This window comes from Apus apus, chromosome 7 (genome assembly GCF_020740795.1).
Source record: "Apus apus isolate bApuApu2 chromosome 7, bApuApu2.pri.cur, whole genome shotgun sequence".
Taxonomy (NCBI): Eukaryota; Metazoa; Chordata; class Aves; order Apodiformes; family Apodidae; genus Apus; species Apus apus.
In genome coordinates, this window is record NC_067288.1 from 2,093,155 (window position 1) to 2,667,591 (window position 574,437).

Consider the following 574,437-nt stretch of genomic DNA (forward strand, 5'->3'; position numbering starts at 1 on the left):
ACTTGGTAAAGCTGTCTGTTAATTTCGGGCAAAGACAAAGAGAGGGAAGAATAAGAAGGGACTTCAGTTTTCAGTTGTTCAATAATTTGGGTTGTCAAAAATACTGCTAAAGTCAAAGCATTGAGTTTCCTAGCTTAAAGTAAGTTTTGTGCTGGGACTGGAGCCCATGTGCATACACCGTAACAGGAGAAACCAACCAAGATCACCTTGATTTGCAGGCCTGGACCAACTGTTTTCCAGCAGCTCCCACGACTTGCTGTACAGCTTCTCTAACAATGCAGTATCTGATCTAAAAAGACACCAGCAAAAGGTGCCTTTGCCTGTCAAGGTGCAGAATTGGATCCAAAGCACATGCTGAGTGATGCTCAGTTAGCAGCAAAAAGCCAGTAGCATTTTCTTCTGGTCTACACTGGTTTCTCAGTACCAGTTAAAGTACCATGACTTCCTGGTTAAGCCTCTTAAGCTTTAAAGCAGCTCATGTTGACACTAAATTCTATCATGGACACTTAAGATCTGCTCCCACTCCTCACTCCCATCAGGAATGGACAGAGTTTTAAGTCTCAGCCCAGTTTTAAGTTAAAATTTTCAGTTAATTTAGAAAAAGGGAGATTGTCCCCCCCAGAGACCCACACACAGAGTGCTTTGGGGTCTGCACCACCAGCTCACACAGGCTCTTGATGGCCACATCCATCCAGGATCTATTCCCATCTGTTGTGGGAAATGCCTCAAAGGAGGCTGCCAAGGCCTTGGCTTAGGTGGGAAGGGTTATTGGGAAGCCATCCTTCATCCAGGGTGCATTTATGTTGCATTTTGCTGTCTGGGTATTTGGGAAAGGTTTGGGTTGGTGTGATGGGAGATAAGAGTTGCCATGTAATGGTTCCCTGGCAGGACGGCCTGATACAGTAATAGCAGTTTACTTGTTATGATAAGATCTTAACTGCTGATGTTGAATATCAAGACTACTACACTGGGAGATAAGCACTGTTAATTTTTAAGTAAATCAGTCTTTCAGGGACCCATAAAAATACTGTTTGCCAGAACATAAAGCAAAAACTGGTGGCTATAACAGCAGTGATTAATTAGGGGATTTTTCGTGTATTTTAATGCACCAGAAAAAAAACACACCACATTCCAGTTTCACAAAGAGTTGAAGGATTGCTTCAAACAGTAGAAGCTGGCATGGATGAAGTCATAATTTGTGTTCTACCCAAGCCATTTATCAGCACTGCAGCAAGGGACTGTGCTTCTATGGAATCAGACTCGGGTCTCAACATCTCAGATGGGCAAATGATCCAGGACGTAGCCTAAAGCACAGGGTGGGCCTGAGAAGCAAAGCTACATGCCATGGCCAAGAGGCCTTCTTTCAACTGCTGGCACAACTTCCTTCTTTTCATGCACTAAAAGTGGGCATTAAGAAGAAGTATATAAATGGATTTATCTGCATGACTCCATATACCAGAAAGGAGAATACATTGACTTGAGGGCACTGCTGTCCATATGGGATTGAAGGTCTGTTTCATTGTGCAACATTGTGTGTTATTCCCTTTTAATTTCCATGCTGAGGAAATAAAGGAAAGTATTCTTTGCCATGATGCTGCTTTTATAGCAGATAATTTAATTGCATTCAAATCAAGGGAAAGTTATGATTCCCTTAGAAATCGTAACTCGGCTCAAAACACTGAGCTCTTTTTGGAGTGATGGTTGCTACACACCTTTACAGAAAACATTAAACTGACAGAAAGTGTGTGTTATAGTGGATAAAGGAACGATTACATTGAATTAAATTACAAATTCTATGGATACATGATTAATCAGAAATGCACTTTTATTATAATGTTTATATATGCAGGTGATGGCACAGAGCTGCAGGGTTGGATTTGTCTGCCTTATCCAGACAGCTTGGAGTTAGGTGTCCATGCTACAGCTAGTCATCCATTTCTCCTCTTAAAGTCAGTGAAGAGACATAAGGGCCTCCAAAGGCTCATTTATCTTAAGACGAAATGAATGAGCTCCCGGAGGCTTGTGTTTTGATGGGATAACCAGCATGAGCACAGGCACCTAATTTCTGATGTCTAAACCACAGAATCACAGAATATTAGGGGTTGGAAGGGACCTCTGGAGATCATAGAGTCCATCCCCCCTGCCAGAGCAGGACCACCACAGAATCTACGGTCACTCAGAAACACATCCAGACGGATCTTGAAAGTCTCCAGAGAAGGGGGCACCACAGCCTCTCTGAGGACCCTATTCCAGTGCTCTGTAATCCTCACAGTAAAGTTTTTCCTCATGTTGAGGTGGAATTTTCAGTGGTCTAGCTTGCATCCTCCTCCTATCACAGAGCACAACTGAAAAGAGACTGGCCCTTCTCTCTTGACGCCCACTCTTCAGATATTCATATACATTAATAAGATCCCCTTTCTGTCTTCTCTAGACTAAACAGCTCCTGGTCTCTCAGCCTTTCCTCATGAGACAGATGTTCCAGTCCCTTTATCAGCCTCGTAGCCCTCCCCTGGACTCTGAAGTAAGTCCCTGTTGCTCTTGAACTGAGAAGCCCAGAACTGGATACAATACTCCAGATCTGGTCTCACTAGGACAGAGTAGAGGGTGAGGAGAACCTCCCTTGACCTGTTGGACACACTCCTCTTAATGCACCCCAGGATCCCATTGGCCTTCCTGCCCACAAGGGCACATTGCTGCCCCATGGAGAACTTGTCCACCTGGACTCCAAGGTCCTTCTCCACAGAGCTGCCTTCTAGCAGGTCAGCTCCTAAGCTGTAGTGGCGCATGTTGTTGTTTCTTCCCAGGTGCAGGACTCTACACTTACTCTTGTTGAACCTCATTAGGTTCCTCTTTGCCCAGCTCTCCAGTCTGTCCAAGTCTCTTGAATGACCACACAGCCTGTCCTCCCAGTTTGGTATCATCAGCAAACCTGCTGAGGATACACTCTGTCCCTTCATCCAGGTTCTTGATGAAGACGTTGAACAGGACTGGGGGGACAGTCCCCCAGAACTGATCCCCGGGGAACTCCACTAGTTACATGTCTCCAGATGGACTCTGCAACATTGATCTAAAGAAGATCTAAAGAGCCCTCTGGGCTCTACTCTTTGGCATGTTCTTAATCCATCTCACTGTCCATTCTTCTACCCCACACTCTCCAGGTGATGTGAGGTCAATCCATCCTCAGGGCGCAATTCCATGGTCTTTAGGAAGGCAATCACTTAATCCTGATTTTAGGGAGCTTTCCCTCAAAAAACATGCAAAATATTTTGCCTTTATTGCTCACCTACTTTGTTAGTGTTTATTTGTCTTTCCTCCTCCAGAATGGTCACTGTTCAATCCGGAGATAAGTGGAAATAGAATCATAGAATCATTAAGGTTGGAAAAAACCTCTCAGATTATCAAGTCCAACCATCAACCCAACACCACCACACCAACTAAACTACCACTAAAATGTTACCACTTCACAGTAATTCCTCAAAAAAAAGTGCTTTCAGTTAATGATCAAAACAAACTCGCTTGCTCCCTAGGCTGCCCAAGAGTTTCTCTCTTAGAAGAAGAAGAAAAAAACTTGGTAGGAAGAAGGGTGTTCCTTCCCAAAAGGCAGGAGGTTGTTGCTAGCAGTCTTGTCTTAATCAGATCTGTAGCTCAGAGGCAGAGAGAGGAACTGGGGCAGCAACAGGGGAATCAAAAGGCAGGTATCTGAAACTCCACTTGGAAAACATCTGCAAGAAAGTTGTACTAGTCAGTCATGGTGTTTAAAAATTGGAAATGGCTTAGGAGTTAATTCTAGGCGAGTTTAGTTTGGTTTGAGGCCAAATCAGGATGAGTGCTTCCAGTGAACTGTGTTAAAATACGACACGCGGTTTGGGTGTTATTTATGCGTAATTAAGCAGAATGAAAAATGGGCTTTCCATCATTTTGAGCTACTGTGCAAACAATGGGGACTATTTTGGATCTAGGAATTCAGATTCAATGTCCAGCTCAACAATTTATACAGTCCATTGAGAGGCCATGGTGGGGATCATCTTTGGTTAAAAACTGCACAGAAGCATTTTGGCCACTCTCAAATCATCAGTTCAGGAGAGCAATTCTGTGTTATTGTTTTCACAAAATTAAATTATATTCCTTTTTTTTTTAAGTCCAAAAACCTCTGTGAGGTGGGGTGGGTGCCCAGTCTTCTCACTAGCTTCTTCTGTTGCTGAGGAACAAGAACAGGTGAGGGGAAAGCCAAGTTAGGCCCACAGGCTGGTGTGGGGAAGGCTGAAGGTCTTGCCCAGGCTTCCCTGGCTCTGTTTTGATACAGTCTGCCTCCAAAGGACTATGCCGAAGTTCTCCTGGTGTCCCTCATTCTCATGCAGGTTGCCAAATGGATCAAGTAGGGTGCCCATCTCCTGCCCTGCCCATCACATCAAAAGTTCATACCTGGACCTCTGCGAGGAGGGGAGATGCAAGTCTGCAAATGCTGAGCTTCTGCATTATGGTGAGCTAATCAAATGGCACAACCCACTGTATACCCACAAGATTGTGGCCGTGGGGAATGGAAGGGAAGCTATTTCTTAGGGAATGAAAAGAGAGAGAGACTTTTCTTCCACAGTCTAAGTCTGTGACAGTGAATGTTGCTGTAGCTTTGCAAAACGAACACCTTCCTTAAATTGCTGAGCCACAGTGGAGGCAGGAGGCAGGCACATGACTATGGGAACATGTGGAATTAAGACCCAACAAAAATATGGAGATCAAACAAAATACAGAGATCCACCAAAATATAGAGATAATGCAGCCTTTTCTGGGTGGGGGGAAGAGATAAAAGTCTTCCAGGAGAAGAAAGGAAAACTGTGACCCTCTTCAGCAGCTCCAACAACATCTGCAGCCTGCTGCTGGTGGGATGGAGGGCTCCAGGCTTCCAAAAATACAGAGGCATCTCCCCTAAGGTGAGTAATGCTTGGAGAGCCTGGAGAAACTATAAACCAAGTTAAATATAAACCTACCTCTGAGCATTGTAATGGTGTAATGTCTTATGACATGCTATGCCTGAGATGGGGCAAACATCTGTTACAGGGTTTGCTGTTTGTTTTGTGTCAGTGTCTGTGCGTGTGTGTGCTCTTCAGTGAGGGGAGAGGGCAAGAACTGCCAGTCTCTGAAGTTCCCCATGACTCAGAGGTCCAGGTGTGATCCTAAAGAAAAGTGGGACTGAGCCAGGTCAAAAGAAAAATCTTTCAAGGTACTTCAACAAGCCTCTGCTGCTGCGTGGAGGTGGAGCACAATCTGGAGTTAAAAACCCTTGCTGGTCATGGCCTGTGCAGCAGTAAAGGGAGATGATCTCCCAACTGTGCAGAGCTACAATAAAGAAACACAGTGTTATTTCCCCCTGAACTGTGCTCTCCCCCATGGGCTGCTGTCAGCAGTTCAAAGGTGTGGGGCAAATCCCAACCTCCAGCTTGCTCTACCTATGACTTCTGCTCTTGACCAAAAAGGAGAAGGGAGCTCTCAGCATCCAGTGTCCATCCAGCAAAGCCTTTCAAAAATGAAAGAGCCTTGTGCCACTGGCTTTGTTTAAAACCTTTCTCATGGTCCCTGTGTAACTCCCTAACTCCTTTCCCCAAATACATTTGAGTGGTCTGAAAAATTTTATTAAATCTGAAATTTAATTATCTGAAACTTAATGAAAACAGCATGCCTGGAGGTGTCCATCAGCAGTGGGCCTTGATGGTTTCTTAGCCATGTGGTGGTGAGGTCTGCATGGACATCACTTCCATTCCTTTTTCCTCTTGCCCTGTCTTCAGATTTTTTCTTTATGCTGATCTGCTCCATCACAGGCTTTGAGCTTTCTGGATGAGCAAGATCAGGTATTTTATTAGCTCATTTAACCTGATGAAGGTGGAGGAAAAAGGCTGACCTATTTGTATTCTTCAGCAGACACCACTTTAGCTGCAGGTGGAGCAATTAAGTGAGCAAAAAAAAATCAGAGTAACTTAGTGACTGAGCAGATTCCAGTTATCAGGAAGCAGAGGATGAGCCTTTTTCTGTTCTCTGTTTCAATGAGGACCAAATTAGGCTCTTAAATGTCCTAACACACGTCCTGGTAGCTGGGGAACAAGACTATTCCACTCATCTCCACAGCCCCCTGCACTCCTGTACTTTCTTTCAGAAAATAGCTGCCTTCATTAATCTTACTCCATTTAACTGGAATAAGTGTTATCTAGGTGTTATCTGTATTTTCTATACTGTGTCCAGAAGGGAGACTGAACCTAAGCTTGCTATATATATATATGTGTGTACAACTAAAGAAGTACTGGAGGAGGTTCACCCTTGCCCAACTCCATGGTGCTGGACAGGGAGAAATTTCACCCAAGGGCTTCTGAGCCCGCGTGGGAACATCCCCCTCCCCTGCCATGCACCAAGGGCTGCTTCAAAGCAGGACTAGGGCTTCTTTGAACGAGACCATCCTCTTGCAAAAGACAAGGAGTCTGCTCTCTGCTCAGCGCGGTGAGGATGGCGAGGTGAGGATCAGCTTTGGGGTCCCACCTGGGCTGTGCACTGACCTTCTTTGGGCACCGTGTCAAATTCAGCGACTCGGTTTCTCAGCCCTCAGTGAAACAGGAATAAAAACTCCTTGGTTCCTCGCCCAAATGGTGCCAGTTTTCTTTTGCTGCATTTGAACAGGGCTTTGAAGATGCAGATCCCTTAGCGTTACGATGTGTTTCAACATGCATGTCCTGCTCATAAAGTGCCATGTAAAAGCCCAGCTCTCCTCTTAGCCACAATGCTAATAAGAATAATACACATGACTCAGAAATGTGAGTTGTCCAGAGCCCATAAAAGATACCAGATGTAAGCAAAGCCAACAAGAAAAGTCTGTGCTGCAAAGCAGTGTCACAAAAGACTCTCAGAACAATATTTGCAGAATGCTCTTTGGATTGTTGGAGAAGTGTTCCATGCCCTCTCTGGCAGAAAATCCTATGTAAATCACAAAATCTTTTCCAAGATGTTCTATAAATACATAAACTTTGTGGGCTAGGAGATGAGTTGGAAATTGTTACCTAATCTGCCCTGGAGCAGGCCAGGAAGGTAGATGCTGCTGCTGAAAGAGAAAGCAGTTTTCTAAGAGTTATGGACTGGAAAATATTTTATTTACCCACCAAAGAAGGAGTCCATACTTGTTGCAAAGAATGCATATAAACTGTGCACAGGGTTGGATCCTCTTTTGTTTTGCGTGGCTGTGGCAGTATTTTAAAGCCTCTTTGGAAGCCAAGAGAGTTCAGGTGTCTTTGGGTTCCATCCCATTCATTGAAGGGAGGTGGCATGAGGTTTCTCAGCTCTGTCCTGGAAGCACTGCAATGTTCTCACATGCCTGTGGCTGCACGGAGAACTTTTCAGACCTTAACTCTGAGCTGAGAAAATACAGATGAAACACGAATATGGAGCATTTTTATATCATTTTCTATTCACAAGCTACTGTCCAGCATGAACTGCAAGCTGCTTCTGCTTTTAGCTTTCTTATAATTGGGTCTAATCTAGCTAAGACACAGCACATCACCTCCAGATGTATGCTCTCTGTATGCTCTTAGCAATGCCTAAGGGAAATGAACAGGGTTTCTTTGGTAGGTGCATTGTCCAGGTCTCATTAGAGGCAGCACTAATATTTACTTGTTTGCATTTCAAAGAAAAGGGAGTCTATTTAATAACATCAGCAATCTGGTCAATATTGGCACAGTCCAAGTGCCAAGCGGAGAGCTGGATGTTTTCATTAACCTCAGCCCTCTTTATAAGCTGCAGTTTTCCTCAGGAGACTGTTTTTTTCTGCCACTGTAGCGTGACCAGGGCTGCAGAGGAAGAGCAGTTAGTAGGACTGTCTGATCAAATCTCTAAACCTCTCCTAAGTGAGGTTCTAAAAGTGCCTCCAAGCTTTACCCTCCATCACCATTGCCTCTGTCCCAGAAACCAGTTGCCCTGTGCTTGGTCTATTAAGCATCTTGTCCCTCTGTGGCTGCACCCCCGAAATCCTCAACTCCAGGTAGCAGACCTCAGCTTTTGCCCCTTGCCTGCCACATCTGCCCTGTCTGTGGAGCAGCTGATAATTGTTCATCCTAGAATAATTTTGGCTGGAAAAGACCTTTAAGACCATCAAGTCCAACTGTCAACCCAGCACTGCCAGGGCCACCACTAAACCATGTCCCTCAGCACCACATCTACATGGCTTTTAAATCCCTCCAGGGATGGTGACTCCACCACTGCCCTGGGCAGCCCGGGCCAGGGCCTGACAACCCTCTCAGGGAAGAAATTTCTCCTGATATCCCATCTAAACTTCCTCTGGCACGACTTCAAGCCATTTCCTCTTGTTCTATTGCTTGTCACACCACACAGACTACAGCTTTCTGTTCCTCAGGTGTGCTTAGCTGGGAAGAGAAATGCAAAGTCTTCGTTCATTCACCCATATCCCCGTGGAAGCTTGTGATGGATTCTGTTTGCTTACATAGTTTCCTGTGGCAGCCATTACAGTATTTTGCAGATAGAAGCTGATTTGTTCTGAGGAGAGCTCTGAGGGAGGGAAGTGTACTGACTGCCATGTTAGAGATGGAAAAGCTGAGGCAGGGAAGCAAGATGACTTGCTCGAGGAGTCTGCAGAGGAAGAGTGGGAGGGGAAATCCCATCTGCCAAAGGAGGAGTTAATCCAGGCTACAGGAAGCATGGGAGATGACTCAGTTGCAGATGATAAGGTTGGAAGGCGAGTGAAAGCTGGCCTGAAATCCGGATGGATGCAAGAGAGGGGAACTGTATTTCCTGTGCTTACTCACAAGAAGGTGCCTGTACATATGCAGTACTGGGACTCATCTGTCAGAAAATAAGGAGACTGTGAGTTACAAGGTCGTCTCCAGCTGGCTGGAGCAGACTGCTGGGCAGCTGCGTGGGGCAGAGCTGCCTGCTTACAGGGAGTTTGAATTCAAGTGAGCACAACATCCGTGCTTGGATCAATAGTTCTGTCCACAGCAGAGGCTGCAAGACTGGGTCACAGAAAGTAGCTGTTTTGCTACTGAAACCTCCCTGTTGCTGGCTAGTAACCAGTGCTGGTTTCTGCCTGCTATACGTTACTGTGCTGAAGCCATCACTACTGTTCATGTTACTTTACAGATTTAAATATTTGCAGTCCTTAAAAGTGATGGCAAAACAGTCCTCCAGCACTCACCTAATAGTTCTCATCCCTCAGGTTTTTTGCATAGTGATACAATGGCAGAGATTTAGGTGCTGACAACCACAGGAGCAATTAGAATATTCATATGAATTTAGCAGAGATAATCTATACTGGCTCAAGAATTAATTTGCGATAGTTTTTCACCTCTCAAGTAGTTGCCAAGCAAATAATTCCCAACAGGATTATTTCCCCTTTTAGCTCCAAACTTTGTATTCACCCACAAAAACACATCTACCTCTGCATCATCTGAGGATCCCGCACAGTCCTTTAGCTAATGCACACAGTAGTGTCAGTAGTGAAAAAATTATGCCTAAAACCAAGAATAAATTGTGTCTAAGTGAAAGCATAAAAATTCCCCATCAGCAATGACTCAACTCAGCAACTGCTATCTCACTGGGATCAGGATTAATGAAGAAATATTGCCTTGTATGAGTAAAACTCCAGACATGCATCTTCCGAGGTGGGAGGAAGTTGTTCGTGTCTCACTTTTAGCTGCTGATGGAGCAAATGTGTTGGTGCAGATAAGTACCCGAAGGTACAGTGACTCTGCAGGAATGAGTAAAGCTGAATGAAATGTGAGCCAGTGTGTTTTCCCTCAGGACATTTCAGAGAGCTCCTGTTTCTACGTGGGCTACAGATTGAGAGCAGTGATAGCTTCACAGCAGCTTCTCTGGCCCTTGCCTGAATGGCAAAGTGGAAGGAAGTGTAAAACATCAGGACAGCTTCAGTCCTCTGAGTTTGGAAACCATCCATGGCTCATTTTCAGGTCGAGGTTTGCAGGGAAGGTTGGTTGATTGGCTGGAAGAATCTCCTTGTCAATCTAAACCAGGTTGCTTTGGTGCCATAGGGTGGTTGCCTGTGTTTCTGGAGCCCGTGGTTGCAGACACCTTGGAGCAGCAATCTGCTGCCATTGCCCTAAGTCTTCCTAAAAGTGAAAAGGAGGAACACTTGCCTCCCTTCTCTTCATGAGGCTCTACCTCTTCTGGGTCAGCCCAGACCTTTCCTGAGTGCTCTTGGTTATTGTCCCATGTGTGCCCTGGCATCTCTCATGCCCACAGTGTGGATTGAAATGTGCTACCTAAACAAACACAGCATTTCTATGTGCCATGAACCAACTGTCCTTGCTGGTATTCCCAGCTTCCTGACAGAGACGTTCACTGATTTTATAACCCTTCCCTTTTGGAGTCAGTTTTAATTTACCTCTGCTCTGCCTTTTGGATGCCAGTGGGAAGTGAAAGAAGCTTCTAGAAATACAAACCCAATACAATGTAACTGAAACGTAGCTCTGTAGGGTGGACTACCTGAGATAGAAGGCACCCTTCAGAGCATCTGCTTTGTAGCACACACGCTGCCTTCGAGGATGGCAAGTGCCCAAACAGCCTCAGCATTTTGATAACTGAACATCCCTTTTGAAACCTGATGGTGGGAGAAATCGATGCTCTGCAAAGATCAAAAATGTCGTTTGCAGAGGTAAGATGGACTGGCAGAGACACATTTTGAGACCAGAAGAAAGGATCTTTTTGGAAAAATCACAGATTGAATTAGCTTTATTCCTTCAGTGTGCAAAAAAAACCCTTGAATGATGTTATATCTCTGCAGTCCCTCACTACCTTTTGTGTGAATTGCAGCTCTGTCACCAAAGTTAAATGTTTGAATGCAGTGTAGTTCCTTTAGTCCTTCCAACAATGTAAAGGAAAGGGCCACAATGACACATTTATCCTGAGGCATTGTCTGACCTTGGTTTACAAGCAGTTAAAATAAAATTTAGACCAGAGCATGACAAAATCTTTCCTACATATAGGTGAGCCATAATTCCCACCTCTGCACTGACCTTCATGTCAAATGGCAGCTTCAAACAGCAGCTTCCTACACTGGCAGCTGAAGCTCCCCTGAAATCCCAGGAGGGATTATTGCTTTCTGAGAGCAAAACCACACCAGAGTTAGGGCTTTGTGGGAAGTCAAGTGAAAACAGACCCACTCATCAACAAGAAAATCAGATCTGGGCAGGAGGAGGGGTGAAGGTCAAAGCCAATGGATGCTAAATCAATTCAAAATACACATAGTCTAACTAGAAAGGTATAAAAGAGTAAACTCCTTTGGGGCAAATGAGAGGAGATTTATAAACCTCTTGGTGCATATAAAAGAAATTGTGTATTAGGAGGAATATATTTAAAGTAGCTTAATGTTACATAAGGATGTGCAGCTTAATCATATTCATGAACAACTCTTTGTAACAGGCAAAGCCACATAGATGGAAAACCAGGGAAGAGACCAGATTTTATGCTCAGCCCTAACAAAAAGCAAAGATTAATACAAACACTGTGGAAAGAGAAGGAACTGTTTGCTACTTTAAACAGGCCCTTATACCAGGTGCACAGGATCTTAATCTTTGGTCTGCTTTGGGTGTATTTTATTGTTTCATTTTCAAGCTTCCTACCTGATAACACCAAAAAGATTATGTATTCTGCACAACTACCTCATTTGAGCACAGATTTGTTTTGTGAAAAGCCAGATGCTTTTGATGACATGTAAGAATGCTGCAGATAAAAAGCATCAAAACAGCTACAGCTTGTGGCACATGTTAACACAGAGAGAGCCTGCACGAGTCCTGGGGGCACGTCCTTCCAGGGAGCTGGGAAGTGTTGCTTGGCTTTCTCTGTTAAATGGAAAATGTGTTTTGCTAAAGATGTGGTTTTGTGTCTCACCCAGTTGTATTTTCCCCAGTGAAGAAATGGAGGGTAACACTTCTCTGAAATCTGAAGCCCTCTGGTATCCCTTTGGAAGGCGGGTGCTGGGGCTTGGGGTGGGGAAGGCAGTGGTCAAACCTAAATTACACCTTACACATCATGATACAATGTCATGAGTAATTTTTTTAAATTGTCTTAAAATCTCAAAGAAATAACAGATATTTCTGATTGAATTCTCAGATGTGAACTAACAGTTCACTTACAAACTTCTGTGTGTCTCCTGCTACAGAAATGTGGGTTCCTATGAGACGATAACCTGAAGCTCTTCAACATCCTGGACCAAGGTTTCAGAAGTGTTTAATTTTATTGTAGGAGGAATCTTTCAAATCACACGTGCCAGAGATAGTTATTTTCTGATTTACAGTGTATTGGTAGATACGTGTCACTCAGGTAGGAGAACAGGGGAGAGCTGAAGCATCTCCTGTGTCAGGCAAAGCTACAATTAACTTTAATTATCTCCTGTTCTCTCAAGATACTGGAAAAGACACTATCATGGCAAGGAGCAGCTCATTGAATGCATGTGACAAGCAGGAGCTTGCCAAAAGCCTCTCGGGGACATGTTTAGTATTGTTAATTCTGGTGATCACATCCAGTTACTCATCTTTTCTCCGTTCAGATGGCTCTCCTTCCGGGGACAGCACATCTCTCTGCTGACACTTGATGTGTCCTGTCTGAGCGTCGCCGCAGTTCTGGGGACGAAGGAAGGATCCAGGAGATTGGCTGAACCATCAGAAAGATGGTGCTGTGGTGTCACTTGTCAGCAGCCAGGGCCAGTCTAGTGACTGAAATTGAGAAACCCCAAAGATTTGGGAGAGAAAGAGCTGCAAGCCCAGAGCACCGGCCCGGGCCGGAGCCGCCTTTCGCCCAGGGTGCTGCAGCCCAGTGCTGGCCTTTAGCACCAGCCAGGCTCCCAGTCCCTCTGGAAACTGAGCTGTGCCTCTGCAGGGGAAGGAGGCACAGGTGACAAAACAGAGGGCGAGTGCAGGGTGTGCTCTGTCCCCCCAGCGAGCAGGGGCAGCAGTGGAGGCGGGTCCCCGGGAGGGTCCCGCTGGGCAGCTGTCGCTTCGCTAACTCTGATCGTTTCCTGCAGCTGAGTTTTGAATATACTGGACAGTGACAGCAGGCCTTTGAGCAAGGCCATGAGACCTAGCCTTTGGAGCTCCTCGTACACAAGTGAGGGATACAGACAACTGAGCAGAGGCAAGAGAAATGGGATTTTGTTTGCGGTGGAAAAACGCTAAAGAGGAAGGAGACATTTTGGGGCTGAGCAAACGACGCCAGAAATTACTGTAGATACAATATCCAGCTAGAGGTGAGTTTTTTTCCTTTTAATTGTGTGTATCTTTCAGATAAAAGCTCCAACTCTATAGAAGAAATTAATTTTCTACAATGAGGATGGAGAAATACTGGCATGTGCTGCTCAGAGAGGTTCTAAAACCCCCGTCTTTGGAGATAACCCCAATTTGACTGGACACAGTCCCAAGCAGCCTGCTGTAACTGCACCTGCCTTCAAGTAGAGGCTGGAGTAGAGGACCTCCAGGGGTCCCTTCCCACCTACATGATTCTATGCCAACAGTGATGTGGTTTTTTTCATTTGCATATCAAATATTAGTAGAGGTGGATGTGGATAATGTTTAGTGACTTTATGCATTAGTATAACCATTTAAAAGGTCTGAGCAAGATCCCTTTCTGTATTATCTTTAATATAGGCTTAAAATAACAGAAAACACAGCTACTCTGGTTCAGTGTCAGGTAGGTAATTAGCTACACAGCCAGGTAGATGCTCAAGCTGTATCTCCAGCAGCTGCATCTCCAGCCACGGCACAAGGTGCAGCAGCAGCGACTCCAGTTTCTGCCCCAGTTAAATTCTGCAGCACAGACCTGCCAGGAGGTGACATTAATGGGTTCAGGGGGAGGTCGTTACCTCACACAGGGCAGACAGGCAGGTGCACTGTGTCAGAGGGACCCTGCAGGGCATGGTGGGTGACGTGTACCTACAGCACCTGGACAGCTTCACCTGGAGGGTGAGCATCTAACCCCGCTCAGCTTTGCTGTGAAGGGCAGGATGTGGAGAAGGATGTGTTCCTCACTCTAAACAATGTGAAACTTTTTTTCTTTAATAGTCAAAACATCATTATAGAGATTGGAACTTGGCTGGAAAACCTGGACAAGCCTGTCTACAAAGGTGAAGTGAGCCAAGTTACCAAACCCTGGTCCTTGGAAATGTCTTTGGGTTTTGTCGCCGTGAGATCCTGAGGCTGCTCAGTCTCCTTTTGACAGATGCCTTTAGGATTAAGCTGAAACATTACGTGAATTTTTTACAAAATTATCTACTAATGCTCACATTTCTGCTAAGCCTAAAGTCAAGCAGCTTCTGTGGGAGTGAGAGCTGAGATGTGAGTGAAGGGCCAAATGAAAATCAGGTTGAGATCTCATTTGACAAGGCCACTTCAGACAAAAGAAATGTTAAACAAATAGGCTTACACAATGGGAAGTGGTGAACTTCTGCTGAACCTGGCTGGTGGCTGGGTGCCAAGGGAAAGTTTGAAGCTACTCTCATGTTCTCTTGTGGAAAGCTCTCTGGTTTTAGTGTCCGGCGATTGTGCACCATTTTACATGGAAAATGAAGAGTGTTTAATTATCTTTCCAGGGTACAACAGCTGACAGAAATTAAAACTTCTGCCCAGAACTCCTGTGCTCCACAGGGTGAAAATCCAGCACGCTGGTAATGACTCAGATGATATAAACCTAGGCTGTATTATGTAGTCATTGAAAAATAGGTAAGACTAGATGGTTTTGCAACATTACAACAGTATCAAAGAAAATAAAGCATTCTGGTGGATCACTCTGGATGGGTGTTGCTTTTGGACTACAATCTGCTGCCACCAGCAGTAAAAGTGGTCGTGGTCTGAGCAGCTTTTCAGAATTGTCTACTTGGCCAGGCAATGCCAGGCAAGGGCTGTGGGTAGAAGCAGTGTCTTTTCTTAGGCTAGATGGAATTCAAATAAGTTTTCTGGCTTCCAGGACCACAAGTCCTTCAAATTTTAAAATAAACCCACAATTTCTCTGCCCAATATAAACCAAATCCTGGCTGGGAACATGAACTCTGTCAGGAAAAGGCTCCAACATCCAATCACCTTGTCATTGCATTCTGATATCTCAGATTTATTTATTTTTTTGCCATTACAGAAAAGCTGCAGTCTAATATTTTAAATGTTCTGATCACAGCTATCTGCAGTAACTGCAAAGAACAAATTACTAAAGAGATCGATCTCCTAAAGTAAAATTATTTATTTCAAATGGAAAGCTGCCATCACAATCTGATGACACCAATTAAAGCTGCTGAAAATGGAGCTCACTGTTTGAGGCAAGAGACAGACAGATCCCTGGCCCAATTGTTTTAAGGTGTGTGCTGGTCATTGTCCCTTTGACTTAAGATGGGTCTGAATTTTAAAACTGAGATCCAGAGGCAAGTGCCCTGAAAGGCTGAAAGGTGTTTAGGTGCAGGTTTGCATCCCACCTCAGGCCCCATTTTTAGTAAGAACATTTCATTGTCCCGGTAGAAGAAGGAGGGACACCCCAAAACACTCTGAGCTTTGAGTCAGAGATGCTGGGAGACCTTGGAGCACCTTCCTGAAGGGGCTACAGGAAAGCTGGGTATATTACAAGGCCATGGAGTGATGAGGGGGCACCGTTTCAAACTGGAAGAGGGGAGATTTAGGTTAGACATTAGTCTAACCCAGTCTTTTCCATGATCAGGTCTTCAGAGTGAATTTTCCAACCCTGAGGAGCTGCCAGAAACCCAGCTACAGGTAAACATCTTCCTGAACTTGCTTGTGCCAGTGCAAATCCTTCCACATGAAGTGGGGTTGTGGTGTAAATCTAACAGGAATTTCCATTATATTAAGCTGGCCTGACCAGTTCTTTGTCTTCTGAGGAGACACTGGTTATAATTTTATCATCAAACAGCAGGAAGAGCAGGACGGGTCAGCTCGTCTCATTAAATCCTCCTTTGCGGAGATGTTTGGACCCCAAGGAGCTGTAAAAATAAATCACAAAGCAGTTCAGCCTTTCAGATGGGCCAGACTGCAGCGAGTGGTGGGTATTTCAGTACCAGGTACACCTGGATCCACAGGCTCCTCACTGGATAATTGCCTGCCTCCCTGCTTCAGCTGACACCAGCTCAACGCTTCCCAGCGCGATGACACACTCAGGGCTGTTTTCAAGAACAAATTATAAACATTTCTAGCTACAGGCTAAATACAGCTTGGTTTGCCAAGTGCAGCCTCTTCCCTTGGTTTGCCAAGTGCAGCTGGATGTGAGATGAATTTATGCTGAAGCTGAAAGACCCGCAAGCGATTTGTCCAGCTTTCTGTCCCTCTTCTCTGCAAAAACACTAATTCATGGCACAAAAATTACTGCAGGAGCTAGGCTAAACACTATTTTTCTGTGTGACAGCCCATTACTTAAGTGCTCCCCTACTCTAAGTAACAAGCACAGGCTCTTTCACTCCCCATCCTCTCTGTCATTTACAGTCCTAAACACGCTCAGCTAAAAGTAAAAAGCTTTGAGACTGTTTTCTAGCTGCTAGCTTTAAGCTTTGCCCAATTAACGTCCTGTTGCTCAGGCACCCTCTCTGTTAGAAAGCCTACACCTGCCACATCAGTCCTACCTGCTCCAGCACAGGAACCCCAGAGCTGTTGAGAAGGCTCAGGGGAGGAGAAGATCCAGCTTGAGGTCTTCTGGCTGCCAACTCTTGCTGTCTGCTGGGGCAAGAAGGGAAAGCACAAAAGGTTTTTTGTTCTCTTCAGGCAGAAAGCAACCCTAGATTCAGGCAAGTCACATCTGCTGAAGAAGGTGGCCACGATGAAGCCACACAGACAGCCAGGGTGCAGCCCTTCTCTACAACGAGGTCATGGCAAAGTCATCAATGTACCAGCAGTTGCAGGTAAGGTTGTGGCAGGGCATGGGAAGAGCAGGGCTGGCCCCAAAGCTCTGGTGAAGTCCTATTTGCTATTGCAACCTGCAGGTTTCCACTCCACCTCTGAGCAAGCAGGCACGTGCTGGTGATGAGGGGCTGGGAGACCTGCCCTGCATCAGGTGTGAGGCTCTAGGGCCAGCCCTTCTGAGCTGCTGCAGTTTGCAGATTGAACAGCACCACTTCAGCACGTGTTTGTACGTGTTCAGGCTTCTTCAGGGGGTGCTGAGCTCTGTGCCCTGAAATCCTACCCTGTGCTCATCAGAACCTGCTTGGACAACCCCAAGGCTGATGAAGTCTTCAATGTGCTGCCCAGATGAGGCCTGGAGCAGCCTGGGCTGGTGGGAGGTGTCCCTGCCCATGCAGGGGAGTGGGAACTAGATGATCTTTAAGGTCCCTTCCAACCCAAAGCAGTCTGTGATTCTGTGATTCACTTTGGTTTCATTTAGACTGAGGCCAAATTAGTGGTAAATGAATTTTCACTGTCCATGCCCAAGCACTGCTCCTCTGGTATGTTGGGACTTTCAATGTTACAATCCACTGACACCCTCTTGTCAAAAAAACTTGACAAATTAGTTGTGAAATGTCTCAGCATACCCTAATGCAGATATTACTAGCTGCTGAAGTCTCTGTGCACAAAAATACTTCACATCCTTTGTTGCTTCACTAGTTTTTGAGTCTGTTCAGGGAAGACAAATTATAAGGTCAAAAATTATACTCGGTGGCTTTAATGGTTTAGCCAGAAAAGTCTGTGTTCAAAACGTAGCACATAGTCCACACTGCTCTCCCAGTAAGCAATAATCTTAAAAAAGCTCTGGGGGAAGCAGCTGGCTTGATCTTTATCTTGGTTTTCTAAGCTGTGCATCTCAGCCATGTTTCTAAGTTTACCCTCAGTAGAGAGAGGCAGAAGTTTAACTGGCTTTTCCCTCTCTAACTGCTTCAGCCACAAAAGTTTCCACTGGCAGAACATGTTCCTTTCAAAAGCAGCCTCAGACCCCCCAGCCTCAGCTGCAGCCCCACAGGGAACCCTCGCCCCATGGCAGAAGCTTTGGCTGCTGTGCTGTAGCCTGGTGGTTCTTGGGGAAAGAGGAATTTCTTTGCTTGTTTTCCTGGGAGCTTCAGAGCCATCACTGCTATTCACAGCCTGCTGGAGTTCAGCATGACATGGGTATGGACTCCTGGGATTTTTCCACTTGCTCTGGGTGCCTGAGGCTCTGCAGTTATGTTGTACATCTTCCCAGCACAGCAGCATTTATTTCTGAGAATAAAAAAAAAGGGGGGGAGAAGGAAGTGTCCTCAAGTTTCCTAGTCCTTAGGACAGAACTGAGCTGTGTGACTAACTGCAGCAATGACAGTTGTGCCATGGGAGTTAGTCTGGAGATGATCAGAGAATGTACTGATGTTTCATGTTGGATAACATGATCCCTTTTGCTGGATGAAAACTGGGAGCAAAGCTCAGTTGTTCCTGGGGAATGATGGCCAGTGGCTGGGTTGCAGGAGGTGCTGGTCAGCAGAGGTGTTTGCTGGGCTCAGCTGAAGGAGAAGGTGGTCAGAGCATCCTCAAGCCCCTCAGCTTGCCCCTTGCTGCAATGCTGCTGGGCTGGGCCAGGAGAGCAGACCTGACCCCTGGCTCTCCAAGGGCTCACCAGAATGGGATCAGCTTTCTGATAATCCCCTTGTCAGTTGCTCTGGCATTTGGAACACTTCAGTGTCCAAACACATCCAGTTAGAGAGACAAGAACAGCCTTTTGTGGAGCATTGGCTTGGGGTGGCAGCTGAGCCACCACTGGTCCTCCAGCTCAGGGTGACCTCCACTCAGCATCCCTTTGTTTTGGCAGGCTCCCTGCCCTTTCCCTGCAGAGGCTCCAGCCTCAGCCTGGCTGGGGCCAAGCGGGGCCAAAAGATGAGCAAAGGAGAGCAGGAACACCAAAGTGGTGTCTACTTCCCTTCCAGCACCAAGGTGGCTCCCATCGTGGCTCATCATCACAGCCACGCCTGCAGAGGGAGGATCCTGCTGCAGGGAAGGGGTGGTTGGACCCTTCCCTGGGAGCAGCTCCTTGGGTCCATGGAATATCTGGAGGTGTGACAAGTGCCATTTTCTGGAGGAGCCTCTGAGCCACTCCCGGATTTCACGTCTCTGTTCTCCAGGGCTTCTGGAAAGAAGTGGTGAGTACTTACACCTTATGGCAGCTCGGAGACCTTAGAGCACCTTCCAGTACCTGAAGGGGCTACAGGAAAGCTGGGGAGGGGCTTTTTGTAAGGACATGGAATGGCAGGATGAGGGATAATGGCTTTAAGCTGTAAGAGGGGAGGTTTGTCTTGGGTATTCGGAAGAAATCCTTCATTATGAGGCTGGTGAGACTGCCCCATGGCAGGGGGCTTGGGATTAGATGATCTTTAAGGTCCTTTCCAACCCAAACCATTCCATGATTCTATGATTCTTCTCCTGATGTTTTTCACATTCACATGCCAGGAGCTGACAGGAAAGACTGAGCACGTTTTTTAAAATGATTTATTATGGTTTTTTTTTTACATCTTGTGGAGACTTTGTCTCCAGCAGGGTGATGCCTCAGGACACCAGGGGATTATTGTTTCCCAGCCCCTCTGAGGCAGCACATGGGAGCCCAGGGTGGTGCTAGCACGTGGGTGGTGAAGACTTGGGCTGCGAGGAGCCCTGCCCAGGCCCCCAGCCCTACCAGCACCACTTGTCATCCTGACCTTATGTTCCAGGCAAAAGGGCTCTAGTTTTCCTTTCTGTTTAATTTTAAAGAGATAAATATAGTCAGTGAAGTGACCTCGTGCTCCCGTGGAAATCTTTAAAGCTGAATATGTGAAATTTATCAGCAGCTCTTTTTTATTTATAGGTGGCTCCTTGTTTTGCTGAGCGTGGGGTTGTGTGGTGCCCCTTCTCACACACTTCACTAGTGCAAGGTCAGTACAAGGCTTTGCAGAAACCACGACATGAGTCTTTCTTTTGCTAAAAACTATTTTCTAAGGAAAAAAAAAGCTGCCACCAGCACCAAGTAGAGAGTGTCCAACATAGAAACGTGATTGAGTAAGTCTTGAACAAGATGTACCAAATCAGTAGTTTTGATTGAACAGACATTTAGATCATTCTGGCCCTGCTGAACTCCCTTGGGCTTGGTTCAGATTTCCCCCTGATGCTGATAGAACTCCCAGGCCTACACTTTTAACATTCAGAACGTGAGCTGCAGTCAACAACAGGAGAGGGGACACCTTCTAGCAGCCTTCCAGGAAAGCTGGGAAGGGACTTTTTACAAAGGTATGGAGTGATAGGATGAGGGGTAATGGTTTTAAACTGGAAGACGGGAGATTTAGATTGGATATTAGGAAGCAATTCTGCACTCTGAGGGTGGTGAGAGCCTGGCCCAGGTTGCCCAGGGAAGCTGTGGCTGCCCCATCCCTGGTAGTGTTCAAGGCCAGGTTGGATGGGGCTTGGAGCAGCCTGGGCTGGTGGGAGGTGTCCCTGCCCAGGCAGGGGGTTGGGACTGGATGATCTTGAAGGTCCCTTCCAACCCAAACCAGTCTGGGATGCTATAATTCCAAGGTCATCTGTAAGGAAGAAATTATGTTACCCATAACAGCAGCTCTGAGGAGGACCTGAATGTGCAGTGCTGACCAAGAACAGGCTGTGCTTTAAAATTGGCTTGAAATTGAGACCCTCCTAGATCTGTCCAAAGTTTTTTATGTTCCCCGTGGTGAATGCAGGACTAGCAGGACACGGGTCTGTTAGTCTGCAGAGGGTTATTGTAATGAATAGTGATGGATGTGACAGCAACTCCAGGGTAACACGGTGGCTCTGAAGCTGCTTCCCAGTTCTCCCATGTTTGGCTTTCATCCCCTCTGCCTTCTGCCTTCTGCCACACCAAGAATGAAAAGAAAAAATGATTGGGACGTTAATTTCTGAAAAAAATATTGAAGATTAAACTGTGAACTAGACTGCTATTTAGGAAAGACTTTGCTTAAGGTCAGGGAAAGGAGCACAGTTATGGTGCCTCCTTGGAGAGACGAGTTTCGCCCTAAACCTCAGGCAAAAAGGCTGTGATATCATGTCCACCTGCTGCAGAAAGGTGTTGGGAACTCCTTTCAAGGAAGTTACAAGGATGTTTTTGGAAAAAATTACCAGATCACAGAAGATCTGTGATTGCAGGTCACTCCAGGTAGTTCTGAAGGGGTCTAATCCAACCTTGCTTGCTGGAAGCTGGAGCCAATTGCCCAGGACTACATCCAGACAGTGCTTGAATTCCTCCAGTGATGGAGAATCCACAGCCTCCCCTGATAACCTGTTGTCTTGTTTTTCCACCTTCATAGCAAACAGATATTTCTTAGGTTTAGGTGGAACGTCATCTATTTCAGTTTGTGCCTGTTGCCTCTTGTTCTGGCAGTGCTGAGAAGAGCCTGGCTCCATCCTTACCCCTTTCCATCTGTTTTTTGGCAGGACAGAGACGGGTGAGGTGTCTTCATTGGCGATGAACCTGAAGGTTGTCTTGAGGAGGAATTATGTGCAGAACCAAAGTTTAGTTTGCTAAAATGGGGACTGTAACTGTCCTTTGGCTGCAGCTTTTGCTTTTGGTACACCATGGCTGCTCGTTCATCTAAGCCAAGGCAGCTCAGCTCCCACAGGGCTGCGTGCTGCCCCTCTGGGCCACTCCTGTGGATCACCCTGGAAGCTTCTCAGAGCTGCTGCTGCCAGAGAGCAGGGCCATATCCTGACATAACAGGAGCCAGCAACGTGCCCAGGTGGCCGAGAAGGCCAACAGCATCCTGGCCTGCAGCAGGAGCAGCGTGGCCAGCAGGAGTGGGGAGGTGGTCGTGCCCTTGTGCTCACCACGAGGCCACACCTCAAGCACTGTGTTTAGTTCTGGGCCCCCCACTAGAGGAAGGACATGGAGGGGCTGGAGTGTGTCCAGAGAAGAGCCACCAAGCTGGTGAAGGGCCTAGAGAGCAAGTCATAACGAGCAGCAGCTGAGGGAACTGAGGATGTTTAGTTTGGAGAAGAGGAGGCTGGGGGGAGATGTCCTTGCTCTCTACAACTACCTGAAAGGAGGGTGTAGGGAGGTGGGTGTCAGCCTCTTCTCCCAGGTGAATTATGACAGGACCAGAAGAAATGTCCTGAAGCTGGGGCAGGGGAGGTTTAGACTGGCTATTAGGAAGAATTTCTATCCTGAAAGAGTGGTCAGGCCCTGGAACAGCCTGCCCAGGAGGTGGTGGAGTCACCACCCTTGGATGTATTCAAGAAACATGTAGATGAGCAACTTCAGGGCATGCTCTAGTGGCTGAGATCTTAGGTTGGGTGTTGTGTTTTGGTTTTCTTTTTTCTTTTTCTTTGCTTTTTTTTTTTTTGTGGGGGTGTGTGTTTTGGTTTGGTTTTTTGTGTTATTTTTTTTTTAATGGTTGGACTCAGTGATCTCAGAGGTTCTTTCAACCATGACTATTTTGTGATTCTGTGAAGCTTTAGACCTCGCCTGTGACTCCACGAGAGCCCTGACCAAAAGTGACCACAGGGCTGGAGCACCTCTGCTCTGTAGGTTGGGGTTGTTCAGCCTGGAGAAGAGAAGGCTCTTGGGGAAACCTTATGGTGGCCTTTCAGTATGTAAAAGGGGCTTCTAAGAACGATGGGGACAGACTTTTTAGTAGGGCCTATAATGAGGGGACAGGGGTGATGGCTTTGAACCAAAAGTGGGTAGATTCAGACTAGAGCTAAGGAAGAAATGTTTACAGTGGGGGTGGTGAAGCACTGGACCAGGCTGCCCAGAGGGGTGGTAGATGCCCCATCCCTGGAAACATTCCAGGTCAGGTTGGATGGGGCTCTGAGCAACCTGATCTGGTTGATCTGGTTGTACTTGATGACCTTTAAGGGTCCCTTCCAACACAAACTATCTTATGATTCTATCATGATCTTTTATGTCAGAGGGAAGCACAAAAGCCTGTCTGCCAGATCATCTGAAATCGTGGGACTGGAATCTGCTCCTGTTTCCTCTGGAAAAAAAGCAGGAGCAGCTTCACCTGAGTTTGGCTTCACAGCTGCAGATGGAGGTGAATCCCAGGCTGTGACCAGAGAGGGGAGGTCCCTGGCCCCCTACAAGGGCTGGCACCTCCTGTTTCCCTCTTCAGCCAGGAAGTGTGGTCTGGGGGAGCAAGAGCTCTCAGTGCCACGGGGAGCTACCAGCACAGCCTCTGCGTGGCTCAGGGAGGTGCAGAGATGTGCATGGACCTGTGTCCAGGCTGGCAGCCCTATTTGATCTGGATCTGCCTTTCTCTAGAAAGAAAAACATGTGGTTCTGAGATAGCTTTGAGCAGTATTTTTCTCCCGGGTAGAGACACGAGGCAGTTCTGTACTCTCAAGTGCCATGCCTTGTTACCAACACAGACTGAAGCTCCAAATGTTATGGAGAATGTTCCCTCAGCTGTGATACACAGGGAGCATGGCACACAATTCCTGCTAGAACACCAGCAGAAATGCTTGTTTAAGTCATCACATCAAGCTTTGAGCAACAGCTGGAGGGTTTGGTTCCCAAGCTGAAGCAGTGGGACCTCATCTTCCAGGATCACCTTCCCAGAGCTGATCAGCAGTTTTGTGCCTTGCAGATCCACCTTCTTAGTACCTTCTGTTTATCTTTCAAACAGGCCCCACAGTGAACCATCATGACTGAACAAAGAAAACATGAGCAGGTCGACGCTTGTGGTGAGGCAGTTAACATGACACAGCCCTTCCAGAAGGGCTCTTTGGTAGGAAGTTCAAAGCCATCATCTCCTTGAAGGTTGTTCTCCCTGTGAAATGCAGGGCTGAGTCGAGCAGTTGCAGAGAGAGACCCACTCTGTAGGTGACTTGCTCTGCTTCCCCTGCTGGGGAAGGCCCTGGGTGGACACCAGCTGAAGCCCCACTCCAGCTCACCTACTTGGTTTTAAGTGCTCAGTTTTGAATCCTGTTGTTGTGGGACTACTCAGTGCCAGGATAACAAGCAAACTGCTTACAGAGCCTGGCAACAACACGGATGCAGATCATCACTTTGATTTCTACAAGGGGAAAAGAATGCAGGGCTGCACCCAGGTTGGGTAGTTTTTGAACCTCTAAATGAAAAAATAAATTCCAAGCATGGACTTGGGCTTGTTTGGCTGCTTCATTTGAGTCAAATTCCACGTCAAGAAGAATCTTTCCCCCATCTATATTAAAGGCTGAATGTATCAATTTTTGCTAAAAATACTTTGTGTTTTCAAAGAAATTAATGGTTTAACCTTTTCCATCAGCAGTCAGAAATGACTGAGCAGTGTCATTGGGCTGGTACAGCCACCCACCCCCTGCCATTTCAATCCATTGACTCTAGATGGACACCATGGGGCCTTTTAAAATACACAGCATGCTGCAAGATCCTAAAAGTTCTGCTGGGTTTGAGATGGCTGTTCTTGTCCTCTGAAGACAGAAACCAAGCACAAAATGTACCAGCGTGGGGTCTGCCAAAGTAGATCTGCATCAGAAAAATGTTAGTGGCTTCTATGACAGCACTGGAGACACACAAGAAATAAGACATTGTGCATCCTACACGTTAATGAAGCTACCTGCTAGCCTGAAGTGACCACTGAGCTTTCTCATCTCCAGGACTTAAAGGTTTCGTGTTCCTTTTCATGTTTGTGTAACTAAGGTGTCTTGGTGCCCATCACCCTTGTGTCTGCTGTAACCTCTGCAGACTGACATCTCCCACCATGACCCTCAACAGGGAGTCTTGAGTTACCTGCAGCTGTGGTAGGAGCCCTGGAGCTTAGGGAGGCTGGGAGGAATGAGCTGGCAGCTGAGGGAAGCTGTTGGCAGCTTTGTCTTCTGCTCTTCTGGGGGAAGAAGATAACTTCCCTCCCTATAAACAAGAATATTATCTGTCAGTGGTCTGGTGCTACAGAGTTTAAGAGCTGTCTCTGCCAAAGGTCCATCTGCTTGACTTCTCTACCTGGAATACAGGGCCAAAATTTGGGTTTTTTTCTTTTTTCCACTCCATCAGAGGACTCTGTAGATAAAATGTCTTGCTTGAGCCTTGAGTGCTGTAAAAACAGCACAAGGGTGAGAACATGAGGCAGGACTTCTGTGCCCATGGAAAGCTTCTTTGTGCCTGGCTTTGTGCAAAATGTCTCTGCAGTTTTCCTCATTGCCACAGGTGATCTCAGTGTCAGGTCAGGGAGGTAAAACACCACTGTAGCCTCAACAGCATGGACCCCAGGCCCCCCAGCTCCACCAGCCAGCTTGGGGTTTCCCATCTTCAGGGTCTCATAGCAAACATGAATGTCTTAGATGGCAGGAGATGAGGTTTCCAGGCTGCTTGGACCAGGACTTGAGGTGCTGTGGGGTGGCCCTGGGACAGCTCCCCCTGGGACCCCACACTCCTCCTGCTCACAGGTGTGGGGGCCCCTCTGAAGCCTGGAGCTTCATGGGGGCTACAGGCTGCACAATGCCCAGGTCAAGACCTCAGCTGATGTCAGGGAGCAGCAGGAGGCTGCCCTAGGAGAGGACCTGAGCCAGGAGATAAGGGCACCCACACTGACCACCTGTACCTGAGCAAGGTAGCAGCGTGGGGTGACCACAGCAAAGGTTTCCAACAGCCCCATGGCCGTGCAGAGCAGCAGGTCCAGGCTGAGGTCAATGCAGGAAGGACAGATGGCAAGGGAGGAGCACAACCCATGGCACACTCCTGGCCATGGCCTGGGGGCTCCTGGGCAGACAGCTACTTGTTCCAGGTGGGAGTGCTCAGGACAATCAAGCTTGTTAATGTCCTCAGCCTCACTGTGGAGGAGTGAGTCCAGGTGGGACTGCAGGGATAATTCTGTCTATATGTCCCAAATACAGATGGAGCAACAATTATGGACGGAGTCCCACCAGTAAGAAACACCATGCTTTCCTGACTGGGACCTGTCTCCTTTGTTCAAAGGGCTACAAGCTGTCTGCCATGCTGGAGGTGACTGCAAGCAAGTGACTTCTTGTTATCCTCTGCTGCTGCCCTCAAGGAGGTCTCAGATGGAGAAGATTGAAGGTAACGTGCTTAATCAGTGTTCTGCTTAGTTGGTGTAGTGAAATGGAGGGTTCATTTGCTGTCATTGTATATCTTCTCCTTGGTTTTCTTCTCCCAGTTCTGCTTGAGCAAGCAGGAGGGGTGGGAGAAGCTTCCTTATTAATGGCAGCTCATAAGTGTGAGCTTGGCATCTAGTGATCAGAGAAGATGAAGTAATTTGTGTTCCTGTCTGCGCGAGGCTCGAAGCGGTGGAGGGGAGGCAGCCTTAATTAAAACCAGCTACCATAGATCATAAAGCAGCTTTATCACCTTGCAGCTGTGGATCAGCATGCTCCAGAGAGCACTGGGAAATGGTGATGGCCCCAGCATGAAGTCTAATAATGAAGCTTAGGGCAAGGAGTGGAGGTGCAGCGTCACAGAATCGTTCTGGTTGGAAAAGACCTTTAAGACCAAGTCCAACCATTAAGTCTACTGAACATGGTGCTAAACCATGTCCCTCAGCACCACATCTGCCTGGCTTTTAAACACCCCCAGGGAGGTGCCCTGGGCAGCCTGTGCCAGTGTTTGATAACCCTTTCAGTCTTCTAGTATCGAACCTAAACCTGCCCTGATACCTTCTGCAAAGCAAACCTGTTGACCCTGCTTCTTGCTTTCTGTCCTGGGGCAGAGAACCCTGAATCCAGCCTGCTCCAGGATGTGGCTGTTGGCCCCATGCAGTGTGGATCAGTCCATGCTTCTGGGACCATGCTGCAAGGTTCACTTGTTTGTCTTGAGTTCACTGGTGTGGTTAAGGCTTTGGGTGTGAGAAATCCTGGAGGCTCAGCCAGTCCTAGCCCAGTGTAGGTCTGAAGCTCCTCTAGAGTCCTGGTGCTCATGCACTGAGTGACCTTGGGAGCTGGAAGTGGTGCAGGAGTGTTGGATACAGGGTACAAAGAATGCTGTGTTGAAAGATAGTGTCCAGCAGTGTAAGCCAAGATATATAAATCACTCTTTTAAAAAAGTGAAGTAGCAGATTCAAAGCAAAGCTTTTGGCTTTCTGAGTGCTTCAGACTAAGGCAGGCTGAAGGTCAATCTTCTGCTCCTGACCGTGGGTTTGCATCGCTGGGACCTGACCTGGGGACATGCCTTTGCTTTTCATTAGAGATGTGAATTTGCTGAAAGCTGCTGGATGTATTATTCATTCATACCTCCTGCAGGAGGCACAGAGCAGCTTTTCCTGGACCACACTCAGGGAAGCAGATTTCCATGCAGCACAGCTATGGGGTTGAAAGGCTTGTGTGAAACTTCTGTTAGCTGTGCAGAAGGAAACTCAGGACAGTCCCAATCCACAAGAGACTACAGAATTACTAAATGTACTGCCTCCAAGAATTTGAAAATCATGAGTCAGGCCTCAGTCATAACTTTTTTTCTTTTTTTTCTTTTTTTTTAACACCAAGAAACCTCAGGAGCTTTATTTGCTTACTGGCTTCTGAACATTGAGTTCATGTTCTTGAACACTCAGGCCCTCACAGCTGGGAAAAGAAATCTACTTCTGAATGAAAAGCCAGATTCTCTTGCAATAGCAGCCTTAGAGGAGCTGATCTGTAACTACAAGTATTGTGACTTTTTGGGGGTGAGCTGAACTCTCCTGCAGTTTGCTGCTGCCACCTGACATGGACCTTCTCCATATGGACTCATGCATCAGTGCAGGTTTATCAGCACTACATCAGGAACCAGTAGCTGGGTTTAAAGACCTTCTGAACTGAGCTTTCCAAAGCATGTCAGAGGGAACAGCTGCATGAATGTTTCTGGATAATGGCTGAGAAAAAGGATGTTTCTAGCCTGCTGCAGATTGAAGAGGAGCCAGGCCTCACGGAGGCCATGCCAGCAGCAGGGGCCAGGAGGCTGGCAGAGCACCTCTGCTCCTGCCTTGGGGTGACACTGACCAGTTGTTTTAATCCTAGGTCTGAACTGCTGCCAAGCTTTATTTAAAAATATATATATATATAAAGGAAGGCAAGCATGCAAGTCATGGGAAACTTCCGGGTACATTTTAGCCATTTGGATCATGCTGCACGTGTTTCCATTTAGCCTTCACTCCCCCAGTCCCCAGACCTGATGTGTGGGATTGATCTCTCCTCTCTGCCAGAAGTGGCAAGTACATCAAGTGCAAGTGCCTGGGGACTGTGTTTTGCTGCAGTGCTGGGGTGTTGGATCAGCTGTAGCAGGGAAGTGCAGCACACACGGAGGACTCAAAACTCAAATTGTAGTCAGGATTCTTAGCAGAAAGCAACAGCTGCCTGGCTTGTGTCCTTCCCTTCACCCTGGAACACAACATAAGCAAAAGAAGTTTTTCAAAGTTCTTCTATTCCTGTGAAACATTGCCATGAACACTCTTTGGTTGTTGAATATTGGGGTTGCAAAGTGCCTTCTGGAGAAGCTACGTTGCCCTTGTCTAGACCTGATGTTGAACCATGCTCATCAGCTGCCACAGCTGCATTGAACCATCCTACACTTCACCTGTTTTAAAGTGAATCTCACTTTGTTTCAGAGCTGATCTCTTGAAGCCAGGTCCCTGTTTGTGAGGAAGTGGGGCATCTCTAAATCATCATGAGCTGCGGTCCCTGCTGTGCTCACCTGGGTTTGGAGGTCAGCACCTGAGTCTCAGGTTTCACCACAAACATTCAGCACAGCTTTGCTGACAACCTTTCCACCCTAACAGTTAATCTCTCCTGCTGGCAACTGTTCCTGTTCATCCATCCAAACTGAATCTCCCTTCCTGGAGCGTGGCCCTGCCAGGAGAACCTGGTGGGGACAGCTGACTGTGAAAACCTGAGTTAGGGCTGAATCCCTGCAACAAAGGCTCACTGGGCTTAACCATCTGTCTTGTTGTCAAAGTCCAGGAGCTGCCTTCACCTTCTCTGGGAAGTAAAGCCCCTCAGCATTTGGCTTTAGTGTTCCTCAGGGCTGCAGTGGCTTTTAGGAAGAGGATCAGGGTGTGAGGATCAGGAGTGTCACCTCTTTCAGAGCTGGTCTGGCTGTTGCAACTCAGAGCCTGGAAAAACTCAGATGTTCCTGCAGCTTTTGGGAAGGATTAAGGGAAGGTGATGTGTGACAATGGCCAGAACCTCTTGGCTATGGGTTTGGGAGCAGCTGGGCCAAGATGAGCAGGATTAGCACCTGCAGGAAGCTTTCAGCTGGAAAAACCAAGTGCTGACTCAAGCAGCTGTAGTGACTTTGTGTGCTGACCTCCCATTGTTGCTGACAGGGCATTCAGCCTGGCTGGAGATGCTCCTTCAAGTGGGAGATGTTCCTTCAAGTGGGAGATGTTCCCTTCCTGCTCAGGGTGAGCTTGAGAAGAGATAGAGAAAGGACAAGGAGGGGAGTAAAAAGAATGGGTGCTCTGTTAGCCCGTCCTGAAGTGCTACAAAGTTTAAAATAAAACTGAGTGAGTTTTATGAGAACTCATGGGTTTCAGGTAGGGCACATCATCTGGGCTGAAAGTTCTCCCAGCTCTCGTTTGATGCCGTGGAAGTTGGACTCTTGGACATCAGAATCATAGGATGGTTAAGGTTGGAAGGGACCTTAAAAATCATCTGGTTCCAACCCCCCTGCCATGAGCAGGGACACCTCCCACCAGACCAGGCTGCACAAGCCCCATCCAACCTGCCCTTGAACACCTCCAGGGAGGGGGCAGCCACAACCTCCCTGGGCAACCCATTCCAGCACCTTCCTACCCTCATGGAGAAGAGTTTCTTCCTGATACCTAACCTAAATCTGCCCTCTTTCAGTTCAAAGCCTCTTGTCCTGTCACTACACTCTCTGGTGAAAAGCCCCTCCCCAGCTTTCCTGGAGCCCCTTCAGGCACTGGAAGGTGCTCTGAGGTCTCCCTGGAGCCTTCTCTTCTCCAGGCTGAACATCCCAGCTCTCTCAGCCTGTCTCCAGGGCAGAGCTGCTCCAGCCCTTTGACCATCTTCATACCCTTCTCTGGGCCCTTTCCAACAGCTCCACGTCTTTCCTGTGCTGAGGCCAGGAGAGCTGGACCCAGTATCTCCAGTGCAGTCTCATCAGAGCAGAGCAGAGGAGCAATATCCTTTTGAGCTGCTGCAGCAGCAGGCTGAGTCACTGGTTGCTGGGCTCTGAAAGTGCTCTGCCTTTCATCCAGCCCCTCTGCCTGGCTGCTCCACAGCCTCCTTAGGACCTTTGAGATGAGCAGGGGTGTTTATACTGCTCGAGCTCTCTCTGGTTGATTCCTGATTCAGAGCTGGGGTTTGGGATTTGTTTCCCGCTTTTCTGTTCGTTTCTCCTCAGTAAAGGAGCCAAACTTCTCATTTCTTTAAGAAGAGAGCTTCTTCAAGAAAATGAGAGTCATTAAGATGGTTTCAGAGGTGCTGAGGTTCCTTGCTTGCTTCTAATGGCTCATCCAGCCAATGTTTGACCGTGTGGTGCTTGAGACCCTCAGCTCAAAGCATCAACAGGAGTGGCTTTCCTGCAAGTCCTCATAAAGTATAGCTTTGGGGGTACTCAAGAGGTGGGTGGGTTGTGGCTTTTTTTCTCTCAGCACTTGGGATACAAAATGGTCTGAGAGCACCATGCTGTGGATCTGTGTGTGCAGTGAGTTCCTCAAAACCTGAGCACTCTGAGCACACCTGGGGAGAAATGAAATTACTTGGTTGCCTCTTGGGGTAGTGAACACTGAAGCTGTTCCACGGTTTCAAGCCTTAAACCAGGGCAGGAGAGAAGCTGCATAGCTGGCAGGAGGGATCCAACTGAGGTCTAACCAGCTCCCTGGTGGAGCCAAAGACTGCAACGTTGTAAGGGCTGGTGCTTACAAAGATGGTTTTTAGTGCATTTTTACCCAACGTAAGCAACTGGTAGATGCTTCAGCACTGACATTATTGGTTCTTGAGGTTAGAGGTACAAATGTATGAGGAAATGCCTGTGTGGAGGCAAAGCTTAAGAAACCCCACAGCAAAGAACATGAGGTTGATGGAGCAAAACATAATCTAAAATGGCAGCAATCACTTCTACTTCTCTAAAGGAAAAATGTTTACTCTCCAGTTGGAAGGTAGTTCTTTTCCATAGGTGTGTATGAGTGAGAAAGAAACAACATTGTTTTTCTCCTGTGATGTTGCCCTGCTGACATAAAGAAAACAAACCTGTTATTTTTAGCATCTCCTCAGGATTTTATTTCAGAGATCAGCTCACTTCCAGCACTGAAAGACTCTGACTTTTTCCAGCTTAAAATAAGAGTTGTAATTTGTGACAGCCCTTTTCACTGGAGTGATGTGTGAAAATGGATCCTCAGCCTAGCTGGTGAGAAAAATGGCTGGGGGCTTTAGCAGCAAAGTTCCATCCCAACAACGAATCATAGAATCACAGACTGGTTTGGGTTGGAAGGGACCTTAAAGATCATCCAGTCCCAACCCTCCTGCATGGGCAGGGACACCTCCCACCAGCCCAGGCTGCTCCAAGCCCCATCCAACCTGCCCTTCAACACTGCCAGGGATGGGGCAGCCACAGCTTCCCTGGGCAACCTGGGCCAGGCTCTCACCAGCCTCACAGGGAAGAATTTCCTCCAAATATGTAACCTAAATCTCCCCTCTTCCAGCTTAAAACCATTATGGCTCCTCCTGTCACTCCATGTCCTAATAAAAAGTCCCTCCCCAGCTTTCCTGTAGCCTCTTCATCTACTGGAAAGTGGTCTAAGGTCTCCCCAGAACCTTCTGTTCTCCAGGCTGAATGACCCCAACCCTCCCTGCCTGTCTCCATAGCAGAGGTGCTTCAGCCCTCTGACCATTTCCCTGGTCTCTTCTGTGCTTGCTCCAGCAGGTCTATGTCTGTCTTGTGTTGAGGACCCCAGAACTGGACACAGCACTGCAGGGGGGTCTCACCACAGCAGAGTGGATGGGGAGCTTTAAAGCTTCTAACCATCAAGTTGCAGGGCAGATGGTGGAGTTGCTGCACGAGTGGAAATTGCAGTTAGAGGAGAGTCTTTTCACACAGAATCCCAGAATCCCAGGGGTTGGAAGGGACCTGGAAAGATCACCCAGCCCAACCCCCCTGCCAGAGCAGGGTCACCCAGAGCACATCACACAGGAACGTGTCCAGGGGGGTTTGAATGTCTCCAGAGAAGGAGACTCCACAGCCTCTCTGGGCAGCCTGTTCCAGTGCTCTGTCACTCTCACAGGAAAGAAGTTTTTTCTGGTGTTTACTTTTGGGGGCTTTGGAAATTTGTTAGGGCCATGGTCCATTCCTTCCCCCATCAGGCATGGTCCATCAGCACGGGATTCTGAGACAAGGGAGGTGTGGTGCCAATTCCCTCTGCGGAGTCACCCTTCATCACTCAGTTTCTGACACTCAACAAGTGATCTTGTGTTTCTTCAGGCTTTTCAAGGGTCTGCACATCTCCTGGTTTGGTGTGCAAAGTGTTCTCTGTACCTGTATTTTGATTTTTCTCTTTGCAACCTCTTTTTGGCTTTGACCTTTGAAGGGCTGTAAAGTGACTCCATGTTTAGAAGAGTGCTGAGCTGATGTGGAGACACCTGGGTTTGGTTACCTTTTTTTTTTCTTCTTTTCCCAAGGACCTTCAGCAAGTTGCTTAGATTCTTTTGACCTTCCTTTCTTCCTTGGCTTAAGCAGTTGGTGAACTTAAAAAAAAAAATATGCTACAAAAGACTCATCAGTACTGGAAATTATGAATAAAAACGGGAATTATTTAATGAGAATAGATTATTAGCAAAGTGGGAATGTCTCCTGGAAACTTAATGCAGGATATCCAATGTACAGTGTATTTAAAAACCTACATAAGTTGGCTGTTTTATTCTTGCAGAACTTATTTAAATTACTGCTAAGATTGATAAATGCTGGCTGGCTGTGTGTGATGGCAGGTCATGGAGGCCTTCCTGCCATTTCTTTAAATTTCCTTGCAGAGTGTGCACCAGTCTTGAAGTCCAGAATCAAACATTCCTGGCACTACCCAGCAGGTTTGTCCGGGTGCATTTGCGAGGGATGCAACCACCCTGCTCTGCTAAAGATGAATGTAGGGTGGGGCAAAGCAATGACCTCATACCCCAGTTTAGGACGTGGGTAACAGGCTGAGAAGGGCAGAGGACAGCCTGTTCTGCCCAGCAGGACTTGCTGCATCCCCTCTCTCGGGCAGGCCTTGCATAGCCTGGTGGCACAGATTATGAATGTCCACAGGTGGGCTGCGAGGCTGCTGAGCTCACTAGCTGTGAACAAGTCTCCAAACTCATGTGTCACAAGCTTGGGTGTCCCTTAAGCTGCTCCTTCAGATTGGAAAGTACCACATTTAGTGTCTGATGGTGTCCTGTGAACCCTCATCGCTCACCTCTGCTCATGGGAGGATGCTGAGCCATCCCCGGGCAAGGACCCCCAGTGCTGATGTGCCCCATCTGAAGCTTGTAAGGAAAAAATAGCCAGGGCTTTCAGATCCAGTTGCAAAAATAGAGGTCTCCCATGTTTGCTCAGAGCTGAGCTACGAGGATGCCACCAGATGCCGAGTGTTCATTATCAGAGCTGTGCTTTGCTGGCACAGAAGTTAGAGATGCTCAAGAACAGGCTCGGCTTTACTTCTACCTGCTGGGCACCAGTTACTTGAGAAAGAGCCCCATGTTTGTGTGAGGAAGGGCCATGCTGCCCTCGTCTGCCTGACAGCCAGGAGGGATGTCCCAGCTGTCCCTCAGCATGGATCAGGGCCACAGAAGTCGTGTTTGATGGAGGCATGAAGAGAGGCTCCCTTCGTGGTACCTCTAAAGAGTCAACTAATGCCTTCCTGCCTGTGGTCAAACAAAACATGAGAGCAACACAAGACCAAAATCTCAGTAAGAGTCAAGTGCTCCCTTGCATTTTCTTCAAACAGATCCTAAATTACAGAGACATGCACCTTCCCATGAACCAGAAGCCATAACTATTGCATGAATTGATCCCAGCTTATCTCTGCCTGCCCTGTGTTGCTCTGTGCACAAGAATTGTCCCCTCTGGTGCAAAATTCTCACTTGTAAGCAAGTAAATGAAAGGACCATTAAGAGCAAACTGTCCTATGGGCATTTAGTTAAAGAGCTTTTGCAATATTCAACTAAAAAAACAGCAAATGTGATGGAAAAACCTTTAAAATCTGGATTACTTCATCTTTGCTGGCATCAGTTATCTCTTGAGTTAGTAAATCAAGCAGTTGCCAGCTAAAGTGTCTCATCAGGAGTGTCAGTAGCTGAGATACGAGGTTGTTCTTTGTCAGGGGCTTGATGTATGTGTGTGGTGGGACTGAACTGGTTCCTTTGGATTTGTTAGGCTTCAGAAGTCCCTTCTGGAGGACCAGACCCATTTGTTTTCCCATCTCTGCCTTGTCTCTGTACTTGGTTACGTGACTTCCCCTTGAGAACATTTCCTCTGAATATTGTTCATAAATACTTCCAAGAAACCAACAAACTATTGTTTGGTTTCTGTATGATTATTTTTTTCTGGACAGCTTTTCAGCAGGGACCATTGCTGCTGTTGGTCTTTTGGGCCAGTTGGGAGGGAGGGGGTTATTGTTTCTGGGCTTGAGCAGTTTGGCTGGCTGGCTGTTGACGTTGTTGTTGTTGTTGTCTTTCCCCTCCATTTTTGGAAGTCTGGGAAAGTGGGTGGTTCTCTGGTTTGTTTTTTTGACCATTTGTGAATTATTTATACAGACAGGCCTTGGTGGGGGGAGGTTTTCTTTGGGTTTTGCTGTTTGTTTGTAGGGTTTGTTGTATCTTGGGGCATTTTTTTATTATTATTTTTTTGTTGTTCAGCTTGTGTTATTCTGAAGTTCAGCTTGCTCTTGGTAGCTTCCAAGTGGCTTCTGTGGCTGGTGGCTTCTGCAGCTATTTTGTGACAGTCTGATTTGCAGCCTCAAAGTGCTCTGCCCTTCAGTCCCACTGCTCAGGGAGCACAGGGCTCAGGCTCACTTTACTCCTTGAAGAAATCATGGAGCAAGTCCACACTCCTGAGCAGTGGAAGAAGAAGGTGGTGACTGGCAACAGGCAGAGTGCACTTGCCAAGGGTTACTTACACATGGCCAACCTGATTGCCTTCTGAAAAGAGATGACTGAACCTGTGGGTGAGGGGAAGCAGCAGATGTCACTGAACCTTGACTTTAACCAGGCTTCTGATGAGTTTAACCAGTTATTTGTGTGTAGACGTCTAGTTGCTCTTCAGCTGAAGGGACAGAGATAAATTTGGATTCAGGAGCCAGCTCCATCCCTGCAAGGTGGGCCATGAGGATGGAGGATGCACGGATGGGCCATTTATCTACTAGCAGCCTTGCTCATTCCTAAAACAAATTCAGCACACACAAGCTGCACACACACCCCACAGCACTTTCTTACCAAGCAGTTTTACAGCTGGATGTGGAGCCTGAGCTGGAGCAACAGCCAGGACGGGCTGGGCTACACCCAAGGGTGCTGAGGAAGATGTGGCAGATGTGATTGCCAGGCCACTTGCTGTTATTTACCTGAAGTCCTGGCTAACTGGGGGGGTCCCAAGGGGCTGGAGAGCAGCAAATGTAACACCCAGCTATAGGGAAGGCAGAAAGGAGGATCTGGGAAACTACAGACCTGTCAGTCTGAGCTTGGCACCAGGGAAGGTCATGGAGCAGATCATCCTGAGTGTTATTAGAAGACATAGAGAGAGTAACCAGGGGATCGGGCCCCGTCAGCATGGGTTTATGAAAGGCAGGTCCTGCCTGATGAGCCTGATCTCCTTTTATAACCTGATGACCCAGTTGTTGGAGGAGGGAAAGGCTGTGGGTATTGTCTGTCTGGACCTACAAAAAGCGTTTGACATGGTTCCCCACAGAAATCTCATAAAAAAATGGGCTGCTCATGGCCTGGATGAGCAAACGATCTGTTGGACCAAGCACTGGCTGGACAGCTGGGCCCAGAGAGTGGTGGTCACTGGGGTCCAATCCAGCTGGGGCTGGACACAAGTGGTGTCCTCAGGGCTCAGTGTTGGGACCTTTCTGTTTAACATCTTTATGGATGACCTTGAGAAGGACAGAGAGTTATCAGCAGTGAGTTTGCAGATGACACCAAGCTGGGCAGGAGTGTTGATCTGCATGAGGACAGGGAGGCTCTGCAGAGACTTGGATAGATTGGATCACTGGGCTGATGTCCATGGTCTGGGCTTCAACAAGGCCAAGTGCTGGGCCCTGCACTTGGGCCACAGCAACCCCAGGAACGCTCCAGGCCTGGGGAAGTGTGGCTGGAAAGTGTCTGGCAGGAAAGGCCCTGGGGGTTCTCACTGACAAGCGGCTGAACATGAGCCAGTGTGTGCCCAGGTGGCCAAGAAAGCCAAAGGCATCCTGGTCTGTGTTAGAAATAGTGTGACCAGCAGCAGCAGAGAGGTGATTGTCCCCCTGTGCTCAGCAGTGGTGAGGCCACACCTGGAGTGCTGTGTCCAGTTTGGGGCACCTCAATTCCAGAGAGATCTCGAGGTGCTGGAGCAAGGACAGAGGAGGCAACGGAGCTGGGGAAGGGCCTGGAGAATCCATCTGATGAAGAAGGCTTGAAGGAGCTGGGGATGTTTAGTCCGAGGAAGAGGAGGCTGAGGGGAGACCTCATCAGTCTCTACAACTACCTGGAAGGTCATTGTAGAGAGGTTGGTGCTGGTCTCTTCTCACAGGTAATTAGTGACAGGACAAGAGGGAAGGGCTTCAAGCTGCACCAGGGCAGGGTCAGACTGAACATCAAGAACAATTTTTTCACAGCAGGAGTGGTCAGACCCTGGAAGGGGCTGCCCAGGGAGGTGGTGGAGTCACCATCCCTGGGTGTGTTTAAGGGTCCCTGGATGTGGTGTTGGTGGAGATGGTTTAGGGGAGAACTTTGTAGAGTAGGGATGATGGACTTGGTGATCCCAAGGGGCTTTTCCAACCTGAATAGCTCTATGATTCTATGATTCTATGGTGAGACACTGGCACAGGCTGTCCAGAGAAGCTGTGGATGCTCCACCCCTGCAAGTGTTGAAGGCCAGGTTGGATGGTCTAGTGAGAGGTATCCCTGCCCATGGAAGGGGTGTTGGAACTTGATGACCTTTAAGGTCTCTTCCAACCCAAACCATTTGGTGATTTTTGGTATAACTTTCCACACACATGGTTGGCTGAATAGGAACCAGGCACTCTGCCTCCCCTTTACCTGGGAAAACTCTGCATGGTTTTTACTTCCCTCCAAGCAGTACAAATTAAATTGAGCATAAAGAAGATCAAATGCTGGAGTGCAGCTGGCTTCTCAAACAGCTGTCTGTGTACCCATCCCTCGTGCTGCAGGCAATTTAATTCTAACTCAACACTCTGAGCAACCCATGTGTCCATGTCTGCTATCATCATCATCATCATCATCATCATCTTAACTTCTGCCATAACATCTGTGTGTGTCCCTCAATGAGCTGGCAATCTCCTTGGGGCAGGGAGTACAAATTAATCCACCAGAGTTTAATTACCCCCCAACCCTTTTTCAGTGCTCTCAAAGGGATTGTGGCTTCCCCAGCTCATGCTGGATGAAGCTATGGCTCAGGGGAAGGTCTCTACCAGCAGATCCAGTGTCTGGGTTGAAGGCAGCACCTGCAGCAGCGCTGAGCTCTGGTGCTGCTCCTCACTGATGGTGGGGCTGCAGATGCTGTCCTGCACCCTCTTGCAAGGAAGCAGAGGGTCATCCATGCTGTGGTAGACCAAGGGGGTGCAGCAGAGCAAGCCAGCAGCACCCAGGTCACCACAATGCTCCTGGCTGCCAGGGGAGCCAAGGGGGCTGCCAGCACTCCCTGGTCTGCAAACCTGCTTGGCTATTGACAGCTCAAAGGTCCTTCTGTGTGTGCAGAGGAGACATGGGGACAGAGCAACATGCTCCTGATCTCTCTGGCTGTCCTTACTTCTACTTGTATGGTGGCCAGTCCTTACAAACAAATGCAGGAGACCAGCCTCCCAGGCTGGGGCATGCAGGGTGACCCTGAGCATGGGCAATGACCCTGTGAGGAGATGTCTGTCCTGCTGGGAGCTGGGAAGAGGCCCTTTCCCAGGGCTGCAGCCTTGGTGGGGCTGAGAGCACAAAGCTCTGCCTCCAGCAGCCCCCGAGGCAACGGGCTGACTCCTTGCCAGGACAGGGCCAGCTGAACCAGGACATCTGAGCACGTCAGGGATGCCTCCAGTCCTGCTGTGCTTGAGCCCTGACTGTTCTCTGGCTCCCCTGGGATTTTGCTCCCAGAAATCATTACCCAGGCTCTTGTCTAAAACCTTAGAAGTGTGTCTATCTCCTGTTCTGGTCTCTAGAGAGTTTGGCCATGAGTGGGCTAGGAAGCTTGGGAGGCTTCTCCTAATGCAGGTCAAAAACACAACTGAGAAGAACTGGATTTTTCTCTAAAGCAGTGCCCCATCCACGTGGCATCAGGCCTGCAGGGGTGGAGGGACACCACGATGGGAAGGGAGCCTGAGGCACGACAGATGCTTGGAAATTGAGACCAAGCCTTGATGCTGCCGCCCACCTGCCTCCTGCATCTCTGCATCGCCCCGAGAACGTGCAGCTGCCCCGGCCCTGGGCTGGTTTTGCCCACTCTCACACCCTTGCCGACACGACTTGCTCCAAGAGCCTTTACAACGTGCTTCCCTGCCTCTTTGCAATTCCCCTGCTCCGTGCTCATCTCCTCCCGGCCCTTGGCTTGAAGCACAGCAGCATCTCCTGGATCTGGGTGGCTACTGCAGGCTCAGGTGTCCCGGGCATTGCGCTCAGTTGAGGGACTCGGGATTTGTTCCCTTGTTGTGCAAGGACCCGGGATGGCGCAGGGACAGGGCAGGTCCAGCACATCTCCCTGCCTTCCTGAGGAGCAGGCTGGGACCAGCTGTGGGAAACTGCCCGGTGGTTATTCAGGTGCCCCTCAGGGAAGGTGGCCACAGCTCATGAGTCAGACCACCCTGGCAGGTGATGCATCCAGAGGGAAACACAGGAGAGAGGGCTGGAGTGGTGAGCCCAGGCCAGAGGAGGTAGGAGGGATTCACCCCACCAAAAAGGGCACGAGCTGCCAGACGTCTGAACTGACTTAGCGAGGAGCTGGGCTCCTGTGAAGAAAAGCAGCTGGGATGTGGACCGTGGGGCACTCTTGAAACGGGAACAAGAAACCACCAAAATAGGTCTGCTCAGAAAGAAGGCAAACTGCTGGGCTTGCCAGCCTCCTTTGTAAGAAAGACAGCTCTGGAGAAAGAGGCAAGTGCAGAAGGGTGATGACTGTCACTTCCAAGGGAATTTAAGAGATGGCAGCAGTGAGGTTGGGTAGAACTTGTCTCTCCAACTGCATCTTCTCTGCTTCTGGTGGCTGCACGTCATGGTACACCACCTTGGTACACACAAGTTCTTGGGGCAGAGCCCAAGCCCACCTGTATCTTCCCTCCCTTCTCCTTACAGAGACATGCAGGAAATAATGGAAGGGACCTTTTGCTCACACAGCTTAGAGGAAACTGGAAGTCCTGGTTGTCATATGAGACCCACATATTGAAGTGGAGGACAGTGGGTGAAAAAAGTGGGGCACTATGAGGTGGATTCTAGCTTAGGAAGAAGGACCCAAACTGTTCAATGATTTTCCACTTGGGTAGTGCATCTGTCATTTCACAACATCTCCTGTTGCCACGGAAAACACCTCTGCAGTTTTGTTGGACAACCTGGCCATGAGAAGGACAGCAGGTGGCCTTCTGAGAAGGGCATGAGACCACGGGCTGAGGTGATTCAGGTGGCCAATTCAATGGGCTTTTTTTGTGAACTGGTGGCGAAGTTGGTGCTCAGTCCATGGGGGTCTGATGCTGGGATTCATCTTGCTGTGAATGAGCAAGTCCTTCTTCCTGTGTCACATCTGAGGGCTGGGAAAAATCATGCTTTCTGCCTTCCTGGAGTCTGATCTGTTTTGTTTGGTTTGTGGGGTTTTTTTTTCTCCTTCAAATAAAAAGACAGGCAACAAACCCAAAATGTTCATAGTGGAAGCCTTTATTTTGCTTTTCTGCTAAAATTCCAAGCTGTCCACGTCGTTGTAAAGACATGGACCCAGCCCAGCTTGGGAAGCTCAGGGCTTCTTGACCAAGATTTCACAGTTTGAGTTTCTTGCTGCTGCTGTGCCTGCCATGCCCTGGGCATGGGAAGAGGAAAGGACGGGCTGTGTCTGAGTTAAACATACCTGTGGTTTTTGTGGAGAGGGACATCGTTGCCCTGGCTGTAACAATTAACCAACATGAGCACCTTGCAGAAAAACACAAGTGCTGGGGCAGGGAGAGCGAGGGTGGCCATGCAGGTGTCTTGCCTGGTGCCACACAAAGGCACTGCTTTTCCTGCAGCAAGGTCAGCAGCACGAGCAGCCAAATTTGCTTCATTTTAACTGCTGTCCTTGTTGCGTCTTGGTTTGCTCATTAGTATTTTAAGTGCTTGGAAAGTAGTTTGGATGCCTTTCTTCAGCTTTCACACGTGTCTCTAGAACTGTTGCTATTCCTGCCTCCTGCCCCGTGCCATCACCCAAGTGACATCCTTTCTGTTTCCAGATGGGTTGAACTCTCCAAAGCAGGAGGAAAACATGATTTTCTTTGCTTATTCATGCACAGAGCCCTGGCTGAGAAGAGATGAGACTGGGGAGCAGATCTCTCCAAAGGCTGGGGAGAAGGGAACCTGCTCTCACAGGTGGGGAACAGCGAGGCACAAATGTAGGGAAGCTGCATTTTTTTCCTTCTGCAGCTGCCCTGGGTTTTTGCACCCCATGTGCAGCACTGGAGCTGCCCTCTGCAGCTGTGTGGGGACAGTGGGCTGGGAAAACCAGTGGTGATCTTGGCTGGACCTCACCGGGCAGTTGCCTTGGTGACACACATTCTGGTGAGTATGGTGTGGAGGAAGACATCCCAAATGACTGCATTCAAACACCAGGCATGGATTTCTGAACGGACACAGCCACCGTGTGTTGGCACCTGGCAGGCATGGGGTGAAGGTGCAGCCAAGGGGGGAGACCTGGAGAACAGGCAGGGAACATTAAATGATGTGCTGCTTTAAAAAAAAAATTCCCAAGTAGCATCTGGCAGTTGTACAAAGGATCAAAAAAAAAAAAACAACCCTTATTTTGCAGATCTCCTTTGAGACTTTTTTTTTTTAATGTACCTTTCTGTACGAACGCTGAGAGTAACTTCTAAGCCCCATTTTCTGCAGAGGCAGCTTTCAAAGCACAGCCAGCCCAGCTGCTATTTGTGAATGAGGTTTGGGGGGGCTTTGCCAGTGGAAGAACACACACATTTCTGTACGTGCACAGTTCTGGGTATTTAGTACACAGAGGCACTTCCCAAGCGTTTTGTGAGAACAAAAAGCTCTTTCCCTGGCTGTTTACAGATGACTTGCAAAGAACAAGTGAGGGGTTCGAGCCTGGCTGAACCCAGCAGCTGCTGGGAATTCAAATAAATGGCCTCCAACCCTGCTTTTCCCACCAGCTCCACTCTGGGAGATGCAGAAGCAAGACACGTTGCAGGGTTGTGCTGCCCATCAAAGCAGCAGTGAGCAGGAAACCTCTCATTTCCATTCTCCTGCCTTGCTCTGTGGAAGTTGATTGCTGAAAGCTTCTTAGTGTTTAGGTTCCAGCCATGATCTCATGGGCTTTGCTGAGCTTTTTTTGAGCTGAAAGGAGGTTGCATGAACAATGAAATGAAGATGATCACTTGCATCCCAATGCCATGTGGACAGGGATGTGCCAGGCCATGTCATGAATAATGCACATCTCTGCACCTCTGATTTTCCCAGCATTGATTTTCATTTCTTGCATATCCCAGAGGAGGCCACAAAGATGATCCATGGCTGGATCACCTCTCTTATGGAGACAGACTGAGAGAGTTGGGGTTGTTCAGCCTGGAAAAGAGAAGGCTTCAGGGAGACCTTAGAGCCTGAAGGGGCTCCAGGAAAGCTGGGGAGGAATTTCTTACAAGGCCACCGAGTGATAGGACGAGGGGTAGTGGTTTCAAACTAGAAGAGGGGAGGCTTAGGGTAGACATTTGGAAGAAATTCTTCCCTGTGAGGGTGGTGAGATCCTGGCCCAGGTTGCCCAGGGAAGCTGTGGCTGCCCCATCCCTGGCAGTGTTGAAGGGCAGGTTGGATGGGGCTTGGAGCAACCTGGGCTGGTGGGAGGTGTCCCTGCCCTTGAGGAGAGTTGGAACTAGATGATCTTTAAGGTCCCTTCCAACCCAACTATTCTATGGTTCTATGTGCTATTACTTGGTTTGCATGACGAGATACTGTGGACCAAACATGAATCTCCAAACTGTATTTTGCCCAAGAATCTTCCAAAGAACTTCACTCTCAGTGAGATGTGGTCTTGCCCAGCCCAGCCCTTGTTTGCAGACCAGTCTTCCCCAAGATTTATACTCAAGGAGTTGCAAACAAAGAGTCAGGACCCCTGTCCTGTACCCTCTGCACAGCTGATGTTTCTTGAGTGACTGAGACCTAAACAAGGCTGCAGACTGCTGGAGAGCACATTCAGCCAGAAGGTTGTATCAGCACAACTGAGCAGTGAGTGAGGGAAGGACCAGCACAATCTACATCTGCCAGTGGTTTGTCAGGTAGAGACTTCACAACCCCAAGTTTGGGTATTGACTAGATCAGTCATGTTGGAACTTGAGTTAGCTCATTGCCAATCAACTTGGATCAATATGAAGACTCAAACCCACCTGCAGAGTCTGGAAGTGAGCCACAAGTTAGAAGACAAGTTTGGGTGAAATGAGATTGACTGTCAGCTGAGGTGTCACCTCTGACCAGAGAGTGGGAGCTGAAGGCCACACGTGAGTAGTGTTTGTGAAGGCAGCCTCTCTGCTGACCATCACCACGTCTCGTGTTTCTGCTGTGACCTGGCTTGGATTTGGAGGCTGGGGAGCTACAACACGAGGAATTTGGGGCAGGGTGCTCAGGAGGGTTCCCACACCCAGCTCTGCCTGTGTGATGCCAGAGCATCCCTGTGTGCCAGCAGCTGTCACGGTGGGAACGCCATCCTGGTGAGGGCTGGGCTGGTCTCCTGTGCCGAGGAGCAGCCCCTGTTAGGCAGCAGCCCCTGGATATAAACTACCCAGCAGTAAAACCTTAACTCCATTTGGGTGCAGAGCACAGCCTGATGGGCACCAGGATCCCCATCCCTGCAAGAATGTCAGGGTTACTCACCCCAAAATGCCTCGCCTGGTTGGGCAGGGGGACGAGGGCTGCTCAGCAGCACCGACTGCAGCAGTGTGAGCACTGGCTGCCGGGTGGGAAATCTGGAAAATTAGGAAGATCTGCCTTGTCAGAGCCATACAGACCTGTCCTGCAGGGAATTAACTTCTCCCAGAGGTCAGCAGGAAGCAGGTGGGCTCACTTGTAGCAATGGGTAACATCTCCCCTCAGCAGCTTGACTGGCTCAGCCCCTCCTCCTGCTCCAACCCACAGAACCAAAAGATGTAGCAAAACATCCCCAGGTGTAGGTCTAAGTTTTTTTCTTATTACAAGTCTGCTTTTGATATAAATACCCTCCCCATCCCTAGCTGTGTGTTTTTATGCACACCCACACACAGATAAATATGTATATATGACATATATAGGGCTATTTATACCTAAAACTGAAAGCAGCTTCTAAGTCATGTGATGAGATGTCAATACTCACCTCACAGGCTCAACCCCTCAGCTGAAACATGGGGTGTGCTCCCACCAGCCTGGATCTGAATACCAAAACACAGCTGGCTTGGAGCTGGCACTGGACCAAGTGCAAGGGATGTATAGATCTTGGTTCTGTGCATTTCCAAGTCACTCTAAGTCTTGTTTCCTCGGGAGCTGAGAAGTGGGAGAGTGAGATGTCTCCTCCAAAGGTAGGTGCCCAGAGCACTAGCCCTCTGATTATGCAAAGAACCCGAGCCAGCTTCCTCCTGCCACCTCAGATAAGTGGTTTCACTGAGATGTTGCAGCCAGCAGAATTTGGCACCTGGGCTGTTGGCACAAAGGGTCTTTTTTTTTATTATTATTTTTGCCCACGCAGACTCTTGCCGTGGAAATTTGTGTTTATCTGAGCACCCACCCCAGTGACTCCAGTTGCCAGGTCAGCAGATCAGCACCTGCAAAAGACTAGCAACCCTAGGCAGGAATGTGGCATCTCCCAAAGCCTGAGAGCTGAATCATGAGGATACTGATTTGTCCTCTTCACCCGCGTGGGAACGTGGGAGAAGTTAGATCGAGCGCCATTCTGTGCCAGTCCCTTTGGGTTCTTTAATCCTGATGTGGCAGCCTCAGAATAACTTTCTCTGCCTGGTCATTGGACAAAGTACAGTCGTGTTTTCCTCCTGTGCAATCCTGTAGGGGCTGGTTGTAGCAGGGCAGCTGGGAATGCCCAGGGACTGTTCCCAGGGAGAAGCAGGACGGGGCTGCCCCCGGGTGGGCAGCTCCCACTCTGGAACTGTTTCATATCTAGAATTTAGCTGAAGTCACACCCATAAAAACATCTTTTAAGTTCCTATGGATACAGTGAATCACTGCACTCACATAAAACATGCAGGATATGTCTTTGGAGATTTTGGGAGAAGCAAACCCTGGTAATAGAAAGTTGGGTGGAGGCTTTGGGAACTGCTTTGGTGTTGGGTTAATGCTGCTAATTGAAGTGAATGCTAAAGCTAATGCAGACTTCAAGGGGAGTGGCTACCCCAAGGATAAATCTTGAAGGGAACTAGGATTCCTTCCCTGTATTGCAGTATTTACACCAAGGTAAGACTTCATAGCTGTGTATTTACTGTGACTGTACAGGAGAGAGAGAGAGAGACATCTGAAGGAACATTTGCAGGCTTTCTTCTCCAAAGAGAGAGTTGGATTGAGAGAAAAAAATGACCTAAATAAACATTGAAAGATCATAGGAAACTAGTCCTTGGAGACAGAGAGGAGGAACATATCCATGCAGATAAGGGCTGTATGCAAAAGTTGAGTATTGTTCTTTGGGGAATTTCAGTGCATCAAAGGAGCCTGGTATCAGTGCTGGAATAACATCAGAAGAAATGTCTGAGAAGAAGGAGCAGAGGGGGTGAAAGAAATTTGTCTGGGCAGGGGAAGGTACAATGGACCCTCCAGTGTTAAATACTGAGGTGGTTCCTGGCTTTGCTGTGTTTTGCTCACTGAGAGCACGATCTCCCTCTGCTCAGATGCTTGGGAGTGATGAGAGGTGGTGGGGCCAGGAGATCTGGGGCTAATTATTGGGTCTGTATGGGCTCCAGCTCCTAATACAAGCACAGACTGAGGTAACTACCCTTGTATCTGCTCTGCCCCCGTATGGGAACGGCCTGCTGCTGTCAGCCTGCTGTGCCAGCTCTCAGGGGCAGCAACAGACCCTGCTGCACAAAAACCCAGCACTGGGGAGGACAAGGGTATCCATAGGACCCCTCCAGCTGGCACAACCTGCAGATGCCCTGGGGAAGAGGTGCAGGAGTGGGGGAAGTGAACGTGTACTTGGTGCAAAGCTCTGGGCTGTGACTCCACGTTGCAGACTGGGTTGGCAAGCCACCTTTCTGCACCCAGCAGTAAATCCAGTCTATTTTAAGTTTTTAAATCAATATTTTAGCTGCATCGCAGATGAAACGTTAGGCTTTGTGGACATCTTTCACTGTTAAGGTACCAGGTGGTACCTGTGTGGTTTGCCTGAGATCCCAGGGGGGACAGGGAGAGCAGCCCTGAGCCTGAGCACAGAAATCCCAAGTGGAGCTACACCAGGTGGGCAGTTTGTCATCTGCCACATCTGAGCTGGCTGTGGGGCTGCTGCAAAGCACAGGACCCCTGGGGTGTTCACCCTGTGTTTGGTCTGTGTACGTGCCCTGCAAGGAACAGGAGGTGACAGAACCAGTCAGAAACCCAGAGGGTAATTTAGGAAGGATAAAGCCCTTGAAGCAATTCAGTGATGGTTGGAACTGGTGATCTTAGAGGTGTTTTTCAGCTGTGACGATTCTGTGATTCTGTGAATTCAGGAAAACTTAAAGAGCATGTACACCACGGAGCACTGATCCATGAAAGTGATATCATAATGTGTCCGTTTGGGGGCAGGATTTAGGTTTTATTGTGAATAAAAGAAAGAAAAACTCAGGGCAGACTTTGCTTGCTCCTCCCCACCTCCATTTTCTACTGCAAGTAAGCAGGAGTGCAAGAGGGAACGGGCAGCAGCAGGAATTATTGCAAACCATCACCTGGAAGCTGCTGATCAACTTAGGGCTGAACTGCTACAGGAGGAGGGTGGCATCCTGAGCCAACTGCCTGTCCTCATGAGCCCCTGGGATCAACGAATCTAGGCTCCATTGAGATTCCCGGGATCGATTACTCTGGGCTCGACTGAGACACCGTGGATCGATGATTCTGAGCTCAATGTATGTTCCTGGGATTGATGATTCTGGGCTCTATTGAGGTTCCTTCAATCGATGATTCTGGTATTGATTGATATTCCTGGGATCCATTATTCTGGATTTGATTGAGCTTCCTTTGATCCATCACTGTGGGCTCAATTGAGGTTTTCCGGTATCGATGATTCTGAGCTTGACTGAGGTTCCTTTGATTGATGATTCTGGACTCGATTTGAACATCCTTTGGTCCATCAGGTTGGGCTCGATTGAGGTTCCTTTGATGATTTTGGACTTGATGAGATTCCTTTGATCCATTATTCTGGGCTCGATTGATGTTCCTGGGATGGATGATTCAGGGCTCGATTGAGGTTCCTAGAATCACAGGGGACATCAATCGATGCCTGACTCACCTGTCCCAGGAACATAAATCGATCCCAGAATCAAGACCAGATTGATGGATCCCAGGAACATCAATGGATGCCTGAATCATCCACCCCAGGAACATCAATCGAGCCCAGAATAATGGATTCCAGGAAACCTCAATTGATCCCGGAATTATGGATTCCAGGAAACCTCAATTGATGCCAGAATCATGGATTCTAGGAACCACAATCGAGCCCAGGATCATAGATCAAAGGAACATCAATCGAGCCCAGAACATCGCCTCAGTCAAGAACCATCCATCCCCCCCAGAATCCACCAGCAATCCCAGCCTCCTCCCCTCAGCCCCTGCCCCCGCGAGACCCCCGTGCTCTTCCCACCGGGGGGTCCTGCTCCCCTTGGCAGCCCCAGCAGGAGAGGAGCTAAATAAACATGGAACGTGACCTTGGAGAAGGCGCTTGGCTGGGCACTCCCGGCACTGGAGAGCTGGGAAGAAGGCAGCTCCAGGAGGGCAGGGCACAGACCCCAAGGGCCAGGGATGCAGGGATGCAGCCTGCCTGGGAAACGGGGCCTTCCTCCTGCCCCGCCTTCCTCTTCTCGCTCGTGCCTCGTGGCTCCCTCCGCACACCACGGGTGCCTCTTCTTTCTTCTGCAGCTGCTGCTGAGGCAGGAGGGCGCTCGGGACAAGTCCCTGCTGCTCTGCCTGGAGGACAGAGGGACACGGAGCCGGCCCTGCACGGCATTCCCTCACGGCATTCCCTCACGGCATTCCCTCAAGGCATTCCCTCACGGCATTCCCGCACGGCGTTCCCTCACGGCATTCCTGCACGGCACCGCAGCCCAGGAGAGCAACACTTGGGCAAAAACAAACAGTGACACCTCTAGCTCACCCTTCCAAACCAGAATTGAACAGGATGCTAGATGAGCGGCATTTGGGCCAATATTAAATCCATTTCACATACGGAGCGTTTGCAAAGGGAAAATTTTCCTGTGTTGCCTTTTTGGAATGACATTGATATTTTTTGGTGGTTCTATAGACGATTTCCAGAGTCCAACAATGAGAAAAGTATAGTGGTTGGTTCTTGTGATCCTGAGCCAGAAGACTACAGGGAAACCAGGAGGGATGCTCTAATTCTTGGAATTCAAATCTTCACTTGGAAGTTATTTCGAAAGCTGTTAAAATAGCTAATAATAATAAAAAAATTGCCGCCTGTTCCCATTTCCCAGAACGCAGTAATACTAAGGGATCCCTTAGTAGGGATGCCAATTCCTTCTAATACATCTTGGAACCATTTGTTGAGGAGACCAACATTAATAGAATCACACAGAACCTCTATGGTTGGAAAAGACCTCTCCAATGACCAAGTCCAAACATCTACCCAGAAGAAAAAACAAACCAAAGAAACAAACAAACTCAACCAAATCAAATCCAAACCCAAACCCAAACACATGCAAAAGGATGAAACTGGCCTTCCCATTTGGGATATATGGGATCCCAGTCTTTCCAGTGTTAGATATATCATGACAAGTAAGGCTGGGTCGTGTAGTAACGTTTCAGTAGGACGTTGTGCATCCTGTGACTGGCCAAGGGAGCTGCAAAGAAAGGCACGGCAGGATGGTCTCTGGGGCATTCCAAAAGGTGGTGGATGGTGGTGGTGATGTGGGAACAAAGCAAGAACGATCCGACCTCCAAGGGGGTCAGGAATGTGTACCTGGGGGCCAGTGATTCCCAGGATCACAGTAACAAAAAGATGAGGTTCTCCTCCCCCTCTATTCTGCCCTGGTGAGGCCGCATCTGGAGTATTGTGTCCAGTTCTGGGCCCCTCAGTTCAGGAAGGACAGGGAACTGCTGGAAAGAGTCCAGGGCAGAGCCACAGAGATGATGGAGGGAGTGGAACATCTCCCTGATGAGGAAAGGCTGAGGGAGCTGGGTCTCTTTAGTTTGGAGAAAAGGAGACTGAGGGGTGACCTCATCAATGTGTACAAGTACGTAAAGGGTGAGTGTCAGGAAGATGGAGTTAAGCTTTTTGCAGTGATGACCAGTGATAGGACAAGGGGTAATGGATGCAAACTGAAGCATAGGAGGTTCAAGGTGAATATGAGGAAAATTTTTTTACTGTGAGGGTGACAGAGCCCTGGGACAGGCTGCCCAGAGAGGCTGTGGAGTCTCCTTCTCTGGAGACATTCAAACCCCACCTGGACACGTTCCTGTGTGATGTGCTCTGGGTGACCCTGCTCTGGCAGGGGGGTTGGGCTGGATGGTCTTTCCAGGTCCCTTCCAACCCCTTGGATTCTGTGACCCTGTGGTTCTGTGAAGGGACGAGGCTCGGAGGCCGTGGTGAAGCTCATTCCGGCTGCGGGAGAGCGGGGCAGGGCAGGGCAGGCAGGGCAGGGCAGGCAGGGCAGGGCAGGCAGGGCAGGGAGGGCAGGGCAGGGAGGGCAGGGCAGGGCAGGGCAGGGCAGGGCAGGCAGGGCAGGCAGGGCAGGGCAGGGCAGGGCAGGGCAGGCAGGGCAGGGCAGGGAGGGCAGGGCAGGCAGGGCAGGGCAGGGCAGGTAGGGCAGGGCAGGCAGGGCAGGGAGGGCAGGGCAGGCAGGGCAGGGAGGGCAGGGCAGGCAGGGCAGGGCAGGCAGGGCAGGGCAGGGCAGGGCAGGGCAGGGAGGGCAGGGCAGGCAGGGCAGGGCAGGGCAGGTAGGGCAGGGCAGGCAGGGCAGGGAGGGCAGGGCAGGCAGGGCAGGGCAGGCAGGGCAGGGCAGGGCAGGGCAGGGCAGGGAGGGCAGGGCAGGCAGGGCAGGGCAGGGCAGGCAGGGCAGGCAGGGCAGGGCAGGGCAGGGCAGGGCAGGGCAGGCAGGGCAGGGCAGGGCAGGGCAGGGCAGGGAGGGCAGGGAGGGCAGGGCAGGCAGGGCAGGCAGGGCAGGCAGGGCAGGCAGGGCAGGCAGGGCAGGCAGGGATGGGCAGGCAGGGCAGGGCAGGCAGGGCAGGCAGGGCAGGGCAGGGCAGGGCAGGGAGGGCAGGGAGGGCAGGGAGGGCAGGGCAGGGCAGGGCAGGCAGGGCAGGGCAGGGCAGGGCAGGCAGGCAGGGCAGGGAGGGCAGGGCAGGCAGGGCAGGCAGGGCAGGCAGGGCAGGCAGGGCAGGGCAGGGAGGGCAGGGCAGGCAGGGCAGGCAGGGCAGGCAGGGCAGGGCAGGGAGGGCAGGGCAGGCAGGGCAGGCAGGGCAGGGAGGGCAGGGCAGGGCAGGGCAGGGCAGGGAGGGCAGGGAGGGCAGGGCAGGGAGGGCAGGGCAGGGCAGGGAGGGCAGGCAGGGATGGGCAGGGATGGGCAGGGATGGGCAGGGCAGGCACCCGAACCCGAACCGTGGCAGCGACCCGAGGCCTCGCACGGCAGCCGGAAGGATGAGAAGCTGCGGGACGGGGCGAGCCCGGGGGTGGGAGCGCGGCTTCCCGGGGCAGAACTAGTTACTGACACCGCAGCCCCGCGGGGCTGGGAGCAGCCGTTCGGCGGCGCTGCTGGGGGCGGGGACCCTCCGCATCCCCGGGACCCTCCGCATCCCCGGACCCCCCGGACCCCCCCGCGCTCCCGGGACCGGCCCCGCACGCCCCGCCCCGCGCACGCGCGGCCCCGCACGGGAAGATGGCGGCGGCCGCGCTGGGCTGGGCGCTGCGGGCGGCCCGGCAGGTCAGCCCCGACAGACCGCTCCTTCCTGCCTGCCCGCTCCTTCCCTCCCTGCCCGATCCTTCCCTGCCCGCTCCTTCCTTCCCTGCCCGCTCCTTCCCTGCCCGCTCCTTCCTGCCTGCCCGCTCCTTCCTTCCCTCCCTCCCGCTCCTTCCTTCCCTCCCGCCCGCTTCCCTGCCCGCTCCTTCCTTCCCTGCCCGCTCCTTCCTTCCCTCCCTCCCGCTCCTTCCCTGCCCGCTCCTTCCCTCTCTCTTCCCTGCCCGATCCCTCCCTCCCGCTCCTTCCTTCCCTCCCGCTCCTTCCTTCCCTGCCCCCACTCCTTCCCTCCCTCCCTCCCTCCCGCTCCTTCCCTGCCCGCTCCTTCCTTCCCTGCCCCCTCCTTCCCTCCCTCCCCCCCCCTCCCTCCCCTCCCTCCCTCCCCCCCCCTCCCCCCCTCCCCCCCCCCTCCCGCCCCCCTCCCCGCGGGGCCTGGGGGGGCTCTGGGTGTGACCGCGGGTTCTCGGTGCCCCCCGTGGCGTGAAGCCCCCGCCAGGCTGTGTGAGCCGAGCTGGATCCCTCCCTGGGGGCCGGGATTCGAGCCTGACAGGTTTCTGGGAATAGCGCGTGGCTGCACCGGGCAGCCGGCCCTGCCCGCACCGTGCGGTTTGTCGTGGCTCTGAACCGGCTGCCCGCCCTCAGGTTCTGCCCTGGCCCGGCCCGCGGCAGGCGCGGGGCTACTACGTGGACTGGAGGATGCTGCGGGACCTGCGGCGGCGGCGGCTGGCCTGCGAGTACGCCGACCTGCGGCTGCGGATCAACGCCCTCCGCAAGAACAGCATCCTGCCCCGCGAGCTGCAGGTACCCCGGGAGCTGCCGGGACCCCCGGGGTCCCTGTGCCCCCCGCGCCGCGGCTGCTGCTCCGAGCTGCAGCTTCACCCCAGCTCACCTGGCCCCTGCTCACCTGAAGCTCCGCAGGTGGCACAGCCCCCAGTGCTGCCCAGCCCGGCAGAACAGCAGCGCGTTCTCCTGGGTTTTCACTCCAGTGCTGCTCACCTGCAGCACCACACACTGTGAAGTCTCATTTTTCTCCTCACGGCTGTCACTGACCTGCTTTCCTTATCATAGAATCACAGAATCCCAGGGGTTGGAAGGGACCTCGAAAGATCACCCAGCCCACCCCCCCCTGCCAGGCAGGGTCACCCAGAGCACATCACACAGGAACGTGTCCAGGGGGTTTGAATGTCTCCAGAGGAGACTCCACAGCCTCTCTGGGCAGCCTGTAATCTCTGTAATGTGGGATATTCTATGGTTACTATCATAGTTTCCTAAATTTCAGATTTTATTTATTTTTCTTACATGTATTTAACAACCTGGAAGAAGCCTGATCCAGCCCCAACCACCCATTTGTTCAATTAGAAATACTTCAGTTTGCTCCTTGCCTGACCTACAAGCATATAAAAGCTGCATCCGATCTGGGTGTTAGATCTGTTCTTAAATAGGCACATATTGAGCACCCTGCCCTTCTGATACCTTTGCAAGCATCAGAAATATTCCTGCACCTGTTCAGTCTGGCCAAGTCTAGTGGTGGGGAGATCCCTTGACCCTTAAAGGCTGTGGAAGAGAAAGTATGAACTTGGTTTTACATACTGACTTTGCCATTCTCTTGGCAAGTCTAGTCTGGGTTGGCTGTCTTTTCAGGGTAAAAAAGGAAAAACATTCAAAAAAAAAGAAGGAATGCAACATAACTGGCTTTACTTTTCGTATTTCTGAGCTGCTTTTCAAGTCACAAAGTCATAACAGCAGTTAAGATGGAAGGAGAAGACTCCAGGAAAGTAGCTTTTCCCTCCCCTACAAAATGTTACTTAGCCTCCAAAATTAAACTCTCAGAAATGAAGCTGCAAGTTTTCTCTAAAAGGCTGCTTGCTGAATAAAACTGTAGGAACTGAATAGGCCAAAAAAACACTGCAACTGTGTGGCTGCACCAGATAGTGCCTATAGTATGTATGTATATATATATATATATATATATACACACAGAGCTGTATATACAGAAAGATGCACAACTGGACAATACCAGACAGGAGGTCGTACTGCCCTTGCTGTTGCTGAAAATCACAGTGCTGCTGTCTCAGTGCTGTCCCCCTTTGAAGGTGAACATTCCTGCAGGAATTCCCTCTTGCTTTCCAGCACTCCTGCAGCATAATGGGAGTGTTTGTAGTCCAGCCTCAGCCCTTCTCTTTACCTCCAGCTGCAGCTTCCTTCCCTGACTGAACAGGATTCTTTGAGCCCTCTGTCCTTCACAAAATGATCTGTTAAGCATGCTGCAGTTAGGGACACTTACCTAACCTCAGGCCATTTCCTTTAGGCAGCATTTGTCTGCTGAGCTCACCTGTTCTGAAATTCCATTAGCTGCAACCTGGTGTTCCCTGAAAACTGATGAGCCCTCTTGCTGGACACAGAAGAGGAATTTCTTAAAATTTCTTAAGCCTTCTCATTAGAAGAGCCACTTTGACTTATCTTCCTGGCTGTAACTCTTTCTGGGGTGCACTACATTACATTCCTTTTACTGACATCAAAGGACGTTTACCTGGGAAGGCAGTTAATAAAACCCAGCTCGTTTTAAAGGACCAGCCCACCCTGCAACAAGGAGAAACCCACGCTGATTTTGATTAACTGTAACTATGGGCTTGAGGTTGCTCAGCCTGTGTAACGAGGTTAACTTTGGGGTCTCCATGTGAATCATTCAACATTCACTGTTAGGATGCCCAGAAAATGGGGCTGAGTGAGGAAGATGGGTGCAAGCTCCTTATCAAGCAGTGAAGCATAGTCGTGAGGAGGTAGAGAAGCTTGTGCTGGTACCTCCTCTAAAGGTAGGTTTGGAAGTCTGGCAATAAGCCCCCTCAAAATCCTGGGGAACACTGAAAAACTCTGCGCTGTGGTCTTCTGTTTTAGGAAGTGGCTGATAAAGAGATTGCCAGCTTGCCCCGGGACAGCTGCCCGGCGAGGATCCACAACAGGTGTGTCCTGACCTCCCGCCCGCGGGGCGTGAGGCGGCGCTGGAGGCTCAGCAGGATCGTCTTCCGCCACTTTGCTGACCACGCCGAGATGTCTGGGATACAGAGGGCTATGTGGTAGCTCACTGCATGGACATCCAGGCAGGAAACACACAACAGGTTCAGCCTCTGTGTTCCTGTCTAGGAGGCCAGCATCAGTATCAAAACTGGTAGGGAAAGGATGAGAGGCCATCATGATTCATTGAACGCGCTGGATTGTGATTAGTCTCAGCTGAGCAGAAGCAGCAAAACTGCTAAACTGCTCTGTATGAGGGACAGTTTTATCTTGAGGATAAGAAGTCACCACCTGATGGTTGCAGAACTAAGCTGAGGTTTGTGATACGGGCAACATCAGAAATAAAGACACACAGCAGAAGGCTTGTCTGAGTAGTTTTTTTGCCACCATTCGGGACGTTCACCAGGGTAACTTGGGTAGAAGCATCAATGGAATTGCAAAACAGGGCAGAGTGGCTTTCTGCCATGAACAGGGGTGAGCACAAACTGAAAAGAAAACATGGCCTTCAGTTCAGATACTCTTGCTAAACATTTTATATATGTATATTAACAAGCAGACAAAATGGACAAAGGATCTGTTACAAACTACAACATGCTAGTAGTTGCCTCCTGCTTGTGGTGCTTGGTCCGATGCTTTGAAAACACGGTAGCAAGTACATCCTAGTCCAGAACATAATAAAGGAGTAATGGCTTCTTTAATTCATTAGGTGAAAAACTAACTTGTCTTTGGGAGAGGCATGAGAAGGATGCAGGAAGGAAAACACAGAAACAGCAACAGGGCTGCTGCCAAGCTCACGTTTGCCCTGTACTCTTCTTCGAAGCAGGGAAGTGGCTGCTGTGCCCCCCTCGCCAGCAGTGGGGCTGAGAGGCTGCTGTGAAAAAGCCAAGTAAAACTGCTACCACCAGATGGAAGGCAAGCAAACTGACAGCAACCCAACACCCCCTTTTAGTCACATTTTGGAGTATAAGCTGCCTCAATATACTCTGTTACCTTAAAACTCTTGCAAGCTGATTGGAGAAAGTGGAGGTTGTCTCTCTTCTCAAATTGCTACAGCCAGGGCAAACTCACTGTCCTCCTGCCACCTCAAAGACACCCCAAGGAGGTCACAGTTAGCACAGGTGCTGTAGAGCTGCTTTTGTTTTCAAAATTAAACTGGTTCAACAGCCAGTAATTAGTTCCTGAGAGTAATCACTGATTTTTTAATACCACAGGATTAACACCATGTTGTTTCTGCTCAACTAGCAAGTGCTTGAGAGTGGTTCTGCCTTCTTCAGTGTTTCTCTCTCTGTGACAAGCTTTACAGTTTGACAGATCTTCCCACATGAAATTAAAAACCAACACTCCACATGGTGAGTGTGACATTAACCCCAGCAACCAGAGGGGCACAGCTGTCACTTGCAACAGAGAGGCTGTGACTATCCTAGGTTAGGATTCCTTTTCTTTTACGTTCTGTTCTCAGTTCCACAACTCTCCACTCATCTGAGATGCTTTCTCAAGGAGGGATAAGGATACACCTACACTCCACTCTTCAGGAAATGGTGAACCACTTGACTGGAGGAAATGCTTTATAAGCTATTTTATTTAAATATTTTCTCCAACCTGAAATGGAAAGTGACTGTCTTTGCTCGGAAGAAGGTTGTGTAAACGATGATCTTTGCAGCACAGCACATCTCACATGGAAGATCAGTATTAAGGCAGCCCTCAGAGTGCTTTCAAATATCCATTGGTGTCTCCCCTTTGGACTGCTTCTCTCTGCTTTCAACCCAGGCCTTGTTGATGGTGCGTTTCATCTCATCATCCCCCTCCGTGTAAATCTTTTTTAAAAGGTTCATAAGCCCTTCACTAGGATCTGAGGAGTCGTAGGCAGCCTTCCTGCAAGACAGGAACACATCAGAAGATCAGGTATATCCAGGAATCCTAGGCAAAAACATTTCAACACCAGTATTTGTTTGAAACACCCTGGTAACAGCCAGGATTTTGCTTCAGCAGTCTCTAGACCCTGGCAGTCTCAGTCAGCTTCCAAGTAAGGAGAACCCTTCAGTGTACCCTTGAACGAAGTGCAAGGTGAGTAGTACACCAGAGCTTTCCCTCTGAGGCTGACGGGAAGTATTCTGCAGTAAACATGACCCTCAAAGTCAGGGAGTGGAATATGAGAGACCCAGAAAGTTCCAACATCTGTCTGTGCCATGACGTGACAAGAGAATAAAAATAGAGCACTGACCACACAGAGATCTTCGGTAACATTCACAACCCAAAAGGCACTTTCTACTTCCCATTTTTTTAAATTATCTCCATGGGTTGACTGACCCTGTTGTTTCTTAACACCTTGCATTTTGAAGCAATTTTCTCAACTTAAGAAGCAGCTGACAAACAGTGCCACCCACATGGCACACACCTGGGCATGAGATGCCCCACATGACCAGATGATACATAATGACCTCTCTGGCAAAAATGCCTCCCTCCCTCTGCCCTGTTTCCTAAAACCCCATAGGTAGGGAGTTACTGGTTTCTGCAGGCCACCTGAAAAACACATAGAGCTAAACAGATCAGCAGAGGGAGCAAGTTCCCCAAGCAGGGGGCTAGGCACCTGTCTCACAGACTGGAGCAGGTGTCTTCTGGTCACACTATATCTCCTCAACACTTGGAACAAGGCAGTGATCCCGACCATGGCAGGCTGGGCAGCCTGCAGGACTGCTCCATGTAAGGGACAGGCTTAACAAAACGACCCTGTCCCTGCAGCAACCTGCATTAGGAGTCAAGTCACCTTCTCTCAATCTCCAGTGATGGCATTTGAGAGAGGAAAGTACCATTGCTCTCAATTCAGGTGTGGGTAGTTAGGACTAAGCAGTTTTAGCAAATTATCCTATGAGCATACCTCAAACTAGCTGTTGGCAGGGAAAATTTTCTCAGAAGTGAGTGTTTCCACACTTTAAGGTGGGTATACACATTCTCTTCTGGAGAACGTGTGTGTATTGTAAAATAATACAACATTATTACATAATACACTACATTTGTGTGTATGTGTGTATACATATATAATCTTGTACCCAGGTGTTTCCTGCTGTATAGAATTGCTCCTAAGCACCTGAAGCAATACAAATTAGCTAGAGACTTTGGATAATCATCTAGGTCAAAAAGACTTGTTCTGCCAAGAGGACGACAGGATTTTTGTGCAGGCACTTCACACAGAGGTGACAAAACACTAATAATTCCCACCAGCACAGCTGCAGGGAGTATATATAGATGTTTCTATGTAATATACACTTAGGAAAAAAAAAGTCACCCTCACTAGGACAGTTTTTACAATGAATGCAGCCATCAACATACAAATGAATCTTGAATTGGCTCATTATGTGGGGCACCCTGACTGCAGGTCTCGTCTGTCCTGTTTCCCCCCACACAGCCCTCACCATCAGCAAGGAGCTGGCAGGACAGTGGCAAACAGCTACTCCAAGTGTATCTCCTCTTATCAGTACCAAAACAACCCTAATGGTTCTCAAACACCTTAAGGGCTTGTCCCCCAGAACAGCAGTTCTCAGAGTCTGACTGCACAGCCCGTGCAGCACAGAGCTGCTCTCCTGGCAATCTGGAGAACAAGAAATGGAAAATAAGATGGAGCACTGAGAGACACTTACTCTTTCTCTTTGCTTTCTTTTTCCACCTGAGTGAGACATTCCCATTTTTCCTCCTGCTTCTTCCTGCACATCACAAGGACAGTGTCTGTCTTTATCTGTATGGAGAACAGCCAGGCATGAAGTCAGAATGCTTCATGAAGGGATGCTGGTCACAAGCACAACTAGTAAAGTTACCTGATGAATATAAATCTTTTTATATCCTTTCAAATTCTGAAACATTTATCTGATTATTATGCAGCATATACTATGTACTCACCTTCAGGATACAAAGCATTAACCTCACTGTGGACAATTTAAATGGCATGATTAGCATACTACTAGTATAAAACTGAAGTACTAATACAGAAGAACATCCAGTGCTGCAGAAACATTCTCAGGATGGCAGAAGTACCCAGCACCACTGGGCCAAGGGTGGCTGTGTGACCAGACTTCTCCAAGAACAACAAGTTCCGGTTTCTCCAAGGATTCAAAACTAGTTTTAGGGCATTGCTTAATCTTGCAGCATGTCTGCAAGTTACAAGCAAAGCCTGTTTCATCACAATCCTGACCTGAATTCTGGTAAGATCTCCTGTGTGCCACAGCAGACAAGAGCCCAGCTCTGCAACTGCGTGACCACCGCTCGCTTTTACGCTGTGCCTAAAAATCACCAGAGCACCACCCTAGTTTATGTCAGTTGTTTGGATTCTACACTGTCCTCGTTTTAGGGAAATGGCAAACTGAACAATCGTTTCCTCACACCTGATGTCACTAAGCACAGCACACAGCTGCTCAGAATGCACAGAGGGTGTTTGAGACGCCCTTAAGCCCAGGGAGGTGCTACAAGTAGCACAGTAAGGACGTTGCCACCGGTCCTGGCCATCAGCAGTCAAGTGTTACTAGTGTTCAACTCTGGAGCAACACACCCTGACAAATGCAGGGCAGGTTTTAGACTTGGCTTTGGGTATTAAGCCTGCTTAAGCTTCCCAGGATTTCTGCCTGCTGACAGTTCTCTTAGATCTTAAAGCTGCAAAGAATTTCTCAGAGGCATTTAAAAGCATAAGTATGGGTGCTTAGAGGCATCTTCTGCTTCATTATCTCTGGAATCCTGTTGGAGAGCTATTAAAACAGTGTGCAACATCCAAACATGATCTTCTGGAACAGAAGACGGTGGATTGCAGAACATGATTCCACAGTTATGACAACTGCAGATTAATAAAAAGAGATTTTACCAAAAGGAGGGAGGGACTGCAGGTGAGCAATGATTCTCCTGAACTAGTCAGACAATGCACAAGGTGCTTTGTGGGGGACCTAAACATCTCCAACAGCCAAGGTGCACTGACCTTCTTAGAGCTGCCTTCCACAGAGATGGGTTTCAGGAGGTTGTTGAAGGTCATGGTGTAGTTCTTCCCATTCAGATTCTTCACTAGCAGATCGAAGGACCTGGAACCAGAAAGCGGGGGAAGAAGGCCACAAATATTCCAATCATTGTAAGAATATTGTGCCCTGCCACCAAAAACAATGTCTGGAAGCCCTTTAGGCAGCCACGTTTCTTGGGAAAATGCATCAACAGGCCTGAATTACTTTCTTCCCAGGGCTCTCGAATCTTCTGTTGGATTTAATGCTGAAGGCTTAAAAGAATCTGTTCAGACTTCACCACAAATCAAGATCTTTAAGATTCTTTCTACCTGCCTGATCTCCTACAGCCTTGGAACCTACTTCTCAGCTCTATCACCACCACAAACCAGGGCTAACACTGTCAAGCCTGATGAGGTGCAACCAGCATTTGTAAAAGGAAAACACCCCAATACCCTCTAAGAAGAGCTATTCATAAGGGCATGTGCCAAGAGCTATTAAAAGCTCATACAGCTGAAGTTTAAAAGAGGAAAAAAAAAAGGGCTTGGGGGGGATAAGAGCTGAACCAGAAGAGAACTCAGCAGAACACATTCCTGTACTTCAGACCGTGTTCCTCACCTGTGCTGTCCCCTGCAGCATGGTGCAACAACAGGAACTCACCTCTCGGTGAAATTCACCATCACATTCTCAGCTGGAAGCTTCTGGACTCCATTTAAAGAGATGTAAATCTTAATGAACTTATCTGACTGATCCCAACCTGCCAATGAAAAAAAAAAAAAAAAAAGAGATCAAGCTGTAGCTTTCCTCCACAAAGTTCACACCTTGCATTCCAGCTCCCCCTGCCATGACTGGAACGATCTGCAGAGGGGAAAGGGAAAGCAGTGAATGATTCAGGAGTCATTTGAGAGCAGGAGGTTTTCAGGTGTTGCCCTGTTCCCCAATCCCTGCAAATTCTAAGAGGAAACACGTACCAGGTCAGGTACAAGGGCAGCAGCTCCGTGCAGGGGCAGTGGGAGGTAACTGCCTGCCTTTGCTGCAGTCCCCCTGACCCACTTTCACCCCTGCTCCCTGCACAAGCATCTCCAGCCATTCCCTCTCCTCTCGGCTATGTGGCAAGCCGAGAGGCCACAGCTCACCCTCCCACTGCTGCGGGGCACCGGGCGGGGCAGGGGCACCGGGCAGGGGCAGGGGCACCGGGCAGGGCACCGGGCAGGGCACCGGGCGGGGCAGGGGCACCGGGCAGGGGCAGGGCACCGGGCAGGGGCAGGGCACCGGGCAGGGCAGGGGCACCGGGCAGGGCACCGGGCAGAGCACCGGGCAGGGCAGGGGCACCGGGCAGGGCACCGGGCAGGGCAGGGGCACCGGGCAGGGCAGGGGCACCGGGCAGGGCACCGGGCAGGGCAGGGGCACCAGCCGGCACAGCCAGGCCGGTCCCTGCATCCCCGGAGCGGCCGCACACAGCATCACCGCATCCCGGGCCGGGAGGGCGCGGGCAGAGGAGCCTGGGGCGGGATCTCCCGCGTGAAATCCGCACTCCAGAAGGGCGTTCTGCAGCGCCGAGCGGGCGCGGTGACTCGCGCGGTAACGCCAGCCCTGCCCTCCCCCCGCAGAGCCGCCCGAGCTCCGCGGGGCGCCCGGGAAAGCGGCCCTACCGTAATTGTTGATTTTCACCGTGTATCCTCCCAGCGGCGACTTCTCCTCCTCCTCCGCCGCCGCCTCGCGGGGCTGGGGCAGGTTCCTGAGCTCCAGCTCCAGCCGCCGCTGCTCGCCCAGCAGCAGCTCGCGGAGCCGCCGCCTCGTGGCCCGCGCCAGCAGCTCCCGCGCCTCCGCCAGGTCCCGCTGCAGCTGCGCGGGACACAGACCGCGCGGGTCAGCCCGGCCCGGGGGCCCTGCCCGCACCGCCCCCCCCGGCCGCTGGGGTCCCGCACGCGAGACCCGCCGTGTGCGGGATCCGGGAACCCCCGCCCCGCGGCCCGGCGCCGCTTCCCCGCAGGACGCGGGGGGTGCGGGATGCGGGGGGGGGGGGGGAGGGTGCGGGATTGGGGGGGGTGCGGGATTGGGGAGGGTGCGGGATTGGGGTGGTGCGGGATTGGAGGGGGGTGCGGGATTGGGGGGGGTGCGGGATTGGGGGGGGGTGCGGGATTGGGGGGGGGTGCGGGATTGGGGAGGGTGTGGGATTGGGGAGGGTGCGGGATTGGAGGGGGGTGCGGCATTGGGGGGGAGGGTGCGGGATTGGGGAGGGTGTGGGATTGGGGAGGGTGCGGGATTGGAGGGGGGTGCGGGATTGGGGAGGGTGCGGGATTGGGGGGGGAGGGTGCGGGATTGGGGGGGGAGGGTGCGGGATTGGGGAGGGTGCGGGATTGGGGAGGGTGCGGGATTGGGGGGGGAGGGTGTAGGATTAGGGAGGGTGCGGGATTGGGGGGGATGCGGGGGGGGGGGGGAGGGTGCGGGATTGGGAGGGTGCGGGATGCGGGGAAGGGGGAATGCGGGGGGGGGTTCCCCTCACCTCCTCCCGCGCGGCCGCCATGTCTCGCGCGCCGGCCCCGCACCTTCCGGCCGGAAGTGACGCGACGCCGCCGCGGGCGCGCGCCCGCCTGGCCCCGGGAGCGCGCGGCTCCGCACCCGCACCCCAACCCGCACCCGCGGCCCGGCCCGGCCCGGCCTTCCCGGGCCCCTGAGCCCCGAGGAGCCCTCCCGCCGCAGGGCTCGGTGCCTGCGGCTGCCCCGCGCCCCGCACAAGCCGCCTCCGGGCTGCAACAAACACTTGGGAGCTCCCGAACCCCCCTCGCTTTCTGACTTCCCCCGGCGCGTGGGGCCTCCCGGGTGCAGCCGCAGCCGAGCAGGGATCCCGCCCTGCGGCGCTGGGGCTGCCAGTGCTCCCAGTGCTCCCAGTGCTCCCAGAGCCAGGGAACCCCGCTGGCAGACACCCGAACCAGGCACGTTCCGTGTCAGTGAGTCCCCAGAATCCTTGTACACAGGCATTTTATTCCCTGGAATCGGCTGTCTTTGTGATCGTGCCTGCTCGAGGGTCTCCTGGGGGTCTTTGCTGATTCTAGTCCTTGGTCGCCTTTGTCCTGCCTCTGCCCTGGTCCTGCCTCTCCTCCTGGTCCTTCCTCTGCCCTGGCCCTGTCTCTGCCCTGGCCCTGTCTCTGCCCTGGTCCTGTCTCTCCTCCTGGCCCTGTCTCTGCCCTGGCCCTGTCTCCAGCCTCCCGCTGGTGGGTTGCCCAGGTGGGTCAGAGCCCACATCACTTGTCTGCAGGCACCGCAGGGTCTCAGAGGCCTCGATGTCCTCCCAGCCCGCAGGACGCTCGGCAGAGCTGACAGTCTCACAAAGCACCTTGTTTCAAAAGCAGCCCTAAGCATAGCAAATCCATGGTTTTAGTACACTTCCATTAGGCTGTATTTCTGTTGAGCTCACTAACGAACATCCCGTGGTGTATCAGGACGCTGCGTCCCCTGGGATGGGCGGGAAGAGCTCGGGGCAGCCGAGCTGGCCCCTCTGCGCGTCCCTGCGGGAGCCGGGGCAGCTCCTGGGGAAGAGCGAGGTTAGAGGCAGGGGGAGCGTGGGAATTCGGCTGGGAAGCCCTGGTGCAGCCTGGCAGGTCAGCTGCGGGGAGTCCCTGTGCCCCCCGGCCCTGGAGACGGAGCGGGAAGCGCAGGAGGGCCGGGAAGGAGCAGCCCCCGCCCAGCCCCGAGCCCTTCCAGCCCTGCAGGCCTGGCAGGAGCTGGGCACAGCCCCTGGACACTCACCTGCAGGCAGAGAAGCACCACATGTTACCTCTGGTCAATCTCATCTTCAGCTTTGCCTTCGTGTCTCCCCGAGGGGCTGTGTGCTTTCCCAGCTCTCCGGGAACAGCGCCCATTCGGCTCCATTGACAAGAAATCCTAGAGCAGCTGCTCAGATGGAAAAATGGTTTGATAAGCACTTCAGCACCTTCGACTGCTACAAATCCTGCTCTGTCCTGATCTTGCTCGGCCCTGCTTCTGTCTCAGGTCAGTCCCACATTCCTTGCCTCCCTCTGCTGCTCCATCTCCCGCAGGCAGGTGCCTCATGGCTCACTTCCCTGTTTCTCGTGAGCGCTCCTGGGAAGCATCAAGTCCTTAACAACGACAACAGCTGGTTTCCCATCACTATCTGTCAACAACCTTTAGGAAAAGCCTACTTACCAGGAGGTTCCCCGAGCTGGGAGCCTCAGCCTGGCTTGTGGAGCAGAGCAGGGTGGCCTGATAGCTCTCCAGCACCACGTCTGCCTGTCGTGCTCCTGCGAAACAGGTTGCCCCTGGGGAGATGTGCACAAGCCTAATGAGGGGGCTGTAATTAGCTGTGCAGCACGAACACCTTTTGGGCAGCTGAGTCACTGTGTCCTAGTGCTGCTTGAAAATAACCAGCTGGAGTGAACTGTACCAGAAACCCTGCCAGGGCAGCTGGGTGTCCCTGCAGACTCAAGCTGTTTCTTCCGTCAGGAAAACAAGCACCTCATTCCCATTTTGTTTGCATTTCCATTTATTTTACAAGTCATCTGTTCACACAATGGTAACAAGGTACTGATCCAAACGATTCTGTAACAATTAAAAAAGTAAACATTTGTTGTGACCATGTACATTGAATTGCACTTTTAATAACAAGCATTACACTTATATTTCCATATGATACTTTAAATAATACGTGGATCTGTTGCACAAGAACTGGCAGTACTGAGTTGTTCTCAGGTAAAAGTCTGAAATGGCCATGAGGCCCGTTTTTGCTGACTCTTTAAGGATTTGCACACTTGGGACACACCCAGGTGACAACTCCAAACCTGGAAAACTTCCATGTCATGGAGTCGGAGCTTTGAAGCTGCTCTGTTTTCCATCTGCTGAAGTGAATCCACCTGGAATGGCAGACTCTGAGGGATCGTGCTCGATTAAACCCTTCCCTGGACACATGCACCATCTTGTCCCAGTTCAGGGAAGCCAGAGAATCTTCTTCCATGAGAAAGCAACACTTCCCAAAGCTCAAGAGAGCTCTCGGCACAGCTTTTGAAGGTGGTGTCAGTACCAGTGGAAGCTCAGGGATTACTGGGAGGAGGGAACTGGGATCTGGAGAAAAAATCTGAGAACATCTGCTCTTGTTTCCATGGGTAGTACCATCCACGTATTATATAAAATAGGAAAATAAGAGAAACTGAAAGGAAATTAGTACAGCCCAGGATTCAAATTGGTATCAAATCACACATGGAAGTTTACGACACCAAAATCCTTTAGATGTATTCATCCCCTTGTGATTCAGCTTCCTATATATTATTCTATATATAAGATATAGTTTTCCAAAGATACAGATATATTCCTTTACAGGTTAAATAAAAGCAAGTCCCATCGAATAAGAAAATAAGAGGAAGTAATGTCCTAGTTCTCTACTGATATCTGTTTAATTTTTCAGGTAAAAATAGCATGAAATACATTCAGTAGCAAAGCAGTTGGAATCCAGGAGAAATGGAGAGCCCTGTACTCCTGGAAGATGAACCTGTGTGTGTTAAGTCATGATCCTGAAACACATTATGTAGACATCTGGCTTGGGAAAGACAGGCTCTTGATCAATGCTGAGCGTATCGATCCAGCTGAAAATTCCTCCAGTTTCCCCAAAACCCCTCTGTGGATTAGCCCAGGTTTAAAGGGTGCTGTGATGTTCACCAAACCCAACGTGCAAACATCAGTGCTTCAGTGTCCCCCCTCCCCAGTACGACCTGGGAGGAGGCAGTGGGACACTTCCCCTGGGGCATTAGCACAACAGATGGAAAAGTAACTCAGGTCAGGCCCTTGTGTTGGTAAGAACCAGCAGCACCACGTGCCCTGCGCTGTGGGCACAGGGGCCCAGGCTGCAGGGAAACATCCCTGCCCCCACCTTCCCCTTCCCACAGCAAGGCCTGCCAAGGTTTTCCCTCCAGCAGCTGGAAGAAAACCAGCACTGTAAGGTGAGAGTGTTTCTGTGTTCAGCGCCAAAGCTGCTCAGGCTCACTAGGTTAAAGAAGCGTGCCAATTATCCCTGAGTGACAGTCAACCAAAGAGGTACAGTTCTCCCACACATCGAGTAGTTTCATGGATTTCACTGCTACTGCTTCCTAAAAGGGAGCAGCCCTCCCTCTGTCCTGGGGAGAAGCCTGACTTGTGTAGCTCCCCCAGCACTGACACTGCCCTGCCAGGAATTCAGGCTGCTCCTCACTCCCTGCAGCGCATCAGTAAGGCCTGGCTCTGCAGGCAGTGGGACACTCACTGCTCTGCCAAGGGGCTGAGTTCTTGCTGCTCTGGACTTGCTTTCTCTCTCCCTCACTCCTTAGAAAACGGCTGTTTTTCTCTTCACTGGTTTTCAACACAATGGCAGAGATGACAGCATCTGTCTGAAAGGAAATTTCAAGGGAAGTCCTTTAAAATGTGTGATAAGGGGGAAAAAAAAAAAAAGAAAAAAAAGCTTACCTATGTAAACACTGTAACAGCTGCAGCAAATTCCAGAGTACACTAATTAGTGGGCAGGAGAGGGATGTGTTTGTCAGCTCAGCACTGTCTGCATGGGCTGACCAGCTCTCCTGAGACTGGTTTTACTCAACATTAATGCATGTGGAGCTCAGGGATTTTGCAGTTTCTTGGATCAACACCACACACGTTTTCTATTTTACTGGTTTTAATTCTCTCTGGGTACATTAGGAATCTGTGAAAGTAAATGAAGTCAGTCCTGCTCCTTTAGAACATGAAGTTTGATTCACAAAGATAATACGAGACTAGTTCACTGATGTACCAACTAAGATCAGCCTTGCTTCATTTATCCTGTAAAGTGTTACAGTCAAAGTAAAAATAACTTTTTAAAGTGAAAAAAGTACTTCCCCCCCCCCCCCATATTGGGCATCTCAGGAACAGACCAGAATCCAACGAGATAAAACAGTTCCACTAAAAATATTATTTGGAGGTAGGTCCCTAATTAAAGTAAAGGCTTTATTTCAGAACTCAATGAAACAAATAAATTCCAGATATTTATAAAATTCACTTTTAATGCGACTTTGCTGTGGTCACATACTTTTAATACTGACTCAGGAAAAAAAAAAAAACCACGAAAAGCATGAACCACTCCAGACTTAGGAGCTTTGTTAGCTGTTCCAGTGCCACATGAAGACAACATTTTCAGTGTGACTTTGGTGCTTCTGCAGCTGCACAAGGAAGCAGCTCCCCCAGACAGGCCAGCCTGGGGCGCGTGTGCACGTTGCTCTCACACGCTGCTGGAAGCACCAATTCATGAAGCCCCAGATTTGTTTGCTCAGTTACCCAACAGCATGGACAGTCAGCAGGCAGGGTTTTAGCTTGCCTGGTTTCATCCTGCAGTTTTGCTGCTTTCCTGGTTTCTGAATATCACTATGCTGATCCATCAAGGTAATGCCATCGAGCTGGTTTCTTACTCTCAGTAATTTTGAGAGTTTCCAGGTAAATATTGCCCTTCCAAATGCTCTGCTACAAATGCTACTTTGGATCTACAGATGGAAGGTGGAAATTGTTTCCTGCCCTTATGTCATTGCCAAGAGTGACAATGCAGCCACTGCCTTCTGAAGCTATTTTGCAGATGGAAGCCAGCCCCCATCCTGCCAGGCTTTGAAACCACCAGGGCTAGCAGGTAACAAATACATTTTTGTCACAGAAACTCAACTTGCAAAGTCAAGAAGCTGCTACACAGAGACAGCTGATGTATCAAAGCTAGTTCTGTGAAACCTGGTCAGCTTATTTAAGAGTTGCTTTTTTTTTTTTCTGAGCTGGGGAAGCCCCACTCCCATGGTCTCCCTGCACTCACTGAACGCTTTGAGATTATTTAAATCATTCACTTTGCAAAACACTAATTGGGGAAGGGGGGGAAATCCACCCACATATTTCTGTTTTGTTTTTAATCATGTCTAGTAAGTGCCATAACAAGGACAGGGACCTGAGTGTGCAACGGGGAGCTGGAGGAGTGAGATCTTTGAGCAGCAGTGAGCTGTCAGCTTAACTCAGCTGGTCAAGGAATCACAATCTTAACCTTTTTTTTAAAAAAAAATAAAAATATTATTACTGCATTTCTCCAATCGAGGTTTTCAATTAGCTTCTACGTTTGACTGAAGAGAAATAAGAAATTCAGACCCTTGTCAAACCATCAGTGTCACTCATCAGTGCTCTCCAACCTAACAACCCCACTAACGTGTCAGTTCAAGTGCCCGACGTGGTTCCCTTCCTGTGTCAAGTCCTGGTACTGGTGAGGGACTGACTCATGCTAGTGCCTCCTGCTAGGCTTGAGCAGCCCAGAGAATGGAAACATTGATGCAAATGTCAATGCAAGAAAGTCACCAGGGAAAAAGACCTTTGTTCATATTTGCAAAAGAAATTCCTTCTGCTTCGTCTCCCCTTTTTTCTCACTGTATTCATATTTCCAGATAATCACTGATCTTCCAGATGCAGTTTAAAATATCAGTATTTTTTAACTCCTTACTCTTAGAAGAGAGAATTTCGTTGCAGAATAATTGAGTCAGGATAGTGATAATATTTTGATCTCTGCTTCAAGCAGCAGCCTCATTCCTGCCTTTCAGACTCATTCCTATGGCACGGGTAACATCCAGTTTGTACTGCCCTGTTAAAAATAACTCACAATTATGCTTGACAACAAAGCATAAGACAGGTATAGTTAAATTTTATTATACAAAACTGACAAGTTATGGCATTCCTTAGGATTTAAAAAAAAAAAAGGACCAAAACAGAACTAATGTCCCTGGAACAATTTTGTAAATAGAACAATACACAACCTTTAGTCCAGCAATGATATTTACCTGCAAGACCATCTTCAGACATGAAAGGGATAATTAAAAAAATATTCCATCAGTTCAAGCAATACTTTTATTTTCCATGAAATAAGTATTTCTATAAACACTTAGGTTTAATCAAAACGAATGCATTTGAGTTGTCTTACCTTAAGAGATATAAAACAACCAGACAGGTTTGGGGAATCATCAGAGAACTCTACCCCACTGGGAAGTCTAGGTTTTGTATTCTGCTTGGAAATGTTTGTTTCTATAAAAATAAGTAATACCAACATAGCATTTCCTCACCAAATACTTCTAGCCAACAGATTCTGTGATGTTTTATTCATCAGTGCAGCACAGACCTTTTTTTTATTTGATGCCTCATTTCTTTGTGAATTTCCAAATTTGAATAGAGACCCAGGGAAAGGTTTTCATGACTTTTATTAATAAAACCTACCCTTTATTGCACAGGATTTACAAAAGGTCAAAACTATGCAAGGTCTTCACTCTGTTTCTCAGCAGAAACACCAAATAAATGTTGAACAGTTTTCCCTTTGTCCCAGTGGAAGGAATTATTTCTTGGAATTCTTAGTATAAACATGAAATAAAAAAGGGAACTAGGTAACTTTATGCTAAATTCCAGTTCAGCTGTAAATAGCCTTTAAACAACAGTGCTAGGAAGAACTGCACTACTTGCATTTCTGAAGAAAAAAACAATCCAAACTAAGGAATTCTCAGGGAAGCTCATAACAGTTGTGCCAAGGGAGCACAAGACTTATCTTTGCTATGGCCTAAGCTTTACAAAAAGTGCTTCTCTGCAGGATGCAGCCACTGCCACCAACTTCTGAGATGGTCCCAGGGTGTAAAGTTATCCTAGACACCTGCACACACACTTATTACACTGTGCTTTCTACAAAGAGATTATGCTTCAGTACTTTACATTTTCCATTCTCTCTCTTCCTCCAGAAGAAGAAACAAACCTTCTATGCAAGATAAAAATAATTTTGAATTAGTCATGTATTAAAGACCTAGTTCTGAAGTATTTATTTAACAACTAGTCATATAAAATAAAGTGTAAAAGTATGAAGGTATCAGAACGTGGCTTTCAGCAAGGCAGTTTGGGAAGTAAGAACTCAACAGAGAACAGGAATTATTTTTTCCCCTCTTTAAAAAGGGTCACATCAGAATGAATGAAAAACACCAAAGAATTTCACTTCAAGCCTGCACTTCTGCCTTTTGTCCTTTCCCCAAGAGGAGAGACCACTGGAAGGATCCTCCAGGGTTTCAGTTGGGTTGTTCTTTGTGCTCTGGTAGTGGGTCTGGCTGGAACTATGTGCTGCCCTCTTTGGGAGGCAGGGGCTGCTGAGGCTGCTGCGGTGGCTGGGTGCCTGTGGCCGTTTTGATAGAGTTCAGGGTTTTGCTAAACCAAGAGTTTTTGGCAGCTTGGATTTCATTCATAAGGGCTCCTCTCTGGTGCTCCAGCTCCTAAGAAAGCAGAATAGTCAGAAGGGATCGAAACCCACATAATGAACAACAACAACAAAAAGCATCTCCAAACTCAGTCCCTGCAATCCACAACTTTCCTTGCAGCCTCCCAGGCACAGGCTGAAACTGTGGAAACAGCAAAAGACACTTACATTTACAAAAGAAAACCTCTATTCTTTTTTTCCCCTTTTTTTTTTTTTAAAGACAGAATGATTCTGGACGTTCACAGATACACAGCAGCACAGGGATGTGCTCTCATGCTCCCTTTTGGAACAATTTTTGCATGATTCAGAATTACTTTGGACTGAGCATGAGGTTAAGGCAACTGCCCTGCTGTGCTTGGATCCCACGTACCTGGATTTTGCACTTGGCTTCCACAAGCTGCAGTTTGGTCTGTGCAAGTTCCAGCTCCATCTCTCTCAGCTGCTTCTTCAGTGCATCCTTCTCATCATCTGTTTCTATGCCCTTATTCTCTGTGTTCACAGCAGGCAGCTTCAGTGTCCCCTCCTTACTGAAAATCTCACTGCAGTGTTTGCAGGCCATCACTTTACCCTGAAATACCCAGAAAGCCTGTTTCAAACCTGAGGTCCAGGAGTTGTGCTTCCTGGAAGAGCCATTTTTATGCTAGGTTGCCTTTCTGCCAGTAATGCTTGAACTAGGACTTGAGTTTTCATATCTGACGTGAAAAGAATTTGGGAAGTTAATGAACATTTTCCAGGGTATATTCAAACCAGTATAAAAAGTCCTGAAATCTCCTTGGCATGCTCTGAGCAGAGAGGCTTTGCTCCTAGATCAGAATTACTCCAGCCCTCTAACTACCAAAGCTCTGCAGTATTTTCATCAGCAAATTTCAGAAGAGTCATAACATACCAGGACCTTTTTGTCTTCCATAAAAGCACCTGACCAAATTAACACAGATTTTGATCTTCTACAGGATGCTTTTAGAGGCAGCCTTTCTGCACTTCCAGAAGCAAGTGAGCAGCCTGTGCTCACTGCAAGGGCCAACACTGCCCCACTGGTGCCTGCTCAGCCTCCTGGGGGTGGCCCTTGTTGCTGACACTGCCTGACACACACCAGTCCAGCTCTTGGGCTCACTGCAGAGCTGAACCAGTTACTCACGGCTCCAGAGGTATCAAGCTGGCCTGGCTCACACCAACTAAAACAGGGCATTGAAGTATTTCAGCAGATTGTAGCAACATCAATCCTAGATATTTTTTTGTTTTTGTTTTTGATCAATAACATAAAAAGGTCACTAAAAAGCAACAAATCAGGCTCAGCTTGAGTACTAAAGAAACAGCTAGTCACTTGTCAAGGCCAAAGCAGAGGGATGGAAGGGTGACCTGCCCAGGAAGTGTTTCCTTCTAGTGCAGAACTGCTATGGGAGCTCTGAGCACAGCCCAAGCTGTGCCCACTCCTTACACCTCCTTGGCTTAACTGACAGAAACCCCAACACACACATTCTCCAATTCAGCTGGTTCCAACCCCTCCACACTGGGGAAAACAAGTTTTCATTTCTAGAGGGCCTTTCCCCACCCCCCCATTTATTTAAAACATTCAAGTAAATAACATCTTTCTGCATTTTTTTGCCCAAAGGACACATTTCTACAGGAAAATGAAAAGCCAAATACTATATGCACTTGCTTGAGAGTTCCAACCTGCCTGATACAAGATAAAGAACCATGAGAGTAAATGAACTTTCACAGTTTGCATCCCATTAAAAATCTATGCAGGGCTGTCAGTGCAGCTGGGTGGTTACATTAACCTTCAGCTCCTGTTTTGTTCGGTATCCCTGGAATTCCACAACACTTGTGTTAGAAACATCCCATGTTGGGGCATCATTCTCACCTTCACAACTTCCAGTTCATCTTTACTGGCTGCTTGTTGTTTTTCCAGTCTGGTACTCAGCTGGGAACAAATCTGGAGCAGAGAAAACAGTGTCTTAGCTAAAGTTTACTTAAGTTATAACTGAAAGTTATACTAGAAACCATAATCTGTGCTTTTTAGCAATTATTTTTGAGAGCACCAACGTTTCTTAAAACCTGCCTCACTAGAAGCAAATTAACAAACCCACTGCTGCTGGTAATGAGAGTGAAAAAATGGCAGTATTCAATATAGAACCTGAACACAAAGACCAAAGCATTTTATGGATAATGGGTTTGTAATGTTTACACTGTGTTATGTCCCAGAACAAAGAAGCATTCATGCTGCAGTACTAAAATTAGCTTAAAGACAGGTTATTCCTGATTCCCTAAATTAGGAGACTATTAGGAAAACCACACAAAGATTTATGACAAATTACAATGCTTGCTCTCTGTACAGCTGAAATGCAGTGTGTCTTATTTTAAGTATGAGAGCTGCAACTCTGAAAATTCAGCTCTCAGAACAGGTTGAAAGAAGTTGACATATAAATATGAGGAAGTGTCCCTAGAACAGTACCTGTTTATACTCTGCAATGATGGCTGTAGTTTTCTTAATCTCAGATTCTGCCTTCTCTAGCTGCTTCCTGAACACTTCCTTCAGCTAGGAATTGAAGGAGAGATGTTACACAGTACACCAAAAGGAGTTCTTAAAATGCATCATCAGACCCTTCTCTCCAAGTCTTGCTGCATTTACAACAGTTCTACAGCTTTTCCCTACCAAATCCCAGTTCTTTAGACAAGAGTCTGATTTGCTTAATATTCAAATACTTATTATATTGAGTGATAACCAAGTCTATGCTGTGATACAGTGTGTCCCTGCTGTGCTCCTCTGGAGGGTGATTCTCTTTCCCTGCACTAAATGCTGGTCCAGAGCACACAAAGGAGAGCATTACTATTGAGTGGATTTTACTCATTGTGGTTTTGTTTTCCTGCACACTGTCACAGCAGGTTTGGGCAGACAGACCATCTGTCTGGAGATGGAACAGGGAGAAGAATCTCTCAGCATTATTGCTCTCAACTCTGTAATAGGAGAAAATAACTTGTTTTTGTCTGTGGGGCTGCATTACCCTGCAGGTAACTCCTGCCTCCCCTGACCAGAATTGCTACATTTTGAGAGCCCTTTCAGTAGGAGAAAGGCCTCCACTGCCTTGTTGGTAGCAAACACAGAACTCTACAACCTCCATTTTAGAGAGACACTCTGTTGTAATCACTGTTCAAATGGCAAAAAGCACAAATCAGGGTGTCACTTAGAAACACACTTTTGTGTATCTCAGTATTCAGCATGTTAGATACGTAGGACTACGTGTCTAAATCCAAGATGGAATATTTTGCACAGGAGGACAGATCTTGTCAGCAACATCCTTCCAACTCCCAACTCTGTTCTCCTGCTGGTTCTAGCTTCAGACAGGAACATTCACAGTTTCTTTCAGTGAATCAGCAGCTGAGTCCGAAACGGCCACTTAAAAGGGAACAATTGCAGCTCCTTGTTTAGATAATTAAAAGAGGTCTGATCATATCTCCTTAGTTGTGACTGCTCACCACCACTGCAAATGACTATTAGAACAGTGGGAAGAGGATTAAATATGGGAAACAGAACGTTCAGAGCTCAAATAAAGGAAAACACTGAAAACTGTACTTTAAAAACCCCCACACATGTACCCTGGCACTGGACATTTTTAATTGTGTCTGCATTTTGAAGACAAACTCCCTTCTGCAGCATACCCATGCTCTTCTGCACACCCTTTGCCTTGCACTTGCTTGCTGAATGTGAGAAGCTGGGGATGCCTCACCTGAGCAGTTTCCTCTTCCTGCTTCCGTTTCTCTTCCTCAGTCTCCACAAGCTTCTGCTTGGTCAGGAGAAGCTCCTTGTTCAAAACATCTGCTTTGTCTTCAGCCTAGAATTAGAAACTGGTGTGAATCAGATGTCATCTGTGCCAATACACATGTATGGGTATGTTCATCTCAGGAATGCTGCAGGTTCAGGTTCTAGCACAGCCTTCTCCTACCCTCCGATGGCTCATTTAACCTATTTCTTATATGAAATTCCCTTTTCAAGTAGCTATTTTCTAAGTTACTTCACTGTGTTTCAACAACTGTGCAAAAGGACCTTTTTGCCAAATGTTTACCTATGCCCAGATGGCAAGTAAGCACAGATACTACCTCCTAATACAAACCTAGAGCAAACAATGCTGTACAGATATATTTTTTTTGAGAAATATTCATGTAAGTGAGTGTGATTTAGCTCCTGTGTAACTTCAGGTAACTCTTTCCAGTTTTGTATTTGTAAGTATCAGGGAAACCTGATACTGTAGAGAATACAAGGTGCCTGCACTGTACCTTACCAAGTGTCCAGGCAAAGACCAGTATGAAAGGACAAACAGGACCACCAGATAAATTGGTTTATTTATCAGTGCAGATAAATATTACCTGGAGAAACCTGACACTGTGAGTGTACTGGAGAATATGAATTTTCTCTTTTCATAGAAGGGCTGAGCTTATGGTGAAACATATTGGGAATGGTTTTGTGAGCATCATCCTCACCAACCACCAGGAGAGAAAAATATTTCTCAATGCCTGGGTATATTCCATTGACCTTCCCAGCTGGGAAACACAGGCTGCATCACACCACTGCCCTGCTCAGTATTGAGGTGCTGGAACAGGCAAGAGTTGTGGTCAAATAGTATTTGTTTTGCTGAAAACACAAGAGGGGAAAGGGCCCTGGAAACAGCAAATAACTGTACAGATCCTGTCTCCGAGTTGCAGTTTGGTTTTCTACCACTACTGTTGGCACCAGCTTATCTATCTGCTGCAGTGTTAATTATTAATGAGGGCATTCATGGCAGTTGTGGGTAGCAGAAGCAGCTCCACCAGGCCCATGACTGAAGAGGTGGACTGAGGGTGCCTGCATTGCTTAGTGTGTATGTGGCTGTATGGGAGAAAGGAAAACAAGCAGGGAACAAATGGAAAACTGCTAAGATTGGCATCTTAGAGCAAAAGAACTCAGGGATGACATGGATTTTTCTGAGGAAAGACGTGTTTAAGATATGCTTTGAAGGAACTGCAAATCTTTCCTCCTTTTATGTGTTTGTTCCAGGCTCTCCAGGTGTAGGGTATCACCTGTCCTTGTAGGCCACTGCAGCAGCACGAAGCTCTTCTTTCAGTGCCAGTGAATTGAGGGAGGGTGTAGGAAAACATGGAGCCACTCTGGCCTACAGAAAGATTGCTAAAATACAGGAGAGCAAGGAATGGAACTGGCAGAGGGATGTGTTGGGCAGCCTTGCCATGATACTCGAGGAGAAAGAAGCTTGGGCAGCAGACACAAAGCTGCTTTGTGTGCAGCTGTTCTGGGTAAGACAGAGCACCTCCACACACTCCCTTTGGCTTCACGGAAAACTGTCCATCACACACAAGACATCCCCACCTTAGTTTGCTTGCCAAGGCAGCTCAGACTTTTAGAATCACACGGATCCAGACCAGCAGAGCCTAACTGTCAAGAATCTGATTGCACAACTGTGGTCGACGGTGTTTACAATTCTGGGTGTAGATAAAGAAAGCCAAATAACTACAGGGAAATCAAATCAAAAGGCCCCTGCAGGAAAAGATTTTACAAGAGGCACCACAGTTCTCTCTGAGCAAGGACTAATCACGAGGTGTGGCAGAGAATGGCCCTCCAGTACCCAGGACCTCAGGAACTGCTGTTAAGGAACGTATGGATACCATGAATGCACAGCTGAGTGTGCAGTTCTGAGATAACGGGCTCTCAATGCTGCTCCCTTTGTTTTCCAGTCTTCATGGAAAACAAGTTATCAAAGGACACCCAGGAACCCTTCTAAGTTTTGGTGCCACACCACTTCATTATCTCTGGATTTCGTTTGCTGTACTAAAACTGCTGTGAAAACCAGACCCATGCAAGGTGGCAGACACCCTGCAAGGCAACGTGCCTGGAAATTCCTCTTCTGAGGCGCCCCTGGCACTGTTTTCAAGTAAATGTTCTTTCTTTGCTATCTGCCTAAAGGTTATGGCTTGCATTTCCTGAACAATCCACAGCAGAGGAGGTGCAGTCAGTGTTGGCAAGACACTGCTGTGAGCACCTGCAGGTGCATACATGTGGAAAACCAGCTTTCTGACTGCAACTAGAAATGAGGTTGTCAGGCGTCTTTATGCAAATCATAACGCTTTTAATGACGTGCTCATGCTTTCACTTGAGCACACAACAGGGCTCCTAGAATTGGTGCTGCCAAGCCTGAGCGGGGACCCATCTCTGTTAGCATTACCTGGTCCAGGTCATTCCGTAAGGCAATTTTGCTTGTCACCAGCTCATGGGCAAGGTCATCATTCTCCTGCTCCAGCCTCATGCTTGCTTCGTGGAGCCTGCGGTTCTCCCTCTGCAGAAAGAAAGGAACAACCAGAAAAGGAAGTTAATCCTCACCAATATTGCAGAGCAGTAAGCAAGTATCTTGTGTGTGTAAAACACCAAGGAGGCAAGAGTGCACATGAAGACAGGACTGCTGCTCTGGGAAACAACAGTGAATTAAAGCCAGCAGTGCAAAGGCAGCGATTCCACTTACATCCATCCCAACGGCTACGGTTGTGTCGCATCAGTGACACAGATTTGTGGGGTTTCTCTGTCAAAAGTAAACACAGTTCTCTCCACAAAGGCACTTGGTTTCTGCTTGCTCATCATCAAAATAAATCAGGCAGACAAAATCCAGCAGCAGTGAACAGGGACCAGTTAAAAGATACTCATAACAATGTTTCAAATCAAAGAGCAGAAAGCTGTCCTGCCCCATTTTACAACATTTTGTCTGCAGGAAGCCATAAAAACCAGTCCATTTTGTATGCAATGTAGTGCCAACTTCCCATCTCCTGGCAGGACCAGTAAAGAACAGCATTTAGCAGGGAGCTCCCTACAGTTCAAACAACTGGTATCTCCATTTGTGTGCACCTACTCTGCCACTTGTGCCTGTGACAACAGTGCACGTTTCATGGGATACGTGCTGAGAAAAAGTGCCAGAGGGAGCAGGGACCTCACTCCCTGAGCACAGGCACGTGCTCAGTGGGCAATGCCTGGCAACAAAAAATGCAGGCCCTGGTCCTCCCTTACCCACTCTGCACACAGGTAGAAATGACTACATTGAGCACTAACTAGAGAAGGGAAGCACACGGAGAAGAATGAACAGCAGTAATCAATGGTTTTTAAAAATCAATTTTGGTGACTGTTCTTCTAGGGCTGAGAAACAGAAATCATATTCAGAAGATGTCTGTGGGTCAGGGGACTTCCAAGAAGCCACATCAAATAAATACACATCTTCATCTTCAGAAGAACACAGACACGTGGGACAGACAGAGGCGCCTAAAATCCTCAAATGGATTTTAAGAGAGAAAAAAATGTGCTCAGTCACACAATGACCATCAATCCTTCATACCAAAAGAGACTGAAAAGGAAACCTGTGCCCCGTGGAAACTCACGGAAACATACCAAGCTCACATAGAAACTCAAAGGTGCAAGAACAACAACCTACATGCTGCCGTGCCAGGACCTGTGCCCACTTGAAAGGTAATTTATGTTGTCCAAGAAAAAACAGTAAATGATACACCAGCACCTAAGACAGCAAGAAATTATTGAGTTGTTCAGTGAATGCCTTCCCGCAAAATGTCATTTCTTTGCAGAAGCACATTGTCTACCTGCCTCTGCACTTCCTCCTGCTCACCAGCTACGCTCAGATACTTTTTCCTTCCCAGCTTCACCACTGTGAAACTGCAATTTTCATTTCCGTTGCAGGAAGATTTTGCATGCTTGTCTTTAAACAAAAAAAGGACAATGACTGCTCGGAGAGGATGCTAAGAAAGGTCTCTTCTGTGTGGGAGCTTCATCTGTGGCAGGAAGCAAAACCTCTGCAAATACTCTCTCTTTGATGTGACCCTATTGTGCAACGAGACTATGCACTGCTCTCTACAGGAAAGTAAGTTCACTTCCTTTCCAAGAGACTGTACTTTAAATACATTGTTTTGTTACAGAAACTCTAAGCAAAACACTTTTGTTTCAATACGGTTAAAACACCCACTGCTAAAAGACACACAACTTTGGGGATCTTTTTCATTTCAATTGCATCGTATTCTGCTTGGAACAAGGAATTTTTCAAAGTACAATTCTTCTGTAAAGATAGTATTATATTTTAAAGTGTAAAATCAAATTGCAGTCGTTAGTAATAGTTTAAAAAGGTTCCAATGTGTTCTTATTTCTGCATTTTGTTCAGCCTGTCTTAGAAATGTGGGTTGACACAGTTCTGCCAGTGAGCAGCTGTCAGAAAATGACTTGAGTTCACCTAAGAACTGGGACCAGATCAGGACAGTACTGCTGCCAGGTGCTGAGGCACCAATACCTTTTCACAGGGATGTTGCTTAGAGGGAAAAATCAACAAATCCTTAAGACAGAATTACCCAGAAAGAAGTTTGCTTGAACAGTTTTGCTGTGCTTTTGCCAAAAGCTTCAGTGTCTGCAAAGCAAGCTGCACGATGTGGAGTTGGCAGTTCCTGCTTTGCATTCGCAGACAGTGGGTAAGCAAGCTCTGTGGCTGGAAATGCACTATCCTCCTCTTAAACTGGAACGTACACGGCATGTTTGGAGTAAGCTAAAGATCTCTTACCTTGGGCATCCAGTCAACAGCTAAGAGATGTTTTTATCTCGTTCACCATCCTTTGAATTTCCAGCTGAAAGTCTCTTATAGGGGCCACCTTTATTCTTCCTCCACACAGGGCAGTGTGAGCAATTAGATGGTTTGTCTTTTCCAGCTCCTCCCCTTCCTCGGGAGGAAACTCTTAATCTGCTTAAGTCTAAATAAAACCTACCGTTACATGGCAAAGACAAAACCAACAAACAATGCTCTTCCTACGTAGCAAACTACTTCCAGTGCCTCTGAAATGTTTACAGGGCTTTATCAAATCCCATTTGCAGTGGCATAAAGCTCAACAGATGGAGCTGGTTCCTTACAGCAGGACTCGCATCACACAGCACTTTGGAACCTGGCATAAGCCAACTCGTCAGACCTGCTACTTGTCCCTGGCATAAACAGCTTCCTGCCTTTTCTCTACACACCACCACCAACTCACTGACTATGACAACAATCTCCTTCTCTTCTGCATTGCTCAGTTTCTACAATCAGTAAAATAAGAGATCCCTGTTTCCCAAATTCCTCCTCCCTTTTACCAAAGGCAGGTGGTGAACTCTGGTTAGCTTTTAAAAGGAGGATACTGCATTTCCACAAAGGACAAACACTGCTGATACATACAAACACAAATCAACTTACCTCCTGCAAAGTCACAGACCAAACACTGCTTTCAACCATTGGTGTAAAGACAGTGAAAATAGGATATAAAATAATTTTTAATACCAACAAATACAGAAAAAAAAATAATTAAAAAATAATAATAAAGATTGCTGATTCTTCAGTGGGTTTTTGAGTCAGAGTTTGAAAGAGGATATATTCCAGCTTCCATCCCAGGGTGGACGGAAAGAAGGGAAATCTGAAAGCAGCAGGCAAGCCTCAGCTCAGGGAGACTGAAAGGCTGAACTCCACCCTCTGCTCCCCCCTGGCAGCAAGGAGCAGTTCCTGACACGATTAGTGGTGATGATGCATCCGCTCTGTGCTGCTACTCAAGTGGGTTGAAACAAGTCACAAACCTTGTTAAGCAATTCAAAGTCACATCTTCCGATGAGCAAACACCCAAACCCCAGATCTTTGGGCGTGAACAGATCCCCAGTGATGGAAGGAAAACAAAATTAAAATCCACTCCTCGGGATGTCAGCAAACTGAAGTCTTGCAGAGGGGCTCTGAAGGAAAACCCTGAGAACCTCCATCTAGAAACTCAAAAGGGTTTTACAGTAAACTATCCAGGAAAACCTCTCATGGGAAGCAACATGGAGGTGGTTTGTGTTTTCTGTTTGTTGACTCTGAAGAAGAATTTCCAAAACACACTTAAAAAAAACCCCACGAGCAAACAATGATCCACACCTAGTTGTCTTGTTTTTCCTCATGACAGTTACCATTCAGTTACATCACTCTGAATAAAAATGATTTTTTGCTTCTACTTCAAACACGCAAAAGGCTGTTACATCCAAATTACACATTTATTCAGAGACAACTGCTCTGTTGCACAAGGTCCACAGAGGAAAAGGCGTTTCTAGCCTCGGAACAGAACTGTGTGCACAAGCAGGGTGTATTTGCAAAACTCCAGCCCCTCTTTGCATGGTTACATCCTCTTTATTTTAAATCAAGGAGTCCCAAGCTCAACTCTTGCAGTTTCTCATCAAGTCATCCAAAAGCCTGTTACAGGATATGTCCTCAGACACAGAAAAAACCCCATAGCATATAGAGAAATCTACCTGACAAAAATGTGAGTGGTCAGTTTGTTACAAGCAATGGAAAATAAAGTGAAAAGGTGTCCATAAAAAATACACTTTCCCTAAATGTTACTTGTAATAAGAAGGAAACAAAACACCAAAAATAACAAAACTCTTTAATACTGCTCTTTTGCTAAGTCAAACCACAATCAACATGTAAAATACGAGCTGGGCAGGAACTCCTGTGGCACATAACACAGCTTAGTGCAGCTCGTGAACTTCACCTGTTGAGAAAATGTGACTGGTTACTGGTAGGCAAAAATATCCCTTTTCTGGAGTTTGTGGAGAGTGTGGGGCTGGTGGGATTGCGGGAGACTGGACCCTGCCTGGACATACACAGCTGCCCGCAGGCAGGAAGCATCTCTGCTCAGCCCCACATCCCCGTGCTGGGGAGAAGAGGAGGAAGTTGAGCTCTTCCCTTGCTCTGTTTGGGTCTGGGTCTCCCTGGGACACCTGGGTGAAAGTCAGACCTTCAGGCAGAGCTGCACCAGCTCCCACGGGTCCCCTCCGTGCTGCCCACAGTGCAGCAGGGATGGCTCAAGGAGGCAGCAGCAGCAGCTGCTCCCACCTCAGCTCTCCTGTGCTCTCAACTGTCCAACAAGTCATTTCCACTGAGGACCAGGTTGCAAGGAGGTGTCTTACTGAAGCACCACTGCAACACAGCAGTGCCAATGTCTCTGTGGTCCTGACAAAGCTCAGTCAGCAATAAAAACTGTTAACAAGCTGCAAACAACAAAAAACTCTAACAACTATAACTAAAAACTACCAATAGACCAAAAACCGATTTCTTCTGGACCTGTAAGAGGAATACTCTGCAGGGATGTCCATTCCAGCAATCCCATCCAAGAAATAACCCCTTCCTGGGCAATAAACCAAAAACCCATCATGTTCTGGTTTAGAGAAACTCTAAGAATTTCAGCAATGTAGGGCGTGAAGCCCACGCAGAGGGCGCCAAGGCCGGAGGGAGCTAACAGCAACGCCGTGCTCGGAGGCAATACTGGCTTTTCCAACAGTAGGCTCAGTCCTTTCCCAAACCAAGCCTGGCTGGGCAAAGCCTGGCACTGCTGCTGCCAAAATGAAATGCATTTCTAAACACACAGGCTGCAGAATGATCATTTAAGGGAGAAGAGAAGCTGGGAGGATCGACACAGTTTGAGTTTTTGCTGCCCTTTGGAAACGCTCTTGAAATGCCAATTTCTACCAGCCTGGGCTTGGCACGTTAATACAATCAAACAATCAAGACAAGGAACAGAGAGCACTTAGAAGCATTTCTCCATGACTCCCATCAGCTGAAGAACACATCCAAACATTGAATTTAATGTGCAACTAACTTGTTACAGGCACTCTCTAATCACAGCATCGCTAAAAGGATCAGACCCAACCCGGCTTAATAAAAAATAAAACAAAAAAGTCACACAGTCAGTTGCAAAAGCACAAGCCCAAACCCTGGGCTGGGATCTTGACTGTGATAGTGACTCACATAAACACTGGCTGAAGAGTCACTTCCTATATCCTCATTTCCAGCTTGGGGATAATGTTCTTCACCACCCATCGCCCAAGATTAACTAGTTCATAAGCCTCCGTGGAGCTTCAAAGAAGCCTGATTTTTTTCCTAAGTATTATTTTAATTCCACAGTACTGTAAGTAAAGCACTGGAAAAATACTTAGTCAGAACTTAATCAGCAGTTAAATTGTGTTTTTTTTTAATTGGTCACACTCACTATTGGCTCCCAGCTGCTACAGCAGTCCCAGTTCTCACAAACACAAAATCAAAAGAACTACACCCAAAACACATTTTTTCACAGGCAAATACTTTCTTTTTTAAAAAAAGTTTAATTTCTCTGTACCTGTAACTCTATCTCATCACATTTATGAATTATGGCATTGTCTTTCACTACAGATTTTCATACTCTGGTTTTCTGAACACGGTGTACTGTCTTTACTTTCACAGACCATGTAGACCAGTTGCACCCTGTATGGTTATTTACTACTCCACACTCCTGGTAGGCTCTGTACCAACTGAAATGTCACTTAACACGTTAAGGCACAACGAAGAACAGCAGGAAAACAGTACAGGTATACGTAAGCAATGTCAGTTCCTGGGCAGTGGGTAGTAAAGTGCTTCACTGCTGGCAGCGTCACCTAAAGAAAGTTGAAGTTTTCAAACCAGGTCATCAATCAATGGATCCTGAACACTGAGAGAAGTAAATGCCCAGAGGCAGAGCCTCCGTCACACCAAAAATCTATGGCAACAGAAAGCAGCAGTGACAATAAAAGCAAATACATTGGAAAGATAAGCAATACTGATCCAAAATGAAAGAACCTTTTTGTTGGTGAACTCTCAAGCTATCAGGTTAATAACCGGATCTTTATTTCTCTGCTGCTTTAAAGCAGGATATTTATCACTACGAAGTCTACTGCAGTAGTACCTTGGGACCCCCAGGAGAGCTCTGGGTCCCACCATACTGGGCACTGTATTAACAAAGAATTACTAACTCTTGGCATAAACAGAGATGAATAACAAGGATCGTGTCAGTCAAGGAAGAGTTCATCTTCCAAAAGTCTCTGTGGATGACACTGCACACAGCTTGGGCTACAACAATGTGTGTTTTCTCCTTTCTGTGTCTGTAGCTGAGAATCACCCTTTGTTTCTGCGTCTCATGAAGATCTCCCGTAAAAGTGCAACAGCAGGAGAGTTACCTACAAACATATAAACTGGAAAAAGAAAAATATTATATGTGGCTACTTAGAGATGTCTTGAAAGTTACAAATCGTGACTGAAACATTCCTGGAAAAAAACGCTAAGTCCAAGTGGTCCAAGTGCTTGTTCAAGAAAGGGATGAGTTTCACCTGCCACTTAACTTCCCTAGGGTCTGCACCAGCACATTCTGGAGAGCTGAGCAGGGCACACACCCCCCTGCTCAACTGCCAGAACCAGGGCACAAGGTGTAGCCAATGAAACGGGATCCCACAGGAGCATCTCTCATACCTTGTATCTGTCCATAGGATCTTCCTGCTGCAGCTGGCTCTCCCGCATTGTTTGGTACTCTTTCTCATATTTCTTCAGCTTTTTTGTTGGCACCTGTGGAAGACATTTGGAAAACATGCATTTAAAGATTAGAGGAATACCGGAACGGCTGTCTGAAAGCTTTTCTTGCAAACAGGAAGCCACGGAATTGCTGGAAAGCTGTGGCTGAATAAAGTCACTCCCTGTTGCCAACCCTTCCCCACTCAGCAAGCCATGTCAAACACACACCAACACAGCTCACATTGACAGAAACCTTTCTGTGCCCACTGTTGCTAATTATTCAAATATTTAAAAGAAAAGAAGAGTGTGAACAACAGGAGTGAGAGAACAGGGAAGAGGAGAAGATGCTTTCATAGGTATGATTCACCAAAACAATGCCTTAGCAAGAAAACTGTTAAAAGTGAGATTAGAATAAAGGAGTGTGCATGCAAAAGCACTGGATAATTCCCTGGGGGAGATCCAAGCAATGTTTTGAGTTCCTGAAAGACTCTTAATGTCTCCATTACAGCTTGTGACCAGTGGCCTCCTCAGGACTGGGCTCAGAGCCCTGCTGGGCAGCAGTGGAGAAGCTCAGTGCTCACCTCCAGCGGCCGCGGGGAAACCTGAGGCCACCACACAGAAACCACATGGAAATTCAGGAAATAACCACGCAGAAAGGTAGTCCCAGCCCTAACCCTAGCCCAGATTTCTGGGAAACCACAGCTTCAACTTCAAACATGGTACACCAAGAACACGTGTGTTTTTTTAATCAAAGCACGGAGATCCTCTGCTTTACTTTCACCTTTTAATTGGGTACTCAGTGCTACACAAGCCATCCCATATCTTCCTGGAGACCTTTGGTAGAATTACTCTGTGCCAAACATACAACAAGAAAAAGCTGACCTGGCTATGTGTCAGGTCATCTGCTGGCAGCTGGAGAGATCCCTAACACCATGTACCATCATCACTTGTAAACACGTGCTTTTCCTGGACCTGTTACGTATGTCTCTGCTCCTCTAGCCTAGAGTGAATGTGTCAAGCTGACTCCTGGTGTGAGGACATGCCACTGTCATCTTGCCTTAGGGCACAAAATTACTGGCAGTGAGAGATGTGTTTACATGTAGTTCTGGCGTTGTTTTCCCTTCATTGGTTTAGCTCAGCCCAATACCTCCTTCCTCTGCGGTACAGGAAGGGACCAAGCAAGGGCTCCGTGTTGCTGCACAGGCCTCTGGGAGGTACAGGCAGAAAACATGAAAGCCATGATCTGCAAAGCACAGTGCACAGGGAGCACTAATAAAGGAGCACCAATGCCCACAATTACTGAGGAAATCTTAAACTAACCCCCCCTTAAGGATGCAAAGAGAAAAGGGTAAACATAAGAACATAAAGCAGAGTACAAGTATACAAGATAGTTTCACTTTGGTAACAATAGTGCAAAACACAATGAAATGAACTTGATTAAGTCAGAGGTGCTTTTTTACATTTCAGCTGAGCAACACTCAAGATGCAAATCCAGCCTGTTTTGTTTTAGCTGCGACTTGGAACTGTTGAGGCTATTTATTATTCAAGAATAAGAAACCATTTCAAATCACTCTAAAGGAAGTGAACCAACCACACATCCAAAGTCTGACCTATTCCCTCCTTCCATGATGCTTACTGGCATCTTATTCAGAGAAGCAGGTCAGTGCTCCCAGGCTGGAGTTTTTTGAAAATACTCTCAAAACCTAGTTCTCCTGTGCTGTTGTGGAATTCTGTGCTCCAATATGTGACCAGCACAAAACGAAGATAAACATGAGGCAGACAGGGTGGTGCACCACGGCAGAAAGGTGCAACGTAGGTGTAACTTGGAAGATGTGTTCAAGCAAAGATCATCCTGATTCTTGATGCTTTTCATTAAAGCCTTTAAAGTGCATTTAAGAATTTAGTCTTACTACAGAGAGAGAGAGGCCTCCCGTCCACACAGTTGCATGAGTACTTCAGTAAGAGTCCTGCTGTCCAAAGGAACAAGAGATGTAATGATCTGAGTAACTCTTACTGAGAGGGCAAATGGGCCATAAAGCAGCCCTGTGACCCACAAGCCTATGCTGACCATCGTGCCACAGCTGCCCCTCAGCAGGCTGAGCCTGTGCACGAGGAGATGCTGCTGCTCCTTGGTAACACAACCTCATACCCAGCAGCCAGCGCCGGGCAGCATTTTTTAAATCCTAAGCATTTAAGCTGCCTGAGAGCAGCCTCATTTCTCTGGTTTCACCTTGTATTCTCAAGATGAGGCGGAATTTAACTTGCACAGAGTCTACTGGCACTTAATCACCTGCCTTGACAACTCCAGAACATCATCTGAACACACCACATCTAACCCCCTATGAGGAGCAGGGGACAGCGACCGTGAGCTGCTTTCCCTCTGCTCTCCACTGTATCCACAGTCCCTCTTTCCACTCACAACCACTCCCTAATGCTTCAGTTCATTCCACCAACCATTCTTAACTATCTGTTCTGCTTTACATTCTTAAATTTTAATTCACAGCTGTGAGTTGGACCCCATGTGGGTCTCTGTGGCTGGGGTGGGGGATAATCTCCCTCTTCCTCCCCTACAGGAGCTACCCATGGCCACGGCCTGGGCTGAAGGGTGCTCCGTGTGCCTGGCATGCTCCCCAGCAACCACACAGCAGAGCAATGCTTTCTTAGCAATATTGACAGTAAAAGACACCTTGAATCAGGGATCAAATCACAAAAGGTGTAAGCATCAGGGTGCAACCATCACGCTGTGACACAGAAAACTGCTTCTGTGCTTTCAGAACACCGTGACGTTCACACGTGAGTATCTACTTCTTCTCTGGAAGGCAGTACCTAAATACAGCAAAAGTCCATCTGAAGGGGTTGGGGGGGAGGAATTCCTATTAGAAAACCAGTCCATACTAATTCAGTTATCCCATAAATAAGAAGTGGAGCAGGTATGCTCTGTAACTTTGCCAGGGACTACGATTCACTGTTGCTGTCTATTCAGCCACATTCCTCAAAGGAGTTTGATAATTTATTACAGCACTTCCTTCTTCAGGGTATACCCTAATAAATAAATAAAATTTTAAAAGCCCATTTCCATATTCCCCAATTTAATTCCCTGGAACAGTTTGTGAATTGAACAAGAGACTTCTCTGCAAGCCCTTTCATAAGTAAGTGCACAGTGCTTCAATCTTGATATACTGCTGCTGAACAAAGCACGCCCATAAATTTTCTGTAAAAGCTCCTGCAATATTGATTTCTTCTTTCTTTAGCACCATGGGCCATGGAGGCTAGAACGGACATTTATCAAATCTGGGAGGCTCTTACAGTTTATAAACATTGCTCATCTGCTTATCTTAGCATCTTCTCTTGACTAGTTTTATTTTATTGTGCTCAAGCCTAAAGTCATGTCACGACTAGTTGTACATGTGGAAAAAGCCACGCGGAGCATCTTAACAAAACCTCCACGCAGACCTGAACAAGCAAAACCTCTTTCTGAAAAAATCCCCCAACAGACTAGTGCTCTAAACACTCAAAGGGCCCACTGCAATGAGGTGCAATGTGGCAGGGGAGAAACAAAAAATATTTTGTTTTCAGCTGTCCCCCTGCTCAGACAGGGCTGGAAAGATCTGCTTCACCTCCTCTGGCAGCCCTGGCACGGGCCGCACGCCCAGCAGCGGCACCCGCTGAGCTCCACCAGACCTTCCCCTCATCCTGCAGCTTCTGTAGCTGCTTACAGAAAGTTCAGCCTGACCTTGCTGGATTAATAAATCACACATCTATGACTCCTGCCTCCCCAATGTTTTATTGCTCTAATGAAGCACGAGCACTCAGAGGAGACAGTTATCATTATGTTCATTTGACAGCCAAGGAAATGGAAGCAGAGATGTAAAGTGATTTCCTGAACAGTGACTTTCCTGACAACAGCCAGAGGCTGATGCAGACAGAAAAATCCTATTACCTGATTTCTAATTTCCAGTGCTGTCACCATGCCAGACTGAGCAGAATCCCACTTATTTTCTCTATCTAGCACTGCAGAAACACTCCAAAAATACACTGTCCCATCACACTAACAATGTCACCAATATTCTGTGATCTCTGAACTCTTAACATTTTTTTTCCTCTCTAGTTCTCACCTCAGTGTGGAAGGAAACAAAAAGAAAACAAAAGAGCCAATGAACAAAAAGCACAATGCTTTCCCATTCTCTGAAGCAGGTGAGTTAATTTTCTGTTTCACTGGCGATGGATTTGCTTGGTATTTCAAGATTTGGCAGGGGACTTGCAGCCCTCCAAAGACAGGGTTACACTGCATGCTGATGATTGATGTGGAGACCCCCAGCTTGCTCTGGGTGAGCACTGACAGCAGCCACAGACTGGCTGTGGTCCAGCTTCCCATCCATCCATCCATCCATCCATCCATCCATCCATCCATCCATCCATCCATCCATCCATCCATCCATCCATCCCAGGCTGTGATTCCCAGGATAAGGCCAGATTCTTCCCACTGCTGCAAGGCAGGACCATTTCCAAGCACGTGTGAGGCCTGGGAGCCTGGATGAGAGGTGATGGACCAGCTGGAGCTCATTCAGCCCTGCTCCAGCCTCACACAGCTAGCAGTGCCAGCTCCCAAACCACTGCCATGTGTGCCCCCCTCGAGGAGACCAGAGCTCCCAAGATGACTGAAAATGTTATTCAAAGCAAGTTAGTTTCAAAACGATGCTTGGTTCTGCAAAGTGTGTCATACAAAGGCTGTAGGTTTAAACAGAACCTCAGCCAGCAGATGAGCAAACAAGCTGCAGGTCACGGGCACCGTCCTCATTCCCACCCAAAGCTGTTGTATCATTTGTTCTATTTAATACTTCATCTTTAAAAGACAGCTAGATCAGGTTCAAGGAAGGATAATATAGCTCTATTTAAACACTTCATCAGGCCAAATGGAGGCTATAATGTAACAAAAAACATCCAAAGAAACTGACTCAGTGTTCTCCTGGTCTGTGCACTCACTACCACGTATAACTCTACTGCTCTTTTCTTAAAAATGTGGCTGCCAAAAGGCACAAAGAAGTATCCTGCAATGTCTGTCACTGTAGGATTCAGAAGCAGATAAGCCATTTGCTTGTTATTTTGGAGGATGGAGAGATGGGAAAATAAAGAATAAAACCCACAGCAACACACTGACACAACAGACTCATCTCTTGGATTAGACTTTACAGGGGGTGAGAGGGATGTGGTATTTAGATATTGTGCAACACAATCTGAACAACCCTATCTCGAGCAAGATATTAGCCACAAGCATGAAACCTGAGTGGAAAAAGGGCAGATCATAATTTCTTACAAAGCTCTTACTTGTGTTGGGTAGTCTGCAGAGAGGAAAATCTGCAGCATTGATTTGCAGAAACAAAGTAGGGATTAAAATCAGCTGTTACCTAAATAAAACTCACAAGCTGGAGCACAGCTTGAAGAACTCCCATTTCTCCTTTTGTCCCTGTGATGGGCTCACTGATAACAGCCCTTATCAGTGTCTCACCTACCTACAGCATCGCACTGAGGACCCAGACATCACCACACTGTAAGACACACCACATTAGACACCATCTAACCCCTGACTTGGGGGCAACATGACCAAAAAGGTTTTGCGAAGCAGCCTCTCAGACATCATCCGATTCGAGCATTCCCCTCATCCCACCTGGCTTTGGCCAAGCATGGAGCACAAAGCCTGTGGTGCTTGGGCTGAGCAGCCACCCCTCATGGCAGCGGGTGAAGGTGGGACCTGGTGCTGTTGCTCTGCATGAGCTTGGGTGCTGTGTGCAGCACAAAAAAAGCTCCCAATGTCAGATGCTCTTTTACCATCTCCACCAGCAGGAAGGAGTGTTTCCTCAGACTCCTTGGAAACATACACTTGTCTGCTTAATTCCTGCCTGTCCCAATGCCTGCTGCAGAACAGCATCTCTCTCCACTTCGTGTTTGGTAAACACACCTGACAGAAATGCAGGAGTGCCTGCTCCACACCAGCACACCCAAGTATCCCTTCCCTGCAGGGGCAGTTTTCTTCCTTCTGCAACACTCCTCGTTGCCAGCTCTGTAGGTGTAAGACCTCCTGAAGAGAGTCTTCAGGGTAACACAAATCTGATTTGGAAGCTGGCTGGAGGTTAAGGAAACCAGCCTTGCTGTAAATTTTTATTTTTACTTAATTCTGCTACATCAGTTCATTATCAAAGTATCTCAATAAAGAAGGGAAAGGCAGGTTGCAAAATTTACAGAGCACCTCCACTATTTACTGTGATGCAAAATGGCAGTGACCACCATCAGTGACACTGGATGATTTCCAACACCAGATCCTTTTGTCAGATTTTAATCTCTGCAGTGCATTTCCTTTAATCTGAACTTGCTGAACCTGACATATCACATTATTCTTCCACTGTTTCAAGATCTGCTTAGTGAGGCTCAATTAGCTACCCTAAGTGAAAAGAGTAGGCTGAGACCGAGACACTAAACAAGCCTCACTGTGCAGCAATCCAATGGCAACACAGAAAATGAGAACAGAACTCAGATTCCCTCAACTGTAGCTCCAAACACTGGTGTGTACTTCTGGCTACAGTGCTTGAGAAACCCATACATTGATTGCAGGGGAATTTGCATCTAAAAAAGTGAGAAAGGCTCAAGGAAAAGATGCTCTGCCTTGTGGCTCTTCAAAACACTCCTCTTCAGATCCCCAAATTGCTTCTCAACATTCAAAAATTAATTTTCCCCTTGACACTGCAGGGCTTCTCATCCACTTCAACTCTATTTGTTTTAGCAAAAAAAAAAAGGAGACAATCTGAGTAGTTTAAAAGCCCGGCTTGGAAATGGCTGACTCTTTTATATACTTGCAGCTGATGTCTAGCAGCTCGCCCTAACAAGAAGTGCTTCTCTGTGCACAGATAAGGGTTTTAGCACTGAGAGCAACACTGTGAAAGGAAACAGCTATATCCACTTTGTCAGCAAGCACCCATTTTGCATTTAAATTGGCTCTGGTCGACAGGAATGCTGTGTTTAAGGAGACTGGTATCTGAAATATTCTAGATGGAAAACAACTGTGTACAGGTAATTTTTATTATTTGGCACAACTTAAAGAATGCCTGAACAATGGGATCTCTGCTACAAAAGACTATGCAAGCTAAATGAAACTACACATGTACCCTGAGGCCACAGATCAGGCTCAGATACCTGGGAGAGGTAACACTGACCAGCCATCTGGGACAAGGCCCTGCTCTGGGTGACACAGGTTTTATGAAAAGCAGCAGTTTTTCCACTGCAGAATTTATCCATTAGTTTGTGCCTTACAACCTAACTGTTCCATGTGATTTTCTGTGTCTTACATCTGTACACCTTTGGGTATATAGCATTTGGTGCTAGAGGTTTTCATACACGTCCTCAGTGACTGCACAATCAGACCCTCAGCTCTCCTGCATTTTGAGGGACACAATTCGTTCTGATTCCAATCTTGCCCACGCCCACAACCATGTCAGAGCTTTGGTTGTTATTTCTTGGTGCATCACAGCAACAGAAGAGAAGGGCAAGTGGGAAGACAGACCTAGACTTCACCACCATCCCTGGGAAAAGAGAAGCAGAAACTCAGGAAAAAGTCCCCAGTGATTTTCTTGCATCACTTAGCAAAGAAACAGCCTCTCCTAGATACAATGCATTAGGGTTTGATTTCCAGCTTCATTTATCCTGAAAGTAACACAGACCTATCTTGCCATCACACTTACAGAACACTGCCAACGCAAGGCCAGTGCCTGGTCAGTAACCAGGTTACAAATACTGGTGTTAAAATGACTGTAAAACCTGTCATGTTGTACATGTTTACTCCACAGAGTCCACAGTTTTCAGCTCACAAACCCCTAACTGAAGGTATCTTCTGAAACCTGCCAGGAGACCAGTGAAACCAGCTGGTCACTGGCAATCAGCCAGGCTGGATTCTGACTCTGCTGAGTTATCTCGTTGCCCAGCACAAGAGTGACATTAAAAACAAATAAATAGTACTTTTTGAGGTGGAGGATGGGTGGTAGATTGCAGGTCTAAACCATATGCCTAGGTGAGCTGTATCTATTAGTAAAGAACCTCACAGTATTCTTTGAACACGTATCCTGTTAATGATATTTCAGATCAATTCTGAGCCACAGTCTCAATACAACTGCAATGCTGTCACACTTTAAATTTGCATCTTCAAAATCACTGTCAAGTTTCTCTGATGAGGGGTGAGGTCCTTGATGCTAAAACCCCTTACATTACTTTTATAAATATTTCAAATGCACAATCTACTAATACAAATTACTTCTTAGTGCATTACTCCAGTAGTAGAAAATACATACTGTTTCTATATTAAAGCTGAACATTATATACATAAATTCAGGGCTCCACAATACCTTCTGTTCTATCCTTTTAGCTGTATTTCAGCAACTAACACAGTTTTTACCATGACTTCTCAAAAGTCTTGCCTTTTTTCTGCTTGCCCAGCTCCATAAACACAAAAAATAAAGATTAAAAATAAAAAATAAATATTACATTTTTAAAAACTGCTTATTAGAAGATCAGCGTTTTGAAAACACAGGTGGGACAGTGTCCCACCTGCAAGGTACCCAAAATGCTCACTGCAGCACAGTACAGCATTTTAGTGCAATAGCTAATCTTTCCCTGCTACCTCTGTGATCCTCCACCTGCCAAGAAGGTTTCCTCAACACTTTCAGTGAGGCTTCAGGTTTTGCTGTATTTGTACCTCTCAGCCCCTGTGCTACCTGCAGAAGCCCTTGGCAAGGAGCTGGCAGGTAAGGAGAGGAAGGGCAGGCCAGGAGAGCTGAAAAGCTCTGGTCACTCATCAAGGTGGTGCAAGCAGCTGCTGGAGAGCAGCCCTGGGGACAGGAGCCACAGCTGCAGGGCACAGCAGCCCCAAGAGGTGTGCAAGTCAGTGTCCTGAGTCACAAACCCATTGACACAAGGCTGCCTCTTGGTTTTTGGACCTGCTGTTTCACTGCCCCAGCTCTAGTTCTGCTGCTGCTTTGTTTGCCACTGGGCCTGCGTGGAGACCTGTGCCCAGTCAGTATGTCTGCCTGAGGCCCTGTCATGCTAATCAATTACCAATGAACTTAAGACCTTCTAATTTATCATTTAGCAAGGAAAATCCCAGGAAGCATCTCAAGCACTGACATAAGGAAGGAATCTGCATCAGGCAGAAGGGGCTGAAGGCAGAAGACAAAATGTGGCCATGCTTCCAACTTCAGCTGGAAAGCCAAGCTGCTGCTGCCACTGAAAAAGAAAGGGCTTCTACAAAGGTACAACATCCACTTTTTGGGGAAAGGATGCCAGTTAATATTAGCAGCAAAGAAGCAGCAAGCTCAAAATTCTTTCCAATCCCTCTTGCCATGGCAAGGAGACCCTCAGCTCTGGGATAACAGAATTCAGTGCTGTCTGACCTGCTCTGGAAGTCCAACCTTTGTCTTGACAGCCTGTGTGCTTGTTCCTCCCTACACACTTCTGATTTTCTTCTGATCTCCAAGGTAAAGGACAAATTCAGCATCTTACACCACGAGATGGTAACTTGGGATTACTTTGGTGACCCTACCTTGTAGTAAAAGTACAAGGCTTCACATACACTTCATATGAGCTTTGTCTTGGCAGAGTTACCACGCTACTCTGAAATCAAACCATCTGGATTTTTCCCAGCACAAAAGACAAGCCTACAGCTTTAAACCATCACTGACCAGTGTAACTGACACTGCAGGCAATAGGTGTTTTTTCAAGTTCATGTTGACAATGCTAGAAGGAGGCAATAAAGAAAACCATGCATGTTGAAGGGTGCATGAAAGCACAAACGGAACTAGATAAAACACACTGAAATGAGAACTAGATTCAAAAAGACTGAAAATTGTTGCAGAAAATGAAGACAATGTTTTTAACCATGAAGACAATATTTTTAACTAACTTTCACCCACACAAGCTCTCTATTCCACCTTCTAGTAATTATGAAATTAGGCTTCTATGAAGAGATTAACTGCCTCTTCCTCTACTTTCAGCCCTTCCTTCAAAGTCAATTAACAGCCTGATCACAGAGGCACTGACATAACACTGACAAATATGTGTACTTTGCATTGGCTATGACGACACACAGAGCTTTTGGGGCTGTATACATATTCACTAAGGTGTGATATATTATATAATGGCTATCTACAAGAAATTACAAGTGAGGTAAGAAAGCTGAAGGCTTAGAATTCAGGAGCTTAACATCTTTCATTAGACTCGCTTCTCTTTCTCATCTTAACATGATGACATACCAAACAGATCTGAAGGGACTGTATCAGTCTTACCTGACCTTCCTAGCCAGTGGGAAGAGAAATAAGTTCAAAGCTGTTTAATTCTAATTTAAACATTTCTGCATTTAAATGCTGAAATATGGCCTCACAAACTCCTCCCCTGCTCTTCTTCAGTCGTAAAGGTTCATGCTGATACCCAACACATTCAAGGTCATTAAAACTAAAGACCTAACAAACCAATAAATAACGTCTAGAAATTTATTTCAAATTTCTTCTCCAAAACAGGCTTGTAAGAATGACAGAAACAGAAGCAGTTTGTCAAGTACCCAAAAAAACTTGTGTCAATTTTCCTGGAATTCTTTTTAAGAAGAAATCAAGGAAGCTCCAAATACTGAAATGTCCCACTTCTGAATATTTAATCACAAAGATTCTGTTCTTATTTATAAAATGTCTATTTGAGACATTGCTTGAATAATTCCCTTTTAACCCAATGACAATAAAGGGGCAGCAAGAAGAAATGCTTTCAAACATGAAGAGAAAATAAACAGCACAGGTAATTAATTAGGGACAAATAACTAAAATTAATGCAGAAGAAAAAATGTTTGAATTCTTTCTAGAATTTTTTTAGGCTGGACTTGATTCTAGGGCATATTGGAAACAAGAGGATTCCTAAGCATTGTTCATATGCATTAATAATTAGAGCTCAAAAAGAATTAATGAGTCAGACAAGTCAGAATTGTCCAGAAACCACCTCTGCTCTGTTGAAAACCAGACTGCAGGTTTTTATGCAGAGCAGGAGTATTGACAGAACCAGCAGATGAGACCTCTAGTCCACCAATGTGCATTTTTAGTAAATCCTTGAACACAATAAAGATTCCCTTAGACTACATGAAAATTCTGTATTACTAACACTTAAGAAGCCCAAAACTAACCTCCTGGATGGCTTGGGTTGGTTAGTACAAACCCAGAAACCCAGACTCACGCTCCCCACAGAGCTGGTAAGAAGGATCCAGCTGATAACTAGCAGAGGAATATAGCTGGTTCCACACCAACATGCTTTTATCAACTGTAGGTCTGCCTGATCAAACTAACTTCACTATTATAATCTTCTCTTGCACTGGGTTCACTACCACAGGATAGATTTATTTTGAGAACAAAACCAAACCAAACACTCCCAGAATAGTATCTGATAGCCATGAAGCATGAATTAAAAAGCTGAGGAAGTGGGTGAAAAAGCCACTGTCAAAGGGAGTAATTATTCAATGACATTTTTCATTTTGGGTTAATGACATCTCAAAGGGTGTCTCTTCTGGGACTCATAAAAGATCCAGCACTATCTAACATCACATCAGTTGCCTGGAAGTGAAAAACACAGTTCTGACAATAAACTTTGCAGATGACACATGGACAGAAAGGGCAATAAAGAACAAGAAGGATCAGAAAATTGCAGACATGTATTAGAATTCCTGGAAACAGGTTATTCAAATGAAACACAGCTCTGTGCCAATTCCAGACCAAATGTATGCAGGGCTTTACTACAGCACGGAGCAGTAGGCCTCCAGCTGGGGTTGAATCCATGAAGAGATGAGATCAGTCCCAAGTAAGCACCATTTGGACTTCTCCAGAAGTTTGGAAGCTTTTCTGCTCTCTGGGAAAAATGGGAGAATGGGAGGCAGAAGCTGTGAGAGCAGCCTGCTGTCAGCTGGGCAAGAGCCAGCTCTTCCTCCACAGCCCTCTTCCTCTTGCCTCCCTGCTCGATGGCAAGCTGACCAAAATAATCCTTCAAATACCTGCTAATTTTATTTCTTTACAGTTTTTAAATTGTATCAGTACCACTCCTAACACGGCCCCACAAGTGGCTGCATGGGCACTGGTCAGGGCCTGGGAACAAACGTGGGTAGAGGGCGAAGGGCAGGAAATCACAGACCCTCATTTGCAGTGAGAGAAATGTAACTGTGCCCTCAGAGTCAGGCTGTGACAGAACAGATGATGGGAGCCCTGGGAGACACAAGGGTGGAAGAAAGGAAGATGACTGAGGCAGTGTTATCCTTGGATTGTCACTGAGACCAGCATGGGAATACTGCTTCTAGTCCTGGGAGATGCAGCTGGGGAAAAAAAAACAATGAGGGGAGCAGAGTCACTGAACTGCTCTGTGTGGGTGCAGGTGCCCCACAGCAGGATGCCCGAGGGCTCAAGCTCCCCAGCTTCAACAAGAGAGTTGGTCACAGCATCCAGCACCTTCACAGGGATAAAACCAGTGATGGTACAGAGCGCTGTACTCTGGCACCAAACTGCATGCCAGATCCAAGAGGGGAAGCTGAAACCAAGATGAATCTAAGTGAGAAGTTAGAAACGTATTTGACAGTGAGAGATTAACAGATTACCATGGAAAACTGTGCCTTTCCCACCTCCTGGTGCATTTAAATGAAAGCTGGATGCTCTTCCAGAAGAGCATTTAATGGGGCTTTCATTTTCAAAAAATGCTACTGGAGTGAAGTTGGATCAAAGAGATGGAGCTCAGATAATTGCAAGATTAAGATCTGCCTTAACCTCAGCGAGTGAAAGGCCAGGATGAATCAGTCCCTCACTTCCAAGCAAGGGAACCTCGCTGCAAACACAGTGACACTGTTGGGCACAGGCTGTACCACAGGCTGTACCACAGACAGAAAACCCTGAGGCTGCTGTGCACTGATGCCACAGCAAAGCCAGGGCTGGGTGCAGCCCAGCAGCCACCCAGGGCTTCTCATGCAGCAGGGAGTTCACTGCCCTGCAGCCTTGCCTGCCAAACACCACGACCATCCCCTGCCCCCATCCAAAGGCTGTGGCTTCACCTGACAGTTTCTACTCTGCATTCATCACTCTCAGCAGCAGAAAATGTGCTTCACATTGAAGGTTTAGAGCAGCAGGAAACAAATGGGATGCCTTATAAAAATAATACAGTATAAATATAATAACATAAAAATAAATACCCCAAAGTATTTTAGCCCCAATTATTCATTTTCATATTTAATAACAAGGGACTGATGAAGGTCGAATAAGCCCAGACAAGAATAAAATGCCATTCCAGCACACATCACCATAACAGAAAACATATGCCTCTTCACCATTTACAAGTTCTGCAGTTAGCACTGGATTTAACAAGCACTCTGTGAGTATCATCAGTCAAGTGTCTGCTTCCCAATAAAGTCTGGTTTTAGTAGCAGGGGGGACCAGGAGCTTTCCCATCATGGGGAAACTACCTCCTCCCTGGCCTACAGGGATGTGTATATGACAGCAGACATATGGGGGGTTTCACACTGCAGGAGCTGTGCCAGTTTTCCCAAATATATTGGAACTTCAAGACTTTAAAACATGGGAAATCTAAGGAAGGAAGAGATTTTATTTTAGTATGTTTAGCTTTAACATCCAAAGATATTGACCAAATCTTAACGAGCAAAAAATGCAGTCAAACTAATATTTGCATGCATTTTATACACTCTCAAATTCGTAAGCAAACTACAGTCTGATATGAAGATCCATTTAATCAGTTTTATATAAACAGCTTCCTTCACCAACTGCAAATCTTGATGAGTTTCAGGGGAAGGAGATGACATTGTGGGGCTGACTCCTCAAAGCAGAATAAAGCCAAAGAAGTTTTTTAAGCAAAAATTGAGGTGATATCTCCTGTTACTTTCAGTTTCCCATATAAACATGGCTTATTTGATTTTGGGGGGGACTGAAGATTTGTACTGGTAAAAGAAATTGCAGAAAAGCTCACAGAACTGGAAGGATAAGAGGTGTGAGAGGAATACCCAAAACTGATAATAATCAAAATGGTTAAAGAGTGGTAGGGTCTGAAATCTCAAAATGACAAGGGGCTTAATCAACTGAAGGAAAGGAAAGACAAGAACTATTAGAGCTTTTGTTTTTCTGGGTCACCTGCTTAACAAATAGGATTTGTTATTTGTTATACACACACAAAACATTTTTTGCTGGTCGAAAGGCAAGGTGAGAGGATCAGGGCAGAATCTGGCTGCTCCTGCCCTATGGACAAGACAGCTCCTAGACATATCCTGAGAGCAGGATCCCTCCTTCTGTTGGGAAAGGAAGGGTGAGAGCGAGTATTCTATCTGCTGGGAAGGGCCAGTTCATGTGACAGTGGCCAAACTCCTTATTCCTCCTTTGGCAGCAGCATGCCAGGGGTAACGCCACCCAGGGAAAGACACTGTCCATAAAAGCTCTGATGCTGCCAGCTCCTCCTCACTGCAACACTCCACACAAGGCAGAATTAGAGACTCAATGAAAAAAATAGATTGGAAGGGCTCTCCAGTGGGCATACAGACCAACCTCTGCTCAGGCAGAGTCAGAGCATGCTGCTCCTGAAGGTCTCCAATGATGGAGATGGCAGAGCCTCCCCGGGCACAAATGCTTTCCCTTAACACTGAGCAATTATTTGCTTGCCCTTCTTGTGTTGGCACTGTATGCCTCTGAGAATCAGAGTTTGGCTCCATCCTCACTAGGACTTACTTTTAGGAGGCAGGAGACTGTTACCAGAACCTTCCTGAGCTTTCTGTTCTTCAGGTTAAGCTGCCCCAGCTCTCTAACCCTCCCCACGCTGACCAGCTGCCTTCCCGGCCAGCCCCCTGGGAAGGTTGAGCTCTTGGTACCACTGCCTCGGGCACAACCAGCCTTCTTAAGTGCTGGGGCATGCTCTGCCCCACTGCGTGTCATCCACCACGACCCCCAACACCCTTTCTGCTTTCATGCTATCCAGACATTTGGTTCCCAGCCTGCACAGACCATGGAGTTATTCCTACTCAAGGTTTTGTATTTGCCTTTGGTTGAACTTCAGGAGGTCCCTCTCAGCCCACGCTGCTGAGGCTCCTCTGAACAGAAGACCAGTCACCCCAGGTGTCCACCACAAACCTTTGACTTTTCATGACCTGAAAACCATTGTTTTGCCATCTGCAAAGGAGGCTGCATCCTGAGGATGCTGAACAGTATCAGCTCCCAAACCCAAGGTGTAGCCACCTGCCAGGTCGACTTCAACTCACTGACCACAAGGCTCTGTGCTCCTGCCAGGCCACTCAGTTGTTCACTCACTTTGCAGTTCACCCATCCACTTTGGATCTCTTCAGTTTGGCTTTGGTGGGGAATTGAAAGCCTAGAAACCATTATAGCAGAGTCTGCTGGAGTGTAGCATGAATTACTTCTCTGAAATGGCTGATAATTCCCCTGAACAGAGAGCTAAACACAACCAGGCAGGCAAGAAAATGAAAATACAATGAAGCTTTCCAGAAGAATGTCCTTCAGCTCTGGATTAAGAGGATTATACCACTTAGTACACCATTTTTATAACCCCTTGGGTCCAAGTTTTCTGCAGATAAGTTGAGAACTGAAATTCTTTGGAGTAAAGCTACTCAGTTCTTGGGCAAACCACACAGCAGTCCAGTTCCATAAGCTGCTTTGCAAGCCTGCATGAAGCAGTTTCAGAACAACTTGAAATCTTGAAAGCAAGACCACACAGCAAACCAGCCACGTGTCATGGTCACATTGCAATATGACTAATTGTCTTAAAATTGCTATCACACAGTATTGCTTTGGAGCAACACTGAAACCCTGTCTCAGATCACCTACATCCTGTTTAACTGCCTGGCATTTAGGTGTGTCTAAGCAAAGCTACAACAACACTGCTACACTTCCACAAAAAAATTCACATTTTCCATTGAAAAAAAAGGACAAGGATTTACGTGAGCTGGACAAAGCAGGTAATTCTGATTACCTGTTCATTACCTGTGCGGCACTGGACATGTCAGAAGGTCACACAGGGCTGGTTTGAAGCATGAGCAACCCACAACAGTGATAATTTGGCCTTGGTTTGGTTTCAGTATCAACCCTCCACCACTTCATGTCATAACCAGCAGTGCTCTCTGCGCAGGAGAGACTCCTCTGAGCCCTGACCTATTGCACAAATGAACTATAATGAGTTACTAGATGCAAGATTTCTGGAACTACAACAAAGCCATCCTGGCATCCAAACTGCAGAACAAGAAGAAAGCCTTTAAAGAACATCTTTTTTAACCTTTTCTTTGCAACCAGAGCAGCATACTTTAACTCCTTCCAAAACAAGTGAAACCTGGATTTTGCAAATATACCCATGGTATTAACATGAACTTTCAGGGTAAATTAGAACTCTGCAGATTCTTTCTGCAGAATCTTACTTTCTGTACAGTACAATCCCTTTGTGCAAACTGGTAAAATGACCAGGACAGGGTCAATAAGACTTGCCCCAACTTATCCCAACTGGCAGCTTGTCCCGTAATTAAACACAGCAGCAGAGAACTGAAAGAAACTTTCTGAGTCATCAGGTCCCATCCTTCAGTAGCTCAGGCTCCCATGCACCATCGAATCCTATCACAACACTGTTAAGCTTCACCTTAAACCTCCTCAGGTTGTTTGCACCATTATTTGCTTAGTTAATATACTTCAAAACCATGTAAAAGAGTAGCTAAGTATTTTCTATGCAAACCCTGCAAAACCAGATTTCTTAACTTATTTGCTAATACATAATGCACTGAAACATGTTAATACTCTTTGATTCAGGAAAAAAAAAAAAAAGAGTTGCTAAGAACACCTGCTTGCACTAAAGTCAATCATTTGGATCTTATAAATAATAGTAATAATGAAACTTTCCCCTCCACGGTTGTTCCGTTAAGTATCTCTGCTTACTAGGGGATAAGTAGTTATTTCACAGAGACATAATTTTTTTAGAATGTTACTTCATCATATTTTCAGAGTGGCAAAAATCAGGTGGAGCTGTAAGGGGGTGCTCTTGGCACCAGTTACTCTCTTTTCCAGTCACTTGCAGCTGATCTGGAGGAACTGAGAAGCACAAGGCAACGTCCACTACTTCTGCTCCAAAGCTGTACAAAACTTAAGAGGCCATCACCAAGCCCGTTCAAGCAGCACTTTTCAAAGATTTAAATTATGGGGTGAGTCATCCATGAAATGTTTTCTTATCACAAGGATGTAAACAACTGCAGTAGTGGCTCTAGAGATGGAAGCAGTTCCGGAGCACAGGCAGCCAGGAAGCCCCACGGGCACCATCACGTGCTCGGAGCAACTCGACAGCAGGGCCCTTCCCAGAGCCCGTGGCAGGCACCTTCTCCACAGGCACCTGGCTCCTGCTCATCCCATTGCCACAGAGGTACCTGTTTGCAGGAAAAGACACTACCCTGGGCTTCCAGTCAACATAACAACTGCTGCCACAGCAAATGGCTGAGGCAGAAAAAGAGGAGAGGTTGTGACTGGACAATGAATCAAGGTATGCCAGGTATTCAGAAGTATCCAGCATGGAAACAGCATGTAATTCCAAATCTGCTGCTGAAGCTGAAGCCTACTTGGAGCCCATTATTCAGCCAGGTCACATTAAAGCACACCATTTGTCTCCACTCAATTTCCATATTTATTATCTAGCTATTTAATGGGTCTTGTAAATTCTAGCCTAGAGGAGGCCAGAGACAGAAAAAGGCACCTATAAAAGGCACTGGGCAGAACTCTGGTTTAAATCCAGAAGTCTCTGGGAGATGCACCTGAGATTTCCTTAGCACAAACAGGCAGAAAAACCCAAGCAGGAAACAGGCTGAGAGAGGTTTTACACAAGATTGCAATATTGCAGTCTTCTCTTCTGAGAAAACCTCCCTTTGTCCCAGCTTAGTGAACCACCCGGACACAAACACATCTACAGATCAAAACCTACAAACACAAATGCTTAATTGGATTGCTAAATAATTAGACCGAAATTTTAACTGTGTCTGCTTTTTAAGCTAAGCTTGATACCTACATACATTTCTTGGTTTTGTGTTGTTGTGGTTTTTTTCCAAAAACTTCTTTTGACAAACTCTAGGTAGATTGACTCAACATGGGCCCATTCATAGCATCTGGGACCAAGGATGAATTTTGGCACCCAGCTTCAGAGTCAAAACTAGCACTTTCAATGTGGCTCCCTACAAGTGCTGGGGTCTCCATGAGGGAGGAAGATGCCCACACTATACATATCATTTACATAAATACATTATTTATGAGAAAAGGAAGTGGTATCTTCACTAAACAGGTTTCACAGATAATTATGCTGATTTCAGAAGAGCAGGTAGAAGTGTTAAATCTCCATTTCTGTGCACAGGACAGATTCTCTTAGATTTAGTGATGACAGTGACCTAAACCCCAGACCTCCAGCATCTGGCCTGAACCTGAGATGCCAAAACACATCATTGTGTTCACATCATTTAGTGCTGATTCCATGGTTTGCCAAGTTCAGCCATTTCCCAGTTTAATTATTACTTCCATTATTTAAAAACTATTATTGCAACTATTATCCTACTGAGCAAATACACACTTAGTAACCCAGAAAGAGATTATTCCCACAATCTCTTCTGAAATAAACTTACTGTAAGTTTGATGATGCATGAAAGAAAATTTCCGGAAGAGTTATTCAAAAAGAAAATCAGTAATTTCAGCAAAAGCACCTAATTTCTGCAGAGAGTATACCTGAAGCAAAGTAGCAAGAGGAACACCTACCACAGACTTGGGCTTGCTGACTGCCACCAGATTGGCCAGAAAGTCTTCCTCGTACAGCTGGCTGAAAACATGGGCATCGTAAGCCACCGTTATGGAGATCTCTTCCATCATCTTGCCAGCAGGCTGCCCTCAGTGGCCAGAGCCGTTTGACAGCCTGGGGCTGAACCTTGGCTCAGTTCTGTGTCAGTGGTTCACACCCACCTGAAGAAGCTAATGAGGAAGGAGTGTCACCAGAGAAAATTCGAGCTAGCAAATCAGCTCCCGTGGGGGTTTTCCCTCTGGAGGTGCCTTTTCTTGGCACAGGAAGCGCATACGAAACACCTGCTCACGCTCCCAACACCCAACTTGTGCAAGGCACTGGCTGAAGCCTGGTGAAAGCTGGGGAAGTAGTTTTAATTCCAGGATGAAGCTGAAGATGAAAAAAAAACAGTAGCCAAACCCGATTAGTATTAAGCAAGAAAAGATCCGTCACTGCTTGACAATGGGACTGGAGTAACTTCTCTTCTTGTTGAACTTTGTAGTGACTGTTCATACTTTATACCCAGGTTCCTCCCATAGAAAGCTGATATTCTTGTTTGCAGAGTCTCACTTTCACAGGAATTGCTGCTTCTGGCTTATTTGTCAATTCACAGAGACCGGTGTAATGGTAATTTCCTTCAGTCACCTTCTGGAGGTTTCCATAAGTTTCTAAATCTCTTCTTTAAACTCTTGAAAAAAACTCACTTTCTCTTTTACACAGATGCAAAATGCATCTTTGTGCCATGTAGATGCTTTCTTTTCAGCAGGAAGATGATGGCATCAAGTCACAGCCTTCCAAAAAGAGTCTTCCAGTTTCCATTTATAATACAGGGTAAAACAGCCATGGAAAATGCAATGCAGGCTGTAAGCTCTTCCCTGAATAAGCCTGCACCTCCACAAGTGAAATAAAACTAATTTATGCAATTGGAACTTCCCACAATAGAGGGGTTTTAATCTGAATCTGGGTCTTGCTTGCTTTTAATAAGAAGTGAAATGCTGTCTCTCATCTGTGAGTCCTAAACAGCCTTCCAAATTGCTCCTGACTTTCCAATTAATTTATTGTAACATCTGACACAGAGTAAAAAAACTCATAAAATTTGGAAAAATAATTAAAAGTCTGTATTGTCAAAACTGCAAATGACAAATCTAAAAAATAATGTGTTAGTCAAAGAAACAAACAAACTATCCCCAAAAGAAACTCCTTTAAAGAGACACAGGCAAGGTAAAACCCTGAATCAAATCAGCACTTCTGCTCAGACTCATCCGCTGCATTTTTATCTTCTCTGGAAGTCTTTTGTTTCTGCTGGTGAAAAATCATACCTGCTCAAGACACATCAATAATTTCAGCCATGCATTTGTCTCCAGAAAGGTTACGTGCTGGATGCTGCAAAGCCAGTGAAGTTTCCAGTTTGGGTTGCCACTTGCATATGGTCACACTCTTCACTTTTCCAGAACAAATGGGGTCAGACCCACCTTGCTTTTCTCTTTTTCCTGTGCTCCCGGAGTATCTTTATCAAAGATTACACGGGTATCTAAATAGCACCAGGTGCTATTTGCATTTCAAGAGGAAACTCGAGCAACAGCTGTAGAGTACAGGATTAAAAACCCAACATCTCTCACTTAAATAGGAGGGGAAATTACATGTTATTGCTAGGAAACAGAGAGAGTTCTAATAGGCTTATGGCAAGCAAAAAATGCAGCACTTGAGGTTAAATCCTTGAGACTAAAGCAGATTCTGATCAGGCTTAACCCTTGCTGGAGCGGGAAAGGTATTTATTCCTCGAAATACACCTGTAGTGCCTTTCAAAATAACTTTTCTCAAAGGCTTGCCATCTTTTCCCAATTAATTCCCAGGGCAGAGATACTTTAGATTCCAATCCTGAAGCAACACATCCAGCTCACGAGGCTGCTCTCCGTGTCACCCCGATGGCAATCATACCTGCTATGCTAAATCCCACTCAGGTTTTCCACCGCGCTTTCAGCAGCTGCTCCCTCTGTGCTTTCACTGCCTCGTGGGGCTGGTTTGGCTTTTTTTTTCTCTTGTAGCAAAAGTTAAAAGGGTAAAGCTGAGAGTGGCTCCTCCTCGGCTGCCTCTGAGGTGTGCTGACAAAGGCACCTGTTGTAAGAGGGAAAGAAACTCCCTCCCGCCCTGCTGGCACCCTCTCCAGAGGCTCCCAACAGGGACTGACATGACACCGGAACAGTCATGTCGGCGCAGGCGGTGGAACAACAAACATCCCCCTGTTAATGAGACACCAATTTAATTCTGCAACGAGGGCAAGAGGTGGAGAATGCAAATTATCAGACGTACGGCACAGCTGCAGCTACTCGGATCCCTCCCCTGTTTTAGACAACAGGCATTTCTGTTTATAGGGAATTATGGATCAGAACCTCTGTTCTCTTCCCCTCCCCCCCCAGTCTGAAGCAGAAAGGTGGCGATGATTCAACAGAACTCAAGCTACATGTTACTACTGTATTATTGGCCAAATAACTGTTCTCATATCTATTCTTAAGCTTGCCATTTTGGCATGTTCTAACTAGCAATCTCAACAGCTAACCACTGATTTTTCATGTTGGCTAATCCATACCTCTACATTAAAAAGGATGGTTTTCAGCAGTTATTTTTCAAGCTGGTGGAGCAGAGCTGCCCCCAAATCCCTATGATCCCGTGTTAACAGTCAGTTCAACACTCTGAATCAGCACCCAAAATCAGAAGAAGTCTGAAGGCAGTTAAACTAAATCTTCCACATTAAACTGACTGAAGCAAATGCATCCACCCAGCCACAGCCGTGGCTGACACCAGAGGAACTGGAGAGGGAAAGGCAAGCAGAGGGATGCCCTTGGCCACCTCCTCAGGCCGCACCACACGCTCCTCCTGGCATTGCAGCACAGAGCCTTCCCTCTCGGCCAGGCTCTCCGAGTGCTGAAGTGATGAATAACCTATCAAAAGACAATAAAAACCATGCAGTGCAGCTTTGTATTTCTTCAAAGCAGCTAGTGCTTCTCTCAGTAACACCTCGTCTACCTCGCAGCAGCCTTCCTCAAGGCAGGTCCCCTCCACCATGCAGTTTGGAAAGCATACCTCCAAAGCAGGAATTTTGGAAGAACAGGTTCAACCAAGCAGTCAGGACGACAGGAGAGAGCCAGCAGAAGGACAGCTGAGCTGCAGAAAACTGTTAGCTAATTAAGGGAAGTAACCCTAATTACAGTCGTTAGGGTTTATATGCTGGTGGATAACAGAGGTGAATGGAAAATTCCTGAATTGAGCAAACCAGCTAAGCTTAGCAAAGCAAATCCTGCTCACTCCCAAGATAAATTCACTCTCACTCCACCCCCAGGAATGTCTTGCTGCTATCTGACGGGGATAGGATCTTCTGATAGACTGGAAAGCGTTACGTATGTGAGGTATGAGCAGTTTCTTGCTGAGTGCTCCCTCCCTGCCACCTAGTTCCTGAAACATAAAGGCAGTTTCTGCCATTTGCTTTTCATGTATTAATGAACCTGAGAAGATCACAGCAATTTTCAGATAAGGAAACATAAAACCCCTTTCACAGAACTGGGAATGGCATTTGGCAGCCTTCAAGATAAGTTTACAGGTCTTTTTTCCCAAATGAGAATGAGGAACAGTACTATCATGTTCTTTTCACAACTCCCTTACCCATTAATGATCTGTAACAACTGCTTCAAACCCAACCAGCAAGTGAAAAACACTTGCAAGTCAACTGCAGTGAATGCCAAAGCACAGTTAGGTCATCTCCTCACCAACAGTGGACTTGCTGACCCTCAGCAGATAGCCCAGATCTTCAGTTCATCACCTAAAGCCCCTGTGGATGGCCTTGCTGCCCTCAGGAAGACGCCCTGTGGTGCCAAACCCTCAGCCACCCCCAACCTCTGTGCTGGAGCAGCTCTATGTCCCTCTCAAGTGTTGCTATCTCAGGGAATTAAGGATGACCACACCAGTTGCATATGCAGCCTTCAAGAAGGGTGCCATTTTACACGTAACTGCATTCCAGTGTTACACAGCAGAAGGTAGATGCCTTTAGAGGTCGTTTTGGATTCAAAGCGAGCACTGCATGCTAAGCCATTGCTTGCAGGAATGCCTCACACCATCAGAGAAAAGCAGTTGCCAGGATTGGTCTGATCTCTAGTTCAGCAATTCCTTCTCTGAGGTTTATTTTTATTATTTAAAATGTCAAAGAACATGGCCTATTTTTTTTTTTTTTCAAGGAAGTGGGTGTGTGCACCTGTGTTTCTCCAAAAATAGGCCTCCAAATGTGTGGAAAAGTCTGAGCTTGATGTGTTTTAGCATATGTACTTACATGGGTAAATCCTCCCAGTTTGCAGCTAAGCTGCATTCTCCCAACTGGAAAGCAGGCAAGACTGTAGACTCATTTTGGCAGATGAAAGCCAGCAAATCCTTCCTGCTGGAGGGCATGGATGTTTCTCCCCCAAGGTTGACATGGCTGGAATTGCTGAGAGTTCCCCCACAAGGTGGTTGATGCTGGTGGGGGCTCCCCCTCAATGGAAACCCACAGCCCACAGCAGGGAAAAGCTGAGGACTCTGGAGTCTGCACTTTATGTTGCCAGCTCTGCCTCTGGCATTATTTACTGGAAGCAGGAATACTTGAGGAGGGCAGTGCTATCGGCCTCCTCTTCTTCACTCTCAGGGGAAAGCAGTAACAGCAAAGTCATGGCAAGAGCAGGAGGAGCCCTTGCAAATGCATCCTGTGCTTCTTTAGGGATTAAAACCAGCGTAACAGAAAAGGTGACCCCCTCCCAGGCTCCCCAAATCAGCTGTGTGTCACCCCAAAGGCTAGTCCTGCTCCCCTGCAACAACTGCTGCGTAAGGAGTTTCTCCCTCACAGCTCCAAGATGACCTCTAAAGCTCACAAAAAGTAAACTATTTATTAGCCTCACCTCTAAAACTACAAAGGCCAGCCAACAACTCCCGACCTGTTGGAACTCACTCCTTCTATTTTTAAAAGCATATTCTCGATTAATTCTGTTCTATTTGTTCATTTCAGGTTTTAGATTAACTTGAAACTACAGCTAAACAAGGGCATAAAGCTGCCTAAACGAAATCCACCCATTTTAATTTCTAAAAACTGTATAAACAGAAAGATTAAACAGCAGTGTGGCTGGGATGCCAGCCTGCAGGTACAAACTCATTATTATTCAGCTCAGTCCCTTCCAGATTATGTTGCAGCCTTCCAAATTAACTAATGAGTCTCTTGATTTTTAATTAACTAAATTCACATTTTGACTTTATGTTTTCATATTGTTTTCCCTTACTGTTACTATCACTTTCTAAGGGCACTGGAACTTCTTTCCTCTCTTCAGCTGTCAACTGTCTGCCAGAAATATCTCACTCTGTGAACTTTTTCCTTGCCTACTGAGAATCTCAGTAGAGCTGGGATGACTTTTGGCTTGTGTTTTTCTGGAGCTGAAGGCAGCACAGGGCTCTGACCAGTCCAGAGCAGCCCCATGAGTTGCAGTGTGATGGGTGATGGAGGCAGGGGAACAAGGGAAGAGCCAGACACCCCTCAGTCAGTACTGCTGCCACAGAAAAGAAATACTGAATCTTACTGTAAGATTCTGGAAATTCTAGCCTTTGGCTGTTGAAAAAAACCAGATTTAACAGCATAGCACTTGGACTTGATGATCTAACAGTTGGCCTTGATCATCTTAAAGGCCTTTTCCAACCAAAACAATTCTACATTCAGGGCATACATTGTACGTAAACCCAATATAACCGACTGAGGTTTAAAACAGAACTCAGGATATTTCTTCCTTACCCATCCTTTCTTTTAGCAAAACAGGAGGTATTTTTTTTCCTATTTGCAATGGCAAGGAGGGGTAGTGCTGAGCTCCACGTCACACAAATGGCTACTTGAGCCTAATGCAGGGTCCATACTAGTTTGCACCACTGCTTTTCCTCCAGAAACCCTTCAGAAAGTATAGGCAGAAATTCCTCAGCTGACTTAAGAGCAGAATTTCCTGAAAAGCAGGAGGTTTCTGCCACCTGCTTCGTGCTTCAGCCCTTCTATTTGGGGACCTGTTTTTATTTTTCTCCCAGTTCCATGATGGCAGACACCCATAAAGCACTCAACACCACAACTGAGGGAGGTGGCAGCAGTTGCAGAGCAGGGCCACATACCAGGGATCTGCCTCCACATGCCCCAGGGGCAGCATCTCCTGAATTTATGCCCTAAAAACAGGTCCATCCAAGCTGCTGAAGGGACAAACATTAACAACTCATTTGCCATTGTAAATGGCAAATTCCCTAGGGCTATTAATCCAACAACTGAATGTTTGCATGGCATTTAAACCATTTGAATGCCACTGAGGGCTAAATTCCAGCTGATCCCAATGCTACCTGTGAAACATATTTTAAAATTTATCACTTCCACTGGTGATGTAAAGAAAAAAAAGAAAATCTGGTTGAGCAATTACTTTAAGAAAATGAGCATAGCAGCTGGACAGGAATGCTTTGCACTTACAATTATTTATACTGATTCCTGCCCTGATTTCAGTACAGCTTGATTCAGGGATTTCACCCAAATAGCCTGCAAACTAATGCAAACAGAGCAAAAGCTTCATCAGAGTAGAAGAGGTAGTTCAGGCTTCATACAAACAATACAGCAAGCATACATCTGTATTGCTGCCTTCACCCGTGGTCTGTTGGCTTTTCATTTGCAGCACATGAACAGCAAACAAAAGTATGTTAATGAACATCAAGCAGCACATGAAACAGTGATAGCTGTCACATAAAGAGACAGAGCTGGGGCCCAGGACTCAGTGCTTCCCATTCTAAAATCACCCCTCAAAAGCAGATAGATCACTCCACCTCTTTTTTTTTCCTCCCCCAGGACAGATTAATAATCCTTATCTACCTCCCAGGGGAAGATTTACAATGATGAAATTTATGAAGAATGCAAGACCATGAGTTGTATTATTATTGCAATTGTTGTTAAAATGTTTGTCAAGTTTTCTGCAGAGTGCTGTTAAACATCTTCTGAACTAGCCAGGCTGCACAGGGAGGCCGGGCCCTGCAGCAGAGCTCAACCATGTGTGGACCCAGATGACCTGTCTGAAGCACCCTATGTCACATCAGATTTAAGTGTCCACTGATGGTCACTTTGCCCCTCATCTTTAGCCTGAGACAAGATAAAAATGGAGACAGACTGAAAGGCTGGAGAGCCAGGCACTATGAGAAATGCTTGTAATTAAACAACAAAAAACCAGACAAAGGCAGGACCACAGCACATCCTCTGACCATCAAAAGACTATAACATGGTCTGCTGTGCTGGTAACCCTGGAACACCATGGCAGAGCCCCAGAGAGGTCTGCAGCCATGTCTTCCACATAGACTCCCCAGCAGAAATCCCATGGAAAGGGTGAGACATTTCTCTTGTGTAAAACAGCAGAGCAGTAATGGCATATTCCCAAAGCAAAAAATAAATCTGCAGTATGATTGCTTAGAAGATGAGATAACGAGTAATTAAGACTGAAACGACGCGGGTGAGCAGGAAATGGTGCCTGGTGCCAGCTAAACCCAACCAAACCAGACACACCAGCCCAAGTACCTCGGCAGCTGAGTTACAGGATTCAGAGGGTTTGATAGTGAGATGCTTCAAGGCATGCTTGAAGACTCCAAAACGAGATTATTTAATGCATTATACATTAAAAGTACAAAGTACTGACACCTTCCAGGAGAGCAGCAAGTCCCATGACGCTGGAGTTAAAAAATAAAGCATTAACTTGGGAGGTTAAAGGAGTGAATGCAGCCAAAAAAGTCCAGAAAACAGTAGTTGCTGGTATGTATTTATACCAAAGATGATTAACAGCAATCTGATACAGAAAGCACTTGCCATGAGATCTTTCTGCTGGGAAAGAGGGGAGGGAGCTAAGACTCAGTGCTCCCATGGACAAACTCCGCTGGAATTTGTACAGGTCAACTCCAGAGATGCAAAGAAGCTCAGGACTGTGCAAGCTGATCAGCTGTCTAAGACTACCAGCAGCATCCACTAATCTAAGCTTCACATAATCCTTTGCCACTAAATCCCTATTCATCATCACACAGCACAGTGCAAGGGAAATTCTGCTCTCGGGAGATGATTTGGGAGACAAACTGTTTCAGTGCTTAACTGGGCTGACCTACCCTCCTGTTGTGAACATCTGCATCTCCATTTAATTCTTCAATGTGCCACTATGAGAAAAGCTTACATATGATTTAAAGATTAACCTGTCTTGATTTGACTGCTAATAAGCTTATTCTAAGAGCTCAAATGGTATGCATGGAGGGGGAGAGGCAGCAGGTTCTCACACAAGTTATCACAGAGCTCTCTACGTGCTAATCAGCTATCTGAGGTACTTCCACATACTCTTCTGTCCTCCCCATTTGTCTTATTCCAAGTTCTTCTTATATTTAAAATATAGACTACAGGGCTGTATGTATTACTGCTACTATTATATCTGTGAATTACAAGAAATGAGACATCCCCTAAAAGAAATAATCAGGAATTGGTCCAGCTTAGCACAGATGAACCACAGGGCAAGAGAACATGTTCTCATGTACCCGTGTGCTCAGGCTGGGCACAAGGGACTGCTCAAGCTGAGGGCAGGATTTTTGCCATGCCTGCAAGGGCTGTGCTCCTAGTGCTCCTCTGGACTCCCCTCAACATCCAAAGGGCTATATTTAGTTACATGTAACTTTGAATATGTTCTTGATTTTTATATAGGGGAAGTGCTTAAGCAAAATTCCTTCTGCAAGGAATGAAAGGGAAGCACCTGGAACGAACGAGAGCTAATTTTTGTTTGATTTACAGAAAAAAAAACCCCACAACAGCAAAGAATGCAATAAAATTTAGGGTGATTTGCAAAAAGAAGTTTATAAAAAGAGATTTCTACCATAAAGTTCCCCAATGTACTTTCAAATCACACTTTTAATATTATCAACATGGTTATTTTCACTGTGTGTCAGCCTAAGCAAAACAGGGAAAGTGTGCCACAAAATGGGAAAGGCAGGCAGATAACCATGAAGTAGTAAGAGATACCATTCCTGTGCTTCTCTCAGGCTTGATGTTTACTACGAATTTCAAGGCAGCACTATCAGCCTACCATCCATCAGTATTCAGAAATTATACCACCTATCAGATTTCAACCCTGTTTACGGTTCAAATGAACAGGGGAGAAATCAGTGTCTGCTTTGTTCACTCATTTGGAGATTGCAAGGATAAATCCATGGGTTTTGCTCTTCTGTCTACAATAGTGAACTGCACCATTTTATCTGATGGTATAAACAATGCTGATCTGAAAATGAAGGAAAATAAATTTGTCACAAACTAATAACTAACAAGAAAAGAAAAGCTACAATGCTGTCTCAATATGGATAGCATATGTAATGTAAATCCAGGTGACTTATGTAAAGGCTTGAAAGGTTGTAGATGTCCTTCTCTGCTGCATTTGTGGGAGAATAACTCAGTTTCTAATTGCTTTTTAGAACTGATTACTCTTTGAAAGCAGTGAAGGATCTGATCACCTTTTTCAGCTGTATAATGCTTGTCTCTTGGAATGCCACATCATTTTTTTCTTCTCTAGATACATCTCTGCAGAACTTCAGAATAACCTGGAGAACTAAACCTGGATTTAGCAACCCTCCTGGGAGTTGCTTGGGAATTGGCAATTGATTTAGCAGCACATTAATGGGGCTCCCCCCAGTTTTAAGGAGAGTGAAACAAATGAGTCACACTGGTGATTGTTGTGATCCAGTATCCCTGACATTGCACAGTATTGACAGTGCTGAAATGGATGGGATCACTATTGAACCATCTTGGGGAAAAAATAAAAACAAAAGGATAGTTTCCTTAACACCACTTAGGACTATAACATTGAGAAAGACCAGAAACATCTGAGTCAGATTTTTCTTCTCTCTCATAATGGACAATAACAGCAGCAAGAGAAAAAGCTTTCAGTGAGCTAAAGATGGAATGCCCTGACTTGGCCATCTGTTATCAGCAGTGCACTGCAAAACACCCTGGTTATTTTGTTGGGCAATACTGTATTTTTCTTTTTATTTATCTTTTTTATTTTGTTTTTCTGTGAGGAATGTACAGCCTGTACTCCCTTTATCAGTACTGTCTGCATTTTTGTGCTCTTCTTGGATCTTTCAGAGTTAGGATTCAAGGTACAGGCAGCTGGCCAGGACACAAAACCAAGCTGAAGCAAGAGGCAGCAGCACAAACCCATGACAAGCCACAGCCACCAGGCAGCCGTGTCTCCTGTAACACCTTTATCAGCTCAGGCAGACTTCATCCTTGCTCAGCTCTGCAGGCCACCCTCCATCTTGCTCTGAAAGTTCATGAGCCAAAAGCTGAATACATCAAGTGAGAAGAGCCATAAGAAACAAGAAGATCTGCTGCCCCACTAGCCACTCACCTACTCCTGGGTGTAATCCAAGGTGTTTATCATCATCTTCTGCTCCCAACGACACCTGACATCTTCCCATATGAAAGATCCTTCCTATCTTCAATTAAGGACATTAAGATCTGTTGACTCAATCATTTTAAACATACCTGCAACAACTTTTCAGGGCAGTAAAAGTTATTCCTGGGCATTTAGGCTGGTTTTAACCCTCCCGTGTTTTGTTCACAAGTCAGCTTAGAGAACACCTGAGATAACTCTAACACTTGCCCAAGCACCTCACACATTTCTGGGCTCTCTGTGATCAACAGTGCCAAGATGTACACACTAATGCAAACAGCACAGCTTGGCTTGTGAAATCTCAACTGCATTAGAAAGATACATGGAGCTGCAGGTCAGCAAAGGTTTTACAATCACTGCTCCTCCAGATGTCCATAAGAAGTGGAAATTCCAGTAACAGATACGTAATAAATTACAAAAAAACCCAGGAAAAAATCATCACAAAGGACGAGCACACCAAGAGGCTCTCAGAAATATTTTAGCTTTCCAAAAGGGTAACTGAATGCTTAAAGCAAATAAGGGGAACATTCAGTTTGGACTTAAAACATCACCTCCTGTCATGTCACTTTGATGGAACAAAAAATTGCATTTGGCCTTGTGCAGAAGTCCTGTTCTGCAGGACTGTGTGTACAAACACAAGCGTTCACATGCTTCTCTTTGATCTTCTTCAGAGAGGGTCAAGGCAACGGATGGATCATCAAAGCAGAAAAATTATGTACTACCAAAAAGAGGTCTATGATGAAAACTGTAACAGATAAAGAATCTGTCAGTCAGGAGCAGCCAAAGGCAGCAAGGAGAGGACCAAAAGACAACAGCTGTGGAAGAAGTATAGTCCAGAGATTCAGCTCGTGAATATTGTCCCTGCTTGCTGAAAACAGAAAGGAAAAAAATAGAGAAGGAAAAAGGGGAAAATGACAGTTTAGTACCTGTTTGTTCCAAGTAAATCTCTGCTGGATTTGCCCTCCTCTTTCTCAAGCTACAATATTTTGCTGCAGAAAAAGTACAAAATATTGGAGCTTGTGAGCACATCTGAATTTCTTCTGAGGCCTGCCCTGAAGAGCGTGGCAGTTCTTTCATCAAAGCTACCACTGCATCCAACACCAGCACTGACATGACCAACACTACAAACACAGCCAGGCTCTGCTGTAGTACATCCACTCAGTGCCTTTCTGGTTGTGAAAGCCAGAGCAGTTACTAGGAAAAATTTCTTTACTGGAAGAGTGGTCAAGCATTGGAACAGACTGTCAATGGATGTGGTGGAGTCACCATCCCTGGAAGTGTTCAAAAATCATGTAGACCTGGCACTTCAGGACATGGTTTTGTGGGCATGGTGGTGTTGGGTTGATGGTTGGACTTGATGAACTTATAAGTCTTTTCTAACCATAATGATTCTATGATCCTCTGGAAAGTGATTCTAATCAGTGGTCCTGGTGTGTCACTTGGCAAGGAGGTTCTCTGGTGACACACGATGCCAGGGTGCACACAAACCACTTCCACCTTCCCCCACTTCAGGAGCGCATCTAGAACAAATGGGTTGGGAACAGCTTCATCACTCGTCTGCTACCCCTCTCCAACCACACAGAGCCACTACAAACACTCTGCCAGGTAACCATACAACAGATACTCCCTCAGCAGCCTGCTCCCCTCCTTGACAGATCCGTGCCCTGGCTGGGCTCCCAACCCCACCCCACAAAAATGCAGCAGTTCCTGCAGAACTGCCTCTGCAGCAGCGCCTTTCCCAGCACTGCTGGGCAGCTCCAGGATCAACGCCTTTCCACTCCTTGCAGATCCAGTCGGGCTACAAGGAGCCTGGAACGCGGATACAGCTGAAGTTCAAGCAGGCAAAAATAAACAGAAAAATGGCTTAAAGCCATCTTTGTTCTGACCCTTCTTTAATTCCATCAAAGGCCATTGGGACCAGAGATTCTCACACCCAGCACAGCAGCCCATGGCCAGCTATGCCCTTACAAGCCACTTCCAGTCACTGCTGGGTGCCACTCCAGCTTGACAAATACTACAGGGAGTTTGCTCAGTCGATGAACAGGAACAACAATAAAAATAATGTAGATAACGGTGTTGAAGAGAAGACAAAAGGATATACAAGTAAAGGCACCCTGCTGCAACTCCGAGGCTTACGGCTCTGCTTCCACTTCATGGAAGAAATCTGTCTAGCTAAATAAATATATAAGATGTATGAGTAAATACATGAGAATAAGGGTGGGCTGCAGGACAGCAGCCAGGCCATGGCCCCTTCAGTATTTTGGTGGTTGCTAAGCAACTGGCTGGCTGCTGCAGGGCAGCAGTGGGAGCAAGAAATTAGCAGCTTTTTAGGAAAAGAGGAATTGAATGAAAAACTGGGGAATGGGCCACAGAGGGGCAGCAAGGAGGAAAAGTGTTAATTGGTCACTCTGAGAAGGTGGGCATCTTTTAGGAGTGTTCCTGAGTGCAGGGGATCTTTAATTAGGTGCAGCCAAGACCCTTTGTCCTGCCCAAATACTGATAAATTCCAAAGTGAGCCTGGCAAGTTAATAATACAATCTTGATTAAAGTCACCTCGTGGGTTAATTACTTATTAACGATCTTAAATAGCTCAAACCCAAGCACACCAGACTATCCCTGCTATATTAGTGCCAGTTCACTATAGACCACGTTTCCAGTTGCAGAGTTATATATATTTCTCCATTATATTCCCCTAATATATTTCCCCATTATTTCAGCTCTAGGTTCTCTCGATGCCGTCTCTGCATCCACTTAAGGAATTTGCTTCTGGTGAATCTTTCAAATAACAGAATCTCAACAGCATAAAACTTGTTCTGGCCAAAGAATTCCTCTAAATCATATTGCTTCCCTAGCCTTCTGGAACAATGCTGTGTGCACATGCATCATTACATAGATGGATACTAATGGAGAGAACTGAGTAACAAGAAGAGCAAGAACAACACGCATACACGCTTCATGGAAGACTTGAACAGCAGTTCTGAATGAAAGATTTTTCTGGGTCACTTAATCTGGGGCCAGATTGTACCAGTGGATTGTTTTCCACTGCTAAACAGGTGTGAAGCTGGTCCCTGGCAGCAAGACACAGCCAGGGACCTGTATGGCACATGATCCACTGGGAGGGGGTGTAGGATGGTGGTCGGGTCAGGAAAGATGCGAAGAGGCTTGTCCAGGCATTAAACTAGAGGAGAGAGGAAACACTGTATCCCTTTTCCCTGCTTTTTACATACACACAGAGCAGTGATAAGTTATTTTACTCCTTATTTATGGAGAAGCTTATATTTGTGTGGCACTTCAGAAATGGTAAGACTTATCTGGGGGCCTACATGTGAACCAAATTTGCTTGGAGCAGGACATTTCACACTCATATTTCCTTCTCCTTAGTGTCCCAACACAGCACTTAACCGTTCCTATGACCGAGGTGCAGTGTACTCTGTGGGCAGTAAATTAGGTACCATAGAGCCACTTGGCTATTTTCAATCCTCTTAATTGTCAGAATGATTTCTGGGTCCTTGGGGCCTGCACACAGAGACACCTTTGGCAGTGTTTTGTTTTCCTGTTTGTCTGGTGTTGGGAAGAAGGCAACTGAGGCCCATTGATGGGGCAAACATTTAGGTGAGATGCCCTCCACCTCCTTAATGAGCCTATTAAATGACTCTACCAAAAGTGTAACAAGTCTCAGAGGAAAGAAACACAGAATGATAACTGACTGTCCTGAGATGTTCCTAGTACATGTACACAAGAAAACAACCTACAGGCTACAATAGTTAATTGGGAACACTGTGATCCTTGCTGCTGGAGAAGTACAACCTTAAATATCTGAGCAACCTTATCTAGCAGGAGCTGTCCCTACCCACGGCAAAGGGGTTGGAACTAGATGATCTTTAATGTCCCTTCCAACCCTCACAATTCTATGATTCTGTGATCTTGACACTTCATTTTCCATGGCTGAGCATACAGCTCCACAATCTGCTTCAGCTTCCCCTCCTCCAAATGGGAGGTGATAAAATCCTGCTTCACGGAGCTGCTGTGACACATTCATCCCTGGGGTATTTGGAGAGTCAAACATCTGTTGAAACTCTTAGTGCCCCCTGAACTTGAGCAAAATGAGTGACTGAAGGGAAATAAGTCTTTTTTATGTCACAAGAACCAAAGACTGGATCAAAACTCAAAAGGAATTTTATCTTCCACTGTCCTAAGTGGGTCCTTGCAGGTGTGCACCCCAGGATTTCACCTCCCCAAGGAGATTAAAATATACTGCTGTATTAATACAAATATACTGGTTAACAGGCATACAGCAACTGGCTTACGTCACTCTCCAACACACAGGATTTTATTTAAAAGGTTCACTATGATCCAATACTGCATATTGCCCAGTGCTTAGCCTCACACTATGGAGAAGTGGTACCTCTCACAGGGCCAGCAGCTGCGTGGCAGGAACGTGTGGCTCCCTCGCCCTGGCACTGCCAGTACCAGCAGCACAGAAAGGAAAGACACAGAGGGATGAGCACAGAAGCTCTTCCCCTTCCTTGGCAGGAATGGAAAGATGGGGCAGCTGCTCAGCTGTGACACGAACCAAGCACAGAAGCAGATCTTAATTACTGGAAATGACCAGGGAGAAGAGATTTAACAAGGGGAGGTGCAGACAAGCCAGAATCTTGTGTTCTGATTGTCTGTGAAGCCTGGAAAAGGAGAAGCAGGAAAAGCAAACAGCATCAGCAATGCTTAGGAGCTGGAAAGAGAAGATGTATTAAAATATTTCTCTTAAAATGTCACTCTCTGTCAACTGTCACGGTTTCCAGACTTCCAGAAATTAATTACTTCCTATTTGGACAAGGCCACAAAAATAAAAGCCCAGTACCTTCCTATATTATGGTCTGCTCTATGTTCTTTACACTCCTGTAGCAGCCAAATTTCCTTTTCTGATGTCAACACATTTGCCTTCAGAATAAAATGCTGGTTTAAGTCCATTAGTGTAGTGTAAGGCACATTAAAAAGTTAAGAGCCATCATCAGTGATCTTTCCCAGAAGAACCCCAGAGAACAGAGGTCTTTTGCCTCTTGCTAATCCTTACAATTCAATTTACATCACGACAGCAACAAAAAGGAAACAAATAAGAAACCCAGATGCATGTAACCTTATGACAGGAGCTTGTTCCACACAGTCCTCATTGCTGAGTAAGGACCTGTGAAATCCTTTCCATCAAGGACTCGATATTTCTCATTTTTTCCATCTCTCCCCCTGCTCCCAAATCCCCATGACAGCACATAACCCTGTGTGACACTCCTGCATGACAGATCAAAGGTTGAAAATCCCCAAGGCATAAAGGTAAACAGTCTCCTTGTTTAAACAGGCAGCCTGTGATAAAGTCCTTCCACAATACATTATCGTTGCTGATGTTTTGTGGATGTTTGTAACAGAGACACCCACAAACACACAGGGGTTTACTAGGAATGAACATTCCAATCAACGCTATTTAGCGCTCCGAGGAATCAAAAATAATATCACAGATTTGGATGTCAGCTGGGAATACCATACAGCACAACTAACAAAGAATTCCTAAGTTTTTGGGGTTTTTTTGTGTTTTGTTTGTTCATTTTGTTGTGGGTTTTTTTGTTTGTTTGGGGTTTGTGGGTTTTTTTGGTTGGTTCGTTTATTTTGTTTGACTTTGTTTGCGTTTTTTTACTAGTTTTAAGACTAATAATAATAATAATAATAATCCCACAGGTGAATATTCCCAAAGACAACAGGCAAGCCTCCCCCTCAGGGACCTGGAATCACTTGCCCAGCAGGGCTCACTCAAGGACACATCCAGAAGAACCACCACTCACCAAAGAGGAGGTGACTCCATCTCCACAAGGCTCCTCAGGGGCCGGTTCCTCACAGACCTGCTGCTCCAAGGGAAAACCTCCCCAAGCCTTCGGCTGCTGGGGCCCAGACCCCCCACTTCCTGGGGCCCAGACCCCCCACTGCCCGGGGCCCAGACCCCCCACTGCCCGGGGACCCTGCTCCTTGGCAGCCCCAGTGGGGTCCCCATCCCGGGTGTCCCCGCCTGGGGACGGCGCCCCAGCCCCGCGGGGAGGGAAGGAGGGAGGGCAGAGGTGGGTGCCCTGACACAGGGGGCACAGCCCAAGACAGGTGACACAGCACCTGGCCCATCAGAGGTCAGGGTGCAGCTCCGGAGAGCTTACCAGGTAAGCCCGCAGCCCCCAGAGGGCAAGGGGGGCCACCACAAGTGCTCTGCCACAATGAAGGAAATTGGAAGGAAAAGAAAGAGGGACTCTTGCTGTTCCCGGGGGGAGCTGAGGTTCCCAAGCCCCACGTGGGCTCTCAGCCCTGCACTGATGTATGTAACAGCCAGCTCGGTCCCTGCTTGCTTCAGCCATCAGGGCCTCCAGCCCAGTGATGGAGAGGGACTGATGAGAGCAAGCAGAGGGCAGGAGGGACTCTGGCACAGCCCACAACCACCCCACCTCCTGATTCCCCTCAGCAGACAGTGCTGTGCCTGTGCTGAACCCTTTCGCCTCAGGCTGGGCTGTTCTCTGGTGCTGGAGCAAGAGGAGGTTTTCAAGGGTTACCCTGTCCTGGCAGCACCTCCTTCCCCTTCACACCTTCATGGGGCTACTCCCCCCAGCCCCGGCCAGGCGCATCTTTGTCCAGCCCTGAAGTGCTTGGGTTTGTCTTGGCTGGAGAAGATAGCTTTGGTGCATCTTGGGACAGAGCAGAAACCACACTGCAAAAACAGATCCTGCTGGGCTGGAGAGTCACTGACTTTGGAAGAGCTCCTCAGCAAAACACCCAGCTCCAAAACATAAACTGTCCTGAGCAGACACTGCTTTCTTACCCCATATCCTTCCTCCTCAGAAAGGAACACACCCTGCTTTGTGTTGGGCTCAGAAAAGGAAAAAAACAATGAAGTACTCTTGAAGGAAGTACATTACAACACAAACCTCAATTTCACTTTGTATTATGAGAACAACAAGGGCCTAATTTGCCTCTGAGCTTCCTGCTGCTATTAAAAGCAACGGGACTTGTGCCTGTACAGGCCTATGTGAGGATGATGGGCCAGATGAGCTGCTGTAATAAAGAAAACTGTGTGCTGGGACCTATATTCTGTAGCCACCAAACTGCTGCTCCTTTCAGCAAGACAGTCTCCTTTCCTTTCTACCTCATGAAGAAAAATAAATCACACTTACTGTTTCAGGAATATTTAAAGTAAGGCAGCAGTGAAAAGGTGATGACATTTTTTTTTTTCTCGTTTCTGACAGGTCAGGTAGATTGCAAAGTCACCAAAACTAAAATTGTTCATGTGTCACTGGTGGCAGGAAAAGAAAAGAGCCTGAAGAGGAGATAGTTGATCAGAAGGCGTGGGTGTCACTGAATACAGCAGCTAACAACAGGCTGCCTTCAGGAGCACCAGCAAGCAGAACAAAGCATTCTTGTTAGGCTGGTAGGAACAAAGCCCTGATCCATTTCCAATTTCTTCCACTGTTCTTGACTAGCTGAAATATAATCAATATTCCCTACTGTGTAAAGAGGGATCATCCCAGGTGGCACAATGAGGTGGCTTACTCAGCCTGCCATGAAATTGTTCCTCAAGAGGATGAGTGATGAGGTCATTGATCTTGTGCTCTAAGCTATGGGTTAACAAAAGGATCTCTGAGATTTAAAAAAGAGCTCTTCAGACAGTCACCTGACACTACTAAGAACTTTAGCTATGGTTTAATTTTTTTTTTTGGAAGTCAAAGCCTTAATCTCTGAGCCTCTCCGAGCTATGTCAGCCACCATGTATTTCCATTTGTGAAGTTCCACCTGTGGTTATCCTTTGGGAGAGGAGTGCTGAGGACCTGCTCCAAGCTGGTGCCACGTGCAGCTGAAGGTCTGTTGAAGCTGAAGAGTTTCCAGCTCTGTTGTCACAGTAACCAGTGACTCAATGTGACACACTGTCTTTGGGCCTGAGCTGTGCTCATACACTGAATTTCTGCCGGTACTTCCAGATTTAAGAGATTATTTATTATGCTGATTAATTACTCAGACATGAGATTTTCCTTTTTTTTTTTTTTTTCCCCCATGGCTTTTGACTAAATTCACTTGCAGACTCAAATTTTGGTTAAGAATTATTGTCAAGGAAATGTCATTAACTAAGCAAAGGAAGCTGAAAGAACAATAAACAGATACAATAACATAATGAGGACTCAATCTTCATACACTGCTTGAACAACTGAACAGAAAAGTGAGATATGGTCAAGGCTTCCCAGTGAACAGACCCCAGTAGTGTTTGTAACTTTTTCCTACAGGGAGAATGAACACGTGGAAGCGTGAACAAAGAGGAGAAGGAACCTCTCAACCCCCCACAACTCATCAGCACTCCACAGGGCTGTGGGTGCCTGGCTGGACCAGTTCTGAGGGTAACAGAAATGAACCTCTGTAGGTAGAGGCTGGCTGGTGGGGCAATGGGTTGGCACCTCTCTGCCCAAGTGCTCACAGTACTGCATGAGAAAGAATTGTTTCCAATGGAATTACTTCTGATGCAAACAATACAAAGCAGCCAAACACCACAGCACTATTTAAAAGATTGTGAAAGAGTAAACCAGCATATTGTTATTCTTCAATCAAATTAAACACCCCTAAAATGGAGATAAATCTACTAGGACATTTCTATATAGCACTTCAACTGGATTCCCCAAAGCCTCTGGCACACAGTTCTTCACCTCTATTTACCAGCCTGATGGAATTTACTTATGCCCAAACACAAATTAAACATTATAAATAATTTAACCCTATGTTTACTACAACACTTTCCTCTCCACAAGAGAAAAAAGGCAATATGGTAAAAATGAAAGCAATTACCTGCAGGAACACAGAGACTCCTGAAGCAAAGTGATAAGGAGATCCTAAACACGTTAAGGCTGCCCTTATGAAGCACGCAGCTCACCTTCCTCTTCAGTAGCTACATATGGCTCAACTCAAGTAACCACTCAACAAATTAACCTTTGAACAGCATCAATAATGGCAAAAATAATGCCATGGGTTTGTAATGGGAAGTTATCAATAGGGGCTTCAGTTCTAAGCGAGGAGCAAAGAGCCAGATTCAAGAAGCTTAAGCCCACAGACCTTGCGAGTGTGTTTTCCTTCTTCGGATCCGAATGGGAAAACATCTGCCCTCCTGGAAAGCCATGACTCCTGGCATCACAGGCTGAACCAGACAAGTTGGCCAGTGGGACCATGGAGCAGTTTTCAGATGTCACCCCACCCTTATGGAATTAAATCACTGACACTCAGGGCAAATCTCCTCATGCTCCGTGCTGTGCTACAGCTGCTGGGGATGCAGACAACGAGGGTTTCTATCCACTGTTCAAACTTCTATAGATCTTTAAAGATCCTTATCTTCAGCACTGCTCTTGTTGATGCTGTTTCTCACGGAAGCACAAGTACACATGCCAACTGACTACTACAAGGACACCAAAATATTTGGACTCAGTCAGGTTGCTAAACTACTTTTGATGGTAAAAATGTGATCATATTTAATTACTACTAATAAAATCCTAATCTTTCCCTGTTGATAGAAGTTATGAAGACACCTGATTTCATTCAGAAAGCCAACTAAGAGGAAATGAACAAAAAAACCTAAGCAAAGCAAACCAAATGAACAGCTTCACTAATGCTTAAACACCATGAAAATAAGACCTCCCTACAAGGCAACATGTCTGCTCACTAGAAAGCTCGATGTGCTGAGTTCAAATAATTAAGTATTTCATGGCTGAAGTGAAGTTTTCAAATGCATGACACCTTCTACATTGTTAACACTTTTTACCAAGATGACAATAGTATTAAAGATCCAGTTCCACTGCAAGCACTTGGATCTGATGTTCAGGTGCCAGTTAATTGTTCTGTACTACAACACAAAGCCAAGAAGCAAGAAGGAAGCTGAAAACAGAGCAGGTACTAAAAAGCACGACCTTCCTTACAGGATCCTGCACTTCAGAGATAGCAGCACAGACACTGGCAGTGGAATCCATCACTGGGTTTTAATAAGAAATTGCACACAGGCACAGCAGGGGTTTCTAAACACAATGCTTTCCAACTTGGTTTGGCCTTTTCTTGAGAAGTTGATAAAGGAGCAAATTTTTCTCCTCTCCTTTCTATTGGGAGATTAATTAGATATCCCAGTGGTAGAACCAAAGGAATAAAAGGCTTGTGCAGTTTCAGGACCTTTCTGCAGTTCTCTCCTTTTCTCTTCTCTTACCACTTCTCACAGCAGCAAAAAACCTCAAGTATCTAGAGAAATACACATATATACATATAAGCACAGGGAGAGAATGCACAACTGAGAGAGCAAGTGAGCTATTTTTACTCATTTCCTTTGAAACTCACATAAATCAATATATTATTTCCTGATAATCCATGCCTGCAAAAAACTGCTTTTGGATAAAACAGCATCAGAGGTGTGAATAAAGTAATCCATCCACATCAGTAAGGGGGGAGCTTCAAAACAGTTTCAAGTCAAAACATTTAAATAGCAACATTATTAAACTAAATCTATATTTTAAAACTATACAAAGAACAATTCTGAAATGAGAAAAAGCTCCCGTGCCCTTAACCATTTCTTTTTGCTTCTGCTAGCAGGGCTACTCTCCATGAGCCACCAAGGCTCCTGATTCAAGCCACAACCACGGGTGTGCCCAGGGGGGGATCAAGAACCTTGTCAGTAAAGTGATAGGTGTCAAAAATGCATGTGTTTGCTTTGCATTGAAAAAGGCACATTATTTCTTTGAGAAGACTATTTGCTTCTCTTGCCTAAGGTGCTGAGAGCTCTGGAGCTTTGCTGGGTCTGCTGGGAGCCTCTGAACCTCTGAACAGGGTGGGGGGAGATTTACATGGTTAGGAAGGAGCTTTTCAGAGAAGCACTTCAATATACCAGGTCCTTCCTGCCACTGATGATTACTGAAGATGAGAAAAGGACTCACTGTAATCCGTGAGCCACATAAAAGAAGATATCATTGGAGATGCTGCCCCATAAGCAGAAAAATCTTCCCTGCAGGTTCCTTTCCTCCGTTCCTATATAGCCCACCTGGTGTTTACTCTGGAGAAAAGGAGGCTGAGGAGACCTTGCTCTCCACAACTACCTGGAAAGAGGCTGGATCAGGGCAGGGGGTGAGTCGGTCTCTTCTCCCAAGTAACAAGCAAATAGGACAAGAGAAAATGGCCTCAAGTTGTGCCAGGGTAGGTTTAGACTGGATTTTGGGACCAATTTTTTTTACCCAGAGGGTTGGCAGGTCCTGGCACAGGCTGCCCAGAGCAGTGGTTGAGTCACCATCCCTCAAAGGATTTAAAAGGTGTGTAGATGTGGTGCTGAGAGACATGGGTTAGTGGTGGCCTTGGCAGTGCTGGGTTAACAGTTGGACTTGATGATCTTTTCCAACCAAAACTAGTCTATGACTTTGTGGGTTCCCCTCACCTTCACTGGGCACGAGGGCTGAAAACACACCAGGTAACTTCCCAGTATCTCTCCACCTACCTGTTACACTCAGCTTCATGGCATTTCCAGATCTGCAATCTACCACATTTTGAATGTTGGCTCTGCTCCATCTCCAGATATCACATGGAGGAGTGGGCACGACTCCCAGAATTCACTTGAAAACTGTCAGACCAGGAAATTTTCATACGGACAAAATCTCCCAAGGGGACTCACTTGTTCCCATTCTACAACTTAACTGACTGAGGCTGGGGTTAAGAACAGAGGTGATAGGCTTCCTATATTAAAATCAAAGGACATCACAGTTTCTTTAGGACATACACAGATGTCTACAAGAGAAATTGCATCATGAGATGCAGAAGGCAACTGAGGCAGATCAGCAGAATGTGTCAGTTGTTTGAATAAAGTAGCACCAGGAAGCTTAACTTTCATTAATCTAGAATAGGATCTTTCTTCATTTACTCTTTTATCAGATTTGGCTTCCAGAGACACAGAAAAGCCTCTGAAATCCCTTGTAAAGGGAGAAAAAACAGGAAAAAGTGTTTCCCCCCTGCAAAAAAGCATGAGTACAAAAAGCACTGATAATCATTCTATTAAGTAAGAAATTAGGGTAATTCCTTACTCAAGATATAATAGTCAGGTAGGAAATTATCCTTCCCTGAATCCAGTTTTACAACCATAACTGTTACTGACCACTGGAGGAGGAACATGCCCCTCCCTCTGTAAAGGCCACTGTAGGAAGGGAAGTTTCTTAGGTCCTATTATTTCTTACTATGAATTAGTTCAAAACATTCCTTAGCCACGGAATACTACTCAGCAACTACCTGCTGGAAAATACTACTATTATTACTAACTCCACTGATACTGTTCACAGTGATTTCCTTCCTGGGAAGTGATTAACCTGGTGAGTAATTACCATGGGTAATCTTTAATTGAATGAGACATTCTCTATCACATTTTATAAATAATTTTCAGTTAACAGGAGCTTTTTTCTTTTCTTTTTTTAATTTTTTTTTATTTGTGGAGCTGTTCTTAAGGGAGAGATTGAGGCTCATTCTTTTTGTTTTAAAAGCAGATTGATAAAACTACTTCCAGTGCAGCACCTTAAAAATCCAAGAGTTAGGTCCTGAACTCAAGAATTGAACTCAGAAGTTGTGAAATTAAGGAGAAAAACCACCAAATATATTTTCATTTGCCTTCTCTAGATAAATGTCAGCTAGAGCTCAAGGAGACAAAAAAAAGGAGGAAGGAGAGGTGGATATTTATTATATGTTAAACTCCTGTTTTGTTTTGCAGTAATGTGGGAACAAAATAAAAAGAAACACTAGAGAAGATAGAGCCAGACTATGAAAACTGACCACACTGTGATCCTATTTTCAAGTTTTTAAAACCACAGTAATTAGCTTAGAAACATAAAGAAAATACTCCCTGACACTTACTGTGTGATACTTACTCCAAAAACATCTGGTGTTTAGCCCACAAATACTAATACAGAAGTGAGAAGCAGTTGACAGACACACTGTGCCTCACTCATACAGCAGAAGAAAATATGTTTAAGGGTCTTGTCTGGTTTTCTTTGAACAGAACAAGTTTTGCTGCATCCAACAAGGCAGGCAGACAGCTACTGTATAACCTCTGGATTCCCTGGAACCTCTTTAGTGATGATTATCAAGACTATGATTTCCTATTTCAGCATGTCTACTCTTGCAATTATTAGCTCCTGTTTGTAAATAGATGCCATTATTATAACATCTAATTACAGAATCATGGAATAGTTGAGGTTGGAAGGGACCTCTGGAGAACCTCTTGTCTAAACTATCCCCTTGATGCAGGGTTAACTGCAGCAGGTTGCTCAGGGGCAGTTGGTATCTCCACAGATGGAGACTCCACAGCCTCCCTGGGCAACAGCCCCAGATCTCTCAGCCTCTCCTCACACAGGAGGTGCTCCAGTCCATCATCTTCATAGCCCTCCACCAGACACTCACCATTGTAGCTATCTCTGGCTTGTCCTGGGGAGAGCAGGCCCAGTCACAGTAGTCCAGATGTGTGCTCACCAATGCTGAGTACAGGAGAAGGATCACTTCCGTGACCTGCTGGCAACACTCCTCTCAGTGCAGGCCAGGATACCACTGGCTGCCTTTATGGCAAGGGCTCACTGCTGGCTCACGTTCAGCTTGGTGTGCCCCGGGTCCTTTTCTGCCAAGCTGCTTCCAGCCAGCTGTCCCCCAGCAGGTGCTGGGGTGCGTGGTTGTTCCTCCCAGGATGCTGCACTTCCCTTTGAAATAAATTCCTGCTGGCCTGTTTCTCCAGCCTGTCAAGCACACCCAGCAGCCACTCCTCCCAGCTTTGTGTCATCTGCAGACGTGCTGAGGGTGCTCTACGCCCCATCATTCAGGTCATTAAAGAGGCTAAGCAGCACTGGTCACAGGATCAACCTCTAAGGTACAACAATAATGACTGGCCTCCAGCTGCTGATCACAACCCTTTGAACCAAGCAATTCCCCTCGCTGTCCACTTACCTAGTCCACATTTATCAGTTTGTCTATAAGGACGTTACAGGAGACAGTGTCTATGGTTGCTGTACCAGAGAGAAACAACATCCTCAGCTCTCACTTCACCCACCAAGACAGTCATCTCATCATGGAAGGCTATCAGCTTGTTTAAGCTGATTAAGTTTACCTTTCAAAAAGCCACGTTGATAACTCCTGATCACCTTCATTATGAGGTGATTTTCTCTTCTGCCTACCAAACACTTAATGTGCCATCTCCACTCAGAGGTTACGCTCCTGTAATTCAGAGTTGGCTCTCTAAGGACATTCTAGTTAGCAAAAGTGGGAAAAGTTCATCCAAATACTTAAAACTTCACTGTGAATTGTGTGTTTAATTGAATGTAGGACATCCAGTTAATGGAGTCAAGGCATCACAGAATCTCTCAGCAGGGATGCATAACACAAATCCCCAGATCCACTTGAAAGAAGCAGGAACGGAAGTGTCTGCACACAAAAGCATCAGCAGAAACAAAACAGACAACAGCATGTATTGATAAGCAAGGACAAGAGTGACAGCAGTCAACTGGCAAACAATGAGAAATGTCTTGCCACAACTAGAGCAGATGGCCAGCACTCTGGTGAGGCCATCCTAGAGCTGACCAGCCAGCTGGAGACGCAGCAAAGCTGCAGCATGTCAGTTCTGCCAACAGGGAACCAGGCTGGGAGCCACAACCCCACCCAGAATGAGGAAGCAAAGGACAGCAGTGACAGGCTGAAGCCAGCAAGCTTCTGAGGAAAAGATCACACCATGAGAACTGCTTGACTCCTGAAGAGTACAAAACTTTGTCTAAAAGCCAGTTTATTATCATCAAACAAGAGGAACCCAAGAGACACAGTGAGGACTTTATAGCCACTTGTCCCTCCTCCTCATCACACACAAGTGACCCCGGCCAGACAGAAGTCTCGGTGTTGGTGAGCACGTGGTTATAGGTATGAGTGGCATCTATGGCAGAAGGACTCCAAGTGAGTGAAAACAGATTAATTTAAGTATCACCCTGCACTCCAATAAGGTCTTGCTCTGAGTCTCCTCACATCAAGTTCCAGAAGTCTTCCACATTTTCACTGTTTTAAATACAACACCTGTATTCAGAGTCTTCCCTATTTAGATCAACTTTCCTGACTATGCCATTAATCCTCACAACAACCCACACTAAAAGGCTTTGAGTTTCAGAACATTCCATTGGCTTAGTTACCTTAACTACCCAAAGACTGATCAGGATACAGTTTAGATCCCCTCCTGTGTCTTATGCCTGCATGAGGAACGAGTTGCATGCCCAGTGAGTTAGCAGAACCCAGCTCCCAACTATATGCCTTGCAAAGGTGAGGTGATATTAACTCTGGGAAGGTAACTTAGATCACCTGCTTTTTCCCATCCCTGACAATCCCAGGTCTTGACCCTGAATCCTCCTTCCATTCCAAAGGCTCCTACTAATGCTCATGTATTTCTGTAACATGCAGGAGGACACCTTGGCTCTGTGTCTGCTGTACTCCTCTGCACGTTTCTCTTACACACTGGAATCCAGAATGTGCAAAATCCTGCACGATTCCTTCAGCTGCCTTCCCATTCACACAGACAAACACTCCAGAATTTTATGCTCTGCTTTGAAAAGGCCCCACGTGCTGAACCCATACAAGGTACTAAGCACTGAACATCTGCCTCAAATGCATTGCAAAACATTTTCCTAGTCACGTGGCACACAACATATTGCACAAGAGAAAGGCAGGCCCAAGAAAATCTACAAATATCTCTTCCAGAAAGTACCACAAGAACTCCTATTTTAACCTCCCATCAGAAAAATACACACTGAGGGAACAACATAAAGCCAAGTGTATTTTATTGGTTAAGTCCTTAAATTACTAATTTTCAAGAACTGAGGTGAAAGACTAAATACTAAGCATTGAACTGTATTCTCCTCCTCCCCAGTGCTCTTTCAGCAGCAGTGTTCAAATACCAAGCTCATTTTTATCAAACCCTTTGCACAGATGATTTTTTTTTCTGACTGGAATAAACATCAGTACAGACAGCCCCACTCTTTCACAGGATCAGTGTTTTCACCCATACAGAAAAAGGCCTTGCTTAATAAACTATGAAATTTAGCAGCACAAAAGGAAATATATAAATGTCCTGAGATACACACAAAAGGCAGGTGTTAATGGAGCCTCCTCTCCAATGGGATGTTCTCAGCCCAGTACTGAGCGACACCACATGCATCTTTCCCATTTGTGCTCCCACTCCCAAGAAGTAACAAAAGCACCTTCTTTCTAGATGAAATATCAAGCCCATTCCTAGCTACACATATTCCTGAAATCCCAGAAAAAACAGACCTTTCAGATGACTGCTTGATGAGCCTCTGTGGCCATTTTTAACAGAAAATTTCCATCCTCAAAAACTGACAGTCAGGCTCCTCTAATTTGCTGCCATTCATTACAAGCCCAGAACTTGTTTTCCCAGCACTCAAAGAAGCCTCCCTTTTGACAGTACAATCTTGGATAAAGTAGAATATAAAATTATGTTCTGTCTCAGCTTATGAAGTTTCTAACCAAATACAGTTGTATTATACAGCAGTGCTCAGCAAATAAATACCTTCTGAGCAAAACAAATATCTCACCCTTGGTTGCATGGTTATCATACTTTCAATTAACTGGTTTAGCATAATCACTGTTTATTAATCAATTAATGAATTTGTGAATTCTGATAATTCTAATTTTTTTGACCATACATCAGTATTTTAATTATTAGCTTGTATAGAAACAAAGAGGGAAAAGCTCAGCACTTTATATCTAAAAAGTGTGTGTGTGTATAAATATACAATCGGATACAAAAAAGTACTAAACAAATTATTTCATTAGTTTATTTTCCACATGCTACTGCCATTCTTAACGTTGCACCTTATTTTTCCTGTAAAAACCCCAGGAGAATGAGAAGAAATGAAGACCTTCCTTACCTTAATGTTGCAGGCTTGTTCCATCAGTCTTCTGGCGTTCTCTTCGGCCCTGTACCTCTTGGGCAACTGAACTCTGAAGAATTTTAAAGCTCCTTCAAAATCAGCTTGTAGGAGGTCCTCTTTTGAGGTCTGCAAATAAACATAGGGGACTACCATGAAGCCTCATGGCTCTTTTCCTGGATTTGTCATATGCTGAATGCATTCAAACAACCAATATTCACATTAGCTCAAACACAGCCTTGAAATCAGCTCTCTGACCCCTGTCTCAGAAAAGACAATGGAGGCTAAAGCACATCCCAGGAATCCCAGGCACAGAGGCACCATCAGAGGGCTGTAACACATTCATGTATTTTATCCTTCATGTATTTTATCCTTCTCTACCTGCAGGGTAAGAAAGAGGTTCTAGTTCAACCTGTCAAAATCCCACTCAGTGAGGAGCAAAACAAAACCCAAGCAACCAACAAAAACCTGGGATAATTTAGAATATTTTCCAGAGAGCCCGTGCACTAGACCATTGCAGGGTCTCATAATGCTGCCCTGAGAAGACAATGCATATAGAGGAATAGATGGTTGCAGACATGAACAGCAGAAGCAGAAATGCATATGACTCACAAGAGGCATCAGCAAGTCAATGTGCAGAAGTCTGTGACACAATTTTTTAAAGAATGCTATGCCAGAAAATGTTTTACATGCTTATTGCCTCATCTCACCCAGCACTGTACCTCTTAGTGTGCCAGCAAGCCTAACAGGTCAGAAAATGTTAAACACTCAACATTAATCCAGTTCTGCTACTGACAGAGTAACATGATTCACAGGGAGGAATGTATTCAGCTTTGGATTTACCAAGATATGCACCAAGATACGTAGCAGATTGAAAACACTGAGCCTTGGGATAGTTCCTTTAAAAGATTCACAGAAACTCTGTGTCCAGACAAGACATTTAGGACATCACCTGAAAAATGTGAATTCCCAGATCTTTAACCCAGAAAGAGCAAACAAAAATGTGTCAACACATAGAATATTGTATCGCAGTATTATTGCTACAAATACCCCAGGAGCAACACAGGTACCTTTGGTTAAGGTTAATTACCAAGTTAATTGCTCAGGTGCCACCACCACCATTTTCATGTGTGCATCCTCCGCTTCCCATGAGTAACACCCTGTGTCGTTTCTGCCTTGTTACAGGCCATACTATGTACACATAGTTTTAAAATTTGACTCTTATCTCTGTTCTCATCCACTCCTAACCCTTTGCTGTCTCCAATTTCAGACAACATCTTTCCAGAGAACACACTTCAGATCTGGCTCTACGCAGGGAGAACTGGGAGAGTGTGCAGCTTTGACACGCAGGAGGTGAGCCTCAATATTACTATTCCTCTTGGGCATTAAGTTTATTTACCTAAATAAAAATAAGTATAGTTACCTCTGCAATGCAAATTTTTTTTTTCTTTTATTTACAAATCCTCCCTATGCATCCTACAAACTCGCATCACTAGTTCATTTAAATGAAGAGAATTATGTCTGCTATGTAAAAGCCCTTTTTAAAAGTAAAAATCCAATTGCACTTCATAGTAGTTTCTGCAACATTAATCACAAGGAAAGAGTGAGAAAACTCCAAATACAACTGGAGTAGCCTCAGCAGATCTGTTTCCCCAGGACTGCAGCATTTTATAAGGCAGACCACTTTCTGCCATCAAAATCCTCCCGAGTTCCCCCAAGACCTATTTGATCCTCCCTTCATTCACAGCCAAGGAAGCTGCTGGGTCATCACTGCAGGGACACAAGAAAAGCTGCCTTGAGGATGCTGATGAGGAATGTTCAGCTTTAAACATGATCACATCTGGTTCTGTCCACAAAAATTTGGCAGGAGGACTCTTTGGCTGTGACTCAATCAGACAAGAGAGATGCAGTGCTGACAGAAAGCTGGTGCAGTTGGGTATCTAATTAATCTGACCCGCTCCTAAACACAGCTACAGCCAATGACCCATCTCCTCTTCCACCATCCTGTTTCTCCTGGGTGGGTTCCAGTGAGGTTAGATACGCTTTTGCTACACTCAGAGCAGATGACAGTTTTCTATCCACAATGGGCTGTGTTTAGGATGACCTGCCAGCTGCAGAGCGTGGCGGGAGGAGCTGGCCACACGGGCAGCACGTCCTGGCACCAGGCCCCTCCTGGGCAAAGGGTAGCAGGGGAATGTGGATTGAAGAGCAATAAATGGTTTGGTAACTAGGTTACTTTAAAGCCATTTGTCTCCTTCCCTCTCAGTGGTGCCAACACCTGTGGTTACTATACAATTCCAATAGGTTTCCCTATTACACTGAGGGTGACGGGACAGTGGAAGAGGCTGCTCAGGGAAGCTGTGGCTGCCCCATCCCTGGCAGTGTTGAAGGGCAGGTTGGATGGGGCTTGGAGCAACCTGGGCTGGTGGGAGGCATCCCTGCCCATGGCAGGGGGGTTGGGACTAGATGATCTTTAAGGTCCATTCCAACCCAAACCACTCCCTGATTCTATAAATTGCATAATTTCTTTAGAGACAAGCTGTCCTGCCTTTCCAGTCCCCTCCTTGTCCTCACACCACTACAGCCTCTCTCATCCTCCTCCAAACCCCAGACCCCAACACAAGTCCAACCCCAGGTATAAATGGGCACCAGCCAACCTGTAAAACCCATTTTGCTGCTCTGGGTTTCACAGAGAAGGTGCTTGGATAGAGGAGTGCTGAAGGTGGGGGAATCTCCCAGACAGACTCCATCTTTCCAACAGTGGGAAGGCATTTGCAGTGAAGACTTCTAGACAGTTGCTCCCAGCAGAAAGCAAACACCAAACACACACTTTGCCAAAGTTTTACCATCTTATCAGAGGCTGAGCTATCCTATTTTAAGGCAAGAATTCTTCCCAGAGACCCTGGCTGAACATTTTTATTTTCTATTGAATTTATTTTTCTTAACATAATGCATTATGTTTTGGAGTTTATTTAAGAAATCAGAGGAGGGAAAAAACCTTAAAAAATTTAATAATCAACAATTAAACTACCCTGCCAAACTTCAGAAAAGCAGATGTACCTACCCATTATGTCCACAGCACTTTATTTAAAATTAAATACCAAAAAAGATGGAGGCAAATATGTCAGAAAACAGCAACTGCATATAAAACATTTTAAGTCAGATTTAATTTTCCTAGGCTTCTGCTTGAATCACTATTATAATAATATTTTAACAGCCCCCAAACAAATTACTCTCCTAAAGTTATAACTATTGAGAATTTTGAGGTTTCAACTCTGGAAAAAAGTTAGTCAATGCAAATCCCATAAGAATAATGGTGAATCACAGAAATAAGAAGTTATGTGACAGAGTTTGCTGAACTGATATATAGTTACAAAGAATGGTAAACCACCACATTGTATAACTTGATAAAATGAGTGGTAGAACCTATAATGTTCTTTCCACTTCGCTTAATATTTTAATTTCATTGAAATAATCTGTTTATAAAAAAATTAGTTTCACTATTAAAATCACAAATCAAAGTGATACTGTGAAGGCAACACTAGCCATGTTGCTTACCTTGTGTGTTTTCTGCAAACTAACCTCTCCACGTACTGTTTAAAAACAGGAAGCAACATAAACCCACTGTGTTTGTGTGTGTGCACATGCAGCACCAAAGAAAATTTAAAAATAGCAATATTGGCATCCTAAGATTCACATTACTTGACATTTTGTGATTTTAATCAATAAATCATGAAGACATCTCAGGAACCTTTTGGCAGCTGTTTGACAGGCAGAGGTTTGTGAATCTGTTGGTTTGTGTCACTCAGCTGGTGGGATCCATCAACAACCTATTTCACTAAACCATCCTTAAGTTTAATGAAGCAATCATTAAAAATTGGCTGGTGCATGGCATTTCTAGATACAGTTTTCAAATTATCATATTTTTTGTTAAAATACATTTTTTAAACCAGGCAAAAGAGGAACTATGACAATAACACTATCTTTAAAAGTCTCAGCTTGCTTGTTAAGGTTTGGCTAAATATGCCCTCAAATATCCTTCCCACATCACGTAAGCATTTCAATATATTCATAAAATGATCTTGTATAGATGAGTTATAATTAAGGGAAAGCCCTTTCCCAGAAGTACTAGGGAGGTTTTCAAATGTAAAGTTCTGGAAAACTGCAAATGTTCAGGAAACAGGAACAAAACTTGAGAGACTTAAATGATGTTAATTTTGGGGAAAAACAATATTTAAGTAAGTAATTTTATTACCACTTTCTCAAAGATACCTAGGAAAATGTGCTTAAGATTAAGGACAAATACTTGAATGTTTAATTTAATTTAATTTAATTTAATTTAATTTAATTTAATTTAATTTAATTTATCTGTCTTCAATTACTAATTTTGCAGTTTCATTTACTACTGACTATACCAACTAAAACTCCTATTCCAACCTGGGAATACAGCAGAAGAAATTTTGGCTGAACCAGACTACATTTTCTTAATTTAATCATTCCTCCTTCATACAAACAGATATAAATTACTAATTTCCATAGAATTCTGCGTAGACAATATATATATATTTAGAATCTCTACAGAATGTCAAAGTCCCAGTTCTTCACCTCCATGAAGATGTGCCAGGAACAAGACTGGGTTAGTGAAAAGGATCTGGCCACACTCTACTCCATCACTTAGTTGGCTACTGGTAAATTCAAAATGCTTGCAAGTACCCTTACACTGACTTTTCAGAACATAGTCTTTAATTTATAACACACACAATGTGGCTTTAAATTCTCGGAAGAAGATCTGCAACACAAAATCAAGGTCTGTGAGCTGTTTCTCCTAACCTGCTATTTCCTCTTCCACCGGTAGCAACACGAGTGCAGCTCTGCGTGTCGCACGACGTTGCCCTGTGCTGCCCTGAGACATGAGCCACAGATCTGACCATCAGGTCAGTGACCCCATGAGGATGAATTTGCCCTTCTGTGCTGCCCAGGAGAGTGAGGATGGATAAACTTGGGATGCAAGGAAGGTATGATGGGGAAAAGCTACGGTGCTACGGTTACGCTGGCACACCCTTCCAGCACAACACATCACAAGACTCCTCATGCTGGCCTGGCTTATGTCTGTTTCTTTACCATGGAAGCTATACTGCCAGAATCACTCTTTCCTAAATAAAATCTGTGCTCACTATGGAAAAAAAAATTGGGTTTGTGCACAATGAGCTGGCATCCATAAATATGGCAATTATCTTACGTACATCCAGCAGCATCCCTCTGCTCAAAATTCTAACCCTCTTCTACCTGTAAAAACTGCAGACTTACCAAGGTGCTGCTCGTTCTGCCACACAGGACACTCAGCAACGTGGGTAAGTGCAAAACCAAAATCTCCAAGCTTCATCCACCCATGGCCATCCCAAAGGGGATAAAGCCACCCAGAAGGAGTGCTGTTCCACTTGCCCATCATCACAGCTAACGCAGTGGGTAGGTGAGCTGAATTTTTCTGAGGCTGGCATAAAGGTTGCAGATTATGTTTCTCACAACAACATCTATTCTGCCCAGCCGAGGCGTTTACTCGCAAAAACCACAGCGGAGTGAGAAGCTCAGGCATGTAAAACAGAACCTGCTTTTTCATTTTACAAAATACTGGGGTTTTGAAGCATCTTCAGTTCTGGTTAAAGTACAAATTCTTGGTCCTCAAAGAAGTCTCATTTTAAAAAACTTGTCAGCATCACAGTGTCTCCTCCTCTGTGAAAGAGGTATATGTCAAAAGGGATACATGTCAGAAGAGGCATATTTAGCTAATAAAACCTGTCAGGGAATCACATTGTCTCCACAAGTCAATACTCTCTAGTAACAAAAGCATTATTTATATTGTTTTGCCTTTCCCCCCCTTTTTCTCTTTTGATAAATAACATGACGCCATCCAGCAAAGAGAAGCTGCCTGGGTGATGAAGTATGCTGAATTTCCTGGTACTCTCCATCTGGAGGGCCTGACACAAAGCCTGATTAAGTCAAGTGAGCAAGAGCTTAGCGGTTTTGTCTCTGCTCTCCTTAGAGCTCATGACTAAACAATTCAGAAGGATTTGGCAGTCCTGGCCCAGGAGGCCCTCAGCACTCCAGCAGCAGATGGGATGCAGGAGGCCAGTTGCAGGTAACCTGCAGTAATGCTTACACATTCCAGATTCAACCACGCCTCACTAGCACTACACCCAGGTCTACAAGTGCCTGTAGACAGCCACAGCCACCTGCACTTCTACTAGCCATCAGTTTATGATGATTTTTATTTTTTTTTAATCTAACATCCCATAGTGCAGGGACACCCTGGTTCATCCACCCTCCATTTTCTTTTTTTTACACCGATCCTCTATCACACAGAGCACACCCAGTTCTGAGAGCATGCTGCAGAACACGGGGTGCCTTTCAGTGTCACAGTGGTGCAGAACTACAAGACAGGTGTGCACAAGGCATGGAAATAAAGGGAAGGCTGGAATATGGGGTGGGATCGGTAACAGCATCTCTTTATGTGCATCACAGAAATGACATCCTGGTAGGCAAGGCCAGTGACTGAGTGCACCTCTGAGCTGCAGCCAGGTTTAGTTACAGCGCCCAGAGCACGCCCAGCCAGGACTAGGTTCTGACTGCTGGGCTCCCCAACGTTTTGTGGGCTTGAGTCTGCTTTGCACAGCAGTGGAAATGACAAAGGTGTACTTCTCTGTACTCTAACACACCACACTGATTTCAGGCCACCTCACAAACAGCCATCATTTGCCATGATGCATAAAACCACCTTTAACAATTTATTTCCCAGATAATTCTACACGTTTTTTAAACTTTTATACATGACACCAACTGCCTTTTCAAAATCAAACACGGAAACAGCAGAAAACCAAACCACATCAATACAGCTTGAATTTTTGTGAATGCTTAAAACTAACCTTTGATGTCCCAAGTATTTGAAATGCTGAACGTTAATACACTTGCCATCAGTATTTAGAAGTAGACTGGGTGTGCAGCTTATTCGAAATCATAAGGACAATGAACAAAAGCACTCCTGGTTTTAGGAAAGATTTTTTATTATTATTATATTTTTTTTACAAGGCAGCCCTGGTTGTGAACCCTTCAGGCTAGTTAAGGAGGGGAACCAATCCCCATGAGCAGGACTAGCTTCCAGCCCTCCCAAGTAACGAGGAAAATAAAGACTCAGTGCTTTAGAGATGGATTATGAGAAGCCAAAAGGAAAAAAAAACAAACAACAAAGAGGACTTCTTCTCACGTCTCCGTTCAGTGTGAAGAATCCTGGGGGCGGGGGGGGGGGGAAGCAGGCTTGGGAGGGAAGATGGCAAATGAACCGATTTCAAGAAAATGTGGTCTCACCGCGAGCAGCCGAGGCACAAACAGGCGATGCCCCATCCCCAGAAGTTCCAGCACCCGACATGCATACTCATTCACCAGCTTGCTCCTCTCGTCGTGCATGTCCTGGGACTTTTTGACAGGTGGTGTGAGCTTGGCAGCTGGGGTTTTGCAAGGCAGCCCTTCTTCCATGAGCAGCAAGTAGCAGGTATCCCGAGCGGGAAGAACAGGCTCTGGACAGCGATCTCAAGCAGCGCAAGGATCCTTGAAACGGGCTCGTCTACAGCAACGCCCGCGGCTCCCCTCGGGAAGAGAAAAGCATCTTTGCTAGGAACCCAGGAAAAAGAAGACCTGCCGTGCTGCCTCAGCCGGAGTCCGACGTAGATTCGAAAAACAAACCAGAGAAAACATGGATCTAAAAACGTCCCTTAAAAAAGCAGGGAAAATGGCAGAAAAGGAGCGCGGGGGGGGCGGGCGGGGAGCAGGGCAGCGCAGAGACAGCGCTCAGGGCTCGGGGCTGCGTGTGCCAGCCGCGGCAGGAGGAGCGAGGAAGGCAGGGCAGCCGGGGAGCTGCTCAGAGAAAAGGATGAGCTCATTGCCAGCCCAGCGCGGCCACCAGCGCGGCGGCTGCTGCTGGGAAGGGTGGCGAGGGTGGGCAGGGGCTGGGGCTGGGGCGGGCGCCCCGGGGGACGATGCCGTAATAAGAAGCCAATGGAGAGCGGCCGGCCGGCCGAGCTCCCCCTCCCAGGCTGCCTTCAGGCAGTTCAGCAACGAGGGGTTTTGCTGCTGAAGCCCGGGCTCGTGGAGCATCAACCGCAGCCTCCGGCATCCGCGGCCGGGGAGGAAGCAGCCCCCCAGCCGGGAGGGGACGTGTCTGCGACCTGCTCCCGAGTGGCCGCCGTGCAGGGCAGGAGACCCTCCCTCCTGGGTGGGGAGGGGGGGATGGAGCCTGGGGAGGGGGGAATGGAGCCTGAGGAGGGGGGGATGGAGCGGGGAGGGGGGGATGGAGCCTGGGGAGGGGGAGATGGAGCCTGGAGAGGGGGAGATGGAGCCTGGGGAGGGGGGGATGGAGCCTGGGGAGGGGGAGCTGGAGCCTGGGGAGGGGGGGATGGAGCCTGGGGAGGGGTGGATGGAGCCTGAGGAGGGGTGGATGGAGCCTGGGGAGGGGGGGATGGAGCCTGGGGAGGGGGAGATGGAGCCTGGGGAGGGGGGGATGGAGCCTGAGGAGGGGGGGATGGAGCCTGGGGAGGGGGGGATGGAGCGGGGAGGGGGGGATGGAGCCTGGGGAGGGGGGGATGGAGCCTGAGGAGATGGGGATGGAGCCTGGGGAGGGGGGGATGGAGCCTGGGGAGGGGGGGATGGAGCCTGAGGAGGGGGGGATGGAGCCTGAGGAGGGGGGGATGGAGCCTGGGGAGGGGGGGGATGGAGCCTGAGGAGGGGGGGATGGAGCCTGGGGAGGGGGGGATGGAGCCTGAGGAGGGGGAGCTGGAGCCTGGGGAGGGGGGGATGGAGCCTGGGGAGGGGAGAGCAGCGGCTGAGGCGCCATAGCCCGGCTTCTCGGGGCTGAGCGAAGTCACCGAAACACCGGGAACCCGGAGCGCTGCGTTCTCAGGAGGCATTTCTGAACCCGGGGACGATGCCTGGGTGGCTTCTCGACACATTTGTAAGGGGAACGCCAGGATGGCACAGCTCGCAGGGCTCCCCGGGCAGGTGCCTCTGCCATCTGCTCCAGCCCTCTGCCATGGATGACTTCATCCCACAGGGCTGCGTTCTGCAAAGTGTGTGTTCGTGCTGCTTCGTTTTCGAATGGCCTCATCATAAGATGGGCTCCCTGACAGAACAATACACACTTCCCATCAGAGCAGACAGCAATATTCCAACACCCATCTAACACACAGGAAGGTGGCAATTTAAGAGATTGTGAGGAGCTCAGTGGATCTACAAGACACTAATTGCAAACACTTCTGCAAACGTGTATTTAAGCTCTACGCATCATTGAACATGTCAAGACAAAATATTAAAAGTATTCAGTTAAAATACTAATGCCAAGTAAAAATCCATTGCATAGGGTCATGGAATTGAGATAATAAAGATGTTCCTGAACAGTTAAATATGAAAATAAATGTAAGTTACCATGAACAAGCTTAGGTAAGTCCTACAAAGAGCAGAGAAAACTGGAAAAATAAAATGAATTGCCTTCAGACTGACACAGCACCCTCCCTGGACAACCCTTCCAAATACAAATACATTTTCTTGGATGAGGACTTTTTTTAAAAAATAGGACATTATTACCCACACAGATCACCCTGGCTCACGGTGCCATGAAGCAGGTGGGAGAGTGGTTAAAGCAGAACCAGCAGAAGTCAAAGGCCAAAGATGACAGAAGATGACAATGAGCCCTCAACCATCTATCCTCTGGTGATAGTTGAAGTCAACTAAAGCACCTGCAAATTTTGTGCAGTACTGAATAGGCTAGTTAATACAGGTGGTGCTCTGAAAGCTGATTTTAAGTATCTCAGCTTGTGAAACACTGTTTTGCAGATGAAAAGCTCCTGTATGGACTAGTCCACAGAGCAGGGTTTGAAGAGGTGGAGGCTGTGTTTCTGTCTTGGCTCAGATGAGGGTCCTTTTCAAGGGGAGCTAAGCATGACTCTTAAGAAAAAGGGAACCATAATCAACACACATTTAGTTCCACTCTAAGATTATAGTGAAGATTGTGATAGGAACTCTCCCAGACTTTCCAAACTCTCTCAGTTTGCAGTTCCAGAGATTCTGGTTTATTATCTAGCTTGTTATCTCATGTAGAGGCAAACCCTACAATGCTGACCAGTTTTCAGCTTACCAGACTATGTGTTTGTAGGGGAGAAGGGTTCACAGGAAAGGAAGTATCTCTTCACATTTTTTTTGCATTTTCAAAGTCTTTCCATCTAGTTGAAACACACGCTGGAAAGCATAATATTCTCCAAACATTAGGTTCTATCTTTCACATGTGAATGAAAACATTGCTCAAAGCATTAAAAAGGAAGAGGTAAGAGCACTGAACAGTGGGTATTGGGAAGCAAGTTACAGAACTGGATTGAAGCACAGGGGTGGATGGGCTTGAGTCAGTGGTGACTTGAGGGCAAACCAGGGAAGAGAACAGATAATTCCAAGCACCATCCATGTAAAAAAGCTGTCAGTTGTTTCTTGCATAACTCAGGCTTTAATAAGCTCATAGCTAACTCTCATTCTTACAGAAATTCAGGTTTGGTTCAGTTTTGGTAAGGTGTGGCCTTAGGGATTATTAAATAAAGCTTTTAATTCTAGAAAGTTATAAGAGGATCCCATAGCTAGAGGCCAAACCAAAATGAATTCAGGTTAGAAATAAGGTGTACATTTTTGGAATGAGGAAAATTAACTACAGATTGAGCTGCCCAAGAGATGGGGTCTAGTAGCATCACTACGATTTTTACATCAGGTTTGGATGTTTTGTGTAAAAAGAGGCCTCTAATCTGAAAAATTCCAAAGCTTGACAAAAAACTCCTTAATTATCAGCTGAAATCCAATGCTCCGTGTTTTTCAGGATCTCCTTTCACACAGCATAACAGTGAATAGTCATTTAGATTTGCAGTCTGAAACTTTTTATACTTCCTACCATTCTAAAGTACTTCTATATCCTCAATGAACACTCCATCTTATTTTTTTATCCATGTCTGACCAAGAATTATGATTTTTCCTTCATGTAAACTTCACTACTCTTATCTGTGTCATTGGATTATTGTCCTTTTCTCCAGAAGGGCCTGACTGAAATCAACTTATAAAAATGGCCCAAAAGGCTGTAACTTGCACACTAAGTAGAATATCTTAGGGTAAACTCGTGCTTTTATTTCTGTATTGCAGACTGGCTGGGCTTTAAGTTAAATTCTGGTTCTGGCCTGCCTACCCATGAAATGTCAGTCTGCTCACATGGTGCTGATGTAGTTAAGATCTGCCCAGGCATACACAGCTGAGGTCCACTGAACTCAGAAGAACTGAGTCATGGCAAAATTCTCCTAGCAAAAAAAACCCTGTACAGAATCTGACTTGAAATAATCTATATTTTCTGAGTTCTGTAGCTAGATACCAAGGAAGGTGATGGGGAGTCCTTTATAAACCTCATCCTTCAAAAAGCACCACATTAGAAGAGCATATGGAACACTACAGAACAGAAATGAGTGCACAAAGCCTGAACATAAGCGTGTTAGTTTTAGGTGTTCATACTGGTTTAATTCCCAGATAACAGTGTTCTCACTTGCATGTTTAACAAGGCATGACAACTTGCTGTAATAACTGGCAACCTGCCCACTGTGCATAATTTTAAACTGTCGACCTGACGTGAGCACCAGAGATTTCTCCCCCCCTCTGCTTCCTCTGCCTGCCCACATTTTCCCTACGAGAGCAGCCCAGCCTTCTGTGTCCCCCCTTGCCCCAGCCCTTCCTGCAAAAGCACCCCGAGTCTCACCTCCTTTCCTGCACTTTGGGTTGACAAGAATATAAATAATTTTGGATAATGCAGCTCAGTACTGAAAGATCTTCACAAAGATAAATGAAACATTTTCACATTCGCCGTATCAATTGCTAATTGATCAGTACTGCTGCATGGTAGCATCTCTCTCTTCTATGTCAACTGTAATAAAAAAAAAGGGAATGGGATTGCCCTTAACATCTTAGTGGCCAAAATTACTGATTTGAAATCTAAGTAGACTCTAAAACTGGAATAAGAAAAAAGAAACTCTTTCAAGTTTATCCCTATAAAAGGATAATACAAATTCTGCACCAGAACAACTCTGAAAATCCATATGAATGACATCACGCCCACAACAAGAGCTTTACCTCTCACCTCATCAGAAATTAGTCTTTTCTGTTCTCCATGTCTAATCACACCTGTGCAATCTGGATGTAGTGAAGTTCACATCTTTATCATTATTAGAGAGAACACGATAAATTTATTTTCACAGCAGAAGAGCTACCTGCTGGGCTCGTGCTCGTTGGCCTGTTCTAAAATGGCTTGGAAAAGAGGGTAAATGGTGAGGTGACAGTGTCTGCAAATGCTACTAAATTATTCAGGGTTCTAAAGATGGGGGCTTCCAGTAAAGAACAGCAGAGGGACCGTAAGAGCCTTCTGACTGGGCAACAATACAGTAAATGAAAGTCAATGTAGATAGAAGTAAATTGATGCATATGGGGAACAGTATCAATTTTACATATAAATGATAGACTCTGAGCTGACAATTGCTACTCAGGAATGGATCTTGGAGTCAGTGTGGACAGCTCTACGAAAATAACAGCTCCGTCCACCACAGAGGTCAATAAAATAAATCAACTGGTAGGAAACAACAGGAAAGGAATAGAGATCTGAACAGAGAATGTTATTTTTCCACAGTGTAACTCCATAATGTGTTTTCATCTTTGATACTATGCATTATTCTGGTACTGCCATCTCAAAAAGGAGATAATTGAGACAGAAGAGTATGCAGAGAGGGAGTAAGGCTCATCAGAGGCTTCCAAATGAGGAGACAAAGATTATTATGCCTAGAAAACAGGCAGTTCATGAGGCCCTGTTGGAACAAGTTCAGAGTAGGGCCACAAAAATTATCAGAGGGCTGGAGCACCTCTCCTACAGAGACAGGCTGAGAGAGACAGGGTTGGTCAGCCTGTAGAGGAGAAGGCTCTGGGAAGACCTTATAGTGGCCTTCCAGCATCTGAAGGGGCTACAGGCAAGCTGGGGAGGGACTGTTCACAAGGGCCTGTAGTGACAGGACAAGGGGGAATGGCCCTAAAGTAGAGCAGGGGAGACTGAGATTCGCTATCAGGAAGAAGTTCTTCACTATGAGGGTGCAGAAGCACTGGAACAAGTTGCCCAGAGAGGTAGTGGAGGCCTCATTCCTTGAGACATTCAAGGTCAAGCTTAACGGGGCTCTGAGCAACCTGATCTAGTTAAAAAGGTCCCTGCTCTCTGCATGGGGGCCTGGACTAGATGACCTTTAAAGGTCCCTTCCAGCCCCATACACTCTATGACTCTATGATATGGTAGACCTAAAACATTATGAATGACATGGAGAAAGTGAAGAGGTACCAACTGTTCAAAATGCCTTCCAACACTGGCACCAGGTACCTCATCTGACACTCACAGATGCCATGTTCAAAGCAAACAAAATGTAGCACATCTTCACACAACCTGTAATTAACCTGAGAAAATCTCTTTGGCTACTAGTTTATGTGTGTTCAAAAAGTCTACTTCCTTCTCAGAGTCCCTGAGACCTAAATTGCCAGAGAAAAATGGAATATTATTGCCCTGTTATTACAATCTTTCCTGTATATTCACTGTTGGGAACAAGATACTGGGGTAGATAAACCTATAAGTCTGATCTGGAATGACTGTTTTCATGCTTTTGTTTACTCCAATTAGATATTTAAGAAAAAAAATTACCCATGGAATCAGAAGACTTGCTAGTTACATGAGTCATATACAGGATATTGGGGGGGGAATCAGAAGTATATGTAGTCCTGAAAACACCCTTTCCAGTTTCCAATATCTAGAATTTAGGAACAGTAATATGGGGAAGTGTCATTAACACAGAAATCAGGGTTCAGTGCTGCTAAAGAAATGCAGTCCAATGAATTTCATGTTTTCTCTTCTTTCAAGTCTTCTATTCCTTTAAAAAGAAAACACCTCCTTCAAAAGGAATAATTTAGGGTGAATGTTTAGCTCACAGAAATGTAACTGATTTTAGGTGTGAGGAGATCATATGGGCTAAGAAAGTAACTAGGCAGCACAGGATGGATTTTCAGCATGCAAACGAAGGTGGATATTTTAAAATAGAAAACTGATTATATTAGGGCTAGAATATCAATAGTCTGAAAGTTGATTGATTCTGGACGTTTGCAGGTACAGATTTCTCTAAAGATATAATCTCCAGCAAGTTACCAAGTCCTGTTTTTCCTGGTAGGGGGAGTGCATTTGGGCACTGAGGAGGAAATCCTTCAGCCCAGCAAAGCCTACAGTTCAAGCACCTCCTTGATTTAGGAACTAGAAATTAAAACAGTGATCTGAGAGCCTCTTAAAAAGTGAACTTCTTGTCCTCTGCCTAAAATGGAGAAGACCATGAAGAGAGAACAGTTGGTTCTGATTTCCAGTATCAACTTCTTTACTAGAAGCTTCGGAGGTGATCCTGGGATCAGCTACATAAAGAAGCTACAAAAAACTGGTATAAAGGGCAACATCTATTTTGTCGAAGACTGTAATAAGGACACTTCTTTTTTTATCTTGAAAAGGTGACTTAATACACTTACAGAGTGGACTAAATCAGGTCACCTAGGGTCAAAACTGGTTTAGGTTGGAAAAAAATCCTGTATGTCAATTCATCCAACCTCCAGCCTAAAGCAGAGCTCATTTAAAACTTGGTTCAGGCTCCTCACCTCACTGCAAATACAAAGTAAGAGCATTTCCATGCAGAGAGAGCATAAAGTAGCCATTTTATCTCTGGGGATGTGGTCTAACCTCCTTGGCCTACACACTCTCAGTAAGTTACAGCTGTCCTCACAATTTCATCCCCAACCGAAGGACAATTAGTATTTTTCATTATCTGCACTGACAATAAACAAGTTTTACCTAAAATAAGCACCTGTCCAGTCTTCACTGACACCCTCAGAAGTTTAGCTGGTAAAATGATACAAAGTATTACTATCTTATTTCAGTAAGATAAGGAAGAATTCAGTTGTTCAACTGAACTATTCCACTTATACTGCCTGTTTTCATCTGACTGATAAAACCCAGTTCATCATTTGCTGCAATGACTTGAGCCCTTTGACTTTCCCTTGTTTTCTTCCAAGCCTACCTTATTTTTTAAAATCTAATGCCCCAGGCTACATAGTGGGAAGTGATTCCTTCAGAAGCAGGTGGTAAAGGGAGGCATAAGCTCAAGAGATGTCACACCAGCCACTTCAGTTCACACCACAAGCCACACAGCTCCCTGAAGGAATAGCAAGGACCCTCCCATTAAGAGCAGGATCTGAGGTGTACAAAAAAATGGATGAGTGCTCTGGCTATCTTTGGGTGTGTCTCATAAGCATAAATTTTTGAGCTATGCCTTCAACACAGAACAGAATTTCAGATCTGATTTTAAAGTTCTCAGTTGGTACCAGCGGTAATTCAGGACATAAATGATGGAAAGAATCCAAGACAGGTTAGGTCAGGCAATGTCTTGAAAGTGAAAAAAGAAAATGCACAATTCAATATCTGTTCCTTAAGAAGTGACATATAAATGTAAACAGAAGTGCAACATAATTGTATACAAAGTGTGTACTCTTACAGAAGTCCCCATCTCCAGTGGTAAAACAGTATTTGCAGAATCCCCTGGTTAGCTGTATTTCATACAAACATAAGAGAACGACTCAGTCCTCCCAGTTGTCAGATAAAGCAGGCTTTTTAGAAAGAAGGAAATACAACATGAATACAGAAAACATAGTGTGACCTTTCTTAAAGGTCCAGTCATTCACCTCTGAGAAGATTAATACAGAATTAAGGAGATGCAGAAGAGAACTACTAAGAAGCTTTAGAGTTCACGAATACTCAGAATATTGGCTTATTTAGTAAACAATATGATCTATAAATAGTTCAAGGTAATAAGCACCAGTGTGAGTGTTGCTGGAAGAGGTCTATTGAAGAGAAAGGAAAATGCTGATGTAAGACTAAGAGTGATACATTTTAACTGGAATAAGGGAAATGGCCTTCCAGCAACACTGCTGCTGTTCCTCATTTATGAAATGGATGCCACATCACATAATGGCAGAATAGAGCAGAGAAGCATTTCTTTCTCCTGGGAGGTCCTTGTCAGTCTAGATGCAGGCTGATACAGATATAACAAATAACCCTCTTCACTCAAGGTAATTTTGACACCTTTTTTTTTTTTTTTTTTTAAATAATGTAGGGAGCCTCTATATCAACTACTTGAATTGACAGCACCAGCCCCTGTGCCTGCCATTGTCACTGATATCCCTCTCCCTGATCTGCTGGGCACAGACTGACACAAGCAGCACTGAGACTGAACGCGCCAGCAGAAATACCCAGGCACTACTCTGGCTTGTTCCTGCCATGTACAGTTATTACTTGATTAACGTGCAGTGAGGAGCTGAAGAACTGCCAAGCATGGTTAGAAATGCTGCTCCTGTTTGCCTGAGTTCAAGGCCCAACACACAGAAGCCCTGTTTTTAAGATAATATATGTACAGAAGCAGATCTCTAAGAGAACAGTGCACCGGCTGGCAAAGGCAGCTGGAACAAACATGTGACTGTTTCCTACTATTTTCTGTCCATTCCAGCTTGAATATTATATACGTTCCTGATCCAAACTATGGCTTTCCTCTGGCACCAAGCACCTTGTTTTTAACTGTCACAAAGGTGAAAGCAAAGTGTTCACCTGAAGAGCTGTTACAAATCACAGTTCCACGAGGAACTACCAAAAGGACAATTTGGCTCTGAACCTGTTTCCAAAGCCTGTGGTTCATTCCTGCATCACCAGTTAACCTGTTTCCTTCCCTGCCTTTTCAGTAGTTGGCAACTCCATCTAGAGCCTGATTTTTCCACAATCACGTATTTTAATATTTGCCTTAGTTTGCTAATTGCAGAATAAAACACATATTTCTTTGGTTTTGCTCAGGTAGCAAGATCAGAAACAGAAGATTAAGGAAGTAATTACTGAAATAATAAAATGTAAAACAAAGCTTGTTACTGATTTTTTTTTTTTCTTAGCATGTGTGAAGATTTTGGTGTTTACTTTGTAAGTTCCAAAAAAGAAACTAACTAGTTGGTAACAAAAGGGATAGGAAAGTATGCTGACACTGGAGGGGTATATTTCCCTCTGTTATTCTCAATTAATTGTTATTCTCACTTAATTGGGATTTGTAACATGAAAATATCCATGTTGTCTGTGGAGTTGTTCTAAACCACAGTTTTCTCTGCTGCCTTTTGTCAACACTAGGGCTCTTCTCACGGCACAGCGCTTCACTCTGTTTTCTGATGCTCAGAGGGATTTTACCTCCTCTCAGCTCAGCTGAGTCACCACATGATACCATCAAACCGGGACACGCTGCCACCAGCTGGGGAGATGACAGAGGAGCACGCCGGGGAGAACACAGAAAGCACTGACATGCATTTGGAAGCAGAACACTTGGATGCTAGAAAACAAAAGACTGTGCTTCTCCTTCTGTAAGAAATCAGAATAATCCCCTGTGACAAATCACAGCCTCTGTAGCTAAAGAGCTTTACTCCTCTTGCTGCTCATTGCTCCAATCATCCTCAAAGTGTGTGAGAAGGAAAGGATTCCCCTTGTGTCTCCAAGGAGTACAGCATCAAGATGTCAGGGCTAATGAGTCACAGAAGCAGCACTGTAATTTCCAAACGAAAAAGCATTCCCTCTGGATACCAGCAATTGCTTTAACATTGAGAAACTGCAGGTAGCAAACGGGAGCTCAGGACAGGAGATTCTCTTTCTGTTGCTGTTCAATGAGGGATTGTGAGACTCCACAAAGAAATGCACAGTAAAGATTCCTAATTTTCCACTGATGAAGGATTTCCTCCTCTAAAAATAATCCAAAATATTTTGAATGAGAAAATCATTGGTCCAGTTTAACAACAAACAAATCCTTTGGAGTTGCTGTGATTCCCTTCAGGGTCAGAGACAAACAAGACCTGAGAAACACACCGTTTCTAACCTGCTCGTTCCACAGCATGTACATTCATCTTCTGTAACTTAAAAAGACCAGTACACTGAACCACTTTGTTTCTCATTATTAGGAGAGATTATGAACACATTTGAATAGGAAAAAAAATTACTTCAGGTCTCAGAGTACAAAATGATTTTCTTCCCTAACAGAACAGCAATGCCTGCTGAAAGCAAATCACACGCTAGTTTGATTGGATGTAACATCAGCTACACCTTGGTACTGCCATGGAACTGTGCTCTTCTGTGAGTGTTTCTGACTTAGCATCTTATCTTACTTACCTGTATTACCTTTACACTTGTTTTTGTCAGGATATCACTTCCCTTACCATTTAAAGCCTCCTACTGCCAGAACAGGCAGATACAACATACTGCATATATATACAAACCACTGCTATAAGCAACATGAAACCCCAGCTCTTAAAACTAATAAACTCTGAAAATAGGTATAGAAAGCCTGACAAAATACTTTATTGAATTTTCTTCTTCTGGAACAGCCAAAGAGAAATGTTCAATAGGATAAGCAGCAGCATGTTGTGGAACACATATAAAAAATGAAAAGACTGAGCACTTTCTGTTAAAAGAAATCAGCTTAATCATTCAACGCAAAAAAACCACAACCCATCCTATTTGCAGCATGACATCTGTGAGTGAAGGATTTTAGTCCTTTCCAACCTTTATCACACGTTTTACAACTCACCTCACCACAACCATTCCCACTAGCAGCAGCAGGAAACATTAGGAAAACAGGGCACTGGGTGTATATACCCTTTGTCTCAGAGCCATCCTTCGTAACTGAACTAAATTCTCCTTTTCTGAAATTCTTGCCAGCCAGTTTCAGCTCAGGGCAAGTACTCCTCCTTTTCTTTCTTCTTCAGTACTAAGATCCATAAGCTGGTCCCTCTTTCCAGAACCTGATCCCACTACCACAGCAGCACCCCTGTTGAGTGTTGCTGGGACGCTTCCTTTCACCTCTTTACTATCATGCCATATCCTCTTAAGATTTCCCTTTAGCCATATTGGCCTAAAAAACCCATAAAACTAACAAGCTCCCATAGCTGCAAATAAAATACAAAACAGGAAGAAAAGGGCACACACTTCCCTCCTTCCTTCTTACAAATTTAGATTTGTGTAGGAGCATGTCCCTGGAAACATGCATTAAACAAATGCCCTGTGTGTAGGTGATGCTGTTTAATACATACACTCATTTAGAAAGTCACAATGCCATGTGACACATGAACTGTCTTAGTGTAAAGCACAAGTAATTGTGAACACTTGCATACCATCATGATTCATACTACCTCATACCTACCCCACAGTACTTCATGGAAGTTACCCTACCTCAAGTGAAAATACACGTGGTTGGACATTTCCAATTGCTCTGTTAACAGCAGCAGCATCCCTATGTCCCTGTGTGAAGCACTTTTGCTGTAGGACCTTGTGCCATAGAAATTGAGTCTCTGAGAATTCCTCTTTATTTATTCAACTAGTAGCTGTTTCTCCTTCCTAGGTAAATTATAAGGAGTTGGGAAAACACCCTGAGGACTAAGGAGTGACAGGCTGTTCTGAGCTTTAGCCTAAATTATCTGATGGGATTATCATCTGAACTCAAAGGTAGCATTTCCAAGTCCCCACTGCATGCCTGGACACGGACTGGATTTAAACTAGTGCCAACTTGTGCAGCTTAACATAAGGCAACTCTGAGCTTTCTCACTGGCATTAAAAGGGCCAGTGGTTTACCTGTAGGTAAATTCTGTGTCAAAGGCACCAGTAGAAGTGCCCGTATCAGAAAAGACTTCCATTCCTCTCTTACCTTTACAAATGCAGCTGATATCAAACAATATTAAATCACCTGTTTGTTGAATATTTATATTAAAGAAGCCAGCTATAAAATAATTATGTTGTGAATGAGTAAGAATTGTTTTCTTAATACCAATTACAACAGACATTTAAACCCTCTGACTGGACTCCCAGTTTCAGGAAATTTATGTCAGGATTAACTTCAATATAAACCAAATCCACTGTAAGTGCAGTTTTGAAGACATTTGTATCCAAATGGATGACATTTCTCCTCTGTTCCCTCTTCCAGAGGTCTCACAATTATTGCTCCTTTAGACATAAGCTAAGAAAATATTCCTCACAGTTTAAAAAAAAAATCACAAAGCCAGACTTTCTAATCAATGACTTACCTTTAAGAGAGCCAAGGCTACATGGAAGATGATGTTCATACCCTGAAAATAAGAAGAAAAATACTTTTATCAGTCTCAACATACAAATCTCTCTTCTCTATTGCTTATCACTATGTAGCATCATGAGTAGATGCTGCAAAACTCCTGGGAATGCCTCTCTTTTCCCTGCTACACTTCAAAGTTCATCATTAAATCCCTGAGGTGCAGCTTGCCAGCTCCAGGCTGGGGAAGATGACAGCTCTTTAGAGCTTTTGGAATCTTGCTGTTCAATTTACCAGGTGCTGTGGATGTGACAGGACACCCCTCCATCATTTCAGTACCTGACAATGCTGGTTTTCATGAGCAGTGCAGAATATTCTAACAAGCAAGGTATCAAGAAAATGTAATAAATACGCTAGTTGAAAGGATTTTTGCCAAGGAACTGAGCTTAGCTATGATTAACCAGCTACAATCTTTCGTGCTTAAACTTTAAAAAAACCCCAAAAGAATAAAAAAATCCCCACGAGTACAAAATACACCTTTTTTCTGTCATCAGGCAAAAATCAAGTGTCTTTCATAGGTATGCAAATTGATGTCTGCATCAAATACAGAAATCCATGCAAGGAATAATATGACAATGTTGGATTATTTAAAAATCAAAGAAAGTAAAAAGCTCTCCACTGACTGACTGCAGAGGGGTGAAACAGGCTACATTTCCACTTATATTTTATGTAAAAATGTCAAATATTCTTCCTCCACTTTTCTTTAACTTCTTTTCACTTTTGTCAGTCACGACTGTAAGATTTTCCTGGGGAAGGGGGACCAGACACCCTGACTGAGGCTCCTTTGGAGCTGCCTCACTGAAGCTACTCCTGGGGTCCTGCCTGGAAAACTACCCAGGGGCAGCTCAGGACAGTGGACACCAGGGGACAGCCATGCTGGCAGTGCCCACGCTGCCTCTGCTGATGGGAAAGGCTCTCCCCTCTGTGCCCTACATATCTTGATTATTTAAGATTATAAATAGCTTTATGTCCATCCAAATGTGAAAAAATACCATATGCATTTCTCCTGTGCTGTACTCCATACTCTATGTGTTCAGGCTGTTTTCCTGGATTGTATTTTACAGATCTTCTTGCCTTCTTGTTTAATGGCATGAGTAATCCTTCCTTATCATCTCTTTCAGAGCTGATATCTAAAAAGGTCTGAAGAGATCTGCACACAAGTAATACTGTCACTGCAATAGATATTGTTGTGGGTAAAACCAGGAGCTTTTATAAGGGAAACGTCTCCAAGAAATTTCTGCTTCTGTAAGTATTTTTCCAAGCCTCTTCCTGAAAGCCTGAGACTGTATTTTTGTAAACAAAAATCTGCTTTTACAAAAATCTGCTGAGACTTTTCAGAGACATTCTTGTGAAGAAATTCAGTGGTTGTTTTTTTTTTCTCATGGACTGTGTGGTGCCTTGAAGGGATGTTACCATTAATGAGTCTTGGAAACACTATGACATGAGACATAATGAATATTGCAACACTCAGTGAATTACTTTGCAATTTGATGCATCATTATGATAACAAATAGTTTTTCCACTAGAGGTCACAATTGTAGCAGGAGTGAACCTTGCTTCCTTAACAAGAAATGCTCCTTCCAAATGGAATAACAAAAATTTCAAGTAACCTTTGCTTTTCAGACTTCTTTTTAATAGAAAAAAGGTCTGGCTGTGAACTTTAGACATGACTCTGGTAATACCAGAGCATCAGCATCAGCACATAAAGTTCATCATACTCTCACTGGATGGAGCTTGGAGCAGCCTGGTCTAGTGGGAGGTGTCCCTGCCCATGCAGGGGGGTTGGAACCAGATTATCTTTAAGGTCCCTTCCAACTCAAACCATTCTATGATTCATTTTACTCTAATCTGAAGTCAACAGTTCATTCCACACAGACATGACATTAACAACTTTCATTTCCTCACAGGATTTCATATGAACATATCTATAAACGTGAGGCATAACTACAAGCCATCACAAACACTGTGTTTTCTTCTTTTTATGAGTAGGAGCATCATGTCTAACTGTTTGATTACTAAGGAATCAGTGTCTTGTATATTTTCTGGCCCAACACTCTCCATTCCCCCAAAGAAAAAAAACAAACTACAAACAAACAACAAACCCAAACAAACCGAAAGCCCTCAGAAGGAAACCAAACCAGCTTTCATTTATTTTCTAAATATTTTTTCCTGATCTGCCTGAAACTCACATTGCTCTGGAATGCAAACTAATCAAAATCTCTCCTGATCTTCACCTTATATGCTCCCTCTTCACATGGATAGATGATGCAGCAGAAATAGGTTTCCTCCTGCCTTGAGACCCCCAGCCCTTTTTCTAGCCCCACCAGGTAAGGGGCAGCTCGTAGGCTCCCTCATGTTACCTGAGATAACCCATTTGACACACAAGCACCCTCAAAAGAACTTAATACAGCTGTGCTGAGTGGCACTCCACTAGTTCTGACTATGGAGACCAACCTGTACCCTCCTCTTTCCTCCAAGAGAGAGGTAACTCCCAAATCAAGGCACTATTTTAGACCTCAGGCCTCGATTGCTGCAGTTTCATGCTGACCAGCTTGGACTTGCTGGACCTGAAGGACTTGTACATCCCCTGAGTGAACTGGAGGTGGCATCTGGCATTCACTCTGAGGCTTCTACTCATGGTTGAGATTTACAGCCAGATGCTTTAGATTTCAAATGCAATGCCTTACCCACCCATTTTGACAACACATTTTATAACCACTGATCCACATACTTGAGTTATTTTTTCCTAATGCATGCAAGACTCTTTTGACATAGCCAAGTTTAATGATTCTCATTATGAAAAAGAAGGCTCAGTTCATTCTTCCACAATCTCTTATTTAAAATCCTAAGTTCATTTACTATACATTGATTTATAAGACTCAGCTTAAACTTCTCCATCTATTTTAGAAGAACCAAAAATACCAATGTGCACCAGACATATAAATCATTGCTAGCAATATCCCTCTAGCAATTTCATAATGGAAACATGAAAGTACCCACAAATCATCCACAGGGGGAAAGAGAAGGGAGCCCCTATGAAATAAGCTCTGGGTAATTACTTTTTAGAATCAAAGGTCATATTGTTTAACAAGGCATTTGGAAATAAATGCTTTCACATCACACAGACCTCCTCTTAATATTTAAAAGTCTGCAAATGTGAAAGTTGTTCATAATTACCTGAACACTTGTGGGTTTTAATATACAACAGCCAAAACGAGAAATATGCACCATCACTAAGCAAGCAGTGCTCTGAGGGCACAGCAATGGTTAGCTGCTTATCATCCTGTCAGACCCAGTCTCAGTTCTGCCACCAGTGCCTTGCTTCTCAGCCTGAGAGGCTTCCCCGCTCCCGCAGACACGCAGGAGGAGTGTGCAGCCCCTGCAGCCTGCAGATATTAAGCCCACAGGCAAAGATCCCAGAAATGAAGCATGTGGATATCCTGCTCCAAGGAGCTCCTAAGCAGCCTTCTGCAGAGGGCCAGATGCTTCCATGACAGCCTTAGAGGCTTATCTGCCTAGTTAAGCATCTGCACGGTCACTTCGTTTTCCAACAGGTGTTATTTAGGAACTCTCTTAAGCTTGTGCAGAGGCCTAGAGCATTGTAACAGATCTCATTAAGTTCAGGAGTTCTGGAGAAGCAACGAGCCCATCTCAGAGCAGACAAATCTTGACTATCCTGCAATCAAGACAGCAAGAGAAAGGTCAGGAAAGGGAAAATCTTAGAGTCTGTGCTATTGTACAGCCTCCTCGTGGCTCCTGCTGACTGCCACACTGACCACACTCTGCTTTACCAAGACTTCCAGAGAACACCAGTTGCTCAAGAAGAAAGAGTATGGTTTTACAGAAGAAGCTACCCTTCCTACCTTCTGGGATGAACACTCAGCAGCAAGCAGGCCACCTTGAGTTAACTCTCAAAGATTGCCCTTCACAGAAGCATCCACTCAAATTACATGTCAGAAGATGGTAATTTCCAACAGAACTTGTAGGTAGCATTCTCATGGGCAAAACAGTGAAACTCTATCTCATCAGACTGTAAAAATGAAACACTTCAACTGGAAATAATACATGTGCACTGAAATTAAGGCTGGCTTAAAATACGTAGAAACCTTATATCAGCTCTCCTCTAGTGAGAGATTTTCACAGTCCCTTTACTCTGTTTGAGGCCAGGATTCCTTCTGCAGATAGAACTCTTTGAGGAGTCCCTAGTTTGAGATCCTCTGCACTTTGAAACAAGATGACTTTCAAAAAGCCTAGAAAAGAAGATTGGGAACAAAGAGCAGAGAATGGTAAAGATCTGATTTTGTAGGATCCAGCTTGCATTCAACGACATCTCTGTGACAGAAAGGATGCCATGGCTTCCTTTAGAAGGGAGGAGGCCTATCTGTCCATTTGAACAGCAAAATCTACCCAGAGACCAGAAAAAAGGGACTTAAGGGAGCAGCAAACTAGCACTGGCTACTGGCAAAGCTCAACAGCATCGCATGGGGCTGGCAGAAGAGTTAGCCCAAACAATTTAATCATGTACTATCTGGACAACATCTGCAAAGGTGCGACTTTGGAATTTATCTCTTGTTTTAAACCTTTTCTTCAATGACACAAGCCTTGTGAGAAGGGAGGTGATATTAAATACCAGCATCTCGCCCTCTCCAACTCAGAACACGTGACAGATCTTCCTCTGGTTATGGGGCAACACCCTCTGCGTCATTTTCAGAAATAAAAGGAAGTTAATATCTTCAAAAAACACATGCAATTAATTTAATAGTGGGCTCCTTATCTGTGGTTTTGCTCCTAGATATGCATGAACTGCAGGAGGAAACAGTGCAGATACTGAGACACTGCTCTCTGAAGTTCAGCACTAGTAAAGATACACGTGAAAGTCAACTGAGCACCTCCATAAGGCCTGAGAAGATTCAAGATCCATATGACATGCCATCAGGAGAACCAGTTCATTGGTCCCAGCTTTCTAATAAGTGATTTTTCCCTTTTTCATAAAAGAGAGAATAGCTATTCAACTGAAGTTAATTTGACATTGTTTCGTAATTCGAAAGTGTTTCATAATTATGTGTTCAGCTGCACACTCTTTCAAAGGAGCTGCAGAGGGTAATTGGGGTTACAAACTCCAAAGGAGAATTAAAATTCTATTTATGTTTTGGATTGCTGCCAGAAAAATATTTGTTTGGCAACTCTAGTGTGTTGAGAGCACACAAGAAACTTGAGGAATGTCACAAACGTATTTATTTTGCTGACAACATAAATATATGGTCTGAAGCTCAAATTTCTCTCTGTAAGTAATGCAGACTTGCAGCCTGCTCTGCAGGGATATGCATTTTAATTAGCATCTTCTGCTCAGATACAGTCTGTATACCTTGTACATTCTAGTTCAATGACAAGACAACTAAGGAAAAGAAAGGTTAATTCTCATTCAAATAAGGCACAAGATAAAATAGCAAGCTTTGTACAAGCAACAGATACTTCTTTCTGATGAAACAGTCCTGTCAGAGAGAGGAAAAGAAAGAAAAAAACAATTCCAGAGAGATGTTACTGCTAATGCATGGGGTACAGGCAACTTGTTAGATTGGCTTCCCCCAGTCACTCCATTGACATTGCCTACCAGAACTCCCAACAGGAAAGGCAGTATCAGAAGAAAAAAGGGAAGAAAAATGAGAAATCTCCATCCTGATACTAGGATGCTGTGAATAATACACAAACCAAACTAAAACCAGTTGACTGAATTATTAGATAAGCAGCTACCAAGAAGATGGTAAACATGGAACCATGGGATTCAGTATTTACTGTGTCACTTTTCTATATTTTGCAGAAAAAAACCCATGAAAAGGCCATAACAAATACAACACAACCTTGAACCTGTACTAGTATGATTTCACATGGAAGCTAGTTTGTTTAGTTGTTTTTAACAGAAATGAAGGGGATTTGGAAGTGCTAGTGAATATTTACCTGGTTTGGGTGATTTTCATGTAATTTGCTGCTGAGATTTTGCTATGGCTGAATGAAAGTAACAAGTGCTATGAGATCAGCATTTTTTTCTCTCCAGCTTCTGCAACTGTTTTCAAAGAATAAAAATTACAGCCTCAGAATTTTAAGTCATGTATTAAACTGCTCCCTGACATCTGGTATTTCTGCAGTGGCATGTTCCTAACCCACAGACAGCTGGTTATGGGCCAGCAGCACGCCTGCTCCATTTGCTTCCCCAAGCACACTAACAATACTCTTCTGGCTTTCAGAGGTTTAAATCACAGGGGTTCTAGACATTACTTCCCCACTTGCCAAACCTGATTAATATGGGGACAAAGAAGGGGGCCTGAATCCACACTAGGCATCAAGGGCCTTACCACAAGACCTACAGTGAGAACAGAAAAAGTCCTCATATCTCTGTAGGTAAGACAGATCCTCCAACTGTCATATGGAAACAGAGAATGGATGCTAGATATGCTCAGAGGAGCAGTAACCTTCCAGACCCCAGTCTTCCTGAGAGGAGACAAAATGAGGGGTTCAGAACATCTCTTGACAGAGAGCTGTCTCCTTCCCCCTCTACACGTAGCCACACAAAAGGAAGAAAAATGCATGTCTGTCTTAAATCAATGTCCTGTTTCCCTGCACTCCATGGGATCTCCTTCCCAGTGCTCATTCTTCATCTTCTCCCTTTCTCTGCCACAACACAGCCCTTGCCTTTCTACACCCTGACATTAATTTTCCCTTCCCTCCAACCACTGGAATGAGAGGTTCACATCATGATTTTGTGTACTTAGGAAACTCAGTATGGCCTCAGATTCCAAGCACTGAGCAAAGGGAATCATTCTGGCAGAGGCAGACTGCACCACCCTCTTTTTTTTTTTTAAAAAAATAAAGAGTCCCCAAATTAGCTTCACTTCCTGGATTTGTTCACAGAATATCACTCTCCCATTTGTGATACTTCAGTTATTTCTGAAGTGCTTCTGAGGACTGCCAAGACTGCTTAGAACCTGCTGCTATTCAAATACAGCAGATGGCACTGGTGTTAAGTAAGCACTACGGAAATTTACTGTGTTCCTGAAGAAATCAACCAAGTGAACATCAACTAGTAAGTGGCTAAAATATTTCAGTTGCAATGGGGAAAGTAACTCAGAGACATACTGTGGCATGGCATCAGATGTCTCTTCCCTCTAGGGCACAACCTGGGTGATTCCAACAGGTTCCTCATCTTCAGCAACTTCTCACCTGCATCTTAGAACATTTTCTGAAACAGAAGCAGCCTCAACATTTTAGGACCACAACATTTACCAACATCACTGAAAATGTACCTTCTGTTCACAGAAGTTATCCTGAATTGCAGATTGTTGAGAGACTATTTTTTTTTTTGCTCATGCAGAGTATTTATCACTTTGTTATTTTGGGGTTAAACAAGCTGCAGCTATGAATGGAAGACACATAAACTATGGATGTTCACAGGAACAGCTGGACAACATAGTGTGAAGGGTAATGTTGAACCCTGTGGCTCTCCAAGAACCTCTTTGATGTACTCTATTAAAATACTCTGCTCCTCAGTCTAGGCTTGAATTCTTATAAATTCTATGTAGCTTTAGAAGTGAAAAGAATGTCTGGTACTACCCTGTGCCTGTGGTAACACAGAATAGTGTACTACATACCTCCAGTACTTCTGCTGTTGATTCAAACTTTGTATCCAAACACCTCATACTTCTTATGACCTTCAGTTCAAAAATAACTTGAAAATCCTTGTCATTATTATCTAAATGTTTCAAACACACATACACAAAAACCTGAAGAGGTGGGCCGTCCTCCACAGATCCTCACCCATCCAACACAATCAGATACTGCATCCTTTTCCCTTCATTTTTATTTTAATTTCTGTTTTAGTACTGAAAATGCCCACAGTAGAATACAGCTGCATTCGTCAGATAAATTGCGCTAAAATTACTTTTATCAGTGATTTAAATAACTCATCTAAATACATAAAAGAAAAACATTCAGGGCCAGAAAACCTGAGCTAATCCCACTGCAGACCTCAAGCTCTTGCAACAAAAGAGATGATAATGCCTGACATGCCAACAGATGGTTGAATGTAGCAAACCAGCATTTCCACTGGACACGTATGTTCAAATTCTAGTCTTCCACCCAGAGTTTGAGACAACCTATCCTCTTTCTTCTGAAATTATCTCAATGCTAGCAGTCTGAGAAAGAAATCCTTTCCAGTCTCTGTGCATCAACTAGCAGTGGCTGACAGACTTCAGAAAGAGAAGCAGCTCTCTAGCAAGCAGAACGAACAGAAGGAGCAAGGGAGAGGAGGAAAGACACAGTCTAAATGCCAAAGTCTAACTGCCTCTGTTCAAAAGAAGGAAAACAAGCACACACACCCTCCAGCCTTCTCCAACATGTATGATGTTGCCTTTACTTTGGTAAACAGTACTGAAATAATGCAGGCAGTTTCTATACCTGCACAGAATTTAAGCCTAGCTTTTAAAACATCGTGACTGGAAGAGATTTTATTTCTAGCAAGCCCAGTCTGCTCTTTTGTAAGATTTATTAAGCCATTCTTAACCAGGTGGGTTAACAAAAGCAGACAACGTGTCAGTCGCAGGCAATTCCAAGCAGTTCAGTTTTTTTTCCCCTATAGATCTGCAGAAGATAAACAACTGCACACAGGATTTGATTTAATTCACATTTCATCTGAGCGTAGATTTACAGAGGAAGTGGGCTTGTTCCTGACTCAAATCTGGAGGAAGTTTAATAAATTAAAATGTTAATCTGTTCTTTCTCAACTGTCGAAGGCATCACAGAAGCATCTGACAGTGACAGATAAAAAATATCAGGCTATTATGGTACCTACGACTCAGTGAGGACTAACACAGAGGCTGCCTGATCGTCTGAGCGATACCACACGACGAGTGTTTCCTGGCACATCCCTTCTTCAGCAAGACACACACAAGACAGAAATCAAATCTGCAGCACCAATGGTTAGAACGAAATAATGAAAATCTTAGAAGGATGATGTAGCAGTGCTCCCAGGAACCACATCTACACAACATGCTGCCACATTGCTACTATCACCAGGTGCTCGTTTAGCAGCACCAAGTCACTTACATGTTAAAATAAACACCCATCAGCCTTCATTTTCACAGTGAGTTTCTCAGAACTGATTATAAAAGTTACTTTATACAAAGTTCTGAAAGCTGATAAATAAAGGCCAAGGAATGATGGTATCTAGCTTTCAATTCCCACGTCTTCCCCTGCACTGCTGCTATGGCCCTGTGAATGGCAGTTTCACTTCGTTCCCACCAGCTATATGAGAAAACATTACATTATTTCATATTCAAAACTGATAGATAACCAGTTGCATCCCTTTCTATTCAGCCTTGATCACAGAATGGCAGCTTAGTAATAAAACTATTAATTTTTGTAACAAGACTATGTAATTATCTGTACCAGCCCAGAAAAGGCAGCATGTAGTAATGAGTTTTACATACTCCATAAAAGGAGAGAAGCACAGGCCTGAAGTATATTATATCCTCAAGAATTGCACACAAAAACAGCCAGATAAACTTAAAATGGAGGTTGCCAATAGTGTCTCAAAATTCTAGGTTAATAATGGAATGACAACTTGAGCTCTGAACCTCAGTAATGTTTGTGTTCACAACTGGTTCAAGTGTTTTCAAGGAGAAAAAAGATAATTACAATTTTAAAAATGCTTATAAACTTTCTGCCAACTGGTTTGGGTTGGTTTTTGTTTGTTGTTGTTTTTTTTTTTCTCTTCTATATGCCTAATTAAGGTCACTTATTTAGCACTTCTAAAACACATCTTCATTTTAAATTGTAAATTCTGAAATGCAAAATGAAGTTAAAGCCAACCCTTTGATATTCTACAGCATGAGCCAGATGCAGCTGTTGCTCTGGGGGCAGCTCTAAGAGACACACACTTCACCTCAATCAGTTGCTATTTCTGACTTCAAATAGACAACAGAAAATGGAACCAAAGACAGCAAAACAGAGCAGGCTCAAATGTGTTCTATAACATAATGTCATAATGACAGATAAGCCTGACATGGCTGAATTTCATCAAGAAAGTTGTTCTTCAGTGAAACAAAACCAGCAAAAGGAGAGGAGACAAAGGAAGCCATCAAAACAGGTGCCTAAAAGGAACGTCGTAGAAAGACCTTCAGCTGATGCTGATATGATAAATTTATCTTTGTAGCCAGGCTCAAAAACACAGTTTGCACTAATCACATGAAAACTTCCGACTGGATCAGGTCTGTGTTTTTATTACAGACAGTCTAAATACTAAGCCCTATAATCTGTGCCACAGCACTGTGCAGCACCTGCCTGCAAGCCCCAAATTTTCTTCAAGCTTCTGTCATAGGAAACACAAAGAATTGAAAACCATGTCATTTCTAGGTGAGGACGTGTGACAGATTCTGTCCTACAGTTACTGAGGCAATATTCTAAGGCCACTGGAAATTTGGGCATTGAATCACACCATCAACAGCCTCAAGACAGCTTAAAAATACAAAAGGTCAGAAGAAGACAATAGGACAAAAGAACTTGACCATGTAGAGGCCAGAGCAAATCCCACATTTGTATAAATTAAATACTTATTTCTATCAAGGAATATTTAATGTGAGAATGATGAAAAGACCTCCACTGTAAGCGCCTGCACGTTGATACTATTTTTAAAATTTATCAATAAAACTTAATTCTCAGCATGAATTTAACCGAATTTTCAGAAGCTGTTACATCCCTGGACATGCTCCTGCCCAGGAGCTCCACTCCCCAGCCAGGGTGCTACCATTCCATGGGCCATGCAAGGGAAGGAAACATGCCTCCCTGGCCAGCTGCAAAACTACAGAATTTCAATATTTTTCCTCTCTGGACTGAGAATGAAAGAACTTTAAGGATTAATTTCCCTCTTGCAGACACAGTCAAGAACTAAAAAGCCAAATCCCATCCAAAAATTCTTGGTGGATACAAATTGTTCATCCATAGTTCAAATATTTTCATGGGACCAGAGAAGCTCCCTTGGAATGACTAGTTGGCAGCACCCACTCAGCAATGGCTTTACCTGTGTTTCTTCCCCTAGTACGTTTCATAAAAAGAATTTCATTAATTTTCATAAAGGAGTTGAGTGGGATGCAAACAATTTGTCAATGACAGACAGGACAGGGTTGTGGAGAAAGCACAGTCAGGAAGGAAGTGGAAGGCTATTTCAAATTCATCTGTATCTATGACAAATGAACAAGAAGGCTGGGAGCTTGTTTTTAAAAACACATGACAGTTCATTTCAAAGGCTTCTTCTTTTGTTGAGGATTTTTTCTTTCACAGAACATGTTCCATTGTTAGCAGCTGAAACTGTTTTTTCTCCTTCCAGTTGCTGGAATTACAGGCGTGATTTATTTTTCAGAGATAAAGAACAATTTAATGCAGACAAAAATTATTTTTGACTGCTCTGTTACTCCTTCTGGAGGCTGATGGCACAGAGAGCTTCACAGTATGATTCTAAGTCCTCCATTAAGGAATGGTTTCATTCTTTTAATATTGTCTACAGCCAGATGCCTTGAGATTTTTACTTTCCATCTATGCTGAGAGCCAACTGGATTTTAATTTTAGTGTAATTTTAATCTATGCTCATCCCACAAATTCTCAGAAGTGCCTGTTTCTGATTTATTTTTAGTTTTTGTAAAAGTGGCTCCTTTAGCTTTATGTTATTACCCTCCCCAAACACAAACAAGTTTCCTTTTTTCTAGCAGACTCTAGCTTTGCACTCTCTCACTTTCTCCTTGGATCCATTCACCTTCTTTCCCAGAGGAATTCCTTCAGACATGCTGAGATAAACACAGCCAGATGCGAGATGAATGCAAATGTTTAAAGAGCTCTTTTTTCTTTTTTCATTCTAAATATTAAATCTATATTAACTATAACTAAAATACTTCCTCAACATATTTGAGCTTAATGTAATAAAAAGCACAGGAGCTTCAGACAGGATGTAACTAGGCTGCTATCACAACAATCACCACTATGAAATAATGTTCTGTGCACTTCTTGACAAACGGTCTCTGAGAATGATCATTTCTGAGTGCAGCTCTACATCCAGATCAGAATAAAGTAATACATGGAACTGACAATGAAAGATCAAATCCACACCAGAAGATCATTCTGAAAATGAACTCACTAGCAGTTCAAAAGTGATCAAGGGATTGTGTTCATTTACTGCATGACCAAAGAGGACAAAGAGCAGAAAAACAAGCAAGCTTTCTGCATTTTCTCTTTGCTTACTTCGTGTAATCAAGACATTGTGAAAGAAACAGAGCTCAGATATTTACATGGAAATATGAGATCACTTCAACATTACTACCTTTGGCACTCACTTGGATATTGGGCAGTATGAACCTACCTCTTACTGATAACTGACCACTAATATGGAGAGGAAGCCCTACTCTTGAGGAACAAAACAGTGAGTTATGAGATCTGTTCAGTAACGAATGCTGTCAAGGCATGTGCAGCAAGCCTGAAAATTCACAACTAAAACACAATAAAAATCAACAGAATTAACTAGAGTCAACAGCGTTTCATACTCATTACACCCTTTGCATTTAAAATTCTCAATTATGTTGTCTGTTTATATTTTTTATGTTTGTGAGCCATGTAAATCAAGAGAGAAAATAAAACAGGTTTAATTCCATGTATGCCCTGACTTCCTGGTGACAGAGGAAGTTGTAGTATTTTACCAAAACAAACATTCCAGACTATCTATCTATTCTGTCTGGGTTTTTTTAAAGGAAGTGCAGATACAGAAAGATACCATTTTGTCTCTGGAGTAACTTGTTCCTGAGCTGGAAGAGTTTGGTGAAAAACAAAAGGAAAGAGCTTGATTCAGTGGTGCTGTCTGGTAGTTGTCACTGTTTGTTTAACATCAGGCCAGCAAGGCAAGATGCAATCCCTTCCTGTCATTGGGCACTCTGAATCAGACCATTTGAAGAGCTCTCCCCCTGAAAGCCTGCTAGGCTTTTTCCTACTAGGTATCTTCAAGAAATTAGAATACCTAACTTTGAATAAATTATTTAACAATTTAAATGAAGAACAGATGTGTGCATCAGATATTCCTAATTAGATCCCTTAGTAAAGAACGAGGCAATCCACAATTCTGATTTTACAACAAAACCAGAGCATCATTTCTTGGATATAACCATGTTTTCTACATAATTTACTTACAGACATTTTGAAACTAAACAGCAAATGACTCCAATAAAACGAAACAAAACCAAAAAAAAGAAGAATCATTCGTGGAGTGAAAGAGCTTTCTTATCCAAGTTGTTTTTTACCTCACAAAGTAGTAAGTCAATGATGTGGAAGACCATGCAGAGTGGAAACTTGGCAGTAAACAAAGTGAGGAACCACTGGGATGCATACATATGAGCTTCCAAGTTGAGGTCTGAGAAATGGCTATACAGGTCTGGTAACTGCTCCTAGAGTAAAGGGAAAAAAAAAGCTTCAGTATTACTCATTAACCCAAGTTCTTCATCTATCCTACCAGTAAGTACCAGGTTGCTAAACACTGAAAAACACAAGAAGTTGAAATTCTAGCTTCATATGTTCGTGAATTTCAGTGCCCATGGTTACAGTTTTCAGTAAAGTATGCACTGTGGATTCTACCATGGTATCAAATAATGTACTGAGATTATACTGAGAAACTACAAAATCTTCAAAAGTCAAAAGGCAGAGTGCTTGTCAAATCTATGGCATGCACAGGGTACACTTCCAGTTATTCCTTTACTGTGTCTTGCTAAACATGCTCCTGCTCTAAAAACTAGTGACTACGAGATCACCTTGCAGAGACTGAAAGGAACAAGGAACAGAAAACTAGGAGCATATATAAGCAACACAAAATAAGCCCTGATAATTCTACTCTACACTGAAGGCACTGGTCCAAGTACTGACCCAGTGGTGTTCCCCAGGAGTGGGTACTGGGACCAGTGCTGTTCAACATCTCTGTCAGCAACACGGGCAGTGGCACTGAGTGCACCCTCAGCAGGTTTGCTGACAACACCAAAGTGTGTGGTGAGGTTGACACGCTGGAGGGAAGGGAGGCCATCCAGAGGGACCCTGATAGGCTTGAGAACTGGGCTCACTGCATGAAGTTCAACAAGGCCAAGTGCAAGGTCCTGCAGCTGGGACGGGGCAATCCCAAGCACAAACACAGGCTGGGGGGAGAATCAATCGAAAACAGTCTGGAGGAGAAGGATATGGGGATAATGGTGGATGAGAAGCTCAACAGGAGCCAGCAATGTGCATGGGAGCCCAGAAAGCCAACAGTGTCCTGAGCTGCATCAAAAGAAGTGTGGTCAGCAGGGCCAGAGAGGTGATTCTGCTCCTTTACTCAGCTCTCGTGAGACCCCACCTGGAGTGCTGTGTCCAGTTCTGGAGCCCCCAACATAAGAAAGACATTGAGCTCCTGGAGAAAGTCCAGAGGAGGCCATGAAGATGATCTGAGGGCTGAAGCACCTCTCCTACGAAGACAGGCTGAGAGAATTGGGGCTGTTCAGCCTAGAGAAGGCTCCAGGAGGACCTGATAGTGGCCTTCCAGCACCTGAAGGGGCTATAGGAAAGCTGGGGAGGAACTTTATGCAAGGGCTTGTAGTGAGAGGACAAGAGGTAATGGATCAAAACTGGAAGAGGGAAGATTTAAGAGGAAATTCTTTAATGTGAGGGTGGTGAGACACTAGAATAGGTTGCCCAGGGAAGTTTTTGAAGCCCCATCCCTTGGGCCAGGTTGGATGGGGCCCTGAGCAACATGATCTAGTGGGAGGTGTCCCTGCCCCTGCAGGGGAGTTGGAACTGAATGATCTTCAAGGTCCCTTTCAACCCAAACCATTCTATGATTCTATGATGATGTATTAATATTCAGTGAATAAAGCAAAAATCTTTATATATATATAGCATATATAAATAGAGAAGACCATATGCTGAAGTCAAGTATCAAATTAATTAGTATGCAACTCTACTCCATCAGGTAGGAAATACCATAATTTGACATCTGAATAGCTAAATTAACTGTTTTGCTCAGTGTTAATCTGTCTCTCAGAGGTATATATGGTCACTTATGGTAACTGGCTCCAGCAACCAGCTTTGGCTATGCTAACAGAAGCACAGGTCAAAGCTTAATGGACTGTTAATAGCTCTTTATCAGTCAGAACAACAATGCTTAAAACTTGAAGCTGTTTATTTATGTTAAACTGCTCTGATTTGGAAATAATTACATCTGAAAAAGAGAGCAATACACTGAAAACACAGTAAAATCTACCAAATTGCCTCTACTTGATTTGTATTTCCTAAGCATCAGGATTCCCTGATTTGCACGACCTCTTCACCACCAGCATAATTCACAGAAAGTAGGACACTGATGGTGGCAATCCAAAAGCTGTGTTGGCCTTAACAGAACAGAGACATTCTCTCTAAGCAACATCATGGAATAGTGAAGAGAGAGAATAAGCAAACAGAGAGAGGAAAAAAAGAATTAAATTGTACCTACTGTGCTTGGATACAAAGATTAGCTGCAAGATTGGTATATGAAAGAAGAAAGAAATTAGAAATAAACCTGACTCATGATGTTTGGATCCAGATAATAAACTTCCCTGCTTTGGTTCTACCCCACTTGTAAAAGGAGAGGGTTTTTATTGTGCAGTACCTTACAGATAAATGCCATTTTCTCCATTTATGAAAGCAGAAGAATTTGTTACCCTGGTCCTACCTGCATTAACTTCTCCAGCTGGAAAAATTTGCAATGGAGATCTTCAAAGTTATTTCTGTAGAGCTCCCTCAAGCCATAGTCATACATTATTTTCACAAACACACAGAATGCCTGCTCCTCTGGCATCTGTGTGGAAAAATACACAACCAGAATTTAAAAACCTGAGCTGAGGCTGGACATTCCTTACACAAATAGATACACTGAAATAACCTTACACATGATGAATTCAGAACCAGGGATACATTAACATTTTCAGCAAAGCACTCTGAATGTAGAATTAAGCAACTAAAATCCCACGGGAACTATTCTCCTTGATTAAAGACCTTTTTGGAAACATATCATAGGTTTATGTAAGTGCACATCCCTACAGCAGCACAACTGTCACCAGTATTCTTTCTGTCAAATAGACATGAGAAGAACAGGACACAGCTCTCAGCTACAGAACAACAATTTCAAAAAAGGAAAAAAAGGAAAAAAGGAAGAAAGAAAGGAAAGAAAGGGAAGAAAGGGAAGGAAAGGAAGGAAGGAAAGGAAGGAAGGAAAGGAAGGAAGGAAAGGAAGGAAGGAAAGGAAGGAAGGAAAGGAAGGAAGGAAAGGAAAGGAAGGAAGGAAGGAAGGAAGGAAGGAAGGAAGGAAGGAAGGAAGGAAGGAAGGAAGGAAGGAAGGAAGGAAGGAAGGAAGGAAGGAAGGAAGGAAGGAAGGAAGGAAAGGAAAGGAAAGGAAAGGAAAGGAAAGGAAAGGAAAGGAAAGGAAAGGAAAGGAAAGGAAAGGAAAGGAAGGAAAGGAAGGAAGGAAGGAAGGAAGGAAGGAAGGAAGGAAGGAAGGAAGGAAGGAAGGAAGGAAGGAAGGAAGGAAGGAAGGAAGGAAGGAAGGAAGGAAGGAAGGAAGGAAGGAAGGAAGGAAGGAAGGAAGGAAGGAAGGAAGGAAGGAAGGAAGGAAGGAAGGAAGGAAGGAAGGAAGGAAGGAAGAAGGAAGGAAGGAAAAGAAAGAAAGAGAAAGAAAGAAAGAGAAAGAAAGAAAGAAAGAAAGAAAGAAAGAAAGAAAGAAAAGAAAGAAAGAAAGAAAGAAAGAAAGAAAGAAAGAAAGAAAGAAAGAAAGAAAGAAAGAAAGAAAGAAAGAAAGAAAGAAAGAAAGAAAGAAAGAAAGAAAGAAAGAAAGAAAGAAAGAAAGAAAGAAGAAAAAAACAGCTATTCATGACAGTGAATTCTACTGAGAGAGACTTGGTTAAAAGCGAAAAATCCAGGAGAACTAAGGTATAACCAACCCTTAGTGAGAATAATGCTTATCCACTCTCATCCAAACCCCAGGACATCAAACTCTGAATTCAGTCGGTTTTCCCATGATGAATAAGAAAATAACAAACCTTGCTTTCAGAACCTACCTGTCAGCTCAGGAGGCATGATCCCACCTATTCACATCATGCTTTTTCCAGAAGCCCTATCTCCATAATCTCTATTTCACTTTGACCAGCATTTCTCATCAAACAGAGCTTTAGAAAACAGCACTAAAGGACGAGCTGTGTGAACCCCTCTGAAGTTAGATTTGTTGGCTTAAGCCTGCTGAACATTGGATTTGTGGGAAGCCTTGTGTCCTCCAACCTCCACCCATAAGACATCTCTCCCCCTTGCCTTCAGGTATCAAGATAGGCACAAGGAGAGTCACCACTGACCCCAAATCAGGTATTCAATCACATTTAAAAGCAACTTTTCTTTTGCAGGCACCGGATTGTAACAAATGAAAAAAATTATTATCAGGAATGACAACTCTCGACCTCTTAGTGCATTCACTCATTCAGCCTCTTGTCAGCCCCTCATCAAATACGAGCAATAGATAAAAGCTCAGTATTTTCTTTAAAGAGAATTTTAGTCTCTTGATACTCATCTCCAGGGTTTCATCTTTTATGGTTCAGCCTATGATGATGGCCTGTCTCCAGGGCTATGGGCAGAGACTTCCATTTTCATTTTCAGACAGCACATATAGAAGTAACTAGTTAGCATCAAGAACTGACAGACCAGGTGCTACCTACCTGTCCAGGCTAGATTTGCCTAGGACAAGCTCTTGGGAATCTCAAAGAACTTTATCTTTATTCTATCTGGATGGGATGATCCCCAGTGACAGCAGATAAAAGCTGCTGACAAAGTAAAGTGAAGCCATCGTTTTAGCCTGACCAAAAGCTTTAATCTGCTCTGAAGTAACACGAACGCAAATTTAATTACTTTTTTTTGGTAAGGTAACAATAGCTTCTAATAAAATGACAGATATTAATGCACCAGCACACCTACCTTGCATGCTCAATCAGACACACATGCATTGATAATTGTTCCTCCCCCCCGGGCAAGGAGAGGGAGGAGAGGTGAGTGCTAGGCCAGAGTTATTTCCAGGCAGAGGCCACCAAGTCCTCTTGGATGAAAATTCTCCAGTATTACCAACCCCAAGGATTCAAACTCACAAATCCAGTTTTCCTTTCTTATTTATTTTAAACAAAACATATTTCTGGTACTTCCATTCTGATTTTTAGCATTTAGGTATTTGTCTCTTCTTATTTTTTCTTGGAATCACAAAACCCAGAAAGTTGCCATTTAAAAAAATTAATTTTAGTTTTTCACATAGTCATTGCTCCAAGAAAGAGAGAAAAAATCAAACACTGTGAGGCTTACAGTAAAATGATTGGAGTTGGCAACACTGTCCCCCTGTGATTAGAAGCTGCCTGTTCACCTTTGATAGGAATTTCATCAAAGCAGCAAAATCACAAAAAGCCAGGATGGAGGTTCAGGCTACTCAACCATCCCTGAAACACATCTACACTGAAGGGAAAGAAGATCCTGTCCCAGAAAAGAGGGGAAGGAAAGGGTCTAGAAATCCATGCAAAGGTAGAAGAGTTAGAAAGAGGGTCTTACAAGCATTCACAGCATACAGAGTAGCTGGAGAATTTGAGAAAAACAAGAGTTTGAGGACATCCTGGGAAGGTCCCAACTTACATGAGCTCACTGAGACTGCTTCCCTTCCCCCCTTTCTCTGATCATTTGTTTAATATCCTATTGTGAAAGCAAATGTTATAAAGGCCATATTAAAACGAGTGTAAATGCCATTTAGTATTCCCTGTGTACAGGGAACTCCCCCTAGCTCCAGACACACTAGAAACACAGGTGATTCTCTGTTGTAATGACAGCACACAACTAAGAGAGGGGAGCTCAAGTACTAGTCAAATGTTAAGAATTTAACACCCACTCATTTCTAAACAATTCTGGTATTGAAATAGGCTTATTCTTCCAGTGGAACTTAAAAATCCTTCTTTGGGTAAAAAGTTTATTGCTAAATAACTGTTAGATGAGTTAATCTGCAGTACATGCAGGATTGAATAATGTGTCTCATTCAGGTTTATCCTTAAAGAACCTAAAGTTCTCTGTAACACTGTCACAATGTATCATGCTCCTTAAGTCTTCAAGGAGTCTGAGATCTCACTAGGAATTTCAACTTAAATTAATCTGAAGTTGAGTTCTAGATGGCTTAGGAAATGTGTAAGTAACATACACACACCACCAACAGCTGACTGAAAACCACAACCTCAAATGTATTTCAACCATGATTAATAATTTGTTAATTAAAGCCTGACCAAGAAAGCAGGCAAGAGCCTGAGTAAGAACTGCTGCTGGGTTTTAGGTGGTTTATTCAGATATTCTTTGCAATATCCACACAACTTGAATCTGCTGCATTTCCACTGATACATCAAAGTTATAGCATCATGCAAATATAAGAATTGTGTATTTATCTATCTATACATGCACACGCTTATGCAGGAAGCAACAGATCAAAGGCTGTACAGTTCTGGTTACAGGCTAAAATAACAAGGCTAAAATTCAGCTTTCACTCAAAAGATATTCTAAAATGTCCTTAGGAGAAAAAATCTGAATGAAAATTAATGAGACTGCCTGCTCTGGTTAGCTACTCTGAGAATATCTCCCAAAGTGAAATTCCCCGTAAACACAAAGGGAGTTCATCTACGTGACAATTAAATTAAAAGCAAATATTAATATGTAACAAATCAGTTTCAGGTTTTGACACAAAAGTACTTGATAATTTAATGGATTTCTCTTAGATAAAGGCAGTCTACATTCATAAAGAGAGAAGCTGTTAGTCACTATTTGCCAAAAACCAACAAGAGGAAAATGAACACAGACAAATAAACAACAGTAAAGAGCTGTCAAATAGCACGCTGCAGTACTACTGATTTGAAAGCTGCTTTGGTTTCAAATATCAAAGCTTTCATTTCGCAATTAACTCACATGAAGTAGAAGCACAGCTGCAAGGAAAGACTGTCCCTGGCAGTAGCCAATGTCTTCATCATAAACAGAGTATGCCTAGAACAAATAAAAGTCAGTATGTATTTAAAATGCAGACAGGCCTTATCAAACTGTGTTATAATCAATGAGCTATTCAGAATATGTCACACTATGAAGGCTAGAATAATAAAGGGAGCAAAACTGTAACCATTCTTGCATCAGCTTTCAGGGGACTTCAAACATCTACTGGTCACCCTCCACCTTCCACAGATGACCTGTTTGTAAATTCTTCTATTTGTTGAGCAGCGTTGGATGCAATTTCCCTTCACCGAAACCAAGGATAATTCTGCCGAGGTCAGGAATGATGTAACTTTAACATCAATATAACATAACAAATATGATGTAGGAACCAGGTTAGTTCGTGTTGTGGGGAGTGCTTGTTTGTTTTTGGGAAAAACAAGCTCTGACACCAGGAAAGTAGAGGACCTGATGCTGGTTGTTAGAAAACCACCGAGAACAACTCTAGCCTGAAAACCTCACCAGAAACAGTTTCTCCATGACCTTGTTAAACTGAAAAATGAACAAGACTCACTGTCCTATGGTATGACTGACATACCACATTTTTCTTACTCTCAAAACCAAAACTAAAATAACCAACCTTTCCTTCCCTCTTACTTTTCTGAGAGAAGAAGACAGAGCCTGTTTTTAAGAGATGTCAGAGGACATTAGGAATTTGAGGAAACTTGAGAAAGCACGAGCAGCAGCAGCAGGACTGGCATCAGACACAGAGACATCCTGAGAGATTAAGCAAGGCACCAAAGTTGCAGCCAGGGAAAACAACAGCACCAGGGCAGAGCTATGGGGAGGAACAAGCCACATGAATCAGAAACTCTGCTTTGCCCCCTCACCTCCCCCAAGACTGTCTACAGATGAGAATGTTTAGAACCTGAAGACCCTGCTTATCTCCTTTTTTTTAAGTCTTGATTGAAATTGAGATTGCAAATACAGTGAAAAAAGAACAGGGAGACTGTGAAAAAAATTATGTCAGGTATGCTTGGAACCAAACCCACCAGGTCTATCACACCATACTGCAAAGGTGGTTAAAGCTGCCTCTTTAAATGGCAAGACGACTTGTGACTCAAAACGAGATGTGACTCCTTTCCAGCCAATAGTACTAATATAACTAAATATTTTCTGCAAGAAATGCTGAAACAGAGGCCAAAACACATTTGAAGCCTTTCCTTTCTCATTCTGAAGGGAAAAAAAAACCTAAGAAATATTTGCAAGGAGTACTGTTAGGATCCCAGAAGAGAAGATTTCTGAACAGAGTAAAACCTCAGTGGTCCTTTAAAGGTCACCTTTTATAACCAACTACTCCATGCATTTCCTCATACCCCTGTAGCTTTGTGAAAATCTGAACTGTGACTTAAAGCTCTTTGCCATTGTCTATATTGCTTACCATTCTTTTGAAGTATGTCAGATAGGATTAGTTAGAAAGTGAGTGAAAATAATTCCGATCCATTGCCCAGTTTCCGTGGTCAATGAAATACAAAACTAGTCACATAAAGTATTGAGAAAAAATTAATGAACAATTATAATCTGCTTACTACTTTAAACCAGCTCAAGCCACAAAAGCAAAATATAAACAATAACTCCAGAAGTGTCAATAGCAGATACAAACATTTGAATTAGAAAAAAGGATCCTCTCTTGAAAAAAGTTAATTTAAAAGCAGCTAATAAGCACTGAAATAACAGAAAATTAATACTGCATATGAATAATTAGAATAATCCACTGGTTAATCACTATCATCATTGAGTCTTTATCTACTTGTTCCCAAAGTTTATCAGTTTATGGATGCCTAATATTTTATTTCTGTAGCACTCCTAAAAGATGTATTATTTCTGCTTTTCAAAGACCAGTTCTGCTTAGAAACAGATGTGCAGAATTACTAATAATATATCTGATGCATAATTTCTTTATACTATATAGCAACACTTTCACTTACTAAAAAAATAATAATAAAATTCCAGGCTGAGAAATTAATACCAAATTATCAACTCCTGGGTGTTCTCTTATGAGAAGCATTATTAGCACAACAGATGATTTGCTGAAAACAGCAATAAATTAATCCAAACAAGTTTAAAAATAACTACTGAGAAACCAAAACATGGGAACAACCAAACTGCCTCAAAACTGAAATAGATGTAAAAGTCAAGAATGTTATCAGAAATAAAAAGATGCTCCTTCTCAGATTGTGAAAGAAGTCATAACTATGGCAAAAGAGGGAAATGAAAAGGGTGCAAAAAAATCCTCACTCTGCATGTTAAATAAATATATGAAGGAAGACCAAGAAATGTTCTCATAATCAACTTCCTAAACACATTAAAACTTGTAATAAATCTGTCTCAAACACATCCAGAGCAGGAAGGCAAAGACTCAACTTGGAAAATGCATGAAAAGTTGTATTTAAACTATAGCAGAAAATTCATGTGAACTTCCCCTGTGTCTATTTTATTACAGAAGAATCACAGGGGTTGTCATCCTGCTGGAAACATTTCTAACATGGGATGTGCTAAAGGATGTGTCTCCAACTGAGTATCAGAAGAGATGATAAATTAAAAGGAATAAAAATACTAATAGTTCATTAAGAACAGACAGTGTTCCAAAGCTGGAGGGAGAGGGAGTACCCTGGTAAACAAAAATAATCAGTTGGCTGATTAAAGAATAAGATGACAAATTTGAAACATCTGTAAAAAGAGGTGATACACAGAACTACAAATCAATAAGCACGGGATAATTTTGTTTAAAAAAAAATTTCCAATTAATTAGTGGACACAGATATACATAGGATACACAGGAGACAAATGTCTGAAGGCCCCAGCAAAAAAGGATGCAGTAAATAACAAATCTTTGAAGCAAACAACAGCTATGAAAAAAAAATGAAAAAAAAAAAAAAAACTGTTTGATGTGCTTGCTTTTTAAAACTGATTTCCAACAGAGAAAACCTGATTTTCACAAGCAGCTGTTATCAGATACTGAGATATTAACTTCAGTTCTGCATGAGAATTAGATGAAACTGAGAAAGATTCTGCTGTTAAGTCAAAGCATCATAATCCTGGCAAGTAAAGATTTATTTTTAATGGGATCTCTAAACTCCACGTGATTTCATTGTACTTGCCCAAAGCAAAGGGATTTTTGAAGCTTTATGCATATTACATTTCCAATTATACTTTTTTTAGTTCTAAGTAACCTATGGGACTTGATTTAACTGAAATATGGTGTAATTAACCAAAATAACTTCCAAAATAAGGATGTTGCCTACAGATACCATCAAAACATTGTACTACTAATAAAAGATATAAGATAAATTATTGAAGATTTATCCTTTTAAGGGACTGAGGAGCATTGTCTTTCCACATGCAATACAAAAACAATGCAAAATCCCAAATCCCCTCTTGTCACTGCAGTCACTGTAACTTTGTAACTTCAAGAGAATGAAATTCTTCCCATGACAACCTGTGATAATGTTGCAGCCTCTTAAGTTATTATTTTCTTAAGCTCTTGGGGACTCTCCAATCACAATATTCCAGTTAACTGTGATTTTAAATATTCTCTATCTCATAGATGGGACTTAATGAAGATTCTCACCTGAAGCCCACTTTCTTTCCTTTTAAATAAATGAAGATCACACTCATAGAATTAAAACATCTTTTTAATAGTTATCTGTCTTCTGAAAAGAAGAACTAGTCTGCAGTTCTAAGTCCAACTTCATTAGAGAGTGAGTACTTCAGAAGCAATGGAGTGTCTTCTAATAAAGTCCATGATAGAGAACTCCCTGCATGTTGGGAAAGGGAATGAGGAATCCAGAGATGGAGAGAAATTCTTCTCTACAGTAATTAATGGTGGAAAGTCTCCCAAGATTGGAATCTTCTGTAGGCAGAAAAATTTCTAGTAGGGAGCATTTGAAAGATGAATGGAAAGGTTGCTGACTTGAATTTAAAACCTCAGATTTGGGGTTTCTGCACCTACTGTGCATGAGTCCCAGCAGTTTTAATAAAGAGAGAGTAGAGAGTGTATCTGAAATTAAAGAAAAATTGTTTGTCATAGCTTCATTTCCTCATAAGCAGGAAAATGTGTGCTTATACTTGCTGAAGGCTCAACAATACAATGCAAAATGCTAACTAGCAAATAATCAGCTTACAATGACATTGCATATTTGCCTTTCCTGTAGTAACTCAATGACAGTAGAAACTGACAGTAGAAACAATTCTATGAGAAACTAAAGAGAGTCTGTGAAAAATAGTTCTCTAGTGTCTGCCTCATAAAAAAGTCTTAATTTCCAGAGCTTCCATTCCCACACACACACTTCAGGGCAATGCAGAGGGGAAGGTATGAGCAGAGGCTTTACAGATCTCCACCTCTCGTCTGCAGCAACGGTATCTCTCCTGTCAGGAATCATGTTTCCTGGCACAGGAAACACTCACTTCTCTAAAAAGGCAGCAGGCTCGCTGGCACGATGCTTGTTGACAGCCACACGAGATACCCAGCAGCTGTGTCCCAGGAAAACTGAATAGGAATTGAATGCAAGTTTTTCTGGGGAGAATGACAAGCTTGATCTTCTCTCACCTTTGTGATGCTACCAGAATGATAGAAATGGTCTAGGGAATCTACTCAGTGTTTGATACAGATGCAGCTCTGTGCTAAAGTCCTCTTCAGCAGCCTGAAAAGACTTAGATGGTGTCTGAGAAACAAGGTGCCTCAAGAAAACATCCACACTTCCTTGTAGACTTCTCACACAACAAGGTACTTTATGACATGCTTGGTAGTTGAATCATTTTAGTGATAGTATGATTTAAAACTCTCCACCTGAATTTATTTTAAGGCTAACAGTGGGAAAGTAACAATATTCTTGCGACCACAGCACTTAGGATGTATCACATTATACAAGGAATTTCTGTGTGAACTGAAAACTGTATTTTTAGAAATGAGTTACTCATTTACTGAGCACCACGAGAGGCACGTGTATGTTACACAATGTGCCTCCTCCAGACCTGCAAGGGCCGAGAGAACGAAGAAATCCTCACATTTATTCTGACAGGCCTCTGAACAGACTAAAGCCTTTACTCTCTTTCCAGCATTCAAGATTCACAATCCTGACCTTTTCACTAGTACAGTCTCAGCAGAAACCCCAGATGCAAGAACGGTGCTACCGCTTCCTTGCTGAGCACTGATGCACAGAGAAGGAACCTTATTAATATGTAAATGGCAGAAGACAAGGTAAAATTACCAAACCTTTGCATGAAACAAGACAACAATATTTACTAAAATTGCTCTTCAAACCAGGAGCAAAGAAAACAAACTGCTAAAAATAGATGAAAAATACTTCTTAGCTGATTCTTTTTATGCTCCTATGTTTATTCTAAAATTGGCAAAGAGAGTCTTGTTGGAAAGAAAGAGACCTCCTCTCTAACAATGCCAGCAAAGTGCACAAACACTGACACCTCCCATTCGTAAATCTGAGGAGATACTAAGGGTTGAAAAATGAGGAAGAATATGTGCATGCTTAAAAGAGGTGATCATCTGAAAAAAAGATGCCGCAATGAAATGGAAATGAAAATGTAAAAAAAGAGGATGAAAATTAGACAATCAGCTTACAGGGCAGTACTAAGCAGCCATGCTGAAGGATGAGTCCAAGAGTAATCCATCATTTGCAGCTTATCACGGTAGAGAAGATACTGGTCACAGAAAAGCAACTCAAAGCCATTTTCACATTTCAATTACACAGAAAAGAAAGCAAAAAACCCACAACCTCACACTGGAGCCCATTCAGTATTAGCTCTGCTAGAACACAGTTTATTATTTCCGCTACTAATGTGGGCACCAGTGAACAGAAAGTCATTGGAACAACGACTAAAACAGTGTTTTGCTTCACAGTAAACCAGCTACTCTGCTGGTCCTGTCTGTAAGATCTTTAGGCAATGAAGGAGATGTTTGGTAACAAAATATGTCATGATAAAAATGATTGCCTTACTTTACTGGAAATCTTGCACCAACTTTGAATTTCTGAAAAGTAATTCAACCATTGTCAGAAAGCCACGGAAGCCCCATGTCTGTTTTTCCAGATTGCCCAGCAAGAACACTCCCCTGATTGATCTCCCTGCAACATACTTTCCTTCTCCCATTAAAGTCTCAGCAGTTGTTCGTCGAACAGGAGTAACTTTAATCAGAAAAATTAGAGAAAACATATCTCATGTTAAATTCTGCACTGCTCCCAACAGTTGAGAGGACTATTTCTGCCAAGTGCTTCAATTCCCCAGAGCATGGAGCTGTTAACTATATATGCACGTGGGGAAGTAGGTCAAGAGTACTATTCTGCTACACACTGTAAGGCAGAGAGTGAGCTCTCTAAACACAGCTAGAATTCACACAGTATTTAACAGAAAGTGTGCAAGGAACAGCACTGAAGAGGTCTGCTCTGTGCAAATCTAGCTTATGCAAAGTCCTCAAGCAAAATCTCCAATCTAGAATCTGGAACTCTCTCCATTCCTTATCACCATTGTCAGCCTTAAGTTTATTTTTAGATACTTTCTCACATAAATGTTCTGCAACTGAAAAAGTTTCCATCTTTCCCGATTTCCTACTGTTCTGAAGGAGAGATTAAAAGACAGAATTAAAGCTGACAGACCCGTTAAAACGAGGCAGTGAGCTTTTAATGGTTTTCCTTTTTATCTGACAGCTCAGATCATCTCTCATTTCAGTGGGGAATGAAGAAACTGCTCTTCAGCTTTTTGCCCTGCCACTCGAGGACATAGCTTTTATAGCCTTATTTAATAATCCTATTCTTCCAGTATCTTGCTTTCATATTAGAAGAAGGGCATGTGTGCACAACACCTCTGTTAAAAGTTATTCTAGTAATATAAAGCAGCCACAATATTATTTTCAACACAGAGTATTAGGGTTTTTTTTCCAGTGGAGTGACAGGCTTATAAGCAAATTAATTGGCTTTATACAATATTTCTCTAAAACTCACCACATCAATTATAAACTCAGGGTCCAGTCAGACCCAGCCACAGAAAGGTCTCCTGCACCTGAGAGCCACAGCCATTTCAGAAACAGTGTAAGGGTGAAGGGAAAACTGCTGCCTAGAAATCTGCTATCACTTGTGTCTGATCTCAACACTGGCAAGTAGGTAGAAACTGTCAAGTATAAAATCAGTAAACTTATGAATAATTCAATGCTGAAGATTGGATATGGCTGTTCTACCAGGAAGTGATGCTTCCCAAATCCTTCTGTGAACTCGTGAGCACATAAAAGAATGCGGCAGCCAACAGTGTCTACAAGGATTTTTAGAAAACCTTCAACAAAATCCCTTCACAAAGGCTTTTTAGGGAACTAAGCTGCCATCGAAGGTCCTCTTATGCACTCAATTTATTAAAGGGTAGAAAGCAAAATGCAGGAATAAACAGTCAGTTCTCACCCACAGAATGAAGGTGAGGTCACTCCCAGAACCTTACGGAAAGATGTGCTGGGGTTGATGCAGTTGAAAATATTCACAAATTACAGAGAACACATAAAACCAGCACAGTAACAAGACTGCTGAAGAGACAAAGCTGTTTGGAACAGTAAATTAAAAGCTGACTGCAAAGATGCTATGCAGAATGTGTTCACATCAAGAGAAAGCAGTGAAGTGGCAGAGGTCATTCAGCTGTAGAGAAATACAAAATGCCTCACTGAGAAGCAGTCCTCAACTTGATGTACACACTGCCAGGCCTCTGATGGAGATTTCCTGCAAGGAAAGGGGACCAATATTTGCAGCAGCTTTCTCTGCAGGAGCATGAGAGGCCCTGGGAGCCGAGAAGGTTCTCAACTTTGGAAGATGAGTAGAATTCTTCACTTTTATTACAGAAAACACAGCAAAGTCTGAGATCTCTGCCTCTATGAAGCTGCCTGCTAAACAGATAATTCTTCTAAGTTGCTTCTTCTTCAGAGAGATTCATTCCTTTATCTTCTCTTTATTAAACAAAATAGATTGAGATACTCATTAATGAGAAGGAGCTTTTTTTTTTTTCAAAATACGTTCCCAGTACCTTTGTCACCCTCATGGAACTTGGAACAGATTCTCTCCAATGTAGAAGCTGTTATCTCTAATTCTGGACACACTAACCAAAAGCAGCTGCAGCAGCTGTAAAATACTGAGCTACTCATGTAATTCTATTCCTACACAAGATTAATCTACCTGTATATGCTCTAACACCTCAGTATTTACCATTACCTTTTTCTCTGTGTCACCAGGATACCTTCACCAGAAAACAATTCTTCTGTTTTCTTTAAGATGACTAACCAGAGTACTTCAAATGAACAAGTGATCTTCATGACACCTTGCTTAAAATACATTTATTCAGTGCTGATGTTCAGCAAGCTGCTAACTAGCCCATTTTTAATTCTTCAGTGTTCACCTTCTTCATGTTATAACCTGTCCAGCATTTTTACATTTTCTGCATGGCAGACTACATGATCTACAGAATTTTGATAAAATTACCTTCACAAATGAAACCTGCATTTTTATTTTTTTTTTAATTAGCTTGTCAAGATCTATTTTCAGTAAACTCATAGACATCCATTATCATATACTTCTCACTTTTAATTCTTGATAAGCTGAATGCTATTCCAACATTTTTCACTTAACTGAATCAAACTGACAAGCCCACAATTACCTACATTGACCTAGTTATTCTTTTCAAAGGATTGGTACAAGAATAGTTTTCTTGTGGCCCTCTGGAACCCCCAAGACTAGTGAGCAATCAATATAATTGGTTCCAAGTTCTCTCTGTTCCTTTATTTTTTACTGTTTGGGTTGTTTTTTTTTGTTTGATTGTGAATTGCTCATTACAATGAACTTCAATATATGCAACCTAAGCAGCTATATTTAACAGTTGTCCAAATTACTGTTTCAATAGTCTGTATCACCACAGAATTTAGCTGGAGAACAGGAATATGTATCATCACACCCCAAAGACAGGACACTCTTTTCTGCTTGTTATGACAACTCCACCATTTCTGTCTATTAATCAACTGGAGGTGGAAACTGAGCAGCAAAGAAAAGGAAAGGAAGTGGAAATGACATTGTTGAAGGTAATCATTTATTCTACACATAGAAAAAAGTGTAAAAAGAGAACTGCCTGCCAGAAACAAAACAAAATGTACAACTGAGAGCCAGAGAATTCCCTATCTAGCTGCAAGAACCTTTCTGGATCCTTCCCTCCTGAGCAACAAAAGTCTGTCTGCACAAGCTGGACAAATCTGATTGTTCATTTAGTACTACAACTTCCTCATGTGCAAATTGGAAAAAAATAGATTTTTCTTTGATCAGAGGTGATCTATGAGCAGAAAACTACACACAAACACACACAGAGCTTCTGGAAAGGTCAGCTAACCTGTTCACTAGTTAATTATTGAAAGACACTCTTCCTTAAGCCTACTGCAGAGCTTGCTCTGAGGGTTTCTCTTCCTCTGCAAACCTGTCTATCAGCAGGGCAAAAAAAGTTCCACTGCACCACACTTCTGCTGAAGCAGAGCTCTGATACCCAAGTGCCCATCAGTAAAGCTGGAGCCTCACTCTTCTCAGAGGCATCTTAGGAGATACAAGATGCAAGGCTATAACAAGTACTTCAGGATACCCAGAACTGCATAAACACTACACTCCTCACATGCGATCTAAATAAAGCTTTAAAATCCTAGTGATTAGTGACTTGGATCAGAACAGGGTTAGCGGGGCAAGGTTCAGTCATAGCAAAATAGGGAACACACTTTAAAATGCAGAGGACTGACTGTACCTTACAGATTTTGTACAGAGATTCCTGACCATCTCCTTCCGTATCTTTGAAATAATCATGTGCTGGAAACGTACGATGAATATCTCGGGTAATGACACTCTCTTGAGAGGAATCCTGTAAAAAACAGAAAAATCCTGAAGTATTAGGCCAGTAACAGCGTAATTAAACATAACAGAATATGAAATTCTAGGTGCAGTCAACATGGATACATTAGATAACTGCTTTCCTGACTCATCCTCCAAAAATGCTGTGAGAAGAAACTGAAAATTCTCTACACTCATATGCAGTAATAATTTGACAGTCTAATAAGAGCAACGTGGCATGTTTTGTCCTTCAGGCTTACAGTTCAACTTTAATACTCAGAGGAAACGTCTAGTTATTTAATTGCAGGTGCATTTTTACCACAGAACCTATGCTTGCTGTATTCTCTCAAGTGAAAAAAAAGAAGAAAGCAAATTTAGATTGTGTCCTTCTAGCAAGTTCAGATGTATTAGTTTAAAAATGTGTATCAATCCACCATAAAAAAGTCAATTATAAATTAAAGCTATTACTTAGAAATATGCAAAGTTTACCATTAGTTGGTCTTTAAAAGAGCAAAACCAGAAGTTCCACAAAATGTTGCATTTTCAGATAAATCCCATATCTTTCCAATTCAATTTTTACATTGACTGGCAACCAGGGATAAGTTCAGGGGGTCATGGGGGTCAGATGCCATTTTAGAAGCACGAAGATAATTTTGCCTGGTAAGAAGCTACTGCTCCACGATACAAGTTTACTCTAAGTGCTGCATCATCTCTGCAAGCTCCAGGTTGATGATCTGTGTATGCAAAGACTGCTAAAATGACAGCAAACACCCAAGTTTAGGCAACTCAGTGGACATACCTAGCTCTGTAGACACAGAAGCCATTGCTTACAATACTGCATTTCTATAAAAAAGATGGAAATCGTTGCAATCAGGCCTGAGAAATACCAGTGTGTGTAGGAGAAAGTGGCACCAAAATGTTAAAGCTGGTACAACAGTTGATCAGTCACCATTTATCTTCAGGTTCCAGTTACCCTCAGTGTGAAATGATACCTTGTGTTGATAAATATCAAACAGTGCTTTTCTCTATCACCTTGTAATCCTAAATATAAAACCAACAGAATTCTCACCTGCAACTTAGAAAATAAATCCCTTTGTTTTATTATAAATCCTAATACTTTTATCTTGAAAACAACACACTTACAGAACAGCTTCTAACCCCTTCAACTGCATTTTTAAATCCAGGACTCTAGATAAAAAAAGCTTCCTTACATCTGCTGGAGTAGCAACCAGGTAATTCTCTAGAATTCTGTTGGCTTCCTAATCCCATAAAGCCTCTACAGTGAGGCTATGCCAGACCATAATGCAGCTGCCTGGGGGAAGTCTCCCAGAAGTCCCCAGCAATTCCCAGGCATACTGTTACGTGCTAAGAAAAAGGAAAGCTTGCAAAAAAAGGTGATGTTTTTATTATGTTAACTGATACTGCTGGGGAAAATAAACACACTTCTGTGCTCTTCCCAGGTTACCAGCATGTTTTTTAGGGTATGAAAACATTGTGCAACTACTAGCGACCAAAACTCAACTCCACAGTCCAAATCACATGCAACAAACCACAGAATAATAATAAAACATTAATAATAAGCAGCTCTCTAATCAGACTTCTTTAACGAGTATTTTCATTTACATGGCTTTCCAACACTAGAGAGGCTCAGTAATTGCAGTCTTACATTGTGAGGAAATGCCTTAAACAGCACTTAAGACCTCCCAGTAAAGCACAGTTACCAAGCCCGTCCTAAGAACCTGTTATATTGATCTTCAGCACAAATTTGAAAAGTTCCAGGCATTTGAAAGAAAGTTACAGGAAGACCATCACATCTATCCAGCACCTACATGGCTTTTCTTTCAAGCAGGGAGATTGTGGTCGACTTCCTTTTATTTCTGCTTTTTCCTGAACTAAAAAGCCAACACACAATTGAGCACATAGAAGTTGACAAGGTCAACGTCCAAGGTAGGACAAAAACCATGTGTGTAAAGGTCCAAAAGCAAATTAACCTTTACTGACTTGAAATAAGCCTGGAGCAGAGTCTTCATTCAGCTTATTAAAAACAGATGCTTCTAACAACCTAGAGGAAAACAACTACATGGGCTCAAAATAAAATTTAAGCTGAAAGACAGGAGAATTAATTCCTTCTCAAAAAAGGAACATTCATCTGAAATATGATGAACCCATAATCTAAGAAAAACAAGAAATTAGTCTTGAATGAAGATCAGTGTAGAATTACTTTAAAAAATATATTAAAACATTTTTGCTAAGTTTCCATCTTTTTCGAAGTAGAATTTGTTGACAGCACTGTTCTCAGAAGTACCACAGCAGATGAGCTTGCTGTTATCCTAATTCAGGTTTTCAAGGATTTTTGTTCTTCTGAAAGTCATCATTAGTTAAGTTTCTTGTGAAAAAAGCTAAGGTGAGGTGGCTATCAAAGCACTCGAGAGTTTTAATGATCTTTCTTGCTTCTAAGAATCATCTCCGTGCTGCCAACTCAGAGAAACAGTATTCCACTGAGGAAAAGAATTATCTTCATATGTCAACTCTATGACAGCTGCCATCCTACTGAACAAGCTCTTTACTTGGGAGTTGTCTCACTTGCAAAGCAGCTAAACTTCTGCAACTGTGACACAACTGCACTGGGGAACTGACTCCCCTGGCAGTGCCACCAAATGACTGAGGTGCTGCTGAACACGGACGTTTGATGCCAGAAGGCACTGCCACAGAAATACAAAAGAGAACAGTTTATATTAAATAAATGCTGAAAGAAAATAAAGGGTTCATAGGAAGTCAAAATCCAGAAATATGGGGCAGTCTTTAGACGGGGGCACCAGGAATTTTTTTTTCCTTAAAACATTTCACACACTCCAAAAACAAACTCTCCTCCCTTGTGGTGCTGAGTGTTACCCCTTCTGGTGATGAATTACAGTTAGGGGGTACATGAGACTCCTGCAGGGAAAGCCTTGCTTCCTGTCTCACAGGAATTGAAGGATAAGTATAGTATGAGCAAGAAGAATGTAATAAAGAAAAATCTCTGGGGTCATACATCTCAATGCTGTATTACAACTCAAATTCTTACATGAAACAGGAATTATCACTCACAAAAAATTCCACGAGTGGCCACCTGAGTTTTCCTTACTTTACAGCTGTCTCTAGTACTCTAGTGTCTCAATACTTAGAAAGGCAGAACTACTGACAGTTGCAATTAAAGCAATGCAAGAGTTTTATGTAAATACTAAAAAATAAAATAAAATAATATAAATAAAAGAAATAAAGTAAAATAAAATGATAAAATAAACCAGGTCACAGGTATCTCAAACCTGGCATTCAAACTGAGCAGTACTTCTGACCTCAATCTCCTTGTGCTCCATTTCCCTGGTTAATAATAATTCCCCATCTCAGTAGGGTGTTATGAAATCAATTAACATCTGAAGCATTGAAATACTGTAGTGATGAGTCCTACAGAAATGCCAAAGAGGGAAGTAATAACTTCATCCTCAAACCCTGTTCTGAACAGTAAGGCACAAGGTTACACAATGAAAAATAATAGGAGGGAAGAAAAAAAATATTAAAAAAGATAAAACCAAAACTCTGCTTATTAGATAAGTGCTATTCCTTCTGCACACCATAAGGCAGAGGACCCAAAAAGATGACAAGCCAAACCCACGTATCTATGGGTGATCATTATGCAAATGAACAGGCCACTTCCATATTGTTCTTAACTTGCAAAGAATCATCTCTGATCTTAAACTCCTTCAGGTTTGGTTTCATCACATATGCTTAGAAACAAAACCAATGTAATTGTATGTGCTGGACACAGGACAGGTCCACCTGGCTGGATCTATTTCAAAGGTCAGCATCTCCAGTTAAGTTCAAACAGCCAATTTTGCATCATTGTCCCACCTGTGCTTCCTCTCTTCACCAGCTAAAAATAGCTAGAATCTAAAGTACCAAGGAAAGTCAGAAAAGAAAAATAAATAAATAAAAATCGGCTTTCGACCTCTAAAATGAACATGCCCTGGAAATCTGGTGTGTCCTGCTCCTTCAGGATTAGATACTGACATTTTTCTACATGTTGTATGGAAAGCAAAGACTCCCAGGCTGCTGCAGGTGTTCATCACTCATGTTCAGCCAGAGATGTACGATGTGGAAAAACACAAGCTGCTGACAGCAGGAGCTGGAGATACCCTCAATAAATCCATGCCTCTTAATCCTGAAAAGGTATGAATTTGCATGCTAACGTGCCAAGTGCCCATTATCAGACATTATGACATTGTTTCAGCACTCTCAGCATTTTGTTGAAGAAACAGGTTTTTTTGCATATTGCTTCTTTTGTTCCTTAAAGTTCTTTCTGGTCCTACACAGCCCCACACACACTCACATGGCACGTGGATGACAACTTTATAAATTCTCTAAAACACGTTCAGAAATAAGCAGCAAACACAGAATACACAAAAGCAATGAGGTCAGCATGGGTTTATGAAGAGCTGCATAGCTGGTGTGTGGCTCTGCCCCTCATTACTCCTGACACCCTCCCAAACTCATGCTTCAGTGAAACCTGACATCACGTTGTGCCAGCAGACACACACACATCATCGACCCCTCTCCTCTCCTTGTTCTCCATGTGTGTTACAACCCTCCACATGAACGGTGTGATCCAAGCAAATCTCAGGTTCCTTACCAATCATTATTTGGGGAAAGAAAAATAATCAATAGTGCTTCCTTTTAAAACTATTGAACAAAGTATGTTTGGCTTATGTTCGGTTCTTCTTCTGTGGCACTTTTGTAAAACACACCATGTAGTTCAGCTCTTTTCTAAAAATAGATTTCCTTTCAATCATCATCAGCTTTTATTCAGCTGAGAGCATATAGTGCTCAAAGAGTACTAATTAACAGAGAAAGAGAAAATGAGAAAAAAGCAGGGGAATATTCCTTAGAGACTTTTTTTTAACAGTTACATATCAAGTTATTTAAAATGAACATAATATTTAGGCTAGTTTGGTAAACAAACTGGTCAACTGAACTCTGCAAATGCTGGCTCACTATCTAGATCACTAGCTGGATTTATTGCTGCTTGGGCAAAACCACTTTTAACAAGCAGAAAGAACCAGAAGTCCTGCTGGACATGGGGCCAAATCAATAGTTTAAATCTGGGTAGTCCTGGGCATCTGGCAGGTAAAACCTGGGTCTAAACTTAGTATCAAAGTCTCTCTTCTCTCATCAGCATAATACCTTGGACTACTAACACAGCTCTGCCCAAGGAAGTAGACATCACCTTTTATAAAATTATCTCCCATTCTCCTCAAGCTGTGTTTGACAAGGTAGTGGGCAGCTGCTCATGCCTCTAATTTTGAGGAAATCCCAAGAGAGGATCCTCAGAAAAGCATCACAACATGCCCCTTTGTAGACTGGGAACACAAAATTCCCAAACACTTCTAAATACTCAGTTTTCTACTCAATGAAACACTTGTGGGCAGGGCCCCCAATCCTTATAGATATAGTACCACTGGGACGAGATTGCTCATTAGCTCAGCATGAGCTATTCTATTATTTATATGATCATCCACATGATTGCCACGGAAATGGGAAGGCTGCTTAGTTTGAAAGGCTCTCACTGTATTTCTTTCAACATTTAAGTCAATCTTAAAACTATCTAGGAAGAGAAGGAGACCTGATGGGGACACACTGATCAACTGCCCAGCATGAGATCTTTTCATTCTCAAGTTGGTGCTGATATTACTCAGCTATGAGATGCTGGACAAGGTCTCTACTTGGACCAGAGAGAATGCCAAGATTCTTAAAGACTGCATAGAAAAAAAAAAAAAAAGTAGTACCAGAATAATAAAGATACTCAAATATTCTTCTTTATGTAGTTATTAAAAAAAGAGAGTGAAACTGTAGCAGTCACAGAGGTAAGGCAGAAACAGCTCAGATCTTGACAGGACTGAGCCATCAATCAGCAGCAGACCAGGTAAGAAGTTTCTGTAAAAATTCACTGCAAAACTAGATCAGACACAAAGCAATCAGTTCTGCATATACCCTCTTCTTCTGAAAAACAAAGAATATCCATGACCTTCCCTCTCTTTGTGTTTTTTATCCTTCTTCCTCTCCCATCCTGTACACCCTCCCTCCCTTCTATGCTACCAATACACCATTTACTCTCCTTACTCTGCCAAATACTTTCTGAAAGATGCATAAAAGAAAAACACTGTGCTTCTGAGCAAGAGATCAACTTTGGAATGCACCAGCCTCAACTTTTTGCCATTGGCATGGTACACTGTGAATTCAGAGTTACTCCCAAGCACTCACCTGGAAAGCTCCCTGATCTCCTACCAGGAAGAAGATGCACGGCACACTAGCTGATGAGGTCTGGGTTTGCTTTTTTTCCCATATGATGTACAGCTGACCGGAAGGCCACGCACATCTATTTATCTATTTATAGATACCACAGTATTCCAATTTTAATTTTATTATGTTCCGGGGGTTTTTTTTGTGTCATGCAATCTTTGGCCCACAAGATATCCAGTGCTCTTTTTTTAAAGGCTGGAGATAATTTTTTCCATACTTTTTTTTCTGGATTTTGTCTTAGGTTTGCTTTTGTTTTTAATAGCTATTACTAAGGAAGGTTGGCCTCTCCGTGAAGAGGTATTAGACCAAGTGAAAGGCATATTATCCATTTTACTCCCCATCATTTAATATTTTTTCTCTGAAACATGTTCCAGCACCACCTCATCAACAGACAAGTGAAAAGGTAACCCACAGATTTATCTATGTAGCAAGTCAATTCTGTCCAAGTGCTTTCTGGTTTGCTAATTTTTAGATTAAGTTTCTGATTATGTTCTGATTGAGACACAACTGCATTTGTAAACGTTGGAAAAAATGTTCTTGTGATTGATCTGTAATTTGAAATCCCAATATTTCTGACTCTACCACCAACTCATTGGGTGCTCAACTGCAACAGTATCAGATGGTGCTACAAAACTTACTTCAATTTTAAACCAGTGCCTAGAAATCTTTGTTACAAGAAGCATAAAAAAAGAAAAATACAGTTACTGCTTAAGAAAACATCTTAAAAAGTAAACTCTTCTAAAAACCTAGGTCTTAGAAGATTCCTGCAGTGTCACTGAGCAAGTAGATGTCCATCTAGTCAGTGTTACTTTCAACAGGTGTTTACAAATTCTGAAATTAAACTTACTTTTGGCAATCAAAAGACGACACGATCAATGTAACTGGTCCATTTAAGGTTTTAAACAAAGTGTTCCTTTCCAGAGCTACTTGACTTTTCCTTTGCAAGGCAGGTAACTCCAGATTGAAGAAAGAATGATGACAAAATTCACATCTATTCAGGGCCTCCTAGCATACCCTAACCTTTAGCCTCTCTATCACTTGCTGCTAGCAAAATGTTAACAAAAAGAGAAAATGCTGTAATATCAAGAAAGTTTATCTGGTCCAGTGCTGCTCATTTTTAACAAGGTGGAAATGCCCTGAAGCACAATACAGATAAAGATTTGCAAATAAATTTATTTTAAAAAGCTCCTTGAGCTTGTAGCTGTTGGAGTGTGCAGACTATTTCTTCAAAAAGGAAATGTCTGTCCCTCGTTTCTTAAACAATGGAGTTCTTCAAATAATCCAGCCAGAAACATTTCAGCAAGACCTATGGCCAGCTGTAAAATTTACAGTAAGTCAAAAACACGAACTCAGTTACATCCCAGATCTGTTCCTTGACAACAGCTACATAATTCAGGCAATCATTTGATATCCTGGATGCTTTCATTTCAATACTTGCTATGATAACACCACCTTTTCTTTTACTGTAAAGGCAGTCTGTTGCTTGGAAGTACAGGCTTTTTTGAACCACTCATCTTCCAGAACAATTAAGATCCTCAAGCCCATTACAGAGTAACTTTGCTATTCTTTATATAAGAAATAAAAGAATCTGGTGGTTCTGTTGACTTGGTAGCCCTTTGTATCTACCACTTAGCACTGACATCAGACTACAAGTCAAAAGACTCCAGCTCTTTGGGAGCATATAACATCAAAATCACTTTTCTGTAAGATCTTGAAGTCTTTACTCCAGCCTCAGGAAAACCATGCATTGCAGAAGATGAAGGCTATCCAGATGGTTAGGGAAAAGGACAGAAATACAAGCCCATGGTTTTCCTTCCTGCCTCTGCCAGAACCTAACACAATTATGGGTATACTGAAGAGCGGGTATCATTTCTCAGCCTCAAGTCCTTCACTGGTAAATCTAGAGTGATAATACCCACAAATAAGCAATTCATGTGTTGAGCACTTCTATACCTAACACAGGAAGTAATTATGGACATGCCTCAACATTGTACTAAAAGTTAAAGTTATATAAGGCTCCTGTATCATTGCCCATGATGTTTTATTCTGCTTTGTTGCTGGTTTTTAAATACATCAATGAAAACAATCTTCAGTTTGGACAACACTTGATGTACATTTTCCTCACCGGATTGTTCAGAGTGTATGAGACACTGAAGGCAGCTGCTGCAACTGCAGCCATCCAGATCTCTGCTGAGCAACCACTGTCACTACAGGTGGCACGTGCTGCAAATGCAGCTCTGGAATTTGCCAAAATGTAGACATAAGCAATTTAGAGATGCTGATACAGGGAGACTACAGGTCTCCTTTAACCCTTTCCTCAAATCCTCTAGCAGTTACAAGGTGGAGTGAATGCAGCACAAAGGGGCTTTCACCTCCTAACAGCAACACATATGACTAAAAGAAGGTTTGAGCAGATGTTGCCTAGGCTGATAATGACTTGGGAATATCTGGGCTTATTGCTAGAAATCTTTAATACTATTTTAGATGAATAATGAGGAAAAAACATGGAAGAGAATCTCAAATGTTTCAGTTGGGAAGGGACCTCTGGAGGTCACCTGGTCCCACCTGCCTGCTCAAATGGGGCTACCTACACCTGATTGCCCAGGACCATGTCCAGATGGCTTTTGAAAGTCTCAGAGGTTGAAGACTTCACAATCTCCCTGGGCAACCTGTGCCAATGTGTCTCAGTTTAGTGGTTACGGCAAACCAAGAGCCAGAGGACAGAATTGCTCTCTATTACTCCTCTTCACCCTTCCAAGGAATTATAAAAAGGGACTAGCGAACAGAGACTTTAAGGTTGGAAATTAAAACTGGAGCAGGTTTACTGGAACACAGAAAAGGCTATAACACTTGGGATGAGTAAAAAATGTACAATATACAAGAATGCACAAATACATACACAACCCCATCTCAGTGATGGCAGAGATAGGTGTTTGAGGGTCCCTTGTGGCAGGGCCAACTGGGGAGAGGGGTCCACAGCTCTTCCCAGCAGCTGATGGATTCGGATCCTGCAAAGCACATGGCAAGCTGATGGAAAAAAAGAGGAGCCTCTCTCCAAGACCTCTGCGTGCAGCAGCAGCAGCACTAAAGTAAGGAGCAGGAAAAAAGGGGTGGGCTTCCATTCCTCCTGACTTTTAGAGTACGGCAGGAAGGGAGAGGGAACAACCAGCATTTTCAGGCTAAGAAGATTTCTTAATTCAGTATAAACCCTGAAGTCCCTTTCTTCCCAGCTGAGACAGAACTGTAACCACTCCACATGACAAAGGAAGGGCCATGTTAGAGAGCTCTGCATGGAAGTGGGACCTACGGGGCTGTGGGTGAATTAGCAAAAGCAGCTCAATTTTTGCTTTTGTATATTGACCGAGTTTATTCCTATTGTTTGAATACTGAAATTCACTTCAGATTCAGTGCCTCCAAAGATTTGGATCAATACAGTACTGGCATTAGAAAGCATTTATCTGGCCACAAATGGGTCATAACAATGAAGATCAGACAGTGCAAAGACAGTACAGTGCATAAAAATAAACCTAACTCAGTTTCAAATGTTATCAGTTTTCTAGACACTACTTTTTAGAGTACCTGAACATTTCTCAAGGACTTCATATATTTCTCAAGCACTTCATATAATTCTCAAGCACTTTATAAGAATAAGCAGATTTCAGGGAATCTTCAGCTGTTCACTTTCCTTGGAAGAAAACAAGAGAGCCTATGTCCATCTCTTATTTAATCATTATCTTTAGTTACTCCAATTATTCTGTTTAGGATGGGGAAGTGATCTGCATTTACCAATAATACTGTTGCTTCACAACAATCTCTTACCGAATCCCTTCATTTTCTGAAGTATTACAGGAAGATAAGTCTATGCATACAATCTACTTGACAAAACAAAACTGAATCTGTTTAAATATACTAATTCCAAGTGAACCACCACTGCCTTTCTTGGCATCTCTGACATTTATGCCAATGAGCAATACAACTAGGAAAATCAATGGTCTCCCATCCCTTAAGAAACAAGGAATAACCATGAGACGCAAGAAAACAGCTACTTTCATCTCCGTAAGATGCAATTAACTCAGTTCAGTACAAACCCTCAGGCATGAAAGAATACAACAAAGTTATAATGATAAAATGAAAACAAACAACATAGATTACAATCCCTTCATATAAAGGATATTACTGAAAAAACACCACGAGACAGCACTTGTTTTTAATGCTACCGAAGCACCTTCCACACATTTGCAGTCATAACAAGCCTCATTTATGTCAAGATCTACATTAAAAGCCAGCAACCATGCAACACTTAAGCAAAGCTGAATTGGCGAAGTTTAAACACAGACACTCCCAAGAAAAACCCCACAGCTGGACTCCAGTCAAGTCTCTTTTCTTACAATACTTTTCAAGGGTCACGATCAATTAAACACAATTTTTTAATGTAGAGGGTTTGTTTACCACGTTACTAGATCATTACACCTAACACAAGGAAAATAACTTTCCTATTTTTAAATCAGGTTGCTTACAAACCCTCAGATACCAAGTTCTACTGTAAAGTCTGTCAAAACCCAAAACCTACCTACAAAAAACCCAGAAAATTAAACTGACTTTGTAACTTCCCTGTCACCATATCCTTTTCACCTCCAAGAACATCTAAAAAGATACTGGCAGAAGGCAGAGGCAGTAACAGAAGAGGCATCCTGTAATCAGGCATGACAGAAAACTGGAAAGACACAAAAGGTGCCTCCCACAGGGCGCAGCAGGTCTGGCTGGCTGGAAGGTACCTGGGACTTCGGAGGCTGTCTCCGAGCTGCCAACAAATATGACTCCTCATAAATCAAGCCAGATCAAGTTAAGCTGCTATCTGCAAAGGCATCCCCCAGAGCTGTGCAACTGCAAGCACAGTTTTGCTGTCTAATGAAGGATAACATACAGAGACAAGGTTACAGTGAAGGGGTAACCTTGATTTAGCTTTTCCTCTGCCTTTTTTTTTTCCCCCTCTTGGCTTTCTGAACAAAATACCTCTCATGAAATTTTGTTACTTCATTATATGTATTTGCCTGAGGTGAAGATGAGGCTCCAACTGGTGGTTAAATGACACCGAGTACCTTACAAATGTGATTACAACAGGCTGGTCAACAGCAAAGTGGGGAAAAAAATCCTGACACTCACTGTGCAAGAGTCAGTGGAAGCAGGGACTGAAATATATGACAGAGAAAAAACTAAATTGGGTGGGAGGGAAACAAGCAGGAGGGACAGAAAAAAGAAGGGATGGTGAAAAGGACAGGACTGAGGAAATAAGATAAAGGACGGGAGACAAGAGAGAAGTACCACACAGATTGTGTTTAGTTTTCATTCACCCATTAAAGAACCTATAAATCAAATATCTTAATTTAAATAAATGAAAATCCTTTTGAAAGAAAATCAAATTATTATTTTTTTTTTACTTTTAAAATTTAAAGTTGTTTAAACACTTTACTTTGGGCTTATTTAAGTGGATATTGGCTTTTTTGGATACCACTGCTCACTTCTTGTACTTAGATATCCACAGTCAGAAAGCAAGATGGAAGATAGCATGTGCTGTAATAGCCTCTAATCTGGATACCCACAAGTATTCCTGAAAGGAATACAGATAACAAATGGTCTTGTTTTGATCACTCTTCCCAACACACATTTCTGCAACCTGCATGATATACTTCACCATCACAACTCTTAATAGACACTTTCAGTTCCCATTTGGTTGTAACACGTGACTCCGTATCTATTTGACCTCAACTCACTCACACGTAATCCACAGTGTTGTAGGACCATATTTGCCACTGTTACCACCATGTGCAATTATTGGAAGATCTATTTAGAAGTGTATAAATGTGTATCAGAGAATTTTGCAAATAAAGATAACTTCTTACTACTTCTGAATCTACATTCCTGTAACATCACACATTCATTTATACATCTATTTCTATTCATTTATATGTAACATTCCTATTTCTTGGTCAGCAATATAACATTAAAACATAACATTTAAATGTTATCCAGTCACATAACATTTATATTTTTCCCTATTTTCAGAGGGTATTCCTGCTCGATTACTCATTAGCCTTTAAGTACCTATGAGTTTACAGATTAAAAGCCTACATTACTTTGGATCATTTGGCTCATAAAAATGGAATTCATCCAAGTTTTAGAGTGCTCAACGTGCAAAACTTAATCTAAAATGTAAAAAGCAATTTATTATGCTCTTTTTTTGTAAACTGGTATTTAGTACTGTTTTAAAACTAGGTCCCATATATGTTTAAAAGAATTTGTATATCAGGACTTTCAAGGAGCATATAGCACGGTCAGAAGATTAAGTAAGTCCTGAAAAACATCACATGCTTCCCACATAGATTATTTTTCCATAGGCAAAGTAAGGACTAAACAACAAGGACAAAACTGTTTTACAAAAGTTATTCTCATTGCTGACCAATGCAAGTAAGTTAATGTCAAAAAAAAGAAGTACCAACAAACAGGGAACCTGATACTGCTTCCTTAAAATATGATGTGCATCTATATTTAGACACAAACACAGTGTACCAAACTGGTGAAATGTGAACTCCTCTCCCATAGGTGATGGCAAAGTGGCTAAACCTGACTTTGGAGGAGCCTTCACTTCAGGACAGGCAAAACCTGCAGAGCAATTCTGATCAGCAGAGGAAGAAATCTCTCCTCAGGCAGGGAAACTTGAGTTTAATACTGGCTTATTGAAAACTACACGTGCTGCTGGCCTTTGCTGAAACATCAGTTCATATATAAGAAAGAGTAGAAAAAAATTGGAAAAAAACAAACAACTATAATAAGGCACTGTAAGAACTGCAACACAGCTATCCCATGACCTTACTGTAATCAAATCTGATCTTGGCAGCAGAAGGATGATAAAGCTGCACAATGCACTGTGAATGGCATCTCCTTTTGCTGCCTCACACAGGTATCTAATGCTTCTGGTGGTAAAAATATATAACTTAATAACTTGCTTAAACTTTTGATGAGCCCTCAAGTATTCAAACAGTTGGAGTAGGTGATCCTTGCAGGTTCATTCCAATCAAACTACTCTAGTTCATTTTCTTCTAAAACTTCCAAGACAGATCCCCTGCACCTCCACTCACTCCTCTCATCTTACAATTCCTGTCTGACACTTCCAGCACACCACACAGGAGTATTTGAGGACATGTCACAGAGGCACCCACAAACATGCAGGAGCTTACTAGGAATTAATATTTATTCCAAGCAACATTATTTAACACTCTGATAAATAAAAATACCACAGATCTGGATGTTGGTTGGGAGTATTAATACACTACAGGACAACTACTTTAGAATTCCCAAGCTCTCTGGAGTAGCCTTAATATAGATGATGATGGTGATGGTGATGATGATAACAACACCAGACAACAGGCAAGCCTCCCCCTCAGGGACCTGGAATCACTTGCCCAGCAGGGCTCACTCAAGGACACATCCAGAAGAACCACCACTCACCAAAGAGGAGGTGACTCCATCTCCACAAGGCTCCTCAGGGGCCAGTTCCTCACAGACCCGCTGCTCCAAGGGAAAACCTCTCCAAGCCTTCGGCTGCTGGGGCCCAGACCCCCCACTGCCCGGGGCCCAGACCCCCCACTGCCTGGGACCCAGACCCCCCACTGCCCAGGGACCCTGCTCGTTGGTGAAGTGGGGTCCCTACCCCGGGTGTCACTGCCTGGGGACAGCGCCCCAGCCCCGCGGGGAGGGAGGGAGGGAGGGCAGAGGTGGGTGCCCTGACACAGGGGGCACAGCCAGAGGGACAGGTCTATGAGCTGAAGGGCCAGTTCCATGGAACACAAACACACCTCTCTTCTTCTTTTTTTTTTTTTTTTTTAATAAAAAAAACTAAGGGGGCAAAACCCTCAAAACCTAACACATTTTTTGGGACATGCTAACTAGTACTGGACAGAATTACAGCAACCACCATCAAAGGGGATTTTGGCACTGTAAAACCTCCCAAACTCCTTAATAACTATGGCAGGTGTATCTGATCTAGGAATCCATCTACATGACTTTATTCTTGCAAAAAAACAGACTAATTATCTTAACAGGCAGAACAAAGGTTCATCAGGGCATTAGCAACATGGAGTCTTACCAGCACTTGCAACTCCTCAAGATCAAGACAGAAAATGAAATTTGATGTTACAGAAAAGTGGGTTAGAGGCTCCCACAGAGAGATGAAGCAGAAGCCAAAGATTATTGTCCCACTACATAAATGTCTATCAAGATAGAATATAAAAGATAGAAAACACTGAAAATACATCAAACCAGATCTGCGTCTAACCAGACTATAGTAGAGAGTTTTTCATTAAGTACCTGTAGCTTTTTCTGCAAAGAATCACTAAGTGTTAGCAAAGATTGCTATTTATAGACAAAACAAAAAAATGTGTGTCCAGGAAACACCTGGAGTCTCTCTTTGATTCTGCTTAGTATCTGACAGCTACCATTTTCCCATGTTTTCTCTTAATCAGAAAATATTTTATCTCCAAAGATTGCAAAAACATATGACTTGACACGTAATTCCTTGCAAAGCTATCAGAAAAATATGGCATCCTATTAACAATTAAACTTTAAATGAACAAATGATAACGTATGTCTCAGAGTAAGGTAGGAACTAGTCATTTAATAGATAATGCTGTTTTATAATTGAAAAAGCTTTGTTTAGCCCCATTAAATCTCTCTGTACATTGTTGGTCTTAAAAACTTGCAGTGTGACAGCAGCTAAACCAGCAGTTAGCAACATTAAGGTTCACAGCCTACTATTTTCAGTGCAGCCTTGCTTTGTGTCATTCATAGGAAAAATGATATAATATAAAAGATCGGACTGAAGACAGATTTTAAAATTATCTCTATATTTTTCCTGTAGCTAAATCTGCTGTTTCAGAGCAGGCAGTAGAAAAATGACCTCAAAGTTGTGCTCCATCTGAGAAGCAGTGCCAGCTACATATCAAGGAAAGGGACATTTAAGTGATTCGAAAATTTGCCAGGTAATATTTCAGGTTTAAAACTCCAGGGATCTATCAAATCTAACACACTGTGTTTGCAATTTTTAAGTTACCTTATGTTACTTCATATACTCTACTGTTTAAAGAGTTCATCACAAGCCAAAGTGGTGGACAGCAACAGAAGAAAGGGCACACCACACAGTCAGGAGTCCTGAGCTCAGCCTCGGAGGTGACTTAAACCCACCAGAAGGCAGGTGGTGTTTCCACCTTCCCTCTGTCACCACACACAAAAATTGCAGGTTCATGATGCCCATGGTAGCTCAGCCTATTTCCTAGCTGACCTAAGTACTACCCCTTCATTAAGCACATGTTAGGCTGAGTTACAAAGAGGAAAAAAGACAACCATAATTATACAGCCATGAATCAAAACTTTGGTTTCTAAGAGGAAGGACTGCAATCTGCTAACACTGGCTGTCCCTAATTCTCAGGCCTATCATGTAATTAATCAATCTGTGTTTTAGATTGTAATTACATTAGTGAGAAAATGTTACTCTTTGCCGTGAAAACAAGTCAAAAAGGCATGTTATCAAAATTTCCTTTTCACACTATTTGTTAAACTGGGCTTTTTTACTTCTAAGCATAAAATTTCTTGTAATTCCTCCTAATCTACCCTCTCTTGCTTGTATGTCCTTTAATATGTAAAGCCAAAATATTAATATATGAAATAGTAACTTAAAAGTAGTATTTGTCATTCCATTTGCAAATCACATAATCACCTCTCATTCTTAGTCATCCTAGATATGTCACGTACTGTAGCTTCATAGAAGAAATATACATAATGCATAAAACTTCAAACAAAATAGCTTTTGCTCTGGATTGTTTTTCCCAGAGCACCATTCCAAGAAAGCAATATAACACACTACAAAAGGGTAATACATTAAATTTGCAGAGGGGTCTTTTATTTGTCTTTGAAATTATTCATTATGAACAAATGCTCCAAGAGCAGATCTCATCAATAATTGACAGAACAATAGGAGGAACCTTACAAGAGAGATATAAACACCGCTGAGAAAGCTCTGAACACAAAAAAAAAGAAAAAAATTAAGGAAGCAAACACTCACAAACTAAACTAGTGTGGGACAAGACAACTTTCCCACCCGGCGCTGACCCTGTGATGATCACAGGGTGAAGCAGCAAAGCCAGCACAGTTGGCAGATGTGTCTCTCTTCAGGAAACAATACAAAACTGATAAGGGACACAAAAATGTTACATTCAAAGCACAATGAACTCAAGTTTTAAACACAGGCTGGAGTGCATTACTCTCACTACAGATGCAAAGTAAATGCATTTTTCAAATGTATTTTTCACACGCATTTCCTGGTGGGTTACCTGGAAACACCTCAGTGATGTTGCAAAGTTGTGTTTTTCTGGATCTTTGCAAAAAACAACCAGTTTAAACTCTGAAGTATGTAACTGTTAATTTGTAGGCCAATAACTCTTCATGCTTTGTTAGGCTTACTAAATATTTTACAGCTGGCTCCCGGAGAGAGGAGGAGAGAATCTCTTACAAACGGACAGGCAACAATTACAGCTTGAGCTCTGTGCACACATGAGACTGCACAGTAGTTCCCACTCATCACTGCAAAGAGATAGGGAGAAAGCCAAGTAAGGGATTTATTCCAGCTAGCCAAAAATTAAATGGAAGTAACAGCATTCTTTGAATCCAGGAATTGTCTAAAACTCACATTTTAACACTAGAGAGAGCATCAGAGGATGACTGAAGATACTGCCCGGGTTCTGTGGCTACTTTTTGTCAGCAAAACTAGTAATTCTTTTACAAGGCCTCAAAGGGTGTGTGTAACATGAATGATGAAAAGTTATCTTTTGATTGCTAAAGATATCACAGAATCACAGAATGCCAGGTTGGAAGGGACCTCAAGGATCACCTGGTCCAATCTTTCCAGGTAAGAACATGGTTTAAATGTGATGGCCCAGCACCTTGATATAAGCTGAGTCTTAAAAGTGTCCAGTTTTGGGGAATTCCACCACTTGCCTGGGGAGTTTATTCCAAAGTCTGACTGTTCTCATACTGAAAAATCTTCCAACTGGGATCTCCCAATGAACAACTTGCACCCGTTACCCCTTTTCCATATGACTCCATTTCATCTTTTCTATGTGACTCCTTGTAAAAAGGGAGTTTCAATCTTCTTGGTAGCCACCATTTAAGTACAGGAACAAATACAACTGCCATTATGGAAAAGTGTGCATCTCCAACTGACATGGCAAAAAACTCGGGTCAGTAACTTCTAGAAGTGTGTTTTATTCTTCAGAACTTATTTTGTGAGGCCAAACAACAGCAATTAAAAAAGAAATCAGAATCCCATTTGAAATTAAGGGCATCAGACATACTGAGCATCACGTCAAGTGAAAGGGCAAGTTAACCTCTGCCCCAATTAGCCATCCACTTCTAAAATACTGTAGCACAGAACTGCAGCACATCACAATCACACTGCATGTGGCTTCAGGCTGCCACAGCCTTGTGCTGCTCCTCCCTTTGGCTATGAACCCCACACATGCCCTTAAGCCAGCACCAGCACTTAACTGATCATACGCTGAACTAATCTAGGCCACAGCTACCCCAGAGGAAAATATATCATTAATTTCCATCCAGGTCAGCTCCCTCATGTCTCTTCCTGGCTGCTCACACGGGCTCTGGTGGCAGTGGAAAAGCAGAGGAGACAGGAACGGTCAGCTGGGGCAGGCGAGAGGTCAGGACTGGGGCCACCCCAAGTTAGATCAGCTTAAGCTATGAAAGAAGCCTCCATCTATCAGCTTCTCAGGAAGCAGCAGTTCTGTGCCACGCAGTATTTCGCATAGGACAAAGTTTAAAGATGCTTTGCGACTGCAAGTACTGGAAGGAACACCTAGCACAGAAGCTGGTTCCCAAAATGAGAGCTCAGGCAGGACGCAGCACAATTCATTGGTAGGTATGACACAGAATTTCCCAGCTCAGCCCTGTATCTGCTACTTTCCCTCCATCACAAAAAAACCACTAGAACAACACCAAAACAAAACGAAAAAACAAAACCAACCAGCCAAATAAAAAAAACACAGCACCAAAGATTTTCATTTTATGAAGCACTGAAGAAATGGTCACCTGTAAGCAGCAGAGAGCAGGTTTGCCTGACCCTTGGTAGCTGAGTACATCTATTAACAGTTGGCAACAACTTCAAAGTGCCTCCCACCTTCGCCCAGTGCTTCCCATAACAACTTTTCTTTTGCTATTTAAGCTCTCAAGAAAGTTGCCTCTAGCAATCAATACTTTCTCATTTTCTTCCTTTAAATAGTTTTAGATGTATTGTAGTATTATCTCAGACAACAGCTTTTAATGTATTTATAAACATAGTGAGAACATACTGCAGTTTTTCTTAGTTTTGAAAATGCATTGAAGCCCAGACACTTGAAGCTTTAAGAAAAAAACCTAAAATTACATGGTAACCAGTCAAGCACACAAGATTAAAACTTGGCCCAAAGATTCTCCTGCCAGGTAACTGAAGCCAAAAATAAAAAGCTCAGTTACGAAAAAATGGAATCCAGCCAAGATAATTTTGTACGAAACCACACAAAATAAGAGGGCAATATACCACGAGAGAACTGGATTTCAAATCTCTCATCTTTTCTGTGAAAGATGTACAATACTGACAGCACAGATGGCACCAACTCAGTCCTAATCAAAACTAATGAAGTTGAACTTGATACACAACCCTTTAATGAGCAGAATGTATTTTTGTTTTCCCATCCATTTGAAAGCTATCACACAGCAATGAAATCATTAAGCCAGCAAATTAAATGCACAATGTATCGTAACAGACACAGTATTTTGTGAACACCTGAGAAAGTAGCAAAGGACTAGAGATATATTTAATTGATCTGTAGGTGGTTTTCTTGTCCCAATACAAACTTCAATTGGTATCATATACTATTAATCTTTAAAGGAAGAAGTCTTGATCGGTTTTGTTAGTTTTAAAAGAAACTTCACACAGCAATATACTGGAAGAAGAAAAATCCCCTCGTTAACATTTGAATTCATGTATTGTACATACCCAGCAAAAATCATGGTAATGAGTTAGATGACATTTCACTTTACCAGCAGCTATGGCATTAAAATCTTCATGCTTGAGGGTCAGAGAGAAATGAGGAAAACACGTGGAATAACTAAACAGCTTTACCATGTCTAGATCACTATGTCAGCACTGTATTCAATTAAAAACTAAAAACTCTGTATTTGTATAGGGTTGTCTTCAATTTTTTTAAAAATAAAAATATAAACCCTTCATAACAAACAATATCAACTGCTAATGAGAAGACAGAATTAGTGCATGACTTACAGTTAAAAAAAAATAATCAGTAACAATACAAGAGACTTCACTGTCAGTCAGATGAAATGAGAATATTCACCTGCAGCACAGCTCAGGCACAGAGCATCACACCTCCATTTCGAGTTATCGACAGCCCTGTCTCCAGCTCTATGTCATTCTGTGCAAACATGGCTGGTCCTGCACGATGCAGGGGAGAACAGGGGAGGGTCTGGTACAGCAGCACCTAGCACACACTTGCACACCACCAAAAAGACAATAGTAACTGTAAGGTAATAAAGGTTTGCTTAGATAATGCGAAACTTAAAATAAGGTCTCTTCATTTGTCCTTGTCACCGATGCTGATCAGCCCGAAGCCTGGGTTTTCAGGATTGCATGCATCTGATTGCACAGGTTCCCCTGCTTTGGTATAAATCATTGCTTACAGCTTTTGATAAAAATGCCATCAAAACCAAAATCACCATACGTAGCTAGGTTAAACACTGAAAAAACAATGTTTCACCTGATACGACTTAAAAACAAACTTAATGACACAAACAGTAAAATTAGTTATCTTCAAAAACCCTGTCCCACTGAAATCCTTTTTGCAAAAAAGCATGAGAAATGCAGTGCAAAAGATACCACTAGTGTCATCAACATCCCTGTTAGCACTTTTATTAATTATTTTCATAAACATATATTGTGCCTTGCAATTAAAATTCCGTGTGCCTGAGTTGCCATGGCAGCACAACTTCCACAGAACAATAAATTCTTCCAGCTCAGCCCCAACGAACGCTACAAAGCTGTAAGGAAGGCTGTGTTTGGAAGGGTTGCAGGGCGACTGGTGGAGGGAGGGTAGAAATCAAGAGGGGAAAAAAACCCAGCTTCCACTGTGTAGAAAAATGCTGAAATCTACACCAAGCGAGACTCAGCATCGGTACAAGTGAGCCTTTTGCATTTCCAGGGTGGCTTCTGTGATTCTGTGGAAACAAATACTGTTGGTTTTTTTTTAACTCTTCCTCCTGGAATTGTCTTCTAATAGCTGCAGACAGTCCTGCCAGACTATCTGCACGGCACTCACCTCGGGCAGCTCGGCCGCAGCTATAAATAGCGGCCGCACCATCTGCCGCGCTATTCCCATGCCGGCGCGGGGCTCTGCCAGGGCTGGGCTGGGCAGCAGCACCCAGATAACGAGGTGAGGAACAAAAATGGTTCTGCTGTAATTAACTGCTGCTTTGGTACTCATTACTGTAAAGAAATGGGATGAATGCTAAGAGAGGCTGAAGAAGTATAATTAATAATAGCGTGTGCGGTCTGCCAGCGCTTCCTTGCTGCCGCGTTCAGACACGGTTCCTCACAATGACACCATTCTTCCTTTCGGCTTCAGAGAAATTAGTAATAGATAAAAATAAACCTCAAATATCAACGGCGGCAGCCAAAAATAATCCAGCTGGGGAGGCAAACTGAACTTTCTAAATGAGTCAGCACCAAGAATTTGGAGCCAGCTGAGACACGAGGGTTTGCCCTCTCCTCCTCAGACTCTCCCTTCTGTCTGCAGCCACCAGAGCAGAGCACAGGCACTGCAGACAGACCCTGTTAGAACTGTTTCAAGACCAAAGCATGACAAGAAAGTATCTTTTCACTTCCAGTGTAACCCAGACAGCTTGGATGTTCAGAAGCAAACTATGGTATTACTGCAACACCTGTAGTTTAACGTCTTTCAAGCATGGCCCACCATGTGGAACAACGTGACCCACTGTGGCTGACAGACGCACAACTTCACCACAAAACAGATCGCAATGAAGTTGACTACAAAATTATTATCTGATATTATTATTATTATTATTATCCAAATAGTGTTGCTAATTTGGGAAGAATACATGGTATTTTATTTTTATTTCCCCCCTGATTAAACCCTCTGGGGCTTGATTCTGCTTTTACTCTGGTCAGAAGCAGAACTGCTACTCATTTAGCAGTCATGGCTTCACTGCTCTACAATAAAAGCTACCTCTACAAACAGATTTTGACAACACTATTCAGAAGTTACATAAAATTCAGCAATGTTTCTCTTATATTTATAAATCTATATGTATAGAGCTGTTACCAGTAGATTGAGCAAGCACATTTTGCTTAATTTTTTAAGCTATGTAGGTCTGAGTACATTTGTTACGTCCCACGTATTTTGTTCCCCAATATCCTTAACGCTTTCAAATCAGCTCTCTCATTTCCCTGCTCACTTATGTATACATCCCAAACAGCACAGATCAAGGGAACTGACAATTCTTCCATCCTCAGCCCTTGTAATGCTGCATCTTGAATACTGCGTGTCCTGTGTGACCCATCAGCAACGTGGGGAGAGCACAGCAGAGGTTCCCCAGGGTTTTTCTGATTCTCTACATTCTATACTTAAAAAATGTCAAAGTCATTCAAGTCAAGAACTTGTTTCCAAAATTATGGCATGGGTTGCTTATACTGCTGCACCAGTGCTTACTTTAATACAGGAAATTTTATTTTTCTACCATTTGACATAAACCATTACTGCCTAAAGCCTTTTTATTTAGAAAAAATAACACAAATCTACTAATAGCACTGTTGTAGTCAGTGCATTTACCAACGGCCATCCCAAAGTTGTCGTATCTGTTGCCTTAATAAAATGACCTCACATTTGTATCTAACTATTTTGTATTCACCACTTTTGAGAACCCGTTCTCACAGCAGTCCTCACTCAGGGACACTGGAGCAGACAAACAATAAGTGCTTGCACACATGAACACACATAACCCTTTAGTCTTAAATCGTTGATTAAGATCCGGGACGTAAAACTGCAGTCCAGCCACCCCAGCAGCCTGGTATCTGAGGGTTGTTGGAGAGCAAGGGGGCTGTCTGAAATCCTGTGGCTTCAACAGGGAGGTCACCCCCCACCACACATCCGTGTTACACACACACACACACTTCAAGGCTTTTTGCCTTCACACGACATCCAAGAAGACTCGGAGAAGGGAAGATGATGTTGGTAAACAAAGATCCCACTCAGGAACTGGGTTCCAAACTCTAGCTGAAAGTCACCTGCTATGGTGAGAATCTGTCCCAGCTCAGCTGTCTGGTTCAGAAGGATGGCACCTAGTGATCAATATTTTTTTCCCCTGGCAGTAGCCAGGATCTTCCAAAACTTTGGTATTTCCACTGCTTAAGTGTACACGAAGTCTGCCTCCACACGATGGAGCTTAGTTTGTGAGAGAAGTGAGCTACCTAGCATGTAGTAGTCACTTCAGTATCTACAGAGCAAGTCAGCAGGAGGAGACAGCAAATACTCAACATTTACTTTTTTCAAGGTAATCTTTCTGACAAGATAATCTCTAATGTACTTTAACCCACATCCTGTTAACTTGCACACTCCACATTCTAGACACTTTAAATATCCACTTTTCCTTCACATGGGAATTCACCACAGCAGCAGAGCCAATGTAACAGGAACATTCTTTCTAGGCAGCTAGAAGAACTGTATTTTCTCATAAGTGACTCTATCAGTGATTTTGTTTCAATTATATGCTCAGACTGCCAAATTGGATAAAATGCATCCTTTGTAAAATTTTCATCTCATCCCTGAAAAGACAAATTCACCTGCCTGAATAAGCAAAAAAAGCACTGAAGAGGTTTCTTGCAAGCATAGTATTAATCCATTGAAAACTTGAGGTATTAGCAGCATAGTTTTAAAAAAATCTCATCAGTACAGAAAGATACAGCTAAATTCCTGCAATTTCAGAGTTCTTCAACTACAACAAAATCAGAGAGTTGTTGAGGTTGGAATGGACCTCTGGAGATCGTACAGTTCAACCCTCTGCTCACAGCAGAGGCAGCTACAGGAGGTTGCTCAAGATCACACTCAAGACTTTGAGTATCTCTAGACATAGAGACTCAGCAATGAGTGTGGGCAGCTTCTCCAGTGTTTCACAACACTCAGGATAAAAAGTTTTTCTTACCATTAAACAGAATTTTTTGCATTTCAGTTTGAGCCCATTGCCCTTGTCCTGTCACTGGATAACACTGCATCTGCCTCTGTCTTCTTTAACACCTCCTGCCACCAGGTATTTCTACACATGCAGAAGTTTGTCCTGAGCCTTCTCGTCTTCAGGCTAACTAATCCCAGCTCTCAATCTCTCCTTGGACAACAGATCATCTTCATGGCCCTGTACTTGACTCACTTCAACACATCCAGGTCTCTGTTGCCCTGGGAGCCCAGCACTGGACTTCATGTCTCACCAGGGCTGAGCAGAGGGGCAGGATCTCCTCCCCTCCCCTGCCAGCAGTGCTCTGGCTCGTGCATCAAGGAAGACAGATCTGCTTACGCTTGTAAACCTCCACAGCCACAGCTGGTTAGCAACTCTTTCATGCAAGAACACCCAGTCAGCTATGGTAGCCAACATAACATAAAAGCTCCCTGTATAACTGGTGGCCACTAATATTAACACTATATACATAAGCAGTTAATAAAAGGTCCCTTTTTATTAATACACCACTCACTCTGGACAGAATGTCTTCCAAAAATGCAACATTGCTATGAATGGTTAAAACATATCAAGCTCACAAACCTTTTGAAATAGTGTATTTCTTTAGTAATTTATATATTTAGAAGAGACTAGCAATTTTTTTTCCATTTCTACAGCAGGCAAAGTTCCAGTCACAGTAAGGTTTGCAGGCCAGAAACTAGTGTTTTGGTTGTTCACCATTAAGCCTTAAGCACTACAGGAGAGCAGCAGGAAAAAGTTTTTATCATTACTCTTCATGCATTAATTACCTTTATCAAATACCATCCGAGACTAGCTATTTTTAAATGCCTCCACTGATTCTGTAATTATACTAACTTAACACAGATTTCATTCTTCCCTACTTCTACAGCTCTGTCCCAAATAGAATGTAATCTATTTGTCTGGAAAGTACCACAGGATATTTACACACCAATCAATATGAAAACAGTAACTTTCAAACACAACTTTAACCTAAAGTTGTCAGACAACAAAAACACAAACTCTTCAAGGGAAACAGAAGCAATACACTGAAATAACTTAGCACTACGCAACACTTCAGTAGCAGAGAGAAGTGGTCATTATATTTCTGCTTTTATGCAGTGAAAGTACAAGTTGTGATCATTTAAACACAAATTGACACGGTGTCATTTATTATTACTTACACTGTATCATTCTTTACCATTGTGAAAATTAAAACCAAAATGCCTGTTGCTGTTTATTTTTTAATTTATCATCACTGTGTCTTGCATATCTGAGTGAATCTGTCACTAAAAACTATTATTTCCCAAAAATACATGAGCGATTATTACTTTTACTGGACAATAATTATTACAATTAAAAACTTTCACTTTTACTTATCATCCATTACTTAAGCAGGTTTTACCTTAGCTAAATCTCAATTCTGAGCTAGAAAGAAGCTTTTCCAGAGGCCTCAAATAGAAGCTGTCCAGCACTGAAACCATCCTCATCACTGAGGTGTTTGTTAGAAAGAAATTTAGGAGAAAAAAAGCCACAATCCCCCCCCCCCCAAAAAAAAAAAGCAGGACAGATAGGCCAACTCCAGGTATGGAAACTGAGAAAAGTCAGAAGAGCCCATTGGAAAGAAGGGGAAAGTTGCCCACTGACAACTGTAAGGAGATGCAGGCCAGCAAAGACTGACACATCAGTTAGATCAAATGCTTCAAAAATGAAGGAAACTGCCACGGGACTCAAAAAAGTCTTTTGAAAATTTCTTTATCCAGGCAGGGTCCTAAATGATGAGGCTTTTCAGGCCAGACCAGAGTTAATATTTTTACATGCACAATGGCAGACCATGACAAGGGAGACAGAGCACATCTCACACCTGCTGTTTACCTCCAAGCTGAGACCTTGAGACATGAGAAACATCTATTTAAAACCTTCTTAAACCAAGGACAAAATTTAATCCAATTCTTCCATATCCTCCCCAGCGAGTGTTCAAAGGGAGCTCTCTGTAAGCTCTTTCTCAGACATTCAAAGAAAGCAGACTATCATCACAAGAGGGGTCAAATGATTGACAAAATAGGGAGCACTCCTCTAACAGAGGAGAACAAAAATCAATATACTACCACTAAAAACTATTTGTAATAAATCAAAATCTTGGTAGAGAGTCTATTAATACAAGTCTAAAAGGTGAAGAACAGAATGAAGGAGAAAAGATCCCAAAACATAAAAAATTCATGCTGTTTGCTTTAAAAGGTTTCCCTCTTTTACACATTTTGAGCTGGATCAATAAATGCTTTTTAGGAATATTCTTAGTATTGTGTAACTCGCCCATCTATGTTAACTCAAAATACAATGCAACTCTCCATTGTTCTGGAAAGCTAAGGGAGTGCTAAGTATAGCTCAAATCCTGACAATATTTTTAAAAATCCCTAATTTGTTCATTCTGTGTTCTTCTGCTTTGATAATTACTTCTTTTCATCTCTCCCTGACTCACACACTGAGGCGACCAAAGGAGAATGAACAAATAGAGGTGGGAGGACAGCTGAGGAGTGGCACTGACTTGAAAAGCTTTGAATGCCTTCAATCATCTGGAAAATCACAAGTACCAACCTTTTAACTTCTGTAATTAAAGACTCATGACACGTAGTACAGAGCAGCTTTTAGTAGTTCACTGCTAGATGCAATTACATTTTCAATGCTTTTCCTCATTTTTATGCCACTTTCAGTTCCTAACACAGTATATAAACAACTGTACTTTGAATTTCACACTGGAAAACAGAACCACACTTGCCGTTGCAAAGGACAAGAAAAAACTGAAGGGGAGGTAAAAGAGCTTTGCCATTCTTCAGCCACGCTGGCTTGAGGGATTGCTACTTATCTCCTGCTGGAAACCAGTATCTTGATTTTTTAATGGGAGAAAGAAACAACAGAAAAAGCCATGCTGAAACTTTTTTAACCAAAACCAAGCAGAAGTTGCATTTTACTCGCAGTGAAGCAAGATGCAACAGCATCCTTCTACAGTGCCTCGAGGGCTACCAATAGCTGGACTCTCCTTCCACAAAACTACTTTGAAAAGAGTGCAGCATTTCTATGGATTTAATTATAGCCTCAGAAAACATCAGAATTTCTAGTTTTGTTTATGTTTTAGAAACTGAGTCTTAAAATAAATCTGGGTGAACGTAGCCTTTGAAAATATTCCTAGAATGCCCAGATGATGAAGGATATAAACCAGGAGCAGACAGAACCTTAGAAATGGGGGAAAAGAATATGCACAATCGTTTCCACCATATTAAGATTTGAACTGATACTAATTTACAAATCTGCAGCAAGAAAGATCTGAAATTCTTGCTTTGAATATCTTCCTAGACTGAATTTTCTACGTAACCTTGACAGCTACCGTCAGCAGGTATTTCAGAAGTACAGCACATACACCTCAAAAGGGAGTGTCACCACTTGCTGTGCCATATTCCATGCAAACCCACACCCACAGAGAATTCTATTAGATAATTGGTCACATTTAAAGAATAAGAACCTGATTTTGTAAGAACTAAAAATTGTTCAGCCCTCCCTACAATTAAAAGACAATGGCATGTAAAATATGGTGTATTCCAACCCTAAATTTAGATAAATATAAATCAGGATCTCCAAATCCAACACAGAAAGTCTTAAAAGAAATTGTAAGTATCAAACATACGAAGATAATTTTCTTTTTAAGAGAAAGAAGTTTAACAGAAATGGCAAAAAAAAAAAGCATTTTAAATCAAGTTTAAATGCAGGCAAATAACAGCATGGAGACAGAAATCAAGACTGCAAAATCCAGAGCTTGCAGGCTTCTTTTTTCAAGGTTTTTTTTACTCCAAGGAGAAAGAGCAATAATTGTATCACTGTTTAGGACCAGGAGATGGGAACCAGGACAAAGAAAATGCATTTGAAAGTAATCCGTGTCAGACCTGTTAATACCACAACATAGATCTCTTTGACATTAACAGAGACCAACAGACACAAATAAAGTGCAGGCAGCAGATAATCTGTTTATATTTCTACTCTGCTTTTTAGTTAAGAATGGATGTTGTGAAATGAAAGGGTTTACTGAAAGCTATATCCAAAGTTCTTCTGCTATTTTTCAGTAATTATTTAAGAATTGTTGCAATTAAAGAGACAAAAATAGTGACTGATTATTTCTCCTGAAGGAGACAGCATCTCTGTTGCTATGAGCAAGGCTCTCCATCACTAAATGTTTAATCCTGTTTATCCTATGCAGATGTGTTTAAGAAAATCAAAAACTATTCATTTTTAACTCCAAACATACACATTTTAGCAAGGCCTTATGAATAAAAATGTTCTTAAATGCTGAGATCTTATGGCTTCCAATCCATCTGTTTTTAAATAATATAATCATATCCATAATTGGTCTGGTCTGTAGCTGTAGCAAAACAACATATTCAGAGTCAGTTTGTAACTACTGAAATGGGTATGTGAATAAATATCTTCATTTTTTTTCCCCCACTGTTTTTTAGCAGTGAGAATGCTTCTAAGTGCTACAAATAAAAAACAACTTATGTATCTAATAGCAGAAACAGCAAATAACACTGTCCACAGGCCTGTAGACATGGAATTGGCACTAGAAAATCCTACCAAGACAGACCTTTCCCACTCCCACAACTAGGGATGGGGCACTCGAGTGGGTTGAATTCATTTTTCACAACAATGAAGAGAAGGAGAGAAGTATTTTTAGAAGAGCAAAGAAACAAAATGAAGCTTAGTTTCTTATCTTAACTCTCCCCTGAGACCCTCCCCCCCTACTTTTTAACTGATCTGGTTTCTTAGAAGTTTATATACTTGAAGTTTCAAGAACTTCTATCAGTACTTCCTCTGGAAAAATAGATGTCCAAAAAGATCTAAACCCCAAATACAGGACAAGGAGTAAAGCAAGAGCCTGGGCTGGCAGGGAAGCTGCACAAAATAAATGGATCACATTTATTAGTATGTGTACAGCCCAGGAACCACAACATCTGTGTATATATACACACACAGAGCAGAATCTAACTATGCAATGACATGTACAGATGTAACTCAATTTATCTTTCACAGAACAAATAGTTGGGATTGAACATAAATATCTACATTTGAACAACAATGGCTCACATTGGGTCCTGTAACTGAGCAGTTTAATGACCAACAAAACACATGTCTACTTTCAGAAAACTGGAAAAAAAAAAATCTGATTTTTTTTTTTTTTTTTTTAGAACAGGAAACACTGCTCAACTCAATCAAATTAATCTCTATTTAAATATTTAATTTTTTGCATGTACTTCCATAAAGGTTTGAGATATCCTTTACCTTAAACATTAACCAAAGGAACAACTTTTTATAATTCACTACAGAATGTAGTAATATCATTTGCAATGGGTTTCCTGCCTCATTTTACCTGTCTCAGTGCAAGTAGCACAACTCTGACTCATACATCCCTGCTTTAATGTCAGTATTTGCAGCACAGACAGATTCAGCAATGCTCTAAATCATCATTACTCTCTGGTTTTTACTTTTAGGCTAATACAATTATTTTGCTAAGAAAAACCACTGGATTTCCATGCATCCATCACAAAGTATTTTCCTACTTTTTGGTAGGGAAATCAGAAGTATAAAAAGACCCATATATTACAGAACAAGATCCGTGGGCAACTTAATAAGAAAAGTTTGTAACATAAATGGGAAATACGATAATAATAACAACTATTAGACACTAAAGGAATCTGTACAGTATAAAAATTAAAAAGCAAACTATATTAGCATTTCACTTCTAAGAAGAAAATCACTTACTATAATTAAGACAAATGACTACACCACATATCCATTTAGCATAAAAAACATTATCACTGGTTTTGGAACATTGTTTTGCTAAAACCTTTCTTAAAGCAGCTAAGTGTCATTTACACTTAACTGTTGCTAAATCTCTTTGCAGGAAGTACATGCATTAATTATAACCAGTGTTAACTGGAATGTTACTTTTTCAATACAGTGGTATTCAGAACAAGTAACTTTCTCTAATACACTTTTGCCTTCTAGCACCTACAGTGCTGGAAATTACAGAGGCAGAGAAATGCTTCTGCCCCAGGGTACACTGGCAATGCAGACTGCTTAAGCAAGAAATGAAGGTAGGAGACATTTCTGAGCCTACCAACACTCTTATGGTGCAAACTGTAAACCAATTTCTGAGAAAAACTGAAGTGACTTGAAAAAATAACCAACGTAAAGTCAAAAAATTAAGAGAAATGGAAATACAGAAATTTTATTTTCCTATCCTCCTTTAAGAAAATGAACACTATACTAACATTTATTATTGAAATATGAAAACTATTCAGCATATTTCAATGAAGGGATCTCTCTGGTTTCACCAGGCACACGACCTCTATTTCCTTCGGGCTTCTTTGCAGTAACCTGAGTGACACCTAACTTGGCAAGCTTTTCGTTGTGTTTCCTTGGCCAAACTACACCTCAGATGAAGGACAGCCACCTGTAGCCATCATCCTCCTCATCCAACCACCCTCCCTGCAGCAGCAGCCAGCAAAGCACCCCAGCAGAGCAGCCAGCACCACTCAGCAGCCTCCATCATTGGCCATCTTTGTAAAAATGGCAGAGGATGTGACAAGTGTGACACAGAAGGCAGGATCAACCAAGTGACCTCATCACCTCCTTCAGACCTACAGTCCATCAGGTGTGTCCCCTTAGCAGAACAACAAAAACAGGGTTTGGCAACATGAGGAACTGCTAAGACTATTCAGCCTGTGCCTGTTCCTCCTCCTCTGCCTTCAGCCCATGCCTTTTTAAAAACAGTGAATGAAGTGAGTAATAACATCTAAATTTCTGCTCTGTGTACCACAACCACTGCCTCGGCAGTTAAGAATGTCCAGAAGGCAAGAAAATCCACACTGCTCTAGAGAAAAGCAGTCTGTTATACACTCCACTTTTTATATATTTACTACCCATTCTCTTTGCTTTCTCAAATATTACATTGCTGAATAGGTCGAGCAGGCTTTACAAAACCTTACCTACTGAAAACATGCTCCTTTTCAGTAACTTTAATAGTGCTGACTAAACATGAGCACTGATACCATTCATACACCATCTCCTCATTGAAAGTGCTTGTCTGTACTGATTCTCTTTTTAACAGCTCCATCACCATTCTGAGACCTCTTCTTCATCCTGTCATTTCTCTGGAATTTGTTGCAACCAATAACAAGGCCTGCTTTCAGTACCCAATTACAGGCACAATGTTATCCTCTAACTGTGTAAGACAGCTTCTCATTAAACTTGCTCTCACCAATACATCACTATTAGCAATGCATTAAAATGTTTGGGTTTTTAGCCTCATTTCCTATGAAAAGGAATCTTCCCCCAACACACTGTGGGTGTGGGTGTGGGGCAGCAGGAGGGGATTTTCACTGACACGTAAATCAAAGGCTCTTGCACTTTGAGTTGTTACCCACTTTATTATTTGTAGACAGAACATTTATAACCAGTAGGTCAGAAATAGAAAAGAAATACTCCAAAACTCGTATTGCCACAAAATCTCACTACTGTTCCTTGACTCTGTAATCACTTCTGAGCAGTAGAGATTTGTAAAGGCATTAATTTCTTTTTTCTGTGAACAACTAGCTAGTTACTTAAAAAACATCTTCATGGTTCTTACAAGGCTAGCATGCTCAATTTGAAGGTTTTTTTGGGTTTTGTTGTTTGGTTTTTTTGAGGACTTGAGTAGGAAAAGATTGGGAGATAAACATCCTCCACAACATCCCTCTTCATCTGTTCAAATTTTTGGCCAAAACATTCTTCCTCACCAACACACACACTTTTTTTTTTTATATTGAGGTAATTCTGAACAAGTTGTCCCCCTATCAATTTCTTCTGTGTTGATCACTCTGAGGAAAAAGGCTGTTAATTGCTAACATTCAAATTGTTTATTCCCATAGAGAACACCCCAATTTCTTCCACAAAAGGGACCACAATTCACAAGTTCACTTGCTCCTCTGTCCAAACATTTGTACTTTTTCTTTACTTTTGGGGTCATCTGTGTTTTAATCATGATTAAAACAAACCCAGTCTGCTCTTTCCTCGATAACATCAAGCATTTCATTGTTCTTTTGGGAAGAGCAGGAGGGTTGACATCTTTGCTTCTACACAGATATAGAGGACAGTAAGAGGCATGTGATAACCGACCTGAATTGGCAACATCTGCAAAACAAAGAGCCTGAGGAACACCATGGCAGTACTTACAGAGATATTTATTCACAGTATTATCTTTTTTTCAGCTGCATATTTTGAACAAAGCACCACAACCTACGGTACAAACAATGCTTCTAAGCAGTGAATTTATTTACACTGTTAATAATTCATCCTCAACCACATGGTTCATAAATACACTGTCAGCACAACTTATCACTCATATAGCCTTCCTATAAGCAATGCTACAACAATCCTAGAAGCTGGTTATTTAAGACTCTACACATAGTCACATCCATGTAAGTATTAGAATTATCCTGATATTTTATTCAGGCTTTAGAAACCCAAAAAGAGAACAATTTTTTCCTGTGCATGAGGTTTTCTAAGCTAACAGTCTTGACCCTTACTATAATTCTAACACTCTGTCCATGTGGCTGGGGTATTATTCCTATCCTCTCATCAACCTAGAAACACCCTAAGGCTATGTAACTAACTATACTTGGAAAGCACAGGAAGTGTGACATGGTTGGTATTGAAAAGTTGGTCATTTTTCACTGTACAATATTTCTTACGTAATGGTAACAGAATGAAGATCAGCACAGACAGCATATACAGATCCAGCATCCACCTGATTTCAGAATAATGGCTGTAACAGAAGGAATTGCTGAACACTGTTCTACTTCACACAAAAACTACTGGTGCATTTGGAGGAATATTGACTCTCTGGCATTAAGTTTTCTGAAATAGCACATCACTCTTCTGATTATTCAAATTATTTTATGCAGACAAACTTGCCACTAATGTCGGCACAAGATTTTTCTTTCTGGTTTTAAGTTGTGTTTGGGTTTGATCTCTAGAAAATGCAGGCTCATCAGAAGCAGACATTTTCTCCACACTTCAACCAGGAAAATTTCCAAACTCTGGAAACCGTCCTGTCTTGTTATCCTGAGAAGTGCACTTAGTGCGCTCATGAAAATGCCTTCACTAGCCTCTCAGCTTCAGCTCCATAAGGGCAACGAAAATATTCAGACCGATTTTGGCAGAGTCCAGCTTCAACTAGTGCCCCGCAACTCAGAGTTCACACACAAGATTTGAAAATGCACAGCTGGTGGGGGCAATTATAAGAACCGCAGTTGTAAAACCAATTTTTCTAAACCACATCATTCATCTCAACAGAAGGGCATCACGAGCCCACTAAAGACATTCTCTTATTCCTTAGACAATGGATGCTGCTCATCTCTCTGGTGCAGTTTCACCTCACAACAAGAACCACCAGGGATCAAACAAGCTGGTGCCAAACAACTGTTTGAGCTGTTACTTTTCTAGTCCTGTTTTACAGCTATTAATGCTGCAATCAAAATAGCACACAGATGTATCAACTCCTAAGAAACACCTTATTTCTAACAGAACTATTGTGTTACAGAAACAACGGAATTGGGAAAAAAAAAACAGAGAAGGGATGGATATTGTCTGCTTCTGGGCATTCACATGAACTTAGAAAAAATCTCTACTGTATGATGGAAAGAGACAGAAAAAAACAAATGTACTTGTTTCCAACAGAGCAGAAATGTGATTTTTCTTAGCCAGCTGCTATCACCGAGCAGTATTTTAAAACAACCCCCTATACATGACATGAAGAACAGTGTAAGTCACCCGTCCCTCCACCCAGCCTGGGCAAATGTGTGAGGGCTGAGTCTAAGAGAGCGACCTACGTCAAAGATACATTTCACTGAAACACAACCCAGCAAGATCAAGCTCTCCAGTAAGCACTGTGAAAGCACTGGAAAACACCAGTTGCAGCAAGCCACTGTTTCATTTGATTTAATTTTCAACACACTGTCCAACCTCTCATCCAAGTCTTTTACCCAGCTGAAATCTCCCTTTTGGAATACAACTCTCAATCTTTGAAAGGTGTTTCGATCGATAAAAACAGCTTTCAACTGCTCTCTATGAACTGTTCATGCCCTGGAGACTTCCAGTCCCTAAATCAAACAGAAAGTAGTTTAAAAAAATTATTTTAAATCATTTTTGTAACTCTCAGCAATTTTTTTAAAGGTTACTTAACTTTCTGCTCCCTTCCAATCATAACCAAGTTCTAAAAAGGAGCCAAATATGAAAGACGAAGTCACAGCACCCTAACACCTGCATGTGGGGTGCTTCCCTCATCAGGCAGGAGGAACCACCTTAACACAGCTTTGAAAAGAATTCAAACTGACCAGCTTTGAGTCCCCTCTTACAACAGCTCTTCCCTTTCTCCAGGTATGGCTCTTCATTCACAATGCTCTCAGCACCACACAGAGCACCCCTTGTTCAAAAACCCTGAAAGCACCTGACTGCAACTACATGGAAAAGGGAGAATAAGAGAAACAGAAGACTGACAAATAAATGGAACTAAATATAGATATAAATGAATTAAAAACAGAAGGAATGGAAACAATCCATTAGGTTGCTAGACCCATTACATTTAACTCATAATAGTATTCTGTCAGTGTGGTATAACTTTCAACTCCAGGAAGGCAACAACTGGAAACAAAGATTATCTAGGCTAAATATCCATAATCCTTAACTTGGCTATAAATCAACACCACGTAATATGAGTTAAAGTGAAATTATCAAATTTCAAATCTCACTGAGTTCACAGAGTGAGGAGATTATCTACTTATTTTAGTAAATAAATCCACAGTTGCTGAGTTACTCGACTGGGATTTCAGGTTGCTCAGCAATCCTGAAAAATCAGGCCAGGTCTACTTAGTAGCCTCAAATGAGTATTTGGGAACTTAAATTTAAACCCCCAGGTTCCCAACTGCTGTTCTATTTTTTTTCTGTTACATCCCAAAAAAGATCACAATATGCAAAGCTCTAAAAGCCAAGAGATATAATTTTTGCCTTAAAAAGTCCTAGCTACTCTTGATAACTTATTGCCTCTCTAATAGCCATTTGAGAATGATCTTTACATTTCAAGATCTTGCCCCGTGGGTATCTGCCATGCAAAGCTGAGGTCTGGAGCAGATGACAAAGAAACACTGATTTGTGGCTGGGTGTGAGCCTGAGAGTTTCCATTAACGATGCCACGGCTCCCTCTAACCACTTGTTGGAGCAGGTACAATCCATTCACCTTAAGGAAAGATCTCAAGTAGAGATCTGAATTTGCTTCAGACACGGTGAGTTGGAAACAGGGGAGCAAGGGTATGGATCAATCAGGGGAGGGAAATCTCAGAGAGACCAAGAGCGACAAGGATGATCAAAAAGTGCAAAACGAGTTAGAACCCATCTGATCAGCTCTTGGTCATATCTGAGTAACTTGGGTATTTTGTTTCGTTTTAAACAGAGCATGTTACAGGATAGAGAATTTATACCTGGTGTCAGATTGAAATAGTAGTACTTGAAGTTTAGGTAATATAAACAGAACATAAATGTAGAGACCGAGAATACTCTGGAACGGATCAAATTCAGAATTTCAGGTATTTTTTTGAAATAAAATATGTAACCACAAGAAAAGTAGGGGTTAAATCCATTCCAAGACAAGGAACAGAAAAATGGTTCTTGCTTATCTAAGTAATCATCCACTTCACAGGTCTAAGAAAATGACTCTTCATAGGCAAAAGAAATAAAAATTCTATAAATCAAAACTAGTAAAGGTAAGGATGGCTGTCTAAGCTTTTTCTCTTCTCCTTTACATTCAGTCCACCTGAGAGAAATGAATTAACTAATCAGAAGTGTAAAAAAACTTTGCTCCAGAAACAGTATTTGACAATGCCACAAGCAGAACCACTCTGAGAAACCAGGCATACGAATTCAGGCAAAACATTCTTAAAACATTTAAAACTTACACCTTTCCAAAAGTTCCCACACTGTCTGGAGGAAACTAAGGCTTTGCAGTATGACACACCTCAAGGGAATGGTTATGCCACTGCATGCATCACTGTTGATGAAAGGCTTCATTTGGTTCTGTTTAATTCTGTTTGCTTCGAGGTTTCTGTAGCATTTCCTGGATTAGTTCCAAACCTAATCTGGAGTTCATCCCATCCACCCAGATGGTATCTCTGCATGTGAAAGGGTGGGGAGGAAGGACGTCCTCCTTCAACCTCAGCTGAGGAGCAAGTAGCTCAGATTTTATATAAGCCCGAACAACCACCCCACACAGAATACTTTGTTCAAACAAACAAATACATTGCAGGAAAATTATAGTACCTTCAGGCCAGTTCTCTGAGACAGGGAGAGCATTACAGGCCTGTTTACAATCACATATCATAGCACCAAAATATTTCTGGACCATAAGGCATGGAGTTTCTGCCTTGCTGGTATGAAATTTAGTGTATGTGCTCAAACACTAGAGTGTCTCCAAGGGAGTTTAACACATGAGCATACACAGCCTGAAAACATCATGGCTCCAGGCATTAATTTGGGAGTTCTGGATGAGTTTTAGATGTAAAAGCTTTGAAAGCAGCATTGCAAATTACCAAGTTGAAAACACCTTATCATGGATTCATGCCTTTTCCTATAGATTATTTCCTGTGTTTATGCAACTAATATTGAAATGACCGTGAACTGAAAGTTGCCCATTTTACAGCATATAACCATATACATGATCAACACCTGTCCTTAAAATAAACAGGAGACCAAAATTAAAACCAAAATGAAAAAATAATTATCTTCTCTAACGCTGTTGAAAGTGATCTTACAATCAAGCTACTTATCAAGACTGCTAATCTACTATGAGAAGTAAAAAACTCAGTCTAAGTTTATAGTTAGAGATACATTTTTGTAAGTGTTAACAGTAAAATTATTATAAATATGTCTTTTTATTAGGGTTCAAAGCCAAGATTTTGCTACCACTTTTGCTGCCTTCAGAACTGCTTCTAAGGGGTTGTAATGGCTACCAAGGCAGGACACAAATCTATTCGTACAAAGTATTAAATTCACATTCTAAAGCTAACTGTGAATTCATGGAACTCCAAGAACAGTGAAATCTAAATATAACACAATGTATGCTAATATTGCCCTAATTTTGAAAGAAAGTTATTAATAAGAAAGCAGGTCAACTCAAACACAGCCAGAGATGCTGTTGCAAAGAAGATCTGAAGAGACTGAACTGAGATAAATAATTTTCTCCAATAACAACAGCACAAGACATAACCTGTACTTGACTTATAGCCATGAGATTATTTTGTTGTGGACAATAAAGGCAGCACAAATGATAACCTGAAGTGTAGAAAGTTCTCATAGGATGAGAAAAGGCTTCCAATAGCACTAGTCAAGGAACTACGTTAAATATCTAATGAAAGTTCCACACAACAGTAAACAGTTAAACATAGAATCATAGAATCATAGAATCATAGAATCCTAGGGGTTGGAAGGGACCTCGAAAGATCATCTAGTCCAACCCCCCTGCCAGAGCAGGGTCACCTAGAGTACATCACACAGGAAGGCATCCAGGCGGGTTTTGAATGTCTCCAGCGAAGGAGACTCCACAACCTCTCTGGGCAGCCTGTTCCAGTGCTCTGTCACTCTTACAGTAAAAAAATTTTTCCTGATATTCATCTTAAACCTCCTATGCTCCAACTTGTATCCATTACCCCTTGTCCTATCACTGGTCTTCATTGAAAAAAGCTTAACTCCATCGTCTTGACACTCACCCTTTACATATTTGTAAACATTGATGAGGTCCCCCCTCAGTCTCCTTTTCTCCAAACTAAAGAGACCCAGCTCCCTCAGCCTTTCCTCATAAGGGAGATGTTCCACTCCCTTAATCATCCTTGTGGCTCTGCGCTGGACTCTTTCAAGCACTTCCCTGTCCTTCTTGAACTGAGGGGCCCAGAACTGGACACAATATTCCAGATGTGGCCTCACCAATGCAGAATAGAGGGGGAGGAGAACCTCTCTTGACCTACTAACCACACCCTTTCTAATACACCCCAGGATGCCATTGGCCTTCTTAGCCACAAGGGCACACTGCTGGCTCATGGTCATCCTCCTGTCTACCATGACCCCCAGGTCCCTTTCACCTACACTGCTCTCCAGCAGGTCAGCCCCCAACCTGTACTGGTGCATGGCGTTTTTCTTCCCCAAATGCAAAACTCTACACTTGCTCTTGTTAAACTTCATCAGGTTTTTCCCCGCCCAAGTCTCCAGCCTGTCTAAGTCTCTCTGAATGGCAGCACAGCCTTCTGGTGTGTCAGCCACTCCTCCCAGCTTGGTGTCATCAGCAAACTTGCTGAGGGTACATTCTGTGCCCTCATCCAGGTCGTTGATGAAGATATTGAACAACACCGGTCCCAGTACCGACCCCTGAGGGACTCCACTAGTCACAGGCCTCCAACTAGATTCTACCCCATTGACTACAACTCTCTGACTTCTTCCTTTCAACCAGTTCTTGATCCACCTCACTGCCTGATCATCAAACCCATACTTGATCAACTTATCTACAAGGATGCTGTGGGAGACGGTGTCAAATGCTTTACTGAAATCAAGATAGACCACATCTACCGCTCTACCATCATCTATCCACCTAGTAATTTCCTCATAGAAGGCTATGAGGTTAGTCAAACATGACTTACCCTTGGTAAAACCATGTTGACTGCTCTTGATGACCCCCATCTCCTTGATATGTCTAGAGATAGTGCCAAGGACAAGTTGTTCCATTACCTTTCCAGGGATGGAGGTGAGGCTGACCGGTCTATAGTTACCCGGGTCCTCCTTCTTGCCCTTCTTATAGACTGGAGTGACATTTGCTATCCTCCAGTCCTCAGGCACCTCTCCAGTTACCCATGACTTACCGAAGATGATGGAGAGTGGACTAGCAATGACCTCCGCCAGCTCCCTCAGCACCCTTGGATGCATTTCATCCGGACCCATCGATTTATGGATGTCCAGATTATGCAACTGATCCCTAACCCAATCCTCATCTACTATGTCCTCACCTATCTTGACTACTTCTGGGGTTATATGAATCTGGGGCTCATGGGAAAAGCCTGCAGGAGTAAAGACAGAGGCAAAGAAGGCATTCAGCACCTCTGCCTTCTTCATATCCTCTGTCACCAGGGCACCCACCTCATTCAGCAGTGGGCCTATATTGCCTCTGGTATTAGCTTTGTTGGCTATGTATCTTTTTTTTTTTTTTTAAGATTACATTCTCACATAAATAGAAAAATGTTTTTTGTTTTGAAAAAAAACAAACCAGCAAACCAAAACCAAACACACACAGGATTTCAGATTTCAGCACTAATTCTGAATGCTCCAGGTAAACTGGACAGTAACAGATGGCAGCAACAAAAAAGTAGGATTTAATCTTGATTCAATATTAATCTTTAATCTAGTCATAGAATGTCTTTCTGCCTTTTATGTTCACATGGTCATATTTCAGTTGAAAGAAAAATGGCCAAGATGCTGTTAAATAAAAAAAAAAAAAGAAAAGAGCAGTGTAATGCAACTGTGGGGGAAGGGGCAGGATGACTGAGGGGGAAGGGGAGAGCTCCACAAAAAGCTGTAACAGAATTTAGCCCAACTAAATATATCAGATTTAGTTATATTTATCAGATATATCTGTTTTAAAATAATATCCTAGAGTTATACTTTTTAAACTGTCATGTGTTTACAGTAATCTATATTTAAAGTTTTTTAATAATGCACAATAATATAGCATTTTTTCATACAAAGAAATCCTACCAGTCAATTTGCTTATCTGGAAAACAGACTGGGAAGATGAATTGCAGCACTGGAAACCTGAGCTCAGCAATCTCCCTTTTCTTTTTCATGGTCTATGCTTTTATAGCAGTATTTTTCATCAGAGATGAGAAACACGATCTTTTGAACATATGTTAACATATTGTCTTCAGTTCAGCACACAAACACAGATGCACACTTGTTTCATGGCAGACTTCTGTCCTCACCACTAATGCTTCTGCTGCACCTCCTTCTACTGCAACAGAAATACTTATGAGTCATGTTGTGTACTTGCTGAAAAAACAGAATTTCAGGGTTTTCCATATCACTGCTACACTGATTATAGAAAACTGAGCCAAACCTCCTTAAACTTCCAAGACCCCCCTGGAGTCAATGGGAATTCTGCTTGCAGAATGGATGAAAAGCTGTAAAAATGCTTTTTGATGAAAGTATTGCAAATATATGCTGACTTCTAGGCTGAAATGTGTTTGCATGTACAAATGCCAACACCATGAGCAGGGATGTTTGCAATGTGTAATACCTTGATTTTTTATTATTTTAAATTACCAGTAACAAGAATAATGTTTCCAAGAATGGGGAGAAAAATAACCAAACAAACTTCACAGTGTAAAGCATCTACCTGAAATGTCAACATTTTCTGCATGTACAAATTATTTTTCAAACAATTATTACTTTGTAAGGAATAGAAAGTCTTGCTAGTTTCTGCAAGTTCACTTGAATTCATCTACAAGAAAATGAAGACATCCTCAGTCATGAAAATAACTTCAACACTGACATTCTAAGCTGCAGTTTTGCCTGATATTTTCCCATCTTTCCCACATCCTGAATCCATGAGCAAGAGGAAAGGACTCAAGCTAGGCTGAAGATGCAGTAGTGGGTGGAACTGCAACACAGGAAAACAAACGTGAGCACTGAGAACCCACTTTGTGATTTAGCCACTGAGAACCCACTTTGTGATTTAGCCACTGAAGGACAAGGCACAAGCACCTAGCAAGCAACAGACCAGAATGCACCTTAAAAACCACATTTGATTCACAGAAGACAACCACTGACACTGGTTTTAAAAGAGAATTAGAAAATGTTACAGGCAAACCAGTGTTAACTGCAAAATGAAATGGAGGATGGAACAGCTTTCTTCTACATACAAAAAAATTAAAAATCTAACAAGAATATAGAGTGGTGGAGATATGCCAACAGGCAGAGCAAACTACGTACTGTTTTCAACTCTATAAATATATCAGCCCCAGTTCTACGGAGATCTAGTTTGAATTCTGGTTTTATTTCTCAATGGAGAATGCATTACTTCAGAAAGCAGATGACACGCTGCTGCTGAGGAGGGGAACGACACATCCACACTCACCTCTCATCATGGCTCATTAAGACACTTGCCTTGTTCACTTTGGGACTTCACCGTCAGCTTCGGCAATTGCAGAAATACTTGAAAAAATACCAGTTAGTTGTTGGGAACTGCTAACCATGTGCTATCAGTCACAATAGGCTGTCAGGGACATTTTCTCAAGGACTTAGTTTCTCCTTGAACACAACACTGCAGTATTTACACTGTTAAGTGACCACTAGATCATTTTTCCAGTCAGTGTGACATAGCAGGTTTTCTAACTGCATGATGAAGAATAGGACTTGTTGGACCTCTGCTGAACCAGCTGCAGCTTGGGAGTGGTACCTGAGGTGCAGTATAAGCATCCCTATTTTAAAACACTATGGTATTTAGACAGGGTTAAAAAGCCCTTTTTGCTATGGGCTGCCTACAGTAATAGCTTGTCTCTTAACTACTATAATTACTGGGAAAAAAAGTTCAAGTTTACCCTCTTAATACTTGATATCAAAACTAGCAATATAGTCCTTTTCACAACTGCTTTGTTCATGCTCTTCCAGCAGGTATTTTCCTTCAGTAGTGAGAAAAGATGGGGACAGTTGATCAAACTGACACTTGTACTCTCCCAGCCACCTTCCACAAAGACACAAAGCCACAGCTGGTCATTTTTCACTCACAATTTTATTCAGAGAGAAACAGCTGAAGTAAATTGTGCATTCTTTTCCTGACAGATCAAATATGGAAAGAACTATCTAGAGTTAGTAAAGTAATAAAGATGTAACAATGCAAGAGAGCAGGAAGGGAAGAGCAAATGCTTTAGGTCAGCCCATAGCTCCTCTAGCATGAACACTGTCTGCAACAGCAACTAGGAACAGAAGCCCAAGGACAAGAATGGGACAAACACACCGTGACAATTCTCCAATCAGTCTCCAAGGCTCTGGTGATGTATGGCACAGGGGCTGCCAAGCCAGAAGCACGGTGACAGCATTTAATGCACAATTCCTGTTGGACTTTATCTGAATTTTAAACCCACATCAGCTTTTAACATCCAGATTGTCTTTTTTGACTTCCACAAATCACTACATATGGTTTGTTTACATACTGCTGCCTTGATTTTATTTTTTTTTTTACACTGGAAAAAAACAATGAGTAATTATATGCAGTTCTCCCCCACAATATTCACTGCCTTACAGACCTCTCGTACTCCCCTCCACCTTAATCCTTTCATTTCTAGGCTGAAAAATCCTAGAGATTTTAGTTCTTTCTTAGAAAAGAGCAGTTCCTTTGTAATTCCTCAGAACTCCTTCCACCTGTGCTACCACAGACTAGTTACACTCAGCATTCAGGCTGTAGGCACACCATTGTGATGGTGCTGATGCTCACTAATAGTTTTCTTCATTACTTACATAATTACTAATATCTCAGTAATTTTGGCAAGTCATGGCTCATTAAACTACCATTTCCATAAGACAATTTATAGTAACCCAAAATACATTTCCTTAAAGGAGATGGCTACAATTTGTTTGCTATCATATGAAAACTAAGAGCTGATTTGCTCAAGTATCAAAATTTGTATTTCTCTTCTGAATTTCATCTGCCACTTGAAATTTAAACCTTTCACCACAGTTATTCTTTGCCTACATCACATTTCAAATCTCTTTTTACCAATGTAAAGCATTTCATTTTGCTGTAAACTTGTTTTTAAACTTAATCAATACCATTATTACAAGAGCACTTTGCTATTATTTTTATTTCTTTAAGTACAGACATTACTAACATGGTTAAATTCATACAAGATGATTGCTGAAGTGCAATTGAATCAATGACCAACCATCACAGACTTACTTTTCCCCTAAAAAGCTCTTCCATCCAGAATAAACCAGAAGAAAGGAGATGTAAATGCATACAGATAACAGGGACAAGACTTCAGCTGCACTTTGGCAATAACCCTCATATAACTGCCATCAGAACCAAAGGAAATACAACAGACAGACACAGTCTCCCATAAATCCCATCCAACATACTGATTCTCCATCAAAACAGAGGTTTCTTTAGTTAGAAACAAATAAAATCAGTGGCAAATGTTTCAGCCCAACAGAAGAGGGTGGAGAACTTGTCAGTTCTTCATAAGGCTTGTTGCCAAGACACTTGAAATCTAGTACATGAGGTACAGCAACAACTTATTTTAGATACGATGATATGCAGCCTAAATAGATTTAAGACTAGATGTAGTTCCCTTAAAGGGCATGATCTTTCTAATATTCTCAAAGATTTTTGCATAAGCCAAGTGAAGAACACATCTATGTAACAGTAAAATAGAATGTAACATTCAAATTCAAATTTAAAACTGAACTTTAAAAAAACCAAAAGCCAGAGGTCAAGTAAAGCACAGGCAGCAAAGGAAAAGAATTAATTGGTTGCAAGTTCTCAAGTTAAAAGATCACAAGAAGTCCTGAGTTGAAAAAATCAAAAATCTTAGAAACAATTTAATTATGATAGCATGTAGTTATGCATATATTCATTAGATTGCTTGCTTTTCTTCATGTCATCTTCATAAGCCAAGATGAGACATTGCCTGAACAATATTAAGTATCCAATATTACAAAGAAAGCAGTTTTGGATAAAGTTCTTTAATTTATAACCTGTGTTTGTTGTTTTGGCTTTGGTAACTTTAGTATAGACTTAGCATTTATCCAAGTCTTGCCACAAAGCAGTACCCAAAGCCCTTGAAATGAAGAAAAAGCTGCCACTGAAACCTTGTCATCATATGACTCTCTACAACCATTATGTGTATATAGTTGGATTCAAACTTGTTATAAAAATCGCAGTGTCCAAAATCCACCTGATTATAATAAAATGATCTTGTAAAGATCACCTACTGAGGGCACCAATGAAAAACAGACGAATCTGTTCTTGACCTAATAACAACTAATTACTTGCAGCATGCAGATCTCTCTTTTTAAATTAGAACATATTTTCTTACCATTAAAAACCCTAATGAACAAAGCTCTACAAAACCCCTGCTGAGGCAGTTTAAAGGTGTTACTGCCTTCAGCTGTCTGTCCCACCCCTTCCATGGAAGAGAAGCTCCACAGAATCAAAGCACCAGCAGAAGACACACCAGCATTCTCTGCCCTGCAGCCCTTCCTGCTGCCCAAGCTGGGTTAGTGCTGAGCTGCCAGGCTGGCCTGAAACAGCCCTGCCAAGAGGAGAGGAGGTACATGCTTCAATCTGCTGCCAGAACAGTCACAATTCAAACCACCACAGGTTTAGTCAGTGAGCATGAATCAGAGGTTTAAATGGCACGCTGTTCTGAGGGAGAGCTACATGAATCCCAGCAGATAACAGGGGGTATACAAATTCCTAAGTGACAAGAGTGTTTTGTATGTGACAATCCTCATTTAAGCACAGATGTGAAAACGGAGATAGAGCAACACAGTGGCATGAAGGTAAACAGGTAAATAAAGGTCACCTGCTCTCCATGTTTGTGTCCCCAAGGCCACCACTTCACTTGGGCTCATCAGATGCAATAACATGCAAGAGATGAGGAGCAGTCCATCAGAGGAAAGGTCAGCTCTTCTGCCTCAAGACACACTTCTCCACCATAAAACAGCTAATGAGAACCTGTATGCTATAATAATTTAATAAACAACAAAAACCTGTGTCTTTTCTAGGTCTGAACTAATCATGGAAAATATCATTTGTCCATTTACAAATCTAAACTTAGATGGCACATATGCAGAAGCATCAATAACACTGGAGAGATCACAAAAGGACTAGAAACCCTCACCTGATACTGGTATTTGAAGACTTTTCTATCTAAAGTGCATGAAATTCAAAGCAGTACATGTTCCACACTTCTTTCTCTCCCAAGGACACTCTATTGTACCTTCCCAAACCATTATCTCATAAAATGGATTACTTCTGTGATGAAAAAAATTTGTGCTTACTCAAATAATTTACAGAGGGGGGGGGGAAGACAAAAGCATTATGTGTTTCATTTAAAGAAAAGAAACAAAAAGCCATGCTATTGAGAAGCAGGAATGCCTTTGTATCATTAATGCTGACACCTCTGAGCTTCCCCCTCTCCAAACCTTGCTGTCTTGTCACTTTCTCTAATACTGCTGGTTGTAAAATTTACACCGAGAGCTTTGAGGCAGGGATGAACATCCCATCCAAAAGCAAAACCCTTTTCCCTGATAATAGCTGCACTTACCAAAGTTTCATTTTGATCTGAATCACCTTCTCTTGGTTCAGACTGAGCTACACAGTGATTAAAATGAAAAGCTTTCAGCGTTGCTGTCACATTCTTCACAAGAGGGTTAAGTTTGGCAGCACTTGGCGTAAGACCGTGATAAAAACCCCAAGATCTACAGACATTTTTACTGCCTGAAATTGCTTTTCCCAGCCTCATGCCAGTGCAGCTGAAAGCACTCAGGTTTTCTTCTAGTCACCCTACCTTTCGCAGTACCTGGACAACAGAAAAGTCCACAGAAATTATGGATGTAAAATTGAGGGGATTTTAGTATTTTCTTTGCTGGGGCACAGAGTCATTAACAGCTTATCCTCCATTCACATACTGTTCCCTTAGCACTTGAAGCTCATGGAGCTCAAATCACATTTTCTGGAAGGATTATCCTAACATCAGATGGAGAAAGGAGTAATTTTATTTAACATTGACTAGAAAAATCTGTGAGTAGGTATGTCCTTTTGTGTTGATTTCATCCCACTAACCTACAATAGTGACCTGGTCCTTTGTGAACAATTAATTATGTTTAATGGCTGCAGAGATCTATGTGCAAATTTAGTACAGACTAAAAAAAAAAAAAAGTATTATTAATTGATATCAATTATTAAAGTGGGGAAGAAATAAGATTTTACTTGAACTTTGTATTTGGTTTAGCAAAAATAATGTAATAATTGGAAAACACTATCTTTAAGCAATGTTGCAGGCAGTGCTGCAAGCAACAGGAAATCAACCTCAGTGATGCGTCCACTTCTGGAAAGGCCTAATAGTTAATAAATAAATATTTGGTTTTGCCATTCAAGTGACATACATAAAATGTTTTAATAAAAAAACACCCAACAAAATAGTTCTAATTGAGTTCATTAGTAGAATGATGCAGCACTCCATCCATGTAACAGCCTAAAGAGAGACAGAGAAAGCACCAGGAGGATCAAGTCAAAGGCTTAAACTTATCCTTTTGGTGACAGTGACAGTAAAATGGAAAGATTTGCAAATTAGCTGATCCTGGAGGATGGCTGGGGAGGCCAACGCCACCTTTATTGACATTCTACCCCCACAGCAACGTTGGCCTTGAGAACCTCTGGCACTGCTCCTTGGCAAAGTCAGCTCCAGGACCATCATGTTGCTAGGCACGCTGCAACCAACCTGGAGATCTGTTAAAGGGATATTCCCACCATGAGCAGCAGCTTGGATTTAGAGATACAGATTCTCAGCATTCAAACAGTAGCATTAAAAAAAATCCAAATATTTATTTGCTTGGCTACAACCGTAATACAGAAAGCTAAAATAGCTTCATCTTGAGAACCAACTGTGAGACAGTATAAAATCGGATGCGTTTCCCATCAATACCCTGTTGCAAAAACTCTTTTTTTTTTTTTTTAATAGTTAAATTTAAATGGTCATACACAAAATGAAATAGTTAATGAACCAGCTATTAATGACATTGATACATTTTTGTCAATAGCCAATATCTAATACTGACTGGTAAGTTATTGTACAAAAAAAAAGACATCATTAGTTTTGCTGGGTGTGAAAACCAAGCGTGCTTCAAGATACTCAGTTGTCAAACACTAATGAATTAAAAATATTTATAAAAACAATGTAAGTGCTGTTTTTCAAAGGTCTTCATAAACTGGCTCAATAAAGCAAAACACTCCAGAGAAGAAGCGCACAGATTCTGCACAAAAATAAACCTAGCATGATACCTCATGGTTTACCAAGTACAATTACAAAACGGATTCTGAAGCAGAAACAGGGGGAAAAAAATACATAACTATAAGACTGTATGTAAACTTTTAAAAGACAGCATTGTGCTTTTCATTACAAGAACATGCTCTCACTTTAAAGAACAGTATTTCAAGGATAAATTAATTTAGCTGTTCCAGAAAATAAGGAAGCACATAGAATCTGGTGAAGAAAGGATTACTTTTCGAGTAGCATTTTTGCTGCCATTACAGACATTTTTTTTACTTTCCCTTAGGCTGAAGACATGAGATTCCAAAAACAGTAATGTAATTGACCTTCATGCAGCTTCCTTTACACTACAAGTGTAATACTCAAAAGAAATGTAATGACACAACATAATCTACCTGCACAAGGGAGCATCGAACCCAAAACATTCTATGATGTGTGTATATATATATATATAAAATCACAGAATCAGAGATTGGACAGGGTTGGAAGGGACCTCTGGAGATCATCTAGTCTGAAGGCCCTGCTAGAGCAGGATACCCTAGAGCAGATTACACAGGAACACATCCAGGCAGGTTTTTAACGTCTCCAGGGACAAAAACTCCACAACCTCCCTAGGCAGCCTGCTCCGGTGCTCTGTTCCCCTCAGAGTCAAGTATTGTGGTTTTTTAATTTATTTATATGATTTGCTTTCCTATTAGGTGTATCTCTTCACTTTAGTATTTCACATACATTGTCTGCTCATGGCTTTTCCTTTTTTTAAAGGAATCTGAAATTTTAGGGAAGTGTCTTCATGTACAGATACATTGAGGGAGTTATTATTAACTATATGATCAACAATTATTTTCTATCTTGTGATTTCTTTGGTCTGTGTCTGGTCACCTACTTACTAGGTATTTCATAAGTCATAAAGATCTTTAGGCACATTAAAGTGGGACATGTACTTCTGGTGCCAGCTTTAAAAGTCTCATTCTTTAATCAGATTTTAATACAAAAGCATGAGGTATTATATAATGACAGAATGAAAATCAAAAGTGACAGATTGGGTGACTGGAATTCCTACTGGACTTTTTTTATTCATCAAAATGTTCAGCCTTATAATTTTGGAAGATAATTTACCATGAGCTGGAATCCTCAAACAGCATTAGTAAAACAATAACAAACCTCCCTCAAATAAAATTTTAAATCATGAGTTTAGAAAACACTTTAAAAAAATGAAACACCCTTACTACATTTGAAAATTCATGTGACCGACGACCAGGTCAAATTCTATCATCTGGGAATAAGCAAGAAGAAATGCAGTATTTGACTGCACTGAGGATGTTTAATTTGACAGATTTGAGACCAGAAGACTTGGCTTTACAGGGAACAGGCTGAAGTATGACTTTGCAGCAACTGCAATTCAGGGTCTGGAGAAGCAAACTGGCTTCACCTTGTTGGTGAAAGAATGTTAATATTTAAGAAACAAACCCCCCCCAAAAGGATGAAGAACCTAGGAACCTACAATCGGTTTGCAGGATATTGGATTTCTATAAGATTCTCTCCCTCCAAGGACAGCCTGAGGAAAAAGGAAATACTGAGTCCCACCTGAGAACTCCACAAGCTCAATACGATGGTAGAGAAAAAAGTATTGCTAACTCTGTCCTGAAGGGCAAGAAGCCGGTGGGCTGGCGAGTAAACCTTGTGCCACAGCCCCCAAAGTGAAACTCCCTTTTTGACCTTCCGTTTGCAGGCAACAAAGCTTCAAGTTGCTGCACATCATCTCCGTTTGCTGAGGTTATACAAGCAGGGTTCAAACTAAGGCACTACCGATACAAATGAGTTAGCTTGTGTATTTCTACGTTTGTAGCTACAGTACCGCGCTAGCAAAGCATCTACTGCCTCCAGGCTGTGTTTAATAAAAGGTTAATTCAACTCCAAGTATCTTCTAGAATTTTTCTTGAATTCCAGGAGGTCCCACAGAAACTTGTTACCAGCAATGCCAACAGGAACCAGAACCAGTAAGCAGCCAGCTCTGGAGCACAGATATAAAACTACTTTTACTGGTATGAAACCAGCCTCGTGAGTTGTGAGAAATCAGGTATTTCATTGTTCCAAGTCTTGCATGCTGAGAACCTACTAAGCAGGAAACAATGACTAAATAATGACAAAATTAAATCCAAGTCGTGTTTGTAAGAAGAGATGGGGTTACAAAACCTTACAGAGCAGCAGTCAGCCAAAAAGAGCCTTCTGAAACAACGTTACCTTTCAAAAGAAGGCAGCGGACACATTCCTGTAGACATGAAGCATTACGAGATACATGTAAAGAACAGTCCTAATTTTTTCCGTAATATCTGTCAGGTCTAACTGTCAGCAACAGCTCAGCTTAGCTAGAGGAATGTTTCAAGTCATATTTGAATCTGCCTTGAAGATTGTACAACACTAGAAAAGGTTGTATAAACATTTAAGACAGCAAGTAAGCAGCTTTGAGGTCTGGTTTTTAAATTGTTCATCACTCTTTGAGTCCTAACCCAAAAGAACTTTCAGAGAACAGGGTGTAACACCAGGGAACTAAAGCCAAGGCTGGTTTTGATATACATAATACTACTTTATTCCATTGTTTCAACTTTCTTACAGGTTTAAAAACCGTACAGGGGTTCAGAACCACCTCAACGGAACAAGAACACGTAACTAAGGGAGACCTAGAGTCAAACCACAAAACTGTGCAAGCGTGGCCAGCTTCCGTCACAAAAAGTAATAGGCACAATCTTTACATATGCATTTGGTGAAAGAAGGAATAATAGTGCAGTGTTAAAAGGCACCAATAATCAATAATTGGGCCTTTTTAAAAAGCCAATAACCACCTAAGAAAATGACATTTGGTTCAAAATAATAATTGAAATATTTCCTTGCTTGGCATGCATCTGAACCCCTGGCAACTTATTACACAAACGCAACGCGTGCCCTTGCAAAATAAAAAAGATTTCGTAAGTGGACCTGAAAATCAGTTTAGTACAAAAGGAAACTCTGAAGCACTTTGCCTGTATTTAATACTAAACTGCCTTGTTCCCCCCCTCCAAGAACACTTGTCTGACAAACAGCTATTCAACAACGGCACAGAAGTATTTCTCTTAAAGCAAGTGTAATTTTTAAATCCGGTAGCATTGACCTATTCCATGTGCTATGAAAACATTAGGCACAGACCACAAGTTACGTTTTCTCTAAAAAAAATACAGTATGTGCAAGCTAGGTTCACACAACCAGTTGACAGCTACAACAGTAAGCTATTTAGACTTCCCAAAGAAAAGGGTTAGTTAGTTTTAATTTTCTAAGCAGTGATGCACACTGCTGTGTGCAATTACCTTATTTGCATTAGGATTATCTGTGTAGCCAATAAAGGAAGAGCTTTAGTACACCCTAAAGGACACTACAGCAATACTGTGTGCTAATTTAACAGGATCAAGAGAATGAAAGATTGAAGAAGTCATTGTACATGGGCAGCTGCAGTTACTCAGCCAGCCAGGAAGGGCTGTTGCCTTCAGCAGGAAGAATGGTTTGAAACTCAAGTTTACCTCGTAGGTGCCTTCAAACTAAACCACTTGGAAGCAAAGAAAACTGGGGATGTACAGCATGGAAAAAAAAAAGGGGAAACAAGAGGGAGAGCTTCTGTGAAAGTTGCACCAAAATGTGTCATTTTACTCAAATGCATCGTGCTCAGTGTGAGTTTTATGCATTGTGGATTTTTTTTGCACAACAGAAAATTGTACGAGATGAGAGCAGAGACAGAGCTGATTATCAGTCTGCAATATCTACTATAGTCCTCAGGTATGTAATTTATGGATAGCCACTTACTGCGTTGTTGATTGTTTCCTCTTAAATATGTTTAAATTCAGAAGGCTACGGTATATTCTGACACAAAGATAGTAAGACAACTTTTCTACAAGGGGGAAAATACAAGGTAGTAACTAACTTATTTATGAGGAACCTCCTCTGATGTGGTAGTTATGTCATGCCCTTTGGAAGATTTTTAGTTCTGACCTTCTTCATTGTCTCTGTTGATCCGCTCTCCTAACAAATTTCACAGGAGCTATATGCAAGTTCAGTGAACCCTCTTTAGGGCAGCCTTTTCCTTTCCCGTGATCACTTTTAAACTCACTCTAACATCATAGCAAGCTATTCAGGTAAACATTTCCCTCCTGGCCAGTTTCCAGACACAGCAAATACTACCAAAACTCCACGTTTGGTTACATGTGCCAGTTCTCTTTAAATGGAGCAGGAATTAGCCCGTTTTCTGGGTTTAGGGTCCCGTACATCCCTGTCTTTTAAACACGTACAAGATGAACATATTGTCTCTGACAGTCTCCGCAGTCCCAGCCTGAAAACGCTGTTGGAGAGGCTATAAATCACACAGTTGCAGAAACTATTGCTTATAGCAAGCCACGTCGTTAAGAAGGAAAGCGCTGGGTTTTCCAACACCCTAGAGCTCTCCAGCAGGAAGTAGATGATATAGGGGAGCCAGAGCACGTAGAACACACTGGTTATCCGAAACAAGACCATGGCATAGCGGCGGTCAGGGCTGTGCCCAGTCTCCCCAGCAGCATCCACTTCGTGGCTGGGAAATCGAGCTCTCCGGTCGTTGATCTCTTTGGTGTGCTGCCGGCAGATTTTAAAGATGTGGAAATAGGTGAAACATATAACAAAGGCAGCAGGAGCATAAAGTAAGCACACGATAAAGCCAGTGAAATAGGCATTAGTTAGCCAGGAGGTAGCACACCATTCAAAAATATCTCCATGGTAACCAGGTTTTCCCCAACCGAAAAAAGAAGGCAAGAAGATCAGGCAAGAGTAGATCCAGATCAAACTGATGCAGATTCTCAAGCGGCAAGGTGTGACCAGTTGGTTATAGGAGAGAGGCTTTGTGATAGCGAGATAGCGATCCACGCTGATGCAAGCGAGACATGCCATGGACACGCTTTTCAGCACTGAGATGATATATCCAAAAACTTGACAAGTCAAGGACTCGTGGACACCTGTCGAGTAGTGGAGCAGTGACAAAGTAGGGACCAAGCAGCTAACTCCAACAAAAAGATCAGCATAGGCCATGGTCTGAATGAAATAGCTGGTGGTATAATGATGCAGAAGTGGAGCACAGTGGAAAACAAATATCACAGTTAAGTTACCCGCAATAATTAAAAATGTTAGCAAGACAATAACAACTGTCTCAAGGATACAGATGTCAACTGCATTGTAGTGACCAAATCCAAGAGGGCAGGAGAGATGCTCAGATATGTTCATAACACTACTGCTCATATTCAGAGTCCTCCATTCAATCCATCGGGACTGGTTCATGTTTTGTTACTGGGGAACACTGCAATCTGAGCCTTAGTGAGCAGATGACCTGCTTACCAGCAGCTAAACTCTGCTTCAGCGTCTCACGATCTCTCTTTGTAGACACTGCCAGTGCTTACATTTGAGAGGATTACAGTCCCATAGCTGTTGATGCCTCCTCAGCATCAGTGCATCACCTCTGGCACACCTTAGCTTTAAGGAAAGAAAGAAAGGAGAAAAACAAAACAAAACAAAACAAAAGCCAGAAAGAGAAAGGCCACTGATCAGCTCCTCCAGTGCTCTTGATCAATCTTTAGCAAACACAAGGCACTTCTAAAACTGACACGTACTGTGAGATACTGAAATAAAAGCTGACAAAAGAGAGACACATTCATTTCCCAGGGAAGGAGGGGGGGAAATCTCTGACTGCTTGTTTTCCTGAGAAAGTCATTTACTTTGGAATATAATAGGGTGAGGGGGAGGAAAGGAAGGAGGAACCTTGGTGCAGCTCAGGTTTCCTGGACCAGTAGTTACTGGAGATAATCTTTTATAAGTCTCAATTTAAATCACAGGCTGACTGGAGCCTAAACGAAAAAGTTCATCATCTAATGCTGTCTTTTCCGGATCCATTCAGGAGATGGCACTCCATCTTATCCATGCTAGCCATTGGAAAGGTAAAGTAAACATTTTTGTCAAGGTTAATTCCAATAGACTCACCACTGTTTGGGTATGAATAATGAATTTTATTTGGAGAGAGACGGGTGGGGGACAAGGCAGATTTTGTCCTCTGACTCCCAAGAAGGAAAACATACATCTCACATACAATGAGTAAGATTTTGTCTATTCATTTAAAAATGAAAATAATTTAAGAATAGAATTTGGAGACTTAGGTCAATATTCACAACTCCTTCCAACAGTTCTAGTCCATTACAATTATTAATGCCAGAAGCATAATTCAAGGTCCCCACAAACAAAATAAATCCTCTGGAATTTAATTTCAGCAATGGTAATCTAAAATAATCATCTTTGAAAACTCTGCCACATCTGCTACAGTGGATCGGTACCCAAGAGTTCATAGGTATATCCATGATATTGCTCACCTCTGTAGCAACACCTGAATCATTTCACAAACCCCCACACAACGAGAACAGAAACTTCCATCTGCATTCTGCTGTGAAGCTAATGAAATGCTGATTTGACTAGAAAAGCTGCCACTGTTTACTACTCCATCATTCTGTTATTCAGCTTCATCTTCTACGTAGTTTTAGGGTTCCTATATTCATTAGATGTTCAGCATAATAAATAGTTCCTTTAAAAGAATATTCTTCAAATTGTAGGACATTACCTTGCTCATTTTATTTGCAGTTGTGGAGAAAGCAAATGTTAAAAGAAAGCATCTTCTGTGTTCGGTTTTAAGTAAATGCTTGATTAGTTCAGGAATCATTAGGCAGGTAATTAATTGTATACAATCTTGCTTTTTGAAAGGCCCCTACAATGTTAAAACCATCTTTAATCCTGAGACTAGAAGACTGGCAGTGAAAATTAATGAATCCACATAAAATGATCTCCAAGGTCATTCAGATATTATACTGGTATTTGCTTTAAGCCTCTTCAAAAGTACCAGAACCTCTCTGATGTTTTTGATAGTCCTTGTTGGGTCCTCAGGAGGAATTTCAGATACTGGCAATGAAAAATGTTCTGTTGTGTTGCAGCAGTTGGAGAGCAAGCATTCTTTTTGGAGTTAATTTCCTGCCGTGCATCGCCACGCTGTACAGAAAGTCCTTCTGGTTTTATAACATCCCAGAATATTTCCAGCTATTCATGCCCTTCATCTATAAGCCACAGAGCACATACAAAATTACTACTTTCTGCCATCCTCCGTCAAAGCAATGCAGCGATCCTGCTCACCTACACGCATCCTCCCCGGCCGCTCTGCTGAACCGCTTGGGAAGGGAAGTCCTAGTTACAGCGGCGCGGCTGGAGCTTCTCTCGCTCCTCTCTCCTTCCCCCTGGAAAGGATGGATGCACCTGAGCCCGCTCCTCCCTCCTCCTCCTCCTCCTCCTCCTCTCCCCGCCGCTGCAGCCCCGCCGGGGCGGGAGCGGTGCCGACCCCCGCCCAGTCAATGGCCGCGCCGGGGCCCCGGGGAGCGGCGGAGGGGGCACCGCGGCCACCGGCCCCGGGAACCTGCCCGCCCCGGGGGACCTTCCCCCTGGGAACCTGCCTCCCCCCGGGACCTGCCCCCCGAGAACCCGCGGTGCCCGCTGCAGGGGGCTGCCACCTCCTCGTCTGAACCGCTCGGCTCCGGACCAGGGCGCACAAACCGCGCCCGCCGCCGTTTCAAGCCCAGAGGATTCGCATCCCCCAAATCCCAAGAAATCAAACGTTGAAGCCAGGTCCGCCCCGCTGGCTGCAGCTCTGGAAGGTACTTGAGGCACCGCCAACACCACCGAACTAAAAATGTTGATTACTGTTCTCTGAATACTAACTTCCCCTGCCTCTCTTTCACGTTTATATTGCCTGTCTTCCATTGTTCGACTCCAATTTTGTCTTGCTTAAAAGACAGTAAGTAATTTTTAGGGGACTGTAATTTTGTCGAACTTAAGGGAGATTTATTTAAAAACTCATCTGCAACTGCTTTCAACACTGTACCAATTTTTAATTGCTCCAACCAACTGCAAACATTGCTTTTAATACAAACACTTCTGAGCAACACATTATTTTTCAAAGCTCAGACTTCTAAACCCAATTAACTCATCTCTTAATTCATGCAAATGGATGCTGTTATTCCCCGATTAAAGACTCAGAACTTTTGTTCACTTCATGCTTCCTAAAAATAAAACCAGTAACAGAAGCAGAATCATTGAAGTTCTCTTGCACAGACGCTCCCGACGTCCTTAAGACACAGAAACAGCAATTTAGATACCAAAACACCAAGCACAGAGCAGTGTGCTGGGCTACAGATCAGCAAAATACATGTGTCAGGAACGGTGTTAGAGGCTTTAACAAACTAAGTCATTAGAAACTACAGTGATTTCAATTCCTTTAGTTCCACGAGGCAAACCACAGGCACAATTTTAATAAGCTGCTCCTGGGTTAACATCTTGTATTTTGAGTATAGCCTGGAGCAAATATTCAAGGCTGAATGACAAGCCTGCAGAAATGTGAAGCAGCATAAAATACAGCAGTGAGAGAGGGGTTTGCAGTAACAGCGTGAGAATTCCAAGTTCTTCTATCGAAGGATTTAAGAAAAAATTAGAACCCCTCCGATACCTCAGAACTGCAAATGGCTGCGATGACAGATTTAATGACTAAATTGAGTCCCCAAGTACAGCTCTAAGCCATAGCCATCCACACCATGGGCGGAACAATAGGAAGCAATTTTTATTCCTCCACTTCCCACTCCTCCCGTGGGGGAGGAGGAGAACAAACAGCAGCGTGCACAGGCACGGCTGCAACCTTAACGCTCCCTCCCCTCCCTGGGCCAGCTTGTGGTGGGTACCTGAGAAACAAAGGGCCAAAACATCTTATAATGGATGCTTGAAAGTCTCAAAGACACAAGGGCATGTGAGATAAGCAAAGGTAAAGCCTAACATTAAATGGACTACAGAAACTACACGCTCAGTGCATTCTGCTCCATGCAGATTTGAATGTTGGCAACTACTAGAACTTCCAAATGCTATGGTGGCCAGAGTCACCTTGCTCAGGGGTCAGGTCCAGCTGATGTCCAAAACTGCAGTGCCTATCACTCTGTGCTCAGGGTAGCAAACTCTGACAACAAGCACTCGTGTCAGCCAAATATTTCAGGTCTCGCAGAAGAAATCTGGATGCTGCTAAGCAGGTAAGAAGCAACAGAAAAATCAATGGCAACCTCTGCTGGTTGGTTTTAATGCAGGTAAAGGACTTCCCCTTTAATGAATTATAATTAAAGGGACAAAGTGATTCAAAAGTAAAGAAGCTTGAGTTCTTTCTTTGTGGAAATACTAGCAGGCTTCCTTCACTACCCAAAAAAAGAGTGGAGCTGCCAGTGGCTTTATCACCTCAGCTACACCTGAAGCCCACCTCACAGTGGCATTTTCTAAGCAGCAGTAGTGCAACCTGCAACAGCCTAACTGTGCTATCTGGTACCGTATTTTACGTATATATTTGGAGGCAAGTGAAAATTAAAGCAGAAATCAGCTACTTCTGATGAAACTATACAATTTCAGACCAAGTTTTACAAGATGTGGCAATACTGGAATGTTCTATTCGAGGCAGCACACTCAAAAGCTATATGGAAAAAGTTTTCTGTCTGTAGATCAGAGATACATTAGAGACTCTGGCACAGTTTTAAACAAAATGTGCTTCAAGATTTTTTATTTTTATTTGCATATAAAGAAAAGGAAGTGAGAATGAGAAAACAGTTGATTTGGAAGAACTTAATGGCTGTTACCAAGGCAATAATTCATATGGTGCATAAATTCCATAGCTGGTTACAACCAGCAGCAGGACTAAGCACTCTTCTTCAAGCTGAATAGGAGAATTTCCACACCTTCTTTATTAGTTACCTCAGCTAGAAAGAAGTTAATATCTAGAAGAGAAGACTCACACCATCTGATCCCTGAAAACAGAGTTGTGGTAGGAGCTTGAGGACTGTGTATGAAAAGGCCTGTGAAAGGAGTGGTGATGTGTGTGACCCTGGTAAGGAAGCGAGATAAAGCTTCTCAGCCAGTAGTCCATCCAGAGATAGATCTAGAAGCTCCAAGCAAGGAAACAATCTATTACTCCTTTCTCCTATTTGGAAAGGAATAGGAATATTTGTTTTCTTAATCTTTTTGGTAAGGCAACAGGGCTGATAGAAGCAATTCCTGAAATTAAAAGAAGCATCTCAGTTGCACCACAATTTCTAGCTTCAAGTCTTTCAGGATTCTTTGTTAAAATATGGGGTGGTCAGCTGGATGAAATGGACAACAATAATTTCTGCAAAATAATTTAGAAAGACACTAAATTAAAGACACAGAGCAGGGACATGCAGCTGAGAGTGTGTGATGAGAACATTACTAATAGTTATTTACTTAGATGCAGACCTGAATGACAATGTTGATATAAATACCAGCTCCTTATCTTTTCTTCTTCTCCTTTTCTCTCTTTTTTTTTAAAATATATTGTTTTCTTTTGTCCACTTTCTCCTTAGCTTTTAGAACAAAGGTTTCTTCAGTTTATTTTTATTTTAACCACCTCTGGCAATTACTAGCCTACCACATCAAATGGAGACCGGTTTTGTTTTGAATGCTTCCAGAAAAAAAAAATCTGCTTTATAAAGCTTGCAGCTCATAGCACAGCTTAAAGAGGGAGAGGAGGAAGAAAAATCAGTAGTTGCCTTAAAAACTGTGTGTGCCTGTACTAGTGTTTGCATTTGCTCTCTGAAGTCATACTGGTGGTGTATTTAACAGAAATCAGTTTTATTATTTGGAATATAAAGCCTCTTCCCCAAATCCACCCACTCCAGATGTCTATTTAAAAACCTGCCATGAAGAGTGCTAGCTTAGAGCACACAGGAATGTTCACCTGAGTACAAGCACATGAGATATAAGAGGTATACTTCTATATATACAAAAGCACTGTTTTTTCTCAAAATAATCTTAAGACCTTATAAGGTGGGGAAGAGGAAGGGGCCAATATAATTTAGAGTGGAGGTTGGAGCGAATTCAGGTACAAGGCTGGAAGGAGACAGCAGCTTTCTGAAAGGTCAAAGTATGTGAAGGATTTGGAAAGGTGCTAATGACCTGTTTTCCTTTTACTACAACCCCAGCAGGCTCTGTTGCAGCTCACTCCTCTGCTGCACTCACAGCCCCAGTCCTTTTCCAGCACTGTTTCTAATGAGATAAATTTTAGCCAGCATCATATCAGTTTTGGACAGTTAGGATGCTGTGGTGCAGAACAACAAACCAGAGGGAAAACCACTTTTTTTTTCTGTGTTGTGGGGTACCAAAAAAGAAAGATGGGCAATCACATTTGCCAGTTTATTGTGCAGTCCTTTCATGCTGTTATTTAACAACCACATTGAATGTTCAAAAGTATAAAACTTGCAAATTTCTTAACTAGCATTATTCATTTATTTAATAAATCTTAAGCAAGTTTCTGGTGCAAATTGTTACAATTTCCCCCCTAAACATTACTACTGTGATCTCATGGATTAGATGGTTACTTTTCTGGATTTTACATAATATTCATTTTTCTTCAGGAGGAGTGTCCTTCAAGATTATATTGATGCTCCTATGACCAATGGAATTCACTTTATGTGCTCAATTCGGAGCGACAAATACCACCTAATTTCTGGGCTTCAAATCAATAGAAATAAAATACCCTGCAATAAAGTATCTATTAAGAACTGAATTGACATCAGGGAAATGCTGTGGAGTCTAATGAATGGTGATAATAAGCATTTTCCAGGCATGAAACAAAATTTGCTTTAAACAAACAGCACTTAAGCCAATACTAACTGACCACATACAGTACAAACATCTCCAAGATGGATTAAAATGGACAACAGAAAACCAACAAAATTTGTTAGAATGGTATGAAAAGCAGAACAGATAGACCTTCAGCCAGCTCCATGTGTCTGCCACTAAAACTAATTCACCTACCCTTAAACAAACAAACAAAAAAATGATACTGGCAAAAGGATACAGGCTTATTCCCTACCCCTGCTCCAGGCACCCCGATGGAAGGCCTTGTTATTTGCACTGTTTTTCCTTTAGCTCCCACTTTTGCCTGTGTGACTCACGTTCAGGCAGTGGTTTGTGAGAGCAGACACTGACAGTCCAAAAGCACGTGCATTTTGTTCAGAACTGTCACTCTGCATTTCAAGTACTGCAATAAACCCATGCAGATGTCCTCACATAAAGCATAACCCCTATGCATGGATGTGCATTAGAGTGAACAGATAGGAGCTACCTATTAATTACAGTTTCAAGAGGCAATTAAATTTTTCATCTTTTAAATCACAGGACAAAAGAGAGCAATTAAGAGAACTGTAAATGGAGATACACTGAAATGCAGAGAATAGACTGAACAGTGCAGGCAGTTTTACCCTTTCTTTTCCTGTGAGAATCATTACCCATATTTTAAAATAATACTTAAAAGATTATTTTAATACGGCATCCATTTAAACTTTTTCAAGGCATGTTTTCAAATAGTTGTGTTTCTAGTAATACTGTTGTCTGTGTCAAGCCAAGAATTACATTCCATAGATATGGGTATTCTAAAAGCATATCAGAACTGGGCACCAAGAGAGTCTATGCTCACAGGATTCCTGCTGACTTGGCAGAAGCACAAGCTCAGTCGGTATTAGTAGTAATGCTATTTCAGTAGAGACAGGGTAACAGATTTTAAGGCTACTAAAAAAAAAAAGATCCCAAATATTATGAGCATCTACTTTGATTTCTTCATATACTGCAAGCCAAAGAGTTCTCCTAACTGCAGCATGACCTTTTAAAAGGCAACAAATTTTGTTTTAATGAGTTCAAATTATGCAACTGCTGTGAGTTCAAAAGCAACTCTTAACATAGAAGCACATGGATCAACACCATATACATCTGTCAGTCTTTCAAAATCACAAGTTTGGATGCACCAAAGAATAAAGCTGAAGTACACGCACGTGTGACTTTCATTCTTTGTTGTCTTTTAAAAACAAATAAAAAGCTGCACCCAATATTTCTTTAAATCCTCCCAAGAGCATAACTTTTTCATCCTCAAGCACCCTCAGAACTCAAAGCCAAGGCCACACATCCATAAACTACAGTATGATCAGCACTGCATGCACTTCCAAATCTCTTTCCATCTCAATATGATACTTTTAAATGTCACAAAGGCAAAGCTTTAGGACAAAAAACTCCCCACCATAACCTCTGGCAACTTACTTTTAATCTGTGCTCAAAGATGTAACACAGAGAACATTCGTGTGCATAATTTATCTTCTCAAAAGTAGTTTACAACCCTTCAGAATTATCCACTTCAATTGTCTGTTCTAAAAAATTGTTAACTGGCAGCTACCATGAGGTGACACACTCATGGACACGTGTCAGAAACAGATTCAAATCCAGTTTTCATGGACGCAGCTTAGGTTAAATGGTCACGGTACCTCCTCCCAGAGCATCTAGTCTGATCTAGGTGGGCTGGCTGGAAGTGCATGTCTAGTCACATGGATAATTTACGTTTTGATTTGCGTACATAATTGGCACATTCCACCCTAAACTTTTCCTTTAATAGATTTTTAAAAATAGTGCTTCCTCAAGGAGACAAGAGGTGGCTCAGAAAAACAGCGAACTAGGATCATTTAGGAGAAAAAGTCACAGCTTCAAATGCTGGTGTAGACAAAAATCAGTAAAGAATGAAAGATTCACTTTCTTTAGTGCAAGATCACTGAGGAACAGGTGGTACTGATCCCAAACTTGGATTAGTAAATCCAATTCAACTATATCTTGAGAACAACGAAGCTGAAAACAATCAAAGTAAGTTGTGAACCCTAGAAGACTATCTTTAAACAAAGTGTTACTCAGTATTACTATTCTACCACTTCTGTGAGGAAATGGAAAAGAGGAATATGGAAAGGATACGGCACGAAAATTATTTATAAACTGAAGTGTGGCACAATTTCTTTTTATGGATTTTAAGCTCAGCTTCATTTAGACCAAATTTTCCTCCCAGCTGGAACTGCAGAAGAGGAATCACTTATATCTTGTTACAGCAGAGTCAATATCAGCACACACTTGCATCAATAACCATATATGAGAAAGGACCAGGAATAGCTTCCTACCAAGAGTGGACTAGAGGGAAAATGTTGCAAACAGCAGCAGTTGAAGTAGACTATTGGATAACTCACAGACATGGAACCCAGCAATGAGAGAGGTTTGGAAAATGCTGCTAAAAGCAAGAGTTACCCTTTTTTTTTTTCCCTAGAGTTAAAAGATAGCTAATTAAAATTTATCAAACCGTCTCAAGTCTGACAACTGTTTCAAGATTAATATCCTCTAAATATGTTCACCTCCCAACAACTAACAAATTTTGTCTTTTATTAGTTTGTATCAGATAATGAGGACATTTATATTTATAGCTAGAAACTGGCACATGTAAAATGTCATGTGAACCAAGACATTTTTTTTTATTCAAAAAGAAATACCAAACCTGACATCATTTATCATCTCTAAGCAAAAAAATGAAATTAAATATACACTTTATCAGTACAAAAAACAGGTTAAATATAAAGACAGTATTTCTGAGAGAAGCTAAAGACCTTCTGGAAAGAACATTATCAGGGACTATAGAAACAGAGTCTACAGATTAAGTTTAAGGCCAACTTCTTTCATCAGTATTAAATTCACATGTAATCCTTTCCCCTCTGCTCAAAATTATGGTTTGAAGCTTAATGTCCATCTCTTCATTCACCTGTTTTTAAGATATATGGAAAATATGGAGCACATGGAAAATAAGGAGGTGATTGGTGACAACCAACATGGCTTTACTAAGGGCAAATCATGCCTGACCAATTTGGTGGCCTTCTACAACAAGGCTACAGAGATGGTGGAGAGTGGCAGAGCAAATGATATCATCTACCTGGATCTGTGCAAAACATTTGACACTGTCCCACATGACATACTGGTCTTCAAACTGACAAGACATGGATCTGACAGATGGATAAGTAGTTGGTTGGATTACTGCACCCAGAGAGTTGTGGTCAATGGTTCAGTGTCCAAGTGGAGGCAAGTGACAAGAGGCATTCCTCAGGGGTCAGTATTGGGACCAGAGCTGTTCAACTCCTTTGTTGGAGATATGGACAGTGGGATTGAGTGTCTCCTCAGCAAGTTTGCTGACAATACCAAGCTGTGTGTTGGGATTGACATCCTAGAAGGACCTCAACATGATGGAGAGGTGGGCCAGTGCCGACCTCATGAAGCTCAACAAGGCCAAGTGCAGGTTCCTGCACCTGGGTGAGCGCAACCCCAGGCACAAATCCAGGCTGAGGGAAGAATGGCTGGAGAGCAGCCCTGAGGAGAAGGACTTGGGGGTGGGAGGAGGTGAGAAGTGCGACATGAGCTGCCAGTGGGAGCTGGAGCCCAGAGGGCCAACCACATCCTGAGCTGCATCAAAAGAAGTGTGGCCAGCAGGACCAGGGAGGTGATTCTGCCCCTCTGCTCTGGTCAGACCCCACCTGGAGTGCTGTGCACAGTTCTGGTGCCCTCAGCACAGGTAAGACATGGAGCTGATGGAGAGGGTCCAGAGAAGGGACACTGAGATGATCAAAGGGCTGGAGCAGCTCTGCTACACAGAGACACTGAGAGAATTAGGGCTGTTCAGCCTAGAGAAGAGAAGGCTCCTGAGAGACCTTATAGCACCTTCCAGTGCCTGAAGGGGCTACAGGAAAGCTGGAGAGAGGCTTTTCACCAGAAAGGATGTACTAGGACAAGGGGTAATGGTTTTAAACTGAAAGATAGTAGATTTAGGATAGACACCAGGATGAAATTCTCACCACAAGGGTAGTAAGGTGCTGGAAGAGGTTGCCCAGGGAGGTTGTGGAAGCCCCCTCTCTGGAGGTGTTTAGGGCCAGGTTGGATGAAGCTTTCTACAACTTGGTCTAGTAGAAGTGTTCCTGCTCATAGCAGGAAGGTCAGAACCTGATGATCTTTAAGGTTCCTTCCAACATTTACTATTCTATGATTTTATGATATATCCCATAAAACTTCCCAAAACCCACTGAACAAAATACTGGCCTCTCACTAACTGACAATATGCCTGGGAAGGGCCATACAGGAAGAAAGGGAAGCACAAGGTCCTACTGGCTGTATCTGCACAGGATGCTAGTTGGCACCATTTTTATACAGCCACTGGAATTCATGTGGCTTGAAAAGACTCGCAGCGTGTTTTCTGAACACCTTTCTTCCAAGCATGTCTGTCATGGCTGCTGCAGGAGCAAACTGAGCCTACTTTGTTCTCATACTTTTAACAAAAACTACAATAAAAGAATGACATGACAAAAAGTTCTTTAATATGAGGGTGGTGGGTCACTGGAACAGGTTGCCTAGAGAGGCCCCATCCCTGGAGACATTCAAGGTCAGGCTTGATGGGGCTCTGAGCAATCTTTTCTAGTTGGAGATGTCCCTGCTTATGCCAGAAGGGTTGGATTAGATGACCATAACAGGTCCCATCCAACTCCAAACATTCTATGATTCTATGAAAAATTGAGTTAGCTCATTGCAAAATTTAACAGTAATCTTTAAAGCAATCTTACAGTAAGGAGCAAGAGAACAGAGAAGCTGTGGCTGCCCCATCCCTGGCAGTGTTGAAGGGCAGGTTGGATGGGGCTTGGAGCAGCCTGGGCTGGTGGGAGGTGTCCCTGCCCATGCAGGGAGGTTGGAACTAGATGATCTTGAAGGTCCCTTCCAACCCAAACCATCCTATGATTCTATGATCCTATGAAAGAGGGACAGCTTTCAATAGCATAAAGAAAAATTCTCCCCCTATCGGTAGCAGTTGCCTGTATCTTTTTTTATACCCATTCCAGGTAATGAAACAAAGATAATGGAAACTACTCCTAATTGGTATGGATTTCTAATACATGAACTACACCACAAAAAAATGAAATGCCAACAGCAATTTTCTACAAAGACTTTATACAGCGACTTCCAATTTTTCTGCATAAGTTATGAAAATACTCAGTAGTCAAAAAACTGCTCTAGAAATTGAATAAGGCTAGATTTTTAAAAATATCTATTTCAGCTTGTATTCTAACGAAAGTTCTTGCAGGAGAAAAGCTTTGCTACATTTCCTTTCCCCCCAAAGAAGGTTCTTTATAAAACAAAGCAAAAACGGTGAGGAAAAAATGGTTACATCCAAAAAGCTATATTTTATTGTTATGGCAACTGATGTGCTAAAAATAAAGAAATAAAGTTGTTATGGCAACTAGAATCTTAAAGGCAGTCAAAAGTAGAATAATCAAACATTCTGCTGGCTTAAAATATAATGTCTGACTCAATTTTCAGAAAGAGCTGCAGAGACAAGTAGTGGTTGGGGTTTTTTTTATTCTGCTTTGGAGATCACAATTAGTACAAGTTTCAGAGAACTCCACAGAATTCAAGGAAGAAAATCAAGGTGAAGAGAAAATGAGTCATTCTAAGTTCTCTTGGTCAGTACAAAGAAATACACACCTTATGACACTTATTTAACGTCCTGGCAACCATACCTAGATCCATAAAATGTATCAGCACATTATTAAAATAAACAGCAATAGCACAGTATTTATGTCAGTCATCACAATGACTAAATGCTCTATAAAACTAGAAGTTAATCAGTTATTTTAAATTTAGTACTGAAAAAAGTTAGGGAATACCAAAATTCACCTGTCTGAAGCAGCAGAATTCTGCCCCTTTATATATATGGAACTATAAAGATTACTAAAATTACAAGATCATAACACATTTACATTTCTGCTACATGCTGGTTCATGATTACAGGGCTCCTAGCTTTACAAGCACTTCCACAACTCGCTGCCCCCCAGCCAATACCTGTCAGATTGTCAAAATCGCTTCTTTTATTAAAAAATTAACAGAACTGCGTGTACTGTGAAATGTTCCACAGCCCATACTCAGATATGCCTTAATTGATCCTAAGCAAAGTATTTTGAGAGATACTTCAGAGAATTATGACTAGAAACAGTAACTTATACTGGAAATATTTGCACTGGAACCATGTACATAGCATGTGCTATCATCCCAGTGTACTAGCATTTTAACACAGTATGTGCCTCGCATTTTGTCTTCACTGCACTTAATCAAGTGTTATTCGTAACTCTTTTCTGATCAAAATTATCACATCAAAGTCAGGTGCCTCCTTCACTTGTGCCAAAGGGAAAATAATCAGATTAACTCCTTATTGCAGAACAGAAGTGAAGAGATGTACACTGGAAATTCAAACAACACACCACAGAAGCGCAGAAAGGATAAAAACAGACAAATGAAGGTGCATTTTTGTAGTTTTGCCTCCCCAGCCTCAGCACTAATTTGTCAGGCTAGATACACAGTTAACTCATTCCCTCTAAAGCATCATGTGAAGACACAGGTATTTATAGAGATGCAAATAATGCAGGATATGTTAACTAATGAATCTATGACCAAGTCAACAGCTTCTGGAAAGGGAACTCCAGATACAACAGTCACTATACATAAACTTTCACCATAAGGATAAATCTTAGCCACAGCAATATCAAAAGCCTTTAAACCAAAGTTTTAGAAGTACTCCCATCTAATGCTTAGGCTAAAGGAGCTAGGCTGCCTATTTTCCAGGTTTGTTGCTGACTACTGAAGACAAAAGACATGTCCTTTTGAGCTTTCTATGAAAATAACTTCGTCACTGTATGATATTCTAAACTTAATCAAGTGCGTGGTTGCCTGAAATGCAAGTCTTTGAGTTAAAAGAAAATATGCAGCAGTCCAAATATCACTCCACTTAAATGACAGCTATGTAAATCCATTGCTTGCATTCAACATGCAGAGGTCACATTTGTTTTTATATCAGGTGTAGTCATTCTGCATTGAAAAAAAAACCCCATATATATATATATAGAGAGAGAGAGAGAGAGACAAAAGCATTCCAAAGGAATATTCATTCTAATATTTGCAGGCACATTTTATCCCTAACTGGTGTTTCTTTATTTTCCAGAAAAGAAGAATTGGAGAGCAAGCATTTTCATAGAAAGACAAAGGAAATCCTGGAAGGTGTGACAGCCAAGACCAAAAATGCTTTCTGAAATGACTTACAAATTCCTGAAAGGTGGCATCATTCCAAAAGGTACCTCTAATTCCTTTGCCATTTAGGTAATGAGAAGCATACTTAGACTGCAATGTCACATTAACCCAACTAAGGCCATTTGAAGGCTGCCTCAAAAACAGCCTTAGTGTTCCTGCCCCAGCTCTGTGCACCCACCTCACCCCTCCCACCACACCCAGGAGCAACACAGGGAATCAGCCTCATGGCTGTCACAGAGAAATGCGGGGAAGGAAGTTCTCTAAATAAAAATCTACCAATTACTGTCATCTATCAGCCTTGCAATCACTAGATAACGTACAGAAGAGACAGAACACAGAGTAAAATAAACCTCTTCTGGCAAGCACACAGCTTGGATTAGGCACAGCCTGAAACTGCACCCTCCATATACGAAAATTCAGTTTTAGATTCAGGCTGTTGATTGTATTATCTAGTAAAAAAATAAAAAACAAAACAAGAACAAAAAAAGGTTGCATTGCTTTTGAGACAAACCAGCCATGTAAAGATGGCTTTGTCACATGCAGCTTGCAATTAAAAAATGTGAAGCCCTGTATCATCACTATTCAGTTGTCAGTTTTAAAAACAACTGATGAAAATCCACAAGGCAAAAAATTCTTAGCTGCCAAAATACTCAGGTATGGCTACAGAAACCTACATTAAAAAAAAAAGACAATTTGTTCGCTTAAATAAATGTATTTAACTTTTTTTGAACATTTGTAAAATAGTCACAGGAAATACTGTCTGTTTTAAAGACTTACTGCTGCATCTTTGTTGCGAGCCAACACCAGGGGGGTTATCGAAATAAAGGAAGAAAAAGAACATTTTCCCACATCCTTGTTCTGTTTAAGCAACCCCAGGTCTGGCTTTTACAGAAAGCAGCTCCCAGTGGTTTGAAACCACCTTTCAAAATCACACAAGAGCATCTCCAAAGAAGTTGCTCTCAGCTTTAAGTCAGACACAAACCATTCCAAATACAAACTACAGCTAGTAATTCAGATTTTCAAGAAACAGTCATTTTTAGACAAAGTCACTCCATTTGCATATGCAAACCACTTGCACACAGCAACGCAGTTCAGCAACCCCATGACACACAAATGGCTTTCTTAATTCAAAGCTGGACTGAGGCTGCCTCGAAATTCGTCTGAAGACTAAGTTACTGTTTATTTACATGTGCAATAACAGAGATTTGTTAGCCTTACACACAAGACATTTAAAATCCAATTACTCTGATTTTTGGTGCAGGCTTCTGATTTCCAGATTGTGGATGCTACACAGATATCACCTAATTCCTCTCATATGAGCTGCTCCATTACAATAAGATACAAAACCTGATGGCTTTGTAACTTCCTCTCACCTTCAACAGCCCCAGCCCTCAAGTACTGCAGCCTCCTGAATGCCAGTTCTGCAAGCTTTGTTTGAAGTCAGGGGCTGCTTAAGAGGAAGTGAGTTTCAGGTGAAAGAGGAATACCAAGAGTAGGTTGATTTCATTAAAAAAAAATATTAATAAATGCCATTCTCAGGAACTGCAGCTGTCTTGCAATGGTCCATGTACACAAGTTTGGTTCATCTAAGCAGTGCCCTGCACTGCAACAGACAGATGCATAAGCTCAGAATGCATCTGCATTGCATAATGACAACACACACTATAGAGAGCTTCAGAAATTATCCTATTTTAAACAGTCATGTGGAATACCATAGTTTAATAGTCTTCTCATTGTGGCTACTCTTTTAGCACCATTACTGCTGCAGGGAAACAAAATACCTGTTGATAAACTAAGATTGAAATTAAACTAGGATACTTACTAATGTTTATCTACAAAGGAGTATTCTTAAAATGAGCTCTGAGGTGCCACGTATTTCCCAGAACTATTACTGCACAGACACTGAGACATCCCTGCTCCATCCTACCTAACAAAACACTTGTTATCTGCATCAACACCTATACAGAGACCATGAGACTATCAATTTTAATATACATTATACCAGTAACAATCATTTAAACCTATTCAGGGTGTAATACTGATAATACCCAATGGTTTATCATTCTGTTTGAAACGATGGACAACGAAGCTCCCCTGATTTTGCAGATAATGAATTATAAATTCATACAGACAAAACAAAATGCAAGTCTCCAAGAGGGCAAATGGAAATCTCATTTGCATTCCACCCTTCAGAATAGATGTGTCAAATGAAGTGACTTTTAAAGCCAAGAGGCAGGTTTTGTGAGTGTCATTTTAGTGCTAAGTGGTTAATATGGAAAAAAATTTACAGGTCAATTCTTAGTGTGGAAGAACTGTTTAAAATTTTATGCAGGCCCTGAAAAAATATTATTTGGATTATTTTCCACCTCATATATAATACATAAAAGTTAATATTAAGATAATATAAAAATAAAAATTACTAATGGATGCTACTCCTTTTTTTTTCTTTTTTTTTTTTTTCCTGAAAAGAGCTGTCATTAAATTGAATAATTCATTGAAGAGTAAGCACAAAATTTTCCCTTTTGTGAACACAAAATTGAAAGATTTTCTCTAGATGAGCTCTAGATGAATCAAAAGTTGGCAAATTAAATTCACCTTAGGGACATTTTATTCCTGAGTTTGTAGGAGTAATGTTAACATTTACTATGAAACTAGCTACACCTTGGAACATTCATAATAAACTAAACCCTTTCTCTGAAGTCTGAATTTAAATGAAGCTATTTAAAGAATTAAAATACTGTCAACTTCTGCTCTTCAGAGGAAATATTTTTTCAATAATTTCTAATAAGTACTTTCAGTTCCTATATACTTCAGGATTCTACAGTATGCAGCACCTCTAAAATAATTCCAAAAAGTAGAAGACTGTAACAGTCAGCACTAACAGCTCAACTTATATAAAAAAATGAAGCATCCTATCAATCCAACCACCCTAAGATTTGAATTTCCCTACAAACCACATTAAATTATAAAAATATCAAGAACCTAACTGCACAAAATGTATTAGTTTAAGAGAAGAGTTAAGTAATAGTTACCTATTAGTTACCTATCCTTTCAGAAAAGCTGGAGAAGAGTAAAACTGAAAAAACTGTCTATAGATAATGAATCTAAAAGTAACATAAAACTGGAAAAGTTGCAGATGTATCTCAAAGCAATTAGCTCCTCTAGCATTATTTTGCTTAATAGCTAAGTATCCAATTCAAAAAGCAATACAACAGGTATTAGTGATCTCCCTTTTCAGTCAACTGAACAAAACACGACCATTTTTTAATTATTATATTGATCTTAATATATTAAGTTCTTTTATAATTGATAAGCATGTAGCTATGCCATTCTAGATACCTAATCTCTCTAAAAGTTACTGTTCCTAACTAGTAGAGGGAACAACTAGAGATGCAAAGAAAAACCTAGAATAACAAAAATATAATAGATTAGCATTTCCAGAACTTTTTAACTTCTATTGCTGGGAAAGTTGTTCAGTGCAACAAAAAGATGGGCATGCTGTATTTCTAATATTTGTCATCACAAATTGGGCAAGGCACTATCTTTAAAGATTTCAGGATGCTTTCTTGCAACAGGTGGGACTTTCATCATTCTCAGTAGGCTACCAGCCACGAGCATATGTGTCAAGAGAAAAAGAGGGTGGTCGTACCAGTTGTGGCTGTAGTCCAGAAGACCCATCTACTTAGAAATATGAGAGTGCTTCACTGCATAGACACATTTTTTCCAAAACTGCTGCAAGAAGAAACCCACACGTTACCTGCTCCTCTTGACACTCTCAGAATGTTTGTGACCAGAGTGCTCCATTAAGACAGAGCTCTGATGAAAAGGTTCACTCCCCACTGTCCTGGGCAGAGAACATCCAAATCGTTCCTGACCACACAGATGCACAACCTCCCCCAGTGCTGTTAGGACAAACAGATGCAGCATTCTCAACACAAATATTTGCTACAAGAATACCCTAATGTTTCAGTCCATTAACCAACCTGCTGTGGCAGCTGGTGTACAGTCTCCTTTTTAATTAGGCACCCTTACTGATTAATTAGTCTCAGAACACTGAGCAGTGGAACCCCACATGATGCCACTGGGACAAAAAATATTACTATTCCTAGTGCTAACTTAATATCCTTTGGTATTGCTGCAAATAACAAGCTTGATTAATTTTCTACTCAAGCTGAAATAGCCTTCCTGTGTAAGTAATTCTCCTAATCCACAGCGAAACTGTTTCAACTCAACAGTTTCACACAAATAAATAAATAAAAATCCCACAAAAATGGCATCAAGGCATCAAAGTTTAATGCATTTAATCCTATTTGCATAGACACAGAAGCTCATCTGTAACCTCCTCCACTTTCCATTTACTAATGATGTAAGCAAAGTAGCAATGAAAACAAAAAAAGCTAAGTAAATATTAAGTATGAAGCAAAGAAGCAAATACCTTTTCTTATTTCAACAGTTTTGCTAATTTCAAAGTGTACAGAGTAAATATGTTTCTACATTAGGCTTACATGAACGTTGATCTCTATTTCAGTCCTTTGAGATCAGTTTGCAAATAGATGCACTAAGGAAAACACACTGTACTTAAGCAGATGATGAAACTTCAACTATGGTATTTGCTATTTTTAGTTACCTTTTAACCTAGCATTTAACCTAGCTTAAGTTTTGGACAAGAGATCCCTTTGAGAGAGGAGATGATCCAAACATCCATTTATAGGCCTTCTTACAGTCCTACCACTATGAGAAAATTTGTTCTGAAACGTGCTTATCAGAATGAAATACAGCTGTTAAAGAATTTCAAATTCTAATTTCTATTGTAGCTTTTCCACCCACCACAAGGAAACAGAGACAAAAAGCAGCAACACTGAGATTTCCACAGGCTGAAGCCAGCAAGCTTCTGAAGAAAAAAAATCACACCAGGAGAGCAGCTTGGCTCCTAAAGAGTACTGAAAACTTGTCAAAAAAACAGTTTGTTGTCACTAACCAAGAGAAACCTAAGATAGGTAGGCATGACTTTGTAGCCAGCAACCCTTGACCTTCCATTCAGTTACTGTTTGTGGTATTTTTTTTCCGCAAACAAGGGCAAAAGTTTAATTTTGTATCAGGGCCTGTAAAACTTGTTCACCTGAAAGGTCTCTGGAAATCTGGAACCCTAATTTGCAATTTATTTTTTTCTTTTTGCAGTATAAAGAGAGGAATTATCTTTTAGCAATCAGAAATAATAATACTGGTCCAAACAAAAACTATAAACTACATATCTTAGCTCTAAACTGCTCAGGTTTTATCCAGCTCAAAGAACACATTTACTCTGCCTTCTGCAGCAATGGAATGTATTTTCCTGTAATTGGTCCCTACTGCAGGAGGATTGTATCTGTGTCCTCTGGGCCAATTTCAAGTTTTTATATTACTGAGATAAATTGTTTTCCTGGTATGGCATTATATAATCTCCAAATCAATGCCTCTCATATCTGCTTCAGACTTTGCAAGGATTCTTAGGAATTTCACTCTGCTGTAGAGTAGCTTGAGGTTTTACTGGTCCAGAGGCAAAACACCATTTGCAGTCAGCAGACAAAGCTATTTTTTGGCCAACACTGCTGAGGCCTGTTCTGGGCACATGCTCATACTGCCAAAGGAAATTATGACAACAAATAACATTAGTTTTGATTCTGTTACAAGTCATTTGGAAGGACAGCCATTTTTCTTTGAGACCTTCAACTCAAAATGACCATCTATCTCAAAAATGGGTATTCACATTCCTATGCAAACTTTCATTGCTTCTGAGTAACACACCACCACCATCTACTTTATCTGAAACCATTATTTTTTCTGATCATATTTTAAAAACCAATAATAATACATTTAAAACAAGTTTTTTTTTCTTAAACAGAAGCAGCAGCAGCATTTACAACAAGTCTATGCTGTTAGATAAACAGCTCATTTCTTAATGGAAATCAAATTGTATACTGAAAGACTTAAATACATAATTTCTTTATAAAAATAATAAATTATACTCTAAAAATGGCCCCTCCAAAAGTTTTAAAACTACAGATTTCGAAGGACTGCCCTAATACTCTGTGATTCTCTCTGCTTTCATCATTTTACTTAAGCAACTACACACAGTCCTGCCAGCTTGTCTACATTTAGCTGGTATCTGGGGCTAAACTGTGGCAGTTGCTTTACCACCTGATGACCTGCCCAGCCAAGAAGGAGAACTGGGGAAAAGGAGAGGAGACTTGTGGGTTGAAATGAAAACAGATTTAATGAAATAGCAAAACTAATACTAATACAAACAAAGTATACAAGGTTATACTAAGGCCCAGTCCTCAGGAGAAGGATCTCTCCCCTCTCATCAAGCCTTACCTTTTATCATGAGTGTGATGTTTATGGTATGGGATACACCTGGTAGTCAGCTCACTCAAAAGCTGTTTATGGCCTACACTCCATGGCTGGTCTATGATTGTATCCCAGGAAAACCAGGACACAGGTGGGACTTCATAAACTTAAAAAAAGGGACTTGAGCTGAACTAATTTCAAGAGTAATCAGTAACAGCACTATAAAACAGACTAGTCTGTAACACACTGAAAAAACTGAAAGAAGCCTACAAGTTCAGCAGTGAGAGCACCCATGAGAACAACAAAAGCAAAATGCTAATAATAGGCAGAGTAAGATGTAATAAATAAAATATCTGTCCCAGTTCAGACACAACGAGTGTTCTGCAGCTTTATTACTGCTGCTAAGTGACAGCATATTTTCTAACAACTTACACATCAACAGTGCCTGCCACCTCTTTGGAAAGGGACAGTATGGGTAAGAGCAGCAGAGCAGGGCAAGGTGGAGTATTAACCACTGCTGAAGACGATTACCAGTGATCTCCACTGTAAACAGGGTAAACTCTGGCTTGCCACTAGTCAGCTTATCGGAGCTCAAAACGTATCTCGTCGTGGGAAAAACTCACCCAAGTCTATTGAGAGGAATTAGTGAAGCTGAACATGAAATAATGTCAAGTAGACAGGGGAAAAAACTGTCAATGAAGTGCCCCCAGCTTGTGTATGGTTTTCTACTATCTTCTTTTAACAAATGGATCTGACATGCTTTTACAAAAGCACTATATACCAGTACCAATATTAACCCTTCGTGATCAACACAAGTAGATTTTTCTCACTCCAATCTGCATATGTGTTTTCCTTAAATATATATATATTTCTATGAAAATATAATTAAAGATAAGTAATTTTCTCTTCTGGTGTATCTTTTATTTTCCCTCTTCTTTACTGTGCCATGTGCAGCTAGGTCAAAAGCCCTTGGCACACATGCCAGGAAGGCAAATTTTGATTGCCATACAGTACAGATTTACATACGTGTCAGAAATGAAGCAGCTGCCAAATCACAACTCCTACACTCTAAAATTCTATGCAAGACCTACTATTGTGCTCCAGTCAAAATTTCTGAGAGGCTCATGGTAATCACCAAGCTGGAGCTCAGCAGGAGACATAAGACAGAGCAAGATGTGCTTGTCAAAAAGCACATACTTGTGAGAGCAGAAGTATTTCTTTCTGCCTTCCCTCTTGGAACTCCAAACCCAGCTAGAGATGGAAAATGTATCAGCATGTGAATGCTCTGATATGGGAAAAGAAACAGTTCATTAGATCATTCTTGACAAACTGCTGACCTCCGGTGCAGAGGGCACACCCTTTGGAGAAAATAAGTATGGCATTGATTTTTCTAAATAAGACAGAGGTTTTATTTTGCTTTCTGTGCTGAATCAAAACACTAAAACAAGCCCCAAATCACGCTCTCCTACAGAACACGCTGAACAAAACACTCCTCTAACTGAAAAATACTGCAGTAGATTTCAGAGCTCTGCATACAGATGGGTATATATATATATAGTATAACATGCATACCAGATCTGTTAAGTGATGTGAATAATAGTTGGCCCACCTAACGTGCTATTTCTGCACAAACCACGAGCCACAAGCGCAGAACAACAAAAGCGTCTGTATCGTGGTCCCTACAGTAAATTAAACACCAAGGGTGTTACCATGCAGCTCATCACAAGGAACACATTTTTGGCTTGCCAACAATACTGTTCTCCTCCACTAGCAAGCAGAGTTTCACCACGAGTTAACCAGTAACACAAGAGTAGTTTTCAAGATCCAGCTTTTAAATATATTTATCTCTTTCCCAGAAGAGGCAGTCGTAAATTAGGTATCATATGTTTGATACTGACAATTCCAGCCATCAGGTTCACCTTTTAAGCTATGATAATAGAATAACAATTTTCAAGATTTGTTCCTCAATTAGGCCTCTGAAATTTTCTTTAGAAAAAAAGTCCTTTAGCTCTCATATCCAAAGAAATCAAAGACATCAAAGATGCTTTTAAAGCCAAGCCTCATTCAAGAAAACTAGCCAGCATTCCTTACCTTACTGGTAATCATAATAACTACTACAGTTCTCTCTAGCATTTTGCTAGAGTGTTACACAGTTTAGCCATATTATTTCGCTCAACAGACAAAAAAAAGTGCCAACTGAACCTACATAAACTTACTTTCTTACAAATCCCTGGGTGCAGAGATTTTCCTAGTCATTTCCAAGCACCCTCTCCTCATTGAGGTCTTGCTAATTGCAGGTAGGGCTGGACAACCAGAAAGGGGAGAGGGGCAGGGTGCTGGGGGAACAGGCTCTTCAGGAGGAGCTGGAACCAGCTAGGAGATGGAGCAGTGAGAGAGGGGGTTTTTAAAGAGATTCAAGGAGTGAGGCAGTGATTAGGAGCTGTTGAAGGGAGAGAGCTGTACTGGGGGGGCTGTTTGAGGAGATAAGCAGGAAGTGGGTCAAGTTTTCAGACGTTACTACCACCTCCCACCTCTTGTCTCTCAGCACATGCAGAGCACCATCACCTCTAACCACCTAGGAGTGTCTGACAGAAACATGCTCAGGAATGCACACTTTCCCAGAATACACTATTAAAATGGGCAAGACACATACAAAACTGTCCAGCTTCCAGAAGGAAGCCTAAACAAGAGGGAAACATTACAGAGAATGACCAAAACACATGGAGACAATGAATCTGTGTAAAAATGTGTGTTAGGTTAAAGAATCTATTTGAAAGCTATATATCTGATGGGAAGAAAAAATAATTACAGAAAAAATAAAGTATATATTGTTGGTATATTGGGATAGTAGCATGGAAACAGCAACAAAAAAAATCAGTTCTCCTTTTTCATACAGGTGAAGCAAGTGAATGATCACTAATACCCAAATAACTCTGACATTTAACATGAATATTATTTACACACGCAACATAACACTACAACAAAGCTTTTAGTAGGATTCAGAGAATAATACACACCTTCCTCTCTCTAAAATAGCTTAATTATCATTACCAACAGACCACAATAAAATAAGTTCTGTTCACAGTCATAAATATCAGATAATAATTAATTTTAAAACTTAGCTGACAAGTTTTTCTGGAGCACCCAGTATTAACTGTTCCTAAAAATGGGCCTTAGCTTTGTTTTGGCATAGACTCTCTCCTGTTCATTTTTTTTTTCATGAATCCTTGCATGTGATGTATGCCAAATGATATGATCACCAGCAGTTCATAGACTATAGAAGAAATTTTGTGATTTCAGAATAAAAGTGAAGACTTCAGAAAATAACAGTTTGCACAAATGCTTCAGCTCAGAAAAGGATTTAATTTTTTAATCCGTCAAGAGATTTCACATTGAATATTGTATACAGCATCATCTAAAACATACATCACTGAAATATTTCTATCATGAAAAAGCCCAGTGTGGCAAGGTATTTTTAAGGCTCTAGCACCAAGGGAAGGCTTGCATTTTAGAAGTTTTCCACTCCCTCCCCCGCTGTGAAACAAACATCTTCCCCACTTTTGGAAAGCAAGAGCAAAATAATGGAGGTGGTTTTGATGCAACATACAGCTGACAGATGTCCTGTGAATGGTTTCCAAGGAAAATATAGCCCAACTACAACGTCAAAAATAAAAATTTACACTATCAAAACATCCTTCTTCATTAGTAGAGGAAAAAGAAGGCCAGATCTCAACTCTGGGAACACTTTTAAACTTTACAAACATAGCAGGTAGATCAAATTAAGAGGAAAAGTATCACAAATAAAATGATGCTATGAAAGGAGCTTATAGTAACAACATCTATCCAAGACCTTTTGTATGGACACAATTCATTCCCTAGATAACAAATCCAAGACTTTGTATGAGCAACATAAAATAGGATCTTTGTCCTTTTCTGCCACTACAACCATTTTTGATCCTTCTGTTTTTCTGAGTGCATGGCTACCCAGCAGTGGCAAGAATTTTAGAACCCCAATTGGTCAGTTTACTTCCTGACACTGCAGTTCTTGCTACTTCAACACAGTGATTCCCAACCTTTCAATCACAGCTATAAGCAGTCTGGAAAAATCTATGCAGACAACTTTTTGTAATGTTTACTGACTGCACTGATGACATTAGGATACAGAAAGGGAAGAGATTCCCAACAGGATTCTCCTCTCAAATCACCCTTGTAGCAAGGAGACTGGTTTCCTGCTAGATAAAAATGGTTTTAACCTTCTTTTTAAAATAAACAACAAACCAAGAAATACTCAGCTGTGTGGGGTTTTGTTTGCTTTTCTCATTTGTTGATTTTTTTTTAACTAAAACCTAGAAAATTAAGGCATATAAGGGAACAGAAACTACTGAAAAAAACAAAGCAATGAGTATAAGTTCAAGGAAAAAAAACCCCAGACACTTGAATGACAAGCTGACGTGGTTATTATCATCACAGCAAGTGAGTAGAAAACTAAATGTCAAGTTTTACTACAGATACAGGTCAGCAATTTCTGTTGTTAAAGCCATTCTGCAGGCACCTAAGGCAGGAGGGTAAAGTCACCTAAGCACAGTTTCAGTTGCTTAAAACAAGTCAAACTGCTTCACTCTTTCTGCTCCTTTGCCATGGAACAGTACTGCTGTTCAGTAGAATTTATTTTAACCACAGGGAAAAAAAAACAGACCAAGACCAAACCAAGGAAAAAATAAAAAACCCCACTTACCATTGTGATGAGAACTCGGTATTTATCCAGCATTGCCTGGTTGTCGTGGCATCCTGCCAGCAACTGCCAAACCTCTGCCCTTAGTGCTTCTGGAACTCCACTTTTCACCAGGGTAGATAATCCATTTGGTCTCACAACAAGATTACTGTGCCTGAGAAACAGACAATTATTTGTCTATTATACTTCAAGCGTGAGAGTAGACATCAAGATTAAAAAAAAACCCCACAACTTTTTAAACTTTCCAATGTTATTTTGAAAAGCAGAGTCAGCAGCTAGCAACACAAAATTCTATTCCACTGGCTATGCTAATTAGTATGTCAGATGGAAAGCAAAAAGTCTGCAAGGATTTGCAATAGGAACCAGTGGCAAAACATGGTGGTACCCAAATTCTCTAGGTATGGAGAAATTAATGAAAATTAGAACAACAAACAGTTGTAGAAACTGAACTAAACTGGCTAATGAATAACAATTTTAATTGAAAGGGAAAGCTATGTCAGCTGTGCAGACAATTCAATTTACATGTTTGTTCAACATACATGTTTAGCTTAGGTTAAGTATAGGAAATTTAAAATAACCTAAGCTGCACAGAGAAATAAAGTTTAGAAAACCAATAAAAGCCAATTTTAAGAGTAATAACATGAAGACTGAAGTTCCAGTATTACACTTAATGCCAAGAATATGCTGCAAGTCCTATGAAGCAGTAACACTTGCACATATCTTGGTCAAATCCCACCATTTCAAGTAAATCTGCCTGTCAGTCTGAGGTGGCATTTTACTGTCTGTTTGCACACACAAAAAATGCAGGAAGACAACTACAGAATGACTTTTTCCCTTTCCAACGTTGCATAATTAATCCTACAAAAGTTGGAATATACAACTGTGGGAAACTGTTCATTTCTTCCCCACGTAAGTCTAGATAAATAAAGGGTGTATTCAGACAGGTTGAATACAAAAGATGTGTTTCTCAAAGCCAGTAAGTCACAGAGCCCATACATTTAGAGTGAAACAACTGCACATGCACAGTACTGCAGAGCTTTCACGCTCAGACTTTTAAAAATCTTTTTTGAGATAATAGTGGTGACTGATCTAGATCAAACCTTGATTTGACTTATTATGGCAATTTTCATTGCAATGCTGCAGGACGACTGCATGATTGACTCTGTTCTTTCTGATGTAGGAAGTGCTTTGCTCTGCTCTTGTTTTGACCATTCTAATGCTTTTCAACTCTACTGGTAAGTGAATACTGAGAGTGGCAGTTCAGCCAAACACTAGCAAGCTGTGATTAAATTAAATAACCTGCAATTTCACCCTCCATTATAAGTAAATGTTTAGAGTAGTCATTCTTTGAAACAGATCATTAAGATGATAAAAGGTGCTCCAAGTAAATTTCTTTTTCCCATACTCTCAGGATAATATCCCCATTTTTCCAAATGACTTGAGAATTAAAAAAAGGAGTGTAATTATATAATGCCTTTATTATTTTATGCACCATAATTATTTTAAATTTTAAATGTGTAGCATAGCAAAAGAAATTGCAAATGTCATCATTCAGTTAGCCAAATTAAAATCCATGTAGTCATTTTTCTCTTTTTTCAGTGCATTTTGCAACAAGTCAATGTCTTGTGATGGGAAAACGCTAGAAAGAGAAAACAATAGCCACTGAAATATTGGAAGGACTAGACACCCTAAGAGGTTACAGGATTATGAAATGTACCCTCAGGAATAAATAAATAAAGCACACCAGAAGCTTACAGCTCAAGTTGTGTGAAAATGAAGCATTCATAGAACACTTCACATCAGATTATTTTGGTTATTACATTGATTTGGTCATATGTATCATATATGAAACACAAGGGCCTTCTGTGAGGACTCAGCAAGCACATTAAATAAAATGAACTTCTAAAAAGATGCATTCCCTTTGATACATAACAGGGAATTTTTCAGCAACACCAAGAAAACAATACAAATAGTTCATGGCAACAACTACCCAAGATGCACATTCTGTGCTGTAACATCATCCCTTACTACTGAACATACTCACAACTGAGAATTAAGCATGCTACAGTACACCAGATTTCCCTGGATTTGTCATGTATTTATAGTTTTACTGTAGAAGTAATAATTTAGCAACATTAGTCCACGTAGTAAAGTATAACTCTGAAACTTTAACAGACACCTTCACTGTTTCTGAATGTTTGCTTGGGAAGCAGCTTTATCATTAATGATCCTTGCTCTGCAATCCACAATAATGAACACACACTTTTCCTTACATTCCTAGATACTTTCTGACACCTGCTTGGCCAGACTCTAACAGAAACAAGCTTAAAATAAAAGCTTGTCTTACTCTAGTCTTGTCCTTCAGCATGTGGAAAAAAGAATGGGTCATAAATGGATGTTGACATCATTACTTTTACATTACATGTCACTCTCCTGCACAAAGACACAGTTTTAAAACATCAAAGAGCAAGGACACAGAGCAGCGATGCACAGACCGTGCTCCAACTTGACAAATACTTCTGATCAAAGACCACTATTGACCATTACTAGATTTTCAAAAAACCCACACATCAGAAAGAGTTAAGTACTCAGCTAAACTAGCTCAGCTGGCAAGAACAACTTTAATGCTGAGGATGCAGTAAATAATAAATACCATAAATTAAAAGATATTCCATTACTTTGCAACTGTTTAATATATCTTTTTGCTAAACTATGTTACTCTTATTCCTGTTTATATGTTTGAAGGAGACTCTTTGAGCAATGCTTTTGCTGAGTCAGTCCACCAGGTTACAGTGACATTTTAATAAAATGACAAGGAGAAATGAAGTGCAAGAAACTGTTCATCTAAGAGACAAATCAGCACAGCAGTTCTCCAAGTGGAAATGTTAATTTTTGTTTATTTACTTTTTTTTACAAGTGTACTGATATTCCACTAGCATATGCTGCAGTTTTCAACATGCTAGAAAAATTAATTTCAATCAATTTTTATTTTTCAGTTTGTTAACATTTTAATCTGTTACCCTTTCCAAGTTTTGTTCTCAAAATGTAATATAACACTACTCAAGAATTCAAGTATTTTATACACTGGAGTTTATCTCAAAGGGTAATACACTCCTAAAGAAAATACTGGCTACTGCTAGTCTTCAAGCTGGCTGGGATATCCCACTTCTCATCCCATTGTTAAATAATTTTAACTAAGGTGTTTTAACTAGTAAATTATTCCCCAAGTTAAGTGTATAAGTTACGTTAAGATTTCAAAATAGTTTATACCAAAAGTCTTAAAAAGTTTTGTCTTATTGAATAGTACTCTTGAGGAACCTGAAGAAATGGTTGGTTACGTGAAACTTGAGAGAATGAGCTGTGGGCAGTTCTTTACTTCAGGATGCTCATCCCCAGGATTTCAGATACTTGTCAAGGGCAAAATGAAAACCAGAAGAATCAACTGACGGATGAATTAAGAAAAAAACAATAATAAAAAGTAGCATCTTCCAATGCAGATTGAAATAAACCTGCCACACAGCTCTTTAAGGACTCAGGATAGCATCCTTCATTGGCCTAGGGGTGCCAGATACAAAACTGCAAGTGAACTCTCTCTTGGGATGACCTTTAGAACAGGCTTTGAGAAGTTCTCAACAGCTCTGGAGTGGATCTGTTTACAGCCTTCTCAGGTGAAGAAATCACAACTGTCTACACTTTTTTCCTCAGCATGTTCTTAATCATTCAGAGGGTCCATAACCAGGATATCTGTATAATCATTCAATTCAATATTTGTGTCTTTCCCAAAAGATCTTTCATGAAGTCCAAAAACTTGCATGACAAAATAGTTAAAACCAAGCAGGAGATAATGGTTCAGCAGCAAAGGGTTCCACTATGCCAAATAAAATCATGTGACATCTCATTTAGCAACTTTTGCATGAGATCTCTATTAAAGATCAGGTCAGTAGCAGGAAGTTACGTTTCTCCAAAGCTACAAAGTGGCCAAGTAAAGGGGGGAATTGCCCAAAGCATTCCTTAAAATGTTTTTCAGACCTTTTTGGAGTTAGGACAAGGAAACTGCCAATTCCAGATTAAGGTTCCCTGACTATTTTTGTGCCAGGCAACAGAAGCTATTACTTACAAAGGGAAAACCAAGTAAGTGGTTCTGGCATTTGCTAATAGTGTGAGGTCTCTCAGAGGCAGCAAATACAGACTTTTCCTGTCTTGGCAAAGTATATGCTGCTACTGAAGCACTTAGTTAAACCACAGAAATAACATGTTGAGAACATACTCTAGGCTTTACAAATATTCTTTACTCTCCAACAGAAATTGTTTCAGTGAGGAACCCAAGCTTTTTAGAATTCCTTTTCAAGTGCTTACATACAGCACATTAAGCAAAAAGGAAAAAAAAAATAAAGTGCTTCTAAACAAACCAATTAACTTCACGTCACAAATGGATAAGATAGGACAGACTGGTGTTGCTGTGTCTTTTCTATCTTACCACTGAGAAGCACAAAATTTCATGAGGGCTTAACACCCAGCCCCAATGAACACTGGTGGCCTGAAAGTTCTTGTTGGAAGACTCACACCTGCAATGTGAGCACACACAAACACTACACGAAACTAGGACTTTTGCAGACACTGTGAGAGAGATTTGTTAAATAATTGTCATAGCTCAAACCAGGACAGAGTTAAAATAGAAGGATTTATCAGTCCCTTTTAAACTAGGTTTAAAAAACACATTTCAATGTGTTTAATATTTTGGGGCTCTGGCAGCATAAACTGAAGAATTTAAACCTCCTGCACAATAACACATACTCTCACAAAACAAATAAAAAGGTTAGTATTTATAATCTAAATTTAAGAAATGAAGCATTACCATTTCCCCAGTAATTCTCCCCAGGAATACAAAATCTTCTCAGGACAATCCTTTGACACATCACCAGTGCCACTGGAGAGTTCATTATCACTCTCTGCAAAAAAAAAAAAAAAAAAAGGAAAAAGAAAAAAAAAAGACAAAAGAAGAAAACAAAAGCATGCATAGATTTACCAAAGAGAACAGACATTCAAGAAGCATACATATAGGTCTCAGACAAATTCTTCTCACGTATCACTTTGAAAACCACAAAAAGACATAGAAAATATTAGTGGAACTGTAAAGAATGTTTAGCAGACTTGACAAAACAAGTGTATTACTAAAGTTAACATGAAGCTTAAGGGAACAAGATTAGGGAATAATTCACAGCACTGTTAAAGGAAAAAGGGCTGGGATCTAGAAAAGCACCATGTGAGAGAAGATGCAAGGCTGTCAACTATCCATTTAATGAATTTTCACAATGCAATATTATCCAAAAGTCACATCCACTCCAGACTTTGCATAAAACAAACTCTCTTTTAAAGCACAGTAGATAACGCTGCTTCTTTACACTTCATCCCTTACATGACATTCTGCTCTCCTGTGGTGCTCTGCTCTCAAGAAGCCTTCTCAGAGCCATGAACTAATTTTTTTTACTGGAACAAGTCCATGGAAAAGCATCAAAAAGAACACTGTGACATTAAAGTTCATACTGCATGTAAAAGCATCACACGGACACAGAATCACACGGAATTGTCATAGTTGGAAAGGATCTCTAAGATCACTGAGTCCAACCATCAACTCAAAACAAAACAAAAACAACAGCACAAAACCACAACCTCGACCACTAGAACATGTCCTGAAGTACCAAATCTACACAGCTTTTGAACACCTCCAGGGATGGTGACTCCACCACCTCCCTGGGCAGGTTGCTTAATGCCTGACCACTCTTTCAGTATAGAAATTCTTCCTAATATTCAATCCAACCTCCCCCTACTGCAACTTCCTGCCATTCCCTCTGGTCCTATCTTTTATTTACTTGGGAGAAGAGACCAACACCGACCTCCCTACAACCTCCTTTCAGGTACTTGCAGAGGGAAATGAGGTCTCCACTCAGCCTCCTTTTCTTCAGACTAAACAACTCCAGTTCCCTCAGCTGCTTCTTGTATGACTTGTTCTCTAGACCCTTCACTGTCTTAGTAGCTCTCCTCTGGACACCCTACAGCACCTCAGGGTTCTTTTTATGGTGAGGGGCCCAGAAGCAAACAAAACATTGGAGCTGCAGCCTCACCAGTGCCAAGTACAGGGGCACAATCACCTCCCTCCTCCTGCTGGCCACGCTCCTAAGTGTTAAGAATAAAATGCTTATGGAGGGATGTGTGTCATTACATGACTCACACACAAAACCAGAAGGGATGTGAGCCTGGGACACTATGCTCAAGTAACTATCCCATTTTCAAGTGTCTATGCAGCCATCCACAGTAAGCTGACCAGTCTCTCTTTAGAGCACCTCCTTACCAGAACATGGGTTTGCAGTTATTTTTATGTTTTCCAGTTTTATCTGAATAAAATACTGCTAAAAAATTAATATGAGTATAATTTCAAAGTCTCAGCACCTTTACTACAAAGCACAATCTAAAGAGAGATACAGGAAAGGCCCATTACCCTCAGAGGCCTTGGAAGCTATGGACAGTGTAGATGTCTGAGGTTGCTCTTTCCCATGCACTGAGATGTCTCAAGAAGCTGAAGTAAAACAGAAGAGAAGAACTCATCTGCTCCCAAAATCCCTCTTCAACACAGCACAGTCACATTTGGTTGCTGACCTAGTATCTTTAATTCCTTCACCTCCAACTTTATGTAGACAACTGCAGTAGTTTAGGTAGAAGAGGATCTTCAGTACTTGTCCAATTACAGTCTCAAGGCTCCATCCCTGTCACTCTCACTTCAATTACACATTCCTAATTTATAGTCTCAGCAATCGTCAAATACAAGCCATTAATGAAAATATCATCCGTGCTTGAATTTGACAATGAACTGTGAGGACAAAGAGAGCATAGATGGTATTTCAAGATGGTTAACAGCAAAAAAGCTGTCCTGAGAGAAGAAGACCAGAAATCTCTTCACGTTTCAAATTGAACATTAGTGAAACCCTTTAGCTTGGAACCTGTTTGTACAGCTTTACAGGCCGCAAAACACAATTTAAATACTTCCCCTTAGAATTTCAAAAAACATTAAAATATTCACCCACACTCATCATAAATCCACAGGAAATTTTATTTTAATGTTTTCTAATCTTTTGCATACGTTCACTAGATGTAAAGATGGAAATATGATACTACTATAAAAGATTTCCCAGGAATAAAAGGAACACATTGAGTTCCAGGGGAAGGAATGTATCTTTTATTTTGAAATTACTGAAAATGTTGCAAAGGCAAACCTCCTCACTTAGAACCCAGGCCTGGTAATAACTGAAGAAGTCAAGTTAACTCAATTAAATGCATTACATTTAATTGTAATTAGGTAAATTGTAAATTTAGGTTCTCTCCTTTTCTGATTTGCATAACATAGTTAAAAAATTAATTAGAGATGCAGCTCATTTAAACAAGGAAAAAAAATGGAGGACACCTTCTATAGATTGAGTACATCGGCCAGAGACACAAGGTACATATCAATAACACAGGTACATAGACAAAATCTCAATCAACCTGGCTTACCAGAAATTTATCATTAACCATAATTTCAGAAAGGTTCTACACATTCAAGGTAAAGGAAGACAATCTGGAACAAAATTCTGAAAGTAGATTTTAATCACTTTGGAGAGACTGGGGAGCTACAGAGCATCTCTACAAGAACTACTGGTGAAAATACAAACAAACAAATCTTGCAGTCTCAAATAAAATCTGATAAAGATGAATAAATTCCCAACTAGACCAAAACACTTAAAAATGAAGCTACACTGAATACTTCCAGGAACAAAACACACTAGCTGTTATCTGATCCAAAGCTGAGCTTGCCAAGGAATAAAAACATCAGTCAAAAAAACCAAACCCCTTCTTTTCTCACTACACTGGTATTCTATGCAAAATTCTTCAAAGTTCTTAAGGAGATCAGTGTTACATAGCATACGTATTCCAGCAAGACCTATCACAAAGCTACAATGCTTCAGCCCTGAAAATTCTTTCATCTGCAAGGCTTAACAGTATTTGGAATGTATTATTCAGTTATATGTCAGAAAACCATGGGCCTTAATTAGAAATGCCATATGCTCCCTTTCAAAAGACACTAGCGTCAAACTTCAAAATAGAACAGGGCAAAGGAGAGAGAAAAAACAGCTTTAAAAACCTCTACTTTGTTTCCACTCTAAAAATTACTTACAGATTCTAACCTGTGTAAGCACTTGGGTACAAATTAAGAAGAGGGGAAGAGGCTGTGGGAGGGATATTTAAGTGTAGATGTTCTTCTCTGCAGTGTACTTTTATACATTATTTCCTACCTTCTACAGCATAGTGTAACCCAGCAGCCGTAGTCAGAGTGTGATTTTAGCCACCCTTATTCTGCAGGGAATGCCACATATTCCTTCCTTTGCACATATTCTGTACTTCTCCCTTCCACCTTTATTTGCCCTGGCCTCTCGGAGCCCATCAACTGGACAATAAAACTTAGGCCTCATCAGAACAGCTGGATGGGAGAGGGCCCAAGGGAGCAAACCTGAGAGGCTGGGTTGTAAATGTGTGTACACACAAACAGCCTTTAAGAACACTTACAAATAACAGTAAGCCTCTCAGGTTTTTTGTTTGTTTTGCAATGTGATTCACAAAAAAACCCTCACTTTGTGGATGCCTCATGAACCTGAATTCAGTCTCTGGTTAGAGCAAGCCCGAACGATTGCACTTGCACTGCAAGAATCGCTCTGCATGGCATCAGCACAGAGCCACAGAACACCATGGGCTGCAAGGGGCCTCTGGAGATCATCTAGTCTGACCTCTGACTTCAAGCAGCTCTAGTTAGATCAGATCACTCAAGAACCCGAGCAGGAGACTGAACACCTTTAAGGAAACTGTAGAAACTCTCCATACAACCTATTCCACTACTTGACTATGCTTATGGCTTAAAAACAAACTAATCCAGCAAAAACGCCCTTTCCTCTAACCAGAATTTCCTGGGTTCCACCTTGTGTCTGGTGTCTTTTGCCTCTCAGCCTGCTATCGTGCACCTCTGACACGACTCTGGCTCTAACTTCTCCGAATCCTCCGATGCAGTATCCGTAGATAGCAATAAGATTCTCCTCTGCACATTTTCTTCTCCAGCCTGAACCAAATCTAGCTTCCTTAACCCTTCACTGTACATCCTGTGCTCCTGCTATCTGGCACTAGACTCCTCCTAGTACAGCCCAGGGTGTACTTGGCCTTTTTTGACACTACACTGCTGACTCACTTTCAATTTTTTGCCTGCTGGGATCTCCAGGCACTTTTCTGCGAATGTCACTTTTTATCTGGCTAGTGTCCAGCCTGTCTTGTCACACAGGGTTATTCTAGAGTGGATACTTGCCTTTGTTGAACTTCATGAGGTTTCTGCCAGTGCCTTTCTCCAGCCTGTCCAGGTCCCTCTGAGTAGGAGCCCTGCACTCCAGCGTTATCGACCACTTCCCTCCCCATTTTGCTTGTCTGCAAACCTGCCAAGGGTGCACTCTGTCCCATCATGCAGGGATGGTGATTAATAAAGACATTTAACAGCATTGATCCCAATACTGATCCCTGAAAAATAACACTACGTGCTGGCTGCCAGCTGGACTTTGCACCATTGATCCGTTCATCCCAGCAGTCCAGCCAACCTTCCAACAACATTATTTTTCACTTATCCAGTCACATCTCATTGATTTAATAATAAGGACACTATGGAACATGGTGTTAAAAGTCTCTGCTAAAATCAAGATATACAGCATCCACTGCCCTCCTATGTCCACAGCACTGGTCAACTTGTCACAAAAAATAATGAGGTTGGTCACAATGACTTGCCCTTCATAAACAAGGTTGTTTGAACAGCCAGCACAGATTTGTCCTTCATGTGTTTAGAAACTACTTTTGCCAATATTTTCTCCATAGCCGGTCCCACAGACTGAGGCCAGACTGACCTGCATCTTCCTTCTCACCCAAGGACATTTGCTTTTCTTCTTTTAGACATTTGCCATTTGCATAAGACAAATCTGAAAGTCTGCACAGATAACACCTGGATTTGGGGAGGCCCTCTGGATGACAGATTTTGTGTATAGTCTGTTTTGTTAATCTACCTATACACAAGCAAACATGTAAAGAGTGGTTTCTTTCAAAAACCTGTACAAACATTCAAGAACTAAAAAAGAATTGATCTAATTGAAAAGAAGATTGGCAGCCTATTGGATAAATATAATGTTGTGCCTGCTCCATTTATAAAGACTCATTACATAAATGACTCATTATATGAGCAGATTATTCAGAATAGGATACAAACAGTTGTATTTTAAGTGGCCCAGCACTAACATTTGTTATGTAATGATAGTCTATTGACTACGCTCAATTATAACTTCCCACCCTCCTCTAAAATCCTGACTCCAACTTGCAGAAGCAGAATCATTGGCATGAAAAACCTCTTGGAGCTTTAGCAGCACCTTTAGCAATATAAACTATGGCTCGTTATTATTCTCGATAACTGATAATTTGAAAAATGCTTCCCATAGTGTGCCATCTCTGAGGTAGAAGAGGCACCTCTTTGGAATTAGCCTGGTTTTAGCAAACAAAGAAAGCTTCAGAATTGCAACAACTACCTTTGACATTAAACGGCAATAAAGTTATTTTGAGTTGGGGGTGCACATGTGGGTTTTTCCTTTTGTTTGGTTTTCATAACAAAGGATTTGTAGATGACACAGACCACCCTAAGCAGTACAATGGCTGTACACATTGGGGGCACTGTATAACCACAGGAGGTTTTGACCATCTCCCAACACAGCAAGAGAGTGATTTAGACAAGCCTTTCAAGACAGCTCCACTAGGTTATCCACCTCCTTACTTCCTGACCTTGTCTAGAGAGAATACAGATCTTGATCATACAGAGCCCTGCAGATACTTGTCTAACCTAACCCTACAAACCTCCACTTGCCTCCCTAAACAGTTAATTTATTTCTTTTTTTCATTCCAAATTTACTCTTGGACTGTACCCTCAGTTCATACTTAATTTTTTCAACCCACAATTTATGCCAGTTGCTTTTTCCTCCTAAATAGAACTGACAGGGAAAACAATTTTTGCACATCCCACTTCCAAAAAACATTTTTGTCTTTATTCTTTCTTCCCTAAAAACCTCTCTATCTTTCCTCTAAGGAAAACATTCTCCACTAATTTCTGATTTTTTTTTTCCTCCAGCTGGTCTATATATTTTCTTGATTAGCAATATTCAAACAAAATACTGAGGCATGAAGAGTTCAAAACAGAAGAACAGCACACAGAGTAACTTTATTATAAGCAAAGATCACACAAACAAAAAAGCACGCACAGACAGGAAATCTTGGTCTCTTCTTCCCCCTCATTTATTTTGATAGTGCAAGGCTTTGGACCCACAAATAGGGAGCATGGAGCACCCCCAGAGAACAACTCTCTAGTGTTGAGCAGCACGGACAAGTTGTGCAAAGATGGCAACCAGATACTGTGAGGAAACCAACTTCTTTTGCATCTTACTTCAAATTTTTTCCTTTAAACAACACCCTCCCCCCTTCATCCACACTTCACACCAATTATATAGCTCCAGAGCTAATTTTCCATCAGATTCCATTCTCCTTAAAGAAATCTACCAGATGACCAGAAATAAGACAAAACCTTAGAAGTCAAACTCATTTGGCAGTTAACAAAAAAGACAAGGCAGAAAAATATACTGTCAGTTTAGAGATCTCAAGCATAAAAGTAAATGTGAAGCACACCCTAAAATTAGTAGATATGCATGAACATAGCAGATACAAAGGAACAGGTGGCATTTGAGCACTGATGTGAAGCAGAAAAAAGAATTTTTAATGAGTTTTAATTGAGAAGCTGTTACAAGTGAAATACAGAGTAGGTGGAACGGAAGAAGAATATAGTTGGAACAGCCTGAAGGAGAGGGAAATCAGGTCATGAAGATAGGTGGGAATAGAACTGAAGTACTTCAAAAAATGATAAGTTTGATTTTTATGTAGGAGAAGAAAAAAACTAAGGGGGAGCTGAGGTTGGCAGCGTATTATCAGGGCAACTAGATACAGGCATTACTGATATGGAATCATTCCATACATAGTAGATAAAAGAGGATCATGAGAAAGGCCACCAAAAAAGCAAGTTTCCATTTTTAAGGTAGCAGGAAATTACAGAGCAGGAACTATAGTTTTGGCAGGAAAGACAAGAGTGAAATAAAGTTTAGGTCATGAAATTATGTAAGTTAGATTTTTTCAGAAAGGTCCAACATTTTGGTGCATTATAAAATATTTTGATGAAGACAAAGATTTCAAAAAGCCCTCCAAATAATATATTTATGACATTACAATCCACAAACAACAAAAAAAAGGATTTGTAAAGATGAACAAAGATTTGCATTGAATTCTGCTCACAAGAATCTTCAGTTTATATGTAAGCTACATAATTGACATGAAGAAAAATGAATGTGGGAGCTACTGAAGTACATAAAACAAGAGTATAAACAAAAAAGATGCCAGAGTTCTGCACAGAAAGCAATAGCAAAAAGATTGCATTTATATTCTTATTTCCTTTTTCGAGTTGCAAGATACACAATTAAACTCATTCAAGCAAAAGCTAATGCTGACAAGTCTCAAAATCTTTATTACCTTGCAGCAATGTGCAAATTTAACTATTTTATGTAACTGGAAATCTGGACCCCAAAGAACCCTATGCTTGAAAACACTGAAAGATGGTGGGACAGCATGGGATTAGATAATGTCTGTCTTTACTCACTGCATATGCTAATGGTTTTCACACACATTATAAAGAAGTCTCAGCAAAACCTCTCAAAGGACCCACACTTCTACTTTGAAACAATCCTGTTGGTTATGTGAAATGGCTGGGCAAACCCACTTTTTAATACAACAAAAAATTCTGCATTTGGAAACATCTTAGTTCTATGTCATATAGGTTTGACATTAGCCGTGCATTACTGTCGTATTAAACAAGAATAATTAAAACAAACAAACAAAACAAGCCAAAACAAAAAGACCCACAAAAAAAAATCTTTACTGTGGATCCAAATCTGAGTGTGTAAACATGTGGAAAGAGATGAGTCTGCCCTCATGCAGTGAACTTGCAAGTGGGCCACCATGCTATACATGTAGTAATGCTTAAAGCTGTATAAGAGAGTGGAGAAGAAGAGTGGAGAAAAATTACCACTTCAGTTCAGTAGTTTTGCTCCCACACAGATGACAAAGCCAACAAAATGCTGCACAGTGGAGGTATTCTTGTAAATATAAACATCTTCCACATGTACTCTGCTGTCTGAAAACTGTCAGCTTTGAGAAGACACAAGAAAATGAAATTTAAGAGGCTGTGACAATTCTAAGGCAATGCAAACCTTTACTCTGTGTTAGCAATTTACAAGTTTGTAATTTAGCATCTACTGCCATACTTAATACAACCAAATACAAAAAAAAAAATTATATCACCTGGCATTTATTTAAAGTGCCAAGGCAGTATTCAAGGCACTTTGATTATAAAGTGCTTGGACATAATAAAATACTGGAAAGCTAATGGCCAAAATCTCACTTAATTATTAGTAAAAAGTTGGGGGAACTGTTTATAGAGAAAAGTCTCTTCAAACATCTTTATATAAAGGTCACAATACCATGGCACTCATGGCTGAAACCTGAGAACATCTTCTAGAAATAAGAAGTTCTAATCCCTAACAAGCCAATAAGTCTGCAAACACTTTTTCAAATTACTTTCAAAGAACCATACCATGTATTGGCAGACAAGAAAAAGACACCCATTACTGAAATAAAGCATCCAAAACATTCAAAATAATTTGCAGCAGGTTTCAGGTAAGATGTAAATAACAATTTATGCTTTTATATTACTGAAAATTGTTTATCTTGTACCACTGTCTGAAGTGGGTTTATGTAAGCTATTAATAAAGGATTTAAATCAAAGAAACAGATTTCACCTACGTACCCAAGGAACTGTAAAAATCCCTTAAATTGAAAGTAATTGTTCCCATCATTCTACAATAATAAACCAAAATCATAGACAGATTCCCCTGTGGTATTCATGAACTGCAGGACAAAATTACAGAATTATATTTTGCCTTGAACTTCACAAAATCAGTGTAAGCAACAAATTTTACCAAAGAAAGAATCCCTACCTACAATGTGTTTCCAGACACACCTTGCAGGAGTGTCTTGTGGACAATGGAGAAGAAGGGAATATAAAAGCTCAGAGTTAGGTCACACTCACTTCTTGAGGGCCCAGCCTCCAAACCTAGCTCGCAAGTAAACTTCAACAGCAGTCTGGGTTACAGGACAGGAAAGAACCTGCACCCTGGCCAGGTGACCTTCCCTGTACTTCCAACTCCCTGTAAACCTGCAACAGAAAGAATCCTAGAATTCCCAAGTTTTCCATTCCATTTACCACCCTGCAACTCCATTAAATACTTCTGTAACCCACAGAAGTGCTTCAAATCCAAGACATTTCAAATACTTGCCATTAACAGAAAGGCCATATTTGCTTGAACAAATTCAAATACCACTGTAGCTATTGGCAAGAACTGCCATCAGTCAGGGCAGATCAAAAAAATACAGTTTCTGCACTCAGGTTTGGGTTTTTTTATGTACTAAGGAAGGGATTGCATTCTTTCTGGCAGCACAATAATAGCTACAGAAGTTAACCGAGTTCATTTATGCTGTGATTCTGATTTTTCTTAATGACAAAATCAACCTGTAAGGCAGGAAAATAATCCCACTGATTTTAAAACTCATATCTTACCAAACTTACAGCAAAGGTTCTTGTCTGAAGACAGCCACTAGCCAAATGACCTCATGAATTCAAGGTTTGTAGTTTTAGTTCATATGGAAGCAGAAAGATTCCAAAACCAATGTAATTAATACTGCTTAGGACCCACCAACATTACTCTGCATTGGATGATTATAACAAACAGTTCCTATTAATTACATAAGGCTATTTTAATTTGAATAAAAATGCAGTTTACTATTTTCACACTACTAATGCCATTCTTGTCAGTCATACTCATTTGTTCACACTATCCCTCACTATAAACCCCTATTTTATCACAAAAGACTCTCAATAGCTCTATTGACTCCTGAAATGCCACCTCCTCTACTCCTTTGCTTTTCTGAATCCTGAAATCAGCTTCTACCCACCCACAACATTTGACATAATATCCTAATTTAGTCTGGCTGATCATCTCTGATCATTTAGTACTGCCCACTCCTTATCTACTGTACGCACCATCTTCTTTTGCTATCCAATCATACTGTCATTTCTTTCTGGGTCCTCTTTTATTTCTATTTTCATTGTCAAATTTCGCCATCTCCACATTCCATACCTCTTACACTCATTTTTCTACTGTATAACATGTATTTCTTTTTATTCTTAAGAGCTTCAACAGCTAGAGAGAACACAGAAAGCTTCACCCTATTAAGTTTATTATTTGATCTCCTCTACTGCCCTTTCTTCTACAGCTTCATACTCATCTATAGCTTCTTCTTATTAAAGGCCAATATCTAAACTCCACAAACATCTCAATAAGATTTTTTTTGTTTCAGTGTACTGCTTATGGATCAGTACCCCCTATGGTTGCAAATGTAGCCCAGTCCAGTTCCCAGCTGTCAGAAAAGTTGTACCTAATCTATCCAGAAATCTCTTATTGCAGTAAATAAAAACACAAAGCCAAAGAGCACTGCATTCCTGGAAGCCATTTGAGAGTGTTCTAGAGACAATCTAAAACTCATGCTCAACAACTTTCTCATCAGAGACTTGGTAGTTACGTTATCTTCTACCTATCGTGAATTACTTGTTTCAGGATGTTTGCTAAACATCCCGTGTTTACTCTGCATGGAATGTACTGGAACAAGAGCTAGTAACCAGACACTTGGACCACATAAAACTTGAGCAAAAAAAGATCTTCAACTCACACATCAGTTTAATGACTATTTTCTGTTTTTAAACAGAATTGTTGCCACTTGCAGTGATCCTTAACCTTCCAACATCAGTCTGATTCAAGAGGAAACTCAAAGGCAGTTATCTAGTACTTTCCTGGAATGTTATATTACAGTTTAAAAAAACTAATAATAAAAATACTAGAGCCAAAGGAAGTTTATCATTTAATGTACAGTCTAAGCAAGCACTGCTGCTAAAAGAAGGCAACCTATTTTTCCCCTTCTCCTTTGTTATTTGTTTCTAGGACTATATTCCTCCTTTGAATGTCTCTGCTGAAAAGCAATTTTCTTCAATCCTTAGGCTCCTAAATGCAACCAGCCACTTCATCCTGCCACACAATGACACTACAATAAAAATGCTTTGTGCAGCTTTGTCTTTTTTGAACAATGCAATACACAAACCATCACTTCTGTACATGTTCTCACTCCCTCTTCATGTTCCAAAAAGGAGATTAGTTCAACCAGTTGTGCTCTGCACCTTGTTACAAGGGTCTACTCAACATTAAATACTAACAGTGAACTTTTCTTCTTACTGATAAAATGAATTTAGGTATCAATTTTTATTTCAAACCTTTCCAGAAAGTTTAAGAATTTCCTCATTATTTACTTTGTTTTTAAATTATGTTCTGAATTTAATAGAAAAATTCTTTTCAAGGACTATATTTTACATTGTAGGTTTTGACAAGTAATCATTATATTAATTATATTTTAAAAATCATTCTCTCCAAAGCAAGGCACCTTAGATGACTAGATTGCCAGAGATATTGATTACAGTATAATAATTTATTTTTTTTTAAGTGAGGTTGATCTGAAAGATCTCTAAGTAGCTATTGCACAGTCTTTGGAAAGACCTGTTTTTATATAGTCGTTCAGTTGAAAAATAAAGCTAAAATGAGAAAATAATATTAAAAGCTGTTAATGTTATGTAGGAATATATTATCTCAATTTTCTATATGCAGTTGCTGCCCACTGGAAAGGGACTAAAAAAAACCCCAAGAATACTGAAAAAAATGCCTTCTTTCTTTTGAACATCTTTATTCATATACTGATGAGGTATGACATCCCACGGAGCTGCGTGGACACACGCTCACGGACCACACAGAAAGCAGGAAGTGTGCAAATAAGACAAGCATTCTGACACAAATGAAACTGCTGTGTCTGGTGCTCCTCGAGTAAAGTAAGTAATATTATGAGGGCATGCAGGATATATATGAGGATACATCAAAAAAATAGAGAGAACAGATAATAATCCTCTATGGAATCGGAAGACCAGCCTATGAAACAGTCAACTCCTTATAATGCACACCTGCTCTAGTCAGGTTGCAAGAAGAAAAAAAATATATCAAAACAAACTACATGGCCAAGTAGCTACCATTCTTAACATTAAAGGAAAGATAAAGCCTTCTTCCAAGGCTAAGACAAGACATTGTTAACTCAAGGGGTTTTTTTCCTTCATCATAATTAGTACCCTGAAAAGAAAAAGAAAGAAAAAGAATGAAGAGATTTATTTAGAACAACTGCAAATGACTCATTTAACCTGCATATCCACTAGGATAGATAACTTCTAGGCAGATAACTCTAAATGCAGTTTCCATGAGAACAGAGTCACATCATGATATTTCTCATGTCTTCTCTTAGGAAGTAATCTACATTTAAAATATGGAAACTAGCACCAGGAAGCTAAAGCAAAGTTAAACTGAAGTTCATACCCCAGTGGAATACTTTTACACTGTAGCAAAATAAAACCATCCTGGAACGGAACCAGGAGCACAATATCTACATTATTACTAATTGTGCTACATTCATCAAATTCTGGAACAGTGCTTTACTCTTCCCAGTAAGAAGCAATATTTTTAAAAAAGTATTCAAGTAATTACTTAAACCCTATTCTACTGAACAAGCTCCAGAAAGCATTCTGACAACTCAGACACCCAGCAAGAAAAGAACACCCACAGATGCTGAACTACACTACACTGAACCACAAAGACCCAAAGGTCAAATGCTGAAACAATTCTTGCTGTGATCAGTAAAGCAACCCCAAATACCAGTTAAATATAAAAGCTCCTCTTGAGAAACCAGCATTTTTACCATTCAGAAATGGTACTTGACACCAAGGTAGGAATAACAGTGATAGTCAATGCCGATCCCACTCCCTCCCAGGAATCAGTAGGTTTCAATCCACCAAAGAGTTGTGGGTTTTGTAAGCCTGGTGTCACCAAGAATAGGTGGGGTTCTTTATAACTGGAAGAGAGTTACCCCTGTCTGCTCCTAACTGAGTAATCACAGGGATCTGACTCATTTTGCTCAAACTAATAACCAACTACTTACCTGTAAATAACAATCGAGAAGGAATTTTCCCACTGTAATAAGTGAGACTTTTTATAGTACTGACAGAACAGTGCCAGAATCTGAAGAATAACTTCATAATACTAATAGAAATTCTGGTAGGTCAGATACCCAGATCAAAAATGGCACGTAGAAAGCCTACCCTGAATGCTGGGGCTAACTCTCAGAGCACAAATAGATGATAGTAGGCCAAGGGCCTTCAAACAAAGAAAAAAACCCATATAAAAACAACAGTGGGAAAGACATTGAGGAACTGTTAGCTCTGGAAGAGGCAGGCAAATAAGCTGTGTCCCTGAACAGCAGCAACCCCCAGCAGGATCCCCAGGTGAAGCAGGAGGTATTTTGGTAAGTCCTTGTTATAAATGAGGGAAAATGAATCACACACCAAGTAGAAAGTTTGGGGGAAGGGGAACTCCCTTTGAGTTTGTTTGGGATTTTTTTTTGTTTTTTTCTTTACAGCCAGCCATTGGAAGCCTGCCATTTCAAAGCCCATTCCAGTGCTATCATTTAGGAGCACATTCAAGGCAAATGGATTCTGATCAGAAGAAAATCAATGTAGGAAGAGTTTTCTATCTTGCAAGCACAGCACAAGTGCAGCAGTAGCACATTTTGAAGCATACAGAAAGACAGACATGCATTGTTTGCTGCTACTAATGACAGAGCTCCTAATAATGGGTGGGTAAAAATGCCATTACTAAAAGACCTGATGCTAGTAGAAAATTGTGTGATTCTGCTGTCCAAAACAGTTGGGAACTCTAAGCATTCATTTATTCTTACCTTCTTCTGCCTCATCCTCCTGGGATGACATAGGCCCTCCTCCACTTGTTGGGCTGACCAGTTCTTCCTCTCTGGCAGATTCTCTTTGTAGACTGACAACTTCATAAATTGCATCCCCAGCACTTGCGTGGCTTTTTCCCTCAGACTAAAACAAAGTAAGTGCATGTATTAGGTCCCCACTGTTGATAAATACAGTTATAATAGTACCTCAACAGCAAATCCAACACACAAAGGCCAAACACAGTTTAAGCAAGACTCTCTCAGATTTCTCTGCAATGGCACATGTAGAATGGCAATAATTAACAGCTCTGACTCTCTAAGTTTTATAAAACTGCATTATTTCCAAAGCTGCCTCTTAACAACCATTTTAAGTATTGTACAGACTGATGATAAAAAAAGCTTTCCAATTTAAATATAGCTATAATAAGATGAGGTCAAAGAGAAACCACAGCAGAAAAATTGAGTAAAAAGAAAAAAGTAACTGGAGTAACTGACATGACAAAACCAGGAATCAAGTATCTCAGGGGAAAAAAAAAAAAAAAATACTGTTTTTAGTAGGTAAAGACAAGAGTAAAGAAGAAAAATAGCATGCTTTTTGAAAGCATTAATTGTGAAAAGCTCCTTGCAGTGCTTTACTCAAAAAAACAAAAATTCACCTTTCTTCCAGAGATTATAACTTGTAACCTATTCCTTTTCATGGGGAAACGTACTGGCTGTGCCTACCTATAAAATTTGTTTGTAGCCTACATTTTATTTATTTCTTACTTTATATATGTGTGGGTGCATTTGCCTCTATGTGCGAGTATGTATATAAATAATGTATGTCTCCCAATCTAACAATTAAATTAGCTTGGAAATTTGAGTATGTTATCTGTAAAAATATATATTTGAGGTCAGAGTATTTTGAGTGGAAAGCATTTAGTTCTGTAAAAGCAGTTTTTCTTCCAATTCTGTCTCTCTAGGAATTTGATAACTTTCAATGCACACTACCTCAAAAGTTGGGGGAGCAGAATGAATTTGTTGGTTTTCTTTTTACTTCAAGCTGGAAAAGTTCAGTTTAATCTCTTTCATGTTCAATGGACTTTCACAGGAAAAAGAAGTGAGTTAATGATACTTTAAGCACTGGATACAAAGTTGCAAGTTTTAAAATAAAATATTAATTTCTCCTGAGTTACTGTTCTGAGCAGTTATTATTCAGTGACACGTCGTGATTAATGTATTTGTAGAGTACTGCATAAAACTGCAAACCAATGATTGTATTAAACGAACTAGCCCAGAACACTGTGCTACTTTCTTCTTTGTGCATCTTGCCTTCAGTTAAAATAATGTGATTTCTTTAGCATATTAAAAACATAAAATTAACCACGAAAGAGAAAAACAACAGTATTTCAGTTAGAGAATATTCAGTTTGTTTAAAAAACAAAAATCACAGTAAAGTTGGAAGACTCCATGATACCTTTGCTGAAGATGCAGTGAACTGCTGACCAACATTTGCAGTTTCAACAAGATGTTGAAATTATGCAGGTCAGTAGCTTAAATAAGGATTGCTTGGACTGACAAAATAAAAATTTTAAACTTTCTTACTGTCTATCAGTCATTCAGATCTGCTTCTTTTAAAGCTAACACTCCCTGGAATCAATGGCTCCAATTATAAGCCAGTTTTGCTAATGTTCTCATTAACTGCAAGACCCATCACTATAAAATGCTAGTAATATGGTTATTTGTTTTCTTCTGAAGCATGAATTTGCTATCTACAGGAATCCACCTTTACAAGGATTGATTTACAAGGATGCTCTAAAAATGAAAATGTGCCCAAGTAACACCGTGAGATAGACAAGACAGAAAAAACAATTCTAAATCACACAGCAACCTGCATTCAAAAGTCACTCCTCATACCTGACTGCACCTCACCCATCTTGGTTCAGCCTTTGGAACGTATCTGAATCCTTTCTTGGAATAGTTGTGATTGTCTTGTGAATGCACAAGGTCCCATTTATCCCTTGCAAAACAAATGTTTCACTGCTCACTTTCTTTTGGAACAACAGTCATGGATGCTTCCTTACCGGAATGAGGACCTTGGTGAGGCAGCCCAACTCTCAAGTTTCCTGCCACGGGCTATGCATGCTAGAACTTAGAACTGGGCAGACTGTACACAGGAATTTCTCACCCACAGTCAAATATGCCACATTTGCACAAACAAGGATACTATTACTGTTGCGATTTTACATCAGCAGGAATTCACTGTCCTGTGCAGAGAAGCCACATACCTCTGGAGCTAAGGCTTTTTATATTAATTCACTGTTACATTCCCTAAACTGCTTTCCCCAGAAGTTCAAAAATGGCTGATCCCAATGCCATGAGCAAAGTTATTTTCCAAGGAGTAAGCATGCCTCGAGGTACAGAGTCTTTCAGAGGTATCTGCAGGAACAGCTACTGCAATACAAACTGTCCACCTTAGAATTGCCTAAATAAAGACTTGCTAGAGGTCAGAGATTCTGTCATCCATAATCAGGACTTAATCTTGTGGAAAGACTACAAAGATTGAAATCACTCCTCTCCCAAAAATCTGCACAACTCTCCTCAGAATTTTACAGCAGGAAGAAAAAAATGTGTTTCTTCAGGGAGAGGACACACACGTATTGCCACATTATAAGGTGTGAGAAAGAAAAGAAGGAAGTATCCATATTACTCAATTAAAAATGGTGCAAATGGTTGTAAGTAATTTAAAAGGAAAGCTTAACTGATTATAGATAAGTATCAAACAGCTGAGAATATTTTCAAATATATTAATTAAATATGAAATTTAAAGAAATTATCCACACTTGCATATACCAGTTGGCTTTCTCAGATTTTCTTAAATTCTAAGTTGCTATGCTAATCTCTAGAAGAAATACAGAAATTTCAAAAGGTTACAAACATCAGCAAGAAGTCACACAAACAATAAATCATGGCAACAATAATGCCCTTAGCTTCACATTTCAAAAAGCTCTGGAGCAGTGAAGGACAAGAATGTAGTTCATGTTATACCCTCATGAGCAACAACAGGAGTGGAAACATGGCAATTTCCCCATGAACTTGCTTACATGAACTTCTCCATCAACTTACTTTTCCAGATAATCTTCTTCCAAACTTCTCTTTTTGAAAACATGGAGAAATACACCTTCTCAGACACTTTGAAAAAAGAGCCTCACTCTTTTAAACCTCTGCATGAGGTTCCTTTGCCTTAAATTGATTATATTCTTACAGCCACCTGCCATTGTATTTTGAACCTCATCAGTAGCCAGGATTTCCCTTTGTTATGAATTAGTTGATTTCTACAGTGAACAATTAAAGAGTAATTTCTCAATTCTACCAGTCAAAAGGACTTTAAATGTCTGCACACAAGTCAGATTGTATGAGATTATATAAAATTCAATAGATTGGTAAAAAATTATTTAAACCCACAAAGTCAATAACTTATGATCATTATAACTCAGTTTACAAAGACACTGAACATTCTTGTATGTTACTCAACCATTACCCACTTAAGGAGTTCAACAACAAATACTTCAGATTGCTGAGGTGCAGGTGCCATGCCAGCTCCTATACAGGTCAAATGAGGACAAGCAAAAACTATTCCAGCATCAACTTTTCTTTAAAAAGCAAACATGCAATACCTGTTTCAACTTCATATAAAAAGTTTCTGTGAAGGTCTTTCTGCTGAAGTACCAGAAGCGCTCGTTGGCAGGATACACGCGCACAACCGTCTCCAGCAAAAACCGGACTGGTTCCACCACTTCAGTGACCACCATATCCACTGCCACAGTCATGAACACACGCTTATCTACACCACAAAAGTCAGTCACATATAGAAAAATGAGCCAAAGTTCAAATTTCTCAAAGCAATACATGAAGGAATTACAAAAGCAAGCAGCTGGTCAAATTCAAAACCCTCTCTATGTAATTACTGCTTCCCTGGCACCCATTTTGCTCGGCTGAGTTTTACACTCCACGTGCCTGCTGCACAGAATGTGACTATGCATCAAACAGCCAACCAAGTCAGTCTGGTAACTTCTTAAAACAAAGAAAAAATATGTATGTTTTAAAGACAGGAGCAAAACCTCATGCAAAGAGCATTAAGATACATTATCAAACAAATGGAATTTGCACAGGATAAGATCCCATTCTGAAGTGTAAACTTGTTGCTGACGAAATATATATATATATACACACACACAAACATATCTATCTCAAATAAGCATCAAGGCTTTTCTACAGCATTGTTTGTCCTACATCCTCCCATAACCCTAGGAAACACTTGAAGTCATTTTTCCTTTAATGTCTGTGCCCATACTCTGTTACAAGGATTCAAAACATTTTAGAACTCTTGTGTCCCACTCTCTGGGTCAGACATTCCTAATAGCAGCAGAAGTCTTTTTAAAGCAAAGCTGTAAAAGCTCCATCTTCCTGGTACTGAACCATAACCCCAGCTTTTTCGAGTAGAGGGGAATACAGGATCAGCTGACCAGAGGATGAGACTGAAATAGTCCAAGTGCATGTTGCAGTTTGACAGTGCAAGAAATGGTTTGCTGCTTCTGGGAACATTCATCACAGAGAGAAGTAGTGACCATCATTTTGCATCACAACTGACACCTTTTTTTCTAGGAAGCACAGATTTTTCTAATAAACATTTAGAATCAGACCTTGTGGATCCCTAGGTTCTTGTCTTATCAGACTGAAGAGACAAGTGGGCATTTAAAAAAAAACCACAAAACTAAAAAACAGAAACCAAAAAAAGGCCACAAAAGAAGGCTACAGCACACAGACACAAAGCCACATTGTAAAATGGAAACTGTGTCAAGCTCCACAGAAAGACTTTTACTTATGTGCTCCTAAGAATAATGTGCTTTGAAAACCCAGCAGCATTAACAGTGGCACTGGCTGTTTATACTTGGACAAGCCTTTAAGGAACTGATGTGAGCTCTGCCTTGGGATAGGAAACAAATTCCAGATTTGCATTTAAAACTTTTACATCACATCAGAGAACATCAATTCCAGTGATAAGAAACTGTAATTAGGCACTCCAGTGTAGCACTTCCAGCTGGCCCAAGATGAAGGGGATGTAACACTATTTGTAAACAACTTACCTCAAAACTAAGAGAAAGATAATAGCACTGCCTATGATTTATACTGCTTTGCTGAGTATAGAAGGTGGAAAACAACTTCTGCATCCTCAGGACGAAAAAAGGGAACAGGCATCTAAGTCCCAAACACTAACTTAACATCTCCAGATCAGTAACACACAGTTCTACAAACAAATTATTCATATTTCCATGCTGCATATGTTTATACAGAAAAGTTCCTAGCCACAAACTCTTGGAACATAATGGTGTGTGCACTCAGACACAGGCACCTTGATTCCCAGGAGAAAATATGTACACCAAACCCATGCCAGTTAAAACACATTTACAAATTAGAATAAATTACCTTTAGGAGTTTCCTCATTAAGTACTAGAAACATCGGTGCATTAGGATTCCACATACCAGTAATTACATAAGCTTTCCCATCAGAACTCTTTCCCATGGATTCCTAAAAATAAAAAATATAGGATTCTATTAGGGTCATGGTTTGAGATCAAAGAAATTGAGCATGAGGAAGGGAAATAGTTCTAAGAACTTCAAAGCAAGATTGTGTTCACTCTAGAGAACAGTCTAAATAAGGAATATAAAATAATGGATTGAGAAAAGTAATAGGAAAGGGGAGAGAAAAAAAAATAAGAAACATTATAAAAGCAACTGAAAACAAAGTAAGCTTATTAACATATTTTTCAATGCTTATTATAAGCATGAAAGCATGGTGAGGTATCTGCCACTTTGGTTTTTGAGCAGCTGAGATGGATGTTAGGAGAGGATGAGTTACAAGAGACTTCATGAAATCAAACCACCCGACAGTACACACAAAAATGGTCCAGGAAATAACAAATACTCTTAGCCCAGTAAGACCTTAACAACTCCAACCCAAAGGTCAGGCTGATTCTTTCCCACTTTGCAATTATACCTCTGCCATTTTTTTGCAAATGCTCAGGCATGGACCTGTATTTGTATATTTCAATGGACTGGTATTCCAGTTCATAGGAACTTAAGACTTAAAGAGCCAGATTTCAGGACAGTATGCAAATAAAGACAAAAAAGCCATATATGATAAAGTTAATAACTGCAACGCTTCTATATGTGGCTAAAATAATCTTATACTACACATCTGTTACTTGTACAAACATTCCTGGTAGGCCAGCTAGGAACAATCCAAGTACATGAATAGCACATACAAAGTTTCTGAAGTTCCTGTTTATCCAACAGACCTGCACAGTAGCCTCTGCATAGATGAAAGGCAACTGACATTCCTATTCCACAAACTTATCTGTGGTAGAGCAATAAAACTGACTGACTTCTCCAGATGTAAATAGGAGGAAAGGAGGTTGAAAGGAGAACTCGTATTTATATCTATATGCTATAGACAAGAAATGAACTAATAAGCCATTACATCCAGTACTTAAATTAACTCGGAATGTTGATGTAAACAGAATTACAGGTGGAGTAAATACAGTGATTCATATATACAGACCATAACGTAAAAAGGTTTTATATAGATTTACAGAAGCCAACTCATTACACTTAATAGCTCACTATAATTTATGCAATTGTTCAATCAAATAATAAAAATGGAAAAATTGGAAATAATGTCAGTGTGGCTAGCAGGTCCAGGGAGTTTCTCCTCCCCCTCTTTTCCACCCTAGGAAGACCACATCTGGAGAACTGTGTCCAGTTCTGGGCTCTCCAAAGGAGGGACAGGGATATACTGGAAAGAGTCCCAGCAGAGGGCTACAAGGATGATCTGTCATATGAGGAAAGGCTGAGAGACCTGGGGGCTGTTTAGTCATCAGAAGTCTAAGTGGGGGCCATACTAATGTCTATAAATATCTGAAGGGTGGATGTCAAGAATTGGCCAGTCTGTCTTCAGTGGTGCTCTGTAATAGGATGAGGGGAAATGACACCAAGTGACAACACAGGAATTTCAACCTGAACATGAGGAGAAACTTCTTTACTATGAGGATGACAGAGCCCTGGGACAGACTGTCCAGAGACGTTGTGGAGTCTCCTTCTCTGGACACATTCCTGTGTGATCTGCCCTAGGTGTTCCTGCTGCAGCAGGGGGGTTAGACTCAATGATCTTCAGAAGTCCCTTCCAACCCCTAGGATTCTATAAATCAAACCAGTAAAAAAGAGCAGGGAAATAAATTACTCTGACTAGAGAACTAATTACTGATAGCTAGACTCATCAAAATGAGTAAGGAAATGGACTAAGCAAAACTGCACAGACATAAAATGTCTGACTGGTTTAACTCAAGTGCTTCTTGACTTGAAAATGGTTGTATTTTTCTCCAGAGCATAAAGTAAATTGATATTGTCACAGGAAGTACCATATTCTATTCTCCAAGAAGCAACTCATCAGAAATGAAGATTGTAGAAGACAAGTGAATACTACAAACTCTGAGCAAGAATTTAAATTCAAATGAAGCAAATAAAGGCAAAGTTTTCAGTGCCATGAAAAATAAGACTACTTCCCTGATGCCCAAATATAAATCCAGTCAGAATCGTAGAATAATTTTGGTTGGAAAAGACCTTTAAAGATTATCCAATCCAACCATTTACTCCATCACTAACCCATGTTCCTCAGCACCACATCTACACATCTTCGAAACCCCACCAGGGACGATGACCCCACCACTACCCTGGGCAGCCTGTGCCAGGGCCTGACAAGCCTTTCAGGGAAGAAATTTCTCCTGATATCCAACTTAAAATCTCCTCTTGGCACAAGCTGAGGCCACTTCTTGTCCTATCACTTACTGCTTGGGAGAAGAGACTGACATTAATTGAAATGTTTTTGTTCATAGTATGCAACAAGTTTGTTTCTAGTTTGAAGATATAAACAATATTTAAGAAACAAAAACCAAACAAAAGCAAACAGATGAGGTTTGTTTTGTTGCTTTCAGTTTGTTTTTTAAGAATCACCTCTATCTTAATAAATAGATTATTTGAGCTAAGTATTACCATGTCTAGTAAATGCATGTCACTGTTCTTCACATTTCTTCCAGGGCTCAGTAGCATCCCAAAGCATCTGTGAAGTTTATTTAAAGGAGAGAAAAAAAACAAAACCAACTATTAGCTTTTCAAAATACAAAAGTATTTTCTTGAACATAATGCAACAGCCACCTGCTGCTTCTAATTTAAAGAAAATCGTTCTTAATACTTTTTTGTTATGGAAACGCTCAGGAAACATCAAAATACATGTGATAGAAATGACAATTAAATTATCTTCCAGAATGAAGATAACAGAAAACAGTGTTTGACCTGTGAACAACCAGTTATTCTGAAAGACAACTTAGCATATTGTGCTTAAAGATACTGGCAATTCCTATAACTAAGTGGTGAGAGATTGGTAAGAACAAATTCACTCCCCAGTCAATTTTAAGAACTGCTTTGATATAATCTTATTAAAAGTTACAAATTCACTCATTCTACCACCTATAATGTCAACAGGATGTAGCATCACGGAGCCTTAAAAACAAACCCCAACTTGCTCAAATTTTAAGACTTTAATTCTTTATTTTTTAAAACTGAACTTCTATACAAGGCCTTGAATCCCAGAAATCCCACCAACTGATTTAACAAGAAAGTGTTCTTAGTATTTTCTAAGATTTAAGAAAATTAAAAAAAAACATTGTAAGAAAATAAAAAACATTGTTAAAACATTCAGACTGCAGAAGTTCCTGAATACTGAAAGCACAAAGTCTAAAGGTTCTGCAAATCATCTTTTATCTTTCTCTCCTTTGAACATACTCCATTATGAATACAAAAAATACTGAACAGAAGTATGTATGTGTAACATAAGCTGCAAGCTGTTTGCACAGACTTTAAAAAAATGTTAAGATATCAAATGACAAAGAAAAAAACCAACCTTGAAAGCAATTGCATCATGAAACATTATGGAAAATTGAGGTCGTATTTCAGAGGGTTTTGCTTTCAGAATTTTTCTCTTGTACAGCTCAGTTCTCTAATAATTGGACATGCCACTTTTTGTCATTGACTCTCAGAACAAACTGGAAGTGATCTCTACAAGCAATCTGACCCAAACCTCTACCCAAGAGGACCAACTCAAATCGGGTTGCCCAAGGCAAGGTCTGAGCATCTCCAAGAAGAGAGAATGAATGATCTGTTTTGGCAACCTGTTCCAATGCTCAGCTCACTTTGTACTGACAACATGTGGCCTCATTCAACAGAGAAACTTCCAGGGAAGTAACTTGTGTCCATTGACTCTAATTATACTGCTCTGTACCTCCAAAAAAAGTCTGGCTTTATCTCCTCCATACCCTCCCACCAGGTATTTGAATGCACAAGGAAGAGCTCCCCATTTCCACCTTCCCTGAGTTTGAATAAAAGCAGTTCAGTCATCTGTGCAATTTAGATTTTCCAGCAAATGTAAATTGTAGGAGATTATTTGAACGTTCATAGGTTAGCAATGAAGACAATATAGTTTCACAGCTTTCAGGCAAAAACCCTGTAACAGGAACACAGATATAATAGCAACTACCATTTCAATCATGTTATTAACTGTAGAAGTCATGAGATGTGCAATTACTACCCCATCTATTAAGTTTGCCCCTATTATATTAGGGTATGTGATTTTCATTTTCCATCTCATTACACTTAAACAGTAACTTATATCCACATTTGTTGGGTTTTGTGTTTGATTGGTTTCTTTTTTCCTCTCTCCATACTCTTTCGCTACTAGAATCTTGAAAATTGAAGTGGTAAATAAAAAAGCAGACCATTTTGATTTATCTAAATAGCATAATGCAGTGCCACGTAAACCAACCAAGGCAGGCAGGATGCTAAGACTCACACTTAACATGAGCAGGCTTCTCTCCAAGACTAATTAGACCAGGCAGAACGCTACGTTAAAGTGCCTTACTACCTTTTGTCCCTGAGGTAGAAATAACTCTGAGCACTCTGTAATTTATAATAGTAGAGGGGTTACTAGCTCTGGTGCACTTGCTAAAGAAAACTGTAAAGCAAAGATTGAGAGGCAGGCAAAATACCTGTGTTATTCAAAAGTAAAAGCTTACAGATCCTACCTCTCACTGTGCTTCTCTCAGATGTACACAAGTTCTGATATGTGCAAGCCAAAATCTTTTGGGAAGTATGCTTCCAAAAGAGTGGGAGTCAGGAACAAGTAACTCCACCTCTCACAGAAGCAGAAATGTAATGATGACTGGCAGCATCCTGCTACTAGAAGGAAGAGTCAGAGCTTCTCTTCCCAGAAAGTTCAAGTGCAGAATGAGCTCAACGTGTTTGGGACCCTAATTTCAGAGGAGCTAGATTTTACACCAACAGTTGTCAACATATTCATCCTCCGATTTAAGGGAGCTGAATCACACAGCCAGGATACAAAATGACCTGCACAGACTGTGGGCCTCAGCCTTGACGCTTCTGACATGGTGGGTTTCCTGCCCTTACAACTGGCTACTAAGTGGCTACGTGCAGGTGCACTACTCTTTAAATTCAACTCATTTCCAGACCTGCAAAAAAAAAAAAACACTGAAATTTTTCCTCACTACTATACTTCCTTTTATATAAATACAAATGCTACCCATGGATAAGGCTTATGGTATTAAGTTAACATGAAAACACCATATATAAGAGTCTCCAGTACTACTGAGCAATCGCCCAATATTCCATACATCAGCTCCAAGGACTCCAGTCTAGACTTCAACCAAAACCATACCTATATAACGTGGTATTAACTCTCCTGTATGACTGGTAACACACTATATTTAAACACCATTGTACTGAGAACAGAGTCACTCCTTTTATGTCTCAAAAAGAAGAGCTATTTCACCCTTCACAACAAATTTCTTGAAGCCCCTGATTATTAACCAGAACTTTCTTCTCAAATCCTGTAAACAACTGAGACTTGATATCCTACAGTGGAGGACTGAATCTATGAAAAGCCACCACATGACTCAAACCTGGCAGACTGCAATATACATAATTTCTTTACCTCCTCTGAACTGGATAAAAACAGCCAAGATTCAGGTCAAACAAGCCACAAAGGTGGGAAAGGGTGAAGTAACCCAACTGAGAGTAACCTCGTCTATCACCCTATCCCAGTCTCTATCTGAACACCAGGAGGTGGCAAGTTTCTCTGAGTGATATCAGGTTTACTCTTCTGAGACCACGAAGGAAGATTCTTGAACTCTTTAGATCAAAGACCAAATTTCTTACGCAACTTTTTTTGCATTATAATTTCCACTTAGAAATACTTTAAGACACATTAAATTCCTTAGAATCTCACTGTCTGATGTTACCTGAATTGATCTTTTATACTGGTTTTGAACCTTATTATTATGCAGTGTAAGTACTAACATTACTTGCAAGCCTGTGTATGTCATGTCAGTTAAATAACTTTTCACCAGCTAAGCTTGTGGTGATAACAAAATCCTAACTGAATATTCTAAATGTTTAAAAAAAACCCCAAAACCCTAATGTCTAAGGAAGACAGCCTTATTTTTGGGAGAAAAAAAAAAATAATCAAATGCTATTTAGAAATTCTTAGAAGAATTAATCACTTGTTAACTGAATTCTGAAACCAAACATATAAATTAAAAACACAGTAAAAATAGGAATTTATTTTTTTAAAAGCCAATGAGTTACAAAAGCACAATGTTACAACACAAATGTTAAAATTCTGCTGTATATTCGTTGTCTAAAATTTTTGTTTCATTTTTTAAATAAGAGCTTGTAAGCAAGTGAAGAAATCAATCTCCCTTTTGGGAGTGTTGCTGGGTTTTTCTCTCGATTCTTCTGTTATCCTGAATTCCCTTTTCACTGAATTTTCCTATTGTTACTCTTTTGATAAGATTGCCATCTGGTGGTGTTTGCTATGTTTAAAAATGAACCTACTGAGTTCTTGCAGCAAATACTTTGCACACAAGGTCAGATTATTCTGTCCAAAGGGGATCACTTTCATATAACTTCCAGGAAATATGGCATGAGCCATCAACCATTCCTGAGCTGCTCACCACCCAGATAAGCTTTAGAACCACATTATAACTCAGCTTCAAGACTCCACCAAAAGATTACTTCTTCTGACCAGGTTGAGTAGTGTTCCAGTATATTGATCTCATGGATTAACATGCTCCAAGGTAGCTCAGACAAACTTAACTTGGATACTTTTAGCAAACTGTGAGATGCTGGTAATGCAGGTAAGCACATGGTTTTGCATTATTTAAAAACTACAGAAAGTAAAATCAAAAGCATTTGAATGTCCTAAGTATAGCACCACCAGCACATTCAAAACGAATTATAAGGCAAAAAGACCAAGGATGTTTGAGCATTTCATGCTCTGTTTATTGTTTCCATCTAAAAATCACACAAATACTTGAAAAGAAATTTACAACTGAACTGCATGCCTAAAAATTAATTATATTGTGCAATAATACTTCCTTTGTTAGTGCTGTTATTTTTTTCTGTCACACAACTTGCAAAGCCAGGGAAAAGAACACTAAATGCCATCTGTCCAAAACTTAACCTGCATTATTTTTACAAGAATCTTACCTTTCAATGGCCAGTTCTTTGTTTGAGAGTTGCTGAACTGTAATCACCACTTTCTTCTCAATTCCCTGTTTAAGCTTGAAATATAATTTATCTCTATCCTTTGGCACAGGGCTATAAGAATAAAGAAACAAGTTTCTTTAGCACAGGTATAGAAGAGTAACTGTTAAATATGGGAAAGAGAGTAGCAGCCCACTAAAACTGATAATGGTTCAACTCATTCAAGAGAGCTACCCTTTATTCACAAGTTAATACACCAGCACTGAAGAGGAACAGACTACAGGCTCACACTTAGGATGCTTATTATCTAGAGGATTTATCAGACAAACATATCCAAGAAGGCATGGGGTATTTTGGCTTTTAAAGCAGAAAACAAGCTCTTAACTGACTAAGAAGCAAAAAATAAACAGGGTATTTTCACAGAATTAACTCTATCTTTCATTCAAAAAAAATCTCATAATTAACTGCTGGCAAAGAATACCTTTCTCTCCTTTAATGCTTAGAGAAATTTACATTTTCTAAATCTTGAATACACTTGGAATTCAGTAGCTTATTTTAACAAATATATGTCCAAAAAAGAAAAAAACACCACCAGACTGTATTTACTCAAGAAAATCAGTATGACTACAGTTCTTAATAGACTTTTTACTATCTTTATCATTTGCACAGGCCTACCTTTTAATAACAAGTAGTAGTTGTGCGTTCTCCAAGTAGCTATAAGCTTTTTTCAAAGAGATTTCTACTTTTCCCTTCTCATTCATATTACCTGAAATTTCCCTTTCCATCATCTTCTTTGACTTCTAAGGAAACACTGAAAGTGTACACATCACTATCTGGAGTAGGAAGAATGAAGTCCTTAACATGATCAGATGCTTGTTTGGAAGAACGTTTGAATGCTGTTGAGAAACTATATAAAATTCTGCTGACCTGCACAGAAGGAGAAGAATGAACAGTTTTATCAAAACTCTGATGTGTTTTTGAAGGTTATAAAACTACTGGCACTTGCCTCTAACACTGAACACAAAGCATGCCTCATATAGCACAAAACATTCAGATGGGGTGCCCAGTAACCAAGCAAAGTCAGTAACAAGATCTATATCCATTCATGTCACACTCACTGCTCATGTCACACTCAGTTAATACATATTACAAGATTAGGAACACAATTAATTAGAGGACCTGAATAGTGTACTTTTCGGTCTGTGTATCCTTTTTACCAGTCACTGTTCAACATCTAATACTTACTGCCTCTTTAATCTCACAGGAGAAAACATGAATCTGGAACTCTTCTGTTCCACAGCTGCTTTCAGTAAATGCAAAACAGTCACTCTCTGACGTCCCGTTTTGTCCACGCACACAAAACAACACCTTATAGATTGGAAAAGAAGCAATCTCTACACTGCTTGACTGATCTATTATTCTGTCAAGGAAAGAACAGGGAAGATCAAAGGAAATGGTCAGTAAAACAAACATGCCTATCTAAAAAGGTTTTTTTGCAATTAGATAAACAAATATCTAAACAGTAATTACTTCTAAATTCAAGTACACCAGATGAGCAGTAGGAACAGAAATGTCTGGCTTTCCAAACTAAAATGTTTCTGGTTCTAACACTGTCTTCATTTCTTTTATTCTCCATACAACAGTACCTCTAAAACATGGTCAATGACAATGACCATCACTGCTCTGCAATTGTTCTTGAAAAACAACAGAATCACAGAATCATAGAATGGTTAAGGTTAGAACAGATCTTAAAGATCATCAGGTTCCAACCTCCGTGCTATGAGCAGGGACACCTCACACTAGACCAGGCTGCACAAGCCTCATCCAACCTGCCCTTGAACACCTCCAGGGATGGGGCAGCCACAACCTCCCTGGGCAACCCATTCCAGCACCTTACTACATGGTGAAGAATTTCTTCCTGATGTCTAACCTAAATCTACCCTCTTTCAGTTTAAAACCACTGTAACAGCAGAAATGTAAAAACCACAGCAACTGTGAAAATGCAATTTGCATACAAAAAACAAAGAAAATTCAACATGATTAAATAATTTTAAGTATCTATTCAAGAAAACATTAAGAAAGCATTATTTATCCAGAATCTACAGTACTATATAGCACAGCTTACAGGACTGTATTAACAAATACTTGCTGCCAGGTTGAGGTGATTATTAATCACAGATCTGAGGGCTCATAAAAAATTTTGAATTGCTCTCAAACTCACCGAGCCCAAAGAATATTTCAGAAATTGGAAAGACAAGTGATGGGGTAGTGATCTCAGGAAGGACTACCAGACAGTGAGTTTTAAAAGAATAACAGAGCTACACAGTTCTCCTCTTTTTGCTACCTGTCCATATGCACATTCACATCAAGGGTGAATAACCGTTAGTCACCTGGAATAAAAGACCAAGTCTGTAACAATGAAATAAAGGATTACTCTTCTAAAAGCAAGAAGAGCCCAGAGAAGATTCAGCATACTGTAATATTGGAGGGACATGTTCAATGGAACCCCATGACAGGAGTACAAATACCCAAAATGGAAACATTTCTCAAATACGACACTGGTGTCACTTGAACTTTGATGGAGTGTATTATTTCACAGATGGTGTGACCTTCACAGCTCTGTGCAGATTCTTGGGCAGTCCTTCACTTAATGATTTTCTGTGCAATTAAAGGCCAAAGGAACCTGGGGTTTCAGTTGCAAAGCAACCTTCTTGAATGGCCACAATGGCTACGAAAATAGGTACAGAACACCTAACACCTCGTGTCTATGTGACAGCTGCCATCACACATTTCCACAGCATAATTTCCTTAGGCAAATGAAATACTGCCACAACATCACACAAAATCCCACACTGGGTTCAAAGAGCAAAATGGCAGAAAATAATATACGTGCTTGAAGGTCAAAGAATATTTCCTTGGAGGTGATTACAGACTTGGGAGGTTGGGAGAAGACAGGCATTATCCACTTTCTCTTTCCAGTGTCTCTCATTATCATATTTGAAGAGAGATAAGGGCAGAAAGAGGCGCTTTTGTTGACACTCTGGGAGCTGCTACTACCCGCTACGTACTGCATGTAAAATTTGAGCATGCATTTCATTGCTGTAGAGGAGTTTCTCAAAAATAATTGTCTTCTGCAAGAACTTTAGGCACAAATCCAACAAATCTACTTCCCTGTGTGAGAAACAAAGTCAAAATCCACCTTTTGTGTGTCTGCAAGTAACAAAAGAAACATTTGTACTTTACCTTACAGAGCCTTCTGGAATGTTTGGAACATACAGTGTTACAGATAAAGGGGCCTGACTTGAGAATTTCATGTTGGCCATGGCATGTAGAGCTTCTGGTTCATTTCGAGGGGCAGACACTTTTGTGCAACCTAAATAAGTCAGTTTGTTAAACAATACGCTGTCCTCTTCTGGGGGCTCGCTGGGAGAAGATGGCCTTGGTGCAGAGATTTCTGAAAATGGAGAAACCACTTCTATAAGCATTTGCATTTATTTTTACACATTGTTTTCTGAATGAGTTCCATAGCAAAACTTGACACATTTTCTGAGAATGGACACGTGAGTCAGAAGTCCAGCTCCAATAGTGAGAAATCCATCTGGCAGCTTAGTATTTTAATATTAATATATTTCCAATTATGGCATAGGGACAAATTGCCTTCTGATTCTGTTTAGCAGCACTAGAACACAATTCTTTAAGCTCTGTTTCCTAGATATTCAATCGTTTACTTATACCTCCTTCTAATTCTTACTCATCATTTTGCATGAAGATGCCTCTAATTCTCATTTCTCTCATGTCTTGGCAGCATGTGTACAATTAACAAATGTAGTTTGCATTCCTGGGTGAGCTACATTAACTGCATGAAACCACCAGGGAGCTGTTTCTAGTTCCTCTAGTCAGCAGAAGTGTTCTTTTTCCCCTATCAAACTACTATGGACAAGGGTGATCTTGAGGGATTTTTTGGGACTTTTGCTGTTGTTTTCTGGTGTATTTTTTTTTTTTAAGGCATTTTGACATTTGAGAAGCAAGAGGAGAGACTGAATAAAAAGTCATTAAGTATGGAATTAGCATAATCTAGGTTGGAAAAGACCTGTAGAGGCCATCTAGTCTTAACTCCAGCTCTAAGTCAGACCAGGTTAGATTAGGGCTAGTTTCAAGACTACATCAGCTGAGTTTTGGTATATCCAGAGACATTCCAAACCTCTCCTAAGCAGTCTGCATCATTTCTATTTCTTATTAGTATACCTAATATTTTTATAATACTTAAATCCTAAAGGCTGCAAAATCGAATTAACCTTATGAGGTAGGGGGTGGAATGTATCTACAATTATTTCTTTGTTCATTCAAGCTAAGAGTTGTGTTCTGTTTGAACACATCAAACAGGGAGCCAGTAAAGTGAGTTTCTCAAAAATACAGCATACATGTAATTAAGAGAAGGGTGTTTCCATTATACATAAACTGTCTACCTTGTTCTACCATAAAACATTTTTTTTTTACTTCCCATACTGATGCTATGGGAATGATCTGATACAATGCCACCAAAGTACTACTGAGGAAAAAGAATTTAAATTTAAGGCCCACAGAGATGGCCACAGCCTCGAATTCCTTTGATTTTTTTACATATATATAGGTTTTTTTAAAGCTACAACATATTTTACATAAAACATATATAATAGTGTTTGCATAAATAGCTTTCAGTCCTCCATTTTTCACCAAAACTTTAAATACCAGATAATTACTACAATCATTTCTAGCAAATAACAAATTTAAAGCTGTCCTGACTGACACCTGGTGAAAGAACCAGAGCTGAAAAGTTTATAGGCTTGCTCAGGGTACATTTCATTTGCAGGCAGTGCTGTCACCAAGTTACACAATACTTTGCCATAGCTCATCCACAGCTGGAGATAAAACGAAAATGATCTTGACTAAACAAAGCAGCACAGGTTATCAACCTGATGATCTATTCTGGTCTATGAGCCCCAACTAATCAGAAAAGGAGTGTAGGTCCCAAGTATAGTTTTGGAATGAAGCTCCAGAAAGCTTTATATTAAATTAATTTGAAACTGCATAGAGAAAAAAAACCCTGCCATATATGATTTGCACTTTAGCAATACCTGTAGTAGAAGGGTCTAAAGCAAGGTGCAAAGAGGGCTTATTTGTTTGACCTGCTGACTTATCTCCAGCTGCCTGGCAGCCTGCATCACTGGAACCTTCTTGGAGAGGAGTGAAATTGCTCTGGTCTTTTTCAGAATCCCTCAGTATCTCTTCCATTGCCTTCTCCAGCTGATCTTCTCCATTTGAAAACACCTGTAAGTAGGAGATGGTAATTTTTAAAGGTACTTTTAGTTTTACTTTCACTATTATTTATCAAACATATAGTCTTACTTATTGCAAAAGTTAAGAAATTTTGTGAACAAGAAAACACAATCAACAAAATTAATTCAAATATAATCCAGTGTCCCAACCCATTACATATAAAGCAAATATTTTCACTGCTAATCCAACAACCATCCATCTAAAAACTACAGGGCTCCCTTAAAACAACAGGCTTGTGTATTTTGATACTTCACTCAGAACAAAGATCAAGAAATGTTGTTATAGATTAGTCTTAAAGAAAATAATACTTTGTCATATCCAACATTTCAGTTGTTTCACCAATTGTCCCACACATAGGAGGGATGCAAGTCTAAGGAAATGCAAGAAAATGGCAAGACACTTTCCCCAGAAAAAAAAAAGATACAGCCTTTCACAAGTATTAGCTTTTCAGACCAAATAAACCCATGGCCCATAAGAAAGTCTTATTATGGATGCTACCTCCAGTTCACCTGCTTCTTTTCAGACATAATTACCAAGGAATTCAGACCAAAGCCAGTAAATCAGCTACAGCAACTCAAGTGAGAAAATTTGTAATTAACCAATCAGCTGTCACACAAATGCTAAAATATTCTGCTATTTAGAGGCAGAAAGCTTTCTGAAAAGGTCTTAGTCATGACTAAATAGCACTAAGCAGGAAAACTAAATTAAAAACTAAAAACCAAGACTCTCTGTGGTCTAATCCTGTGCAGCCTAATTACATGTTTTGAAACTAACATTCAGTCTCTGGTCTCTAAAAAAAGAGTATTTCTAATCTGAAGATCATTCCTTGAAAATAACTTTTTAGTCCTTTACAAATGTATAAATCCACAGAATACTAACAAAGCTGAACCCCAAAGAAGTTAACAGAAGAAAAACTGAACTGCCACATTTGGGCAGATTTGTTTAATCTGAGTTGTAAATTTCGCTGGTAATAAGCAAGAATAAAATGTACAGTCTAAGACTCTCCTCAGGCACAGAGAAGTATCTTTAAATATTCAAAAGAAGTTGCAATCTTTTCATCAATACAAATCTTACTACACATTTAAAATAAAGCAATAGTAGACCTTTAGCTGAGGTCTTTCATCTTTTCCAGAGGTGCCCTCAGATTGCTGATGAACCAGGACAAATTCTTCATTAATTAACGTGGATACAGTTTCAGGAATCCTACTGCCTTTGCTAAATGATGTTTTGACTTCCATCTCAGGTCAGTGTTCTCGCCCTGCCACAAGAACCTAAGAAGGAAAAATATTAAATAATTAGTTTTGAAGTTGTAAACAGTATCTTGATAGGTGTAACATGAAAATATTGTGGAATAATATAATCCTTGAAGCTATATGAATGTATTATACTATATTCACCAAGCTTTTATTTCATTGGTATAAGGAATCTTGTTTTTAAATAGCACGTATTATTTTTAGGGCATTTGTTTAAAAAAAAAAAAAAGCTGATTTAACAGCTGTGGCTGTTATCTATGTGTATGGATAACACATGAGGAAGTTCATGTTGGAGCTTCCACCTCCCTTGTTTTCAATCTTCTAAAGTCTGATCCCTCTACCTCCCTAACTCCTGCCCTTCACTCTCTCTCATACAGGTGTATTTTTTACCCAGAGTGTCATGCAGGCTGTGTGAAGATACAGATTACCTGAAGACTAGTTTTCCAAAAACTGCATATCAGATTGTATGCTCTCCACATGAACACGTATTTGGTCATCGATTATGTTAGAGTTGATTTGATTATTACTTCTATCTATAGGTGATTAAGTCAAAGATGATACTAAACCATAATCACACCCTTCTCAGTTCTCCTCCAGAACTGAAACTGCCACACCACTTAAAAAAAAACCTCAAGAATAAAACTGTGGAAACAAAAAACAAGTTCTCCCTTGTCTGCACAGTGAAAAATAAATCTAGAAACAAAAAAAGGGAAAAATACTGGTCAGCCTATATACAAGTTCATCTAAAAATACAGAACCAATACCATTCCTAGCCCTCAGAATGATGACAGCTAATGTAGGTATCCACCAAATACAGACAGTATCAGCTACCTTCATTCAGATGTCTCCTTGATTCTTTAGGGAATCAAGAGCTAGAATGAAGAATACTGCATATTAGACTTTTATATTTTATATGGATCTATGTTTTTATATTCTTTGTTAAAAAAAGAGAAAATAAATGTTCAGATGAACAGCATGCACTTCCAAATAGAGTCTGTCTCCATTTTAGTTTCCTGAAAAATACTACTCTGGCTGAGTGTTGGAATTTATTGTGCTTAAGACTCAGAGTTCAGAAGAGTCACATATAGCACGGGGAGAAATTGCTATTGTCATCTTTGCAAGGCTGGAAAGTGCCCCAGGAGGGACAGTTCAACCAAATGTCTGTTGTGTCTGGTGAACAACAACAGGTTTAGCTTCACACTGCCTTTCACAGCAGTACCAAGGTGTAGAACTGTGCCATGCTTCCTTCTCAGTTCCAGTTCCAAACCACCAAGTGATCAGGAAAGAATGCAAATTAAGGTCTAGACATGCACCATGCTGAACAGACATTACTTAATGCCAGTAGAGGCAGCTTAGCAACTTTACCAGAAATCAATTTTCAATACAAAAATACTTTGTATCACTTCTGAAACTACAGTGAACATACCTTAGCTCTTTCAAAGACTTGGCAGCTCTACAAAAAGGTTTTCCTTCTTCCTAACCTAGCCACAAGTTTTACCAATCAACCCAGAGAGAATATTATGCACAGAAATCCCAGAAAAACTAAAGAACTCAAGTTCATCAGATAGGTGACTTGTACAGCATAAAAACTGGTTAAGAAGTCACACAAGCCACTAAAACCAGCTATAATTCAGAGAGCAATTACAAATCTGGATTAGGAGTTTAGCATGCTCTGTTGCCTTTTCAATCTCCAGACTAAGCATGAACTCACAAGCAGGAGCATTTTTCAGACAGATGATGTAATTTCAGCTCCACCCAAGTCTAGGCAGTGGATTTAGCACTACAGAAAGTTTTGTTTCAGTTTTTTTTTTTTTTAAAGCATCTTTGATTTAAAGATCTTTCTGGCAAACATAAGAAAATTTTAACACACTAGATTTTACCTATGTTATTAACAGTTTATTAACTCCAAGTATTTTTTTAACAAATGTCATGTAAAAATGTGGCTGAAGAGATTGTGTATTATTTGCAATAAACAGCAAATTTAGCTCAAAACTAGTATTAATTTCTAAGTAAATCCTCAATACAAAACTGAAGGTCCATTATAATAGAACTCTTTGAAGGCAATGAAAGAACAAAACTATGCTCCCCAAAAACAGCTGATCCTGAGTAATCATTACCTCTGCAGTTACACCATCACCGGAGAAAACAGCAGAGGAAGACTGTCAGTCAGCTCAGGAGCAAAGATCAAGTCTACCAGAAGCTGCTCACCCTCCCACCCCATACCTACCACTTACTTAAGATGACAATGATGAAGCCTCACCACTACTTGTAGTACATCTGCAGAAAGAAGGGATCACAAGATACACTATTTTGTCATTTTTTTGTGGTTTAGTCTATTTTGGTTTTTTTTAAGTTTGTTTTTTGTACTTACTTATCAGACAGTAACACAGCAACTCCAAAATAAGATGGCTCCACTGTATTAATTATTAAAAGACAAATGCAAGCTGCTAACGAGCATAACACCAGTTCTTATTTCTGCAGCAAACTATGAACTTACAGGCACACTGTGAACTAGGAAAAGGTTTTGTACCAGTATTTCCATAATAAAGTCAGGGAAATTGTAACATTTGTAAAGCCAAAGAAAATTATTATAATGCAACTAAAGACACATACTGACATACAAACTATTTGTTCTTGCCCCATGTGGATAAAGGCAGTTTAAGAGAATTCCTACTTCCTCAATTTAAATAATGTTTATAAAAGGAAATATTATAAACATTAGATGACTGCAAGGAGCTTCTTACTCAGATCAGATACTTAAAAGCATACCATACACATTCTTGCAATTGCATTTGAGTTTCAAGGCCTTTAATGTCATTAAGGGTGCACTTCGAGCTTGTCTTTACAATGAGCTTAAACCATGACATCCAGTGCAGACACATACCTTTTTCCACACACAACTACATGAGCTAAATAAATTACCACTCCAGAATCCCCTTTCATTATAGCCTGCTCCAGTCAGCCACCAGTGTTACTCAGGTGAATGCCCTCTATCACATTTCAGTCAAAGCAGACACCTTAGCTTCAGTTTAGTAGTAAAACATGAACACGAACAGATCAGGCATTCAGGAAGTGAAAGCCTCAGCCAGAAGAATGCAGTTCTACACTCTTCAGGTCACACAAGTACAGTTACAAGAACAAGTCTACAAACCACTCAAGTCTTCTGCTAAGACAACCTCTTGACATCCATGCTGGAGAACTCACCATATGACAAATTTATAGCAGTACTCTAGCTCATTCACGGAAAATGTGTGTACTAAAAATGAAAATCTCAGAGTGAACACTGTTCATTTCCTCTCCCTTTCTAGTCACATGCTATTTAGAAACGAAGAGCTTTATACACAATATTTTATTATCTATCTTTGAAAAAAAGTTTTTAATGCCAGAGACAAACTACCAAAATTCATTATCAGGTAATTTTTCAAATTAAACAGCTTGAGTAAAGCTCATGTCAGAGTTTAAGAATATAGCTGTGAGTCTCAAGAAGATTCTTGAGATTTACACCAATATTTAGCAGTAAACTACTTAGGAAGGAAAGTTTTATTTTTATGTTAGAAAGGCACATAATCTAATACTTCCGCAAAGCACTCTTGAGGAAAAGCAGTAAAAAGAATGAAGACTCTCTGAAAGAATCACACATTAAGGCTGTTTGAAGAAGGGAAGGACTAGAATATCTGAAAGGGTGCATTCTGGACTTTCCAGTCACCTCCAGTCAGTGGATGGTTATTTCATTTCCCCTTTCTCATTAGTTTTAGGTCTGCTAAGGACTTACTCCTTTTTTATTGATTACTGAGTTACACACTTGAACTCTCCTTTTTCCTACAAAAAGTAAAAAAAAAAAGACTGTCACCTATTAGTCACATACAAAATCTAAGAACAGAGCCCTACTAGTAAACTCAGAAGTCTCATGTTTTTATTATCCTTTTTGATAAAAAGTTGAAAGTTAAGAATGTAAGAATTTACTCGATTGCATCAGTAAGAACACAGAGTTGTAACGTCCACAATCACATTAAGTTTATTTCCTGAAGTTAGCAGCACACAATCCTGAAGCTTAATGTTGTCTCAGAATACTGATGAAAGGGACTTGGCATTTCCTTTATTAGCTTAAAGTGACTGGGAGGGCAGTAGCCAGCAGAGAGGGGTTGACAGTCAGGGACAGGAAAAGTCAGCAAACATAAGGCATCTCAGTTACTTCTGCATCAAGGTCAGCAGCTCAGTTTAAGTTGTTAGTGCAGCTTAGTTCCAAATAAACAAACATGGTCAAGGTGTGAATCCACCTGTTCTGCCAACACTGCTTCATGGATTGAAACCTTAGACCAGATGGGAACATCTCAAACCTGAGCCAAGAGTCAGAACCACTCTTCCAACAACACCCTCAGAAAGATTACATCAAATTGTGCTTTGAAAGTTCTCTTCACAGTAAGCAACACTGGGAAGTACGTACTACCACCACTAGGAAGTAATTTCTATAGAGGAAGTATCTTGAATACTCATGCTTACTCCTATAGAGAAGATAATTTTTGTGGTATACTCTGATTAACAATATCACAGAAAAAAAATGCTGAAACCCAGCAGCGAATACACAGGAGGAGATGTTTCTAAACTCAGCTAAATAAAGCCTGCTATGATAAAAGGATTAAAATTTGTTACAGTAACATTAAGCTTTCTGACAAACAGATTTTCAGACCAAAAGGATTTTGGAGATACAGAGCAATTAAACAGACTTTCCTAGTTTTAAAAGGGGGAGGGGGAAAGGGATGGGTGGATCTTGCTCTGAAAAATATCTTAAGCTGTAGATATACTAGAATGACTGAAGTAAAGATGTTGCTTTTCTCTATAAGCTGTATTGTGTAGTGTTGGTCAAGTCACCTAATCTTTCTGCTGCACTTCAATTCCCAGTGTTTTGCTTATACAAAGTCCTGGATAAAAGCAAACTCTCATAATACATGGAATATAGCTGCTTTGTGACCAGAGGCCGGAACTTAGCTGCACATACATACAGTATACTAAGCTTCAGGAGGCCCAAATAAAGCAGCTTCCCCACTTCATTCCAGAAAGGCATCCCACATTGACTGCAGCTCCCTGCATAAAGTAGCCTAAGTGACAGAAGAGAAAAAGAAGCTGAAGAGGAGCAATCCTGGAAAACTTGGGTGGATTCACCACTGAATCAGAGTAAGGACACAGGACAGAAGTGCTCCTTCTCTCCCTAATTCTCCCAAGTATTTCATACAGAATCCAGACTCGCAGGAACACATACATACAGAAACACAAACACCTAGGTTGGGGTGTATGCCCCTGAGTTTTCTGGGCAGAGTATCTCATGACAGAGCACTGCTAGCAAGACACAGTCATTATCACAGGAGAAAAAGAACCAAAGGTAGAGCCACTGACTTTACAGAAAGGAGCTGCTTTGCAGACCTGATCCAAAACCCTCCTCATCAAAATAGTCCCTGAAAGTAAATACCAACTTTTATATGAACTAGTCTTCTAAAGCAGTTACCAGACATTCTTGTGTTCAGTTACAGTTTGTGTTCAACAAATATTTCTAAGTTACTGCTCAAGTTCACTGCTGGTTTGAAAAAAAGGATGTTTTAAAAGAAAGCTTCTTGCCTTCATGAAAGAAACCAATCAAGAGCAGGCTAATTCATAATTTCTTTTATCAGACAAACAAAATCAGGTCCCGTGTTAAAGTCAGGCTTTCAAAGACATACAAATCGGTTTGCCTGATCATCTCAGCCCCCAAACAAGCTACTGGTAAATAAGTTCGACCTATTTTCAGAACAGGTTCCTCAAGGGAATCTTTAGGACTTTCCTGAAGAGGAAGATCCAATACAGATATGCAGATACTCATCTTCTGCTAACAGATGTCTGAAGTACAAATGTACACTGAAAAGCATAGTTTATTCCCTTTTTTCAGCCACAAAATACAATACAAGACAGCTAAGTGAACTTGAAATCACAAAAGGTTACATTACTCAGATTTCTAGTTTACTGAAGTGAGTTGGTTCCATCCTAACTTGCTGCTTAGGGAACTGGAAGCTGGACAAACACTGACAGTTAAACACACACAAACACCTATATAACTGGGTGTCTCAACCACAGCATCTTACTTTTCAGAAATGTGTCAAAACTACTTGTTACTGTAGCTCTCACCCCATGAGCTCGCTAACACTAATGAGAGGCACAGAGCTCTCCCCCCTCAGTGCTTGCAGATACTGACGCACATCTCCCCCAGAAAGCTAACAAATGCTTTAAATACACAAAGCTTTAGCTTTGCTATGCTTTTTCACTGAAAGACTAAACAACCTTATAAAATTCTGTGTTATATTGCATGTCGAAGAAGCAACCATCTTCCCTCAAACCCTTTATTGAGTGGACACATATGCAAAAGAAAATCCAAGGTATCATAAAATCAATTTGTTTAAATCTCAATGACAACAGCAGTGCTATAATTTTATCCTTAATGTCAATTTATATTTATGTAATCTTTATATAAGAAGCTACATGTCTATGTTCATACTAACTACTGATTTATTACCCATAAATTGTTTCCCAGTGTCTTATCTCTGGAAGAGTAAGACTACATAGAGCACATACAGGAAAAATAAGCAAAGCATTTGCTCGGCTTATTGTTTCCCAAGATTAAAATTAACCTAATACAGAGAGATGACTGCTGTATTACTATATTTTTAAATACATGTAAGTACATAAAACTCTTCTAATTTCCAGGAAAGCAGCATTAAGAACAAGTGTCTTTCCAAATATTTTTTTTTTTAAATCCCCAACTACAAAGTAAACACACAGCTTATTTGGCAACACTATCTCCTCTCTGAAAGCAAGCATCTACCACATAGGCAAGAGCAAATAATTAGTCTGTTCATGGACAGCAAATTGTTTTAAATTATTGTACTGGGTGCCTAGATACAGAGGTTTTGCAGACTGTATTCACACGTCAATCTTGCAGCCATGGAACAACAATTTAAGGAAAACAGAATCAAAAGAGATCAACATAAATAAGAAAATGTCTGTTCTCCTTCAAAAATATCCTACATCCTTATCTTAAATTTTAAACGGCACTTTTTAAACACACATCATGAATATTGAGCCATTTATTACAAAGCAGAGAAATAGGTTTCCTGATTTGAATCTCTGGATTATGCATAAGCCTCCACTTTAAACATTACAAAGACTCATAGTTTGGACTAGCTCAGGGAAAAATATTGGTTTTATTTATCTTAAAGTTAAGATCATCAGGCTGAAGAAACCTTCTAGAGGAATGGTAGGTATGTGGTTGGTACTTAGGCAGAGCGTGACTCAGACAAGGAAACGGCTGACATTTACAGCCAAACAAAGCAGAACCATCTCTCCTCTTCAGCAGAGATTATCAATCACCAGAAGTCAAGGGCATGAAGGAAGATGAGAAATGCATTTAAAACCAACACAAACCCACTGATCTGAACCCCTAAATTTACATACTGGGTGGAAGAAGCATAATGAGCACTAGATGAAAGATCAGTTCAGGTAAGTCAGAGTATCAGGTAAACTGCCAGCTACAAAGGCAGCCTCTCATCGAGTTGGATACCTCCTTTTTTTTAAATTCGTTTAGTTAAGCAAATAAAGAGGAACCAAGGACAAGCTACATTCTAGACAAAACCGTTAAAAATAAGGTTATGGGGATTTTAAAAAACATTTAAACAATTATTCAGGCCCAGCATTAGTTGACACACAGAAGTTAGTGGTGTAAGAAACATCCATTGAAGAACAGATTACACCAGCATAAATGCCTCTTGCTGAAATATACTTGTTTATGCTGTTTACAAGTAAAATCAACGCTAGGTAGTCCAATTAGTGTTTAACCAATTTAAGGAAATACATTTTCTTTTTTGCCAATTCAAAGTAAAATATTTCTCTGCCCTATCCCTTTCCAAAAAGTACAATTTAGAAATAAGTGTAAATAAGAAGGCTTCTGCTACTTCAGAGATGTTATCAGTCAGTATTCATGTGTACCATTTCTAAAAATATATATATATATTCATACTGTAAAGCACAAGAGACCATACGGAACAGCAGGATGATACAATGCAGGAGTGATCCAGGGTGCCAATCTTTCTCCTTGCCAAACAAGTGCCTTATAAAGCATCGCTTCCAACATCGGTAAAACACACAAGAAATCTTGATTCACTGCCTGGTTCCAACTGCCTTCAGAGTTACTAAAATCCTTGGTCCTCAAATCCTGAATGTTAATTTTTGAAATCTTGAGATTTGCAACATGAATTTTGAGAATATTAGGTTTTGCTGATGTAACTTGAAATTGTAATGTGTTGTTCTTAACCACAGAAGTCACCTTTTCATTGCCAGCCACGGACAGTGAGATTTCTATTTCTCGTAACACTTCTCAAAATTGTTGAACTACAGGCCAGCACTGTTTGATATATGTATGATACTGTATGATAGGTTAGACAATGTTTCCTGTTCTCTTCTAAGCTTGTTTTCTTTAGCTATTTTCCTCCATCTTAAGTTTTTCATTATAGTAGTTTTCAAAGATAATCATGACTTGTAAGTTATTAAACACACCAGGCTTATTTTTATATTATTCAGTCACAGATTTTCCAAAATCATAAGGACTGTGATTTTTAATTTTTAATTTGCAGCCATCTAGATTTCTACTGCTTCTGCATCAGAACTGTCCAATCTCAACTGTGAAACCAAGATTTTTAGAAGGAAAAAAGATATTCCCTTACAAAATATGAAACAGAATCAAGCTTCTTGTTAAAAATAAATACTTCCACACACTTTAAATCCCTTAGGATCCAAGCTATGATTCTAGGTTGTCACTTGAAAGTTTAAATATTTAGATATAACATGAAAACACAGAGAGAGAAATCAGTTATTTTAAAAAACAAGATTAACTGAAAGTGAAACCTCATGAAAGTTAACTGTTTGAATCTTGAGAAATACAAAAAGGTGTACATGACAATTAAAAGTCACACTAAATTACCCTCTTTGTGAGTACCATCTTAGTCCTACACATGATAAAGTGTAGTGGTTCAACTAGCATTCTAAATTTTATTTGCTCAGTAAATTCTTAACACTTTCTGTGTGCCAGAACTAATCTGTTGACACTCCACATTCCTAGGGCAAGTTTTTATAAATATATTCTGTGATGCAGCTCTATTGCTAATTTCAAAAGCCTTGACAGGTTTTAGAAAACGGAGAAAGGAAATTAATAAAAGACAATAAAACTGTTTCCTAAATAGAAATACAATCTTCCATTGGTTAGAACAGGTCACTATGTGATCAGATAAGATCTCATACTAACACACCACTCTGTCCCATCTAATCAAATTAAAAAATGAAATAAGGCTTTCCTTCACTTTCTGCTGTTTTTCCATTTAAGTCTGAAGAATCAAAACAATTTGTTCATGTCATAGATCAAGAAGAGAAAAACAAGGCCTCGATGTTTGGCCTCAACATGCAGATCACTGTTAAAAACTTGGCAAAATACCTAAACTACTACAGGAACTGGCATGAGAAGTACATATCAAAGTTTCTGAAAGACACATATCAAGGAACAAAGTCTATCTTCTTCAACGGAAACAGAACTTTTTCTTTTTTTTTTTTTTTCATTCTTTGAGAAGATTTCTCTGTGATCAACTTCTCTAATCAAATTACTCCAAATACTAACTCAAGGAAAAACTACTGCTTGGAAAGGTAGGATGAAAAATCAACTATACAAAAAGGCAACGCAAAAACCTGTTCATTTAGTTAATAAACTATTAAGAGTATTTTAGAATTCTGAACAAAAAAGGGAATATTCTTTCCAAGCTGTCTGATTATCTGAAAAAAAGAAAAAAAAAAAATCAGGCAAAGGAAGATTTTTATGTTGCACTGCTTTAAGTTACCTTCAAATTCTCACCCAAGAACGGTGTGTGTGTACAGATAATCTCACTATGGCAGATTGCATACAAGCTTGATTCTGCAGATGCTCTACAGAATGTTCCCTTCCAAAACATTTTTCATTCCAAACCCTGGAAAACTTAAGGAATTCTTAAGCTCAGTATTTCCTCCAGACACTGCCTGACAAGGGAAAAAAACCAAAACTTTAAAAAAATAAACCCCATCTAATCGAAAGACAGGTAAGATCTTTGATCACTCTCTTATATTCTTGTTTTAAACTTTTCTTGAAAACAGCTAATAAGTACATCTCAAGGTATTACAGAAAACTCATTAAAGCCACCTTTAATCGATGACAAGGAACAAGGGTTTTCAATAGACAAATTAATCTGGAGCTGCCAGAGGAAGCTTTTTTGTTTGTTTTTGCAGCTTTTTCCAGTAATCAAATCTGGTAAGTAGAATTGCTTTAAATGATAATATATGTATTAAAATGTAATGACAAAAAAACATTTATATCCTTCTTATGATGAAACTATCACTGGGATCATAGAAAAACATCTTTTTAAAAAAAAAAACAAACCACAACAAACAACTTCACCTCTTGGCCAGATCACCCTTATCTAGATCTTACGCACCTTGCTCATTACACTGAATGACTCTGATACATTATAGTTGCTGTAAGCCTCAGACTCATGTAGACAAGTCCATAAAAATGAGAAAATAAGCTCTTGCTAGGGAAAAGGTATCTAAAATAATACAATGTAGTTGCTTACACCAACTGTAACTGCAAAAATCTCTTTTCTTGATGCAGCCATCTTGTCTAATGTTACTCAGCAATCACAAACAAACCCAGTATTTGTCTGTTGAGACAGGCTATCCAGAGTAGCTTGAATTTTAAGTGTTATATTTTTATTTCAATAAATTCATCTGCTTGCATAAAACAAGAAATCCTCAGAAGCCTAAAAGCTGTATCTGCAACTACTATAACTTTTTTTTTGTCTCTCTCTTTCAAAGTTTAAGATAGCTTCCCAAATGTAAGCATGCTTTTACTCTCTGTTTCAACACATGCAATACACAGCTGTCATTAAACGCAGATAGGAAGCTTACTATAGATGTGTACATACTAAATACTTTCACAAAACATTTTTTCTTCAGGAAACGATGGGGGGAAGTTACAGACAACTAATCTAAAATATGAAATCCACAGGAATGTGTAGAAGTAAGAAAAGTAATATTCTACCAAGTTCTATAAGCATACCCTTTCCACAACCGTATTTTCAACATACTCCCTTGGTCTCCATTAAGGGAGAATGTAAAGTTAGGAAGCCCCTAGACACAGTACAAGCCAGCAAAATTAAAAACACACTTGAGAAATGGCAAGTAACAAAGTTGGGCTACCCCTAACAACCTCAGAGCTAAAGCATTAGAACAGGTAACACTGGGACCACCAGAGAAAAACCCATGGAAGAAGTAAACCACCTACAGTACCAGGAATCCAAACCCAACACGCAAAGTGCAAGCAGATGAGCACCAGGATTCCACCACACATTCAAGTCAAAGCTGAGTCTTGAAAAAGCCCAGCAAAGCATCCAAGCCCCATTCCTGCAAAATCACAAGTTACCTGTTCAGAAGCCCCAGCAAAACAGATTGTCCTAACTGCACATCTGCACAGCGTAAGAATGTCATCTTATTGTGGCACCTCACATTAGCTTTCTGTACTGCTTTTTCCATTCTCCACAGACCCCAGTAGTTCATTTACTACCAGGAAGAACCCCTGCTCTGGCAGGGGGGTTGGACTAGATGATCTTTCAAGGTCCCTTCCAACCTCTAATATTCTGTGAAAAATCAGAAGCATCACAGATGCCAGGGAGAAAAACTGGGAGGGTCTACTGGAAGAAGGATCACTTGTATTTGTCTTATACCCTTTGAAGTCCCTGGCTACCATCAAAAGCTAGATACTAAACTGCACTTCAGTCTGACCCTTTTATAGTCAGTCTCACTTTCTGATGTCTCAATATAATGAAAGAAAATTTTAAAAAAGGAAGTTATAAGGATCAAATGCAAATATAGCACCCACAACAGCTGTGGGGAACTGCCAACTTCACATTACTCTTTTGGGGCTTGACAAAGTGTTTTCTTGGACATCTTTATCAACTCCTTCCCCTCTCTTGTCACAGTTGTTATACATCCCTATACCAATAAACATTGCAAACAAGCTACATATCAGTTATTGGCTTTTCTACTGTGCTCTTAGTCACTTTCATTCCTTAACTCTTGTTCCCTCAAAATCATTGAACACTTCTCTCCAAGAAGATTTCTAGCCAGATTTCTCCCAATTTTGTGGAAGTTTATACTGCCAACATTAATTACTCAAGTATTAACATTTAGGATCGAGTATAACAGATAAAAATACCTTCCTATGATATAAATGAACCTCTGTGAGCAAACACAAACTCTGGTTACATGAATGGAAAGGACAAATCTCCAAGGCCTTGTCTTCACGGTGCTGCCTGATCCGAGTTCCAATTCAAGTTTTACTCCCAGACCAACTGCTGGCACAGTTAGATAACAAAAGATTATCTTTCAACTTCATTGCTGTTTCCCACTGTTTTTCATGAGCATTTAAATTCAAGCTGAAAATGCTAATACTTACAAGCTACAGGTATTTCAGTAAAATCTTGAAAAAGCAGTAGGTAAAGAACTGCCAAAAAGAGCTGCAGCTCTTCCCAATGTCTTGGCTTAGTGGTCAGGGCAAACCAAACTACAAGAGAACGATTCTCTGTTACTCCCCCCTACCCTCCCAGGGGAAGGTAAAAGGGGAATAAGGAAGAGAGACTTCAAGGTTGAAAGTTAAAAGTAGAACAGGTTTAATAGAACAGGGAAGGGATAGTAACACGTGGGATAATCAGGGAAGGGATAGTAACATGGGATAATAATGAAAAAGATATAAATATATACAAAACCCGATTTTAATGGTCACTGATGTAAGCATTCAAAAGTCCCTGGTGGCAGAGCCTACTCAGGCAAAGGGGCCAGGGCTCTTCCCAGCACCTGATGGAGCTGGATCCTGTGGAGCACATGGCAAGCTAAAGATCTAGAGCAGGAAGGAGCCTCTCTCCAAGTTGCCCGCAGGACCAGCAAAAAGAGGCAGGAAGGAGGAAGAGGGGCCTTCCTGCCCTCCTGGCTTTTAGGGGGTATGGCAGGAGATGGGAGGGAATACAGATCCCTCTCTGTTCTGCCCCTGGATACCTCAGGATCCTGAGCAACGTCCTCTCTCTAGATCCTCATGCATACCATAAAATCAACCCTTACACCCACCTCCTCTGCCAAGATTGCAAAAGTGTCCCAGCAGCTAAACACTGAACAAGACCGGGCAGCTGAAGTGACTGACAATTAACTCCAGAGAAAGAAAGGAGGATTAGAACAGGTCTTCAACCAGTTCAACACTTGGCTACACAAGCACTTATGTTAGCACAATAAATGCACAGAACAGAGCTTAAAACAAGCAGCTAGGACTGGGGACAGCTATTGCTTATGCAGCACCACCACCAACTAGTTACTTGGGAGAGTTCTCTTCAAAATAACAGGAAATAATGAAAGTATACACCAGTGGAAGAAAATAAAACAAAGGGTTCCCAGAATGGGGAAAAAACAAATCCTTTTTGACACATGCATTTCATATGGCTCAGTCTAAATTATATAATCTAGTTCTTGTTACTCAAAAAACTCAGGCTCCTCAGGAAAAAAGTATCCATTTGAAGCATCTGAATTCTTCATAAAGCAAAATACACGAGAACCTTAGTACAAAGAAAAAACCTACAATTTACTTTTGCAAGTTTATTTTTAAAGTTTAGCCACTTATTTAATGTATCTACCTACTGCTAAGTTAAAATTCTGGATCTTGCATCTTGTGTCTAAATGCACACACACAAAGATAATGTATCAGTTTAGGATTATTTGCATTTTATTTTCACACTGATTTGCCTACAAATGTCTGAGAACTGAAAAGGCACAGCGACAGCTTCATCCTCAATTAAATTTCTGGGAGGTGAATAGAGAGGTAGACAGCAAGTTACTTCTAAGCCCAACAGTAACATGGAAATCACATGCAGCCACTTAGCAAACAGCCTTCAAGATCCACTTCCATATTCAGTCACTGACTGAAATCCTGACAATTTACTGGTTCTTAAAAATACCTTTTTTTGGTTTTTTGTTTCTGCCCTTTGAGCCTTTCCTATTTAGAAATCATATGGGAGATAAAAAGAATTTGAGCAACTAAGCCACAAAGCTGTAAAATAAAGATCACAATCTAAAGGCCAATGTGCAGACTGCAATTTTACTATAAACTACAGCAGTTATTGAGCATTATTTTGCATAGAAATGTTAACTCCACTCAAATACTTTTTTACTATAGTAGAAATAAACTCAGAACTCACAACCATGGTAAAAAAACACATTTCTAGACCACATGGATACCTAAGACCTATTCAGACCAGTAACTGACATATTAGAGCCTTTAACCAAGGCTTTACCTTGGTACTGCCAAGTCAACAAAAGTTCATCAGCACAAATCACAGCACTCATACCAGTTAAGAAACTGCAGCCAACGTCAAGCATATGCAGAGGGTTTAAACCAACTAAGTACTTTGTCTAAAACTGTCTGCACAGACTATAACTCAACAACTCTTCCATATTTTTTTTCTGCAGTAACTGAGAAATATAAAACTCAAACGCATCTAGTTATGAAAAAAGCAAATATGGTTCATTTTTCTCATTGTTTTGTCTCCAAAGTACAAGTTGCACTCTACATTTTAGACAGGACTACTCCCTTATCACAAGAGCTTTGCAATGCTTACTGCTTCTTAGGAGGATATCTTTCACTCAAACAATTCACACTGTGGCTAGAAACATTTACTAACCAAGACCTTAAAAAAATAATGTTTTTTCCAAAGTTTTAGATACTTCTAAATATGAAAGGGTACAATTAAACAGTTTTGATCTCTGCTTCAGAAGCACACACAAGGCAGAAGCAGGGAGCAGCTACCCAAGAGGAACATGGAGACTCAGCCTGTGAACCCAAGGATGGCATTAGGAAAAATCCAGCTGGATGGGATGAAGGGCAACAAGAGAGCCAACTGCATCCTGGGCTGCATCAAAAGAAGTGTGGCCAGCAGGGCCATGGAGGTAGGTGACTCTGCCCCTCTACTCTGCTCTGGTGAGACCCCACCAGGAATACTGTGCACAGTTCTGGTGCCCTCAGCACAAGAAAGATCTAGACCTGTTGGAGAAGGTCCAGAGAAGAGCCACCAAGATGATCAAAGGGTTGGAGCAGCTCTGCTATGAAGACAGGCTGAGAGAGTTGGGGTGTTCAGTCTAGAGAAGAGAAGGCTCCAAGGAGACCGTAGAGCACCTTCCAGTGCTCCAGGAAAGCTGGGGAGGGGCTTTTCATCAGAGAAGATAGTGATAGGACAAGGGGTAATGGTTTTAAACTGAGAGAGGGGAGATTTAAGTTAGAAATTAGGAAGAAATTATTTCCTATAAGGGTGGTTTGAAACTGGAATGGGTTGCCCAGGGAGGTTGCTGATGCCCCATTCCTGGAGGTTTGTAAGGCCAGGCTGGATGAGGTTTTGTGCATCCTGATCTAGTGGTAGAGTTCCCTGCTCATGGCAGGGGGGTTGGAACTTGATGATCTTTAAGGTCCCTTACAACCTTAATGATTCCACAATTCTAAGCCAGATTCCAGTATCAGCAGCAAAAGGGAAGCTAAGGAAGAAGTGCTCCCCCTGTTCCGCATAGTAACAAAGGAGATGAAAAAGGCTGGCAAACTCTACGTCTTTCTGTGGCAGTTTTCACTAGTAAGGTCTGCCCTCAAGCCGCCCAGACCCCTGATCCCAATAGCAGAACTTGCTGGAGTAAAAAGTTACCTCTGAAAGAGGAAGACAGAGTTTGGAAGCACTTCAGGAAACTGGAAACACAAAAGTTCCTTGAGACCAGATGGGATGCACCTAAGAGTCCAGAGGAAGCTGGCCAACGTCACTGAGAGACTCCACACTACCACTTTTTGAAAGGCCATGAGATTGGGGGAGATTCCTTATGATGGGAAAAAAGGCAACCTTCTCACCCAACATAAAGAGCAAGAAGAAGGATGAAGGTAACTACATACAGATTACTCAGCCTAACCAGATCACCTCATCCAGTCCACAAGAGGAACAGGGAGCAAATCTTCCTGAAAGCCATTCCTATGACCAAGAAGGATAAGAACATACAGTAACGATGCATCCAATGTGGTAAACAGAAATGTAAATGTAACTCTTAGCTACTTGCCCTTAGAACTTCTTCCCTTCGTACCACTGTGCCTTCCCAGTAACTACGAAACGTAAGTTTTCAGCATCAGAACAATTTTGCACTTTTTAAGCTTACCTGATTAAAAAAAAAACAAACACCCACAACTTTGATGCCCTGACTTGTGTTTCAGAGATGACAAGACAAGGAAAGCAGAAGGCTGTGACCAATCTCACTTTGTGACAAAAACTACTTTTTGCATCCTTTTGTTTAAGAGTGATGCTACTTTTATACCAAGATCAAAAGTGCCAATATAACCTATCAGTCCACCGTGTACATAAAATGGGTATAATCCAATGACAAATTAATCTAGGCTGGAAATTAGAAGTTGTGTGATTACTAAGGTAAATCAAGCTTGAAACAGCCTTCCAATTACAGCAGAGGTAATAACAATATACAACTCTTTGCTCTTAAATTAGAGATTGATGAATTTACAAAAGCCCCTATATAACAACGTCCAGATTGTTCCTTGAAATTATTAATCAACAAAAAGTTTATGAAGAAGAAAGGATATGCAAAGGAGAGAGCAGGAGAAAACCATAGCAACTTCTGCAGACATGTGGAAGAAAAATAGAGGCACAAATGTGGCTCTTCAAAAGCATTGGTCTGTTTATTGTTGCTAGAAGTAAAAAAAATAACAACCAACACGAAAAGGCTATACCATGGCTCCATAATCAATATAAGTCTATATTGACAGAAAACATCCAACGCTCTTCCTATCATTTGCTACCTTCACAAGTGACATAAACCAATCAAAAACACAGAGTAGCTTCTTTTAACAGCAGCACCTTCTTATATTAACTTACTGACCATAAAACCATGGCTCAGATACGCACATCACCCATCACAACTTACGTGACTGTATCAGGACTGCAGTTATTCCCTGCTTCTTAACACCACACTTCCTCCTTCTCTGGATTGCGACAATGTCCCTATGACCAGGCAAGTGAGTTGGTCAGAAAGTCGCTCTTATCAAAAAGTAACTTGAGGAGGAGGAATAAAAAAAAGAAATAAAAGTACTACTTTTTGACCAGATCGGTTCTCTTAACTCACTTTCTAGCTGTGGAAGTCCCATTAATAACAGAAGGGAAGAAGCAGCCATGACTTCAGATTGTCTGCAAGTGCTAGGAAGTATACACCAGCAGCTTAGTTTCCACAGAAACCCACATTATGCCCTGGATCTTTTTGCAATCCCCTTCCCAAATCTTAATTTGTGAATCACTTGTTAAAGTCTGAGTGCTACTTTTACCCAAGCAATACACTTAACTACAACCATCTTAAAGAAAACACTGCGGAGTACTTCTGATAATGCTCCAAATTAGCTTCAACTCTTACAACACTGGAATCAATTAGCGCTTACTGTGTGTAACCATATTTGCAGTCACTGAAGTTTAAATTGCAAAGTAACCCCTCATAATTAGTATCATTAATACCATGTAACCCAGACAAACGGCACTGGCTACAAGCCTACTTAAAACCTGGAGACAAGCATAACTCAGAGAACTAATCTTATACCCCATTAAATCTTCACAACAGCTGGAGCATGAGTTGGTCTGACAGACAATCAGGATTTTGGCCTATATTACAGATATAAAGTCAAATAAAGCCACAGTACTCTTCCTGAATTTAAAGGGATAAGAAAATGTTGCCAGTAACATCTATCCTTGGACACAGACAGGACAGTTGCCCTTCTCTAAAGTTTTATCTGGAAAGTCACCAACATGGTTGTGAGATTAGAGCTTGCCAGTGAAAGAGAAAAGCAACATGTACCTAAACAAGCTATTTCTTCTGTACTGCCGGGCTTGTTCTGAAAAGGTACTGACACTTTAAAGCCTTTTTTGTTACCTCTTACACAAAAGAATGAATGCATACATACAGCTGTGAAATGTGATGTTATGATTTATTTACAATACTCTCAAAACCAAGCAACTGTAACATCCCAGCTTTGAAAGGGTAACAGCAAGAGCAAAGTAGATGCCACACTCCGGAGACTTACAAACGAGAGGAGCTGCCAAGTCCATTTCATTCAGAGTGCCATAGCCACTTCAGATGGTTTCAGCAGGTTTTGAAGTACTCTAAAGACAAGGATTTTTTGTACCAGGGGCTTGGAAAAAAAATAATTAAAAAGGGGGAGGGGCAACTAACCAAAAAACAAACTCATAACAAAAAAAACAAAACCCAAACGTGGATGAATCTGAGCCATGTAGACAACACAGGCTTAGGACAGCAGTTCGCTAGTTTTGGCTCTTGGGAACTGACTTCACTTTTCCTAAGGAGGAGGAAGGGATACGAACACTTCCACAACCCCTCTCCCTTCCCTCCCCAGAAAAAAAACAACTTTATCTCAAAAATCCCTCCCTCTCCTCCGGGTGCGCTCCTCCCGCAGCCGCACTGCCCAGCGCCCAGCCGCGCGCGAGCAACTCGCGCCCAACACGAACACCAGACAACCCGAAAAAGCGGCCCCTTCCCCCCGCACAGCCACGCACCTCGTGCCTCCTCCCCGCTCCGCCGCCCGGACGGGCCGGGACAGCAGCGCCCGGGGCTCCGGGGCCGGGGCAGCAGCGCCCGGGGCTCCGGGGCCGGGGCAGCAGCGCCCGGGGCTCCGGGGCCGGGACAGCAGCGCCCGGGGCTCCCGAGGCTCCGCGCAGCCGGCCCGGAGGCGGCGGCCGTGCCGGTAGGGCCCGCCGAAAAGAGGAAACCGCCTCAAGTCACCGGGCACGGCCACCCCCTGACACCGGGGGAATCGAAGGCTTTCTCCTTCCCCTCCGGTGCTCCTGAGGGAGCGACGACGCTTCCCGCCTCCGGGGCTCGCACAGCCCCCATCCCCCGACCTCCCCTCAGCCCCCTTCCCCTCACCGCCGCCAAGGAGGCCCGAGGCAGCGTCCCCCTCTCTCACCGATGGCAGCCGAGCCGTCCCTCCCGCTCCGCCGCCGCCGCCTCCGGCCCGTCCTCCTCCTGCCGCCGGCGCCGCGCAGGGGAGCGCGGAGGGGAAAGGCCGGGGCGTAGCAGGGCCCGGCGGCCGCGCAGCCGCCTCAGGGCCGGGCCCGCGCCGGACACATTCCGGCGGCGGGTGCAGGGAGGGCGGGGCGGGCGGGGGCGCGCGCGCACCGCCCTGCCCGACCCCGCCTCCCCCCGCTGGCGCGAGCGCCGCCACCCAGGGCGGCCGGGACCGGGACCCGCCACCGGGACCCGACACTGGGACCCGACACTGGGACCGGGACCCGCCACCGGGACCCGCCACCGGGACCTGCTACCGGGACCCGCCACCGGGACCGAGACCTGCCACCGGGACCGGGATCCGCCACCGGGACCTGCCACCGGGACCCGCCACCGGGACCCGACACTGGGACCGGGACCCGACACCGGGACCTGCTACCGGGACCCGCCACCGGGACCGGGACCCGCCACCGGGACCGAGACCTGCCACCGGGACCGGGATCCGCCACAGGGACCTGCCACTGGGACCCGCCACCGGGACCGGGACCTGGGACCGGGACCCGACACCGGGACCTGCCACCGGGACCCGCCACCGGGACCTGCCACCGGGACCTGCTACTGGGACCGGGACCCGCCACCGGGACCCTGCTACCGGCACCCACCACCGGGACCGGGACCCGCCACCGGGACCTGCCACCGGGACCTGCTACCGGGACCGGGACCCGCCACCGGGCCCCGCCACCGGGACCGCCGCTCGGGGGCCCCGGGGCCCGGAGGAGCTCGGGCTGCCCCGCGCTTAGGCCGCCTTCGAGTCCCGTGCAGCTCCGTGGGAGCGTGTCCCGCGGCACACGTTCCTCCGCGGCCCTCAGGAGCGCTCCCGCTCCCGGGAGGGCTGACACGCCAGGAGCTCCTCACCGCGACCCAACCGCGGAGATCACCTACAAATCGTGGCTCTCTTTAAAGAGAGTTTCTAAGTTTGCCTTTTGGTTTTGGTGTTCTACTCTTGCCAAGCAGTAAATTGTTTGCTTATCAGCAGTATTTTGGTATGGTTAAACAAATATTTAATATTTAAATAGTAAATATACGTGTATGTTTAAATAAATCTCAGGACTGTTTGTGTTTAAATAAAGTATGTTTATATAATGAAAGATTGTCCTGTTGATTTCTTTTCTCTTTTTTTTTTTTTTTTTGGTCTCGTGTGTGAAACAAATTACATTTAAATTAACCACATAATTTGTACAGCTCGTCTGCGTTCTTCCCCTTTCAGATGTGGATCAGCAAAACCTCAACGAATGTCAGACCACAGGCTTAAATAAAATAACTTCATCGTGAGAGCCGGCGGGCTGGGTCCCGCCACCAGGGCACAGCTGGGGTCCCCCTGTGGGCGCTGCTGTCTTGTCCCGGGGGTTGAGGGCTGGGACAGCAGGACAGCAGCTCCAATCGAAACGAGACGGGTGCCGAAATGCCAGGAGGCTTCCAGCGTCCCCCCTTCCCATCATCGCTGCTGGGAAACGTCGGGGCAAAGGTTGGAATGAAGCACCATTGCTTGCAGGAGCGAAAAACACAGAAGTCTGATTTCGGAGAGCTTTTTTAATGCCCTCTAGGAGAACAGCCACTGAAAGTTGGTTCATTTAATTCTCCTTAATGCTCATCTGTATGCTCTAAGAAAAGCAAAGAGGATTCTGAATGGGCAAATAGCAGAGAGATGGTTTTATTTGTTACATGGTCTTTTTGCAGTGCTGTGCTGTAACAAACCAGTTTCCAAGCTGGCACAAAGGGAGCATTTCCCAGAGGAAAGAAAAGCAGGGCTACCTGGCTGGTTGATGCTATGCCACTCTCCCTCTTCACTGTTGTATCTTCCCTAGTTGTCTGCAGCTGATGTAAATTAAATTATCTTCAGATTATCCTTATCACACCACAGGGTTCAGATAAAGCACAAAAGCTTAGAGAAAAAAGGAAAAAACAGGGAGGAGGAGGGGAATTATTTTACTGAACATTACAATAGAGGAATAATAAGAAAAATGTTTCCCTGGCATTGCATTCAGATGCTGCACACTTAGGGAAGAACATGGGTAACAGGAGGAACTGAAAGTAATTCTACATTTGTGACCAAAATGATGAATAAATTGTCATAACTAGTTCTTGCTAGGGGACTGCAGAGTTTTTTCAGGAAGCACGGGTAGTAGAAAAGGAATACAGGGTAAAGGGCTAGTGAAAATACTTGGATAATGACAAAAAGGAAAGGAAAAGAACAGTGTCACAGCAAAGACCTGTTAGAAACCCACAAACAAAAAAGATGAAGTGCGTGGTACTTTAATTTGCATTTGATTAGTATGAAATTCAATTATTATTTTTTCCACAAGTTGAGTCTGTTTTGCCCGGGACTTTAATGGGTGAAGAGCCCTCCTTGTCCTTTGTCTCAAGCCATGAGCTTCTAGTTGGGTTTGTCCTCATCCCACAGCGTGTGTGAGGGGGTAGTTGAGTGAGTGGCCATGTGGCTGTTTCTTTGTTGTGTTAGGCCCACACCAGGACAAACAGCAAGAGAACTACTCAGAAAGGAATACAGGAAACTATATGGATGATGGGGGTCATTAAGTTCTGCAAAAGGGAAGGAAATTCAAACCTACAGACTTGAAGAAGTTTCAGTAAATTCAGTTTGAATGCCAAACCCCTCTGTAGCAAATCTCAGGAGAAAACTCTGGAAAGTTTGCCATTTCCTATAGAATCAACATGAAGGCTGCAAACAGACCACCACAATGAGAAAGCAAGCTAACAAGACAAGAGCCTGGCTTGCATCTTTTGAAAAAAAAGCAGAATCTAGGTTGATTTATCAAAACCAACAGCAAAACAATTATAATATAGAAGGAAAATCCAGACAGGCTAACATACAAAATGAGCTAGAACTCTCAAAGAGCCATGAAGCGTAACAAAATGCTTATGTGAAAGATTACTGGGGAAGAACTGTCAGGCTCTCAGGTGGGTGAGGAAACTAGCACTAAGTAATGTGAGAAAGACCAAAGCCTCTTTTTTTTTTTTTTGCTTTGTTCTTCTCCAAAATGTCAGCTGTAATCAGATGGCTCACACGATTAACATGGAATCTACCCAGTTACTATGCTTACATGCAAGTAAGAAGTCACAGACTAGGTAAGTTTCAGCCAACGTATTTAGCAAAATGGCTAAGCAATCTTAAAGCTATTAACATTCACCTTCAAGAACTCAGAATAAGATAACTGAGGTTCCTACCTTAAAAAGAAAAAAAAAGGATGGCAATCAGAGGACAGTCAGCTTTACTTTGTATCAGGCAAAATACTGGAGCAAATTAATATGCATACTATTTGTAAGCATTTGGATGATGAATTACAATCAACAATAATCTCTCAAAAACAAATAACGGAATCCACTTCACCAAGGATTCAGATGCTGTATCATCTAATGCTCTCATAGGGACAGAGGAGCACTGGCTACACAAACTCAGATGAAATGGTTAGCAAACGGCACTCAGCAGTGGTGTCAAGTGGTTCACAATCAAATATGTTTGTAAGAAATGAGATCTCCAGATACTTACATCCTGAGCCCTGAACTGTTTCTGTGATGCAACAGGATAGAGAATATTTTTATCATATTTGTGGAGGATATCCTGTTCAGGTGAGAGCTGCAAGCATTTTGGAAGATGCAATTAGAATTGAACAAATCATGATGAGTTGGAACAAAGTAAAGTGAATGTAATTCAATAATATGAGAAACTATTAGGTATAGTTGGGAATAATTGCAAAAATGTAAGCTGGAGACAAACTGGCTAAGCAGCTACTTTACAGGAAGAAGTGATATATAGGTCTTACAGAATAGCAGTTCACAAACAGAAAATGAGTCAACAGTGATTTGGTGTTCCAAAAAGTGTGACTACTTTACTGAAATGCAGAAAAAGGTCGTTAAACAAAAAAGTAAAAGAATTATTTCACTCCACTGAGCACAAAAAGGCTTTCAGTTAAGAACAGTTCTCAGTTTTGGACACCTCCTTTCAATTGGAGAGATGTCTGTGAAGAACTTAAAAAACTACTAGAAGTCTGCACAACTTGACCTTGAGTCCTACTCTGAAAGAAGTCCTATTTCAATTGGACATCTGAAAAGTCAGATACATGAATACACAGCCTAAAAAAATGTGAGAATGGGATGTAAAGAAAGCAGTCTGTATGTACACAAGAAAAGTGCATATAGGTACCAGCCCATCTGTTTGATAATGGAAATAATATTTTTGCTGCATAATGAACACTCAAGCTAAAACACTTAATGAGACTTTATTTTTTAGCATCCTTAATCCTCATATCCTTAATATCCTGTGAGGTGTGATAAAAATTCTGAAGATGTAAAGCATCTGTACTTTGGGGAAAAAAAAAACAACTTCTTATAAAATTCACCAAGAAAAAAAAAAAGCAATGTTAGGCCTCTCCTGCATTATCCACTACAGGGAGCTGAAGCACAGTCTTGCTGGACAGATGGTGAGAAAGGAATCCAGTTGTGCACTTAATTGGAGCTACAAAGTCCATGTGTATTAATTTCCACAACCTAACCTCTACACAGCTCTCCTATAAATATTTGTCTTGATAGAGGGAATTCCATTTAACCTTCTCAGAAGGAGAATGGAAAGCCAAGGTCATCCAGCCTGTGCTCTAAATGGGCACCTCCTACCACCAGTCCTTTTGCCACTGCCAGAGACGTGTCTGTACCAGAAACAAAGAACTATGGGGTCTGAAAACAGGCTTGAGGAAGAATTCCTATTTAGAAGATAATTAAACCAATCCCTGTAAATAACAGAAGAAAGTATATAGCTTAGAAAAAATATCTGGGGGCAGGAATGCTGGGGAAAACATATTTACACATCTCTTTTAGAATATACTACTGTGCAACTTGTATGGATGGCATGGTCTCAGCAACTTTTTGTATGTTTGTATCATTCTTGCTAAGTTAGAATTTCCAAAATAAAAATGAAACTTCAGTGAGAGTTTATAACTGATCCCACTGCTTAGGCACTAGTGTTATCCCAGGGATGTTGCCTCAGATCTTTACAGTTTGTTTGAGTGCACTAGCCAAATATCTTGAGCTGGAGTAAGCTTTAAAACTCAGAAAAGCAAGTGATCTTTTACACCTTTAGAAATAAAAGCACTGGAAGGAAATACTTAGGAATAGCTCATGCAGTGGCTTCTCTCTAGGGCAGTTTGATAGTCTTAAAATCCTAGGGCTGATGCCAAACATCATATACCAGAGGTAAAATGGGAGTCAAATTCCTTTCAAAAGGTAAAAAAAAAATCAATGCTTCAACTTCATGGGAAGCATTTCACTTTTTTAATACTTACTGAGACTTTCTAGATACAAACTATGGAAAAGTTAAAGCTAAATGAATTAAAGATGTTTGGCACATTTACAATACTCTAATTAAACTGCGACACGGCCCTAAATATAGACAACATCCACGTAATCAGGAACAGAATATAGATAATCCATTTTATAATGCAGTTGTTAGTTTCCCATATTTGGTGGTTCAATAGTACAGAACTGAGTTTGTAAATTATTTCTGACAACAAATCAGTAAGAACCTCACAATGGTTGCAAATGAAGCTTATTTTCAGCAGTATTTAGTGGGAGAAAACACACAGAAATGTTTTTTCTAGAGTTTTGCAGTTGAAAACATGGCCTCTGTGTCACATAACAGCTAAAGACTGAATTTCCAAAATCTTTCACCTCTACCTGCCTCGAAAATAAAATATTATTCTATTTTAAAGAGAATAAATGGAAATCTACACTAGACTCTGAGTCACTCAGAACTCAGACAGAATGCAATTTAGTCCTGGATTCCTAATGAATAACTACAAAGTATTTTGACATATTAATGAATAGTATAAATAGACTTATAACCATGCAAATAAACTGTAATTAAAAGTGAGATGATGTCTACTGAGATTTTTTTAATTATCATGTCTTTTTGTAGAAATCAAACACTTACTTATTATTCCTACATATTGGTGCTATATTTTAATGAGATTAGCCATTAACTTTTTGTATGTTGGAGATTTACAAATTGAGGGCTTAGTTTTTATGTTGCTTTTGCATAATTCATTTAATTCAGTTAATCGTTAGAATATTAATATCTGGTAGACTTAAGATATCATATTAACAGAAATATAAAGACCTACAAGGAATTACTGACAAAACAAGACTGGTGTAACTTTCCTAAAACACGCATACAGAGAAGGAATAGAAGGGAACAAGATAGACTGAATGATAAAGGGCATTATAACAATTCTGTGAATTAAGACATAATTCAGTAGTTGAGAACCATTTGAAAACTACACCCAGAAAGACTCCTGTCATATAATGCAAAAGTCTGTAATATAATTTTAAATACAAGTGCAAAATCCTTTCTGCTGACATTCTAAATGTTTAAAAGGAGAAGCAACCCTTCTGTCACTACACACTTTTTAGAGCTGTGACCTAGGCTTCACAAGTCATAGCTGAAGACATCTGCATCACACCATCAACATACAAAATCCTTTTGCTACCTGTCAACATGTCCTGTGTCTGTGTGATAAGAAACAACGTCCCTGTCTCTCACCAGGCTCAGATGTTCCTACCTGTTAGGTTCTTGATGGGAATAAGGTTTCCTTTCACTCTTGAACTTCTCATAATAAACTTAATGTTTTGCTGTCCTTCAGCAGAGTCTCACTATGTATGACTGTATAAAGGACTGCAAGCATGCCAAGGCATCGTGCTGGTCCTTCTCTGTGTTGGGAAAGAGTGACTGGCCAGTTTGCAGACCTGCTCTGTAACACCTGAATTGAGTGCCAGGCTCCAAATGCCATTGCTAAAGTTGAGGGGCTCAGCTCAGCAAATGGTCAGGAGAATGAAAAGAGCATCCCTTCTCCCGTTTGGTTGGTTGGTTGTTTTTTTGGGTGGAAGATGGGGACGTAGGATAGGTATCAGGGAAGCTGCTTCCTTCCGAGAAACGTGGATTTGATGATGAAATTAGTATTGGTATCAGATTCCATGGTAGAATCTGAGACACGGGGCCATTTTTACTCTTTTACATATCTCAGCATATAATTTTTATAAGAAATGGGGCTGGAAAAAAATGCGTAGGTTTTACGCAAAAGTTGATAAGGATTATATTTGGTCTTCTGAAGACCTGCAGAGAACTAGAAGTAGATAGTAGAGATAACACTGTCACATAACCTCTCACTTCACTATGCACGCAATACAAATTCACTTGGCAACGTGTTTTACATGACTTGTCATCTCTCTGTCCTTTCCTTGTGCATGGAATAATGAAAAAGCAACAAGAGAGTCTAAACCAGGACAACCTATATCAAAATTACCAAACCATTAAACAGAGTGTGGGGAAGTCAGATCAATTTTTCTTATGGATTTTGCTTAACTGTTGTATGTGTTATACATAACGCACAGCTTAACATCAGAAGTGCTCACTCACATGCTGTAGCCAATTATGTATCAGCCAATTAATATAGACCTTAACTGCACTTTTATTGGGTTACTCGGGTGATTATAGCTCTCTATTAAAAAAAAATAAAGCAAAATCTTTTATAGGGCAAACAGTATTTTTTTTCCTGGTGCTTACATAGTTCCAATGCATACTTTTCATGCTGCTGAGTTAGAAGATCTTTAGCTTGTTTTAGTTATAAGAAACAAAATGAATAAGTGCAAAAATGTATGACAGGAAACACTACCCTTCCATCATCAAGTGCTTTGATGTTCAGATACATACACTAAGTATAACTATACATATTAATATATATTCACATGTGTATCTATATAAAAACATAAAGCCATACCCACATAAACACATGTATTGCACACATTTTCTGATCTAGGTATCTAGAACTGTTCTGTTGTACATCCATACACTTCTGCCTTTAAAACCACACGTACATATAGCCAAATGTGTTGAACTTCAAAAATGCAAGATGTGCCTAAAAGCTGCCTTAAAACACTGCTTCTGAATCTTCATATCAGCAAAGCTCCTGTACCTTTAGGCCCCTCTGTGGTAAGCTGCAATTGGTAGGCTTCACTAGTGACACCCTCAACAGGGTGACTATTATAAGAACCCCTGAAGTTCAAAGCAACCCCTTCATCTGCACGTTCTGAAGAATAAGGAAGTTGTGAGCAAGTGCTTTCTGAGGAAAATATCCATCACTTGGCTGTTGTTAAGATCTGACACCTCAACAAGGAGCTGAGCAGCGATGACTATGGGATTCCAGGCTAACAGAGCACAGATGTCTTTCAGGCTTCAGAGAAAAATTACATGCAGCCAAGCAGTTCTAGTCTGATAAAACAGTAGATTCGCGTGCGAGAGAATTTCCAAAAACTTGTGAAGCAATAATTTACTATGCTATGCTGCATCTCAGTGTTAAAATAATCATATAGAATTACAAGGACCGGTTGCAGATTTCAGGCAGGAGTGATGGATCCAACTCAAATTTTCTTTCCACCTTCACTGCTGAGAAAGGTTAGAGATACAAAAACATTCTCTCCCACCAAGGAGGTAAGTTTTCCTTTCTTTTGTGTATTTTACCCAAAGATAATTTCCTAGATTGAAGGGGTGCAGAGCCCCTTGTAGAGACACTAGTTGTATAAGCTGTCTCGGGGTCCTATGTGCTTCCTGTGGAGGGAAATCTTAGGAGAAGGTGCTTTTTGTGTATGAAAACAGAGGACACTCCTTTTATTGCTCTTTTTTTGCAGAGCACTGTATGTTAATGGAAACATTGATAAGAAAAGCTGCTGTCTTGGAGAGACAGTGATAAACTGCCACATAAACAACCTTTCAATATCAACTTGCTGAATTTAAGTTCAGCTACAGTAAAGCTGTAAAGACTGAGGATTTTATGAGGAAGATGAGTAACTTTCTGACTCCTGTTATTACATGTAGGTCAGTGTGTGTCTGCCTAGCAGAGCCACCAAACACCAAAGGCATTTTAGACAAATAGACTGGAGGTAATGTGGCCTAGCATATGAGAGAAGCTTCCCCAGCAGAACAGAAAGTGGGCTTCTCAAAGTCTTCTTTTTCTTAATAGGCTAAAACATTTGCCCATACTGTAGCCTTCAATGTGCCTCAATGCATGTGTAATAAGTATCTTTTCATCTCCAAGAAACTAACATCACTGGCTAAAATTAAATTAACTGTCTTAACATATATACAATGTAAGCTCCATCTGTGCTCACAATACATTCTGATCCTTTCACTGTTGTTTCTTTAGCAATTCTATCAGTAGCTTATGTAGGAAAATAACATCAAAGACAGTTAACTAGCCAAATCACAAATACTGTCTCTTCCTATCTGGTAATGAGAGCTAATTCCACCATTAGTTACTATTTTTCATTCAACTTGCCTTTTTCTTTTAGCGAATTTCCTTTTTATTCTTCTGTAAATGCTGCCACATTCACCTGGTAGAATCAAAGAACAGCAGACAGCATTACATGGCAGGAACAAATTATACTGTACGTTTAAAATTCAGAAATTTCTGTGTTTCCAGCTGAAATTGAATTTGCTGGAATGGCATGTAACAGTTTGTTACCAGTACAGGAAAGAGAGACAGGAAACTGAGAATGTTGCCTTGAAAAGGAATTTAAAAGTGGAGGAGTAAATTCTTAGCAAAAAAGTAGGGTTCTGCATGTGTGAGAATTTTCCTGTCATAGTAGACATGATATGTAGAATCTGGTAAAAGAAAAAAGGAAATTACCATACAGCTATGATGTCTGAAAAACAATCTCAGCCTACCTAAACAAATTTGATGCTTCCACTGAAAATAGTTTTGTAAGCTGCTTATCAAGCATGTACTTTAGCTACACATTACAAAAGTGATTTTTGTTTATAGGTCTGTTTCTGAAAAACACTCAGGGGCAAAATGTACAAAATGTTCCTCTACAATTTCCTGAAAAATACACTTTTTTAAAAGTGCTAGAAAGGTGATCTGAATAAGCAGCAGCTACTTTAGATCCACACTAATATAAAATCACCTCAACTGACTTTATGCAGTTATTAATATCTTCGGGTTAGCTAAGGTTTGCTTGGACCTGTGGGAATTGATAGTCCTGTTTGCTGGAAGGTGCACTGGGGAAGTTTTGTATCAGAAGTTCTCAAACCAAACCATAACAAAACTTTTGAGTCTTTATGTGTGACACTAAGCAAGAACAGCTCCAGGAAATCATCAGCCTGTCTTCTTTTACTGAAGAAATGTGATGTGACTACAAGAGATGTAAGACAGTCCCACGTTTTACTTGCAGTAAGAGTGCTCTACCTGGGAAATTTGACTGGAAAAACAACTCAGCAGTTTAGTCATAATGTAATTCCTGTAACTTGCACAAGTGTGGAGGATGTATATGATGTGGTGGTTGGAACAGAAGACCAGACCGTGGGGTTTATTCCTCATCTTGCCACTGCTTGCTATTTGAACCTGAAAACTGTCTTAACCTCTACCATTTAGGTTCTCCTGCAAAGTGAGAGCAAGGCTGTGGTTTTACATGCAGCTAAACAAAGATACTGACTTACCAGAGAGAGCCCTTTCCAACTATATTGCCCTACCTGTCTTAATTTTCCCCTGGTTTTATAGTACATGAGGAAAAGTGCCAGAAAGGAACAATAATTACATTGCTAATTTAGGTAGTTCTCATTTTTCAACACACACTCAAGCTGGAATTCTTATAAAATGTAATTTTCTTAATTATCACCTCAACTCAGTGATACTTTCATAAGCTTAATAAAAGGCTGTTGTAAACATTGATGCAACAATGTTATGAAGGAAAAGAAAAATTTCAACATGACTACCACTGGAGGAAGGAAAGGCACTAAGGGGTTGTATTTCTGCTTTTTGTTGAGACAGAATAGAAAAGGAAATAAATCAAGGAACAAAAGTGCACCATAAAGAGGTGGCAGCATATGGCACTTGGCAGGGGCTCTTGACCCTCCGAGGGGGGATTTAGAACCCAAACAGATGGTTATTTCAACAGAGGGCACCAGAACAACAAATATGTGGTAGTGACTTGGTTTTGCTCTGCCCAGTGAATATTAAATCTCTGATATCCTCACAGCCTCCAAGAAGGTCTGCATTCTTGTTATGTGGCAAATTCTTGTACTTTATCATGCTTCAAAATTTTTGTCATGTTTCATATTGCTGAATGACCCTGTGAGCTCTGAGATTAAAGCAAATCAGGAAATTACATGTAAGTAGAAAGGCAGTAAGGAGTGCCATGAGAATCTGTTGCACATGTTACTACATCAGCATATTGCATCTCTAAATGCCAGTGGGACAAGGAGGATAATGAGATGGGACAGTTAAGTGAAACTTCTAACAAGAAATCAGCAAAGGGAAGTTTCTTACCTTCCTTATTATTTCATCTTTCCTTCTCAGCAACTCTATAAAGAGCATCTCTATAAAGATTTTTTTCATTCCTAGCAGGCTGAAAACACAAACATTAATAATTGATAATCTGCAAATCTATTATACATAGCATCAAATAACTGGATATATTTTTTTAAATTTTAAACAAACTTGAAAATGTTTGGTGGGTTCCACAGCATAATATTTGCTTGTGCAAACTGAATGGTTGAGAGAGAAGCATTCATGAAGGAATATTAATTTTACACTTATGCACTTCACATTCCTTTACAGCATTCTTTTCAAGTTTCTGCTGTATAAAGCAAATCTAAATCATACAGGTTATGGTCAGAACACTGAGCTTGTCATTCCACAGTGCAACGCTTTATTTTGGTATCATCTTCTTATTATTTTAAAATAAATAACTATTTCTAAAAGTTACATCTGAATTACATGAGCTTTGGTGATATTCAGCACACTTTAATGACTACTGAGTTTTTTCAATTACTTTGTTTGGTGGATACACTTCGGTCAGTGGAATTTTACATAAGTGCAGGAATTTTAGGTTTTGTTAACATGATAGTCTAGCACTCAGAAGTGTTAAAGATTTTCTTTTTTGTTATATTTTGTTTTATATCATTTATGCAAGAATTTTGACTGTGTGAAATAACAAGGACATTTATTTTTAAATGCTTGCAGCCAGCTGGAAAAAAAATATATAATTCTTGCCTTTCACTCTGGTATCACAGGTTTCAAAATGAGAAATGTTCCATTATTATCAGCATTACAGGTCACATAGATAACTAAAATAGAAAACTGAATGATGGCCAATGCATATTTTTTTTCTTTTATGAAGACAGCTATATGGAAAGAGTAATATAAATACTGAATCATTAGATTATACCATTTGACAGTTACACTTGTATTTTGCATATTTCTCTCAGTCACACAGGCTATTATGGGGATTCATTTTTAAGGTACAGTCTGAAGAATGTTACTATGGTGGCCACAAATGCAAAATCCTAAAACCATGACTACCCATTATTGCTTTTTGGAATGAAAAAAAAAAAAGAAGAGGAAGGAATGGAAAATTGAAATTATATGTTATAGAACCAAAACTAATTCCTGCAGGTTTTTAAGGACATAAAAGAAAGAACAATATGAATAACTGGAAATAAATTACTGCAGATTTCATAAGCTGAAATAAGATATGAAAACAGTAATCATAAAAGAAGGTACTGTTTTGTGCTAACTGCTTTAGCTACATCCTAAAGCAGCGTGTCATGTAGGAAGAAATGCTGTATAATTGGAGAAAGCAGACATTTGAAATAATCTAGGTATCTAGTGGGAAGAGCTCCCAAAGAGAGAACAAGCTCATTTACAGATTTCTGAAGTTTTAAAATTCAGAATAAAGAATAAGCATTGGAGAAGTGTTACACTGACAGAGGTCTAAAATGGGTTTTGAGATTTAAAGTACTTACTCTTGCAAGGTTACTTAATGAGAACCATAGGCCATTTCAGATCCCACTTCTTTAAACCTAAACAACACAGTTTAATGTGGTAAAATATGTTGTAATACTGAAAATTGTTGCTACCAAGTACATACCTGTAAAAGAATTTAGTAAGTGGTAACAGAGTTAAACACTGAGGGAAGATAAAAGCTACCTGAAAATGAAAATGTTTCAGCATTAAAGGAATCATATATAGGAACCAGGTATAGGAAGTGGTTGAAGTCTCCAGCTTGGAGTATTAAAAACCAGACTGAACAAACCACCAGAACTATGTAGTGTGTACAGTTACTTGCTCTAAACCGGGAAGTAAAAGGATGTCCTCAGGCCCTGACCACTTCTCCTTTCTGTGACTTTAAACAAAGGTTGCAGAGAATACCTACCATGTTAGCTTCTCGTGCTGGCTTCTGCATCTGAACAGGATACTGGTAACTTCAATAAGGTTCACATTTCCAGCATAACATTAAGGAGAGGAATCTGCAAAAAGGGACAACTGCTGATTGAAAATCTCCTGTGGCATGTACAGTTATAATTAGAGTAATAGGATGATGACACTAAATAAAGGGAAACTAGAGGAGGACTAATTAGATAGGAATATAATCAATCAGATTTGTTTTGTTTTGTTTTTTACGAACTATGCTGCAATTTGCCAATTGGTTATACAAAAGATTGTGCATCAGGACAAAGACTTACATAATTCATACAGTCATTAAGAACAAGTGGCATTAATGTTTCATTGGGGGATTGCAGGAAGTATTACAATACCAATGTAATGGACTAATCTCTGATCATCCTTGACTTCCAGATCTGGCTAACTATCATATTCTTGATTAAATCATTCATTCGGATATTTTATTGTGTAATGATAAGGATTCTGGTGCTTACAAACACTGATTGTTTTAGATTTCTGTTTCTAGACTTCTTCATCTTTCATGTTCAACTCCTTGAAATAAAACAGCCATAATGCTTACGATTCACACTTCCATATGAAACTTTCCAAATTACACTTTTGTAACTTCTAGTAAGTGAAACATGGTCTTTGTAAATATCTTAACTTCCTGTGTTCTTAAGATCCCAAATGCCTGTGAATATGGCAAGAAAACCCTGTTTTCAGACATTCATTGAATAGCTCATAGTAGTATTATTTTATTCAAGCACTAATCCTTGATCAACATAAAGCTTAAGTGTTTCCATGGAAAAGATTAAATAATAAAGTGAATTTCCTTTTCCTTAGTAAAACCAAGAAGAATACATTTAACTAGTATCACATTTCTTGTAAATTTAACATTAACACCTGTCTGCAATCAATACATGACTCAGAAACAGGAGTTGAAGAATAAACTCTTGCTACACAGACCTTCCCTCACATCCAGGAGTTCAGCTCAGCTATTTGTTTCCACATTCCTGTCTGCATGACACAACTCAGCTTCCTTTTGTAGGCTGCTGTCTCAAGCCCCTGGCTCTGAGTTGGGTTACTTCTGACCTGACATCGACGTTTTAATGGTATCTCAAGGTCACCTAGTCCTCTGCAGTTGATGTGTTGAACTAATACAGTGCACGCTCCTTACGGTGTTACGAAGCATTCAGAAGTGCAGCGATTCCATTTGCAGCATCCTGCACAGTGAGCACACACCAGCAGTGATCCTGCAGAGCCTCCAGCTGGGCATGTACACGATAAAATATCTGGGAAATAAGGTGGGACCACTGAACACCGTTTTTGCTGTTAAACTTGGAAACAAATTTTGACAAGTTCCTTAGTATTTGACACCACAGCTCATGTTCTAGTAGCACGGGAATCAATTTGATGCTAATTTGAAATACCCCGATATTAATTCCCCAAGCATTTTAAAACTGTTAGTGTGTGCCAACTCAATGCAGCAAGTCATCACCAATACTTGTAAGGTAGAACTTAATTTTAAAACTTCTTCCATAGCCCAACAGATACAGTTCAGACACTGCAAGATACAGTAAGGCTTGTTAGGACCCCAACACATCTTACCTGTGGTGTTGGTTGAGACCTAATTAAACGTGTGCTGCAAAAAGAAACCTACAGGAACCTTCTCCAGCTCTGTGCCCTCCCCTGGGCCTGGCAGGCAAAGCAACAGGGTACCCGCCCTGCACGGCCACTCAAGGGGCAACAGCCCTCACATTTTTCCTTCCTGAGCAAGGAAAGCCAGCTCCCAAGCTCTAAGGTTTGAGGGCACGATGCGATCAGCGAGGAAGAGGCTGAACCTGCCTCGCACGGAGGAGCCTCCGCCCGCGCGGCGGGGGCTGAGAGAGAAAATGGCGGGCGGGGGGCTCCGGGAGGCCCTGAGCGCGCAGAGAGCTCCTCAGCCCGCGCTGGGCTCACTAAAAACCGCGGCCTCGAGGCCCCAGCCTCGCTGCAACCCGCTGCGATCCCTGGCGGCCATTCGATACGGTGGAAAGGCGAAAAACGCGCCCAAAAACGGGGCGGACAACGAGGAGGACAACGGGGAGGACACGGTCCTGCTGACAGGAACGCTCAGCGCCCTCCCTGCAACGAGCACCCCCAGCCCCGCCCGCCACGCTCTCCCGCCAGCCCCGGGCCGTGACTCGGCTCTTTCAGCCGGGGCCGCCCCGCCTGCCCGGGGGCCGGGCGCAGGAAGGGGCGGGCGGCCGCGCCGAGGCGGTGCGGGAGGCAGGCGGGGAGGCGGCCCGGGAGGGAGCTGGCGCTCAAGATGGCTGCCGCTGCGGCGGCGGCGGGGGAGCGGCGGCAGGCGGCGGCGGGGCCCCGGGGCCCGCGGGTGCTGGAGGAGCAGGGCGCCGCGGCTGCCCCCGTGTGCCGCAGCTGAGGGGGCCGGTGGCCGCCGCGGTGAGCCCGGCCCGTGTGGTGAGTGCGCTGTCTGCCTTGACCCGCCTGCTGCGCGGCTCGGCTGCCGGCAGCGGAGAGCCTGGGGTGCGGGGAACAACTGGGCCGGCCTCGGGGTTGCGGGCAGCAGCCGTGGGGCTCTGTACCCCCCTTCTCGGGGAAGGGAGGCGGAGGGGGGTGTGCTGCGGGTGGCCGTGGGGCCTGTGCCGCTGCCGGCCTGGCTAGGCCTCAGGCTCCTGCCGGGCTCGATTTCCGAGCGCCCCGGGGAGGGAGGGAGGGAGGGAGGGAGCTGCGGAGGCCGCCGTCCCTGCTGCGGGGGAGGTGGAAGGGGTCGGGCAGGGCCCGGTGGTTTGTTCCGGCCTAGGGGGTAGGGAGGGGCGGCCTCGCCTCAGGCTATGGCGGAGAAGGGACAGGCAGCTTTTGTGTGTGGTCTGCGCCTGCTGTTGTTTTTCCAGGGGCTCTCTGTGTGTGTGCCTAGAAAGAAGGGAAACCTCGTCACCGAGCCGCACTCGGCACGGTTAAATAAAGAACGGTGGGTTGAGGGGGGGAGATAAGGCCAGAGGCCGCGCTGTTGGTGTGGGGGTGTTGTCCCGAAAAGAGCCGACATGAGGGGGACCCCCCTTCCCCCTCCCCGGGTTGTCGCTCTTTTGTCTGTGGCGCCGGAGGGTAGAGCGAGGTGGCCCTCGGCCTCCCTCTGCCTGAGGAGAAACCGTCATAAAACCAAACAGAAACTCCTCTTACTTTCACTAGGTTGTGTTTTTGTTGTGTTTTTTTTTTTTTTTTTCCTTCTTCGCTGTGGCGTTGTTTTAGCTGTCGGATTAACAGCGGCCGAGGACGTGTGAGATTTCTTGCCCGGAGTGCGGTGTTGGTGGAGCTGCATTTTAACGTGCTCCAGGGGTTGGAAATGCCCTGGTGTCAGTTTTTGTCCTCAAAAGTCATTGTGAGGCGTCGTGCCGTTTTGAAACAGGGGGCTGATGTGTTGAATCTTTTCAGGGAACCGGGAATATTTAATTTTCTCCGCATGCGTGTTGCTTTTCTCTCAGAGCAGCTTTTTTTTTTTTTTTCAGTCAAGTATGAATGAAAAACCTTGTTAATTCGGTGCTAGCTAGTGTTTTTACTAAATTGAAAATGGCCGAAGTAGGGAAAAAATTACTAGAGTTATTAAAAGGTTCAAGGTAACCTGGATCGTTGCAGAGTTGCTTTAATCATTGCACCTGGTTTAACAGTGCTGTCTTCTAATTACACTGCTTGGAACAGAAATACAGTTGTTAAATTCAGCTTTTATACTCTATTTGCAATGTATAGCTATAGATTTGTTAGATAATACAGCAACACTGTGAAGGAGAAATTAACGTTTACTTAAACTTACCTTTTTTTACTCCCTTTAGGCTCACAAGGATGTGGAGGGGATTAGTTTTTCTCAACTATACTTGTCTGTATTTTTGCTTTTGAAGTCGATAAAGTTAATAAGAGACTTCACAGTTGTAATAAATAACCCAATGGTACTAGGAATGTGTGCTTCACTGACAGTTCCTAAGCTTCACCTCTAGCACCAGGCCATTAATACACAGGGTTGATATTAAATTATGGTTTCCATTAACATAAATAGAAGCAGACGTTATCAGGCACATTTTCTTTTCCCCGCAGTAGCTTATTTACCTTCCTGTCCTAGAAAAGGCTCCGTCACAGCAGACAGCTTTGGCAGGCTGCTTTGAGGGAAATTTAGAAACACAGGTACCATCTGTGCAGTCTTGTTTTGACAACCAGAGCCTTGAGTGGTGTGCTTGTCAATCAGCTTTGAGCAGCAGTTAACCTTAATGGAGATGAGTAGGAAGTTACTTCTGTGTGTTCTGGTGTTTTGGTGGGGTTTTTTTGTCAGCTTTCTATAAAAAATATCTTAGTTTAAACCAAAATATTTTAGAAATTTATTTTTAGAAACTTAGATCATTGTATGCTGATAATTATTTTAAGAACTAATCTTTCAATGAACAGTTGAATATAAATCCAGAAATTGCGTATATTATTATGATGTCAGGGTTTGTTATACGAGTATCTTAGGACCTCTATATTATTATATAGAAGTCGTCATGCTATAGCAGATGAACAGAAATGAACAATATTGCTTTCAGAAACTTCTGCCTTGTTGCCAGTGAGTCACTAGCAATCTGTGTGGAAACCATTACCAATCTTGTTGAATTAAGCATTGCAGAAGCTGAGATTCAGTGAGCGTACGTATTAAAATATTGTCTCAGTTTCTTGATATGTGGTCTTGATATGTGGTGCAGAAGGTCTTGGATGGTGCACATGGAGGTCACCTCTGATGATGATGGCAAAGACTGACATCCTGTTTTATTTAGGGTCTATATCTCATAACTAACCATTGCTGTAAAAGTGTTTTTCATGATACTTAGGGAGTTGACCTTTTCTGTCCTGTAATATGTAATAATATGAAGGATAGTTACCTTTTTTTTTCCTTTATTCCACCCGTGTGGCTTACATGCTGGTTACTGGAAAAAATTATACATCCATTTGAAAGAACTTACGGAATTGTAGCTTTCAAACAGTATGAAGTATAAGCATCCTGAGCATCTCAAATAGCTATGCAGCAGCCACTAAATGCTATCTCTTAAGCAGATGACCCTTTGTAAAACTGTTTAATGTTTTGCAAATCTGACTCCTTTAAAATTCTTTTCCCCAGTTAATTCACTGGATCATTTTGCAGATGAAACTCTGTGGCTTCGTGGTTCTTCCTGCACCCAGTAAATCAGTTGGTTGATGGGTGGAGCATTCCAAGTAATATTGGCTGTTAGGCCAAAAAAAAACCCAAAACTGACTCAAAAGTATTTGAGAGATAAGCCATAGATTAATTTGGAGTTTGAAGTTAATGCCTTGGACTGCACTTGGTCATGAGCATGAAAACATAAAGATGTAATATGTTTTTGTTGTGAAAAATCATTATATGAATGTCCTGCATCATCTGAAATTTCAGTGTGACCTTCCAGAGTCTGTCTAGGCTATGTTAGAGTAATGCAGTCTGAAGTCTGTTGACTTACGATAACTGAGAAAACCACAAATATTTACTCATGTTGTGTTACTTTCCTTTCTGTACAGAGATATTCCACAGTGCATGCTGCTTTAGGTGTGGTTCCCATCACTTAATTTGGCCACTTGTTTTTCTCAAGAAGCGTGTCTGTCTCTTGATGACTATCTTTTCCATCTGTTTCATTTTCTTGGTTATCAGTATAGTAAAAGATGAAAAGGTGTTAGATTTCAAAGGGCTAGCTGATTTCTAATGAGGTTGTTTTTTTTTTTATTTGTGGAAATGTGTAACTGGCAAGAAGGTGTAGAAGACCTGTCAGTTTATTGTAAATAGATTTTTCTGATACAAAAAGATTCTGGTTAGAGGGCTTGAGAAAATAGCTTACGTGTTATTATTGCATGGTGGCAACATGTGCTACTAGCTGGAGGAGGAATATAGAAATACCAAGATAATGACAGAAATATCAAGATTTCTAAATAATTTGTTGCAAATGTATGTCATCAGAAGCAGTATCAGTTGTGCACTGCTCTGTGTTGGAATTTGTAGGTGTGTGTGTTTCATGCAGTTGTGATGGGTGTACCCTCTTTAACATTTCTTTCTAATGCAGTGAGAAGGAAGGCAGCTACTTGTGTTCCTGGGCAAATTTTGGCAGGTAGAGATGGCTTATTAAGTCAGAAACATATTGCAGAAATTGTATGCAGGCAGACTTTGAACAGTGTGCAGTAAGGCTGGCAGATTAACTGCAAGTAGGTATTACTGTTACCTTTGAGAAGGTACATCTTGGCTCTGGCTCAAGCTTGCACTTGGTGTGAGCAAGACACTTGCGTTAGGCAGGTGAAGAATGTTGTATCATCTAATTAGCAGCAACTTCCGAGCACTAGCTATTGACATTTGGAAGATGTAATGACTTCTACATTAATTCACATAGAAAAAGAACCTGAACATCCTTTGTCGACTTCTACATGAAAGCTGCTGCTGATCCTGCTGGTTTCTTTTCCAGAAAGGGTGAGGGGGAGAATCTCAGGAAGCGTAAGGATTGCGTGTCGAATAACACAGAAAATTTCCTCTTATCAGTTGACTGTGTACATTACCAAGTTTGAACAGTATTAGCTAAATGTTAGCTACACTGTTAAAAAGAAGCTATTAGGAACATGACAAAAAATCTTCCCCTGATAGGTTGGTTGAGAGGAGGAGAGGGGAGGTTTGACAGACAAAACAATTTTTCCTGTTTTGCAGCATAAGAAATGGAGGATATGCAATTAAACTGAAAAGCAAATGTGGTTGAAGGAAGCAACAGATCTTTTTATTTGCTTCACATAAATTGTGGCAGAGGTTGCTATGTAATTTGAGACAAAGAACACTGAAGAGTGTTTGTGTCAGAGGAGTAATACTGTGGTTGGTCTTGAGGTCAGCATTAAAAACTGAACGGTTTATTGACTATTATTCACTCCAACCTTGAAATTGCTAAAATAACCGTAAGTGATGTGTTCTTCTTGCTGATCCCTCTTACTGCTAATTTATTGGAAAAAAAAAGCTTGCAAAATCACCGTTTTTAATCTTGACATAAAGCATTGTTTCTCAGTCACACAACAGTTTGGAATTGGGGGAATGGTGATTCTTAATCTGAGACTTTTGCAATAGGACTGTGCTTCAACTACAAACTTACCGAAGGAAAAAAAAACGTGGAATAAATGAAGTAATAAGATGTGCTAGTCTGGGGGAGTATAGATCTTGCTGGTGGTTCCTAATTTCTTTGGAGTTTTTATTTTATTTCATGCCTCAACTGTGCCAGTTTAACAGGTGTTTTTAAAATTATCTAATTAAGTACTGTTCAAGAGCAGATTGTTAATGTAAAATCTGGGCATTCCAAATGTCACTTTTGAGGGTGCTCCCATGTTTGTCAGACCCTGTCAGGAGAAGTTTTGAAGGTTGAGGTATGGTTGTTATTAAACCTGTTTGTAATAAAATTCAATTGATCAGCTGATGGAGGAGTAGGGCTTGTAGCCTGGTTCTAAAGGTCTTCTCAGAACTTCTTCCTGAAATAATTTCTAGCAGTTACTTCAGTTCAGATGATGAGCAAGTTGGAACGCTTTTTCAATTACGAATTTTAACTTCCCTGCTGTTTTGAAAGGCAACTGGTACAAGAGTAGCAGGAATCTGGTCTCTTTATTATGTATTGTAGGTCTTCAGGGACCTGCAAGCTAATTATTTTTGATAAATTACGACAGGCATTGTTGGTCTCTAATTCCGAGTTAAGAGCTATATTTTGGGCAATGTTTTGATTCACAGAAGGTTTTGCAAAGTGGATTAATTGAAACTCATGCTGAGGGGGGTAGTTTTGATTACCTACTCATTCATAAACCAGCTTCTGTGGAAACCTCCCAAGTGTTCAGTAGCAAAGTTAATTCTTTGTGCTTTGTTTTTGGAGTAAACATGATCTGTGCTAACTTAACAGTCTTTGCTCTTTGTAGCAGTTGCACTTGAATGAGAAGCTCTTCCAGGTTTTAGTACAGTGTAATATAAATGTGTAACTGTGTAATATAAATGCCCTTGAAAAGTGAATGAAATAAAACTTACTGTTGACTTACTTTTATTGTAAGTCACATCCCTTCAGCTTGCTCTCCCCTTCTCTCCCCTTTTATTATCATTTTAGAATGGAAATCCTTCAGATGCTATTTAGGAATTGTACAAACAAATGAAAGTGTTAAGACTTCCTTATCTAGTGTTTGGGGAATCTGGTGCTTGCAGTACAGTAAGACTGAAGTGGTTTGTGCCCTTTTTTTTTTTTAAAAAAAAAATTCTGTGCCAAAATGCAAGAACCAAAGGAGAGGCCTTGAAATTAATGACTATTAAATTTGAAAGAAATAGTAGAAAGTGGGTTTGATTAGCTTACATGGTGGTCCAAAATATTGGCATGCTGCATAAACAGTATTTTATGACCATTAATAGTTCTAGCATTTATGCAGGCCTAACGATAATTAAATCTCGTGCTTCTAAGAGTAGGCTGTTCTCCAGGAAGCTCTGTAGAAAATTGTTCCTTGCCTTTCTAAGTGACTCCTGTGCTAATGAGAGTTTGAAAAATCTGCTAACGCTTCTGAGTCCAGTTAAGCAATAATCTCTGTGATGTTTCACAATTTAAAATTCCTTTTCCAGTTTACTTTACAAAAATAAAGCCTGGGTTTTGTGCCAGAGCGAAGTGCTCTGAGTCGTTTGAGGAGAGACTTAAATAGCAAAATCCTGTCCTGCTCCAGACAGGAGGTATGGAAGAAATTGTAGGTGTGGATGAATACTGTGAAGCAAGTCTCAGCCTCCTCCCTCTATAAATGAAAAATCTTCTGGGTAATGTGCAATGTATTTCAGGTTGGTTAGGTAGGTATTTCCTGAGCTCTTGTAGAGCAATTAAATTGTCTGTTTTACATGGCATTTGGACAATTGTTTTTAGGCATGTCTGAGGAGCTCAGATGTTCATGCATAACATACCAAATTGAGAAGGTAACCTGTAGTAAACAAAAGAACCAATTAATAAAATGCAAACAATCTTGATAAATATTTTCTTACTATAATACTAAAATTGTCATTGGTCACCTGGATTGTTACTATCGTGTGGGTAGACATGAAAATTTAAAAAATGTTCAAAAATGCAAAATCACTAGCAGCTCCAGAAGGACAGTAATTCTTAGTCTTACTTTGTAAAGAGAATGTGGATTTGTTTCAAGAATAGATCAGACCAGGGCAAAGTTGCACAAATTACTAAAGCAATTACAAAGAAAATACTACTCTCCCATGTATCTTTCCAGACTTGGAATGACTTTTCTGTAAGGAGTCTTTATTTCTTTGCATGCTAAAATACTCTGCACTTCTGTGTTGTTGGTTTTTTTTTATGGTCTTTCATTCTCTGTTATTAGCCCTTTACCTTCTAAGTGAATTTTTAAAATTTGTTCTGAGCCAGTATTCAATTCAGCTAGCTAATGCAGGTAACAGAGATGGCATATTGCCTATTCATTTTGTTGCTTTGGCAATTTGCATTTGCAAGATGGCTGTTTGGATAATGAAGCAACCATGGGACTCTCTGTTCTTGGACTTTGCTGGCGACTGTCAAAATGTCACTGCTTCCTCTGGAACTGGTGAGAAGTTAGGGAGCATTGTTCATGGCACACTCCCTTGTGACTACTTTGGCTGTTGCTATAAATTATTTAAAAATAAGTTAGGTTAAACTGGATTGATGGAACAGACTGGGTAAGTTAAACCAGAGGCTACGACTCAGGCTGTCCTTCCTGTTTATGAGTAATTCTGTTGAATTGCGTGAAAAGGCCTCCTGTAGAATTAATTAAAAGAGAGGTCTTAGTAGAGCTGCAAAAAAACTTAGTTGAAGTGATGAATTTTAGTCTTCCTTGTTTAACAAGGAAGCCTGGACATTTTGACTACTTTGTAGGTGATTCATACAAGTGGAAAGAAAATGTTAATCGGGAAGGTGTTAATGCAAGGATTTATTTGTGTTAGGGATCTTCAAGGAGATTAATAATTTGTTTTGCATTGATAATTGTGATTTAGTACCCAGAAAAGGTGCTCAAAGTAAGGGTTGATGGTATGTTTGAAACCTAAATAATCTATCTCAGGAAGATGCTGCCTCTCTTACCAGTGGGCAGTTGGAATTGGGCAACTGCGGGGGAATAAAAAGGCAAATTTTTCATCTTCCCTTACTGTGTGATGTTCTGCCTTCTTCCTTTTCACAAATGCTACAGAAATGAATGACAGTAAGACTAATAAGATGACAAAAACTGTCAAGTCACTCTCAGGCTTTTCCTCTACTAGGTGTATCAGAAATCAATCCATTGGGTTATTCTACACTAAGTGTCAAAGTCTCTGCGCTGCAGTTTGTAGACATGAAATGTTTGCCCCCTGGTTTCCAAGTCTGAGGTTATACATGGCTTCAGCAAGCAGAGAGATCTGTAGTTAGCTTTTCTGGTCACTCCTTTCTCAGTGGAACTTCTCAGTCAAATGTTTCTAACAAAATAGCACCCAAGGACTGGGTGGGGAAGTCTCTGGGTGTGTTTCTGAGGAGGAATTATATAATCATAGCCATTTTTATTTGGGTTTTCAACTTTGCTAGACCCGTTTAGCGTAGAACAACTTGAGCTCTGTTGAACTGAAGCTGGGGCATAATGTAGATAATTCCAGGATGTAACAGGAAGAAAGGTGTCCACAGAAATACTTGGTATCTGTAAAGTAAATTATACATTGTTATTTGAGGATGTAATGGTGTGGCTATCGCATTAGGCACTGCAGGATGAGAATGGGGTGTGGCGTCAGTATTACTCACTAGGTATTAAAACAATCACAGGCATATTTTCTTCTGTGTAAAATCTGAAGAAAAAAAAATCCAGTGTGTCTTTCTGTGAGCAATACATTAGTTCACCTGATAAATAAATGTTAGTTGTCCTTCGACCCACCCTCTTTCCCAGGACAGGGGAAAGGGAAAGCTGTTTGCCAGTTCATGTGACAGTAATTGGGAGTCTTCAGGAAGGGGACGTGAGTGACAGCAGCCTTTTCCTTCAAGCACATCTGATAAGTTCTCAAATTACATTAATAAATTAGTGTAGCTTTTGAGAAGTAGGAATAGAATCAGTCATGTTGATGTGACAAGCTGGTATGTGAACTGTCATGACACAATGAAAATTGACAGTAAGCCTGTGAAAATCCAGTGACTGCAGTATGCCAATAAATACATTTAAATACTTTGTTCATGTTAGGTTATGTATATTAAAGAAAATAATTCCCAGTGCAGTTACAAGTGCTTCAGTAATGCTAATACAGGTGGCTTTTGGATTTTGAGAATTTTCTTTTTTGAATTTTTTGTCACTCAGTTTTAGCTTACTGTCATTGCTTTTATTCCCAAAACTGTGAGTGGCTAAATACAGGAATGTATAAAGGGATGTTGACTGCGTGGGTGGTAGAGGTTTCAATGCCTAGTTTTACCTTTCTATGGCTTATCATATGTTTAGATTAATCAGGGGCTTACACAATACAAGACAGAAGGAAATAAAATTATCAAGTAATGCAGATACTGCCTGTACAAGGCTTGTCACTTACCCTGGGCTTGGTCTGCAGCAGCAGAGGTGTGATTGGCAGCTAAGTGCATCCGTTCCAAGACTGTATAAGAAAGAAACTTAAAAATGGAGCTTTCAGTGTAGTCGGTGTGTGCAGTAACAAAATTTTTGAGATTTACTGTCAAGGTACTGAAACAGGTAATATTGCAGTCAGGGCATGTGAAAGCTCAAAATGCTTGTACTCTCATACTGGTCTGTGATGGTGTGCCTGTTAAAAGCTCTTGATGGGCTGTGGCCACCTCAAGAAGAAGGTTGTTAATGAAAGTTGAAACACCCAAGTGAAGTCTGAAGATGCTTAACTGTACAGCTACTTCTGTTTTCTCTGAGTATCTCCTAGTCCGTAGTTTTCTGTGAGGCATAATCCTGTGTCAGTAAGGTTCGTTAGCACAAGTTTACCCTTTGCTTTTAAAAAGGTAGACTAGTGTAGCATACTATAGAGAACTATATAGTTTTTACGAGTAAAACTCCGGCAACAGAGTCTGTGAGGTTGTCCCCTATGTATTTTGTTTATTTTACATTGTTCCAATTGCTGATACTGTTGTGATGTATATTTTCAGAGATTAATACATCTTTTAAGATGTAGCATTATTAATTGGGAATGAGAAAATTGTTCTTCATGGACTGCTGCATTTAGAACAAGTTTCATGCAAAGTAAGCAGTAAATAAGAACTTTATTTGAAATTACAAAATTACGTGTCTAGAGTAGAACTGTTTTTGCAAGTCTGAGGCAGAAAAATTAATCAAGTTGGCAGTGTTCTTTTCACAGGTAGCTTCCCCAGATTATTGTATCTTGCCATCTTGCTTGAATGATTTTCAAGTTATGTCACTTAAACTTTTACAAGTAGGGTTATAGTTTGTTGGTTTGTTGGTTTTTTTTAAGGATGTAAGATACTCTTTCCCATTTTAATTCAGGCTCCTGCCAAAAATAAATAAAACTCTCACCCATTACTGATAGGAGAATCAATGTGATATTGGACATTTGGATTTTTTTCTCTTATACACGACTGTCTTGTGTTGTTTGCTATATTTAAAAAACCAAAACAAATACAAAAACCCAGCAGCTTTCATTTTTGTGGTTGAGCTCTGAGATGTTTGTTATTGGTTAGAGTAGGTGTTTAATGGAAACCCCGAGACTTGAACCTTTTGTTTCCACTCACTGAAATCACGAATACTGTTTTTAATGATCTTGTAAAGCTGCAAAGAAAATATTCTATTTTTATAAATCTGGAAGGTGAGACTAACACCAAAGCAGCAAAATATTTAAGTTTGTGGGATGTTTTTTTTCCCTTATAATTAAAGGTTACATGAAACATCTCATTCAAAAGGAGTCCCTTGCCCCAGGCTATTTCTGGCCTCTGGAACTGCTCTTTTTAGAAGTGCTACAAATTGAATCACTGAGCGCTGGTAGCATTTAAGGCAAATGAGGCTCAATTACATTCTGAGTCAGAAGTACCTGAATTAACCTGCTTTTCAGCAACAGTTGTGTGACCTCTCCTACTGATATTTAAAGCCCTGTGTGAATGGTAATTTAACACTACTTAAAAGTGATGAGCAGGTTTGACAGTACTGAATAGCATTTGGATCTCTACAAAAATACGCTCAGAGATGTGAGGAAAATATTGAATATTATGTCGACCAGAGTTTTGGGTTTTGTGGGTTTTTTTAATGCAACTGTTTACAATGGAGCAAAAACTCTCCAGGCTCGGTGCCATTTCTGTGACAAGTTGCTTCTTAACCTTGGATGGCTCCAGAGCTCTAGTGTAGACTAGGTTACGTTATTAAAACACAGTTCTAGCCTGTGTCATGGAAAGAAGCAGAACAGTAACCTGTGAAACTTATGTTCTTTATCTTAATATTCCTGCTATTATTACCGTTGAAGCCACTACAGGACTCGCCAAAGGAGGATATCTGGCTTAGATTGGACCCTGTAAGCTGTTTATGTTTCAGCTATTGTAGCATTCCGTGATTGCTTCTACATTGGCTGGTCTTGGTAAATCTGGATGTCTCACTCCTCACAAGATAAGATGGTTAACCTGTGTTACAGTTTGATGAACAATGTAGGTTATTATCTGCTATCTTAGTAGAGATGAGATTCTGTTGCTGTGGTGTTAAATCTTGTCAGAGTATCATGCTTGTAGATAATGCTGTTATTTTGTCTTTGTTTACAGTTTGTGTTTTCTCTAATCTTTTAACAATTCTCTTTTTAGTTCAAGACAGGGAAGAAATTGTGAAATCCTAGATAATAGAATCATAGAACCATTCTGGTTGGAAAAGACCCTTGGGATCATTGAGTCCAGCCCTCATCTGTACTCTAGAAAGTTCTCCCCTAAACCATATCCACCAACACCACATGCAAAAAACCCTTAAACACATCCAGGGTTGGTGACTCAACCACCTCCCTGGGCGGCTCCTGTGAAAATGTTTTTCCTCATGTCCAGTCTAAACCTCCCCTGTGCAGCTTTAAGCCCTTCCCTCTTGTTCTGTTGCTAATTACCTGTGAAAAGAGACCAGCACCAGCCTCTCTACAATGACCTTTCAGGTAGTTGTAGAGACTGATGAGGTTTCCCCTCAGCCTCTGCTTTCTCGAGTAAGCATTCCCAGCTCCTTCAAGCATTCTTCATAAGATTTATTCTCTAGGCCCTTCACCAGGGCCTAGCTTAGAGAATTTAGATAATTAGAGAATTACCTTCTGTTAGCAACTCCTGAGCCTACTTACTTCTGCTTTCTGGAAGTGGTTGGTGTGAATGCAGTGTTATGGTAAGCAGAACAGTGTTTTGACAACTGTTTTCAAGCCTTTTCTCTGAAGTTGCTAGTGCCATATAGTTTCTCACTAAAGTAGAAATGTTATCACGTGGCTGACTGAATAGGTGCCTGATGAAGAGGAGCTGAGTTCTTGAAGCTGATAGAATTTGATCATGCTGTCTCAAAATCTTTGAAAGGGGGGTGTAATTTGGTATAGAATTCTAATAAGGCTTCTGGGGGGTGATAGAATATCTTTGTCATAGTGAATCCATGATGAAATGTGTGTGCCAGCAAACTAATAACAACATCACAGTAGTCTAGAGATTGTTTTGTATACAACATATAAGAGAACCTTTCTTGTGATTATAATATGTTTAAAATGAACTCATTAATTTAAGAAGAGGCAGATGAGCAACTACGTAAGTAGTTTTGTTTAAAAATTCATTAGTTGTTTTAACTACTCTTAGATGACTTTGTGCTTTTATTAAAATATCTTTGTGATGTTTAAATGTAGTCTTCCAAAATAAATTGCTTTGAAGGTAAATAGAATAACTGAAGCTTTATTAGAGACTACTGTTATGTAAACAGTTAATAACATGAAGCTATTTGACGTCTATTTTAAAAATGGGTGCAGCATCTACTAGGTAACAATAAAAACCACCTACAAATCAAATAAATTTAAAGGGAGAAAAAAACCCACTAAAGATTTCAGTTCTGAGACAGCTTTTAAACGACACATTGAAATACAAACCTTTTCTTTCCTATGCTTGGCAGTAGCATTTATGTTCACTTAACACTGCTCTTACAATATATTTCAGCATTTCCTTAGTATTGTACCTGGAAGTTTGGACATAAGAGGTCTGGGTTTCTTTTAAATCTACTAGGCAGTTTGAAAACAAATAAAAACGTTTTTGTGAGAGTGAATAGTGTAATGCTAACTCTTGGGCATAAGGGAAATGAGGCAGGGAGGAAGCTCAGGCTATTAGTCCATTTTTGCCTTCCAAGTCTGTCACATGTTTTCAGTAATATTTTTACAGTGTACTACAAGAAAAAGCATGCACACATACAGCACTCAAAAAGAATCAGCTTTGACATTTTCTGGATTACTTTTTTCTTTTCAGAGAGGGTATGTATTTTATTAATTTTACTGGGTAGCAAAGAATGGGGGAGAGCTAATGAAGAATTCTTGTAGGTTGGAGAGGTTTTTGGGACCTCTTGACCAGAGTATCCAGCCAGACTTGAATTCTCTCCTTCTCTGTCTCATTGTTTCATGCTGTAGTGATGGTGTTACTGTAGCTGTAGTGTCACCAACATCAAAGCACAACTACAGCTGCTGAATCAAGTTGGGGGAGAAGCTGTCACTGGAGAGTGGGTGGCAAGGAACACTTTCAAATTTTTTGTTAGTTTTGGGTTTTTTTATGCTTTCTCTTTCATTGAATTGTGATGGGTCTTAACTACATGATTCATGTCTACTTCTCTTGGTCTGAGAAATGACAAAGGCATTGCAGTGTCAATTTCCTATATTTACGTTTTAATCTACCAGATGGCTATAGAAGTAGTCAGGTAACTAAATTATTCCTGCGTGGAAAAGAATGATACTGGCCTCGGTGATTTTGATTTTTGGAATGGTTTATCATTAGCAGATGCCAGCCTTGTTACTGCTGTGATACTTCTGGTACTTCAGATCATTAAAAGGTGTGTAGGAAAAAAACACTTGCTTCAGCAGGTTAGGACTCAAAGATGCCTGTTTTTTCACCTGTGTCTAGGTATCTGAAGCAATTGCAGTTTCCAGAATGCTACCCACTTACCATTGCTTTCTATTATTGAAGTTTACACCTTAGATTTTTATTTTAGATGAGCTGTTTGTGTGGTGGATTTGTTGCCCTGTTTCTGTTAAAATGAGGTATTGGTTGTATAATTTCTGTCCACCCACATTTCTGCCAACCTGTGCTTGTTAATGAAGATCTACATTTAAAACTGTCTTGAACTGAGGAACAACTATGCACACAGTTCAGATGGAGTATCTTGCAAAGGAATTAATAAGGAAGAGTAGTGACTTCTCTAGCTGACACCAAAGAGGTACTTGTGTCTGTACCGTTGGATCTGAAAACTTTTACAAACTTGTTCTGTTTATCTTTGCTGTGGCTTCTTTCACAGGTGATCCGATGGCAAGCACCACCAGATCTGGAAGTTAGAGGTTTTAATTGCTTTTTAAACCAACCAATCAAAACTGTTCTGCAATATAGGTTCTTGTCTAAATTCCAAAAATCTGTCACAGGAGAGATTAGTCCTCCTGGACACACAAACTGTAACCTGTTTTTTCTGGTCTTCTGATGTGGATAAGGAATTGCGCTCTCTAACTTCCCCAGTTACTTGGAAAAGGCCTCAGATTCAGTAACATCAGAATATAATCTATCAGGAGCATATTAATTGCTTGATCACTAGCTCTAGTTTTCAAATTTGTATGTGTACTTTTGCTTATTTGGAGGTTCAGAATGCAGCTGTTCAAACATGTTTCTGGGAAAAGTGGATTATTTGCTTGCCTCCTTGAGAGCTCTTGAGTATTTGACCATTTGAACCAGGCTTGTCTTCTGAAAACTGCTAAGTGCTTTCTGCCTCTTTTCTGTTAATTTGGTATTTAATCCTGGTTTAATAATTGTTACTGTTACACTGATTTGCATTGACAAATGCAAGAACTCTTAATTTGAAATGAATGTGTTCTAGACTTGTTTGTCTGCTATTAACTCCCTGGACTTAATCATCTATGGGCTTGGGAGTCCTTGTGATTGGTAGAAAAATTTTCCTAGGTGATAGATCATGAAACCGTTTATTATTCAGAGTTGGTCACTTCCCCTTTCTTTTAAATAAGTTGTAAGAGGTGTATAATATCAACCAGAAATTAAGTTGGTCATGTGTATCTTCCCCAAAAATGTACTCTTTGAGCTATGTGTAAGTTGTATGTTTTGGTGAGTATGACCAGGGAGGTTTAAGCTTCCTCTATACGTGTTGTCTTTGAATGTTCATGACCCTAATAGTGCAAGACTAATGTTGAAATGAATGCTGAGTGAGAATAAGAGGTCAAGAAAATTATGCATTAGGTTTCACTCAATTTTTTTATTCCTGTGAAACACTGAACAAGTAACTTTTATTCAGCATTTTTCTGTTCTGTGGTAGGACATGAGCTCATTCCTCATAGGATGTTGTGAAGCTTAAATAATGGTAAATTATTTTTAGATCCTCTCTTGGGGAAATACTGTGGTAGAGTTGTGATGGTGGTGGTTTGTTTGTTTTCCTTGTGTTAAAAGCTAGGAAGCTTCAAATGAGGAATAACATCTTGTCCTTAACTGCCTCTGTGTTCCTGAGGTACTTTATGAATTATCAAAGAAGAGACAATTACATGAAAGTAGATAAACTTCTTCCTTTGTTTTCACAGTCAAAATAAAAATCACTGAGGCTAAAAAAGTGAATTTTCAATCTGATTTAGTTGAGCTTCATTGAGTTTGAGACAGAATTTTGATGGTGTTAATTATTTTCCCTTTTCTTTTTTCCTTTTTAAAGACACTTATAAGGCCACTGAAGCCTGTTGGTGTTAATGTAGCTTTGAAAGAAGGGTGGGTGGGAACCTGCACGCAAGCTTCCAGGGTTTGTTGTTGGGTGGGACTTTCTGTTGTTACAGAGCTCTGTCTTCTGGGCAAGTGTTGAGCGGTGTTAGGGAGCTTGCATGCAAGCAGGCATGCGCGGAGGAGGAATGAGGAAGTGAAGCACTTGCTCTCAGTTGACAGTGTACAGCGAAGATTCAGAGCAAAAAGAAGGGGAAAAAAGCCTCTCAATCTATCAGAAATACTATTCTGGGCTTCTTCTATGTGCTGTTCATGGAGCTCCCTGGGTGGAGGTAAGCAGCTTCTTCTCCTACCTGCTCTTTTCTGATCAGGTATGGACTTTCTCTTGTTAGTATTTTTAGAGGCTTTTCAGTGGAACTGGTAATGCAAAACACAGCTGGTATGGTTTGTCCTTTTCTGTGAACTGTGAAGTTGGCAGTGTGGGGTGTTTGCATGTGTGGCTTCAGCCTGTCTTTTGAGAAAAAAGTGTTGAGTGTCTATAAACAATCCATTACTTTTGGCTGGTTAGGGTTTTCTGTGGCTTGTCAGGTCATTTTTCCCCTAAAATGAAATTCAAGACCTTTTAAAGTATTAGGTCCTTCACTTCTCGTCAGGAAAGAGAAGAAAGATATCTACATGTTTTGAGGAATGCTGTTTATTACATAGGCCACACTGGAGTAGAAAACTTTTTAACTTATATGGGTTCTTTGAAGCACTGGTGAAAACTGGTGGTTTGTTTCTGACACTAGGTGAGGATGGGGAGGTCTTGTTATTGGTTAGGAGTTGTTTTGCTAGTATCTGTTAATTTCATTTAGCTTGTTGATTTATTTTTAATCTTGAGTGTTAGAGAGGTTTCAAAGTTGTGAATATATTGCAGAACCAGTCTCACAGGAGAGACCTCTGCATCTTTGGCCTCATTACTTTTTCTTAGAAATGTAGCATACTACTCTAGGATGAAGTCTTTAAAATAATTAATAAAATGGTATTTTCTTTATTAGAGTAAACTATAGATTAGCCAAGAGCTGTATTTACGTGAGCAGATCGGTTGGCAAACCCGAGTTTGTTTTGGCAGTGAGGAGCTGCTCTAGTGTTAAGCTTTGCACTAAATAGGCTTACTTATGCATGCTTTTAACTGCAACAGGAAGTTCTGCTTTTTTTATTTCTGAGTAAGACTCAGCAAAAATGAAACAGCTTCAGGACTGAAATAAAAGCAGACAATAAAAATTTGTATTATTTAGAATTTAAATCTTCAAATGCCAAGATTAAGGAGAGCTTAGTGAAATGCCATAGAGTTGTAAAAAGATGGGAGCAGGTAATGCTTTCAAGAACTGTGTACTGAAACAGCAGAAACTGAGCAGAGGGTGCCCAGTAGGTGTGCTGAGTCATCTGCCTGAAACTGTACCGTGACTGACTGAGGACTGCTGCTGGGAAAGATCAGCGCTAGCTTGTGCGTGACGAAGAGGCACATGATATGTCTGTGCTAGTACACACTAGGTCCAAGTAACATGTTTGTGAAAGAAGTCAGTATATACTTGGTACCTCTACAGAAGGACTTTGAGAGTGTAATTAATTTAAAGGGAGTTGGATTTTAACTGAAAGCAGAAGAATTTTCCTGTATGTCATAATGGACAAAATTTGATGCCAGTGGATAATGGTACAAAGTGTTCTGGATTTTAAAAACGTTTTCTTGAGGGTTGAATGTGCAAAGCTTTCTGGCTTCGTGTGGAGGGCTCTGGATGTCAGTGACACAAAGCAGCTTGGACAGGAGACCTTACTTCTCTATGCTGTAGTCTGGCAGAGTAAGGAATGTGATAAAGCATTGAGCAGTTGTCCTGGTGATTTGCAGAACGATCCTGTCTTTCTCTGAACCACTGGCAGGATCCCAGAGATGGGTCACTAATCTGATTACAACATGACATTCCAGTCTGGGTTGAAGGATGGAATTTCAAGGTTTTTTTTAAGGAGGTTTGGAAGAGCCTAGAGAGGAGATTTTTTTTTTTCAGGTTCTTCTAGCTGTGGATAAAAACAAATTATGCAGGGCTAAGCAGGAGGAAGAGACTTGCATAGATATATTTTCAGACTCAGAAATAACAAAATAAATTTCTCATCCCAGTGCAGTGTTCCAGGTCTGTCTTGGGCATCTTCATTTTTAATACAGATTCTTGTCTTCCAGTTTATGTGCTGTGCATGTGTCTTTTAGTTTTTTTGTTTCCTTGGGTTTTTGTGTAACCTAATTTTCCTCAATCGTGCATGAAGAAGCGTGTGCATGTATTTAAAGTTTTAGAAGCTAACAGGTATGAAATACTTAGCTGGTTGAGATGGTGGTTAGAAATGTCATCATATCATGGGGAGGGAGGATTTTATTTAAATAATGTGTTTGCATTCTTTGATTTTCCTCACCTTTAGCATAATGCTGGAGAGAAACTCTTTTTTTTAAAGTAATGTACCTTGAAAGTGTGACTGTGCTTTCCATGCCTTATCTGTGCAAGGAGGTGTTCTCTTTCTGTATTGGTGCTGGTTCCAGTAGCTGTCTGTGATAATGAAACTCTCCTTTTTTGCAGTTTGTAATCTCTCCTATTTAAAGTAGCTCTCTGAAGTTAGAGAATATTTTGTTTCCGGTTAGTTCCAAGGTCATAGCAAGTCACAAACTTTGTGAGGAGGCACACATCTTTGCCAGCATCACTTCTTACATATCCCATCTGTATGCTTTGTGTCTGCCAGAGGTTTTTGTTACATCCCAACGCTTGACTCTGCTTCCTTGTCTGAAGATTGAAGATCCAACAGTAAAACTGGACTGTCTATGTGGAAAGCTGTGACAGCAGCAGCAGTACGTGGTTTGGTGCCAGCCTGCATGCATGCACCTTGAGAACCACCAGTCCCTATGATGCTGTTCCCATCTTTCATGGGACCAGAGGATTTTCACAGTTCTGTGTGGACCAGCTTGGGAGATATATTAGCAGAGCAGGGTTTGTTGCTCAAATAGCTTTTCTCTTGTGGGGAAAAAGTTGGCTGGATCAAGCCAAATAGCCATCTGTCCCAGCAGTTAGACTGTGCTGAAATAGATGATTTCCTGAGGTTTCTCCCAGCTGTATTTTCCATTGTCAGGGCTGTCTCTGGCCTTGCTCTGGCATTTAGGCATCATTATATACACAGGCACTGTGGAGTCTGATTAAATGAGAGTAGGAGGGAAGAGCTTTTCTAGTGGTGGTGCATCCACAGTCAGGGCTGTGGGTTTTCATTAACATATGATTTGCCCTCTGTTCTGTCAGTTAGGTACCAGGGTTGTGCTCCTTAGAACCCTTCTAAGAGTTGTTATTGTGTGTAAGCTTTGCTTCCATTGTTCTCCAGCCTTTTGAGACCTGCCTTGATAAGGGATCAGGGATGCTGCTAATTACTCTATCCCTCTCCAGACTCCCCACACTTTTCTTTCAACTGCTGAAATTGTAAGTAAATGTGATCTGCTTCATCATGCCAGTTGTCTGGAGTGGCCAGAGGTACAGGTAGAAACAACATGTCCATGTTTGGTGGGGTTTGGGTTGGGTTGGTTTTAGTTTGGTTTTTTTTTGTTGTTGTGTTGGGGTGTTTGTTTATCCTTAAATTAGTTAACTTGTGTTCAACTCCTTTCTTTCAGTTCAGACCCTTGGGATGGTGGTGTCTCCATGTCTACATCTAGTTTCTAGTGTTGATCATGTAGATCATGTTAGCCTCTGGTTTTAGATTTCCTCAGTTAGTAAGAAATTGCTCTTTTCCTTAACACTTGGTTAATAATCAGTGTTTCAGATAAACTGTTCAAACTGTTTCTGAATTGCAGGTGAGTCTGGGAAATTGTTGGTAGATATTTTAATACCCATGTGGTAGAGAGGAAGCAGTGTGATTCAGCTTTTGAATGTTGACACTCAAATGGTATTTCTATAGCACAGCAATGCATAACACTAGATTTATGAAGCTACATACTTATCTTTGCAAAAGGATTTTTGTGGAGTTTCAAGGTGTTTTACGAGAAGTTATTCTAGCTGGAGTACTTGATGCCGAAGCTTATTAAAAAATATATATATAAAGGAGTTGTGGGGGGTGGGTAGGCTTGGAAATAAATTTCCTGGGTATTTTGAGCAGTTAGCTCAGTCAAGTAACATAAAAGTATAAATGTTTTATTTGGTTTATGATGATACAGTAGTAATGGGAGAGTTTTGGCTGTCTGCTGACAAGATGAAAAAAATTACGGATTTGCTATTAAAGAGGCAGTGAGGGGGGGAGAGGGGCACAACGACCTGAACGACCTCAGCAGTTCTTGTTACATGTTGGTGGTGTTAGGGTTAACCACACACGGTGTCTCTTCCTTAGTACCGCCCTGTCTAGGTAGTATTGATTTCTTATTGATTCCTTGTTGGCTCGGAAACAGTGGCTGTGTGGCATGTACCGTGTCTTTTGAAGACAGAAGTTAATTTCTTTATTAGCTTTAGAAGTAAGCTTCAATGCTGATGAAACATGGCTAAAAGCTTAACTAGTAACTCTTCATTGTTTGCCTTGGCAAAATAATGTTAACAGCACTGCACTAAATTCTGGAAAAAAAGCCTGAGGCTTTTCAGAGTCTCTATTTTAGCATTAAATTTTTGTTGCTGTTGTGCAATTCAGAATCAAAGCATAAGTCCTGACTTGGAGTTTCTGTCTTTGCTTTTACTTAGAATTGAGATTTTAATTTTAATCTTGGTGGTTTTTAAGCTAGGATTTGATAAAAGGTTGTATATATTAGAAATTTAAATCTGAACAGATATTAGCAGGCAAGTGTACACCTTTGTTATGAAACCTAAGCCAGTGGTGGTTTGCTTCTTGATTTAGAAAAATCTCAGTGGTGGTAAATCTGTGACCTGCTCTAGTTTTTTGTTAACTTCACTGGTGGTAAGAAGTAAGCCAGTTATCAAGTAATTTTTTGTTACCAATTTTCCTTTTGATAACGATTGTTTTCATGTAACTTCATCTGTCTACTCTTCTATGTTTCTCTTCAGGTGGAGGGTTTGGGTTTTTTTTTGTCCCAAAGGGATGTCTTCTCTTCCATTTGCTTATAATTAGTAACGTTTGATCCTCTTAGTGTTTTGATTCAAAAGTGCCAAGTGATTAAAACCTCCCAGGTTCTCCTCTGTTGTAGTTCTCATTGCAGCAAAGATGTTACTTTCTCTGTCAATATAATGCCTAGGTAGGCAATGAATGATGTAAATCAGAGTTAGAAAAGGGTCCTTGAGAAGCAATTGTCACTCGTCGAGTCAAAAATTACTTCTAGAAATTTTCTTCCTACTTTTGAGGGATGCAGCTGCTTGGTGAGGAGACTGAGGGCAAGTTACCAATGCTGAGTTATACCCAGCAATGCATGGAGATTTCCTGGGTAATTGAGATGTGACTGGGGAAGCCCAAGTGGTACCATGCAGCTCTGAACAGACATGTGAAGGTGCTGTAGTAGCAGTATATAGTATTGCCTAGCAATGTGTCTGAGCTGTATTGCATGCAGACCATGTCTGACCGTACCGTGACCCGTTCATCCATTTCTTCTTGAGGCTATGGTAGCTCAGATGTTTCCACAGAGTCACTGTGTGCCATTCCAGAAGCCACTGAACTCAGAAAAAGCCTGTCTTGTGATAGAGGTTGTGGATGAGATCTTGTCTAAGCAAAATTACTTAAAGCTTACAGTGAACACTGTAAAAAAATTGTTTTAGTGGAATAAGCGCAACAGCCCTTCAAAAATAGTCTTTTTTTATTCAGATCTAGTTGATGTTAATTGGCTCATTTGTAAAGAAAAAAGATAAAAATGGAAAGCTAATTTGTCTTACAAGGTCAACGAGGCAGATAACCATCTTGAGGGTTTTTTTAGCTGCATAACAGCAGAAATGGTTTTAAATGGCCTTTCCAGTGCCAGAGACTAGCTGGAATTAAAGCAAGTTATGTCTCAGTCCTCTATTTAGTATCAGAACTGCACTCTTAGTTCAGCTATACCTCTACCAGTGATATTTACCTAGCAGGGAAGATTTCACATGCCTATTCCAGTAGAGAATGCTAACCTTCTGTTTCTTTTTTGTTCTAGGTTATGTTTCACACTATGTGCTGACTGTCTGTACTTACAGAAGATATTTAAAAACAAACAGACTTTTTTTCAAAGATTTTGATTCCAGTGGAATCTGTGCTTTAGAGTTTTGTCTTGTCTGTTAACTCCTGAAGCAATGCCTGTACAAGCTCCACAGTGGACGGATTTTCTCTCCTGCCCAATTTGCACACAGACTTTTGACGAAACAATTCGGAAGCCCATCAGCTTGGGTTGTGGCCACACTGTCTGCAAGATGTGCCTCAACAAGCTCCACCGTAAGGCATGTCCTTTCGACCAGACCACTATCAATACAGACATTGAGCTCCTTCCTGTGAACTCGGCCTTGCTGCAACTAGTGGGTGCTCAGGTATCAGTGCAAATCTTTTTTTTTAATCTGTTTCTATGTTGTTTCCCTCCTGTCTTGTAGGAGGACAAGTCACAAATGAAGAATATGACTCAGTGTTAATACAGATTTTAAAACTTTGACATGCTGTAGTAGAGGTGCCTGGAACAACAGTTCAAATCTTTCTTCTACCAGTCACTGATTTTTGTGTTATGTCTGATTTAGTGTAGCCATGGGCCATCACCAGAACAGGCCGATTCTGTTCCCTTCCTTCTTCCATAATTCCTATCTAGCCATGCTCTGCCAAAAGGATGAACTGTATGAGTGAGCTTATCTGGTGGGAGACCATTGTTCTGTGGGAGGTTACTTGCTTTACCGTATTCACCTACAGACTTGTGATCTGTTGTCCTGAAAGCAGGAGGGGACACTAAGGGAAATGGGACTGACCCTCTGATAGGAGTCTTTATACTGCCTTATGTTTAGTTGGAAACTGTGCTCTGGAAATGTAATTTCCTGAGCTGACATGAATATAAATCCATAGAGGTGAATGGGGGCAGCCTGTGCCAGACTCTCCTTTTTGCAGAAACAGGTACTTGTGAGGTCAGCTGCAGCAGTGATCTGATGGGGATGAGTGCTCTGGTACTGGCAGCAGGCTGAGGGAGAGTGGCAGGGATGTGTGGAAAGCATCCTGTTCAGTGGCAGCAAAGATATAAATTGGCATAAGCTTATCATGGTTATATCCTAAGGCTGGACAGGATCGTGGGCTTGGGGAGAAGAGGGACAATCATGTCTAACTTATGGGTGATTGACAAAAATGTAGGTGTGATGCAGTTATCAGAGAGAGGTTATTGTTTTCATTGTTCTGCTTCCATATCTGGGCTCAGTGTTGGAGGCAGCAGAAAATGCAATGAGATACATCGTTCAGGGAAAAGGAAAGAGCTATATTGTGGAGGAACTATAAAAGACATGGAAGATGCTCTTATGCTTTTTATTAAGTGCAGGAACCTAGAGATGCAGTTGTGCTTTTACCAGTTCTTTTTTCATTTGTTTTATCAAGTGATATGGCTAATTTGTTATTATTTTGCAGTCTTAGGCATAGAAGCTGTATCAGAAGTTTTAAAACTGATTTGTGTTTCTGGCTGTGCAAGTGACTCATCCTGCTCTGCAGGAGAGGGTGATGAGATTGTGCTTCTATTTCTGCATGATGTGTGTGCTGCCATCTTTGAAGAGCTTCCAAGCAATGTGAAATCTGTGGGTGATGCCATAAATATTGTAATTCTTTTTCTCCCTTAAATCTTCTTCCCTCCTCTTTGGAGGTTCTAGAATAGTTCCAGCTGTATCTGAATGTCCACATTTACGATTAATGTCTTTTTCCTCCTGCATTTTTTTGTTGTTTTGTGTGCATTTGTTAAGCTTTGTGAGAAGCTGTGTGATAGTTTTAACTGTATCTTTGCTGTAATCAATATGTGCATAAAAACAAGATCCTCTGTAATGAGATTGGAAAATCACCCTGCCTCTGTTACAAGTAATTCAGGACTTTATCCTGGTTTTGCTGGTTAGCTAACCAGAGTTGCCTCACCCGTGTGTGTGAGGGATGAAGAAGAAAGAGTTGTTTTATAATAATATTCTATTTGCCTTGAGAATGCTCTGAACTCTAGGTTCTGGCTTCAAACTAATGACATTTTTGTGCTGCTTTTTATATCTTAAATTTGCATGTGATCGAGATTCATAGGACCTTGTTTCATGGTGACCTTAAAGCTGCAAATGCCACCAAAAGAGACGATATGCCCTTCCCCCTCTTTCTTGCATGCATGTTGCTCACTGCACTCCGTTACCTAAAAAAAAAAAAAATAGAAAAAATCTTGGCTGGGTTTTATTACTGCCAGACTTTCCCCTAAAAAGAAATTTGCACCACTTCCCCCCCAGTTCCTAATTTTACTCAGCATGTGAGTGAAATCAGCATTCAGTATAACTCACCCTCCTTTCCCTTCTTTCCCTTTTCCTTCCTGGCCCGCGTTGCAATGTTTACCAGCCTATGGAGTGCTAGAAAATCAGTATTCTAATTTGCTGTGAAGGACAGGGAAACACTTGAAATTTTACACTAGTCTCTCAAAAAAAAAAAAAAAAGTACTTTAGAGAAACTACAGGAATTTTGACCCCTGTCCCGTTAAGATGGGCTGTCTTTAGTGCATACCAACAGAAGATTTGCAAGCAGCAAGCCAACTTATGAGGCAGGGGTAGTATAATCAACTTCAGTGAAACAAAACCCATTTTCTTGTTCCCGTTGGTTTCATTTCAGGAAGGTGTATGTGTTATTAATGCCCCTTAATCTCCAACAAGCCCCTATACACATTAACCTGAGCCCATGGAGATGCATTGTACTTTATTTTTAAATAATTAATTTCAAAAAATGTATTTCACTTTAGAAGAAAATACAGTACAACACAATGAAAGATTTATCTGGGGGGGAAAAGGTAGTTTGTTCTTTTTCCTTTGGGGAGGCTTCTGAGAAGTTTGCACATTCGTAAGTGTGAAGTGCTTTTCTTGCTGGACACAGAGGAGAGCAGGCAGTTTGAAGAAACAAATATATTCTGCCACTGGTGTTAAGGATAGGATTCTAGGGCAGGTCACTTTATTTGGCTTTCTTTGCACAGGGACAATAGGTGGAATAAGCAGGACTGTACTTCTGGGGAAAATCTACTAAATTTGTCACACAGGCACCTGGGGAAGCAATAACCTATTTCTCTGACAACATCATTAGCTCTCTGTTTAGGTTTTGTCACTTTAACAGTGAAAAGAATGGATTTCTTACTTGAATTAGAGTCCATTTCTCAGTTTTCCCTCTTCTCAGCCCTTTCCAAAAATCAAACTGGTTGCCCAGGTTTTAGCTACCCTTGATGTGAAAATTAACTGTTGCAGAGACTAATTTCTGCTGCCCTGCTGTAGGATGATACCCGTGAACAGTGGTTACATGGTCTGTTCTGGAAGACAGTGGTCAGGCAGTTCAGCCCACATGTAGGTCAGTTCAGCTGTGTAAGGTGATGGCAGTGAGAAGGGATTGTAAAGGGAAGGTGAGAATTATTATTCCTGGGAGAGCTGGAAATAGCTGAGCGCCTAAGCCGGAGCTAAGTGTATTGTGAGGGGAGGGAGGCACAGTGGCCTTGAATGCAAATCAAAAAGGCATTCATGGGACACCTTGCTTTTTAAGCTCCTTGAGTGAAGAAATTCCTTAAGCCAATTTTTATGGGAATGAGGTTTTGAATTTCAACTATACAAACAGCCACATATTACTCAATATATGCAACTATTTTAAACACTCACCAGGCTAGTGTTTTGAAGGTGCATAATCATGGATCTGTCATCTAATCTCTTCCCTCCTGTATTTTTAACACATGAAACAGCAGTGTGCACGTTCCAATCAGGTTACATTAAGTGGCAAAAATACCTGTGGTGCTTTAATTTCTTTCATAGTCTCCTGTGGGACATGAGAAATACAATTCCGTGTTAGGTGTTAGGCAATGGAATCCTATACGTGAGGAGAATGGGTGGAGTGATCTTAACTCCTGGCCTTATCAAAAGGGGAAGATTACAATTGCAGAATTATTAGCAGCACGTTTGATAATGTAACTTTTGGTGAAATGGAGTGCCACAAAAGAAGAATTGTCTGTGAGAAGTTTTCCTTAGTATAAACTCTTGAGGAACTGAAGATAGTGGGCTTTGGGGTTTGGTTGGGTTTGGTTTGTGGGGTTTTTGTGTTTGTGGGTTTTTTTGTGGGTTTTGTTTTGTTGTTTGTTTGTTTTTTTCAGGAAGCAAATCTGTTTGCAAGGGGGAAAAAATATTGGGATAAACAGTTTTCAAACCAGACAAAAAGCAGTTTGGTCTGTTTAACAAGTTCTCATTCTGTGCAATTAAATGTCTAATGGTAATTAGTGACAACTTGAGCTGACATCTTTCATCAAATTATGCTTAAATCATCGATTAAAAATCACTGCCTAATATGAGGTGATGCTTTAGCATTCATTTCCGGTCCCCTTCCTCATGCCATCATGACCTGCCTCTTCCCACAGCCACAAGTTGTCATGCTGATGGGTGACATTCCACTGCCAGGATATTTGCCATCACTGCCAAGGCAGATGCACACAAAACAATCACAAATGTTAAGTAATTAAACATCTGAGGTTATTTTTCTTGCTTGGTTCTAGTCCCATTTGGGAGGTGTTTATTATTATATGTAAACATATCTGCAGTGAAAAGGATAAGGTTGCAGTGTCTGAGAGAAGGGAATATTAAATGAGGGTGAAAATAATGAACTCTCTCTGAAGGGCATCTAGTCTGAGGCTTCCAAGAGGTGCTGTGAACAGAAGTAAACATAGGGTCTTGCATGCCGTTGAAAGGATATTTTGCAAAGGGGAAATGAAAAATGCTTTTGAGTTTAGTTATTTCTCAGTTGTCCCTCAGCAATTCCATGACAGAGCCAAAATTAAAATTCAGATCTCCTGTGACTTTTATGAGTCATGTCTTTACCATTCTTCTCTTGGTAGATGCAGTTCTTATAAACTTTACAACCCTAAACCATCTTTTTAAAGTCTTAGAATTGCATATAATAAAATTAACAGAAGGGAATATTCACATAAGTGAAGATGTGGGGGAGTATGTGGGGAGAAATACAGTCTTTGTTCCTGAAACCACAAAAGAAGCAACTTGTTTTATTTTTCAGTGCTACGCTTGGTCCATTGTAAGATGAAAGCTACACTCTGATCTCTTTGGGGGTCATTTTGCAAGCAGTAGTGGTTGTGCAAGACTTCCAGATTTTTTACATTGAAGCTTCCCTAGCAAGGAGAAGAAATGGGAATTTTATGTAGATATGTGTGTTGAATAGCTTGATTAACTCTTCGAAGTTTTTCTATGCCAGCTTTTTCCTGGGGGAGGGGGTAGCATTCTATTAGTTGCCTAGACAGTCCTTGTGTCTCACTGGTGGAGTTGTGCTGTGTATGACATTCCAAACTGCTGCTGTGAATGTGTGTTAAACCTGCCTTAATTCAAGATGGAAATCCAGGGATGAACGCTGCTTCCTGTCCCACCTCTGTTCCAAGCCCTCTGTCCGCTGGTGTTGGCGATGCTGTGGTTGTATTTCAGGTTGTTGCTAGTGCCAGACTGAATGCTTGTGGGAGTAGATAGAAGTATGCACAAACTATATGACAGCACTAAATGGGGCAGAGGCCGGGCAGTGGCTGTCTTCTACAAATGCATTGTTTGATCAATAAGCCAGTTCTGCTTGTGTAACTTCCAGACAAAAGGAGACTGCTAAAATGGCAGTGGCTTTGAGGAGGTGCAGAATTCTGTTGATAGGAAAGCAGATGCTGAAGGTGTTAATAGTTGTTTCCCAAATCCCAAGAAACCAATACATCTGAGGGTGCTGCTGTTGCAACAGTTATGTCGAACTGCTGTAAGATAAAATTGCAAAATCTCCTTTTGCTAAATGCTTTTTTGCTTACAGACAAAAAAACCTCCAAAGCAAAAACCCCCTCAAAAATGCACTAGTGAACTAACGCTAATGGTGCCATCTTGGTGTGATAAAACTTGGATTTGTTTTTCCCTTTAACAAGAGTAAAAAGGGAGTCGTTTGATCCAGCCCATCTTGATGATGTTAGTTTTGGGGTGGTATTGTCTGTCATAATTGCAGCTTATGTGTTACACTTGGAGACTTTTTTTCACCTGCTGTAAAAGCAAGAGTTACACAGTAGCAACTGTTTATTTTGCAATGTGTGTCAAAGGAGCAATTCAGCATGCACAGTTGCCTAAGCCCATAGAAGTGTGGTCATATGTTTGCAGGCATTTACTTTCTATTAAAATTGATAGAAAAGCTCACGTCAGTGTTGGTGGTCGCAAACGTGTCTGTGCATATATATATATTTCACATATATATTAACTGCTTTTATTTGCTGCTGCCATCATAATGCAACTCTTTACATGACTAGGTTTCATGTGGAGGTTCGTGAGCTTGTAGCCGTCTTTAAGTCAAGCATTAAAGGCTTGTGCTTTTGGATTGAGGGCCTGGGTTGGTCCCTGTAAGCAGCTATGCAGGATTAACATGCTGTTATTGCCAATGAGATTGTGATTGACTTGGAAATAGAAGTCTGGTATCTCTTTGCACTTCAAAAACATGCAAAAAGTGCTGCTGTTTAGTCTTCTGAGAAGTTCCAGTTCTCTATACTAGCATATATTGAGTTGATGGCTGAATATTGAGTTGAGAAGCAGTAGCAGAGTGCTATACTGCAACCCCACATTTGTTGAAAAATTAGCTGGAGGAAAACAAAGCCAAAATTATTACCTGGGGGGATGGGCCAATATTCCTTTGAAAAATCCTGATTTCTGTTGAATGCCTGGATGGGAAAATAAATGCCACAATCAATTAAAACCCCAGCAAACCCACAAAAAACCCAACTCACCAAAACAAATTTAAAAAACCCCACAAATGAAGAATGTAGCCAGCCTGTGTTGTCAGATTAATACTTGCAGGGTGTATTGATATGCACTGTGCAGGATAACTTGATCTTGCTGTTTGATAATTGGGTCTAGTCAGAATATGTTCCAAGGATGTTCTAGTGTATTTGTTGCAAAATCACTCTCCCACTGATCCAGGTAGCTCTGGTCACTTAGTACTGAGTGAGAGTAGAGCTGTGAGGCCCTAGATACAAGTCTGTACTTACATGTAAACCAGGGTTTGTCTGTTCTGATTTTTTAGGCCAGTCGGCTTTGGCAATGTCTCAATACGCATGTTATTTCTGCCAAAGTTTTATAGTTATGTTTCTCACGTAATATTTTTTTGTTATGGAATAAGTCTTCTGCTTTTAGTTCCTGTCAGTCGCTAAATAAAATAAATCTGCTAACCATAAATTCTTTACATTTTTGTCTTAATTTTTGCTGATGTTTAAATGCTATTTATTCATTGAACAAGGTTAAAAAATTCTTAATAATAGAAAACCACAAAAACTAACTAACAAACCCACACAAAACAACAAAACAAAAACCAAAAAAGGAACAAAACAGGAAATGCTTGATATCAATGGTCTTGATGCAGTGCATGGCACATGTGTATGACTGCCACTTATTTATGCATATTCCTCATAGATGTACATGTCATATCTTTCCAGGTTCCTGAGCAGCAGCCAATTACTTTATGTAGTGGAGCTGAAGATACCAAGCATTACGAGGAGGGCAAGAAATGTGTGGAAGAACTAGCATTGTACCTCAAACCACTCAGCAGCGCAAGAGGTAGTTCCTCCATTGTTTACTTTGAAAATGAAAGGTAGAAGCAAGTAAGATATAAAGTCTTCAGAGGGGGTGGAATTCAAAGACATTATTGTCAGAAATAATATTGGGAAGAACCTGAGGTATTTTGCTGCTGTGTTGTAAGTTAAATTTTGTAAGTTGAGTTTACCTCTGTAGACAAAGTAAAAATAGATTGTTCTGCTTTTTTTTCTTCTTGAGTTCTACTTTGCTTTGAAGTAACTGCAGTTAGGCAGTTTGTAGAGGAGGAATAAACTCAAACGAGATAGTTACTAGATGTAGGATATATAACAGAAAGAAGTAATAAGTGTTTATATAAGATGTTATACAAGAGCTGGGTCAGTCAGGTTATTCTAATTTAACAAAACTGCACTGGGTTCAAGAGTGTGGATTTTATCTATGTTACATGTGGTGAACTTGAGAAATTTGTCAACCCAAGTAATAGAGATGAGCATCGTGGGCATCAGGTTTTAAAAAACTTTTTACAAAAAGCTGTCTCAAGCTTTTCCAGTTAGGACAGTGTGACAGGCAGTGTGGCTCTGAGTAGTAGTGGCCCAGTGAGCAAGCTCTGCTATAGAACAGGGTATGGCAGCCACGTGTCTAGTGAGACACTTGTTCCTTTAACCTGGTTTCAGTGGCTCCCAGCTCATCTGTGAATCAATTTTTGCAGATAAATGAACATCACCCAAGCATTTTTGAATTCACACACCAGTTTGGTTTGCCTAGGCCAAAACAGTGGGGGTATCAGATACAGATTAGAAACTAAATGTCTTGTGAAAACAGACGAATTGTCAAAGGCAGCGGTGATCTCTGAAGCCCATGAATAAGGGAAGGGCCTGCATTATGATCCTACCCTTGAAGAGACAACTTGAAATCCATATGGGAGGGTGCAAAACAGACTTCCAGCATGGAGAGAATTCATTAGAGGTTCCAACTTCTTAGCCAGATCAATCACAAGATTTAAACATGGGGGAAGGCTGACTCCCAGGAATTGTTTGCTTTTGATGCTGAGTAAAACAAACTGACAAAAATGAACATCTGATATGCCTTCTCTAGTGTTCTGTTTAATAAAGTCGACATCAGGAGAACTAGGTTTGCATTTGTATAGTACAGGGGTTGAAAGCTGGCACAAGAAGAGGATATATGAGGTAATTGTGTTGGTTTTTTTCTGCTTCATTTTGTTCTGAAGGTGTGGGTCTCAACAGTACTACTCAGAGCGTGCTAAGTCGTCCCATGCAGAGGAAACTTGTGACATTAGTTCATTGCCAGCTGGTGGAGGAGGAAGGGCGGATCAGAGCCATGCGTGCAGCACGGTCGCTTGGTGAAAGGACAGTCACAGAGCTCATTCTTCAGCATCAAAATCCTCAGCAGCTCTCTTCCAACCTCTGGGCTGCAGTGAGAGCCAGAGGATGCCAGTTCCTTGGACCAGGTAGGTCACGTCACAGCACTACTTCTGTACTAGAAGCAGTTCAGAATTGAGGAGAATTGATAAATGAGTGTCAAATTGACTGAGTAATTTTATTAGGCAGTGGCTGAATTTCTTAGCAGTACGTCTACAGAATTAATGTCATGGACTTTTTTGCATTTTTTAGTGCTTTTGCAAGTCTTATATAAAATTCAAAGTAACGTGTCCTTTTGTTCTTCTAATAAGATAAAATTATAATCAGTTTTTCACTTGCTATTCTTTGATCAAGTAAGACCTTTCTATAAAAAATAAGGTTACCAGAAGTGACTGCAAATGGTTTCTTTTCCTTCTCCAGGGGCTTGGGGGTGTGTATGCTATTTTAAAAAGTTACATACTTAGAAATTAAATTCCTTTTCATAGAGGAATTCACTCAATTTTGCTTACAAAAAATTAATCAAGTCTCATTAGTGAAAATGTAGACTTTGCTTGTTGAGGACCGAAACCAGAATGCCTTAAAATATGAAGCTGATTTCTTAAAATAAAGAAAATATGGAAGCTTTTCCCCACTGAAAAATGAAGGAAGGCTAGTTTTGGGTTGCTTACTTTGGCACTACCACAGCGAAGAGGGGCTTGTTACTGAGCAAAATATGCTGTGCTACAACACCTGATTTGTGTGGGCACTAATTAACCTTTTACCTGCATGGGAACCAACCTTGCCCATCATCGTGTCAGCTTTTTCTGCTGGGATAGGTGTGGGATGTAGATAATACACTTCTAAAACTCTTAAATTAATGGTGAGATATATAGACAGGAACTAACAAGTCTTCCTATCATTGGATACATAAAATAGATCCAATAATTTAAAAAATGGAGAAGGCATATTTTCCCAGTCTGGGAGTCCGGAAGTATTCCATCCCTCTCTTCCATCCATTCTTGCTCAGCTCCCTGTCCTTTTTGTGGTTTTTTGGGGGGAAGGGTTTGTAGCTGTTCTGCTTGTAAGGAGACAAGAATCTGTGCAGAAATGTTTCTTGGTCTTCTGTCATCTTTTACCTCTTTTCTTCACATTCCCCTCTCCCACCAGCAATGCAAGAGGAGGCTTTAAAGCTGGTTCTGCTGGCTCTGGAAGATGGATCTGCTTTGTCACGAAAGGTCTTGGTTCTCTTTGTGGTTCAGAGGCTGGAGCCACGATTTCCTCAAGCTTCTAAAACTAGCATTGGGCATGTTGTCCAGCTTCTTTACAGAGCCTCCTGCTTCAAGGTATGAAGAAGATTCTGCTTGGAGATTTCATAATGCTATAAATACAATTGTTTTTCAGTTTCAGTTTTCACTGTCATGTATCATTAAATGTGCCTAAAAATGTGTAGGTATAGAAAGTATTCCTCTTTTAAGTTCCATGTGTGTTTGGAGAATTCTTTGTCATACAGCTGGGATGGCAATGCAGGGTGAAATTGCAACTTGAAGCTGTGAAGCTAAGTTTTGACTCTTACCAGGTTGTTTTGTACATGTACAGTAACAAAACTTGTTATGTCAGCATAATTTATCTTCTTAGAAGAGGCTTAAAGCTGAAAAATCTCCAGTTCTGGTAATTGACTGGTAGTTTAATTAGAAACAAAGAAATATGAGGCTGTTTGGTTATCAGAGTTCTATGAAGAGGATTTACATTGTGTATTGGGCTTTGCAGGATTTAATGGTCCTTTCCTCTGCATTCTCAGCTTAAATGTCATTCACTAAAAGAGCAAAATTCTGCAAGACCAACAAAATATCTTGATTGGAGAAGTAAGGTGTGGATGCTGTAGTTTAGGAGGTGTGACACTTGCACCCGTACCTGTATCAGAAGCTTAGTAAATTACATTTGGTATCCACTTCATAGTGGTTTCAGTTTATGAAGAGTGTTGTGTTTTTGTAGGAACTAATGGTCACTGCATAGTACCATAGTTCAATTTAGTTTGGGATGAATAACTTAGTTGCTGACTGAAGATTTTACTTGCCTCAGACTTTACTAACTGCTGGTTTATCCTGCTTAATTGTATTTGGCTCTTTCTCCCCATTAGGTGACAAAGCGAGATGAGGATTCCTCCCTGATGCAACTGAAGGAGGAATTTCGGACTTACGAAGCTCTGAGAAGGGAACATGATTCCCAGATAGTTCAAATTGCTATGGAAGCAGGTTTACGCATTGCACCAGATCAGTGGTCCTCACTGTTATATGGAGACCAGTCTCACAAATCCCACATGCAATCCATCATTGACAAGGTAAAGCCACCTAAAATCAGCCAAGTCCATCTTGTTTGCGAATGTAGAAGATATAAATGCTTGTCACGTGAATTTAGAACTTGTGCCCATGCGTACCTGCCTTGCCCATTAATCATTTGCTCTGTTATTTCAAAACCTGCTATGGCCTAAATAATTGGCATGTGTATTTATAACTTAATGAATCTTGATCCTTTTGCCATCCTGCCATCTTTCTACTTCACCTCCTTCTGCAGATGAGAAGTCACACAAGTCAGCTGCACAGCTGGAATGTGTCCTTTCTGAGCAGCAATAGCTGTCCATGCAGTAACAGAGGTTAATGGTCATGTTTGCAGGGTGGAAGTTAGGGCTTCATTTGAGAGAAAATCAGTCACCCTAGTCAGTACCTGAAGTAAGAAGAGAGGTGGAAGCACATTTCTTAAGTTAAAAGACTGGACCTCTGGAAATGCCTGGATCTCTTTTTGTTTGGAGGGAACATAGGATAAATAGACTTTTAAATTAGGGGACTCATGTACCTAAATTAGGCAGGAAAACCTGGATGGTTACAAATGCTATGAAGCAATTGCTTTGGCTGCTGTGTAGGAGGATTAGTTTCAGGATTGGTCTGCTATTTATTTTTGCACTTGCATACCTTTTCAGATGAACTGCTATACATCTTCTGAACTATCTAGGTAAAGTTAAAGGATGTAAAATACTGAAATTGTGTGATGTTAGTAAGTGGAATATTGATAGCTATCTTTGTCCTTCAACCCTCTCGCTCTTCTATGCTGTACTTAGTTTAAAGCTGGGCACAAGCCTCTTGGTTTGGGGATTGGAGATACTGGACTCTTCAGGAATCAGTAAATTAACTGGTTTCTAATATTCTATTTTTATTTTTTTCCTGTTTGCCAGCACAATGCAGAAAAGAAATAGGTTTTGTTGCTAGAAATAGTACCAGCTATTCTATTGTCTGTTTAGAGCTGTATTTTAACCTGCAGTGTCAAAGAATTGTACATTTATAATGATGAGGAAGGATGTTAATAGAAGGTGCTGACTGATATGGGATTGTGTGAAAACCATTTTACTCTAGTTTTGGAAGATGTCTCTTGTCAGCTTATGGAGCAAGCTTCAGAAACCCTGAGGATTGCTTTGCCTGTAGAAAGTTAATTATGATAATTTTTTTTTAAGTTGCAGACCCCAGCCTCATTTGCACAGAGTGTTCAGGAATTAACTATTGCTCTTCAGAGGACTGGAGATCCAGCTAATCTGAATCGTCTTCGACCTCACCTAGAGCTCCTGGCAAATATTGATCCCAGTCCAGGTAAGACTAGATGTTTTATAAAAACCTTTAACTCGCAGTTTAGCAAGTGGAGTTTAATGCTGTTGAAGGATTGAAAGCTGTTCGTCAAGTGGAAGAAATCATTAACTTAAGATTCTTGAGTGGTATCCATATCCAGCCTGTGGACAGCATCTCTGTTATGAACTGAGCTGTTCTGAAGCTAAAATACATTTAAAAGTATGGCAGGAATCATTTCACCAGTTCTTTGAAGAGACCTTCCTCGTTTGACAGCACTGAATGAGCATGGACGAGGATGCTGAATACATGTGATCCTGTGAGGTTACATGGTGTGTACTTGATATTGGGCAGTGCTAGCTGGAGGGAGTGGCAGCAGTCTTGGCTTCCTCCTTTTCCCTTTTTTAGTACACATGGTGCTATCTGAAAACAGTTTTGTGAAGCAACATGAAGATTTATAGAATCATTATGCTTAATGCAGAGTCACTCTGAGGTACCTTTTTCTCTCCAGTTGATTACCAGAGTGAACATAATTTGTTTACAAACAAGGGAAGTCTTCAAGAAAACACTTAGATTGGGGACTTTCATTAACATATCTAAAAGTTGTATGTCTTTTTCTTCTAGATATTCTGTGTGTTAGTTTTTGATACAAGGTCCCTAGCCTGAGACATTGGACTTGGAAGACTCTTTTAGAGGAAGCTTAAAATCATAATGCATCTTCTGTGTAAATTATTTTGGATTCCAAAGTAGAATTTTGATAGATTGGATAGACAGAAGTTAGGCAAAAATCAGACCAGACAAGAAAGATTTCTAATCTGGGGAATTTAATATTTTTCTTGTTAACGTGTAATTCTGCAAAGGTGTGTAGAAGTCTGGGAAGGGGAATCTAGTTGGAAAGAATATAACTGGGAAATAAAATGTAAGCTGTTGACAGAGGAAAGAAAGATGGAAATTGTTGAAAAAGTTAGCAGCAGTGTGAGGATGCCTGAGGGAGAAGGGAAGGGACAGAACAAAGTGCTGTGGCTGAAGTTTTATTTTACACCCATTAGTGTTTGTAAAGTCAGTATAAAAATAGTGTGAAGGCCTTAAACTATGACTTCAGGAGGTGGGGAGTTGTAGTTCTTAGTTTCTTTTTGGTTAAACAAAACTTACCTTTCAAATGAGGACCAGTTGTACTTCCCAGTTAGAGATGTAGTGCTTTCTTCCCCAGTCTTTCATGCTGTAACAAGTCAGGGACAAAACTGTACTGCAGGTTTGTTAGCCAAAGACTGATCTGGAAGGTGGAGTCACTGACAGCCTCACTCAGGGTCAGTAGGCAAGTCTGATCTTGATGTTTATTTTCTGTGCTTTTGAGTTACTTCCCTGCTATTCTATAGGTATGTTGGAGTTCTGCTGGAAAAGTTTAGTTCTTGTGAGCAGAACAAAAGGTAGTTGTGGTAAAGATCTTAGTGATCTTAGTGAAGCACTCTGAGGTTCTGTGTTTTGCTGCAGAGTGTGTAGGCACACAGTAGGAGTCTCAACTGCTGAAACTGATTGGAAAAGTAAATTGGCTAGAAAGAACAACTACACCTGTACAATTTATTCACATCGCTATATGTGAAATGGTAGTCAGATATATAGATTTGGCTTGTAACATTTTTCCATGTGAGGGACATCAATTTCTGTTGCTCAGTGACTCTTTTTGGCCAGTGCTCATGGCATTTGTAGAGAATTATTTTTGCCTACAGAAATCTGAAAGCAGAAAGAGTGTTTCAGCCTGATTAATTTTTTTTATTATGTGCAGAGTTTGTACAGTGCATTTACTCTGGAGTTCTTGTGGGATATGAAAGCTTTGGTAAAAGGAAATAATTTGACATGATAATGATAGTCTTGCTGGCTCATTTGATATTTGGTGTGGTTCAATCTAGCATCTATAGGTAGCTTTATTCTTTAAGTGGTATATATCCCTGAATTAAGGTACTGAACACTCTTTATGTAATTACACATTTCCAATAAAATCTTCTTGGTTGTCTGGTGAAGCTAAGTGATACTGATGGTTTCTTTGTACCTGGTTTTGGAAGATCCTTCCAACTTTTCTTTTTATGTTTGTTGTCAATGCAATAGATGCTCCACCTCCAACATGGGAACAACTGGAAAATGGACTAGTTGCTGTGAGGACTGTGGTTCATGGCTTAGTTGATTATATCCAGAATCACAGCAAGAAAGGAACAGATCAGCAACAGGTAAAAGCTATGTCATTTCCTAAATGTTTACCTCTACATTTTATTGGCTGTATCCAATAATAGAGGTTTACTAATATCATCTGGAGAGATTTGGTCTGACGAGGAACTAGTTAAAAATATCACTGCTGCATGATATTTATCAAAAAAGAAACAAGAAAGAAAAAAAGCCAAAACCTAAAGCAACACAACCCCTGTCTGATACCAGTTAATTAATTTGCATAGTTCACTAAGGTGAAAACAGTCTGTTCCAAGCTAGGGAAATGAATAAACAACCCTTCTGACTAGAGGGTGGGGAAGAGCATTTGGGGTGCTTTGCACTGGGATCTGTGGGAGTTGTCTTGGGTTTGTTTTAATGTGATGTTGCAGCCAGATGGCTCTGTTAGTGAAATTGTTCTTATACCTGTGCTTAATGGCCTGTAATGTTTAAAGATTTAGGAAAACTTAACATAAACATGCAGTCCAACTTTCTGAAGCAAAATGTTTTGTTTCCGAAACTGAGTAATGTTGCCAAATATGTATATTAGCTTATCTCGTGGTTATCTTACCACATGTTCATTTGATCTCATTTTGTTCTATCTTGATTTAAATGATAGCTGCTGCTAAAAGACAGAGCTGCCTACACATTCCCACTCCTTCCCTTGCTTTGGTACTTATCCTCATGGAGAGCTGGTTTGGGTAGCGAAACTGCTAGAAAGATTATTTCTGCTAATAATAAAAAAACCCACAGTGCTTTTGTTGTGGTGGGACCGTTGCCTGGACCCCTTCCGTGCTGTACCTCTTGGAAGGAAAAGGGGAAGGCTGCTCATACTGAGGCGAGTTTTGCTGGCTGGCAGCAGTGGCCAGCAGGGGGCTGTGCAGTTTATGTACACCCTGACTAAATCTTGCTTTCCCTGCACTAGATGGGGCTGGGGGGGAGCACGGGATCAGTTTCCAGATGGCTTCTTAAAAATTCACGTATTTTGACTTAGTTTCTTAGAAAGAAACAGTTTACTCCTGCACACCTTTCCCTTGGTGGGAACTCTGATAGGGTATTTCTGCCTCTGATTTAATTCTGCCTAAAAACTCTGAGAACTTCAGTGTCTTTGAGACCCCCCCTCTGACCTTCTGTCAAAATTTGAGAGAGACTTGCAAGTGGACATACATGCAGACAGCAATATTGCAGTAAATGTTTGCTTCCTGGGAAACTTAAAAATACAGAAGACAACCCATACTCTGCTGATCTGGGTTTGGTTAAGACTGTATCCTCAACTATTGATGGAAATTATTATCATAGTTTGGAGATTTTTTAGTTCAGAGGGTACTGTTGAAGAAGCAAACAGGAATACTTCTCCAGTCATTGATTTCACATCAGGTACTTCTGTAACATTTAAACTGAAGGAATTACCAACAGTCAAACATAGGCCTTTAATAAGAGGATATGTTCAGCTCTTGGTTAAGTGCTCTTAACATTCAGGTTTCTCACCTGGTTTCTTTAACCTTGTCAGCCTCCCCAGCACAGCAAGTACAAGACATACATGTGCCGGGACATGAAACAGAGAGGAGGATGCCCCCGAGGGGCCAGCTGCACCTTTGCACATTCACAGGAGGAACTAGAAAAGTAAGTCTACCTGTTAGGATAGAAATAAATCCAATCTTTATTTTACCTTATCTGTAATAGTTATTTATCATATCTAGAAATGGGGAGAGGGGGCATAACTTGTCTGTTAGCAAGAAATAATGTGGAAAAACTTGTAACAGTCATCTCTTAGGTTTTGAAACTGTTTGTTCTTAAATATAGGATATTTTGCTGTGTTCAGCCATAGCACAGCTCTGAAAATTGGATATTTATACACCTGTTACTTGAGATTTTGAAATTGGGCTGTTTTTCTTAGTTCTTAAGTGTGACTAAACATGCTGTTTGACTGCATCCCATTACGGTCATTTATTTGTGTGTATTTCTCATCTTGCCTTTATATTCAGGTTTGAGAAGTAGGTTGCTTCTAGTTTTCTGGGTTTTCATGTTCCTTACTGCTAGAGCTACTGAGAGAGCTAAAAACAATTATCACAAGGTGTTATTTTTTTTTGTGGTGGTGGGTCTTTTTTGTAATAGTTATTTAAAACTCTTAGGCAAATTGCACGTGCAGTAACTTAGAAGTGATTAAAGCTATTGTTGAAGAGTTAGAAAATGGTGGTCATGTGAAGTCTGTAGTTAGTCTCATTTGTTATGGATTTAGAGGGGACACCTAGTTATCCAAGAGCAAGCTGCTGCTATTCTGACAGTTATTTTACTTCTTTTTGAAAATAAAATTGATTATTTAAGCATGAAATAAATACAGTGTATTTTATGCTGCATATGTAACATCTTACTGGTTTTACGGGATAAAATAATTAACTTCTCTCAAGAAGAGGCACTTCTGATTTAAAAATCAGAAAAAAAACTCCAAGGATTTGGAAATTATATGCAGTCCTTTTTCCCTTAAAAATTTAAAACTTGAAGCATTAGTGTTGCAGTTCATGGGCTGTATAGCCAGCATGCAGGGCATAGGCAAAACTGAGAAAAAAGAGCAGAGCACATGGTGTTAGAATGACAAAGGCAGTTATTCAAATGAACAGAGAAAGGGACTTTGATACTTACATTCTGCAGAAACATTTGGGGTTTTCCCTCTTTTGTCATGCTGCTAAGAAAATGGAGATTGGTAGTGCTGGTTTGGATGGTTAACAAAGGTGAGTCAGTATTAGTGCCTCTGAACTAGTTTTATGGATCAAGAAGGGCTGTTTGTCAACTTGGCAGGTGGAAGAGGCCTATTTTGTCCAGACTGGCTTGTATGTCCAAGTAAAAATGCTTTTGCTGTTTCAGATTGCAGAGATATCTGTAGGCAGCTGGAGAATTTGGAGTTCTAATTCTTTCTTGTGCCTCTTATCTTGGCTTAATTCCTTTCAGTAGATATTGCATTAGTGTTCCTTCTTTAAAAAAGGAGGGTTATGGGGAAGTATGTGCCTTAGATAACAATTTATAATCTAGACTTGCTTAAACAGTAGCCGATTCCCCTCTTGTCAAGGGACAAAGACCAAGTATGCTTAGGCAAATATTAAACTATTTTAGGTTATTTTTGTGTCCTGCACATGTGAAGGCTGCAAGAAGGATTCATAAAATTGTTTGAAATAATCCAGAGGGCAGCACTGTGCAGCTTCATTCTTTCTAAGTATTTTATCATGGAAAGTGCTGTATAAACTCTTCTGTCAGCTTTGATTGCATGAGTGTGTTTACATGTGTGCCTGTCTCCCTCGAGTGTTCTGTTGTGTTCAAGATGAATGGGCAGGGATGGCCAGTCCTCCTCATCTTGCAAGTTGTGTGCAAATCTTCAGAGAGTTTGGAGCCACCAAGCACTGCAACTCTTAAGACACCTTTTGGGAGGCTGATGTCCAGAAGTAATTGACAGGGAGCACGTGGTGTTGGTTTCCCAACTTCTTGCTGTTTTGCAGGGAGACCCTGGTTTGGGTATTGAGTGGGATGCTAAAGTAAAGCTGTAAGTTCAGCCTGGGGAGCTCACTTGTGCTCTCTTCTGTATGTCCAGCTGACTTGCATGGCTGACATGAGATGTGTCCAGGCTTCATCCTGACTCAAGCCAGGACAGGATGCCAGAACAACTTAAAAGCAGCATGTATTTAGAAAGCTGTGGTCTTTCCCTCTTTGAGTGCTTCTGCTGTGGTGATAGCCCAATTTTTGTACTCCTTTCTGATGCATTCTGAATTATGCCCCCTGTCAACACAGTGGAGCTTGAGTTTATAGTTTTGATTATGTGGATTAAGATTAATCCAGCTAGGAATTGGGGTGTTGGAGAGTTAGGAAGGTTGTTAGAAGATAGTCAGTGAACTCTTAACAGACGAACAGCTCAAATCTATGTAGCATAATCACATCATCTGACTCTATAATCAGTGACATCTAAAAAAGCAAAGCAAAATAAAACCCCTTTTTTGCCATTATTGCATTGCTGTTAATACTGTGCATGGGGGCAAGCATAAAGATTACCTGAACATTGAGTAATAGACTACAACTGCTGAATTTTAATTTTGTACAATAGTGTGTGTACCTTTCTAGTTGTGTTACAATCTCACTTTTCTTGATAGATAGGATGTGAAAAAGTTGACTTCAGCCCTTTTGAAACTTTCTTGCATAGGAAATGGCCTCTTGTTCCACACTATAAACAGGGGGAACATTCAGGCCTACAGACTTGCCCTACCACTTGCATTCTAGTATCCAAACTGATGGCAGGATGTTTAATGGAGGACCTTCAACTCTGAAATTTGCTCTCTTTGTTGGTCCAATGCCATAGGTCTGCTGATTTTTGTGAAACATGAGTTAAAAGGATCAGGTTTGTTCAATTGTATCAGAAACAGATTTTTGGAATTTAAGTGTGGTCACAGAGTTTTTATCTCTGCAGTCACTTAATTTATAGAACAACAAAAGGGATTCTCTTCATCTTTTGTCACTTTAGTTTTCCGCTAAGTTTTTCTCTAAACAAATAGACAAAGATCATCTGTGATTCTTACTCTGAACCTTCTGTCACTATAGGTAATATTTTATGTGGTGTTTGGATATTTCTTCTGTACAGTTGAAATGCATATGTAAGGGAAATTTTTAAACTTGCTGTGCAAAATTTAACTGAATTCCAGGTGTATTTGTAATTATAAATCCATCCATGTTCTTCTGATTGAAGCTGCTTTTAACAGTTCTGAAGTTTTTAACTGCTTTTAACAGCACTGAAGTTGTAGTCTAACAGGTATTCATAATTGCTCATAAGCCCTCAGGATACTTGTACTGAAGCTTTCAGTAGCACCTGTGCTTGAAAAATTTTGCAAATGTGAGTCCTTTCAGTTTTTATTTAATTTTTTTCTATGTGGTTTATTTTTCTGAAGATTCCGTAAAATGAACAAGCGTCTGGTTCCCAGAAGACCCCTGAGTGCCTCCCTGGGCCAGCTAAATGAGGTGGGCCTGCCTTCAGGAGCTATCCTCTCAGAGGAAGGGGGAGTGGACTTGCCCAATAGGAAAACTTCTGCTCTGCCAGGCAGCACGGTGACGCAACTGATTTCTCGAGGGACTGACTCCAGTTATGAAACTGCTCTGAAACCAGGGAAAATGGATCATCTGAGCAGCAGTGCCCCTGGATCCCCTCCTGACTTGTACGGGTCTTCCTAACTGTTGTTCAAAGTGTCATGTGTGTAAACATGCAGTAGAAACAAAGTAAATGCATTCTCTAGAAAAGAAACAGAACAAGGGCTCTTGGATTGTGGTGGGTTTTGTTGTTTTGGGTTTTGATGTGGGGTTTTTTATTTTATTTTTAGTAGTGTTTAAATAATAGAGTAGAAAACTAAAGCTAAAACTGTAAAGTGCTTTATTTCCCCGTTTGCTTATATCTTGTCTGGAGAAAGTTTTGTAAAGAAGGTGGCCTATAGAAAAAGAGCAGTGTTCTAAAGTACAGAGCGCTTATCAGTGCCATCTGTCTATTTTTTAGGCTGGAATCTGTCCCCAAGAGCTCTATCTCTGCCTTACCAGTGAACCCCCATCCTGTGCCCACTCGGGCACCAACAGATCTGTCTTCAGTGTCTGTCACCAAGCAGCTGCAAATGGTACCACGAGGGTCTCCATATCAGCAAGCAGATATGTTTTACCAGGATCCTAGGGGAGCTGCCCCACCATTTGAACCAGCACCCTACCAACAAGGTAATTTTGAGACCAACCTCTCTCTTTCACCTTCATACTGATTTTGTTCTTTCTTCCCACTGTGGTGTTTACTTAAGCTCTTAAGTTGGAGTATTCTTGCATATCATGTGGACTTAAAGGCACTGATATGGTGATGGCAGAGTAAAATGGAAATGGGCAGGCTTTTTATGTCATAACTGAGAACTTTAATGCAAGTGAAAACAGAGGTTTGTATCCGTGCAGTGTAGCAAATCCTCCTTTCTTCAGTTCTTCCCAACTGGACTAGATAAGGGATCTGGTAAACTGTAATTCAGTTTGGCTTGGGGAAAATTAAAATAAAGCTTAACCAGCAGAGGGGTAAAAGTACTTATGCCCTTAATGAAAAGTGTATAATTGTTTCAGAAATGTCTGCACATGCATGTGGTGGGTAGAGACAAATAATTAGAAAAGCACTGTACACAGAAAACATCAATAAAAAAGGAAATAAGAGGAAAAGTTCTAAGTATAAGAGACCAAGTGGAGAAAGATGATATTGGAGGGTATTAAAAAGCAAAGGTATTAAAAAGAAGTCAGGGAAAGAGTATTATGCAATGTAAGACTGGGGAGAAGGTAATTACACAATGTGAGATTAATATAAAAGAAAAATAAGGAACGAAAGACCAACAGAAATGGAAAGAAAAAGAAGCCCTAGAAAGGAAATGGAGGTGCGTGTGAACCATTTTTGAGCAAGTTGCAGAGCATTTTGAAGGGGGAAAAAAAAGCTTACATTTTATTATTGTGTGCTAATAGGAGATCTAAGTTGTCACAAATGTTGATGCACATGTTGTTGATGATGTGCATATATTCGGGCATAATTTTAAATTATACAGAAATCTCAGGACCTGATCTCAGATCATATAACTAGAAAGTTTGATCTTGGAAGTCTGTGGTGATCCACTATATTGAAATTTCCTTCTGTGTTCAAGAGGTAGAACAAATCTTTAGATAACTTTAGATTCTAGTTAATCCAAGTTTCTTTACACAGGCAGTGGCTCTGATATGTTGAGACAAATTGATTTTTAATTGTGTGAATAAAGTTGTACAGGCTAATCTTAAGCTTACTACTTAGGTCAAGTCTAGCTAAAAACATTCCTGTCAATCTGCAGAGACCTTCTGGCGAATGATTTCTGTTTGGTTTGCTAGCAGGACTTCTGTGGCACCTGTGGTGGGCTCAGTTTCACCATCTCTTGTCCAGCTGCTGTAAACTTTACACCTTGCTGGTATCTTATTTGGATAATTAAACTGTCTGGCTTGAGCTTCGGGTCAACTTTTGCTTTTTCAGTGTTTTCTGTGGTTAATTTTTGAGTAGAAATACTGCTTAGACAGTGGGGGCAAGCAACAAATGTGAATCAATTTCTACAGTTCTCTTCATGATACTTGTAGACTCGAGTATTTGAAACAATTTTTGTGGACAGTTGCACTCATTGTTTTCTGTGTCTTGTTTGTGTTTTTTCCCTCTTGGCTGATTTCAGGAGTTTATTATCCCACTCAGTCCATGTCTCGCTTTGTCCGACCTCCTCCATCAGCCCCTGAACCTGGTCCACCTTATCTAGACCATTACCCACCCTACCTTCAGGACCGTGTGGTGAGCCCACAGTACACGCAGCCGCAGCAGTATCCCATGGGACAGCCCATATACCCACCCCACTACGACAGCCGTCGTGTGTATCCTCCTGTCCAGCCGTACCAGCGAGAGGAGATTGTCCGAGGAAGCCCTGTACCCATTGAAATTCCACAAGCAGTTGTACCTTCCTATGTACCTGATTCCAGGGAGAGATACCAGCAAACAGAGGGTTATTGCCCAGTGCCTCCGCATCTCAGTCAGATCAGACCTTCGTGCCACAGGGTATGGATTTTAGATTGCCTTTTTGTACTCCCTTGAGAGAGAAAATATAAAATACTGGAAAAGTTGAGTATTTTTGCAGTAAGATGATGGTTTTAGTGAGGAATTAAAGTTTGAACTTTAAGAAGGGGTATGTTATGTTTGAAGTGAATAAAAAACTGGAAGACAATTAGTTAGTGGTCAACTCTGCAGTTGTAGTGATGCTAATATGTAGAAGAGCAGGGTGCCACTTAATGCTTGAAGTAGAAAAACATTGTGTTTAATTTTGGAAGTCTCATATGGTGTTAAGATTAGACTGGAGATGGCCACTCTCTTTCTCTAGTGCAAGTTAATTGCAGTGTATGCAAATGGTCATGTGTGCATTCTTGTACTGTGCCTTTGTAACTGGCCATCTCTGGGCCTAGATAAATATGGAAACATATGTACCTCAGTAAAGGAACTGAACATTCTGCTCTTCCAGATTTTCTCTACTTTAAGATTTCCAACTGGAGAGTCTTCCTAGTAGAAGTGTACAAACTTGTTTTGGTAAATCACCAGCTGGAAATGAATCCTGTAGAATAGTTGGACTTGTATAGCTGTCATTCAGACTCTGAATGGTATTGCTGAGTCCAGGAGGCATTTTTAACATAGTTTATAAGATTTATCAATTTTGAGTTTGGTACATTTGTGGGATGCTTAGTTCTATGGCAAAATGAATAACAAATGCAAGCCAACTGTGACTAGGTCATGATCTCTAGAGTTATACCACTGTCCCCCATCTGACTGAAATGGGGACTTGCCATACTGGAACATGTTCCAGTGGAAACTTTGGCAAGTTGGAACACACAATCACATTCAACTACCTGCGAGTTAAAAGATTAGTAGTTGTAAATTTAGAAATGTTGGGTTAGTTAAGGATCTAATCAGTTTTAGGCAAATAGCTTTCCTTGTCTTCAGGGTGCCTTGAATGAACACTGACCAGTGTGTGGAACATGCATGTCCTGTATTAAACATGAAAGTTAACAGATATACTCTGTGATTGTTACTTAGTCTTTATCATTACTTATTACTTATGATACTTGTCTATTCACTGTATTTTCCTTTTCTTGCAGTATATGCTTGCCATATTTTGTAACGTATTGCTGTCTTCATTTTAGCCACATCCCAGCCTGGACGAACTTCACCGACGAAGAAAAGAGATCATGGCCCAGTTAGAAGAGAGGAAGGTGATTTCTCCACCTCCTTTTGCACCCTCACCAACCTTGCCTCATCCTTTTCATTCAGAGGAGGTAAGCGTATTTTGACAAATATGTGACTTACTAGCATGTTTGTAAAATACGTTGGAGTGTCTGTGCTGAGAGGTGAAAGCAACAAGAAAATTTGAACAGTACGGTATTGACAAGCATTGGGGGGATGGTAAATTTGTGCATCAGATGGCAAGTCCTTATAATGCAGTCTCCAATCTCAACTGGCTGTTGATTGTCTGATTCTCTGATCTACCATTGATTCTAAGCTGTCTGCTTAGATAACCAAGAGAATTAGTTTGGAACCTCTGTAAATTGATGTAATCAATTCCCGCAGTTACTGGACTTTGCTTTGTTTGCTCCTGACATGTTTAGAATTAAGTAACAGCTTGACCAAGGTCAAAATAGCACTTTCATTCTGGCTAAGTGAACAGTCAGCACTGCGACTGTAGCCAGGTGATGAGAATTTCACACATTACATGCTTGCTGTGGCCACATTCCAAATGGTCATGTATCTGATTTTAAAAAATGATCCTGGTAACCTTTTCCTTCTAGTTCACTGTTGTTGAACTAAGTAGTGGTGGCTGTAAAGCTGCTTCTTCCCTTCACTTACAGAACCAGATTTTTGTGTTTGTACAGTTCTTGGATGAAGACCTGAAGGTAACTGGGAAATACAAAGGAAATGACTACAGCCAGTACTCTCCCTGGTCCTGTGAAACCATCGGCTCCTACATTGGAACCAAAGATGCAAAACCCAAAGATGTTGTGGCAGCAAGGAGTGTGGAGATGGCGGTATGTAGGGATTCAGGGAACACAGAAGAAAAGTTGGTACTTCTGTGGGTTGGGAGGGACTGTCATTTGCTCTGCAGGATGATGGCAGTGCTTCTATTTAAGCTCAAACATACCATCAAAGAATGTGTTTGCAAGTGTGCAGAGTGCTTGGTTTTAAAAATTATGGTCAGCTCTATATCTGTGGAGCAGTTTTAAAGTTCTGGATATAGGTGCAGACTAACCACTCTGCTCCAAAGCTGCGGGTAGCAAGAGGTATTTTGCAATGATTCTTTACACTTACTTGAAATCCAAAAATTACTCTGTACTGGAAGCTTGTTAATGAAACGTCCATCTGTTGCTTCCTGAACTGCTTGATGTCAGAAGGAGATGTTGTAACTAAATTTTGTGCTGTTAATTCCTTTTGAGGCAATTGTGACTGTTGTTAACAATGTTACTAGTTTTTACCTAAAGGACTCTGCGATTTGTGTTCACAAGAATACTCAAAACTTGCATGAATCTTTTGAGAGAAGCATAGTCATAACATACTAGGCTGATTCTTTCTGAGGGCAAATTCTGTCTGCTGTGCTTATTCAGTCCTTCACTGAAGCTGTTGGTGTCTGGCAGTGACATTTTGTGCTGCTGCAGTTTTGCAAGGTCATTTTTCAGAAAAGGGGGCTGCTAGGGTATCATTCTTGGGAGTCACGAATGTAGAAGAAACAGGATTCTGAAACAGCATCACTATTGTGTTTCTTCCTAACTCTTAAACATGAAGTTTAGTTGAGTTAAAACTCAACAGCCAGAAGTATGCTGGTAGTGAAGTTTAGTCTGAGGGACTGTTTTACAGAGATTAATCTGTTTTCTTCACTTCCCATCTGCAAAAATGTTCTATCATCTTTCTTGACTGCCTTTCCTATGTCATGTCTAGAATGTAGATAGTAAAGCCATGCGCGACCAGCGGTTAGACATGCAGCGAAGAGCAGCAGAGACTGGTGATGATGACCTCATTCCATTTGGAGACCGACCAACTGTGTCGAGGTTTGGGGCTATCTCTCGTACTTCCAAAGCGATGTACCAGAATTCCGGTCCCATCCAGGCCATGGCAGTTCAGGGAGCTACCACCAAACCAATCATTTCAGGTATGATGTCTAGTCCTGCCTTTTGCTGGTGACAGCCCCTGGAAACTTGTCTCTTTAATTGAGATGTATGTTATGCCACAAAGAATAACTCTAGCCAGGTTCCAGGTAGGGCTCCACTGAGAAGCCTGAAGAAAAAGGTTGCCACTACTTCGTGTTCCATGATCAGGTTTGGGCACATATAGAGAGGGGATTTGTTGACATTTGGAGTTGTTGTTTTTTTCCTCCTGGTCCCTCCCAAGATGAGGCTTCTTGTAATCCGTTGTAGTAGAATCAGACACTTACTGATTTCTTAAATATATAATACAAAACAGCCATAGCAAAGTACTGCACTCCATGCGTAGATGCTGCTGCAAGCTTAATACAGCCATTATTTTGTGTACTGTTAGGGCATCCAATAAAGTAGAAACGGGTTCTTTTTTGCACACCAATTTTCTAGTCACTTGAATAGTGTGGCTCTGTATCTTACCCCAAAGATGGTCTCTTTCTGGAGGTGCACTGAATAATCTTAAAACAAGATATTCCCCCAGACTTCCTTCTAGGTGTTTTCAGGACTTAACTATTTGTTACTGCTTAATTCAAGCAGTAACTTTCTAGGCTTTATCACAGTTAGAACATTGACTTTCCTGAGACCTTGATCTTTTAACTGGTGTTAACTAAGACTCTGGGAATTATCAATTAACTCTTGAGTCTTTCAGGAACTTCAGTAATAAAAATAATTGCTTTCATAGTGGCTGTAAGCTTGTTTTTGTGTCCCCATCCTGAAATTGCATGTCTGAAAGTCCTAAACAAGATCATAGAATCTAGAAGGCTGTAGCAGATCTTGTTGGACATGCAGGAAGAGTCATGCATTACACATTTGGGACTGGTCACATGTAGTGGTTTTGTGTTTGTTTCAGCAGAAGACATGTTAGACTCCCTTCCTCTTAGAGGGCTGATCTTCTAGTTGTTCTCCGGTTTCTGTCCTGTTGGCTGAACTACTTAAAGGATAGTTTTGTGGTGTGACATGACTTACTTTCTGTTCTCTGGCAGACTACAATCTTTATGGAACTCACAGTGGCTGGGGAGGCTCTCCATATTCTCCTCATCAAACTATACCTTCTCAGGGACGTTTCAACGACAGGTAGGATTGCTTTCTTTTTTTCTTTGCCTTTTTCTAAATTTTCTTTATTTCTTTCTGTGCCAGCTGAGTAAAGCTTTCTTTTTAAAAAAAAAACAACTCTGTTTTTGTTTTTCTGATCCCAAAGGGAGAGGCTGTCCATGTCAGATGTGGCTGGTCATGGGAAACAGTTGCCCTCAGCAGAGCGAGAGCAGCAGCTGCGCATGGAGCTGCAGCAGGTAGACCATCAGATCAGCCAGCAAACACAGATGCGAGGACTAGAGGTTGGTACCAACATTTGGAAGAGTGGTTGAGGGGTGGTATGGAGAGAGATGAAACTAGTAAAGCTGCTTTTCATGTGGTGATGATCTTTCTCTGGCTATAATGATACTCAGTAACAATACTTGATCCTGTGATGCTAAGCACCAGGACTATGGCACAGGTGTAAACCTCTCTATGTAGCAGCAGGAACTTCCCTGCGCTTACGTGCAAATCAACTCCATACCTGGACCCACACTCTGTGACCCTTTGTGTTTGCTTTCATTCTCTCTCTCATTTACTTCCCCTCTCTGTTCATCTATTAACTCAGAGGCAAACTTGTGGTGTAGATACCTGTTCCTCTTGGCTTCACTGCCATTGAAAATGTCTGATTTGGTGTACTAAGCTATGACCTTCATCTGTTTCATGTTTGGTTTTGTCTAGTGTCTGTTTCTTCCTAAATAGCTCAAGCCACAAGAGCCAAGAAAATAACTGTTAAAGATATTTCCCTTGAAAAATTAAAACTTAATATTTTTTGTCTCCTGGCTTAGAAGTCACTTGCAACACAAGGAAAGACAGGAGTCTGCATTTCTAAAAGAACTGATGAGCGTAAATATTTTAATTTTTTGAGAAACAAAAGTGTCAAGGCATAATTGTAAGAATTGTTTTAGCAAAGCTTTAGTTAGAAAAACCAGTAAATATTTACCAGAAAACTATCTAGGTACCTCAGCAACTGTTTATATTAATGTTTTCCAGAATGAATTGCTATAAGTAGTGGATGGCAGTTACCTAAAGAGCTGTGTTAAAGAGCAGGTTTATAGCAGTTTAGTTGTAAGAGCTCACATTTTTTAAGCCACAGCAGCAGTTACAAGCAATATGCAGTTACTTGAAACATAACTTGTGTTCTTGTGCTCCTGTTTGGGAATAAGAGGAGAAAATGTTTTAAATCTTGCATGCCTGCCCTGGCCATAATAGAAGAGTATTGGAAAGTTGCAAAACCTTTAAGCAGCCTGCCTCTCCTGCTCATTATTATTGTGATTGTGTCAGTGTTAAATCCTACATAACTGACTTTTGAGCCTTGATTTTACCATAATTTCACTTTCTCAGAACTAATCAGTTATTTTGAGTAATAACAGCTTTCAATTTATTTCGTGTTCAAATCTGCAAGGAGGTACTTGAAATCCAGGAGGCTTTATTGATTGGCCTGTTACAAGGTTGTAGCAATCGCTCTACTTTAGTCTGAACATGAGCTACTAGATTATTTTGCTGTCTTCTCATATGAATGAGCATTTCTGCTTGAAGACCAGCAAAATGCTTGGTTGTGTGGAGTAGTATATGGTGTGTTTAAATGCAGAGCACACGCTGAAGGTACTGATGGCCAAGTATTAGGAGATTTTTGGAGTGGCTGCCATGCTTACTCCTTTTACTTGGCTGCTGGTAACTAGCAACTTGTGAATGACCGTTGTCACTTGCCCCTCTCTGTCCCTGTGCTTCCTAATCTGGGTCAGTAGAGAGCTACATACTGTTATCCACATCTCAAGTTATTTTATATGACTTAGTAATAATACTGGCTCTACTGTAGAATTTGGTAGGTTCTACTACTGTAAAATAAAGCAGCAGATTTGCTTATCCACTGTTGATGTTTTGTTAAACAAGTAGCTCACAAAAAGAATAGTGTTTTTGTTTGTGGGCTTGTTCTTAGTTTTGAGAAGGAAGTGGCATATGGGGAAAACCCATGCAAATTTATGACAGTAAAAGGTATTAATGCTGCTTGTTCTAAAGTGAAAAGACTTGTCTGCATGTAAGAAAAAGGACAAAACTCTCGTTGAAAGCAGTTTTGATTGGGACCTTGTTAAACATGGAAAGAAAGTACCCTGGTTTTGCAAATAAGCAATACTCTAGAGTTATAGCCTAGAGCTCTTTCTGTGCTTGGTGTGTCGTGTGCTTAGTTGTGTATGTGCTTGGCTTTATGCATTTAGGCTGTTAGTAACAGGCTGCTGTTGCAGAGGGAGGCGACTACCCTGGCAGGCCAACCACAGCCCCCACCCCCACCTCCCAAGTGGCCTGGGATGATCTCAAGTGAGCAGCTGAGCTTGGAGCTACACCAGGTGGAAAGGGAAATTGGGAAGAGAACCCGTGAGCTGAGCATGGTGAGTTCTGTGGGGGTGGGAGGCAGAGAGGTGGAGAGCTGTTTAGCTGGGTGGAACCATTTCACCCTGGCAAAAAGGCACTCCACTGGATGACCACAGCTTGAGTCATCCCACTCCCTCTTTGCCTCTTTATTCTTCCAAACCTCCTGAAAAGTTCCTTGATTCTTCTTGGTGAAGAATTTGAATTCTAGCCACTTAAAAATACTCCACTGTTACTTTGTCACCATTTGAAAATAAGTCTGAATTTGTTGAAAACTATGAATTGTCTCCAAGGTCACTGTGCCATGAGTTGTGCACACTGCTTTAACATAGAATAAAAAAGGTCTGCAGGTACCAGGCTGGCAGTCAGAAGTCTGTGTGCTGTTACAGTCTGTGGTCTTTGCTTGCTGTTACAAGAACCATCCCTTCTTTTTGGGCAAGACTCTGTCCTGAGAGGATGAGCATATCTTACTAAGTTTGTTTTCTTGTCTCATGGCTTTTGTGGGTTACACTGTGTGACTCCAATTTACAGGCCTTCATCATCAGTCCCAAAGGATGAAGTCTCAAATTCGTTTAATACAGTGTTAAAGAAATTTTCTTCTTTTTTTAAAGGAGAGCCAATCTTCACTGGATATAAAAAACAAACTGGGCACCACTAAACAGACTGAAAATGGGCAATTAGAACAGCAAAGCAAGGTTCCAGCTGAGGACCTCGCACTGGCATTCAGGTAACAAGGGTCTTCCACCTGTCTCTGAATAACAGAATGACTTAAAGAGGGTCACTCTCTGGTATATGAATAATACCTCTTGTATCACATTATCATCTGCTAGGAAAAGATTATACAAATCAAGTTTTTATAGTATGAGCATGAATTAAGGGCCATTTCAGCTGGTGAGTGGAATGAGACTGCATATCAATTAATGCAACTGAAGAATTGCAATGTCTGTAAGACCAGAAGTCCATGTAGTCAATATTGGATCATTAGTAGGGGGGAGCAGGAGATAACAACCATAAAAGAAATCTTTATCTGCTGTTTTAGTTTCAAAGAAAAGAAATGTTCCAAATCTGGGAGGAAAGCTATTCCATCCTGCTAAGGTTTGTCATGTGGATGTTGTCTAGGAAGGTATGTAACTTTGAAACAAAGTTCAGTTTTATTTGTAGGCAGTAATTTTTATTTCTTTAGGTGATGGGATTTATTTGATTTTACATTTGATAGTCAACTGAAATAAAATGTTGGCTGGGAATGCTGGTAATCTTCACAGCAACCATTTGCAAAGGGCTGCAAAGCATTGTGTGTATTCAGACTGTGTTGAACAGAAAAGTTAAAATGCTGCAGATGTTCCACCAAATCAAGTTTACATAACTTTATAAGTTGAATAAGTTAAATATTATGGAATGTGTGCGTTGTGCAAACTGATACTGTATGTCATGTGGTATATACTGGTACACTTGGCAAAATATAACTAATCAAGAATCCTAAAAATACATAGTCTTGTTCGTGTTTGATTAGCTTTATTTTAGTTCTCTTTCTGGTAAGTACCTGCAGCATACCAGACAACCTGTTTAGTACACGAGTCAATTCTTTACATGTGTACATACGTTCACAACTGTTCATGGAGATGCTGAAGCAACCAATATCAAAGTCCTTTTGCTTAAAATAAGTATCTCAATAATTACTTCGCTTCACCTCTTCCTCCTTTATCTTCGTCTTTCTTTCAGCAGTGATGTTCCAAATGGATCAGCCTTGACACAAGAGAACATTGGCCTCCTGTCAAACAAGACATCATCTCTCAGCCTGTCAGAGGACTCAGAGGGAGGAGGAGACAGCCACGACTCCCAGAGAGTGGGAGTTACACCCACGTCTGCTCCATGAATAGAGGCCAGGATACCCCAGAGCTTCTCTTGCTGGGGTGTCAGTAGCTTCCATCACATTTTTTTCCAGGGGTGATTGGAGAAACCCAGGAGCAACAGCAGTAGCAGAGCAGCAGGTCCAGAGGCAATGTGCACAAACACAACTACTAGAAACAAATCCTGCACATAGTTCACATTAACGCATTTTTTAATTAAAAAAATGAAAATTAGCAGTATCTGCAAGCAATTCAAATTAAATTTGTTTTTGTTCTGTGAATGAACTTTATTTTAATAACTTTGGACGCCTTGGATCCCAGGGCTTAAAAAAAAAGATATTATATATATACTCTGTTTGATTAATTGTATGATCTTAATGAAGTAGTTTTTTCCTTTTATTTTGGTGGTATTACATACCCAGTGCATACTTCCTTATCACCTTAGTTTCTCAATGACTAAAACAACCTGGCCACTTCCTTGTATGGCGTAAGGGTAAACAAGGAATGAGGATTGGAGAGTAGCTGTGAATTACGATGTCAAAAGATGTGCAGCAAACTTAATTCTTAAAACAGTTCCTCCCATTGTGGTTGGAAACTGAACCCTAGCTCGTGTGAGCCCTCTTGCTTAAACTACAAGTGACAGAATCCTTGCAATGCAGCAGGTGCAGTCCTTCATGTGTGTTCCAACATGGCATGTGTAATTAAAGAGGATAACAAAAGCAATGTCCAATATATTTTAAGATTGTTGGCCTTTTATTTTCTGTTGAGGTCAGCAGAATGCAGACCTATCTGCTACAGCTGGTATTTCTGAAGCTGGTTAGTTGGGGCATGGGGTAGGGAGGCTTAACTAACCAGGGAAGGTTGTGCTGCTGTAACCAAGGCAGAATCTCTAGAAATAGGAAGCAGAGTGAGCACAGGGTTATGGAGTTGCTGGAGGGATGTTAACTGCAGGTGAGCTGGTGAACCATGTTAGTTCATCCAGTGTTTTCTCTTGGTGGTAGTGGGTTTTTCCCCCTTCTTACTATGCCTTTAAAACAAGCTTACTCGAAGTCCATGCAGTTAAGCTGATGCAAAGGGGCTTACTGACCTCTGTCTTTTCAAGCAGGTCTTCCATGTATGACTCCTTCTAGGCAATTCTTGCCTTTATTTTTTTCTTCATTGCTCTTTTTGTATTAATGACATAATGTCCTCTCTAACCTGGGGTTTTTTTCTTCTTTTGTTCAGTGACACATCAGTTTTCAGTTGTAATGCTACTGAAGGAGAGCAACATCTTTGATTTGTGCACGTCAGTGATGGCAATATTTTTTTTTCTTTTTTAAAGTTGGCATTGTTTAAGGTGCCTAGGATTTAGAATTTGACACCTGAGAATCCATCTGCAACTTGTCTGCCACTGCTGTAGTGAATCCTTCCTAAATTCCCTTTTCATAGGGGAAAAGTTACATCAAAATGACCACCTAAGGTAGAGCATGGATCCTGTCAAGTACTGAAAGTCAAATTTTGCTTGAGAAGATCTAGTGTGCTTCTTCTCCAAGTAGATGCTTTGTAAGCATAAGTTGGAGAAACCATAAGCCTTCCTAGATGTTTTCTTTAAAAGTCTAAGAAATAAGAGATTTTGTTCTTGCTGCACCTTTTTTTGACACTTGACATGCACAAGCATGAGACCCTGTGTAAAAAGAACTCTGTGGAGCATGATTTAAAAATGCTGCTCCTTCAGCACCTCCTTGGCCTGTTCTCATTTTTTCTTTCTGGGTTAGACTACTAAATTGAAAAGCACTGGTTATGTAATAAATTTCTGCATTGCTTTGGTTGGGTAAAGCAAGAGTTAATAATTTTCTTGGTTTTTAGTTTTTTCCTTAACCTTAACTCCTGCTGAGGTCATAGCAACCTTGGGCTAAGCTTTGCATTCATCATACTGTTAAATAAAACAAAATGGGGGGTGGGAGGGGATACAGTCCCACTATTGCCTACCAGTAGGAGAGTCCAAACAGAAGACTCTTTTGAGTAGCAATTATTTAATTTGCCCAGTCAAGGCACCGCGTTTATATACTATTTCACATTGAATTTGATTATGCCCTACAGACCTGGCTGGTCAAGGATTTGATACACATATTGGCTTGGGATTCGAGCTTTCTTTTTTATTTAAATAAAAATTTATATATAAATATATATATACATATATACATAGTTATATCTGTATATATATTGGGTATGTTTTAAGAATCTTTTCGCATGAGCGCAGCTGTTGTGATCAAATGTCTGGGAGGTAGAAGCACTGAATGAAAATAAAGGCATTTTTCAGCATACACACCCACACTTTCCATATGTCTTCACACAGGTTTACTTTGCTCTTAGCTGAACTTTGGCCTCTTAATTGCCAAGAGTAGTTTGGAAGCTTGCTTTTTTTTTTCCTAACCCCTTTTAACTTTTGGCAAAGAATCGTCTTTGCACCAGAATAGCTTCATCTGCACCTTGCCCCCCTCCATCCAGATCTCCTGTTTGAGGCCCAACATAACTGCTGCTCCCTGTGGAGCTGAGCAGAGCTCGGCTGATGCAGTTTTGAGCCTGCCAGGTCTGTTCCTCCCTTCTCTGCTCCGGGCATGACAACGATTGACTTGTTCCCCTGGCAGCTTGCTTGCAAGTCAGCTGACACAGGCACTGTGCCCTGTCCTCCCATCCTTAAGTGCAGAGCACCACCATCAGGTCGGCCTTCTCATTGTTGTTTTAAATGCGTTTGCTTCTTCCTGCTGTGTCTTTATTAATGCAGGGAGCTCATTTTAGTTGAGATAATTAGTGCAATATTCCAATCTAGGAGGACAAGCCCAGAATGTGCCCTCTTGGACTGCAGTAATTCTTGATGCAAAATGAATTTTCAAAGACGGTTATGAGATGTTTGACTCTATAGATTCATTTTCAACACTAGGAAGAAAACCTAGAGGGACAAAAAACTTTATACCCTTTATTACTTGTGCCAGCTAGTTTCCTTGCCAGCTTGGAAGTTAAGTTTTCTCTCCTTTTACTCCCAAGAGGAATTCTGCAGTACGAGCTATTCAGATTTCTGGCCTACATATGGTGAATGCTTCCAGAACTAGGGGATTAGAAGGGAGACCTTACAGTTGTTTTTTCTCCTTTATCCAGCTCTCCTTGTTGTACTTTGTGCACAGTGTCCTTGTTGTGTCCAGGTGAATGCCCTGTTTGCCCAGTATTATAGTTTGGCCCGTTAAATAGTCTGTTTAATATCCACCAAGAGTATTGATTTTTGGCTTGGCTTTTTTTCCCTCCTTCTCTTTTTCTGCGTTTTTACAGAAGTTCAGTTGATGAAACGAGCCAAACAGCAAAGTGCAGTGCATGCTTTTAAGTCTTTCTGGAAGCTGCACCTAAAATGTTCCCTTTTTGTGGAGAAGCATGCTAGTAGAACTGGGAGGACAGATAGCTCTGTGTGCAGCAGAATCACTGAGGGTTATGGCAAATAACCGGGGAATTCACATTTCTGCAGTAACTGCATCTGCCACATTGTTTTCTGTAGCCTCTCATTGTCCCAGTTGCACAGGAATGCTGTACAATGTCCACCTCAGTGAAACTGGTCTCAGCTAGAAAGTGGTTTAGTCCCTTCTACTTGGGCAAGAAGGAACAATATTGCTACTGCATTGTTCAGTGGATAGGTTACATTTTGCTGCAGTAGACAACTTGGAACACTCATTAATACCTGGGTTTCAGCCCCAGAATGGACAAACCCCCCCAGAATAGGAAGCTTCAAGGGTTAGTTTAAGCTTTAATATGTCGGTGATTCAGTCAGTGTAGAAATGGTGTGTGTTCCTTCTGTAGCGTTACTTTCCTCTGCCTTTTGTCTCTTTTTCCTGTGACCTCTTTTCTAAACAGGAGAAGCTTACACTGTCTCCTGCCAGTCTGGTACACTGTCAGATCCTCTCCCATTTCAGAGTAGGACTTTTCTTATTTAGAGCACCTCTCGAGCTCCCAGCACTGTTAGCCCCTTTCTTTTCAAGTTCTTCTCTGTCTAGGTTCTTCTGAGCCGCCTTGTTTCCCTTTTATCCATAGCTTCCTTCCTTTCCTTCTGTGGCTTGCCCATTCACCCTCCCTGATTGTGTAACAGTGACAGCTTGCTGCCTCAAAACAGAGCATTCAAATGAATTCGCTTAGCCAATAACTTCTGTGAAGTTGCCTTTTCTAATGGTGTTATTACTCAGTGATGCACAAATGTGATATTGCCCCTACTGGTAGGCAAACGGGGGATCTGTATAAACATGGTAAACTGCTGTTTTTCTTTAAAGGAGAGCCAAAGACTTGTGCTTTACACTTTTTTTTTGTTTCCTGGTGTAGCCATTTTGATTGTCAAATCTTTGTGGGGTTTTGTGAGTTGACTGTATTATCCTAATAACAATTTACAAAAGTTAATGATTGCCAAGCCTCATCCATGCATTGAATTGTGGAAAATCATTCCATTTAGTCATACGATTTGCAGTGTACTGAGATGTATCTGGGGTGTTGTGACATGTTTTCAGTCTCTCGTGCACTCTCTCAGCTGACAGAATGGCTCATTTAAAGAGAGAGAAGGAACACAGACATCTTTATACAATCAAAGAAGCCTTGTCTTTAAGTATTTTAATCTAAATTGAACACTGATCTAAAATTTCTTCAGTTACAGTAAAAGATAAATCTGTGTTGCAAATGTGACTAATTTTTAAGCCCATTGGAACTGAAAAGACTTGTCAAACTGTAGCATTACATAAAATTAGATGTGGAAGAAGCAAAGTTGTATGATGATATTGTCTCTTGACAGCACAAATTGAGTAAGGTGGGGCAAATTCTGTATTGGAAAGGGCTGGGAGTGAGGCTTTTGTTTGATCATACAAGAAAGCTGCTTGCATTTCCCTTCCTTAATCTAACTTTAACTCCTGCAGGCTCTTAAGGTTTTTTAGGTTCAGAGAGAAATATATGAGTAACATAAAGCATCATTTCCATTGCCATTTCCACTTACAGATCTGGTCTGTAGTGCAGCAGGCTTAGAGTTTTCTGAAGAACCCCAATATAAAGGATCTTTGGTTGACTAGCTAGTTCAGACCCGCTTTTATGGTCCAAGAAATCCAGTGCTAATAAACAGGAGGCTCAACAGCAGGAGTGCCAGCTCATCTTCTCTGTTCTAAAATGGGGGAGAAAAACCATAAAAGCAGTGTGCAAGTTTTGTGCTTTTCTGTTTTGTGTGTGAAGAGGTTTTTGTAGTCCTAGAATAGAGAGAGGGAACACAGAGCAAAACTGGGGCATGATGTTAGCTTCATATTTGGATTTTGTCATTGTGCACTTTCCAAAACACAGGCTTCCTAATCCCCTCAATGTTAGTAGCACTGAGTTAAAAACAACCCAAAAAGTCAGTGTGTAAGCAGTGCAATTTTTTGTATCACAATAAATCAATTCCCCTAGGTCAAAAAAAGTTCACGAGTTGTCTACATGGTAATTTAGACACAAACTGGAAAAATATCTGCCCTCCTTAAGTAAGTGCAAACTCTGAATTTATGAGAAAAGTAAAGCAGCTCTTCTGAGCCACCTTGTAGGTGTAGCCTTGGGAAGAACAGTTGGTGGCTGTTACCTGGGATTTATGAGCATACAGGTTATGTAGTGAAATTGAGTTGTTCTCAGATCGAATATAATCTGAAATGTCAAAAATTTCATTGGGATTCTCTTTTCTGTACTCAACTGGTATCATCTCATTATTTTCTGTTGAAATGTCAGGGGGGTGGCAGATGCTAGAGTAAGTTAGTTCAAGTTATACAATATCAGTGACTGACTGTGGGGAACATTACTCCCAGCACAGTGTCCTTACACAGTTAACATATGGTCTTTATTCTCGTGTAGGAAGAAGAATGTAAGTGCTTAGTGTTGTCACAGCCTTCAGGGTGCTTCTTGTGATGCAGGTAGAGGCTTGATTAGCAAGGAAAGGGGAATAAACTCAATACTGATTTTCTTTATAACTTCATTTCCTAGTGGTAAGTGTAATATCATACCATGGAAGTTCTTTGAACACTCTTATAAGCAAAGAGGGTGCAGCTCTTTCTGAAACTTCCCAATATAAAGAGCATGTGGGAATGTGGATTTGCATCAGGAATATCCCAGACATTTGAAGCTTAAACTATGTGACCGTGTTAATCAAAACTGGATGCTTAGAGCTTAGTAACCTAAATAATTAACTGATCTTTCCCTGGAAATCTTTGCAATTCCAGTGAGTTTGTGTATGATTTTAGTGCAAATTGCCCCATGTTCAGCATTTGGGAAAGTTTAGGTGCAAAGTGGGTGTTTCTGGTTATACAGGTTGGATGTTTTCATATTCCAGGAAGCAGCTGACGCTAAGATCTGGGAGTTTTAGGAAAACACAATTATTAACTTCAATTTGAAAAATACAGTCTTGGGAAAGATGGAAGCAACAAGTGGTGCAGTGTCTCTGAAAATAAAAAGCATCAGTGATGATGGAGTTACATATGAAATGTATGTGGGGAAAATATATCTGTAAAAAAAAAAAAATAATAATCTTGTGGAGTATTTGATGTTTAAGAAATTACTTGCTTCTTTGTAATGTTAAAAGGATATATTCACAATTCTGTGGCAGATGGTACTCACAAGTCTTTGGCATCCAAACCAGATTGTGTATTGGATGGATCCCACAACTGGATGTGTGCACTGACCTTTAAGCTTTTAAAACTGAACTTGGTAGCAGCATGTTATAAATGTCTAAAGCAACGTGAGGCAGAAGAGAAGATACCCTGTTCACATCACAACTGCTGCACAGGTTACAATTGGTACCTTTAATCTGCAGCCTCTCATAAGTGAAGCTGCTCTAGCATGGGCAAATCTAGCACATCTAATGTCTTTCAGGTTTTTTTCTCATATTAAGGAGTTCCTATTACCCCTTTGGCCTCTGCTTGCTGTGTAAGCAGCCTCTATGCTGAGAGGAGCTTTCCTTGAACTCAGCTTAGCAATTGTGCTCTAGCTTGATTATTTTTCCCTGTTTTCTGTATCTGGTAGCATAGTGTCAAGCTCTTTCCCCATTGTATTTGTTGCTATGGGGAGGGAGAGGTGAGGCAAGGCATGTGAGGGAGGAGGGAAGAAGCCTTGTGGGATCTTCTGTGTGACAGCTCCCACCCCCTCTTTAAAATAATCTACTTCCAGTTGTGGGATTTCTCTATAGATTAATTTTTTTTTCCTGGTTTTTGTAAGCCTAGTTTTCTTTGATCTTGTTAGTTCTGTACAAGTCTCCCCGAGACATTCTGCAGTCATTATCACCTTTTTGGGTGGAGTTTATTTTTGGTTTGTTTGATTTTTTTTTTAAATAACTTTTTAACATTGGTGCATATATGCTTGGGATAGAGCTCATGTAATTTTCCAATCGTATTGATTGTATGTGATTGTGCCCTGCAGAGGTATATTTAACAAAAAATAAAAAGATAGTCTAGGTAATAAAGGAGACCATGAGATTTGTTGAGTCAGGTTATGAACTATTTCTTGAATTTGTTTAGGATCCTGGATAGGTTAAATTGTCTGTCTGCTGTTCTCATAAATCAATGCTAAACAAAATGTCATGAATTCTCCCTTTCTGTTTGAACTAGTTCTTTTCTTGCTTTTCTTCTCTTTCTGCTGTTTTCTTCCTTTCCTGCTTCCCCATCAAAAGAATGGCTGACTCTGGGTTGATATTGTGAATATTTATTGTTTTAACTATCAAAAGATTTTAAATAAGAGTGGAGGTTAAGTAGAAAGTATGGGAAGAATTCCATAAACTGAATTCTTTGTGAGTTCAGGGGGATTTTGAAGTCTTGTGCAGACAAGACTTAAGACTTCAGCCTTGAAGACAAGGCTGGTCATGGGGGAGACACTGAGGCACACAAGGCATTTATAGGTCTTGCCTTGAAAGTTTAGGTGCTTTACTGCCTTTTGGAAAAACTCTTGAGATGACAAAAGGAGTAGAAGAGAGAGACAGTTCACTGTATCAACTCCCTGTGTCTTTATTCCTGCAGCATACTTTTTAAACTTGAAAGAAAAGCTTTCTAGATGTTATACTGAAGTGGCATGGAGTGGATTGAAGGAGGCAAAAGGGAAGAGGATCCAGAGAGTGGAAAGTCAGTATTTGTCTCCTTTATTTCTTTTTTAGAACTGTAGAGCCAGCAGTGTCACTTCTGTATTAAGAGCAGGGAGTCGGAAACCTACAGTGTGTACATGGTGGTCATATAGAAAAAGCCCTATGTTGAAATGCTATTTCTTCTTCCCTTTTCACCTTGCTTTTTCTCCCTCCTAAAGCTGACTCAGCCTCACCTTGCTTCCACATAGTGTCTAAGGGTCCTTTGAGTTGCAGATTCAACAAAAAACCTTCATTGAGTGGAAAGGTGGTGATTCACTACTTGGTTTGTAAATAGATGGAAGTGTCAACAAGGTCTTATCTGCTTTTCTGTCAGCATTTATATTAAATGATAAATTAATGGAGAACACTCTGAAAGATGTCTCATTTCTTGTCTGGGATGAGTGTGCTTTCTTCTAGATTTTGTGTGAGGTGTAAGACTGGGTAAGACTGACTGGGTAAGACTTGTTCCAGGTCAAGGTGTGTTTGTTCTCTGCCTGCTGGAGCGTAAGAATGCCAAGTAACAAGAGAAGCTGCATCCCTCTGTTCAGGGGTCTGGTCTGTTCCCCTCTGACTCTGCCTGTTAAGGGAAGTGGCTTCTTCCTGTGTTCCCTGAACCTGAACAAGAAAGGATACTCAATCAGTTTTGCAAATTGCTTGTTTAAAATCAAAATGGAACAAAACAAACCCTTTGAATCAAGGAACAAGCAGCGTGCCTCTAATGTTGAAAGTGTTTTGGAACTTCCCTGATCTTCCCCTCTTTCTCCTTTTTTCTGTCATGGACTTTAGCAAGTCAGTGACTGGCTATAAACCTGAGACTGGCTGAACTTAGTCTGATACAGAATAAGCTGCCGCTTCACCTGGGATTTTATGTGTTTATTACTTCTGTCTTGATTTTTAACCCGGGCACCCCAGATCCAGTCTGAGATGTGTGCTTGATCCAGTCTAAGATGTGTGCTTTGCTGGACTGAAGCCCATCACTGCCAGTTGTTAGGCCCCTTCACGCATCCACACAGCTGTACATTCTCACTGGATGACTTGAAACATCCAGTTCCTATAAATGGAATTGTATCTAGTGGGTAACCCAGCAGAATTGTTGGTTATAGTTTCCCTCTTTCCCACTAGTCTGAGGGTCCCAGGTGCTCAGGTACTCCATCAGTTAGGAACAAACAAAACACAACAAAACAGGGCTGTGTTTCTGTGCAGCTGCTGTTTTTTAAAGAAGATCTGAAGTGTTGCAGAGAGTTGGATCCCTTTGGAAGGAAACAGTGACAGCTCTGAATCATGGAAGTTTTGGGGAAGCTTAGAAATTTTTTTTATGTACTGGGACAAGAAGAGGCTGGTTTCAATGGATGGTCGCTGCTGCAAATGTTTAGGTTTATTTTTCCCTTTGAGTGTGGGTCCTGGGATAGAGGGTGCTGCAAAAGACTAGCCCGGAACATGGCATCTTGTGATTCTGTCTTCTGTGGTGTGTGAGTTTTCCCCCCTGTGTGTCACCATAAAACTCAACAGTGGAAAATGGTCCCTCTACTAGAGCAAACAAGCTAACTAAGTGATTTAACATGCTTATATTTGGGGCTTCTTCCTTAGTATAGCTCTGCTCAGGCATGAGTGCTGAGTTGTTGCTTTGAGCTGAACTGACAACAAATTGCCACTTACGTACTAAAGACTGTATCTTGGGCAACTTACAGATTCCTTCAAGCCTACAGTGTCAATTCTGGAATTAAGCTCACAATTAATAGGGCTACCATCATTGAAAGACTTTCCACGCTCGGTTTTGGGCATTTGGCCTCTGCTACATTGAAGTGAGCATCCAGTCCTGATACCAGTGTGCTCTGTCACACTGCTAAGGGTTCATTCACATTAGCCTGAGGTGTATGTGATGTGCAAAATGCTGTGGGTGCTTGCTCTTATTTTTACTGCATTAAACTACCTCTAAGTTGGGTGAGTGGAAACCTGTGCTTGGATGTCTGCCTGCTGCTCTCTGTTGGCTGTGGAGAATCCCTGTTTCACCCCAAAGACTGGGGGACCTGCAGGCATACAAGTTACCTTGGAAAATAAAACCACCAGCTCCTTGGAGAAACAAGTTACAGTGCTTGAGTCCATTCTTGTAGAGGACATTTTACCTCCTGCACAAGAGGACAGAACCTCATCTGCCACTTGCTTGCTCGCTTGTGCTGCAGGTCTGGCCTGATACATGGTCAGGCAGAAAGCAGTTTTGAGGAGCAGGTGTTTGTGTGTGTCACTGGGCAGCACTGAGAGGGGATTGTGCAGCTTTTGTGCTTGCTTTTGGAAGTACCCCAGATGACAGAACTGATGAGAGATAAAGAATTAAAGATGTTGGGTAGAGGCAGTTTTCAAGAGTAGCACTTGTGATTCCAGGCTATGGAGGAAACCTACAAAAGCAAAGTTGAGTCCAGAGCATGTTATCCTTCCTTTCACACACATTTATTTCCACAATCTCTGCTCCACTTAATTCTAGCTCTTAAATGGCTTTTATTTTTCCCCCAGACCAGTTTGCAGCTGTGTTATCCATTAAAACCTGGGCTCTTACTGGAGGCCCATAACAGGGCAGCTTTAGTACTCACTAAACCAGCCAGCTCCTGGGTTTTGGTGTTCAGGAGGCAATGCTGTTGCATTTGCAGACCAACTGCATCCTAGAAGTGAATTTGGGTTGCTCAGTCCTGCTCCCAACACTGCCACACGTGGGGAGATGCTGTTCATCCTCAGCTTTCCAGCTAGGCAAGTGAAAAGGTGAGTGGAGTTAAGAGTTTGAGCCTGCTGAGTGTGACGTGGGGCAGTTTCTCCCAATCTGTGCTTGTTTCTTTGGGAATGGGGTTGACAGGGCTTGGGACAGAGGGAAACATTTTGCTGAGCTACAAGATACTACAGTGAGATTTACAAATATCTTGCAGCATCACATTCTTATTTGAACTCTTGAACATTTTGGGTTTTTTTTTTCCATGGCATGAGCAGTTTATTTTCTATTGGCAAGAACTGAAGCCATCCAGCACTTGCGTGGGGTAGGTGGTCAAACTTTCTCTTGTCAGATTGAACTTTAAAACCTCTTTCAAACTAAACATTGCTTTTTTTTTTTTTTTTGCTCTTTGCTTAACCTTCCACAGCTGGTCATCAGCCTTTGGCCTCAGCATCCTACTCCCCTCCCACCCTCCCCTGCTTTCGTCTCAGCCCTGCTTGAGCACAGAAATCCAGTGGGGCAACTGCTTTGGACTAGTTTGGGTTCAAGCAAGACTGCCTGTCCTCATAACAATTTGCATTTACATCCTAAAGGCAGAAGGCTGAAGGTACAGGAGCAGGTAAGAGAAACAGATTACACTAATCTTTCACTCTTAATTCCTTATTACGTGTTATTTTCCCTTCGTAGAGCCAATGAATTTCAGCTGCTGCCAGAGGGCTGTTTTTTTGCTCTGGGTGTGGACCCAAGGAGATGTTTTGAGAGGGCCCTCCCATCCCAGCTCTCAGAAAGGCTCGCTGCTGTGCAGCTCACTGAAGTGTCTTGCTCGACTCATCCCCAACCTGTAGCAGTGCTTTGTGGTGTGGAGAACAATTGAAAAAGGTCAGGTTGTCCTGAGTAGTCACTGATCTCTCGCCCAGCTGTAAAAGAGCACTGAAGATGCACTTTGTGCTCTTTTTTTTGAAGTGGGTGGCACAGGGAAGGCTTTTCTCAAGAGCCTAAATCAATCTCAGAATGGTTTGAGCTGCTTCACACTTGCTGTGCTCTTTAGCACACTGTGTGGGTGCTGTGGGATGTTTGCCCCATGGCAGGAGGCACCAGTAGGTTCAGCAGGGTGGTTGCTGAAGGATGGAGCTGTGGGTCTGCAAGCCCAGCCAGTCTTCCTTTCACACAGCGATGGGAGAGAGGGGGATGGAAATGGCCTGTGCTGACTGGAGCCCAGCTGTGTTGTACAGCAGATGTGGGATGAAGGGAATTTCTGTATTTTGAGCTGAATCAGCAGCTTTTTTCTTGGCTTTCTATGCTTCTCACAGGGGTGAAGCAGAGGAGAGGAGCCCTTCCTAATTGTTACATTCTTCCTTGCCAGTAACCCCTTTCAGGCAGTGATGGTGCAGTAATACATTTGGGATCCTTCCAGGATAAAGGCAGTTGACATATGGAGTGTGTGGCAGTGCTGCAGGGGAAAAAGGAGTTGAAGAGCTGTGGAGGAGGAGGAGTGGTTTGCAGCCAAGTGCCATGGCAAAGAGCTGGCCTCAGAAATAACAGGGATGCTTGCTCTAAAGGGCAGCTCTAGCCTCTTGGGGTGATAGTTCACCACAAGTCTTGCACTTTCTCTCTTGCAAGGTATGCCATGTACATATATTTGGCCTGTCAGGGGCCGAGCTGGCCTTAGTGGCTGTTAAATTTTATTTAATAGAATCACAGACTTGCTTGGGTTGGAAGGGACCTTAAAGATCATCTAGTTCCAACCCCCTGCATGAGCAGGGACACCTCCCACCAGCCCAGGCTGCTCCAAGCCCCATCCAACCTGCCCTTCAACACTGCCAGGGATGGGGCAGCCACAGCTTCCCTGGGCAACCTGTTCCAGAGTCTCACCACCCTCACAGTGAAGAGTTTCTTCCTAATGTCTAACCAAAATCTTCTCTCCTTCAGCTTAAGACCATTCCCCCTTGTCCTGTCACTCCATGCCCTTGTAAAAATTTCCTCTCCAGCTTTCCTGTAATCCCTTCAGAAACTGGAAGGTGCTCTAAGGTCTCCCCAGAGCCTTCTCTTCTGCAGGCTGAACAACCCAAGTCTCAGCCTGTCTCCAGAGCAGGGGTGCTCGAGCCCTTTGAGCATCTTTGTGGCCTCTGGACTCGCTGTCAAGTCCTTTATCTCCTCTAAGTGAAAAGAAAAATTGGCTTAATCCTGGCTCAAACCAGGACAGATGGTGTCAGGACTTTACTGTGAAGCAGAAACAGGGAATGCTTCCCATTTAATCAGGACAGGGTGAAGATGAGGTGCTCTCCCCACTCTGGTGCTTTGGGTTTTAAACGTGAGATTAGCAGCACTGCATGATGGTGGACACCACCATCTGCCTGTCTTGACACAGGCAGTTGTGCTTGTACAGGCAGGTCACTGGTGGACATGCCTTTCCCTGGAGGTGAGCAGAGTGACAGGGCAGGGACTGCAGCGAGGTTGTCCTCTCTGTGGTGGGACTGGCTGGAGGCATGTCAGTGCTGCTGGAGCCAGTGAGAGCTGAGCTTGGTGAGGGAGGGCTGCTGGCAGGCAGCAAAGGGCCACTGGCCCTGGGAATGCAGAGTGCAGGAGTGTTCCTGGCTTGTTGCTGGCTGACTTTTCCTGTAGTAGTGAAAGGGTCGGAAGAACAGCGCTTCCTGGACTACTTCCAATCATCTGAATAGTTTTCCTTTCTCTTGCCCTCCTGCCCTGGGTGTTGGTTTTTGTTTCTGTGTTTGGTTGACTTCCCTCCTCTGAGATTTTTTTTTTTTTTGACCCTTTGTGGTGCTGCATCTATCCTAAACTCTTTGAAGGACAATCTGCTTGTTGCCACCAAGAGCAGCAGCTGTGGCCTGAGCCTCTTGTTTAGCATGTTTTCTTACAGTACTTGTTGCTATGCTATTAGCATATGCTAAAGAGGGGGGGCCCCTTGGGGCTCAATGTGGTCTTGGTGCCAAATGAGGCAACTTCTGCTTTTGTGGAGGAACTGGAGCCAAGATGAAGTCATTGCCCAAGAGCCTGGGGAAGGGGCTGTGAAAGAACCCGGAGTCTCCTGCATCCCCAATCAGCCCTTGAGCTGGTCCCATTTTCCTCCCTGGATGTACTGGCCCACCAGTGCTGGCAAGGCTACAGACGTGGAGGTCACCAGCACTAAATGCAGCTGATCTTTGATGTAGTTATTCAGGAGGCAGTGCCTGAGAGCTGTGGCAGTGAGTATGTGGGAGCTGGCAGAGGCTTTCCCAAGTTAGACTTTTTTTATTTGAAAAAGTCTTCCATGGTGAGCGAGTCCCGGGCAGGCTGCCAGCCCCTTCCAGTGGTTGTTTCCCTGAGCTGTTGTGAGCGTGGTCTGTGAGCTTCCTCCCACAGGGTGTGTGAACAAACCCAACACAGTCACGTAGAGGCCATCTCAAAACCACAGTGTGCAGGAAATCATGTGTGCCACTTCATTGGCCCCAGGGCGGCTGGTGGGCTTGGCTGCCAGGGCTGGGGGGCTGTGCAGATTCCCCTGCTTTAGCAAAGGTGGGAAACAGAAATTTTCTCTGCCTTACAGGGAGATTTCCAGAAACCTGCTTTTGCTGGAACGTGGCTATTGACATTAGCCTACCCTCCTCAGGTACCAGGGACAGTCAGTTTGCATTGAGGTAGTGAGGACTTTGGGCAGGAATAGCTGTGATGCACGAGCTGCACCATACATGCTTATGAAATACACTTTTGAGGGATTAAAGACCCTCAGTGTGTGGAGGGACCACCTCCCTGGGAGGACCTTTTCCTTATCACCTCTTTTCTCTGCTGTAGTGTTTCCTGCATTATACCTTAAGCAGTAAGGTACAAAAGCACAGCCTCTAATTGAAGGGGATGGAGGAGCTCAGGTGAAGAGAGGAAAGAGACCAGGAAAGCTGGGAGATTCCCTCAGGAAAAAGGGGATGGAAACAGTCAAAAAAAAATCCTAAGGCCAGCTGCTCTGTGGAGTTTGGGGTGTACCCAGGAGTTTTCCCCATGAGACAGATGGGTGGGATCTGCACAGAAGCAGCATAACTGCACCTGGTCTGCTGCTCAGGGCAGTCTGGGTGGCTTTGGTGGCTCTGTGCTGGCTCCTGTCACAGGGGAAGCAGCACAGGAAGAGCCCTTTCAGGGCAGCCACCTTGACTGGCCAGGGGGGACGACTCAGAGGTTCAACTCATATGTTTTTGTCCAAGCTTGTCAGGGTTGAGCCTGCTGTTTAAAAAGAGGGCACCCAGTGCTCTAGGGTAGCAGAGTGTATTGCTTCTGAAGGTGGTGTGTGCTCAGAGGCATGCTTGTCCTGCTGGTGGTGCTTGCCTGTCCTCCTGGTTCATCCTGCAGCTCTGGGACAAAAGGATGACTAGAGAGGACCGTGGGGCTCCTGCCTCTCCGGCGTTGGCTGAAACGGGGCCTGTGGGCTGCTGGGGCTTGGGTGGGTTTTTGGGGCGAGCGAGGGTGTCTAAGATCTCTCTCTCTTTGTGGTTCCAGGACAATGCATCTTTTCGTGCTGTGTCTCTTCACCGTCTGGGCTCTGGCTGCCCCTGAGCACTATGTTGTGGAAGACGTCTGCACTGCGAAGCCACGCGACATCCCGGTGAATCCCATCTGCATCTACCGCAGCCCTGGGAAGAAGCCCCCAGAGGGGGAGGGGCAAGAGCCAGAGAAGAGGAAGCTCCCAGACTCCACTAACCCCAGGGTCTGGGAGCTGTCAAGGGCCAACTCACGCTTTGCTGTTGTCTTCTACAAGTACCTGGCTGACTCCAAGGACAACGGGCAAAACATCTTCGTGTCACCCCTCAGCATTTCTACAGCGTTCGCCATGACCAAGCTGGGAGCTTGTGGCAGCACCCTCCAGCAGCTCATGGAGGTGGGTGGCATTTCCTCAGCTCTTTCCTGTAGCTGTCACCAGAGTCAGAAGGACGGCGAAGGTGATGGTTGCCAATCACTGCTAAAGGGCTCTTTGGGTCAGGATGGCTCCTTGGCTTGGGAGGGGAGGCCTTAATTTAAACCAGCCCCTGGGAGGGGCAGACCAGGCTGCTTGTCTTAGGATTTGTTTAGATCCCAGCTCTCCTCTGATGCCCTGTTAGGATTCAGCATTCAGGGTGGATTCCCTGGGTTTGAGAGGTTCGGTTTCATCTCGAGGAAAGGAAGTCCACCGGGGAGATGAAGAAAGGGAGTGGGAACTGTTTCTCACAGACTGGTCAAACGTGTCACTGAGCAGGTAGCTAAGCTTTTTCTTATGCAGAAAGCAGGAAAAGCCATGACAATCAAGTCCCACTGGGAGAAGTTCTCTTTCACATCCCTCCCTCTCCCTTGGGACAAAAATAAGATAGACGGGACACCCTGTGGTCCACCTGGCTTCCAGGTCTCTGCTGTCCAGCAGGAGCACAGGAACATCAGTTACATCTTGAGGGTCTCCCTGTAGTAAGAGCAGTCTGAGCACACAGCCAGGACTGAACAGCTTCTGTGTATGTGTGTGGCAGTGTGACAGCAGGACAGTGAGGGCCTGAGCTTCCCCAGAACAGGAGCCTGTACACAGGGAGCCTCTCCCTCCAGTCCTGGCTCCTGAACTTGGAGGGGAGCCTGGTCCTGGACTGAGATGTGATCTTGAGTCCTGGCTCTTCCATGGGACCTATTAATGTCCAAGGGCCCATCTCGCTGTTGGACTTACTTGCCTGACAGCTGTGAGGGCACTCATCTGCCAAGTGAGGTTTGGTGCTGCCTGGGCCATCCTTGCAGACTGGAGGCTACAGCCCAAAGGGCCTTTCTCCCTGCATCAATGAGATGTGAATTGAGCTGCTCCGCTTGTCTTCACTGCTTCTGTCCTTATGGATCCTGCCTCTGGAGTAAGTCATCATGTGTTCACCTGCCATCATCCACATAGTGTGGGCAGAGCAGAGCAGTGAACCACATCTCCAAAATCATCATTCGTGCCTTCTCCTCTGGGTAGCCCTTCCTGCTGGAAGGGGACCCTACTGTCACTGAGCCATCTGGGATGCAGAGCTGTGCTTCTCATCCCTCCTTTTTCCCTACAAAAGGGCCAGTAATCCCCTTTTGCCACACAGGAAACCGTGCCAGAGATCTGGATGTTCATGTGCCTTAAAGCTGAGGCTGGGTAGCAGTAGATAAATCATAATTGTCCTTCCAGCGGCCAATTAGAAGCAGAGAAGAAAAAAATTCTCTGTGCTGCAGAAATTTACCCTCAAAGTTATTGCTACATAGTCCCATTCCCTACAAAAATAGAGAAGATGTACCAGAATTACTCAACAGGCCATGGGAATTGTCTTGGGGAGGAGCAGCCTTTGGCATTGCCACAGGAGTTTAGCACAAACCTTGTGAGTCCTCCTATGATCTGCACTGACCCAATAGCTGCTTCCAGGCCCCAGCAGCATGATGCTCTCACTGGGGTGTGGTGGGGTTTTGTGAACCTGCATAAACTGTTAATTTTAACAGCACTGGAGAAAGCCTCGTGGTTCATATGCCAGGCTAGAATCTGTTCCCTGACAGAGGTCAGAAGCCACAGAGAAAAACATCTCCAAAACTGTTGTGTGTCTTCTGCATGACCACCTCAAGGGTCTAGCTAAGTCATGCCCACGTTTGGGATGGACACATACAAAATGATGCATCTTCCCCTGACAGCTGGGGTAGCAAAAGTGGGTGGGGAAGAGAGGCAGAGGAAGAGACAGATCCAGGCAGGAGCCCTGCCAATGAGGAAGGAACTTCAGCAAGCAAGGGTGGGTAGGAGGCTGGGTGAAAGGCAGAAGCTGGGACCAGTCAAAGGAAGAGCATGGAGAGCAAGGAAACCAGGGTTAGAAGGAGGAGCAGTGCCTCTGTATGCTGAGCAGTGTTTAACCCTGCACTTTGGACTCCAAAGCAGGGTCTCAAGCTGGTTGCTTTAATGTGGATTTAGGTTCCAAATTAAACATGGAGGGTGAAGCTCTGAGGGCCTGCAGGTTTATCTGCTCCATGGTTTTGGCTTTTGAACTGCGGGCAGAGGCTGCATCACCACTTGCTGTGGGGCCCAAGAGCTGTGGGAGCAGAAGAACCTGCTCATGGGTCCCTTCTCGCTGTTTGGCTTCTCCAGGTCTTTCAGTTTGACACCATTTCAGAGAAGACATCTGATCAGATCCACTTCTTCTTTGCCAAGCTGAACTGCCGGCTTTACAAGAAAGCCAACAAATCCTCAGAGCTGGTGTCAGCCAACCGCCTCTTCGGGGAGAAGTCTTTGGTCTTTAATGAGACTTACCAGAACATCAGTGAAATAGTTTATGGAGCTAAGCTCTGGCCCTTGAACTTCAAAGTGAGTTGGAACTACTTGGGATTTTTCTTTTTTTTGTTTCTTTCCTCCCACCCTGCCCATCCTTCTGTTTTTGTTGCATCCCTGTCTTTTGCCCACGGGGAGTGCCCTGCTCTTAGTGTGTGGGACATCTGTGAAGGCAGGAGGGCATATGAAATGCAGCTCCTGTCCAAGCTTGCCTTAACCACAGGGACTGCCCAGCTTCTCATTTCTAAATGCTGCAGCACTACACTGGGAGCAATGTCCACCCCCAGCACATGCCGTGTTACCCTGTCTCCTGCAAATGGGGTAAAAAGAGGTGTTTGACTTAACCTTTTTTGGGTTTCTTCTTTCAGGAGAAACCAGAACTTTCCAGGAAGGTCATTAATGACTGGGTGGCCAATAAGACAGAGAAGCGCATTACAGAAGTGATCCCAGAACGAGGTATTGATGATCTCACTGTCTTGGTCCTGGTCAACACCATTTATTTTAAGGTATGGCTAACAAAACTGGGGGAACAGCCTGTTTCCCTGGGGGAAACACGATGCTCATGTTTGTCTCTGCCCTCCCCATCTCCCTTTTAGGGGCACTGGAAATCACAGTTCCCAGCTGCAAACACAAAACTGGATTTATTTCATAAAGCTAACGGTGAGACCTGCAAGGTCCCAATTATGTACCAAGAGTCCAAATTCCACCACGCGTTCATCCCCCAGGACAAAGTCCAGGTGCTGGAGCTGCCTTACAAAGGGGACGATATCACGATGGTGCTGGTCCTGCCCAGTGCTGGGACATCACTGGTGGAGGTGGAGCGAGAACTGACGTCGGAGAAGCTGCAGGGCTGGATTGACTCCATGAAGGAGGTGTCTCTCTTTGTCTACCTCCCTCGCTTCCGTGTCGAGGACAGCTTCAGTGTCAAGGAAAAGCTGAGAAAAATGGGGCTGGAAGATCTCTTCAGTCCAGAAAATGCCAGACTCCCAGGTCAGATGTGGAGACAGGATGGTGGAGGTGGGGGCAAAATGTTCCTTCACAGGCACCAGGGCAGTAAGCGCAGCAGCACATGAAGAATGAGAACATGGAAGAGTTTAGATACTGCTGCAGTTGGTGATGGACTCTGTGGTCAAGATCCATTGCGGACATCTAGCTCTGCTCTGGGCTAAGGGCATGGGATTCAAGCAATCAATAGCAGTTTGTGGAGGATGTTATTGTTTAAAGGCAGACATGTCCTCTGCTTCAATGCAGGCCATGAAGGATGGAAGTGTGTTCTCTGTTGAGCTGTTGTCTAGGAACAGTTTTCACTCTCTCCCTTTTGTATTTCAGGTATCATTGCAGAGGGCCGTACAGACCTGTATGTCTCTGAGGCTTTCCACAAAGCCTTCCTTGAGGTAAGCCTTGTTTTGACCCAGGAGGTGTCTTCCTTTTTTTTCTTAAAAATTGGAAGCATAACAATTAAAAAGTAGCTCTGAGCCCATGGTGTTAACTTACTCAGCAATCGGGAGTTCTGGGGAAGGAGGGTGAGCCCTCTGCATGCTGCACATATTTTAATCCCATCCTCTCTTTTGGTTGGTAGGTGAATGAAGAAGGCAGTGAGGCATCAGCTGCTACAACTGTCATTGTCTCCGGCCGTTCCTTCCCCATGAACAGAATAATCTTCAATGCCAACAGGCCCTTCCTGCTTTTCATCCGGGAAGCTGCCCTCAACACCATTATCTTCATGGGCAGAATAGCTGATCCTTGCTCCTAAAGGGGCTGTCAAGGCCTCGCTCATCCCTTCCCTGGCTCTGGAAAAGGGTGTTGCCACAAAGCCTGAGCTGCTCCAGGGGTGTTTGGTCTTACTGTTTGGTGCAAGCTGCAGGGAAGGACTGTCCCCAGCTGGGCTGTTGCTGCTCCTTGTTGCTGTGTAAAACTGGGCAGAGGGCACCTCACCTGCTCCATCCTTCATTCAAAGCTGATTTCTTTTCTGGCACCGTTATTTTTGTGGCAAACCTGAGTCCAGCGTCGCCGTCATTCTGATACCCAACCTTCCTTCCTTCCAGGCCTCAAACTGTAACATTGCTCCCCTGGTACATTAAAAACTTACAGATCTGTACGTAACAACCTGACCTCTGAATGGACACTTTTCACTAAGTCACTTCCTAAACTTATTTAAGCTTTCCTTTTTCCACAAACGGGCTCTTCCCTGCAGGCCCCAGCCCCAGCAGAACAACCTCGGGCTGCAGGAGTCAGTGGAACAGCAGCAGCCAAGTGGCCTGTGCTGCCTGGGCCACAAACATCCTTTATGCAGCTCTGGGTGGGAAGGCTGGTGGGTGGCAGAGCTGCCCAGTGCTGGAGCCCTACTTGCCAGCAGTGCCCAAGTGCTCAGCAGGCACAAGTGAAAGCCCTGCAGAGCCAAAGCTGTCAGTTTGTCCTCTTGAGTAGGAAGACTGAAATTAGCTCTATGGTAAAAGTTGTGAGTGGGGGTGTCTGTGAACCATGACAATGCCCAGGTAAGGTGACCAGTATCTATAGTTCTGTTAATCTGTTATTTAACCTGCCAGTTTACTCCTAGAGCTGAGAAGTCCTAGCTTGTTACATGTGTGATCTGACCTCTGGTTCACCCAAGGTGGCCACATTGCTGTAGGTCCTCTACCAGGGTTGTCTTCAGGATGCAGGAGAAAATTTGGTGAGCTTTCCCTTACAATTTCTGCATTTAGGGCAGCTGTTTAAAACAAAAAGGGTATGTGTTAGAAAAGCGTGTGCAGACATCTGCTCAAACACTGGTAGATTGCACTTCCCGGTGTGCGATTTACTCTGGATTTTGTAGGACCAGTCAATCATCTGCTTTTATAAAGGCTTCCTCTCAGCAGCGATTGCCACAGCACTGAGGGAGTTACCCTAGATGTGTCCCAGGCTGTGGAAGAGCCAGTGTGAGATGTCTGGTCTCTAGTTTTGGAAGCAGAGGTTTGGCAGGGCCACCTCTCCTGCTTCCCAGGAGGAAGGTTTGAGTGTTGGAGTTGCAAGTGCTGTGTGGTTTGGACAGAGTCACCTCCTCTGGTGTATCTTGGGGCTGTAGCTTTTTCCACCTGGGGAGAGCAAAAAGGGCTGAGCCTGCAGAATTGATGAGACAAGCTCATCAAAAAAGGACAGAATTCATCTGAGATGCCCTGAAAAGCAGACTGGCCCAGCCCAGCCTCCCCCACGTTGCCAGACTTCAGTTGATCTGAAGTGGGCAGCAAAGAGAAAAGAAACATCAGACCAGTCAGCTACAAGACACAGACTAGGATCTGAGTATTAAACCATTTAATTCTCAAACCACTCACATGCATAATGTTCTTTTACACAGTGTTAAAAGAAAGAAGAAAATGCGATTTTTTTTTTTTTAATACAAACAGAATTTCAAGTATACATTTATAGAATTTTCAAAGATTCCTACCCAAGTTGCTAAGTTTCCATTCACATTGTTCTTAAAGCTGTCCAACGAGAGCGCCTTTTGCTAAATTGCTTTCAATGCAATTGTACAGTCCCCTCTACCTTGATTTTTATGTCCCCCTTCCCCAACTCTGGTTCTCCTACCACCCTTCCTGCTCCTCCTCCAGCAGCACCAGCTGTGTCCCTGTATGGCATCAGCCACTGATCCACTGGCCACTCCAAAGAGTTGCTGTCTGTGAGCTCCCACTGGAAGAGGAAAAGGAAATGGGTGGTGGAGGAGCAGCTTGGGAACAGCTTTTAAAATCAGCTAAGAACAGTCTGATATCCACAAGTGACACACAGCAGGCTCACACGTCAACCTACTGCAGATTAGTGTGAATACTGACTTTTTTTTTTTTTTCCTTGGAAAAAAAAGGATTGCAACCAAAATTAAAATTAATTAAAAAATAATAATAATTAGTACAGCAGGAAATTTCATAACTGTGAAAGTAAGTCTTGAGTGTTAGGACACCTGTCCTAAAAAGTTTGATTTACAGTTCAACAGCTGAAGGTGACAGCACGGTTTTTCTTACAAACGGTTACTCTGCAAACCAGCTCAGAGCAGAATCAATGTGGGACAGACAAACTCGGATTAAAAAAAATAACAATAATAATTAAAAAATACTGAACTGACTAGGGCTCCATAACCACATTATGGAAAACAACCCCGTGCCCCCAGTAACAACTTTGCTGTGGCTTTGCTTGGTCAGTCTAGCTCGGCCCTGTGCGCGTGGCCAGCCCAGCGGCTGCGTTGTCACCGGGTGCGGCGTCTGACCTACTATTATCAGCGGGGTTTAAATACTCTTTACAGGCAAAGGTGGGTTTTTTTCTTGACCGACTAGAAAAGTATTGCAACAGGCCAAGGCAGGCAGGTCCTGTTGGTGCTACAGCCAGGGCTGTGGCGGCGGTGGGAGGTGCTGCCCGGGGAGGCAGCGCCAGGCCGGGTGGGCTGCGGGGTGGGAGGTAGAGCTGCGGGCGTCCCCCCGGGCTCTGGCTGACAAGGAGCCCCCCACCTGTACAGCTGTGACAAAAGCCAGCAACAGCCATACTCATCTTAGGATTTAAAGTGCATTTCTTCAGTAAAGGGTTTTTTTTTTTGTTTAGTTTTTTTTTTGTCTGTTTTTTTTGTGGTTTTTGTGTTTTTTTTTTTAAGAGGAACCTATTTAAAGTGCTGTTCTAGTTTGGAAAGGGACTCCATTTAGAAAAAAAAACAAAAATGGCACCTTTTCACATGAGAGATCTGCTCTCTGCGTGTGTTTGTATATATATAGATATATAAATTTGCAGAGTCACATCTGCTGGCTAATGACCAACATAAAAAAGTGTTTTGTTTTTTTCTGGTTTATTGCTTTTTTTTTTTCCTGCAGCCTGCTCCCTTGGAGGCAGGAGGGAGATGGATTCTCCTCTTACCCTCCACACCATTGACTAATTTCCCAGTGCAGGAAGCTGAGCTGGCAGCTCTGGCAGCAGCCTTTGGCCCACAGAACAGTTCACTTTTGTGCAGAACACGTGAAGTCACGAATCCACCCTGAACTGTCGCAGCCCCAGAGTGAACCTGCAAGGGTCACAGCGAGAAACTGGCAGCAAAGAGGGACAGTGGCCCCCAAAAGGCTTCCCCCTGCTCCTGCCAGATGCCATTTTCATAGAGTCACTTTGCAGAGCAGACCTGCATTTCTGAAACACAGAGGTAAGGAAAACGAACCTGTTTTACATGAAAGCTTTGCTGAGAGAGTGTGCAGTGTGGTAACCTCAGCACTCCAAGAGAGAGAGGTAGTTACTGTCCTGTGAAGCTTCTGCTGCTTAATGCAACTCCATTTCTGGAGTGATTGCTGGGGGGGGGGGGGGGGAAGAGGGGGGGAAAAATACTGTGCTCTTTATGAAGTTATTTGTTAAATCTTTCTGTTGAAGACATATTTGACTCTTCCCTCTAAGGGGAGTTTACATTTTAGAAATTGATTGTCAGTTTAGTTCATTGCAACATCAAATTCGATTAGCAAATCGCTATACAAAGCCACTTGTGTTGTTAACTCGTGTTACAATACCCTTCCACTGCTTGGCAAGGAAGTGCTCCAGCATCAGTGTCCCTGTTTGGGGGTTACTGGTCAGCTGAGCAGGGCTCTTGGTCACAGCTTGTCTGCTACAGTGTCACTGTGTGACAGCATTTCATGCTCTGAGCACTTTGAGTGGAAACGTTAAAAAAGAGCTACTGGGGTCATGTTCACAGTGTTGTACAGGAGAGGTGGGGTTGGCAGCAGGGGCAGGAGGGGGACAACTGGGGCACAGCTCCTGGGAGTTTCAGCTAGTGTTTAAGAGACCAGAGGCCTAGGGGGAAAAACTGCATCCTTTCCCTTCCCTTTTCAGACCAAAGCAGTACTTCGAGTGCCTTGTGCAATTCCTGTGATACAGTCTTAAATCTTCTCCCTCTCTGACCCTCCCTGCAAAGCGGGAGGCATGAGGTGAGGAATGTGTTACCACAGGAACATACAGCTGCATCTTATTCTCTTCCTAACTCAGCTTCTAAAAGAGCTTATTCAGAAAAGTCCCTGTTTTGCCACGAAGAAGGATTACTTTTGCACTCCGTGGCCTGTCCTAACTGTCAGCAAATTTACATACACAAACACAAAAGAAACATGCGTTATTTGAATGACAACACTCCCTTTTCACTTCAGAATGTCTCACAGTTGCTTGCCCTGGGAACATGCAGCCCTGGGAGCTGTCACACATCAGCTTTCTCTCCAGGGAAGAACTTCAGGGGAGCCAAAAGGAATTAGTCTTAAGCAAAGGGTATCACAACATTCTGCTCCCCATGCCTAATCCAGATCAGATGATCCCTCCAACAGCATAACCCTGGCTTTGGAAACCTTCTGGCACTTGAGAAAAGTACCTGCACACCATGTACATCATCATTCCCTGAATGTTCCTCAGAGATCTGCAAACACACGTGCTGATGACAGGCTGTGGGAACAAAACCGTGTCCCTGTGTTTAACAGAGCAAACTTAGGACCAATTCCCCTTGACTCCAGCTGGCTGCAAGTGCCCTGCAGGCAGGGGACAAGGGCAGGGGTGACAAAGCTTCCCCCCTCTTGCTGAAATCAAAGTTGTCAGGCAGAGTCACTCACTCTTGTGAGCGCAGCCCGCAGCTGCCAGCACTACATGGCACCTTCCTCCTCCCCACCCGCCCTTGTCTCTATTAAGCCAAGAGTTGTACTCAGTTACCAATTATCATGCAACAAAGTATTCAATAAAAGCTTCACAGTAATCCATAGAGTTGCCTTAGACACTTAAAACTGTAAGAAAATAGCATCATGAGAGCACAAACTCCTGTATCAGGCCAGTGCCCTGGACATGCAGATGAATGGATGGACCCAGACACGCCTCTTGGTCTCAAGGCACAGCTTTTGAACTTGACTAAATGGGGAGACAGTGAAGTCACATCATCAGGTTAAAACTCCTTCCCAAGAAACTTCTCAGCCGTAGTTTTGTGATTCCTCCCCCTCCCAGGCTGAGCCATTTCAATTGTACTTTTCTCCTTTTATGTTGCTATTTTCTGTATTTTACAACCAGTAGTAGAACTAACCAATCTAGTTTCATTTTTAATTTCTCATTAGTTTCACAGTTTCATAGCCAATGGTATTGGGTCTGACTGCAAAGATAACAAGGTGTAAATAAATAAGCTTCATTGCAATATAAAAATAATGAGACATTTAACCATAGAACTGAGGGAGGGTTAAGTACATTGACAAAAACTAAGTAAAGCTGGAGCCTTAACATAGCTGACAGTCTGCAAAAAAATAATGCACTGAATGTTTTTTTTAGTACTGCCTTAGATAACTGCAGTAAAATAATAAATCAGAATATGTCAGATTAAACAAGGAACTTACACAGCAGTATTTAAAAGATACCTGAATATGTTTCAAAAGCTTTACTGATATGAACTAGGAAGCCCATTAAAGCTGCCCATTTTTACATGATAATACTAAGAAAAAGGTAACAAAAATACAGCTTGCCATGGTCTAATGGGAATGGGGACCTAGCAGCTGCACTCAGGCATGGGGAGCAGCTGGACTTCTCCATAGACCACGGCAGACAAGATGCTGCTTCACAGATTAATAATTGATAAATGAAAAAAACCCCACAACGTAACTGGAAACGCACTGGTAGGATAAAGCTCTCTATCCCTTGTTTTGTGTTATGCAGTGCTGCACGCAGTGGGGCAACAGCATATGCTCCAGGGGAGTGACAGAGAAGCCCAGAATAGGGGAGGGAGGCCTGTGGGTGCCAGCCCTTCCCACTCCAAGTAGGGCTAACTTCCAGCAGGTCACTCAGGGACTTGCCTGGTCAAGCCTGGTATGTCTCCAGGATGGAGATTTCACAGCCCCTCTGGACAGCCCATTCCAATACTGTTTGGCCATACAGTGAAAAAAACATCTTTTAATACCTAAATTGAATCTCCCTTGTATAAACTTCTGCCTACTGCTGCTCCTCCTTCCACCTTGAGTTTGGCTCTGTCTTCTCTGCAGCCTCCCCTTAGCTACTGAGTTTACACAGAAGAAATCACATAGCTAAAGGAGTGAGTACTGCAGCAAAGACCAGCTTCAGACTGAGATTCCACATGCAGACCACTGCCTCAGCCAGCTAACTCTGTTCTGCCCAACTGGCAGCCAGTGGTTGGTCCATGGTACCTCTGTTCCCATGAGCCTGCTTTTCCTTTCTCTGGTTCCAGACCAGTTTCTCCTGACAGCTGCTCCAAGAAGCACCTTTGCACTGACATTGCTTATAGGATGCCTCGATCCAAAGGAATTTGATGTGATGGATGATGTTCCTATCCATTTGTACAGCATGCAGCACAGAGAGGGTACTTGTTACTCAACCCACAGTACCTGGTGACTACATAAGAAAGAGATTAGCTTACAATGGTTTTATATTTGCCAGATCTAGTAGCTAAAAACTGTACTGCATGTGGCTGGCAGAGCACTTGGTACACCATGAGCTGAGAGTATGTGCTAACCCTGCCAGGCAGTGTTCAACGAACTTAAAGACAGGTGGACCATCACCCTGCTGAGTCTGAGGGATGCAGGGAGACCTTCTGTAAAAAAAGACCCTGGTGTGGGGGCTGAACAGGAAAGCAAGAGGAAGTACAACCACTGCCAAGCCTGCGGGAGATTGTTAGAGGTGAGTTTGTTCATAACATTTGCTAATTCCTGGGAAAGGCAATTACCCCCAGCACAGAAGAATCAGCAAGATTTTGTCTTCAAACTAATTGTTTGCATTTCCACTGAGGACAACAGAACATGCACCTTCACAGAAGTTACATTAAATCAACCCCAACCACCTCTAGACATCAGTAAATAGCAAAGGCCTGTTTTTCACAGCTGTACATTAGACACTAGATACACTAGTGGTTGTTTTTGTGGCCTTCTCTCTCCAGCTCTCAGTTGTGCCAGACTACAACCTCATTTGTTGTCCTCTCCCTTTTTATTTCTAGGCTTGCCAGAACATACTTATCTTCCTACAAAACCATTAAGTACCATGAAAAACATTGGCATTTCCAAGCCTTCAGAAGGCTCTGAAACCCTTCTGGTGGATTGCTTTAGTGGCTCTGGCAGCACAGATAGGCCAAAGCCCAGGAGTACCTGGCTGGTGGCAGCTGAAGTCTATCTCAGCAACCACTTCTCAGCTCCAACCCTTGTTAGATACCACAGCAAGCCAGAAGGGACACAGGTAGCAGCAGTGCCAACACCGAGACAGCCTGTCCTGTCCTCCTATACTTGTTTATAAAAATTCATACAAACTCTGCATTTTTAAGGGAGGGCTCAGGCAGAGGACATATGGAATCACTTTAGATCCATGTTACAGCACAGACAGCAACCTTGTGCCTAAATTCCTGCCTCATTTTTTCTTGCAGGGCTAGCAGGCAAGTCCTTGTGCTTAAAGCATCCCAACTCAAGAGGCAGGACAGAAGCCCTGGGTTGTGTGACCAGCAGGCACAGCAGGGTCCCAGAGACTCCAAAGTGATTCTACTGGAAAAGTCCAGCAGCACACATGCTGCTGAGTCATGTTTTTAACATGCTCATTCAAACCAACAACAGACCAGCTCCCTGCAGGCTCATTTAATGAGGTGGTACCAAAATGCCCAGGGCTAAAGACAACCCACCTCAATCCAGATGTGTGAGCAGAAGACACCAAGAGCAAACAGCACTACCTGACATTGCCCTCTTAGCTTTAACCATGCACCTCACGTCCAGATGCCTCACTGGACTGCTCTTGTAGCAATTCCTCTAATATCAAGTTATACTAGATAAGGAAAAAAAAAAAAACAACAGAATTTCAAAATGGTAGCCCACACTGCCTCCCGACCACCAGACTTTACCCACCAAGTCTTTAATTCTCTAGGATTTGCAGCACAAGTTCTTCAGGCTTATCCATATTTTTTTGTCAGTGAAGGTCTTTCAGAGCTCCCATCTAAGAAGGTTCCTCCTATTTCTCAGACATGTCATTTCACAAGCCATAATACTTTGGTTTACAACTGGATTAAAATATAAATTAAATAGAAATAATGCTAAATGAGTTTATATTGAAACACTTTATATATGTATGCATATATATGTATATACAGGTATGTGTGTGTGCACTCCCTAATGACAGCTAGAGGAAGCAAAAGTCACTCTCCAAAGGCTTCTACTCTTCCAACTAGCGTGGTCAACTTATCCATTGCAACAATTCCCTGTGCATAAAAGCTAATGAAGCACTGGAAGGCAGCGCTGGTGAACAGCTGGATCACACAGACGTTCAGGAACAGAAAGACAATAAATTATAAGAAGTAGTAATAACTTGTTCACAGTTGGGATGAGGATAATGTTACAGGAAACCTGAATTTTGTACAGTCCCCAGGAATAAAAAGTCAAAGGTGACTGAAGAGTACAGTTGGATATACTGTAGTTAATCCTAAAAGCAAAGATCAGATCTCACACAAAGAAACACTAGAAACAACGTAAGACTTCTCCCAGCAGACTAAACTCCAGTACCATCAGATTCAGCAGGAAGATTTCTGATACCTCCACAGGGACCAGAATTCAGCCCAGTGATGCTTTGATCACTGCCTCTGTCCCAGAGACGGACATTTTTTCGAGTAGGAAGATCCCTTGAAGCCAACTCAATCCTACAGCCAATAGCAAATGCTCCCAGTCTTTCCTTCATACTAATTCTCTTCTAACTATCATCACAAGCATCACTTTCAATCTCTCCTTGTCCCAGCCTTTGTGTTTCACAGTTTCACAACACAAAGCCTTTCAGCAGATGGAAATATTTTAGAGATGGTAGGACTCTTCAGGTAATTTTACAACCCATTTGAGTAGGTTTCAAGTTAGAATCATAGAATGCCAGGTTGGAAGGGACCTCAAGGATCATCTAGTCCAACCTTTTAGGAATGACCTAGGTTTCTAGTAAGACTAACTGCAGCAAAACCTTGGCCTGCTGTACTTCATATAAAAACAAAAAAACCCTTCCAAATCTACTCTATTCCAAATGTTCTGGTAGACATTAGTTTCAAGCAGCAGCCAGTAACGTTTGCATAGTTCTAGCTTTTATTTGGTTACAAATATATATATATATATATAAAAATGTACATATATATATGTGTATGTATTTTATATTAAAATATCCTTTGAATGACAATGATTACATACAGATACTTGGCTGCCCTTGAGGACCTTCCACTGAAGCCATGAAAGCTCTGTGCACAGATGTCACCTCATGACAGAAGTGATGCTTGTCCTCGCGGACATCGTTACCGCCAGACGAGGCTGTGCCCGTGGTCAGGGGCAGCTCCATCACAAGACCCAGGCTTTCTGACTGCAGTCCTGGCCACGGGCTCAGCTCCCAGGGGAAACCTGGAGCCCAAACCCTGACAAAAATTAGAAGATTCCTGAATTACAGCTCCTTGATTTTTCCCATCCCCAAAATATTTCCAACAAAGCAAGAATAGCATTTGGTGTCAATAATCTGCAGAAACACTTGGGTGCTGGTACAGCTTAATTGACTGGCATGTCATGGATCAAAGAGAATTTTAAAGTTTAAATAGTAAGTTAAAGGGGTGCTAATTTTTGTTGGGTTTAAAGATGCATGACTCAGTCTACCTCACAAGCTACCTTCTACCCAAAAAAACTGCACCTTTTCAGCTGTCTTTCTATTTATACCTCGGGTTCTGCGGGCGAGATGAAGTCAGCAGCAAATAAAAGCTACAACTCTGCTCTTGCCAATGAATCCTCAGGGCTGAATCACCCAAAGGCAGCAGCAAGCCTGCCCTCCTATGCTTTCCAGCAAGATGGCAACATGTTCCAAATGCAATTCCAGCTCTGAATAGCTGTCAGATGGGAACAGTCAGTTGTCACCAACCTTGGTTGGATTGAAAAAACAGCAGCAGAGACACAAAACACTTTCTATTCTTCCTGCCCTTCAGCCACCCAAACTCCTGCAAGTTAAATGAGACAGATCACAGCTTGAAAATATTGTGGAGAAGATGTAGGTGAGTCAAAGGACTGAGCGTGATGGCTGGACAATGCTGGGAGGACAAGCGAGGGATTGCCCGTTGGCTGCTCTGTCCCCTACCAGGCTGACATCCCTGGATCTTATTAAGTGGCTCCAAGTGTGTTCTCAGCCTCCTATTACAAACTCACACTTCATAAAGCCTCTTCATTCATCCCTCTCCATCTAGCTCCTGGAAATGGGAAGCATGGTTTGCTTTCACACCCTCCCTTTGCGAGACAGCAAAAAGACCACCTGCTTTTTCCCTCTGCCAGCCTCACATCACTCATTCTCCCAAGAGGAAGAGGTTTAGCTTTTCCCAAAAGCAGCAGCAGCAGCAGCAGCAGCACAGTGTTAACACAATTCTGGTTATTTTCACAGCTCTTCACAGGGAACCTGGCAGCAGCAGGGAATGGCCACAGCAACCATCACGTCACTCTGCTGTGACTTTGGCACCGGGGCTTTCTGCAGGCTCAAGGAGATAACCACAACACTTCACATTTGGAAGATTTCTCTGCCACAGCAAAGAACTAAGAAATGTGTTCCTCCTCTGAGAAAGAAAACTGCAGAAACAGAGTGTGTTCCCCCTGTTGCCTGAGGCAAGCAAACAAGTGGGTTAGTAAGCCCTAACTCAGAAGTGGACAGAAATGTTACATACAGAGGTATTAAAATATGACAGAGTTCTCTTCACATCCTCCTTAAATCACAGTTGAAATCACAGTTTTGGCAGAGGGGAAAAAGCTGCAGCTAGACATGGAAGTGCAAAGCTTCAACCCATCACAGAAGCATTCGCACTTGGGAAGTTGGCATCTGATTCTCCACAGCTTCGCTGCAACCGTCAAGAGCTACAGGGGTTGGCAATGGAGAGGCAACAAAAGATGCTATTGCTCTGCTAGAAAAAGCTGCTCCACGTAGCTACACCACTGCCAGAAAACTCACATGAGGTTTTTCCATACCGTATACAACCAACAACCCCTTTTCTCCTCGAACCTTGGCCGCATCTGCACCGAGGAAAGCAACCACTGGAAGAACAGGTCAATAAACGACTCCTCTGACCTGGTTCCACCCTCTCGTGCGGATGGGCCTAAGCTTCTTTCAGCACTGTTCAAGAAAACATTAGACACACCATGATTCCCACACATACATACACATACACATCCATTAAATGTACAGAAATAATATTAAAATGATTCCCACTACCATACCTTATACTGACTCTAGCTACAAGCTATAAACTTCACCTCAGCGAGGCCCGGGCAAGAATATTGGCTCTTTTGCATGCAATCAGAAATGATCGTTTATACAGTGGCAACCTCTGCACCAAAAAAAACAAATAAACGTAAACGAGGAAGAAAAAAGAACCTTTCACAAGGTTTGTTTTCAGACTAGCCTAGTATGATATGAAGAACCAACTTCATGATTTCCACCAGGCCTATTGAAAGTAAGAGAATCAGCAAAGCAGGGCGCACCGCTGGCATCCTGGACTGTTAGGATGCTCCTCCGTTCACAGTATCGTGACAGTAAAACAAAGACCTTCTGAAGAAACTCACAGCTATGCCATACAAATGAAGGCATTCACCCTTTTATCTCAGCCCTTCATCACTATGCTCTGATGGATGGGTTGCCATCTGTTTCAGGAAAGTGTTGCTTGTATAGCAGTTACTGCACCTTCACCCTTCTCTTCACAGCAAGCTTAGCAGGGAAACTTTCCCACTATATTTATATATAATATATGTATATAAATAATTTTATGTTTTTATAGTTTGGTAGCATTCTTTTAAAAGTTCTATTTTTAAACACTTAAAATCTTTTAAGCAACTAAAAGTAACTTTTGATGCTCTCTAGTGTGAACAGGATAGGATTTCAAAGTTTTTAACTTCTTGATTTTTGGTAACTTCAAAAGCTATGACTAAAGCAGCATACTCTGCACATCTCCGCTCCTCCCCGCACCTCGACTGCAATGAAACCTACCTTAGCCACCCTCCTATCTCTCATCTTCTGTGACTGCTCTCTGGCAACCCTACTGTTTCAGTACAGTCCTGTTTGACCTTCGACAGGAAACCCAACGGGGCTGGCCCCTCGGGTGGCAGCTTCGAAAATCATTCACTGTGTGATGATGCACTTGACAGGGGAGGAGGAAGAAGGGGCAGAAGGAAAATGGAGGTGAAATACAAGTTTTCCTGTTTGAAATGGTCAATGAAATTGTACTTTGCATATGCTCGGCTCAGAACACCTGCAAAGGTTCCTCTCTGAGGACCACATTCCCCTTCCACACGACCCTGGCATCAAGCCCATTCCTTACCTGCCACCCCCCCTCCAAAAGCACATTAGAGCCACGTCTGCATTTTTCAGAGAGATGTGGGAGGAACAATGAGACCCCTCACTGAGAAAAATACGTAAAGTGAGGCAAGAATACATCACCCTTCTCCAGATTCTCCTGGGGCAGGAAAATTATCCCAAGTCTCAATTTGCAGGTGGGGAAAGCAAGGGCTGGAGATGATTCCACGTGCCCCAAACTGTGCAGTCAGACTGCAGGGCAAGCTTTATTTTCACTTGGCAAGTCTCTTGCCCACCAAGCCCACACTCTCACTGCCTGGCTTGATCTGCCAAAGCAAGATGCAGTGTGTTCCTTTTCCAATGTTTCATTGTTCCTCCCATCACCTTAAGGATCCAAACTTCATCCTTCCTTATGGAACGCATTAAACATCCTTGAGAGAACTCCCGCAACCAAACATCCTCTCCCAACCCCAAATCTGCACCACCTGGCATTCAATTTCCCCCTCCACCATGAACAACAACTTGGCATCAGAACCAGAGAAAACTCTTCAAAGTATTGCATATTTTTAAAAAGACTTCTTCAAAAGATGTCAAGATATTTGCACTTATCTACCTGTCCCATGCTTTTCTGTTTATGAAACACGTAAGCATGTGCAAACACCTACAATACACAAGGCAGGCATGTCTCTCCAGGTTTGCTTAACTTGCTCTAAACATCAGAGCTGCTTAGAATACAAAAGTTTAAGTCCATGCAAGGGGACAGAGTTGTGATTGTTCTAGGAACCATTCACTGTTAGGCTTCCTGAACCGTTATGAGGAAATAAAGTAGGGTTTTCTTTTCTTTTTGCATTTCATTGATAAAAAAAGTTATCAAACTAGTTTGTAGAAACATGTTTAAAAGCAACCACCCATGATTGCTCATCTGGGACGATAGCATTTCATTTATACCATATTGCTGTTATAAAAGATCAAGTGTGAGTCGAGAGGGGAGCAGGGGTGAAGGATGACTTTGGTAGCCAGCCTCTAACTCTGCAATTCAGCCAGTCCAGAAAAACTCTTCCTACCGCTCGGCAGCACCCGAAGCAGAGCAGCGCACCGGTCAGGACGTCAGAGTGCTCTGGAACTCTCCAGATCAGCAACAGCCAAGGACATCCTGCTCCCAGAGACCCCTCCAACCCTTCTCCCAGCGCATCGAAGTCTCACGCAAACCTCACAGCTGCTACATTTCACTTTCAGTAGCTGAAGTGCTTCAAGTGTTGCTGACCTCTAGGATATCGCTTTCTAGCCGTGCCCGCTTTTAAAAAGGGGCCTTGAGGCCGCGCGCCTGGGACAGGCAAACCAAGAGCCCTAAAATCAAGAGTTTAAGTAAAAACGGTAAAAACAGACACACCAAAAATAAAACGGATAAATATGCTCGGGCACGGCAGGACCCACCAGAAGAGTCTTCTCATTTTCTTTAACGAGGCATCTACCTGGAGAAGGCAACGGCACCTCGTCCCTGCTCTCCCCTCGAGCTGGACCAGCAGACGTGGTGAGGAGCGGCCCCGCGGGACCGACCTGCTGGGCCGAAACGCCGTCGGGAAATACAAATGACTGCTCGTCCCAGATCACTGTGGAACATTAGAAAAATTTAAAATCCTGTCGATCCCTGAATAAAAAGCTGATTGACGCAGTTGTTCCGTTTTTCTCCAGGAGGAGGAGGAGGAGTAAGGGAGAAAAACAACTTTTAACACTCTAGGTGTGGGTGGGTGGGTGAGAGGAGGAGAGAGAGAGAAAGATTCTGCAATTTTGGCAACATCTTGGGAGCTTCTTTCTGTCCAGTGGTGGCATTGCACGAATTCCAGTACCAGCCTGCCAGGTTGGTACTGACTCTTTAGAGCCAAAAATCGGGAAGACGGTCCTTTCTCCCAACCCTGCAGCTGCGTTTCAGTCTGGCCCAGTCGTGGACACAGACCCCTGCGCTGTCTCCCCGGCGGCGACCGCCTCCTCCTGCGGAGGAGACTCTTCCTCCGCCTGCCCCCGAGACGTGACGGTGGTCTCGGGGGAGATGCTGTGAGGCCCCTCCAGGGGCAAACAGCCGGGGTGGTTCTTGCGAAAGTGCTGGTTGAGGATGGCCTGGAAAGGGAAGCTTTTGCCGCAGACGTGGCAGTGAAAGGGCTTGTTGCCCGTGTGCTTGCGGATGTGATACTCCAGCTGATCCTTGCGGGTGTACTTCTTCCCGCACATGCGGCAGACGAAAGGGGTGATTCCCATGTGGAGGCGCATGTGCCGGTCCAGGCTGCCCTTCTGGTTGAAGGATTTGGCGCAGTAGATACAAGTGAGCCGCGGGTTGTACCGGAACCAGCGCTCGGAAACCTCCTGCTCCCGGAGATACTCCACGTAACCGCTCACTCCCAGCATGGCTGATTCCTCCCCCTGCCAAGGCAACAACAGGGATTTAAGTAACGAGCAGCCTACAAGAAAATGCAGGAAGTAAGTTCGGGCCCCAGCCCGGGCACTAAAGCACTGAAGCGTGTGCCAAACCTCAAAATCAGCAGCACTAATGTCTTCAACCTCAAGCACACATTTAAGCACTTAACTGGAGCCTTGGGGCTGAAGACAAATGAGCAATCAATTAGAAACCTCTGCTATGGGGGCCCCTTCTGCCAAGAGACTCGCTAGATCGGGGAAGACAAGACAGCCCTTGTCAGGAGGGTGCTCAACCACCGATGGAGCTGTGGGTCAAACATGTCAATACGTGTCACTGTTTTGCAAAACCTGAGCCAGTTTAATTAAAATCCCGTATGCCTCGTTCTGTTCTACTTTCTAAAGGCTAGAAAAAAGAATCCAGCTGATGAGCTTGCAGCAAAACAAAGGTGGAAAAAAACTACAAATCCCATCTGAAACTCTGCAGGTGTCACTTTATGTGGGGTTTTTTTTTCAGGTGTCATTCAGGATTAATTTTATGATGAATCACGTTTGCCTAAATGGCTGCGTAGCCCATCCCAGCCCCACGGCACCGCAGGGAGGATCTGCAGCACAGAGAGCTAGTGCGCCTGGCATGAGCCACACAGCAAGGACTAGCTGGCTCCTCATCACTTTCTGAAGCCAGAAAACCCTCAGCCACAAGCCTGGGCTGTAGGAGAGCTGTTTCTGACTGTTGTACTCAGAGTCTCCTGAGTGTCCCCGTGACGGAGGATGCAGTATTTGCACTCCCGAGTCTCGCGCTGTTTCCTGATGGTGCCAAATGTGGACAAGCAACCAGTGTGACAGCAAGAGGGCCTCTCTTCCAGCTGCCAGGGCTGCACACAACCCAGCAGCAGCCTCACTCTGCCAGGTGCCCTTGAATCTGGCCACTCCAGCACTGGTAAGCTGCTCTGGACTAACGGAGATGCAGAAGGCTGTGGTACTCGCTTGCCACTCTGCTGCTGGGCAGTGACCATGGACAGACTGCTTTTAGCATCCATATGGCAGTACCAGAAGAGTGGAAGGTGAAATTCTTCACTATGAGGGTGGTGAGACACTGGCCCAGAGAAGCTGTGGCTGCCCCATCCCTGGCAGTGTTGAAGGGCAGGTTGGATGGGGCTTGGAGCAGCCTGGGCTGGTGGGAGGTGTCCCTGCCCATGCAGGGGGGTTGGGTACTGGGTGATCTTTAAGGTCCCTTCCAACCCAAACCATTTGGTTTGATGACACTCCCCCATGTATGTGGTAGCCTACAGTTTTACCTTTGAGGCCAGGATGGAGAACTAACAGCAGTTTTTCTGTACCTAGAGCTAAAATTGCTTTGTATGTCACATTTGCCCTGGAGGGTTAGTCTGACCTGAAATATCCTAAATATATTCTGAGGACACAAAACAAAGCTCCGGCAAAACAGGAGCAAAAAGGTAACTTTGTTTTATGGAAGTGTATTGCAAAGCTAGCAGCCAGCAACTGTCATTTTTTTCTCCTTGCTTCACTTGGTTTTTCTCAAGGGCACAACAGCCTGCTAACTCCTCACCTGCCTCCAGCAAAGTCATTTGATTATGAACTGACATGTTACTTATCTGCCAGGCACACAAGAGGTGTTCTACAGTGTTGGGTGATGCACTTGCATTAGTGGCACTGTGATACTGACTGTGTGCAACAACAAAACCAGATAAAAATTATTAGTCACAGGTATTACCTCGATGTCCCGCTGTGCTGCACCCTCTAGCCCATTGCCCTCCTCTATTTCTGCAGATCTCACCCTCCTACCCCAAAATTATTTCTGTACCCCAGGGAAGCTGAAATTTCAGAGCTACTTTACATTGCAAATTCTGCTTTGCAACATAGTCCCTTTGGGATGAGACAGAGACCTCTGTACCAACCCACAGTCCTTTGATACTCCACCCTAAAGGTTTACTGGTGTAGTGCCTGGAGAGCTTGCTGTAATGGTTTTGGAACTGGCACGGAACAGTTCAGCCACTGTCATCCCTCCCTTAGGTCAAGCATTTGCTGATGGTGTTTAAGGGCAGGTCCAACTTTGCAGGCAAACGGGGTTTCTCCTCAGGAGTGGGTGCCCTGCCCAGAATGAGGTTTGATATTTATGTCCTCAGGCAGCAAAAGAAACTCCTCGTGTTTTCCAGGTAACTGGCTGAAATCCCAAAGGCCATCCAAAATCAGTTTTAAATCAATACAGACAGCACAGGTTCTCAGTGTGACCAACTAAACCCTTGGCAACAGTAAAAGGTCCTTGCAAATCAAAGTACTACACGCTTCACCACAACACGGACCCCTTTGCCTTCGATGCCAACATTTACTTGCAAACTTCTTGATCTGCCTACCTGGGAACTGGGCTGCTTGGGCTCATCCATCCGCCCGGGAGACTCGCTTTTTGATCTGTACCGCTCAGTCACAGCAACCATGCTGCCAGAAGGGCTAAATCTGTGGGGTGGGGGAAGAGTGTAAACGGAGTTTTTAATGGGCATCAGGTCGCTGCGGTGTTGAGAACAACGGGTGAGCAATAGAGGCACCTGTGTAGCATCTCTTCATCCTCACCAGCTAACACACAGGAGGCGGAACAGCGCAAGTTTAAAGGAAAAACCAAGTCATACTGGTCTGTGGTTTCAGTCTTAACATCTGAAAAATAAAACTGAGTCATTTGGCTTCCAAGTCAGCAACAGAGAGCTCCTGGGTCGCTGTCGCAAGTGAACCGACATGGGCCCCGTGACTCAGGAGGTGCACACCAGGAGAAGTGGCCCTTCCTCTAAGGGAAGCACCCACACCCTCCTCCCGCTTCCACTCATGAAACAAAAGCCACGTGATGGGACTCCAGGTGGGAAGCAGTGGACATTGAGTGCCACACAAAAGGAGATGTTTGAGGCCAGCTGACCCGTGGAAAAGAGTTAATGAACTAGGAAAGGATCGATCCCCCAGTGGCCAGCTCAAGATCATTCCCACACGTTGATTTGTAAGTGACAAGTAAAAGAATATCCACTGCTTCCAGGTAGCTGTTCCCCCATGGGACCAGTGGGACTGAGCTAGAAGAGAAGACAGGCAGATGTGGAGAGAAAACCCCCAAATACAAGCCCCCAAACACAACAGCTCTGCCCTTTAGCAGATCTGTTTTCTAGCCTGAGCTAAGGGCAAGGAAAAAAATGCTGGAGTGGAGGGGAAGCAAATGGATGGAGAATGCAAACACAGCAGATTTCACCACCTATTTTCAGTAGAGGCTTTACTGCTTTTTCATATAAACCTAAACAACAGTGAAGGCTGATGGGCTTCCCACTTCAAGTGCTTCAGAAGATGTAATTCCATGACCCACCACTGTCCTGGACCACCAGGAAGCAAATTTCCTCCTGACCTACAGCTGCTGACCCGCTTGTTTCTCCAACAGAACCACCCCCAGGTTTTCAACCCAGAAGGCACCGTTGCAATGACACTTTGGCTAACACACTTTGTATGTCACCTTGTTCATTCCAATGCTGAGCATGATACCTACTGAGACTGAACTGCAGTATGTCTTTAGAGAAGAACTCCACCTCACCCACACAACAGGAGGTAAGAGATTCCAGCCTGTGCACCTCTGAGCACTAATAATCCATTTCCCACGCTAGCCTGTTCCTGGAGATCCTGGTCTGATCACCACCCAGCCAAAATACTGTAAGCCAAAGTGGACATGCTCCCTAACACCAGGAAAAAAAATACCCCTTCAGTGCTCATGCTTAAGATGACCACAGGAAATAGAAGGGGGACACATTCCAAAGCGACCAACCCAGCCAAGGGAAAACCTTGCACAATCCCCTCTTAGGAAGGTCAGTAATTACAGAAAACTCACCTGTCGATCTCACTGCTGGTTGGCCTGACCACTTTGGCCCCAGAGGACCCTAAAGCATAAGCCTCCTGGCCCATGGGTCCGTGGCCCGTGGTGTCAATCACCATGGCAGTGACCTCCTCGGCGCTGCTCCCGTCCTCTCCCGAGGGCTGGTGCTCTGTCCCCAGCCACTCCTCCAGGTTCTCCGTTTTAATGCGGACTCCTCCCAGCACGCGCATCTCCTCCTCGTTCCGCCCCCCGCGCTCGCCCATCCCGGTCTCCACGTACCACTGTCCCGCCCTGTTGATCCGTAGGATGGGCTCCCTGCTTTCCACGTCTGAGCTCTGCTCAATGATCTGGGGGCTGGTGGACTCCTCGGGCGGGCTGAGCTCCCGGATGTCCAGCACTGTGCTCACCTGGCCCAGGCGACTCCCCTTGGGGGTGTTGTGGTGGGGGCTCAGAGAGCGGTTCAGATTCGGCGTCACCCGGTGAGACTCTGGTGGTCTCTCCTGATGTTTTGTCCTGCTCTGGCTCAGTTCTGCTTCCACCTCCGCCACGTTGATTTTGAAATGAATTCCCTCCAGGATCTGCGTGCATTTGTCTATGATGTGCTGCATCTGCAGGAAGCTGGCGGCTGTCAGGTAGCTGATGATGTCAGCCAGCTGCAGGCATATCCTGCCGGTGTAGCAAAAGGAAAGGAGCTGCTCGAAGACAGAAGGGTTCTTGATGACAGAGATGGACACGGTGCTCATCTCGTTCAGGGACATGTGGTCGCGGAAGTAGGGCGAGCTGGCAGCCAGCACCACCTTGTGAGCACGGAAAGCTTGGCCCTGCACGTTGACCACAATGTCACACAGGCGACCCTGCATGCGTAGCTGGTTCAGGTGGCTCAGGACAGAGTTGCTGAAGTCAGGAATCTCCAGCTGAATGTTCCCACTCTTCTCCATGGCTGTCCCAGATGCAGGTGCACGACCCTACTGGAAGCGGGGGAAAAAAGCACCACCGTTAACAGAGCTCATCTGTCGCAGGCACTTAAAACACCTTTCACCTGCAGCTGGAAGCACAGGGACCTTTAGAGAAGTCTCTGACTGTTCAGTCTACAAGCACCAGGCAGCAGTTCCCTGGTCCTTCTGTGCCACACACCACCTCCCACCAGGGGAACCTTGGGCCAGTCCCCAGCAGGTCCCCCCTCCCCGCGGCTCGAGCGCTCGACGCAGCTCCTTCTGTCACATTTGCATTGTAAAACCAACATGAAAAATGGTTCAGGTGCTAAAAATAGGCAACCGATTGCATAATGGATTCAAATACTTCGCACTTTGAAAAGGGAAAGTAATATTGTTATCCCTCTGCTGCAGAGCAGGAATCAGGAAGGAGACACCGGGACCTGAAGCCTCCTCGGAGACTTTTCAGAAGCTGCCTGGTGTGCGTTTGACCTCGGGGCATCCTAAGTACATTAGACCAGAGATATTCATCATACGTGGTGTTTTTTTTACACGTGGCAAAAAAATATCTTAACAGGATGGTGAAAGAAAAAGAGCAGAATCCACCAGGAACAGCAGCACGTCAGGTCACCCGCTGGGTACAAGTGACTCCTTGGCAAAAGCAGCTGGTGTGTGTGTGTGTGGTTAGAGATGCAGCAGACAGGGAGAGGCAACTTGGGAACAATGGGGATGAACCAGCCAGCTCTCCTGGTTTCTCTTCCATCTTTCATTTCTCTATAATCACCACATTTCATTTTTGGCAAAGTTTGAAAAGGGGCCCTGACCATATATGGTAAAAATTTGGAATGAGCCAAAATTAGATGTAAACTCCCCCAAAAAGAAAGGAAAAAAAAGAAAAAAAGAAAGGAAAAAAGTAAATAAGTTTATTAAAGAGCACTTGTGGCATCAACAGCTTCCAGGCTGGATGGAATCTGAAGTGTTGATTAAGCAGAGTGCTGGAGAGAGCAAAACAATTCCAGGCAGGCTGGGAATACCAAGGCTCATAGCCCCTTCTCCCAGAAATCTCAGAATCCAAGCACACGGGGCAGCACGTGTGCTGCTGCAGGACGTGCCTTCTTAAAAATGTCTGAAGGCTGCAGGGCAGTGCATCTTCCCACAGCCAAGCAGGGTTTGTGCAAACTTGGCAAAGCGTGTTACTAAACCTGAAGCTGCAGGACAGCCTGTCAATCTCCCGAAGCCGTGCGAGGAGGTCACCAAATGGCTGCATGTCTTCAGGGTGGGCAGGATCAGGGGTGCACAAAGCTTCACAAGGTGCAGCTTAACAGCCCCCCGTGTCTTCAGGCTTCTTCTCCCCTTCTCCCATCTTCAGAAGAAAGCAATGAACCCCAGGAAAGTCAAGGAACTGGAGAGCACAGTTCCACGTCGACACGATGTTTAGAGCCGTGAAACAGAAAATCCCACATCTTACCTTTAACCTGGAGAGTGACTTGCAAAGGGGGAAGAAATGGGGCTGGTATCTTGTTGCCTTCCTTTTTCCTTCTGATGTTGTGAGAAGGTCTCAAAACTTTTTGCCCCCTTCCCCTTTAGAAGGAAACAAGAGAAGACAGATAAAAGGTAGCAGAGGGGAAGAGGGTTCTCCCGAGCACACCCAAGAAGGTCAGGCTTCATCACTCTGTGTTTCCCAGGACAGAACAGCAGGATTAGCCAACCACAACGTGAGATCCCACCCCAAACCACAGAGGAACATGGAATCGTGTCAGAACCATCTTCCCCCACTCCCTGCACGGTCATTAGAACAAGAAATGGCTGTGCAAAATAACTGGAATCAAGTGGTTTCCTCTCTCCCGGGGCTGGTATCTCTGCACACACACAGGGTTTCCTACACGAGCTGCCTCTCATTGGCAGGGCTGGAATCACCCACGTGCCAATGCTTACAGGCCTGGGGAGCCTCTAACCTCATCATCTCCCCAGACTGCTGGTTTCTGCAGCAATTAACACCAAAGCATTGAGGAAGGCAAGGGAAGGGCGGGCACCCCTGCCTGCTGAAACACCCCTGGGGGGGCAGTGAGTGTCCAGGCAACTGCTCGTGCCTGGGGGTCAGCTCAGAGCAGAGAAGGGAAGGGAAATAAAAATGCTCAGAGGCTGAGCGTGGCTGCTTGTGGCCCCGGGCTGAAGTCAGCTGCTCCCAGGGGAGCCTGAAAAACTGTTTGTGAGCTCCTGCTTCAAAGGGACGGGAGAAATCCGTCCAGCCCTGCTGGCAGGAGAGAAGGACCCAGGGAGCCTGCAGGAGGTGTGAGGTCTGGGTTCTATGGTATGTTTTGGGGGCAGCCTCAGCTGAGGCTGGTGAGGGGGGGCGAATCTTTTGGTTTCAAACGACCCTTGTCAGGGGATGGCTCCCGGGGAAGGGGTCTGCCACAGGTGCAGCACAGGGACAGCTCCACGCTGGTCCTTCCTGGCACTTGACCTCAGCCTTTCCCTGCAGGATGTCCCAGCGCTCTTCACACAGACTACACCAAGACACTTCTCTATTTTCGTTACAACTGGAAGCGTCACCAGCTGAGACTCGTCTCTGGAAACGCCTGTTGCTCAGTGAGGCAGGTGCAAGCCCCCAGGGCAGCAGGACCTCCGGCCCCCCCAGGCCCCGGGACAGCCCACCCGCCGCGCAGACCCTCTCTCGGGGCGCTGTCAACCTGGGGAGGTGGCACCGGGAAGTCCCGCTGACCAGCACCGGCCGTGCCCGCTCGACCTGGCTGCTCTCAACACCACGACGGGACCTCGATGCCGCCCAAACCAACAGCGACTCCGAGGCGGAGGCGCTGCCCTCTCCCCCCCCCCGCCTCGGCCGCAGGAGCCAGCTGAGCGGGACTCGCCCGTTCCCCCCACCGAACCCAAGCGAAACCAGGCTCACGCCCAGCGCTGACAGCCCCGGCACCGGGACCCCCCCCCCCCCGCCGCTGCCCTCAGCGGGTGGGAGCGGGCCCGGCCCCCCCCGCCCCGCGGCCCCGGGAGGCGGGCGGCGGCAGAGCCCCCCCCCCGTGCCGGCCCCGCGGGCGTTGCCGGCGCTGAAGGCGGGGCCGGCCCGGCCCGTCCCCGCCCGCCCCCGCCCCGCCGGGCCCCGGTACCGACCTGGCGGGGGTGGGAAGGGCCCGCAGCGCCGTCCCGGAAGCGAAACCCCCCCCCGGGCAGGGCCGCGCCCCGGAAGAAAATTCCCGCCCGGGAGGCCGCGGCGCGCACCGCTCCCCCCGCCCCGCCGCGGCCACGCCCCCCGCCCCAGCCACGCCCCCTCGCCGCGGTCACGTGAGCGGCGAGGAGCTATATCAAGGGCCCGCCGGCGCCGCCTCGGCCTTTCCGCTCCGTGTGCGGCGGCGCTGCGGGACCGGGCGCGGCCCTCCCGGTGAGCGGGGGGGGGGGTCTGTCCGTCCCTGGGGGCCCCCGTCGGTTCGGGGGGGCAGTGCGGAGGCGCTGCGGGTGGGCGGTGGCCGCCGCTGAGCGTTGGTAGGGGAGGATGGCGCTGGATTGCGGCGCCGGGCCCGGTCTGCGGCCTAAGCCGTGCTGAGGGGACCGCGCCTCGTGGCGGCCCGGGGAGGGGGGGGGCGCTGGGACCCCGCCGGGTGCGGGTGGGAGTGCGGCCTCGTAGCAGCCTCCGCACGGGCTGGTGGGGGGGAAAGGCCCGTGTGGGCCCCTCGGAGGTGGCGACCCCCGTGGGGCGTTGCCTCGGCAGCCCCCCCGGCCTGGCGCGGGTTTCGTGGGGCAACAACTCGAGAGAGGCCGCTGAGAAGCGGGGGCTGGCCGGGAAGCCCTTCTCTTGCGGGAAATACTCCTGGAAGATGGTGAAGTGCCTGTGGGAGCCGCGGAGATTAGCTTGGCTTTTTTTTTTTTTTTTTTTAATTTTTTCCCTTCTCTAGGCTTTGTAAGAGGGAGTAGTTTTCTCCGGTCTTAGGAAACGGTGTTTTTCTCCGGTGAATGCGAAGTGGTCAAAGTGGGGTCTGTGCGAAATGTAGTTGTGTTAGGGTTGAGGGTTGCCTGCTCCTCTGCGAGTTAATGCGCAGATGCCAGGCTTGGGAGAGCCCTTCGGTTGTGGGGAAGGTGCCCGCTGCAGAACCGCCTCTTACTAAATGAGGGGAGAGAATGTCGCGTGCTCCCGGAGATAATTGGCTTTCTAAGTGTTCTAATTCAACAGCCCATGTTAACGAAGTAGGAGGGTGGCTCGCTTGGAGTTCCGTGTGCCTGCACATGATGAAAACTATGTTGGTAGGGACATCTGAGAGGGTGATGAATACCAACATAATCTGAGCTGGGCATGGAGTGGTGTGGTGTCCTGGCTGGCAGCTCGTGGCTGCTGCACTGACCCGGGCGTGGGACACTGGGATTGAGCTGTAGGAAACAACTCCAGTGTTTCCCCCTGCTGAAAAACACGGGCTTACCTTTGCAGCCTTGTCTCTACAAAGAGCTGGAGGGCAGATGGTGTCAGGGTAGAGGTTTGTTGTAAGGCTCAGGGTGTTTTGAATTTTACTTAGCATTTTTCAATGTGTGAACGTTGTCATTCTTTATTATCGTTGATGATAAGTGGAACAACTAACATATACTCTCTTTATTTTCAGTTTAATATGCATCAACTGCACCCTCAAGGCTTTGAAACAGGTAAGTGCTGCTTCTGAAATATAGAGTTAAAATTGAGAAATAATATGTAGGTGCACTTCCAGTAATTAGCCTGGGGTTTATATCTCAGGAGATTGTAAGAGCAGTGTATGTAATCCAGTCATCCTCTGTGGCATCTCTTCAGGCAGTCCTCACTTTGCTACTGGGAAAAGTCATGTCTTTGTACTGGAAAGTGGATGTGGGGCTCCTGTTGGGTCAGAACGACTGCTCCAGTCTCCAGCCAGACTGCAGTACCACCCTAGCTACCTTTTATCCTTCATCACTGCCCTTTCACCATGCACAGCATGAAATAGTTTGTTGTTTGGACATGTGCCTGGTGCCTGTCTCAGACAGGATTGATGTTAACTAAATCAGAGAGCCTATGATGGTTTCTGTACAAGAGTAGTGGACAGAAGTGATTTCTGAAAACTCTGTGCTGAGGCTTTTTTCTGTCTTTGTGTCACTGTTGGAGGGACTCCCCTGAGTTCTACACGCATCTGAAACTTTTTTCTCTTCCAGATCTGCCACCAGACATGGATACTCGAATGCTACTTCACAAGGTAAAAAAATACTTAAAGAATCAACATAAAATGGTGCTTAGTCTTTTTCTAGGCAGCGTCTTCTGTTCTAACCATGGCAGTAAGCAGGTCTTATTCCCTCTGGTGCCACAATGATGACACTTATTTGCTACTCTTGACCAAGAGGGTGATGAACACTTTTACCACCATAACTTCTCTCTGAGGCACAGCAAGTTAGAATTTTCCCTTGGTGTTCAGACTTATGAATATACTGTTGATAACCTCTTTTCCTTCCAGGTTTTGACTGGTGCATCTGAAAGAGTTGCAGAAGAAACATGATCTGGTGAGAAATGAGTTGTTTGTGCAGTGGTTTCTTCCACAGAACCTCGCAGCAGAGGGGTGGGATGTGCAGAACAGGAGGGAGGGCCACAGACAGCTGATGCTTGCTAGTACTCAAACTATTGAATATTGGCTTTATTTTGAAACTTGCAATGTTTCAAAGCTGTCAGAAGAGGTGGGTGCTTGGCACTGTTCTTCCTGAGCAGATACAGTGATGATGGCATAGTTCAGCAGAGGGTGCTGTGACGAACACCTGAGTTTGGTCTTTCGCTCCTATCTGATGTATCTGGCTCTTGGGATGCCTTGCTAGGAGGTGTGGGCCTGGCCATGAAGGCTGAGGGAGTCTGATGGTTTTTTTCTTACTCTGTTGCAGGCACTGGGAGATAAAGCTGTGAGCTGGGCAAAGTGAGTATCATGTTGCCTCCATCTGTGAGAACTTAGCTTACACCCCAGCTGTGTGAGGAGGCTGTGTGTGATGATGCATAGTTCAGCAGATGGCCCGTGTTGATCACCTCATTACTGTCTGTCACTCCCTGATGCAGTCTCCTGTGCCCTAGGCCAGGTTTGAGAGCACCCATGTGGAAAGTGGAGATGAAGCACTACTTTTCTCTTGGGCCATGGATGTGTTTTGAAAAGTTGCCTCACAGTATCAGTAAAAGGGCTAAACAATTTAGTAGGATGAGTGGGAGGAATGGAGTAGGCTGTGCTGGTGAAATTAAGCACAAATGCAGCAGAATAAATTTGCTCTTTCAGTAACAAAAAAATCTTGGTTGGTCTGGTGTTAGTGCTGCAAGTTCTCAGTGTTCTGTTGCTTGCAGGCTGCCCTAGGCAGAGGATGCCTGTGCCTGCAGTGTGAGATGCTTCTTCACCTGTTACTGATGCTGGTGCAGACAAGTCTTCCCTAATTAAAGGTAACTGAAGGATGTTTTACATGGATGCTATGTTTGGCTGTTCTGGATTTGAGCTGGGAGCTTGCTTTTGGATATTGAGTCTGCACATCCATTTTGTCTCTGGAAAATCTGCAACAAAGGCACTAGCACTCTTTAAGTGCCTTCAGATCCCCTGTGATTCACAGTAACTGGAAATTTCTGGAACCTGCCTGTTAATGACTAAATGGTGAACATGGCAGTACTATGAATTTGGTATCTGAAATGCTTTTCCCAGTGTAGTTCAGCTTGGATGATGACACAGAGTTCATGCCACTGAACTCTACCATTCAGAGGTTTGCTCCTTTCTGCAGTTCCAGCAGTCTGGAGTTGCAGAGTTACCTGCTCAGGGGTGATGGGGAGAGTGCTGGGAGATGGCTTTAGGGCTCCCCTTGTGGAATGGGGTGGGACTGTTGCAGGCTACTGTAGATGATGTTGAATCAGGTCTCTGATCCCCATGAGGACAAAGCTTGACTAAACACTGATACAGTATGTCACTGGAACTCAGACAGAAACTTTGTGCTGGACCCTACCTAATGGCAACTTCTCCTTTGCAGGCTTCGAGAATGCTTCTCGTTGTGATGTAAGTCCTTGTTTTAATTTTGCAAGTATTAGCATTAAAAATACGGCTAGAAGGTGAAGTATTTGGTGCATATAAGCTGCAGGGGAGGTTGCAGGGGCAGTTGGTTTGGCTGCTGCTTGCATCTTGGCCTGAACAGGAGGATGTGTCAGGACATCCTGTTCAGGACGGAACTGTTGGGTAAAGCCCAGCCTGGACAGGCTGACTTGTGCTGAACTCTGAGTGCCTGTGAGCTCAGCCAGTTGCTCCAATAGCACGATTCACTCATATGCCCCCTTCACTGTAGCAACCTTAGCCTAAAGCAGATAGCTGTCCAGTGACTGACCACATGAGCTGCCTGTGTGATGAGATTTGACTGCCTTGACTTCAACCGTGGAGGTCTGCAATTAGCTCTATCTGACTTCAGGCACCTGGCTAGAGGTCATCCTCCTGTGCTTGCTTGAGTGCTGTCCTGATGCTTTGCTTTGTTCTAGGGCTGGTGTGATGGGGCTATGAAGTGATGCAGCTGGTGCTACCAGCAAAAGTAAGTGCCCAGCAAATGCAGATGACTGGTCAGAGCAGCCTGGTGGGGGAGTTGCTGGTCCATAATGCCAGCACAGCTGCAGCAGTTGACAAGAAGGTTCCTTGAGGATTTTCTTAAATCTACCAGTAGATCATGGGTTACCAGCAGCTTGCAGCCTTCATTCACTTGAGGTGCTAGGGACTGAATTTCATACCTAGTGACTGAAGATCATTAGAAGACATGGCAGTAATTGTAACAGTAATGGACAAAGGAGTTTCTAGAGCTTAATAAGCTCTAGAGTAACATCAGCATTGAACTGACTTTATTTTCTTGTGCATGTCCTAGATTTGAGAATGGAGAACTGCTGCTTACTTTGTGAGAGATGCTTCTTATTTTGTAAACTGCTTGCTTCTCACTTGCCCTCTTTTTTTTTTTTTACAACTTGAAAATGTTAATTGTTTTCTGTAACTGAAAACAAATGGCATGGAGTAGTTGAAATAAGTAACTGTTAAGGACTGATTGAGTTTCTAGTTGATTAGAAAGAATATAGGGCAACCTGTCAGTGCAGAGCTTATCCTGGCCAAACTCAGAAGAATAACTTTGCACTTCTAACTTGTGGCTGGTTAAATTTAAGGGCTTTGGCAAGGAGCAGCACTGACTGTTAAAGTTACATGGTAAATGGTTTTAGTGACTAGAATTAAAGCTTTTATGTGATGTAAATGAAGATGTGGTTGGGGCTATGGTCTGAAAGGCTCAGGAGGTCAGCTCCTCTTAGGAGAAGCAAAAATAACAAAGCATTAAGTGTTTCTAAGCATGTACTGTTTGTGATGATTAATTCTAATCAATGGGAATCTCTCTGAAAGAGGCTGAGGAGGATTCTTGCACTGAAACAGTACCCACATTCAGACTAACTCTTTAACTCAGGATAAAATGCCAAGGAGAAGAGTATTAATAAAATTTCATTTGTTACAGAATGAAGCTTGTGGGGAGTTTGTGTGACAAAGAAGACTAACTTGTGTCTGAGGTGAGTGTAGGGTATATGAGGTTTGATAATTGTTGAAATACTGTCTTTGTACTAAATGCTAAGATGTTGGTGTATAAAATTAGTCCTGTAATCTGATTAGTTTTCCCCTTACTGTATTCTGATTCTCCTACTCAGCTACTGTGGGAAGGAACATGATGTGCTTAAAGCAATAATGCACTTTGTAGCTCTGAGTTAGGAAGGGCTCTTTCTGAGCATATACCCTGACAAGCTCCTGAACTGTTGTCAGCAGTGAAGTTCTGTTTGTAGCAGCAGCAGATCTGGTCTCAGGGACTCTAAAACCTGGGATTTTATTGCTTGATGACCTCACACAGTCGAAATAGTAAAGGAGCTGAATCAGTGGAAGCCACTTAGCCAATAGTGTTCATAAAGCAGTACAGCAGAATGCACAGCAGCAAACAGCTGTCATCACTTAGTCTGGTGTGTCTGGCTGTCCTGTGAACTGGCACTAACACTGCACTCCTGAAGTAAACAGAAGAAAACAAAACATTGGCTCTCTATGCTGTGGTTGTCACTGTTCAGTGATTTTTGCTAGTCTTGGCACATTAACTGTTAACAAATTTAAGCTCAAGTTCTAGATGATTGCTGTACAAACTTCTTTCTTCCAATGGACTGGTTCTCTCTTTCAAGGATAGGCTTTCAGGATTTCTATGGGACTTGTATTTTAGGTGTCACTCACTCAGTGTAACTTTCTGTTGGGGAGGGACAGTATCACAAAGCAAGGAGTAGCTTCAGACCTTTCCTCGATTCTTCCAGTGAGAGTAATTCTGTATTTCCAGCTTGGTTAGGATTTGTAAGCTTTGTATATCCTGTTTGGGTGTTGCAGGTCTGAAACCTAGCCTCCTTGTTGGTAAAATTAGTTTGCTGACTAGAACTTCAGAGACAAAAAATTAAAATTGCATGTTATGTTGTTATCCTGAAACATCCTCTCTTTTTCAGGAGAGGACTGTGCTGTCTGCAGCCTCACTAGGTAAGACCATACAGCAGGTGACTCCCCTTAAAAACTTCTGGGAATAGCTGTAGCCACTGATGAAAATTGATTCTGCCAAATGAATTACTGTGATATCACCACTTCCGTTCCACTTTTCTCTGAGGCTGCAAAGCTGCTGTGGAGCTTTTAGCTGTTGTGGTACTGCAGGTATGTTAATTGTGTGTGTTTTTTTTTTTGTTTAGGTGAGGAGGCAACTTTGAAATGGCTGCAAGAAGAACCAAGGAGGTGAGTGCAATAAAGAAATTTATTTGTTGGAACAAATGATGATAAAACCTTAGCTTGAACTCTCTCTCTGAACAGAGATGAAAATCTAAGGTCTGAATTGTTCCCAGAAAGCTTGTGTTGGTTCGGTGCCTTCTCATGTTTCTTATGTCTGTCTTAATAGGTGGAAGATTGCAGAATAATGGGTTACACTTGCATGAACAGCATTAAAAAAGCCAAGGTGTTTTTACCACACTGAAGATATTTGCCTGATAGTGAGTGGAACCAATAAAAATTTGTGAACTCTGGCTGTTGCTGTGAGCTGCTTTCTGACTGGTACAGCTTCCTCTAAAATGCCTCTAGGCTACTTCATGAGGGCTTTAAATGCTTCACTTCAGAGCAGGGACTCAGCTAGTTGAAATGCTAGTCCTGCAAGTGTCTTCACTTAAGTATCAGATACTGCTAGTGTGCAGACTGCACTTGACCTGACCAATACCAAGATTTGTCCAAAGCTAAATAATTTAAGTAGTAATTAGTGTTCTGTAGGTGAGAGCTAAACACTACTCCTTGTGCCTTTGCTCCTAAAGTTACAGGCTGCTGACAAGTCTGGCATTACATGACAGGTGCAGATGATGTGCACAGAATAAGCTTGGACACTGTTAACCCTTTTCCACTGGACCTGTAGTCTTAAGTTGGTTGCTGGCATTAGTTTGGAGCATCTAGCCTACATGAGGAAAGAAAAAATAAAATCTGGAGAAGTGAGGGATTTTGGTAGTATTTTTAAAAAGTTCCTGCCTATGAAGCACCAGGGCCTGCTAAGGTGTTGCTGCTTCCCAGAACTCATTAGTTGTAAATTTCTTAGTTTCCCCAATCTTTGTTGTCTCCAGAGGGATATCAACATGGGCAAAGTCAGCTCAATGAAGAACTCATTCTTCATAAGACTTGAGCTATTGCTGTAGCACTTCTAATGAGAAGTAAAGCTAGAAATCCAAACTGTTGGTAGGAATATTTTCAAACTATTAGTGTTCCCTAGAACCTTTTCAATAAGAGGAATAGGTTTGTTGTGTCTTCCACTCCAGCTGGCATGATACACTTGAATTTAAATTACATCTTTTAGAAAGAGCTGGAATCTTTTTAGCCAGGATAGTATTTCATACTAGAGAAAGTGAATTAGTCATGATCTGTGTCCATATGTACTCTTCTGCACTAAAGCAAAAGCCATTAATGTGTTTTCATCCAGAGCTGATTAGTAGCCTCTTAATATTGCCCCCACCATGTTACTTTTTAAAATACCACACTTCATTGTGCCTGTTGAAGAGCTTGAAGGGACTGTCATAGCCTGCAGTATAGAAGAAGTCTTCATGAAATGGTTGGCCTCGGTTTCTTAAGATTCTGGCCAAGACTTCAGCTTCCTCAGCATATTTCTCTGGGGAGGCAAATCCACCAAAGGACCTGGGAGAAGTGAAAAGAGATGGGGGTTTTTGTTAAGCATTTAAGCCCCTGCTTTTTATTTTGATAGATACTTCAGGCTTGCAAAGCATCCAGTGAGCAGTTTCTGGTGCAGATCAACTATGTAGAACCAGCTGTCAGGGAGTGTATGTAAAATAATTGATTTGCAATTCTGAGAGCATTAGCTGAGATAGAATTTTGCCTGTGGCTTTAATACATGCAGGGGAGAGGGCAAGGGTAGCTTTGGGTGCTTTTCCTACAATAAAGAACTGGAATGCAGGTTCTATGGGAATTTGTGACTAAGTAAAAGGGGCTGGAAGAGTGACTTGGGTGTTCTGAAGCACAGAATGTGCCCAAGAGAGGAGGATTCTGTAGGCTGTATTTCCATAAAACCCCCTTGGGTGTGATATTCAAGAGTTTGCTGAAAAGGAAGTGGTTCAAAACTTGGTTATTTTTCTTTGTTTACACCCCAGCACAAGAAGTATTCAAAATGCTCAGGTTTTGTCAATCAAGGCTTTGAACAGCAGGATGTATCTAAGTGAAAAACCAGCTGTAAGCTCCTGCTAGATGGACCCCTCCCAGTAGCTGTGCTGATGCTGCTTACCTGACAAAGATGGCAGCTGCCTTCCGCTCCTCAATGAACACCTCTGAGTCCGTGGGCTGGGGTGGGGAGTCCTGGTGTTCAAATGGCAGAAAGAAGGAGATCTTGAAGTCTGTGCAGCCAGATTTTATCAGGCAGGTCACTGGCACAGTCATATCAATCTTCATTTCTAGAGAAGAGGAGGGGAAAAGAATTCTAAGCTGCAAGCAAAGGCAGTGCCTGGATGATGTAGTAAAGGGTGATGCAGAATTAGCCTAAAGGCAGAAACCAAAGCAGCCTCAGGTACAATGTCCTGGTGGAGTCATGAGGGTGTTAGACCAAGAAGGGGAACCTGCGGTGTCCCACAGCTGTAATTACAGCTGCTTTATGCTGTAATGTTTCATGTCCCATTTGTGCTTCTTGCTGTGTGAAACCAGCACATTGTACCTTTCTCGTTCTTCCCCTGGATGTAGTGGAAGAGCTTCCAGAAGCCCTGGCGTGTTGCCTCCTTTTGGGTCTCTCCTCTGATGACTGTGCTGACCCACTTGGCTGTCTCGTACTGCCGCAGCTCGTAATCCTTGGCCTGGAAGGCAGCAAAAGTTGCAGGAACCATGAGGTGAATACCAAAGTGACCTGAATAGCTGCTCCTTCCAACTCTGCAATCCAGTACTCTGTGTGTGTGTATATATACACGTATATAATCAGGTAGTGCTGGGTTGCTGCAGACTTTAGTCGTATGTACCCCAAATGTCAAACTGGTGCCTCCCTTACTTAACCGTGCTGTTCTGCCTTGGGCTTAGCTCCTCAGAGCTCGAGTAGGTGTCCCTCTTTGCAATTGGGTGTGAATGGTGTCTATACTAACACTTCTCGGCTCCTCAGTGGTCATCAGACAAATCCAGATCCACCCTTGGCTCTGCCCCACCCTGACTGCACAGAGCTCTGTTCCCCTGGACTTCAGTGCCTACCGTTGTCTCTGCTGAGCTCCACCGAGGGGACTGCAGATCCAGGGACAGAAAGGTTTGCTTGAAGGATTTGATCATCTTGCCAGAGCTGAAAGGCAGACACAATTCACTGGCCTCTCTTCAACCAGTATGTACATTTACAGGTGTGTGTTTTATGGTCCAATACCAGGCAGATTGTAGTGCATAACCTACATCCCAAGGAAGTCCCTGCTTTCTGTTGCATGATGATGTCCTTTGCACTTCATGTTTGAAAGACAGCATATAGTTAATTCAGGACCTGTCTTGGTACTTGGATCATATTACATTGTCTTGTCAGAGCATAACTTGTGTGTTTCTTGGGTAACAGAACAAACTGGTTATTTTTTTCTCCACCTCCTCAGTTGTTTATAGCTGCCTACACAAGAAGCCAGTGCTCTGCCACTCATGCCTCTATTTTTTCATGGGCTTTTAGTATTAAAAGGTGCTCTGATGATATTCTCAGGATGTCCTGCCTCCAGCGGTGAAGCCTTTAAGATATGCCAAGGTGTGCCATCTTTAACATGACCTTTGTGAATGGCTCTTTTTGTACATCAGGACCTTTCTTGTGCTGCCTCTTTCTCTTATGACATGTAGGCTACTGTTGAGTACTTTAATCCACTTATGTATGTATCTTGGGTTAGATCTTGCTACAAGTACTTTTTTTTTGAGATCTGTAAGTTTGAAAAGCTTTTATCAAAATAAACAAAAAAAACCCAAAAAAACAACACCCAAAAACCCCCTACTGGCACTGATTTAACTTAAAATAAGTAGTGCACTGACCACTCAGGTGCTGAGTTTTTTTCTAGCAGCACTTTCAGTTGTCTCCCTAGAGCCAGGCAAGATCAGAGAACCATGTAGCAGGAGACTGGTGCCAGCAGTTAAAAGCAAGCGCTGTCCCCATCCCTGTCCCAGCCTGGAGATGCAACATCTTCAGCAGTCTGTACCAGCTGATGGGTCACCAGGGACTGCGGCATGGTCCCAGGCTGGACAGTCATACTCTTAATACACTTTTTGTCAATAGTATTTACAAATTAACAAAGTAGAGCAATAAAGCGGGAACAAAGTAGTTGTATTTGAACCAATGTGAGCAATTACACTGAAGCTTTCTACAATATTTTAGCCATTGCCATTTCAAAGGCAGAGATGATGCTGTTTTGCTGTCACTTTGTTTATCCTAGCAAGCACGTTCCTACTCTTCATGTTCTCCCTGGATGTGTTAGAAAGCAGGGAGTAGACATTGATCCATTGCAACCCATGCTGCCTTGTCAAACCCAGCTCCTCCACAGCACCTTTCCAGCTGCTGGTTAGAGCTCTCCCAGCTCTGTCTTCTCTAACTTCGTGGCCAATACTGTCAGTGACTGCACGTACAAAATGTTTTTGAATTATATAAAATGACGCTTGGGGGAGGAGGGTGGTAGCCAAACTGAGAAGAATCCTCCAAATGTTTACAGTTGAACTAATTTTTAGATTTACAGGAAAGCTTAGGTTTGCCCCTCCCATGTGTCCATGTAAGTATGACTGTAGGGTAATGATGCAGCTGTTAAAAGATGGGCCAAAGGAGCAGAGGACAGCAGGAGCCTCCACAGGTTACTCTGGTGCCACGAGTAAGCGTAGACAGAACAAAGGAATTCCACAAATCACTCATTGCATTAAGGACATGGAAAAGGTGGGCATACTTACGTTTTAAGCTGTCCCCCTCCTAGCTGCTGCAGTCTGTCCCCCCGAGGCTGCACATAGTCACAAGGAGCTGCATGTCTGTTTATTTTAGTCAGTCAGGCCCCGCCCGTGCCCCTGCCCTACTGGAGGGAGATGCTGTTATGAAAAGCGGGTGGTTGTTGCCTTCTCCTCCTCTGGGTCCCATTGGAGTGCTCCCACACCAATGGCCCAAGCCCCACCTACTATGCACGAGGCAACATTGGGTCCAGTGTGTGATCTGGCTCCATAAACAGTTTCGCGCCCTTGTGTAACTTCCCCTGGTTTGCACTGCTTTGTGCCTACTTATGTCAGGGTCAGTGGCAGGTTTTGTGCTCTCAGGAGGAAGAACTTCACATAAATAATGTTTTCCCCCAGACCAGGATTACATGAGAGTGATGGTACAGAATGACAGCTTTTCCTTTTTACCCCTGGGGTAAGATGGTAGGTAGAAATCTGGCTGCAAATGAAGCTGAAACCATCCTCGCAAGATTTCTGCTGGCATGTTATGAAAGACAGTGTTCTACAATGCCTGTCTGTTTTGAATGGTATTTGAGGCTAATCAACCCCCTTAGCCCTTGGATATCTGCACAAAGGGGTTATACAAAGCTACTGTTAAATTCTGTCCTGCTTATAATGCACAAAGTGAAGCTGGACTCTTCATTTAACCAGCTGCAGCTCCAGACATATTTAGGTACCAGCACAATGGAGCAGATTAAATTTCACAGTTAGGATTCTGAGAACACCTCCCATCTTTGTCATGGTTTGTGCAAATTCCTCGCAGCCAAATTCAGCTAAGCTCTCTGGGGCATTTGAAATCAATTGCTGGGAATGACTTTAAACAGGAAGCACACTTTGTTTGCAGAGAACCTCATCAGGATGCTGTGTGTTATGTACCTGTTCCAAAAGGGGGAATAAACCCCAGAACCAAGCCAAGGAGCAATTGCAAACGTATCTCTAAAGCCACAGAAGTGGAGTGGTGTCAAGAGTGGTTTGCTAATGGAGCCTGTTGGAACATGCTGAGGCCTGAAATGCAGAACCAGTTCTCTGCATGCTTTGTACTTTATGTTTTACAGAGTTAACTTTCTCTGACTTACAGCCATGTTCTGCTTGGGTCGAACAGGAAAATCAGCAGGGCAGTTTGCAGAAGCAGGAGCTGCTACTTCCATGCTCTTTGCTCAGGAGCTGCAGGCATGCAGAGGCACTTGCTTGGGGGAGGTTGGCTGTTCCATTATTCTGTCACCTTAACATTCCAGTGAAATATGTACTAGTAATTATTTTCTCCAGAGTAGAGAAGGCCAGGTAATACTACACCCAGCCATGACAGTTTGGCATATCTCAACAAATCTACCCCACAAGTCACAAGCACAGAGAGGTGTTGCCTTGAAAGGGATGCGATTAATTTGTAGATAAACACAAATCTCTCTGAATTCTCCTTTTGTTTCTGAAGCAGAGACCCAGAACAAATCCCCAGTCAGTTTGTCTGTGTCCAGCTGACGTTTCTGTCCTGACAAAGAGCTGACTGTTCTGGCAGAGTAGCCTGAGGCTGGAGAACAATCATCAGTGTTTTCCCAAGAGGTTGTTTTCCAGCACTCTTGTTTTTCACATATACTTTGAGAGAAGATGCCAACAGCTGGAAGAGAGCAGGACAGGCATGAGGGCATGTATCCTGTACATAACTATATATGTGCACCTGTCCCCTATAGAATTAGGGGGATGGAGAAGGGATTATGATGGAAGCCGACAGTCTGACTGGGGCCTGCAAATAGGGGAAAGTCTGAGTATGTTGTTTGCAGGAAAATAACGTGAAAGAACAAACTGCTTTAGCACAGTGAGGTCCCAGTCGTTTGGAGAATGTCTAAGGCAGGGGAGTTGGGCAGCATGCATGTTCTGCTGGCTTGCCTGGCTATGGCATGAAGAGGAGCGAAGCCAGGCTGTAATAACTGCTCTACTGCTCGTAGAAACACCAGCCCCTCCTTGTGTACGTCTTACGGAGAGTTGCCATCCGTGTACAAACTAAACAGGTAGTAACTAAGTCCATGGTAGCCTGTGACACCTGTTTAACATCACGCATGCATATATGTCTGGGGCTTGGCTGGTACTTATTGGAATAGCTGACAAAGCAGTGTTTTTCTGTACTATTGTCTTAAACTCCAGCAGCAAAGGGGAGGGCACAAGCGTGTAAAGCACAGGGTTTCTAGTTGAACTTCACCATTTGCAGCAGGCACTGCTGCGTGGAATATTGAGATGAACTTGTTTCAGGCTCCAGCTTCTGTATGGGCAAAGCTTGTGAGATGGCTGCTGGTGGGTTCCGTTTTTCCTTGCTACAAACCCTGTCTGTAACAATCCTGGACGAGACCTTAAGTGACATGCCATTGGGCCGTGGAGCTCGCATGTGCTCTGTGCCAGTGTTTCAGCAGCTGCTGTCAAATTTGAGTGGGAAAAATAAAAAAAACCCTAACCCAAAAAACAACAAACCCCAAACACACACACACACCCCGACCCCAACCACTTAGAAAGGTTAAAATGCTTGTGGGAATTTATAATCAGGAGAATCTGAACGCATGAGCTCCCAGTCAGGTTCTCAAAGCTGCACTGTGAACGTTGGGCAGGCGGAGGAGCTGAGGCTGCCTGCAGCTGCAGCGTCCTGTGCAGCGACAGGAAAGTAAGTGCCTTCCTACTCACACTGAAGGGAGCAGGGAAGTGTCCGTGGTGCCAGAGCTCAGAGGGTAACAAGGGCACCATGGAAACAACAGCAAAAATAAACTGCCATTAAAAAGAACAAAAAGTACAGGAATAAAGATGGGGGGTTATAGATTTGAGTGTTTTTTCTGTGAGAAAAAGAAATAACCACGAATGTCAAAACTTACATAAAATAACGCCATGAGGGGATTTCAAATAGGGAGGTTACGAACACCCTTTTGTTGCCATGTGCCAACCCAGAGGATTTAAATATCTATTCAGAGCTTGTTGTTCAAATGACTGATGAGCTGAGGTGGGTTCACTACTCACACCAAAGGCCCTCTGAGTTTCCTCCAGGCTTTTTTGTTGTTGCTGTGTTAACACTTCCAGCATTTTCTACACTGACTTCCCTACACTTGCACACGGTTGTGACGTCTGGATTTTCCTAATTCTCAGGCTGCCCTGAGTGCAGTTCTGGTTGGGCACAATTAAACTATAGTTTTGCTTCTGATTCTCTCTGCAATAAATGTACCCAGATGCAATTTTCTTGCAAACACAGGCCCAAGTCTGTTTCTGGAAAAAAGTGCTCGAGCCCAAATGATGAGTTGAAAAGATACAGCACCTCTCAGTAAAAAGAACATGAAACACGGTGGGTTTGTATCAAGGTACAGGCATCTCATTCAGGCAGATGGGAATAAGGTCACACAGGAGTTCACTGGAAAAACCCCTGGCACAAATCTGTGGTGTTGCTGCCTTTGCCTTTTTTAATTGTTTCCAACAGTGGCTTCAGTGATAACCTCACGCAGCACAGCGCTCTCCACGCTGAACCACGGGGCGGGTTTCCCTGTTTTCTCCCCGTCCCGCTCCTTTCCCGCCCCGCTCTGCCCGGGTGGGGCAGCCGGTGTGTGCCTGTGGGAGGGGAGCGGGAAGAGCGTGAGGGGAAGGGAGCGGGAAGAGCGTGAGGGGAAGGAGCGGGAAGAGCATGAGGGGAAAGGAGCGGGAAGAGCGTGAGGGGAAAGGAGCGGGAAGAGCGTGAGGGGAAAGGAGCGGGAAGAGCGTGAGGGGAAGGAGGGGGAAGAGCGTGAGGGGAAAGGAGCGGGAAGAGCGTGAGGGGAAGGGAGTGGGAAGAGCGTGAGGGGAAAGGAGCGGGAAGAGCGTGAGGGGAAGGGAGCGGGAAGAGCGTGAGGGGAAAGGAGCGGGAAGAGCGTGAGGGGAAGGGAGCGGGAAGAGCGTGAGGGGAAAGGAGCGGGAAGAGCGTGAGGGGAAGGGAGCGGGAAGAGCGTGAGGGGAAAGGAGCGGGAAGAGCGTGAGGGGAAGGGAGCGGGAAGAGCGTGAGGGGAAAGGAGCGGGAAGAGCGTGAGGGGAAGGGAACGGGAAGAGCGTGAGGGGAAAGGAGCGGGAAGAGCGTGAGGGGAAGGGAGCGGGAAGAGCGTGAGGGGAAAGGAGCGGGAAGAGCGTGAGGGGAAGGGAGCGGGAAGAGCGTGAGGGGAAAGGAGCGGGAAGAGCGTGAGGGGAAGGGAGCGGGAAGAGCGTGAGGGAAAAGGAGCGGGAAGAGCGTGAGGGGAAGGGAGCGGAAAGAGCGTGAGGGGAAAGGAGCGGGAAGAGCGTGAGGGGAAAGGGGAGCGGGAAGAGCGTGAGGGGAAGGAGCGGGAAGAGCGTGAGGGGAAAGGAGCGGGAAGAGCGTGAGGGGAAAGGGAACGGGAAGAGCGTGAGGGAAAAGGAGCGGGAAGAGCGTGAGGGGAAAGGGAACGGGAAGAGCGTGAGGGAAAAGGAGCGGGAAGAGCGTAAAGGGAAGGGAGCGGAAAGAGCGTGAGGGAAAGGGGAGCGGAAAGAGCGTGAGGGGAAGGGAGCGGGAAGAGCGTGAGGGGAAGGGAGCGGGAAGAGCGTGAGGGGAAAGGAGCGGGAAGAGCGTGAGGGGAAGGGAGCGGGAAGAGCGTGAGGGGAAAGGAGCGGGAAGAGCGTGAGGGGAAAGGAGCGGGAAGAGCGTGAGGGGAAAGGGAACGGGAAGAGCGTGAGGGGAAAGGAGCGGGAAGAGCGTGAGGGGAAGGGAGCGGGAAGAGCGTGAGGGGAAAGGAGCGGGAAGAGCGTGAGGGGAAGGGAGCGGGAAGAGCGTAAAGGGAAAGGAGCGGGAAGAGCGTGAGGGGAAGGGGGAGCAGGACCCGCCTGGGAAGGGGCAGGAGGGCGCTCGGGGTCGCTGCTTGGGGAGGGTCCGCGATCAGCCGGGACGGGCGGGCAGGACCGACCATCGCCTTGGGGGGCTCTGCCAGCGCCGTGGGGCTCAGTCGCCGTCCCGGGGAGGCGCCATCGCCGCAGGGGGAGCGGAGCCTGATCCGGTGAGGAAAGCTCTGGAGATCTCCCCTCGGGACCGGCGGCCCTTGGGCAGCTGGGCGCGTCCTCCTGCCCCGGGAGCAGCTGAGGGAACGGGCACAGGAGCGTCCGTCGTGCGGCAGGTGAGGCGAGCGGGAGAAGAGGAGCGGAGGGACCCGGAGGGTGAAGGGGAGGAAGGAGAAAGGTGCTGATGGGCAAAGGGCCGTGTCAGCGGGGCGGTGGTCACACCAGAGCGTTGCCAGCGTTGCAGCCCCTGTTGTTCCAGTCACTGCAGCGTCCTTAGCCTGAACGTGCCAGGAGGGAGAGCTGGTCTGTGTGCAGGAGCAGGGAGCTGCCCTTGGAGCCCACCAGCCCTGCTCTGTTTCCCTCGACTCGTCAAATAGAAGCAGTGCCAGACGTTATGGTATCAAGGGCCCAGTGCGGTTCCCAGGGGCTGCCCGTGACCCAGTGAGGTGTCTGGTGGGTGCCCGTACCCAGCAGTAACGCGGGGGAGACAACAGCAGGCAGAAGCAGGGTGAACGTTTCATTGGGTCCATCAGGAGAGAGAAAGAAGGACGTGCCTTGTTGCATGGAGTTCAAGAGACTTCTCCCCATCCTCGTGTGTTTCTGCATGAGCCTTGTGAAGCCCAGCGGCCTTCAGCGTCCCAGCACCCCTGACTGGGCCACGGCAGAGAAGGGAGGTGCAGAGACCCTGTTTGGGGAGTGGCTCAGGAGCTCCAGGCCTGACAGCCCCAAGAGCTGGGTCAGGGTCAGGGCAGGTCCGGCTGCTCCTGCAGGTCCAGCCCAGCTGCCCACTGGCACAGAGGGCAAGGTCTCTTCCCTGCCCTGCCCTCTCGGGGAGCTGTGGGCCTTTCTCGCCCGAGAGGATGAAACCAGGACCGGGAGGGGTATCGATCCTGAGGTTCCCAAGACACCACCCGACAGTAGAGATGGCAAGGTCTCTTCCCTGCCCTACCCTCTGCACCAGCTTTGGGCCTTCCTTGCCCAAGAGGAGGAACCCCAGGTCAGGGCAGGTGTTGCTCCTGAAGGCCCAGAGCAGCTGCCTGTTGGCACAGAGGGCAAGGTCTCTTCCCTGCCCTTCCCTCTGGACAAGCTTTGGGCCTCCCCTTCCTGGCCAGACACGACATGGCTGTTTTGTGGGGCCTGCCAAACCGTGTGGCTGCTCTGCATGGCTGGGATGACCCTTCATCTCTGGAGGGATGGGAAGGAACCCCAGGAACAATGGAGAGCTGTCAGAAAGAAGACACTAAGATGGGGGGCCAGCAGGAAGCACCCCAGCCTGGGCCAAGAAAGCTTGCAGTGGAACACGAAGCCCCAGCGTGGGCAGGAAAGCCTCAGCAGCCCCCAGGGCTCCTCTGGCTCCTCCCCAGGGACATGCCAAGCCACAGGCTGAGACCCTGGCCGAGCCCCCAGCACAAGACCGCGCCTGCCCCAGGTTTCCTCAGCCCAGCCTGCTGCCTGGAGCAGTCCTGAAGGGCTGGATTCTCCCCGAGGAAGCCAAGCCCCACACCACACTTCTTGCCCCCCACCCAAGGCACTGCCCGCTCCCTTGTGCCCTGGCCCTGTCTTTTCCAGAGAAGGGGACGGACGGGCACATCTCCTGCACGGACAGGCCGCCGGGAAGGAGGCACCTTCAGCCGCCACCACCTGGAATTGCTCCTCCGGCTGGAAGTCAACGCTGCCCTCATGAGCAGGCGCCTGGAAGAGCTCTGCCGCCAGCTCTGCAGGAACTAGGTGTTAGCAGTGACACGTAGTGTTGTTTCTGCATCCTAGTGTTAGAGCCTAGTGTTGGGTTAAGCGTTGTTTCTGCATCCTAGAGTTAGAGCCTAGTGTTGGGTTAAGTGTTGTTGTTGCATCCTAGTGTTAGAGCGTACTGTTTGGTTTCGGTTTTTTTATATATATATACCCTAGTGTTAGGAATAGAATAGTTTGTTGAAGAGAAGTGAGATACCTGCAGGTTCCAATGACACCTGGAGTGGTTTACGGTCCAAGCAGCTGAGGGACTGAATTGGGCTCCATCTGGGGGATCCGAACATGGAGCAGGATTTGTGGCCAAGATCAGACCCAACAAAGCCACCTCTATCTTGCTCCTCGGGGCAGGATGACACCGGCAGGTACAGATCATTTTGGTGACTGGGAAGGCAGCCAAGGGGGCAAGAAAGGTCAGAATTATACCTGAAAAGGTACAAAGTAACCTGCTAGAAGGGAATGTGTGAAGAGGGGCGGGAAGCTCAGAGGGTCATTTAGACGCGTCGGAGAGGCTGTAAACCCTGGAGTACCCAGCCAGGGGGGAAACAGGGGAGGGAACTTTGCGTCGGGAATAGGGAACAGGAACCGTTCTTCACCTGACTGTGGGTGTGCCTGCTTGTTTAGGTCACCCATTCTGGCCAGAGTGTCAATAAACTGTGCTTGGCTGCAGGATCTGTTTGGGCCTGTTCCTTGGCGCCACAGCCGCGTCCCCAGGGCTCTCAGTCCGCCCTCCCAGCGCCTTCTCTCCCGCCCCCTCCAGACGAGCTCAGCCCGGAGGCTCCTCCCGCCGGGCCCGGGGCGGAGCGGGGCGGGCGGCGGGGCTGGGGCTGCGGAGGCGGTGAGGGGAGCTGGGGGCTGGGGAGCCCAGGGGAGCTGGGGGGCCCGGGGGCTGCCCAGGCCGTGCCCCCGGTCCGGCGGGGCTGTGCGGGGTCGGGGCGGGTGGTCGCAGCTTGCGGGGAGGTGGGCGTGAGGTGCTGTTCTCGGGGGAAGGGGTTTCAGCCCCCTCCTCCGCTCGCCTTGCCGCGCCGCCGGGCGGTACCGGGGGGTGCCAGAGCACACAGCCCGGTGGTGGAAAGGCCAAGGTGAACGCAGCAGGAGGAGTGTGTGAAGCCCGAGCGCAGCCGGTGGTCCCAGTCCTGCCCCCGGTGCTGCTGCGGCAGTTAAGCCGCCCTTGCAGCAACAGCAGCAGCAGCAGCAGCGAGAGGGTTCTCTCTGATGAAAAATCACACCCCCGCGAAGTCCGGCTCTTCCGAACGCTGCCTGCCCAGTTTTGCTTTAACAGAAATTACTCGAAACACCACTTGAATCAAGATGCCAACATTTCGGACCTCTCTCTTTTCCAAAGAGCTCAATGACACCCGGAAAGAAGTTACAGGGTCTCGTAGCGGCTACAGTCACTCCCATGACTCCTGATGGGTGAGTATGACCCTGTATCACAACGTGGCATGTTAGAGTTGCAGAACCTGCTGTTACCTTAGAACCCTGTCTCCCTTTCTTCTTATTTGGAACTGCTCAGTTTGGGATCTGTTTTTTAAACCAGATGTCTGATGGGTTGGGGAAACCACCAGGTTGGTGACACTAGTGCTAGAGTGGGTTCCCTTTGCCTCTGCATGTGCTGTAGGTCTGGTTTTGGAGAGTTTGGGTAAGTCTCCTGTCTCCTTTTCTGTAGCTTTTGTAGATGCAAATTGAATCATGGTCAGGTTATATACATAGAGTGTTGCACACTTTTCCCAGTTGCTAAGGCAAACCACAGTCCTAGTTCAAAAGAGCTGTGTGCATGGAATTAGTCTAAACCAGAAAAAAATATTGCAAGGACTGCACAGTTCTGAAAATAACATCGAGTCGGAAGTTGAAACTTGGCCTTCCTCAAAGCAGGGATGGTAAACAGACCTCCTCCCTGCAGCGTTTTCATGTCACAAGACCGAGTTGTTTGGAGTCAGCAAAGGACCCTGAACTTCTCCCATGGGGGTTGTGTCAAGATCTGTGTGTGTTTCAGAGGGAGACAGTGGAGATAGGCTAGTAAAGTCCCGTGACAGTCACCTGCTGCTTCAGAAAAGTGCCTCAGTCAGGGAACTTACTGTCTCGCAGTCACTGTTTCATTTCTTGCTTTCAAGAAAACTTATTTCCAATTTAATTTTTGAATACTGCTCAAACTCATTGCAAGATGGTATTTGGAGAGTGATCTGGGCCCACTGCTTGGAATGCCTTGTAAGATATGTTCTGTGAAAGCTGCTGTGAAATTCTGCTTGATATGTGAACCCATTCAAGGTCCTAGTATTGACTTAGACTCTAGGACTGGTCTGTATGTTTGACAAATGAAAACAACGTTGAAATAAATGTATTACAAATACATTTGTACTATCATACACTGATAAAATAAATTTGTCCCGCAGAGAAGCTAAACCTAGAATTCAATTTCCTCTGTTTGTCAGGAAAGTCTGTTGCTTTCCTCATCCTTTAATGAGAGAGAGAGGTCAAAGTTACATCCAGCAGATGCCATTTCACAGTCTGTATCTAGCAGTTACAAGTGTAGTTTAACTATTTGCCAGCACTTGCACAAATATCTTTGTGCTCTCCTGTTTCCCTCAACAGTCAAAAAGGTTTGAGTGCCTCTTGCTCTTTCTTATCTCCCCAAAAAAGCCCCCTGCTGTGATGAGCCTGCAGCAATTGCCAATTGAGAGAAAAGGTTGGAATGGTGAAACTGGAAGAAGACAGAACTGGACTGTTACCTGAAATGCTAAACACATGCTGAACATGTCATACTTTGGGGTCATCTGTGTGTGTACAAATGCAAGGCTTCAAAAATACATCTCTTTTCTGAATCTCTGAGTTTAAGAAACCTATGGGTGGAGACTTAGGGCTGCTGAGGTCACTGAGGTTCCTTTCATTTCAGACAAATTAACCCTTCGGTGATTTGTCAGTACGTGGATTACCTGGTAAGAGAGCAGAACGTGAGGAACGTTTTTGGTAAGTGTTTTTTTTGACAGAAACTGTGTTGCACCCCTTTTGCCTGGATGGCAACCCTAGGATATCTTCCCTGATAAGAGCAGTAGTGGGAGGAACTGTGGATGTGGGATCATTTCTACCCAGCAACGGCGATACGTGGGGCATCTTCTTATGCCCCATTTCTGCGTGGGGTAAAATAAGCATCTCCTTTATACAGTGACACTTCCAGAGATGAATGGATAATGCTGTCTAGGCAGAGAAGACTCAGTTGAATTATTCTCTCCTTTGCCTGGGCAAGATACAATCACCTGATTAAAAACATCAGCTCAGGAGTCCAGGGAGTTCAATGGCTCATCCAAGGCAAACGGGCCTCTTTAGGAACACTGTTGGTGAACCCTGCTCCCATCTCTGCTCTGCCTCTGTCTCAGGGACTGCTGCAGGGGCAGCAGGGATCACTGAGAATGCAGCATCTGCAAAAGCACTTTCCTTCACAGCCTGGTGCAGTGAAGCAAGCTGAAGTGAGTGACAAGGTTTTGGTTCAAAACTTAAGTGGAAAGAGTGCCAGGACAAAAGCGGAGCATGGCAGTGACTCCAGCTATCCCAGCCTAATCTGTTTGTGACTGACCATGCTGACATGTCATTGCTTTCCTGAGCTGCTTTAGCTTAGGTAGGACACGTGGTTCTGCTTGTGACAGACACACCAAATGTCAGGTAAGGCAGCTTCCTTGGAGTGTGGACAGGCACTCACCCTGCCTGGCCAGCTGAGCTTCCCTTTGTGCTCCTGTCCTGGCATGACTGACTGCTGGGAGGAGGGAGAATCTGCTGGGGTCAGTTTCCCAGGTTCAGCAGCTGGTTCTGCCTCCTCCCTCCCAGTGCTGCTAATCCTGAAGCACCCAGGTTTCCGAGACAAGCATTTAATGATGACAGCACTGCAGTCCCTGTGCAGGTGCTGGTGCGGATTATTGCTGTCTTAAAATGAGTTGGAGAAAAAAATGCTTGTGTTTAATATAATCAGGTGTTCTTGTCTTCAGTAAAACCAAAGCAGGGAGGCCAGGCCTCATCAAGTGTGTTGTGTTGTGTTGAAACAGTGAATGGAACAACAGGAGAAGGGCTGTCTCTTAGTGTCCAGGAGCGGAAGCAGCTAGCAGAAGAATGGGTGCACCAAGGAAAAGACAAGTGAGTAACTGAAAGGGAACAGGGGATTCTAGATCTTGTGTTATGACAGGCATGCCTGACTGATTGCAAAGCCACATCTGCTGATGGCTGCTTTCGTTGTTGTTGTTGGGTATTTTGTTGTTGGGCTCTGTTACCCAGCTCTACAGAAGTCTGCCTTGTTGCCACTGCCAGTTAGCTAGTGTCCCTTCCTGCTGCTTAGAGAGCTTCTAAGTGTCCTTCTCTTTGATACACTGAGGGGTTCGGGGGCAAAAAAGGCTCTAGGGGAAAACAAAGGGCTGTGCTTATGTTTGAGAAGATGTAGAAGGAAAGTGTAGTCTGCCTATTTATGCCCTCTGAGCATTTCTAAACCTTTTTTAAACCTGTTAAATTATTTGGAAGGGGGAAGCTGAGGTGTGAAGTGTTTTGGTGCTTCCCTAAAGGTGCCAAGTCAGTGGCAGAAGAAGGAATTTGACCCAGATCTGCAGCTGTGTATCCAACTGCAGGTCCATTCTCCATCCCTCATACCTGTCAGTCTTGTATCATCACTGGCCTCCTCCTTAGCTGCTACATCAGAGGATGTGGAGAAGAGGAGGCATTTTGGGTGAGAAGGATAGTGAGCAGAAATAAGCTGGGCTGAAGGCTCCCAGCCTGTGTGGATATACAGGAGAAACACAGAAATGGGACTGGTCAACTGGAACCTGGGAGATTCCCTTGGCAGGAGCAGACAAGCAGTCAAAGGGACTGCTGTGAGGTACAATTCTTCTGGTAGCTCTGAAGGGCAATAGGTTTAGAAAACACACATATGCTTTGGTATCCTTTCCTTTTCCCAGCCTCGCCCTAAATCCTTAATGTCTTAATTTTAACTTCCTAATGCAATGTGAAGATTTGTCCCTCCTGACAGCCTTGCAAATACAGCAGCCAAGAATCACACATGACTCATATTTGCAAATGTGTTTCTTTTCCCCACCACCAGCTGCTTGCCTCTGTTGGCATTTTCCCTTGTGTCTGCTCATCAGGTCAGCACAGGCTCGGGTCCCTTTTAGGTTGAATCTAGCCCAGCAAAGGTCTTGTGCTGTGGCTCCTGGCCTGAAACGAGTCATTTTGGCAGACTGGTATTTTTCACCATCACTGAAACCTCCCCAAACCTTCTGAATTTGTTCTTTTGCAGATTGGATCATGTGGTCGTTCATGTGGGAGCACTAAGTCTGGCAGAGTCCCAAGAGCTGGTGTGTATATGATACGTGTCCTCCTCACTCTGTGTGTAATACATACAGAGCAGAAGTACCTCCAGGTACTTTCCATTCTCTCTTTTATAGGCAAGGCATGCAGCAGCTATAGGTGCCAGTGGTATTGCTGTAATAGCCCCTTTCTTCTTCAAACCCACACACAAAGGTGAGTAGATGTGATTCTGATGCCTTTTTAAACTGTTGCCAAAGCTTGATCATGGATAAAGGATTAATGCCATCTTTTTTTGACAAGTATTGTGGTGATAATCTTTGCACACCTGTCATGTCTGGTGGCGTGCAAAAGCAAAGCCTAGAAGTAGCATTTTTTAAAGATGAGAGATACCAGAATTCTCTCAGTAAGAAGTGAGAAGGATATACCTTTGGGATGTGTTTTGTTGGCCCCTTGTGACAGGAAGAGTTTCTTACAGAATGAGTAGTTGACTTGTCTGTCTTCTGAATAGATGCTGTGGAGTTTATGCTTGATCTGGGCCACAGTGGGAAGCAGTTGGTTCCATGCTGACCCTTGCTGGGCACTGACCAAATTGCTAAACTGCTGGTACACAGATGTGCCTCTTGTTACTGAGGCTCTGTGCATCTAAGGTTACCTCAGAACTTGTAAATTGAGTGTATTGCTTTTGATAGCATGACCATAACATCAAGGAATCGCATGAAGTGCAGGTAGCAGAAATGTTATCTTTTGTCTGAATGAGTCATGAACAGAGATGTTCATAAGAAAGCACCAGAGTGGATTGCCAGAATGGTTGGTATTGATAGCCAAGGACACAATGAGTGGCAATTAAACTGGTAAACATGAAGGAGCAGCACAAAGATCAGCAGAGGACCTTTGCTGATAGTAAGTGGGATGGCAGTGAGGTTTCAGCCCACTGCTCTTCCTGCTGTGCCAACAGGAAGATTGCCTAAGGGTTATCCATGATGCAGTGAACAGGACCCTCAGGAAGAATGTCAGGTGTCATACCTCTTGATTCCTGGAACAGTACCAAAAAAACTTGTCCAAAATCCTGCTCATTGTCACCATTGAGCAGTACCCCAGGGAGGTGAATGTGAACCTAATCCCTTGTCCTCTGCACTCTGTGCAAGTGATGCTGGTGAGACCACTTTGGCACACAGGTCTTGCAGTCTGGATTTGAGAACATACAGGAGTTTAATCAGTAAGACAGTGAGTTACTCAGTTTGGTTGGGTTTAAAGTAAATACTGTCATTGCCTTCCCTAAGGTCTTCCCCCGAGTTTCATTACATTGAAGGTTTCTAGATGGCTCGGGGTGTATGGTGCACAAGCTGCAGGTGGCTTCCCCACAAACCCTGGCTGCTGTGAGTCTCAACTGTCTTTCACCACGGATGGTTTCCTTCTCCTGTGGTGACACTTGCTTGTTCTCTTCCAGATGAGCTGATTGCTTTCTTGCAGAAGGTTGCGTCTGAAGCCCCTGCAGTTCCATTTTATTACTATCACATTCCTCCTCTGACGGGTGTGAAGAGTAAGTCATGCTTAGCCAGCTCTTCCCCAGCCTGTAGGCTCATGGCAACCCGAGTAGTCCCAGCAGCTGGTGCAATCAGTCTGCCAGCCTAAACCAGGTGTGCAGCCTCTGCTCCCATCACACATGAGCTCTAGTGGGAAGGTTCTTTTCCAAAAAAAGGTGGGGGGGTGTGAATCCGAGGCTGGAAAATAAATCTAATTCCTCTTCATTGGAAAAAAGTCATGGTTTAAGAGTACTAAACAACTGGGATGGAGGAGGTGATGCTGACCATGGCTTTGTAATTAGTGTGGACTGGGACAGGCAATTGCCTTGGATAACCACAGTTGAATCCTGAGTTTTTGGTGTACATGGACTGCATGGTCCTGCCTGCTGGTAGATGATATGTGAAACCACAGTGCTTCTCAAGCCTTGTTATTTAGCAAAGGCATGAGGAATAGAACACAGAGTCTCAGATACTTGCTCTGGACAGCAGGTTATGTGGTGTTCTGCATGTATGCATTTACATTTATTCTTAAATATGTTGTCAGTTCATTCCTAAACTTTCACTTATCCAGGGGTTTCCTCTTCTGAACTGGTAAAAGGAGTAGTCCACAGTGGGTGGAAAGATGTCTGTTGTATAACTCTGGGAAATAATCATACTGAAGTTTTCTTACTGGTTGTTTCAGAGCTCTATAGTTTCCTCAGCTTAGGCCAAAAGTGAACAACGCGTGAGACTCCCTCTTGGGGACAAGACAGGGAGATCTCCCAGAAGGGGGGGGGTGTCTCTTCAAATGAGATTGCTGTTCTGCACAGTTCGTGTTGAGGAGATGCTGGATGGAATAAAAGAGCAGATCCCCACCTTCCAGGGTGTGAAGTTCAGTGACACAGACCTCTTGGACCTTGCACAGTGTGTGAACAAGAATGAGAGAGAACAGTTTGCATTTCTTTATGGAGTGGATGAGGTAAGAGGTGCCTCCTAAAAATTACTTCTCTAGCCTTCTCTTGCTTCAGCCTTGCAGAAAAAAGTAACCCTGGGCATTCAGTGCCAGGTAGTTTTGCTGCTCAGTCCCACCACCCTTTTTTTTTTTTTTTTTCCTAATGTGAAGTAAAAATGTGCTTTTTTTTTTTTTTCCTCCCCACCCCAAACCAGCAACTGTTGAGTGCACTGGCAATAGGGGCAGATGGAGCAGTTGGAAGGTCAGTATTGCCTTGGACTCCTTCCCCTCAACACACACACCTCATTGTATCTTCCCCTGCCTACACAGTGTTTCTCTGACTACCTCCTGTCACAGCAATGGAGGACTTTGCAGGGTCAGGCTGGACAGGAGTAAGGAGACAGACAAACCAGCTCCAGTGCTAGTGATGGGACAGTTGCACAACCTGGGATTTCAGGTTATGTTCGTTTGGGTGGTTAGTGATGCAGTCTGTAAGCTGAGCCAAAGGTTTTGACATATTTCTTTATTCTCATGGCAGCTTTTTTTGAAGGAGGGGATCTCTTTTGTCTTCATTATATGGGTAAGGAACCAAAACCTAGAGAGGTGAAAATCATTAGTTCATATGAGAAGTCTGTGAGGAAAAGAGCCCTGCTGGGTTTAATTTCTGGTTTGTCTTCTGCCTCTCAAGCCAGACTGTGTAGAGGAATGACTGTGTGATGTCTGTGATCATGAGTAGATGATCCATTAAAGGAACAAGCAACTGGAACATTAAGTTACTTTCTATATTGTCTGATTGTTTACATTTATTTTTAATTTTGAAAAGCAGTTCCATTTGGAAAGAACTGGGAGGAGAAATATGTTCTCTGAACCTCCTCTGTGGGGCTTTGCATACTTGAGATGCTTGACAGTACAAACTGCACACAGATTGCATGAATCTCTGTCATCATAATGACATTCTTATCATGTCAGCAGCAAAAGCCTGTGGCTGGGTCTTTTGTTTCAGTGGCTCTAAGCTCCCCCTTTGCACTTACCAATTCCATTTTTGGTTTGCTTTATTTTGGCAGTACATACAACTATTTGGGCCAGAAAACTAATCTGATGTTGCAAGCCTTTGCAAAGCCAGACCTTGTGTTAGCACGGAAGTATCAGGTACAGTTTCTTTACTGTCCCCACTGGGAGCAGCTTTCTCCTCTGGCTTTACTGGAGCTGTTTTCCACGTGGCTTTGTCAACCATACCCTCAGGTGGCTTCAGGAAAGCAAACTGATTTCAGCTCCAACCCCCCTGCTTGTTACTCAGCTCCCCTCACCTTTTCCACCAGTCCTTACTAACTGTTAACCAAGACCTGCCTTAGTTATCCTGCAGCCTTCTAACCTCACCTACACAGAGCAGCAATGGCTGAACCTCTTTCCTTTCACAAGCCCATGATGGCCAAGCCCCCACTCAAATTCTGGAGATACCTTCTATGATGCAGGGCAGAAAGCAGCTCTGCCTTGACCCCTCCTGATCTTGGGCAGCTTGAAGATTTGTGAGGAGCTCTGAGCAATGCAGTCTATACCTAATGTTTTTAGGGGACATTTGAGGCATCCTTCTTTTTCCTTAAAACAGAAGTGACTGCAGGATGAAAGTCTAAAGGCTGTCTGAAAGGTGACCTGCTCTGGGGAATCTCTTCACTAGGCCGTGGATACTCAGATTTGTAAACCTTTAGAGCCAACATGAGACCAGTGTTCTCAGACTGCTTACAGTGAGGGACAGCTGGAACATGAGGGACAGACTGAGAGGCAGTGATGGTTTTCTTGCATCCATCACTCCCTCCCCTGTTCCAATGGAATTAAATTAGTACTTCCCTCGGGCTAGCCAGGTGGCCAAGGGCTTCCCTCAGAGCTGTGCAACAATTGTGTACAATGTAAATGACACAATAACTTGAGATGCTTTTATATCTTCAAATTTGGAGAAGCTAATAAACTGCTGTCTGTCTTTTCTAGTTTCTCATTGGGGAATTTCTCAGTTTTGTCATCAAATTAGGTAAGTGCAGCACTGTGCCTGTCTCCTGATGCATCCAGCAGGGCAGACTCCATGCTGCAGGAACTGCCATGTTGCTGTGCCCTCAGAACTCCCTTCCTGAAAGATTCTGCAGGGAGGAAATGTTGTCTCTGCTGCTTCCCAAGTTAGTAGCAGCTGGGAGCTCAGCAAGGGGAGCTGACCAAGCATCCCTGACAGATTCCTCTCTCACTTCCTTCCTTTTGTGAAATTTCACAGCTTTTAAGCTGTCATTCTGATTTACCCTTTTTCTTAACCTGACTCTTTCTGTGGGTTTGTTTATTGGTTATTTTTTTTGTTTGTGTGTTTGTTTTGTTTTATTCTTTTCTGTCTCCAAAAGCTCATTTCTAGCTTCATATCTAGAGAGTAATTTCTGTGAAATGGTGGTGAAATGCTAGGAAAGCAGCTGACACTTGCCTCTCCTACCCTGCTATAACTTAAGAGTAACTCTGTTCAAGGCTGTACAAGGCTAAAGCATTTTAAAATGGAATGATTTTCAGTAACAAACCCAAGTTTTAATACAAAAAAAGCAATTTAAAGCAGCCAAGTCAGAGTAGTCTAGGGAGACTGAATCAGTAATTCCCTGGTTTTCACTTAATGAAGAGAACTGTTCACTGTGTTTTTGCTGTAGATTTGCAAGCCCCAAGGGATCTAGCTGAGCTTTAGTGCTTTAGTGCATAGTTATTTAGCCTGATAAGTAAAGAGGTAAACACTGACTTCCCAGAGGCTCATAAGGAGAATTGAGCTATGGACTATGGACAGAGGGGCCTCTTGAAGTTACCCATGGTCGTTTAAGCTGGTAGCCAATGCCATTGTCACATGCCAGCAGGATGTTACTGCCCCCAGGGCTTTATTTTCTGTGTGCCTGCACCAGGGGAGCTGTGAGGCTGCAAAGATCAGGTTGCTGGGATGCCAGGTTACACAGGAACTCGGTGCTGCTGCTGTCATGGACCCCTGTACAGAGACTGCTTGAAGATAAAATGATCTGTAAATGACCTGATGTTGCTTTTGTCCACCCAGGTTTTGGTGTTGCTCAGACTAAAGCTGTGATGACTTTTGTTTCTGGCATTCCCATGGGACCTCCAAGGCTTCCACTTGTTGATGCCTCCGAGGAGTTCACTGTCAAGGCCAAAGCCAAGCTGGAGAGCATCCTGTGGCCTGATGGTCACTGATGGCCACTCCTGTGACCATCTGGAAGTGGAGGCTCCTTTTCTGGGATTCACTTGGCACACTCCCCACATCCAGGGCTGTGATTCTGTTGGACACGTGCCTGAGCCCCTTCCTGTCAGGGCTGGCCTGGTTGGCACATGTGTAGTCACCTTTCTGTGTCACCTCCCTCACTGTGCTCACCTGGAGCACTGCACATCCTAGGACTAACTGGTATCTTTTACTAAAAAATAAATGAACAAGCACATTTTCCCCAGCTGAAGAATCCTGACTCCTTTTCTCTAAAAAGGAGGAAGATCTGTCTCTCCTCTCCCTCCAGTGACATCACATTCTGTGCCCTCCCTAAGTACCTCCAGCACCACCTTGTGTTTTTAAACACTGGAATGATGCTGTCCAGTTGCTCAGGCAGGTATTTTGCTGCTTGTCACAAAGTTATTGGGACACTATGTATGTAAAGCACAGGTTTGGACTGATCTCACTGTCTTTGTGCACATCCACTTCATGCTGAATTCGAAAAAGAAAACCACACCAAAACCTCTGCAGCAGAAAAGCTGTAGGAACAGACACTTCTCCATCTTTTTCCTTGCACCAAAAAGCAAGGCAGGATTGAGCTGAACGTCCCTGCACTGCCTGACCTGTCAGAAGTGACCAGCTGTCAGGTGGAAAGCTCTTCTGCAGCCCGGACCCCTCCCTCCGCACTGCCTGACGGTCTGTGTAGCTGGAAATGCGCGCCCTGGCCCCTCCTGCAGCCGGAATGATCCCCCGGGATGTCTGCGAGGAGGGGAGAGAGGGGGAAACGTGGAGAGAGGCAGATGGGAACCTCTGTAACCCCGGAGCGCGGGACGCGCTGCTCAGTTCCTCTGGCGGTGCAGCTACCGGGCAAGAAATACACCCTCACAGAGGCTTCGCTTCCCGCCCCTTCGCGTTGTTTCAGGCAGCGAGGAGCGTCCTGGCCTGAAGCGGGAGCGGCGGGGATGGGCGCGGGTCTCGCACCTGTGGCGGGGGCAGAGCAGCCGGGGCCTGCGGGAGCCCCGGGGCCTGCGGGAGCCCCGGGGGTGGTACCGGGGGAGCTCCGGGTGGTACCGGGGGAGCCCCGGGTGGTACCGGGTGGTACCGGGGGAGCGGGCCCGGCCCGGGCTGCGGCCGCCCCTGACAGGCCCTCGCCCCCGTGTCCCGCCGCGGCCGCCGTCGCCGCGAGCAGCTTCCGGCGCGTCACTTCCGGCGCGTCCGTCCCGCCGCCGCCGCCGCCGCCGCCGCCATGGGGGACGTGAAGAACTACCTGTACGCCTGGTGCGGCAGGAGGCGGCTGACGCCGTCCTACGAGATCCGCGCCGGCGGCGGCCGGAGCCGCCAGACCTTCCTGTGCGAGGTGCGGGCCGCGGGGCGGCGGGGGTCGGGGCTGCCGGGGGGTGCGGGGCCTGCCCGGGGGGGTTCGGGGCCTGCCCGGGGGGTTCGGGGCCTGCCCGGTGGGTGCGGGGCCTGCCCGGGGGGTGCGGGGCCTGCCCGGGGGGTTCGGGGCCTGCCCGGGGGGGCTCGGGGCCTGCCCGGGGGGTTCGGGGCCTGCCCGGGGGGGTTCGGGGCCTGCCCGGGGGGTTCGGGGCCTGCCCGGGGGGGGGTTCGGGGCCTGCCCGGGGGGGGGTGCGGGGCCTGCCCGGGGGGTTCGGGGCCTGCCCGGGGGGGTTCGGGGCCTGCCCGGGGGGGTTCGGGGCCTGCCCGGGGGGGTTCGGGGCTGCCCGGGGGGGTTGCGGGGCCTGCCCGGGGGGTTCAGGGCCTCCCCGGGGGGTGCGGGGCCCGCCCGGGGGGGGGTGCGGGGCCTGCCCGGGACTGCCCGGGGCCCCCGTGGTTCGTCGCTCGCAGCCGAGGGCGCCACGAGCCGCTGGGGAGGTTGCTCCGCGGGGCGGACAAAGCGTCCAGGCTTGGCGTGCGAAGCCGGCCTGGGTGTCTCTGGGGGGGAGGCCTGGGAGGGACGGAGCTCCGGCCGCGCCGAGGAGCCGCTGCTGAGCGGGGGGACGCGTGTGTTGAGGCTGGGGGTGTGTGTCACCTCTGCTCAGCCCGGGCTGGGTGCCGAAGGGGGCCTGAGGCCTGTTGGAGGGGCTGCCGGAGGGTGTGCTGGTCCCGCGCGGCGCTGGTCCTGGCTCCAGGCACAGCAGAGGGGCCAGCAGGGAACCCTGGAGCTCAGGAGGTTCAGTCTAAACGTGAAAAACTGATTTACTTTTGGGGTGGCAGAGCCCTGGGACCAGCTGCCCAGAGAGGCTGTGGAGTCTCTTCCAGAGATATTCACAGCCCCCCTAAATGTGAACCTGTGCTGCCTGCTCTGGTGACCCTGCTTGAACAGGGAGGTTGGACTAGATGATCTCCACAGGTCCCTTCCAACCCCCCACTCTGTGTTTCTGTGAGCTCAGGGGGGCCCTGCAGAGGAGCTGAGGCCAAGTGCCAGGCCACCAGCAGGCCAGGCTGGCTCCCAAGTGCTGCCACAGATTTGCACTAAACGAGTTAGATTTGTCATGATGCCCTTCCCACCCGTTCATCCTTCCACCAGCAACAAAACTGAGAAGCACAGGGACATTAAACCAATTTTAGAGGCACTGCAGCCAAGGTGGAGCTGGAGGACAAATGCAGTCTGGCATTAGCAGTGTTATGCAAAGCTCTGCTTCGGGCTGGCAGGAGTGTTCCATGCAAGTCTGCTTGCTTTTGTGCTGTTTTTAAGAAGAATATTTAGGTGAGTAAAAAAGCTGCTTATATGGTCAGCAGAATGAAGAATGGAAGTCAGAAACAGGTAAGGGGCCTGTCCAGGTGAAGCTGAAGTGAAATTGGGTTGCTGACTGTCAGTGTGAAATTAGAATTGAAGCTGAGGGGCAGTGGTTGCAGAAAAGCAGGTATAAAGTGTCTGGCTTATCTGAACTTTTATTACATGTCCTGTGATCAGGTTTTGCAGCAGCCTGTCAGGCAGGCTAGCAGAGTATAAAATAGATGTTCTAAAGCTTGTCTCCTAAGTTTCTGAAGTACCTTCCATCTTATTGGCTGTAGTAACGTGGAGTGACAGTAGAGGGGACACAAGCTCACTCCTGTTCTTGTTTGAGAGTCTGGGTTTCAGGTTGAGGAAAGTGAACCTGGGCAGAGTTTGCTGCTGTGTGTTACATCCCTTCCTCCTTGGATTCATTTTCCTCAGCAAGGGAAACGCTCGTGCTCCCTGAGAACAGACTGTGGATATTTCTTACAGAGGTGTAAGTCACAGGGTGTCAGGGGTTGGAAGGGACCTCTGAAGATCATCCAGTCCAACCCCCCTGCCAGAGCAGGAGCAAAACTAGGGCAGGTCACTCAGAAAGGCATCCAGACAGGTCTGGAAAGTCTCCAGAGAAGGAGATTCCACAGCCTCTCTGGGCAGCCTGTCCCAGGGCTCTGTCACCCTCACAGGAAAGAAGTTCTTCCTCATCTTGAGGTGGAACTTCCTGGGCTCCAGTTTGAATCCATTGCCCCTCGTCCTGTCCCAGGGCACAAGTGACAAGAGCTTGTCCCTGCCTTCTTGCTGCCCTCATGTATTGATAGACATTCATTAGATCCCCTCTCAGTCTTCTCCTCTCCAGACTGAGCAGCCCCAGGTCTCTCAGCCCTTCCTCATCAGGCAGGTGTTCCAGCCCCTTCGTCATCCTCATGGCCTCCCTTGGACTCTCCCCAGTAGATCCCTGTCCCTCTGGAACTGGGGAGCCCAGAACTGGACACACTACTGGAAGTGAGGTCTCAGCAGGGCTGAGTAGAGGAGGAGGAGAACCTCCCTTGACCTCCTGGAGACACCCCTCCTAGAGACACCCCTCCTGATGCACCCCAAGGCACCATCATAACCTACAGAAAGTTGGAGACGTGAAAGGATCTTTAACAACACTTGAGTCACAATATTTCCCCTGTACTGACTAGCAGCTGCTGGCTGATGCTCCAGCCCCTCTGGCTTTCAGGGAGCTCTCAGCTGTCATGCCACGGGGTGTGTTTTGCCCTGCAGGTCCGGGTGGAAGGCTTCAGCTACGTTGGCATGGGCAACTCCACCAACAAGAAGGACGCGCAGAGCAACGCGGCCCGGGACTTCATCAACTACTTGGTTCGGGTGAACGAGATGAAGAGAGAGGAAATTCCTGCCTTTGGGGTAAGCTGCTCTCCCTCCTTCCCAGAGGCTGATCTGTAGTTGCAATGCTGTGGGGCTGGCTGCGTTTCATCTCCGGAGTGACCTCAGCCTGGCACCCCTTGTGCAGTGAAGGCTGAAAGGGCAGGACTTCTGCTCGTGGGGCTGGGAAGGTGGAATATTTACAGCTGGTCAGCTGGTCTGGTAACACAGCTCTGTGTTGCTCTGCCTTCCTGGCGAGGCTGGAGAGCATCCAGGGTCCCTGCAAGGTGCAGCCTGATTTGGAATGCTGAGTACTCACACACTGGGAGTTGTTTTAAATGCATGTTATGATCTATCATACTGTGTACTTAAAAAAAAAAAACAACAACACACCTCAAACCAGACATAGAAAAGGTGACTTTTTTAAACCATAAATGCTTTCTGCCTTAGCTCCTCATGTGAAACAGGCTCACTGGTTTCTCTGAACCACATATGGGCAGTTACTGCCACATAAGAGCTAAGGAGAGAGGTAACTATCTTTCAGCAGTTTTAGAGAACAGTAAATAAAGCATGAAGCTACATATTCTCTGTTGGAAGAGCCTTTTTCTAGTGCCTGATGAAGGATGTATCTGTATAAGAGACACCATTTGATCAGGGAAAGAGGTGCCCCTGCCTTGGTGAAGCCTGATGGTGACACAACCTGTGTTGTTTCTGAGGCACCAGATAGTTCTGTGGCAGCTCAGTGTGTCACTAGGCTAGAGCCTAAAAAGGCACAGCATGTTCTCTGTCTTGAACAAAGCAGAGAGGTGTGACCAGTGAGGCAGTGTACACACCTCAACATGGGAAGCATGGATACTGTAATGGTTAACCATAATGTTTTCATTTCCTAAGGGTACTGATGCTTTCTTACATCATTTTTGGTGTGTTTATTATAAAGTAGTATGATAGGGACTGGTGTCTGGTGTTTTATCCTGGGTGCTGAAAAAGTTGATTCTTTAATTGCTGAAGTTCAGTAAGTCAGGGCTTGTTGTGTTGGCTGGAAATCTTATTGTAGAACACCCATAAAAAGCCAAGTATTCAGCAGTTGTATTCCTTTCAGGTTTTTAAAGGGTGATATTACTGAGAGTTACTGGGGATAACTACTGCACATGGAGCATGATCTCCTTGAACTGCCTGAACAATTGTCTGGCTAAATGGTACAAAAACTTACCCTGCATGAATGTGCTGATATTTCCCTTCATTCTCTCTCTCTCAGCCAGCAACATGTGATACTCCTGATAGACATGAAGCAGCCAAAGGTGTTCCTGGTTCCAGTTCTAGTTTGGGTGGACCTCTTCCTCCACATTTGCTTATAGAGGCTGAAATAGGTAAGACTGAAAGCTGTAATTTACATAGATGCAGATGTAATAGATGCATATAGATTTGGGTGGGGTTTTTCTCCCAAATAGCATCATTCTGCAGGTGGGTAGTTAGGAGTCAGTGTCGTTTTGAGGCAGAGGTGTGAGTGACTGCATGAGACCTGAGGGACTGCTCATGTCCTGTTGGGATTGCCAGGCAGTTCTTCTCCATTGCTCAGGGTGTATTTTGGGAGAGCTGCTTTAGGTTTGGTTTTCTCCCCTGGTAGGCAATGGCCCAGGTCCAGCTCCTGGAAACTGTGGTGATGGTGAAGCTCAGTGGGACCGGGGTGCAAATCTGAAAGATTACTATTCAAAGAGAGAGGAGCAAGAAGTGCAGGCAGTAAGTCCTTCTCTCTAATTCTTCTTTACTTTTGCTCTTAAATAGGTTCCTTTGCAGTTGTTCATAACATTTATGACCAAGCTTGCAGTTTTCATTTGCTGTTTTGCTGTTAGTTTTAACTGAAGCTGCAGATTCAACTGCTGACAGGTCACTTGTTTAAGCTAAAACCAAAACAAATCACTCTGGATACTGTCAATATCCAGTTGTTTGTATAGACAGTTAGTTGTGAAAAGAAGGAAATACTGGAGATCTTTTAGCATTTTCTGCAATGGATTAATGATTTTATAGTATCTGGGCAAGTTATTTTTAAGACTTGTAAAAATATATAAAACTGAAACCTATTAGAAATCAGTAAATGACACTTTTTTTTCCCCCAATATTAGACCTCTGGGTCAGAAGTGGACTTAAATTCTGATCTTCATGGGAACTGGACCTTGGAAAATGCCAAGGCACGTCTGAACCAGTTTTTCCAAAAGGAGAAGATTCAGGAAGAATATAAATACACTGAAATGGGGCCTGATCACAACAGGTTTGGTAGCTTAATCACCTTCTGCCTTGGAAGGGTTAGGAATATTTTCAGTGCCAGTGGCTGATTGCAGGTTGTTGCAATGCTCCCGAGTGCAATTTGAGCAAGCAGTGTTCTGTACCAGGACCAACAACATCCCTACATCTTGAAAAGGGGGGGGGTGATGAGCCTGACTAATGTTTTTCAGGAATGTGCAGCTTTTAAAATGGTTGCTGTGTGCTCACTACCTGTTGGTGTCAGTTTGAGTGGAAGGAGTGCTCAGTTCTTTGCAGTGATTGTATCACTGTAGTTGCCTTTGTACAATCTTAAGTGTGCTGGATTTTGCTTGTATAGAAATGTACTTCAAGGATCTGTAGTTTCATTTTTATGATAATTAACTTCTTTTGGCAGCAGAATCTTCTACTGGAAAAAATTAGGTTGGCAGAATCTTCCTGAAGAAGTTTTGAGGGTCTTAACTTTCAGTTGAAACCAGCTGGGTATTACTCTTTTTTGACTTTCTGCCCATTCCATCAGAAAATTTACATGTGCTTGTCCCAAATGAAAATAACAGATCGTGCATAAAGAGTTGGTGTTTTTAATTTTTTTTTTACCTCTGTTTGGAATAGTCTTTACAAATAATAGAACATTCAGGACACTGCATTGTTTCTTGTGAGATACCATCATGTTTTGTGGTGAGAAACAATGGCATGTGGCTGTTGTTGGGTCTTGGGTTGTTTTTTCTTATTATATAAATTGTTTTTCTGTGAGAGTTACTTTTTTTTAGAGAGACCAGTGAATTTTCTTACTACAGTCTTCTATGAGAGTCTCAATTGCAGAAGTTCTGGTGTTCTTCTGTTGTGAGGTCTTACAAGCATTTGGAACATGTCAAATATGTGTATTGGTGTCAGAAAGTTCTAAATTCTCATTTAAAACCCATCTTCAAGTCACTTCATCTCCACTGATGTTTTCAAGCAATGGCATTTCTTTCCCTTCAATGAGCAACATAAAAGATTAGCTTGTGCAGTGCTAGGAATTTTAAGATATGCATGGTGCAGATGCAGTTCTTGAGCACTTCTTTTGTTCTGAACCTTGCAGATTATTTGTGCAGCTCATTTTGTTATGCCTTCTGCAGGTAAAACCACTCAACCCCCATGTATTTTAAGTGCATATGAGCTTGAGCAGAATGAGGTGGCATAGATGACAGTATGTTTCTCAGCCCACTTACTGCTGCTCTACTGGAGAGCACTTCAGAGTTTTGTATTTACTGCATCCAGGAAAGCTTGTATGAATTGCCCTGGATGGAATGGCAGAAGGAGGAACTGAGTATCTGCTGCAATAGAGTGGACAGGCATGAGACAATCTTAATGTCTTCTTGTGTTGAGAGAGGGCAACATTGGATTTAATCCTTTTGGTATGTATCACAGGAAAGTAACATTTCAGATATTTGTAGAGTTTTGAGGACAGTAGTCTAGTTTGGGTTTGGTTATTTTTTTAAGAAATACCAGTTGCTTTATGTCTTACCAATTTGATTTTTTTAAAAAGTAGTAGCATTTATAACAGAAATGTTAGCCTTGCTCTCAAAGGTTGTTAAAGGAGAAATGTGGGGATTTTTTGTCAATTGATCATAGTCACACAGTATAAGAACTTGGTAACAGGTGGAAATTTTTTATTTGGAAACTTTGATTTAGATAGGAGGGTGTAAGCTGTAAATATAAACACTGCTCTCCTCATACACAAAGTGTTGACTAAATCTTAAGGGATGGGATGTGGCTTTTCTCTTGGGATTGCACTGGTAGCATGAGATGCCTTTGCCTCCTTGTGTTCCTGCTGAAGGTGGTAGCAACGAGCAACACCAAAGATCTGCTGAGGCTGTGCTAAACAATCACATGGGATTCTGCTGCAAACTGATTTCTGGTGTTGCTGTTCTCCCCTTAGGTGGAGGAGAATGAGATTGAATGCTGACTATAGGCCTGGCTGAGAAACATACTGTCATCGGTGCCTTAGTTGGCTGTTGTGTCCCTGAAAGCCAGTGGCCTTCCAGCCATGAAGCCACTGTGCCTGAAGGTCAGTTCACTGGTAGTACAGGAAGGAGTTCTCACTTGAAATTAAAATCCCTCACTTAACCTTTTGTTTGTTTGTTTGTTTGCAGCAAGAAATGAAGGGCACAGCTGCAAGGCTCTGCCTGCAGCTGTGGAAGTACCAAGGCATAGTTTTCAAAGAGGATCTCAGGCTGATAAAGCCCAGTCATACAGCTTGAATCACATTGGCCAGTTTAAATCCTGTCTGATAAGAGTGTGGTTTTCATTTGTAATCTGTGCAAATACACACTTAGGTTTGTGAGTCTTAAAAACATGGATCTTGGTTTCCATCATCCTATGTTGAAATATGTCTCATTTTTTTTAAGCCTAAATTAATATCCCAGTTAACTTTAAATGAATTGGTTACATGCCTACTAGGCAAACTATTACATTTGCTGAGCAGAGGTGCTTCCATATACACTATATGTTGTTCCCAGAGTACAGCAACAGGGGCTTTGGGAAAATTCAAGTATTCTGCCTCCTTCTGTGCAGATACATTGAATGGTCTCTAACAAAATGACCTGGTTTAGTTTTGTCTGTGCTCTGAGCTGGCCAAGTGTGTGTCAAAAACCAGGGCAGCTGTATTAAGTGTTGCACCTGAGCTGCTAAACCCAGGCTACTCGTGGGTTCTAGTACTATAATGTGGGATACAGTTAGTTGCACAGTGGGATGCCTGTTAATGTTACATTCATGTGCTATCTGCTTTAAAATTGTTGCCTGAAACTTAGCTCAGAACATATTTCCTAATCATGTGGCTTTAAATTTCAATGCTGAATGGTGGCATTTCTAGGGCTCTTAACAGATCTACTGGTTATGTTGGTGGCAAGTCTGTTACCTGCTAACTTGGGGTTAAAGGGACTAAAAGCATAGAATCATAGAACCATAGAATGGTTTGTTTTGGAAGGGACCTTAAAGATCATCTAGATCCAACCCTGCTGCATCCTCAGGGCCCCATCCAACCTGCCCTTGAGCACTTCCAGGGATGGGGCTTCCAGAACTCCCCTGGGAAACCTCTTCCAGTCTCTCACCACCTTCATAGTGAAGAATTTTCCCCTAATGTCTAATCTAAATCTTCCCTCTTCAAGTTTTAATCCATTACCTCTTGTCCTCTTGCTATAAGCTCTTGTAAACAGTCCCTCCCTGTTTGTTTGCTCTCTTGCAAACAAATTTCTCTGCTTAAAGTCTTTTATTAATATATTACAAGACAAAAAAGAAAAATGCCAATGACTTGTGTAGTCTGGTGGCAGATTGAGACTTAGACAAGGAAAATGCAGGCATCAGATTCAAAATCTCAGTGTAAAAGACCAAAACAAAAGTGTATAAAGCCAAAATAAGGGCCTTGCCTTTAGAACCGCACCCACCCAGTGTGGTGCAGTAATGTTGCACCGTAGGGATGAGTTGAGAGTCTCTGACTGAGGACACAGTGATCTTTGCCTTGAAAAAGTAGAAAGAGTGGCTATTTTTGCAGTGTCAGCTGTTGATAATTGTACCTTTGGGTTTGTTCTTTCTCTTACAGGAGCTTTATTGCAGAAATGAACATTTACGTGAAGCAGTTGGGCAGAAGTAAGTGCCCCTATTTGATTTTTACCTTAGCAAGAGAGAGGTGTTGGTACAGAGGAGTAAGTCATGCTCATGGGTACAGACTTCTGTAGTTATGTGTCAAGGTTCAAGTTTGTTTCCTCATGTGAAATCTTTTCTGGGTGCTGTGCTTGTTGCTACTGCTCATCCATGACATGCTTCCACTACTGTTTCTTTTTTCAGCACAAAGAAATGTTTGGGAGATGCAGTAGGTTTTCTTTGTCTTGATCACTTCTTCTTCATGTCTCAGAGAAATGCAGGTGTCTCATGTGTTCCCAGGCCATGAACTTGCTGTCCATACCCATGTATGTAGAGGTTCCTGTGAGATTAGTGTGGTGTTGCTGGGTGGTATAGGGTAATTATACTTCCTTAGTCACTGAATGCAGAAAAAACTTGACAGGAGTTCCACAGGAAGTCAGTAAGTAACATTGCACAGCCAGTGTGAGTCAGCTGTGGAAGGAGCCTGGGTGGATTTTATGTTGGAGCTCTGGATTTGTCAAGATTTGAGACTCCTTCCCTGAAACCTGGCCCTGAAACAGTCACAGAGCCCGTTTCTGGGCAGTATCTTCTGTGGAAGCTGTTTGACTCGCCAGCTGCTACAGCTCTGACCTTTGTGTGCCACAGGGATTTTCAGTCGTGAGCACGGATCAAACAAAAAGCTGGCAGCACAGGCCTGTGCCCTTTCCTTGGTCAGACAGCTCTACCATCTTGGAGTCATAGAACCATATTCTGGACAGGCAAAGAAAAAAGGAGAATCGGTGAGTTTGGTAGAAGGGTCAGAGGTTGTTGCTTTTATTTTAATAACACACACAAAGATGAGAGAGGTAGAATTTCTCTCAATATGAAACAGCTTACAAGTTAATAATTTTGATTCTTTAGATCAGCAGCTGTTTCTGGCCAGTGATTTGGATCAGAAGTAGAACTTTGTATGTGAATGGAGCAGTGAATTAGTTTTGCAGTGTATTAAACAAAATAGGATTTCTAACACTTTTTTTCAATATACATTTTCTAGAAGCTTGAAGAGTTCTGTTGATGTTACCTACAATTTTTGGCTATTTGGTTTAATTCTCTGGGGCATTAGCTTTTTTGGTATTCAGCTACAAATGTGGGAATGTTTTCCTCTGAAATTAAACTCGGGTGGTTAAAAATATTCTACAGGTTCTTGGATGAAAAGTCAGCAAAATGTTTCAAGAAAGCCAGTCTGGAACTGATGGGACTCCTTAGCCTTGTTTCACTGGGAACTGTGTGATGACTCAGTGTTCTCTCTGCTGGCCTGCAGTTCTGGTTTCCATGGTCTGTCTTTTTGTGTGTATCAACATGTAGTTTTAAAATATTTAATAGGTGGAGCCCTATGAGGTGTCACTGTCTTCTGACTTAGAAACTCGGCTGCAAAACACTGTACAGGAGCTGTCTCTGGAGGTTGTGCCTGCGGTGAGTGTGTGGTTCAAACACTCCAGTGTTTAACATCCGCCCTGCTGGTTTCATACTTTTATCTTTCTTTGCCCACTTTGCTTTTGGATTTGTAGCCTGAAGATCCCAGTAATCCCGTTCTGATTAGTGTTGGAAAGCTGGCCCATTTTGAACCATCGCAGAGACAAAGTCATACAGAGGTCATTCCATGGTCACCACCTCATTCCAACTGGAACCCTTGGACCAGCTGCAATATTGATGAGGGTCCTCTGGCAAATGTAAGACAGCTTAAATAATGGAGTTGTTGTTTGTTTTCCACATGCTTCTGGAACATTTATATTTAAACAAACTTTTTTTTCCTTTCAGTATTTTTGATCTTCCTGACTTTGAGATTGGCCATTTAATTTTAACACACTGGAATGAATGAAATAGGGTAGCTCCTAGGGATGACTGATTTCAGGGGATTATGTAGGAGACCATCCTGTCCTGATACTTGGAATCATTACGTTGATGTGACTGATTTTATACTCAAGTTATGATCTAGATAAGCAGAGGGTTTAAAAAGCCTCTGAACAATGTCTTGTCTTTGCAGCTCACTCCAGAGCAAATAAGCATGGATTTGAAAAGTGATTTCATGTACCGCTTGGAGCAGGATCCGGAATTCCAAAGGGTAAGTGAGCTTCCTGTGTTGTGGTGTCCTTACCCTCATCTCTTTCTTCCCCAAAGGAAGTTGAGCAGATTTTATGTCAAGTGTGTAAGACTGGATTTCAGTAGTAATACACACCAAGTTTTCCAAAGTGCTGGATGCTCTGGTGGGATGGATGTGGAGATGTGTTGTGCTGTGTACGGAAAAAATCCAAGCTGTTACTTGTTCTTACACAGTTTTTCCTTTGTTTTTCTTTCCCTTCCTGTAAGTGAAACCTGTGTAGAAGAGTGAGACAAAGTATGGATGTGGAGCAGAAAAGCTTGATTTTTGAAGATTTTTCAAAATGTGGTTTGTTTGTTTTCTTCCAGATCCAAGAAGAGAGAGAGACCTTACCTGTGAAGAGTTTTGAAAATGAAATTCTGGATGCAATCCGTGACAATTCTGTGGTTGTGATTCGTGGTGCCACTGGTTGTGGCAAAACCACTCAAGTGCCACAGTACATCCTGGATGAATACATCAAAACTGACCGAGCTGCAGAGTGCAACATAGTGGTGACACAGGTGAGGAACGTGTGGCAGATGCAGCCACTTCAGCTTGGTGAAGAAATCACCCATTAGGATGTGCTGAGAAGTCTGGTTAATGTTACAGCATCAGGTTTCTTTTCATTTGGTGGGTTTTTCTTTTGTGTAGCTACAGTTGGGATAATCTGGCTTGTTCCTTGCCCAGGTGAAAACTTTTTGGCACACTGGGGGGAAGTGAGTTGTCAGATGGCAGCTGGTAGTACCCACATCTCCTTATATCCATCCTTTGTAATTTTTTGTGCAGAACTGACCAGTTCAGAAGAAAAAAAGCCTGCTGTTGTAGGTACTACTATTTAATGGCTACTCTGTAAAGAAATCATAGGGCCGGACACTTAGAGCTTTTATAATTGACTCTTTTGGGTTTGGTGGTGTTCTGATAACTTGAAAAAGCTTCAGCATGAAGTGAGAGAAAACCTTTTCCCCCCTCAGCCTCGGAGGATCAGTGCAGTTTCTGTAGCAGAGCGTGTGTCATACGAGAGAGGAGAGCAGCCCGGGCAGAGCTGCGGGTACAGCGTCCGCTTCGAGTCCGTGCTGCCTCGGCCCCACGCCAGCCTCATGTTCTGCACTGTGGGTCTGTGCTGCTTTGTTTCTCTTGGGAGCTTATTGGTGGTCGGGCTGAATTCTCAAGAGTTAGCAGCAAAAGCAGGAACATAGTTACATTAAAATCTTTGGGAAATCTGCTTGATGTGGTTTTTTTATGCATGTAATAAGTTTGGTGACGTACCGGCGTGCAGAGAAGGATTCGGGTTGTTGTTCATAAGTATGATCATACAGGTGGGATACCACACAGAAGTGATCTCCTGAAGAGATAAAATTGCCCTTGTCCTTCAGAGGCAGAAAGGGAAGCAGTGTTGGATGGGAAAGAAGGAAGTGTTCCTAGTAGTAATGCTTTACACCCTCCCCATCACTTGTACCAATGGCAGTTAGAGATGGGGCTGTAAAAGGTGCTAGGCAGCCTCTGTGCTGCTTGATTTTTAAACCAACTGTTCTTGATGAAGTTAGGTGGGGCCGGGGGGGGAGAACTGAGCTATTACCTACACAAACATTTACCTTCTGTGTCTGTTAAAGGTGTTTTTCTGAGAAAGGTGGAGGCTGGAATCCGTGGCATCAGTCACGTTATTGTCGATGAGATCCACGAGAGAGACATTAATGTGAGTTAACTGGTTTCTCTCTGTGCTTCTGTTGAATTTTTGCATGTGTTCTTGTGTAGCAGTACATGTGTGAAAAGAAACTGCATTTTACTGTTGCCACACACGTGAGTTGTCCATTTTGGCTGTGACTTTTAGAAAACCTCTTCATTACTCCTTACCTCAGTGAAAAAGGAAGGACTTGTGCTTACTTGCTGCCCTGTCTGTTTTGCCTGTTAGGATCTCCTCCTACATCCTTATCCTCTCTGGAAGGTAGAATTGCCACAGAACATGCACTTCTTGTCCAAATTGGGGAATGTGCTGAATGTCACCTTTATTTTGGCACACTTTTTTACTGGCAGTGTCATGTCTCTGCAACAGAACAGCAGTGGTCATTACACAAGCTGCAATCTTGATAGTGATACATTTAAATTTGGTTTTTCCAGAAAGAAAAATGCAGCAACGTGGCAGTAGAATTAGGGGAGGGATTATGTGTAATTTAAGAAATGTGAAACACTTTCTGTCCCTTTGATTCTTCTTCTGTATAGTTTTCAGCTTTGCCACACAAAGAGTGAGAGAAACCACTAAGTTCTGACATAATGTTTAAGCTTGTTTTGGCAGAATTTTGGGACTCATTTAGATGAAGCTGCAAGGCAGGTTTTTCAGATCTCCTAATCTATTAAGTTGGTATTAATGATGTAAAATTCAAGTTTTTAAATTCTGAATGAGATTGAAATTTTACCTGTTGAACTAAGGACCCATTTAACTGCATGACAAAGCTAAATAAATGTTGGGATTAAATAGAACTATAAAAACGTGGAAACAATTGCATGGATTCATTCCTATTTATTTTATGAACTATGGCTACTTTGTATGCAAACCAACTTTAAAAAGACCTTAGGTTGTAGTGTGTTGCTGGGAAAGAAGCACACTACTTTTGAATGCTTTTCTTCAGTTTGTTTCATTCTGGTCACAGAATAAGCCTTCTTTACACTGAAAATCCTAACATTATCTCTAGAATTGCAGTATTTGCTGAATAAAGCACTGGCAACTGTTTCTGATAATAGAAAACTGTTGCTGGTTATATATTGTTGTGACAATTGTTATTTCTGTTGCCCAGAAAAAGCTCCTCCTCAATACATGTGTCTGTGTGATTCTTTTCTAGTCTCTTGGGAAGATGTTGCTAAAAAGTTAATGATACTTTTATTCTCTTTAAATGCAGACTGACTTTCTCTTGGTGGTGCTGAGAGACGTAGTTCAGGCATATCCTGAAATCAGGGTTATCCTCATGTCTGCCACCATTGATACCAGTATGTTTTGTGAATACTTCTTCAACTGTCCTATCGTGGAGGTCTTTGGTAGAACATACCCTGTCCAAGGTAAATCACTGAACTTCCAGGAACTGCTTTAGTTTTTATCAGTCATATGCTTTAGGGTTGTGTGTACAGCAAGATACACTTTTCTCTTGAATTGTCATGTCTTACAGATAGGGCTTACAGGGCAAAGAAGTCAGTAACAGTGAACCATTTCATAGCACCATTTGGTTTAAAATCACACACGATACTTCCACCACCACACCACACACATCTCCCAAAAAAACACCACACCACAAACATCCCCCCCAGCTCAAAGCACCACCACTTGGGCTAGTTTCCACTGGAGAATGAGGCAGTAGTGGACAGGCTGTGATGTTTCAGATCAGTTGCCTGTGATACCAGGAATAGTAGAAATATCTTTAAATCAGCCAGAATTTAAAAAAAAAAAAAAAGCCACAGTAAAAAAATGAGGTGGAAGTATATTGAATTGAGGAATAATCACTGGAACAGTGTGGGAATAATTCTCATACCCTAGCTGATAGTCAAGGAGTTTTCTTCTGTCTTGGCTTCATACTCTGAAACATCACAATTTTCTCTGGAGAATCTTGAGAGATGATGAAAGACCTTCCACAGGCTTGGTAACCATGCCTTGTCTGTCCTTGCAGATTATTTTCTGGAAGATTGCATTCAAATGACTCAGTTCATTCCTCCACCAAAGGAAAAGAAAAAAAAAGACAAGGATGAAGAGGGTGGTGAAGATGATGATGTATGTTTGAATTTTAATATGAAAAATTAAACTAGTGGCAGTTAGGACTCTGCCTCAAGTGTAACTCATGCAGCACTGTTGAACTTTTTAGCAGCTTTTGTATTTTTGATACCCAAGACTACTGTTAACTTCAGAAATAGAATTGAGTTTTCTCATTGCCCTGGTAAACTGATTGTATTTTTTTTTGTTGAAGCTAAAATTCTCATGTTTTGTCAGCCTACTTCTCTCTAAAGGTAGAGCTGAGATACTTTTAAAGGTGAAAACGTTGGTGACCTTGGAAGAATAAATAGATACAGAAATATGAGCTTGGTGATACCTCTTCAGGGTGGAAATTTAGATTCTCTCCCTTCTTCTCTTGCATTGTTAATACTCTCACTTTAATGCCACAGCTTTTAATTTGTAGATCTGAAGCTGCTGTTCTGGTCAGGTGTTTGAAATTTTTTGAAAGTATTAGTTTGTATTGAGAGAAGCATTTACTTCTGCTTCTTATGTTATCCACGTTCATCTGAATGGAAGTTAAATTAGTTTGATAGCAGCTTCCTGCTAAAAATGTGTATGGAGTTATACTTCACTGCAGTGGAATTACAGTTCCAGTCCTGTATGAGAAAGCTGGGGAAGCAGGACTAGAGCTGCTTATTGTGAGTCATTCTATCAGCTGTGCCCAAGATGGCTTTCCCTATCCACATGTCCCATTTTCCAATGTACTTGGCCAACCAGTCTCCACAGGTTGAGTCAATAAATGCGCACGATTTCTCTAGTGGTTTGGTGTATTTGGTTTTTTTTTGTTTTGTTTGTTTTTGTAGGCCAATTGCAACCTTATTTGCAGCGATGAGTATGGCCCAGAAACAAAGCACTCCATGGCTCAGCTGAATGAGAGAGAAACTTCTTTTGAACTCATTGAGGCCCTGTTAATTTATATCAAGACCCTGAACGTCCCAGGAGCTGTACTTGTTTTCTTGCCTGGCTGGAACTTGATATATACAATGCAGAAGCATCTAGAAATGAATCCACGCTTTGGTACAAGCAACTGTGTTCTGTTCTGTTTCATCTCCTAGTAGCAGCAAACTAAGGAATGTGTAAAGATAAGGGCTCGCTGAGGGGGACGGGATTGGTTTGTTGTGAGAATGAGCGGGAAGAAATTATTAAAGAAGTTTGCACAGTGATAGTTACTGACCTTCTTGTAATCATGTTGCAGGAGGCCACCAGTATAGAATTCTCCCTCTGCATTCTCAGATTCCCCTGGAGGAGCAGCGGCGGGTGTTTGATCCTGTGCCTCCTGGAGTGACAAAAGTAGGAGCCCTCTCTGCGCTGCCACACGTGCTTCTCCTATGCTTTGGGAATGTGCTGCTGCCTCTTTTTTGACAGAAGTTGCATAGTTTATCCTGCCGTAGTTAATATATTTTATCCTGCAGTCCATCCTTGTATTTTTCAGACCAAATACATTTCAATATGCATTTCCTGTTGTTGTTTTTTTGTATAGGTTATTTTATCTACCAGCATCGCAGAGACCAGCATCACCATCAATGACGTGGTCTACGTTATAGACTCCTGCAAGTGAGTTCATGAAGTAGCTTTTTGTCTTGTAAATCCTATTCTTTGGAATGCAAAAAAGGTTTTCTGAACACACAGAACTGCCTTGTGTTCCCAGAGTCACAGAGCTGAGTTTGAGGACTCTGAACCTCACTCAGGACAAATTTGCATTGTCTGCAGCCAGTTCAGCACAGTTACAGAGCACAGTGGCATTTCAGTGGGCTGGTTTTGGGCAGCTGCCCTCACACTATTGATGTGAGGTGTCACTGGGTCTCCATGAGTATTTGAAATATGTTGTCTGCCAAGTGGCTGTTACAAACACTCAGTGTAGGGCTGATGGAAAAGAGATGTTTGTAGTCTGTTACAGATCCTGTCTTGCTATGCCTGCTCTCTGAGCAGATCACACAGAGGGGGTCTCACGAATTGTGTGGGAATTTTAAGCTTTTGAGACAGATGTGAAAACTTCATTCTGTGCATAGCTTGGGGGCACTGCTTTTAAGAGTAGGATACTTCAGCTTCCAGATAAATCCTGACTAGCCAAAGCTCAGCTGGTCAAACAGGCGTGGTTTGCTGCTTGAAAGCAGCGTGGCTGTAAGGAATAAAATAGGGACTGATTTGGCAGGACTTGAGATGGAGAACGTCTGATCTTAAGTTGCTGGTTGTTTGTTTCTTTTCTGTAACAGACAAAAAGTGAAGCTCTTCACTGCTCACAATAACATGACAAACTATGCCACAGTCTGGGCGTCCAAAACCAATCTGGAGCAGCGGAAGGGAAGAGCCGGGCGTGTGCGCGCTGGGTTTTGTTTCCGTTTGTGCAGCAGAGCTCGCTTTGAGAGGTGAGGCTGTGCTCTTGGGGGACAGCAGAACCTCAGAGGCTTCTCCCAGAACTGTTGAGTGCTGCTTCTGACCCAACTGGGGAAGTCATTGCAGAGAGCACAGAGAGGAGATGCATGAAGTCGGTTCCCACGGAAATTCTTGGGTATCTGTTATTTTGCTTAGAAAATATAAGATGTATGTGCTTGTACCTGTAGTATGAGGTGGATAAAGTGTTTGTGATTTTAAGAACTTCACTGTAACCTACAGAGCCTTTCAGGGGAAAAATAATACTGTCTGGGAGTTGAGGCAAGTCAGAAAAGAGCCATGGAATGAGGGTAAGGCTCTAGTCTACCTTCAAACGTTACGTGTCCTTGGCATCTTCACAGAAGAGGCAATTTTGTCATGGAAGTGGTAAAAAGCAGAGAAGACAGATGTTACTTTTCCCTCCATCCCCAGTGAGTGGCCTGGAATCCCCTTCAGGCTGCTGAACTGCTGCTCTGGCACCTTCCCTGCTCCTGAAACTTCTGACCTATCTGCCAAGCTGTTTCTCAGTCCCCAGATCCATGGAAATCTTTTTGCTGGTTGCAGGGGTCTGCCCAGCTGTTAGACTCAGTGTTTGATCTCTCTCATGAAAGTTTCAGTGTCCCTTTCTTGCACAGCAATTCATGCATAGCTGTGCTTTGATGTTCAACTTTTTGTAACCTCTGAAAGCATCAGTTGATCAGAAACTTCTGTTAAATTGGTGAAATTTATTTAGGTCTGCTGTCTTGTATAGTGGAGTGATTTTAACTAATAGTTTCTGACAGTGGACTGAAAGCTACAGAAGTAATCATGGGACTTCATGATTTCAAGGTAACCTTCCTTCAAAGAACATAAAAGGAAAATACACTAGGTCTATGGTGCCTAGGAAGGAAAGAGTGTGGACTTGTGCAGAGAATCTTTTGGGAGATTCCATATACATTTGGTGCCATCTGAATATTTTTTCAAGGAGTTTTGAAACCTTTTCTAGCTGTCTCTTGCTCAGTGCAGTCATTCCTAGGAGTTAATAGTGCAACCAGCAAGGTAAAGGATCATTAACCATACTGTGCTAAAGACATAAGAGCTCCATGTGTTTCCACCTGGTCTTTTTTCCTACCAGAAAAACACCTTTGGAAATACTCACTCTCCTTAGTGATCAAAGTACAAACATGTAGGAGGAGCTGGGTGCTTTGGAGTTGATAGGACACACAGAGAAGTGTTTGTATGTAAAGCAGGTTGGCTTTCTCAGGAGTGGAAGACTTTCTTTGGCAATGTAGGAGATGGTTGCGAGGGGGCAGGTGTGGGGCTGGACACTGGGGGCTCCAGCCGTGCAGACTGTGTGTGCTGGAGCCCCCAGTGGGTCGTGGGGATGGGAGGGCTACGCCCTGTGCACGTTTCCATTGTAAATGCATCCTGGGGTGAGAACTGAGAAAAGCAGAAGACAAATGCCTGCAGCAGAGCCAAAGTGGCAGGAGCACAGTGTGAGCTGGTGGGTCGGCTGGGGGGCAGCACTGGCTTTGCAGGGCAGGAGTTCAGGCTGACAGGACGAGCCGGGATGGTGACGAGAGTGAATGTTCAGAAAAATGTGGGGTTGTTTGTTCTCCTTCTAGACTTCAGACCCACATGACACCTGAAATGTTTCGAACACCACTTCATGAAATTGCTTTGAGCATCAAACTGCTGCGGCTGGGAGGAATCGGTCAGTTCTTGGCCAAAGCCATAGAGCCCCCACCTTTGGATGCAGTGATTGAAGCAGAACGCACGCTGAGGGGTACGTGGTTTGTCCACAAGGCTGTATGTTAGTGAAGCTGATGCCAGGTGATGTCCCACATGTGCTGGTCACTAACAAACCACTTCAACATCTCTGCTTCCATTGTTTGTGTAGCGGCCTGCTGTCTGAAGCAGCAAGGTGTTTCCTGGATGCATTGTGTGGGTGGCAATGTCTTCCTGCAGCTGAAGAAATAAATGAATTCCCAAGTGGAGTGTCAGTCCTTTAAGAAACTTGAGCCTTCAGGCTTCAGCCTTGTTTTGTTATTTTACCAGTAACTTATGCTAGCTTCCAGCTTCCTGTTTTCCAGCTGTGGCACTGCTGTGTTTGACACAGATTCAGCCCAGTGCCTTAGGCATTCTCAAAACGACTATAAAAGTAATTAAAAAAAGAGGTTAGTAGTTTATTATGTAATTACTGCTTTATACAGTGTGCTGACCCAAGTGTCAAGTAATTAAATCTCCAATTTATGGATAGGCAGGCATCAGTGTCCTCCTAAAACAGACACTGAGGTGAGGGTTAAGCTGTCTCCCCAGTTCCTTTAGGGAAGTGTCTAGAATATGAGTAAAATGAAGGGGGGAGGAACTCTGTATTTACGCTTTGGATTTAAAGCAGTGAACTTGAACCTCAGCATACTTTGCAGATGTTGCTAAATAAGCATTTCATGACATTTCTCACAACTGAATTACCTACTGGATTAGGAAAAAAGTATGGAAGGAGACAACATAAATTGTACATAGAAGGGAGACCAGAATAAAAAAGCAGAGCCAGGGCTCTGTATTTGTGTAAATGACTTTATGATCTTAAAATTGTTAGTGCTTTTCTTACACTGCAGATAAGAAATGCAGAGCTGGGAAATAGGTGAATGTTTTTAGCATTAACACCAAATTGATGTTTCTGTAGGTACCTCTTTTTCCTGAATGACCTGGGATTATTTTTTTGGTTTGTCAGTGTGTATATACTACTATTATTTTTTTAGGATGGTGAGACTCTTTAGGCTTTTGAGTTCCAGAGATACTAAGAAAAATGGATTTGATGGTGGCTAAGGAGTCCTTTATTTGCTTGCTTTCCCATTCAGTCTCTGTGATAGGGCTTCTTTAATTTTCCTGAGGCAGAAACTACTTTAGGTTAGTAAGATCAAATATGGGGACTTGAAAAAAGTTTAACAGTGGTTTGTACAGGAGCAAATGGAAAAGAAATGAGAAAATGTCATTAGATAGTAGTTAATTATGGAGGAGGTAGCAAAATGTGTAAAGCTAAAGTAAAATTTATTTTACCTCAGACCAGTTTTGAAAATCAAGTTGCAGTATTGTAAACAACATTAAACTTAAATATAGGTGGGTTTCTATTTAAGCACAATTATTAAAATTCTGAAATTTCTTCTCTAAGGATGTCTGGGATTAGTTAACCAATAAAAGATCTTGTTTCAGACCTTGATGCCCTGGATTCCAATGATGAGTTGACACCTCTTGGAAGAATCCTTGCCAAGCTTCCCATTGAACCTCGTCTTGGCAAGATGATGATAATGGGCTGTATATTTTAGTAAGTTCAGTAGTCTCCATGGTCCTTTTTTTGGTTTGTTTCTCAGAGTTATTGAGACTCTAGATGTGCACTCTACAGGAGAAAAACAAAAACATCTAGATGAGCAATAAATGCTACAACTGAGGATAAGAAAAGGAATATTCAGGAGAGCAGGGGTTAAATAACTTAGAGTACAGGGAATAAAGTAGTAATGAAATTCAGAGTTAACTGCAAGGGAGCAGAAGGGGCTGAATACTTAGGAATTAAGAGTGAGACACCAAATATATAGCAGTGAGCTAGAAGTGGGGTGATGTGAAGATAAGGAAAATTAATCCACATGTTTTGCTTTAGCGGAAGTAAAGATCTGTTATTTAGAATTGTGATGGCTGTAGGGTCCTTTCCACCAGAAAAAGATGGTGTATGGATATGGGGAAGGAGAGGGAAGATAGGCAAAGGGCTTGTGAACACTTGCTGTTGTGAAAGTACTGGAATTGGAGCTAATTTAATGGCCACTTTCAGGGAAGTGTTTCTGTGAAGAGCTCTAGTAGATGAGGGACAAATTCCTAAGGTCTCTAGCAGAGAAGTTTTTCCTTGTATCAACAGCCTGTAGCAGCTGCTGGCAGCAACACTGTGAATAACCTAATCCCAATACCTTTTGTGGTTTCTTTCAGTGTGGGAGATGCTGTGTGCACTATCTCTGCAGCCACCTGTTTCCCTGAACCTTTCATCAGTGAAGGCAAACGCCTGGGTTATGTCCACAGGAATTTTGCTGGGAACAGGTTTTCAGATCATGTTGCTTTACTCTCCGTCTTCCAAGCCTGGGATGATGCAAGGTATATTGTCTTGTGGGAAGTTATGGGTGACACAGGGTGAGCAGCTTCGTGCCCAGACTAGATATACCCACAGACACTGTGAGAGCTGAACTGTTGCACTTTCCCTTTTCTTGAAACGGCTTCTAATTCTCTCTCTTTGTTTTTCAGAATGGGTGGGGAAGAAGCAGAAAAAAGATTCTGTGAACACAAAAGACTCAGCATGTCTACTCTGAGAATGACCTGGGAAGCAAAAGTCCAGCTGAAAGAGATACTTGTTAAATCTGGCTTCCCTGAAGGTGATTCTGCTTGAACATAGTATTTTAACAATTGCATTTTTAATTCTGAGATGAGAAACAAATAAGCAAGATAATCAATGATGAACACACAGCACAGAGGCCTGCAGTGGATTTGCCATAAAGCTGTTCTGCTTTAGCAGCTGCCTTCAGATGAAATTTTAGTGACAACTCATTCTCTCAGTTGTCTAAACCAGAGAAGTTGTGATGGCTGTGGTGCCAGCACAGGGAGATTTTGGAGGCTGAGGTTAGGGCTGAAGCAGCAAAAAGCTATTAAGCAATTTTTCTTAGAGAGTTACCTCCCTGATTTTCATTCTCCTTCACTTTTTGCATCTCCAAAATGTGCTGTGCTCCCCCCTTTCTTTTCATTAGCCTTAGGGGATGGTCTGTGTGATCTAAACAGCATATTATGTGCCCTGTGGTTTCCTGGGTTTGTGCCACAGGGATGTGCAGTAGTTGGGCATATTATTCATTTCCTAAGGAAAAAAAGATTCTAAAAGTTGACCAGGTTCTGAATTTGCTTGCTCAGTGTCATGGCATGGCTGGCTGAATTCAGCAGATGTCCATCTCCCCCTCCTTTTTCTTTCTTTTTTTTTCTTTTTTTTTTTTTAATTCCTTTAAGTTTTTTTCTCCTTGAGCTGCTAGGATCATTGCTGCATTTATCCTTAACTTTATTTCTGGGCAAGATGACCTGAAAACAAGCCACCAGAGACTCTGGGGAGGTTTGTAACAAATAAACGAATGAAAACATCCATCCTGACCTCCCCCAAAAGATCCATCTCCAAAACAAATGACAGGAAACACACTGTGGTGCAGCACATTCTGGGCGAACCCCTCTGTCCTTGTTTTTGAGGAGCTTGGGAGAGAAAAATATCTCTTTGTAGTAGTATTTTTGAGCTGTTTGCTCTCCATGAATAAATTGAAATGTAGAACTGAAATGCTGCGTGTGCAGAGGTCATTTGAGAACAGATGTGCATCTCGCAGTTGATTGGATCAGAAAATGCATTGATCCAGGATCCTGAACAACCTTTCTCTGCTGTCCTGTATGACCTGTGGGTTCAAGCCAGTCTTCTGTTCTCTGTCAACAGAATGTTTGGTGACTCAACCCTTTAACAACACTGGACCAGATAATAATCTGGATGTCGTAATCTCCCTGCTTGCTTTTGGGGTCTACCCCAATGTCTGCTACCACAAGGAGAAGAGGAAGATTCTTACCACTGAGGGGCACAATGCACTCATCCACAAGTCATCTGTCAACTGCCCTTTCAGCAGCCAGGACATCAAGTATCCATCACCTTTTTTTGTGTTTGGAGAAAAGGTAAAGACTTTGAATTTGTTCGTTTGCTGCCAAGTTGTCCAAGAGGCTCTTTTTGGTAAAGCAGCTCTATGAATAAAGATCCTGGGTAGTGTTTAGCTTGTTTGGGGTTTCTTGGTTTGTTTGGCTTTGCAGAAAGGGAACCTTATGTGGTCATGGTGTCACTCAGCCTTTACAGTAACTTTCAATCAACCAGTTTCAGTTGTAGTAGAGGTGTTAGCTGCATAGACAGTTCCTGAGAGTTCTGTGTAAACAGCCAGATCACAGAAAAAGATCTGAATTATTATCTTCTTTAAGAGATTGCTTCAGGGGCTCTTCCATACTAATCAGGCACTAGAGAATTTCTGCCCTTATCACTTTTGCTGTTTCTGAATCCAGAGAGATGTAATCTGGTAGTGGGGTGCTTCCTTTCTGGCATGTAGGTAGTTTCTTGCCTTCCAAGGAAAACTCCCACTTCCCAAGCATCTTTTCTGAAACCTTGTATACGTTGGTTAGGTCAGAATTACAGTTAATTTCTGCTGATTTTTATATCCACAGTCCTTTTTGCTGACATGCAACTTGTTTTAGTCATGACAGATCCACCACTTCATTGGTAATAAATGCAATTTGGGCTCCTTTGGGCATTGGCTGGGGACTCAGCTTGAGACTTGGGGATTCCCACGTGCATAGTGCCATGGTGAGGCTTTGCTGCTTCTTCACCCTTTATGACAGGATCCCTGGTGGGTCAGACCTTTGATCTGCCTCAGCTGTCTCTGTAAAGTGAGCTCCCCTAAAAGGGCCAAAAGACTTTTGAACTCAAAAAGCAATGCTTTATTCCATCAGTGCATATATGGGAAACTAAGAGTGACTAAGACGGTGGCCTTAGATGACTAAGGCAGAGACTGAAGGTTCAACACTCTTCATTGTGGCCATTTCTCTGCTACAATTTCTAGCTTTGGCCAGCTTCTCTATTTTGAGTATGTGTGGTATCTTCCATGCAGGAGCAAATCTTCTCCCTGAGGACAAGCAAGCATAGCAGCCCCTGTGTGAAAGAGGGGAGGGGGAAAGGCAGCTGTCAGGGTGGGAGACTGAAATCCTGAGTACCACTCTTCAGTTCCTCTTTGGAATGAAGGGCAGTAGCCCGTGTAGTCAGTGCTCTTATCTCTGGCTTAGGTCAGATGGCTTGTTATTGTCCAAGTGCTCACTTAAGGTACAAAAGCTCCAGGTCTTGTTTCTGTAAAATGACAAAGTGGGCTGGTTGCACAGCCGTGTAGCAGCTTCCAGATGTGCATGTGTGGAACCCTACGAGCTCGTCATCACAGCCCCAGTGATGCAAAAGGTAGGAAGGAAACTCAGCTGTGCCTTGCTTGTGTGAAGGTTGACAGAGCATGAGATGGCTCTTGCAAGGTGTCAGCTGCATCATTGCAGACATACAGTCTTGGAAAAATGAATACTTTTTAAATGGATACTTTTAAATTGCAAGTAGTTTTTGGTGTTTCTTCACAGCAGCCAGTGCTGAAACCCTGTAACCACCTGCCCAGCATTCAATTTTGTATGTATGTGTGCTCTTGTAATTTCCTGATACTATACATAGATTTTTGGGGGTGGTGTTTGGTTTGTTGTTGTTTTCTTGTTTTGTTTTTTTTACAAAATGCTCTGCTTGCAGTGGCCTGAGGAAGGTGTAGGGATCTGTTTTCCATTTCAAGAGTCCTATTCCTCTCCCACCTGCAGATTCGAACACGAGCCATCTCTGCCAAAGCCATGACCTTGGTGAGCCCGTTGCAGCTGCTTCTCTTTGCCTCCAAGAAGGTCCTGTCAGATGGGGAGCTCATTCTGGTGGATGACTGGTATGGACCTCCCTGGTGCTTGGAATGTTCAGGTCTCTGAAAGAACACAGACTGAGGGGGAGTGGCTGCTCACACAGACATGAGTCTCTTCAGAATAGAGAGCAAGCCATGTGCTGTTCCAGGTTAATGGTGAGGGCATTGTTTCCTGTGAGGAAGGGAGTGGTTTATTTTGGCAGCAGTGTTTCGTGCAGATTATCTGCTTAAATTGAAAACAAGGTGCCAGGCAGTTTCCATAAAAACAGCTGGTTGTTTTTTTTTCCCCCTTTAACTGGAATGTGAATAAGAGGTGCTATGTATTTTGGACCTCCCCATAAGAGGGGGGCTTGATTTTAAGTCTCGGAAACATGGCTTGAGGGGAGAAATGCTAAGGGTTTGGTGGTTGCCTCTGGCAGCATACATTTTATGGCCATGACTAAATACCATCTGGAGGTCTTTTGTTTGTTTGTTTGTTTCCCTTCTGGTCATTAAAATGGAGCTTAAGAATTGCTTAAGCTCCTTAATTCACTATATTTTTAAAGGTTGGCTTGGAGCTTTCAAAATCTTGAGGTGCCTCATGGTTTTGGTTTGTATTTTTATATCTTTCTGTTTTGATGCTAGGGGTTACGTAATCTGAGTGTGTCAAATCTCAAGAGCAAATTTAAAGAGAAGGAGACCTGTGTTTTAACAAGATCAGATTTTTAGGGATCTTTCAAATTTGCCTTCTGAATTTCACGCCCCTTCGTTGACAAATTGGAATTTCCAAGATGACAGTGTGGGTTTCTGTCTCAGCGTGTGCAGCACTCTAATGAAAAGCCACTCTATGGAACGTCTTTCAAAGCAAGTTCTCTGCTAGGAGCTGTAATAGATCTGATGTGATTCTCTCTGCCCCAGGATCAAGCTGAAGATGCCCCACAAAGCGGCCGCCTGCGTCACCGCCCTGCGCGCCGCGATGGAGGCTCTCGTGGTGGAAGTGACCAAGGACCCCGAGATCATCCGGCAGCTGGACCCGGCGCACGAGCGGATGCTGAACGTGATCCGCCAGATCTCCAGGCCCTCAGCTGCAGGGATCAGCCTCATGGCTGCCAGTGCAAGGTCAGCTTGGCTCCCTGGCTCGTGCGGTTGGAGTGCTCGGGCGAGGAGCGCTCCCCAGCTCTGTCCCCGTGGACACTGAGGGCCTGGACAGAGCAGGGCAGAGCTGTCAGCCCCGCTGCTCCCTCCCAGGCCTAAAACCACCAGGGGTGTCTTGTCCCGTGAGGGCAGAAGCTTCAGGCTTACACTACAAAGTCCATAGTCTGGGTGTATGTAGAATTGCCGTGTCCAAAGTGGAGTGTAGGCAGATCACTGCCTGTTTGCACAGGAGGGGCGGGCGGCTCTCAGGACTGAAGCTGCCATCGCCTCTTCCAAAACACAACACGTTTTAAGAAAAGATAATACAAATGATTTTTTTTTTTTTTGTAAACCTGCTCATCTCTGTCTCTGGAAAGAAAACAACTATTTGGCTGTGCTTGCACTCATCCGTTGCCCCTGGTTTTCACCTCTTGCTTCCAAAGCACAGAAAAATATAGTGAGCTGTTGGTAACTGAAGGATCAAACCAAAGAACAGCTTCAGTGTGCACTTCAGCTGGGTTCTGTGAGGAGCAAAAGGTCACTGTGCTCACATGAGCAGCAACAGGGCTCTCTCCACAATTGTGTGAGCTGGAGAAGTGGGATTGAGGGGAAAGCTTTCTATCCCAGGTGTAGATATGGCTGATGGTGCAGAGGAGGAACTGCTTGTTTGGCAGACCAGGCTGTTCCCAGCTTTTCTTTACTGAAGTGGGGAAAAGTGTGAAAGTGCAACTGGGGTTCAAACATCATATTCTCTTGGCATAAAATAGAGACATAGCAGCTGAGTATCTTGGCAGTTGATTATTCCTGTGATGTTTTCTTGTAAATATTGAATCTGTAAGATTGCATCAAGTAACAAGAGATAGAACAAGAGGAAATGGCCTCAAGTTGTGCCAGGGGTGATACATTGGATATCAGGAGCAGTTTCTTCACCCAGAGGGTTATCAAGGACTCGGACAGGCTGCCCAGGGCAGGGGTGGAGTCCCCAGCCCTCAGGGATTTCAAAGCCCTGTGGATGAGGTGCTGAGGGACACGGGTGAGTGGTGGGCTTGGCAGTGCTGGGTCAATGGCTGTATTTGATGATCTGAACGGTCTTTTCCAACCAGAAGGATTCCGTGATTCTAAGGATACAATGTTTCTCTTTGCCAGGTTTGGTGACGGCCCTCGCCCCCCCAAAATGCCTCGCTACGACAACGGAGGCGGCCTCAGGGGCTGGGGGGGCTACCCGCGCGGCTCGGGCTACAGAGCTCGAGGGTATGGTGGCCACAGCTACTCCAGCTGGCACTCAGGAGGAAGAGGATACCAAGGTAGCCCAGGGGGAGGCTACGGAGCAGGGAGAGGCTATCATCGAGGAGGAGGGTATGGAGGAGCAGGTGGTGGCTACAGAGGGGACCCGGGGAGGGGCAGGTGGTAGGCAGGGAAGTTCAGTGAAGTCTTTTCACTTTGACAAAAGCGTGTTTCCTCTCCCGGTCTCCCTCTTGCTATTACCAGTCTGTTTGCCACTTCAGTTCCTTAGTTACAGCTCTGTAATATATTGTGCCCTTAGGGAATTAACTGCAAGTTGTATTATTTATTCTTAATAAAAAGTCTGTTTTTAAAGACTTACGCGTTTAATTTTGTATTTGGATTTAGAGTTTCAAGCCGTCTGTTGTTAGTTTTGGTTGCAGGAGGTATGAGGCATTCTGAGGAAACCTTTTCAGTGTCTAAAACAATTCTCTGCCAAACGAATTTAAAATTGTGGAACTTGGGCTCAGTGGGGATTTTCCTTTGTTGTTCTAATAAACTGTGCAAACAGGCCTTGCTGCAGTGGTTTTCTGTCTATGCCAGGCAGCACTTGGTTCCTTTGCAGCTGATGAGCTCTTTTGCTGATCCAGATACTTCAAGAACGTGGGATCCCTTTTTCAAGACTGGTGGGGTGCTGCTTGCCTCTGCAGAACCTGAGGCCTGAACTGCACCCTTCATCTGAGGCAGTGTTTGACATTGCTGCTCCAAACCAGTTGTGCTTTGTTCTTCCAAATAGCTGTGAAAGAGCAGTTCTGTCATTAAATTCCTTGAAATTGCAGCCAGTGGATTCCAGACAGGGGTCTATTGACATGGAGGGGGTGAAAAGCCCTCTGGCCAGGTGTGGTGTTCTCCATACCCCTCAGACTAGCACCCGGGAAGTGACATGGAGCAGGGGTGGGTGACATGGGGTGCCTGCAGGTCCATGTTCCTACAGTCAGGCCATGCTGTGCAGGTGTGAACAAGATGAGGGCAGTGCTCCAGTTGACGTGTGTGTATGAACAGCTGGGGTGTTTTTTTTTTTTTGTCCCAAACTCCCTTCCCTCTTACAGCATGGCCACAAAACCATCTGGGCTGGCCTGGGGCAGCAGCAGGCTGGTCCTGCCTCACCCTTGGTACTGCAGGGCCTCAGCTGCATGGGGAGAGGTCTGGGCACAGCTCAGTGTGAAACCTTTTACGTTACCGAGCCTGGCAGGATTAACGTCCCTGCTAATCCAACTGGAATGCTTATTTGTAGTTTATAATTGGGAGATGTTGGAGTTTGAGGGAAGTTTAAAGCAAGTCCAACATGTAATTACCATTAGCTTTTCACTTCTTCTCATGTGGTAAGTTTTCAGAGGTGGACTAAGGTACCAGGGTTTATCAAGTATATGTATGGTATCCTATGACACTGGCTAAAAGTGGTTTGACTGGGGGTACTTTGTTAAGTCCTAGCTGAAGAAATCCACAGCATCATGGGATTGTCAGAGTTGGAAGGGACCTCTAGACATCATCAACTCCCCTGCTAAAACAGGATCACCCAGAGCACGTTACCCAGGACTGCATCCAGGTGGGTCTTGAACATCTCCAGAGAAGGGGACTCCACAATCTCCCTGGGCAGCCTGTCCCAGGGCTCTGTAACCCCCACTGTAAAGTTTTTCCTCATATTTAAATGGAACTTCCTCTGTTCCAGCTTGTGCCTGTTGCCCCTCATCCTGTCCCTGGGCACTGCTGAGCAGAGTTTGGCTCCATCCTCCTGCACCCACCCTATAGATACCTACAGGCATTGATAAAGTCTCCCCTCAGCCTTCTCTTCTCCTGGCTGAACAGTCCCAGCTCTCTCAGTCTTTCCTCATAAGGGAGATGCTTCAATCCCCCAGTCATCTTTATTGCCCTCCCCTGGACTCTCTCCAGTGGTTCCTTGTCTCTCTTGAAACTGGGGAGCCCAGAACTGGACACAGTTCTCCAGATGTGGCCTCACTAGGGCAGAGTAGAGGGGGAGAATGACCTTTCTTGACCTACTGGCCACACACTTCCTTAAGGAGCCAGGATTCCATTTGCCTTCTTGGCCACAAGGGCACATTGCTGGCTCATGGATAATTTACTGGGACTCCCAGTTCCTTCTCCTCAGGGCTGTTTTCCAGCAGATCCACCCCTAACCTATATTGGTGCATGGTGTTCTTCCTACACAGATGCAGGACCCTACACTTGCACTTGTTGAACCTCATTAGGTTCCTCTCTGCCCAGCTCTCCAGCCTGTCCAGATCACACTGGATGGCAGCACAGGCCTCTGGAGTGTCACCATCCCTCCCAGTTTGGTATCACCAGTGAACTTGCTGAGGATACACTCTGTCCCCTCATCCAGGTCATTGATTATTATGTTGAACAAGACTGGACCCTTGGGGACACCACTGGTTACGGGCCTCCAACTTGACCCTGCTCCATTAATCCCAAACCCTCTGAGCTCTGTCCCACAGCCAGCTCTCAATCCTACCTCACTATCTACTCACTTAGCCCACAGTCCCTCAGTTTCCTAAGGAGGATGTTATGGGAGACAGTGTCAAAAGCCTTGCTGAAGTCAAGGTAGATGACATCTATCTCATTTCATGATGCTTATTTAAAAGAATTAGTGGGCATGTAAGGGTACAGCCAGGTGTAATAACATGAAATTGTGTGGGTCACAAGCCTACATTGTGAGTTGCTGCTGGGATGGAGCTTTCAAGGACACTTGGGGCTGCTCAGGTCACAGGTGGTGGCAGGGAAAGGTGACATGGACTATTTAGCATCTACAAATTACAGCTTAGTTGGTTTTATCTCTTTGCCCAGTGCTTTACACATTGAGGAGTGTTGAGTGTAAAACTACTGCTTAACAGTATTCAGTCTGGTTTGAATATCCAATCCATCAAGATCAGCTAAGTGGGAAAGCAATAATCTGTGCCTACACTTCCTGTGCCAGAAATGAAGAGCACAGTCTAAACAAGGATTGACATGCTAATGAGGAGCTTAAACAGCCTGGGTATGGAAAACTGAACATTAACCTGAAATGACATGTACGTTTTTGCAGTAAAAACTGAGCTTGTGATGAGTTTGCTGTGTTGGTAAATTGATCTGTGCTTTGCTTCACAAAGCCAGCTTGTTAGAGCGCTCACATCTCTTGTACAACAAATTTAATTGCCTGAAATTCAAGAAGAAAGAACTACCTGAGCTCCAGCAATGTCACTGTCTGGGATGGTCAGAGCAGCCCCAGTGAGTGCAGACACCAGGCCCAGCAGCCACGACACCACGGGCTGTTCTCTGCTGTCCTGACCTCAGGTGCATTAGGTTTGTGTCTTGGCCTTTTGATACCACCAAGCTCTCGTGAGGGCTTTTGGAAACAAGCTCTGTTTCTTCTGGTTTTCTGGTTCCAAGTGATAAAGGAGAAGAGAAAGAGTGATACTGACAGTGGTGTCAAAAAGATAACATGAAGGATAAGCTTGGTTGGTTGGTTACTTGAATTTTTCCCTGGCTTGTTTTAAAATTTCTCACATAAATACTAATGATGGTACCAACAAGTCACAAAGTTGCCATTAAGTCAATTTTTAATTTCTTCAAATGGAGCCCCTGACTGCCTGCCTGATTGCATGCACTGTGCACAAGCATCATTCAGGCAAACTGCTCATTTCCAAAAGCCTGGTGAGCATAGGTGTGTATCTCTGCACCAGAGAGATGAGAGACAGGATGGTGCATTCCCTGGAGGTCTAATGAGTTTGAATTCTATGCTTTCTTACACAGGAACTCTGGTTCATTCCATGCACTGATAAGTGACATTCCTGAAGATGTTTTCTACATCTGTTTTCTTCTTGGCCTCCATTTTTCCTCCCTTTGCTCTGCAGGCCTGATCAATTCTGGGATCTGGTGGCAAGAAAGAATCTGAGGATTTAGAATGATCCAGACTGAGCACGGTGGGAACTGTGCAAGCGTGGCCTGCTGGGTGCACTCAGAGCAGCAAACTTCTGTGAGAAACTCCAAGTGATGTCATTTTTTCCAAGGTAAGATTATAAACTTTAATTAAAAAAAAATCTTCTAGTGACTCACAGATCTGGCAGAGTCCAAAGCATGAGCTTTGCTGGGGTGGTATGAGCATATGTAGTGGGAGGAAGGTTAAACTCTAATGTTAGGAATTGTGATCCAACTGAGGATGAACTTAAGGAACCAAGATGGAAGAAGGAATTTGTAAAAACCAAGTGCCAATCAGATCTCCAAAGTTTTAGGACAACCAAAGAATATGGAATAAGTTAGAATTAAAGCACAGCATGTTATCTAAAACAGGGATGCATTCTGATCAAAAGCAAAAAGGTCTAGATTATACTGTGCCAGATAACAAATAGAACATTTTGCCCAAGATACTTCTGGTTGTGAGTATCTCTGGTACATAAATATGTCATAATTAAAGAATTTCTATGTTCATTTACACCATAAAAGAGATTTTTTTCTCCCTGACTTTGCCATATTTCCAAAGCAATTACATATGGAAGATTTAATCCAGTTTCACATTAATTGTACATTCTTTTTATTCTGTGTGCAACATGCAAGGCACCTACATGTTGACCTGTGGATATGCAGGCACTGAAAACTGCAATTTCAAAATACTTACAAATTGCTAAAGAACCTGGAAAACAAGCCCCAGACTATTCTAACCAAACCATCTGTTTTTTTTTTTTCCCCTACTGAGCAATTATTCCCTTAATTCTTACCTCTAAGATGATGAAAACAGCATCTTGCTTGCTGGAAGTGGTGGAATTGCACATTCTTTGGTTTTCATGCTGAACCCATGTACTTTAATCTGGAGGCTATTAGGAGATCATGGTGGAAATGTTAAATATTTGTAGTATTGGACTGAATGTAAAACTTTATTGACAGTAAAATAGATCTTGGCACTATTCAAACCTATCAAAAACGGGCAGCTGTTTGCAGCTCAGCCTGTGAGCCAGTCTTACCAACTCTGAGTGTCAGAAACACCTGGAGGGATGTGGTGGGCAGGCAGTCCTAGGCCTGATTTCTGCAATGTGCCAGGGCAGCTGTACAGGCACCCACATGTAGTTTCTAAATGATTTTAAAAATCTTAACTTCATTTGATGTGACTCCACACACATGCTGTCTGGAGATGCAGTGTAGCCCTGCAGAGCCTCATTCATTGGCACAGACCAGTCCTTCACCAAACCCTGACCAAGACAGGACTGCTGGAGATGCAGATTTTAGCTGCTCAGTAGCCCTACAGGAAAGGGCAACATCAGGCAGTTCACTTTTTTTGGTAACAAGCCATTGCAAGTGTTACACACATCAGGAGTAAACCAGGCAAATGTTGTAGTTTACAAGCATGGTACTTGGTAACAAAATGTCATTTTTGAAAGAGAACAAACATCAAACCTACCTTGGAATCCTTTTTGTTTGTTTGTTTTCTTTCTATTTTTTCCCCCTAAGTGTTCAGGCAGCTCATGACCCAGAAGGTTACTGGAGATGTTGGAGCTCCATCTCTTCAGCAGATCTGATTGCCTGACTAGTTCCCTTTTTCCAGTATTCATCAGCTGCTCCAGCTGCCTGCTCTTCTTTAACATTACTTTGATAACAAATCAGTTCCAAACAAAACGTTTTATGTTTCCAGCTGGTTTTTTTTTCTGTTGAAATTGTGACCCACTGCAGGACAAACAGTTCCTCAGCCAGAGCTGACTTTCTCACAACTTCCATCGTCATCCCAGCCCCTCCAAATGATGTTGCTGAAGAATGTAAAGGACATCTTCTTGTATGTAAGTGGATACAGCAGCAAGAGGGAGCAGGAAAATGTTGTCTATTTTTTTTTAATTTTTTTATTTTTTTCAAATGACATGTGAAAGCTTGCAAATAATTGTCCTGCTATGGAAAGACTGCAAAAAATATAACTAGATGAGATAAAATTTTGGCATAACTATAATTTACGAGGGGAATGGGGAAGAGTAGGAAGCATTCCAGGACTGTAGAACTTACCTGTTTTTCTTCAAAATATAGCCAGTAGCATAGAAAATACATAGAACTTCCTTAAGGACAAGAATTTGAGGTTGGTGGAATTACTGGATGTTCAAAGCAATCTCCTGAATACATCCCTGCAGAGAGGCAGGGCTGAAGGAAATGAGAAGAGGTAAACACATTGCCAAAACAACTCTGGAAGCAGGAGGAAAGGGCTACTAAACTCATGATACAAAACCTAACCACAACAGCAACAGCTTGGGTCTGTCCTTAGGAGAAGCCAGGTTAGAAGATTTCTAGTACATGCCTGACCCTGAAACAAGGTTTCTTTTAGATCTTTATAATCTCTTGGAATGCCCCAATGCTTATAAACAAACAAACAAAACCAAAAAAGCCTGGAACTAGCAGAGATTGCTGCAGGAAAGGCAGAAAGTGTACTTTAAGACAAAACTTTTCAAGTGTAACAGGTCTGGAGACCCATCTTATTTGAATGACCAGTCTAAAACTAGAGAGAACAAACTCAAATGACTTAACTAAGTTTTGATAATTCTCCAGTTTGTAACCTGAATCTCAAAGAGCTGGGAGAGAGCTTTGCATGCTGGCTCACCACACACACATCCAAACCACTTGGATCAGTTGGGACAACAGATGAGCAGTAGCCCTGGTGTTTACTGTGTGACCTTTTACAGCTGCCATAAAAGGGTTCATCCCCCTCCCTTAGGGCTAATGCAGACACGTGGTTTGGCCAGTGGAGCTGGCAGGCTGCTCCTGGGACTAGCCAGAGACTCAGTGAGGCTTCTGAAAGGGAGTGTGGCTTTGCTCATTGTTTGGGCAGGGCAGCAGGCTGCCACAGAGAGAAGAAGGGCTTAAAAAATACCACACCTTTGTGATGGAATAACAAATGGTTTAAGCCACACTGACCAAAGGGAACAGACCAAAACCAGACACCATCGGGTCAGCATCTTCCTCCTGCACCACAGCAGAGAGAAAAAGGGCCTGTTGAAGAGCTCACCAAGGAGGCTGCAACTTTCTCAGCCCAGGAGAGGCACTGGAGAGGCTGTCAGCCTGGGAAGCATCTCTGCTGCAGTGGTTATCACCAAAGTTTGCTTCCAAAAACTTTTCTTGTTTTAGTCAGGAGTGCCTGTGTTCACGTGGTTACTGTGGTACTTGATCACAAAGCATCTTTAGGAGGATGTATATAAGGTAGAAGCTGGTGGTGTAACACATCAGTCTTGGTTTTACGTAAATTAGGATAAATCATGCAGAAAGATGTTCCTCTTCATGTGCTAATGACTGCTAAAATAAGGATCACTATCATCATCAGACATGGGGACAATCAGAGCTCGCCTCTAGCTTTAATATTAGTTTGTTCCCAAAGCTCATACTAAACAGCCCCAGAAACAGCAAGGTCATCTCACTTACACTGAGCATATTAATGAAGCTGAAAGAGGCAACCTTGGGTTAGAGGAAAAGCAAGGAGTTACTGCACTTGTTTGGAAGGAGATCCTGCATGCTCACTCTTGGCAATAACCTGCTCAGCTTTTAACATCCTCAAGACGATTTATACGTATGATACTTTGAATACTATTAACAAGAGAAACTATAGCAGATAAGAAACCCACTGTACAAATGAATGCTCTGTTCCCTGCTGGGAACCACACCTTTACTGGGTTCCTCTTACTGCACTCTGGTACGGCCTTCACCTACCCCACTTTGCAATTTTTGTAGTAGCCTGTGACATCTGGAGCAAGAACGATGAAGTCAAATCATTAGGAGAAAAGTCTGCTTAAAAATTACAGACTGCCATCTGATCACCTTTATTCTAAGAGTGAGGCACTGAAAATGAAGCAAAACAAATCAAAGGGTAAATATGGAAGTGTTTTCATGTTTGCAGACTTCAAGAGTATGAGCTGATTGCTTTTTCTTTTCTAACTTAGGACAAAGTCCAAGACTAAATTTTTTCAAAACTCACAGAGTTTTGTCTTTTAGTCTTCCAGGTGGCACTTACTCAACAAAGTTTTCAAACAATTTAGTCTTTATTTTTTTTTCCAAAGAAAACCCTCTGAGATTCAAACTGATTGCCTTGGAAGTGTCTCTAGATTCATCACTGGGAACAAAGACAATCTTGCCAACTCCCTTATCTCTCCAAGCAGTTCTCAATCATGAGTCATCGGGATTCAAACCAATGTTTCCTATCTGACATTTTTGACAAAACCAATGTTTTAAAATGTCCTGTCAGCCCTTGAGATGAATTGCTGTGGCCTTAAAAATGCTGGGCACTGAGAACAGTCAAGCAACAAGGAGCAATGCCTCTGGAAGGAGCAAGAATAAGGTGGGAGTAGGACACACAGCTTGAGCAGGGAGACCAAGTACCAGAGATTCTGTAGAGCCAAGGATGGGGCAACTGGAAGTTATTAAACATTTTTACATGAGGCCAGCTCAGCCAGACAAGCTTCCTTTTCAGTCTTACTGCATTTTGGATTCATGTGTTCTATGTGGTTCCTCTTATACTATTTCCAAGACAGAGTAAACTTTAAAATATCTCTGCTTTGGATACAGCTCCTCAGTTAATGTTTTATCATTTGTGACTGACAAAATAGTGCAAAAAAGAACCCCTGAATGCCTCACAGCTTCCAATACTTGGGCATTTCAGATCCAGCATCACCCTGTCCCTCTCCAGGCCAGGCTTCCAGCAACGTTACACAGAGCTCCAGAACTTTATCACTTCTCTTAGTGTATTTTCAAATTGAGAGGAAAACTCTTCAGCAAAAGATACAGAGGCTCTGAGCTGGCACGAGGAACTCTGATGTGGTTTGCAAGTAACCAAGTTCAGGAAAAGGCTACAGATGTCAGTACCTCCTGTTTGCATCATCACACACACAAAGAGCTAGCAAGACAGATGTTACTCTATGATCATGTGGCTCAACTCACAAAGCTGCTGAAAGAAATAGTCTATAATATTAAAGTAAAAATCAGTATTTGTGAGAAAAGCATCTTATCTTCCTGAATTCTTTCCAGGCAGAGTGAGTTTGTGTGCAATATACATGAAAAGAATGGCTACATCAGGTAGTCATAGTAACCAACATCTACAAGCCAGCAACAGAAGCACATGTAAGCTGTTCCAAATGCCCATTTCTGAATTTACATTTTAAAGGATAGTTCCTGTCCTCCTTGCCTATGACTCATATATTCAAAGCTGTCTAAACAATGCAAATAGCTTACTTAGCTTTCCCACACTATATAACTTACTTTGAGTTGCTTCCAGCTTTGAAGGAGCCTTCGTTTTCAGACTGAAACTTTCCAGGTTCAGCCTTGGTAAAGGTGACCTTCCAACTCTGAGTGGAGATGCTCCAAAAGAGACCAATGGAGGAGGAGTTACTGTAAACGAAAATACAGACTCGGGCCTGGCTTGCTGTGTTCCAAGTAAGTGATCTTTGTCAGGAAAGCAAGTTTAGAAAAGCCAGAGCTGCACAGCTGACTATGCAGAAAGCTATCTCTGAGGGCAACTTAGAAATCATTGTAAATAAATAAGTGAACAAAAGATGTGAACACACGGTGGCTGCAAAGACGTGTGGATAAAACCACTCATATTATTTCTCCATATGCTAGTGGAAAGCTCACTTCTAAAACGTACCCAGTTGTCACATCCAGCATTTTTACAGTGTTAAAAATGTGAAGAGAGTTCAAAGTGATCCCAAAGTATCCAAGGCCAAAAATAGGTCTAATGAAAAGACTTCAGCCCACTTAGCTTATCCAAGAGGAGGCTGGGAACTTAATCTTGAGCTGAAAGTGTTTACATAAGAGAAGTCTTAAAAGAGAACATTAGTTTCTTTCTAAGAAAAAAAATAAATAAAAAAAGAATCTCTAATCACAACACACTGTGCTTAGTAATGCTGGTTTTATCCCACAGAAAGTTATCTTCCTTCACTGAGAGAGAACCCAGATGAAGTTCTGTTACATTAAAACCACCATATAGTCATTAGCCTACTGATTTTAGCACGAGTTTTCATGGGTCGTCAGCACACGTATCATGGTGGTAGTATTGAGGATACACAAGGTAGCCAGAGAAGAGATCTCAACAAGTATTCCAACAGAAGGTGTTGCTCAATCTTCTGAACTGATGATGAAACACTCTGGTTTAGTCTTGCAGATCCCAAGCCAGTTGGTTTCTTTCTTCTTCAGGTTTTCCAAAAGGTAAAGCTCTGCCTATAGTTTCTCTCTCTTCTCCTGCTCTGCTTCTCTATTAACCCAGTGGGATATCACTATTTTAAGATTGATATCAAGGAGGGTTCTGCCTCTTGATGGCTCTATTACTGCACCTACTTAGCAAGGGTGCTTGTTCCATGCCATCCCTGGTAATCTTATTCAAACCAGCCATTTGCTGGAGAATTCCAGCTCCAGCAGCTTCAGGAAATATGAAAAAATGCCAGTAGTTATGGTGTAAAACTACAGAAACCACAATATGCTTGGAAGAGTCTTGATGGAACCATACAGCACCATGGTTGGAAAGAGTTTTATTGTGCAGGCTGAGGCAGCAACAAAACAGAGAAGGGGCTGTCTGTCCATGTTGGGAAGGCTGGAAATCTTTCTGCCCAGTTCCAGACAGCACCAGGGGAGTAGGCACAGCACTCTCTTTGATGCAGCCCATCTGTCAGCTCAGCTCTTTTCTCCTTTTCTAAGTTCCTGTGTTCTACAACACACGCTGAGTTTTCACTACTTAAGATATTCAGCTGAACAATATCAACACAGCACACTTCCTGAAGCTTTTTTTTTTTTCCCCTATTACAACCCTATTAAAATTCTTTTGTATTATCTCAGGCTGAACCTGTATGTTTCCTGTCTAACTAAGAACATTGAATTTGTCTGTTGTTGATCACACAAGTCAGTTTATAGAGAGCTAGCATTGACAAGTCCCTAAATGCCCCAAATACATAGGGAAAAAAAATAATGCCATGTTAATGATGTAACAAGTATTAAATGTTTTTTCTAGTGCCTTTCCAGCCATGCAGGACAGCAGGAGGCATCCTTACCAAGACCCAAGTGCAAGCACCTCTTGCTTTCTGCCACCAGGTCTGCTCCTCACACCTTCACATCTCAGTTCCCCTGAAGCAGGAATCCAAGACAAGCCTGCAAAATTATCTCATGTAATTTGTAGCAGGATAAACAATTGCTTCATTGAGCTGACTCCTGTTTATATCTGGAACCTGGATATGCTGGCAATCCCGACTGCAGGATGTGAGGAGAATAACACACTGGGAGAACATCTGCTGTCCTCACTGCGACCTGGAAGGAGACTTGACTGTGAGTATTTGGGCTCAGTATGAGAAGAATGCTGACTGGCTGGTATGTACTTCAGGGGACTAACAAGTTAAGTGTCATCTGCTTGTGTGGCATTATTCCTTTTTTTCTCCTTCTGGAAAGCCAGATGTTGCTAAACCCAGACCTGGCCATGTGGCATCCAGTGAGTGAAGAGCTGTTATTCCCTCTTTTCCTGAGAGATGGAATTTGTTAGAACTGTGGGCACCTATACTTGTCCACAGTTGAGCTAGAGGTGAGGTGAACACAAGAAAAAACTCTCAAGGCTGATTTCTTCTACAGGTTTATCAAACCAGGAAGGTCACCTGCAGCTAGGCTGCTTTGGGACTTGCAGCCTCAGATCCAGGCAGGGCAAGGACTGGCTGGAAAACAGAAACACAAGGTAGGGAGCAAAAAAAACAAAACAAAACAAATAAAGAAAATGAGTTTAAATATTTTCCCAAATTAGGGCAGGAGCTCCTAGTGATTATCTGGAAGCTTACCATGCTTTCAAGTACTGTGTGGGGCATTACGTTCGTATTTGCATAAATGAACTGGAAGGGAGCACCCCAGGGGGATGGGTACAACACAGTAAATCCAATTCACCCTTCAGGCATCCAGCTTCACTGCAAGGAGGAACACAGGTGGTTCAGCAAAATGAAAGATAAGCCCAACATGTCTGTGGGTTTGCAGAGCCCTCAAACAAGAGGATGAAATTCATTACAATGGTATCCAGTGGTGTCTGACAAATCGGTAGCTCTCAGTAGAATCATAGAATCATTTAGGTTGGAAAAGACCTGTAAGATTGTCAAGTCCAACTGTTCTCATTGTTTTCTGATTGCTACTCAAGTGTGCTTTTCAGGACAGATAAGAATTACATTCATGGTGAATATTACCACAAAAAATGCATGCAAAGTGTAAGTTCAGACTATACAACAGGCAGCCTTCCCTACTACTGTACATATCCAGGGAAGCTTCTTAGTTTTAAACACAGGAAACTGCAGGAGTGACCCATCTTGTATAAAATTTCAGCTACTGTTTTAAAGCTTTGGGAGCTGCACTGAAGCGTTGATGAAAATGGTATGCTAGGTATGTATTGCTACATAAAGATGTTTATGTTCTGGAGCCTTTTTGTTTTCTTAACCTTTGAAGTTAAACAGTTCGGGTGGCAAAAACTCGGTTGCCACAAGCCAGTGGCTGATGGGGAGGTGTGAAATGTGTTTTGAGAATGACTCAAGCCAAAAAGTGGACCAAGAAAAACTACATTCTAGGTTAAAAAAACACTGAGCAGTCACAGCGAGGTGCTATCCTAAAGAGCATTCTGTTATGTAAAATCATAGAAGAAATAACTTTTGAGAAGCATGTTCTGGTATCTAAATCTCTAATGTCAATTCAAATTCAGGTCTTGATTTTAACTTCTTCATAGGATTTTAAAATACCCTGCTTATAGCTAGAGGTAAATGAATGTATCAAAAATGAATTGTCAGAAAAAAGTTGCAGTTGATCTACTTGGATAAATGCTTTCAATGTAATTCAGTTCTCTGATGTAATATTTTTTTTCAGAGCTCCAAAATGCAAGATTCTAGTAACAGGTGAAGAAACTACAGATTTCTAATTCTTTAGAGATCTGACAAGTAAAATAACAGGACAGGGGTCATAGGATTTCCCATCCCTTTGCATTCACTGGATGTTTCTGAGCACTTGACTTTGTCTTTTTGATATTTCCATGAACGGAGTGGCAGGGATGAAAATGTGGGTAGGATGTTCACGATCCCAGCAAGCCAATGCAGCTTACAGCTATGAAAATGATAATTTCTTGTTTACTGGTCTCTTATTGTAATACATTTTCAAATTTCCTCCTTAGGTAACTTGCTACTGGTACTTCAAAGGCAAAAAACCCCAAGACATTTAGCAGGAAGAGTCTATTTATGAGGCATTTCAGACATTTTTCCATTGTTTATGGTATCCACTGATGAGTTTAGAAATGTCATTTCCTTCCCTAGCAATCTTACTTTTTGTCTTTGCTTTGATAATCCATTAAGTAGCAGTGTGAGTGCTTATATAGCATTTTACATGCTTCAAGCTGAGAGGATAAATTCTTATATTATTTTTATATATTTATATATTTCTTATAGTATTTAAAAAATTACAGACATAGAGGGAAACAGGAATTCAGTTGCTCCCAATGAATGAGGTTCCATAAGTCTGCCACATGAACCAGGATTAATTCCTAGTCTTTGCAAGATTAAGTTCTGTTCCAGTCCTGTGATACCTATGGACAACAGAACAACCAGGGAATGGTCCTGCACGTTTGTGTTATTCCCAGTTCCTCTTATGATGGCAAGATTGTAAGACTTAATGCTCCCAAGAAACTGTGACTTGTCCTCTGCTCTAGCTGGGGACTCTTCAGGCAGACACAGCCCTGGCCACAACCTCTCCTCTCTGCAGTCTTGCATCCTCTTTCCCACAGGATCCATCCTTCTGGGTTTTTGGAGAATCTTCTGTTGACTGAAGAAAGAGGGAAGGAAGGGTAGGATACCAGAGCACTGGCATTTCTCCCAGTTCTTTGCAGCAGGAGTTGTGGGTGTTCAGAAGCTGACTAGACCAATAGCTACCTGCTATTTATTTATTCAGTATGAACACAATGCTTAGCAGTTGCCCAAGAGACAGAGAAGCCACAAATCCTGACAGTTTAAAATCAGAGAAAGAAAAAGAAGAAACATCAAGTAACATGAAGCCAGTAATGGCACTGTGTGATCCCATCAAGATGGTCCATCTTCTGGCTACCCACCACTCAAATGGAGGTAACAGTTCAGTCTTGATAGATGTGACCATGGAGGATGACAAGTTTGATTTGATTTGCCCGAGAGCACTTAGCAGGCAAAGAGATATGTTAATGGCTAAGTATGAGATACTTTTATAGTCAGGAAGGAATGAGGAAAGTTTAAGTGCTCTGCCAAGGATCAGGAAAAAAGTCAGTATGACAGTGGTGGTGCTAGTAGGAAGGTCAAACCTCTTTTCTGCTGTAACAAAACCAGAGTTTTTTATTTACTGCAAACAAAGCTGGTAGCCTTGGGAAACGTGCAGCATTTTCCTACTTGTCATCTTGCAGAACTGACTCTTGTTCTTCCACAGAAACTGCATGGGCTGTGTGTCTCATTATCCTTATGGCTGTGGAGTTTTTATGTTCACTTTCAGCTAAGAGTGATTTGGGTGAAACAAAAACATTAGGGAATACTACAGTGTGCAACCTAGATCAAAGCCACCCTATGTGTTTCACTGTGACACTCTCTTCTTTACAAACAGTAGATCAAAGGATTGATGTTTGATAGAGGAATGGTCTTGATGTCAGAAACAAGCTTTTAGTATTGCAAATGCCTACCTAGAGATGGCTGAGTTACAAACCTCTGAACATTGTAGTTTGTGTGTGCTTTGTAGCTTTGCAGAGACTTTGTAAAGCTTAATAGCTGTATTGTCAGAAGATTCTCTTCATTCCAAGTAGTATTTTTTATTTTTTTTTAATTTTTTGCTACAGGGGCTGAACAGATTTTCCCTGAATTGCTGCTTTTGTCTATTTAGTCCCTGGTGGCAGGGTGGCTTTGAGCACAGAGAATGTCTGTTCTGTCCTCTCAACCGGTCATCGTCTGACCGCCCCCAGACACGCAGGGAGAACATCCCGTGCTGGGGGTGCCAGGACTAGAGGTGGGGCTCACTGGCAGGCAGCCAAGTGCACGGGCATGCACCCCAAAGACAGCTCTGTAGGCCAGCCCCCTGTAGCTCCTCACCATTCACTGTGTGCTCCCAGCCCGGGGATGGAGAGGCAGCCCCGCCGCAACGCAGTTCCATGTGGGAAGAGAGATGAGCTGCTGAGGAGCTGCAGGGGGAGGAACAAGCAGTTGGAGAAGCTGAGTGGACCTCCAGATCCCAGCATGATGTGCTAGTATTGCCATCCTCCAGCTGGGCAGCCAGGTGTGACTCTTCTGGGGTAACAACAAATCAAGCTGCAGCCTGCTAGGCAAGACAAACTATTTCTGGCTCTCAGTGGCCGTCTGTGTGAGAAAAAGATGGGTTTTACAAACAGGAACGTTTCAGTGTTAATAAAATAATGATCATGGCAAGACTGATTGGCAGACTGCTATTAAAAAAAAAGGTTGGGACCATAAATGATAGTTAAGAATTCACTCAGAAGAAGATTTCACCCCTGTTGGCACTGAGCAAAACAAGTTATTTCAACTTTCTTTTGAAAACAATCTTGGGAATTCTGCTAGAAGCCCAGGAAGGATATTTGTTAAACAACTTCATTGTGGTCACACAGGTCAACATGCTTCATGGCTGAGATGCCCATGACCACCCCCAACACACGCACTTCTTTCTGGAACAGCATTTTATCAGGGTTGGAAGATAATTCTACTGGGAATGTTTTATGGTTAGTGTAAACATCCCCAGCTCACACATGGGAAGGATTTGCATAGCTATGCAAGTCGGTGAAGAACAGGACTCAGACATTATCCAAATGGATATGGGTAAACAAGTCCTGCTCTTTACAGAGAGAACTTCATCAGTGTGCTGGAAACCTAAATATTGATAGAATTTTTTGGTGGCAGAGCATCCATCAGCAGGCCCTGTAGTGCAAGGAGGAGGGTGACACTAAGCCTGGGACTATTCTTGGTGAATTTAGTGTCTAGATTACAGATGTAGTAGCATATAGAATTAAATATAATCCATTCCTCTGGCACAACTTAATCCCTGCAGTGCACTGCTGGTGTACTGACTGAGAATGGGAGTGCTAGAAGGGAGGAAGAGAAGCACTGAGGAATGTCCCATCTCCAAGAAGCCCACTGGATGTTTCAAGGCTGAACACACCCACCCATGCATGTCCCTTTCCCAGTGCCCTCATCCTGGGCTTGACAACAGCAGCTGTTCATGGTGGTATTGGACAGGTGAGTGGAGATCTTGGAGATTGGAAGGAAATACAGTTACAGCTGGCTCAGGTCCTCCTGATGTTACTGCTACGGTGTAATATAGGCTGCAAGATGTGGTTGCTTCAATTCAGCACAGGATTGCACTGCAGAATAAAAAGAGGGAATAAAGATAAAAGATAAAAATCTTATCTGCTAGGAATCAAAGACTATGAATCCATTTTGTACATACCACCAGACATCCAGTAACCAAAATGGGTTTTGGTTAAAAGGATGGGCTGTGTTTGAATCCACAAGAGGAAGATGAAAAGCTGCACAGTCCTTTCATCTTTTATTTTTGTTTTAGCATATTTCTTCCCAACATTACAGTCTTAAGGAGAGAAAATGAGGATACATCCCAGACCCACTTCAGAAAAGAGATAAAATAATCAGTTTATGTCTTTAATTTCTCCTGGGTTTGTAGAAACTTGTAAGAAGCAGATTACCTCTCATGAACAGGTTCAGAGATACTTTTTCATTCACCTTCCAGGAGTTGCTGTACAGGATCCTTTAGGATAATCTGCAAAGGAGTGACAAAGAAAGTCAAAGTTAAATAAAACAGTTTAGGAAACACGTTCTGCTTTCCTGGCTAGTAGCTGCCATCCCTGTTTAAATAAAACATGAGATGCTTTAAGGCTGCTACAGGTTTTCTCTCCAGTTTTAGACAGGCCTGTGGGCCATTGCCTGGATAAATCAAGCTTTGCCATTGTCATTGATGCTGAGATTGAAGCAGCACCCAGCTGGTAAGAACAGAATTGAAATCCCACCTTGCAAAGCTCACAGCCACTGCAACCACTTCACTTTGGGCACTAGAAAGATGTGATGATCTGATAGCTATAGAATTTGCAGCTGTTCATATTTTCAGTGGAATCACAGAGGTTATCCCAGCTGGGACTGAGTCAAAACATTTAATCCAACTTGGTGAAATAAAGTTTTCAACCAAGACAGAAAAAAAACAAAAAAAGCTTGGCTTTTATCTTCATTAATTGCTTAGAGCAGGTTGATTTCCGTGTTCCCCATGACACTACTGGAGTCTGCAGTGGGGTTTCTTTTCACAACCCCCTGCAAAACATCTAAATTCTAATCACCCAGCCTTTCTGATTGTTAACATTTGCAGTGACTCTTTGGTGAATCTGCTGACCCCCTTGCTTTCTTTAAGTGTTTTTAGTGATTTGGAGGCCATGGAGTGGATGTCTGCTGCCGTTACTGTTGCTTCCATTGTGTCCACTGAGAAAAGTGGTGGGGCCCACGGGAAGTCCCTGCATGACAGAGGACAGAGCAGGAAACCACTGGAAACTTCTTTTTGTGTTGCCCAAACCAGCCAGGTTGTGACCAATGACGTTTCATGAGGCTGCTTGGGCGGCTCCTTTGGTGGCTGAGAACTCTGCAAGGCTGACAGTGAGCACAGGGCTTTGCTGTCCATATTTTGGTGTCAACTGATAGATACACACTGGTAATGAAATGCTGGGGTGTACAGAAGTGTTCGTTTGGGGGTTCTCAAGCTTTCTATTTACTCTTATTAGCAAATGTCTGTTGTTATTCTCCATGGGGGATACTTTTATCAACCTGCTTTAATAGTCAAGACCCACAGATGACCAGGCTCTGCTATCACAGTCCAAAACTTCCAAGCCATTATCCTTAGTGTATGCATTTAAATTTCACCCATGAACAAATGTTAATGCTAAATCAGTATGAGAAGGTTGAAAACTAAACACTATAGCCTTTTTTTTTTCTTACCAAAAGGAAAGAAAATACTACTTTTCTTTCTCTCTTTTTTTTTTTTTTAATTTTTCCTATTTTTCCAGACTGCAAGCCTCTGGAGTTCTGGCCTTCTGAAAGCTGACAGAATTTCCTGTAGAAGTTGCTTTTATAAAGGCTGTTTCCTCTCAGGTTTTTATGTTGCTTTTATTTTTTTTTGGCGTTTCTTCTCTTTGTTCTTACTCTCTCCCTACTTGTTCTCATTCATTTAACTTGATCTGCATACTTAAAAAAAGAATTGAAATAATAAAGTGTTGATTTCTACAGTTAACTCTATATATTTAAGTTCCTCCCTGACCACCTCTTCATTAATTAGAAAGTAAATTTTCTTGAGACTTGATATCACTGTGATGAGCATAATTTTGGGGCAGCAAGTGCTTGGAGACTTGCACCTGCTTTTGAAGCAGCAATTGGGTCATTTTTCACTGTTGTTTCACCATGACCATGCTGCCTAAGCTCAGCACAGTCATAAGCCTTATCCACAGGTATTATTCTTATTTTACAGATGGTTAACTGAAAGGCACATTGTTGTGCCCATCCTATCCATCAAACAGTCCTTCCTTCCTTTCAGGCCACTCCTGCCATGCAGGATGACTCACTCTGCCTTGTGGGAGTTTCCAGCCATAAGAATTTATGGACCAAGGTATTTTTACTACTCTTCCCCCCTGTAAAGCATTGCAAAGTTAGAGCGCTAAGTTTTCTGGGTTCTGTGCTTTTAAAACATGGTTATTTTACATGAAGATGCTTTTTTTTGGTGTGTGTTGTAAAGGAAATGGGATTCTGAGCAATATGCTGCAATGCTTCAATAGTGTTTCAGCCAGTAGGACGTTAAAAGGAAAGCACAGCTCATCTGTCTATAGAGATATGAGATTAAGTCTGGTTTTCATTAGATGAGTGCAGGTTTACTGAATGAAATACAACTGCATCACTCAATCTGTTCTGGTAATTTAAATATGTATCTCAAAAATGAAACTGCTGTCACGAGGATAAAGTGGTTTTTGATGGCAAATACCAGCAAATAGCTCTTTCTCAGGACTTCCTTGTTAGAATGAGTAGCCTGGAAATGGCAGAAGGGCTTCACATAAACTGTTGAGGATGGTTCTGCACATGTACTTTAAAACATTTAGTTTAAAAAACTCAAGCAAATTAAGATTATTTTTTCCCAGTATCCATGGGAACCTCCCTCACATGGACAGATGATCCCATAGCTCCACTGAGTGGGATTTGTGGCAAGACCCTCTGATCCTGCTCAGAGTCCTTGCTCCCTTCTCACCTCTATCCTAAGCCTTCCTTCCCTCACATGGATCTGCTCCACCTGGCTTCCTTCCCCCTCCTTCCTCCTTGCCTACCCTGCTGTGGATCAGCCAGGCTCTTACTGCCCCTGAGAAGCTCCATCACCCCGCTGGTTCCACAGCTTCTGCCCCGACAAGCAATCGGCTCAGCATCGCTCTCACAGCAGCTGGATTGTTTTCAGGAACTGAGGAAAAGCGGGGGGAAGCGGCGGAAACAAAACTTTCCACTGGAGATGTGTCATTCCAGCCTGACCAACAGCGATGACTGCGAGGCAGCCGCGTCCCTGTGGGTGCTGGGGCTGCCTGGGGGGCTCTCGCTACAGGGGCCACCTCACCACGGCCGGGTTAATGATCTGTTGGGGTGGCAAAAGGAGGAGCCACGGCCCCAGTGCAGAGTGCCACACGGAAGAGCAGCATCTGTCAGCAGCAGGATAATTTCCAGGCTTGCTTATGAGCGCTCTGTGGACCTTGTGAACAGTCCCGTGCACGCTCGTAACGTACAAAGCCAAGAGCTGACTTCTATATAATACATGTGTTTACTTCAAAAGAAGAAAGTGCATCTTTCTCCCAGAACAGACTGTATTTTTCCTGCTCTCTCGGCCACAGGCTGCATTCAGGCTTTCTCAGACTACAACCAAATTTACAAAGCCCTTCCTTGACTCTCGCATCACTTTCTGTCCCACTGGGTCATTTCCTGAGCAGGCTTCTGGAGGCACTTTCTCCCATAACAGCAGTTTTGGCTGGACACGATTCCTGGATCTTACGCAATAATCTTTACACGGTCCCTCAACCTGAAAAGTCACAGGGAGATCTTGTGCCGACAGCTGAAAATCGCAGCCCAGTCTTCGGCAAGGCCTGGCGTAGAGCTGATGCCTCTGAGCAGCGCGGACACCTGCATTTAGATGCGAAAATCCCTAAAAAAAAATAAATAAAAACCCACTAAAAATGAAAGAAGCTGAGGTGGCAACACAGGGCGGGGGGGGACACCCACTTCCAGGCCTGCGCCTCGACAGCGCAACCCCAACCGGGTTCGGAGCGGTCTGACTGGGAAAACGCAATTCCTTTGATTTCTTGAAAAACTTGGGTCTTTTTTTTTCCTTTTCCCCCCCCCCAAAGAAATGCCTTTAGCAGAAAGAAAACGGGGGGCTTCGGGCAGGTCAGAGGCGCCCATCATGGGGGGGGGACACACACAGACATTCCCGCCTTCCACAGGCGGTGCCGTGAGGTAAACGCCGTCCTGGGGGGGGGGGGGGGGGGGCACCCCGTCCTCCATCCTCCCCATCCCGGGGGGACACCCCCGTCTTCCCTGCTCATCCCGGGGGGGGCCACCCCCGTCCGTCCGAGCAGCGGGGGCGGGAAGGAGGTGTTTCCCGCGGGGCCAGCCCCGCCGCCATCGCCGCTTGAAGCCCGCGCGTCCCGCCCGGCGGGGGCGGCTCCTTCCCCCGCCTCAGCCCTCCCGCCTCAGCCCGCGGGGACTCCGCTCCCGGCCTGCCCCGCGCCCGCCGCCCCGCCCCGTCCCCTGGCAGCCCGTTGCGGCGGGCAGGCGCGGAGCGGCGGCCGGCAGCGAGCGAGCCCGGCTCGGCGAGCCCAGCTCAGCTCCCTCCCCCCCGGCCCCCTCCGCCATGAAGCGCGGCGGCGAGCGGCGGGCGCTGTGGTTGGCGCTGCTGTGGTTGTGGCTGCCGGGGCGCGGTGCCGGCGCCGCCATGGACGAGTGCCGGGAGGAGCGGAGCGGCCGGCCCCAGCGCTGCATGCCCGAGTTCGTCAACGCCGCGTTCAACGCCAGCGTGTTGGCCACCCACACGTGCGGGGCGCCGGCCGAGGAGTACTGCGTGCAGACCGGCGTCACCGGCGTCACGCAGTCCTGCCACCTCTGCGACGCCGCCCAGCCCCACCTGCGGCACGGCGCCGCCTTCCTCACCGACTACAACAGCCCGGCCGATGCCACCTGGTGGCAGAGCCGCACCATGCTGGCCGGCGTGCAGCACCCCACCGCCGTCAACCTCACCCTGCACCTGGGTAAGGCAGGCGGCCCCTCGCGGGCCCTCGGGCGCGCCCAGGCCTTGCTCGGGCGCTGCGTGGTGGAAGGAGGCTCCTGGGCTCCCGCCCCGCCAGGGGAGTCCCGGCTTGGGTTGGTTTTTGTCGCGGTTGGTGCCTGAGGAGAGGAGGGGTCTGGCCCTGCTCGCCTCTGGGCTGTTGGTGTTTTCCTCAAGGGTGGCCAGTGAGGTCTCCCCCTTTCCTCCCTGAGAAGAGCTGCGTGAGGAGGGAGCAGCCCTCACTTCCCAGGTCACAGGTGATGGAACAAGAGGGAACGGCCTTGAGTTGTGCCAGGGGAGGTTCAGACTGGATATCAGGAACAATTTCTTCACCCAAAGGCTTGTCAGGCCCTGGCACAGGATGCCCAGGGCAGGGGTGGAGTCCCCATCCCTGGAGGGATTTCAAAGCCCTGTAGATGTGGTGCTGAGGGACACGGGTTAGTGGTGGCCCTGGCAGAGCTGGGTTGATGGCAGGACTTGATCTTAAAGGTCTTTTCCAACCAGAACAATTCTGTGCTTCTTCAGCTGCAAAACGGTGCTTTATAAACTTGAATTTCTGCCTTCTCCAGAGAGACAAAGCAAGAACGAGTATTGCAAGCTGTGTTGCTTGTTCAGAGACTGATCTCGCGCTGCAAGAGGCAGAACTTGCTCTGGTGTGGGGCACAGTGAGCATGTCTCACCCTTGCACTGGGAAGCTCAGATCCTGGGGTATTCCAGACAACAGGCTTGGAATTCAGGTGGGAGATGCCGGCTTGAAAAGTGGCAGGCACTGCAGGAAAATGTATGTGCAAAGGAATCTCTGCTCTGTATCTTCTTAGACCAAGGCAGTCTTGTTCTTTAAATACTAAACACTGTGTGAGTTAGGTTTGTCAGAGAGCAGTCAGCATTACTGCAGAACTCCTAACATTGAGTCATAAAAGGAAAAGGAGAGTTTTCTGATTGAGTGGCATTCCCAGAGGTTCCTTTGGGACAAAGTATTTTAGCTCTCACTTTGGTTTGTGGAGAAGTTTTTCTTTTCCTCTCTTAATTCAGTTACTTAAGCTGTCTTGACGTGGAGAAAGGATAATTGGTTTGGAAGACAACCCAGCCAACAGAAAGTTAAAACCATGGCTTATATCCTCCTGTCATTAAATAAAGTACAAGAAAACATGCCCTCACTGTAACTGTTCATGGTTTCTGTTCTAGAGCTGCTGTTAAATCCTAAGTTTTAGCTCCAATGATGCATCTCAGTTTTGGTGTAATTGAGAGGGGGTGGAAAAAAGTTGTGTTAGGGATCAGGGAGCTGGATCTTGGGTTTCACAGCCTGAAGACAGGCTGTGTGAAAGCTCCCACCCATCTTTGTGAGATGGTGGTGCTGAGTCCCATACCGGGGGTCACCTGCATCCATCTGCCTCAGCAGCATCTCACCACCCTGAAGTGTTTCTTTGTGTTACGAGCTTCGAGATAAATATGCCGTGGAAGTGTACGTCTTCGTTTGGATAAGAGGAAGTACTTATTAAAGCCTCTGTATTTCATTTATATATTTATTTACTTCAAATTGGGGGCTTTTATTCAGGGCACTTGGAAAAAACTGTAAGCTAAGATTTGATCTCAACTTCTTTTTTCGTAGAACATCATAACTCTTCTTCATCGAGGTAGAACTTAGTTTAGAGGCACGTCTGTATTACTGCTACCTGTGAGTCTGTGTACCTGTATCTATGTGGCTGTTCCTTGAAAAGGAATATTTTTTCAACATACTGGAACCAACAGTGTGCAGTGTCCTGGGCTGTGAAGAAATGTGCATGTTTCTTTGATTAAAACAACTGCTTATTTCAAATACTGTAGCGTGCGTTGCCAGTCACTTGGGTTTCGGGTTTGTTTGCAAATTAGTTTTCTCTGGCATATTTTTAGTCCAGACTACAACTTTTTAAGAAGCTATCTGGCTGACTTAAAAGGTATTTGAGTGCGTTTTTTGTTTCTTTTATTCTCCCAGTTAGGTTTTTGGGTGGGATATTTGTAGTGTAAAAGCCTTTTAAGAATCGGAAGCTTGTTCTGGGCATGCTGGTCGTGGCAGGAGTTGGTTTGAAGAAGACTTAACAGCAAAGCATTCAGCTCTCTGTGCACATGCTGTGCAGGCAGTAAGTGTTCCTGTACACCTTTGTACACATCGCTGAGCTTCTTGCATGTCGAAGAACTGTCGAGTACCACAAAGTGCCATTTTAGTCTCAAATGCCCCCAAACTCCTTGTGCTCTGCTCTACTCTTGCAAAGACTTCAAGGCATCTTTCTTTGTGCGAGCTGCTGGGTGCCGCGTTTGAATTCTGTGTGCCCCCAGGCTGTTCCCCACGGCACACCAGTCTGGGCGACACTTAATTATTGACATCAATAAGAGAGAAGAGGCAAAGGGCTTGACAAGCATTTGTGTACTCAGCAGGATGTGAACACATTCTGGGACACAGAGCCCTTTTATGCAGCTAGTTCTTCATGCTCTTCGAGGATTAGTCTGTGTGCTCAAACCCATACCCTTGTTTGATGCTGCAGTTGCCTTCATTTCTAAAAGCACCGGTATCCTGAATGGGTGCTGCTGCTTTGTGCCCGTTCAGGACTGGCAGGGTCAGCTCTGGGCTTCCAGCATGAAAATGCCACCCTGCACTGAGTTTTTGGCAGTTTAGGATGTCTTGATTAGTGTCTGGAGATGTTTGCTCCTTGTCGATCAGTGTAATGTTTCGGAGGAGCCTGCAAAAGGTCAGTAAGAACTACAGGTCTTTTGCCAATGTGTGAGAGTGGGGTTTCCTGGAAATTTCTTACAATTTACAGTTAAAACAAGTTAAAAATCCTCTTAGTTTTGAGACTAGATGCTATCAGAGGGCTTGATACAGAAAAGCACAGCATGGATCACTATTGCTAAGTTAAAGGCTCAGATCCTGGGAGTGTTTGGAAAGGAGGTCTGTGCTCAGAAGTTAGGGTGCTCCCTAACTTCTAACTCCCTAACTGGGGAGATGGGACTTGGTAATTACTAGTCCCTGCACAAGGAACATCTGGAGTTATAAAAGCTGTTTCTTTTTGTATGAGAGGGTATTAAGAACCCCGAGTAAGAATCCTCCCCCAAGAGGCTTGGAGACAAGAGTTTGCAGCTGTAAATCAGGAGACAGAGGGAGTTGAACCCGTTCCCAGGGTGGTGTCTGGGTAATTAGGTTAGTGGGCGAGAGGAGGAGGGGGAGCTCTGCTGTGTCCTGTCTTCCACTTTTCTGAAAAGTATCCCTTCTCTCATTTTCCAGTCCCTCAGGTAGAATTACTTCTAATTTTGACTTGGTCCAGCCAGTCTGTTTTTTCCCAGTGCTGTCCTCCTCCCTTGTTCCCGTATATTCCAGGCATACAGGGACTTTGGGGTAGCAGTGCCAGCTTTTAAGTAGAAGGTGGAAGCTGAGGCATTGCAGTATGTAGTTAGTTGTCTGCTGTTTTTGAAGCCAGAGCATCACATTATTTTTACAGTCTGTACTGTTTGCTTCTGCTGGGAGCACTGGGATGGTTCTGGCATCTCCCCAGCGCTTTGTGTGCATACTTTTTAGGACAGCTTTGCTATTTAGACCCTTAACACACCAAACCAAAGCTGTGTGTTAAAGATGTTCCTTTGAACGTGGGAAGAAAGGGAAAAGAAATAAATGTGGAAGTGCTGGGACGATTTCTGATGCTGGGCAGTGTTCCTGGGCAAAGACTTTTATTTTTTCAGATGATGTATCCTTTTTCAGAGCAGATTCTTACTTCTTCCTTCTGCAGCTCTGATCTCTGTGTGCTTTCTGTCGTCTCTGCACCTTTTTTTATCCACTTCTGCATGTGCATCCCTGTTCCCTTCCCAACTGTCTCTGCTAGTGCCACCTCTCATTTTTCCTCACCACTTTTACTCTCTGGCTGGATTTGCTCGGTTTCAGCTGTCGTGATCCCAGTGTTTTGTTCCTCGGACAAAGAGGCAGCGTCCTCAGCACACTGGTGGCTGTGGAGTGGCCCTGTCTCCACTGAGAGCAACCATGATTTTATCAACAAGCCTGTGAGCTACAAGCAGTCTGGTTTGGCTTTCCATGTCCCCTGCATCTCCCAGGGACAGTACCCAGGAGATGTCCTTGACTGGCGCTGGTGGCCTCAGCTGTGAGTTCAGGATGATCTGGTAGGCAGGAAAGACTGATTCCCACTTCTCTCACTGCCTAGGGAGAGGAGCTAGTGCTTGGTGCTGGAAGGCAGCCCCCTGCTAGCCAGCCTTTCAAGAAGAAAAATTAAATTGCTGTTTGTTAAAAACATGTTGGCTGTGTTTGTGGGCATGGACTGTTGTTAGAATTGAGAGTTCCTGCTCTTGAATTCTTCTGAAATTCCTACTGTAGACCAGATAGAAACTTGTATCATCAAGCTGGATCGTATCTCGTATGTATAAAATAAAGAAAAACTTGCAAAAGTTGCTGGTTGTTAGAAGTGAATTGCCCATCTCCTTCACCTCCCCCTTTTTGAGCTGCTCAGTCCTTTATTTGGCTTTAAGGAGAGCGATGATGCTTGGTTATATATACTTGGTCTGCAAAGTGTAGTTTGGGGTATGACTGCCATTTGAAGGCATTTACAAGGAAACCCAGGCAAGATGCCAGTTCTTGTGTTCAGCTTCGGCTCGATTTGCCAGTTGTTTGTAGCAGATGAGATTTTTTTTTTCCTTCAGTACTAAAGAGCAGCTTTAAAAAAAAAAAGGGGTGTGGGGGGGCTTTAAGGTGGACCTTAATTTAAGTACGTAGTTTGTGCCACTGGGATGCAGCTGGTTGCTTTGTTTTATTTAGTGCAGCAGAGCGATGCTGTTGGTTTGCTGGTTATCCTATTAAAACTTTACGAGGCTGTGGTTCTTTGCCTTCTTAGGGAGCCACGGCGAAACCAAGGGCGAGCGGGCAGGACGTAGGCACGTGGGGTTTTGCACAGCATAGCTGCAGTTTAAAAACTCTGAGAAATAGTAATTAACATGTTGGGAGAGAGCGTTTCCGGCGCTGAGGCTGGGGTGACGGGGTGTGTTGGGAAGCCCTGGCAGACGTGTTCAGCCTGGGCTGGGCAGGGCCGGCCCCGTGCTGCCGTAGCTTTGCCGTGGTATTTGTGGAGCCCTGGGGGAACTCTATTTTAGTTGGTCTCGCAAAGGCTTGATTTACATTTTGCAGGTTTCAACATGAGTAGTTAAGAGATCAGGGCTTTTAATGGCCAGCAGTTGTTCAGTGCAGTTATATAAAGTCACTCTAAAGCTCTTCGTTGCTTCCTGCATACCCTTTAAATTCCCAGGTTTGCTCCAGTTTCTCCATCCTGCGTGTGTCTTGAGTCGCTGGTGCCACTGTGTGATGCCTTTGGGAATACTATACGTGGCAGAGCAGTTTTTTGGGGGGATGGAGAGAGCTGGGATTGTGTGGTATCTGCTGCAAAACCAGCTGCTATTTGTGGTGCTTGCCCTGAGTTGCTAGAAGGATTAATTGCTGGTTTTGACACAGTCAAATAGTTGCTTTTGTAGGTTTAAACCTTGGAAACTGTCGTTTGCTGCTCGGGATTGTTGGCTTGCTGAAAAATTTCTGGCTTGTTCAGTAGCATTAAGTAGCATGTCTCTTCTAGCCTGAGGCTTTGAGAGGCTCTCCTGGCCTCCCTGAGACTGCAAGTGACAATCCTAGGCTACCCCTTCCCACGGAAATGAAGAACAACACGCAGAGAAAATAATTTCCAGCACAGATGGATAGGATGGGAAATTCGGATCTCTCGTTCACCATAATTCTTAAAAAACAGACCTGTGAGTGTTGTCTTTAATCATACCACCCTTGTCAGACTGAGACCTCCCACTGTTGTCCTCAGGGCCCTAATTCATCACTTACTGCCACTGGTGACAGCATGTGGAGTGATTTCCTGCAGGCCTGCTGTCTGGCTCTGTTTCCTACCTGTGAGCTAGCTGGATTGTGGGCTTTGACATGTTAAACTGAACAACTTGCATGTAATGTCACCATCTCTGGTTCGCAGCAACCTTTGAAAGCTCAGCCCAGGGCTGTGGCCCCTTGTGAGCTCCTGCCTGGAAGAACGGTTTGGGCCTGCATTTAGGAGTCTTTTGACCACCAGATCTTGCTTATTGGTGGCTACCACTGTGTGGTTTGATTAGAAATAAAATGTGTTTCATAGTTTACCAAAAAATTGCAGAAACCTTCCTGGATCTGTTGTCTTGGTGCACAAAACAGGAGTATATTGGTTCCCCCCTGCCCCAAGTAGCTTTGTGTGTGTCAAATCGAGCTTTACAGGCTTTAAGTGAGGGATAAATGCAGATGCTTGTGTTGAGGACCTGGAGCATCACTTGCTTTAATATTAGGACAACCTCTTAGGGCTGAGCCATTTGCAAAGGAAGTACCTGGGATTGCTCTTGTGGTCTGTAGCATCCCTTGAGTAACGCAGGGTGTTTAGCCAGGTGCTTGGTAGGATGGTGATGTTTGTCACTTCAGCATTCACAGAGCCTCAGAACAGCTGCTAATGAAGCAACTGCTCCCTGAGTTAAGAGAGCTGCTACTAGTAGACATGGATGGTTGTCAAATGAGATGGGGAATATTAAGCTGAGAGGCTGCCTCCTGCAGCCTGCCCAGCTGCAGGTGCAAGCTGCTGTTAGCCTGTGTGGGGTGGGTCAGGTACTTTTGAGGTAAAACATAAGGATTTCTCAGAATTTTTCTTACATAAAAGCTTGGAAAATGGTAAAAACTCATAAACTGTATAAAGGAACAGAAATGGCAAGGTAATTTTATTTAAATTTAAAATAAATAAATCAGCCTCGGTCTTTAATCTCTTTTCTACCATTCCCACCCTGTTTGAGAGATCACTTAACATAAAGCCTCCCTCCCTGACCAACTCCTTATATATTATTTAGTGATCTTCAGCATTTTGTTTTGAAACTGGGTGGCAAAGCACTTCTTGTTTCCATGCTTCTACTTGTTTTAGATATTCCAGTGTGATAGTCATCAAAGAGCCTTTTCCAGTGGTAATCATGCCTGCAGTTCTGACACAACACAGCTGTGTTCAGTAATGGAGAATTTCAAAATTTCCTCTTTTAGAAATACTATCCAAAAACTATTATTGGATTTTATTTTTTTTTTTATCCCCTGGTAGGTAAGCTAGTACCATCTTGTACATGGGAGGTAGACTTCCAGATAGCTTGAGGGCTTATTTGCACAGTCAGTTGGAGGGTTTGTTCTTTTCATGGGGGAAGGAGAAGATTTTTAAGGTGTTTGTAGAGATGCTATATTGAGGTCTTGCAAAGACCCAGGTTTTGTGGGTTCTTGGGTCAGCCTTCTGTAATGTTCTTATCTCTGGTGTGGACTTTGGTGTGAAATGCATTTCTACTGGCTTTGTAGTGCGTCTCATGTTGTACAGGAAGTCAGTAGCCCCATGGTAGTGGGGTAATTGTCTAACTCATCCTCTGGGGCTTAAAATTCTGGTCAGGGAAGATGAGGGTGCAGAATTATTAAATGGCTTTGGATATGGCAGCTGGCCTGTGCCAGTGGGCTGAAGTGGAAAGAAGGCTTGGCCCTTGCTTTGCTCTTAACCCTTCATAATGGAAAGATCGGCTAAATCTGAGCAATTTCTTAAAAAAAAAACAACCAAATAAACAACCCAATCCGAACCCCCTAAAACCTGCTTGATAGTGGGTTCTCCAGCCTGTGTGTGTTCAAGCAGGCAGTAGCTGACTGCATGTGGTAGTTCTTGGCTTGCCAGTGGTTTTCCCAAAACACTCATTCGCTTGGTTGCTCTAGGGCTGAGGGACCACTGTAGAGGTCAGGTTTAGCACCAGCCCAGTTCTAAGCACTCTGCTTTCATCTTTCAGGTTATTTTTCAAGTCAACCTGCTTGGCATCAGAAAAGACCTCATTCCCACCTCGGTGAGCTGATGCTCATACAGAGTGTTGTACAGCTGGTCTGAGGTGTTGTTTTTGTTTTTGGTTTTTTTTTTTGGGAGAGGGGAAATATCAAGGATCCCAAACAGATTTATTAAAAAAATATTTTATTCTCCTTATCTCCTTATTTTATTTCAGGAAAATGAATCTTTATAACCTTCTTTGACTTAAAATATAATGTGTCGTTAAGCAGATGGTTGCATTGAACCTCTTCAAGATAAATTAACTAGCAGTTTTTGTGCTACTTACTAAGCTGTACTTACAAGGCTGTGGGGTATAAGCTCCATGCCATGAAAGGTGCTCTTTGGGTTGGGAGTGTCTCTTACTGACATTAGTGGAGTGAAAGATCAGCCTCTTCTGGAAGAGCTACCATCAGATGCTTCTGGGTGTCACGGTGTTCGGTGGGCCTGCTTGAGCGAGTGTTCTCAGCCTAAAACTTCTGTGGTCCTCTTCTGATTAGGATGATTATTTATAGTCCTTTCATCTGCAGCTCTTTACATGCTCCCATCCGGTGGGATTTGGCAGTGGGATTTTCTTCCCGGCAGCTTGCGGGGCCGTTCCCTGGGGAGCAGCTCTGGTGAGGCTACCCTGCCTGCCACCTTCGCCTCCCAGGTTCTGAAAAAAAGTGGTTTATTTGTGGGGATCCAGCTTGCCTCCCTCTGCCCTGCCTCCTGCCTTTGGTGGTCGGGGTGCAGGGGGTGGCCCAGCTACCTACATCTGTTTTGTTACAGTAGCTGGTGCCTTCCAGCTGCAGTTTTCACTAGCTGCCTTCATGGGTCTCCTGGGTCCTGCTGTCCTGGCCTGAGTGACGTAGGACAAGCAGTTTCTTGACACTGAGTCAGTTGCCTGATGAGCTTTTTAAGAAGCTGATGCTTAAGGCTGTGATTGCTCTATGTTTGCAGCCCTCCTGTTTGCTTTACTTGTCTTTTTTGGCCCCTATCCCTGTCTTCTCCTTTCTCAAGCCCCTTGCAGCCTGCCTGGGCATCACCTCCCTCCTGCTCCCATTTCTCTAGCACTGAGATGTTCCTGGGGGGAGTTTCCCAATCCCCTGAACGGGGTTGTTCTGTGGAGATCTCCCAGCACTTCTGGTCCCAGCACTTGCCTCTCAGCCTGTGTGGGTAGGTAGCATTCCTGCTGTGCTCCTGTGCTGGCTTCTTCAGACAAGAGGATGCTGGCAATTTTTATTTTCATCACACTCTCATGAGAGAGAGGTGCAATGCAAATTCAGAATTGTTAAATCTGTAGTATTATTCTGTAGTTTCCCCTCTTGCACATGTTAGAATCACAGAATCACAGATGGGTTTGGGTTGCGAAGAACCTTAAATATCATCTAGTTCCAAACCCTCTGCCATGGGCAGGGACGTGTTCCAGTAGACCAGATTGCTCCAAGCTCCATCCAGCCTGGCCTTGGAACACTTCCAAGGATGGGACATCAGTGTTTGGGGAGGGAGGAAGTTGTAAGTTTTCCTGAGTTGAAGCCATTATTTTGTCATTAAAAAGTAATGTTTTTCAGTGCTGGTTCCCAGCAGAGTTAGGAAGAAAATTTACAAAGCCTGGAGTAAAGAGATTTGGGGCTGTGAGGATGTGGCAGCTGCTGCAGAGGCCAGTGTTGCTGCTGGGGTGAAACATGAACTCTGTAAGTAAAGTGAGGTCCCACCATCATTGTGAAGCATCTATTTAATGAAATCTCATTTTCTCCCTCCTTCACCTCCCAGCCTGTTCCCTCCCTTGTTCCCCCCCTCTGCTGGGATTGTCAGCAGAGCTGGGAGGGGTGCTGGGGGCTGGGAGGGCTCTTCAGTTCCCTCCATCCCTGCTCTGCATGAGTTAACTGATTAAATTATGGGCATTACACGAGTCACCGCTCTTCTGCTTTCTAAGCAGGGTGACTCTGCATCTCTCTGTACGAGTGTGCTGCCCCTTTCTCACACCCTCCCTCCCACCAGCTGTCCTCCATGGCAGGGGGGCAAACAGGGCCACCCTGGTCCCTCCACCACTGGGACAGCTGAACCTGAGTTCCTTGTGAAACAGTGTAGATTAATGATAAAGATGAGCCTTTCCTGGAGCTTCATAGCACTTTTGGGAAATAAGGCCCTTTCTACTTTTATTGTAACTCTGATGAGAAAGTATATTTTATTGCAGCCTGTTTCTTTTTGGCAATTTGTCTGAAAACATTTGCAGGTAGGTTGTTGTGGTGCCAGAGTACCCTGGCTTCTGGTTAGGGAGGGAGGCTTGTGGGTTTTATGAAGGATTGATAATTAAATAATGGTAAATACCTCTTGTAAATAATTAATTGATGGTCAGAACTGCAGCTCTGAAACAGTGATTCTCTTACAGGCAACCTTAGTTATTCTTGTCTGTCAGTATCCCAAATAGGCAGGAATAAACAGTTCCTTTTTCCTTTTCAAGATTTAGGGTTATTGGGTGAAGAAAAGGTTGCTAGAAGTCACCAACATAGATGATGGGTGAACATCTGACTGCAAGTGTGCAGGGTGAGACAGTGTTGCTCATCAATCCCTGTTGAGCAGGCAGGAATAGCAGTTATGGGTTTTGGTCGACTGAAAGTGTAATATCTCTGCCGTAGATTTCCTTGTAGCCTAATTTTTCTGTACTTGCATTCCTGCAGTCATCAGCGGAGGTTGAGAGCTTTGGTTACAGCTCTTGTGAAGCTCCTGTTTGTATCAGGGACTGAGCTGGACTGATTTCCTGGTGCACTTGAAGTAGTCGGCTCTCATCTCTTTGTGCTTTCTTATTCATCAAATTAATGGTTCATTAACCAAGGATCTGAATGTGCAGTTACAATGGTGCCATGGTCCAGGCTGCTGACACTGATCCTTGCCTGGACAGTGTCACTAACTATTACGTGGAAGAGGCTGCAAATGTTTATTGGAATCTCAGTTCTTCCTGTTGCAAAACCTTGTACCAAATACGTCCCCTGGTTAATTTGTCTGTGAATTAATAGTATTTTTGAAGTGATCCATTCAGTCTGCTTTCCAATTCCAGGGCTGTGGCATGTTCTTTTGTGAACTACATGGTAGAAAATTAACATGCTACTCTGGCAGATGGGAGGGACAGAGCCTGCCAGCCTTTCTGTACCCTAAATCCTGCTTTTTAAATGTTTTATTGACTAAAAAGTCAGCATTAACTTGAAAACAGTGGGAGGAAATGAAGTATATTTTGAAAGGGTGAACCCATCGGTAGGAATGAGATTGAGTGCTTATACATGGTATAGCAAGGGGTTGTGGGAAGATGGTTCAGCAAAAGCAGTAGAGTTTGGAGTCATTAATCTGTGTCATTAGCACTGTGCATCAGAAAGTTTAGATGTGCCTGGCTAAAGTGCATGAGTCTTTGAAATGCACAGCAGTGCTGGCAGCCCTGCTGGCTTTTGTCCTTCCTGCAAACACACAGCTGCGTGGTCCAGCCATCCCCACGTGCTCAGCATCCCCACTGCTGCTTCTGCACCCACTTGTGGCTTTAGGGAAACCACAAGCAACTGCTTCCATGGCTGGAGGAAACCTCAAGAAAATGAGTGTGTGTTGCCATTAGACCCATGAAGGAGGTAAAAGTGTGGAGGGTTTGGTTCACGTCTCTGCTCTCTGTGCGTAATTAGCGTAACACGAGAGAACTTTATCACCTCCCTCTGAGGAGTGATGCGTGTCCAGACTTGCTTAAGAAATTTGCTGGGAAAAGTCCAAAGTGCAAGTGGAGCGTGTGCTCCCATAGCAGTATGTGGGCTGCAGAAACACTAGCTTTGCTCAGGTTGCTGTGTTGGCTGCTCAAGGGGAGCTTACCTTGAAACATACAGCTGAAATCTATCAGCTTTTACATTTTGAAGCCAGCTTTCAGCACAGGTAACTCACAGAAAAGGTGATAGATTGCAAAAGGTTCTGGTTGGAAAGCAGGCATGGAGGCAGTGAAAGGTATTTTACATGTAGCACTCATCAAGTGACATGATGGTTGGTTACCCGTGCTTCAGGTGGTACTACAGTGTGTCTTGCCAGGTCTGATATGGGCACTCTTACTATGCTTTTTTTTTTCTGTTTAAAAAGATAATAAAAACATCCTGGATCTATGTTTTTTTTCTGACTGTCCTGCTTCTTGAAGTAGATGCCAAGACCCCTTCTTTATTCTTACATCTGCCTTTTTGAGATGTGAGGTGAGATGTGGAAGACAAGAGGAAAGCCTCCAGGAAAAGTGATGATGGTTTTGCATATTGTGGCGTAGAACATCATACTCTTTCTATCATAGAGTTAATGATTAATTGATGAAGTTCCAGTAGCAGAGACTTGCTTTAAAGTGTAATCAAGCATTTGTAGTTAAAAGAGCATGCAACTCCTAGCTCTGTGTGCTCTCTTTGCATCCTTGAGAAAGGCATGTTTAAAGCTTTTGAGAAGGAGGATTCTTATCCTGTTGGAAAAGATTACTGGTCATTCTGAACCAGCAATTAAAAAGGGATTAATAAATAACTGGTAAGGCACTCCTGGAGTATCTTCCACCTACCATGCCTAAAAGGCACATGCCACTTTGTTTCTTTAACAAATATTATCAAGGTAAAACAACCAAATAATCTTCCTTTCAATTCTTAAAAAGGGGTCTATAAGAAAGATGGGGACAGACTTTTTAGCTGGGCCTGTAGTAATAGGACAAGAGGTGATTATCTTAAAGAGGGGAGTTTTAGACTAGATATAAGGAAGAAGTGTTTTACAATGAGGGTAGTGAAACACTGGCCCAGGGGGGTGGTAGCTGTCCCATCCCTGCAGACGTTCAAGCTGTGGTTGGGTGGGGTTCAGAGCAACCTGATCTGGTTGAAGGTGTCCCTGCTCACTGCAGGGGAGTTGGGCTAGATGGTTTTTAACAGTCCCTTCCAACATAAACCATTCTGTAAGTTTTCAAAATTAAGTATAAGCCCTAAGGATGAGCTGTAGGAAGCTTTCTGTCCTGGGCTTGACTAAGGCACAGTAGCTGGGAGGTGTGCAAATACTTAACCATCTATCTCTACCTTTTTTCATCTTGCACATCTGCTACTTCCCCTCTTTGCTCTTCCCCCAGCACCAAGACTTTCCTGATGGTCTTGTTTTGTGTTCAGTTGCTGTGACAACAAATTACAAGGCAGAAGCGTTTTGTGTTCCAGATTCTCAGTGACCTTGCAGAATAGCTGTCCTGCAGCTTAGTGGGGTGCTTAAAATCTGGGAGTCAAGGAATTAAGGTGTGGCTTCACAGTTTCTCAGAGTACACTGACTTTCAGCCCTGCCCACTTCCCTGCAGCTAGGGGCAGGGAATCCTGCGGCCCTTGCCCTTGTATCAACTTGCTTGATTAAGTCTCAGGGCTAATTTGATGGAAAGATAACCTTTTGGTGGCCTTAGTGATACTGGGATGTGCCTGGGGCTGTCTATGTGCTGGTTGGTGGGAAGGAGGTACCAGGGGTGCACACCCTGGGGACAGGAGGCAGACTTAAAGCAGTTGCAGCCCATTTTAAAAACACTCTAAACATTTTTAGAAGGACCATTTTGATAAGGCAGACTCAAAGTGAGGATATTGGATTATGGGAAGCTCTGGTGAGCTCAGACTTCTCAGACTTTTGTGAAAGGAAGGAAATGAGCTATCTGAAATTTCCACTTTTGTGCCTTGCACATGGATGCAGTTGAAGTCAGAAACCTAAGAAAAAAGACTGAGAGATTAGAGAGCATTTCTGGGGGAGGATTTTCATAGGGAAGGCATTAATGTGTAAGCTAAAACACTGAATTCTTGTAGAGTTTTACTTCATTCAAAACACCTTTATTTGGAGATTCAGCTGTGGTAGCTTGTTTTAGCTGACTTTGCATAAGCAAGAATAGTGAAATTTGGATTTTAAAATTAATAAACTATCAAAATAAGTGGGCAAACATATTTATCCAGCAGCTTGACTATCCTAGAAGCAGATTCAAGAGCAATGGATGGATCTATAGTGGAAAATCACTTGCCAAGCAGTTCACTTGATTGTCTTTTTTTAAAGCTTTTCATCACAGAGAATTATTAAAAAGAAGTAATCAGTGTGACACCAAATCTAATTTTCATAAATGATGCAGAAGATTGAGATTGTGCATCCTAATGCATGAGATTTGTAGGCTTATTCACTTTAGAATTAATAACACCATAATTATTTGCTTTTCTCTGTATGGGTCTGGGGTTCCTGTACTGTTGGATGAGATGGGGCCCATAAAGGACTTGGGTGCGATGATAACTCTTTGCATATCTCAAGAGCTGAACATGTGCCAAAGGAGAGAAGGAAGTTGAAGTGTCTCAGCGACTTGGGTTAATAACTAGTACAGCTCCTGCAGAATTACCATTCTTTATGTGTCAGGTTGGCTGGGCTGATGTTGTGTCAGCATTTCTTTTGTTGAAAAGCTTCTGAAGAGATGAGAAGTTGGCAAACGTGTCTCCTAGGAAGAGGTTTTCTTGCAAGTCATCTGCCACCTGTCCAGAGTTCTACAGCTGCTCTTCCAGCAAACAGTCAACCAGTGAATAGGGATTTGCAGAATGTAGATAGCAATACAGTTATGCCTTCTGGTTTTGGGGACAAAAAAAAATGCTCTTTGGTCCTGCAAATTAACTGCATTAATTAGTCCTAAGGAGAGGGGGTTCTTTTTAATGCAACTTTCACCTACTTGCTTAATCTGTGGGTGCCTGGAGGAATGGAAAATGAGTTTAGCATACCTGAGGGCTTTTCTTACAGAGGTCTCCCTTTAGTATGTGTCCTGCCCACGCAGAGATAAAGGTGAGCAAGAAAACCCCTTGAGCAATGCATTTTTGCATGGGTATGCAGCAATTCCTGCCCAGGCACTCTTGCTGGAAGGATCCAGCATGTCTGCTGGCCTGAAGCTGCCACTCATGTGCTGGGAGGAGGTACTGGGTGTTCAGGTTGTGGGGTGCTTGAGCAGAACATGCACCAAGGTCACTTCTGTTTTATCCCTGCAAAGGCTGTATAGGTAGTGATGCCTGGAAGCAGAGCAAGGGGACAGATGCTCTTCCCTCAGATCACTCCTTCACAATTGCTGGCTCAGTTTTGTAGTGCAGCTTCATCCTTCTCTCTCCCCTCCCATTTGGGGGAAAGGTGGTGAATAATCAACTCGTTCCTCCCCAGATTATCACAGAATGGTTTGAGTCGGAAGGGATCCTAAAGATCATCCAGTTCCAACCCCCTGCCATGGGCAGGGACACTTTCCAGTAGACCAGGTTGCTCCAAGGACCACCCAGGCTGGCCTCGAGCACTTCCAGGGAGGGGGCAGCTACAGCTTTCCTGGGCAGTAACAAATCATGCTTGAAAGCTGTCCAAAATGGGTTTGGTTTCTAAAGTACTATGAAGTCACTGGGGTATGCAAGCTGTGGAGCCCTGCTGGGGTTTTTGCAGTTCCCATCCCTTCCTTCCTGCTGGGAGGGAGACTGAAGAACTGCCGGGTCACTTAATTTTTGATGCTGAATGCATAGTTTCCTTCCAGCCCAGCAAGTTTGTGACTGTTTTGGAGCCAGGGTGTCTTCGGCCTGCACACAAGCCAAGTCCTGCCAGCAAGGCAAGCAAAGGCTTGTTCGCTAAAGATAGTGCACACGTGTACATAGTCCAGGGGGCTTTAAAGTAGCTCCATGTGTGCTCAGAGGTACAGCATATTCCCAGGCATGCTAAAGAAAATTAAAGGGATCTGAATAATCTAATGAATAACAAGCTGTTTAAGGTCAACTTTATCCTTTACAGCACCTATTCTCTATGCCAGCCATGCCAGATGACATGTATTCCATCACACAAGCGTGTTCTACATCGACCTTTGCATCAGACTCAGCTCTGTCATGCTTCCAGGTGATCAGGCATCAGTTTTTGGCACCTCTCCTGTCTCTGAGGCTGGTATACATTAATAATTCAGGAATCCCTGTAACTCATTTGGGGCTGCCTAACGTTACAGCTTGTGTTCGTGGTAGTTAGGCTGGCCCTGAAAAAAAACTTGGTAACTCTCTCTTGTGGCTATGCTTCCTTTAGAATTATTAAATAGTTGTCCTTTGCATGGATGGAAAATGTTAAAAATAGAAGTGTTCAAGGCAGGGCTATTGTGTTGGTGTTGACAGGTTTGCTGGAAGCTGAAGCACGCCTTGTATTTTAAGAAGCACTAGGTTTTGCAAGGGGTCGTTCTCTGATGTCCTCTTGACCCTGCACCGAGGGTCTGCTTTCCTGAGCTAAGAAGAGACTGTCTTGTGTACTGTGGTTAGTGCAAATAAATGACTGAGCTTGCGATTTCTGAAGAATTCTTGCCTTTTGCAATTAAGAGGCACCAACTGCAAAGCTACTGGGTGAAAGGACCTTGAAATAGTTTCTAGCAGACCCGTTTACTTTTTAGTACAACTCTTCACTAAAAATGTTTTTCCTTGTCCCATCGTGTGCAGGCAAGCCCGTATATATCAGTGGAAGTGATGATACAGAGGAAATATTGACACTGTACTGATCTGTGCCATGCAGCAAATGACTGAGTTTCTGCAATTTTCCTCTCCCTGGTATTTGTAACCCCTGTAAAAACCAATTTATTTATTTATTGTTAAGGGACCCCTAACTTTTCTGAGCTTGCCCCAAACCAAAGGCAGGCTTTTCAAAAGAGAAGGCAAAGACACAGAGGACCTTTATTTGGTGAGATTCTGTAACCACAGAGCTGTGTCCCCAAATATGAAACTAAACTGTGAGCATCTCTGGCCATGTTTGCAGAGATGAACTACCAAATGTAAACAGTGCAGGAAATGATGGAGAGCAACTTCCTGAGCCTCCTGTTGCAAGTTGGCTTCTTGATAATAGCAGTCAGCTGTTGGCATTTGTGTTTTGTCATCAGGGAAATCTAACAGTGACCACACAGATTTTATTGTGCCGTTGCTGATGGTGTTAGCAGATACTCAGGCTCATCTGGAGCCTGCACAAGGCTTGCCAGGTGTTATTCTGTATCCAACTGTCTCCTGTGCAGCTGTGAAAGTCATCTGTGACTTGTGTGGAACTGCATTTTTGTGGGAAGAGGGACATAGGACAAACATAAAGGTAAAAAGCTGTGTTGACGTTGGTGGTGTTTTTTTTTAGCTTTCCTAAAATGATAGGAAAAAGGGGGAGAGTTTTGCTGAAGTTCGAGTTTTCACAACATAGGGGATTACTCCCTTCTTTCTTCCTTTGCACTGCACAGATTATTTATTTTTCCTCCTCTCCTCCTCATGTGATTAGGATTCCCTCTGGTTTCGTAGGATCGTCTAATCTCCAAGACCCAGCCCAGCAGAGGAATGTGTGTTTTGATAAGGAGCAATTAATGGTGCTTCCTCACCCAGACTTGGAATGATCCCAAAATCAGATCATACGTCATCGGAAGGGTGCTCGTCTCTCTGCAGCTTTGCAACTTGAGCAACAGATGGTCATAGTAATATAAAGATATCCTAAAAAGTGTGTATAAAAAAAAAAGCTTCATAAAAATAACTGGGTTACTTTGTGTCACTTACTGGTTGTGCCTTTATTCCAAATGTGGAAGAGTGGATAGTTTTTTTTAGACGTGGTAGGTATGTGGCAGCACTGGGGCTGGAGCATGGTAGGGAGTACCCCTCCCTGATTGCACACAGTGCACAGCTCAAATGCATTCACTTTGCATCTGCAGGCATTAATTGCAGATATTGGCAAATTGTCTTAATATTTCTGGAGGTTTTTAGTTGAGGTACAGTAGTATTTTTCATCTTCCTTTAAAAAAATAATGGAGAGTAGAGATTATTTTTTGGTGAGAAAACACTCTTGTCCTGTGAGGCTTCTTTGGAGTTGATATGGGTAGTGTACTTCTATAAGCCTTTTTTTTTTTTAAGTTTCTATTTATCCTTGTGGTTCTAAGTTATAAAATATTCACTGTCATAGGTCACAATGTTTCTGTGCTAAATTTGGGAATATAGCTGGCAGCTTGCTTTTTCCCTGGGAACTTTCTTGTCAGGTTGGTACAGAAAGCTTTTGCTGCTTGGGGGAAAGAGGTTCTTAGTTTAATTCTTTTTCATTAACTTTTTTCCCCCCTTCTTTCTTGCTTCCACTGCTATTGTATCCTTCCTTGCCTTTTCCACTGTCATGGAAGAAATAAAGACTGAAAGTAGCTGAGCTGTTGCAGCTACTTGGTTTTCAGTGTCATGTTTGTCTTGCCCCTTGTGTGCAAGGCTCCCTTTCCTCTTTGTGGTTTCTCATAGTTTTCTGCCAAACCCCTCAGCTTCAGAGCCAGTTCCTGCTTGTGGTTTTGTACCAGCCTGGGAATCTCCAGACAGTTGTTCTGTGCTTTTGGTGTGTGTGATAGAGGCAAAACTGCACAGGGTGTGAAACTGTAGAAAGTGGTGAAAATCTGTCATAGAGATCCAGGGTTTTTCTGGGTTTCTTTCCAGCATTTTTGCATAAAATTATTTTGTGGTTTAAAAAATAAATAAATCACACTTTAAAAAAACACACAGCACTTCTTCCCTATGGTATTATAGCTAGTCAGATTTATTTTTTTTAATATAAGAAAGGCAAACCCAGAAGTTCGTGACCTTCACCTGGCTGCTTGTGCCTGGATCTTGAGCACAGTGTCAAATGATGTGCCTTTGAAGCAGCAGGAAAAACCAAGCTGCTCTTCATACTTTGCTCTTTTGTTTACTGGTGTTTTTCCCCAAAATTAAATGGTGCTGACTAGAGGGAGTGCTCAAGACAAAAAAGTGACCCACCAGGTCTATAGGTTATTTGCCCTTCAGGCAGGGGCTGTGCAGCCTGCCCAGCAGCCAGGGGTTGGATGGGTTGGTGCTTCCAGCTGGTGCATGTCAGAGGTGGCATGTGGTCCAGAATCAAGTGCCCTGGGATGCTCAAGCACAAGATCTTTTCAGAGGTATTGACGTGAATTCATCACGTATGCAAAAAGGGTGGAAATGGAACCGGACCAGCCTGAAACCTCAAGGCAGGTCCGTGCTGTGAGTGGATGGTGAGTGGAAAACCACGATTTCTGACTTGGCACCTGAGCTACATGATGTTGGAAGTTCAGATGTCCTGCACTTTGCCTGTTCCTGGGCTTTCACAAGTTGTTGTCTTTTGGCTGCTGCCAGCACTGTCATGCACACCTGAATGAAAAGCACCCAAACCTCTCAAACTAGCTTCACTTGATGTAAGAAGTGTTGGCCTGTCCTAGCTGGAATACCCCTTCCCAAGTTCATCTCTGGCACAGCCCCATTTGTCTTGCTGATGTCTGTCTTGTGCTTATATTGGTTCATGGGTTACGGCACTCGAAGGCCTGCAGGGTCAGTGTTGCAAGGGTCACAGAATCATCAAGGTTAAAAAAGACCTTCAAGATCATCAAGCCCAACTGTCTGCCCTACAACCCCTATCCACTAAACCATCTTCCGAAACACCATGTCTACCTCTTTTTTGAACACCTCCAGGGATGGTGCCTGTACCACCTCCTGGGCAGCCTGTTCCAAGGCCTCACCACTCCTTCTGTGGAGAAATTTTTCCTAATACCAATCTGAACCTCCCCTGTTGCAACTTGACCCCATTTCCTCTTGTGCTATAGCTGGTCACCAGGGAGAAGAGGCCAACACCCACCTCACCACAACCTCCTCTCAGGTACCTCTCCTCTCAGCAATGAGATTTCCCCTCAGCCTCTTCTTCTCCAGGCTGAACAGCCCAAGCTCCCTCAGCCTCTCCTCATAGGGCTGGTTCTCACTACCCCTAATCACCTTAGTTACCCTTCTCTGCACCCTCTCCAGCACCTCAATGTCCTTACACTGCGGCATCCAAAACTGCACAAAGTACTTGAGGTGCAGCCTCACCGAGGCTGAGTAGAGAGGCAGGATCACCTCCCTGGTCCTGCTGGTCACACTATTCCTGATGCAGGCCAGGATGGCGTTGGCCTTCTTGGCCACCTGGGCACACTGCCAGCTTATGTTCAGCCCAGCTGCTCTTTGATACTCCATCGTGCTGTTGAAAGCTAATATGCATTTCCAGAGGATTTCTTAAGCACACAGATATTAAATGTCCCTCCAAAAGCACAGGGAAACAATTGGTGGTAAAACCCAGAAAAAGAACCTGGCTGATCCTATTGTTTCTGGGGACTGCAGCTTTCCTGTTTACTCAGCCTGACTTTCAAATACTTGTCCTGTTCCTTGTGAGTAAAGCACTTTTACACTCAGATGCAGGGGTTTTGCCTCTACCTCTCTGTGCAGTTTTTGATTTCTCTCCTGTTTCTGAAAAATATTCACATCAGTTTGGAAGTATCAGAGGAGCTTGTCTTTGAGCAACAGCCCCTTATAAAAAAGAAACAAAAAAAACCACCCCAAAACAACCAAAAATGGTATTTGGTTCCTGTTCTTTTCCCCCTACATTTAATGCCCAAAGTGCAGCACAGCTCCTTGAGATGAGGATTTGCAGAGGTAGAAACTGTCAGGTGCTGGTTATCAGTGTGTCTTTCTGATGGGGGCTTGCTGCCTTGGAAATGAATGCTTCAAAACTCTGCTTGGTTATAAAACTGGTATTAATAAGTAGTCAATAATTGAGATGATCCTGCTGGCAGTTTTAATGTGACACAACCAAAAGCTGCATGAGAGGAAACAGAATATAAGCAATAGTTTGTAAACCCCTCTTCAAAGGTTATTATAAAAAAAGTAATTATAAAAATAAGACATGTATATATTAGGAATTGACCTACAGATTCATTGCTTCTCCCTGCTCTAAAGAGTTAAATGGCTGGACAGAGAAGTAGAAGGTTAAGTGGAGTGATGTGCTGGCTGTGATGTGGAGGCACGAAACCAACCCAGGATGGTCTCCTGGCTTTATCTGCCTTGCAAAGACCCAGGGCGTGTGTGTATGGTGGCAGAAGCACAGACATGGGAACCCTGTGTGGGTACTATGCCCAGCAGGCACAGCTATCTCAGTCCCTTTCTGGAATTACACTGGGATCTGGAAAAAGCCAAGGTAGTGGTGATTCCTGGCTTGTCCTTTCACACAGCATCTGTAGCACCCTGCTCTTCTTGTGCCCTCCCTGGGTCCACTGAAAACCTGGAGATGATTTTGTGCATGTGTGAACCTTTGGAGAGAAAAAAATTAAAAAAAATCTTTAAATTGCTACATGTTGCTCTGGGCTTGGGTTTTGGCTCCTGCCAGAAGCTGTGGCGAGGGATGCATTGGGACAATCTAGTAACTCAAAATGGCCTTTGACCCTCTGATAAGTTGGATCTGTCTTGGTGAGGGGAAGTTAGTGATGTCTTGGCTGAGCTGGGAGAGGCAGGTAGCTCTGTCTCAGAAGGAAAAACCCAAATCCTTCTGTTGGGACACTCTGCCATGGAGCTGCTGCAGCATGATGTGCTTGTGTCACTCCACTTGGGCTTGTGCCAGGAGGAGCTTCCTCGGGGGGCTTTTGGCATTTGTGCCTACTATGGTGGCATGGGCTTTGAGTGAAGATTTCTCTAGTCCTCTGAAGGTGGTGTGTGCAGCCTCGTTTGCATGTGCTCCAAACAGGTTTGTGTTTGTTTTTCTTTTTTCCAAGAGTGGAGATAGCTGGGGGCTCCCAGCTTGGTGCTTCCTTCCTAACCTCTTGAGAAGAGCAGAGTGCTCTCAGCTAAATGAAGTTTTGCCAAAGTAAGCATTATTGCTCAGAGCAGTATATCACCAGGAACACTCCTGGCTTTAAAGCTTTAGGAAGAGAAGTTGGTCTGGACACTGTAGCCTGATAACTTTGTACTTATTTATTTTAAAGGCCTGAATTGCAGAGATGGGGTGTCAAGTTCTTGATCCAAAGTGAGCTGGTAGGGAAGATGCCAAATAGTTTTTCTCGAGCGTGAAATGTTTTGTATCTCCACCCAGCCTACTTGCAGGATGATGCCCCTGGGAAAGACAAGGTGATGATCTCCAGCTCTGATAACTCATTACAGTTTTGTTCCTGAAAAATGTCAGGGACATTTTGTTTCTGTCCCAAAAAAAGAACAGAAACAAACTGCAAAACCTTGGAGGTTGCTATGAAACAGGACCATCTTCCCCTTGGCTCTATTAATAAAGCCTTAAATGTGCTCCTTGCTGAGTTGCTGGTGGTGGTGGGGTATAGTGATGTGTGTGTCTGGTAGGTATGTCTGTTCTCTTGTAACAAAACATTTCCTTGGCTCTGGATTCATTGAACTGTTCCAGGCAGAATTAAGGTGCTGCATGCTGCTTCTCCTGTGGCATTGGTACAGAGCATGCTTGTTCTCCACATCTGTTTGTGCAGATGGAGGAAAACTCTTTCAATTTTTAAGTTCTTTAAACATTTTTTAAAACGTTTTGGAAAAGACAGCTCTCTTACACACAACCCTTTTCCTACCCCTCCCTCTGGCTTTTGTAGTTTCCTTAAAAGGGTTTCTGATTTCTTGGTCAGTTCCCTGCAGAAAGCCTGGTGCTGTTTGCAGAAGACAGAGTACCAGAGCTGTTCCTGCAAGGCCGGAGATTAGCTGCCTCTGCCTTTGCATCTGCTGTGTCTGCTGGGCACAGGCTTTCTGCAGGTGTGAGTTTGGGTTTGTACAGCAGGGGCTGGCTGAAGGACATGGAGCCAACACAGAGGACTGCAGCATCTGTTTCCACCTGCAGTGCTCAGCAGCAGTCCTATTCATTTGGGATAATTTGTGTAAAAAATTAGACTTGGACAAATCTATGCCATGAAGGAAAACAAGCCCACATGAGCATGCTTCTAAGCCCTTTTGGTCCCCTGTGTGCACAGAGAAGTTGTTTTTTTGTGTTGAAAGCTGCAGCAGCAAAGCCTGTGGCTCTCCAGCTGGAATATGCTCTGGCTGTTTTATTTAGGCTGGGTCCCCTCTCAGTGGTGGGTGACTGTGTGGAGTTTAGGTGCAGCGTTTGGTCAGAGAGTCTTGAGAGCTTGTCACCTGGCTGCCTTGGTGTCTGCAGTAGTGTGATTGCTCTCTGACATCTCCAGACTGTGTTGGCTGGGGTGCCATTGACTATCATGGGAGGTCAGTCAAGCACATCTAGGTGTCTGAGGTTATTTGTCTACAGACTCAACTTGAATCCCATTATGCTTCAGTTCATAGAAGTAAGTTTTTCTGTAGCTGGCACCTTGGGAACATCTCACTCAGTGGTCATGCAAAGAGCATGCTGGGTGGGATCAAGGGATGCCTGCTTGCCCCTACTGTTCCTCTTGGTGGGACATACTTGTATTGAAGGTCTGTGTGCTTTCTACCTGGAGGCATTCTTGTTGCGTATTTTCTGTAGAAATTTACACTTTCTTTCAAGGAGCAAACACCTAATTGGTGAGATTACAAAGCCACATAAAGAAATTGTCCCCTCAGTTCCTCCACAGGTGCATTTGCCCTTGTTGAACCTCATTAGATTCCTCTCTGCCCAGCTGTCCAGCCTGTCCAGGTCACACTGGATGGCAGCACAGCCCTCTGGAGTGTCACCACCCCTCCCAGTTTGGTATCACCAGTGAACTTGCTGAGGATACACTCTGTCTCCTCATCCAGGTCATTGATTAATATGTTGAACAAGACTGGACTGAGTATTGACCCTTGGGGACACCACTGGTTACAGGCCTCCAACTTGACCTTTCTTTCTCCATTAATCAACCCTCTGAGCTCTGTCCCACAGCCAGCTCTCAATCCCACCTCACTATCTACTCACCTAGCCCACAGTCCCTCAGTTTCCTAAGGAGGATGTTATGGGAGACAGTGTCAAAAGCCTTGCTGAAGTCAAGGTAGAAGACTTCAATTATGAAGCCCCTTCTCTACCAAGTCTGCCCTGGGTTGGTTTCTACTCTTGTCAGTGGCAAGCTGATCTCTGAATTTGGGGTCATCTTCCGTTTTGTAAAGCAGAAGTTGTACTAGAAATGTACCTCAAGAAGAGTAGGATGGAGGGCTTACATGTGTGTGCCAGGTGCTGTAGTTTTTTACATAAATTGACTCTTTTTTTTAATCTTGTTCCCATTAAACCTAGTACCTACAGTTCCTGGTTATATTAAGAATCTGAAGGCAGGTAGATTTGTTTTAATCTTCCATAGTTCAGGATGTCAACATATTGAAAACTGAGAACAGATCTAACATGCAGCTGAGGTTTCTGTGGCTGATCTTTGAATATAGGAGCGAGTTCTTCCCCTGGAGTACTTGCAGTTCTGCCTGGGTTCAAGCAGTTAAAATGAGCTGAAATCCCCCTGGCTGTGTGACAAGAGATGGTCACTGGCACACACAAGAACTGCGATGTTTGGGGCTCCTTAATGCAGTGTCTTTGGGGCTGGATGTCAGGCAGCTGCCTGTGTGTGCCTGTTTGGTCTGTTTACCTCTGCAGCTGGGATGTGTGTGGCTGTTTCATGGCCAGTGCTTCGTGCATGGGTTGTGGGCCAACAAGCCACTCTTGTGCATGTGTATGAAGGTGAGGGTGGTGTAGAAGGCAGCTTTTCACCCCCCAGCACTGAAGCCTGGTTCATAGAGCTCGTCTGAGCTGGCAGGCTGGGCAGGGGCAGTCAGGAGGAACAGACAGTGCTTATTTCTCAATTTACAGTGTTTTCTCCCCCTGCCTCCACCCCCTGCAGACAGATGATATGATTGATCTTATGAATTCCAGAGACTTCTGTAAACAGATTGTGTAAATACATATAAACACATGCTTGATCTGCTTTGGTTTTCGTGTCTGGAAGCAGTGGTTTACAAAACTTGCTCCTGGCCTCTGGGCAGAGGAGGGGGAGGAGGAGGAGTGGAAGAAGGAGCTTAGGTGCTGTTTCTAGAGCAGAGCCCTGAGCTGGCATGGCAGCCCTGGCCCTCCAGAGCAGGGTCACACCAGCTGGGCTGTGTCTTTAGGCTCATTTGCCTTTTTGAAGCTTGGAACAAAACGGGCTGTTGTGTTGGAGTGGGGATGAACCCTGGTCATGGTTCCATCTGTGGTTCCTAGATCCTTGGAGGGGCTCACCACATGCTAAGCCTTCCTTTCCAGGGCAGCAGCCTTGGTTTTGCTGATATTTTGTTTACGGCTGGTGATGTTGAACTTAGGAAGGGTTGATGTTATCTGTTCAGTCAGTTTCTGCCACACTAAAAGAGTTGAGAGGAGCCCTATGGAGCACAATGTTGGGTCTAGTTGGAAGTTTGAACTTGGTAGAGCAGGTGACATGAAAACTGTTTTCTGCTCTTTGTTTCTGAGCCTCAGGTGGTAAATTCTGCCAAATGCCAGTGTTACCAAGGGAGGGCACTTTCTCTTTCTCCTCATGAGTTTAACAGGATTTGGATGGCGTTGCTTGTCCCAGGACAGTTGTGGTCCAGAAAAACCAGCACCATCACATCTCAAAGTGAGAGCAAGGCTCTGGAGCTTAGCTGTGAGGTGGCTGAACTATTCCTAAATCCTTTAAGCTCTAACATTGTTGTTCCAGAGGCCTTAAGGTCTTTTAAAATTAAAGAAAAAACCCCAAACTATTTGTATTCCACATAAGCTGAAAGAATATTTTTTCTGGGAGAGATTCATGGCCATATTGTATTGGACTGAGAGTAGGATATAGGACAGACCAGTATAGTGGTGCTTTTCGACTCAACTCGCCTCTTTTTCAGTGAACAGAATGTCTAAGGTGCATACCTAGTATTTAAAGAAGACAATGAGGTGGTCACTTGCTACAGAATGGGGTAGACTTACAAAGCTTTTACACTTCAGGATTTGCTTGTGCTGAGGAGGGAAAAACAAGTGCAGTCACCTCTCATCAGAGGTTAGATAGAAATAGGATTCCTCAAGAAGCTCTGTTGGCATCTGTGGTTTTTAATCTATTTAAAAAGTGAAGACATAAGATTTTCAGATGACACAGCTACTGAAGTTAGCACTAATGAAGTTGGTTAGGTGGTTTCAGAGGGATTTTTGAAAGGCTGCAGCAAAATCAAGTTATTTAATAGCACTGAAGCAGATTAAATCCCCTGTGGATGTGTTTAGTATTGCATGATGAAGGGGAAAGGTTTGAACTATTAATTTATATTGATGAGATCTGAATTAACTCTGGGAAAAACACTTAAACATGTGTTATGGGGTGTGTCTCCACTGGCAGGTGCAATTAATCGCATCTTGGCTACTAATCTTTATTGCTGTGACTGCTCCACAAACCTTGTGTGAACTCAGTGACTCTTGAGACCTCTCTGCTGGTTGGAACTGGTGATCGAGTTGAAATTACTGGAGAAATGAAGGGGCTGACAGCATGAGTTGAACTTCAGGAAGCTGGAGAAGGGGACAAAAAACTTTAGTGTTGGAAAGACTGGGGATGGAAAAGCTGTAGGAAATAGCGTCCTTTGCAGTAGCACGGACACTGCTGCTGCAGAATGGATTTGGGAATACCAGAGTCAAGTTGGATATTGCGGAAGCCCCACTGCTGGGGTTACTGGGCTCTTGTAGCATCTAGCAGGAGCACCTGGTGCAAAGTACTGTTGTTCAGCATGAGCCACTGCTGTAGATAATTTAAACTCTGCTGCCTCTATGCTGAATAACAGCTAGAGCACTTTGGGTGGATTTTTGGGAAAGTATGTGTCTAAACAGTCTCAAAACCCCTCACTACCCTTTTCTGAAATTGAGATGGAGTGGTAACCTCAATGACTACTAAAAGGAGTAAAATATTTTAAAACAGTCAAGGGTTCTAACTATTAAGCCAGCAACACGATGCTTTAATTTACTGTTGGATAATACCCTAATAAATTTTAAGTATCACGTGCTCAACTGAATTAAAAAATCTTCCATTTATGGGGTTGTTTTGGGAGGAGGGGGGTTTGAAGGTCAACTCCTCCACCCCATACAAACCCTAATCCATTGAAGGAGTTGACCATTAATCATCAAGGACAGGGACATACATTTGTCTCTGTCATCCTGCTATTAATCTCAGCAACATGCAAGCCTGGAGCACACTTCATCTACTGCACTGGCCATTTTATTTTCCCTGCTCTAAAGCCTGACACAGCTGCATGTTGGGTGGGGACCTGCAGGCAGGAGGAGGGAAGCAGCAGGTGCTTCTTGTGAGCAGGAGAGGGATGCTTCACGCTGATGTGTGTTTCATTTAATCCCCAAGCAGGCTCTTTTGAAGCACAAGCTACTTACCTGTTGCTAATGGCACTTGACAGTTGCCCTGCAAAATGTGGTTCCCTGCTGCCAGGATGGGTCCTGGACCTTGGTGTGGGAAGCTTTGGACTTGGAAGCTCAGTGGGGTGGGTCAGCTGTCGATTTGGAGCTCCTCCGTGTGGGCGTCTGACGCGTGGGGACGGAGGAGCTGGACTTGCTCTACGTGCTGTTCCGCAACCCGTGGCCCACTGGGGCTTCTGTGAGGAGGAGGAGAGGCTTCCCACTGCAGCTGCAAGTTTTAAGGGGTAAACAGGAGGAAAAAGGAAAAATATTAGTACAATTTGTCCAGACTCTGAGCGGTTGAAAGGGAGCAGATGTGGTGTGTCTGGTTTGTGTGGATCTGGCAGTCCTGGTCACAGAGCACAGCCCTTCCCTGGGCTTGCACACTCAGCTGGATGCAGGACACAGTGTCCTTCTGCCGTTTGACCACACCACAGACCTCCATTTTGTTCATTTATTCCTTTCTTAATGCTTTCCCTTTGGACGACGGAGAATGATGACTGTCCTGAGCAATGGTGGTGGTTTATCTGAGCAGTTTTCAAAAGGGTAAACATTTGCATGTAACAAAAACCCCCTAAACCAGCAACCCTGAAGTTGTGCAGGTTCTGGGGTGAGATGATGGCTTCTCCTCCAGGCTGTGGTAGTGCCACAGGACTTCAGATGCAGTGCGAGTATTAATGCTTTTCCCTCCTTTTTGAGTATTTGGAAAGTCTTTGGGAATAATGCTGGTGCTGAAGATGTTTATAGTTATGCAGCTTGCGGGGGGGGGGGGGGGGGGAAGAAATCTTAAATATGTTGTAAAGGGTGAGCGGATGTCTTGTTTTGGAAAACAAAATTGGTGATTAATTTTGAGTTGGAATTAAAGCATGAAGTAGTATCCATGCTGTTGAAGGTGACTCACATACAGAATTACTAAAGAAAGAGGGATTTCTTGGAATCTTTTTTAATACTTTAGCTGGGAGATGTTTAATTTCCCATCTACCCCTCTCTCCCTTGTTTAGACACAGAAATAGATTAGACCAAGGATTAAACCAACTCTTTGCCTACAGGTTTGTTACCAAGCTTTCCCTATTTTATCCTTTTCTTTTACAAAGGTTTGAAGGTTCTTTTTCTTTTTTTTTTTTTCTGAATGATGTTTTGTTTGAGTTTGCTTCTAAGGCTTGTGGTTAATGGTGGGTATTAGGATTGAGAGATTATCCAGGGAGCTGTTGTCATGCTTCATTGTTAGACTCGGAAGTGGGAACTGGGTGAATTAGTAGCTTTTAAAGGGGTTTAAAATTAGTGTGGGAAAAGGGAGAGCTGTACATTTTCTATGTGATGGTGCTGAGTGTCCACCCGGGCCTGGAGTACAAGCTCAGAGTTCTCATATCCAGGACTTGTTCTTGTTTTTTTAGTTTAGTGCTCATGTAAACGCTATGTTGAGATTATCCTACAGATATAGGCTTGGCACAGCTTCATGCTTGTTTGCTATAGAGATACAAATATTTAGGGAAACTTTGCTTAGATGAGTAAATCCACCTTTTCCAGCTGTAAAAATGTTTGTATCAGAGGGACCTTGAAATACTTGAGAGTTCTGTATTTGGAGGGAAGGAGTTGAATCTGGAGAAGAGTCGATTACAAAAAAAGGTATTTTTCTGCATTGCAATGCAGCTAGACAGCACAAGGATTTTCTTTGCTGCATCTTTACGCTCACAGTTTTACTCACTGAAGTTCATCTTATGTCCAAAGCTTATTGGTATGTCCATGAAAAGGCTGGGAACAGCCTGGTTTTGTTTTCCCATGAGCTGGGGGAAAGTAGATTACTCTTCAACCAGCGAGTCTGGGGGAGGATATGCTGATGTTAGGCAATGTGGTTTAAATTTGAAGGCCATTACTATTATCTGGTCACTTGGTTAATGAAGCGGTGAATAATTTGGGTACTTAATGTTCCTGGCAGACTGAAATGCCCTTAAAAAGACAATCTTTCCAACTATCCAGTCTTTCAACAACATAAAAGTAACCACACCTGGTTGGGTGATCAACTCAGTAATACTTGAGAAAGTGAAGCAGAATCTGATCTGTTCCTTTAGCAGTAACCTTTGTGTGAGTAAAAAGAAAAACACTTTGACATGTACAAATTTTTAACTGCACTCTCTCCAACTTTGGTGTTTCGTGGTTTTAGTTTGGTTTTTTTGTTGGGTTTTTTTGTTTGTTTTTCTTTGTGTTGTTTTTTTTTCCTTCCCTCACATTTACTTACCTTTAGTATTTAGGGGGTCTAGATAAAGGCAGGCTGGGAGGAGGAAGGAAGTTGCAGTCTTGCAGCTGCAGTGAGAGAGGTAGGAGGCTAAGCATGAACCCCTTTAAAAACTCCCTGAAGGTCTTTTTCCCAGGTGTCACCCAAAGTGAGCTCTGCTTACTCCAGTGGTATTTTATCACAGTACTTTGAATTACAGGGAAGGCTGCTCCCTTATCCTCAGCAAAATCGGGTATTCCAGGAAAATCCTCCTCTCTGTAAGTTGTCAGCCCTATCAACTTCTGTTCCAGGATTGGACCTCTCCCCCACCATCATCACTGTTTCAAAAATGAGCAGCAAAGATCTGGATTTTTTTAATACATTTGTTAAATGTACATTGCTGTTTTCTAATCAACTGCAAATAATTGTTTTTACTGCTCTCTTCAGCTTTGCAAGATAAAAAGTTGAAGTAACTTCTTGCAGATGTATCCTAGCATGATCTGGAAGCACTTAAACTGTTGTTGATATTGATTTAAGGCTCTCTCTTTGTCATCTGTGTATAATCTGATGTATCTGATCATGAGCTGGTAGCTTTTTTACAGCAGCACGTTTCTTTGCTTCAGCTTGTATAGGGTGACCTGAAAATAAACTGTGCTGTGTGTACTTGGGCATTTTTTCCTGTGTTAAGAACATTCAGTGAATACCTGAGCTAGCAGCTGGTAATGGAAATGTTTTATGGGCTTAAAAATTACTTTCTTTTTTTTTCCTGACTTAAGGACATAGAATATTTATTTTATTAAAGGGTTTTTTCAGATAAAGTTTTCTGTAGTAAAGCAAATAACCTGCAGTAAAACATACAGCCATCGGACCTTGGTCAAAGGAAACCTGAGTGCCTGTGCAACTTGTCCATGTGTTTGAGGTACTTCAAGTAATCTTTTTGGGAGTAGGAACTGGTAATGAAACCATTTACTAAAACTGGTCTCCAGGTCGATGGAGGAGTGAGACACCCAGGAAGGTTGTCACCGTCCGTTTGCTCACCCGGAGGGAGGCTGTTACATCTGATACTGCTCCATTAACTTTGCATGTTAAAGAATTTTTCTGGCAGTGTCCTGAGAGGCTCATGGAGTTTTTATTTTTGCAGTGGCTCAGAAGGCACGGCTGTTAATTTCCTCTTTGCAAACAAGGGGCAGTTGCGTTTCACTTGCTGGAATGCATCGTTCCATGGAAGCAAAACTCACCTCGGAGTTTAGTCTGTGCCCTGTCATGTCCCACATATTTTCTGAACCCTTTGCTCTTCTTCTGCTTGGATGGGTGGAAGGAGGAAGCTCTCCACAATAATGTCAGCTCTTGTTAGTGTCGTGGAAAAGGTCAACTAAAGAGGGAACCAGCATTCAAACCTATATTTTCATAGAATCACAGAATGGTTTGGGTTGGAAGGGACCTTAAAGCTAATTCTAACACCCCTAGCCCAGGTTCCTCCAAGCCCCATCCAACCTGGCCTTTGAACACGTACAGGGATAGGGCAGCCACAGCTTCTCTGGGCCACTTGGGCCAGGGTCTCTCAGTTTTTGGCCTCTGCAGTCTGATGTGACTCCAAAGATAGCTTTGTCAAGGAGTTCAGAATATGCAGGACTTGCCTTCTAAAACTCAACCTGAAAGGCTTGCATATAGGAAGCCATGTGTTATCAATTTCTCTGCTCACAGGGCTCCTTCTGGCCCTCCTTTTTTTAGCAATGTTAGGAATTGTGTGTCATTCTGGGTGAAGTGCCTTTAAATCCCTTGCTTGGCCTGTGCAGATCTCAATAGACATTGTTGTCTTTCTGCCTGTCTTGTGTCATCTGCTGCTCTATGGTAACAAAATTTATTGTGTTTAAGACCAACGCTGAAGTCCTTGGTAGGCATTTGTTCTTTAGCAACTCTTATTTTCCAACTAAAACCAATATGGACCAAAGTTTTTTCACTTTTATTTTAGTGTGAAGTTCATAAGGAAAAGTTCAAGTGGGTTTAAAGACAGAAGGCAGTGTAGGTGTTGCATGTGTTTCTGATGAATGAAGATCCTCTCCCCACTGCTCCAATGCATTTGCAGCAGTTCCTTAACATAGACAGATCCTGGGTTTGACTCTTCTCTTATAAGAGGCTTGTGCAACTGCTGAACCTCCTTTGGTAAAATGTTTTGTCTCAATTTTATGTCTTTGAGGTAAAGACCCAGCATGTGCATTGTGCCAGAGGATGGTGGCTGCTGTCACTGTGCCTGATGCATGCTGCTATTGAGAGTTTCAAATCAGGGCTTTTTTGCCTATGTATGGCTCTTAATTGTTTTAAGGATAAGGACTAATTTTTGTTTGATATTGGAAGTTTCTTGGGAGGTGGCAGACTTTTAAAAATAATACCTGATCGGGCCATCAAGGAAGCAAGCTTCTAGAATTTATACCATTTGTTATCTTCTGGGTTTTTCTCCATTTCTGTTACACTGAGTTATAAAAATCTTTCTTGAAATGATAAATGCATTGATTACTTTAGCTGAATCCTTGTTTAGGTAGGAGAAATGGCAGTTCTTAAGAGAGCAGAAGTAAGAAGCATGTCTTCCTGGATAGGGTGGAGCAGAGTTTGAGGGCTTTATATCGTTTCGATGAAGGTGGGCTTCATACCTCCTGTGGAAAATTAAATCTTAGTTATGCACTGTTTTTTTCAAGTGATTTTATTTTCCAACCAAAGTAGCTTTGGTTGAGATGTCTGTGCTTTGTCCAGATTTTGATCTCGATGTATCAGCAAGTGTCGTCTGTGAAGATTAACATTTGGGGTTGTGTGGTGGCAGCTTCCATTGATCTCTGAATGAGGTGCCTGTCAAGGCAACAAGGAGACATTGGCATGAGGGGTTGTGAAAGTCTGGGCTGTTGGAGAAGTCAGGCCCTCGTTGCTGTAACTCAATGGTAGATTGAAGAGTGTGGTGTCCTCCAGCTCTTTTTGGGGTGTCTGTAGGTTGAAGGAGCCCCAGGTTAGGTTGGTTTGGGTTTGACCTATCACTACACATAAGGATTTAGTGAAATATGAAAAAGTGAAAATGAAGGCTAAAGACTGCTGTATTGTTTGAGACTACTTCACAAGTGCAGCAGCTTTACAGGTGGGTTTAAGTGGCTGTTTCTCCTCTGCCCTCCCCTCAAAATACTGTCAAAAGAAGTCAGCATATATACTAAAGACCCTGTGAAAGCAGAAAGAGAAATAACTTGACCCCTACTTCATGGTCAACAGATCACTACTAGTTTTAATGTATGGTAGTTTATGTTACTAATTGAGCTATGAGAGTTACCTGCTAACTTCAAAAAGGGCTTTTTCATCAACTAGGTATTTAACATTTTGAAAGGAATGTTACTGCCTTAGCAGTACTATTTAGGAAATGAATTTTTAATAGTCTCTCTCCTGAGAAAAATACCTCTGGTAGAGTTCATTTAGGCCTCGCAGTGGTGTATGTGCCTGAAGAAAATCTTGCTGCTTGGCATTCGCTGCAAGTGATTAAACCAATTTGCTGTGCAGTCACCCTCTTTTAGGCAGGGCTGTTACCTAAGGAGATCTTAGGCTGCTGAAGAACCTGTGCGCAACCGGGGAGGATGGTGGTCTGATCTAACAAGCTGTAGCATTTGCCTCTCAAAATGGAGCTTGGGAACGGGGCAGTTGGCTTCTCATGTGCAAGACGTTTCTTAGACACTTGCTGGAAGGCTGCTCGCAGGGGTTCTCTTCTTGGTGACCTCACTGGAAATGTCCTCTGCAAGAATCCAGGGGCTGATGAACCTACTTTTTTGTGGAGTGAGAGGGTTTTCTGTTGTGTTGTCTGGACTTTGCTCTGTAAGTGTTTCTGCAGCTGTTCCTAATCCACACTCCTTGTACATAAAGGCAAGTCTGAGTTCTTGAGCACCGTGACCTCTGACCAGCTGGGAATAAAATGTATTTATTTGCATTATTTATTTTTTTTTCCCCACCAGACTACTCGGGCAGTTCTTCACTTCACAGTGCCTCACTGCTCTGCTGCTAACAAGGCAAATGAATTGCACACCCAGAATTATGAGGGCTCTTAGTTGTATTCCTGCCACTGGGATCCAGGCACTGTATGGCCTGTGTCTCATGGCTACTAGATAAGACCTTCCACAGGGTCTTCCAACTTGTAGAGCTTAAAACATGTTAACATTTAGTTATTTTGTTTCCTCTGGGGCTGTTGTAGGAAAAACGTGCTTTGTAGGAAACTCATTTGGTGTTAGACTGTCTCAGCAGTGTCCCAGGTGATTTTAGCTCCCCCTTCAGAGACTAGTCAGTAGCTTCCTTTAAATCCTTGCTTTACAAAGGAGCAGCAAAGTAGTGCTGTCTCAGTCTAGACATCTCCCTCTTAGGCAAAATGGCAAGGAAAGGATGTGCACATATCCATTTTTCTTTCTCTTCCAGAGCTTTCTCTATTCCTAGGTGGGCAGCCTTGAGTCTGGGTGGAAGGAGTTTTGATCTACAGATAACTTTCCAGATGTAGCTTTGGTGTGGATTCATGGAGGTGTTGCAGACCCTGATGTAAAGCAGATTTGGCTCCATTCTAGTCTATCTGTGAATTAAACAAAGGGCTTCAAATGTTGCAGCTGGAAGTATGGAGAAGCCTGGAGTTTCCTTCTTCTGTTCATGATGTTCCAAAATAATCTTGGTGAGTTGCTTCCTTGGGAAACAGGTTGTGCTAAGCCATTCTACCTCTCGAGTATGTGTGGTTTTCTGCAAAACTGTCTTGCCTTAGAAACAGTCACTGCATTTAGTAGTTCCATGCCCTTCATGTGTCTCCAGACAAATGTGTGGATGATCTTGCACTTGTATGCTTGTGTGCTTCGTATCCCTTTGCAACTTCCACCAGTGCTTGCAGTTAATTCTCCAGAGGCAGAGTTGAAGGAACACGCTGGCTGTTGTTTGAGAGTGGAGAACTGGACTGCAATTCCCTCTCTGCTTCAAGGAAGAAATTGGAAGAGCTTCGCTTCTGGCTTTCCAAAGCATATTTGAGATATAATTCAGTGGCAAGCTTTGTTTTGGAAATGGCCTCACTCCAGCAATGGTTTTGTCAGGTCTGTTTATCCCAATTCCTTTCCTGGCTTAACAGGCTGAGAAAGTAAAACTGTTGTGTGGGTGGTTGAAAACGGTCCGTATGGATATTGCTGTGATTTCTGTTTCATAAATAATGGTAGCTTGTGCATAAGCCTGTAATTGGCTAAAAATGCATTAAAAGATAGCATGCAGGCATGTAAACTGCTACTTAAAATCCATAGCAGGAGCCTGTTGGGGGGAGGGAGTGGTTTCTCAGTGGGAGATGGGGAGGCAGGAGGCATGCAGACTCTGTTTCGTGTGACACAGCCTGATTCAAGTGTGCTGAAAGTTCATTTTCTTAAGTGTTTGTTGAAGAATGCAGAATTCCTTAAGTACTCAAGAAAGCTGTCTTGTCTACACTGGGGCTAGGTGATGGATGCTGATAGCAACAGTATTATTTCCAAATGGCTGCGGTGTTAAATATGGCCTGTGTCTGAAAAAAAATGTGGCTGGTGAGTGGGAGGTGGAAGAGCAGGGGCTGGAGGGAGATTAAACCATCAGAATTCCAGAGAATTCTCTGTTTTGTGTAAGGAACATTTCTGGCCTCTCCGTGGCTGTGCAGCCAGCAAGCAATGTGGGAGCTAGTCGGAGAGGTCGTCCTGCTCCCAGAGCTGCTGAAATTGCTGTTCCTCAGAGGGCTCATATATAGTTGTATCACTTAATTTGTTCTTAATTAGGTTCAACAATGCAAGCTGTGTGCTTTTGATATCTAATTCAGATAGGAGCCAAGCCAGGCGTTAGAGCTGTTGTGGGCTATGAGCACATATGAAGGAGGAAGGGGTAAGTGGGGGAAGCATTGCCTTTCAACAGGCAGGAGAAAAGGCTTCAAAATGTTATTTAAGAGAAACTAGGGGCTGGTTATTAAGAGTGATGGAGCCGTTGAAAGGGGTAGAGAGGCAGTGCTCCAGTGGGAGCTGCCTTACCTCCCCTCCAGGAACAGAGGGTCTGGAGTGAGTGGCATCTGGCATCTCACCCATCCAGAATAATTTCCATGCTGCCTTTGGCTAGGGCATTTTCAACTTGGGTCATTTGGGTTTACTGAGCTTCTTAAACTGAAGCATTGCATATGCTTTGACTTCAGGCATGCTGGTGGAAAGTGTGCAAGGGGAGGGCATGGAGCTGCCAGAGGGCGAGGCTCCTGGAGGGGCATGCAGAAGGAAAACAGACCTCTGCAAAGTCTGTTTAACATTCCTGCCCTAACTATCCCATTTGAAAAATGCTTTTTATTTGAATTTTTTTCTTTGAGTCACAAGTCAGTAAAATCTAGTTGTCCTTGAAATAAAGGGTGTTGTAATTCTTGACAGATTATCTGATACTTAAATTTGTTTGCAAGTTACTGCACTACAATCCAATAAAGTTACTTTCTTATTACAAGAAGTCATGTGTTTGCCAGTTGGCTCCTTTTGGTTTTTACTGGATGATAGCCCTATTTCCAACACGAGGAAAACCCTTGGGAAAACTGGACCTTTCTGGGGCACTAGGGTCCCAGAGTGAGTTAGAATGGGTGGAAATTGCCACATTTCAAGGGTGGTTATTACTGACATCACTATTGGTGGTGATGTTACAGACTATTGGTGGTGAAATGATGGTTTCTTGGTAATTGCCATGGATTCTTCTGCTGGGAATAAAGGGCAAAAGACAGCTTTTTTTTTGTATTCAGTGGGTAAGAAAACTTCTCAGAGCAATTTCTTACTATTTTTGGTTTTGTAAGCCCTCTTTTTTTTTGGGGAGAGGAAGGGGAGTAACCCCTCCGCTTTTCTGTGCTCCTTCCACTAGGGACAACTCAGTTTCACTCAGACCTGTTGTGTGTGGGTCATGGAGAAGCTTCTGGGTGTTTGATACAAGCAGATGAAGTTTCCAAGGATCCCAACCCAGATCCCTCTCCTCCTGGTGCCACACTGGTGGCAGGAGGTATCTTTGTGATCTGGAGATGTGAATGAAATGGAGCCCTCCCCGAAATGGCTCTAGGTGTCCTTGATTGTCTGTGATCTGGCTGCGCTTGCCAAGTGTTAAAGTGCCTTTTTTTAAAACAAGCTTTTATCATTTGTGCTGAAAAAGGACTTTGAGGCTTCCTGTGCAGATAGGACTTTTGTGTTGTACATGGGATCTTTCCAGTCCCTGGTGAATAAACACAGCTGGCCGTTTTGGGAAACGGAATCAACATCTTTGCATCAAAGCTGTACAAATAAGGCAGCAAGCTGTACTGAATTATTAGACGTTTTCTGACTTTTACACTGACTTAGGAGAGATCAAATGAAAAAAAAGTGCACTTTTTTTTTTTTTTTTTTTTTAAATGAGGCTCCCTTCAGCCTGTGAAGGGGAATATAAGCTTCCGTCCTCCCCCATTTGGTAACATGACTAGAACAAGCAGCCTGGATGACTTATCAATGTTGGATTATCATGCAATAATTTACTGGGCAGCCTTGGCTGGTCCGGAGCCGCCCACGCGCACGAGTCAATGGTGCCTTTGTTCAGGAGTGCAGGAAGAATGCATGATCTAATGGGGTGGTGGGAGTTCTCCTTCGTTCCAGCGCACTCCCGGCTGCGCTCATTCCCCCCGTGGCCCAAACCTCTTTCCTTCCTCTTTCCTCGTCTGAGAACGGGCGCCCAGAAAAAGCAACCTATGTTTGTGTCTCCCTTGGGTTGTCTTAAAATCCCTCTTCCAACCCATCTCTGGTGGAGCTCTGCCTGCCAGAATCTTTGTGTTGGTGGAATGTGGTGTGTGGGGAGATTGTGTTCAACTCCTTCAGGTATTTCTTGGTCGTGACTTTCTTGCCTGAATCTCTAGAGTATTTAGGTGAGGATAAGAAAATAAACCTAAGACTTATTATTACCAGTTTGTTTTCCCATGAGGGCCACCACTCAGCATTTGAGAGCTGTCTTCTCTGCTCCTGCATGGACTTATTTCCCCTGTGAAAGGCCATCAGAAAATGAAAATCCTGTGGGTTGTTGGTTTGCTGGGTTTTTTTTTTTTCCTTTTCAGACCCTGGATGTTCCACTTGCTTGCGTAATACCACTGCTCTCATATTCCTTCTCCTCCCCCAGATTTTTTCCCAGAAAAGCTAGGGTGTAGTTGCAATGGACATTCACTCTAGAACTACAATAATTGTATCACTCTTTGTCATAAGTTTGGCTTTTTCATGCCTGTGTGATGCAAAACAACATAACTTACTGCTTATGTGTTTTGCAGGTGTTGGACTGTTGTTTAATAAAAACTTTTTATTTCAAAAGAACAAGCTCCTCAGGGTGTTTCTCACTCTCCTCCCCTCCTTATAAACACTCTCCTGGTCTTGTTGCCCATCTGCATGCTGGAAAATGCTCTCCCATTCCCTGGGATGGGTTAACTCATTCTCCTTAAATATTCCCTTCTCATCTATAGCTCTTGTGCTCCAAGCAGAAAGCCTCCAGGAGGGTTTCCAGCATGGGAGTTGAGGAAAATGCTGCAGTAGCTGAGAACTTGGAGTGGTTGGTTGGCTAAAAAAGATCAGTCTTGAACAAGATCTTGCAAATTTGCTGGCCTCTGTCTAGTGGCATCCATGTTTCTGTCCCTGGCAATTCACTGCTTGTGTGAGGTTCCACTGTCTGTGCTGCCCTTCACATGTGGTGTTGGCTTAAGAGTGGAAGATGATACCTCCTGCTATAGCTGATGCCTCTTTATTTGTCAGAGTGGATCAGATGAACATTTGTATTTTGAAGCAGCAAAGTCTTATCTGCTTATTGCTGGTCCAGTGTTGTGCTCCATGGTGGGGAGAGTTGAAGGTTCAAGAAGGACAGACTTGAAGTGGGAGTAGAAGCAAGATGGGCATGTTCCAGTTTAGTAAACTGGGAAAGCTGGCTTTACTTCCAGGGAGTGAAGGAGAAACAGGTCGGAGGACAGTGAAATGAAATGCCAGTGGTAGTTGCTTGCTTTCTGTCTTGTCACTGCAAAATGGAAATGAAATCCCATCAAAAAGTGATAAGTACGCTGGTGCTTTTTACTGGTTTGTTTTCAGTTCTTGTAACCCTTAGTTAGGGACAGGTTGTCAGCAGGTACCTGTGTGAAAAAAGCTGCCTTGAGCAGGGGCCAACCACAGGAGAAACTGAGCCAAGTTTAACTGTTTCCTTGCTGCTGAAAATAAATCTGCAGAGGCTTAGTTCTTCACCCACTTACAATCCTTTCAGGTGGATTTTATGTTTTCCTGGGCAGCAAAACTCAGCGGCTGCATTTTGAAGCTCACTGCTGGGAGGATGCACCACGGGGTGGCAGAGAGTGCAGGGGAGGTGGGATGGTTTCTTCCTGCAGGCAGGGGATGCGGCTGGACCGACAGTGAAGGAGGCAGAGTGTGGTCTGGGCTTATCTCACCCAGGCATCTGCTCACAATTCAGTGCTTGTAGTCAGTGTGCCAGCTGGCAAGATACTTTCCTGATGTAAATTATCCATCCGTTTGGGGGGTGGGAGGGGCTGAATACAAGGAGGCCTTTTGTGTGTAGGGACAAATTCCTAACTTGGGGGGAAAGGGAGGAGTTTCTGAAGATCTAAATAGCATCAGCGTACATTTTTCCAGTCTGTCTATGGTTTTCAGCATGGTGCGGTTCCTGGTGGATCTTGGGATACAGAAGTGGACAGTAACCTTGCTGAGGAAGGGCTTTAGTTGCTGGTAACATTTGGGAGCTGTGATCAGCCCAACAACGTGAGCGGGTGTTTGGGGGAAGCGTCCCCAACATCAAACGTGGCTGAGCATTTCCAGTGCCACTGCTGACACCTCTGCTGGCACCCAGACCTGCTTGTTAGAATATGTCATTAAAATACAGCCTTTGAAAGCTTATGCCTGTTCTTACTTTAGAGAATGATATTAAATGGTTTTCTGCATCACTGTGAGTTATCAAAAGGGGCTGGTTATTTTGTCACCTTGTCACTTGCTGATGGACGGCTTCATCCTTCAGAAAACAGGCAGTTTTAAAATAGAGGGGTTACAGTTTTGAGCTCTGGATGCTTTAAAGGCATCTCAGGTTGCACTGGTCACTAATTACAGTCTTTCTACTAACGAACTTTTATAACGAACATCTGGTGTTCTTCCTGCGAAACAGGTCTGCCACTTCAGTACACAGAGGAAAATATTATCTGATACTTGACACTATCAGACACTTCTAAGCCAAAGTGAGATCAAAATAATTGCCAGCTTCTAGGAACAGGAGAACAATGACTTTTTGTCTTCCAAATGAAACGTTTAAGCCTACCTTTCACCTGGTTATTGCTGCCACCATCTCTCAGCATAATAGCAATATGTATTTATTTAGCCCTGCAAGACTTGAAAGCAACCTAGGCAGCTTATCTTAGCTAGGAAAAAGGCTCTGCAACCTTGAAGAGCTCTGCTAGCTGCCAGGCTGCCAAGCACAGCTTTTACGTTCAGTGTGAACAGAGGGGAAAGGCGTTTCAACACTGTGTCAGCTGGGCTTGGGTAAACTGGGTTGTTCCAGCAGTATTTACCCATGGCAAGCTGATACGGTGCTCGCTGTGCATTAACTGCATTCCTCTCTAATGCCATTCGCAGGATTTCTCAAGTAGTTACACTGCCAGCTGAAATAAGTGTCTTTTTTCACCTCGGTTGCTCGGTCAGGAGAGTTTTGAATGTGTTTTCTTTGGCCCACTGTGTAAAGCTGAACACGAAAAAGGGGGAGTCCTTTCCATTTAGCACAAGGGATTTGTATGGAAAATGCTTATGTGCTGCCCGGAGTGCAGTTTACACATGTTGAGCCTTGAGATGAGTTGGAATTTTTGCAAGGAGCTGTAGGAGACCTTGTCAGGAAGCAGGGGCTGTCATCCAGTTTCAGTGGAAAGGAAAAAAAAAAGTTCATTCTTGGGCTGTTCAGGTTGTGCCCTGGCCTTGCTGCCAGAGTAGAAGGTTGTGTGTTTGTGGAGTGAGAGCACACACCCAGCCCCCTCTTCATTCCCAGGATTCTTTTGAAGTGTTTCCTCCCCAAAGTCATCTTGATGAAGCCTGAATGCAGGGTTTTTTGCTTCACACTAGAGGAATGCGGTACTGGAATAAGAAAACACAAGGCGAAGTAGCAGGGTATTCTTGACAATTCAGTTGTCAAAATTTAATGGCATGTTCTTAATGCTGTTGACCTGACTTTTTCCCTCTCTTGGCTCATGGAATGGCTGCTCTTGCCCAATGTCTTCACTGTTTTCACCAGTGATGAAAATTACCCAAAGAAATCTCACCAAGGCAGTGACTTCCAACCTCATATTTTGTTTTACTTCAATGTGTGAGCTCAAAGAAAACTTTCTTATGAGGGTGATGATGACAGTTTTTTAGTGATAAAACCACGATAGTAGGTCTGGTTTCAGTTGCTGCCCATCCAAGGTGTTGATGAAGTTCTCAGGCTGGCAGGTTGCAGGTCAACACTGCAGGATTTCCTGCAGAATGAGGAGGCCTTTGCCTCTGGCTTCTTGCCATTATCTGGAAGGGGAGGATAAGCTGGAGCTGCATTACGATGGGAAGTGTTGATGCTTTGGAGTTTCTAGCTCTTGTGAAAGCAGTTTGGCATTAGTAGTGTCTTTACTTATTGCTTGTTTGCTGTGTGTAAGAAGATCACTTTAAATAACTTGACACCAAACCAGCAGTGAGCTAATATTGAGCAAGAGCCACAGCTTGTGAGTGTCTGGCTACCAGTCTTGTGCCTAGGTCATCTGTAGCCTGTCATGCATCACGACACATGATATAATAGTCAAGGGTATTTTGTGGGACATACTGGGGGGGTCTGTATCCATACAGCATTCCAGCTCTCTTGCATGTCATACTCAGACAGCACTTTTGGGTAGGCTGGGGTATGGGCACATTTCTTTGGCTTTAAACACAAAATTGGTCTCTTTTCTAACCTTGGGACACATGGGTGTAGGTTTTTCAGATGCTGATTTGTACTTTTTTTTTCCTGGTGTGTTAATTTCCTGACCCTTTGACATGCTGCTCCTGCTACTTGGGTGGTTCCTCCCTCACCCCAGCTGGGCTCTGGGCATGATGTGCCTCACACAGGCTGGTCCTGGTCTGGCCACTGGTAGCCCCGGAGTGAGAACCGTGCTTGGTGACTTGAACCTGGCGATCGCAATCCGGTTTTGCATCTGTGCTTTGAGAGGCCCACTGTTCTTGTTGCCTGGTGCCCTCTGGTCTGCTCTAACTTGTGAGGTCAGCCACTCTTCAGCAGGTGCAAAACCCTCTGTTAAAATTTAACAAGGTGAAGTTAATTAATTTTATAAATTGAAGTTAAATCTGTGTAACTTTACAGGTGAAGAAAATCTGTTTCTCAGTCAGTTGAAACTCTTCTAGTAGCTGTGGTGTTTTTTGGTCAACGAAGGGACTGGTGGCAGCTGCAACCTCTGTTTAGAGCAGCATTTTTCTTGGAGGTGGTGGGAGCATAAAAGCATGTGGCAGGGACTGAATGCCCGAGGTTTTGTTCCAGACAAGCCTCACGTTGTTTTAGCAAGTTCCCTACGTGTGCCAGGGTGTCCTGACTGTACACGGTCTGCTCGCCAAGGTGGAGCAGGAGCAGCCGACGTGCAGCTGTACACACCTCCTGGGAACATGGGGGTGGTTGGAGGAAGGTGGCTGAAGCCCCCCAGTGCTTTTTCTTGGGGGTGTCAATCCCCAGTGTGGTTGGTTTATGTGCACAGGGGTGGGGTGATCAAGTCACTGTAGAAAAATCCATGAGAGGGGGTGATCTGCTGATTGCCACAAACTTCTAAGGACATGAATAGAGAGTAGGGAGGTGTGTTTTCATTTCTCCTCCTGGGAGAGGGAAAGCATGACTTGCTTGTAAATCATTGCACTTTGATCTGAAAAGTGTCTTGGTGACTTTAATTGATATGGTTTGGGAAACTTCAACCTGGTTTTGTCTTTCCTAGGGAGTAAGTAGAAGAGGGTGTACTCAGTAGCTCACTGCTGGAGGAAAGGCTTAATGAGTAGTAGAAAGTTTTGGATCTTGTCTGTTTAGGGAGGAAGCAGTGGTATAAAACAGGCTCTGCAGGGTGATTCTTACCTCTGGTTAATACTGTTTCTCCCATACATGTATTTGTAAGAAAGATTATCACATGGCTTGGTTAACTTGGACCTTTTGGGATAAGGGCACTTGTCAGTGATATCTGCAAAACAGAACTGCAGCATATGAGATGTTTGGTTGCATAGAAGTCTGTAAGTCTGCTCATACTTAGCCTGCCCTTGGCTTTTGGTTCCTTCACCTTGTCTTTGCTGGGAGATGCAGTACATAGGACTGAGGGAGATATTTCTGGTGCTAGTGGACACTGCTCGTCCTGCTGGATGGTACTACAGGGGATGTTTCTTCTAGATGGAGAACTGCAGTGTAGCTCTTGCTGTTTTTTCTGGTTTAAGTTATTTGAACCTCTCTTACGTCTCTTCCTCTTGTCCGCAGGAAAGGCCTTTGACATCACGTACGTGCGTCTGAAGTTCCACACCAGCCGGCCGGAGAGCTTTGCCATCTACAAGCGCACCAGAGAAGATGGCCCCTGGGTGCCCTACCAGTATTACAGTGGCTCCTGTGAGAGCACCTATCACAAAGTCAATCGTGGCTTTATTCGGACTGGGGAGGACGAGCAGCAGGCGCTCTGCACAGATGAGTTCAGTGACATCTCCCCGCTCACGGGGGGCAACGTGGCCTTCTCAACGCTGGAGGGGCGGCCCGGTGCCTACAACTTTGACAACAGCCCTGTGCTGCAGGTACGTGAGCAGGGCTGACCTGGCTGGGTGGGCTGAGCTGGGGCTGTTCAGTCGCTGTGGGTGGCACTGCACAGAGGCCCTTGTACAGGTAAGTTGGGATGGACAGTCCAAAGAGGCACGTTATAGGAAAAGTTGAACACTTGCCTCTGTTGCAAGTAAGTTTATGGTATAAAAAGCAAAGTCGGTGGCTTTGATTTGTCATTAAGCATCACAGAAGTCTTTAGAGGATGGATGCAAATCTCTGCCTGCTTTAGAAGCAGCTGTGGGCATTTTGCTCCTGTTTCAGATATGAGGGCAGAGGAAGATAAAGCCTTAAGGCATCTGTGTGTGTATTTTGAGCACAAAAATTTAAGAAATGTGAGATTCTTCTAAAGAAACGGTTATTGGAAACCTGACAGTGTTGTGGTGGGGGAGCTTGATGTATCCACAGTCTGTTTGGTTTCTCTTACAGCCAGCTGGGGGTCGGCTGGGGGGTTTTTTTGTTGTTATCATTCACAAGGCTGGTTGGGCAGTGGTTGGGAACATACTGGGAGCACCGGTTTATCCGGTTTGCTTGCTGATTTGTGTGTTGCTTGATAACTTCTCCAGCTTATATTGCAACAGGGAGCTAAAGCTGTGGGGTTTGTCCTATTGAGTCTTGTCTCCTTCATTTCGGAGTTGTGATTGCCACTTCTTCCCTTTCCTCTTGGAGGAGCAGGAGCAGTCTGAGCCATGATCCTCAGCCAGCAGGCAGGAAAGCAGAATCTGGTGGGGCTCGCATCTGCAAATGAAAATAAAGATTAATGGGAAAGGGAAAATAACTCCTGAAATGGAAAAGAACCAGTTTGACCACCTTGTTGGTTGCAGAGGACAGGATTTAATCATTCATTACAGTGAACAGAGATTTCAAGTTAGTCATGTGACAGATAATTGTTTAATGAACTTCCTTCTGTAAGGAATAGAGACCTCACCACCAGTCTCCTCAAATATATACACCTCTGGTGTTGCTTTTCAGAACTGAAAGAAAATGTGTATTTTGTGCTCAGCATTTCCATGTGTTTATGCCAGTGTTTGTAACTCAGCAGATCTTGTTGTACCTGCTGCAGCTGCAGTGCAGTTATACATACAAGGATGTTTTTCCTGTTTTTATGGTGTTAGAAGGAAAATAACATTACAAAAGCTGTAATAAAATCAAGGGGGTGCTAACAACAGTCACTGGCTGCAGATGATGTGAAATTTGGGGATAGGCCACATTTGCTGGCAGTTGCTGGAGAACAGTAGGGTAGTTTGGTGAAGATGCTGTGTCAATATTATGAAAAGCTCTTGTGTTCTAAGTCAGATCTGCCTGTCTGCTTGTCTTCCTCAGCCTCACCCAGCCTCATTCATCTGTCTGTCTTTTTGTCTACTGGGATATATCTGCAGCCAAGTGTACCCCAGAGCTTTTCCCCTTGGTGCTGGATAGCTTTGCAGGAGAGCTGCAGTCAGATAGATGTGTACAGTTAGCAAGCTCACATAATTGCCTGTGCTGTGCTTTTTGCTGGAGAGGTTACCTGCTGCTGCCCAGGCAAGAGCAGTCAAGATGTGAAGAGGCATTGGAAAGTGTACCCAGAGAGGTCTGGGATCTGGAAAACACATCCCAGCCAAGAGGATGCAGTACAAGGCCTCTCAGGCAGGGGCATGGGAGCTTCCAAGGGAAAAATGATGTTCCTTGTGGATACAGCTGCTAATGACACAGCACTGATGAGCTCTCAAGGGGCATGTTTGATGTTTATTCTTTGGGGATTTCTGTCTGCTCTAGGAATGGGTGACAGCTACAGATATTAGAGTGACTCTCAATCGTCTGAACACATTTGGAGATGAAGTTTTCAATGACCCAAAAGTTCTCAAGTCTTACTACTATGCAATTTCTGACTTTGCTGTGGGTGGTAGGTAAGTAGACAATAAACCTCTGTACTTACTTAAAGCTTTTGGTCAGGATTACTGGAGTGCTTGAAAGATTTTGATTATACTCACATGGTACCATTAAGCTCTGGTGTTTATCAACCCTCCTGGACCAAAATTGTTGTAGAAAGAGTCTTATAGAGCTTGAAAATACTGTGCAAAACCTCTTGTGGCTATTATTTCAGGGCAGGCAGAGATTGAATTTTTTTTTGTTTGATTAGAGCAAATGTGAAGTGATTTGGCAAGGTGGAGGGTGAAGAGAGTGACAGAAATGTGAAACAAAAGGAAAGAACCTCAGATTTTTTTTCTACCCTGTACTTGTTTTTAACACATTATTAGTTGTTCTCTGCCTGTATCTGTAGCCCAGAATAACAGTAAGTAGAAAATCTCAGTGTCTGTGTTTCATATGTAGTAGGGAGCTGTCTTCTGTGAAGATCTGAAACCTTTTACAATGGTTGTCCATTTCTTTTTAGAATCATAGAATCACTTAGGTTGGAAAAGACCTTTAAGATCAATGAGTCCAACCATTAACCCTACTCTTCCAAGTCCAGCATCAAGCCATATTCCCAAGTGTCACATCTAGATGAATTTGAAGCACCTCCAGGGATGGCAACTCAAGCCCCCACCTCCCTGAGCAGCATGTTCCAATGTCTGACAACCCTTTCAGTGGAAAAGTTCTTCCTAATACCTAGTGTAAGCCTCCCCTGGTGCAGCTTGAGGCCATTTCCTCTTGTTCTATCACCAGTTACTTGTGAGAAGAGACCAGCACCTACCCCTTTACAACATCCTTTCAGGTAGTTGTAGATGAAGATGAGGTCTCCCCTCAGCCTCCGTTTCTTTTCCTGGACTCATGAGGGAGAAGCTGTGGAGAATTTAGTAACCTAAAGCCAACAAAATCTTTGCTTCTCTTCAGCTTATTCTGTTTTAGTGTCAGACTGTGAAGGAGTTGGTTAATGTTCTTGCATTTCTAAATGCTGCCTTAAGCATGTGACAGCTGTTTGTTTCATAGAATGTTCTGTCCATGTCCACCCCCCACCATGTGCAGGGACACCTTTCATTAGACCAGGAGGCTCGAAGCCCTGTCCAGCCTGACCTTGTATTCTTCCAATGAAGGGCAGGGCAGCCACAGGTTCTCTGGGCAACCTGGGCCATTGTCTCACGGCTCTCATTGTAAACCATTCCTTCCTTATGTCCAATTTAAACCTTCCCTCTTTCAGTTTAAAAGCATTGCCCCTTGTTGTGTTGCTACAGGCCCTGCTGAAAAGTCTCTTCCATCTTTCTTGTAAAGCCCCTTTAGATATTGAAAGACCTCAAGAAGGTCTCCATAGAGCCTCCTCTTCCCCAGGCTGAACAACAGCAGTTGTGTTCTCAATTTTGTTGTGACCATCTACCTTGAAATGTGTCTCGTTTTTCTCTGGGCTTTATTTTTGGGATTGCTCTGTGAGTGACCTGAATCCCTGGAGGTTAAATACCTGTTCCTTGTCTCTTATTAACCAGATGCAAATGTAACGGGCACGCGAGCGAGTGCATCAAGAACGAGCTTGGGAAGCTGGTCTGCAACTGCAAACACAACACCTTTGGGGTGGACTGTGAAAAGTGTCTGCCCTTCTTCAATGACCGTCCGTGGAGGAGAGCGACGGCGGAGAGCGCCAACGAGTGCTTGCGTATGTGCAGCCACCCTTGAGGGGAAGGACTCAGGAGTTGGGTCCCATGCCCTTGTTGGCATCCAGAAGCTGCCCCTGCATGGGTTTGAGTTGTCTCAGTTGCAGTTAGCCAGTGTTAATCGCAGGTCTGGTGTTTTTCAGCAGAGGTTTTGTGGGACTGCTGGTCATGCCACTCCTCTCCTGTAGGAGCTTTCTGGTAGATTCCTAGGAAGAGGCATCTCCTTTCTGGAGAAGGATGGGAGCAGCTGTTAGGAAAGAGGTGTGGCGTTAAAATGTACAGGCTTGAACTGTATGGGTCCCATAGGGAAAAAAAAAAAGGAGTAAGTTGGAGTATACTTGCCCTTTGAAAAGCTCCTCATTTAGCATCCATTAACTCTTGTATTTGAGTTATTGGTTTTTACAGTTACTTTTCGACTGCTTCATCCAATTTTGAGGCTGTTGCAACAGTTCTGGACCACAAATGCGGATCTCTGTGTCCGAGTGCCAATTCATTTTGCTTGATTTTGTGTTGCAGGCCATGGCTCCTGGTAGTTTACTTTATGGGGAAGCTTTTTCAGACAGAAAAACTTTCTTCCTGTCTGACCTCTGTGTGCGCTGATCGGTCCCAGCTGTCTGGTCAAGACCTGTGGCTTCTCTTGCCAGGCTGCTGAAACTGGGCTCTCCTGCTCCCTAGACAAGAGGGGCTTTGTAATCTCCCTGCATCCGGGGGAGAAACTCTCCTGACAACAGGGAGCCAGCCCTTGCTGTTGCTTTCTCATGCTTGTTTACATGACCGGGATTGGCATTGCCATTTTGCTTGCAAACAGCAACCTGACGTGGAAGGGAGTGGGGTGGAAAATCCCTTCTTCTTCCCATAGATGTACAAATGCTTCGGAGGGGTCTCGGGGTGGTTAAAGGCTCCTGCTCCAGCTCCCCTACAAGTTAATATTGAGCTTTGGGCAGCGGGGTTTGCGCCTGCTGGGGTCGGGTGGCTGCAGGTGCTGTTGGCTGATGGTGCCCTTGTCTTTGCAGCTTGTGACTGCAACGGGAGGTCTCAGGAGTGCTACTTCGACCCTGAGCTGTACCGCTCGACGGGCCACGGTGGCCACTGCACGGGCTGCTCGGGCAACACCGACGGTGCCCACTGCGAGAGGTGCCGGGACAGCTTCTACCGCCTGGGCAGCGAGGAGGGATGCCTGCCCTGCAGCTGCAACCCTGTCGGTGAGCAGTGGCTGCAAACCTTCCTGCTTCCAAACCTCCATGCACAAGAGCTAGCTCTTCTCTTGGTTATGCAGCTAATTGCAAACTACAGGGTAAAAAGAGAGGGGGGGTTGTTTTTCTTTTCTTCCCCCCCCCCATAGGAAATCTTTATCGACTTGTAACGTGGTTTAAATTATCCTTGGATCTAATTGGGTGGCAGGGGCAGTCACTCCTGCAGCATTTAATCCTTCAAATATATTTTCTCCTTCAAATGTTCTGAGAGAGATTTTATTTTGTGAGCTTTTGGTTCCCCCCCCCCCTTCTTTTGCGTATGTGTTACCCTGGACGCTCCCAGTACTAAATTGCTCATTTAAATTCTTAATAAACAAGATGATGTGAGTGGATATTTCTGGAAGTTGTTCATACTGAAGAATTGTAGTGAACTTTAGCTGCATCAGTTTCTCCTACCAACTGTCCAAGCACTATAAATACAAACCCGTGAAACCTTAAACACAAAAGGGGGTGGGGTGGGGAAAAACCAAAATAAACTCAAAATACATAAAGTTCAAAAAAGAAAAAGGAAGAAATTCTGACAGGAGAGTATATATATCTTTTGTCACCAAGGGAACCACTTGACCTGTATGGGGTCATCCCATAACTACATCAGCCCACAGCAAATAAGGGGGAAGGAGACAAAAGGGTAACAGACAGTAAGATGTGATGTGAGGTTCCAAAATAGAGTATCTGAGATAAGTAATTGCTTGCAGCACACCCTAAAAGCAGCCAGCAAGAGGTCTGCCAGGGTATGTCTCCTGTCTAATTTGGTCGGAGAGTTGTGCAGTTGTGAAATTTTTGACCAAGAAAGGCCTCTTTCTTCCTCTCTCTGCTCTCCCAAATCCTTGGATTGGACCTTATTTTGCAAGGGGTGAGGGTTGGTGTCAGCTGAGGTGGTCAGGGAGAGACAGGGAGGTGACTTCTCAAGTCTTTAAGGACAAATAGCAAAGGGCTTTTTAACTTTGCTGCCAGCATGTATCCCATGGCACACTGGAGCCCAGGGCATGTTTGAAGCCCCTGAATTGGTTTAGATTGCAATTTTTTTTTAATCCGAGTACTGGGTTTTTTTTTCTCAAATAACTGTAAGTGGGACTGCAAAGGGATTTGAACTTTGGCTGTATATGGTAAAGGTTTTGTGAGTTCTTCTGTCCAGACTAATCATCTTATAACTCTTCACTTTGTTATAATCCTGTGGTGTGGATTGAAGTGGAAAGAAGCGACTATTTCTGTATATTAAGACACTTTTCTCCTGGTAGTTAACTCTTACAGTTCTGGCAACTTCTAGGCCTCTGGTTGTGTCAGTGCTTGGGAGAAAGTTTTTTGTCTGCCATGGATTAAATGAACCTGCAGCTGCTTTTTGTGCAAGTCCACTTGAACAGAGCAGTGCTGAGGAAGACGACCTTCAAAAAACATGAGGGGTTTGTTATGGTTAATGTTGCATGCAGCCTCACTCGAGGAGGTGTTTTTAGTCTTTGAATCTAGCTTGGGAATCAAGGGAGGAAATTGGAGTGTGAAAGGGAGAGGTCAGGATATCCCCTTGCAAAGGGAGATGTTGATTAGGGAGGACACAGGGGACTGGGGGAATAAAATCTTGGATGTGCTACATTGCAGGATAAAACAGGCATGGAATTAAAGAAGCATGCAAAGATAACATTGAGGATGAAACAGGAATAAGGACGAGAATGCAATTTGAAGTTAAAATTATATTTATATTCAAGAAGGTTGGTTGGTAGGAATACTTAAGAGCCAAATATAATTTGGAAGACCAGATAACAATCTCTAGAGTTGCCAGGCAAAAAATCCCTGTGAACTAGATGCAGTCATTAGGTAAGCTGTCACCTGCTGCCTTGAAGCTCTCCTTCCCATTTCTTTTTCCCATATTTCTTGCCCATTTTGTACAACTGAAACAACTGCTGTCAGACAGAGCTGGGTGGGTGTGCTGAGGTGCCTGTCCCCTCTCCTGCAGGCTCCCTCAGCACGCAGTGTGACAGCCACGGCCAGTGCAGCTGCAAGCCCGGCGTGATGGGCGAGAAGTGCGACCGCTGCCAGCCGGGCTTCCACTCCCTCTCTGAAGCTGGGTGCAGGTAAGGGGCACTGCTGCACTCTGAGAGGAAAACCAGCTGCCTCTTTAAAGCTATCGCTTTGTGGCCCTTCATGAGTTATCCTCTCTCCTGGCTCTTGCAGGCCCTGTTCTTGCAATCCAGCTGGCAGCACAGGGGAATGCAACGTGGAGACAGGGCGGTGTGCGTGCAAGGACAACGTCGAAGGCTTCCATTGCGAGAGGTGAGTTTCTCTTCCCATGGCATTGTTTCAAGAATGAGAAACATTTGAGCAATGGCCTGAGGTAAGCATCAGGGAAAGTAATTCTCTTTCTTTCACATCTTCAGATGCAAACCTGGGTTTTTCCATCTGGATTCCTCCAATCCAAGGGGTTGTACCCCTTGCTTCTGTTTCGGACACTCTTCAGTCTGCACCAACGCTGTTGGCTACAGTGTCTACAGCATCACCTCCAGCTTCCAGTTTGGTAAGATTGAGCCTTCCTTTCTATCTTGGGTTGGGCTACAGACTCAAATCAGAAGCGATTAAAAAAAGTCCTGCTCCCTCCTTCCTGTGCAGGATTGCAAACCCTCGGCAGGCAGGTCCAGGATCCCTCTTCTGGAAGTGCTGGGTTACTGCTGAAGTTTACTGGGAGTTTCCCAGTCAGCCGCTCATTTGTTCAGCTAGGGAGAAATGAGTTCACAGCTCTGGCCTCGGGCACCCAACTCAGAACTACTTAGTGCAAGTGCAAGCAGGAATTGTAAATGTAGCCATTTTATAGCTTGAGAGAGGTGCTGGCAATTTCTTAATTTTAGAACCATATCAGGAGTTTTTGATAGAAAGGTTTGTAACCCTTTAGATTTGGGGTTTACATGGCTCTGAATAAAACACAGTAGTGTTTCTGCTGGGTCTGTAAGCTCAGGAGAAGTTTTTTCATACAGTTTCCTGGATATGCAGGTTTTCATGCTGCATAGTCTGAGAAGAATATATTTTCAATTAAAATTCCACTGGAGAACAGTTGGTATGAAGGCTGAAACTCAAGTTGTAAGGAAATGCAGGTTTTCCCATCCCTGCCTAAGCTCTTTAGAATAGAAGATTTTGAGCCACTAGGTGCTGTAGGGTTCAAAGTTCAGAGGGTTCAAATCAGTGCTCAAGTTAGGTGCTTAAATCAGAAGGGTGATTTTTTTCCTATCTCCCTTCTCCTGCACAGCTACTTTCTGAGGTCTGTTAGTGCCAGTGTGCAAGCTGTGGATGAGTGATCTATGAGCAGGGTGCAGTATGACTCGAAGTGTGTGCAAATCTGTGTCTCCAAAGGGTGTTAATTCTTGAACACTTGATTTTTCAGGAGAGGAGGAGTGGCGTGCTGAGCAGCGCGACGGCTCAGAGGTTCCACTTCAGTGGAGTGCGGAGACCCAGGACATCTCTGTGATCTCGGACAGCTACTTCCCCATGTATTTTGTTGCACCACGTAGGTCATGCAAGAAGCAAGGCTTTCTGTGCTGCTTGTGCCCCTTCTGTCCTGTCCCCTAACTCTAAGGATTTCTTCCCCTTTTAGGCAAGTTCTTGGGTAACCAGGTTTTGAGTTACGGGCAGAACCTGACCTTCTCCTTCCGCGTGGACAGACGGGACACACGCCTCTCCGCAGAGGACCTGGTGCTGGAAGGGGCTGGGCTGAGAGTGTCGGTGCCACTAATTGCCCAGGGCAACCCCTACCCCAGCGAGAATGCACTGACCTACACCTTCAGGTGAGGAGGCTCTCCAGGCACACTGGGAGCAGCTGGGACCTGGCCTGTGGTGCCCCTGGCCTCTGAGCTCTGGAGGAAACAAGGAGCATGGATTGTGGCTTGGAAGAGCAGTCTCACAGGTTGATGTGAAGCTCTCTGTCACACAAGTGTGTATGAATTATGTCACGACAGCACGGTGCTGTTGGAAAGGGCGCTTCAAAAGGGTGCAGCTGTTAGCACCCAAAAGCTTTGCTGATGGTGCACGGCTCTTCTCTGCAGGCTCCACGAGGCTACAGATTACCCATGGAGGCCTGCCCTTACAGCCTTTGACTTCCAGAAGCTTCTCCAGAACTTGACTTCCATCAAGATCCGTGGGACGTACAGTGAGAGAAGTAAGTCACTGGGCAGAATGTCCCAGAAGAGAGGGGCAGACCCGTTTGTCTAGTTCTCAAGTTGCTTTATTTTAGGGTCCAGTCATAAATAGCTGTGGCAAATTATTTGGCAAAGCCTTTGCTGGTTGCTTTTCACTTGGTCTTCCTGTGTAGAAACTTCTCCTGGACATCCTGGAGAGGAGCTGGGGGAGAAAGGTGCTGCCTTTGGGAGTCTGGAAACTGAGTTTGTCACCTCCTTATTCTTTGCTGCTAAACTTGAGGGCTTTTCTGTGTTACACGGCCAGTGTCTTCCAGATACGTAGCACAGAGTCCTGAAGGACTCAGTAGGAGAAATGTAGGGAGTTGACAACATTTGGCCTCAGTTTCTGCTACAATGGGAGTGGTTATGTCCCCCTGTTCCTGGTCTTGCCTTGCCATGACAAGTGGGAAGGACGAGGTCTTGAAATGTTTTATAAAAATTAGGCATGAATTTAGGAGGAAGAATATCTGTGTCCTTGGGTATTGTTGCATGAAAAAAAAAAATACAGAAGGGTGCAAAGGATGAATTTGTATGTAGGAAAGGTGAGAAAGCTGCAAGTGTTTTCAGTAGAGGTGGCTCATAGAGAGGAATGTAGGATTGTGATATGGAGGGGAGGAAAGGTCTGGAGGAAGCCATTCCCTGAGCACTGTAGCTGCTGCTAATGTGCAGGAGCTGAGGCTCTGCTCAGTGCTCTGCAGCTGCTGTGGTGGTACAAATGCTCTGGTATCAACTGAAAACAAGCCATGTTGTGTCTGGGCTCTGTTCTGCCCCAGGGAAGGGGCAGGGAGGAGACGAGGGAGAGCTCAAATACCAAATGAAGAACTGGCTTGGGAGGAATAGCTGAAGAGTTTACCCCAAGGCATGGTTTGCAAAAGCTCTGTTGGAGATGGTGTATTGAAATTGCTGGAGAGATGGCCTGTCCTCCCTAGAAAGTCAGGAATTAGTCTTGATATTTGATTAGGAAATGGAAACCCTATCCATGCAAAATATAACTTATTTTAACTGACCATGTTTGCTCCTATGCTGTTCTCAGCAGCCTGCTCTGGATTGTTATTCTCAACTTTCCTGCCCTGTGAGTGCCCTTTGTGAGCTGTATTGCACCTTTTCTTGGCTGTCTAAACCTTCCTGGAGGATTTTGTTTCCTGATTCACGTTCCCAACTGCGAGCATCCTCCTGTCTGTGTGTTGTGCCATCCAGGTGTGTGTGTGGTGAGGCAGTGATGAAGCCTTTGTGGTTACAGAACCTTTCCCCTCTCCCTGCTCTGCAGGTGCTGGACACCTGGATGATGTTACCATCACCAGTGCTCGCCCAGGACCTGGTGTGCCCGTGGCCTGGGTGGAGAGCTGCTCCTGTCCAGCAGGATACGAGGGGCAGTTTTGTGAGCGCTGCTCCTCTGGCTACCGGCGAGAGACTCCGAGCCTGGGGCCCTACAGCCCCTGCGTGCCCTGCGCGTGCAACGGGCACAGCGAGACCTGCCAGCCCGAGACGGGTAAGGGGGGCCAGTAAATCAGGGTGCAGCAAGAGGGTGAGTCTTCTTTCTGAGTTGGGTGATGAAACAAACCCCGTGTCCCTCTCTGTTCCAGGTGTGTGCAGTTGCAGGGATAACACAGCGGGGCCTCACTGTGAGAAGTGCAGTGATGGGTACTATGGAGATGCCACGGCGGGCACAGCCTCAGACTGCCAGCCCTGCCCCTGCCCAGGCAGCTCAAGCTGTGCCATCGTGCCCCGCACGAAGGAGGTTGTGTGCACCAGCTGCCAGGCTGGCACTACAGGTGTGTTCCTACACAAAAAGCCTCTCTTTCTGCACCCCACGTGCCTTTGGAAACGTGTCTCCTGCCAGTTGTGGGGCTCTAACTCACAGCAAGCAGCACTCAGAGCTGCTGTGTCTTCTGGTTCAAATGCTTCTCCCTTTCTTAGCCCTGTTTTCTGTCCTGTGTGAGGCTCAGGGCTCACCCATGTTCTTTGTGCCTGCCTCTCGAGAACAGAAGGGAAACAAGGGCTTAATCTGTGCAAAGTCTCAACATTTCTATGCTGTGTAGGTGGGCCATGCTAGCTCCCACTAGAGCTTGCCGAGTGTTTGGCAGAAAATAGAAGAGATTTTAGAGGGTCAGGAAGGCAGATCAGACAGAAATAAAATCAGATGGTGCAGTTTGCCAACCAGAGAGACAGTGCAGGCTGCTTGTAGGGGTGGCGGGGCCAGTGCTCTCCCTAGGAAGGCTGCAGTGAATCACAAAGACTGCCCAAAAAATACAAGACCAAATTTATGCTCACCACTTTTAAAGATAAATATGTGAACAGGTACAGATCTTTTCTTCTTAGCAGTAAATCATGAAGTCCAAGCGTGTAGCTGAGTCGTTAAGCAGAGGCTTTTGTTCTCCCTGCAGACAGCAAGGAAGCCCTAGGATGGTTGGCAGCCTCTGTGCTTCTCTCCCAGTTTTATGCTTGCCATGGCAGAGTTCCAAGGACAGGATACCTGTAAATGCTTCAAGCACAGAGGCAGATTGTCAGGGTTCCCATGGGTGCCACTGCTTTGCAAGCCAAAGTGGAGTCTGGGGTACCAGGTTCCCTGCAGCTCAGGTGTCCATATGAGCTCATATTTATTTGTAGCTGTGTGATGGCACTGGAGTTCGTCCTGTTTTCTGTCGCCTTCTTGGTATGTGAAGGGAAGGGTGAGGGGAAAAGGAGGTTTGTGTGTGCAAGGGCTGCCTGAGAAACAGAGCTTGTAGCTTGCTGGGGAGCTCAAATCTGCAGTAAGTGAGGGAGCTGCTGAGTTGGATGCTTCGGTGATTGCCTGTGGAGGTTTGGCAGATCTCGTTGGCAGTGGGACTTCCTGGAGCAGTGATGGCCCACGGAGCTCTGCCTGCTTGGATTCCTAAATTAACAACGAATTACAGTGAACAGAGTTTGGCTTACGGGGGTGGGAAGGAAAGGAGGGACTGAAATAATTCATAATGCAAAGGCCCAGTGAAAAAGCAGCTGAAATTCAGAGAAGGGGAGGGATTTGTGTGTGGTTTTGTGCACCTTTCTGGCCCCAACAAAAGGATGAAAGGGGGAGGAAGCTGGAGAGTTGACCCTTCAGAAGGAGCTGTGTTTGACAACAACGCTCTCGATCCCCTCCCACCCAAGTAGAGAAGGAGAGAGAGAAAAAGAGAGAGACTTTACTGGGTTGAAAACTAAACTACACAGCTTTAAACAAACACTAATGGTATAAGGAAACATTTCGCCGTTATCAGTCTTAGTTGGAACACTGCTGCTAGTTAAAAGAAAGCTTACTGAAGGGGGGGGAGGGGGAAATAATCAGTAAAAGGAGAATTGGCTTCGTCCTGGCTCACAGCAGGACAGGCTGCCAGGGGGCTGGGGTGAGGCAGCTCAGGGGTGTCTGCTGCAGCGCCAGCGTTTCTGCCCCGTCGCAGGGAAGAGGTGCGAGCTGTGCGACGACGCCTACTTCGGGGACCCGCTGGGGGAGAGCGGGGCGGTGCGGCCCTGCCGCCTCTGCCAGTGCAACGACAACATCGACCCCAACGCCGTGGGCAACTGCGACCGCCAGACGGGCGAGTGCCTCAAGTGCATCCACAACACCGCCGGCTTCTACTGCGACCGCTGCCGCGACGGCTTCTTCGGCAACCCCCTGGCCCCCGACCCCGCCGACAAGTGCCGAGGTGAGAGGTGGTTCCTCTGGGCGGTTTTGTCCCTGCGAGCTGCCCTTGGAACACGGCGTCGGGCTGTTGTGTGTGCCTGTCGGCAGCGGCGCCTGGTGTTACCCTGGTTTGGGGGCTGTAGCTTTGTTGGAGTGCCTGTGTTGGTGGGCACGTGCTGCTCTTGGTGCACAGTCATTGTGCAAGGCAGGGGCTGGGCTGCCACATGGGTTGGATCCCAGCCCCCTTGGGGACCTGCCAGCAGAGTGCCCGTGCCACGAGGGGCTCTTAACTTTCTCTGCCCGTTGTATTTTGGCAGCTTGTCACTGCAATCCCTACGGCACTGTGAATCAGCAGACGAGCTGCAACCAGGTGACGGGGCAGTGCGAGTGCCTGTCTCATGTCACTGGGAGGGACTGCAGTGCCTGTGAGCCCGGATTCTTCAACCTTCAGAGCGGACGTGGCTGCGAGAGGTGATGTTTGCCTCAGCTTGGGGCAAAGAGCCTGGTTTTGGGAGGGGTCTGTGCTTAACGTGTGTAGGAACAGGGTGTTTGTCACCACTAACTGGTGCACCTTGATGTTGCTGTGGGTGGGGAAGAGCAGCAGGGAAGGAGCAGCTACAAAAACCCTGACTTTCACATAGCTTTATAAATAGCTTTAAATCGGGGTTTTAAATAGAAAAGTGCCACGTGACTGTGATTGCTGGTAGCAGGGGCTGGTGGGTTCCTTTTTCAGTGCAGGCACCAAGTGACCTTGCACGGTTTACAGGCTCTGTGCCTCGCCTTCTGCATCCGCACAGCGAGCAAAGTGAGCAACTGGCAACGCTGAGCTGTGCTGGTTACAGCTCCCTCTGTGTGGGGCTTCACCCCGTGCCACCCCTGGGTGTCCCTGCTGACACCTGGCTGCCTCCCCCAGGTGCAACTGCCACGCGCTGGGCTCCACCAATGGCCAGTGTGACATCCAGAGCGGGCAGTGCGAGTGCCAGCCCGGCGTGGCCGGCCAGCGCTGCGACGCCTGCGAGGTCAACCACTTCGGCTTCAGCTCCCAGGGCTGCAAACGTAAGTCTGAGGGGCTGGAGCACAGGCAGGTGGGGAGGACAGCCAGCCTTGCCTTTGCTTCCCTCCTCCCTGGGAAAAAGTACTGTCTCACCCTGCTCTTCATCACGGCAGAAGCTGTCGCTTTTATGTCCACATTCTGCCTGGCGAAATTCAGTCTCCATGTAACAGCCTATCCCCTTTTTCTCTTGTTATGGAATTGGGGGTATAAAGAACTCCAAATTATTAGATACCCAGTTTTCTTTGGTGTAAATAGAATCATAGAATCACAGGCTGGTTTGGGTTGGAAGGGACCTTAAATATCATCTAGTTCCAACTCTCCTCAAGGGCAGGGACACCTCCTACCTGACCAGGTTGCTCCAAGCCCCATCCAACCTGCCCTTCAACACTTCCAGGGATGGGGCAGCCACAGCTTCTCTGGGCAACCTGGGCCAGGGTCTCACCACCCTCATAGTGAAGAATTTACTCCTAATGTCTAATCTAAATCTCCCCTCTCTGCTTTAAAACCATTTCCCCTTGTCCTGTCCCTGCATGTCCTTATAAAAAGCCCCTTCCTGGCTTTCTTGTAAGCCCCATTCAGGTGCTGGAGTGAAAAGTACTGGAAATACCTTCTTTGAATATTGTCCTGCAACAGCCCTCTTTGCTGACATTAAATCTCTGCACAGCTTCTGTGCAAATGGCCTGAATATACAGATGGTGTCCTGAGGAGCAGCAGCTCTTGTAAATGTGACTGAAAAACAGGATGATACAAACTCTCCTCCATGATGTCCCTGCAGACAAATTAACTGCAGTTGGTTACAATGAAATGGGGTAGAAAATCATGCTGGAATAATTTGGTTGGAAAAGACCTTTAAGATGATCAAGCCCAACTGTAAACCCAGCTCTGCCAGGGCCGCCGCTAACCCATGTCCCTCAGCACCCCATCTACAATGGCTTTTAAGTCCCTCCAGGGATGGTGACTCCTCCACTGCCCTGGGCAGCCTGGGCCAGGGCCTGAAGTGCTTTGTGGGAGAGGCAATAGCAACGCTGTGAGCACCTGCAATGAACCTTGTGTCCAGCTGGACAGAGCGCTCTGCTCTGTGCAGGAGTGCCCCAGGGGAGGGTGAGCCTCCAGCGCCAGCTGGTGCCACGTCGCTCTTGCAGATGTTTCGAGTGTACTGAGGGTGTGCCCTCACCCTGTGGGTTTTGGGGTGTTTCTGCCTGTCCTCCAGCCTGACTGAGGTGTAACTTCCCTGCAGCCTGCGACTGTGACCCCGAGGGTTCGCGCTCCCTGCAGTGCCGGGAGAACGGCCGCTGCGACTGCAAGGAGGGCTTCGTGGGCAGCCGCTGCGACCAGTGTGAGGAGAACTACTTCTACAACCGCTCCTGGCCCGGCTGCCAGGAGTGCCCGGCCTGTTACAGACTAGTGAAAGATAAGGTAAGGCCACAAGTGCCACGGTTGGTGCTGCTGGAGACCGTGGCGTGTGCCCCCTGCGGAGCGGCTTTTGCATCCTGGCTGATCCTTGCTGAAAGCAGAGAGGTTCAGGGGGCTGTGCTCTGCCTTGTAGCTGTGCTCTGTCCTTCTGGTGTAGGTGGCTGAGCAACGAGAGAGGCTGCAGGAGCTGGAAAATCTTATAGCAAATCTGGGAATGGGAGAAGACACTGTAACGGATCAAGCCTTTGAGGAGAGGCTGAAGCAGGCAGAAAGAGATGTCACGGAGTTGCTTCAGGAAGCACAGAACAGCAAAGGTGAGTTAACCTGATCAGGTATGTGAAAGGAGCTCTTTGCCTGATGTTCTGTTCCCTTTGGACACAGTGTGTTTTCTTTAGAGGACAGAGGGCACTGAGACACTGTATCTTGTGTGCATCTTGTTATCTAAGCAACGGTGTCTGTGCTTTCATCTTGCTCTTCTCCCAGCCATTCTGTTGCTTATGCAAAGTGAAGAGCTGCCTCTAGCTCTCCACAGGTGCAAAGTGTTCCCCGGGTGCAAAGGAGGTTATTACTTGTTAAAGAAATGGAAAACTTTCCAATATGCTTGTTTATCAATAATGTAAATTTGTTCTGACATCTTGGGATAAAGTAGTTCTTTTTGGGTTATTATCAGGATTCAGAATGAAGGCTTCAAAATCCTCCTGGCAAGCTTAATTATCCTACCAGAAAGGGTTTAATGTGCTCAGAAGTGCTGTTGCTGTGGCCTGTAGCTGTTTTTCCTGTTAAACTCTGCTTCAAATTGACCTTGTACTGTCACCTCTGTCATGGGGTGTCTGCAAACAGGACCTTAAGCCATGTGGCAGTGGTTTGACTTGGTGTCTTTTTCATGTCTAAGCTGAAGTGTGTTTTGGAGAAGAGCCACTTGAAGATGACTGTTGAGTTTCCAGTAAAAGATGTTCCCCTGTGAGTGGGTTCAGTGATTTCAGGCCCCTTTGGAAAAAATCTGTCCCCTTTGTGAGAAGCTGTGGAAAAGCTGACTCACATCTAATGCTTGTGTTTGCTTGGGAAGATTCCTGCCAGTGGGAATGATCACTGAAACTCTTCCCAGTTTTAGCTGAGGTAGCTTTATGCTGCGTGCTTGGTACCTGTGCCTGGATAGTAGTCCCACGTAGGGGGACAGGAGATGGGAGAAAAGTGAGGGAATGGATTGGGTTTTGTGGTGGTATTTTTCATCTTTCTTTCCACCTCTTAGAACCACAGAATCATTTAAGTTGGAAAAGACCTTCAGGATCATAAAGTCTGTCCATTAACCTAACACAGGGCCAAGCCTACCACTAACCCATGTCTACCAGCACCACATCTACATGGCTTTTAAATCCCTCCAGGGATGCTGACATGGCCACTGCCTGTTCAGGGCCCTGACAATCCTTTGGGTGAAGAACTTGTTCCTAATATCCAGTCTAAACCTCCCCTAGGCAATTTGAGGCTGTTTCCTCTTGCCCTATCACTTGTTACTGGGGAGAAGAGACTGACCCTGCCTCACCCACCCTGCTCCAACCAGGGAGTTGTAGAGAGCAAGGTCTCCCCTCAGCCTCCTTTTCTCCAGACTAAACACCTCCAGTTCCCTCAGCTGCTTCTCATAAGACTTGTGCTCCAGACCCTTCCCCAGGTCTGTTGCTCTTTAAGAGGCAAGTCAAATGCAGCAAAAACCACCCTTGCAAAGATCTGTGCACCCCTGTAGCTCTTATTTGTGTTTTTCCACATGGTACATAGTTTGTAGTAAGTTTTGTAATGTGTCAGATGTTCATGTTCAATACTTCAGATGTGCTGCAAGGTCAAGTCAACATATTTGGGAAAGGTTTTGATTTTGAAGGCCTGCAGGCTTCTACTGGTACTTAATCTCATAATAACATTCTCACATTTTCAGAATTACCCCTGGTCATGAGGCACGTGTCTGTGCTTTTATGGCTCCATTATTAAAGACATTGTTGTGGGGACTTACCTGGTGGTCCAAGAATTTGGGGAAGTTTGGGGGGCTCATAGGTGCTACTGATTGCAGAATGAAGGCTCTATCCTGCCAGCTTTTGTCATCTCTTTCGTTTGGAGGGCATTTTGGGGTGGGCTTGCTGTTTCACACATCTGTTAGCTGCTCTGTATGGAAACTGTCTGGCTTGAGAGGAGCCACTACTGGCCAAAGTGAGCAGTAGCAGAGCCCCACTGTTCCTCCCTCTCTGCTATCCTCTTGTAGTTAAACTAAAGAGCAATCACAGAGCAGTTGTTGAGGAGAAGCTGTGTTGTCCTTTTAAAGTCAATGATAGAGGTAGTACATAATTCTGAACATAAAATCCCCCTTCAGAGTCTGTTGCAACACCCAGCAGGATTGTCTTGTTAGTAGTTAATGACTTTTTCTCATGTTTGGTGCACGTTCTGATGATGGCTTTGATCTCAAGCTGACTGACTTATGAAGTAGCTTTGCTGGTCCCCTTTCAGTAGGGGATTAACCTACCAACATGATGCCTGCAGTGGTAAGCTGCTGCTCCATCTTCTTGCTGTAATCAGTTTTCCTTCCTCTTTTATTTTGTGTGTTTCAGACGTCGACCAGGGCCTCATGGATCGTCTCAAAGACATCAACAGCACCCTAGCAAGTCAGCTCAACAGGCTGAGGAACATCCAGGGCACGGTGCAGGAGACAGAGAACATGGCAGAGCGAGCCCGGGTGCGGGTGGAGGACACGGAGGACTTGATCAGCTTAGCTTCTGATATGCTTGAGAAGGCAAAGATGGCAGCTGACAATGTGGTGAGTGTGCTGCTGAGGTCCCACGTGGTGAGGAGAGGAGAGGGCCGTTATTTTCTGTGCCCTCTGCTGTGTTTCTCTGCTTGTTCTCTCTCTCATGTAGCAGATTTGCTATGGAAGTAGCTTCTCCCCTACCCAAGATCATGGGAGACAAAGATGATCACCAGTGTCAGGCATAGATTTTGTCTAGTTTCTGCTCAAAGAAACCAACGTAAAAACCCCTAAATAAACATCAACACCTTTGTTTTTTAAGAGATAACCAGTGGTGGAAGCTGTAGGGGCTAAAGGAAGTCAGAAGTAGGTTAGACACATCTCTAAGCATTTAGATCATGGCAATAAATATTTAAAGCAAAGATGAATAAAAGATGAAAAAAGAGCTTTAAGGATTTTTCTTTATTTTCTTCCAGTCCATTACACCTCCAGAGTCAACTGGGGACCCCAACAACATGACCCTGTTGGCAGAAGAGGCCCGTAAGCTGGCTGAAAGGTAGGCTGTGGCACAACGTGCTCCTCAGCTCACATCAGGGCCCTGCTCTTCCCTGCAAAGGGGAAGGAAAAGTGACTGTGCTCAATATAAAGCACATACTCTTTGCTGAGGAGATGGTGATGAGTGTGTGTCTGTGTGTCACTGGAGGCAAGGGCTGGAGATGTGAACGAGGGCCACCTACAGCCATAACAACTCATCTCCTGGACACTGCTCAGGGGATGCCTTGGTTGCAGAGATAGTCTCAAACAGTGTCTTTCATATGCAAATCTGGGTGAAGGAAGGGAAAGGAAGATATTAGAATCTGCAATTGAGGATAGAAACCCCTGGCTGGCAATTCTAATGGCATAATTTTTCTTCTTGTAATCTTGTCCAGACACAAAAAAGAAGCTGATGAGATTGTTCGCACGGCCAAGGCAGCAAATGAGACTTCCACAGAGGCATATCAGCTGCTGCTGAAGACCCTGGCTGGAGAAAACCAAACTGCAAATGACATTGATGAGCTTAACCTGAAGTGAGTCAGTAACAGCAAATTTTTTTTATTTCCTGGCTTTGTATGAGTGCTTAAAATTAAGACACCTTCTGTTGTTTGCTTTGGGGTTTATGGGAAGTGTCATACAATGTCTCAGCTCCTCTGCTCTCTTAATAAGATCTGTTTTATGAAAGAAATCAGCCTAACTGAATCCTTGGGTGTTTTTAGGTACAATCAAGCAAGGAACATTTCTCGAGACCTAGAGAAACAGGCCAACAAGGTGCTTGCAGAGGCAGAGGAAGCTGGAAACAAAGCTTTGCAGATCTATGCTAACCTCACCAGTCTGCCCACCGTGGATTCCACGGGGCTGGAGGTATGTGGGGGAAGCATCACGTGCAGCATTTTCTAAAGATCAGTCAGGACAAGTGTTGCAGCAGTGTGCTAGGTTGCTGACACCCCTTGCACGTGCTTTGCTCATTGTTCTCTGTGTAAGGACAGACTTGTGGAATTTTTGTTCATCTGGGTATAGTCCAGACTTACATGTCCCAGCTTTTATGTCGGAGTCTTGCATGCAGGAAACTACATACGTAAACCCCCACCATCCCCAGGATCTGAATGACAAAAAACTGAGCGAAATGTTGTTTGCCAGACATCTTGGCTTGAAGGGGGAAGTGCAGAAATGTCAGTTCCCTGCAGAGCTGCTCCATCTCCTCTGCTCCCTCTACTGCAGTAGAGTTTCTTGCACGCAAAACCGCTTCCAGCCTCTGTCCTTCGTTGCACTGACCCTCGTTGGTATCCAGAGCTTTGCAGACAAAGCTACAACTGCAGTTGTAGTAAGAGACAGGAACCCATCGTAGCTTCTACCTCTTTGACTGTTAGAAACTATACTGTGTGTTTTGCTAGCTGTCAGAAATTCTTTAACTTTGAGGAATCTGCCTTTGTTTCTGATTGCCACCTGCAGAATGAAGCCAACAAGATCAAGAAGGAAGCAGAGGAGTTAGATCAGCTAATTGCCAGGAAGCTGAAAGATTATGAGGACTTGAGAGAAGACATGAAAGGAAAGGAACTAGAAGTAAAGAACCTCTTGGAGAAAGGGAAGACAGAGCAGCAGGTCAGTTCTGTTCTGTGCAGAGTTTTGTTCCCTAGAAAACAAAAACCCCCAAGTAAGTGGCCAGATAAAGATTTGGTCTTTTTCAGTCTTATCTTAATGCTTCTTGTTACTTACAAAATACTGCAGAGTGTTCCTGGACAGAAGATGAAAAAAGCTGGTAAAAGCAATGGCACTGAGACTGTATGGGAGAATAGGGGATGTTTGCCAGGTGTCATCTTTGTATTCAAGAACAGTGTTCCAGCAGTACCTGAATTCTCCTGGTTTCAGAGGAAGCCACTGAGGGATGAACTCTATTTTGCATGGTGCTGGTGTTTGAGGATGGGTGATGCTTTTTGCTACACCTGGATGGTTGTCCTTCAAAAGGTGGGACACTGTTGATGCATGTCATGTCTCCTCAGACTGCAGACCAGCTCTTGGCTCGAGCAGATGCAGCGAAAGCCCTGGCTGAAGAAGCTGCTCGGAAGGGCAATGGCACACTCCAGGAGGCTAACACCATCCTCAGCAACCTGAAAGGTAAAGAGGAAGCACTTGCAGTGAATCCTTTGGTTCCTGTGAGACAAGTCACTTGGCAGCAGGGTACCTTAGTGAAACAGGCCGTGCTGTTGCCCAAGTGTTGGGTGTGTTCTTTTGGCTTTATTTTCTTGAAAGAAAAAAAAAACAGAAACGTTTTCAGTGACTAGAAATCTGCATTTTGTTTAAGTTTCTTGTTTGGTGTCAGGAGACACTGGGAGAGCTGCAAGCACCCCCCCCCCCCCCACGCCCCGCTGTGCGCTTCCTGCGTCTCGTGCTGGGATGGCAGAGCCTGGGCGGCTTGGTCACAGGAGCATCCCCGGGCTCTTCTGGGCCAAAGGGATCAGGGTCTCTCTTGCCCTTTAGACTTTGACAAGCGGGTGAACGACAACAAGACGGCGGCGGAGGAGGCGCTGAAGAAGATTCCTGCCATCAGCCAGACCATTGCTGAAGCCAACGACAAGACGCGGCAGGCGGAGCTGGCGCTCGGCACCGCTGCTGCCGATGCCCGTGAAGCCAAGGCTAAAGCAGATGATGCTGAGAAAATTGCCAGTTCTGTCCAGAAGGTGAGTCCTGCGTGGTTCTGAAGCCACCCCCCCATGAGATGGGTGTGTGGCTGCTTCAGCTCCTCTGCTCCAGTATTTCCTGGTGGGCTCTGCGTGCTTTCTGCTGTATTTCCCACCCAGGGAATGCAGCGTGTGGGATGATAGGAAATGGCTGTGTTTTGATGAAAAGGACTGAAGGAAGTTCTGCACCTTCATCACTGTTTTTCCACCCTGTGCTGGCTGCAGAGTGCTGCTGCTACCAAAACTGAAGCTGACAAGACTTTTGCTGACGTGACGGGGCTGGCCAGGGAAGTCGATGACATGATGAAGCAACTACAGGATGCGGAGAAGGAGCTGAAGCGGAAGCAGGATGATGCTGAGCAGGACATGATGATGGCAGGCATGGTAAGTAATGCTGGCAGCAATGGCAAGAAGCTGCCTTCTCACTGCTGTCCTGGTGATGCTGCAGCTGCTTCTGTGCCAAGACAGCACTGGCTCCAGCCAGTGTTCAGTCTGTCTTCCAGGTTTTATGTGGGACTGAAAACATGAGACAAGCAAAGGGGCTCCTCTCTTGGCAGTAGCATAGGTTCCCTGCTGGGTTTTGAGAGCTAGTTTTCTTAATGCAACACTTTTGTAACTGAAACCTGAGGGTAGCCCTGTTGACTCTGTTCTGACTTCTGCAAAATCCTGCACAATTATCAGGGATCCCCATCCTGAAGTAATCAGAAAACTGGTTATTGGAAGGTTGTCAGTCTTTGCCAGCACTGTGATGAAGATCTCAGTGCAGGGGCCTTATCCTGGAGAGAGGAGCCAAGGATGTGTGTGACTAAAAGCTTGGATAGATGGGTTTTGTAATCCCTACAGCCTGTTTGTGCTCTCATTTTTTAAACCCTGCAGGCCTCACAGGCTGCCCAGGAGGCAGAAGACAATGCAAGAAAAGCAAAGAACTCTGTGAATAGCTTGCTTGCTGTCATCAATGACCTGCTGGATCAATTAGGTAAGGCTGTCCTAAACATGCCTTATGCTTTTGAATGTTTTCCTTTGTCAGTGCTAGCAGCTGGCGTGGGGTGCTGGCTTTCCTACCATCAAATGGGTCCCTTCACTTTTAGAAATGGGGTTTCTGCAAGGTGTTGGTTTGTATTTTTCTCCTGGAGTGGCCTCAGAACTCGTTGTGCAGTGTTTGGTGCTGCTCTTCTGTGAGCTGAGGACCAGTGCTGAGGCAGGGCAGGTTGGTCCTGTTTGAAGTGTTGTTTCCAATGCAGAGATGGTAGAGATCTCAGCTGTGTAAGCACCCAGTGCATCAAAAAGGGTTTTCTTAAATTACTACTGTTTGGTTCTGCCTTCTCAGGACAACTGGAGACAGTGGACTTGAACAAGCTGAATGAGATTGAGGGAACCCTGAACAGTGCCAAAGACCAGATGAAAGATAGTGACCTGGACCAGAAAGTGTCTTTCCTCGAGAGAGAAGCCAGGAAGCAAGACGATGCGATACAGGCCTACAACAGGGACATTGAAGAGATCCTGAAGGACATTAGCAACCTGGAAGACATCAAGAAGACCTTGCCATCTGGCTGTTTTAACACCCCGTCCATTGAGAAACCCTAAGGGTGTGCTGGGGGCGGGGGTATTCCCCCAGTGAGTGCTGGAGCAGTGGTTTGGCTATGGAGTGCCTTAACACACATTACCTTCTTCAGATCCCCACCTCTTTGCTGCTCACAGCCACTGTTTTCTTTCCAAATCAGGATAAGTTGAAAGTTTTTTGGTTTTGTTTTTTTTGTTTTGTTTTTTTTTATAAGAGAAGCAAATTAAATCTCCATCTTTGGGCATCAAAGGGTTTTTTTTAATATAAATTGTCTTCCTGAGCACTCTGCCTTTGCCCTTTCTCAGACACAGTTTCCCTTTGAGTAGCACAAGGATGGGAGATGCTCTGGACTCTTTGTACTGTGGATCAGAAATAACCATGTGAGCTGTGTACAGCAAGGCAAAACTAACCCTACCTTCTCTCCTCTCTTCTCCCCTTGACTGTAAAATCCTCTGTCCCAGAGCTCTCTGTCCCTATGAAGGAAGGGGATGGCTACCAAAGTATTACTGTAATGGCCAGTATAGCTGCACTCATTCAGACCCCTCTTCCCGACTTCTAACCCTGTGAATTTCTTGGTTGTGTTTTTTTTTTTTAATCATCAACTAGTGGCCAATTGGCAGCAGTGGTAGCCTTTGACACAGTACCCGAAGCCTCTTTCTGAAATGCTTTCTGTGGTGATGCATCTGAGAAAAAGGCAGGCTCTGAGAGGAGCTCTTTGGGAAGAGGAGACACTGGTGGAGTGGTAGGTCTTTTCCTGAAGGAGCATTAGGTCTTGCCAGCTCTGCTCCTGGCCTGCAGGGAAGCTTTGGGTCTGGTCTGTAAGCAGCTTCCTTGCCAGATAGTTCAGACTGTGAAGTGTGGAAGCCATGAGCTGTGTTCCCATCTGCCAGAGGATCTATTTTTTTATTTTTTTGGCTACAAAAGTCTGATTGACAGATCAGTTCCAGCAGGAAGTCTTGCTGACGAGGAGAGCCACCACCATCCAGAGAGCTCTGACAGTTGCACTGACCTTCATCCTGAATGTCTGTGGGTGGGGAAGGAAGAGGTGGAAATGCAAAGGTGTTTCTCCCCATCTTTTTCCTGAAGAAGGACAGTGGCATTTTTATATCTCCCAGCACTGCTCTCGCCTCTTGCCTGTTCTTGACCTGTCTGCTGCTCTCCCCAGAGCCACTGCAGGGACATCAGGCCAGGCTGGGGTGGCACTTCTGCCTTTCCCACCGTGCCCAGCTCCCTCTCCAGGTAGTGCCTCCCAGCTGCCTCTTCCTGGTGCTGGGGGGGAGCAGCAGGGAGCCCCTTGCTCCTCCTCCAGCCCCTCCCTGAGACGAGAGCATCCTCTGTGGCTTCCTCCTTGCCTCCAGCCTGGCACCCCCCCCTCCAGATCCAATATATATCTATCCTTAAACACTATGCAACTTCCTATGTTTGCGTAGCGGGGAAGAAATTATTATCTGACACACACTGGTGCTATTAATTATTTCAAATTTATATTTTTTGTGTGAATGTGATTATTTTTTTCCGTGTTTTTTTTTGTTTGTTTGTTGGTTTGTTGTTTGTTTTTTTTTTTTAATCAAGATTATAGTGTGAGGAAGTCTCTTTGTGTGTGTGTATGTGTGTGTAAATATACTCAGCCATGTTTCCAGAGTGGCACAGCCTGGCCTCCTCCTCGTGCTCTCCCCTGTAGCTCACGGGGTGCACACACCCTGGATCACTTCTCCTCATTATTCCCACAGACCTCAGTATTTCTCCTAGTTGGGTTCTTGCTTTCTTTCCTCTCCCCTGTTGTCAGCACCCCGATGGGCATCAGCAACAGCCACTTTGCCCGTTGGGTGGGTGCTCTCTAGCCCTCCCTCCAAAGCCAGCCTGGATAGGGGGGTGTCACCAGCACCCCGTCTTGTGCCCCTTCTCCTGGTGCCAGGAGGGGCTGTGGCTTTGCAGCTGGGCTGTGAGGAGCTGTAGCACTGGTGGGAGATCAAACCCAGCCTTGAGGTGGTGGGAGAGCTGGCTCTGGGGACATCTTGATACCACTGTGCAAGGTGGGAGGCTTGGTGCACCCCCGGGCACGGCGCTGCTGGGCAGGGGGTGTTCTCAGCATCCCCACACCACTCCTGCACCCCCTTCTCTGAGAGATTCTTGCCATTTACCAGCTTGGAATCTCCCCCTGCTTGCAAACATCCCTGAGACCTAGAGGAGAGCTTACCTGTGCTCACCCCCACGCCTGGGATGTTGAGGTGGGTGTCCTGGCTGGCTGCTCTCTCTGGCTGTAACCACATCACCTCTGCCAAGGCTGTGAGAAGAGCAGATGCCAAGATGCACATCTGCCCTGGCTGACCTCAGGCCTAAGGTTTCCTGCTTCCTTGTTTGTTTTTTTTTTTTCCCCCCTTTCCTTAAGCTGTTTTTAACAGAATTTTATTTTTAAATAAAGAAAAACAAACTTTATAAGCGATCTCTTAATCACTACTGCATTACAGCCATTATTCAGTGTATAAGTCCAGTTATTTCTTTATGTAATGTGATGATGCAGCAGCTGCTGGTTGGTGAGTGCTGGGTGTCACGGGCAGTGCGTGGCAGCCCCCTCCTCACCCTGTTCCTGACTGTGGCCCCCTCAGTACGTGCCTTCACTCCAGCTTCTTTTTTGGTTGTTTTTTTTTTTGCCTTAATCTGTGGTCTTGCTGTCTGGGGCGGTGAACAAAAAAATGCAACACTTGCAGTTTTTAATGTATAAAACAGTATTTCTTATTTATAATAAAGTCTGAATATTTGTAACCCCTTACATACCTCGGCCTTCTTTTGTGTTGGTGGGGATTGTGGCTCAATCGTGAGATTTGCCTTTTTGCTTAATTTATCAGGTGGGGTGGGGGAAAGAGCAGAGTAATTTGGAAATTCACACGGTGGGCCTCAGATGACCATAGGGGGGTGATGGTTAATCCCTGGGTCCACTGCTCTGTTGCCGTGGCTGTGATTAATTTTACACTGCTGGTTTATTATTCCATAAGAGAATTGCTGGTGGTGCTGATGCTATTGGAGCTGCACTGTCCTCCTGGAAAGCCTGGGAGGGTTGGGGCTGTTTCTTTCCAATGTAAGGGTAGAATCCTTTTTTCATTCAGCTGAGCACACAGAAAAGGATGGGGCTCCTTGGAAGGAAAACAAAACCCCTAAATAATGAGGCTGAAATTTCTCTGCCGGGAACTGCTGTAAATCTGGGTGCTCTGCATTGTTCCAGGGGTCCTGTCTGCCAGAGCCCAGGATAAGTTTTGTTCCTGATTTAAGCAAGTTCTCAATACCAGGCCAGGTTGCTGTGATAACAGACTGGGCAGCTCTGCAGTCACACTCATCTTGCAGCTGCAGGCTGGGTTCCTTTTCTTTCCTCAGTGGAGGAAAACGCACGTGTCTCGTTAACTTGCACCAGAGCTGATCTCTTCTCAATTGGTAAGTTGGTTGTCTTGATTATTTCGGTTTGCCTTGCTTCAGCTTTTTGTTCTTCAGCTATAATTGCCACTAATGCACTTGTTTTCTAAAATACATCCCTTTTTGTGGCCAGCAATGTTGTTGAGCTGATCCTGGCTGGTAAAACCAGATGTTTCAGCTGTAGGTAACAGCTGGGGAGCAAAGAATTGGGTGGTGGGATGGTGCTGACCTTGCATGGGCTGTAGCTTGACATAGAGCCTCTTACCATTTTAGGACTTAAAAATTCAGCTTAGGAAGTGAGTCTGTGCTCTTGATTTTGTCTTCAGGTCCTACAGCAGCAGTGCTTGTCCTGTGGGGCCTGGGCAAACCCCCACATTTAAGTTTCACATGTACAATGCTGGTCTGAAACAAGTTTTTTGAGGGCAATGTACTACCATCTGTGGCAGGGAGGAGCAGACACAGGGAGCACAAGAACTGCTGCTCCCAGCTCCCTGAAGTGTTTTGTTAACATTTTGAAGTCCAGGTAGAAACACCTTCCTGATGTTCTCTGCTCAGCATGGGCTGAGCGTGACCTCAAGGTGGAAGAGCTGAGCTTGAACTCGGGAGGGAAGAGGAGGGAGCTACTGAGAAGTGACTGAGCCACACTCTGGCTTTTTCATCTCCTCTGATTTCCAGTGGCTTTTCTTGCTTTCCAAATTGCAGCTCCAGTCTTTGTAGCTGGGTAAAAATCCTTGGGGTGCTTCTCTCAGCAAAGCGGGAGAGAACAGCTTGAGGAGGGACCTTGGAGATTCATGGAGGTTGGGGGCTTCTTGGGCTGCTCTGTGGAGGCTGAAAATCAGAGGACCTGACCTGGTGGAGCTGCTCAGCCATAGTATGTATTGGGTTGGAAGGGATCTCTAAAGGTTGTCTAGTCCAACCCCCCACAATAAGCAGAGACATCTCCAAATAGACCAGGTTGCTCAGAGCCCCATCCAGCCTGACCTTGAATGTGTCCAGGGATGGGGCCTCCACCACCTCTCTAGCAAGGATCTCTTTGCTTGCCCAGAGAGACTGTGGCTGCCCCATCCCTGGAAGTGTTCAAGGCCGGACTGGATGGGACTCAAAGCAACCTGGTCTACTGGAAGGTGTCCCTGGCCATGGCAGGGGGTTGAAATGAAATGATCTTTAAGGCCCCTTCCAACCCAAACCAGTCTGTGGTTCTGGGGAGGATAAGATGGTAAAAAGTGCTGGGAGTAACCCTGCTCTGGTGGGCATGGAGGCAGAGAGAGGAGCAGGGTGGGTCAGCACTGCCTGCTTCCCTCATCTCTGGCTGGCTGGCACAGGCAGGGCAGAGGCAAGGCCAGACATGACAGCACTTCCTTGCTGTGCCACCGCTGCCTGGTCCTGCCCTGCTTGCTCACTGCCATGATTATCTCTGCTGCTCCTGGTGGCCCTGGCTGACAGGAGCCATTTCATTCCTTGGATTATTTAGGCAACTCAGCGTGCTGGCCCAAAGCCTGCTGTGAGAAGCCCAGGGCACCCACCTGGCAGATGAGAGACTGAAGTCCAGGTTTTACTGCTGTTCTGGCAGGATCCCTGATTTTCCACATTGAGGAACTCCCAGCTGGCAGGATAAAGGTCTGCTGCTGGGCTGGAGGAGAAAATCCTCAGGCTCAAAGAGACTGGTGGTGACTGGGTGCATGCTTGTGGTGGCAAGGACAGTGGGCAAGCAAACAAAATAGCTTGAGATAAGCCACTTCTGGACAAACTCTGCAGGAGAAGTGAGGCCACCACAGTAGCAGCCAAGGACTGGAGATGCAGGAGGACATTGCAGCTCAGAAGGTCCCTTGCAGAAAGAGGCACAGGGGTGCCAAGGATGAGGCTGGGCTGCAAGGAACATGTACAGCATCTTGGTGTTGTTTTTCTATCATGAGCCACCAGAATGGGTTTATTCCCTTGGCTGCATCAAAAAACTATTGCTTGGGGGCTTTCATGCATCCATCACTTGCCAACAACAACTATTAACAAAATCTGGATGATGACGTGGATTCAGGCTGTCTTAGGAGTGGTTAATTCTGCTCTGGCTGTGTCCTCAAGGATGGATAAACCTCCAGCTGCTGTGGTGGTCTGCCTGCAGCAGCAGTTTTCTTAGGCCCGTTATGAAGAATGAGGGTAGGACATCTTCAGAAGGACTCTTCTTACACTGCAGATGAGAAGACCCAGGTTCTCCAGTGAAGAAATGCAGATTTGCTGCAGTGTCTGAGGAGCACTGCTGCTCTCTCTGCCTCCCATCACTTCAATCCTGCTCGCTCTTAAAGGTAACGTTTCTGTGAGCTGTAGATATGAGACCTTTTCTAAATGGTGCTGCTGTAGCAACAGGCACCACTTGCTTGTGGAGGGTGGTGGGCATCAGTGAGGGTGGTGGCATCAGTTTGTTCCAGATCTGGTGTGTTTAGAAAATCAAGGCCCCAGGAAGTATATTTCTGGCAGTCTCAGGGCATGCATTCCTGTGGTTGTCAGAGGTGATCTCAAAGGATGGTGGAGGCTGATGAGGTAAGAGAGTAAATATGCAGAGATGACTGGGGAACGAGCTGTCAGTGCCTTGTTTGCAGAAGTGAAGTAAGAGGTGGAGTGACCATGGTGAGACAGAATGGGTAACACGGAGGAGCCAGAGAAGGGAGAAGCTTCCTGATGGTGAGGGTTGGTCTTCCAAGAGAGAAATCAGCCAAGGACTCAGGCTGGGAACCAAGGGAACTGCTGTACTGCCAGCCCTGCTGGAGGAGATGTGTTTCCAAAGCAGAGGGGTGTCAGCAGGGAGGAAGGACCCAGCAGAGATGGTTGGGGCAAGTGATGAACTTCAGAGCAGAAGGCATTAAGTGTGTTTCATTAGAGGAATAAGCAGATTCCTAAGAACTGCCATATTGGTGGGAACACTGAAAGTGGTTTTGTCTTGCTTAAAAAACCCACAACCCCCCCCACAAAAAAACTCTGCAAGCCTCAAACAGATTAGACAACCTTGGGTGCCAAAACCCCACATGCCACCAGTACATTCGTGAAGCTGGGTTCCTTGTTGTGAACAGCATTAAGCTCCAGCATGTGAAATGAAGAGGAAACAGCTTGTTTAGAAAAGAGTTGACTCAATCACCAGAGACAGGTAAGCTGGGCAAAGGAAGGTGAAAAGACAGTGGTGACTTCAGGCTGGTAACGCCCATGAGATCACCAGGAGCTGCAGAGGAAAGCCCTGTGAGTCAGCTCCAGGTGCAGAAGCACCTGGAGGCTGCTGGGCAGGTTAAGAGGTTTGGGTGGTCTCCTAAATGTTACTGACCTGGGGTCTGCCAGCTCTGAGACAAGCAG

General features: G+C 43.5%; 11 protein-coding genes, 2 long non-coding RNA genes and 7 other non-coding genes across 47 annotated transcripts; 14 read left to right on the plus strand and 6 right to left on the minus strand.

The window, feature by feature from the left end:
- Positions 1 to 50,222: 50,222 nt before the first annotated feature.
- On the plus strand, positions 50,223 to 53,716 carry MRPS14 (mitochondrial ribosomal protein S14). The gene is made up of 3 exons (XM_051624405.1): positions 50,223 to 50,311; positions 50,987 to 51,145; positions 53,240 to 53,716. The coding sequence occupies exons 1-3, from the start codon at positions 50,267 to 50,269 to the stop codon at positions 53,420 to 53,422; spliced, it is 387 nt and encodes a 128-aa protein (XP_051480365.1). The 5' UTR covers positions 50,223 to 50,266; the 3' UTR covers positions 53,423 to 53,716.
- Positions 53,717 to 54,917: 1,201 nt separating this feature from the next.
- Positions 54,918 to 60,908, minus strand: CACYBP (calcyclin binding protein). Its single transcript, XM_051624404.1, has 6 exons — positions 60,830 to 60,908; positions 59,976 to 60,168; positions 58,984 to 59,080; positions 58,311 to 58,410; positions 56,992 to 57,086; positions 54,918 to 55,228 (listed from the first exon to the last, which is right to left on the minus strand). The coding sequence occupies exons 1-6, from the start codon at positions 60,848 to 60,850 to the stop codon at positions 55,069 to 55,071; spliced, it is 666 nt and encodes a 221-aa protein (XP_051480364.1). The 5' UTR covers positions 60,851 to 60,908; the 3' UTR covers positions 54,918 to 55,068.
- A 6,069-nt stretch (positions 60,909 to 66,977) lies between these two features.
- On the minus strand, positions 66,978 to 313,107 carry RABGAP1L (RAB GTPase activating protein 1 like). 10 transcript variants are annotated; one of them, XM_051624380.1, is made up of 27 exons: positions 312,945 to 313,107; positions 312,045 to 312,123; positions 293,663 to 293,830; positions 292,409 to 292,550; positions 290,487 to 290,697; positions 288,489 to 288,663; positions 288,010 to 288,170; positions 287,247 to 287,357; positions 282,681 to 282,747; positions 280,059 to 280,161; positions 278,249 to 278,415; positions 274,593 to 274,737; positions 260,323 to 260,416; positions 255,471 to 255,621; positions 178,399 to 178,512; positions 168,568 to 168,642; positions 164,285 to 164,410; positions 161,859 to 162,002; positions 148,493 to 148,534; positions 128,231 to 128,359; positions 81,901 to 81,993; positions 74,785 to 74,895; positions 72,301 to 72,405; positions 71,028 to 71,111; positions 70,437 to 70,508; positions 68,946 to 69,143; positions 66,978 to 68,591 (listed from the first exon to the last, which is right to left on the minus strand). In XM_051624380.1, exons 3-27 carry the CDS (start codon positions 293,795 to 293,797, stop codon positions 68,436 to 68,438), a joined length of 3,111 nt encoding a protein of 1,036 aa, XP_051480340.1. In that variant the 5' UTR covers positions 293,798 to 293,830; positions 312,045 to 312,123; positions 312,945 to 313,107; the 3' UTR covers positions 66,978 to 68,435. The 10 variants fall into 10 exon arrangements, with proteins under 10 accessions (XP_051480340.1, XP_051480338.1, XP_051480339.1 ...); XM_051624378.1 differs by having other exon boundaries at positions 292,358 to 292,550; XM_051624379.1 differs by lacking the exon at positions 312,045 to 312,123 and having other exon boundaries at positions 292,358 to 292,550.
- On the minus strand, positions 227,853 to 232,630 carry GPR52 (G protein-coupled receptor 52). Its single transcript, XM_051624399.1, has one exon. The coding sequence runs from the start codon at positions 230,651 to 230,653 to the stop codon at positions 229,568 to 229,570; it is 1,086 nt and encodes a 361-aa protein (XP_051480359.1). The 5' UTR covers positions 230,654 to 232,630; the 3' UTR covers positions 227,853 to 229,567.
- Positions 313,108 to 314,680: 1,573 nt separating the features above from the next.
- LOC127386833 (uncharacterized) lies at positions 314,681 to 328,414 on the minus strand. Of its 2 annotated transcripts, XR_007889986.1 has the most exons (5): positions 327,874 to 328,414; positions 326,258 to 326,351; positions 324,370 to 324,448; positions 316,551 to 322,435; positions 314,681 to 314,927 (listed from the first exon to the last, which is right to left on the minus strand). It is a non-coding gene; the product is annotated as an uncharacterized LOC127386833 (long non-coding RNA). The 2 variants fall into 2 exon arrangements; XR_007889985.1 differs by having other exon boundaries at positions 314,681 to 322,435.
- Positions 328,415 to 328,544: 130 nt separating this feature from the next.
- Positions 328,545 to 389,548, plus strand: RC3H1 (ring finger and CCCH-type domains 1). 12 transcript variants are annotated; one of them, XM_051624623.1, is made up of 21 exons: positions 328,545 to 328,725; positions 350,263 to 350,629; positions 357,760 to 357,880; positions 359,085 to 359,324; positions 360,382 to 360,557; positions 361,352 to 361,552; positions 362,717 to 362,849; positions 364,926 to 365,044; positions 366,529 to 366,641; positions 369,941 to 370,204; positions 370,537 to 370,745; positions 372,236 to 372,609; positions 373,743 to 373,874; positions 374,451 to 374,621; positions 375,526 to 375,736; positions 376,766 to 376,856; positions 376,981 to 377,116; positions 379,070 to 379,240; positions 379,832 to 379,947; positions 380,260 to 380,343; positions 380,940 to 381,029. In XM_051624623.1, the coding sequence occupies exons 2-20, from the start codon at positions 350,399 to 350,401 to the stop codon at positions 380,312 to 380,314; spliced, it is 3,264 nt and encodes a 1,087-aa protein (XP_051480583.1). In that variant the 5' UTR covers positions 328,545 to 328,725; positions 350,263 to 350,398; the 3' UTR covers positions 380,315 to 380,343; positions 380,940 to 381,029. The 12 variants fall into 12 exon arrangements, with proteins under 12 accessions (XP_051480583.1, XP_051480584.1, XP_051480572.1 ...); XM_051624624.1 differs by having other exon boundaries at positions 380,943 to 381,023; XM_051624612.1 differs by lacking the exon at positions 380,260 to 380,343 and having other exon boundaries at positions 380,940 to 389,548.
- A 2,802-nt stretch (positions 389,549 to 392,350) lies between these two features.
- On the plus strand, positions 392,351 to 401,242 carry SERPINC1 (serpin family C member 1). Its single transcript, XM_051624375.1, has 7 exons — positions 392,351 to 392,497; positions 396,361 to 396,739; positions 398,957 to 399,172; positions 399,505 to 399,642; positions 399,733 to 400,126; positions 400,466 to 400,530; positions 400,716 to 401,242. The coding sequence occupies exons 2-7, from the start codon at positions 396,365 to 396,367 to the stop codon at positions 400,887 to 400,889; spliced, it is 1,362 nt and encodes a 453-aa protein (XP_051480335.1). The 5' UTR covers positions 392,351 to 392,497; positions 396,361 to 396,364; the 3' UTR covers positions 400,890 to 401,242.
- An 11,309-nt stretch (positions 401,243 to 412,551) lies between these two features.
- Positions 412,552 to 423,757, minus strand: ZBTB37 (zinc finger and BTB domain containing 37). Of its 4 annotated transcripts, none has more exons than XM_051624372.1 (6): positions 423,710 to 423,757; positions 422,052 to 422,164; positions 421,786 to 421,946; positions 419,667 to 420,616; positions 418,174 to 418,273; positions 412,552 to 415,807 (listed from the first exon to the last, which is right to left on the minus strand). In XM_051624372.1, exons 4-6 carry the CDS (start codon positions 420,587 to 420,589, stop codon positions 415,319 to 415,321), a joined length of 1,512 nt encoding a protein of 503 aa, XP_051480332.1. In that variant the 5' UTR covers positions 420,590 to 420,616; positions 421,786 to 421,946; positions 422,052 to 422,164; positions 423,710 to 423,757; the 3' UTR covers positions 412,552 to 415,318. The 4 variants fall into 4 exon arrangements, with proteins under 4 accessions (XP_051480332.1, XP_051480333.1, XP_051480334.1 ...); XM_051624373.1 differs by having other exon boundaries at positions 419,667 to 420,619; XM_051624374.1 differs by lacking the exon at positions 421,786 to 421,946.
- A 173-nt stretch (positions 423,758 to 423,930) lies between these two features.
- LOC127387127 (uncharacterized) lies at positions 423,931 to 430,628 on the plus strand. Its single transcript, XR_007890056.1, has 12 exons — positions 423,931 to 423,977; positions 425,185 to 425,224; positions 425,741 to 425,781; positions 426,037 to 426,082; positions 426,452 to 426,483; positions 426,897 to 426,989; positions 427,562 to 427,587; positions 428,058 to 428,107; positions 429,059 to 429,110; positions 430,068 to 430,098; positions 430,302 to 430,344; positions 430,505 to 430,628. It is a non-coding gene; the product is annotated as an uncharacterized LOC127387127 (long non-coding RNA).
- Positions 424,807 to 424,885, plus strand: LOC127387463 (small nucleolar RNA SNORD74). Its single transcript, XR_007890141.1, has one exon. It is a non-coding gene; the product is annotated as a small nucleolar RNA SNORD74 (small nucleolar RNA).
- Positions 425,599 to 425,665, plus strand: LOC127387467 (small nucleolar RNA SNORD75). The gene has a single exon (XR_007890145.1). It is a non-coding gene; the product is annotated as a small nucleolar RNA SNORD75 (small nucleolar RNA).
- On the plus strand, positions 425,885 to 425,966 carry LOC127387450 (small nucleolar RNA SNORD24). Its single transcript, XR_007890128.1, has one exon. It is a non-coding gene; the product is annotated as a small nucleolar RNA SNORD24 (small nucleolar RNA).
- LOC127387464 (small nucleolar RNA snR60/Z15/Z230/Z193/J17) lies at positions 426,282 to 426,367 on the plus strand. Its single transcript, XR_007890142.1, has one exon. It is a non-coding gene; the product is annotated as a small nucleolar RNA snR60/Z15/Z230/Z193/J17 (small nucleolar RNA).
- On the plus strand, positions 428,903 to 428,981 carry LOC127387452 (small nucleolar RNA SNORD79). Its single transcript, XR_007890130.1, has one exon. It is a non-coding gene; the product is annotated as a small nucleolar RNA SNORD79 (small nucleolar RNA).
- Positions 430,150 to 430,225, plus strand: LOC127387462 (small nucleolar RNA SNORD47). Its single transcript, XR_007890140.1, has one exon. It is a non-coding gene; the product is annotated as a small nucleolar RNA SNORD47 (small nucleolar RNA).
- LOC127387451 (small nucleolar RNA SNORD81) lies at positions 430,372 to 430,449 on the plus strand. Its single transcript, XR_007890129.1, has one exon. It is a non-coding gene; the product is annotated as a small nucleolar RNA SNORD81 (small nucleolar RNA).
- Positions 430,629 to 431,386: 758 nt separating the features above from the next.
- HEBP2 (heme binding protein 2) lies at positions 431,387 to 435,049 on the minus strand. Its single transcript, XM_051625105.1, has 5 exons — positions 435,010 to 435,049; positions 433,315 to 433,399; positions 432,797 to 432,932; positions 432,374 to 432,539; positions 431,387 to 431,772 (listed from the first exon to the last, which is right to left on the minus strand). Exons 2-5 carry the CDS (start codon positions 433,387 to 433,389, stop codon positions 431,598 to 431,600), a joined length of 552 nt encoding a protein of 183 aa, XP_051481065.1. The 5' UTR covers positions 433,390 to 433,399; positions 435,010 to 435,049; the 3' UTR covers positions 431,387 to 431,597.
- A 7,530-nt stretch (positions 435,050 to 442,579) lies between these two features.
- On the plus strand, positions 442,580 to 452,975 carry NPL (N-acetylneuraminate pyruvate lyase). Of its 3 annotated transcripts, none has more exons than XM_051625169.1 (12): positions 442,580 to 442,618; positions 443,126 to 443,196; positions 444,674 to 444,747; positions 445,815 to 445,902; positions 447,050 to 447,107; positions 447,198 to 447,273; positions 448,508 to 448,600; positions 449,393 to 449,541; positions 449,730 to 449,776; positions 450,579 to 450,663; positions 451,498 to 451,537; positions 452,573 to 452,975. In XM_051625169.1, exons 2-12 carry the CDS (start codon positions 443,132 to 443,134, stop codon positions 452,722 to 452,724), a joined length of 927 nt encoding a protein of 308 aa, XP_051481129.1. In that variant the 5' UTR covers positions 442,580 to 442,618; positions 443,126 to 443,131; the 3' UTR covers positions 452,725 to 452,975. The 3 variants fall into 3 exon arrangements, with proteins under 3 accessions (XP_051481129.1, XP_051481130.1, XP_051481131.1); XM_051625170.1 differs by lacking the exon at positions 442,580 to 442,618 and adding an exon at positions 442,725 to 442,862; XM_051625171.1 differs by lacking the exons at positions 442,580 to 442,618; positions 448,508 to 448,600 and having other exon boundaries at positions 442,725 to 443,196.
- A 982-nt stretch (positions 452,976 to 453,957) lies between these two features.
- On the plus strand, positions 453,958 to 481,137 carry DHX9 (DExH-box helicase 9). Of its 2 annotated transcripts, XM_051624948.1 has the most exons (27): positions 453,958 to 454,088; positions 456,714 to 456,854; positions 458,068 to 458,179; positions 458,437 to 458,549; positions 458,933 to 459,078; positions 462,649 to 462,695; positions 463,335 to 463,468; positions 464,052 to 464,141; positions 464,237 to 464,398; positions 464,713 to 464,790; positions 465,135 to 465,326; positions 465,777 to 465,918; positions 466,416 to 466,498; positions 467,697 to 467,853; positions 468,456 to 468,556; positions 469,360 to 469,573; positions 469,752 to 469,846; positions 470,037 to 470,110; positions 470,770 to 470,922; positions 472,531 to 472,691; positions 474,119 to 474,230; positions 474,881 to 475,042; positions 475,190 to 475,317; positions 476,403 to 476,632; positions 478,340 to 478,455; positions 479,326 to 479,526; positions 480,688 to 481,137. In XM_051624948.1, exons 1-27 carry the CDS (start codon positions 453,978 to 453,980, stop codon positions 480,950 to 480,952), a joined length of 3,720 nt encoding a protein of 1,239 aa, XP_051480908.1. In that variant the 5' UTR covers positions 453,958 to 453,977; the 3' UTR covers positions 480,953 to 481,137. The 2 variants fall into 2 exon arrangements, with proteins under 2 accessions (XP_051480908.1, XP_051480909.1); XM_051624949.1 differs by lacking the exons at positions 453,958 to 454,088; positions 456,714 to 456,854; positions 458,068 to 458,179; positions 458,437 to 458,549; positions 458,933 to 459,078 and adding an exon at positions 461,029 to 461,118.
- A 20,470-nt stretch (positions 481,138 to 501,607) lies between these two features.
- Positions 501,608 to 570,469, plus strand: LAMC1 (laminin subunit gamma 1). Its single transcript, XM_051624946.1, has 28 exons — positions 501,608 to 502,096; positions 544,807 to 545,111; positions 546,889 to 547,019; positions 548,529 to 548,695; positions 549,707 to 549,895; positions 551,895 to 552,012; positions 552,113 to 552,211; positions 552,316 to 552,452; positions 553,311 to 553,433; positions 553,521 to 553,710; positions 553,969 to 554,081; positions 555,368 to 555,589; positions 555,684 to 555,872; positions 557,514 to 557,759; positions 558,055 to 558,208; positions 558,651 to 558,793; positions 560,029 to 560,207; positions 560,362 to 560,518; positions 562,793 to 562,998; positions 563,403 to 563,482; positions 563,856 to 563,993; positions 564,180 to 564,324; positions 564,913 to 565,062; positions 565,461 to 565,575; positions 565,939 to 566,138; positions 566,364 to 566,522; positions 567,015 to 567,114; positions 567,466 to 570,469. The coding sequence occupies exons 1-28, from the start codon at positions 501,703 to 501,705 to the stop codon at positions 567,720 to 567,722; spliced, it is 4,806 nt and encodes a 1,601-aa protein (XP_051480906.1). The 5' UTR covers positions 501,608 to 501,702; the 3' UTR covers positions 567,723 to 570,469.
- The last annotated feature ends 3,968 nt before the right edge of the window (positions 570,470 to 574,437 follow it).

Bases quoted from the DNA above. Each gene is read 5' to 3' on its own strand.
- MRPS14 (XM_051624405.1), top strand. From the start codon at position 50,267: ATGGCGGCGGCCGCGCTGGGCTGGGCGCTGCGGGCGGCCCGGCAG. The intron at 50,312-50,986 runs GTCAGCCCCGAC...GCCCGCCCTCAG, and splicing joins CGCTGCGGGCGGCCCGGCAG to GTTCTGCCCTGGCCCGGCCC. The intron at 51,146-53,239 runs GTACCCCGGGAG...CTTCTGTTTTAG, and splicing joins TCCTGCCCCGCGAGCTGCAG to GAAGTGGCTGATAAAGAGAT.
- CACYBP (XM_051624404.1), bottom strand. From the start codon at position 60,850: ATGGCGGCCGCGCGGGAGGAG. The intron at 57,087-58,310 runs GTCAGTGCACCT...TTCTCCATACAG, and splicing joins TGGAAGGCAGCTCTAAGAAG to ATAAAGACAGACACTGTCCT. The intron at 55,229-56,991 runs GTAAGTGTCTCT...CCTGTCTTGCAG, and splicing joins AAAGAAAGCAAAGAGAAAGA to GAAGGCTGCCTACGACTCCT.
- GPR52 (XM_051624399.1), bottom strand. From the start codon at position 230,653: ATGAACCAGTCCCGATGGATTGAATGGAGGACTCTGAATATGAGCAGT.
- RABGAP1L (XM_051624379.1), bottom strand. From the start codon at position 293,797: ATGGAAGTCAAAACATCATTTAGCAAAGGCAGTAGGATTCCTGAAACT. The intron at 280,162-282,680 runs GTAATACTTAGC...TTTTATTTTTAG, and splicing joins ACATGCATTTACTAGACATG to GAATCCATGGGAAAGAGTTC. The intron at 68,592-68,945 runs GTACGTGGGATC...CTGCTTTCTTAG, and splicing joins AAGCCAAGTGCAAAATCCAG to GAGCTGGAGCACCAGAGAGG.
- RC3H1 (XM_051624612.1), top strand. From the start codon at position 350,399: ATGCCTGTACAAGCTCCACAGTGGACGGATTTTCTCTCCTGCCCAATT. The intron at 357,881-359,084 runs GTAGTTCCTCCA...TTTGTTCTGAAG, and splicing joins ACCACTCAGCAGCGCAAGAG to GTGTGGGTCTCAACAGTACT. The intron at 359,325-360,381 runs GTAGGTCACGTC...CTCTCCCACCAG, and splicing joins ATGCCAGTTCCTTGGACCAG to CAATGCAAGAGGAGGCTTTA.
- SERPINC1 (XM_051624375.1), top strand. From the start codon at position 396,365: ATGCATCTTTTCGTGCTGTGTCTCTTCACCGTCTGGGCTCTGGCTGCC. The intron at 399,173-399,504 runs GTGAGTTGGAAC...TTCTTCTTTCAG, and splicing joins TCTGGCCCTTGAACTTCAAA to GAGAAACCAGAACTTTCCAG. The intron at 400,127-400,465 runs GTCAGATGTGGA...TTTGTATTTCAG, and splicing joins AGAAAATGCCAGACTCCCAG to GTATCATTGCAGAGGGCCGT.
- ZBTB37 (XM_051624374.1), bottom strand. From the start codon at position 420,589: ATGGAGAAGAGTGGGAACATTCAGCTGGAGATTCCTGACTTCAGCAAC. The intron at 418,274-419,666 runs GTGAGTTTTCTG...CCCACCCCACAG, and splicing joins ACCAGCAGTGAGATCGACAG to ATTTAGCCCTTCTGGCAGCA. The intron at 415,808-418,173 runs GTAGGCAGATCA...TTGCCTTGGCAG, and splicing joins CCAAGCAGCCCAGTTCCCAG to GGGGAGGAATCAGCCATGCT.
- HEBP2 (XM_051625105.1), bottom strand. From the start codon at position 433,389: ATGATCAAATCCTTCAAGCAAACCTTTCTGTCCCTGGATCTGCAGTCC. The intron at 432,933-433,314 runs GTAGGCACTGAA...GCTGCCTTCCAG, and splicing joins GGAGCTCAGCAGAGACAACG to GCCAAGGATTACGAGCTGCG. The intron at 432,540-432,796 runs GTACAATGTGCT...CCTCTTCTCTAG, and splicing joins CCAGGGGAAGAACGAGAAAG to AAATGAAGATTGATATGACT.
- NPL (XM_051625169.1), top strand. From the start codon at position 443,132: ATGACACCCGGAAAGAAGTTACAGGGTCTCGTAGCGGCTACAGTCACT. The intron at 444,748-445,814 runs GTAAGTGTTTTT...GTGTTGAAACAG, and splicing joins GAACGTGAGGAACGTTTTTG to TGAATGGAACAACAGGAGAA. The intron at 445,903-447,049 runs GTGAGTAACTGA...GTTCTTTTGCAG, and splicing joins GTGCACCAAGGAAAAGACAA to ATTGGATCATGTGGTCGTTC.
- DHX9 (XM_051624948.1), top strand. From the start codon at position 453,978: ATGGGGGACGTGAAGAACTACCTGTACGCCTGGTGCGGCAGGAGGCGG. The intron at 470,923-472,530 runs GTGAGGCTGTGC...TTCTCCTTCTAG, and splicing joins AGCAGAGCTCGCTTTGAGAG to ACTTCAGACCCACATGACAC. The intron at 478,456-479,325 runs GTATGGACCTCC...TCTCTGCCCCAG, and splicing joins CTCATTCTGGTGGATGACTG to GATCAAGCTGAAGATGCCCC.
- LAMC1 (XM_051624946.1), top strand. From the start codon at position 501,703: ATGAAGCGCGGCGGCGAGCGGCGGGCGCTGTGGTTGGCGCTGCTGTGG. The intron at 549,896-551,894 runs GTGAGCAGTGGC...CCTCTCCTGCAG, and splicing joins CTGCAGCTGCAACCCTGTCG to GCTCCCTCAGCACGCAGTGT. The intron at 560,519-562,792 runs GTGAGTTAACCT...TGTGTGTTTCAG, and splicing joins GGAAGCACAGAACAGCAAAG to ACGTCGACCAGGGCCTCATG.